This window comes from Notamacropus eugenii, chromosome 3 (genome assembly GCF_028372415.1).
Source record: "Notamacropus eugenii isolate mMacEug1 chromosome 3, mMacEug1.pri_v2, whole genome shotgun sequence".
Lineage (NCBI taxonomy): Eukaryota > Metazoa > Chordata > Mammalia > Diprotodontia > Macropodidae > Notamacropus > Notamacropus eugenii.
The window spans coordinates 165,597,663-166,084,751 of NC_092874.1; the positions used below are offsets into that span (position 1 = coordinate 165,597,663).

The 487,089-nt window shown below is 37.0% G+C and overlaps 1 protein-coding gene and 1 pseudogene across 1 annotated transcript; both read left to right on the top strand.

Moving 5' to 3' along the window:
• The first annotated feature begins 178,904 nt into the window (after nucleotides 1-178,904).
• LOC140531300 (creatine kinase U-type, mitochondrial-like) lies at nucleotides 178,905-180,145 on the top strand (annotated as a pseudogene).
• An 18,991-nt stretch (nucleotides 180,146-199,136) lies between these two features.
• On the top strand, nucleotides 199,137-480,831 carry GRM3 (glutamate metabotropic receptor 3). Its single transcript, XM_072653230.1, has 6 exons — nucleotides 199,137-199,803; nucleotides 358,970-359,581; nucleotides 391,216-392,071; nucleotides 447,630-448,696; nucleotides 457,938-458,112; nucleotides 480,268-480,831. The coding sequence occupies exons 2-6, from the start codon at nucleotides 359,084-359,086 to the stop codon at nucleotides 480,339-480,341; spliced, it is 2,670 nt and encodes an 889-aa protein (XP_072509331.1). The 5' UTR covers nucleotides 199,137-199,803; nucleotides 358,970-359,083; the 3' UTR covers nucleotides 480,342-480,831.
• Nucleotides 480,832-487,089: the final 6,258 nt, after the last annotated feature.

Sequence of the window (487,089 nt, forward strand, 5' to 3'; positions counted from 1 at the left end):
AAACACAAAACTTGTACATGTTTTGCAAATAGTTATTTGTATATGTGTCACCTTCATATTGACTGAATATAAGCTTCTTGAGTACAAGGATTATTTTATTTTTGTATGTATATCCTTAGGATTTATCATATTTCCTGACACATAATAGATGTTAAAGAAAGACTTTCAAATTGGTTGATACTTTTTTTTTCTCTTCTGCTTCTAAAATCATCTTTTTAGCATCCATTCTTTGAGATTGATGGCAATATATTTTGGTTTGGTTGGTTTTAGTCACATGTGGGATTCATCCCTATTGATGTACTATGGATTACATAGTACAATCCCTTGATTTCAATAGCTTAAGGAAATTTTCTTATGGGATTACCTGAAATTCACTGGTCAGACTGTTTCAGGCTTTGTATTTCCTTGGCAATCGAATGACTCTTTATCCTCTGTCCTCTAGCTTTATAACCTTTGTTTTAAAAGGTATCAAGTATTTTTTTTTCATTTTTCTATAATTTGAGTTTGTTTTGATGCCTCTATTGCTGTTTCCCTCGTTTTGTATTCTAGTATGCATGTGTATACATGCTCATATACATACAGTTTCAATGATTGTCATTGTTAATTTGATTTTTCCCTTTGTCTTTTCTTTTTTTTTTAACATTTTGTTGTTATGGGTTCACTTCTGTGATGTTTCAATTTCCCTTTCTGTGATGTAATTTCCCTTTCAGTTATAGGGTTACTTTCTTTTATTTCTCATTTTTGCACCTTTGGTGATTCTGTTTCAGTATTTGGGAGGGAACATTTAAGTCACCAGGTTCTTTCAGAAATTCCCATTCTGTAAGCCTACTTTATTTAGAGTAGCTGACCCTCTTTTTCTCCAACTGAATAACAAACTATTATCAGTTGCTAATTGTTATATAGTATTTTCCTGTCATACTATACAATAGAAGAAAAAAAGAAGCTAATCCAACAATAAAACTCTAATTTTCTAATTCTATTTACCTACTTGCTGCTGGTCTCCTGTTATCTCCCTATATTTTCCTGATGGCTTGACTCTCTGTGATCTGACAGAAAGAACAAGACTCTATGCTAAGGCAAGTTAAGGTTCAGAGTGTAATCATTTCCAAGGAACTCAACTGGGAACAGAAAGGGGAGTTTGTAAGAGCAGCCCTATGCAGACTAGGGACTTGGGCCAAGAGCGTACTACACATGTGACATTAAGGTTTGGTGAGGTGACATTTTCTCATTCAATGTCCCTGACCATGACAATGCTTTTTCTTGACAGTCCAGTGCTGGTTGTGTCCCTATCCTTTCTCACTGTGTCAGTGTGGCTCTAAGCCAACATTCTCTCAAAGCTTATTTGCATTCTGAGCCATTCTACAATTGAGAACAAAACAGTTGTAACTTCTGCATTCATTTATAAAATATTTTACTATTACAAAAATGACATTTCCATTTGATCCTCACTACAAACTTACAAGGTTCAAAGGAAGGATCATGTTATCATTTTAGACATCAACAAGCAGTTTCAATGAGGACACATGGTTTGCCCAAAGTCACAAAGCTAGCAAAATGCCAAATATGCCATTCAATACATTTTTGACCCTTAGTCAAGGATTCTTTCCACTGTACCATATTGTCTTTCAAAAAAAACTGCCTCTATTAAGGGAATTTTGCTTATCAGTAAAATACGGAAGATTCAATGGCAGACAAAATAACTTCCCAGTTCTCCTATTATCTATTTCCCCTAAGACTTCAGATGGAGCAAAATAAAATCATGGGGTTAATAACTCTAAATTGTGTAACAATGAAAGTTGTTCAATGCTCTTTCTCTAAAAGTATTCTGCAATGCAAGTGTGTCCCCATTTTACAGATGAGAAAAGAAAGGCTGACTGTCTTCTCTTAGAGACTTGCCCACAATTACAAAGGAGCTAGGCTTCAAACCAGGATGTTCTGATTTCAAATCCTCAAAATATTCTTTCTTCTACAGCAAATCTGCCCCTCTACTGCCAAAACAAATAAGAGACATTACTCAACTTCTCTTTAATATACTTAAGAAATTAGCTTATATATAGTGGGGTTTGGCAACAATGAAAGCTTGAAATTCACAAAAAAGGGCATTTTTTTCCCTTGTGGCTCTTGTCCTCCCTATTTCCCTGACAGGCACAAGGCAGCCAGAAAGAAAATTATCATTTTAACTTTCTCTAGATAGAGTTAATTATAAAGGGATTTACCAATGTTTCTCAGAATGGATTTAAAATCATCTTGGAACACTTTTATTATTCTGAATTAGGGAAAGAGTTGATTTAAATCAGCTCAATTTAAATAACTAACTAAGAAGACTCAATTCAAATTGTGTTAACAAAAAAGTATATTTTTGTAGTTTGATCATACTTAGGTCATTATAAGCAACTCTGAGATAGATGAAAACCTCAATTATACTATTATACAAATTATGCATTTTAGATCCATATTTTCTCATTAGGAGTAATTTTGTAGCTATATTTTTTGAAGGGATGATGTGATTATATTTTTACCAAGGCTAACTAAAGCATAGGCTTTGGATACCAAATCATGGAGAAATGAACAATCTTCAATCTTACAACTTAATAATATGGCAAATTTGGATAGTATAATGTAATAGAGATCGTATGAATGATACAGTATATTAGAGAAACAATAAACATCACTGAAGTCAGGAGGGCAAGGGGACTGTTTTACTTACTAAAGCAATGAACTTAAATGTTATGGAACAAATGGGCTCAAATTCTGCCTCAAACACTTCCTATCTCAATGACCATGGGTCAATTACTTAATCTCTCAGTATCTCAGGCTCCTCACATATAAAATAAAGAGGTTAGACCTGGTGGCATCTGAGTTCCCTTGCCATTCTAAATCTAAAATCCTATCATGTATAACAAGAAAAAATAGCAAGCATATGCAATTGTTTTAAGGAAATAAGACTGTGATTTTCCACTTTAATTTTTTTATAACTGAAATAGACAATACCGCTCACCTCTAAATATATTGGAGTTCATATACATTAAAGATGGATGTGCTGCTCTATATCATTACTCCTTACTTCTGGGAAGGATAGCACCAGTGGATCTCTTCAGTTCAGGAGTTTGAAGATGCAGTAGGATTAAGCTAATTGAATTGGAACTGTCTGGCACTGCTACGATGAGCCTCCAGGAATAGGAGACCACCAGGCTCACAAAGTGGGGGTCAACCTATCTAGGTTGGAAACAGAGCATGCCAAAGCTTCCATGCTGATGAGGAACAGAAGCAGACCTCCCAGCAGCAATTATGAAAAGACAGGAAAAAGCCTGAAGCTAAAATGGCTGAGGAGCGAAACACTGGGCTAAGCTCTCCCAAAAATAATATCTCAAATTGATTCTATATCAGCAAAACCAACAAAAGATCAAGTGAAACAATTTTCTAGCCCAGGACAGCTTAGCAAGTCATCAGGAAAGGTGTCTCACTGGATGGGGGTCAGGCAGACCTGGAGTGTAGGTCAGACCACTCACTGGACAGAGCAGGCAGTGCAGGTCATGGCCGGGCAAGCCAGCAGTGAACCTTGGAGGCAGCTGCTTGGGAAGCAGCAATATTTTGGGAAGTTCTTGGCTGAACAAGAGCAAGAGGTTTGAATAACTGATCTGAAGGAGATTTAGGGTGCCCTTCTGCTGGCACTGAATTCAGAACCTATTTGCATTGACCATATGCAGTTCTGGGTCACAGTCCCAGGATTAAAAGGAGTGACAGCATGTGTGGTAGCAGGGAGCCCACAGTCACAGTTCCATGGCAGAGAAGGGGCCAGAAGTGCTTGCAGTGACTACTAGGGGAGTAGGGACCCTGGTCACAATTCTAAGATGGAGGAAAGACACTAGTAATTATGGTTACAGGGAATCTGGCCATGGTGCCAGAGTCAGCAGTAATGCTAGTGCCAAGGAATACAATAGTGAAAGAACACAGCAGAGGCCAGGAGAGCAGCAGCCCCAGGGCCACAGCTCTTACTAAATCATACCACCCAAGAAGCACCAAAAACTTATAGACCCCACCCCCAGAACTGGCGCTGAAAAGAACAATAAGAAAGGCCTGAAGTTTAGGACAGTGCCCCCTCCAACCTGGGAGTAGAACCCAATTTTAACATCAGGTTAAAAGTCAAATGACAAAAATGAGCCAATGACAAAACAGAACCTGACCATAACAAATTATTATCATGACAGGGAAGATCAAAACACAAACCCAGAAGAACACAACAGTGTCAAAACATCTATAAACAAAGTTTCAAATAAAAGTGTGAATTGTATACAAGCCCAACAAGAACTACTAAAAAAGCTCAAAAATGATTTTAAAAATCAAATAACAGGTGGACTTAAAATGAGGAGGGGGGGTTGGAGACCAGGATCAGAGTGCTGCAAAATCAGCTAGAAAAAGTAATTCAATGATTGTGGAGCCATGATTAAGATCACAGGCAATGTAGCAGCCTTCACATTACAGGAGCAGAGAACTTAGAATATGATATTCCATAAGACAAAAGAGCTAGCATTGCAACCAAGAAAAACCTATACAGCAAAACTTAGTATAATCTTTCAAGGGGAGAAATTATCTCATGGTAAAAAAAAAAAAAAACCAAAAGACCCAAAGGAAGAGCTTTTACAATGGAGGAGGAGACTGGGAAGTAGCAGGCAATGTTTGAACCTTACTCTCATAAGAACTGGCTCAAAAAGAGAATAGCATACACATTTAGTTGAATATGGATATCTATCACACTATAAAAAAGAAGAGATAAAGGCAAGGGGAGGAGGGTTGACAGAAGAGAGAGAAGATTAAGGGAGATAAAAGGTAAAACATACTTTTGAGGAGGGACAAGGTAAAAAAAGAAGGATAAACGGAAAAAAATAAAAGGAAATACATAGTTAATTATCATAACTATGAATGTGAATGGGATGAACATGCTCATAAAATGGAAATGAGTAGCAGAAAGGATTAAAAACAAGAATCCAAAATATCTGGTTTGTAAGGGACACAAGGGACACCGTTGAAACAGAGACACACATAGAATAAAAGTAAAGGGCTAGAGCAGAATCCATTCTGCTTCAGCTGAGGTAAAAGAAGTAATGGTAATAATCATGATCTCAAACAAAAAAAAAATTCAGAATAGACTTAATTTAAAAAAAAATAAGCAGAAAAAATTATGTTGCACCAAAAGCTACCACACAGACAATATAATGTCAGTCCTAAACATATATGCACCAAATGGCACAGCATCCAAATTCTTAAAGGAAAAATTCAATGACTTACAGGAGGAAAAATTATGACATTGGGGACCTTAAGTTTCCCCTCTCAGAATTAGATAAATGTAACCATAAAATAAACAAGAAAAAGTTAAGGAGATGAATAGAATTTTTAAAAACTTAGATATTATAAACATCTAGAGAAAACTGTATGGGAATAGAAGTTTATTTTTTCTCCACCATACATGAAACTTTCACAAAAACTGACCACGTATTAAGTTATTACAAATCACACAACCAAATATAGGAAAGCAGAAATATTAATTGCATCCTTTTCAGGCTTTAGTATAAGAAACATATATTCAATAAAGATTAAACATAGGTAAAACATTAATTGTAAAGTAAGTAATCTAACCTTAAAGGATAAGTAGGTCAAAGAACAAATTATAGAAAAAATAATTTCATTGAAGTAAATGATAAGGGGTCAGAGTCAAGATGGCAGAGTAGAAGGACAGACCTGTAGAAGCTCTCCCCCCACGTCCCATAAAATATCTGTAAAAAATGACTAAACAAATTCTAGAGCAGCAGAAGCCACAAAATGACAAAGTGTATGAGATTTTCAGCCCAAGACAGCCTGGAAGGCCAACAGAAAAGGTCTAGTACACTGGACTGGGAGCAGAACACAGTCCATGGAGCCCAGACCAGCCTTGACCTCACTACACAACAGGGACAAGACCAGAGCAGGCCTCAGGGCATGGAATCCCTTGCAGCAACTGCAGTTCACAGATTACTCAACTCACAAATGCAAAACACAGTTTCAAAGGTTATTAAGAATACTCTTTCAGGTGGGTAAGAAGGGAGTGGGTCCTGCCCTAGCCCCAGGCCCAGGAGACCCCAGGTGTTGGCAGCATCCATTTATGGAGGCTTTCTGCCTAAAGACTCTGGGGAAATTGGGCTGCTGATCTAGATTACAGCCCTGAGTGGTAGTTCTGGGGTGAGGAGGAGTACTGGCTGGTGGAGGTTCTGGAGAGGGAACCCTACTCACAGATCCTGGGCAGAAGAGTGCTTGTGGTTGCTTCCAGACCAGAGCACAGATGAGGAGAGGAGTAAGCTCCTCTCCCTTGATTCTGCCATCCTGGAGGAACTGAGAACTTACAGGTCCCTATAGTATACCCTCTTGACAAAGGATTCAAAAGTCAAGTAACTGGCTGAAAAAATGTCCAAAAAGGTGAAAAAAATAAAACTAAAGAAGATTACATTCTTGTTGAACAGTTATTTTCTTCCATCCTTTCAGATGAGGAAGAATAATGCATACTATCAGAGGAAGACATAAAAATCAAGGCTTCTATATCCAAAACCTTCAAAATAAATATGCAGTGGTCTCAGGCCATGGAAGAACTCAAAAAGGATTGTGAAAATCAAATAGAAGAGGTGGAGGAAAAATTGGGAAGAGAAAAAAAGCAATGCAAGAAAATCATGACAAGTGAGTCAACAACTTTCTAAAGGAGACCCCAAAAAATGCTGAAAAAATTAGCAACTTTAAAAATAGACTAACTCAAATGGTAAAAGGGGTCCACAAAGACAATGAGGAGAAGAATATTTTAAAAAGCAGAACAGGCCAAATGGAAAAGGAGGTTCAAAAGCTCACTGAAGAAAATAGTTCTTTAAGAATTAGAATGGAGCAGATGGAAGCTAATGACTTTAAGAGAAACCAAGAAATTACAAAACAAAATGAAAAGAATGAAGAAATAGAAGACATATCTCACAGGAAAAACAACTGACCTGGAAAATAGATCCAGGAGAGACAATTTAAAAATTATGAGACTACCTGAAAGCCATGACCAAAAAAAAAAAAAAAAAGAACTTAGACAAGATCTTTCAAGAAATTATCACGGAAAATTGCCATGATAACCTAGAACCAGAGGGTAAACCACAGATCACCTTCTGAAAGAGATATGAAAAGAGAAACTCTTAGGAATATTGTAGCCAAATTCCAGAGCTCCCAGGTGAAGGAGAAAATATTGCAAGCAGCCAGAAAGAAACAATTCAAGTATTATGGAAATACAATCAGGATAACACAAGATCTAGCCATTAAGGGATTGAAGGACTTGGAATATGATATTCCAGAAGTCAAAGGAACTATGATCAAAACCAAGAATCATCTATCCAGCAAAAATTTTTTCAGGGGTAAAAATGGTTATTCAATGAAATGGAGGACTTTCAAGAATCCTTGATGAAAAGAACAGAGCTGAATACAAAATTTGACTTCCAAACACAAGAATCAAGAGAAGCATACAAAAGTAAACAGGAAAGAGAAATCATAAGGGACTTACTAAAGTTGAACTGTTTACATTCCTACATAGAAAGACAATATTTGTAACTTTTGAAATTTTTCTCAGTGTTTGAGTAGTTGGAGCAATCATACACATATATATACACAGAGGGCACAGGGTGAGTTGAATAGGAAGGGATGGTATCTAAAAAAATAACATTAAGCGGGGAAAGAGGAATATATTGGGAAGAGAAAGGGAGAAATGGAATGGGGCAAATTATCTCTCATAAAAGAGGCAAGATAAAGTTTTTCAACGAAGGGGAAAGGGGGGAGGTGAGAGGGAAAAAGTGAAGCTTACTCTCATCACATCTGGCTTAAGGAGGAAGCAACATACACACTCAATTTGGTATGAAAATCTATCTTACGCTACAGGAAAGTATGAGAGAAGGGGATAAGTGGGGTGGGAGTGAGAAAAGGGAGGGCAGATGGGAGGGAGGAGTAATTAGAAGTAAACACTTTAGGGGAGGGACAAGGTCAAAAGAGAAAATGGAATAAATAGGGGGCAGGACAGGATGGAGGGACATATAGTTAGTCTTTCACAACATGACTATTATGGAAGTCTTTTGCAAAACTACACATATATAGCCTATATTGAATTGCTTGCCTTCTCAGTGGGGATGGGGGGGGGGGGGAGGTGGCGAGGAAGGGAGAGAAGTTGGAATGAGTGTTAAAAATTGTTTTTACATGAAACAAGGAAATAAAAAATACAAGTAATGGGGTATAGAAATCTATCTTCCCCTAAAAGAAAAGAGAGACTATGGGGATAAGGAAAAGGAGAGGTATAATAGAAGGGAGGGCAGATTGGGGAAAGGGGTAATCAGAATACAAGGTGTTTTGGGGTGGGGAGGGGAGAGATGGGGAAAAAAATTTGTAACTCAAAATCTTGTAGAAATGATTGTTGAAAACTAAAAATAAATTAGTTAATTAAATCAGAAAAAAAGAGTACAGTATTGTATCTTCTGACTAGAGATTATTAACACTGTGAAATTTAAATAATGAAAACTATGCTTTAGCCAAGGTCTGACTTGAAACAATTGAATCTATGGTAATATGCATAATATTGTTGCTAGTAGGCAGTAAATAAATATATGTTAATAAATAAACAGAATTATAAATATAAACCTGAGAATACTTTATAAAAAAAAAGAAAATGACAACAATGAGACAATATAACAAAATTTATGAAATGTAACCCAAAGAAGTACTTAGAAAAAAGTTTATATCAGCTAAAAAAAACTAGAAGAAACAAATTATAAATCCCCAATTAAACACCAAATTGAAAATCATGAAAATGAAACAGGAGATCAGAAAACCTTTGAATTGATAAGAAAAACTAGGAGCTAGTTTGAAGAAAAATCATAAAATTAATAAACCATTAGATTATTTGATTAAAAAAAGAAGAAAGGCAAATTATCAGTACCAAAAATAGAATGGTGAATTCACCACCAAGGAAGATGAAATTAAAGCAATTATTAGGAGTTATTTTTCCCAATTATGTGTAAACAAATGTAACCATCTAAGCAAAATTGATGAATAGTTGCAAAAATATAAATTGCCCAGTTTAACAGAAGAGGAAATAGAATACTTAAATAACCCTAATTTAGAAAAGGAAGTTAAATAAGCCATAAATGAACTCCCTAAGAAATCATCCATAGGATCCAGGTGGATTCACAAGTGAATTCTACCAAACATTTAAAAAGTAATTGATTCTAATACAATATAAAGTGTTTGGGAAAATAGTCAAAGAAGGAGGTCTATCAAATTCCTTTTACAACACAAATATGATTCTGATAACTAAGTCAGGAAGAGCAAAAACAGAGAAAGAAAACTATAGACCAATTTCCCTAATGAATATTGATAGAGAAAATTTAAATAATATACTAGCAAGAAGATTACAGTTATATATCATAAAGATCATACACGATGACCATACAGGATTTATATTATGAATGCAGGGTTGTTAAAATATTAGGAAAACTATCAGCATAATTGACCATATCAATAAAAAAACTAATAGAAATGATATGACTATGTCAATAGATGCAGAAAACACTTTTGAAAAACTACAACACTGATTCCTATTAAACCTACTAGAAAGCTCAGAAATAAATGGAGTTTTCCTTAAAATGATGAGAAATATCCATCTAAAACCATTAGCATGCATTATCTGAAATACTGATAAGCTAGAAGACTTTCTTATAAGACCAAGAATGAATCAAGGATACCAATTATCCCATTATTACTCAATATTGTACTGCATCTGTTAGCTATTGCAATAAGATGAAAAAGAAATTGAAGGGATTTGAATAAGTAATAAGGAAGCAGAAGACAACTAGGTGGCTATGAAAATGAAGCAGTGGACCTGGAGACTGGAAGGCTTGAGTTCAAAGCTGGCCTCAGGCAACGGCTAGCTGTGTAACCTTGAGCAAGTCACTTATTTTTTGCTTTAATCCCCTGGAGAAAGAAATGGCAAACTACTCTAGTATCTTTGCCAAGAAAAGCCCCATATAGAGTTACAAAGAGTCAGATACAACTGAACAAAAAAATAAAATAAGGAAACAAAATCATCACTGAAAATGATATGATGATATACTCAGAGAAACCTACAAAATTAACTAAAAACCTAGTTGAAATGATTAATAACTTCAGCAAAGTTGTAGGATATAAACTCACATAAATCTTCAGCATTGCTATATATTAGCAATAAAGTTCAGCAGGAAGAGATCAAAAGAGAAATTTCATTTAAAATAAGTACAAACAACATAAAATACTCGCTTTATATTATAGTTTGAAATATGGCAGAATTAGACCACCTTCCTTCACATTTTTTTCTTTGATTCCCTCAATATGCTTTACCTTTTGCTCTCCCAGGCAAATTTTGCTATTATTTTTTCTAGCTCTATAAAATAATCTTTTGGTAGTTTGATTGGTATGGTACTAAATAAACATTTTATGTTGGCATGGTTTACCAATGAACAATTAATATTTTCTGATTGTTTACATCTAACTTTATTTGTGTGAAAAGTATTTTGTAATTGTGTAGGCTTGTCTTGGCAGGAAGACTCCCAAGTATTTTATATGGTCTGTACTTAGTGTAAATGGAATTTCTCTATTTTTCTCTTTTCCTGCTGAACATTGTTGTTAAAAAATAGAAATGCTGTTGATGTATGTAGGTTTATTATATCCTACAACTTTGCTGAGGAGAGCCTTATGAAATGTAAAATGGATCATTTTGATTATGTCAAATGAAAAGGATTTTGCACAAACAAAACCATTGTAGCCAGCATTAGAAGTAAAATAGTTAACCGGGGTAGGAAGACATTTCTATAGCAATTTTCTCTGGTAAAGGTCTCATTTTTCAAATATATAGAAAATTGAATCAAATTTATAAGATTTTGCATCATTTCTCAATTGATAAATTGTCAAAAGATATGATCATGCTGTTTTCCCAAGAGGAAGGCAAAGCTTTTTATGGTCTAATGAAAAAAAATGCCCTGATATACCACCTCACACCTATCAGATTAGCTAATATGACAGAAAAGGAAAATGACAAATATTGGAGGGGATGTGGGAAAAGTGAAAACTAATGCACTGTTGGTGGAGTTGTGAAATGATTGGAGAGCATATCCAATGATATGTTCTCTATGCCCAAAGGACTAAAAACTGTGCATACCCAGCAATACCACTACTAGGTTTGTACCCCAAAGAGGGATTTTTTTAAACAAAGGAAAAGAGCTTACAGTAAAATATTTATAGCAGCTCATTTTGTGGTAGCAGAGAATTGGAAATTGAGGGGATGCCCATCAATTGGGAATGGATGAACAAGTTGTGGTATATGATTGTGATAGAGTACTATTGTGCTAGAGGAAATGATGAACGGGATGGTTTCAGAAAAATCTGGGGAAACTTCTATGAATTCATGCAAAGTGAAGTGAGCAGAACTAAGAGAACATTGTACGTGACAACAGCAATGTTTTGGAATCATCAACTGTAAATGACTTAGCTATGTTCAGCAATACAATGATCCATGACAATTTCAAAGGACTTACAATAAAAAAAAATGCTATCTACCTCCAGAGAAAGAACTGCTGGAATCTAAAAGCAGATTGAAAATTTCTTTTTTACTTTCTGGAGGATTGGGTTTGGGGATATGTCCTTATTTTCTTTCACGATGTGAATAATGGAGAAATGTTTTGCATGATTTTATGTGTATTTGTTATTGTTCAGTCATGTCAACTCTTTATGATCTCATGAACCATAACATTCTAGGCCCTTCTGTCCTCCAGTCTTCCAAAATCTATTCAAGCTCATGTTCATTGCATCCTTGACACTATCCATCTCAACCTCTGCCATCTCCTTCTCTATTTGTCCTCAATCTTTCCCACCATCAGGATCTTCTCCACTGAGTCCCTTCTCATTATGTGGTCAAAGTATTTAAGTTTTAGTATTTGATGTTCCGAAGAATAGCTTGAATTATTTTTATTTACTGATTTTACCCCATGCTGTTCAAGGAATTCTCAAAAGTCTTCTCCAACACGACAGTTTGTAAGTGTCCATTCTGTTCTGGTTCTAGGAGCCAAGATGACGGAGTGATCAGTAACTGCTGTCTCCCTCCTTTTGTTGACCTTAATCAGACCAGAGATAATCTCTCTGGAAAAAACCCTGGAACAGTGGACTCTCAACATGGGAGGCTAGAAAGATCACTAAAGAGGGTTCCTCTTGCTGTGGCCAAAGGTGACCAGGGCAGGATCAGAGCTGTCCTACACACTTGCACTTCAACAAACCAGGAGAAGATTCTGAACCCCAGGGATGTGAAGCTAGCAACTGCCAACATCAGGATCACAGGTATTCCTCAGTACCCAAGTGGAATTAAGAAGACACTAGTGCAGAAAGCTCAACTTGCCTATACTCTAGCTCAGCAGAGGAGTCTCCAGCATCACCACCAGCAGCACCACCCCTCCCTCACAATTTATCAGCCACCTCCAAGGTAACTGAGGGGAAACCCAAAAAGACCTATTTGGCCTCTGCTTTCAAGCACTAGCCAGCTCAGGACCAGGTAAGCTGCAGCATTTAATTTCTAGCTGAAAAAAACAGAGTCTACAAGTTTTAGGCACAAGAGCCGTGAGACAGAGCTCACTGTGCCACAGGCACAGACATCTACCTTAAAAACCAGGAAAAGGGTCATTATCATGAGTAAAAAGCAAAGTAGAAAAGAAAAGACCATAGAATCTTTCTATGGGGACAAGGACCAAAACACAAGTACCAAAGAGGTCAGCATTGAGACTATACTCCCATCTGAAGCTTCAGAAGGGAATATGAACTGGTTGGGAGCACAAAGAGCTTTCTTGGAAGACCTCTGGAAGGATTGTAAAACCTAAATTAGAAAACTAGAAGAAAATCTGGTCAATGCTTTTAAAAATATGAAAAAAGAATTCACTGAAGAGAACAACTCCTTAAAAAGGAAAATTGGACTAATGGAAAGGGAAGTACAAAACCTAACTGATGAAAATAACTCCTTAAAAGAAACAATTGGAAAGATGGAAAATGAGATGTAGAAGTTTACTGGAGAAAACAATTTGATAAAAATTAGAATCAGGCAAGTAGAAGCTAATGAATCTATGAGACATCAGGAATCAGTCAAACAGAATCTAAAGAATGAAAAGATAGAAGAAAATGTGAAATATCTCATTGGAAAAGCAATTGACTTGGAAAATAGATCCAGGAAAGAAAAATCTAAGGACTACTGGTCTACCAGAAAGCCATGATGAAAAAATAGCCTGCACAATATCATCCAAGAAATCATCAAGGGAAATTGCCCAGAAGGCCTAGATCCAGAGGCAAAATAGTCATTGGAAGGATCCACCATTCACCACCTGAAAAGGACACCAAACTAAAAACACGAAGGAATTTCGTTGCCAAATTCCATAACTATCAAGTGAAGGAGAAAATACTGCAGGCAGCCAGAAATAAAAAATTCAAATATTGAGGAACTACAGTCAGAATCACACAGGACTTTGCAACTTCTACATTTAAAGATCAAAGGTATTGAATTATGATATTCTATAAGGCAAAGGAGCTGTAACTACAACCAAGGATTAATTACCCAACAAAATTGAGAATAATATTTCAGGCAAGGAGATGGATATTCAATGAAGTAAGGGATTTCCAGACCTTCCTGATGAAAAGGCCAGAACTCAATAGAAAATTTGATCTTCAAATGCAGATCTCAAGAGAGGCATAAAAAGGTAAATAGGGAAAAAAAAAAAAAAACTTGTTACACAAAATAGGCAAACTGTTTACATCCCTTAAAGAGAAGATGATACTTGTTAACCTTGAGAATTATATATTCATCATCAAATGTAAAAGGGATATACATAGATAATGGAAATAGGTATAAATTAAATGATGTGATGATAACAAATGTGATTTAAGGTAGCAAGGGGATTGTAATGGGAGATGTGAAAAGAAAGAGGCACAAAAATATATTGCAGTACAGGGAAAGAGGGAAGGGAGATGAATATGTTTTGAGAGGTACTCTCATCTGATTGGATTCAAGGAGGATACAATAAACTCAGTTAAGTACAGAAAGACAATTAGCTCTATAGGCAATAAGGGGGGAAGGGAGAAAGAAAAGGAAGAGGAGGCTAAAAGGGAAAGAAGAGGTAGTAAGGGAAAAAGGGGATTAAAAGGGAAGGGGGCTGAAAGAAGGGAGGGAAGACTGAGGGAGGCAGTGGTCAAAAATTGAAACTCTTAGGGAGGGAAAGGGAGAAGGGAGAAATAAAGCATAAACAACAGGAAAGGGGACAGAGGGAAAGACCTAACTAGTAATCATAACTGAATGTGAATGGGTTGAACTCTCCCATAAAACAGAGATGGATAGCAGAATGGATAAAAAACCATAATCCAACAATATGTTGTTTACAAGAAACACATTTCAAAAGAGGAGATACACATAGGGTAAAGGTAAAAGGATGGAGCAGAATTTATTGTGCTTCAGCTGATGTAAAAGAGCAGGGGTAGCAATCCTAATCTCAGACAAAGCAAAAGCAGAAATTGATCTAATCAAAAGTGATAAGGAAGGAAACTGTATCTGGCTAAAAGGCACCATATACAATGAAGCAATTTCATTACTAAACATATATGTTCCAAGTGATATAGCATCCAAAATCTTAGAGGAGAAGTTAAGGGAGTTGCAGGAAGAAACAGACAGCAAAACTATACTAGTGGGAGACCTCAACCTCAGTCTCTCTGAACTTAATAAATCTAACCTCAAAATAAATAAGAAAGAAGTTAAGGGGGTGAATAGAACTCTGGATAAGGTAGATATCATAGGCCTCTGGAGAAAATTGAATAGGGAGAGAAAGGAATATACTTTTTTCTCAGTGCTACATAGCACATATACAAAAATTGACCATGTACTAGGCCACAAAAACATCACAATCCAGTGCAGAAAGGCACAGTTAATCAATGCATCCTTCTCAGATCATAATGCAATAAAACTTATATGTAATCAAAGGCCATGGAAACATAAACCAAAAACTAATTGGAAACTAAACAATCTAATCATAAAGAACGAGTGGGTTAAACAACAATTATAGAAACAATCAAAAACTTCATTCAAGAGAATTACAATAATGAGACAATCTATCAAATTTTATGAGAGACTGAAAAAGTAGTTCTTAGGGAAAGTTTTATATCTCTGAGTGCCTACATGAATAAAATAGAGAAAGAGTAGATCAGTGCAACTGATAAAGCTTGAAAAATAACAAATTGAAATTCCCAAGTAAATACCAAATTAGAAATACTGAAAACCAAAGTAGAGATTAATAAAATTGAAATTAAAAAAGCTATTGAACTAATAAATAAAACTAGGAGTTGGTTTTATGAAAAAACTAATAAAATTGATAAACTTTTGGCTAATTTGATTAAAAGAAAGAAAGAAGGAAACCAAATTACCAATAGCAAAAATGAAAAGGGTGAACTCACCTCCAATGAGGAGGAAAATAAAACAATAATAAGAAATTACTTTGCCCAACTGTATGCCCATAAATTCAACAATCTAAATGAGAAGGATGATTATTTTTAAAGATATAAATTGCCCAGATTAACAGAAGAGGAAGTTCAATACTTAAATAACACCATCTCGGAAAAAGAAAATGAACAAGCCATTAATGAACTCCCTAGGAAAAAAATCTCCAGGGCCAAGTGGATTAACAAATAAGTTCTATCAAACATTTAAAGAACAGTTAATTCCAATATGATATAGACTATTTGGGAAAATTGGGGAAGAAGGAGTCCTCTCAAATTCTTTTTATTATACGAATATAGTTTTGATACCTAAACCAGAGAAACAAATTTGTAGACCAATTTTTCTAATGAATATAGATGCAAAAATTTTAAATAACATTTTAGCAAAAAAGAATACAGCAACTAATCATAAGAATAATATGTTATGATCAGGTAGGATTTATCCCAGGAATCCAGGTTTGGTTCAATATTAGGAAAACTATTAACACTATTGAACATATCAAGTACAAAACTAACAGAAACCAAATCATTATCTCAATAAATGCAGAAAAAGCTTTTCACGAAATACAATACCCTTTCCAATTGAAAACACTGGAGAACATAGAAATAAATGGAACTTTCCATAAACTATTAAGCAGTATTTACCTAAAACCTTCAGCAAGCATTATATGCAATGGGGAAAAGCTAGATGCATTTTCAATAAGATCAGGGGTGAAACAAGGAGGTCCATTATCATCACTATTATTCAATATGGTGCTAGAAGTGTTAGCTGTAGCAATAAGAGAAGAAAAACAAATTAAAGGAATTAGAATAGGCAAAGAAGAAATTAAGGTGTCACTCTTTGCAGGTGATATGAGAATCAAGTAAAAAAACCACTTGAAATAATAAACAATTTTGGCAAAGTTGCAGGTTACAAAATAAATCCACACAAATCTTCATTTCTATGTATTACTATTCTATATATTACTATTGCCCAACAGCAATAGATAGAAAGAGAAATCCCATTTAAAGCTATGGTAGACACTATAAAATATTTGGCAGTCTATCTGCCAAAACAAACCCAAGGATTATATAAACACAGTTACAAAACAATTGTCACACAAATAAAGTCAGATCTAAGTAAGTGGAAAAATATCCATTTCTCATGGGTGGGCCAAGTCAATATAAAAAAAATGACAATTCTACCTAAGTTAATTTACTTATTCAGTGCCATACCAATCAGACAATTATTTTGTAGAGCTAGAAAAAAAAAATATCAAAATTCATCTGGAGGAACAAAAGGTCCAGAATATCAAGGCAACTAATAAAAAGAAATGCTAGGGAAGGTGGCCTAGCTCTACCACATCTCAAATTGTACGATAAAGCAGCAATTATCAAAACCACTTGGTATAGGCTGAAAAACAGAAGGGTAGACTAGTGGAACACAGTCATGAATGAATACAGCAATCTACTGTTTAATAAACCCATGGACCCCAGCTTCTGGGATACGAACTCACCATTTGGCAAAAATTGCTGGAAAAACTGGATAACAGTATAACAGAAACTAGGCATAGACCAATGCCTGACACTGTACACAAGAATAAAGTCCAAATGAGTATATGATCTAGGTATAAAGACTGATACTATAAACAAATTAGGGGAGCAAGGAATAGTGTATTTATCAGATTTATGGAGAAGGTAAGAATTTTTTATTAAAAAAGAGATAAAAAGTATTTTGAAGTGAAAGATGGATAATTTTGATTACATTAAACTGAAAAGATTTTGCTAAACCAAACCCAATGCAACCAAGACTTGGAGGGATGCAGAAAACTGAGAAAGAATTTTTGCTGTTGTTTCTGTGATAACAGCCTCATTTCTAAATTATATAGAGAACTGAGTCAAATGTACAAACATACAAGTCATTCACCAATTGATAAATGGTCAAAGGATATGAACAGGCAGTTTTCAGAGGTAGAACTTAAAGATATCTACAGTCATATGAAAAAATGCTCTGAATTTCTATTGATTAGAGAGATGCAAACCAAAACAACCCTGAGGCACCACATCACACCTATCAGATTGGCTAACATGACAGAATAGGAAGATGATAAATGTTGGAGAGGGTGTGGCAGAGTTGGAACAGTAATTCATTGTTGGTGGAGCTGTGAGCTGATCCAACCATTCTGGAAAGCAATTTGAAACTATGCCCAAGGGGCTACAAAAATAGGCATACCCTTTGACCCAGCCATATTCCTGGGAAAGGGTCCCACATATACAAAAATATTTATAGCAGCCCTCTTTGTGGTGGCTAAAAACTGGAAATCAAGGGGATACCCATCAATTGGGGAATGGCTGAATAAATTGTGGTGTATGAATATAATGAAATGCTATTGTGCTGTAAGAAATGATGAACAGGAAGACTGCAGAGAGGCCTGGAAAGACTTATATAAACTGATGCTGAGTGAAAGGAGCAGAACCAGGAGAACTTTATACACAGCAGCAATCACAGTGTGTAAGGATGTTTTCTGGTAGACTTAGAATTTCATTTCAATTCAAGGACTTAAAAAATTCCCAATGGTCTCTTAAGGCAAAATGCCTTCCACATCCAGGGAAATAACTATGGAATTTGATTGCAGAATGTAGCCAATCATTTTCTTTTGTATTATGTTTTGATTTGTTTTATGATTTCTCCCATTCATTTTAATTCTTCTCTGCAACATGACTAAGGTAAAAATGCATTTAATAGGAATGTATGTGTAGAACCTATATAAAATTGTATCCCAGCTCTGGGAGGGGGAGAGGACGGAGGGGGTAAAAAGGAGGAGGGAGGGAGAAAAAAATCTAAGTTATATGGAAGTGATTGTAGAACACTGAAAAAAATAAATCAGGAAAAAAAAATAAAAAATAGAAAGTGTCAATTCTGTATTGCTCAGCTTTTTTTTCATAGTCCTACTCTCACAGTCATCCATTGCTACTCAAAAAACCATAACTTTGATTATAGGGACCTTTGTCAGCAAGGTGATGTCTCTGCTTTTATGTGTGCTGTCCAAATTTGCCAAGCTTTCCTTCCAAGGGGCAAGCATCTTTTAATGTAATGGCTGTGGTCACCATCTACAGTAATCTTTAACACTGCTTCAATTTCTTCTTCCTCTTTTTGCCAGGAAGTGATGGGACTAGTTGTCAAGCTCTTAGTTGCTTGTTGTTATTGTTATTTTTTTCTTGTTGTTGTTGTTTTAAACCAACTTTTAGACTCTCATCCTTCACCCTCATCAAGAGGCTTCTTAATTCCTCTTCATTTTCTGCCATCAGAGTGGTATCATCTACATATCTGAGACTGTTGATATTTCTCCCAGCAACCTTAATTCCAGCTACTAATTCATCCAACCTGGCATTTTGGGTGATGTACTCTGCATATAAATTAAATAAATAAGGTGACACTGTACAGTCTTATCATAGTACTTCAAATCATTTGGCTTCTCAAGGAGGGAGGAGTTGAAGGAAAGAGGGAGAGAATTTGGAACCCAAAATGTAAAAGAAAAAAAATGTTAAAAAGATTTTACATGCAAATGAAAACAAAATTAAAAGAGAAAAGATAGGGAGACTCTCTCATATACATACATATATGTATGTGTGTGCATGCATGTGTGAATATGTATATACACATATATGTACATGTATGTATATTTAAATAACAAATCATTTACTAAATATATGCTGTGTTATCATACCTAGGCACAGTGCAAGGTACTGCTTTCAAAGAACTTATGATCTATTAAATATTTGTGCAACCCAATGCAATAAAAAATGGAATATGTTAAGAACTGAAAAATAAATGATATATTAAAAAAATAAAAAGTAGAATACAATAAATGCTATAGAGAAGATTCCAGTCATTCCCACTATCTATCACAAATAGAGGAGGCAAGCCAAGCTAGCAAAAGTAACAGCTTCCTGAGAAAGTGACTGGAGGCCATATGTGCCAAGTAAATGAAATCACTGACACTTTCTCCTCCTCTCACACTCTGAAGGAGAGAGTCCCTGACCTTCAGCCAAAAAGTACTGGGGAAAGAGTCTTCTTTCACACACCGTGAATATAGTCACTGCATTCTGCACAGTTCAGCCAAGTTGTCACTGACCAGTACAAACTTTGAGTAGAATAGCTCCACCATCTTTGCTACCACCCAATATAAACTGCTACCAACAAGCAGGTAAACCCAAGAACCCTGAGAATAGCATACCTCCTCAAGTAAATCACTGAACCTGCTTACAACTGGATTCTTGAAGTGATTATCCAAGCAGCCCTTGCGGGGAGATGACCTGCCAATTGTCTCAAGATGCTGGAGACTCTGCCTTCTTAATAGCTTCTGAAAACCCAGAAAGGAAAGTTCTTACCACCAATATGGTTATCATATGCTTCAACATCAGAAACAGATATGGTTTTATCAGTGAAATAACATAACATTTCAAATGTACTACCATGTGCATTACTATTGTACCCTAATGATCATCAGGCCTTTTCCCTATATTTTCAACTAAAATCTCTTTCATGTGTGGTTTCCTCCATTAGAATGTGAACTCTTTAATGAAAGGACTTTCTTGCTTTTCTATTTTTGTTTCCAGAGATTATCACAGTACTTGGCACATAATAAACTCTTAATAAATGTCTTTTCATTCATTCACAAGGAAAAGTTTAATTTGTGATAAAATGAAATAGAGACAGCCTCTGGATGTCCATGCCATAAACGTATCTTCTTTAGTACTTAGTAACTGTTGCTTGCACCAAGACTTGAGAAGAGTGGTTAAAAATAATAAGCTTAAAATAATGTATGTCAGCTGGGCCTTATTCACAAAAATCATCTAAAAGGATTCATGACTATTTCACTCTAAGAGGCTCTCCCAACTCACTCTCTCCAGGCTCACTTTGGAGGATTGCTTATCTCCCTGGCTTATAACCCACAATCCCCACAATTTTTTTAATTCCCAGAAAAATCATTACCCTTCTAACACTACTCTCTGAGAGCTTATGCCAGTTCTCCTTGCCAGACTGCAAATCTTGCAATTAAATTCACAACAAAACTCTTGGAAGTTATAGACACCCTCCAATGAGCAACCTTCTCCGGAAGGGCCACCTAGAGTCTCAGTCACTTTCAGCTGTACCAAGCATGTCATGCAGCTTTGCACACTTCTCAGCAGCTGGCATCTGGTGTTATTCCCTTCCATGACTTTTCCTGCAGTTCCATATAGCTCTCACCAGGCAGTACTAAGTTTAGCCTTCCCCATAATGGTTCCACAATTCTTTGTCTGCATTAGACATTATCTTCCTCTCTCAGCACATAGAAGAATCCCCCTTGGAATTCTAAGTCTTGCAAGTGGTGCTTTTTTCCCCAGTATCACAACTCTAGCATCTGCAGTACCTAACTAGTTATTTCTTGTCCTTCAGGATATTTCCCTTTGCTATAACCTCTACCACTTCTGACCTTCCAAAAGTTTCCCCAGGAAACTTGTATTATTAAATGTCACTATTCTCTATCTGCACCAGAGTCCAAGTCATCAAAACCAAGGTTCAGGTTGAATATTTCTTCTGTGGTGTGCTGGAGCCAGCTCAGACCAGCTCAGCCCAGTTCACTAGAGCTAACATTTCCATTGTAAGCATTTACACCTCAGAAATCAACAAATCAGGGCCTAATTTATTGTTTTGTTAGTTATTTAGGCTTAAAGTAAGGGAAGAAATGTTTAAAATGTAGAAATTTAAATATAAAAGAGGTGTCATAAATATATTTTTTTTTCAGAATGCCAGTCGTGAAACAGTTATCGGTGCAATCCATCCTTAGACCCTCAGAGAGAATATCCCACTGATTATTCCTAACTCATTTAGGAACTGATAAGGAATCCAAGTTGCTTCCAGATTATCCTTTATAGCCTAAGGAACTTCTGTGGCTCTGTTGGATAAGATTATTTAATTCATACTCAAATTTTACCAATTCTTCTTAGAGTTCAGGAGACAGGAAAGGAAAAATGTTCATATATACACATATATACACACATATGTATGTATTAAATTATATATATATTTCTAATGATGTATGTGTATATATATATATATATATAGTATATGCATATATATGTGTGTATATGTGTGTATATGTATTTCTCTCCCTGTCCAAAAAAAAAAAAATTGTAGTCCCATTGAAAAGTACTTCAATGTGCCCTAATCACTGTTCACAGAGAATACCATCTTATGCATGATACAATGCTTATATATTAAATACACTTAGAAAAATTCTGATGAACATTATTTACTTTTTTCCTCTGTTAACTCCTTTAAACATGCTGGAACTAAGTTGTGACATAGATTAACATCCATTTAAGGGAGCCGTTTTAACTGAGAAAGCAATAACTAATTCAGACATAAGGAGGCCTCTGTAGAATATGTTTCTTCCATGTTAAGACTGAGTGAGACCCTTAGAGTTTCAAAGGGTCCCAATATTTCCCCTGCCACTGGAGAGTACTCAGTACTTCAAATATTCCCTATGAAGTCTTCTTTTATTTTTACTTTTGCTATTGGTATCCGTGCTTTCCTTACCGTATTACTCCTGCAAATGTACCTATAGGATGACTGATATTTTAAATGGTAATTAATTAAATAGTCATTACCATAATTATGGTGACTTTCTTCAAGTCCTTTAGAACAATTCAATTGCTTAGATTCTCTGTCCTCTGAAACCTGATTCAGATAGACAATATCTAAATCCTTGCAGTTTTAATACGCATGTAATGACAGTGTAATTAAGCAAGTTACTCTGCCATTCTTCATTGAAATAGACATGGTGCCCTTCCCCCAACCCTTCCCCACTCCTCACTCTTCTGTGCTGGGCGTTTCCCAGTATACTCCCCCAGCACTTAGAACCGAGAAGCATTCTTGAAGCATTTCTTAGGCACAAAGAAGCAGGGAAGCGAAGACTCATGCTGACTTATTTTATCCAGTCACTGATTTGTCTCAGCTTGCGCTTTGCAATAGGATCTGAGTGACAGCTGCTGGTTGTATATCCACCACTTAAAACTAGAGCAGCTTTCAGTAGTAGTAACAATAATAGCAGCTAGCATTTTTATAGCAAATTAATATTTGCAAAGTATTTTAATTATGTTAACTCCTTTGATCCTTACAATAATCTCTTAGTTGCCATAGCTAATGATTCCTCACACTTCTTGACCTCTTTTTACACTGTAACTCACTTTTTTAAAATTAATTGTATTTTTAATTTGTGGTATAAAACAGGCATTTCCATAGCATAGTGCCTTAAACTGGATGATTGCATGTGAAACTGCAAATCTACTGTGTACAAATCTCTATTTCTTTCAAACACACAACAAAATTATCAGGTAAATGTCTTTTTTCTTTTTTTCTTACCTTCCCTCCTACGCTAGAGATGGCTATCATTAGACAGAAATAGGTATATATATAGATATATATATATATCTATATATATACACCTATATGTGTGTATATACATATACATATATATAGTATATACACATACATACACATAGTATACACACATATGTATGTATTAAATTATATATATACCTATTTCTAATGGTGTCTGTATATATAGTATATGCATATATATGTGTACATGTGTGTACATATATTTGTCTATATACACATATATATGTAAAATTACTCTATGCATACTTCTACTTATCAGTTCTTTCTCTTGATGCAGATAGTGTCTTTCTTCAAATGTCCTTTACAGTTTATTTGGATATTTATAATACACAAAATAATTTATTTGCTCAGTCATTCTTACAACAGTATTGCTACTGTATACATTGTGCTCTTGGTTCTGCTTCTTTCACTCTTCATTATTTTATGCAAGTCTCTTCATATTTTTTTCTTCTAAAATCATTGAGCTCATCATTTCTTATAGCACAGTAGTATTACATCACAATCATATGCCACAACTTGTTCAGCCATTCCTTAACTGATGGACATCTCCTCAAATTCTAGTTCTTTGCCAACACAAAGAGAGCTGCTATAAACATTTTAGGTCATAAAGGTTCTTTTCCTTTTCTCTTAATAATCTTTGGAAACAGAACAAGTAGTGGTATTACAGGATCAGAGGGTAAGTAGTTTAATAACTCTTTGAATATAATTCTAGATTGCTCTTCAAAATGGTTGGGTCAGTTCACAATTCCAAAAACAATGAATTGGTGTCCCAATTTTTCCACTCATCTCCAACATATGTTGTTTTCTTCTTTCATCATATTAGCCAGTCTGGTAGGTAAAAAAAGATATCTCAAGGTTGTTTGAATTTGAACTTCTCTAATCAATAACAGTTCAGAACATTTTTATATGAATTGTTTTCATTTCTTCATTGGAACATTGCCTGTCTATATCCTTTGACTATTTACCAGTTGGGGAACTGTGACTCACATTTTACGCCTAAATTCTCTCACCCCTAGGAATCCATGACACTGCTTTCATTTGTTCTTCCTGTTACTTCTCTGACTCTTCATCTTTTGTCTTCTTTGCTGTATTATATTCTATATCCCATGAACTATTCATAGGTATACCCCAATGTTCTGTTCTAGATGCTCTATTGCTATCTCTATCATCTTTCTATTAGTTATCTTATCACTTTCCATGGTTTCTATTGTCATCTCTGTGTAGACATTTCTCAAACCTACATATTCAGACTCGGTCTTTCTCCCAAACTCTATTCCCATATCATCATTGAATCTAACTGGAAGTCTCCTAGGAATCTCAAACTCATCAGCTCCAAAACAAAAGAGAACTCTAATACTGCCTTTCTTTCAAAATCCTTGCCTTCTCCTAACTTCCCTATTGAGGTGAGGATATCATTATTTATCCAGATATTCAAGTTTAAATCCTCAAAGTTATCCTTGTCTCTTCCCCACTCTCAGCAATGATCTCCAATTAATCACAAAGTCTTATTAGTTCTACTTCCACAACATATTTTTTATCTCCCCACTTTTCTCCACTCACTCCAATTCAGGTCTTCACCTAAACTCTCTCACCTAAACTATTGCAATGATTTTCTAATTGGTCTCCTTACACAGACTCTCACCTCTCCCATTCATCCTCCACAGAACTTCCATAGTGTGATTCTTAACACGTGATTTTAGCCACCATGTCATTCCCCTCTTCAAGTAGCTCTAAAGTTTTCTTTTTTTAAATCTCTACAATAAAATACAAACTTCTTTGTTTTGTTTTGGAAATTTTTCACATTCTGGTACTTCAAGACCTCAAAATCAATTCTCTTCTAGTAAAGTTCTTACAAAATTCTAGTCTTAATTTTCAGGGATAGCTCTCTTGAGCATATAGTGAGTACTTATCTATGCTATCAAAGGTCACACTCTTTAAAGCTGCTTCTGTTTTCCATTGAGGACAAAAGAGCTTTCAGCTATTTTGAACTAACCTCCAACTGCTAGGTGAGATGTTTCCCACTAAGCAGGAAGCTCCACTATTAGACCTCATAACCAATTGTAAGTTAAAGAGAGAAAAATCTCCTCTCCTCCCCTCAGAGTTTTGTGGTATGGGTCTTGAGACCACTGAAAATAATCAATCAGAGATTTGTCTAAAGAAAGGCAAAAAAAGAAAGTTATTGCTTTTTCATGAGAAAGAGTATCCCCCATCATTACATTTATAGCACAGGCCAGGGAGTACAAGGGGGTTACAGAGAGCAAGGTCTATTATACCCTAACAAGAGCTCACCCTCCCTAACCCCCTTTCCCTTATCCCATTGGCTGGGCTTCAGGGGGTACAATCTATTCACAGAAATCTTCCCTAGGAACAAAGAACACACAAACTTGGTGGGAAATTGTGCAAGGGTAAGCAGTTTAGGTTGAAGGCAGTAGGGGATATGCTATTCTTTCTACTATGTGCCTAAAAACAAGGTCAGGACGAGGGGGGAGTCAGGCACCATACATGTTACAAAGCGTGCTTCTCTACAAAATCAGCTAGCTGCAGATGTAGCTTTTCAAAGGAGTGTGTTTCAACAATACAAGAAACAATTAACTCTTTGAGGACATTTCACTTCTGAGAGATCATCTCTCACAATCCCCCCTCTTATTTCTTACAGTGTGAAGACTTCTCACACCATTATTGAAATACTTCTTCCACTATGACCTGGTATGTAGCAATGGAAATGGCTAAGGCCAGAGGCAAAAGAAAATACCTGCAGCAAAGAAAAGAAAAGGTATAGCAACTAACAAGAATAAAACCATAGTCATGATTGGATCATTCCCTTCTTCAAAGTTAATTTTAAAGTTCCAGAATCTTGTGATGTCACACTGTACTGGGTCGGAGTTGGCACTGGTCGCTTCACTCAGGTATGAGGTCAATTGATGCACTCACAAATTAGAAGGGGCAGTCTCCTTCATATGTACAGAAACAGAGACCCAAAAGAAAAAGGTGAATCAATGAATTATCTATTTAAAAGTTTTATCTCATACAGAAATGGGGGTGAGGGGAACATCATCACCTATTGCATCTTTCTGGTCTATATGCTCATTCCAGCATACATAGCATCTCAGCATCTCCTTCCCTTTATCTTCTTGTAAAAATCCAAATGTTTACACTCCTACAAAACTGACCTTAATACAATTTTAGATTACCATTCTTATCACTCATACAAAATCAAAATTGGAACTTTGGCCAATTGTCATGTTTAAGAAATCCACTTTAGAACCCAGTTTTTTTTTGTTTTTTTTTTTTACATTTTACATTAATTAACTATCCATTTCCCCAACAGGAGGATGACATTTCACTATGGAGTCAATAACAGGTTGCAGTGCTTACATAAATATAATAATCATTTTTAACACAGTACATGTCACATCATAAAACAATTCTAACTTCTGGTTAGGTGATGCTTCTTTTTAAAGCATTTACAACATAGACCATAAACCACTTTTCTTTTTACATTAACCAACTGAGAAAAAAATAGTAATGACTGGATATGCTAGCCTGATGGTCTCCATGCTATTACTAAGAATTAAAGGACCCTAACTTATTATTGCTGGTCTAAAATCTTAAGCCTAATAGCTTAATTTTTGGACTTAAACTCAGATGATCCCCTACCAACAATCTATTATTTAATAGGTCTGATATTATGCTTACAAAACTTTTGATTATAGGAAATTGCCACTACTGTGGTCAGGATCTGTAAAAACTGCTTTGCAGGCCACACTCACGCCCTTCATTACCATCTTGAGCACAGATGGGAGTGCCCTTTCTCAAGAAAGCTGAATAAATAACTTTTCCTTTTTACTCCTTTGGTCAAGAATCTAATTTTATTAAGGGGGTCATCCCACACAGTTTTAATCCTAGTTCTTTTGATTTCTGGAATATCATATTCCAAGTTCTTTGATCCCTCAATATAGAAGCTGCTAGATCTTGTGTTATCCTGATTGTATTTCCACAATACTCGAATTGTATCTTTCTGACTGCTTATATTTTCTCCTTAATCTGGGAATTCTGGAATCTGACTACAATATTCCTAGGAGTTTTTCGTTTCAGATGTCTTTTAGGAGGTGATCAGTGGATTCTTTCAATATTTATTTTACCCTCTCATTCTAAAATATCAGGGCAGTTTTCCATATTAATTTCATGAAAGATGATATCTAGGCTCTTTTTCTGATCATGGCTCTTAGGTAGTCTCATAATTTTCAAATTGTCTCTCCTGGATGAATTTTCCAGGGCAGTTGTTTTTCCAATGAGATATTTCATATTGTCTTCTATTTTTTCATTCTTTTCATTTTGTTTTGTAATTTCTTGATTTCTCATAAAGTCATTAGCTTCCATGTACTCCATTCTAATTTTTAAAGAACTGTTTCCTTCAGTGAGATTTTGAACCTCCTTTTCCATTTGACGTATTCTGTTTTTTAAAGCATTTTTCTTCTCCTTGTCTTTTTGGACCTCTTTTGGCATTTGGGTTAGTCTATTTTTAAAGGTATTATTTTCTTAAGCATTTTTTGAGTCTCCTTTAGAAAGCTGTTGACTCACTTTTCATGATTTTCTTGCATCCCTCTCATCTCTCTTTCCAATTTTTCCTCCACCTCTCTTACTTGATTTCCAAAATCTTTTTTGAGCTCTTGCATAGCCTGAGACCACTGCAAATTTATTTTGGAGGTTTTGAATGCAGAAGGCTTGACTTCTATGTCTTCCTCTGGTGGTATGCTTTGCTCTTCGTCATCTGAAAAGATGGAGAAAAGCACCTGTTCACCAAGAAAATAACCTTCTATAGTCTTATTTTTTTCCTTTTTGGGGGCATTTTCCCAGCCACTTCCTTGACTTTTGACTCCTTTGTCAAGTGGAGGGTATGCTCTAGGGACCCATAAGTTCTCAGTTCCTCCAAGGTGGCAGAATCAAGGGAGAGGAGCTTACTCCTCTCCTAGTCTGCACTCTGGTCTGGGAACAACTACAAGCTTTTCTGCCCAGGATCTGTGAGTTGGGTTCCCTCTCCAGAGCCTCCACCAGCCAGTGCTCCTCCTCACCCCAGGACCACCACTCAGGGTTGAGATCCAGATCAGTGGCTCAATTCCCCCCAAGGGCTTTAGATGGAGGGTATCAAAAGTGGACACTGTGCTGCAATGACTTCCGCCACCCTGGGCCCGAGGCTAGGGCCAGACCTTGCTCCCTTCTCACCCAGGTGAAAGAGCTTTCTCACTGATATTTGAAGCTATTTTTGGCATTTGTGGCATGATAAATCTCAGAACTGCAGCTGTTGCCCAGGATTCCACCTGCTCCAGTCCTGTCCCTGATGTGCTGAGTGGCCAAGGCCAGGTTGTGCTCCACTCTAAGACCAGTGCAAAAGACTTTTCCTGTAAGCCTTCCAGGCTGTCTTGGGCTGGAAATCTCTTTTACTCTGCTGTTTTGTGGCTTCTGCTGCTCTAGAATTTGTTTAGAGTCATTTTTATAGGTATTTTATGGCCCTTGGGAGTAGAGTTAAGAACAGGTCCATCCTTCTACTCAGCCATCTTGGCTCTGCCCCCTTTCTACCACCTTCTAAAAGAGATCTTGAATGCTGTAACATAAAAAGTTTCTCATGCAAACCAGCCCATTTCCTTTCCATGTGAACTTTCTCTTCCAGCAGCTTATCTCTGCTTTTACACATAAGGCAATAATTTCTTAGCAAGGCCCAGACTCTCCTACACTCCCCTACCAGTTCTTTCCTTGGTTCTATTGGTATTCCTTGAAAACATCTTTCCAAATCTCTAGGTTCTCCCTTCTGCAGCCTCAGTTCTCAGTTTTCACAGAGTCCAGTGTTTTCAGCCCATTCTTTTACTAGGGAGGAATATGGTAAGTTCTCCCATTCTGGGATATCATTTTTCTCTCTAAAGCCCTTCTTCCTCCAAATAAAGTCTGATATTTCTTGATCCCATCCTCATTCTCAAATGTAGTATCAATGTGATATTCATAGCACCTACAGCTGCTATGAATGTGCTAACAGAGTTCTGAATCACAAAATGTAACAGACTCTCCACAAGGAAGATAGAACCAGAACAATTATTCAGTCACCAGAAAGCCAAATCCCAATACCAGAAAACCAAATCCATCATAGCAAGAAAGAAATCCATCATAGTAGCTAAGAAATCTATGCACATTATCAGGCCTTCCTACTAACAGAGTCCCCTAAGGAAATTCCCTTCTCTTCTCTCACTCACAGTCAGTTCTTTCTCTGTCCTTTCCAACTCTGACTAAGTCTGACCAATTCCTCTCAGGTCTGTTCCAGTTCTACCTCTTCCAATTCCAGTTCCTGATCCACTCCTTCCTCTTTTATCTGTTCAGCAAGCTCATTCCATCACAGTCCTCATGTGATTCAAGTTCAGGTGACTTAGGCTTCCATGTGACTTAAGCAGGTCACACAGGTCTATTAATGGTTGGGAAAGATTTTCCCATTCCATTAAAATTTCATTAATTCCATTAAAAATAAATTAACAATACATGAGAATAATACAAGATTTAGTTGCTTCTACATTAAAGGATAAGAAGGCTTGGCATACAATATTCTGGAAAGCACAAGAGCTAGGATTACAACCAAAAATGATCAGAAAAACTGAGTATAATCCTTAAATGAATATTCAATGAAATAAATGACATTCGAACATTCCTGATGAAAAGACCAGAGTTGAAAAGAAAATTTGATTTCCAAATACAAGACTCAAGAGAAGCATAAAAAGGTAAACAGGAAAGGGAAAATTTAAGGGATTTAAAGTCAAACTGTTTACATTTCTACATGGAAGATGAAACTTGTAACTCATAAGAACATTCTCATTAGGATGGTTTGGAGTACATATAGACACAAGGTGCAGGTGTGAGTTGAATATGAAGGGGAAATAACTAAAAGAAAATTAAATTGTGGGGTGAGAGATGAATGTACTGGGAGAAAGGGAAAGGAAGAGGTAGAATGGGGCACATTATCTCACATAAAAGAGGCAAGAAAATGCTTTTACAATGGAGGGAAATAAGGGAAAGGTGGTAGAGACTGAGTGAACCTTATTCTAATCAGAATTTGCTCAAAACGGGAATTACATATGCACTCAATTGTGTATAGAAATCTACCTTACCCTAAAGGAAAGTAGGACAGGAAGGGAATAAGAGAAAGGGGGGCTGGGAATATAAGGAATGTCAGAGTTGGGGAGGGGGTAGTCAGAAGCAAAACACTTTTGAAGAGAGAGATAGATGAAAGCAGAGAGAAAATATAATAAACAAGGGAAAATGGGATGGAGGGTAGGAATAGTAACCAAATAAATTTTCAAGCAAGTTTCTCAGATAAAGGTCTCATTTCTCAAACATGTAGAAAACTGAGTTGAATTTATAAAAATGAGAACTTGTTTAATTTGACAGTTGGTCAAATGGTCAAAAGACATGCTCAGTTTTCAGATGAAGTAATCAAAGCTATCTATACCCCCCCCCAAAAAAATGCTGTAACTAACCATTGATTGAAGAAATGCAAATTAAAACAATTCTGAGGTGCTACCTCATACCTATTAGATTGGCTAATAGGACAAAAAAAAAGAAAATGACAAATGGTGGAGGGAATGTGGGGAAAATGAGACTTAAATGCACTGTTGGTGGAGTTGTGAACTGATGGAGTTATTCTATAGAGCAATTTGGAGGTATGCCAAAAGGCCTATAAAGCCATGCATACCCTTTGACCTAGCAATACCCCTACTGTATCCCAAAAGAGATAAACAAAAGAAAAAGACAAGGACCTATACATACAAAAATATGTATAGCAGCTCTTTCCTGGTGGCAAAGAACTGGAAATTGATAGGATGCCCATCAGCTGGGGAATGGGTGAACAAATTGTGGCATATGATTATGACAGAATGCTCTTATGCTATAAGAAATGATGAGCAAAAACTCTGAAAAACCTTACATGAGCTGATGGAAAGTCAAATGTTCTATGTACAAAGTAACAGTAATATTGTGAATGAAAAATAGCAGTGAGTGATTTAGCTATTCTCAGCAATACAACGTTCCAAGACAACTCTGAAGGAGTTATGATGAAAAATGCTTCCCATCCCCAGAGAAAGAACTGAAGGTGCCTGAATACAGACTGAATACAGTATACTGACTGAAGCATAGTTTTTTACTTTATAATTCTGGAGTTTTTTTGTTTTAGTCTCTGTTTTTTTACACAACATGACTAATACGGAAATATTTTCAGTGGCTACACATGTATAACCTAAATCAAATTTCTTATCTTCTCAATGGGGGAGGTAATGCTTACTTCATATTGTGACAATTCACACACGGATCCCCCCATGTTTCTCTGGATTTTCCATAGTCACCACTTCTCATACTCACAACATCATATACATGTGCCATAGTTTATTAAGCTTTTCTTTAGTCAGTTGCATCTACTTTTGTTCCCAGATCACTTAAACAATTCAATTCAATTAATATTTACTAGAAAATCACTATGTCTCCAGCAATGTACTATAGGATAAAAAGACAAAAATAGAACCAACTTGACTGCAAGAAACTTCTGTTCTATGGGGAAGAAGGGTATATAGCATGTAAATAAATAAATAAGCAATTAAATGAATGAATGAGTGAATGAATGAATAAATAGACAAACAAATGAATAAATCAATGCAAGTTAATTTGTAGAGAAAGAGAGGACTAATAGTCTAAGAATCTGGCAAATACTCACAGAGGAGGTATCTCTTGAGCTCCAGTTTTTAATAATATAAAGATTTTGAGAAGCATAGATGAGAATGGAGTAAATCAACCTTGTGCAAACAAAAACAAGAAATTGAATGTCAAATATAGGGAACACGCTGTAGTCTAACTGGACTGGAACACAGAATGAGTGAAAAACAGGACAAAATAAAGCCAGTAAGACTGAATGGGGCCTGCATTTTGAGAGCCTTAAAAGCTAGACTGAAGGGATTTGTCATTTATCCTAAAAGCAATCTGGGAAATGCTGAAGGCTTTTGACTAGGAGAGTGATGTAATCAAACCTCTGCCTTAGAAAAATTATTTTGAGGCTATGTGATGATGGATAGGAGGAGGGATCTACTTGAGGCACAAAAACTCATTAGTAGGCTACTATGATAGACTTGGGAGAGATGATAAAGGTTATTACTAGGATTGTGACTGTGTAAGTAGAGAGAATGATTTGAATGTGAGAAAGGATGTAGAAATAGAATCCATAAGCTATTGTAGCCATATGAGAATGAAAGAATAGTGCATAAATTAAAAGGAAGAGACAAGGATGATTTCAAGATTATAAATCTGAGTGAAAGTGAAAATGTTAGTGTTCTTAATAAGGAATTTGGGGGATCGGTTAGGTCCAAAGCTGAAGATGATGTTTCATTTTAGATACATTGAATTCTAAATGCTGATAGAGAATTCATTCAGAGATGTCTGTTAGGCAAAGCAGGTGCAGTAGTCAAAGCAGGACTGGAAATCAGGGAAGAGATTAGGCCCAAATATATAGGTCTGTGAATCATCATTCAATCAATAAACATTTATTAAGTACCTTCTACATGCCAGTCACTAAGCTAGGTGCTACACAAAGACAAAAATATGATAGTCTCTTCTCTCCCGGGCTTACATTCTATCATGGGAGACAACGAATACAAATAAGTATACATAAAATTTAAAGGAAGATTTGTTCCTTTTCTCTTTATTTCCACCACATTACTCACACATGCTGAGGTGTCAAAGTGTTAACACACTTAAAAGTGTGAACACTGTTTTCTGACTGAATTGATCACATACCTAGAGAACAAGTAGATCAGCTCTGGAGTCAGTTGAAACTGGAATCAGAAACTGGGATCAAACCAGGAAATTATACCAAAGGGTAAAAGATGGGGTGGGGAGGAAAAGGGTGTGTTGGTGAGGTTAGGGTAGAATTCTCTCAACATTACCACCACATCAATAACTGATGTTGTGCAGTGGAGTTACTCATTCATACAGTACCTGCCATATAGAATGCACTTAATGTTTCTTTGCTGAGTGACTGATCAGAATATAACAGGTAGCAAAGACACACTCCTCAGAGGAACAGAGACAGAGTGGTAGCATTCAAGAAGTTTCATGCAGTTGGATCTCAATCTGCAGCAGCAAAGAAAAAAAGCAATCTAAGAATTAAAAAGAGAGCTAGCCTTAGCAATGAAGAGCTCAGCATTGGAGAGGAAAAGGTCCTGGAGTTCAGCTGAGTGAACAGGCAAGCAGAGATATTATTCCTTATACCCTTAATAATAGCTAGTCTTTTTATGGACTTTGCACTATTTGAAAACATCATGAGTGGAGAAAGGATGTAAAGAGACTTCACTTTCTCCCCAAACATGACCCTCACTACCATTATACTCAGTAAATTCTTCTTTGAAAACTTCACTACTATATGATAATTTATGTGATGGAAGTGAGGAAAGGACAGTAAGATCCTTCACTAGAGAATATGAAACTGCCTTTAATGGCTTTTGAATTAAATCATTTTGACATAGTATCTAAGAAACATAATTCAGTCTTTGCTTTCATTGAGAGACAAAGCATTCAGGAATGAGAAGGCAATCATCCTATAATACTTTTGCTTCTACAGACCACATCTTGATTATACTTCTGGGCAATATTTTAGGAAGGATATTGATATGGCAGAGAATATCCAGAGAGGGGTAACAGTTTTGGTGAAGGACCTCCAGTTATGCTATATAAGGATCAGTTGAAAGAGCAGGGACTGTTTAGGCAGGCAAAGATATGAAGAAGCAACTGGGTAGCACAGTGGAGATGACAGGATTGGGAGTCAAAAAGACTTTAGTTCAAATCCTGCCTCAGACACCCCATAGGTGTGTGACTTTGAGTTTTAACTTACCCTTACCATGCCTCAGCTTCTTCATCTGTATGGTTACTGTTGTTGTTGTTGTTCAGTCAATGTGACCTTTAGTGATCCCACTTGGAGTTTTCTTGGCAAAGATACTGAAGTGGCTTGCCATTTCTTTCCCAGTGGATTCAGTAAATCCATTTTGTCAAGTAATCATAAGTTAAGTGACTTGCCCAGAGTCACATAGCTAGGAAGTATCTGAAGTTGAATTTGAACTCAGACCTTCCTGACTCCAGACTCAATGCTCTATCCACTGAACTTCCAGCTGACTCATTCACTATCTGTAAAATGAGACTAATAACCATACCTCTCTCACAGATTGGTCATGAGGTTAAATTATATTTGTGAGAATTAATAACAGGTGTAAAGTGTTTTGCAAATCTTATGGCACTGTTTTTAAAAATAAGAAACAATATGCCTTTTTTGAGGAGATACCTCATATCTGTTTTCAAGTAAGTTAAGGGATGCTATATTAAAGAGAAATTTAAAAATGTTATGTTTAACCAGAAAAGACAGAAATAGAAGCAAAGAATAGAAGTAGCAATGAAGCATTTCTAGGATGGAGGGGATGGGAAAGAGAAGGAAAAAAGAAGAAAAAAGAAATGTACATGAAAATTTTGTTGTATATTTGAAAGGAATAGCAATAGATTTGCAGTTTCATGTACAAACATCTTTTTTATTGTATTATGTTGTGAAAATGCTCGTTTTATTTCATAAAATAAGAAAAGAAGTAGCAAAGAGGAAAACTTGGGTGTGATATCAGAGAAAATAAGAATAAAAATTAATAGCAATTAGAATTATTTAAGTGCAACGGGCTTTCTTGGGAGGTATTGGTTCCCCCTTCTTTGTAGGCTTTCAAGCAAAAACTAGATGGTCACTTATCAGGCATCTTGTAGAGCATTGTTTTTCATTCTGATATAGATTGAATTAAATGGCCACTAAGGTCTCTTCTAACTCAGATCTGTATCCTAGAGTTTGATTCATGATATAACTTTTGATGAAAATCTTGATTTTTACTATCTGTATGTGACCTTTGCTGGACCAGATGCCAAAGAGAAATAAGCCCAGCACACAGGCATGCTTTCATGCTCTACCCTCTTTATTAGTATGGGGAATGGGGAAGGTGGAGGAAGGGTGAGGAAGGCAGACAGCACAGCTAACCTGCAGAGCTTGGAAATTAACTGAAGCTAATTTCTTCTCTGCAATTTACGCATTATGTAGAAGCTTCTTGGAATGTGTTAAAAAAAAATCACATCTCTTTTTAGTAACTTCCAAATAATACATTTATTTCTAACACTATAAACCAGGGGACAAAAACGAAGTTTGGCATTCAAATTCTGATATGAAGCAAATGCATCATAAATTATCATCTTTAATATCTTAAATTGTATTCATTTCCATGTTATGATAATATACTGGGGTCTTGCCATGAGGTTTTTCTTGAGGTCCATGATGTGAAACTGCCTTCTGGGTGGTTTTGACCTTACAAAAAGGCCTATTACTATTTAACTTATGAAAATCCCCTGGATGAGAGGCAAGAAGTCAAGTTTATGCCAAATTATCTGTATTTTACATCATTTTTTCCAACATATGCCCTAAACAGTGTCAAATAATTTGAAATGAAATTGATCAAAATGTCCATTTTCCAAAAAGCCTTGGATTTCAAAGACATTGAGAGAACAAACACAAAAGAAAGTCATTTGACTCATCCTGCAGTATCTCCATAAGTATACCAAAGAGAAGAAGAAAGTAGAGGAAGAACAGTTAATATTCATTTAATCCAAGATGATAGAAAATGAGAAGTGAAAACAACTTCGGTCCCTATATGGCATCTATGAAATTGCAACATTAATCAATAATTTAAAGTTAGAGAATGAATATTTTATGGGCTATACCTGTGGTCAATCACTAATAATTCCCAGTGGAATTCAACACAAATTAATATTTAATAGAGTTAGCCAAAGATGATCAGGATGAGCAGTAAGATGCCATTAGCATGTAGGAGTACAGTTTATTTTAGGAAAAGAAAAAGATCCTTATGTATCAAACAAAATAAAGCATTAAATATGAAAGGGAGCTTGTTGACTCAAAGGTAATCAGCTTATAAATTATAACAACTCCATCATCATGACTATAGATAAGTTTCTGTCAACAGTTTCATTACAAGGCAGGCATTTGTGATGAAGCTCTCTGTACCAGTAGTAAGTCTTAGCTTGTCATTTCAAGTATGTCATAATCAACACCATGGTTCTTCTTCTTGTTCATTCTCTTTTCCTCCTCACATTATCATGTATTTATATCTATCACACACGCACACACCCTCTACTGTATTGCCAGTGTAAAGTGTAAACATATCTAAGGCAGGGATAGTGAGGATTTTCTATTTGTTGTATTTTGTCTTTAAGTTCTCTGTCACTGTTTCAGCTGTGTCTGACTCTTTGTGTCCCCATTTTGAGTTTTCTTGTTACGGATACTGGAGTGGTGCACCATTTCCTTCTCCAGCTCACTTTACCAATGAGGAAACTGAAGCAAACATGGTTAAGTGAGTTGCCCAAGGTTTGAAGTCTGAGGCTGGATTTGAACTCACAAAGATGAGTCTTCCTGACTCTAAGCCTGGCATTCTATTTACTGTGTCACCTGGCTATCCTTTTGTATGTCCAATACCTTTAGTATTATAGACACTTGCATGTTTGTTAATTGGTTCAAACATATTAGCTCATCAGAACCATTCACGTACTTCAGTTATGGAAAATGGATTCTTACATGTGCCCTTCACCTTTGTGTTGTCACATGTTTAAACACTGAGTCTTCTGATTTGGTCTTTTTCAACTTTAGTAACTGAGAATTGTAATCAGAACTTCAATCTAGTAATGCTTTTCTCATTTATGTCTGCTTTCCATCTGGTAGATCTTGTCTACAAAAATAATGCCCTATCAAAGTTTTTGTGACTTGACCTGTGATTTATGACCTGGACATTATCACTAAAATAAGTGCCATTTCCCCCATTGTTAACCAGTTCAGGGGTGCCTTTCTTTCTTCCCATGTTGGTCAACAAATAATACATAGTAAGATATAAATTCCTTAGTTTTACCAGACTTAAGAGTTTGTTCATCTCATTCTCTTATCAGCATGCTTTTTAATCTTTGCCATTACAGTGGGATTTGGATTTCAACAGTGTTAAACTTCAACTAGTAATTATCAGAATCAGAAATCATATGAGTGTGAGACCTAGAAGGGACAAAAAGCCTAGGTAGGCAAGGCACTTAGCCTATGAAGGTCAACTAATGCAAGGAGGAACAGGCACTCATCATTAGACAAGCTATTAAGGGCCAGAGTCTGGGAGGAGAGTAAATTAGTCAGATCATCATTAATGGTCAGACTATACTGAATACAAACTCTAATCTTTGAGAAGACATTATTTTTCTTTGTTATATTTTTATATTCCCTTCTGGATGTGAGCAGCTTTGGGCTCATATGAGTTAATTATAAGACTGAAGGTGAACCCTGGGCCTGATTGGAAAGTGCCGCTGTTTCAGCCTCCAAACAGAATTTTGGACATTTTCATCACTAAAATCATTACAAGAGGTATAAGGTTAATTCCCTCTATTAAATTCTACAAATAGAACACTGTGAGACAGAATAGGAATGTCAAGTGCTTTTGTAAACCTTAAAGCACCATGTAAATGTAACAATGATTTTCTCTTTCCCCGCAGTCTGAGGGCCAGGTTTATTGCATTTTACCTCTTCGCCTAGAGTTCTCTAGGATCCTTAGGGGATTCGAGATTTCTCTTCTTTGCCATTGGGTGAAGCTCCTGCCAATTGCGTTCCACTAGTTTGGAAAGTCCAAGAAACCCAAATCCACTTAACAGTCAGATGGGATTTCAAAAAGGAATATTTCCTTCAAAGATAAAGCAGGAAATAAATGGGCAAACATTTCCCCTAATATCTTAAGGGCAAAATCCCTCCTATGCCACCTCAGGTCCCTGGGAAGGAGAGAAGAATTCATCTGGAAGCTTAACTCAGTTCCTCTAATAACATTAGTCCCAATACATTCAAATTCAACCCCTTTCTCTTTTAGGTTCCATGCCATCATAGGACCCTCACTTCTTAGGGCTTTCCTGTTAGACTGTATACAACATCCAGGCTGGACTCCTAGGTTCCAAGATCCCCAGGGCTTTGATTTTTTTGGCTCTCTGACTCCACTCAGTGAACCCAGAACTGAAAAGTACAAGACCTAAACCCTAAGGTCCTTTCTCATTCTGGCCTGGAGGGAAAAAGAAAAGGTAAAGTGGTTTTCAGGGCCATCTCTGATTACTGTCCAGGGTTATCTACAGTAAGTGAAGGAGTTCTTCCCCACTAGATGCTTTCAAAAAGAAAGACACAGCAAAAGAGAGGAAGAAAAAGAGAGAGAGAGAGACTGAGAGACTGTTTTAAAGAGAGACAGGAAGTTTTAACCAACCAGTCAATGGAAAGAAGCTACTTCCAATCACATAGTGGACCAATGAAGAACTTCCATACCCACATGCCAAGTTTTCTATGTCACATAAACAGGGGCTTAATGTTTCTCACATGAATGTATCTATTTTGGTGGTCTGAATATGCATCAAACTCTGATTACACAAATATCAGATGTCAATATTATATTTATTAATGAATAAAAATAAGGTTCTTTGTCATTATAGAGGCTTACAATCTACCATGATGGGTGAAGAGGGATGGATAGGAGGAGGTGTAGCAGCCATAGAAATAATTCAAATACAAAAAAAAAGCATAATTACATAAAAGAATTGTAGATTATTATATAATGTCAGAGGGGAGACATGCTCAATGACAGATATGCCAAAGATTCAGGGGGTAAGTGATACTTGAACATGATCTTGAATGACAGGTAGGATTTTAGTGTGTGTTCATCCTTCGTTGCCGAAGAAGACCATGCCATCAGAGAAATAATGACATGACTTGCACTTGACTTTTGTTTTGAGTGAGGGAGGGCTGTGCAGGTCACCAGCCTCACTTCTCCTCCAGAGCCATTTGAATCTAGTGACCAGATATTCATCAGGATAACTGCAGATGACCCAGGATGAGGCAATTGAGGTTAAGTGACTTGCCCAAGGTCACACAGCTAGTGCGTGTCAAGTGTCTGAGGTAAGATTTGAACTCAGGTCCTCCTGACTCCTGCACTGGTGTTCTATCCACTGTACCACCTAGCTGCCCCCAGGATGTTAGTATAGAGGAACAATCAATGAGACATTTATGTTTGCCCTTCCTTCTCAAAGAGGACCATGACATCAGGGAGATAATGACATGACTTGCAGTTGACTTTGATTTGGGTGAGGGAAGATTATGCAAGGTCGCCAGCCTCACTTTCTTCTCCAGAGCCATCTGGGTCCAGTGGCCTGATATTCATCAGGAGGACTGGAGATGGCCCAGGATGCAATGGGAGACCCTGGCCAAGTTTTTTTCAGGTTCTCACTTTGAGTAAGGTTATACCCATTCAGGAATAGGCCTCTTTAAGAAGTGAGTCAAGGAATATCCCCTTTAATAAAAAAAAAAAATATATCATATTGGGAGAGGAAGTCCTTCAGAGTTGCTAGCCAAAAGAGAAACAGCTACTATTGACATTCACTCTGATCCAGGAAGCCCCAAAACATAACCATTAAGTGATGCTTGGGCAGGGACCAATTATTGTCCAGTTTATGAGATCCAGAGTGAAAAGGGCTTAAAGCTTGGTCTTTGGGAAAGAAATCTAACCTGTAAACCTCAAGTTAATTAGACAATTTTCAGCCATCAAAATTTACCTTCTTTTTAACTACTTGAGGGAGAGGGAGAGGATGCATTGAACTGCCCAAGTCACTGGGTCCTCACTCAGGGAGCTCAGTAGCCTACTCACAGGTTCTGTTTGTCCTTAATTCTCAAAGAGGACCATGACATCAGGGAGATGATAGGAAGAGAGAATGATATGAGGAAAGCCAAGAGGTTAGAAAATATACAAAGAAAAGCAAGAGTGTACATTTATTTTTGCTGAAAAATAATTTGAGCATGATATAGCATGTGGCAAGCCTGAAAAGGCCAGACTAGTATGAGATTATGGAGGGACATGAATAGGAAATTGACCATTATAAGCAGTATGGTGTAGTGAATAGAAAGCAGACCTCAAAACCAGCAAGACCTAAGCTGAAATCTCAATTTTGACACATACTTGCTGTGTGATTCTGGGCAAAACTTCTAGATATATTCCTTAGACTATAAGTTGCAGAGAAGATCCTGACACAGAATCCTCATCTCAGACATTTCAATAACAATCACAGCATTGAAGAGTTTTAAGAAATGAAGTAACATGATCAGCTCTATGCATAAGAAAGAGTATTCTGTTAGCAATTTAAAATTTTTATATAAGTTTATTAGAACTTGGTTTCATAATTTAGGAAAATGGTAAAATGGTTGTTGGAAAGTTCTAACAGCATTTCCATCTGTTTTACATAATATATATATCTATGTATATATATATACACATATATATAATTATCTATTTAAAAATTTACTTTGTTTTCTGCCTATTTTAGGGATATTACTGTTTACAATAACAAATGTGTTAACCTTCTCCCAATATTTCTCAATTACCCTCTGGTCATTGCAGCAATTTCTTAAAATTGATTGTAATATAGTACTGGACTTAAAAACCTATGATATTAGAGTCTTTTTTTGTTACATTTTTTAAAATAACACAAAGGGTTAACATTTTAACTACTTGAGTTTATTGATAATGGAATATATAAGGATGAAGTCAAAACTATCCCATTTGACCCTGATGCCTTCACTATGTGATAATATTAAATATACATATATTTTACCTTGTTTAATCAATCAAACCCATTATGGTAGAGACTGCATCACAACCTAAAAACGTTGCTCAAGAGGAAGAAATTACCTGAGAATTGGAATAAAAGATATTGAAGTTATAAATTTGAGTATGGAAGCAAGCAGGTAGCAAAGTGAGGACTGGGATTTGTTAAAGAAAGGAGATCTCAGAGGAGAGTCATTGGCTCTACATACATTCTGGAGAAAAAGAGTCAGACTGGGGAAAGTCCCAAGAAAAAGGGTAGCTTTCTCCAAATGTTTGTATGTCTTTAAACACTATATTAGCTGTCATTCCCCAAATGTCTCCAGTAAACTGAATTTTTCTTGAGCCACAAAAAGGCAAAGAGTTAACAATAGAAAGATACTAATTAAAGCTAGGAAGCTGAACAATAAGAACTTATTGGGGAAAATGAGAAGCACTGATTTTTCTAAGGTTCTAGCCATTTGGAAATTGGAGATCTGATGACCAAAAGATGCTACAATAGAACAGAACCTTGCTGGGAAAAGTAAAGGGACGTGTCCTAAGAATTAAGCCATGAACTTGCTAATTAACCATAGTTTTAGTTAATGAGTGTGCTTACAGTGTAAGTAAAATAGAATTCATTCAAGTGCCCTAGGGAAAGTATAAATAATTCTACTTTCTGGGAGTGATAGGAAACTAAGTTAGTGTTCATTATGGTTTAAATACCCTCTGATTAAGGATGTCATTAGTTTTATCATTATGTAAAAATGAATATCCATTAATGTAAGAGTCTAATTTTATTTTGGCTAATTTACTCTCCCTCAGATGCACTGCAACAACTCCTTTGGTCAATACTTTGCTATGTTTTTACAAGAATCATTTTCTTAATTCAGGAAACAAATGAGGATGAGGATTTTTCTAGATCTCTTATTAGAACAATTTATCGTAGAAGGCCCAAGTCCTAATCCTAGTTCACCTGATTAGTAGGGGAATGACTGAGCAAATCACTAAATTTCTCTGTCTTTAAAATGAGGGAGGCCTCTGAAGAACTATCTAACTCTAGAACTTTGATCATGTGATCCATTTTCTGAAATCATATCCTAAGAAAGTTGAACTTAGTGACTCTTTGTGAAAGAGCATATAATTTTTTCAGAGGTTTTTGATGGACCCAAGAGAAGCATAAAAAGATAAACAGGGAAGAAAAAAAAAACATATTATTCAATAAGAGGAAACTGCATCCCTACATGAGAAGAGGATATATGTAATTTGTGAGAATTGTACCTTTGTTACCATTTAGAAGGAGTCTACATATACAGAGGATGTGGGTATAAATTGACTTTGATGTGATGACAAAAAATTTAATTAGGAGGTGAAAAAAAGGTTTATACTGTGAGAAGAGGACAGGAGGAAGCAGAAAAGGGTAAACTGCATCACAGGAAGAGGCACAAAGACTTATTACAGTAGAGGGAAAGAATGGAGGGAGGTGAACATTGAACTTGACTCTCATCCAATTTGACTCAAAGAGTTAATAACATACACACTCAGTTGGGTATAGAAATCTGTCTTACCCTATAGGAAGTAGGAGAGGAAAGGGGAAAGAAAGGGAAAGGGACTGAGAGAAGGAAGGGAAGATTGAGGGAAGTGATGGTCAGAAACAAAACTCTAGTGAGGAGGGAAAGGAAGAAAGGTGAGAGAAAAACAGAAACAGGGCAAATATAGCATGGAGAGAAAGACAAAGTTAGTAATCATAATTGTGAATGTGAATGGAATGAACTCTCTTATAAAATGAAAATGGATAGCAAAGTGGATTAAAACCTGTAATCCTACAATATGTTGTTTACAATAAACACATTTAAAGCAAAATTACACAGAGTGAAGGTAAAAGGCTGGAGCAAAATATATTATACTTCAACTGAAATTTTAAAAAGCAGTAGTAGCAAAACTGATTTCAGATAAAGCAAAAGCAAAAATAGAACTAATTAAAAAAAATAAGGAAAGAAATTACATCCTGCTAAAAGGCACCACAGATAATAAAGTAATATTATTACTAAATATATATACACCAAGAGTTAGAGCATCCAGCTTCTAAGAAGAGAAGTTAAGTGAGTTATAGGAAGAAATAGGTAGATAACTGTACTAGTGGGGGAAGTCAGCCTCCCCCCTCTCAGAAGTAGATAAATCTAACCACAAAATAAATAAGAAAGAAGTTAAGGAGATGAATAGAATTTAAGTAAAGTTAGATATGGTAGACCTCTAGAGAAAATCAAATGGAGATAGAAAAAAATATACCTTTTAATCACTAGTACATAAGACCTACATAAAAATTAACTCTGTACTAATGCATAAAAACCTCACAATCCAGTGCAGAAAGCCAGAAATAATAAATTCATCCTTTTCAGATTGTGATGTAATAAAAATTACATATAATAAAGCCCCATGGAAAAACAGACTAAAATTAATTGGAAACTAAATAATCTAACCTTAAGAGATGAGCGAGTCAAACAACAAATCCTAGAAACGATCGATAACTTAATTCAAAAGAATGACAATACTGAGACAATGTATGAAAACTTATGGAATGCAGACAAAGCAGTTCTAAATGCTTGCATGAATAAAATAAGGAAAGAGGAAATTAATGAATTGGGCATGCCACTAAAAAAAGCTAGAAAAAGGACAAATTAAAATTCCCTAATTAAATACCGAATCAGAGATTCTGAAAATCAAAGGAGAGACTAGTGAAATTGAAATTAAGAAAGCTATAGAATTAATCAATTAAATCAAGACCTGATTTTTAAGAAAAAAAACCTTTGTTTAAAAGAAAGAAAGAAGAAAACCAAATTACCAATATCAAAAATGAAAAAGATGAACTCATCACCAATGAAGAGGAAATTAAAACAATAATTAGGAGCTATTTAGCCCAAGCATATACCAATAAATCTCGCAATCTAAGTGAAATGGATGAATATTTACTAAATGTAAATTGCCCAGACTAACAGAAGATGAAATAAAATACTTAAATAACTCCATTTCAGAAAAGGAAACTGAACAAGCCATCAATGAACACCCTAAGAAAGATGGTCAGATGAATTTACAAGTGAATTCTACCACATATTTAAAGAACAAGTAATTCTAATAGTACATAAACTATTTGGAAAAATAGGTAGAGTCCTGCCAAATTCTTTTTATGATACAAATATAGTACTGATAGCTAAACCAGGAAGAGTCAAAACAGAGAAAGAAAATTATATACCAATTTCTCTAATGAATATAGATGCAAAAATTTTAGATAAAATATTAGCAAAGAGTTTAGAGTAAATTATCACAAGGATAATACACTAGAACCAGGTGGAACTTATGCCAGGAATGCAGGTTTGGTTCAATATTAGGAAAACTGTCAGTATAATTGACCATATCAATAATAAAATTAACAGAAATCACATGATTATCTCAATAGATGCAGAAAAAGCTTTTCACAAAATCCAAGACCCATTTCCATTAAAAACACTAGAGAACATAGCAATCAATGGAGTTTTCCTTAAAATGATAAGTAAAATCTATCTAAAAGCATCAGCAAGCAATATATGTAATGGGGATAAGCCAGAAGCATTTCCAGTAACATCAGAAGTGAAACAAAGATGTCCATTATCACCACTGTTATTCAGTGTTATACTAGAAACATTAAGTTTAGCAATAAGAGAAGAAGAATAAATTGAAGGAATTAAAATAGGCAAAGAAACAAAACTGTTACTATTTACAGATGATACACAAAGAATCTTAGAGAATCAAATAAAAACCTACTTGACATGATTAACAACCTTAGCAAAATTGCAGAATATAAAATAAACCCACATAAAGTATTAGCATTTCTATATATTACTAATGAAGCCCAGCAGAAAGAGATAGTAAGTAAAATTTCATATAAAGTAACTATAAACAGTATAACATGTTTGGGAGTCTACCTGTTAAGCAAGATAAACCCAGGAACTATATGAGCACAATTACAAAATACAAAGTCAGATCTAAATAACTGGAAAAAAAATCAGTTGTTCATGGGTAGGCTGAGCTAATATAATAAAAATGACAATTCTACCTAAATTAATTTACTTATTCAGTGCCATAACAACTAAGTAACCAAAAATGATTTCATAGAACTAGGAAAAATATTAACACAATTCAACTGGAAGAACAAAAGATCCAGAATATCAAGGGGATTAATGAAAAGAAATTCTAGAGAAGGTGTCCTAGCCATACCAGATCTCAAACTGTGTTATAAAGCAACAATCACCAAAACAGCTTGGCACTGGCTAAGAAATTTGAGTCATGAATCAGTGGAATAGTTTAAGTACACAAGATACAGTAATCAATGGCTGTAGTAATCTACTGTATAATAAACCCAAAGGCTCCAGCTTCTGGGATAAGAATTCACTATTTGACAAAAAACCTGCTGGAAAAACTGAAAAATAATATGGCAGAAACTAGACAGAGAACAACATCTTACACCATGTACCAAGATAAGGACAAAATGGATATACAATTTAGACATAAAGGGTGAAAGTATAAGGAAATAATGAGAGTCAGGAGTAGTTTACCTGTCAGATCTATGGAGAATTGAAGAATTTATGACCAAACAAGAGATAGAGGACATTATGAAATGCAAAATGGATAATTTCCATTACGCTGAATGTAATGGAAACAAAGCCAATGAAATCAAGATTAGAAGGGAAGCAGAAAGCTGGGAAACAATGTTTAAAGCCAGTAACTCTGATAAAGGCTTCATTTCAAAAATATGTAGAGAACTCAGTCAAATCTATAAGAATACAAGTCATTCCCCAATCGACAAAAGGTCAATGGATATGAAAGGTCAGATAAAGAAATTATAACTTTAGTCATATGATAACATTATCTAAATCACCATTGATTAGAAAAATGCAAATAAAAACAATTCTGAGGTATCACATCAGACCTATCAGATTGACCAACATGACAAAACAGGAGAAGATATGGGAAAACTGGAATACTAATACAATGCTGGTAGAGTTGTACACTGATGTAATCATTGTGGACAGCAATTCTTACTGTGCCTAAATGGCTGTAAAACTATGCATACCCTTGGATCCTGGAATTCCACTACTAGGTCTGTATTTGAAAGAAATCATTAAAGAGGGAGAAGGACCCACAAGTACAAAAATATTTATAGTAGGTCTTTTTGTGGTAACCAAGAATTAGACATTGAGGGGATGCTCATCAATTAAGGAATGGCTGGACAAGTTTTGGTATACGAATGTAGTGGAATATTATTGTTCCACGAGAAATGGTGAGCAGGCAGATTTCAGAAAAAACCTTGGAAGAGTTACATGAACTGATGCTGAGTAAACTGAGCAGAACCAGAAAAACAAAGTACACAGTAATAGCAACATTATGCAATAACTGACTTTGTTAGACTTAGTTCTTCTCAGCAATGTAATGATCAAAGACAATTCCAAATGATTTATGATGGAAAATGCTATTCACATCCAGACAAAGAACTACGGAGTATGAATGCAGATTGAGGCATTCTATTTTCTCTCTCTTTCTTTTTCTTTCTTGTAGTTTTTCCCTTTTATTCTGATTTTTCTTTCACAACATGAATAATGTGAAAATGTTTACTATCACTGTACATATATATATATATATATATATATATATATAAAACCTATATAAGATTGCATGCAATCTTTGGAGTGGGGAGAGAAAGGAGAGGAGAAATTTTAAAAGTCAAAACCTTATGAAGGAGAATGGTGAAAACTAAAAATATTTTTTAAGAAAAATGAGTTTTATAAATTTACATAGACTTTACTGTGCATCAATATGTGGTGTTCAACTAATAAAATTCTAAAAGATTGCTTTTAGTGGCTTTAAAAATTCCCTTAAAAAAAGGTCTCAGATTAGTTTGAGAATAGAATTGCTTTAAATTTCAATTAAGATTGTGATATGAAGTTAATGGAGCCCAGTTCTTAAAGAAGGAAGGAAGGAAGGAAGGAAGGAAGGAAGGAAGGAAGGAAGGAAGGAAGGAAGGAAGGAAGGAAGGAAGGAAGGAAGGAAGGAAGGAAAGAAGGAAGGAAGGAAGGAAGGAAGGAAGGAAGGAAGGAAGGAAGGAAGGAAGGAAGGAAGGAAGGAAACTAAGTCAGCCTACACAGTGCTTGCATACATATTTCCATGTGGAAATTCCTTCCTATATTTTATTGGAAAATATGATTTTTTTCAGGAAGGAAGGGAAAGAGGGAGGAGGGGAGGAAGGAAGGAAGAGAGCAAGAGAGGAAGGGAGGGAGGGAGGAAGAGTAGATCATTAATGTTACTTTTATAAAAGACATAGAAGTGAGAAAAAGAAGTTTCAGGAAGGGACACACAATCAGGATGGTATTGATGTTGTCACATTAAATTTATTATACACTTAAAGAAACCTACTTTCTACTTAACAAAGCTTCACAGTGTATTATAAAATATTCTTTTATTATTCTTATTTACATATTAAATGTTCACATTTGTTATTTGAGTTTGTATTTAAAGAGAAATTTTAAAAATGAAATAATTTTAAATGCAATTATCCAAATTCTGTTTCTCATCATCATGGATTCCTTCTTATCTGTTTATTTCTCTAAATAAGCTGAATTTTGGGTATCATTACATACTTCCAAGTTTTTTTAAGGTAAGAATATTGTTGGTACTATGTTAACATCCTAGATTATTATGTGTCTAACACGAGAAATATTTTTCCCAACTATTAGTGATTTTTAAAGTAATAGAACATGCAAATTGAATGGAATCAAAATGTATGATCTTATTAAATAAAAGGAGTCAAGGTTTATAATGTGATGTAATTCTTCTTTAGTACAAAAAAATTAATTCTCAAAATTAAAAAGCAAAATTTCATTTCCTATAGATGTCTGCCACCATAGGAAGGACTGAACAGTCAGCTTCTAGAACGTCGGGGGCAGCAGATTGTAGATACAACACAAAAGAGCCAGGACCAAAGAACAAAATGTAGGATATAGTTCCAGAGATGTATACAATGTAATGCAATGTGGACTTTGCTCAGGGTTTCAGGTAGGTAGAAAACATCTAAGGAGTTGTGTTTCCTCCCTCCATCAAGGAACATAGTACCATGCATCAAAGTCCTCTGATAGATTACTTTCAAAAATGTAAAATAGCCAGACTAATGGGAAGCTGAATACATATTTTAAATAACCTAATCTCAGAAGGAAATAGAACCAGATGTAAAAATACTGAAGGATACATGTTTTGGTTGGAGGGACAGGGTGGCTTCTTGGTCCAAAAAGAAGAGAGAAGAATTCTATCAAGCTTTTCAAAAAAAAAAAAAATAGTAGATAAATTCTCCGGAAAAATTGAGAAAACCCTATTCTAGGCTCATATAATGAGACAGTTAGAGTCTAACTAATGAGAAAAGAACAAAACAAACAACCATAGACCAATATTATTAATGAATAACAGTCCCAGAAATTTAAATGAAATTGTCAAGCAGGCTATAGCAATTTATCAAAGAAATCATTCATTATAACCAAGTTAGATTTACATTAGGGATTCAGTCATGGTTCATTATTAGAAAAAATCAACATAATTAATCATTAAAGAAAAAACATCCAAAATAGCACAATTATCTCAAAAAATGTTTGAAAAAGTACAACACTAATTCATGCAACAAAAAAGACCCTAAACCCTACCATGTAAAGGCATATGGGACCCTTTTTAATATCATAAAATTATCTAAAACCAGGAATAAGCATCATATACAAAATGAGTATAATAGAAGCTTTCCCAAGAAAGATAAGTAGTAACAAAAGATAAAAAGTAATAAAAGTAGTAATAAAAGATGTCAACTCTTTTGATATTATTTGATAGAATTCTAGAAGAATATTTTATAAGAAAAGAGAAAAATTAGGGGGGGCGGAGCCAAGATGGCGGAGTAGAAAGACGCAAATACACATAGCTCCGAACCCACAACCCATACAACATCGGTATAAAGAAACTCACGGCGAATTCTGGAACAGTGAGGCCACAGAACAGTGAAGAGAAGGAGATTTCTGTTCCAGAGGGACCTGCAAACCTCTCACAAAAGGTCCATCGCGCTGCAGACGCGGAGCCCAGCCCAGCCCAGACCTGCTGTGGCCGCGGCACCAAGAGGAACAGACCCAAGCAGGCTTCAGGGACGGGATCTCCAGCGGCCGCACAAGTCCCTTATCCCACAGGTGACGGGGGTCAGTGAGAGAGTCTCTTTGGCGGGTCAAGGGGGGAGTGGGGTGCCCCCATGGCTCGGGCCCCCTCGGGAGACAGAAGCTGAGGGGTGGCTGCAGACTGGGGCTCCCCAAGCAGGCAGGAGCCTGGATCCATTGTGGAAGGTCTGTGCATAAACCCCCTGAGGGAACTGAGCCTGAGAGGTGGCCCTGCCCCAACCTGAGCACCTGAACTTAATCTCACACTGAATAGCAGCCCTGCCCCCGCCAAAAGCCCTGAGGCTGGAAGCAGCATTTGAATCTCAGACCCCAAACGCTGGCTGGGAGGATCAGGAGGCAAGGTGGGTGTGAGGAGAATATTCAGAGGTCAAGTCACTGGCTGGGAAAATGCCCAGAAAAGGGCAAAGAAATAAGACAATAGAAGGTTAATTTCTTGGTGAACATGCATTTCCTCCCTGCCTTTCTGATGAGGAAGAACAATGCTTACCATCAGGCAAAGACATAGAAGGCAAGGCTTCTGTGTCCCAGCCCACCCAATGGGCTCAGGCCATGGAAGAGCTCAAAAAGAATTTTGAAAATCAAGTTAGAGAGGTGAAGGAAAAACTGGGAAGAGAATTGAGTGACATGCAAGCAAAGGATGAAAAACAAGTAAACACCCTGCTAAAGGAGACCCAAAAAAATGCTGAAGAAAATAACACCTTGAAAACTAGCCTAACTCAATTGGCAAAAGAGGTTCAAAAAGCCAATGAGGAGAAGAATGCTTTCAAAAGCAGAATCAGCCAGATGGAAAAGGAGATTCAAAAGCTCACTGAAGAAAATAGTTCTTTCAAAATTGGAATGGCACAGATGGAGGCTAATGACTTTGTGAGAAAGAAAGATATCACAACACAAAACCAAAAGAATGGGAAAATGGAAGATAATGTGAAATATCTCATTGGAAAAACAACTGACCTGGAAAATAGATCCAGGAGAGACAATTTAAAAATTATGGGACTACTTGAAAGCCATGATCAAAAGAAGAGCCTAGACATCATCTTTCATGAAATTATCAAGGAAAACTGCCCTGAGATTCTAGAACCAGAGGGCAAAATAAATATTCAAGGAATCCACAGAACACCACCTGAAAGAGATCCAAAAAGAGAAACTCCTAGGAACATTGTGGCCAAATTCCAGAATTCCCAGGTGAAGGAGAAAATATTGCAAGCAGCTAGAAAGAAACAATTCAAGTATTGTGGAATTACAATCAGGATAACACAAGATCTAGCAGCCGCTACATTAAGGGATCGAAGGGCATGGAATAGGATATTCCAGAAGTCAAAGGAACTAGGACTAAAACCAAGAATCACTTACCTAGCAAAACTGAGTATAATACTTCAGGGGAAAAATTGGTCTTTCAATGAAATAGAGGATTTTCAAGCATTCTTGATGAAAAGACCAGAGCTGAAAAGAAAATTTGACTTTCAAACACAAGGATGAAAAGAACCAGGAAAAGGTGAACAGCAAAGAGAAGTCATAAGGGACTTACTAAAGTTGAACTGTTTACATTCCTACATGGAAAGACAATATTTGTAACTCTTGAAACTTTTCAGTATCTGGGTACTGAGTGGGATTACACACACACACATGCACACACACACACACACACACACACACATAGAGACAGAGTGCACAGAGTGAATTAAAGAGGATGGGATCATATCTTAAAAAAAAAATGAAATCAAGCAGTGAGAGAGAAATATATTGGGAGGAGAAAGGGAGAAATGGAATGGGGCAAATTATCTCTCATAAAAGAGGCAAGCAAAAGACTCATTAGTGGAGGGATAAAGAGGGGAGGTGAGAGAAAAACATGAAGTCTACTCTCATCACATTCCACTAAAGGAAAGAATAAAATTCACACTCATTTTGGTATGAAAACCTATCTTACAATACAGGAAAGTGGGGGATAAGGGGGTAAGCAGGGTGGGGGGGATGATAGAAGGGAGGGCATGGGGAGAAGGGTGCAATTTGAGGTCAATACTCATGGGGAGGGATAGGATCAAAAGAGAATAGAAGTAATGGGGGACAGGATAGGATGGAGGGAAATATAGTTAGTCCTATACAACACAACTATTAAGGAAGTCATTTGCAAAACTACACAGATTTGGCCTATATTGAATTGCTTGCCTTCCAAAGGGAAGAGGTGGAGAGGGAGGGAGGTAAAGAAGTTGGAACTCAAAGTGTTAGGATCAACTGTAGAATAATGTTCTTGCCACTAGGAAACAAGAAATATAGGTAAAGGGGTATAGAAAGCTATCTGGCCCTACAGGACAAAAGAGAAGACGGAGACAAGGGCAGAGAGGGATGATAAAAGAGAGAGCAGATTGGTCATAGGGGCAATTAGAATGCTTGGTATTTGGGGGGGAGGGGATAAAAGGGGAGAAAATTTGTAACCCAAAATCTTGTGAAAATGAATGTTAAAAGTTAAATAAATAAATTTAATATAAAAAAAAAGAAAAGAGAAAAATTAAAGGTATAAGATAGGTAAAGATGGGATAAAACTATCTATATTGGTTGATTACAGAAGGTCTACTTAGAAAATTCTAAAGAATAAGTAAAGAAACTGAGACAGTAATTTAAGCAAAGTTGTAGGCCACAAAATAAACCCACAAAAATCCATAGCATTTCTACAGTCACATAAAAATCAAGAATCAATAATATAAAGGTAAATTTCAGGCAAAACAATTACAAAATGTATAAAATGGTTTTGAGTAAAAACAACCTGTTAATAGTACGTTGTTGTGCTGGCATTAACTCCCAACCCCTCCCCCACTCCCCATCTCCAAGGTTCTCTAACCATGGCATGCTTCTCAGATCCATCATCTCCTACTACTATGTTCTTCTCTTACTGTGTCTCCTACACCTTATATTCTGTTTACAGGTCACCTTTCTTCCAATGTTCCTCCCTGACTTGGGAGGAATCTTTGGTGTGTAACTTGACTGAGAAAGAATATAACTCAGAATGAAGTAAAAAAGAAGAGAGAGAGAGGGCTTGGTTTCCTTGAGTAGAAAGCTAGAATGAGTCGAAGTTATAGATAATTGATGATGCGTAGTTAATACCTAATTGGAGTCATTGTGATCTACGATATAATTTACTGCTAAGTAAATGCAAAGTTATATTCACTAATATTTTAGGATAGTACAGTCAAATTTACATAAATACTATTCCTTTGTTAAATCATAAAGCAAAGATCTTGAGATATAACACAGCTCATTCTCTTTTTTGAAGCAAAGCAGTAATTAGTATAATAATGTACTGTGACTTGTAAATAAAGATGATTCCACTGACTGAAAGTCAAATGTATGCTTGAAGTTTTTTATTAGAATAAAATAGAGTTTTTAACTTTTAATTTAAAATTCATGTTATAATTCTAAAATCTAGGATCATCATTTCGCTAGCATTTATGTACTCATTTTTAAAGTGAATATCTCAAGATACATTTGGTACCATTTTTCCTCTTAGATGACTTTCCAAAATATTCAGTATGTTAATGATCTATTATTTTTCAGTGGAAACTTTCTCAACTAACACAAATGACAAATGTCTACAATCCAGATAAATCTTGGGGAATTACCTGAAACTCAGAGAGTTTAAGTTACTTTGGCTACACTTATACAGTTATTGTCTTTGTATCTGAACTTGTGTCTAACATTCTATCCATCATGCCATGCTACCTCTCAGAAACAGCATAAATTGTATTTCAGAGCATTTAAACTAATATGGATTAAAAAACATAAATCCATAAAAATATAGATATATAATTAAATAGAGCTTAAGTGATTTGTCTAGAGTCCTATAGCAAATAAGTATTTGAGTCAAGACTCACACCCAAGTTATAGAAGCTTCTAGTTCAACACTCCATCCATTGTACCACACTATTAGACTTCTTAGGCTGTCAATGCAAAAGGCAAAGAGAATATCAAGAAAGGGTCACATTACCATGTTGACTTGAATAGGCACATATCAAGTGTGAGTTTCATTTTGCAAGCCTCATCTTGTTAGAATTAGAGCAAAGACCCAGATTGAAGAATTTATAGGAAATTGATACTCTGGGAACTAGTACAAGCATGAGCATCATTACTATGTAGCACAGCAAGCGGGCAAAAAGAAAAGTGCAGACACACACACTGTGTGACAGTATAGACAGACAGTGATTGAGCCATGCACAGGTCTGGGGCCACCCATTCTAGGGAGATGTGTCCAGTGGCAAATGTCTTAGTGAGAGTAAGTGCTCAGAGTGGGGTCTGAGCAAGGAAGTTCTATGCCTTAAAGATGGACTCGGCTAAAACAGTAATCCATGACAGACATGGGAAGGGATATGCCTGATAAGACCAGATCTGGTAGGGAAATTCCCTGGGTTACTAATCAATAGCATACTCACGTTGGGGAGTTTCCTAACAAGAATCAAAAATTACTTGAGAGATCAAATTGGTAATTCAGGACCACAGAAATGGGTGTTGATACTTAGCAGCTACAATTGGTCAGGAGTCATGATTATCTGCTTGTTTGACTCAGAGTCAGAATGAGTTAGGACAGTGGAAAAGTACAGGCTGTCTGTCATTGATTATATGTTTATGGTTATTAGGACCACTTAGCCTATGTGACTCCATATTGGAGTCCTATCAATGGTAACTAAATCAAAAAACATATTGTAAAAAAACACAATTTTCACAGTGTTCAGTAAACACCTGTTGATTATTTCAAATATGTTCTTATTATCTTCATATCCTTCATAACTTTCTGCAAGTGAGAAAGATTTTTGCTTTGTTCTTATGGAAGCAAAAAACTAAATGGCTTATGACTTCTGGACATGATTTTTCAGAGTATTTTTGGAGTAAAGGTTTTGACAAATATTATCCTTGCTGCAAATATAGAGGATCTCTGACAGTCTTGGGTGATCTGATAGGGAATCTCTAAAAGCAATTGGATAGCATAATGAATAAGAGAAAATGTAGGCTTAAAATTAACTAGAGATAAGAAAAGGGACAAGCAAGGTCACTTGGTCTACCCTTCTCTTCTACATATGTACAACCCAAGGAAAACAGTGAAATCAACTTTACTCATTTAGATTAGATTGAATGATATATGCTTTCAGAAATACATTTTAGGGAAAATCTTAAATTTGTCTTGGGAAAATAGATATGGTTAAATAATTCTATTTTCTTTGATAATATGCTTCTGTGAATATAATATGTCTCAGAAGTAGTAAATGTCACTAGGAAATTTTATATTTAAATATATAAAGGAAAACTCATTTTTGACAAGAAAAATTTTAATATCTCAACTAATGTTATTGTTATGACATGCCATATTTCATTTATATAGATCATAAGTTTATAGATCTAGAGATGAGTGTGATTTTGGAAGATGTCTAGTCTAAGTCTTTAATTTTATGGGAATGGAAACTGAGGCCTAAGAATGTTGAGTGACTTACCCAAAGGTCATAAATAGTAATGGCTGAAGTGAAATTTGAAGGCAGATCCTTTAACAGGAGAAACAATGTTCTTCCCATTGCAGTAGATATGGTAAACAAAACAAAAAGAGATTACCATGAAATGTAAGAGATGGGGATAAAAGATGACTGTGAAGTTTTAAATTTGGGCAAATAGGAAAATAGTAAGTAGCTCCTTAACAAGAATAAAGAAGTTGAGGGGTGCGGAACATATTTGGAGGATGATATATGCTCAGTTTTTAGTGGGATATCTGGATGGATTTATCTCACAAACAAATGTAAATAAGCAACTAGATCTAAGGGTAAAGGATAGGAGTGAATATCTAGATTTGGGAGGAGTCATCAGTATGGCAGGAATCACTGAAGCCATTGAAGTAGATGTTTCCAAGAGAAAAAGAAAGAAGAAAATGCAACTAAGAACAAAGTCTTAAGAATAAGAAGCCATGGGCCCAGAGCACCAGTATTATCTACAAGAACTATATGGTCTAGGCATGAATAATAGAAACACCCCTATGATCATCTAATTTTGCACTCAAAATATAAATTGAAAAATGCACTCCCCCAACACCATTCTGTAGTATGGCATAATGAAAATAGAAAGCTTTTTAAGTTTTTTTTTTCTCTGCCCCTCAACTTTTTACACTTAAGGCAAATATTTCCCTTGCCTTGCACTTGTTAAGGCTTTATCTGTATGAATACAATGAAATCATTATATAAAAAGCAATTATGTTTTAATAATGTGGCAGAGGTTGGTTTGCACTCACATTTTCATTTGTTTTAAGTTTTTAATTCTTATTCATATGCCTCTTCCTATTCTAAATCTATGGTCTTATTTGCATGTCTATCTAAATTTTTCTTTCACTTCAAAACAAACAAGAATGACAACAAAAACATTAATATAGGAAGGAAGGAAGGAAGGAAGGAAGGAAGGAAGGAAGGAAGGAAGGAAGGAAGGAAGGAAGGAAGGAAGGAAGGAAGGAAGGAAGGAAGGAAATCAGCATTTATTAAGCACCTACCATGTGTCAGGCACTTTACTAAGTGCTTTACAAATATTATTTCATTTGATTCTCACAACATTCATGCCAGTTAGTTGCTAATACTATCCCTGTTTTACAGCTGAGACAACTGAGGGAAACAGGTTAAGTGACTAGCCCAAGGTCACTTACGTAGTATGTGTTTGAAGCCAATTTGAATTCTAGCCTTCCTGTCTCCAGATCTAGCAGTCTATGAGACAAGCACACATAGAAAAGGAAAAGGTTAATTTGACTCTGCCCTTAATTTTTTCCATTCTCCTCAACTTAACTTCGTTGCTTGATATTTCAGTGTGCCCCCACTGTAAATCAGCCCTGCGGTGAGTGTTCATGTTTACATTGTCTCAAGCAAAAAATAGCCATATATTTATTTGTATTGTGATCTCATGACATGAAACCCATTGTTCTATCCCATTAAGATCTTTAAGGGTGAAATTCAGTCATGCAACATACTAGCAATTCTTCCCAGTTTTGTGCCATCCAAAATTTGATAACCATGCTATCTATGTCTTCATTCACGTCATTCACAAAAATATCAGACAAGCATGGTTAAAAATATCTCTTTGTAATGAGATCTACTTCCAGATTAACAGTAAGCAATTTATCAACACTTCTTGGGTAAGGTTAATCAACCAGTATCAAATTCACATGTCATAACCATCACACTCGAAGAAACAGTTGCTAACTTTCTTAAATAATGGCATATAATTCATAAATTAATAATCCATAGTTAATATCTCTCCTGAACTCCTTTCACACACTGTCACCTGCCTGCTGGGGGTTTTTTTGCACATATCCTGTAAACATCTTAAATTCAGTGTATACAAAATAACCTCATCATCCTGTCAGGTAAATTTTTCTATATTTCCCTATATCTTTTGAAGGAAGCTTTATCATAACATTCATTAAAGTCTGGAATCTTTATCCATTACTTTTCCTTCTCCATCACTCTATATTTCCAATTAGTTGCAAAGTCTTGTTGAACTCTTTCTCCACATTACCTCTGGCATGATTCCTTTACATGCACACGGATAACCATGCTAATTCAGAATCTCATCACTCCTTACTTAGACTATTGACTATACATACATATATATTCCAATTTCTTCTGTTACAATCCACTCTTCACAGAGCTGCCACAATAATCTCCCTATGACATAGGCCTAGAAATGACACTCACTCAAAATTCTTTAATGCCTTCCCATGCCTGCAAGATAAAATAAAAACTTCTTGACTTGGCATTTGAGATGTTCTATAATCTGGTTCCCTGTCCTGGACTTCTTATGCTAGCTCTCCATCCCTGGGCTTTGCTTGGAATCTTACCTCAAGATCTAGATCTCTGTTGGCCTTCGGACGTCTCTGGCCCCTCTGGTGGGGGAGGGGAATAACTAGACAGAACACCCGAGTTGGCAGCTGCACACTCTTTAATGGTTACATCACTCCCGAACTTCCTTATGCCCTGGTTTATATACCCGCCCTAGCTCCTCCCATGTTCCTCCCCATGGGTGGAGCCAGCTCTGTTAACGAGGTGTTCCCAGTACCCTATAGGGCAGGTTAGCACCTCCAGGCATCTGAACTGCCCCACAGGAGGCCACGGTCCAGAGCTGGGCCCCAACAGTTCCCATATACTATACAATCTCACAAACAATTTGTTTTAGCCAAGCTATAATACTAGCTGCTCCTTGAACTCAGTACTTTACCTCTTTCACAAGCCATTCACCATATGTGCAATATACTCCATCCCTATATATACCTTTCAGAATCCTCATCTGTCTCTAATTCTCATCTAAGGTGCCAGCTCCTTCATGAAGCTTTTTTTGAACCCTTCAATTATTAAGTTATTAATGTTCATTTTTCCATGTACTATATATGTATGTATATACACATATACATATATATATTTGTATGTACATGTATGTAGACTTTCTGTGATTTCTGGGACATTCTATAAAGGTAGAAATATTTCATTTTTGTCTTTGTATCCATAATGCCTCATATATGTTGTTGTTCTTTCTTTCAGTTATGTCCAACTCTTCATGACCCCATGGACTGTACTGTCCATGGGGTTTTCTTCACAAAGATACTGGAATAGTTTGCCATTTCTTTCTCCTGTGGATTAAGGAAACCAGGGTTGGAACAGCTAGTAAGTGTCTGAGACCAGAATTGAACTCAGGTCTTCCTGACTCCAGGTCCAGCATTCTATCCAATGAGACATCGAGCTACCTGCCTTGTATGTAGTATGAATTAAACTGAATTGTCCAAGATCATGAAAGTAGTCAAAGGAAGGGTAGGAATTTGAACTTGGTCTTCTGTCTCCAAAGCTAGTGTTATCTCCTCTGTACCATACAATTCCATCATCTAGCAAGGTAGTAAGTCTAGTAACACAGGAAATAAAGTTATTTTTTTTTGCACATTCTTATTGAGCCCATACTGATTCATGATTATTGCTTCTCTAAATACTTAAAAACCATCAATGTAACATATTATCTAGAATTTCATTGTAAACTATGTTATCCTTTCTGTCTCTACCGGTATAGAATATCATGAGTCTGAATTTGTGGAAAAGAGATGGAGATAGTTATTACCAATTACAAACAGGCTTTCTCCAAGATATTTTTATATTCTCTTCCTCCAGACAACATCCCTTTCTTCAACCCTCCTATGCTGTTAAGACAGTACTATTAAATAGAAGTCAATATACGTTGAAAAAGATAAAATGTACTTTTTTTAATATTTCAAGTTCCTTGATTCATTTCCCTGTTAATGGTCACTGAAGGTATGAACACTGTTCTTGAAAAATACATGAATTATAAAGCTGGAAGGCATTATGTAAATCAAGCCTCACATTTTACAGATGAGGAAAATGACTGCCCCCTGAAAATAATATTAATCGACTTTGCAAAGACCACAATGCCCATTTGTGACAAAGTTTGGATTTAAAATATAGAATAAATGTGTCTGTGTTTTGTTTTGTTTTTTTATTACCTAGAAGCAATTTGTGGGTTCTTTTTATTGGTGTTTTCTTTACTATATTCAGAAGTTCTGAGCAGTTTTATTTTATTATTTGCTGTCATATAATATTCAGGATTTTTGGATGTGTCATGTTTTTTCTGATGGAACTATGACCCTTAATCTCTCTCTTCTCATTCTGTTTTCAAGATCCAGTTACTTGGCTTCCATAGAGATCATTCTTTATTTAAATATTGCATACTTTAAGGAAAATTTCCTTTCACTTCCGCATTTTTGTATTCTGAATCTAGTGATCACTTCTTTACTTCTCTAGAGAAGCTCTCCAACCTGAATTATTTTTTTCCCAATTTGTTAATTCAGTTGTAGTTTCTATTTTTTTCTTTTTAATTACTGCACTAAAAACACTAAGCTCTGGTATATTGATTCCTAATTTCTTCCATTATAGACTTTTTTCTAATTGTTTGTTGTTTTCTAACAACATATTTGAAATTCTGTAGCATTCTGTGTTTCATCAGTCGTTAATTTCCTTTATCTTGTAATATTTATTTTAAAAAATAACTGTAATCTCTTTGAGAGTTTAATACTTACCCTAATTTTTTTTCCTCCTTGCTGTTTTATTTTTGCTCTGGGTTTTTTATTAAATAATCTTCCCCTTGAAATCTTTAGTGTTTTAGTCATTTTGGTCTTCTTATATTTCTGCATCACTCACTTTCCTATTCTTCCTGCTTGTTGATGAAAAGCCCTTGGATTGGACCACAAAACTGTCTCAGCTTCCTGCTCCACTGGCAGATTTAGCGTTCACCAATCTGGGTCCCTGCCATCAGTAGCATCTGTGGGATAGAACAGGCTCCAAAATGCATTTTAGTCTCATTATAGATACCCTGTTTGCCCCTTGCCACAGTTTTTTTCCTTGGATCTCCCCATTATTTTTCTGCCAGGCTGAAATTAAATATGCTACTTTTTACAAGGATGAGGGAGAACAATGAAGGATTTTCAGACAGAATATTTTATGCCTTGTGGGTCCCTAACCACAGTGCCACTCAGAAATCTTTTTTCCATTCATCTTTTCCCATGCGAATAGACAAGAATCAACATCTTGAGGGTTGAAGGAAAAGGTAGGATGTACTTATAGAGTCTGTGGTAGCAGAAGAAGGTCCCAATATGGAACTTAGACAATCTGAGCTCTTTAGTTTATGCATTTCTGCCAAAGCATGTAGACTTGTGGATGAGAGGTGCTGAATGGGCACATTGAATATTAGCATTCTTTGGTGTTGATTCATAAAGATTTTACCTTATTGGGATTCTTTTTTTAAAAAGTGTTTATATACCTATTTATTTTTTTTATTTAAATTTAGCTGAATTTGCTCTCCATTTAATTAATGTATGCCTCCACTTTGTAAGGGTTTGTGAAAGGTTTTGGGAATTAAGGAAAGTCTCTGGTCTGTCATACTGTTTTTCTTTCACAAAGCTAAGATGTGCAACCAAGTTTTTCTTTTTTTATTCCAACTCCAGTAGGTTTCCACTAAACCACACTGACCTACATTAAAATAGATATAATCATATTCTATAAAAGTGAAAACCTGCTATTTTAGTGTAAAAACTTAGCATTGTTTTTCTTTGCTAAGGAATTAGGGATATACAAAAACTCAATAAAAATGATATAAAGGCTTCATTAGCATCACTCAAGTATTCCTTAATGGTTCTTTTATTTGTTAAAATGAGCCTTTCTATTAAAATGTTATCAGCAAAATAGAATTGCTAATGTGCACTTTTGCATACACACATAGCTAGCACTTCAAAGTGTATGCATGTACATATAGTTAGCAGTTATATAGCTTTTTAAGGATTGCAAAGTGCTTTCTATATGCTATCTCATTTGAACCTCATAAAAACCTTGTGAGGTTGGTATTATTATTGATGCCATTTTACAGATGAGGAAACTGAGGTTGAAGGTAGTTAAGTGACTTTCCCAGAGTCACAAATCTAGGAAGTAACTGAGGCGGGTCTTTCTGAGTACAAATCGTCAAGCCCAGCCTTTGTGCAGGACAAAGTTCCAATCCCTGTCCATATTCACTATAATTTTAGAATTCTTTAGCATAAATCAATCAAATTAATAAACCAATAAAATGTATCCATTAAGGACCTACCTACAATGTGCCACTACTGGACTAGGTAAAAGGTATATGATGTCTCTACCTTCTCAGACTTTTCAACTACAGCTGAAACCTCATAGATGAATATTTTCTCCCTATTAGAATATAAATTCTTTGAAAGAAGAGATGTTCTATTCAAACATCTAGCTCTTAGCCTAGTGTTTTGCTTTTGGTATGGATTTAATAAAGTTTGTTTGTTTGTTTGTTTCCCTTCATTCATTGTGGTAAAAGGAAACACCATACACACAGGTAAATAAAGTAAATGCAAAGTAATTTGTAGAGAGAGTTTTAATAAGTGATAGAATATGGAAAGTAGAACATGGCATTGGAATTGACTCTCAAGAGATTCCAACAAGCAAGACCACAAATCTAAAAAAAGTAGCCCAAAACTTCCTGACCTTTTTTCCTCAGCTTAAATTAGGATACTTGGAAAGGATGTTTCTCTGTCTCATTTTTCCACAGCAAACCGTTTGGATTATTTTTCCTCCTTAGGCTAGTGATAATAGAAAAGAACTGATAGTGTTCCTCTTTATAGTGGTGAAGTGCTACAAGTGAATATTATTAATTGAAGGCCTTCCAACAAGAGAGTCATTGTTAACACTGTATTAGAATCAGGGTATAAAAGATTTGTGAGTGCTGAAATGGCTCAACTTAGAGAAGTGGGGATTGATTAGTTCTACATCTGATGGAACCAGATTATATCATCTCCCTAAATGATTCCATACACATTTAAACTTTAAAAAAAATACACTATGTTCTGGTACTATCTAAACCCAGACACATTAGCACAATATTTTCAGTTAATAGCGCATGTGCTGGTTAATGTTTGACAACCAGCTCCTGGGGGGTTGGGGGGAGGGAGGAGGAAAAGGAATGAATGCAGCACCTGATTTTAAGTTTAATCTGCATTATTAACATTTTATTCTATGGCTTTCTTAAGATTAAACAGTTGACAAAGCAAATCAACCTCGATTTGCACTATGACAATTTCTCAGTTGTAAATATTCACACTGAAAATTTAATAATTGACTCCTACAAATAGCTAGGTGGTGTGGTGGATAGAGTGCCAGATTTTAAGTGAGGAAGACTGAGTCATTTTTGTAAGTTCAAATCCAACCTCAGATATTTACTAGTTTTGTGACCCTGGACAAATCACTTCGTCCTGTTTTCCTCAGTTCCTCACCTGCAAAATGAACTGGAGAAGGAAATGGCAAACCACTCCAGGGACAAGAGAAAGTTTCACACCTTATTCCACCCTTGTACCTTTCCTTTCTACAAACACCATCCATTTCAGCATTCAGGTTCACCAAGCATCCACATTTCCATTTTCATCATGTTGGTGAGTAGTCTTTCTTAGTTCTCAGAAGTAGGAAAGAAAAAACTTTAGGAGCACTTTTCTCTTTCTTTCCTGTTTCTGTCATTACCTCTACTCCCCAATAACAATCTCAGTCACTGAGGAGTCCTTAATAATCTGTATTTCCTTATGACTTACTAGTTGGTTATAGAGAAAACTATCTCATCTCTTGTTCAGTTTTAGTTTACTTTTGGAGAATGCAAAGAAGTGTGTTTTCTAATGTTTCAAGTTTAGTTTCCTTTGTACTTTCTGCTGTCTTTAATAAATCTCTCTTTGAATCTCACAAATTTAAAGAACTATCAGAAATGAATATTAGATATAGTTAATCATATGAGTAGTTTTCCCATTTTCATGAACATTTTTGCAGATGAATTCTCAAAGGAAAATGAACCTCAATCAGAAATTACTGAATTATTCAAAGAATTAAATCCTAACTTGTTTCAGTTTGATTTAGCAATAGGATACTGGTTTAATTGTCCTTTCTTCATCTCTGACAAAAGTTAGGATTCTCTAGGTGAACTGAAATACACTGCCAGGTCTATGTGAAATTTAAAAAGTTCATTTTTGAGAGCTAAAAGGATAAATGATGATTTGCAAAACTACCAAGGCCCTTGTAGTTTTCAGTTAACTGAAGTAAAAAGCTTTTTTTCACCTTGGACAAAAATAACTGGAGTTCAAGCAGTAGCAGCAATGATATAAGGAATAGTTTTACCACAAGTGCAGTCATGTCAGAAGATAAGGCTCATCCCCAGTTCTTCACCCCCACAAAAATTTGGAAGTAAAGGGAACCCTGAAAGCAATAGGCTTCTAGGTATTGCTACCTACGTTACACCACAAGCCAGTGTAGACAATAAGACACAGTCATTTCAAGAAGCAAAAATGCCTGCCAAGAGAAGTATGTCTCCAAAATATCTATTCTCTAGGGAATCATCTTGTATGCCCTATTCTAGTTACCAATCTAGTAATACATAGAGAGCAATGGAACAGAAATATCACCAGTTCTGTACTCCAATCCCATCCCATCAAAACAACTTGAATGGAGCTGAAATTCTGTCTCATTTACTGCTCTCACAGATAAAATTCTCTCCATTAATCTAGTTCTAATATTGATCAAATGCCTTCACTAGTGAATTCAGATTGTAAACAAAGGTTCTCATACATGAAGAAAATATGTATGTGTAAGAGAATCCCATTTCTGTAAGATTTTAGTTTTGTATCAGTGCAATTTACAAAAGTATCCTAGTATTGTACATTATAAATTTAAAAGTTGGAAGGGATCTTAGAGGTATCTATAATATCAATAGGTTTTCCAAAGGAAGACACAACAAATAATTTATTTCAAGGAATTATTCATATAAAATTCAAATAAATTCATATAAATTAAAGGTTAAAGAATAAGAAATTTATGAAATGCCAAGGACAATTTTTAAGTGTCAATGTAGATTCAAAGTTTCTTCTACTCTCCTACTCCAATGAAATGTGTCTAACATGACCAAAACAACCAGACAGCGTATACTTCAGGTGATTTCCCAGTAATCCATTTCTCCAAACTAAATCCCAAGTCATCTACAAATATCACTTGAGATGTTGAATTTGTCACACCTCAGCTGATTAGGTTTTCACATTGTGATATGTAATCACCATTTTAAGTGCTTGAAAGTGAATGAGATCTGCTGCAATCAATAAACAAGAATTTATTAAGTGCCCACTCTTTGCCAAGCAATGTTTTAGAGAAGGAAAAATCAAAAACAACAGTTCCCTCACTCAAAGAGCTTAAATTCTAATAGAAAAACAACCCTGAGTTGATCAAACTTTGAATTTTGAAAATCGCTGAAGTTGTTTTCTAATGGCATCTTGTCTTGAAATAGAGATATATGTGTCTACGTCATTGGCTGTCCTGATTGATTTGCTGCCAAGAAAATAAAGTTCTACCAGTTTTTCCCTAGCAGAGCATAAGATAGTGGTCCATCTGGAAGTCAGGACAAATAGGTCCAAGTTCAGATTTTTACATGTATTAGCTATGTGACCATACCATACCCTCAGTCACTTAACGCTCCAATGCATCCAGGAAAATCCCTAAGACTATAAATTATGAGCAAGTTCCTAATGTGCCTCAGCAGGGGATTTGTTCATGTTAGGAGTTCCCTATATCAGTGAAATCACAGATTCAGGTCAAAAACATACTTGTGTGCATGTATACATTCTCAAGTTCTTGGATCCCAAGGATTTCTTTAGAATTTTTTTTTATGTTAAGAAATTAGTTTAGTTTCCAAAATTATTAAAAGTGTAAGAGAAAAACTAGCTTATGGGGTGGAAAGGAGAGCCCAGGGTTGAGCCCCAGGGTAGGCCTCAGAAAATAAGAAAGACTTGAGGCATGGGGGAATCATTCCCCATGCCTCAGGTCTACAACTTGATTACACTAATAGCTACTAAAAACAAATTTTTAAAAAATGAGTGAGCAAAGGAGAATGAAGAAGAATATCAGAAATACCTACTATGGGAAAAGAGAAGATCTGGGTTCATATTCAGAGGAATCTAGCTTTATAAAAAGTCACTTTTTTTCAATGAGAAATGTTAAATGGTTCCAAGTACAAAAAGAGTTCTTGGAAGAACTTAAAAAGGGACTTTAAAAATCATATTATCAAATTATGGAGGGGCTGTGTTGGGGGTTGACTGGCACTGCTAGAGACTGTAGGGATCTAGCAGTTTACCTGGTGCTGAGTAGGAGTTCTAGTGGTGGTATCTGAGCCCCAGTGGGGTGTTTCTGTGTTTTCCCAAGGCTACACTGAATCACATGGATGTCTGTCCTTTGGAGATATCTGTTTGCCTCAGGACATGCTGAAGTATGTGGTGGTTGTGAGTGCTGGAATCTGCCAGTTTCCCAGGCTATACTGTCAGATTGGGGGTTCTGGTGTTGGTGCTTGCCTGCTCCACCACACACTGGGGTTCAAGTTCACTGAATTGAAGTTTGCTGCTATCTTGCCAGGATGCTTCCCATCCTGAAATGTGAGGGTGACAATCCTTTCTTGCTGTTCCTTCATATTTTGGGGGCTAAAAGAAATGTTTCATCCCATCTTTTTTGGTTCTACTGTTCCAAGATTTATTTGGGCATCTTATTTTATGATTGTTTGGAGGTGAGTATGGGAGAGTTATAATGATTTACTGTATACTCCACCCTCTTGACTCCCAGAAGGTGATAGCAATTTTGATTATTTTAAATTGAAATGTTCTCATACAAATGAAACCTATGCAGCCAAGAATAGAAGCAATGCAGAAAATTGAGAAACATCTTTCATAGACAATCTCTCAGACAGGATGTGATTGACCTGGAATATTGCTGTGGTATAGGAAATGAGCTGGTTGATTTGAAAAACATGGAAAGACTTGGATTTATGAAGGAAAATGCTCTTTAGCTTCAGAGAAAAAGATGACAAGTAGTAATAAGCATAGTAAAATCTTACATACATGTGTGTGAGTATATATGTATATGTTTAAAGATTAGTATGTATTTGGGTGTATATATGTTGTATATAATGCCCATGTCTCTTAGTCATTGCTGGCAAGATTCTTGCTAGAGTGCTTCTTAGAGTCTCCTAGAAAGCCTCCTGAAGGCTAATCCTTCCCCTGGAAGAGGGTCATCTACCTGAGAGGCAGCGTGGCTTCAGAAAGGGCCAAGGAACAGTGGATATGATGTTTGCTGCCTGAAAACTTCAGCAGAAATGCCCAGGAGAAGAACAGAGGTCCGTGCATGACATTTGTAGATCTGACTTTGATACTGTTAGCCATGAGGGCTTATGGAAAGTTATGTCAAAATTTGGTTGCCTAGAGAAATTCATCAATATTGTATGTCAATTTCATGATGGCATGTTTGCCAGGATTCTGGATAAGGGACAATGCTCTTGTGCCTTCTTAGTCACCAATGGAGTTAAACAGGGCTGTGTGCTTGCTCCCATGCTTTTTAGGATGATATTTTCAGCTACATTGTCAAATGTTTTCAATGAGAATGAATACACTATCAAGGTCAGCTACTGTACTGATGGTAAATTCTTCAGTTTGAGAAGGCTGCAAGCCAAAATCAAATCAGAGGGAGTATTGGTGCATGATTTTCTGTTTGCAGATGATTGTGCCTCTGAAGTTAAGATGCAACAAATTATGGATCAGTTCTCTGCTGCCTGTGCTAATTTTGGTCTAATGACACCAAGAAAACACAGGTGCTCCATCAGCCACAACACAATATCCATACATGGAATCACTGGTTATAACAAATGGAGAAGTTCTGAATGCTGTGGACAAGTTCACTTACCTTGGTAACATACTTTGCAGGGAAGTACACATTGACAATGAGGTTGATGCATGCACTGTCAGAGCTAGCTCAGTGTTTGGGAGGCTCCGAAGAAAAGTATGGAAAAGAAGAGCTATTAGACTGACTACCAAAAAGAAGGTCAACAGAGCCGTTGTGCTGACCTCATTGTTGTATGCCTGTGAAACATGGACAATTTACCAGCACCATGCCAGGAAACTGAATTACTTTCATTTGAACTGTCTTAGGAAGATTCCGAAGGTCACCTGGCAGGATAAGGTACAAGACACTGAGGTCTCTGATAGAACAAAACTGCCAAGCATTCAAGCTATGCTTCAGAGAGTGCAACTCAGATGAGATGGCCACATTGTTCAAATGTAAAATGTATACTTGCCAAAAAGACTATTTCATGGAGAACTCACATGGGGCAGGCGATCATGTGGTGGTCAGAAGAGGCAATACAAAGACACTCTCAAAGTCTCTCTCAAGAACTTTGGAATTGATTGTGGACATGGGAGACACTGGCACAGGACCATTCAACATGGAGTGCCCACATCAGAAAGGGTGCTGTGCTCTATGAGCAAAGCAGAATTGAAACACCTCAAAGAAAACCTAGGATGTGCAAATTTAGTATCCACCCCAAATGTTCACATGGACTATCTGTGCCCAATCTGTGGCAAAACCTTCTGAGCTTGTATTGCTCTGATCAGCCACCGTCAGACACACTGAAACTTGACTTTATCGTGGTGATGTCATTTGGGTCCTCTTCAAGAATGAAGGACAATAACAACTATCCATCTATCTATATACATATATTTACATACATACACACATACATATACATACATACTTATATGTGAAGCAAAGAAAAGCTGGGTAGCTTTGAAAATAGTATACAGTATTTATTATATAGATTTGGGAAATTTATTGTTTTATACTGAATCCTCCCTTATATTCTCCAGTGTGCATGGCAATTTTTTTCTTTTTTTATTTTATATTTAAGTTTAAAATAAACTTAAAAACTTACAAAAAAAAAGAAAATAAGCCCAAATGATCAATAAAAATGCTTCTTCTTTGGACACATAAAGAATATATGCATATATTTGTGTGTATATACTGTATATTATATGCTGTCAGTCATAATCCAATCTAAATGCCAAGAGATTTTTTCAGCATTTTATTCTCTCTTCTCTCCCTGGTATAATAAAGAACAAGTGCAAGTTATACATTTTTAACCCGAGGTGATCAATTAAAAACAGGAGCTCCCTTTCATAACTACTACCATCATCTAATGTTGATTCTGCACTAATGAGCTCCTGAGGATAAAATTACCATCCTTTCCAATATAAATTACTTATAGATATACAAGTTTTAATTAAGCAAGATCTCAAACGACTTCAAGCTTGCTACATTATTTGGGTGAGCTCAGGAAGAAAATATTGAAATATTATCCCTTTGCTCGCTAGGAGGTCTAAGCAATATAGTCAGTCAACATTCAACAAGCATTTAAGTGCCTACCAAGTGGGCACTTACAATTGTATTCCCTCATTATCAAATGAGGTAATAATTATAAAGGGATTAGCATAGTTCTGGATACATGGTAAACAATACACAAATGTTAGTAGTAGCCATCAATGTCATTGTAACCATCATCATCAGGTATGTGCCAGGCACTGTGCTAAGCAAGGAAAATACAAAGAAAGGTAAAAGATAGTCCCTGCTTTCAAGGAGCTTACTGTCTGATGTCTCTTTTTCCCTATGAAATCCAAGATAGACAAGAAGATTACGTGAAAAAAGAAAAGGAAATGTGTAACATTCCACATTGCTCCTAGGTGTATTGTAGTTGTTCATAGATAATCATTTATGCAACTCAATACCCAAATTCCCAGCTAATACATTATTTTATTGCTAGATCATATCAGAGACAAGCACAATAGTAAAAACATTTAATTAAGAAATGAAACAGTATAAATAATAAGAAAGAAAATCAACTAGTAAGGTATCTTCTGCACTCATAATTAAAAAAAAGTTTCAATTTCTTACATCTCCAGGGGAATTACTATAATAAAATTTTCTTTTAACCCATCTAACTCTCCAGCTGAGTGGGAAAGCATAGTGATTTTGCAATTCATAATCCCAGATTGGGAGGCTTCGTGCATTGTGTGGATGGAGTCTTTCCTGGGCGTCTTTCAGGGCTGGCTGAAAAATCTTGCTTTTACTCTAGGTATTTACACAATACCAGGAAATGAGGATACCATAGACATATAATTTTTGTGGTCATTTTGCCTTGTGTCCTTTGCTACCACCCTTATATCCATGTTGGTGTCCCAATTTCTTGTTCCTTCCCTGCCTATTCGACATTTCAGACTAGATGTCCCATAGAGATCTCAAATTCCTCAGGTCAAAAAATTATCTTCTTTACCAAACTTCCCTATTTCTGTCTAGAACACCACCATTCTTCCAATATCTTAGTTCAAAACCTTGGTGCTAACATTATATATTGGACTCCATCTCCTACCTTTATGTCCTTAAATTGGTGGTCCTTCATGTCTGTGATGCAACCTCTCTTCACCTCTGCCTCGCAGAATTCCTCTTTCTTTAAGACTTAGCACAAAAACCACCTTCAACATGTAGCCTTTCCTGATTTCTCCCCCAGTTTCTAATTCTATCCCTCCCTAGTCATTATGCATCTAATTACTTCATAATGTATGCATTGTATATTCATATGTGTATATATATATGCATAGATATAGTCATAGTTCAGGTAATGATAAAAAATAGAGATAATAATAGAGATAAATTGATAGAGAGATAGGGATGTTAGAAATAAAGGTAGGGTTAGAGGTAAAGATAGATATGTATATGGTTTCTTCTCTGATAAAATATAAGCTACCAGAGAGTAAAAAGAAATGTTTTTGGTATTTTTCTCTCAAGTACCAGAAAGTACTCATGATATATAGTTGGTGCCTAATAAATGTTGTTCCATTAGTAGTTTTCTTGATAGGTGAAATCCCTTATTTCCTTAAGGCCTTTCCTATAATGACCCACTGTTTATGTCCTCTTTCCTTATCTGCTTTGCACTTAACTATCATAGGTTTTTTTCTTAATTTCTATATACATTTATTCTGTACATATGTACATACCATCCTTACCCACTTACCCACTTCCATGAATGTAATCTCCTTGAGAAATGGAACTGTTCATTTTTTTTATCTTTCTATCCAGTGCCTACTATCACTGCCTGGCTCATAGTATGTCCTTAACCAATGTTGCATTAATTACATTTTCTACCAGAATTCTATCCTAATCATATTACCATCCATCTAAGTGGCAAAGATGACAGGGAACTGGTCAATATTGGAGAAGCTGTGGGGAAATAGGGACATTAATGCACCCTGGGTGAATCTATGAATGGGTACAATCTGTCTAGAAAATAATTTGGAATTTTACATAAAAAAACTACCAAACAATGGATATCTTTTAACCTAGCTATACCACTGCTAGGCCTATACCCAGCCCTCACCTCCCAAAAAAAGTAACAAAGAATGGGGAAAAGGACTTTATGGACAAAAATATTTATAGCAGGTTTTCTTACAGTAACAAAAAAACTGAGTTGAGTTTGTCCAATAATTGAATAATACCTAAATAGTGCTATATGAATGTGAAAGAGTACTATTTTTCAATGAGAAATGAGGAAATGAGTGATTTCAAAAGCCATAGAAAGACCTATATGAATTGATGCAGAGTGAAGTGCACAAAAACAGAAACACAATTTACACAAAGACAATAGTAATGTAAAAACAAATAACTTTGAAAGTGCCAAGAACTGTAATCAATACAATAATCATTCATAGTTCCAGAGCACCACCGATTAAATTCTCCAATCATTACAAAGATGTGATGAATTTAGGCTGCACATTGAGATGTATGTATGTTTGTATACAGCCTTTGGGAAATTTGTTTTGCTTTATTGTGCATATTTCATAAGATGGTTTCTTTTTCTCCCAATGAGGTGGAAGGGAAAGAAAACAGATTTTTCTTCATTTTGGTGTTTTTTTTTTTCATGGGAGTGATATGAATGTGAACTCTTTCATTCATTTTCATATGAGGTCATTTGTTTTACCTGTTTTATCTTGCTACAGGAGACTGTCAAAAAGAGGGAGTAATCTATAAATGTATATAATATGAAAACAAAATATTGCAATAAAATTGAAAAGTACCCAAAAAAGCAGAGGAAGAGTGAGTAAGAAGTCCCATGGACATTCCTACACAATCCAGGGAGAAAGAGGTGTTCACATAGAGCATAAAGCATCATTGTTATCATCTTCAATCCTCCTTAGGGTATTCTAAGAAATATAAAATTAATGATTTTATGATTAGTTTAAAAACCCTAAAAGTTAATTTTCTAACTGTGAAATGATTCTAAAATAAATGAAGTCAACAATGAAGTCAATTTCCTTTGTTTAAAAAAGGCCTAAAATTGTAAATCTAGGGTCTCTGGTTCAATATGCGGGGTATAACTTTGGACTACTCATTCCAATTATTACTGATAAATACTAGATATCTCTATTCAGTCTTCAGATTTTAGCAGCAGGTTAACTAGATCCACCTTCTGCTTTCTGCTTACCTTCAGACACTCTCCTCTAAACAAGCAGACCTATCTAGCTATATAACACATCTCCCTAAAGTGATTATTCCTCCTCACAGCACAGCCCTATATAATAGGAGGCATTTTCTGATCAATATGTTTCTGTTGAGAACAGGGCCCTTGTTACAAATGATCATTTCTTCAGTGGAAACCAAGGGGACCTTTATGCTGGGTAAAATAAGAAGTAACTACAGTATTTAAGCAGAAGCTGAATCTAATATATGACCTAGGCATGAAAGCCTGAATCCACATCACGAAAATGGAAGAATGGAAGGGCAGGGGAACGTTAATAGATATCTAAATCGAATCAGCATTGCCATTCAATGTGATCCATTTAGAGATTTTCATCTATTGTTTTCTTTATTTTTTGTTTTTTAAGGCCTTCATACTTTAAATCAGACTTATAAAAAGGGTTTGTGTCTTTTCCACTTCACAAAGACACATAAACATATCCTGCTTTTTCAATTGGCTGTCAGAGTACACAACTAAATCCCTGAAGAAAAGACTTGTGGTATATTCGGGATCAGATACCAAGTGATTATAGATAAGATGGAGGCTAAAAGCACTATTTTGTCCAACAACCACAGAAGTAAACGAAATTCTGAACCATCTAGCTACTTATCTTCAGTCTAAAAGTTAGGGTAGCAAAGGTTATTAGGGTGAGTAATGTACAAAATCTAGCAAGTGTAAATACCTCAGTGTTTTTAACTGAAATTTAGTGGCACAGGAAGAACATTTCTTGGGAAAACAGCAACCTTATGCTTTAAAAAAATAGCTTCCAATGAAAATGAGACCAAAAATGAATACTAAACAAGAGGCAATCCACAGACATATTGTAAGCCTACTACCTAAAGGAGGAGGAGTTACAATGCTATTGATGATGAGGATGTTGATAAAGATGATAGCATTTTCATTAGCACTTCCCAGTTTGCACTGTGCTTTCCAACTATACGATCTATCCTCAGAAAAACCCTGAGAAGGAGGTGCCATTATCGTCCCCATTTTTCTGTTGTTCAGTCATTTTGGTTGTGTCTGACTCTTCTGTGGTCCCATTTGGGGTTTTCTTGGCAAACATATTGGAATAGTTTGCTATTTCCATCTGCAGCTCACTCTAGAGATAAGGAACAGAAGCAAACAGTTAAGGGTTAAGTGACTTGCCAACGTCACACAGTTAGTAAGTGTCTGAGACCAGATTTGAACTTAGGAAGTCTTTCTACTTCAGGTCCAGCACTCTATGCACTTGCACCCCCTCACTACTCCTATCCCCCTTTTACCAATGAACAAACTGAAGCTGACAGAGATTAAGTAACTTGCCAATGATCACACAGCTAGGAAGGGTCTGAGGCCAAGTTTGAACTCAGGGCTACTGATTCCAGGTCCAATATTCTGCTCACTGCACCATGTGGCTGCCTCTAGATAACTACATGGCCTCTAAGGTTCCTTCAAACTCCAGGATTATAATCCTATGATCATATGATCCTAAAGCACCTCCATCCTGATGATGCATTTCCTTTATATCCTGATTTTGTTTAAATTTGGAGCACATGATGAACTACTTTTTTCAGCTACATCAATTCTCCCCATGCTCATTACAGAAGGATCTGTCCATGAAATATCAGCCATAACCAGAAAAGGTAAAATAATGACATCATTAAAGTCCCCTTTGAACATGTAAGACCATTTATAAATCTTCACTAATCATTCAAAAACTTTATTTATCTAATAAATAATTAACCACTAATTGTAAGGCACTTTATTGAGCTACAAGGGCATGCAATGCCCTAGACAGTTTCCTGCCATAATGACTAGCTGGGCATGGAGTTCAAAAGATTTGAATTTTAATCCTGCCACAGACACTCACTTGCTGTGGGACTGAGAGCAAGTCACTGCATCAGCAAGGATCCTGACATACGCCAGAGCACCTACTATCACAGGTTCTTAGATCTGCTTTTTCTAAAAGGAAAGCAACTTTTGAGGGGTCAACAATCACTTTAATCAAGCACATATATCACTCACTTAGTTCAGGGGGAAAAGTCAGCAACCTGAACTTCAGAGAAAATACAAACAGAGAAACAAAGATCAACAGACAGGGCTTCCAACTGTCTGACCATAAACAATATATACATCACAGATCAACAGACAGATCCAATTGTCTCACCATACATACATAGCTACTAGAGAGAGAAGCACTGATATCTGGGTTTTGAAAGCCAGGGGACTCCTTAGCAGCTGCCCAGAGTCTTGTCTGGCCAAACAGACACTTTCAATGAGTAAGCCTCAAGGTAAAACCTTACCTCAGAGTGTTTATACACTTTTCAGAGCCAGAAGGCATCACAACCCTTGAGAATCAGTACCTCATTAGAAAATTAACAAAAAGTGTGGGCCTACCCTAATCAGACTTCCTTTAATGGGTAGGCCCAATAATTGGTGGGGATAATCTTTAACTCTCATAATTACCATTACAGAAACTTTTTAAAGAAGTTTAGCCTCTATTTTCTCATGTATAAAATAGGAGAAATAGCACCACAATGTAGATTATGGCATGAGTTTATATGTGTAAAGTTTTTTTCAAACCTTAAAGTCCCTTAAAAATATTGCTTGTTAGGGTCAGAAAACAAGTTAGGCAAAGTAAAAAGATGATTAAACTTAAGAGTCAGAAGATTTAAATATTCCCTCAAATACTCACTACTATGTGACAATAGTCAAGTTGTCTAGCCTTTCTGTGCCTCAGTTTCCCCATCTGAAAAGTGGGAATGATAATAGTACCAATCTCACAGGGATTTATGAGAAGTTTAAAGTGCTTTGCAAACCTGAGACCCACTATAAATGAAAGTAGGAGCTTCTACAGGAGCTGTATGGGTACTAAGAGAGTTATTTATTCAGTCTCCTCTCTCAAAGACTATAAATTCTAAAGGGAATGAGAAGACATTGACAATTAAATATAATACAAAAACTGAAAGACAAAATGTTAAGAACTCAGATGAAAGGAGAAATTACAGCAAATGAGAGAGAATGGAGAAGGCTTCACATAGGACTGTCTTTGTAATATGCTTTGAAGAACAGCTAAAATGTCACCATAGAAGGGAGAAAATGGCAGGTACAGGGAAATAACATGAACAAGGTACAGAGGCGAAAGAGCAGGGCACATATAGAGAGAACAGTAGCCCAATTTTGCTAAAACTGGAGAGTGGGTGAGATGTAAACCTTATCATAAACTTTTCTCTTTACCATTTATTTGATAACAAAAAATCAAAAATATTTCTTCCTTTTTTTCAGGTAATTGGGATTGTAACTTACTCAGGGTCACACAGCTAGTAAGGGGTTCTATTGGCCCATTAAGGAGTAGTGAGAAGCCCTCATGCAGGTTAATTCCTTGTTCCCATCTAACTCCTTGCTGGCAAGTTTAACAGAGACGTTTCTTTTGTTCTGGCCTTGAGACCTCCTTAACAAGGTGTGAATTCCTCTCTTCCTGGGTGTCAGGAAGTTGGCAGAAGTTCATGGGCACTTGCCACTTAATTAACACCTCTTTTGTTGATGAAACTATCACAACTGTATACTCTTAGATTTGGCTTTTTAAAAGGAAGAGCAGAGATGGAGAGAATTGAAGTCTAAGAACTCATCGGAATAGAGATAATGCAATAGAAAATATAAAGACTCTGGTACTCTAGAGAGATGCTTCTATAAAGGCTTAGCCCCACATTGCCATACTCCCTCCTGGGAACCATGTAAATCAGAGAATCAAGTTGTTATTTTTCCTTCCCTTTAGAAGAGGACCAATGACATTGGGCAATGTCTTGACTCATGAATGAATTGGATTTAATTGAGGCAGATTTGCACATAGTTGTCAGCTTCACTCATTCCAGAGTCATTAAAGTTCATTGACAAGACAAAAGTCAAGACAAATGACCCAAGATGCAGTAGGTGACTTTGTCATCTTCTCTATCTGACCAAGCTCTAAGGACCCCATAGTGCCTGATTTGGCTGCCATCATGGCTGTTGGAACAAATTATTCTCATCTTCCCATTCCACTAGGAGAAGTCTCTACATGCTTGGGGTACATACCCCCCAAACTCACCAATAGGTCTGAGGCCTGTCAGTTATGGTTACTCTCAACCTGGTTTAGACCATCTACCAAAATGGTTTATGTGGATGTGGCTGTTTTGCTTTCTAGATCTTCTTGGAGTTACAGGCAAGAGTTGAGAGCCAAGTAGACACCAAAAGTGAATGAAATGCCCTGGAAAGGATTTGGCAAGCCCTCATAAGAAAGGTACTAGCCCTCCTGAACCTACCATCAGAGAATCATTTGATCTAAAGAGAGGAAGAAACATGGCACCCTAGTGATTGTAGCAAATGCAGCCCTACCCAGAGTGGCAAGGAGTACTGAGTCAAGCCAAGACCTACTTATATTGAAGCAGCAAAGCAAAAGTGATGGAGAAGTTCCAAACTCATAGAAAAATTCTATCACCAAGGTTCCTTGGACCCAGATGAATAGTTCCTGGGTCATTTGGAAGAGCTCCTGGATCAAGTAGTATAGTTCCTATTCCAAGCAAAAGCTATGAACAAGCAGCATAGAGGAAATGAGCAGTGATAAGGAGAAGAAAAACCAGAGCTTGACCTTCACTGACACTGAAACAGCATGCAGTGTGCAGGATGATGGGTCAGTTCTCAAGCAACTCAATTTTTTTTTTTTCCCTTATGTCTAATCTTCAACTCCAGGGCACTGCTTTATGTATGGAGGACCATGGAGGTCCCTAAAGGAGGTTGAGCTGTCCATAGAGGGAAGGAAAATGCTTTTATTTTTATTTTTCATAATTCCTGTACCAGTCCTTTGCATTTTCTATTAGGTTAAATAAAATTTTACCTATAATAAGTGTTCAACAATATTCAATTATCATTAGTGCTATTCTTTAAAATGTTTGTTCTCTTAGATATTATCTATTTTTTAAGTACCTATCCTTTCTCAAAGAATATGCTTTAATTTCTAATACGGTTTCATTTACAAATATGATATAATCCCTTTAGGGCAAAAATGTTGATTTTCCAAGAGAAAAAAGTTGCATCTTGCTATTTTTGAACCTAAAAATATCATTTCTGGTGACCAAGCTTTAATTTTGTGATTACTCAGCTTTGACTTAGTATATTAGCAGATGCAGAATGTTTTAATATTAAAAATCTAAGCAAAGGAGTTGAGGTCTATGATTTAACTTCTCAATTTCCTCACTTCAAAATCATGCAATAATACCAATCTCCAGCTATCTCACAGGAAGGAGGATTCAAAATAATGCCCGACCATGATTTGTACACCACTGTCACTCCAGAGTCCCAATAAATAATCTTGTTTCTTCACTGTTCCATCTTGTTCTAACATAATTGATCCCTCTGTAGGTAGAAGTTCTGGATGGTGCTTTTCATGAATTTTCAAAGGAAACAGACAGTGCTTATGGTTTTAAAACTCTATCAGACAGTTCAGGCATTGGCTTTGTAAGGCAGAAGAGGAGCTATCCAAAGTCTCAGTAAAAATTCAAGTAGACATCTTCCTACAAGGATACAAGACTGCACCACATACATTTTATATGATTGTAACTGAATATTATTGTACAATAAGAAATTATTAATGTGAGGAATTCAGTTATATAAAGTGATTTAAAAAATAAAAAATATAAAATCAACAGAAGATATACAACCATAATAATGTAAGCCATAACACTATAAAGTATTTGAATTCCAGTAATTGCAATAAACAATCTCTGTCCTAAAGAATTGATAAGGAAAACATTCATTTTTCTACTCTCATTAAACAGGACCTTCTGAGGTGAGGGGCACCAGAATTCACTTTCAAATGACAACATGTGGGCAGCCATTTATTTGTTGCATAAAGCTGGCCCTGATGATACTAAGAAGGAGCAACTACTACTCAAACCTCAGAAAAATAAAAATTATCTCCATTATGGACCAAGGAGTGACTGATACTTGTTAATCCAAGCAAGATCTTTACACTACATTAACTAAGAATTTAAGTATTAACCCAGAAGAACCCTAGCATTGCCTTAGCAAACTTATCTTTGATTTCATTCCTTTCCCCTATCTTTAAAAAGATTAGCTTAATTTCTTAATCAAGCATTCACTTTAAAAGTGTGCCACTTTGATCACTAATTTCCTTTTAAGTCTCATGCAAAAAAGAAAAGAAAAAGTTTCGCTTGGACATCTTCCCTGCTTCCTTCAACAACTCTGCTTGAGCTTTATGATGATGTTAAGTTCTATATGCCACCAAAGGTGACATAAGGTCTCAACCAGGATTGCAAAAATAAACAATTAACACATTACCTGTCTATGATACTGGTGACAATGGCAAAAGGCTATCTTTCTCATTCAGATGTTTTTCGCAGTTAGGGCTGCTAATCCCAACTGTGCGAATAGGCAAGGTTTGGCTCCAACATTCTCTTTCCCTCTTCCTGATTTTGTATCCACATTCCTACAGAGCTTTGTGCTTAGAAAGCTAGTTGAAAAATGGTTAACATATACATATAGGAGTGTCTGAACCTTAACAAATAATGATTGTAGCATCCCAAAGAATGAATCTTTAAGGTCAAAAGTCACATAGTACTGAAATAAGTGAATGTTAAGAAGGGAGAAGGGTTGAATTATAGCCATGATGTGGAAATGTGGTACTTATAAAATACAGTTTAGCTATCATCAGATCAGACTTCTCCAAAGGAGACTTGAACATCCTCCTTGAGAGGAACAGTCAGAATCGAGCACTTTCACTTATCCATAAGAAGGATATTGAGCTAGAATTATATTTATCTGCCCCCTCAAATAAGTATGGTTCAGAAGGAAAATCACTTCCCTGGTCATTGTGAAGGGAAAGGCTAGCCCTTACCTTACACTAAACAATTTACCTCCTTCTAACCAATAGTTGACTGCCTTAAAAAAAAAAAAAAGGAGGGTGAAGCCAAGATGACTGTGTACAAACAGGAACCTACTAGAGCTCTCCCCCCACAAACCCCTCAAAAAATCTATAAAAAAAATGACTCTAAACAAATTCTAGAGCAGCAGAAATCACAAAAGGACAGACTAAAGCAAATTTCCAGTCAAGACAACCTAGAAGATTGACAGGAAGAATCTAATGCACCAGGCCAAAAGTGGAGCACAGATCAGTGTGAGCCATGCTTGGCATGGACAGAGCTGGAGCAGGTTCAGGGAACTGAATCGTTGATGGCTATTGCAGTGTTCAGACTTCTCAACCCAAAAACACCAAAGATATGTTTGAAGGTCAGAGGGAAGGGTTTCTCACCTGGCTGACAGGGGAGGGTGGTCTGGCCCCAGCCCCAGCCCCAAGGCAGCTGCAGACTCTACTGAAGCAAAGGCTACTTCTGGAGCCCTACACTTAATAAAGAGCTCAAAAGTCAAGTAACTAACTGAGAAAATGAGCAAATGGGGGGCGGGGAGGCGGGAGGGGAAGGTGGAAAGAGACTGTAGATTCTTACTTTCTCAGTGAAGAGATATTTTCATACATTATTGGTGACAAGGAAGATCAAAACATACTACCAGAAGAAGACAACAAAGCCAATGCTTGTACATCCGAAGCCTCTAAGAAAATTATGAATTGGTCTTAGGCCATGAAAGAGCCCAAAAAGGATTTTGAAAATCAAGAAAAAGAAGTAGTGGAAAAATTGGGAAGAGAAATGATAGTGATGCAAGAAAATCATGAAAAATGAGTCAACAGCTTGCTAAAAGAAACCTCAAAAACGCTGGAGAAAATAACACTTTTAAAATTAGACTGACCCAAATGGAAAAAGACTTCAAAAAGCCAATGAGGAGAAGAAAGCCTTAAAAAACAGGCTTGGCCAAATGGAAAAAGAGGCCCAAAGGTTCATTGAAGAAAATAACTTCTTAAAAATTAGAATGGAGCAAATGGAAGCTAATGACTTTATGAGAAATCAAGAAATTATAAAATAAAACCAAACGAATAAAAAAATACAAGACAATGTGAAATATCTAACTGGAAAAACAAATGACCTGGAAAGCATTTCAAGGAGATACAATTTAAAAACTATTGGACTACCTGAAAGCCACGATCAAAAAAAGAGGGGAAGACATCATCTTTCAAGAAATTGTCAAGGAAAACCGTCCTGATATTCTAGAACCAGAGGGTAAAATAGAAATGGCAAGAATCTACCCATCCCCTCCTGAAAGAGATCCCAAAAGGAAAACTCCTAGGAATATTGTAGCCAAATTCCAGAGTTCCCAAGTCAAAGAGAAAATATTACAAGCAGCTAGAAAGAAACAATTCAAGTACTGTGGAAACATAATCAGGATAAGAGAAGATTAGGCAGCTTCTACACTAAGGGATTGGTGGGCTTGGAATATGGTATTCCAGAGGTCAAAGGAGGTAGGATTAAAATGAAGAATCACATATCCAGCAAAACTGAATATAATACTTCAGGGGAAAAAATGGAATTTCAATGAAATACTTGACTGGCAAGCATTCTTGTTGAAAAGACCAGAGCTGAAGAGAAAATTTGACTTTCAAATACAAAAATCAAGAGAAGCATGAAAAGCAAACTGAAAAGACAAACCATAAGGGACTTATTAAAGTTGAACCATTTATATTCCTATGTGGAAAGATGATATTAGTAGTTCATTAGACTTTTCTCAGTACCAGTGTATATGTGTGTGCATATATGTGTGTGTGGGTATGGGTGCGTGTGTGTATGTATGTATGTATGTATGTTTGTGTAGGTGTATGTGTATGTATACATATGGAGAAGAGGAGAGAAAGACAAGGTACAGGGTGAGCTAAATATGAAGGAACGATATCTAAAAAAGAAAATTAATGGTTGAGAGGAATATAGTAGGAGAAAGAGACAGGGAAAGGTAGAATGTAGTAAATCATCTCACATTAAAGAGGCAAAGAAGCTGTTAAAATGGAGGGGAAGAAGGGGAAGATGAGAGAGAATAAGTGAGTCTTCCTTTCATGGGATTTGACTTCAGGAGGGAATACCATACACATTCAATTGAGCATGGAAGTTTATCTTACCCTAGAGGAAAGCAGGAGGGAAGGGGATAATAAAGGGGGATAATAGAAGAGGAGGTATATTAGGGAAAGGGATAATCAGAAGTAAAGAGTTTGGTAGAGGGATAGGTCAAAGGAAAGAATAGAATAAATAGAGGGTGGTACAGGATAGAGGAAAATGTAGTTATTCTTTCACAATATGACTATTATGGAAATGTGTTGCATGACTACATATGTATAACCTATATTTAATTCCTTGCCTTCTCAATGAGGGTGAATGGGGAGTGGGGAAGAGAGAAAATACAGAACTCAAAGCTTTAAAAATGAATGTCAAAAATTGTTTTTACATGCAACTAGGAAATAAGATACATAGGCAATGTGGTATAGAAATCTACCTTGTCCTACAGGAAATAGAAGGGAAGGTGATGGGGGTAGTGATAGAAAGGAAGGAAGATTGGAGGAAAGGGTAATCAGAATACATACTGTCCTGGGTTAGGGGGAGGTGGAAGACAGGGGAGAAAATTTGAAATTCAAAATTTTGTGAAAGTGAATGTTGAAAATTGAAAATTAAATTTTAAAATAGGATAAATATCTTATGCAATCCAACAGCAAGCAGAAGTTGGAGAAGCTATATAATTTTGGGGTCAGTTTCCAGAGAAAATCTATGATACCTGAAATTTTTATTTATGCATTGAAAATCTAGTAGGGATTTACCTATTTTACATGAATATACATATTCTACAGTAGGATGAACTCAACTTGACAATAGTTAATAATTCTCTTTGCAAATATAGCCTCTTTGCAAATATTTTCAATATCTTTACATTAATATGGTATATATATATATGTAGTATGTGTACATATATATTTCAGTTTTTTAAACTGAAAAACTTTTTCAACTCAATCTTTGTTTCAAATTTTATCTCTTTTTAGATCTTCAGAATTTTGTGCTTATACTAAATTTTTTATAAAACCATATCATATAAAGTAGCCATCTACTCAGAGTCTGTTCAGAAAGTTAACCTTAGATTTAAGGATCAACTCAGAACTGACCTCTCCATTTCAGAGGCTCACAAAGTTGTATCAGTAAAGCTAAGACAATGCATTACATACATAAAATCCTGAGGCCTACTTCCTTATACTTGGATTGATAAATCACCATCAAGTTAGGTCATTCAGTATCACTCTGAAACACTAGCTCTTTGGGCTATATTCCACTATTACTATCCCACCCAGCAAAGGCACTTAATGGAAGTGTTCCAGTTGGGAATTTGGCAACCCTACGTAATTTGGAGCTAGAAGATTGAGTTTGCATCCTGACTCAGCCACATGAGTGATGTCTAGAAAGTTCCTTAAACTTTCACAACCTCAGTCCCCTCATTTGTAAAGAGGAAAAAATAACATTTACTCTACATAAATTTTCCTACTTCACAAGGTTACATTGAGGAAAACATTTGCCAACTTTAAAATAAATGTGCATTATTGCCATTAACTTTTAGCCCAGAACATCACAGGATTATGGATTTAGAGCTGCAAGGGATCTTAGAGGTCTCTGAATACAACCTTCTCATTTTCCAGATGATCTAACTGAAGCTGAGAGAGGCTAAATGACTTCCCTAATGTCACACAAGTAGCAAATAATAGAATTGGGATTTGAGCCTGCACTACTGCCTCCAAATCCAGAATTCTTTCAAGTTAATCAGTATCTTTGCCATGAAACTTTTAAAACTACTTTTCACTTGGGTAGTAATAATAATAGCTAACATTTATATAGCACCTACTATGTATCAGGCACTGAACTCAATTCTTTATAATTATTATTTCACTTGATACAACAACCCTGAGAGGTAGGGGCTATTATTATCCCCATTTTACAGAGGAGGAAACTGAGCAAACAGAGGTTAATTGACTTATCCAAGGTAAGAAAGCTAGTAAGTATATTAGAGAGAATTTAACCTCAGGCCTTCCACCCTAGCCAAGGGCTCTAGCCTCTGTACCACCTAAAAAAAGTCAAGAGAATGAGGCTGATGACTTCACACAAGTCTGCCTCTCTTAAACCTGATGCATTTGCAAGTCAAGACATTACCTGTGATACCTTTTTGTCTTCTTCAAAAACGAAGGACAAACACCATTGAGAAAACAATGGATGATCAAGACCATGAAGTCCAGTAAATATGTCTTACAGTAATTTAGGAAGACATCAGTCACAAAATGTAACCAGTCTGTATGAATATGAATAATAGTACCTAGCACAGCCTCAAAATCAGGAAAATAAAGGTTTAAATCTAGCCTCTTATGTATAATGGCTATTATAACGGGACAAATCTTATTTCCCAGAACAGCTCTATAAGATTATAGATTGCAAGGCAGATACCTTTCTACAATGTGGCTTCATCAGAAGCTCCCTATAGCAATGAAATCACTGATCACTTTCCATTTCATAAGTATTACATCAAACCAAGAATAATCAATGGTAATCTATGCATAGGTTGACCTGATAAATGTAAAAAAAGTGTAATTAACTATAAAATGGACGTTTCTTTTCTACCTATTACTCCTCAAAACCGCTGTGTTGTTTCTAAAATTTCATAATTTACTAAGCATTGGCTATGTGCAAAGTTCTGTGCTAAACACTGGGAGTACAAATAGAAAAAAAAAGACAAGTCTCTTCTCTTAAGGAATTCACATGCTAGTGGGGGAAACAATATATATGGAAGGTTTCAGGGAACAAATCAGGTGGAAAGGTTCCAAGATCTGTAAGATGCAATGGAAAAGCAGATGTCCTTAGTATACCACTAGAGGCTTCTGGTAGGAAAGAAGACATGTGCTATCTAAGTATGAGCTATCTTTTGTTTAGTTGTTTTCAGTCACTTATGATCCTTCTTGACCCCTTTTAGGGTCTTCTTGGCAAATATAGTGGAGTGGTTTGCTTTTTCCTCCTCCAACCCATTTTGCAGATGAAGAAACTGAGACAAACAAGGTTAAGTGATTTACCTAGGATCACACAGCTAGCAAGTGTTGGAAGCTGGATTTGAACTCAGGTCTTCCTGACTCCAGGTACAACATTCTATTGTGCCACCTACCTTTCCCATCAGGATAGAGTAATGGCAAGAGATCAGAGGACTCAGAGCAAATATGAGTTCCAGTCCCTTTTCTCTCACTTTGAACAAGGAATTTAACCTATTTAGGTTTCCATTTCCTTAACTAGAAAATGAAGGGGTTAGGCTACAAAGTTTCTAATTCTCCCAGCTCTGAAATTCTGTGGCAGTTGTGACTGCATAGAGCTATACTAACAGCACAGTCTGATTGATGGGACAGGCCACAACTGATGGGTTTAATGAAAATTTGTTGAATGAAGCAATTCAGCCTCTGGCATAGCTATATTGGTATAACTAAGTAGTGCCTTAAATGACCTAAACTTCTCCCTGAACCAAAGGTCTGTCTTTTATAGCATCAATTTTCTTCCAGAGAACCTTAGTCTAGTATTTGGATGTTCTTACAATGATTTTAGATGTCTGAAAGTTATGGAATACAACAAGTTTTTTTTTTTAAGTTGAAAATCACCAGAGCGAGGCATATGGTGGATATGCACAACAGGAACACTTTTCCTCTTTGCCACATAGCCAGAACCTGAACTATAAAAGCTGTATGGACTTCAGTTTGTCGCTTAAGTGCTTTTGGGCCTAAGGTTTCACATTTATCAAAATAGGGGAATTGGAGTTCATTATCTCTAAGAGCCCTCCCAATTTTAACATCCTATGACTAGTTGACTTTAAGTCATTCTCCAGTTTGGCCGAAAATAAACCCAGGTGGATGCCCTAAGAAAAGAAGAAAAACCGGGTCCAACCTTTGACACATAGCAGCTGTGATAACCTGAGCAACTCACTCTACATCTTATAGCTTCAGTTTTGTCATCTGTAAAATGGAGACAATAATGGCATCTATCTTACAAGGTTGTTATGAGGTTTGAACGATATACTACATGTCTAAGTGCTTTGCAAACTTTAATGTAATCTACTATAATGACTAGAAGGTGAGGCTGTGAACCAGGAAAACTTGGGTTCAGAGCCAACCTCTGGCACATACTGACTAAAACCTTGCGCAAGTCCTTAATCTATCAGTGTTCTAGGCAACTTTCCAAGACTATAAATTACAGAGAATATGTTAGCCTGGATTGGTAGGAGTTTCGTCACCCCGAATTCTCTATACCAATGAAATCACCAATGTAAAACATTTTAAAAATCTTCAAGTGCTAGCTATTATTTCTAGAAGATTGCCCTGACTTTACTATCGACATCTGACTACATTTTCAAATATTGGGTTTGTTTAAAAGGAGGCAAACTATGCAAATCTAGGTAATAAGATCACCAAATAGAATTTGTTGAATTGTCTGCTCCATAGACTAATTTCATCAAGCAAGGTATGTTAATTATGGTCCTCTGGCTAATAGTAACAGTCCCTCTTTTTCTGTATTAAAGGAATTAAATACCGCAGTGCTTATCAGTGAAAGTAACCATTTGTTATTTTTATAAATAGTAAAGCAACAGAGATTATTATTCAAATGCCAATTAGAATGTGGGGGTGGAAGTAGGTCAGCTCTTACCCAAGAGATTTGTTTCTCTCCTTAATATATATATCAAGAAGGCCTAAATGTTCCTTTGAAAAGTGTGTGCCAATGACTAGCTGCTTTGTATTTCAGACCAGCCACTGGATGTATAGAGGCTAATGTTATCAATTTTCTCTAAAATAGCACCCTGTACCTTGGGGGTACTCAATAAATACTCCCTGACTGGCCAATTGGATTTTTTTTTGTTTGGTTTGGTTTTTTTGCAGCTACCAAAAGGCACAGACACACACTTGAAACTCTGAGGACTGATAAGTGGGATAGGCAGTAGAAAGAAATGACAAGGGGGACGAAAAGAGCAACACCCTAAACTAAAGAGAGGTTTTTGTGCATTCAGGTTCTCATAGTTGAGCTGGAGGCAGGCAAGTGGAAATATACAAAATGGGGTAAGGGCCTTTGGGAAGAAGGAAAAAGCAAGCCAAGTATCAGCACTTGACAAACTGAAGTAGGTGGAATCATTTTTGATACCCTCAGACCTCCTCTTCTACCATTTTTCATGGTACCTTTCCTCTTCCTCTCTCAGGTGGCTTATCCCCTCCTGTTTACTCTCCCCACACTCTCATTCCTTCATGCACCATCAGCAACAGCAACTTGAATTCAGATGTTCAATCCTTAGCGTAAATGTACTCACTTACAAGAAACTATTAACATCTTAGTGCTATGTACATTTTAACAGAGATCAAACCCTTAAGCCGAAGGAATTAAGGTTTAACAGTATAATTTTAAATATGAGTAGCAAACAGACAAGATTTTTTTTCATTTTGGGTTTTTTGTATGAGGGGGTATGTCCAGAACCCCAACATCTTAACTATAGCATTTGCATTTGCTTATATCTGGAATTCTTCATTAATTTGTGGGGCAAGGTATTTTTGAAGCCTTTATTTAAAAGATTATCTTTTCATCCTGAAAGGCTCATTGGACTCTAGCAAAGTACCATCTTAGCTAATAAGTAACTTACAATGTTCATTTAGGTAAATGAATTCTCACCAGGGAGCTTAAAACCTAATTTTGGATAGGCTAAATGTGTTAATTACTTCAGGTATGGCCTACAAACGAGTTTAGAAAACAAGACTTTTAGTTTCTTCACCTAAAAAATTAAGGCCCTTTTTACTTCTAAATGTATAATTCTCTAACTTCATTATACAAAGTCCTGTGGCGTAGATAAAGATGTGGTAGCTGTATCACAGGCACAGTCATATGAGAGCCAGGACTAAGGACACCTTCACTGGGAGCAAAAACAATTGTGAGAATATGGTGCATAGAATAGCCTAAGTGAATTTAAAAGCCATAGCAGAGCAGGTATAGTCACTCTCTACCCCTCAGTGCTCAGGAAGTAAGATGGGTCCCCCAACAGGGGTGCCACACTTATGAGATCCTGGAGGGGGGAGTTTCAAAGGCCATGCAGCAGCATAACCTAGCAATATGCTATGGAGCCAATGGATAATGGTCACCGCTGTGGGGAGAATTCACCTGCCCAAGGACAGTGTATTGGGATCTTTGGGCAAAGCCCCATACATCTCCTGCTAATTATGACTCGGACTGAAGTCAAGTAAAAATGTGAAGCAACTTTCCTTTATTTTGTATCAACTGAAAAATAAACAAATCAACCCATCTGTAATGCAATAGTAACTAAAGGCGTTTTCCTTCTATGGAGACGACCAAAACCAGCCATCCGAAAGAAGTGTTTCTTCCTAGTGACATTTGTTCACTCTCCTTTGCTTCTTGACTTCTACCCTGTGAATCAGGGTAAAAAAAGCTCATATTGTGCTTTATTAATTTACAAAGCTGTTTATATTATCTTACTTTATCTTCCTGCAGGCATTATTATAATTTCCATTTTATACATGACAACACTTAGATTCAAAGAGGTTAGTTGACTTTCTCAAAGCCTTATAATTGGGAAATGGTGGGATAAGGTTCAATCCAGAAATCCTTATTCAATTCAATTCAGTAAGTATATATTGAAGATCTACTATCTGCCAGGCACTGTGCTAAGAATTGGGAAACTAAACAAAAATAAAATCATCCCTGTCCTCAAAGAACTTCCGTTACTTTATATCCAGTGCTCTTTCCAATATGCTACAGTGCTTTTTATGATTACCATTCAAATTTCAATAGGTATAAATTTAGAAGCTTTCCACAACAGTGTGTAGCGTGACTCATGCTCAGTCATTGTGGGTGTTGGTCAGCCTGCATGCTTCTTTCAGCCAAAATTTCAAGGTATTTGTTTTCAATCCCTTCTGAGCTACATTACTGGGATAAGGTCTTTCATCTTAATCTGGAGGACAGATTGATGTTTTCAGGAATCCAGTTACCTGACTTCTGTGTCCCCAAATATAGCACCTCCCAAGTGTCTCATTGATTCAACTTCACAAGATTATTAATCTGTAAAAATCTTTAATAAAGCTCAAGCATTACCTGCATATAACATAGCTATATATTTCAAATTCTATTCAGTCCCAGATCCTATCCTCTCACAAAGGCAGAAACCTTTTTTAAACTGAAATCCAAGCACCACCACCAGTATTACAACCAGGGTTTAAAGGTAGTAAGGATCAATATCTATTCATAACCATACTGGCTCCCAGAAAAATTGAAGGGAACCGCATGCAGTTAACTCAGCTGCAGAACTGAATGTGTCTCTCCTGGTGCAGCTGCAGAACAAGTAGGATATGACATGTTTGTTATCACACATCTCAACTCTCTTTCTTTTTATTGGTTTTGGGGTGGGAGGGAGTAGGAAAGTTAAGTATCATTGCCCCATCAATATCATTTCTTACCTACAAAATCTTGAGACTGCTTGCCCCACTCACAGACCCAGAATGTGTCTTGCTTAAACATTGTCTGAAAACCTGATGAACCTATTGTAGAAATGGGGTTTATGTCAAGCCTTAATTTTCTCATTTGTAAGTCAGTCTCTTTAGAACTCTTTAACCCTTGGACCTCAGCCCTGATAGGTATGAGAGAATCAGTATCTACCAGGGCTCCTTAGACTTTACCTCCAACTCATGTTGTAAGTTGTTTCTTTTCTGTAAAAGGCTAGGAAGCTATCTCCAATATTTGACTGACTCAGCAGGCTAATGATCTATCTAAGCAACTCTTAAGCAAATTCTCAAGAAGTATTGTTGTAGATTCCTAGTCAACTACAGGAATATAAAGGTCTGTGTATATTAAAGGAGGCTCTTAAGACTTAGAAGATATCTCATGGTGTGCTGACCAATGGGTTTGCATATGGAGGTGAAAGGGCTAAATCTGCCTGGGCTATGTGATCCATCCTTGTTAAGTACTCTTTCCACACACCACGCAAACCTCGTTTTATAGCTGATGAATGATCAACATAAATCCCATTTAATCCAAATTTAGGACTAAAATACTCAGGAACCAGTCTGTTAGGCCCAGCACAAAACAAAGGGACCACTCAGACAATAGATAGCCTACATGTAGACAAATCTTTATTTGAGTACAACGGACACTTTAGATTGTTATCTTTGACCATAAGAAAATCATATTGATAATTCTATTCTAGATTGCTTTGCTCTTTCATTTCTATAAAATAATTCTGATTTGGAAGAATCTCATATTTTATGGGGAGTAATCCTTCAGGAAGTACAAATGTTGCTGCAATGTTCTTCTTTTTCCTTTCAGTCACAAAAGAGTCTGCCAAGATGAGAATACCTAAGGCAGAATGGACAAAAATAATTGTACCCCAGCAGTGTATTAAATTTAGAATTTAAAAAACCTGGTTTCAAATTCCAATCCTGCTGCTTACTAGCCTGTGTGATCTTGCACAACTTCTCTGGGTGTTGAGGCTTACTCATATACATAATGGAAATGCTAGTTTTATCTCCCTCATGGAGTTATTATGAGGAGCAGATGTGATAATATGTATAAAAATGTATCAAAGCCTTCATGGCTAAAATATGTGGCAGCCTTTGTGATTTTTGAAAGTATCTTTACAAAATGCCTACATCCACAGAACTAGTCTCTACACATAATTCTCATCATGTGACTGTGGGGAACTATCCTTTTCAAACCTCTCAGAATATCTGCAAAAAGAACAGAGGAGTGGTCCATGAACCAAGATGGTGGAGGTTGGTAACTGCTCTCTCCCTCCCTTTGTTGACCTTGACCAGCCCAGAGATTATTCCCCCTGGAAAAACCTTGGAAGAGTGGGAGCAGCAGAAGAGGTAAACAGTCTCTCAGCACAGGAGGCTAGAATGATCCCTAAGGAGGGTTCCTCTTGCTGTGGCCAAAGGTGACCTGTGCAGGATCAGAGCTGTCCCAGACAGTCCCACCTCAACAAACTGGGTGAAGATCCTGAATGCCAGGGGGTTGAAGCCAGACACTGCCAACACCAGGACAGCAGATGTGCCTCAGCACCCCAGTGGAATCAGGAAGATACTAGAGCAGAAAGCTGAGCTTGCCTATGCTCTAGTTAAGCAGAGGAGCCACCAGGGGCCAGACCACTCCTCCCCCATACTTAACAAGCTGCCTCCAGGGTTACTGAAAGGAAACCCAAAAGGACTTAACTGGCTGCTGCTTTCAGACACCAGCCAGCTCAGCACCAGGTAAGCTGCAGCATTTAATTTTTAGCTGAAAGGACCAGAGACCAAAACACAAAAAGCCTCAAGTTTTAGGTACAAGAATTGTGGGACAGAGTTCCCTGTACCACAGACACAGAGATCTACCTTAAAAGCCTGGAAAATGGTTACTATCATGAGTAAAAAGCAAAGAAGAAAAGAAAAGATCATAGAATCTTTCTGTAAGGACAAGGACCAAACACAAATACCATAGAGGTCAGCATTGAGACTGTACTCTCATCTGAAACTTCAGAAGGGAATATGAACTGGTCAGAATAACAAAGAGCCTTCTTGGAAGAGTGCTAGAAGGATTTTAAAACCCAAATTAGAGAAAGAGAAGAAAAACTGACCAATGACTTTTAAAATATGACAAAAGAATTTACTGAAGAGAACAGCTCCTTGAAAAAGAAAACTGGACAAATGAAAAAAGAAAATACAAAACCTAACTGGTGAAAATAACTCCTTAAAAGGACAATTGGACAGATAGAAAAGGAGATGCAAAAGATAACTGAAGAAAACAATTTGATAAAAAATAGAAAATGGCAAGTAGAAGCTAATGAATCTATGAGATATCAAGAATCAGTCAAACAGAATCTAAAGAATGAAAAGATAGAAAATAATGTAAAATGTCTAATTGGAAAAACAACTGACATGGAAAATAGATCCAGGAGAGAAAAATATAAGGATTATTGGTCTACCAGAAAGCCATGATGAGAAAAAGAGCCTGGACAATATCATCCAAGAAATCATCAAGGAAAATTGCCCAGAAGTCCTAGATCCAGAGGACAAAATAGTCATTGAAAGAATCCACCATTCACCACCTGAAAGGGACCCCAAACTAAAAACACCAAGGAATATGGTTGCCAAATTCCAGAACTATCAAGTGAAGGAGAAAATACTGCAGGCAGCCAGAAAGAAACAATTCAAATATCAAGGAGCTACAGTCAGGATCACACAGGACCTTGCAGATTCTACAATAAAAGAACAAAAGAATTGCAATATGATATTCCATAAGACAAAGAAGCTGGGGCAACAACCAAGGATTAATTACCCAGCAAAGTTAAGCATAATATTTCAGGCAAGGAGATGGATATTCAATGAAGTAAGGGATTTCCAGATGTTCCTGATGAAAAGGACAGAACTCAACAGAAAATTTGATCTTCAAACACAGGTCTCCAGAGAGGCATAAAAAGGTAAACAGGGGAAAAAAAAAACCTGTTACACAATATGGGCAAACTGTCTACATCCAGATAAGGGAAAATGATACTTATTAATCTTGAGAATTGTATATTTTTTATGAAATGTAAAAGGGATATACATAGATAGAGGGAGTGGGTATAAATTAAATTATAACAAATGTGATTTAAGGGTGCAAAGGGATTGTAATGGGAGATGTGAAAAGGAGGAGGCAGGAAAAAAAAATTCCATCACTGGAGGAGGCACAAAAATATATTACAGTAGAAGGACAGAGGGGAGGGAGATGAGAATTGTTTATGAGGTACTCTCATCTGATTGGATTCAAGGAGGGTACAACAATCTGAGTTAAGTATAGAAATACAACTAGCTTTATAGGCAATAGGAAAGAAAGGAGGAAAGAAAAAGGCGGGGAGACCAAAAGAGAGGGAAGAAGTAATAAGGGAAAAGGGGATTAAAAGGGAGGAGGGCCGAAGGAAGGGAGGGTAGACTGTGGGAGCTGGTGGTCTATTGGGGAGGGGAAGGGAGAAGGGAGAACTGAAAGCATAAACAAGGGGAAAGGGGACAGAGGGAAAGACACAAATAGTAATCATAACTGTGAATATGAATGGGATGAACTCTCCCACAAAACAGAGACTGATAGTAGGATGGATTAAAAGCCATAATCCAACAATATGCTGTTTACAAGAAACACATTTGAAAAGGGGAGATACACAGAGGGTAAAGAGGGGGAGCAGAATTTATTGTGCTTCAGCTGATGTAATAAAAGGAGGAGTAGCAATCCTAATCTCAGACAAAGCAAAAGCAGGAACAGATCTAATCAAAAGAGATAAGGAAGGAGACTATATCCTGCTAAAAGGCACCACAGACAATGAAGCAATTTCATTACTAAACATATAAGCTCCAAGTGGTATAGCATCTAAATTCTTAGAGAGAAGTTAAGGGAGTTAAAGGACAAAATATACTAGTGGGGTACTCCCCTTCTCTGAATTTGATAAAACTAACCTCAAAATAAACACAAAACAAGTTAAGGAGGTGAACATAACTCTAGATAAATGTAGACATGATAGATCTCTGGAAAAAATTGAATGAGGGTAGAAAGAATACATCTTTCTCAGGTACATGGCACATATACAAAAAATGACCATGTACTAGGCCATAAAAACCTCACAATCCAGTGCAGAAAGGCAGAGATAGTCAATGCATCCTTCTCAGATTATAATGCAATAAAACTTATATGTAATCAAAGGTCATGGAAACATAAACCAAAAACTTATTGGAAACTAAACAATCTAATCCTAAAGAAGGAGGGGGTTAAACAACAAATTATAGAAACAATCAAAAACTTCATTCAAGAGAATGAAAATAATGAGAAAACCTACCAAATTTTATGGGATACTGAAAAAGCATTTCTTAGGGGAAGTTTTATATCTCTGAGTGCCTGCATGAATAAAATAGAGAAAGAGGAAATCAATAAATTGGACATGCAGCTGAAAAAACTTAAAAAAGAACAAATGGAAAATCCCCAAGTAAATACCATATTTGAAATATTGAAAACCAAAGGAGAGATTAATAAAACTGAAATTAAGAAAATTATTGAACTAATAAATAAAACTAGGAGTTGGTTTTATGAAAAAACAATAAAATTTATAAAACTTTGGTCAATTTGATTAAAATAGGAAAGAAGAAGACCAAACTACCAATATCAAAAATGAAAAGGGTGAACTCACCTCTAATGAGAAGGAAATAAAAACAAAAATAAGAAATTACTTTGCCCAACTGTATGTCCATAAACTCAACAATCTAAATGAGATGAATGATTATTTTAAAAGATACAAGTTGCCCAGACTAACTGAAGAGAAAGTTGAATACTTAAATAAACCCATCTCAGGAAAAGAAATTGAACAAGCCATCAATGAACTCCTTAGGAAAAAAATCTCCAGGGCCAGATGAATTCACAAGTGAATTCTATTACACATTTAAAGAATAGTTAATTCCAATACTATATAGACTATTTGGGAAAATTGGAGAGGAAGGAATCCTCCCAAATTCTTTTTTATGACACAAATATGGTTCTGATACCTAAACCAGGAAAAGCCAAAGCAGAGAAAGAAAATTAAAGACTAGTTTCTCTATTGAATATAGATGCAAAAATTTTTAAATAAGATTTTAGCAAAAAGAATACAGCAACTAATCATGAGAATAATACATTATGATCAGGTAGGATTTATACCAGGAATGCAGATATGGTTCAATATTAGGAAAACCATTAACATTATTGATCATGTCAACAAAAACACTAACAGAAACCAAATTATTATCTCAATAAACGCAGAAAAAGCTTTTGACAAAATACAACACCCATTCCTATTGAAAACATTGGAGAGGATAGGAATAAATGGAACTTTCCATAAACTGATAAGCAGTATCTACCTAAAACCTTCAGCAAGAATTATATACAATGGGGAAAAGCTAGATGTATTTCCAATACGATCAGGGGTGAAACAAGGATGTCCATTATCATGTTTATTATTCAATATGGTATTTGAAATGTTAGCTGTAGCAATAAGAGAAGAAAAAGAAATTTAAGGAATTAGAATAGACAAAGAAGAAACTCTTTGCAGATGATATGATGATATACTTAGAGAACACAGAGAATCAAGTAAAAAAATACTTAAAATAATAAACAACTCTGGCAAAGTTGCAGATTACAAAATAAACCCACACAAATCTTCTGCATTTCTTTATACTACTAACAAAGTTCAACAGGAAGAGATAGAAAGAGAAATCCCTTTTAAAGCTAGGATAGACATTATAAAATATTTGAGAGTCTACCTGCCAAAACAAACCCAGAGACTATATGAACACAATTACAAAACACTTTTCACACCAATAAAGTCAGATCTAAGTAAGTGGAAAAACATCATTTTCTCATAGGTCGGAGGAGCTAATATAATAAAAATGACAGTTCTTCCTAAATTAATTGCCTTCCATATCCAGGGAAATAACTATGGAATTTGAACACAGAATGTAGCAGATCATTTTCTTTTGTATTATGTTTTGGTTTGTTTTATGATTTCTCCCATTCATTCTTCTATGCAACATGACTAAGGTGAAAATGTATTTAATAGGAATATATGTGTAGAACCTATATAAAATTGTATGCAGACTCAGGGAGGGAGGAGAGAGGGAAGGGGAAGGTGGAGAGAAGGGGGGAAATGTGATTGTAGAACACTGAAAACAAATAAAATAATAAAAAAAAAGAAAAGGAGTGAAATCAGGAAAAGAGTAACTCTGCTTTGAGGATGCAGATGTACAACTTCATTATATTATAATGTAAAATGCTATACAAAATAACTTATAATGCTAGGAGAATATACCGTATGTCATATACATTATTACTATAGGAATATTATTGTTATTATTATAGAAATAACCAAAAGATTAAATGTGATTTAAAGTACTTGACCTATTACCCTGTCACGTAGCAAAGAAATAGTAGCTACTATGCTGTCTAAGCATTTAATATTTTCAAAGATCCTGTTTCACAGAGCAATAGTTTTTCAGAATATAATCTTTGGTGCTTTGTTCCGAACATCCAGGTTGCTTCCTTCACATAAGAGGATAGAACTGTGCTAGAAGCAGCAGGAACTAGGTAGGGAATTGTTTTCTTCCCTTCCTCCTTCATTGCCTTGCTGGAAGAGTTCTCGTAAGAATTCCTTGCCATACCTCCTGATAGGCATAGTATGAAACATTCTCATCATAGTCTATGCTGTTGTAGCATTGTAACATCATAGATTTAACACTCTTAGGTGAACATAGGGATCATTGATTATAACTCTCCCATTTTACAGATGAGGAAACTGATGCCAAAAGAAGTTAAATAACTTGCCAATGGTGACACAGAATGTGTCAGAGACAAGATTCAAACCAACATCCTGCAGACTCCAAGTGCCCCATCCACTATATCATGATACTTTCTCATTTTTGATGCTCTGCACAAGCTAGTAGGGGATATATTTCACAGAGAAATTACATGTTTATGTGTGCATACATACAAATGTATATTTTGAAGTTAAAAGAGAATTCTTACCTCATTCTGTGTATCTGTGGATGACTAGATTAGGAAGCAATTTACATTCTTGTCCTATATGTCAGATTTCAATTGGAGAATCATAAATCAAAAACATTCAAAAATATATAAAACACCTTAGCTACAAATCAGATATACTTAACAAAAATTATCCCTCCAGTGTATGCTAAAAAAAATTAGTTCAGAAACATGTATAAATGACAGGACTTTTATTGAAAAACAGGTTTTGATTTAGATCATGCAAAATACATATTATCCAGGAACATTTCCCTGATGATGCCTCTCTACTTTTTCTCCAAATCATGTAACACATCTCTTTACAGATATCTTTTTCAGAGTTGTCTAATTTATATTTCACTAGGAAATTATACCCTTATTTTTTTTTTTGATTCAATACATTCAATCCAGGTCAAGAAACTCTGAACCCTTTTAACTCCTTTTCCATTTAGGATCACAGAGGACAGTTTTCCAGGGCCTGAAGCTTTAAAACGTTCATTTTTCTTATGTTTCACAAAGGTTTCTGAAAGGACTAGAAAATGATAATAAGATATTAATACCTATTGTGTATGTAAATAATGGCCTGCAGCTCAAGAGCTGGAAAGAAAGAGCACCATTTTCCTCCAATTTCTTTTGTTGTTGTTTTAAAAAAAATGATTAATTTGCTGCATGTTTTCTGAGTAATCCTTGGGTACAAATGATGCTAATTTTAAAACATCTTGAATTAAATGTTTGCTAAGTATATCCCCTCCCACCATTGTTTTGTTGATATGTTAGCAAGAAACTATGAAGTGTAATTACTTTTATGAAAATAAACTAAAAACAATTATTCTTTTTTAACAAACTTCTAATGGCAATGCTACTTTAAAATAGACAAGAAAAGCATACTAAATGAGTCATAGGGTTCACAATGCAAAGCGATGGAAAGGGATTCTTATTTATGGGTACAACATTAGCATTTTATGGTACCCAAAATTGATTATCCTAGCCTGATTTGTTTGTTTTCTTCATGCTCTATGGGGCTATTACATTGGCTTCTGTATAATTCTCTAACTTCTTATTTCCCACTAGCGATGCTACAGCAATTGCTTGGTTAGATGACACATTATGGAGCTTAAAATGTAATCAAATAAAAGAATTGATAGGACTTAAACTCCCAGAATACCAGCATTTTTCAAAAGGCATTTGCACATTACATTTCCAATAGAAATGAGGGAGGAAGCGGGTATTGATGCTTATTTTTTTAGGTGGTGGGTTAGACTAGACCCACTTAAATAGATAGGCAGCTCATGATTTTCTTCTTTTTCTCACTTCTCATGCCTGAAGTTTTCTCCTGATGTGAAGTGCCTTAGTCCATTTTAGGAACATTGCTCCCATTCACATAAAACCTGGTAATTAAAGTACTTTGCATTTCCTAAGTGTAGGTACCAGGCTCCCTTAAAAGCTTTGTTTCAAAATGTAGAAATTGTATTCATGTAGAAAGTGACTAATATCTAAGACTATAGAGTTAAGAGATACCCCATTTCCTGAAGACCCTCCTTTCTCAAATAATAAGTCACCATCATTTACACTATTGCCCTGGTTTGGGCTCCAGCAAAAAAGGAAAAATAAAAACAGGGCTGACTATTCCTCTGTACTACATTATTTTCCTCTAGTCACTACTTCCCATCAGTTGTTGAGGATCATTCTGTTCTTACTTTTTTCCATTTCTAGTAAATATTAAGCTTTTATAAGATCTTCTAAGATATAATAATATCTAAGCTGATGAAAATCATGGACTATGACATTTTTATACCTATATCCCTAGTGCCTAGAACATTACCTTGATATGAATGTAATAAATGTTTGCTAAATTAAATTGAATTTTCTTCATGTCACTGTCCATTATTCCCCCCAAATTTTATGGGATTAATCAATGCCTGTTGTCTCTCAAACTTATGTCCTTTTATCCATCAGACTATAAGCTTCTTACAGGTAGGAATTGCTTTCTTTTCCACTTGTATCCCTAGAATCTAGCACAATAACCAGCATAGAACTGCTTAATAATTATTTGTCCTAGCACAGATTGACAAAATCCAACCCGTTTGCTCTTACCAATCACTTCCTTTGTTTGTATTCATTTGCTCCTGAAGGAAGTTGCAAATGTATCTGACTGAATCTTCTACGCATCTGTGTAATCTATTCTCACTTGGTTGTTACTTCAACAAGACAATCCTGTACCATTCTAATCATTTCTCTCTTCCATTCATCATAACAGTTACTCAATACCTTCTCTAGATAAGCATCCCTATCCCCACCACCATTCTTTTAATGAAATACCACATCTCATACTTTACAGAAAAAAAGTGAGGTCATTTGCTAAGTGCATAGTCCCCACACACACACACACACACACTTCTTCATTACTGAAAAACTTCCTGACATCATCCCCTATCTTTCCTTCCAGTCTCTGAGGAGGAGTTGGACCTTCTCCCTGGCAAGATCAATTCTTCCACATATATCCTAAATCTTCTCCAATGACCTCTCCTGTCTTCTCTACCATCCTGCTTCCTCTGTCTCCTTTACCCTCTCTAACCTTCAGTTTCTCCCTATATTTTAAATTCTTCCATGCCACTTAGAAATATACCCAAATAATTTCCACCTTTTAAAAAATTCCCACTAGATCCCCAGACACTAGCATCCTACATCTCTCTCCTTTTATCAGTTCATTTACCTGAAAAGAAATTGTCTACACTTAACCACATTCACTACACTTATCACATTCTCTTCAAAATCCTCTATTATCTGACTCCTGTCCGTATCATCCATCTGAAACTCTTCAAGGATCATTGTATTTTCAAAGCTAATGACCTTTTTTAATCCTCATTGATCTTGACCTCTCTGTAGCACTTGACAGTCCTGACCATTTTCTCCTCCTGGATCCTCTCTCCTCTTTGAATTTTCATGACAATGTTCTCTCTTAGTTCTTCTTCTTGGTCTTCCTTATTAGATTGCATTCATACAAGACCCACTATTAATATACCTGAAAGGTCTATCCTGATTATTCTTCTCTTTTCACTACACATCCTCTCACTTGGTGATCTTATTAGTTTCAATTATCATCTTTCTGCCTATGACTCACAGATGTGTATATCTAGCCCTAGGGAGACTCCTAAATCTCTGTTCTGTATCACCACCAGCTGTCTATTAAATATTTCACACCCAACGTCCTGTAAGCATCTCAAACTCAGCATGTCCAAAACTGAATTCACTCTCTTCTCCACCTGCAAACCTGCCACTCTGCAAAACTTTCCTATCACTATTGTAGTCACTTAGCCTCTCCACTTCAGTGTCATCCTTGACTTTCCACTCATTTATCACATTCAGTTGCCAGTTCTTTTCATTTCTAACTCTATAACACTTCTGATAGGTATAGATAGATATGTGTGTATACATATATATAAATATATACAAACATATATGTATATACACGCATAGATATGTGTGTATGCATAGATAGATATACATGTATACATATATAGACATAAATGTGTGTGTAATCATGCAAAACATATTTCAATATCAGTCATGATAAAAGAAAAGAAAACATGGAACAAAATAAAAACACAAGAAGAGTAAATAAAGTTTAAATAAAGTATGTTTGATCTGTATTCAGATTTTATCAATTCTTTCTCTGGCGATGGATAATATTTTTCATAAGTTCTTCAGAGTTGTCTTGGATCATAGTATTGCTTAGAATAGCTAAATCATTCAAATGATCACCTTACAATATTGCTGTTACTTTGTACAATGTTCTCCTGGTTCTGCTCATTTCACTTCATATCAGTTCATGTGAGTCTCTCCAGGTTTTCCTGAGAATATCTAGTTCATAATTTCTTATATCACAATAGTATTCCATTATAGTCATATGCCACAATTTGTTCAGCCATTCCCCAACTGATGAGTATCCCCTCAATTTCTAATTATTTGCTACCAGAAAAGAGCTGCTATAGTTCCAAATTGTTCTACATAAGGGTTAAATCAGTTCACAACTCCATCAAGAGTACATTAGTGTCTCAATTTTCCACCTGCTCTCCAACATTTGTCATTCTCTTTTTCTGCCTTTTTAGCCAATCTAATGGGTATGAGGTAGTATCTCAATATTGTTTTAATTTGTATGACTCCAGTAAAAGTGATTTAGAGCATTTTTTTATATGGTTATAGATAGCATTGATTAGATCATCTGAATACTGACTATTTGTATTTTTTACCACTTGTCAATTGGGGAATTGCTCTGATTTTTTATAAATTTGACTTATTTCTTTATATATTTGAGAGATGAGGCCTTTATCAGGGAAACTTGCTTCAAAAATTTTTTTGCAGTTATGACTGCTAACTGTGTTTCCCTCCCTCCTATTTCCCCCCTGTTTATTCTATTTTCTCTCTTCTTTCACCCTGTCCTTCCTCAAAAGTGTTTTTCTTCTGACTACTACCTCCCAATATGCCCTCCCTTCTATCAACTTTTCTTATTCTCTTACCCTCTTAATTTCCTGTAGAAGAAGAGAGATTTCTATATCCAGTTGATTGTGTGTTATTCCCTCTTTGAGACAATTCTGATGAGATGAAGGTTCAAGTGTTCCTCACCACCTCCCCCATCTTCCTCTCCACTGTCATAGTTCTTTCTTGCCTCTTTCATATGGGATAATTTATCCCATCCTACCTCTCCCTTTCCCTTTCTCACAGTGTATTTCTCTTTCTCATCCCTTAATTTTATTTTAAAGACATCATCCCATCATATTCAACTCATACCTGTGCCTTCTTTCTATATATACTCCTTCTTACTGCCTTAATAATGAGAAAGTTCTAATGAGTTATAAGAATCATCTTTCTATGTAGAAAAGGTAAGCTGTTTTACCTTATTAAGTCCCTTATGATTTTCCTTTCCTATTTACTTTTTATGCTTCTCTTAAATCTTGAATTTGGAAGTAAAATTTCCTGTTCAGCTTGGATCATTTCATTAGGAATTCTTAAAATCCCTCTATTTCATTGAATATCCATTTTCTTCCAGAAGAATTATACTTAGTTTTTGCTGAATATGTGATTCTTGGTTGTAATCCTAGTTTCTTTTCCTTCTGGCATATCATATTCCAATCCCTCCAAACCCTTAATGTAAAACCTGCTGAACTTTGTGTCACCCTGACTATGGCTATACAATACTTGAATTTTTTCTTTCTGGATGCTTGTGATTTTTTCTGCTTAATCTGGGAGTTCTGGAGTTTAGCCATAATATTCCTTTTTTCATTTTGGGATCTCTTTTAGGAGATGATTAATAGATTCTTTCCATTTTTATTTTACCCTCTGATTCTAGACTATCAGGGCAATTTTCCATGATAATTTCCTAGATGATGTCCAGGTCCTTTTTTATCTTAGCTTTCAGGTAGTCCAGTAATTTTAAAAGTATCTCTCCTATTTATGTTTTCCAGATAGTTTGGTATTCTAATAAGGTATTTCTCATTGTGACAATTTTTTTTTCATTCTTTTGGTTTTGTTTTATTGTTTCCTGAGGTCTCATAGAGTCATTAACTTCCACTTGCTCAATTCTAATTTTTAAGGAATTATATTCTTCAGTGAGGTTTTGTACCTCCTTTTCCATTTGGTCAATTCTATTTTTTTTAATGAGTTCTTCTCTTCAATTAATTTTTGGGACTCTTTTTTTCTATTTGGCCCCTTCTACTTTTTAAGATGTTATTTTATATTTTTTCTTTACCAAGCTGTAGACTCCTTTTTCATGATTTTCTTGTTTCACTCTCTTTCCCTTTCCAGTTTCCCTCTAGCCTTCTTACTTGATTTTTAAATTCCTTTTTTGAGCTCTTCCATGGCCTGAAATATTATTTCATATTTTTCTTGGAGGCTTTGGATGTAGGAGTTTTGGCTTTTCAGTCTTCTTCTGAGTGTTTTTTTTTTTTTTTGATCCTCCTTTTCACCATAGTAACTTTCTATGGTCAGAATTATTTTTTCACTCATTTATCCAGCCTATTTCTTGACATTTAGCTCTTAGCTAAAGTGAGGCTGTGCTTAAAGGGTAGAATGTGCACTGTCCCAAGCTTCAAGAGTTTTGTGCAGCTGCATTCAAAGTTACTTCTAAGGGACTATAAGTTTTCAAAGTTTTTTCAAAGTGGTATGATCTAAGGAGAGGTGTCTTTACCATTCTCCTGGTGTGTTCTCTGGTCTGTGAGGGATTACAAGCACTCTTTCTTTTCTATCTTGGAACTCTGATGAGGGTCTTTGCTGCACTGTAGTCAAAAGCTCTGATGTGCTAGTGTTCCTCTTTACCCTGGGACTGCCACCCACAACTACAACCTGGATCAGAGTCTGGGCAAATTGATAGAGAATTGCCCTCTGTGCCAGCAAAAAGACCCCAGTAATCTCCTTTTGATGAGTTGTCTGAATCCTTTATTGTCTGTGGGCTGAGAACTCCAGAAAGAGCTGCTGATTCAATCACCCTCAAGGCCTTCTCCTGATTTCCTGAGCCCTGATCTACACACTGGCACATCCTGCACTGAACTGCACTCTATTCTGATCCTCGTTCAACAAACCTTTCCTGTCAAAGTTTTAAATTGTTTGGGGCTAGAAAAACATTTCACCTCTGTGCCCAAAGTGCTATAAAAATGTAAATGCCCTTTGACCCAGCGATACCACTTCTACGACTGTATCCCAAAGATACCATAAAAATGGTGAAAGGACCCACATGTACAAAAATACTTCTAGCCATTCTTTTTGTGGTGGCCAAGAACTGAAAATTGAGGGGAAGTCCATCAACTGGGGAGTGGCTGAACAAGTTGTGGTTTATGTAAGGGAATACTATTGTGCTATAAGAAATTAGGAACAGGCAACCTTCAGAAAATCCTGGAAAGACATATGAACTGATGCTGAGTGAAGTGAGCAGAACCTGTAGAAAGTTGTACACAGCAGTAGCCACAGTCAGTGATGACTGACTTTGATAGACTTAGCTCTTCTTAGCAATGCAAGGACCTAAAACAATTCCAAAAGACTCAAGATGAAAAATCCACATCCAGAGAAAGAAATCTGAATACAGACTGAAGCAGACTATTTTCTTTTTTGTTTTGTTTTGTTTTGTTATTTTTCTTTCTCGTAGTTCTTCCCATTCATTTTAATTCTATACAATATAACTAATGTGAAAATGTTTAATAGAAATATCTACGTAGAGCCTATATCAGATTGAATGCTCTTTTGGGGTGTGTGAGGGGAGTGAGTGGGAGAAAATTTAAAACATATAGAAGTAAATGTTGAAAACTAAAAATAAATAAATTATAAAAAAAGAAAATTGTTTCACCTCATCTTTTTGTGAGTTCTGCCTCTCCAGGATTGCTTTTAGTGCATTATTTAAATGTCTTTGAAGGGTTTGGGGGGAGAGCTCAGGTAAGTCTCTGTCTTTTTTCTTTTTTCTTGGTCCCCACCCCTTAGGTTAGTACTTTCTTAGCACTATAATACCTCATCACCTGTGCCTAGGTCCCTTCTGTTGTCTCCTCCATTATGATGTAGGTTCCTTGAGGATAGGGCCTCTTTTTAGCTTTTTCTTTCTTGGGTCAGTGCTGAGCACATTCCAAGAACGTAGGAAGTCCTGGATGAATGCTTATGGATTGAATGATTTATGGTTTATAAAAGAAACAGTTGATATTTCTGTTTCAGCATTTGCTCTATATGTCCTAGAGTATGATCATTTTACAAATATGTTTTATGCATTTGAGTATAATAATAAGTTCATTCATTTTGTCTATAAATCTATCAAGCATATTTTCCAACATGTATAAAATTAAATAATTTTTAATTCATTTTTTACTTATATTCAGAAAATAGAATGCTAATGTCCCATTATCAATGTTTATTTTTAGCTCTTTTTGTATTTAAGCTATTTTTCATGTAATTCCTATTTCATTAGTTATGTTAATGTCGATATACAATACTTCTCTTCAATTTAAGTATGGTGGAGTTGCCATCGTTATATATCTTAAACTTTCTAAATTGAAATCAGATTTTTTTCAAAACCATGACTGTAATTCCCGATATTTATGTAATCAATTAAATAAGGCACAATAATTTTCAAAGACTTACATTTTAAAATAGAGATAAAGGCAATTACAAATGGCAAAATAGATAGTTTTGATTACATTATAAAAAAAAAAGCTTTTGCCTCTCAAAAAAATAAAGATACAAAGCAGTCAACTGAAGGATAAATCATATCAGATTTTTCAGATAAGGTTGTGATACCCAAAATAATTAGGCAACAGAAGAATGTATATAGTAAATACATACATATATACATAAATACATGCTTATAGATATATACAGCCTCTGAATCTGAGATGCAACAAACTATGGATCAATTCTCTGCCACCTGTGCTAATTTTGGTCTAATAATTAACACCAAGAAAACACAGGTGCTCCATCAGCCACCACCACACTTTCCATACATGGAACCCTCGATTACAACTGGGGATAAGTTCACTTACCTTGATAGTGAACTTTCCAAGGACGTACACATTGACAGTGAGGTTGATGCATGCATTGCCAGAGCTAGCTCAGTGTTTGGGAGGCTCTGAAGAAAAGTTTGGGAGAGAAGAGGTATTAGGCTGACTACCAAACTGAAGGTCTACAGAGCCATTGTACTGACCTCATTGTTGTATGCCTGTGAAACATGGACAGTCTAACAGCACCATGCCAGGAAACTAAATTGCTTCCATTTGAACTGTCTTAGGAAGATTATGAGGATCTCCTGGCAAGATAAGGTACCAGACACTGAAGTCCTTGCTTGAACTGAACTACCAAGCATTCCAACTATGCTTCAGAGAGCACACCTCTGATGGGCTGGCCACATTGTTCAAATGCAAAATGTATGCTTGCCAAAAAGACTATTTTATGGAGAACTCACATGGGGCAGGGAATCACATGCTGGTCAGAAGAAGCTATACAAGGACACTCTCAAGGTCTCTCTCAAGAACTTTGGAATTGTTTGTGTGATGTGGGAGACACTGGCACAGGACCTCTCAGCATGGTGTACCCACATGAGAAAGGGTGCTGTGTTCTATGAGCAAAGTACAACTGAGACAGCACAAAGTAAACACAGGATGCACAAATTTAGAGCATCTACCCCCAAAATTCATAAGGGTTATCTGTACCCAACCTGTGGCAGAGCATTTTGAGCTCATGTTGGTCTGATCAGCCACAGTCGGACACGAAACTTCACTTTATCATGATGATGTCATTTTGGTCCTCTTCAAAAATGAAGGACAACAACCAATATGTATGAATTATTCTAATAGAAGATCCTCAACATAATATACATAGATAGTGTGTATATATACATGTGTATATAAGTATGCATACATATATGACCAAGAGCCATTCCTCAAAGAACAAGTAATTAAGAGATATGATCAGTTCTCAAAAGAATTTCAAGTTTTTAGTAACATGAAAGAAAGCTCCAAATCTGTTATTATTATTTTATTATTAATACATTTGCCAAGGGGCAACTAGGTGGTGCAGTGGATAGAGCACCAGTGCAGGAGTCAGGAGGACCTGAGTTCAAATCTTACCTCAGACACTTGACACGCACTAGCTGTGTGACCTTGGGCAAGTCACTTAACCTCAATTGCCTCATCCTGGGTCATCTCCAGTCATCCTGATGAATATCTGGTCACTGGATTCAGATGGCTGTGGAGGAGAAGTGAGGCTGGTGACCTGCACAGCCCTCCCTCACTCAAAAAACAAAGTGAAGTGCAAGTCATGTCACCATTTCTCTGATGCCATGATCTGCTTTGGCAATGAAGGATGATCACACACACACACACACACACACACACACACACACACACATTTGCCAACCAAAGCAATCTTCAGATTTCAACTCCTACCCAACACATCATCCAAAAATTACAAAAGACGAGAATATTCAATGATGGAAATGTTGTGGCAAAGACAAAGAAATGTTGGTAGAGCTATGAATTGGTACAATTAGTGTTCTGGAAAGGAATTTGGAATTATCTGAAGAAAATAATTATAATATCCATTCTTTCTGAATCAAAGAGTGTACTGCTGGGCATATAGTCTAAGGAGACATTGTTAAAAAGAAAGGTTCCATATACACAAAAACATTTATAGCACCATTTTATTTTTAATATAGAAAATAACTGGAAAAAATTAGTTGCTCATAGAGTAGGTGATGGCAAATGAAAAAAAAGTCACAAAAGTATAATGGAGTATTTCTATGATTTAAGAAATCATTACATGAACTTATACAAAATATTGTTTAAAAATAGCCAATAAAAGAATATATTTAATGACTACAATATAAATGGAAAGAACTATAACACAAAAAAATAAAAATGGTTATTGAAAACTTAGAAAGAATAAACTTCACCCCTAACAAGATCTATGAAAAGATACCATCCACCATCACCTTTCAGAAGTGGAATTTCCACCACAGTGAAATTTTGTATAAAATGTCAGATTTTTTTTAATATGTTGATCTATTTTAATATTTTCTATTCTTTTTTCTATTAAAAACATGTAGATATACATCTATATATCTACACACTCACACATTCTAGGGTACTACCTGTTTTCCTGAGGTTTTAGACACTAAGGGGCTAAATGAATTGCATGACATTAGTAGATCTCATAGAGATTCTGAATGGGGATCGGCTAATGTATCAAGGATTGCTTTTTGATAAATCATGTTTAATGAGAATGAAGTAAAATCCTTTGGACATGGCAGACTATTCTCCATATGAACTGCTGCTATTACTGAGTTTGGTGTGTCCAGAAGAACCTGCAAATGCATACATAAATTAGTACATAGATATGTATATATGTGCATTTGAAGATATACACACACATATTACATACACACATTTGTGTGTATGTAGATGTAGATATATATTTGCTGAGTATTTGTATTTAATAAAGGCTATGTTATCATTTTTTAAAAATTTAATCTACTTTAATTGAATCAGTCTCTAAATCTTGAATTTATATTTGTGACCATTGTGCACCTGGTCTAAAACTTTGATCTTTATGTATTATTCCTAACTGAACTACGTAGAAAATTCTGGAGTACAAAGACATTGAAAGAAAAGGAAAAGGACCTATATGTACAAAAATATTTAGAGTGCCTCTTTTGGGGGAAGGAAAGAATCCAATATTCAAGATAGAATTAGAAATTGGAGAATGGTTGAACAATTTGTGGTATATGATCGTGATGGAATACTATCATGCTATAAGAAATGATGAAGGGTATGGTTTCAGAAAAAAACCTTAAGAAGATTTATATGAACTGATGCAAAGTGAAATGAACAGGACCAACTGAACATTGTCCACAATAACAGCTATATGGTAATGATAATCAGTTGTGAAAGACTTAGTCTCTCTGATCAATACACTGATGCACAATTGAAAAGGACTCATGGTGGAAAACGCTGTTCACCTCTGGAGAGAAAAGTGATAAACACTGAGTTAAGATTGAAGTATATATTTTTCACCTTTATTTTCCTTGCTTCTTTTTGCAACATGGCTAATATGGAAATATATTTTACATAGCTTCACATGTATGATGGGTATGATACTACTTGCCTTCTCAATAGGTGGAAGAAGAGAATTTGGAACTCAGAAAAATTTTAAATGTGTATTAATTTTTTTAATGCAAATTATATAGTAAAGTCTAGTTTCCCTTAACTTTTAATCATATTCCAGTTTTTACTTTAATTTTTTATGTCAAATAGTCCATGTAATTCAAACTGAGATATTTCAATAAGCTTTTTTTAGTTACTTATAAAATTTCTCCTTATGGATGAAACTTTGGATATTATCATAATGTTGGTGAAATGAATATGACATTTCTCTCTGATTCCCCCCATAAAGTCTGCCCCTTAATCTCAGTACCTCTGGGAAATGTTGAGTGATACTCTGCAAAATAGTAGTTAGACTTTCTTCTTTGCATTTTGAGGGCAAGCCAATGATTCTCTCTCCAAGCTCTATCTTCTGTATCTGCCATCTATGCTCATAAAGTTTTCAAGTTATTTTCTAAAACCACTTGAGTTACCCTATATTATCATTTTCTACATTTTATGCCAAGTCTTATGGTTTGCTTTCTAGACAGAGAAATTTATTTCTATTTCATTTATTTAAATTTTCCTCTGCTTACCCCATATTGTTGACTTGTGTGATCAATTTTTCTTTTTCCATTTTTATCAATAATAAATAATTCATTTCAGAGTCATGAATTTTTTTAAATTGATTCTAGATATGCCTTCATTTCCTTTAAAATGTTGATCATCCAGTTTATTGTGTCTTGTGCTAGATCCAGCTTCATTTCTCACTAGATATTTTTTTTTCCTTCTGGTGATTTCTCTTTAGGATTTTAAAGATTCATATGTCAGAGTTTTCTACAATCTAGTACAGAAATTCAAAAAATAAAGATAGAACCTAACACACAGTTAATATAACTATGGGATTTACTAACAGATTCCAAGTCTTATTCTCAGTGTTAATTGTCATCTGAGAGATGAAACAGCATATATAATAGTCCTAGGAATCTATTAGGATGATTCTGAGTAGTTCAAGGAACTTAGAATACGTGATTATAATGGTGAAAAGTTCAAAGGAAGCTAGAGTTTTGTTGTGTTTTATAAATACACCAAACTAGCAGGAGTATAACACATCCACTTTTGAATAAAGCAAAAATGAGAAAAATAAATAAATTTAAACACAGACGATGGATAGAATTCTTTTGGTGTCAAAAGGCTGCACATATGCATTTTATTTTTCATAGCAACTTTTTTATCTATGTTTCCCCTCTTGCTTCTGGAGAAATACTCTAAAATAAGCTTCACAAAATTATTGGGCTGTCTGCTATTATGTCTGTTAATGCCCTTGCACTTTATCTGAGAGGCTCTTTTCCCTTTGATATTCTTAATAATTCTTCATATTAACTTTCCTTTCCTTTTTTATTTATTTGCTTTCCTGGACCTGCGATCTTATTGATCTCCTGCCAGAAGTGTGGGTACTATGACCTCCTGCCAGTAATATGGATACTGTCGTGCATGGCTTCTTATCCAATGAGAGTAGAATCTACCCTAAATTGGCCACATTCTAAGGGTTTTTACCAAGGACTTTTAACATTTCATGAATACCAAGGAAATAGGTAGGCTATCCATTGATTATCCTTCACTCTCACTAAATTACCAGCCTTCCACCTTTTCAGACATACACCTTATTGATGACTTTTTTAATAGCAATCTGAGAAGTGCAAGGTAGGAAATCAGAGCTGTTTTATTTTGTATTTCTCTTAGTAATTAGTGATTCTGAGCATTTTTCATGCTACCATGACAGTAGCTCTTGTTCTTATATATCATACAAATTCCTATATATATCTTGGATACCAGATTTTATTAGAGAAATTTACTTTAGAAATGTTTCCCCAATTAATTGCATTCCTTCTAGTTCCAGGGGCCTAATTTTGCCCATACAAAAGGATTTTTTAATTTTATGCAATCAAAATTATGTACTTAAGGTTTTATTATCATTTCTATCTCTTGTTTAGTTTAGAATTCTTCCCCTGATCATACTTGTTGAAGGTAGCCACTCTTTTTCTCTGATTTGTTATTAGATATAATATGTATGTGTGTATACATATATGTCATCTATTTGGAATTTAAGATAGTATATAGTATAAAGTATTAGACTAAACCTAATTTCTTCCAAATTGCTTCTTTAGTTTTTCCAGAAGTTTTGTCAAATAGGAAGTCATTCTTTACCCCCAAATATCAAAGAATATATGGTGACTTTAAGAATAATATAATTTCCTTGTTATCTCTTGTAACCATGTTTATTTTTACTTTTGCCCTGTCTATGACCTTCCTTGTCACATGGAAAGAGATGACTGCCACAAGCAACACCAGATTCGGATATAGACTCATTTGTAAACCCTTACAAGTAACTTGTGATGGGCAAGGATGAAAAATATTATCTCATAAATAAGAAAGAAACAGCAGAAGAAGAAAAAATTGGCAAGCTAACTAAGAAGAGTCTTTCCAAGGACATTCAAGGATAAATATGGGAGAACTACAAAGAGAAAGAAAATGAAGATTTGCAAAAATCATTTTAACAAGTTCCTTTCTTCATCAAGGACAATTAAGCAACCACATTTGGACTCTTAACGTTACAGTCCCAGAATTGCTCATAGAGGGAGTAGAAATGACACTAAAGAGAACAAAGATGGTAGGAGCATCCAGATTGGACCATATGTAGAGACCAGTTCTGGAGGTTAGACAATTATAAGAGTGGTTAGGGACCAATGAATGATGTTATCTGAAAGAGGGGCAATGCCAACGGGGTGGAGGAAAAAAATCTCAAAACATATCAATACTCAATAAGGGTGACTTAGAAAACATCAATAACTTGCAACTTACATGCTTTCACATCAAAATGTAAAGTGGTAATACAAGTTTGATAGCATTATTTCTAAAACTTAGCTCATACTTTAGCTTATTTAATGTAAGAAATTATTTCTAATAACTAATGATTTGGGGAGATTTAGAGTTCCCCCTTTTCTCTAGCATCATTTCAAGACCTCAGTTTCTGAGTGTTAAGCTAACTTTCTCCTCTATCTGATCTGACCTAAACTTACAAGGAATCTCTAGTCTAAGAAGAATCTCTTGCAGTCAAGCTTGGATGGGGACAGACCCTTTGGTCTAAATTGTCCAAGGCTTGGGATGGTCTGGGTATAGAGATAGTCTTTCTGTCTAAGGGTAACATAATGTCCCTTTCATCCTTCATTGGAGTAAGCTTATTTCCCTTTGTAAAGTCCACCTCACATTAATTGTTATCCAATCAGAGTAGATTAACATCCTTTTGAACACTCTTCTTCCAAAAGGACATGAAAATGGAGAATTTACCTCCATGATTGTCTTGAGTCTAAAAGAGATTGAAAATGAACATCCTTTTATGAAAATGCTGGCATTATTTTTAAAAATTATTAAATTACCCAGAAATTTTGTCTTTCAAACTCTTTTAAATGCCACACTGTGTCTATTCTAATAGGTTTCTTCCATATTATTATATTCATCTTCATTCCTTCTTTTTTTATATGGTATTACAAAAACTGAGATCCTCATCTAGATACTGTCATTGGTTTCTTTACTTTCTTCTTTCTCCCTTCTTCTAAGTGCAAGTCATGTCATCATTTCTCTGATGTCATGGTCCTCTTCAAAAGTGAAGGACGAACACAACATTATTTGTGATAAAGAGGTCATCATTTTGACTTTTTTTGTCTCCCACTCACTCTTCAGCCACCTTCCATTTTTATGTCTATTATTGCATAATACCTTTCCATCATCTGAACTGTAATATTTAGTTTTCAGGTTTTAGACTCATGTTTAAATCTGTCACAAATGGTCAGTTAGAAGAGTTTTATATCCAGATGAGAAAAAAAAATCATATATCACTTCTCTTTTTTGCCAAGGGAAGTTCCATGAGTAATGTCATATTCTTATCCCCTCAAGTACTATATGGGCAATACTCTTCTCATGCCTTCCAGTCCTATCAGATTCCTCAAAAAAGAAGCAGTAAATCTTTTTGACTTTCTTTGACTTTATTTATTGGGGTCATGGTGAGGGAACATAAGCAGTCTTGAAACCATTGAAAAAGCATTGGTTCTGGAGCCAAATCACCTAGTTTCATATCTTTTCCCTGTCAATAATGTTGTGACCTTAGGTAATCAATCAATCAGTAAGTATTTAGAAAGCATTTGCTAGCACTAAACATTGTGTTAACTGCTAGGTTTACAAAGAAAAAGCAAAAATAGTTCTTGTTTTTAAAGATCTCACATTCTAATAGAGAGACAACATAGATGATGAATATATACAAAACAGATGGAATTGGTTCTAATTTCCTCTTCTCTACAATGAGGAAGTTGGACAAATGGCTGCAAACATCCCTTCTATCTCTAAATCTATGACCCTTTGACTAAAAATCTTATTATCTATTAGTGGAACTATGATCACACAAAAATTGAACAATAATTAGTTATTAGGCTTCCATTACATGACTAGTAGGAATAACAGTAGCTTTGTAGTTAACTGCGTTAGGCATGAAAAGGTCCTCATAAGCAAATTTGGACTGTGAATGCCAAGGATTGCTGATGAAAAGTTGATAATTACTACTTTAGATCATAAGATTAAAGTATGTAAATGCATACCCTATATGACATTATTCAGTGGTCCTAAAAGAAACACAACTCTAAGTAAAGCAATATTACAAAGGAATTTGCAATAACAACATTGTAAAGACAAATTTTGAAAAACTTAAGAACTCTGATCAGTTAAATGGACCAGAACAATTCAAAATGCCAAAGATTAAACATATTACCCACCTTCTAAAAGAGAAGTGGTGAACTGAAGAAACAGAATGAGATATATATGGCCAATATATGGTTGTTCCTAGACATTTCTCTTGCAATAGTTTTGCTTTGTTTTTCAATTTTGGTTGGGTAGATGGGATGTAAAGTGGGGCTAAGGATGACCCTCCCCAAGTGAGAAAAGAACAGAAGGAAAGTCAAAAGGGATTACAATCAGGGACAGCTTTGAAAATTGCATGCTGAATTTATTGTAGACTGAAAATGAATAGCAAACTATAACAGAGATTTTCATTTTTCATATATGATACTCTTGGTTATAAACTTATTTCCAAATTTTGTTCTTATTATTCATTCATATCCAACTCTTCATAACTCCATGGAATATAGCATGCCACCAGTGCTATTATCTCCCAAAGTCTGTCCAAGATTCTTTTCAATGCTTCCATGACACTGTTCTCCACCTAATTCTCTGCCATCCTTTTGCCTTCAATCATTTCCAACATCAAAGTCTTTTCCACTGAGACATGTCTTTTCATTATGTGCTCAATGTATTTAAGCTTCAGTTTCAATATTTGTCCTTCCAGTGAATAATCTGAATTAATTTATTTAATTATTGACTATTTTGATCTCCTTGCTGTCCAAGGGACTCTCAAAAGTCTTCTCCAGCACCACAGTTCAAAAGCACTGATTGTATAACACTCAGCTTCCTTAGTCTAGCTTTCATAATCATACATTTCTGCTGGGAAAAACATATTTTTGATTATACAGACCTTTGTTAGCAAAGTGACGTCTCTTCTATTTACTGTCTGGATTTACCATAACTTCCCTTCCAAGAACCAAGTGTCTTTTAATTTCATGGCTATGGTCACAGTCTACAGTGATCTTTGAAACCAAAAATATAAAATCCGACTCTGCTCCTATTTCTCCTCCCTCTGTTTGCCAGGAAAAGATGAGAACATTTGCCATGATCTTGGGTTGCTTTTTTTTTTTTTATTTAATGTTAAACTTCAAGCTAGCTTTTACACTCTCCTCTTTCACCCTCATCAAGAGACTTCTTAATTCCTCTTTACATTCTGCCATCAAAGTGGTATCGTCTGTATGTCAGAGATTGTTGATACTTCTCCCAGCAACCTTAATTTGGCTTTTGATTTGTCAAGCCTGGCATTTTGCATAATGTACTTTGCATTCAAAGTAAATAAGTAAAGTGACAACGTATAGCCTTGTATTCGTTTCTCAATCTTGAATCAAAAGTTGTCCTATGTTTGGTTCTAAGGGTTGTTTCTTGGTCTGCATACAGGTTCCTCAGTAGACAAGTAAGATGATCTGGTACTCCCACCTCTTTGTGGATTTGCCACATTTTGTTGTGATCCACACAGTTAAATGCTTTAGTGTAGTCAGAAGTAGATTTTTTTTTCTGGAACTCCCTTGCTTTCTCCATAATCCAGTAAATGTCAGCAAATTTGTCTCTAGTTCCTGTGACTCTGAAAACCAGTCTGCACCTCTGTTCATTTTTGGTTCTCATATTGCTGAAGCTCAGCTTGCAGAATTTTAAGCACAACATTGCTGGCCTATGAAGTTGCTCAGTAATTTAAGCATTGTTTGGCACTGCCCTTCTTTAGGACAGGGACATGAAGTAATCTTTTCCAACCCAACAGCCTCTGTTGAGCTCTACAAATTTGCTGGCATATTGAGTGCAGGACTTTAATGCATCATCTTTTAGAATTTTAAATAGCTCAGCTAGAATTCTATCACCTCTCCTAGTCTTACTGTTACCACTGCTTCCTAAGGCCCATTTGACTTCATTCTCCAGGATCTCTGACTCTAGATCAGTAGCCACAGCCATACTATCGTGATTATCAGCAATGTTAAGATCTTTCCTTTATACTCTTTCTATATATTCCTGACACCTCTTAGAATAAAAATAATATAAATAAAATGAAAAAAAGATTAATGAGATCACAGCTATAGAATAGGCCTGGAATCAACTGTCTTGAGAAAGATGAGGAGATCATTCTGATAGGAAACAGTGGACAAAAGTCAAAGTTTCTCTGAAAGATTAAAAATGGAGTTTAGTTACAATGCATATAAACAAGAAAAAATGTTTGTTGACTAGAATATAGCACAAAAAAAGATAATTTCATTATTGGCGGATATAAATAGGAAAGGCAGAAATATGGATCAGTAAAAAAGGTAAATGGCCCTTTCTGCCTTCACCTACCTAATAATTGTTATTTCCTTAATCTAGAAGCATTTATATTTTAATTGGAAAGTAAAATGGGAGCTAAGGGAATCCTTGCCTACTATCTAGTTTCTGTGGAGCTTTGCTAGGAGTGAGGTCTCAAAATGGATTGTAAGAATTCGGACTAAAATGCAATCTAATAGGAATTTAAAAGAAATTTTCTAACTCCAAGTCAGAGGATAGATGATGGCCAAGGACCTTTAGCAAGTGCCAGGAGCAAATAAAAGACTTGCTCTTAGTTTGAGGCATTTCGTTGGATTTTGTTGCCTTCTTGTATGTGTGTGTGTGGAGGGGGGGGGGTGTGGATGGGTGTGTGTGTGTGTGGGTGTGTGTATGGGGGTGTGTGTGTGGTGGTGGTGGTGGTGGTGGTGGTGGTGGCTCATAGCCCTTTATTATCCAATGCAAGATCTTTAACTTGGTTGAAGGGAGGCTTGTTTTCAATTAGACCCTTTCAGATTGTAGCAGAAACAGAAAGCCCTGATGATACTGAAAAGTAACAGTAATTACTATATAGCAATAGGTGAAATAACTTGTCCAGCATCACACAGCTCTAGTAACTGTCTGTGGCAAGATTCAAACTTAGTTCTTCCTTTCTCCAAGTCCTGTGTTTGATTCACCATGGCACTTAGCTACAGAGATCACCTCGATGATCACAAGGTCAACGGAGTAGCGCAACAGAGAATAGAAACCCTATGTTCCATAGGAAAAAAAACAAATATGGCACTATATAGGGAAACAGAGATGCCATGCTATCAGAGAGCAGTTCAATGACATCAACAAAAGGACATGTGCAAATTGCTTGGCTGCATGGGTTCCCTATATGTAAAACCTTCATGGGTGTTTCCAGTAACATGATTTCCCTACTCGTGCTCTCTCCTAACAGGAGTCTATTTACCTAAAGGACAGCATGCATGATGTGCATGGTGGGGAGGGAGAAAGAAGAATCTTTTCTTGTAACTTAAATTGCTATCCTTTTTATTAAATATCTCTCATCTTGCACTAATGTGCCCTCCAGTTGCTCTGTAATACTTAAAACAATAGTAAGAGCTTGTGAGATATGGTTTTGAGTAGGTGTTAATTCACAGATTTAATTGAATCCGGGGTAATTTATTGGGACTTCTCATGAAAGGAAGGCTTGTCGTGCTATACATGTTAACAATGCTATTATAATACAGTATTTGTTGGCAAAACATTATATGCATATGACTGTATGCTTACCTCAATAGTATTTGTGCTATCTTCAAATAAATATTTTTTCAAATGTCATCATGATGAAAATCATAAAAATGAAAAGATTCTCAAACCTCAATCCATGTTCTATTTATTTCAAATATTGTTTGAAATGATAACATGCTAGGACACCAAAGCAGTTTGAATAGTCTTTTGAAGTTAATGTAACAGAATTTGATCTCTCGAGGTATTTAGACCAACCCAAACTCTTTCATTACCTTAAGAAATCATCTAGGTGTTATTTTTTAAAGAAGAAAATGAATCTCATTTTTATTTTGAGAGATTTTTTTTCAGTAGTCTCATGAGTAATAGACAAAATGGATTTCATTGATTTCTAGGAAAACATTTGCAGTGTATTAAGGCAAACAGATGTAGGCTTGATTAAATTTACTAGTAATTAGTCACTGGAAGATTGCGTATCATTTGAAAAGTATTTATTTAGTGTGTGAAATGATTGTGCTTGATCATTGGAAAAATAATGAATTTAAAGAATAGAAATTATTAGGACAGAAGCTATATTTCAGAAGCTTTGTTACATGCTTTCATAGTTTACTTCTTGTTGTTTCACAGAATGGTAGCATTTACTTTCCAATAAGAATAGTGGAAAGAGGTGATGATAAGTGAAAAGAAACAAAAGAATGAGAAGATGATAAAATTTGAAAGAGCAAGCATTCAAAAAAGTTAAATAAGTAGAAAATAAAAGGATGCTTAAGGTAATTGGGGAGAAATAGAAATAGAGAACGGACTCATGATTTCTTTGAGAGGAAATTCTTTCTTCCAATACAAGTCCACACTTTATTGAAAATGTATAGTTGTTTAATTCACTATTTGGTTAAATGACATATCCAGGATCATACAGTCTTTATAAGAAAGGGACTTGAATTCATGTCTTCCTGGGTCTACAGTCAGCTCTCTATTCATACACAAAATGTAAAAAAGGGAGGTTAAAGAAAAATCCTGGAGTATGTAAAAGGATAAAAGCAGGGCCAAGACATCTGGAGATGGGGGAGGGGATAGAAAAGAAACGAGAGTAGGAAAAAATAATAAATGGGAAGCAAAAAAAAGCAAGGAAAGATCTAAGAATAATTACAAGCATCTGCCAAATAAAATACTTTTAAATGCCAAAAGGAAACTCAAAATTACAAAAGAAATATACAATGTATTTTTGTTTAATAAATTTTATCTCAGAGATATATAAGTTACAATTAAAGATAGTAAGAATATCCTCAAGGGGATAAAAAAGGGTCTGGAATGGGAGGCACTCAAAGAGAAAGATGAAGTGTAATTAAAGTTCATTGGCAGATCTTAAAAGGTACTTTTATGGATCCATGAATGAATAGTGAAGAGCCACTAAATAAATAAGAAGGGAGCGGGGTGTTTTCAGGTGTTGCTGTTTGTTCTGCTTTATAGTAACATTATTCAAGACAAACGATGTCTTATTCAAAGGTTTAGCAAAATGAATCCTTGCACCTTCTTCCAAACTGTAAGATGAGATGATAAGAAATTTCCAAGCTACGTAGCAATGTAAAATAATGGTGCTTGAACTGAACCATAGTAAAACAAAAAGTGAAGTATCTTCTTAAGGGGGTCATTTTGAACAGAAATAGAATTAGGAAACATTGGCTTGTTTTCACTTTGAATAAATACACACGCACATATAAATCAACAGAAAAACTAAAAAACAAAATTGGTGACTCATTTAACACAATATATAATCACCTGAATTTAGATATGGGGCAAACTTTTATGAAAATTCCATTTAAACATAAAGTTCCTTCTAGCAAAGACATAATGATGCATCCTAGCCACAATTCAACAGCAAGACTGTTCTAATGATTGAGTTACAGTGAAATTCTCAACCCTAGAGAATTTGGGACAATGATTTTTTCCTCTGTGTGGGGCAATTTTTATCACACACACACGCACACACACACACACACACACACACACACACACATATCCCTTGGAAGAGGGATAGACTTATTCTGTTTATCCCCAAAGAGTACATACAATGGATGGAAAGTGCAGAGACAGTGAAGTTCAATTAAAGGAAAAATAACTTTCTAATTAGAGATATACAAAAATGAAATTGGCTGCCTTCAAAAGTAATGGGTAAATTCGAGGTCATGTGACCAACAAAATGGAAGGCTAAGCATTTTCTCCCATCCTCACAAGCTCTCAAACCTCTCCCAAATTGGGCATTAGGCAGAAGAGATAGAACAATTTGTGCTATTTCCACCATCTAGGGCACTAAGATCCCTAACAAGGTAAAAACCCAATGAACTAGCAGCAGAAGAGAATTTCGCCGAAATGGCTTTAAGGTGTCTAGCCTGAGGAAAACCAAAATCAAAGGGAAAAGAATCAGAAAGTCAGCATAGGAGAATATAAAGGGGAAAAATTACCAAAAATCTCAGGAGAAAGAACATTCAGTTAAAAACTTTAAGCTTAAGCTAATAAACTAAAACAAGAAAAAAAAAAGCAGAAATAAATGTGGTCTGTGCCATACTTTCTCATAATGCCATATACTTCTACAAAGTCCTCCCCCACCTCTATCATGGATGAATTCTTTCTGGAGCCTCTACTTTGTGGAGGGGCCCACATCAGTCTGCCTTTATTTCCCTTTTGGTCCCTGTTCCTGACTTCCTAAACCTTGAAACCATGCCCCCATAAATGGTTAACTTCACCCCAGTATTCCCTCACCCTTTCCCTATTTGTATAGCTCATTTTTGTGTATTATCTTCCCCCATTAGCATATACGTTCCTTGGAGGCAGGACAGTCTTTGCTCTTTTCCTTGCTTGTATTGATATTCCTAGATTTTAGGTAGTACATAGCACATAGTAAGTGCATAGGTATGAAAGCTCATTTCCTTTGGATCAGCTGAATGAATGAGTCCTAGCATCTGTGAATAAATATTACAAAACAAAGAATGCTGAATCAATACTTGATAAGGACCCTGTGAATTTTGAAAAAAGCACAGAATCACACAAACATGTTCCCAAATAATTTCAAAGAGGAGTTAGATTTATGAAAGCCAGATTTAGGGTCCACAAGCATAAATAACTGAAAGAATAGAGAACTTGAATCTACAAGTCTTTCCAAAGAAATAAAAGAGAGAAAAACTGATTTGGTATGGAAGCAAAAGACAAGTTGGAAGAACAGATGCAAAAAAACAATAACATGAAAAGAAATCCTGATCTCCATAGAAATATATTGAAGTCAAAGAAAATATGTACAGAAAAACTTAAGGATTATAGATTTCCCAAAGAACATATAATTTAAAAAAGTTGAACATGAATAATGCAAGAAATATACATAGTAATAGCAATAGTTTGAAGAATAATTGTGAACAACCAAGTTATTCTGAGTACTATAAATACTTAAAGGAAGTAGAAAGGACCTATAAAGGAAGTCACTATCCACCTCCAGAGAAAGTACTGATAATTAGAAGTACACATAACATGGTTTTACATATATTTAAAAATATGTGTCAAATGGTGGCCTTCTCTAGAAAAGAATGGGAAGAGAGGAGGAGAGGGAGACACTTCAGTGCTTAAAATGTAACAATTTTTTTAAATTTAATTTTAAAAGGAAATGGAAATAAATATAGCCACCATGGAGAAAGAAAACTATAAACTTTTGAGATTTCTTTCTAAAAGTAAAATGTAAAGTACCCAGAAAAACAAGAGTGAAAGGAGAAATTAAACAAATGAGAGTGACAAAATAAGTCAGAAACATAATGAAATAAACCTTATAATACCCCAGCTGCATACTGATGAAGCATTTTTTAACAATAAATACAGAAATGGAAGGCATCTAAAAGGGAAAAGGGAAGGAAGGTAAAGAGGTTTGTGATGTACCCTAATTAAGTCATATGAGGGAAAATAACTCAAGAAGAGAGAATTCAAGAGGATGAACAAAGAAGCAAAGGGAGGGTCTGAAGCAGAGAGAAGGAGAATCTTATTTCAGTGGTAAGAGGACTGACTACCACTGATAAACAGCACAATAGGGGAAGAAGGATAATCTATAAAAAGATGAGGATATTAATGGGTATAATCTGTCAGGATTTGCTGCTTGGAGAAACCATTCATTCTGCCTCAGGAAAGGGGAAATACAAGATCCTGGGGGCAACTGATATCCAAAATAGTAGAAGGGCATGGATAGAGAGAGGAGGTCTGTATGCATCATTTCTCGATCTGACCAAGCCCTTTGATACTGTTAGTCATGATGGTATATGGAAAATTGTGTCAAAATTTAGTTACCCAGAGAAGTTCATCAGTGTTGTACATCAATTTCATGACAGCATGTTTGCCTGGGTTCTGGAGAGAGGACAATGCTCTCAGGCCTTCTCAGTCACCAATGGAGTAAAACAGGACTGTGTGTGTTTGCTCCCACACTTTTTAGTATGATTTTTTTCAGTCATGTTGTCAAATGCTTTCCATGAGGATGAACACAGCATCAAGGTCACCTACCATACTGATGGTAAATTCTTCCATTTGAAAAAGCTGCAAGGCAAGACCAAAGTAGGGGGAGTGTTGGTGCATTATTTTCTGTTCGCAGTGATTGTGTACTCAATGCAGCCTCTGAAGCTAAGATGCAACAAAGTATGGAACAATTCTCTGCTGCCTGTGTTAATTTTGGCCTAATAAACACCAAGAAAATGCAGGCACTCCATCAACCACCACCATACCATCCATATGTGGAACCATCAGTTACAACAAATGGAGAAGTTTTGAATGCTGTGGATGAGTTCATTTACCTTGGTAGTATACTTTCCAGGGATGTACACACTGACAATGAAATTAATGTACGCATTGCCAGAGCTTCCTCAGTATCTAGGAGGCTCCAAAGAAAAGTATGAGAGAGAAGAGATAATAGACTGACTACTAAGCTGAAGGTCTACAGAGCTGTTGCGCTGACCTCATTCTTGTATGCCTGTGAAACATGGACAGTCTGCCAGTGCCATGCCAGGAAACTGAATGGCTTCCATTTGAACTGTCTTAAGAAGATTCTGAAGATCACCTGGCAGGATAAGGTACCAGACACTGAGGTCCTTGCTGTAACTAAACTGCTAAGTATTCAAACTGTGCTTCAGAGAATGAAATTCCAACAGGCTGGTCATGTTGTTGGAATGCAAAATGTATGCCTGCCAAAAAGACTATTTTTATGCAGAACTCGCATGGAGCAGGCGATCACATGGTGGTCAGAAGAAGTGATACAAGGATACTCTCAAGGTCTCTTTCAAGAACTTTGGATTTGATTGTGTGACAAGGGAGACACTTGGCACAGAACCACTCAACATGGCATGCTCACATCAAAAAGGGTACTGTGTGAGCAAAGGAGAGTTGAAACAGCATGAAGGAAACATAGGATGCATAAATTTGGAGTATTCACCCCAAATGCTCACAGGGATTATCTGTGCCCGATCTGTGGTAGAGCATTCCAAGCTCGTATTGGTCTGATCAGCCACAGTTGGACACACTGAAACTTGACTTTATCATGGTGATATCATCTGGTCCTCTTCAAGAAGGAAGGACAACAACCCACCAGTACACTGCTATAGTTTCATTATCTGTTTCAGTGGTGCCTTTAAGCATAAGGTGTGTCCCCAGAAGAAAAGCAAAAATATTAAATTTATTCTTTACAAGTCAAAAAAAATAACAAAATCACTGATATTAAGTGAAAAGCAAATTTAAAAAATAACTCTGTTTCCATCTCATAGCCATCAGATTGGCAAAGATGACAAAAATAAAGAAATTGGCAATTGTTGGAGAGTCTGTAAAAGAAGAGTAATACATTTTTGATGGGGCAAAAACTTTTTTCAAGCATTCTGGAAAGTAATATGGAAATATACTCAAAGACACTAAACTATGCATATCCTCTGAGCAAGGAATACTAAACATACTCCCAAAGAGATCAAAGACAAAGAGAAAAGATTCATGTATACAAACTTATGTATAGCAGCATTTTTTGTTACAGCAAAGACCTAGAAACAAAACAGGTACTGCTCAACTGGGGAATTATATGTGAATAGAGTGGAATATTATGGTAGCATAAAAAGTAGTGACTTCAGAGAAATCTGAAACGACTTTTAAGAACTGATAGTAAGATAGAAACAAAAATACAATGTATGCAAAGGTCACAATAATATAAACTGTATACTGTAATTAATATGTAGTAATATCAAGTAAAACAACTTTGAAAGGTTTAAGAGCTATGTTCACTAGAATCATCCATCATGACCTCAGAAAACTGATGGTGAACCATATTTCTTCTCAAATCTTGGCAGAGAGTTCACAAACAAGAGGTATAGGATGAAATATACATTTTCATGCATAGTCAGTGGGTGAATTTGCTTTGTTTGAATATTTGCAGGGCATTCCAAAAGCTTTAGTGCAGCCCACATGATGAATTCTTTCTCTAGTCTAGTTTTTAAACTGGAGTTTATATGATTTGCTTCTTTTGTAATCATCTTTATTTTGTTTATGCATTTAAAAACATTGCTATAAGAAGGAGTCTAAAAGCTTCACCAAAATACCAAAGAGATCCAAGACATACACACACAAAAATATAAGAATCCCTTCTCTAGTTCTTTGAATATTTTTGGTATACTAGTCCATCAGCAACTCACAATACATAATTAAATATATCTCCTTTTCCAATAATATGTAGATTTAATAATGTCCTCCAACTTTTCATTCAGTTATCCATGGGGAGCCATCTCCAGTTGTCCTGATCTATATCTTGCCACTGGACCCAGATGGCTCTGGAGAAGAAAGTAAAGCTGGTGACCACACAGCCTTCCCTCATTTAAATCCAATTCATTTGCAAATCATGGTATCACATTTCTGATGTCATGCTCCCCTTTAAGAGTGAAGGACAAACAACAATAGTTATCTTTGGTAATATGCTATAGACTGTATATAACACACATCTATCTATTGACTTTTGGAAAAACAGCAACTTCAGTTCATTTAAGATCATTGCATTTTCCATTCACGACTATAGAGCATCAATGGGAGAATGTCTATTTCCAAGAATATAATGTACAATCAGATGGCTATTCCACAGTTCATATCTAGAATAGTCACTTGCATGGACAGTGAATGAGAACAAAAACTAAACAGAAGGAGAATAGACTGCATTGTCTTTGGGAAATCATTATCATCATTATTAGGGGCAGCTAGATAGAGCACCAATGCAGGAGTCAGGAGGACCTGAGTTCAAATCTCACCTCAGACACTTGACACTCACTAGCTGTGTGACCTTGGGCAAGTCACTTAATCCCAGTTGCCTCATCCTGGGTCATCTGCAGTCATCCTGATGAATATCTGGTCACTGGATTCAGATGGCTCTGGAGAAGAAGCAAGGCTGGTGACCTGTACAGCCCTCCCTCACTCAAAACAAAGTCAAGTGCAAGTCATGTCTTCATTTCTCTGATGGCATGGTTTTCTTCGGCAGCATAGGATGAACACACATCATCATTATCATCCTCATCATTTTCATCATCATCATGGCTGGACCTATATTTTTTCAATATGATGAGCTCCTGGTGTGAAAACTCCCTCTAGCAGTACAGAGTAGATCTATAATTTATAGTCTAGACCAATGAAATGTTAACTGACTTGCCTGGGACTCACACTTAAAGCATATGTCAGAGGCAAGACTTACACTCAGCTCTTCCTACTGAGGCCAGACTTCTATCCACTATGCCACATTGTCTCTTGGGAAATTGTAAAGACCTTAATGAACCCACACATCTCCGTGAAACAAAGATAAGTCTTCTTAATATCAATATTCTTTCAGTGTTACCATATGGTTACGAGTCATCAAATACCACAATTGTAAAATAATTAAAGTTGATTGTGACCCAAAGAATAATGGAACATAAGTTAGTTGTAATATTACCAATGAATAGTTACATACAAGTTGTATAAAGTATAGAAGTAAATAATCTGAAAGGGATGAACTAGCCATTTAGCAAAAGTAAAGGGGTAAAACTGGAATATCCACTTAGGGAACTCCTCATGAAGGACATCCTCTGACAATGAAGATCAACACCTCTTCTGTATCTTAGAGTAGTGAGAGTTGTCTGGAGCATTGAGGGGTTAAATGACTTGCCCAGGGACATATAACCAGCACATGTCAGAGGCAGAAGCTTAATCAATGTCTTGCTGACTCAAGCTGGCTATCTATCTATCATGCAATCTTTCTTTCCAACATTAAAATTTCATATTTAATGACTAGGGTAGAACCCCAATACCCTTTTCTTAGTCCAATGTCCTTTCCATTATATTATACTACCTCTCTATGAGGTACAAATTCCACAACTATTCTTACCAGGGCAACTGATAGTCCTTACCCGTTTTGCTGATGTGTTATTTAGCTCACTAAGCCTTTGAAGTCCCAGTGGGAACAAAGATGAGAAAAGATGAATATAAAAACCCATGTTGTGGGAAACTGTCCTTGAAGGTGGCTATCCTGGTAATCTTTTTTACTGATTATACATAAAAATCATAAAAATCAGTGCATTATCAATGCAGTCTGTCATACTGGCAACATGGTGAGCAACACTACAAGCTATATACATAAGAACTGTATACATTTTCTTGATTGTATCTTTTAAAGGCATCCAGAAGAAAAATGAAAACAATTTGTTTTATCAGATGCACCAATGGAGCTCTTCTCAGCTCAACCAAGCAAAAGATCAATATCTCTTGCTATTCCTTAAGAAATTCAAAACCACAAAATGTAGCTACTTAATGCAATTCAGAGGCCTGAGTGTTATAGGGTCCATTTGTCATAGATTGTGCCTGTGTGTACTTCTCTACTTGATGCAGTTAATTTATACAGGATATTTCTTTCCTTCTGAAAAAGTATCTGCATAAAGAAGATGGAGGTAGCATGGGGAAAAACTTGAATTAATCAAGAATTGTACCCAAGAACAGTGACGTGACATGTTTCAAATTGTTTTTTGGTGTGGTCTTTTTTTCATAGACCTCAGATTTGTATACATCTGCTCTATACAAAGTATGACTCTGAATAAGTCATTGGATGAGAGGATTTAAAAGTACAAGGCAGTGGTCTCCAAATACTTTTATCATGATCCCTTTCATTAAAAAAAATTTGAGCACACTCCAATATGTATATATGTATGCATAGTATGTACACACACATATATATATATATATGCTTTCTTGTGTATAAATTATTGTTAATATTTGTCAAAGAGGACCAATGACATCATGAGCATGATATCTTAACTTGCACATGAATTGGATCTAAGTGAAGCAGAGTAGCATGAAGTTGTCAGCCTCACTTTGTCTTCCAGAGTTACTAAAATCCAGTGGTGAGACAAAAGTTAGGATGACTGGCAATGGCCCAAAATACTATTGTATCTACTGATGCAGATCTGCTGACGACCTTGGTGTCCTCTATGCCTAACCAAGCTCTAAGCACTCAGTAGTCCCTGCTTCAGCTATCTTCACGGCCTTAGGACAAATTATTCCCATCCTCCCATTCCACTGGGGGAAGCTTCACATGTTTGGTGTAGATATTCCCCCTGACTTCTGGTTACCCTCAACTTGTTTTAGCTTGTCTTACAAGACAATTTTAGTGGAGTGTGGCCATTGAACATGCTACATTATCTTGAAGCCACAGATCTGTGTTGGGTGACAGGTGGACACCTAAGGAGGATGAGCAGCCCTTAAAAGGGTTCAAAATACCCTCACACCAGACATACTAGTCCTCCCTGAAGATCCTATATACCCCAAATATAAATTATGTACATATAGTATACTAGGGCAGCTAGGTGGCACAGTGGATAAAGCACTGGACTTAGAATCAGGGAGACTCATCTTCATGAGTTCAAATTCAGCCTTTGACATTTACGAACTATGTGACCCTGGGCAAGTCACTTAACTCTATTTGCCTCCATTCCTCAACTGTAAAATGAGCTGGAGAGAGAAATGGAAAATGATTCTAGTTTCCAAGCAAACCCCAAAATGGTGACAAAGAATTGAACACAAATGAAATGACTAAACAACAAAAGCATATGCTAATAATTGTACAAAAAAAATTTAAGAGTATGAAGAAAACATAAATTAGCATCTGATCCTACAGTCAGTAAGAAGCCATAAGAGTTTAATGAGTTGGTGAATAATATGGATATATTTGTGCTTCAAAAACCCAATTTGGCAGCTGCACAAAGGATGTATTGGCTAAAAAGAAAAAAGGAATTTGAGTCTGAATAACCAATTTTGAAGTTCTTATAGTATTGCCCAGGCAACAGATGATGAGAACTGAATAAAGGTAAAGGGTGTAGAAAAGATGGAAGAGATGTGAAATATTTTCAAGGTGGAAATTGCCAGGCCTAGAGGCCTGAGGGCTACCCGAGTCTTCTTACCTCACCTCCCGAGGTCTTCGGTTGGCCAAACCGGATGCTCGTATGAGAGAAAGGACGTTCCAGAGTCGAACAAGGGTTGAGCTTTATTTCAGGGTCTAGTTACAAGTGCAGGGGAATTCTTCCTTAGGAGGGAGCGAAGAATCTCCCAAGGAGGCAAAGATCTTACAATAAGAGATTGGAAGTAGAAGTATAAGTGGGGAGAGAGGGGGAGGGGAGAGAAGAGAGAGGAAAAGAGGAGCCTTGTTGTCCTCACCGCTCCGCGCCCCTCCGCCCAAGAGAACTTTCAGGCTTTCCTGATCCTACTTAAACCCTCCAGCAGCATAGTTTGCATCTGAATACCGTGCTGTTAGATAACAATAGTGTGCCCAGATCCGGCACAATCTCGAGGGCGGGGAGAGCTCTCTCCCATCACGTTTCTCACGGGAAGAGGCGGAAATACACGAGATAGCTCGGTTCACCTCGATTCCCAGTTGTTTCCTGGGGGGTCTCGTGAGAACTCTAAGATTTAGAAGTTCCCACCTTTACCTGCCCGAGACTGTCCACCTGGAATTGGGCTTCCATCCCCAACAGGAAATAGTAAGATTTAGCCAATGTTTGGTTAGATAGGCTGAGGGAGAGTGAGAAATGATGACACTGAGGTTGTGAAACTGGGTGATGGAAAGGATGAGAGTAACCTCAAAGTTAAAGGAAAATTTGTAAAAGAAGTAGATTGGGAAAATAAAATATACTGATATATGTGATGCAAACTTTAACACATTCATGCTTACTCATCCTGTGCAAGTCACTCTGCTCCACCCAAAATGAAAAGAAGAAATGATTGGGCTCTTACTCTAGGCCACTGCCCTGGAACATGCCTACCATAGCTAGAGGTGATCTGGAAGCAGAAGTAATTGTACTGGGTTGGGGCTTTTTTCCAGTAGTATTTGCTACTGTCATGTTATAACTTTCCTGAGGGGCCATTTCTCAATTTGGAAAAAGGAGGTTAAAAGCTAGGGGGGGAAATGGGGAAAAATAATGAAGGAATGTTGGGGGATAAGAGGTTAGTGTGTTTGCGATGAAGACAAGCCCCATGATTAAATATTGTGAGGAGTATGGGATTAGACACGTCTTGCCCACTGATCTTTTGGGCATATAACTCTTAATGTGGGGCCATACACCTCATATTGAAGGCCGTAGCTTTAAGAGACCATAGAGATTGTCCAATCCAACTTCCACATTTTACAGATAAATGAAAGGATTCAAGAGAAGTGAAATGATTTGCCCAAGATTATATATGTAGCAAGGATCAGAGATGAAATTTAAATGCAGATTCTTTGATACCAAATCCAATGTTCTTTCCACTATACATGCACTCTCACATAGACAGACAGAAAGACAGACAGACAGAAAACCAATATCACTTTTTTACATGCCATTGCTGTCACAAGTTCCAATGTCACACTGAGCATTGCATCTTTAGTTTGTTTGCCATTTCAGGAACAGGTATTCTAAATATAGAGTTTAGCACAGCTTTTGAAAGTACTTAAGGATAAACCTGATTTTTTTTCCTAGAATGAAGTAAGAAAGATGCTGCCTCCTGTTATCAAAGGATCAATAACGCTGTGCCCACCATTTCCTTCCTTATCCAAATAGCTAGACCATTGACTCACTTCAACTGAGTCCGTGGCCTCCTAATGGTTCTGTGGGATCTAGTCTATTAGTTGGACAGTTCATTTTTTATCTATCATGCAAGTACATAGTCTACCCTGCATCTTTTTGCAGAGCAGACTGCTTCTCAATAATGATTTTCTGCAAAGTGTCTCCCTTTCCCTTCCAACCTGAAATTTGGGATAGATAGGTCTACAGTTATTCTGTTGTATAATAGAGTATAATTAAGTATTATTTCTAAAGTATATTCTGGGCTGAAGACATGGTAAAATTATATTTTTAAATTACACAAGCATTCAGTAAATGTCAATCTTCATCATTTTAGTCCTCCCAGGTCCTGAGCATTTCATTGGTATTCAAAGATTCACCATTTTTTCCTCCCTTGTACAGTTTTATTAATTGTATAAGATGGCAACAAGTAGAATTCCCTCCAGATACTCTGCATGTCATTAATCTCACAAGACCTCATACCCAGAAGAAAAGTACCCAAGGAGAAACTATCATTGTGGGCACATTTTTTTGGTCAGCTATCTAGAATAATGATTTACAGTAAAGAACTGTCATCCCAAATGCATCAGTCAAAAATTAACAAGAAATCTAACAAAAAGGAGTGTTAACACAACCTCATATTTATTAAATAATTGCATTGCTCCAGTAAGATTATGTAAAAACAGCCACATTTGATAAAAAAAATAACGATAATACAATCTTAGAGGTATAAGGGAATTTCTCATCCAATTTCCTTTATAAATCAGAAATTTTTTCTATTGCACAGGTAAAAGTCCATATTCCAGCTCTGGTTCAAAGACACTATGGTACAGTGGAAAGAGCATAGGTTTCAGAGGGCAAAGGTAGGTTTAAATCTGTCTTTGTTATTAATGGCCTGTGTGACCTTGGAAAAGTCACTTAAATTTTGTGGGTCTGCATTTCTTTGCCTCTAAAATGATGATGCTAAAATTGGTAGCATTTAAATCCCTTCCAGCTCTAAATCTATAATATTATGACTTTGGATCCTATGATCTCCATTGTTCAGGAGTTTACTATACCCATTCTTTTACTGAACACTTAAAGTTTTTAAATAATTTGTTTTTCCCCTTTACTGAACCAAAATCTACCTTCTTGTGATTTCTACATATTGATCTAAGCTCTGTTTTCAAAACCAATCAGATTGTTAAGATAGTTTTTATATCTCCTAATCTTTCTTTCACTCATTATAGATCCCTAGTTTCTTCAACTGTTTCTTGTATGTATTGGTTTCCAGAACCTTAAATATCCTGATCACCTACTCCCCAGACTCTAGTTTACTTATACCCTTATTAAAATATAGTACCTCAAAATGACCATAGTTATCTATATAACCTGAAAATCATAGAACACAGTGGTGCAGTTTTATGCTTCTATCTCAATTCATCCTCTGAATCACACAGCACAGATCACAAGATCATATTCAAGGTGGAAGAAACTTCAGAAACCATATACCCTAGCCCCTGCCTGGACAGGAATCCTTTCTGTAAAGATCATTTCTGATCAATAGTCACCCAGCTTTTGTCTGAAAATCTCTACTGAGATGGAACCTCCCAAAGGATCCCATTCCTCTTTTAGAAGGTTTTAATTATCATAGAAAATTTCCTTGTTTCATACTTAAATCTGCCTTTTTATAACTCTATTGCAACTTATATTTGTTCCTTCCTTTAATACCAATTTAATCCTTCTTCCACATTGCATCATTTCAAATAACTGAAAATAGCTACATTTCCCCAAATCTTCTGTCATCTAAGCTAAATATCTGCAAGTCTTTTACCCAGTCCTTATATGGAATTGTCTCCATCTTGTCACCAGCTTAGTCATCATCTTCTGATTCTAGAATCTAGCTTATCGCTGTCCCTCCTGAAGTATGGTTTGGAGAATTGGATACAATACTCTGTATGTGATCTGAGGGATAAGTGTTAACTTTTACCATTTACTCCTAAGAATAACAATGCTTTTAATGCAGTATGTGGTGTCAGCTTTTTTGGTTGTCATGTCACATTGTTGACATATTAAACTTGAAAACTTAAAAGTTGCTTTTTGCAGGAACTGTTGTCTAGCTATAGCCCCTCTATCTTATAATGGTAAGGCTGATTTTTGAACCAAATTTAGGACTTTACATTTGCTGATAGTAAATTTCATCTCATTCAATTCACCCCATCATCTGTGAAGATCTTTTTATTTCCTAATAGTCTTTCAACTTTGAAAAGCATGTCAACAATGTCTTCATCCAGTTCTTCAGATATTGAAGAGCAAGGGACTAATCCCAGATCCTGGGGACACTCTGCCAGGTAACTATCTCTAAGTTGATACTGATTTATTAATTACTAAATAGTAACTGTTTCTTTTTTACCTGGGAACCCTGAGGGTCTTCCCCTTCCAGTTTGATTTCTTGGTTTTTTATCTTTTATTTTATTAAAAAAGGCAATCCCTTGAGTAACTGTTTAAAGAGGCCTATTCATTGAATGGCTGTACCTCACTCAAAGTGAGAGTCTGATAACACCTTCGCCTAAAATGGCCAAGCTCCCACATTGCATCCTGGGCCTCCTATAGTCATCCTGATGAATAATAGGTCACTGGACCCAGATGGTTCTGGAGGAGAAAGTGACCTTGCATAGCGCTTCCTCACTCAAATCAAAGTCAACTGCAAGTCATGTCATCATTTTGACGTCATGATCCTCTTCAAGAACAAAGGAGAAACATGCAACTGACTCATTAATTACAGTCCTTTGTGTCTATTCATTCAACTACTTCTGGATCCAAACAGCAGTATGGACATTTAACCACATTTCCCACAAACTATCTTCTGATTTCATTCTAGTCTTCCTCACAAGGAGATCAGAAAAGGATCTTTTATCTACTTTGCAAGAACCCACCTTCTTTCGCTTGAAATAAATCAGAAAATTTGATATCTAGTGCAATCTCCTCAATTTACAAATAGGGGACCAGAAGCCCAGAAAGATGAAAAAATGTGTTGAGTTAATATAAGTGGTGTGTAATAGAGCAAGTATTCAAAACCATCCATTTAAAGGGAAGGCTTCTAGAAGGAAGGGGTACTTTATATTCCCAGTACAGTCTTCTGCTCTTCTCTCTTCTCTTCTAGATATTCAATCAACCAAGCAATAAGAATTTATTGAGTTCATTCTAAGTAACATGCATCATGGCAGGCACTGAGACTACAAAGACAAAATTAAAACACTTCCTGCCTTCATGGAGATTACATTCTATTGAAACAGGAGAGAAAATATAAATATATGGATATATATATTAATATTTTTGAATATACAAAATAAACACAAAGTAATTAGGAAGATGAAACACTAGCATTTGGACATAGGGGATTAGCAAGAGCTTAATGTAGAAGGCGACATTTGACCTGACACTTGAAGGAAACTAGATATTATAAGGGAAAGAGGTGAGAAAAATACATATTTCAGTCACAGGAGACAGTAGACAAAGTAGAATGTCAAATCAAGTCAACAAGCATTTATTTATTGAGTACCTACTATGTGCCAGATACTGTGCTAAGCACTGAGGGAAAATATTCATTAGATTCCAGGCACTACTGAAGATACTTGTTATACTTAGGAATCTCTCATTGTAATTCCAATTCTACGTCAACCACCAGCTACTGGACATTTCAAACTGCATATATCACATAAGCTTCTCAAACTCAGTATGCCCGAAAGTGAATTTATTATCCTTTCTCCAAAACTCACCCTTCTTCTGAATTTTCAGATTTCTGCCAATCCTCCTTGTCACAGAGGCCTTTTCAAGCTTTGTGGAATCTTCAACACCTACCACTCACTCTCACACACCCCACGTGTCTAAGTCTTATTGTTTCTACCTCTATAAGATTTCTGGAATTCATCCTCTTCCCTCCAATTATAGAGCCAGAAACTCATCACCTCTTTTTTAAAAAAATATTTTTTTTGTTTTAATTTGTGGAATAAAACAAGCATTTCCATAACATAGCATAATAAAAAAAGAGATTGCACATGAAACTGCAAATCCATTATGTACAACTTGCTTGTCCTTTCAAATATATAATGAAGTTATCATGTAACTTTCCTTTTTTCCTTTTTTCTTCCTTCCCCTCCCTGCCCTAGAGATGCCTACCATTAGACATAATTATGTTTCCATATCTAAAATCACTCTATACATACTTCTATTTATCACTTCTTTCTCTGGATGTGATAGCATCTTCCTTGTAGCTAATTTGGGTATTTATAATAGTCAAAATGACTTATTGATTCAAAGTTATTCTTAAAATAATATTGCTGGGGGGCGGAGCCAAGATGGCGGAGTAGAAAGACGCACATACACATAGCTCTGAACCCACAACCCATAGAATGGCTACAGGGAAGTAACTCACGGCGAATTCCGCACCCAGAGGCCACGGAACATTGGAGCGAGGGAGATTTCTGTTCCAGAGAGACCTGCAAACCTCTCGCGGGGGGGTCCTTCGCACTGTGGACTGGGCGCCGGGACTGGGAGCTGAGTGCAGCCCTGCCGCGGCCGCGGCACTGAGAGGAAAAGATCCGAGCAGGCTTCACAGACAGGATCTCCAGCGGCCACGCGGGTCCCTCCACCCACAGAGGGATCTGCAAACCTCTCGCAAAAGGTCCATCGCGCTGCAGACACAAAGCCCAACCCAGACCCGCTGCGGCCACGGCTGCGGCACCGAGAGAAACAGATCCGAGCAGGCTTCAGGGACGGGATCTCCAGCGGCCGCACAAGTCCCTCCACCCACAGGTGACAGGGGTGGGTGAGAGAGTCTCTTTGGCGGGTCGAGAGGGGAGTGGGGTGCCCCCATAATTCAGGCCCCCCCCTGGGAGGTAGAAGCTGAGAGGCGGCTGCAGACAGGGGCTCCCCAAGCGGGCGGGAGCCTGAATCCATTGCGGAAGGTCTGTGCATAAACCCCCTGAGGGAACTGAGCCTGAGAGGCGGCCCTGCCCCAACCTCAGCACCAAAACATAATCTCATACTGAATAGCAGCCCTGCCCCCGCCAAAAGCCCTGAGGCTGGAAGCAGCATTTGAATCTCAGACCACAAACACGGGCTGGGAGGATCAGGAGGTGAGGTGGGTGTGAGGAAAATATTCAGAGGTCAAGTCACTGGCTGGGAAAATGCCCAGAAAAGGGAAAAGAAATAAGACTATAGAAGGTTACTTTCTTGGCGAACAGGCATTTCCTCCCTTCCTTTCTGATGAGGAAGAACAATGCTTACCATCAGGCAAAGACACAGAAATCAAGGCTTCTGTGTCCCAGCCCACTCAATGGGCTCAGGCCATGGAAGAGCTCAAAAAGAATTTTGAAAATCAAGTTAGAGAGGTGGAGGAAAAGCTGGGAAGAGAAATGAGAGACATGAAGTCAAAGCATGAACAGCAGATCAGCTCCCTGCTGAGGGAGACCCAAAAAAATGTTGCAGAAATTAACACCTTGAAAACTAGCCTAACTCAATTGGCAAAAGAGGTTCAAAAAGCCAATGAGGAGAAGAATGCTTTCAAAAGCAGAATTAGCCAAATGGAAAAGGAGATTCAAAAGCTCACTGAAGAAAATAGTTCTTTCAAAATTAGAATGGCACAGATGGAGGCTAATGACTTTATGCAAAACCAAGAAATCACAGAACAAAGAGAGAAGAATGGAAAAATGGAAGATAATGTGAAATATCTCATTGGAAAAACAACAGACCTGGAAAATAGATCCAGGAGAGACAATTTAAAAATTATGGGACTACCTGAAAGCCATGATCAAAAGAAGAGCCTAGACATCATCTTTCATGAAATTATCAAGGAAAACTGCCCTGAGATTCTAGAACCAGAGGGCAAAATAAATATTCAAGGAATCCACAGAACACCACCTGAAAGAGATCCAAAAAGAGAAACTCCTAGGAACATTGTGGCCAAATTCCAGAGTTCCCAGGTCAAGGAGAAAATACTGCAGGCAGCTAGAAAGAAACAATTCAAGTATTGTGGAAATACAATCAGGATAACACAAGATCTAGCAGCCTCTACATTAAGGGATCGAAGGGCATGGAACAGTATATTCCAGAAGTCAAAGGAACTAGGACTAAAACCAAGAATCACCTACCCAGCAAAACTGAGTATAATACTTCAGGGGAAAAAATGGTCTTTCAATGAAATAGAGGATTTTCAAGTATTCTTGATGAAAAGACCAGAGCTGAAAAGAAAATTTGACTTTCAAACACAAGAATGAAGAGAACCATGAAAAGGTGAACAGTAAAGTGAAGTCATAAGGGACTTACTAAAGTTGAACTGTTTACATTCCTACATGGAAAGACAATATTTGTAACTCTTGAAACATTTCAGTATCTGGGTACTGGGTGGGATTACACATGCACACACGCTCACATACATAGAGACAGAGTGCACAGAGTGAATTGAATAGGATGGGATCATATCTTTAAAACAAAATGAAATCAAGCAGTGAGAGAGAAATATATTGGGAAGAGAAAGGGAGAAATTGAATGGGGCAAATTATCTCTCATAAAAGAGGCAATCGAAAGACTCATTAGTGGAGGGATAAAGAGGGGAGGTGAGAGAAAAACATGAAGTCTACTCTCATCACATTCCACTAAAGAAAAGAATAAAGTGCACACTCATTTTGGTAGGAAAACCTATCTCACAATACAGGAAAGTGGGGGATAAGGGGACAAGCAGGGTGGGGGGGATGATAGAAGGGAGGGCATGAGGAGGAGAGTGCAATTCGAGGTTGATACTCATGGGGAGGGATAGGATCAAAAGAGAATAGAAGTAATGGGGGACAGGATAGGATGGAGGGAAATATAGTTAGTCCTATACAACACAACTATTATGGAAGTCATTTGCAAAACTACACAGATATGGCCTATATTGAATTGCTTGCCTTCCAAAGGGAAGGGGTGGGGAGGGAGGGAGGAAGAGAAGTTGGAACTCAAAGTGTTAGGATGAACTGTCGAGTAATGTTCTTGCCACTAGGAAATAAGAAAAACAGGTAAAGGGGTATAGAAAGCTATCTGCCCCTACAGGACAAAAGAGAAGATGGAGACAAGGGCAGAGAGGGATGATAGAAGAGAGAGCAGATTGGTCATAGGGGCAATTAGAATGCTTGGTGTTTGGGGGGGGAGGGGATAAAAGGGGAGAAAATTTGTAACCCAAAATTTTGTGAAAATGAATGTTAAAAGTTAAATAAATAAATTTAATAATAAAAAAAATAATAATAATAATATTGCTGTCACTATATATATATATAATATTCTCTTTGTTCTACTCACTTGTCTTTTCATTATTACATGCAAATCTATGGTTTTTCTAAGATTATCAAGCTCCATTATAGTAACAGCCTCATTGGTCCCTTTATTTCGTTTTCTCTCTTCTCACCTATCATGCCCACACAGCTGCCAAACTGATTTTTCTGAAGCACAATTTTGACTGACAGTCACCTCCCCACTCAGTGAACTCCAGTGACTGCCTTTTGTCTCCATGATCAAATATAAACCCCTTTGTTGTACTTGTAAACCACTTCATAACTTGGCCCCAAATCTAGCTCCCTAGTATATTGCATACTACTTCTCTCCTGACACTTTGAGATATCTGACCAAAGCTTTCAAGAAAGAGAAGAATTGTGAAAGGTGGTGAAAATGATGTATATTTTAAGAGAAGGAGTTCAGACAATAGCTAGTACTCAATTTTGACTGAAATACACCTCAGAACGTGGACTAATATAAAATAACTCTGGATAGGAAGACAGGACCCATATTCTGAGATGACTTTAATGCTAGTCCAAGAAGTTTGTTCTTATGCATTGACAATGAGAAGATATCAAAGGTTTGGGAGCTGAGAAGTGATACGACCTGATTTGTGCCTTGGGAAGGTTATTTAGGTAGCTATGTGGAGTGGCAAACACACAGCCTGCATGCAGCCAACAATTTTCTGGAATAAGGCCTAGACCAGATTAACATATATTTGGAAAATATTTGACATAATTAATGTAAATACAATAGAACATAGATAATGTTCATATGTGGTTTTCTAAGTCATTATGCATTTTGCAGGCATCCCTATATATGGTTAGTGGCCCTATTTCTATTTGAGTTTCACCCAGTGATGTAGATTGTAAAGGGAGGAGACTGGAAGCAGGAAGACCAATTAGGAAACTGTCAGCAGATTAAGAGTATGATATCAACAGACTGAATTAGGGAAGGGGCTGTGTGAATGAAGAGAAAGGAAGAGATTGAGAGTTGTTGTAGAGACACAATCAATAAGAATGGACAAGGTTATGAACCTGTGTGGTACCTAGGTTTTCTAGGTAATATAACAGAAACAGAGAAGTTTAGAGAAGGAATTAGTCCAGGAGGAAAGAAGCGTTTGGACATGTTGACTGTGAGATGTTTGAAGGAACACAAGGAGGAGATGTATAACAGATAGTTGATAATGCATGTCTGGAGTTCAAGAAAGTGAGACTAGGGTTTAAGTACATGGACTTGAAAGCTGTCTTTTTAGAGATGGTAATTGCAGTCTTGGGAACTGATAAAATCTCTGAACTGAGAGTACAGAAAAAGAAGAGGGAACAAGATAGAGGCCTAGAGGAGATGGATAGTAACAAGCAGGGGACAATAAGAATGAGCTGTCAGATACACAGGAGGAAAATCAGTTGAGAATAGTGTCTCCATAACTAAGAGAAAAAAGAAGGCACAGAAATAAGTGACAATTGTATCAAAAGCTACAGAGAGACTGAAAATATGAAGACAAAGAAAAGGCAATTATGAGATTGTTGGTAACCTGGGAGAATACAGGCTCATTTGAGTGGTAGGGTCAGAAGTCAAACTGCAAGGGATGGAGAGGTGAGTGGGAAATGAGGAAGTGTCAGGAGTGATAGCAAATGTCTTTTTTTTTTCTAGAAGTTTGCAATGAAAGAGAGGAGACGTGCAATGATGTCTGTTTCCTCTTCCTTTTTTGTCATGGGATTAAATTTCCACATACCTACAAATTAAAATAAATATCCCTAATGGGAGACTTACCAAATATCCTTGTATTGCCTCTAAATATATACATATTGTGTGTATATATGCAAATATATGTGTATTATATGTAGGCATATATATATATGATATGCCTATGCTTATATGGCTATTTTCTTATTTGTTAAATAGAAAGAATCTGCCTTATCTATTTCACAAACTAATTATTATTATGATTATTGGAATTTAACACTTTAAATATTATTTCAAAGTGATGAACAAATTTCAGATGTTTCTGCCTTAGCTCCAATAAGCTCTTTGTTTCTTTCAACCACTGTATACATCCCTTCAATTCCTGTGAAAAAACTCCTACACTTTCAAATATACTCCTGTCAATGGCAGCAGTGCACATATACACATATATACTAACTAGCCATGTTAATAACTATGGACTAGGCTTGTGATTTCCTTGATATGGGCACTTTCTAGATGAGAAAATGCCTTCCACATTATCTATAACTAGTTGAGTCTACAAGACAAGAAGTTGCTCATAGAGATACTTGAAAATCAAGACTGTCTTGTTCAAAATAAATTATCCAATGAGTCAACACATGTAAAATACTTTGCAAACCTTAAACCATGATATAAATGCTAGCTATTATTATATCTGTTCACTTTACCTACATCTTCATTCCCACAAGTGGAAGGCAGTATGGTAGAGTGAATTGAATTCAGTATATAGAGTGAGAAAACCTGTGTACCGATCCCACTTTTGATAACCAAAGTCTGTGTGACTTTGACAAGTTACTCAACCTCTCTAGGCCTTCTTTCAGTCAACTGTAAAAAAGAGGGGGTTAAAGCAATATGATCTCTAAGGTCTCTTCCAGCTTTTAATCAATGAACCTATGAAGATCGAAGAGACCAGGAAGCATCAGTAAATGGAGGGTGAGGCAAAATAATAGTACCAATATTACTGAAATCATAGGCGGCACAGGTTTACCCCTCCACTAAAGTACTAATTTCATGCTTCACTCTGGTATGGATGTTGGACCTTGGCTCACAACTTCTATACCAATAGATTGCAAGTATTAGCAGGGTTTACCACAGATTTGCAAAATCCCAGAGTTGGAAGGGGACTCAAAGACCACCTATTGCAATTACTATTTGATCCTAGTGGGTTTGCTTCTAAAACACGCCCAAAATTGGTCTTCAAGCCTTAGCACAAAGACCTCCAAAAAGAAAGAACCCACTATCTTCTGAGCCCCTTCCACTTTTGGATAGTTTTGATTTTGGATGGTCTAATTTTTCCCTTTGTAACTACAACCTTTTGATCCCAGTTCTGTCCTCTCAAATCAAGCAGAAAAAGTCTTGGGAAAAGGATCCATGTAGACATGATTATCTTTCAGATACTTGAAAATAGTTACACTATCTAAGCCTAAGTTATCTCCCCAGTTCCTTTAAATGACCATCAGATGAAATGATCTCAAACCTCTTCACAATCCTTGTCACCACTGACCATCAGTTCCTATAAAACAGGAGCATACTGGGAAGCATTTAATTAGTGACCCTCTGGAAAACCAAATGTTTGAATGACACAATTTTAAATTTAATCTCCATTATTAACATTTTCCCCATCACTTTCTTAAGTCTAGACAATCAGTAAAATGATAAATCTAGCCTTGATTTGTAGCATTTGTCAATTTTCAAGGTATAAGTGCTCACTCTGAAAACTTAATAATAGTCTTTCAAGTTAGTTTAAGCTGACTCCAGCACATCGCTGCCTCTAGATTATCTCTAGATTATCATTATTATTGCTAAAATGTGGCATCCAGAACTAAGTCAAATACTTTCATGTCTGACCAGAGTCCAAGATAATGAACAATATATTACTTCCTTCATCCTGAATACTATATTTCCCTTAGTGAAGCCTAAGGTTCAATTGGCTTTGTTGTGTGGCATATCACTCTGTTTCAAGATTATACTTTTAGACCTTGACAAGACTGTCAAGAGACCATAGTCCAACCTACTTCTTGTACCGATAAGGAAAATGGGGTCCAGAGAGGACCTTAACAAAGGTCAAAAAGGTAATGTGACAGAACAATGGTCTTCCCACTGGACCATATTGTCTCTCATAACAAGCTTGAAATCCACTAGAACACTCAGATCTTTTTTTCAGACAAATACTATTGAACCATGTCTCCTCTACCTTGTACTTATAATTTTTTAAATCTATTCATAAGACTTTACATTTACTTTTACTTTTACTAAGTTCAATATTCTAATATGTAAAGATTTTTTGGGGATGCTGATTGTGTCATCTAGCATATGCAACATTCCTCCTAACTTTGTTCCATGTGCAAATTTGATAAATATGTACTCTATATCTTTATCTAAGTCACACATTTTAGCATATATTTCAATTATCAAGATGGAGAAACTTTGAGCACAGGTCTAACTTAACTAAAGATGGAAAGGCTAGTCACCAATTACTAAGCTGCAAAATATGATAATTTATGCTTTGTTGTTGAGAGTCAGTACAATGCAATGGAGAGATAGCAGCCCTGGAATCAAGAAGACCTGGGTTCAAGTGCTGTTCCTGAGATCTTGGCTTTCTGACTGGTTACTCTCTTAACTTTTCAGTGACCCCAAACAATTCTCTAAAGCCAAAAGCTGTAGAGCAAATTCTAAGCTACCTTGGTAGAAGGAGTTACATAATTGGGAGTTCCATAATTAGATTGTAAGGTCTTCATTAGAGTGTAAGCTCCTACAGGGCAGAAACTGTTTCTTATTCTTTTTGAGTCCCCAGAGCTTATTACAATGTTTGGCACATGATGGGTGCTTCATCAATGTTGGTTAATTGATTAAACGCACAGAGCTATTAAAACAAACATTTAAGTTTGTATCGAAATCTCCTTGCTGACACAAAGTACCCTATTCAGAGTACCTTTCACTTTTTCTGACTCATTTTCCCCGCTCAGATGGAAATTGAGAACTTCTCTTATAGGAATCAGATAAAGCTAAAAAAAAAAAAAGAGAGAGAGAATAACTTCACTACAAATTATAGGATACAGAAAGGAGTTGGAATCAGAGCCCAAAGAGAGTTGGCACCCTGTCATTCCCCAAGAGGGCATCCTTTCCCAAAGACCATGATTGTGCACTACTTCAGTTGATGGGATCCCAGAGTGGAGTGTGGCTAGTGTTCATTCTTCCACATTGGTATTCCCTTCTAAAGATCCTTTGTTGATGTTATCACTATTCTTCCTCTCAATGGCAATTTTCTCCAGATGTTGTCAATGCAGCATCCTTCCTCTTTCTCCAGTTGTCGTATGTCCCCCTCCTTATCATCACCATTGCTGGCCTCTTCCTAATAGTGTCATGAGCTTTGCTAATGTTTATTCCTTACAATTTTCTATAGGATACTTATAATTACATCATCTCCAGGGTATCAAATCTTAAGCAACTAGCTTATGGAGAAATGGCTTTTTACCTTGGCTTCTTCTTACCTCTGAAACAAATCTCCTGAGTCTTACGAAATGTTCCTCTGCAGGGGAGAGATTGCATTCCCTCTCTCTCTGAGTTCTTCTTTTCCTTAGGCAACTAAATCAGATTATGCAAATGATTCGAGCAACTAGTCTCCAAAGAAGAGAGAAAGGAATGAGCATTTATAGAATACCTAATATGTCCCAGGCACTCTGCTAAGCACTTTACATAGATTATCTCATTTGATCCTCCCAACAGCCCCGCCAGCTGAGCACTGCTGTTGTTCTTCAGTCACTGTTCAATCATGTGTGGCTCTTTGTTGACTTCATTTGAGGTTTTCTTGAAAAAGATAGTAAAGCAATTTGCCATTTCCTTCTCCTGCTCATTTTACAGATGAGGAACTAAGGCAAACACAGTAAAGTTACTTGCCCAGGGTCAAACAGCTAATAAATGTGTGAGGCTGGACTTGAACTCATGAATATGTCTCCTTGATTCCAAGCCTAGTGCTTTTATCCACTGCTGCCTAGCTGCACTAAGTCAGGAGTGAGAAATCCAAACTTCATAGAATAAATCCCCCTTAATAAAAGGATTTGGTCGGTAAAACTCGGACTCAGTCAAAAGACTGCGCTCAAGGATCTAGAAGGTCACAAGTGGCCTCAAAGAGCAGGTTCCCCACCCCTGTACTTGGTTTGATTGGTTGTTGTCCTTCCTTCTCGAAGAGGACCAAAATGGCATCACCATGATAAAGTGAAGTTTCAATGTGTAGGACTGTGGCTGATTAAACCAATATGAGCTTGGAATGCTCTACCACAGGTTGTACACAGAGAGTCCATGTGAATATTTGGGGTGATTACTCCAAATTTGTGTATCCTACGTTTCCTTTGCACTGTTTCAATTCTGCTTTGCTCATAGAACACAGAACCTTTTATGATGTGGGCACACCATGCTGAGTGGTCCTGTGCCAGTGTCTCCCATGTCACACAGTCAAATCCAAAGTTCTTGAGAGAGACCTTGAGATTGTCCTTGTATCACTTCTTCTGACCACCATGTGATTGCCTTCTCCATGTGAGTTCTCCATAAAAATAGTCTTTTTTGGCAAGCATACATTTTACATTCCAACAAGGTAGACAGCCCATCAGAGGTGTGCTCTCTGAAGCATAGCTTGAATGCTTGGCAATTTAGTTCAACCAGATTCAGTATCTGGTGCCTTATCCTGTCAGGTGATCTTCAGAATCTTCCTAAAACAGTTCAAATGGAAGCGATTCAGTTTCCTGGCATGGCGCTGGCAGACTGTGCACGTTTCACAGGCATACAACCAATGAGGTCAGCACAACGGCTCTGTAGACCTTCAGCTTAGTAGTCAGTCTAATACTTCTTCTCTCCCAAACTTTTCTTCAGAGGATCCCACACACTGAGATAGGTCTGGCAATGCCTGCATTAACCTCATTGTCAATATGTACATCCCTGGAAAGTACACTACCAAGTTAAGTGAATTTATCCGCAGCATTCACAACTTTTCCATTTGTTGTAACTGATAGTTCCACGTATGGATAGTGTGGTTGTGACTGATGGAACACCTGTGTTTTCTTGGTGTTCATTGTTAGAACAAAAATAGGATGGAAAGGTCATGGGATTTTAGGTTAAGGTCTTATCAGATTCTTACTTTGAGTGAGATACACCCATTCAATGTAGTTACTAATGGGATGACCCCTTTTAATAAAGAAAAAAAAATAACAAAAAAAATCAAACTGGGAGGGGAAGACCCTCAGGCCTTTTACCTCCTGGGTAAAAGAGAAACAGTTACTATTTAGTATTTACATTCCCTCTGTGCTAGGTCAGCAGGTACCTATTGTCCAATCTACAAGCTCCAGAGTGAACTGGACTTAAGGTTTGGTCTTTGAGCAAGAATTCTAGCCAGTAAACCCAAAGTGAAAAAGACAGCTTTTTACCATGAAAATGTACCTTCCACTAGGTAGAGTACCCCAGGCAAGGAGACAGAGGAAAGCGAGGGGAGGCTATGGGAGGGGAGGGGAGAGGAGAGGGGAGGGGAGGAGAGGTACTACTCACTCACAAGTGTGTTTTTCCTTCATTCTCGAAGAGAACCTTGACATCAAGATGATGGCATGACTTAGACTTGATCTTGATTTGAGTGAGGGAAGGCTGTGTAAGGTCACCAACCTCACTTTGTCCTCCAGAGTCATCTGGGTCCAGTGGTCTGATATTCATCAGGACAACTGGAGATAGAGACCTGGCAGAGGCATACCCAGTGAATTCCAGTGGCTCCCGCCAACACCTGTCACTAAATGGGAAAGTCCCTACTTTACCCCCTGAGTTAATATCTATGTCTTTACTATCTAATAGTAACAGTTCATAGATTCAAAGAGTGTGTCTACAAAGGCCCATTTGAGCTGCATCTGCATTACTGGAAAATATCCAGGCACTGATGAAATCATGTGTCCTTAAAGTATTACTGTGTTGTAGTTTTCATTCCACTGGTTTGTGGAGGGTTTTTATACTTATTTCTGGAATGAGATTTTCTCTTTGGAATGCAAGACAGTTTAATGTCAGTGGCAGCCTCCAGGACACATAGTTTAACACAATTCAGCTATTTCTAACCAAGGCAAGATTGGTAATACTGTTCGTAATTCCTACTGACTCCCAAAAGGAGCCAATGTCAAATAGAATGATCAGGTACCGATGAGTGTATTCTGATTGAAGGGTGTTATATCTCTTCTAATCCAGGTTGAAGTGCTAATAATCATTTTCAGGCATGTCAAAAAGATTATTTTAGCTTTTATCATTTTGTGCTTGTATCCAACCAGAAAAAAAAAGTCTATCTTTCATATTTGTAGGATTTGTGCAACAGCTGTATGTACATGGTGAGAGAAACAAACCAACGTATGCTGTCATCAAATATGTATTAAGCATCCAATGGATATTGAGCCCTGGGGAAGTTACATAAAAAAGTAGAAAGATTTGTCTTTGCTTTGCAGTAATTTATAATCTGAGGGGAAGACAATGCCTATGGAAATTTCCCTTACCATAGTACGCAGAGAATACAATATGTACCAGGATCAACACAGCCAAGGACTGGAGGAGAGGGGAGGTGTAAGAGACAGAGGGTGATATTTTACAGCTATGTTGACAATTCCCTGAGAGAAATTTGAAAGAATAGAGGCCTAATTTCTAACTCGTCTGTAAAATCAAGGGTCTAGCTCAAGGTGGTTTCTCAGATTCCTTTCAATATGATTCTACGACTTCAGTATTTCCTAAATCAGTTGAAGAAATGTTATAATATGCAGAACATTCTCTTATACTCTTGGTAAAGTCCCCTTTATCTTCTCTAGGTCCTAATTTTCTATAAAATGAGGAGATTGAACAGGTGATCTCTGGAGTCTGTATGGAATGAAGTAATGAAGTGGTTCTTTGCTGTACTCATGGATTCCTTCCATGAGTGGGCTGGGCAAGTCAATTATGTTCCATATATTAATAGCATGTATTTAGTGTCTGTTGGTCCAGGATAGGTGTCATGGGGGATGCAGAAGTATGATATTTCATTTTTCTCATTGTAATTTCAGTGCCTAGAATACAGTACACACTGATTAAATGCCTGATCTTATCCGGCTTATTACTTGTTCCTTGACATCAAGAAATTTACAATCTGGGGATATAAAATTAACGAACATGACACAACAGAAAAACAATTTAAATATATAGGCGAAAAATTGCATGATGCCCCCACTTCCAAAGAAGTCTAGAGAAATGGGTCACAGTAAGTAGGTGTCTTTTTTCCCATCCTAGTTTGCTATTTTGCGTTTGCATGTAACTTCTCATGAGAGAGAAAATAAACCCTTTACAAGTCCACCATTAGTTCTATCTTAAGGAAGTGGAAATGAGCTAGCTATACTTTCCTTTCCTTTCCACTGTCCTGTCCTGTCCTGTCCTTTCCCAAAACCTTAAACCTACTGCACTCTGAAGCTGGGATGCCAATGGGCCCCTGTCTAAGGGTTCTTCTGGACCTTCCTAGCTTTAGAGTGATTATAAGTAGTAACTGTTGCTGTTTCTCTCCCAGTCTGATGTCTTTTGTTTTCTTGGCCTCATTAAAGGGGCCATGCCCTGTCTTCTTCCTAAACAGGCCTATTCAGTGAATGGGTGTTGCCTCACCCTAAGTGAATACCTGCAAAGACTTTGGCCTAAAGGGCCCAAGGTCTCCCAGTGCATCCTGGGTCATCTCCAGTCATCCTGATGAATATCTGATCACTGGATTCAGATGGCTCCAGAGAAGTGAGACTGGTGACCTGAACAACCCTCCCTCACTCAAAACAAAGTTAAATGCAAGTCATGTCATCATTTCTCTGATGGCATGGTCTTCTTCGCAAGGAAGGGTGAACACAATCCTGTGAGTAGACATAGCTGTCTGAATAGGGACCCAGCTAGCTAGGTAACTCAGCTCCTCTCCTGTCTGCCTCCCTCTCCCCTTCCTTCTTCTCTCCAAAAGAAGGTAAATTTGGATGGCCAAAAGATGCCAACTTGACTTGGGTTTTACTGTCTCCTTCCCTTCCCTTCCCTTCCCTTCCATTGCCTTCCCTTCCCTTCCCTTTCCTTTCCTTTCCTTTCCTTTCTTTGCCTGCCCTGTCCTGTCCCGCCCTTCAGCAATGAAGGACAAGCACAGCCTTTTGCCATTCTAACTGGAGGGTAGAATCATGAGGTCCAAACTTCCATTTAAGGAGAGAGTTCAGCTCTAACATCACCTTTCTCACTCTGCTACACTAATTGGGACCTTGTCTGCACTAATTTTCCCACTATGCCTCCCCTCAGAATACCTCCCTCATTTCACCTTTTCAGATTCCTTTTGTGTGTTTTCACCTGTAAAACTGTAAATTCCTCAAGTACAAGGACTGTCTTTCTTTTTTCATATTTGTATCCCTAAGTACTTAGCACAGTGGCACATTCTGTTATTGTCGTTTAGTTGTTTTCAGTTCTGACCATCCATAACCCCATTTGGGGTTTTTTTGGCAAAAATACTGGAATAGTTTGCTCCAGATCATTGTACAAATCAGGAAACTGAGGCAAACAGTTTAAGTGACTTACCTAGGATCCTCCAGCTAGTAAGTATCTCAACCCAGATTTGAACTCAGAAAGATAAGTCTTTCTGACTCCAGGCCCAGCATTCTATCCACTGTACCACCTAACTCCCTGCCTAGACCATAGTAGATGCTTAATAAATGCTTGTTAATTATTGATTCTTCTGACTTTAGATCCAGTGCTCCTGCCCCAGTATCAAAGCTACCCTGAGGGAACTGCAGTATGAATTTCAAAGTCTCCACCCCTTTTAAAGTTAAAAAATGCAAAACTTTTAGAAATACACAAATTATTAAGTTATGCCTCAGATTCATTTTTATCTAAAAGGTAAAAGTTAACCGGAGAAATGTTAATACATCACATGTAATCGCTAAGTTATTTCTCAAAAGTTTATTCAATTGAGATCATGATTATAACACTGTTTCCAAGTGTATGCTTGGCATTCTGAATAAAGATACATGCTTTAAATGGTGACATTTATTGTTTACTATGTTTTAGATGTAAATTTTTATGAAGTCTCATTTATTTTCAAAACGCTGTAAAAGTTATATCTCTTTAAAGAGGAGACTTCATTATTTATTCCATGAAATAAACTATACCTTTGCTACAGGCAAAAAGGCATGCTCTAATTAAATTTCCGTTCCATTTAAGAATTTCCATTTGTTTGGCAATTTTTTTTTCACTTCAGCAACTCTTTTTTTCTCTTTTTTACCTCAGTTCCTGAAAAACAATTTAACAAAAATAAATGTAGCTTCAAATGTTACCCCATAAATATTATTCTTGATTTATAGGCAATTATCTTTTTATTCCAGTTGATTATTATATTTTACATTTATTGAACATCAAGTGTTTAGCTCTGAACTTTTAACACTTTTCACAGATTTTTCCCACATGCAAAAGTCTTTGTTGTTTTATATATTTATGTAATATAATATGTATAAGTGTCAAATCAAGGCAATAAGCATTTGTTAAGCATTTACTGTCCCTGGCACTGTGCTAAGGACTGAAAATAGAAATATAAACAGAATGACTGTCCCTGCCATCAAGGAGCTTAAATTCTAAGTGGAGAAAGAGAACACATAAAAGGAAGTAGAAAACAGGTAGAGAGACAGGACAGAGACAAAAGTACCCAGATCTAACTATTGTAGATACAGTACTGTGGAAAGTCAGGAGTGTGGCCTGAAAAGAAAGAAAACATGTTTGGCCTAAGCATCCTCCTCTCAATGGAAGTTGGAGGAACCAAACAATAAAAGAGAGAAACCATGAAGCAGCAGGTACTTCCAAAGTAAGGAATAATTCAGGACAAGAGTAGAATGAGCTTCAGAGGTGAAGAAGGTTCTACATCATATCAGAAAACTCTGGAGAGAGACTGAGAGAGAGTCACAGAGAGAGAGTTTGTGTCATGTCTGACTCTTTATGACCCCATTTGGGGGTTTCTTGGCAAAGATCCTGGGGTGTTCTCCATTTCTTTCTCCATCTCATTTTACAGGTGAGGAACTGAGGCAAACAAGATTAAGTGACTTGCCCAATGTCACACAGCTAGTAAATGTCTGAGGCTAGATAGCATTTGTAATAGGTTGGACTTCATCCAAGGTCTTTGTGATTCTAAGGCCATCTCTTTATCCATACCCTACATGAATTTGCCTCTCCTGTATTCCTATGCAGCAAGTTTGCATTGAACATTCCATGGACCATACTCGGAGCTGTTATTCTTGGGTCAGGTCAACCTTAGGGCAATTGTAAGGCCTGATCCAACCATGTATTATCCAGGGATAAAAGCTTTACAATTTGGAACCAAGGAAGAATCCCCATGTTAGCAGCAGAGCGAAAGGAACCAGTGACTCAGTGGATGTATTAAAGACAGCTAATCTTTTCCCCATCCACTCAACCCTAACCTCTTTCTTCCTTTACAATAGTGAATCATGTCAGGAATATTTTAATCTGCTACCTAAGAAAGTGTTGGGGGAAGGGGTGACTGGCCCCAATCCCTACTGCAACTGCCATATAATCTTTTTAATATAGCAACTAAAGAACATTTCCTGCCTAGGCGTGCCAGAGTCAGGGTTTATTATTGTTTTTTCCTGATCTTAAGTAAACGAATATCGATCAAAAGATAGACATGTCCAAGATTAGATATAGCCTTGGGAGGTCAAGAGATCTGGTGATCCTAGATCCCATCTGGTTTCATTTGAATGGTAGCAAAAGACAGAAGTCTTTGGACTTGGGTGCTCATTGAGTCTCTATCCCAAACAAATTGTGTGACCTTAGGAAAACCACTATTTTTCTGTTTTCTAAACTCTAACGTGAGAGGGTTAAACCAAATCAAAGTAATCTGACCACAAAGCACTTTTGTTCCCAAAGGAAAATAAATCAAGTCCCTTAACATTAGTTTTCTCTATAAAACCAAGGGTTAGATTACATGGTCTCCAAGGTCACTTCCAGCTTTAGTTAAAATAAGGAAGATGTCTAATCTTGATGCTTTACAGACACGTGGAGAAGACAACCAATTTAGTCTCCTCGATGCAAATCTTTTGTCCTGGATACACAGATCCTTTCCCCTGCTAAACACACCATCCTATGATTCTAATTCACAAAATTACATATTGCAACTATTTCTAATCCTGCTGCTAATTTGTTTTAGGTATTCAACAAAGTGATATATTCCAATAATAGCAACAATAGCCCTTAATCCCACCAAGTCTCTCTGCAGTTTAGCAACTATTTTTAGAACTCAAATTATCCCGAGGACCCAAACTAGGAGGCTTATTAATAGTCCAAGTCTTAGGCTCTAGCTTCATATCAGGATCGAACATTCAAGCCCTGATCACCCCAGATCAGTGGGGTCTGATATTTTTGTGTTTCCCCTAGAGCTCAGGACAACACCTTGCCTGGAGCACATGCTTAATCCAAGCTTCTTCACTGGTTAAGTCAGAAACAGAATCTGGTAATATTCGTCCCAAAAGGCTGTAATCAAGAGGCAATGAACTCAGGGAGCCCCCTCAGAGACAGAAGACAAAGAGAAGAAATGGGAGGAGGGAGAAAAAAAGAAAACATTCAGAGATAATTTATTGTAACAGCATGAATCTAACAAAATTCATATAGATTTAGAAGTACAATCAGCTATATAATGTATAGTTAGCTGTATGATCCAATTGCAGTCACTGAGTATTAGAATATTCTCTAATGGCTTGTATAAACAGTCTTCTTTTCCTTTTATTCGTAGGAAATTCTTTTTTGGTTTTGAGCAATTATGGCTAATGTCTGAAGGTTCTGAAAAGTTTGGGTCCATTCTGCACACAGTCCAAAGTCAGATCAGACAAGAATTCCATTTCATAGGTAAGGTCAAGATGGGTTAAATGACCATTGGTTGTATAGCTAGTTGTGTAACTAGTAAGCATCTGAGGACAGGTTTGAATTTAGGTCTTATTGACCTCAGACCCAGAGCTCCATCTACTATGCCACTTAATTATTGTGGTTATTGGACTTCTCATTAATCTTAACATCCATAAATAGCCTTTAAGGCTATTTTCTTCTCAAGCACGAACTTTGCTTTGAAAATTGCATTATACAATTTTGTTCAATTTTTCTTCAATTCAGATTTAAGCCTCTACTTTTTGCCAAGTGACATGCTAGACAATGTGCAAAGACAAAATTGAAATCATCCTTACTTTCAAAAGGCTCCTCTGCTATTGGGAAGGGGAAGAATTGATACGTAAACAGATAAATAAATGCAAAATACATACATAACCAATACAAAGTAATTTCGGGGACTGGAGTGCTAATAAAATCTGTAAGTGCCTTTTTGTCATATAGCAGTCCAGTGGAACTTTGGAAGGGGCTAGATACTCCAAGAGATAGAGGTGAGCTTTTGGCTTTAAATGACGATTTAGATTTTCATTATTATTTAGTATACAGGCAATAGAGAGCCAAAAAAGTTTGCCAAACAGGGCTGACAAAGTCAGGTCCATTTGGTAGCTATACTAATGTTGGACTGGAGGGGGAGAGTCTGGAGACAGAGAAACTAATAGACTATTGTCGAATTTCCAGTAAATGGATCTAAAGTAGGATTGGGATACTGTATGTGCAGAGGAGAAAGATTTAAGAGGTCTTCTTTATGGCCATCAGACATTTGGTAACTCATGAAATCAATAGCTAAATGTTCTGTTCTCTATAATTATCAGTCCATTGTGACTATAAAAATGTGGCTTACTATAGAATATTGTTTGTAAAGGTCTTTTTCCTTTTCCATGTTTTCATCAGTGATGTCCTTGATATATATGGAGACCATTGCCATGAAGATTTTGTGAAGATTAGAAAATAGACACAGGAGTTTGTAATTATGGATCTCCTTTACCTTTTGGAGCAGGAATACTATCAGTGATTCTTTGCAATTATTTGTTACCTTCGCCTCTTTCAAATATCATGAGAATCAGTTCCTTAGTTTTCTCAAGATTATGACACCTCTAACAGAGAACTCCTCTGTGTATACTTGATGTAGTTCAGCAGATCATTTTTATTTGTCTTTAATTAGAGTCATTTCTACTTTATGTGGTACTTTGGGACCTATGTGGTTAAAATAGAAATGTGATAGTGCCACTGTCATTATTGGAGACTCTCAGACTTACAAGTAAGCTGAATTTCCTGAAAAAAAAGTGGAGAATAGTGTTTTAGTCCCCCTTGTAGGGGAAAAATCATTTATTCACAAGGCTTATTTAATCAGTCTAGTTTCCTTGCAAAAAGAAATCCCTCTATTCTTTACTGGTTGAGAATGTAAATGTCCCTTAGATGGCTTCTATCTCTCTGAGTTACCCACTCTTTGATGAAGCACAAAATAGTCAAATAATTCCATGTAGTTTCATCCTTTTACCATACGCAGAAGGATGCTATAGAATCAGAGTATTTAAAGTTGAAAGGGGACTCACATATTATCTAGTTAGTAGGTGAGGGGACCAAGGTCTAGAGATATGAAGTAATCCTATAACCACTTCAAAATACAGGCACTATCCATAAAACAAAGCCCACTCTCACAACTCTAGTCTCTGACCTGCACTCAACTCTTTCTGGACCTCATCTGAAAAGAAAAAATGTCTGGCTCTGTAATGCCTTTAGAAGTTTAGTACAAAGGAATAGCTCTGACACATAACAGCCAGAGACAATCAGTTTATTCCCAAACCTTGAGGTTTGAGCTGTCCTCATCCTCAATGAAGAAAGAGAAAATTCTGAGTAAGGTGTGATGGGAGTTTATATGAGAAAGAGCTTAATTTCACTAGGGGAAATCATGGAGTGAATTATATTTGCTTGGTTCTGAAAGAGAAGCATTCCAGACATAGGCATTTCATCTGTGGAACGGAAGTCTATGGCTTACTGGCTCAAGCACAGAATACATGAGGTGGGTATAGTATGAGATAAGGTGGAAAAGATAGCTTTAAGAAACCCTGTAAAAATCTTCGAAGGCTAGGCTAAGCATTTTGGATTTTATTCAGTAGACAATGAGGAGATACTGAAAGTTTCTTAGCCGTATAGTGAGTAATTAAAAAGGTGATTAGAAAGATAAATCTGACACCAGAGCGTAGGATAGAATGGAGGGGAGAGAAACAAAGCATTTGGAATCTATTGAATGAGTCTCACAGAGAGATAGTGAGCACCTGAAATAGAGTGGTGGTAGTGGGAAAGATAAGGAAGGAAATCAGGAGTGGATAGATATGTAATCAAACTTGATGACTGATGGGGCATGATAGGCAAGGGAGAGAGAAGAGTATAGGAGTAGAGGTGACTGAGAGAATGCTGATATGTCATTAACTATAACAACTTAGGCAACTGATTTTAGAATTTCTTTGCTTCAGGCTTTGAACTCACACAGGGCAAATGCTCACGAGGTGGTCAGAAAAAGTGATACAAGGGCACTCTCAAGGTCTCTCAAGAATTTTGGAATCAATTGTGTGACATAAGAGACACTATCACAGGACCTCCTAGCATGGTGCTGTGCTCTATGAGCAGAACAGAATTAAAGTAGCTCAAAAGAAAAGAGAGATGCACAAATTTAGAGAATCTACCTCAAATGTTCACATGGACCATTTGTGCCCAGCCTGTGGCAGAGCATTCTGAGCTTATATTGGCTTGATTGGCTATAATGAGACACACTGTAACTTGACTCTAGCATAGTGATGTTATTTCAGTCCTCTTCAGGAATAAAGGACTAAAAGCAACCAACCCAACGGAGAGAGTATTAGACCTATAGTAAGGAAGATGAGTTCAACTCTAGCCTTAGAAACTTATTATATGACCCTGAGCAAACCATTCAACCTTTATCTGCTTTAGTTACCTTATGTGTAAAATGAAAAAATAATAGTGCATACTTCTCATAGTTGTATGGGGATAAAGCACATAATGTCTATAAAATGCTTTGTAAATCCTAAAGCACTATTTAAATAATAGCTATTATTATTAAATATAGAAGCTAATATTTTATATATGAAAAGCTTTCTCCAGTTGGTCAGAATCCACAGTGTGATGAACAATGCTTCAAGATATATTTAACAAAGAACAAAATCCTTACCCTCACAGAATTTATTAAAAGAAAAAAATAGTGAAAAAAATCAGTCACCAGCCTCCACTGTCTACTAATTCAAGCTTAGCAGAGGAAGTTGGAGTCGGGGGAAAATGGGAAAAGAATTTTAAAAAGATTAAAAGTAAAGAGAAGGAAGGGGGAGGAGAACTCTTGAAAGAAATTGTCGCTATTCAACCCAGCATTAAAGCTACAAAACAAGAGTGGGAATATCTCACCTTCCTCTATGTCTACCCTTAACTTGTACATGAGCAGTCCATAGTCTTATTTTTATTATAGAAGCTTGAGGTTCTTAAGGGCAAAGTAAGCACCCCTTAGAAAGCATTTTATAGTCATGAACATCACTGAGTCATCTGTGCTTTTAATGCACCTTTGAGAATAGGGTTGGTAATTATTAGGAATATTCTCACAGGCTGGGGATGTGTTGTCATGGTGGTAAGAGCCCCAGATTGAGATTCAGAAAGGACTGCTTTAAAATCCCAGATCTCCTACCTCCTACTTCTGGTAACTTCAGCTAAACCACCTCATCTCTCTCAGTCTTGATTTCTTCAGTAAAATGAGAGAGTTAAACCAGGTGATCCCTAAGATTTCTTTCAGCCCTAAGTCTGGTGATTTAAGCCATCTGAAAATAAGCCATAGAAAGGGAAATGTGAACTGTTCAAGTTCTCATAGCAGACTACAGCAAAACTGGGATGAGAGATCTCTAGATTCCAAGTCTTTTCTTTTCCTCTCTTCTCTTTTTTCAAATCTTCTTCTAGTCTTTGTTTTCCTACCCTCTTACTATAGGAACTTAGGAAAGTCATATCAACTCTTTGGTCATCAGTTTCCAATAAAAGAAGGGATTCAAACTAGTTCATTTCTACATTCTCTTCCAGTTTTAAACCTGTGAATCTATGTTGGCACAAATCTGCTGAACCTTTACATGGCCATAAAATGTGCAATACTTATTTCCTTTTTTATGGTGATCCATATGTTTATGTTTAAAAATAGGAATAGAACAGCTTTCTTCCATTTAAATGGCTTTTGTACATGTCCTTCAATTCCTTAGCATTTTTTTTCTGTTAGGTCACCTAGCCTCAGGCCAAAAGACTTTGTTTCAGTCCAACAGACACTATTTTCTTTTTCTGGCTCTTGAATAAGAAACATTTAGATCTCATGTAGTTCTCCATCTGAAAAGAAAGTATTCCCTCAGCAAACATTTGAGAAACCTGCACAGAAGTGAACCAACCCTTCATTAGAACTCTGAAGTGTTACCACAATTCTATGATCAAGTGGTAGTGAAATCCTAGAACGGCTTGAAATTGGGGTGTGTGTGTGTGTGTGTGTGTGTGTGTGTGTATGTGTAGATAGCTAGGTAGTATGATGGATAGAACCCTAAACTGAGAGGCAGGAAGGCCTGAGTTTAAATCTGTCCTTTTTCACTCACTAGCTGTGTGACCCTGGGCAAGTGATTTGACCTCTGTCTGTCTTAAATTATTCATCCATAAAATGAAGATAATTATAGCATGTGCCTCACAAGGTTCTTGTAAGGTTCAAACGAGCTTATATGTAAAGTGCTTTGTAAACTTTAAATATCTATATAAGTCCTAGCAATTGTATTAATAATAACAATAATAATGATATAGAAAGAATTTTGAAAATTGAAGAGCTTTACCTAAAGGCTTTTTTTATTTATATGCCTTTTATTTGCTTGTTCATTTTCAAAAAAAAAATCAAAAGAATTTAAAGTTTGGGAAAATTGAATCTTAAGCCCAAATAGTCTTTTTTTAGTTTGTTGGAAAAATCAGGCTCTAAAAGTGTAAAGAAGGGAGGCATTTTTGGAAAGAGGTATTAAATGGGGATTAAAAGGACTTTCTAACTGTAAGTCAGGTAGAGACTAGAAATAGAGATTGCTCTTGGTGAGTTGTTAGTAGAGATGGAAAAAAAGTAGATTTAATACCTAATAGCACAGTTCAACTGACTGTTCATGATTCCAAAGAAGTTGGTCCCTCAGGGGAAGATGTTTCTTTTGGAGGTAAAATGTCTTCCGCAGCTGAGGTTTTGACATTTGACAAATTCTGCTTTGAAGGGAGAAAAATTAGCTCAGGATTTTTCTCTACTCTATGGTAAGCTATATAAGGACCCTACCTTGCTAAAGGAATCTTTATTTTATAGCCTCCTGGGTCTGGACTAAAAGAGAAATAGCATGCTCCTATTACAGGGAAATGACAGCAGCTTAACTGAGGACTTCTGATAAAGCCAAAAGGTAGAAGCAAAAAGTACTTTCTCTGCCACATACCCTGTGGAAATACGCTTGACAGTGAAGAGCAGTCATGGAAGACTATCAGGAAGTAAAGCCCAGAAGCATCTATAGAAGCCCAGTAAAGGAAGCCCAGTAAAACCCTGAAGAGATTGCATGCCACCCTAGATTGGCAGGAAGCGAGCCCCATGGGAACAGTGCAGTAACATCAATGCCAGAAGGCATTGGAGACAAGGATTACCCTTCCATACATGTTGCCTGACCATCATGTTACTTCTGTGTTTGTTCCTACCAAGCATGTTTCCTGGTCATATATGTTCTCTACGTGCATACTTCTTCATATGCTTCGTGTGAAAATGTGCTTACTCTTTCTACTGATGGTTTCTTTTTATTTCATGGAGAAAAGGAAGGACCATGTTCCAGGTTTATGGAGAAAACATTAAATTAACACTTTTCTTAACTATGTTATTTCATTAAATGTCTCTGCTGTGAATTATGCCCCATGGCTGAGTAGCAAAAATAAGCATGTCAACAGCAGATATGATCCCATCCTATTTGACTCATCCTGTACTCTCTGTCTCTGTCTTTGTCTCTGTCTCTGTCTGTCTGTCTGTCTGTCTGTGTGTGAGTGTGTGTAATCCCACCAACTACCCAGATACTGAAAAAAGTTTCAAGAGTTACAAATATTGTCTTTCCATGTCGGAATCTAGACAGTTCAACTTTAGTAAGTCCCTTATGATTTCTCTTTGCTGTTTACTCTTTCATGCTTCTCTTGCTTCTTGTGTTTGAAGGTCAAATTTTCTGTTCTGCTCTGGTCTTTTCATCAAGAATGCTTGAAAGTCCTCTATTTCATTGAAAGACCATTTTTTCCCCTGAAGAATTATACTCAGTTTTGCTGGGTAGGTGATTCCTGGTTTTAGTCCTAGTTCCTTTGACTTCTGGAATATCCTATTCCATGCCCTTCGGTCCCTTAATGTAGAAGCTGCTAGATCTTGTGTTATCCTGATTGTACTTTCACAATACTTGAATTGTTTCTTTCTAGCTGCTTGCAATATTTTCTCCTTGACCTGGGAACTCTGGAATTTAGCCACAATGTTCCTAGGAGTTTCTTTTTTTTTGGATCTCCTTTAGGAGGTGATCGGTGGATTCTTTCAATATTTATTTTGCCCCCTAGTTCTAGAATATGAGGGCAGTTTTCCTTGATAATTTCATGAAAGATGATGTTTAAGCTCTTTTTTTGATCATGGCTTTCAGGTAGTCCCATAATTTTTAAATTGTCTCTCCTGGATCTATTTTCCAGATCAGTTGTTTTTCCAATAAGATATTTCACATTAGCTTCCATTTTTTCATTCTTTTGATTTTGTTTGGTGATTTCTTGGTTTCTCATAAAGTCATTGGCCTCCATCTGTTCCATTCTAATTTTGAAAGAACTATTTTCTTCAGTGAGCTTTTGAATCTCCTTTTCCATTTGGCTAATTCTGCTTTTGAAAGCATTCTTCTCCTCATTGGCTTTTTGAACCTCTTTTGCCAATTGAGTTAGCCTATTTTTAAAGGTATTATTTTCTTCAGCATTTTTCTGGGTCTCCTTTACCAAGGTGTTGAGCCACTTTTCATGTTGTCCTTGAATCTCTCTCATTTCTCTTCCCAATTTTTCCTTTAACTCTCTTACTTGATTTTCAAAATCCTTTTTGAGCTCTTCCATGGCCTAAGTATTTATTTTGGATGTTTGGGATACAGAAGCCTTGACTTTTATGTCTTTCCTTGATGGTAAGCATTGTTCTTCCTCATTGGAAAGGATGGGAGAAGATATCTGTTCACCAAGAAAGTAACCTCCTATAGTCTTATTTTTTTTTCCCTTTTTTGGGCATTTTCCCAACCAGTTACTTGACTTGTGGGTCCTTTGTCAAGAGTATGGTATACTCTAGGAATATGTAAGATCTCAGTTCCTCTAAGGTGGCACAACCAAGTGTGTACACTGGTTTGGGAGCAAAAAGAGATTTTTGTGCCCAGAATCTTAGCAGTTTCCTCTCCACAGCCACTTGGCCTCCAGTTCCACCAAGCCAGCACTGGGGGCTGATTTTCACATAAGCTGTGTGGGCAAGGCCACCATTCAGTGTAAGATAAAGATCAACTCCCTCAGGGCCTCTACACAGGGCTGAGGTAAAAATGGGCTACTCAGTGCCCCCAGGGTTTTTTGATCCAACAATGGCTGTACAGGCTGCTGTGGGAACTGCTGCCGCCTGCCCTATGTGACCTCTGAGACCACTGCCTGAAGCTGGAGCTGTGGAAAGGCCTTTCTCCCTTCCTGGCCAGCTGAAAAAACCCTGTCACTGACCTTTGGCACCTGTGGGTTGAGGGATCTGTGAACCCGCTGCTGCTGTAACTGGGAATTCCCTGACTACAGATTCCCCCCCGAGGTATCCTCCTCCCAGAGTCACTCCACACCATGGTGCCAAGGCTGGGCTGGGTTCCGCTCTGCATCTGGTGCAATAGACGTTTCCCATGGGCCTTTCAGGTCACCCTGGGCTGGAAATCTCCACTCTGTTCTCCACTTCTGCTGCTCCAAAATTTGTTGAGAGTCCCTCTCTACAAGTATTTTATGGACTATGTGAAGAGAGCCTGCATATGTGTGTCTTTCTACTCCGCCATCTTGGCTCAGCCTGATTCTTAGCTTTAATCCTAACTTCTTTCACCTCCAGAATATCATATTCCAAGCCTTCTGATCCCTTAATATAAAAGCTGCTAAATCTTATGTTATCCTGATTGTGTTTTCACAACATTTGAATTGCGTCTTTCTGGCTACATGCAATATTTTCTCCTTAACCTGGTTACAATATTCCTAGGAGTTTTCCTTCTAGGATCTCTTTCAAGAGGTGATTAATGGATTCTCTCCATTTCTATTTTACCCTCTTGTTCTAGAATATCAGGGCAGTTTTCCTTGATAATTTCTTGAAAGAAGGTATCTAAGATCTTTTTTTCTATCATGGCTTTCAGATAGTCCAATAATTTTTAAATTGTCTCTCTCTCCTGGATCTGTTTTCCAGGTCAGTTGTTTTTCCAATGAGATATTTCACATTGTCTTCTATTTTTTCATTCTATTGGTTTTGTTTTATGATTTCTTAATTTCTTACAAATTCATAAGCTTCCATTTGCTCCCTTATGATTTTTAAGGAATTATTTTCTTCAGTGAGCTTTTGGACCTCTTTGTCCCTTTTGCCAATTTTGCTTTTTCAGGCATTCTTCTCCTCATTGGCTTTTTGGACCTCTTTTGCCATTTGTATTAGTCCATTTTTAAGGCGTTATTTTCTTCAGCATTTTTTTGTGTCTCCTTTAGCAAGATGTTGACTTGTTTTTCATGATTTTATTATATCACTCTCATTTTTCTTTCCAATTTTTCCTCTACTTCTCTTACGTGATTTTCAAAATCCTTTTTGAGCTCTTCCATGGCCTATGACCAGTTCACAATTCTTAGTTTTCTTGGAGGCTTTGGATGAAGGAGCTTTGACTTTGTTGTCTTCTTCTGGTTGTATGTTTTGCTCTTCCTTGTCACCAAAGTAAGATTCTACAGTCTGATATTTTTCTGCTATTTGCTCATTTTTCCAAATGATTACTTGCTTTTTTAGCTCTTTATTAAGGTAAGCTCTGCTTCCAATGTGGACAGTGGACTGTCCCAAGTTGCAGAGGTTTTATACAGCCATTTTCAGAGATATTTCTAGGGACCTATAAATTTTCAGTTTTTTCAAGGTTGTATAATCAAAGGAGAGGTGTTTACTCCTTTCCTTGCTTGTACTCTGGTATAAATGAGTGACCACAAGTCCTCTTTTCTGCCTTGGGACTGTGAGGAGAATTACTTCTCCACTGCTGCCACAAGCTCCCTCATGCCAGCACTCTCCCTTGCTCTAGGACCACCACCCAGGACTGCAACCCAGAACCAAGCACAGGCAAAGCAAGAGAATCCTGCTTCAATGTCACCAAAAAGATCCCTACAATCCACCTCTGATCAGTCACTGGATCCCCACCATCTGTGGGTCAAGAGCTCCAGAAGTAGGCACTTTCACTGCTGCCACAGCCACCACATTTGGGCTAGGGCCAGGTATGGACCTTGCTCCTCTCTCACCCTGGTCCAACATACCTTTCCTACTGACCTTCTCAGTTGTCACTGGCATTTGTGGATTGAGAAGTCTAGAAACTTCCACAGGCTTCAAACCCAGCACTTCCTAACTCAGAATCCAGTCCTCTATCCACATCATAAGAGCTTATTATTTGTTTTTCTACCATATAATAAGTTCAATATCTTGTATTATCCTAGACAGTTGTTTATATTTTTTAATTTGTAAATACCTGGGTAGCTCAACTTTCTATTTAAATGGAAATTTTAAGGAGGAATACAAATCAGTTGCTTAATTTTCATAGATGTGACTTTGGGGTTTTAGTAATCCATGTCAAGGAATTTCCCTATCGTAATGAAAAATAGTTGTAATTTTTTTTAAAGAGTTAAGAAAAATAGCGATATCCTTAATTATATCAACATTATTCATCTTATGTTTTTTTAAAAAAATAGAGCTGGAAGAGCTTTAATGGTTACCTAGTCTAATCCCTTCATTTTGTAAATAAGAAAAATGAGATCCAGAGAGTCCAGAAAACTAGCCTATACAAGGTTAACAATTAGCAGCACCAAAACTTAACCTAATCTCCTGACTCCAAATTCAATACTTTCCACTAGTCCACCATTCTGCCTAAACCTCACCATCAGTAAACAAGTATATTAATGTGTCTCTTGATTGTTCTTTAAAACATTGATAAATGGTTAATAGTAAGTCATATGATACAAGCAGCAACAATTTTATCAAATTGGCAATAACATGCTGAAACAGTCAAGACTTTATATATCTTTTGAATTTCCCTGCTACGAAAAAAAATTAAAAATGGAGTTGGAAAAGCAAAATTTTATCCACCTCAGTATGAATGAAGGCCTTTTCTTCCCTTGCTGCTCTCCTTCCTGCCTCTCCTCACAGCAGTTGTTCCAGTATCCTATTCTGAATGACATAGAAAGCAGTCCTGCATAATTTGAATAGCGCTTTTCAGTTGCCCCAAAGGAAAAGTTGAAGCCAAAGCATCATTAAACAAGTGATGCAAACTAAGGGTTCTTCAGAACCTTTAGACCAGTGCCAAGTGCTCATATAAACACAGCATTTGAGTACTGAGGAAAAAAAAGACATTAGACTGTCAATTTCACCATGATTTAATTTGATATGTAGAAAAGAGATTCATTTGTAAGATCAAAGTGACACTGTGCTGCTGATTACTTGGACCATGAGGTGAGAATGTGATAATAATAACAATTCTCAAAAAAGAAAAATTCCAGAGTAGGGTCCCTTGTTTGGGAAGTCAAGTATCTCCTGCCAACACAAGGCAACTTTAGATGTCTCCTAATGTTACAAAATATTCTATGAGGGTAGAGTTCACCCAAAGAGCTAATTTAATAAGAACATTAACAGAATGGCAATGGGAGGGGACAACAGGAAACAACATTCTATGGCATCTATAACAGAATTGTAGAAACAGCAATGATGCCTAGGGTCACAAACAGAGATGGTAGCAGTAGGGGAGACTGAAAATTGTCACTATCTTCTGGAAACCACAGGGAACTTTTGCAGATTGAAAAACTATTCTCAACCAATGGCAGAGGGGTGTTGAAGAAGGGTAAAGACAGGAACTTTTGTTGGGGCTGCCAAAAGTTTCAGTAAGAGATGCACATTAGGTAACTATCATCAAGATAACAGTTACTAATAGCCCTACCAAGACCTTACTGTTAGCAAATAAAACTATATATGGGATTCAGGTAAGGAGGAAAATTCACAAGCAGCTGTCATAGTTTCTACAATCTCTGTTGTGTGTCTTATGTGTTTTTATTTTCTTTAGTCTTGTATTTCTTTCTTTCAAGGATGGTAAGAGAAAGGAAAGGGTGAGTAGAATATTATGGTAGATAGTTAAATTCCCAAATTGTTGGGAATAGATACAATAAGGCAAAGAAAGAAATCCACCAGGCCATTGTTATCATATCAGAGTCTTTGCCACAAATATTACACAAAATTTCAGGGTTGGTGCTGATCAGATTGATTGTTCCTTTCCTTGCTTGACAAAGTGATTAAACTTATAAAGTCATTAAACTTATGAATTTTCCCCTAAGAACTATTTTGAATGTCCCAGATATTTTAGTTTGTTATTCCATTATTGTTATGATCTTTAATATAGTTGTTTACTGTTTCTAAGATTTGTTCTTTGACACTCACTTTATCTTGGATTTAATTAATCTCTATTTAAATCTGTATCCTTTGTTCATATTTTCTATATCAATAATAACTTTTAATTTATTGTGCTCTATAAAAGGTGTTTAATATTTCTTCTTCTTTGCAATTATTTATGAGTTCTTCATGAACATAGTTGTTTTTTTATAAATGTACCATAAAGCACCAAAAAATAGATATGCTCCTTATATTTCCCATTTAGTGATTTCCAACAGTCTATCATTTATGTTTGCTAAAATTCTGTTGATAGCTTTAACTCTTTTGATAATTTTTGTTAGATTTTTCTAAGTCTGAAAAAAACATGTTGAATTTACAAATAATTATTGACTTTCTATTTACATCTTTCCATAACTTAGCTAGCTTATCCTTTGCATACTTAAATTATGTAATGTGTGAGTTTAAGATTGTAATTCCTGCTTTTTGCATGGCTTCTATTCCAGTCCCTCATTTTAAAACTATATGAATCTGTGTCTTAAGTGCATTTCTTATTATCTTTCCCCTTAAACCTATCTTCTTCCTAACTTCCCCATTTCTTTCAAGAAAAGAAACCTAGTTTCCCAAATTCACAATTTAGGAGTCATCCTCAATTGTATATTCTCACTCACCCCATCCATCATGTTCAATTAGTTCCTAAATCTTGTCAACTGAAACTCTTCAATATCTATTGCATCTGCCTCCTTCTCTCCATTTACAATACATCTACCCAATTTTAGCCCTACTTCACACCTCATCATAATTATTGCAATAGTCATCCTTTGTCTAGTATCTCCCCTTTTTAAAATATCCTCTAAATTTGATACTCCTAAAACACAAATCTGGTTATATCACCACTCTACTCAAGAAGCTTCAGGTATTTATTACGACTCTAAAATAAAGTACAGACTCCTCTCTGTAGCATTTGATACACAACCAGCTTCTATCAAATCATGGCAGGCTGAATAAGCATTACTCCCCTTCACTTATTCTGTACTCTAGATAAACTGGACTATTTTCTATATGATATTTAAATTCTCATAGGATATCTTCCATTCCTGAATGCTCTCCCTTTCTTACATCTTGACACCCCTTCATTCAATGTTCAGATTCAATACCACTTCTTTCAAGAAGCCTTATTGATCTCCTCAATTGTTAGTGCTTGACTCAAATCTCCTCTTATTTATTTGCATATATCCTATAATATCTTATCTGTCAACATATTGTAACAACCCTCCCCCCCCCCAACACACACACACACAGAGTAGCATGTAAGTCCAATCAGGACAGGGACTGTATTGTTTTGTAATAAATCTATATCAGTAGATCCTGGGATACATAGTAAGAATTTAATAAATATTTGTTGCTTAATTTTTGTAAATAAGGGAGGAGCCAAGATGGCAGAGTAGAAAGATACACATATGCTAGCTCCAGACCCATAGCCCATAAAATTTTTGTAAATAAGAATTATGGGATTTTGCTTTCTAATTCATTCTGATACTGTCTGCATTTTAGGGGTGAATTCATCCCATCATTCACTTTCATAAGTCTGATTTTTGCTTGTTTGCACTTCTATAAACATTTGTAAACATATTTCTTCCCTCTCTCCTTCCTCTTGGTATTGCCTGTTTTCCAAGTCTATATTTCTTCTCAAACCTCTCACAAATCCATTCTAGTCTCTCTGATTTTTTAACTTCATTTCTACTGAAATATATATGGAATTTTACAAATGTGTATGTGTGTGTATGTATATCTATGTATACATATGTAAACACATATATGTATGTGGAGGGGTAATTATTGCATGTATGCATGCAGTACATCCCATTAAATTGTTAACCTCTTGAGGACAAGCACTGTCTTTTGCCTCTTTCTGTATCCCCTGTGCTTAGCACAGTACTGGCACATAAAAGGCAATTAATAAATATTTACCAATTAATATAGGGGTCAGCTATGTTGCACAGTGGGTAGATGTAATGGCAATTTAAGGTTAATGGTGGGGGAGGGGAAGAGTTAAAGATCTTCCTGCCCATTAATAGGCCTCAATATCTCTTGTTAATTTGTATTGAGGCACTGGGTCAGAGAGTACTGCCCTCTGGCTCTGAAAAGCATATAAATATTCTGGGGTGAGGTTTTGTTTTGGAGTTTACTCATTGGACGTGTTTATTTGGCCAGACAAGATTCTGGGCAGCCACTAAGGAGCCCTCAGTTTTGAAAACCCAGATTATGGTGCTTCTCTCTCTGGTAATTATGTGTGTATGGTTAGACAGTTGTATCTATCTGTTGATCTATGATGTATAGTCAGACAGTTGGAAGCCCTGTCTGTTGCTCTTTATTTCTCTATTTGTATTTTCCCTGAAGTTCAGGGTGCTGATTTTTCCCCCTAACTTAAGTGAATGATATATGTGCTTGATTAAAGTAGATTGTTAACCCCTCAAAAATTGCTTTCCTTTTAAAAAAAGCAGATGTAAAAACCTGTACAGCAGGCCCTCCTGTGCATGACAGTGTCCTTGCTGATACAGTAGAGCACAGGGCCTGGAGTTAGGAAGGCCTGAATTCAAATCCAGCCTTATTCCTAACTGTGCGACCTTGGACAAGTAGCAACCTTGTTTGTCTCAGTTTCCTTATCTAGAAAATGAGCTGGAGATAGAAATGGCAAATGACTCCAGTATCCAAGAAAACCCCTGAAGCGATCATGAAGAGTTGAACATGACTGAAACAAATGCATAGCAGCAACACACACATATATATGTATATGTATATATATATTACATATATATGCATATATATTTAGTGTTTTAAAATAATTTTATCTTGTATGAATACAAAAATTTGTACCTCTGTCTTCCTTCCTCCCTTCTTTTTTCCCTAGGTTATTTCTCCTCTCCCCTTTTATTCTACAGTTCTAAATCCATGGGTTTTTTTTCCTTTAGGTTACACAGTAACCCTTAGAAATAATCTGTCACCATATGTCATAATAATCATTTAGCTCTTTAAAATTATTCAAACTCATATAACTTTATAAAGTTTCTTTGGTCTATTGTAATCACCTTCCACAATCTCTACTCAGTTCTTTTTTTTCTCATTCCCAGCTGAAATATTTAAAAGTCATAAATTCTTTTAAAATTCCATTTTTCCCCATACAATTGTGCTACACTTTTTAGGTTAAGTTATTCTTAGTTTCAGGCCCTTTTTTGGCATTTTAATATGGCATATTTCAGTTTTCCCTTTCTTGCAGTTGATGTGTAATCAATTTACACATCAACTATTTATGACCCTGATTTGGGATTCCATGCTAGGTAACCTCTTTCTTCTGAGCCACTTGCAGTATTTTCTTTCCTCTGACCTGAAAGCTCTGGATTTTAGCAATCATCTGTTTTCTTATGCCCAGACTTTCTCTATGGCAGTGACTTGTGAATTCTCTGTGTTTATACTTTGCTCTCTGAATACAATAATTCTCAACAACTATCTTTTATCATTTCTTAAAATGATATTCAGTAATTTTGTTTTTATACGGGTATATATATATTTTCTAGGAATTTCATAATTCTTAAACAAACTCTTCATGTCCTGTTTTGCCAATTCTATTGTTTTAAATACTAATTTGTTCATATGTTTTTCTAGTTTTTCTGTCTTCTAAATTAGTATCCTTTCTCATTGTATCATTGACATTTTGCTTTCTTTTCCATCCATTCTATTGTCTACAGCAACTCTACTATTTTTGAGGATTCCTAGCTTCAGTTAGTACTTGGCTATACATTCCACACTTTGTCTATTTCTTTACTTCTTTTATTATGCCTCCCAATAGCCCGTGCTGTCCTTATAGCCATTCAATATTTGGGTGGGGTGGAGGGAAAGGATAGTCAACAGAAATATTATCTTTCAGAGTTTTATCTGGAGCTTGTGTTACTCCATAAGATTTCTTCATTGTGTTATTGCAGGGGGAGGGGCAATTCATTTCCTCAGTATGGTAGAAGCAAGACATGTTTTATGTAGACTGGACTGGGTATTTTTAAAGGCACAGGGATGTTATCTTTGGTATTTGCATGCCTGAGGAACTAGAATTTTAATTATGTTTGCCTTCCTTATATCCAGGGGAATAAAAGACCTAGATTATGGGAAAGTGGTGCTCCAGAGATTTTAGCAGTATTCCCATTGCCTTAGGGGATATTGTTCCAACCAATTGATGCCAATTGCTTTGAGGAATATGGAGGGAGAGGGCCATAGCATTTTAAATTGAGTTAAGAATTGTATACTTTTATCACATATTTTATCACAAATAATGCTATTTTATTATAGGTTCTGATGCACAAACAGCTCACTATATTCTAATCTCAATTTAGACCTAGCCTTGAATCTTTCTGCTAACCTACTATGCTCTGCTTCCCTTCCTTTCCCCCTCATTCAGCACTCCTCATTTACCATGAGTATATCCCATTTTTGAGGGGCAATGAGCACTAGTAATTACTACAATCTTCTAGAGATGCATAGTGAAAGCCCTTAGAGATTGCCCTCTATTTTGCTTGAATTAAGTTTTAAACTATTTTTAATTCAAGGAGGTCTCAATACATGGCCAGGAGTAGGAGTCCTAGTAGCAATTAATGGTAGCAATTAAAACAACTAATTCATGGTAGTTGATGGAGACATTTAGAGACTATCCACCATATCCACCTTTAGTTTTTAGTTTTCTTTGGCTTAGCAGCTACTGATAAATCCACATCAGGGTCAGACTGCAGTCAAGAAACAAGTAGATGACATGTAGTACAATTTTTCTTTCATTTAGGAAAATAGTTTTCTGCAGAAATTATTTTTCTTCACTTTTAAATGTTATTTAACTTTTGCTAGACAATTTCTTGCTACATTTGAGAGAGTTAACATTTTTTAAATTTTTACTCCACCATTTTTCTGACTTCTATATATACCTTGTATGATAAATGATCATAGAAGAGTGATAGTCAAGGGATGAATCCAATGGTAAATTGTAACATTCAGGGAATGTAATTATTAAGTATTTACTATGGCTCACAGAAACCTAGTGATGCATTGATGAGAAGAGAGGACAATGAAGAAAGCTGAGTGTGTAGGGGGAGGGGACAAAAGAAATTGAGCATGCACAATTAAGTTGCTCCAACATATCACAAGCATCACATCTATATAGAGAGAACACTCTCTAACTTTTACATCTCCAGCTGTAAAACTCATGCATGGGCATTTCCTCCCAATGTTCGGTTGACACTGAAACTGACCCCTAAAGAGTCATGTGGCAAATATGAGAGAAAACTCTTTCTAATCCTCTTTTGTGAGCCCCTACCATTATGCTTCTCCCAAAGATTATCAGTTAAAAATCAATTTGTTCAGCCAGACTTAAGTCACTTTAGAAAAGAGTATTTAGGTGGAGCCAAGATGGTGGAGTTGAAGAACCCACATACTCTAGCTCTTCCCCCACAGCCCAGAAAATACCTGTAAAGAAAGACTCTCAACAACAGAAGCCACCGAATGATGGAATGGAAGAGATTTCCAACCCAGGGCGACCTAGAAGGCGAATGGGAAAGGTCTGTTGCACCGGATGTGGAGTAGAGTGCAGTCCAGACTTGGCCATGTGTTGCCAAGAGGATCAGGACCACAGCAGGCCTTGGAGGTGGAATACACAGCAGCAGCAGAGGTTCACAGACTCCTCAATGGACAGGTGACAAAGGCAGCTTCAAGGGTCAGTGAGAGGGCTTTTTCACCTCCCTGACAAAGGAGTAGGGTCCTCCCCTAGCCCTGGCCACAGCAAGCATCAGTCAGCATCCATTGTTCCATTGCTGGAGTGCTCAGCTTAAACCCCCTGGGGGAATTGAGCAACTGATCTGAACCTCAGCCTTGAGTGGCAGCCACTCTCCTGCTTAAAGTCCCTGGAGAAACTGAGCAGTTGATATGAATCTCAGCCTCAAGCCAGGAGAGGGAGTAAATTCCTCTCCTTTGATTGTTCCACCATGGAGGAACTGAGAACTTACAGATCCCCAGAGTATACCCTACCTTTGACAAAGGACCCAAAATCAAGTAATGGGTTGGGAAAATACCCAAAAAAATAAGACTATAGAAGATTACTTTCTTGGTGAAAAGGCATTTTGTCCCATCCTTTCAGATGAGGAAAACCAATGTTTATGATCAGGAGAAGACATAAAAGTCAAGGCTTCTGCATCCAAAACCTCAAAAATAAATATGGAATGGTCCCAAGCCATGGAAGAACTCAAAAAGGACTTTGAAAATCAAGTAAAAGAGGTAGAGGAAAAATTAGGAAGAGAAATGAGAGCAATGCAAGAAAATCATGAAAAGCAAGTCAACAGCTTGCTAAAGGACAACCAAAAAATTCTGAAGAAAATAACACCTTTAAAAATAGGCTAACTCAATTGACAAAAGAAGTCCAAAAAGTCAATGAGGAGAAGAATGCTTAAAAAAGCAGAATAAGCCAAATGGAAAAGAAGGTTCAAAAGTTCACTGAAGAAAATAGTTCTTTTAAAATTAGAATGGAATAGATGAAAGCTAATGACTTTATGAGAAACAAAGAAATTACAAAACAAAATGAAAAGAATGATAAAATGGAAGATAATGTGAAATATCTTATTGGAAAAACAACTGATCTGGAAAATAGATCCAGGAAAGACAATTTAAAAATTATGGGACTACCTGAAAGCCATGTTCAAAAAAAGAACCTGGATATCATCTTTCATGAAATTATCAAGGAAAACTGCTCTGATATTCTAGAACCAGAGGGCAAAATAAATATTGGAAGAATCCACCAATCACCTCCTGGAAGAGATCCAAAAAGAGAAACTCCACAGAATATTGTAGCCAAATTCCAGAGTTCCCAGGTCAAGGAGAAAATATTGCAAGCAGCTAGAAAGAAACAATTTTGGTATTGTGGAAATACAATCAGGATAACACAAGATCTCACAGCTTCTACATTAAGGGATCGAAGGGCATGGAATAGGATATTCCAGAAGTCAAAGCAACTAGGATTAAAACCAAGAATCACCTACCCAACAAAACTGAGTATAATACTTCAGGGGAAAAAATAGTCATTCAATGAAATACAGGACTTTCAAGCATTCTTGATGAAAAAACCAGAGCTGAAAAGAAAGTTTGCCTTTCAAACACAAGAATCAAGAGAAGCATGAAAAGGTAAACAGAAAAGAGAAATCATAAGGGATCTACTAAAGTTGAACTATTTATAATCCTACATGGAAAGATAATATTTATAACTCTTGAAACTTTTCTCAGTATCTGGGTAGTTGGAGGGATTATACACACACACACACACACACACACACACACACACAGGGAGAGACAAACAGACAGAGAAACAGGGAGCACAGTGTGAGTTGAATAGGAAGGGATCATATCTAAAAAACTAAAATTAAGGGGTGAGAGAGGAATGTATTAGGAGGAGAAAGGGAGAAATGGAAAGGGGAAAATCATCTCTCATAGAAGAGGCAAGAAAAAGCTTTTCCAATGCAGAAGAAAAGGGGGAAAGTGAGAGGGGAAAAAAGTGAAGCTTACTCTCATCATACTTTACTCAAGGAAGGAATAACATGCACACTCAATTTGGTATGAAAATCTGTCTTACACTACAGGAAAGTAGGGGAGAAAGGGATAAGAGGGGGAGGGGGATGATGGAAGGGAGGGCAAATGGGAGGAGGGAACAATTAGAAGTAAACACTCTTGGGGAGGAACAAGGTCAAATGAGACAATAGAAGAAATGGGGGGGCAGGATAGGATGGAGGGAAATGTGGTTAGTCTTATACAACATGACTGTTATGAAAGTCATTTGCAAAACTACACATATATAACCTATATTAAATTGTTTGATTTCTCAGTGTGGATGGTTGGAGAGGGAGGAAGAAAGAGAAGTTGGAACACAAAGTTTTAGGAACAAATGCTGAGAATTGTTTTTGCATGTAACCTGGAAATAAGAAATACAGGTAATGGTGTGGAGAGATTTATCTTGCCCTAGAGGACTAGAGAGAAGATAGGGATAAGAGAAGGGAGGGGTGGTAGTAGGGAGGGCACATAGGTGGATGTGGCAATCAGAATGCAAGGCATTTTGGGCTGGGGAGAGGGGAGAGATGGGGAGAAAATTTGGAACTCAAAATTTTGTGGAAATGAATGTTGAAAACTTAAAATAAATAAATAAAAAGAGTTTTTATCAAAGTATCAGAATATTGAAAAATTGGAACAAAATATCCCCAAAAATAGTATATGACACTCACTCCAAGTACATATAGAGTTCAGGTGAAAATAAGTTTGAGCTTACAAAACACATATAACAATGAGGTAACTCACATCTCCAGGTCATTGAACATCCTTTTCTTATCTTTGTGGGTATTCATAAGAATTTCCTCTTAGGTATAATGTAACATATTAGCTCCTTGTAGTACTATGAATCTGTATCCCTTTTGTCTTTGACTCTCAGTGTAGTCAATGCCCTTAATAGTTCCAGGGATCCTTCTAGGATGCCAGCAGGACAACTGAAAGTCCCCTAGGGGGCAGAGCCAAGATAGCAGAGTAAAAGCAGGGACTTGCAAGAGCTCTGCCCCTGAACCCAGCCGAATACCTGTAAAAAATGACTATACACAAGTTCTGGAGCTGCTGAATGCACAGAATGATAGAGTGAAGCAATTCTCTGGCCCAAGGTATCCTGATACGTCAACAGGAAGCATTTATTGTGCAGGGCTGGGAGCAGACTGCAGTCCAACATGGGCCATTTTGGCACAAATGAGACCTGAGCAGGCCTTGGGGAGACTGAATTTCTGGCACCTGTAGTGGTTTCAGACTTCACAACCCCAAAATGCTGAGGACAAATTGGAAGATCAGTGCAAAAAACCAGTGGGACCTGTGTGAGAGAGTAGAGTAGTCTGGCTCCTAGCCCCAGGGCATAAAGGGACTGGAGGAGCCTGCGTCAGCTCCAGCAATAGGGGCTGTGGTAGCTGCAATTTTTGGAGCTCTAGGTCCACAGATTGGGGGGAGGGAGGGATCGAGCAACTGATAGTACATCTCCCTTGCCCCAGTGGAAGTAGACAACTACCTTGACAAAGAGCTCAGAAGTCAAGTAAATGGCAAGAGAAATGAGTAAAAATCAGAAAAATAATTAGACTATAGAATCTTACTTTGGTGACAAGGAAGATCAAAATATGCAAACAAAAGAAGACAACAAAGTCAATATTCCTATATCGAAAGCCTCCAAGAAAAATATGAATTGGTCTCAGGCCATAGAAGAGCTCAAAAAAGATTTTGAAAATTAGGTAAGAGAAATAGTGCAAAAATTGGGAAGAGAAATGAGAGTGATGAAAGAAAATCATGAAAAACAAGTCAATTGCTTTCTAAAGGGGACCCAAAAAATGCTGAGGAAAATAACACCTTAAAAAATACACTAACCCAAATGGCAAAAGACTCAAAAAGCCAATGAGGAAAAGAATGCCTTAAAAAAGCAGAGATGGCCAGATGGAAAAGGAGGTTGAAAAGCTCACTGAAGAAAATAATTCCTTAAAGATTAGAATGGAGCAGATGGAAACTAATGACATCATGAAAAATCAAGAAATTATAAAACAAAACCAAAGGAATGAAATAAAAATAGCAAACAATGTGAAATATCATGAAAAACAATTGAACCTGGAAAATAGACCCAAGAGAGACAATTTAAAAATTATTAGACTACCCGAAAGTCATAATCAAAAAAAAGAGCCTAGATATCATCTTTTAAGAAATTATCAAGGAAATCTATACTGATATTCTAGAACCACAAGGTAAAATAGATATTGAAAGAATCTACTGATCATCTCCTAAAAGAGATCCCCCCAAAAAAACTTCTAGGGATATTGTTGCCAAATTCCCGAGCTCCCAGGTCAAAGAGAAAATATTGTAAGCAGCCAGAAAGAAACAATTCAAGTATTATGGAAATACAATCAGGATAACATAAGATCTAGCAGCTTCTATATTAAGAGACTGAAGGGCTTGCAATATGATATTCCAGACATCAAAGGAGATCGGATTAAAACCAAGAATCACCTACCCAGCAAAACTGAGTATAATACTTTAGTAGAAAAAATGGTCATTCTATGAAATAGAGGACTTTCAAACATTCTTGGTGAAAAGCCCAGAACTGAATAGAAAACTTCACTTTCAAATCCAAGAGGCATAAAAAGGCAAACAGAAAGAAAACTCATAAAGGACTTACTTACTAAAGTTAAACCTTCCTACATGGAAAGATAATATTTGTAACTCTTGAGACTTTTCTCAGTATTAGAGTAGCTGGAGGAATTATATACATAGACAGAGGGCACAGAGTGAGTTGAATATGAAGGGATAATTAAAACAATAAAATTAAGGGGTGAAAGAGGAATATATTGGGAGAAGGGGAAATAGAATGGGACAAATTATCTCTCACATAAAATAGGCAAGAAAAATCTTTTTTAATGGAGGGGGAGAGAGGGGAGGTAAGAGGGAAAGAGAGAACCTTACTCTCATTGTATTTGGCTTAAGGAGGGAATAACTAACATGCACACTCAATTTGATATGAGAGTTTATTTTACACTACAGAAAAATAGGGGGAAGGGGATAAGGAGGAGATAGGGGATGATAGAAGTGAGAGCAAATAGGAGGAGGAAGTAATTAGAAGTAAACACTTTTGAGGAGGGACAAGATCAAAAGAAAGAATAGAATAAATGGGGGCAGGATAGGATGGAGGGAAATATAGTTAGTCTTTCCCCTAGACTTGCTGAGTTTGCTATATCCTCCTCTGACATTTGGTGGGGAGATAACCAAGGCTAAAGCCAAAACGTTCTTCTTCCCCTCAGGTGACTTATTCTTAGAAATTTTGGCTCAAGGGAAGGGAATGGAAGATGTAGTGCCTACCATATGCCAGGCACTGTGCTGAACACTTTACAATTATCTCTTTTCATCCTGTGAGGTACCCTATGAGGTAGGTACTTGCATGCTACAGCTGAGGAAACTGAGGCAAACAGAGACTAAGTTATTTACCCAGAGACACATAGCTAGTAAGTGTCTAATGATAGATTTGAACTCATGGCTTCATGACTCCAGGCCCAGGACTCTATCCATTTTTTCATGTAACTGCTTGAGGTTGGAGTAGGGGTTAGGGTTTTGCCATGTACTCAAATTGTCATATGACAATAACTTCGATATATTTAAAAAGTAAGATTTATTTTTAGTACTGTTTTCGTGGTATATTGGTACAAAAAATGAACGTATTCATGTTTTTGGTTCATTTAAGGAGTACTCTTATTTTATCCTTCTTAGTGGTCAATTCCATCTGGACTGAAGCATTTCCATCAAGTAAGGCATTGATATTTCTGATTTATTACAATGCATTTGTCTTCTTGTTGTATATGAAGGAAAGCCACTTACTCTGCCATCCTCTTAATGAAACTGATCATCATGATGGGCTTCAAGTAATGCCAGCCTGCAAGCCTACACAGCTCTCTTTGTTATATTCATAGTAATACTTTCATCACACTGTCTAGGACATTAACTCAATCAGCGATATTACTAAATCCCAAATTGCCAACGTTTCAGGATTGTTGCTAAGGTTTAACATCTCTAGCAATTCCAGGGCATATAGAACCTCCACTGTACATGACCCTGGATAGACTTCCCATGTTGCACCATTGCCACAACTTCTCCCTTCCCTCCCCATGATGACTAAGAGGTGAGGCTTTGAGAGAAAAATTATGAAGATGGTAATAGTGGTGGTAGAGGTGGTAATGAAAAAGATGAGGATGTTGTCATCTCTGCTTATTCTAGTACATGAAGATTTTTTATTTCCTCCAATTCAATAAAGACTACTGAAGTGTGCAAGAAAAGCTTCTTTTGTGTACTGTGATTTCATCAGTGTAGGGAGCTTCTCATAAATAACTTTTTTCTATTAATGTAAATCAGTAGTTTTTTTTTCAGTTTCTAGTCTTAGAGAGTTGCCCGGAGTAAGTGATAAGTGACTTGGTCAAAGTCACATAGCCAGTATGTGTTCAGAGGAAGGACCTAAACCTATGTTTTTATGACCCTAAAGTGAGTTCTCTATCCACTATGCAATGTTGCCTCTTAGTTATAAGTCTGTAATTCAACGTAATAACCATCATAAGCATATAATTCACTATAATAGCCTACAACTTACTCTTTTGAAATCTAGCCTTTTGATTCTAACAAGGAGCAAAGTAAAATCTCAGCTTGATATTGAGACATTGGTATATCCAGATGGGTTCTCTGTGTGAAGGCAATATGAAATAAAATGAACAAAATAACTAAAGAAAGCTAAGTGGCAAACTCAGATTGGGAAAAATTACACTGCTGTCTATGGCATCTGAGGGCATTTTTTTCCATTGGAAATGCATATCTTGAATTAAGAAGGGAAAAGGGACAATGCAGTTTTTTTTTCTACCTCTACTATATTTAGTAGATCACAGGTAAAGAAAGCCACTAGAAAAAGAATAATTTCATGTTACACTCTTATTAACAAAATTATGTTGAACTCCTTGGCATGAAGTCTAGCTTAGATGCATGATATTTCCTTTGAAACCAGAAAATATTTCAAGCAGCTCATAACTTGATAGTTTTAAGCATTTCTAATAAGTTTAACTGACTTGGTAATTAGAATTCTAAACTTACTAAAATGGAAATAATTCCTCTGGACACAGAAAGAATAATAGTTTCTGAATCTGGGTCATTTCTCATGAAAAAGACCTGATGATAGGGGCTGAGCCAAGATGGCATATTGGGAGCAGTCACCCATTTGAACTCTCCCAACATGCCCTTCCAAACAACTTTAAAAATAACACCTCCAATCAAATTATGGAGTGGCAGAGACAAAAAAAAAAAAAAAAAGATCAAATTGAAACATGTCTGGCATAAGAAAATTTAAAAATTGGGAAGTGACCATTGGGTAGAAACCTATCCCAAGCCCATACGAGGGGTGAAGCAACAGTGACTGCAGAAGGAGCAGCTCCAGGAGCTCTCAGTCCTGAGATGTTAAGTGTGTCAGAAAGCTGGTCAGAAAGATTAAAGGAGACCTTTTGCTGGCATTGTACAGCTTCAATTAACTGGTAACTCTATTGCCAATATACACTTCTGGGTCACAGTTGAGTGGTCTGTTTTCTTTCATAACTTGAATAATATGGAAATATGTTTTGCATGATTGCACATGTACATCCTATATCATATTGTTTGCCATCTTAGTTGGGAGGAAGGAATAGAGAAAGGGAGAGAATTGGGGACTCAAATTTTTTTTTAAAAGAATGTTAAAAATGGCTTTTATACATATTTGAAAAAAGTAAGATTTTCTGTAAAAGGTTAAAAAGAAATGTGACTTATCAACTAGGAAAATAGATAAGAAAAGAGATAAGAAAGAGGTTGTGGATGATATAAGGGAGGGTGGATTAAGGGAGATAGGGATTAGAAGCAAAACAGACTTTTAAGGAGAGACAGGACAAAAAAGAGAAAGAAGAAGAAACAAAAAAATGGGATAGAGGAAAATACACATTAATTATAATTATGACAATGAATGGAATGAACTCACCCTTAAACAAAAGCAGATAGGAAAATAGATTAGAAACCAGAAACCAATATGGTATTTATACACTTTAAACAGAAAGAGACACACTTGAAACAGAAAGACACACATAGAGTGTTAAAATAATGGACAGGATCAGAATCTAATATGCTTCAGTTGAAGTAAAAAAGGCAGAGGGAACAATCATCACCTCAGAGAAAGCAAAAGCAAAAATAGACCTAATTAAAGGAGATAATCAGGGAAACTACATTAAGCTAAGAGGTACCATAGACACTGAAGTGACATTAAAAAAAATTACAGCAAGTTTCTCTGATAAAAACCTCAGTTCTCAAATATATACTGAAAGAACGGAAGCAAATTTATAAAATTAAGAGCCATTCCCCAATTGAAAAATGGCCAAAGGACATAAACAGGAAGTTTTCAAAAGAAATCAAAGTTTATAAACATATAAAAAATGCTCTAAATCACTATAGATTAGAGAAAGCCAAATTAAAACAAGTCTGAGGCACCACCTCACACCTATCAGAAATGACAAATGTTGGAAGGGATGAGGGAAAAATGGGTGCACTGATAAGTTGGTGGAGCAATAGTCAACTGATCCAACCATTCAGGAGAACAATTTGGAACAAGGTCTAAAGGGTTATAAAACTATGAATACTGCTTGACCCAGCAATACCAGTATTATGTTTATATCCTAAAGAGATCAAAGGAAAAGGAAAGGACTTACACGTAAACAAATATTTATAGCAGTTCTTTTTGTGGTGTCAAAGAATGGAAATTGAGAGATGCTCATTAATTGGGGAATGGCTGAACAGGTTGTGACATATTGTTGGAATGGAGTACTATTTTACTATAAGAAATTACGGGGGAGGGGTCAGAAAAATATGCCAAGAACTATAAGAATTCATGCAAAGTGAAATGAGGAGAACCAGGAAGTCACCAAGCACAGTAAAGGGCAATGCTGTAATACTGATAAACTATGAAATGCTTGACAACTCTGATCAATACAATCATCCACGAAAATTCCAAAGGACTCTTGATGAAAAATATCATCCACCTTCATAGAGAGGACTGATAAACTCTGAGTGCAAACTGAAGTGTAAGGTTCTCACTTTCTTTACTTTTATTGCATTTTTGAAGTATTGCTAAATGGAAATATGTTTTGCATGATTTCACATGTATAATTGATATATTTTAGGTCTTCTCATTGGATATGAGAGAGCAGGAAGGGAGGGAGAGTATTAACCCTCAAAATTTAAAAAAAAAAACTTTAAAAAATAAGTAATAAATTAAGAGAGGAAAGAGAGAGACACAGAGAGAGAGAGACAGAGTGAGAGCATGTACCGGACTAGCTTTGGTCCTGGTCCTGGCTCTGCCATTTGCTACTCTGTGACATGAAACAAGTCCTTTCACCTCTCTAGGTCTAGCTTTCCTCATTTATAACATTAAAGAGTTGGACTAGATCACAATCTTAAACCTCAGATGTAAATCTAGTCCAACAATCTTCATTTTACAGATGATGAATCAAGGCCCAGAGAGGTTAGACAATTTATCTAAGGTCCCACAACTAATAGTTAACAGAGTCAGGATTTGAACCCAGGAACTATTAACTCAAAATTTTGTTTTCTTTCCACCACAGTACCACCATTGTAGTCAGATGATCTGAAAGGGCCCTTTCAGCTTGGATTCTTTGATTCTAAGGATTCTTCAATCTCTTTTGAAGAATCCTCTTAAAACTCATGTGCTCTGGGGATGGTACCATGAACAGGAGTGACAGAGGGCCAAGAGACCCTGTAGTAGAGACCCAAAAAGCATCAGTCTTATTATATTCTACCTCCTCTTTTCCCTTTCTCTGAGACATACTTTGGCATTCAACCCCAGACCCAGAGTTTGAGTTTCTTCAATGGTGAATTTGTGGTCCCATACACACAATTTATCTCTGCCCCACATTGATCACATACAAACACCCAGATCATGTGTCTGTCCATTCCCATGAGCTAGTGCTACTGGGGACACTTGCTCAACACACATGCTCCCCTAGTGTATTGATGAGTTCAGTGGTGCCAAGGCAGGGAGAGAAAGTTGGTTGCCTCAATCCAGTGCAACTCTTTCCTGTAAATAGGATGAGCCAAAAGAGACCAAAAGAGAGTACAGGAGGACAAACACCCCAATTCTAGGAGAAACACCTGCAAGACTTGAACTCAGACCACTGACCTTCTCCAAATTGCACCAAAGACTTCAAAGAATCTTAAATTCATATTCTTTGAAGCTGGAAGTGACTTCAGAAATAAGACAGCAAGTAGCAGAACTGAGATCAAAATAAAAATCTTCAGTTTACAAATCTACAGCTCTTTAATCATAGGCTTGTAGAGTTAAAAAGGTCTTTAGGGTTCTAGTCCTGCCTCCTATTCAATGCAAAAAAAAATTTTAACCTGGAAAAACTTGTACAAACTGATGCAAAATAAAATGAGCAGAACCAGGAAAACACTGTACATAATATCAGCAATGTTGTGTGATGACAAACTATGAATGACTTTGCTCTTTTCAGCAACTCAATGATCCAAGACAAGCACAAAGGACTAATGAAGGAAAATGCTATCCACAACCAGAGAGAGAACTGATGGACTTTGAATACATATCAAAGCATATTTTTTCACTTATTTTATTCTTTTTCATGTTTTTTCCCTTTTGATCTATTCCTTCTTTCATAGTTGTGACTAATATGGAAATATGTCTTTCATGATAGTACATGTATAACCTATGTCAAATTGCTTACCATTTTTGGAAGAGGGGAGGGGAAGGAGAGAGAGAAATTTGGAACTCAAAATCTTGTAAAAAGATTGCTAACAATTATCTTAACATGATATCAGGGGAAAAATAAAATATGACATTTTTTTTGCATCGTGGTTAGAAGATTGGACTTAGAGTCAGGAAAATTCAAGTTCAAATCTTACCCCAAATACTACTAGTTATGTGACCCTGGGAAAGGCACTTAACTTTTGTCTGTTTCAGCATCATCATTTGTAAAGTAGGGATAATAATAGCAATGATCTCACAGACTTATTATGAGGATAAAATGAGATAATAAATGTAAAGCACTTGGCAAACATTGAAGTGACATATAAATGTTACTATTTTTATTAGATCCCTTTCTATAAAATGCATCTACTTCATAGGGTGTTGTAAAAATCAAATGAGATAAGTATAAAGTATATTGCAGACCTTAAAGTGCCATGTAAAAGTTAGCAGTAGTTGTTTGTTGGTTCTTCTCCTTCTTTTTCCTCTTCCTCTTCTTCCTCCTTCTCCTTCTCCTTGAACTCTTCCAGTGTCAGGGAGCTTACTTCCTCATGAGGCAGCCCCATTTCAAACATCATGTCAGACATCATTACAAAGTTCATCTTTGTTCTGAGTTTAAACCTATGTAAAATATATGTTCTTTCTCTTCCTTTACTCTTCCTTATAACCTGCCAAATGGGTTACTGGTTGTCTAGGTGGGATAATAGCCAGCATTTTAGCTTTGGAATCAGGAAGTATCAAGTCCAGATTCTGCCTTACACCATTACTACCTGTGTGTTTGTGGATAAATTATTTAACCTCTCTCAGCCTCTTTATCTGTAAAATGAGGATAACAGTAGCAACTGCTTTACATAACATACATAAAGTGCTTTGCAAGCCTCAAAATTGTAAATAAAGTCTATTTGTTGATGTTGTTGCTTTAAAAAAGAACCTGGTGATATAATATCATTTTAAAAAAAGTATAGTCTGTAAAGAAGACTTTATTGTTACTAGGATTCTTTTCATCTTGACAGAATATACCAGAGATTGTTCTCCAATCATTCAATAAAAAAGTAGTCATTAATCTTGTACCATGTGCTAGATCCCATGGATATAAAGACAAAAGGAAAATGATCTTTTCCTTCAAGGATCTCATATTCTAATGAAACAAAATCACATGCACATATACCCACACCCCCACCCCCCCTACACACACACAGACACTTATTAAAAAGATCTCATGATATAAATTTTTTTCAAATACAGTAATTATTTGAAAAAGATGGTATAATGCAAGGTATAATTGAAAACATACTATATATAATGTGTGTGTGTGTGTGTGTGTGTGTGTATAAAACACATATGAAGAAGATACAAGGTACCATTGTGCAAGTAAGGGGAGGCTCTAGAAGCTGAGAAGACCCTAAAAGGCTTAATACACAAAGTGGAGTTTTGTTGAATTTTGAAGGAAATCAGGGATTCCAAAAGACATAGGTGAGAAAGGAGAGCATTACCAGCATGAGGGACAGTCACTGTCAAGACAGAGAGGTGGGAGATTGAATGCATGAGTGAAGAATCGAGTACAGCATGACCAATCTGTAAAGTGTGTGGAAGGGAGTAATGTAGATAGGTAGGTTGGGACAAGATTATGAGGAACTTCAATATTCAAACAGAAGATTTTATAGTTGCTCCTAGAAGTGATTGGGAACCACTGGAATTTATTGAATAAAGGGACCAACAATGTCTACTTGAGCCTCAGGAAAATAATTTTAGCTGTTGTGTGGAAAAGGGCTAGAAATTCTATGTCTTCAAGCAGACTCTAGGCAGGGAGGCCATTGCAATAGTCCAGAGAAAAGTGATAAGAGCTGGAACCATCATAGAGGCCCTAAAAGCAAAGAGAAGGACATGAGTGTGAAAGATGTAGAGATAAAGATGGCAAGATTTGGCAGCAGGTTGGAAATATGGAGTGAGTGACAGGAGTCAAGAATGACAAACTGTAGTAATAGCAGGAGTAGTGGTGACCTCCATATAAATAGAGAAGTCTAGAGGAAAGATGGGTTTGGAGAAAAATAAAATTATTTTTCATTTGAACATGTTGGTTTTGAGATACATTTGGGGTATCTAGTTTCAAATATCCAGGAGACAAAAGTTGCTTCAGGATTGGATCTCAGGAGAGACTGGGGCTAGATATAGTTATGGGAGTCATCTGAATAGAGATGATAATTTAACTCATGGGAACTAATGCAGTAACCAAGACAGAGAAATAGAGAAAGGAGAAGAGGGTCCAAGGCAGAGTCAGGAGGTATGTGCATAATTAGAAGAGAAGATATTAATTATATTTAGCAATGGAGACTGAGAAGGCATGCTAATACATTGGTGGAACTGTGAAATGGTACATTCATTCTGGAAAACAATAGGAAATTATGTAAATAATGTGATTAAAATATTCATACCCTTTGCATCAGAGTCTTCATTACTGTGCTTTTCTTCTAAGGAGGCCATCAATAAGAATAAAGTTCCCATAAACTCCAAAATATTTATAACAGCATTTTTTGTGATCACTAACAATGGAAAATAAAGTAGGTGCCCATTAGGTATGTTACATGAATGTAATGCAATATGACTGTGTTATAAGAAATGAATTGTGTGATAATTCTAGAGAAGATGGAAAGATCAATGTGAATTGATGTAGAGTGCAATAAGTAGAGACAAGAAAACAATACACACTATAACTACAACAATGTAAATGAAAATAACAATCACACAACAAGAAATCAAAAGTGAATGTACCAAAAGATATAAAAATCAAGCATGATGAATGAAGAGACATGATAGGACACCGCCAACCCACCCCTTCATGGAGATGAGAAGTCTATAGGTATTATGCATTATACATGTTTTCAGATTTTTTTCAATGTATCAATCAGTTATGCTGATTGTTTTTCCTTTTGAAAACTAGTATTTCTTATATGGTATGGCTCTCTGGGAGGGGCAGGAAGAGAGATACTCAGGAAACAATGATCATGTAAAAAAAAATAGAAAACAACCATAAAAACATTTTTAAAAGAAAGTAATTGACCCGACAAAGTAGAAAACGATAAATGCCAAATTAGTAATATTGCCAGTAAGAAAGGAAAAGCCCAAGAGTCCAAAGTCAGCAAAATCTATCCATCTTTCCAGATCAAAGAGACCACTCATTTGTCTAATAATTAACTATAAAACATAATAGATTTAAATTTCTTTTTATTTTTCTAAATAAAAGTGAGCATTCCCTTCCAGCCCCGAGACTGGGGGAAAGGAGGAGCAGAGAGAGGAAGAAATTTCCCTTGCAAACCAACATCCACGCTCCACAAAGTCAGACTGAGAAACTGACGGGAAACCTGTGACTTCAACCAACCGATCAGCTCGAGTGCCAACCCCTGCTCTGACTCCAATCCAGTCTCCAACCACTTCGCCTTCTGCTCCAGCATCGGTTCCGGCCCAGCGCCGACCCCTTTCCAGCTACAGAGCTAGCTTTCGGCTTCTGGTTTGCGTTGGGCCCCACCTCCAGCTCTAACTCCCAGATCGGGTACCCGGCCATCACGCCATGGCTAGTTCCTTCTCCCGATTATTCTCTGCCCGCCTGGGACTCAGGCTTCTTGCTGTGGCCCGCGCAGGGTCTCTGCTGGGTATCTGCTCTGCCCCTGACTAGCCTCTGGCGAGAGAGGAAGGATATACCTACTCAGTACAGAGTACCCTGACCTTCGAAAACATAACAACTGCATGACTAGTCACCTGACTCCAGTTGTTTACACTAGACCAATATATCCAGACTGGTGTGGACAACCTTGGTCACCCTTTCATCAAGACTGTGGGCATGGTTGCCGGAGATGAAGAGACCTACGAGGTATTTGCTGAGCTTTTTGACCCAGTGATCCAAGAAAGACATAATGGCTATGATCCCTGAACAATGAAACATACCATAGACTTGGACGTCAGCAAGATTCGAGCTGGCCACTTTGATGACAGGTATGTATCATCCTCAAGAGTCCGTACTGGCCGAAGCATCAGGAGACTCAGTTTACCCCCTGCCTGTCCAAGGGCTGAGCTACAGGAGGTGGAACGAGTTGTAGTGGATGCACTGAGTGGCCTGCAGGGTGATGTGGCTGGACGATATTACCAACTCAGTGAGATGACTGAGTCTGAGCAGCAGCAACTTATTGATGACCACTTCTTATTTGACAAGCCTGTGTCTCCCTTGCTGACAGCAGCAGGAATGGCCCCAGACTGGGCAGATGCTCGAGGAGTCTGGCACAACAATGAAAAAAGCTTCTTGATCTCGGTGAATGAGGAGGATCACACACGGGTCATCTCAATGGAAAAGAGTGGCAACATGAAAAGAGTGTTCGAGAGATTCTGCCGGGGGCTCAAGGAGGTGGAATGTCTAATCCAAGAAAGTGACTGGGAGTTCATGTGGAATGAGCGTTTGCGTTACATCCTGACTTGTCCTTCCAATTTGGGAACTGGACTTCGAGCAGGAGTACATGTCAAGCTGCCCCTGTTAAGCAAGGACAGTCAATTCCCCAAGATCATAGAGAACCTAAGGCTACAAAAAACGTGGAACTGGTGGGGTGGACACAGCAGCCACAGGCAGCACTTTTGACATTTCCAACTTGGATGGGCTAGGCAAATCAGAGGTGGAGCTGGTACAGCTTGTCACTGATGGGGTCAACTATCTGATTCACTGTGTGCAGCGACTAGACAGAGGACAGGACATTCGTGTGCCTGCACCCTTTGTCAACACCAAGAATTAGCTTTCCAACGACCCATAGACCTTCCCAAACTCTCAGCCAATTACTCATCAATTACCATCTCCTGCCAGCTGTGAATCTGATCCTTGACCCAGTAAAAAACCCTCTTGTTATGCTCTAAAAAATAAATGAATAAAAATGAAATTATTTTCAGATTCCTTGCTGAGATCACTCTGTAGAGAATTTTCCTGCACCCTTATCTAGATGTCTGCTCTAATCATTCCAAACTATGTATTCTAAGAAAATTTACCTTGACAGCAATTAAGCATGCAAATAAGCTGCCCATTTATTTTGGTTCTGGGAATAGAAAAGATCATTAATCAAATTTATAAATGCTATGAAACAATTTCTTCCATGTTCATTGAAGTCATTATGAAAATGTTATCTTTGGGTTTAGCTGATAGTTTTAAACTTCGTGTGGCTTTTAATCAATAGCCACAAAATAGAATTTTTCACCAGTGGACAGCTAAAGGTGAGTAAATCACCACAACTAAAATGTTCCTTTTACCTTGGGCTTAACAACTTCCTCCTCTGGACAGAGAGGGCAGCTCACCGCCTGACTGTTACCCTAGGAATAAAAGAGCCCAGTGCCAGGCCATAAGCCAGTGCCCCCTCTAAAACAGTGTATGGGCATTTCAAGGAAGTCTCCTTAGACATCACCACTAGGTTAAAGGTGAAAGAGCCCCAAGTCAGTATCAGCCCCAAAAAGCACTACCCCTTATATGAGAGAGACAATTCACTAGCTACTCAATACTTCAGCTTAATTGATGACTCTATTATTTTTCATCTCACAAGTAGTTAAAATATGATGCCCTAAGAGACTGAGGAGCAGAAGGGATAGAAGCAGATGGATCCATAGTCCACATCTGTTAGGGTATGAAGTCAGGATGGGATATAGGACTAAGACAATTTTTGTCTCCTTAACAATTTACATAATTTTATCTTCTTCTGACCTTTGTTTTCATTATACTTAAAGTTAAGGAAGTAGACTTCACAAGGTTATAATTTCAAAAAGCTCTGAAAATATTTCAGCAATTTTTCTTTGCAGCACAAGAGGTAAGAATTCATTAGTGTTATTTAATTACCTGATGAGTAAACTGAGGTAAAGAAAAGTTAAATCCTCCCAGGTCAAAAAGAGGAAGATTTGGAAGTCCTTACCTACTTTGATTCTTAAGAAACATTCTTTCTCTTCTTGTTAACAGTAAGTTAAGAATATACTGGTGTTAACTTTTTATAGTTACAATATTTACCCATCCAAAAAAATTTAGCAAATTAATCAGAAAACTGAACTAATATATCACTGTGATACACATTGCAAAGTATTTTGATTTAGTTCTCTCGTTTTAATATGAAATTGTATGGCATTCTACATAACTTTGAAAAGTGAAGAAAATTATCAAAATAATTTGGTCTAAGTTGATTGTTGAAGTCTAAAAAATATGACTTGATACTAGTTTACACTGTGGAGAGCCAGGTATATTTGGTTTTCTGTGCATATATATGTTTCTAGCTTTGTATTTTCCCTGCCTCAATCTCCTAGTTACTACTAGCCTAATAGAGAGGATTGAAGCATAAAATTTTAAATTCAGTTATTGAGATAGTTGAGTTAAAATTATGTTCCAGTAAAGTTTCACTTCACTTTAGGAAAAATCTGATTTTAAAAGCAAATTCTAACATCATTATGATCACATGAGGCTTTCATCAGAGACATTTCCTTCCTAGAGACTACTTTAACTGAAAAACACACACAGAACTAGTTGTAAATTAGGGATCTACATTTTTCAAATGGTATCTGTTACCATGGTGGCTATACTCTGCCTTGTGCATGCACGCATGCACACACACACACGCATATGCACACGCACATTCACAAGCTACTCACTAATGGGCTTCAAGCTCATAGAGTGTTAAGATGTTTATAGAACAGAAGGTAAGGGTAAAATGTAAGGAAGATAATTCCAATTGCATCAAGAGAAAATATCTTAAAAATAAGTGATAACTTTGGGATTTAGGGTTAAAAATACTGGTTGTAAGATACAGAGAAACTTTGGAATTATTGATAGTGGTGATCAAGACTGAAGGGTAAATAGAACTGATATTGGGACCTGGACCCGTGCCGGTCTTGGACAAGTCTGTCTCCATGGACCACATATCCTGAGGGTATTTTGTAATTAAACTGACTTCAGAACTGAAAGAGATGAGAAAATGATTATGGGCCTGAGGATAAGCGAAGAGCCCTCTGACCTCCCTGGGTTTGGAGTCAGAAGACCTCATTTCAAATCTAGCCTCTGCCATTTGCCCTGGAAAAACCACTTATTCTCTATGACCTAATTTCCTCTTTTGTAGAATGGGGTGGGAAGTTAAATACTTCTAAGGACCCTTTTAACTCTAAATCAATTAGATACATCTTCCTTTTGAAGACAATGAAGTAAAAAAATCATTCCCTAACCACTGGCAACATGGATAAAGTGCTTTAGTACTTGGACTCAGACCTATTTTCAGGTTCTGTCTCAGGTATTTATTTGCTATGTAATAATGATAATAAAGGTACACACCTTCAATCCCTCCTACTGGGGAAGCTGAGCCTGTGCATCACCTGAGCTTAGGAGCACCGAGCTGCAGTGGGCTAAACCTATCACATGTCCAAACTGTCGCCAATCAAATATGTTGAGCCCAAGCTGGGGGTTACAGAGGGCCACAGGGGGATCAAGACTATGAGGAGTGATTGCACATCCAGCCAGGCTGAAATAGAAACCTGGGTTCAAAAAAGTAAAGATAATGATAATAGAGCATTTCTTAAGTACTTAATGTTCCAGTCTTTGTGCTAAATCCTGGGGATAAAAAGAAAAGAAACGAAGGTAGTCCCTACCAGTCAACAAACATTTATTCCCTAGTTGCTGGGGCAGAGTCAAGGTTCAGAGGAAGATGAGGTCAATAACCAAAGTAGCAAGTGACATTGTGTTTGGAGATAACCAGGAGGTTTTGTTGTTGCTAAGTCATTTTTCAGTCCTGTCTGACTCTTGTTGACTCCATTTGGAGATTCTTTGGCAAAGAAACTGGAGTGGTTTGTCATTTCCTTTTCCAGTTCATTTAAAAGATGAGGAGACTGAAGTAAACAGAAATAACTGACTTGTTCAGGGTCACATGGCTAGTAAGTGCCTAAGGCCAGATTTGAAATCACAAAGATGAGTCTTCCTAACTCCAGTCTGGGTACTCTATCCACTGTGCCATTTAGCTGTCCCTCTAGAAGTGGTTTTCAACAAATCTCTAACTCCTAAAGGTTTGCTTCCTCATATATAAAAATGAGGGGGTTGGAGTCAATAACCTCTAAAATCCTGTCAAGTTTTAAATCTATTATCCTATGATACCATGCTATATGGACACTCAGAAGTTTGATGCTGCTCAGGGTCACAAAATTCCACAGACAAACCCCAAATCTAAGTGCTCTTTTCATATGAAAGGCTTGTTGGTGCTCAGTCATTTTCAGTCATGTCCAGCTTTTCATGAATTCACTTGGGATTTTCCTGGCAAAGATACCAGAGTGATTTACCATTTACTTCTACAGTCCATTTTACAGATGAATAAACTGAGGCAAACAGGATTAAATGACTTGTTGAGGGTCAAACAACTAGTAAGTGTCTGAGACCAGACTTGAACTCAGGGAGATGAGTCTTCCCAGTCCCCTCTACTGTGCCACCTAACTGCCTACATATAAGATAAAATAGAAAAATAGAATTTAGGCTTGAAAGACAGCATAGAGACTCTACTCCTCCATGAATTTAAGCATCTTTATTTGCTCATTTTCAAAAAATATTAGGCTTAATAGGTTGCAGTATGTTTAAAATTATGTTGGAAGAATTATGACCTACAGGAACTTCCAGGAGTGAGGATGGCAGAGTTATCAGTAAAGGCTCTACCACTCCCCTTGTTAACCTTGAAAAGCTCAGATAATATTTCCCCAGGAAAAATCCTGGAAAAGTGGGATTAGCCAAAGGGGTAAATGGTCTCTTAGCCTATGAGGCTAAGAAAATTGCAGAAGGGGTGACTCTTGCTGTAGCTTAAGGGAACCAGTGCAAGACTGAAGCTGTCCCAGATAGCCCCACTTCAGTGAACTGGGAGGAGATCCTGAGCCCCAGGAGGGTGGAGCCAGCAATTGTCAACATCAGGACCCCAGGTATGCCTAAGCATAGCCAGGGGAATAGGGAAGACACTAGTGCAAACATTAGTTCATCAACCACTGAACCTGACTGTGGTCAGTAGAGGAGACCTCCTGTGGCCAGACCACCCCTCCCCCAAATTTAACATAGCTAACTCCAGGGTAACTCCAGGGAAACTCAGAAAGATTTCACCTGGCCTCTGCTTTGGAATATCAACCAGATCAACACCAGGTAAGCTACAGCAATCTAGATTCTAGCTGAAAGAACCAGAGGCCATAATACATAAAGCCTTAAGTTCCAAGCACAAGTACGGTGGGACAGAGGCCCCTGTGTCCCAAAAGCAGGGATTCACTTTAAAGGCCAGGAAAATGGTGATCACCATGAGCAAGAAGCAAAGCAGAAAAGATAAGACAATAGAATGCTTCTGTGGTAACAAGGACCAAAACACAAATACCAAAGAGTTCAGCATTGAGACTGTACTCCCACCTGAAAATTCAGTAGGGAATATGAACTGGTCACAAGCCCAAAGAGCATTCTTGAAAGAGCCAAAGAAGGATATTAAAAGCCAAATTAGGGAGGAAGAAGAAGAAGAAGAAGAAGAAGAAGAAGAAGAAGAAGAAGAAGAAGAAGAAGGAGGAGGAGGAGGAGGAGGAGGAGGAGGAGGAGGAGGAGGAGGAGGAAGAGGAGGAGGAGAAGAAGAAGAAGAAGAAGAACTGGTCGATAATTTTAAAAACAGGCAAAAAGAAATTTAAAGGAAAGAATTTAAAAGGAAAATTGGACTAATGGAAAAGGAAGCACAAAACCTAACTGGAGAAAATAACTCCTTAAAAGGAACAATTGGACAGATTGAAAAGGAAATGCAAAAGTTAACTGACGATAACAATTTGATAAAAATTAGAATTGGGCAAGTAGAAGCTAATGACTCTAAGAGACATCAAAATTGGTCAAACAAAATCTGAAGAATGACAAGATAGAAGAAAATGCAAAATATCACTTTGAAAAAGCAACTGACCTGGAAAATAGATCCAGGAGAGAAAAATCGAAGAACTATTGGTCTACTAGAAAGCCATAATGAAAAAAAGAACCCGGACAATATCTTCCAAGAAATCATTGAGGAAAACTGCCCAGAAGTCCTAGATCCAGAGGGCAAAATAATCATCCAAAGACTCCACCATTCACCTCCTGAAAGGGATCTGAACTAAAAACACCACACAATATCATTGCCAAATTCCAGAACTATCCAACGAAGGAGAAAATACTGCAGGAAGCCAGAAAGAAACAATTCAAATATTGAGGATCTACTGTCAGGATCACACAGGGCCTTCTAACTTCAACGTTAAAAGATCAGAGGGACTGGAATATGATATTCTATAAGGCAAAGGAGCTGGGACCACAACCAAGTATCAATTATCCAGCAAAACTGAGCATAATATTTCAGGCAAGGAGATGAACATTAAATGAAATAAGGGATTTCCAGACCTTCCTGAGGAAAAAACCAGACCTCAATAGGAAAGTTGGAGCAGAATATGTTGTGCTTCAGCTGATGTAAAAAAAAAAGCAGGGGTAGCAATCCTAATCTCAGACAAAGCAAAAGCAGAAATAGATCTAATCAAAAAAGATAAGGAAGGAAACTATATCCTGCTAAAAGGCACCATAGACAACAAAGCAATATCATTACTAAACATACGTGCTTCAAGTGCTATAGCATGAAAATTCTTAAAGGAGAAGTTAAGGGAGTCACAGGAAGAAATAGATAGCAAAACTATACTAGTGAGGGACCTCAACCTCCCCCTCTCTGAACTTGATAAATCTAACCTCAAAATAAACAAGAAAGAAGTTAAGGTTATGAATAAAACTCTGGATAAGGTAGATATGATATATCTCTGAAGAAAATTGAATGGGGATAGAAAGGAATATACCTTTTTCTCAGCAGTACATGGCACACATGCAAAAGCTGACCATGTATTAGGGCATAAAAACATCACAATCCAGTGCAGAAAGGCAGAGATAGTCAATGCATTCTTCTCAGATTATAATGCAATAAAAATTACATGTAATATAAGGCCATGGAAAGATAGACGAAAAATTAATTGGAAAGTAAATAATCTAATCCTAAAGAATGAGTGGGTTAAACAACAAATCATAAAAACAATCAACAGTTTCATTCAAGAAAATGACATTAATGAGACAACCTACCAAATTTTATGGGATACTGCAAAAGCAGTTCTTAGGGGAAGTTTTATGTCTTTGATTGCCTACATGAATAAAATAGAGAAAGAGGAGATAAATAAATTGGGCATGCAGCTGAAAAATCTAGAAAAAGAACAAATTGAAAATCCCCAAGTAAATACCAAATTAGAAACACTGAAAACCAAAGGAGAGATTAATAAAATTGAAATTAAGAAAACTATTGAACTCATAAATAAAACTAATAGTTAGTTTTTATGAAAAGCTCAATAAAATTGATAAACCTTTGGTCAATTTGATTAAAAAAAAAGAAAGAAGAAAACCAAATTACCAATATCAAAAATGAAAAGGGTGAACTCACCTCCAGTGAGGAGGCAATTAAAACAATAATTAGAAATTACGTTACCCAATTGTATGCCCATAAATTCAACAATCTAAATGATATGGATGATTATTTTTAAAAATATAAATTGCCCAGATTAACAGGAGGAAGTTGAATACTTAAATAACCCCATCTCAGAAAAAGAAATTGAATAAGCCATCAATGAACTTCCTAGGAAAAATTTGCCATGACCACATGGATTTACAAGTGAATTCTATCAAACATTTAAAGAACAATTAATTCCTATACTATGTGGACTATTTGGGGAAATTGGGGAAGAAGTTCTACCAAATTCTTTTTATGATACAAATATGGTTCTGATACCTAAACCAGGAAGAGTCAAAACAGAGAAAGAAAATTATAGACCAATTCCCTAATGAAAATAGATGTAAAAATTTTAAATAAGATATTAACAAAAAGAATACAGCAACTTATCATGAGAATACTATATTATGATCAGATAGGATTCATACAAGGAATGCAGGGCCCCTTCAATGTTAGAAAAACTATCAGCATTATTGATCATATCAACAACAGAACAAACAGAAACTACATTATTATCTCAATATAAGCAGAAAAACCTTTTTAACAAAATGCAATACCCATTCCTATTGAAAACACTGGAGAGAATAGGAATAAATGGAACTTTTCATAAAATAATAAGCAGTATCTACCTAAAACCTTCAGCAAGAATTATAAACAATGGGGATAAGCTAGATGAATTTCCAGTAAGATCAGGGGTGAAACAAGGATGTCCATTATTACCAATGTTATTCAATATGATACTAGAAATGTTAGCTTTAACAATAAGAGAAGAAAAAGAAATTGAAGGAATTAGAATAGGCAAAGAAGAAACTAAGTTATCATTCTTTGCAGATGATATGATGATATACTTAAAGAATCTCAGAGAATCAAGTAAAAAAACTACTTGAAATAATAAACAACTTTGGCAAAGTTGCAGGTTACAAAGTAAACCCAGGTAAATCATCTGCATTTCTATATATTATTAACAAAGCCCAAGAGATAGAAAGAAAAATCCCATTTAAAGCCACAATAGACACTATAAAATATCTGGGTGTCTACCTGCCAAAATAAACCCAGGGACTATATGAATACATTTAGAAAACACTTTTTGCACAAATAAAGTCAGATCTAAGTAAATAGAAAATCATCAGTTACTCGTGGGTAGACCAAGCTAATATAATAAAAATGATAATTTTATCTAAATTAATTTATTTATTCAGTGCCATACCAATCAAACTACCAGACAATTATTTTCTAGATTTAGAAAAAAATAATATCAAAATTCATCTGGAAGAACAAAAGGTCCAGAACATGAAGGAATTAATGCTAGGGAAGGTGGCCTAGCCCTACCAGATCTCAAATTGTATTATAAAACAGGTATCATCAAAACCACTTGGTACTCACTAAGAAATAGAGGGATAGGTTATGTACTCAAGACACAGTAATCAATGAATACAGCAATCTACTGTTTGATAAACCCAAGGACCCCAGCTTCTGGGATAAGGACTTACTATTTGACAAAAATTGCTGGGAAAACTGGATAACAGTTTGGCAGAAACTGGGCATAGACCAATGCCTGACACCATACACAAGAATAAAATCCAAATGGATACATGATCTATGTAGATTGATAATACATTCAAATTAGGGGAGTAATTAATAGTGTATTTGTCAGATGTATGGAGAATGGAGAAATTTTTGACCAAACAAGAGATAGAGAACATTATGAAGTACAAAATGGATAATTTTGTTAAATTGAAAAGTGTTTCCACTAACAAATCCCATGAAACTAAAATTAAGAGGGAAGCAGAAAATTGGGAACCAATTTTTGCAACTAGTGTCTGTGATAAAAGGCCTCATTTCTTAAATACATAAAGAACTAAGTCAAATGTACAAGAATACAAGTCATTGCCCATTTGATATATGGTCAAAGGATATGAACAGGCAGTTTCAGAGGAAGAAATTAAACTTATATATAGTCATATGAAAAAAATGCTCTAAATCACTATTGATTAGAGAGATGCAAATCAAAACAACTCTGAGGTATCACATCACACCTATCAGACTGGCTACCATGACAAAACAGGAAGATGACAGATGTTGGAGAAGATGTGGGAGAGTTGGAACACTAATTCGTAGTTGGTGAAGCTGTGCACTGACCCAACCATTCTAGAGAATAATTTGAAACTATGCCCAAAGGGCTACAAAAACGTGCATACCCTTTGACCCAGCAATATTACTTCTAGGACTATATTACAAAGAGATCATAAAAATGGGAAAGAGTCCCACATGTACAAAAATATTTATAGCAGCTCTCTTAGTGGTGGTCGAAAACTATAAATCAAAGGGAAGCCCATCGATTGGGGAATGGACAAACAAGTTATGGTATATGAATGTAATGAAATATTATTGTGCTATAAGAATTGATGAACAGGGAGACTTCATAGAGTCCTGGAAGGACTTATGGGAATTGATACTGAGTGAAAGGAATAGAACCAGGAAAACTTTGTACACAGCAACAACATTAGTGTGTGAGGAATTTTTTGGTAGAGTTAGTCCTTCACAAAAATGCAAGAACCTTAAAAATTCCCAGTGGACTCAAGGGAAAACACCTTCCACATCCAGAAAAACAACCATGGAATTGGATCACAGAATGAAGCAGACCATTTTCTCTTGTGTTATGTTTTGTTTTGTTTTATGGTTTCTCCCAGTCATTTTAATTCTTCTATGCAACATGACTAAGATAAAAAATGTATTTAATAAGAATGTATGTGTTTAATCTATATAAGATTGCATGCAGTCTCAGGGAGGGATTGGGGATGAGGGGGAAAATAGGGAGAGGGAGGGGAAAAAAATCTAAGATATAGGAAAGTGATTGTAGAAAACTGAAAACAAGTAAAATGATTTTAAAAAAAAAAGAATTAGGAAGCAACTACCTGGCTAAATTAGACAAAGTCCAGTATAGGCATCAAAATGATTTCCTTGAATATTACTGAGAATAGGCAAAACTAGCATCTTTAGGAGTGATCTATACCATGTTTCCTTCATGACCCAGTGGTAAAGCATAAAAAGACCTGTGACTTAAAATATGGCATGCCTACCAGCATGCCACATTTTCTCCTTTTTCTCTGGTTGGACTGCCATTTCACCTTTACAGCTACTATCAAGAAAAAGCACATCCATGTCTAAATGTAGACATGTTTAAGTAGACATATTCTGTTCTTAAAGATTAAGGCTTAGTTTGTTTCTTCTTGAAGATCTGATATATTTCAGGTTATTTAGAGTTCATGATGTCATAGATCAACTTCGTTATTCTTTGTCACATGAACAATGCCTCTATTCCAATCCTGGCCAGTGGTTGGTACCAATCTTTTCATTTTTAATAAGCATTTTTATTGTTTGACAGTTATTGACAGCCACACAAATTGAGGAGTTATACAGGCTAGGGTTGTCCAGCAGATGCACAATCCAAATGTATAGAGGTGCAATATTTAAGACCCAAAGACTTTAGGACAACTGAAAAGACTACATTTACAAGTCTAATTTTCATTTTCTTACTTCTTCTATTTAGTTTCAATAGGGATTATCTCAGAGAAGATTGAGCAAAGACTAAGTGTCTTATCCTATCTAGCCTTTCTTCTTGAGATTTCACCCAATATTATCAATCTCATTGGAATCTGTGTGTGTATGTATATGTACCAGATTCACCATTAGACTTACCTAAATTTAGTGAATGATTTAAAGTTCTTAAAAATATTGGCAGAGAATTTCTCAACTATAATAAAACATTCAATATGTTGCCTCTCAGAAGGATACACAGTAGATCCTCATTAGTAAATTTGCCTATTCATTAAAATTATTGTAATTCCAAATTGATTGGCATGGCACTTTCATAGTCATTCATGGACAAGCACAGAGTGACAAAAAATTTGGGTCACCCAAGGTGAATATTCCCAGCTGAGTCTGAACAAGATGATGCTCTGCCTTCTTTTCTCAGTTCTCCCAGTGTCTTTTTAGCAATCTAATTAACACCACATTTTTTTTTTACATTGTTATGTTTTTTGCTTAGGATTTTGCTATTTAATATGGCCTCCAGAATAAAGCTGAAATGTTTTCTAGTGTTCCTAAGCACAAGAATGCTGTGTTCTTACTTATGGAAAAAATATGTATGTCAGATAAGCTTCATTCTGTCATGAGTTATAGTGCTATTGGCCATGATTTCCATGTTGATTCATTGGTATCATGAATCAATTACGATACTTCCAGAAAAGGGAAGAAGAAATTCACTGATCTGCATGCAAAGTTATCTCTGAACGTGCTGAAGTAAATAATGTAACTAGAAGCTCACAGGAACCAAACCCTCTATTTCCCCTAGGAGCAATGGTTCAATAGCAGTGTTTCAAGTGACTTTGTAAACATAACTACTACAAATGATGAGAATCAACTATGCATACACATATATACATATCAATATTCCTGTATAATAAATATTACATTACATATATGCATATATTATATATAATATGTTTTATATATTATATTATACATGGTTTTGTGAAATTTATACATACACACACACACAGATATAGAGAGAGAAATATGATCTTTGGTTTCATGAACTAGAGGTTTTTAGTCCGGAAAAAAAAATGAATCAATCAATCAATCAGTGAACATTAGCTAAGCATCAAATGTGTGCCAAGTACTATACTAAACAGAAGAAATATGAAGAGTCTATCCACAAGGAGCTTACAGTCTAATAAGGGACACAACATACAAACAAATATATGCAAAACAAATTATACACAGGATGAATAGGAGAAAATTAACAGAGAAAAGGCACTAGAATTAAGAGGAATAAGAGTAGGCTTATAGTAGAAGGTAGGATTTTAATTGGGACTTAAAGGAAGTCAGGCAGGTCAATAGTGGGAGCAGAGGAAAGAGAGTGTTCCAGGCATGGGGTACAGCCAGAAAGAATGCCCAAAGCTGAAAGATGAAATGTCTTATTCATGAAATAAACAAGAATCCAGAGTCACTGGTTTGGAGAGTATGTGTTGAGAATAAGGTGTAAGAAAACTGGAAGTGTAAGAAGAGGCTAGGTTATGGAGGGTTTTGAATACCAAAGAGAGCTTTTTGAATTTCCTACTGGAGGCCATAGAGAGCCTCTGGGGTTCATTGAGTAGGGGGTGATATGATTGGATCTGTGCTTTAGGAAAACCATTTTAGTGACTGACTGGACAGTGAATTGGATTCAGAAAGGCTTGAGGCAGACAGACTCATCAGCAGGCTCTTGGAGTAATCAGGGGATGAGGTGATGGGGCCTGCACTAGAGTGGTAGCAGTATCAGAGGAGAGAAGGAGACATACAAACAAAACATACCTTGTTTTATTGAATTTTGCGTTGTTGTACTTTGTTGCACTTTGCAGCTATTGCATTTTTTAAAAAACAAATTACAGGTTTGTGGCAACTCTGAGTCAAGCAAGTCCATCAGTGCCATTTTTTCGACAGCATATCTTCACATCACGTCTCTGTGTCACATTTTGGTAATTCTTACAATATTTCAAACTTTTTCATTATTATAATGTCTGTTATGGTGATCTGTGATCAGTGATCTTTTGTGTTACTCTTGTAATTGTTTTAGAACACCACAGACTGTGCGCATATAAAATGGCAAACTTAATCAATGAATATGCATGTTCTGACTGTTCCCTAGACTGGCAGTTCCCTTGTCTCTCTCCCTCTCTAAAGGCCTCCCTATTCTGGAGACACAATCACCTTGAAGAACACTAAATAAATTTATTTGATAAAGTAGTGGCAGGGCCTGAAAGGATAGACTCCAATTCTGAAAGAAGTTCTATCAAGGGTAAAATGTTATCAAACATCATCTCATGCTACAGAGAAATCTTTCATGAAAAGAAGAATGAATTGATGCAGCAAACTTCATTATTGTCTTATTTTAAGAAATTGTCATAGCCACCCTAGCCTTTAGCAACCACCGGTCTCATCAGTCAGCAGCCATCAATATCAGACAAGACCCTTCACTAGGAAAATGATTATGACTTGCTGAAGTCATCAGGAGATGGTTAGCATTTTTTACCCAATAAAGTATTTTTAATTAGGGTATTTATATTTTTAGACATAATCCCATTGCACATTTAATAGACTACAGCAGAACATAAACATAACTTTTATATGCACTGGGAAACCAAAAAATTTGTGTGACTCTCTTGATTTTATTATTTTCTTTAACGCAATGGTCTGCAACACCTCAGCATCTCCAAGGTACATCTGCATTCAAGAGATGTTGCAAAGGTGAAATCAGAAATTGGACCTGGCAACAGTTTAGGGACAGTGAGTGAGAGACAGTGAGGAATCCAGGATGACTCCTATACTGGGAGCCTGAGAGACCAGGAAAATGGTATTGAACTCTACAGTAATAAGGAAGATTGGATGGGAGAGGGAATGAGTTCTGTTTTGGACATATTTATTTTAAGATTTTACTGGACATCCAATTTGAAATGTCTGAAAGGCAGTTGCAGATGTGAGATTGGAGGTTAGAAGAGAGATTGGGGCAGGACAGGTAGATTTGAGAATCATAAGCATAGAGGTGATAATTAAATTCATGGGAGCTGATGAGATTACCAAGTGAAGTAGGATAGAGAAAGAAGAGAAAAGGCCCAGGACAAAATTAAGGGACATCTGTAGTTAGAGAGCATAATCTGGAGGACGATCCAGCAAAGGAGACAAAGGAATGGTCATATAGTTGGGAGGAAAACCAGAAGAGAGAGATATCCCAAAAACCTGGAGAGAAGACATTATCAGAGGCTGCAGAGAGGTTAAGAAGAGTGAGAATTGAGAAAAGAAGACTATTGGTAGTGGAGAGAAGAGGGTGAAGGTAGCTTTTCACTATTTGAAGGGGTAGCACATGGTAAACATACTAGAATTGTTCTACTTGGGATGAGAGGCCAGAACTAGGAGCAAGAGGTGGGAATTAGGATATATTTAAGCTCAGTGTAAAGGAAAGTTTTTAATTGAAGCAGCTCAAAAATGGAGTGAGTTGCCTCCAGAGTTGATGGATTCCTGTTTTCTTACTAGAAAATTCTCAAGCAGAGCCAGATTGACCACTTTCTGGGGGTTGGTGTAGAAGTGATTTCTGTTTAGGAACAGTTCAAACTAGTTATTTTCGAGGATCCTTTCCAACTCTGAAATTCTGTGAATCTGAGGTTATATGAATTTGTTAAAGTTGCAGAGGAAGTTGGTGATAGATCCATTAGAGAAAGCACAGATCTCTTGATTCCTCATTGAATACTCCTTCTATAACACTATAATGGGTTGTTTGCAAACACCATCGGTGGTAAGGTAGGAGAACAAAAGTAAATGATGAGATAAAACATATTTTATATCATAAAAGTCAGAAAAGCCACCACAGGTTCACTAACTGGAGATCTTTCAGAGTTCACAAGGGTATTATCTCTTCTATTCCATCTCTGATATTTATTCACCTAAGATGAAAAAAGATTACACTTAAAAGAAACAAAAAACAAGTGACGCCATGAGTTCACTGCCACATGGTGGCTAGTTGGAGAGAGGGCAGCCAGTGGTAGGCAATATATTACTGCCACTTTCTGTGTTGCTGAGTCAACCTACCCCACCCCTCTAAGGACTTTATTCCCTCCTCATTCAAAAGCCACTAAGGAAGAGAGAGGGCTTTTATTGGCTTAAATCTTTTATATTCAGATTCAGTTCTGAGTCAGCAGCCAATTCTAAAGGTTGTTGTCACTGCCCAGTAATCTAACAGGAAATGGAATACTTGCTACGTTTTGGATGAGAGAGGCAAAGGACCCCATCCTTCCATTGTGTATTTCTGGAAACAGGTTCACTGAACCTCCAGTTCAGTCATTAACAGCCAGCAGAGTATACTGGACATGCCAAAAGAACTGGAACCTCATTATGTAACGTCAGTGACTTTATACCTTGTCTCCCTAAGCTCCTCCACAGAAGGGATTGTCTTATACATGTGTATTATCTCTCTGTATCAGAATGGAAACTCCTTGATGACAGAGATTTTCTTTACTAGTATTCCTGGTGCTTACAACACTATCTGGTATATTCTAAGGAGTTAATCATTGCTTTTTTCCTTTATTCCCCCTACTGCATTAATGCAATAGAAGACAAAGAGTAAGGACTCAACAAATGTGTCAAATGAATGGGAACACTCAACCTAATGATGATTTATGGAAGCTTCACATTCAGAAGACTGAAAATCTCTCATCTCAAGATAGGAGTCAATTGTCACATGTAAGAAAGTAGTAATAAACAATATCTTACACTTTTATGGTCCTTCAGGAATATTACAAAACATTTTGACTTTCATAACAATACTAGGAGGTAAGCAGAACATTTATTACTTGCTCTAATTTTACATTTTATTCCCATTTTACAAGTGAGGAAACTGAGTCTTAGGCTAACTGACCTGCCCAACTAATTTTTGTTGTTTGCCCTTCATTCTGGAAGAGGGCCATGACATCATGGAGGTGGTGTCATGACATGTAAATGAATTGGATTTAAGTGAGGGAGAGCTGTGCAAAATCACCAGCCTGATTTTCTCCTCTGAGACCAGTGGCCAAATAAACGTAAGACCTTGCCTTTTAAAGTTAAGTTCTTTAGCAAGTCTCTGGTTGAGGCAATGCCTATTCAGTGATTAAGGTCAGTGATCATCCAAGAAAAGATGTGAACCCAAAATTTCTGACTTTAAGTATTCTTTTCAATATTTAAGTTCCTTCAGGTAACGTTATAAGGGAATTTTTTTAAAAAATCAACAGCTAAGAGCATGTCATAACCTTCATTTACAAAATCTGGGGTTGTCAAGATTCAAAATAAGCCAGAATAGTTGAAACAGGATTTGCAGATAACCAAGAAGAAAATATTTAGAAATCTGCAAATTCATACCCTTAGGGAAGAAACATCATAACTAAAGAAATTATTTAGATTAAAAAAGCTTAGGAAGCAGCAACATATTAAGGAAAGGACGATTATTGCCAGAAATTTGGAGATGAATTTGTAATATCCTTCTAACATTTCAGTCTGCCAGGACACATGTAATATACACAAGTGTATATACAATATAACATGTATACTATGTACAATATAATATGTATAATAAATTCATGAGTACATCATTTGTGGGCATATACATGTGCATGTAGCATGTTTCTAGTGCTGAACAGACCCATTTTTTAAAAAGGCAGTGAGGTGAAATTTAGTGACAGAGGAGTACAAAAAGCAGAAGAAGGCACAGCTAAGAAATACCAAACCAGATGATCAAGATAGCTACAGTCTATGACCATGCAGCAAGAATTTACAAAAAAAAATGGCTTCTACATTGAGCTAATAGAGATTTGACCTGAGACTCTTCTCTAAAGCATTTGCTGCTGCTAAGTAATCTCTAGATAGGGATAGGAGAACCGATGGCATTTTGCTTGTGACATTCTGAGCTGGGAATGATGACAACATAATCAAACCTCAATATTATTTCAACAAAAGAGTGTAATTGAAGGCCTACACAAAGAGGCATCATGTCAGAAATTGTGGTGCTGTCTCTAAATGATCTTTAGGGGATTCCATCTCATTTTTAATCATTCAGATAAACACAGATAGTCAGAAGGGAATTCAGAAAAACAAGTGAAATGATACAGAACTGAATAGAGTGACCCAGTGAACAGGTAGAAATGTGTATAGCTTTAGAGACCCACCACAGATCAGAAATATTTAGGACAAGGAATGATTTTTTTTTAGCAAAGGAATGCTAACAGAACACTAGATATTGGGTGGGAGGAATGGGAATTATTATGTTTTTTTTCCCTATTTTATTTTGGTTCATTTTTTTAATATTATTTTGGTTCATTTACAGGAAATTATCTTCTTATCTTTGATGATGAACTCCCAATGACAATTGTTGAGAGGCTTATCTCCAGAGACTTTTTAAAAGTAACTTGGGGTAAAGGTGAGAAGGTGAAGCATCATAATAAAAGAATACTCTAAAAGCTATATTCAATGTCATACTGAAAGTAAACATGAAAATGGGATACGGCTCTAACAACCCAAAAATCTTACTTATCAACCCACTATTCAGTTCTACTCCACAAACATCTTCTAAGCACTTATGCTGCACAAAGTACTAGAAATTAAAGAAATAAAGTACCTCCGTCTTGGGAAATAAGCCCTTTAAGGCCAGAATTGATGACAGATGGATAATTGTCTTGTTGCCTCTGCTAAGTGAATTTCTGGGCAATGCCCCACTTCTATTCTCCAAATTGAGTTAGAACAATTTAGTTTGGAGATGAGTAATTCAACTTCACATGAATTGTTTTCTTAGGCTAGACTATCAATATTTTGTCTTTTTTGAGTGTGTATTTGGGGAAAGGGGAGAGAGAGGTAAATCTGGGGGAAAAGGATAAAAGACACTGGAAGGTTAGTGCCCTTACCCACGACTGATGAGGCTTTAAGAAAGCCCAAGTACCTTAAGGTGCTTGTTTACTGGCACATTCTATGAGAAAATCAAGGTTGTGGTCTTGACGTTTTACTGGTGATAAAGCCCTTAACATAACCTAGATAGTTGTAAACATTTAACTTTCTAGGCTTTAACAGTTTATTTGTCTAATTTACATGGATGGTCTCCTGGGTTGTGACTGTAGATTTTGCCCAGTGAGAGAGATTCCCTTTGGGGGATCAACTGATATCTAGGAATCAAAAAGTGGGGGTACCTAGTGTTGCTGCTGTTTTTCTTTCGTTTTGGCCACGATAATACTCTCCTGAATAGCAGAGTAGAAATGTTCTTCTAAGTAAAAGTATGGCCTATAAGTCCATAAGGTTTAAACTTTATTTTATTCCGCAATTTCAATGAAGTTCATAACGAAATATGTAGGAGTATGTCTTCCTAAATGACTCTGATTCTCCACACACAAAAAAAAAATCTGTAAAATTATTTCTGTAGTTTAAATGTACTGGTTAGATTACAAAAGAAGGCGGTTGTTAAACAACATAACATTAAATATTAAAGAATAAATGTAGCATTTAAAGCATTATATTTAATTGTCTCTGGCTCCATATCACCTAGCCCTTCGGGAATACAGAATGTTAGTATTTCACAGAGAAGGGAAATAATGAAAGTTTTGTGATTCTTTGTAAGTGTGCGATATGATTTTAACAGACAGAGAGAGGCTCTTGGGATTTCGCTTTTGTTAAATCCTTTGTAAGGTACGTGGTGTCCTTTTTTTCTCTTTCACGCCTATAGACCCGTTTTAAGATGGTTCTGTTTCTTTTCCTTTCTTTTTTTAAAGAGGGAAGGTAAAGAGCATCAAGAGAATTTACTAAGTCTGTAGAATTAGAAGTAAGGACTGGAGAAAAAACGAATGCCTTCCTGGGAGATGGGGAAGCATCAGAAAAGGAAAGGAATAATGAGGTCTCAACACTACCTTATCTCTTTCCACCCAAGAAATTTTGGAGAATGGAAAAAGCACTAGAAGCAGCCCTGAAGGGGTGTGGCCTCTCGCTCGGACTGGTCCAATAGGATCTCTTTGGAAAGAGCCCATCCCAAGATTGATGAGAGTTGCTAGGAAACAAGAGCGTCTTCCAGTATAACCCAGAGACTGTTCTGCTCCAGCCCTCTGGTTTCCTCATGATCAGTACAGTTACATAGCTTGTGGGGTAGAACAGCGCACTGAGCCCGTAGCTCGCTTTCTCTCTCTCTCTCTCTCTCTCTCTCTCTCTCTCTCTCTCTCTCTCTCTCTCTCTCTCTCTCTCTCTCTCTCTCTCTCTCTCTCTCTCTCCCCCCCCCCCCTTTTCACCTGCCTCCCCTTCCCAAGCCTTTAAGCATGAGGACCCCGGAGTGTTCCCACCAAAATTTGCCAATCCCCGCTTGCTAGCGTGCCGAGAGCAAGAAGCCAGACTTCAAAGTTAAAACAGCGTACCTCCCGTACTATCCTAACCCCTACCTCTCGTCCCCCTAAAATACATATATATGTTTGTATATATATTTATTTATCTGCATATACAATTATATATGCATATACATATACACCAACCTTTTCAGGAAGTAAATGGGATTCATACTGATGCAAAGCAACCTGCAAAATCGCCCTACCTTCTTCTGAAAACTCCTCCATAGCCCCCTCACCTAACTCTAGTTAGCTAACGTGAATCCTCGACTTTTTATAGGCACTCAGAAAAAAAAAAGACAGCAGAAAGAAGAAAGAGAGAAGAGAGGAAGGAGAGAGAGACAGAGAGAGAAAGAGAGAAAGAGAGAGAGAGAGAGAGAGAGAGAGAGAGAGAGAGAGAGAGAGAGAGAGAGAGAGAGAGAGAGAGAGAGAGAGAGATGCTAGGCGGTCTGTATCTCAGCAGAGAGCCCCAAATAGAAAGGATGTTTTTTGTCTGGCCAAGAAGGAAAGTTGCTCTGGTGCCTGGGAAGTGTGTTTGCCTGAAGGCAAGAGAGGGGAGGAGGGCTAGTAGGCTGTGAAGTGCTCGGTTCCTCTCCTCTCCCCTCCCCTTCCAGGAAGACCACCTGGTCTCTAGTCTCCCTTTCTTCCAACCTCCTTCCTCCTCTCTCCCCCTCCTCAACCTCTCCCTCCCCTTCTTTCCCCCACTCCCCACTGATTCCGGAGGCCTTGATGCTCTGCCATCGGGCCCCAGTCCAGCTAGCAAAGGAGAAGGAGGGGAAGCTCTCGACAGGAAGCAGCTCACACAAGTTGGCCATTTCGGGGGCAAACTAAGTTCCCCCTTTGGATTTGGAAAGGACAAAGCCTGGGCGCTGCTGCTTTTGTGTCGGATGCGGAGAACAAACCATGAGCCGCCAGAGCCCAGGAGCAGCGGGAGTAGCAGGAGCAGCAGCCGCCGCGGCAGCAGCCGCTGCCAGCACCAGCCCCAGGCAGGAGGAGTTGCCTTCAGTGCACGGTAAGGGGCTAGCTCGAGATGCTGGTCCCCTGGGGAGAAGCGAGGGGGGAGTGATGTCCAGGCGCGGGGAGGGACTCAGCCCGCAAAAGTTGGAGCAAGAAAGGAGATCAGTTCCTATGGTTCTTTTGGAGAGATACTGGAGGGACAGAGGATGTGTGCGTGCGTGTGTGTGTGTGTGTGTGTGTGTGTGTGTGTGTGTGTGTGTGTGTTGGGTGGGGGGATGTTTAAAGGAAGACAATTCAGGGTAGAGGTGTTCAGGGATGGGATAAGGCTAACTACTGATCGCAGTACCCAGGAGGCTCACACCTCCCTAGCCATGCGTCTCCAGCTTTGCTCGGAGGCTAATGATTTATTCCCATCTGCGGGTTTTATTTGGCTTTATGAATGGGTGTCAGTCCGATGACTGCCCTGGTGCCGTTTTCCATGAATGTAGAGATGCTGTTAGGTGAGGAGGGCAGAAGAATAAGAGAAATCTTAAATATACTGCAGCATGAAGGAAGACCTACGGCCAGATGTTGGTCAGCGGTTGGCTCTCCAGCACACGAGCTTGGAAAGACTCCTAAACTCAATACCCTGTACTCCTTTGAGTTTGAGAGAAAAATCCAAAAGCCAAACTGGGAATAGATTTTATTCATGGATTCTGGTCCATTTTCTGTTCTAACAGATAATTCAGAGAGAGTGGGTGATGCTGGGATCCAGAAAGAGACCGGGTAACATATGCATTATTTCTTAGGAATTCCTTAATTTTGATTACCTTCACTTACTTTCACCTCCCCCTTGCCTTAGGTTCTAGAGAATGGACAAAGGTATCACATTTTTAGCTAAATGTGAAATAAATAAATAAAATTACCACACAACCTTGCCTTTTAATTAATCATTTTAAAAATTGGTATTTTAAAAATATCTGATGACACAGGTACATTTCTGCAGGTCTGTGTGCCAAATCTTTTACTGTCTGACAAATTATTTTAACTAGTATTTGTACCTGTGATGTAGAAGGTGTTATTCTGGGTGTGTGTTTATTTTTTTATCACGCATAGAGGGACAATAGGTGTGTTCAAAACTAAGGTTAATAGTGTCGTAGTGAGAGGGAAGGACCTCCAGCTGTTCTTAACTTGGAGCTTCTTTGGGTTAATTGTTTGGTGCCACTTGCCAGACACTTCTCCAGGAGAAGGTGCCCTCATTGTTCCTCTGAGAACAACAAACATCCCATTTGGAGATAAAACATTAATCATTTATCTTTAAGTCTAGTAGGTCTTATTGGATTTATTTTAAAATCAAATATTTTGGCATGAAAGTGTATTTCAAGAGTATCTTTAGAATAATTTGAATCAAGAATTCTGAATAACATATGTCCTGAACTTCTGTATGTAAGAGTTGCTATGCCCACCCCTCGGGACCTTTCTGATGCTCTGAATTGTTGCCTAGTAATTATGAAGTGTGGCATTTTTTAAATGTCATTCACATGGTATACTAATTAAACTTTCAGTATATTTATATTGGACTCAAAATATTTGTAAAGTGGATTTTTCCACCTTTCAGATGATGTCAATTAAAGATCCCACTATTTACAAAGAGCCACTCATCCTAGAGGAAAGCCCTATTGAAATCTCAAACATCCCTCTTTCAAAGTTCATGGAATACCACACAAGAAATTTCCAGTTATTGCTATTGCTGTTTTTCATCAGAAGTAATTTCACTCATTTTTTGTTCAGTCCCTTTATGACACCTCTGTGCATGGGGACAACTACTCCTTGAAACCAGCAATTCTAAAAATGGCATAGTGAAAACCTACATTGAATTAACAATCATATCAGTAAGCATATTTTTTGAATGATGATAAGAAGAAAATTATTTTTCTTGGTATAAAGCCTCTGTTCTTCTAACATATTTCTTTGTTCTTTGCCATGAAATATTTTAATGTAAAAGCTAACACATTTGCTTAAGTGTAGTAGTGAAAATGATGCCAGTGTAAGGATGAGGCTAGAACTATGTGACAAGAAGCTTCTCTCTTCCCGTGGGTTGTATTTTCACACTTCAGTAACATAATCAGTGAGTTGAGAAAAATAAGGTAAATCCAAGAGAAAGGAAACAAATATTAGAATTAGTGCAATTAGGTTCAATGGTCTACCTCATTTTGTGAGATAGTATTTTCAAATGAATGAGCAACATGGAATGGAGGAGAAATAGTGGAGAAATTGTAGAGGGGAAAAATCTGCTGCCCCATAACATCTGTATACTTAAAACATGACCCATTTCCTTGGTTTGGTTGACACTTACTCCTATACATCATATAAATATAGCCATGGAAAATATGTAAGGGTAATACAAAGTGACATCTTAGTTTTACTTATCTTTATTTTCTGCTGTCATTGAATGTATAACTGGAAGGGACCTCAAGAAGTTATCTATCCTAATCTTCCATTTCCAGTCAGGTGAATATTTAAGTCATCCAAGACAGATGACTATCTGTCTTCATTTTAAAAATTCATATTGTCACAACATCCCTAGGTAGTCTTTTACTGATAAGTTATCCTTAATAGTAAAATAGTTTTTTACAACTAAAGTCATTTCCTCTTCTTCCTGTCCTCTAAGAATGATTGGCAAGAAACTGATACATGAGCCCTTCCCATGGAATGGGCTGCCCACTGTCAGCATGTAACTAGCTGTCTTTAGGGATGAAATGTGGCAACTTGTTTTACAGTCACACAACAGCATCCCAGGAAACCATTTGAGAAAGGAAATGAAAATTAATACTTAATCCCCATCGAAACAACAGGAGGGAAGAATGCAGTTATCCATGTTGGAATGAGGCCAGAACACTAGGGTGAGTGTTCCCTGGGCAAAACTCTGGACAAATGCATCCAAGTATACAGTCAGAAAACTAGTAGGGAACCTGTTTAGCTTCTACTTGCTCTGACTTGTTTTTTTATGTTGAGTTTACTGTTCATTTTAGTCTCCTCCGAGACACGCTAACTCAATGCAATCTGGCATTAGATTATTTTTTCAAAGTGCTACCAAGGAGTAACATAAAATGATAGAAGATTGTATACCTTAGATGGAGACACATAAAATCAGTACAATCATAGTATTCAATGAAAGAAGGGGCTATTAGATCATCCACCTCCTTTCACTGCTAATGTAGGTTTGATCCCTATAGTATACTGTATTTTGGAAAGCTTTGGTCCAGTCTAGTTTTAAATGACTCAAGTAATGACTTCTACCACTGCCTTTGGAAGGCTATTTCACAGTCTAATAGTTCTCCCCATTAAGAGCTTTGGTGTGATATTCAGCCTAATTTTCCCTTTGCTCTATTTCATCTTGTTACTTACTTCCAGTTATACTCTCTTTAGACTAACTTACTCTAGTAAAGCAAGTCTGCTTTAGACCTTTCCACCATTACATTTGATCTACTTGCAGACTAGAAACTTAGTTGATAAATACAGGTGAGAATAGCATAATGATGTCTATAATTCTAGAAATCTCTGTTCTAAATTTAAGACATACCTTAGGCCATTAAAATATGTGTATTACATTACATACATACATACATACATATATATATACACAGATAGATAGATAGATAGATAGATAGATAGATAGATAGATAGATAGATAGATAGACAGACAGACATATGGGAGATAGGAAGAGCCATCTCTTGATTTAATGGCACATGTGACTACTAAAAAGAATCGCTGTAAGTGACATACCTCTCCTCCGGTGGTCCATGTGGATGAAAGACTTTCATTGCAAATGCATTGGCAATGAGACCATTTCAGTTCCTTCTCTACAAGCTGGAAATTCTGTGACAGTCAATATGTTCTGCTACTCCAATGAGCCCTAGAATCTGTTGTTATGTAAGTTCTACTATTTAAATGAAAGTGATTTCCATGTTGAATATAAAATAGAAGAAATATAAAAGTGTATGTGGTTTATATTTTGCATTAAAACAACTTATTAACTCCATTGATTACATTAGCCCAATCAAACTCTAAGTGTGCCAAGGGAAAGACTAGAATTTTCTTATAATTCTCTGATATTGATTCTGTCCTGTATCACAAAAATTAAAAATGAATAGGGTATTTGGCAATAGAAATTAAACACTACTAAAAGTAATTTTTTAAGTTATAGATACTACATTTGAAAATTATTTTATTGGAATAACCCAAATTAGATGCAGATTATTATCAATATTTCCTCTAGGTCATATCTGGTACCTAGACATACATACATATGTAGGCTTCTCCAAAGTACTGTAAAGAACACATATTCTGTAGACTTATTATCCCACCCACTTGTATCTCTTAGTGTTAGGTGTGAGATACAATTCCGCTAGACAGTGGAGGAGTAAATGACAAATCAGGAAATCAGTTCCTAGGTAGCTCTTGGCAAACCACAATGCTGAAGAATTAGCAGTAGAATGATGCAACACGTCTAAGCAGAACACAGTATTGTCCTTTACTATTCATTGAGAATGAATTTCTTGCAAAAACTAGGAATATAATAGCTGATACTATGTTGCTTTTAAACTGTTCAAACTCCAGATTTGCGGTATGCATTATATACAATATATAAAATTGGAGTTAATTATTTGTCCCAGGGCCATAAATGGAGGCAATGATTGAGAAATAAAAAATAAAGTTGTAAGTGTGTCTGGTTCTCTTGATATACAGAATTTTTAAACAGTACTATATTGAAAATCAAAGAATAAATCATTTCTGTTGCCATCTTTTCCATAAACCAATAGTCTTCTTAATGGGTCAGATTTACTGCAAAAGTATTTGCACAATGCGAGAAAGTATGGGATGGTGTATACCCACCAAATAACTTCTAGAAACAAAGGCAAAGCAGATTTTTCTTGTTGACGGGAAAAGTTGGCCATAAAAGTGTCAAATAATTTCTCACCAGAAAAGTTATACATGCCAGGAGATTGGTATCAGTGCAACACTTTCTATTTCCTCTGCAAATACACAACCTTTCCTGGGACTGGTGAGGCTTGTAAAAATGTATTTTAAAGAAGGTGAGAGACAGGAAAATAAACTTGGGAAAACACTATAATACAATCTTCATGCACTGAATAAAGAACCATGTTTGAAAACAGAGTACTATATTGAGGCAACTGTTCCACAGAAAACCTGTGGGTTTTGCTCTTATAAAGTCCTTTCTCAGACTTGATTACTCATATCTTCCCAATCTCTCTACTCCCTTCCCCACCTCGTGCATAAATTCTAGAAAAGAGTGCAAAGTCAAGTAGGTTCCTACCCACAAGCCAATTTGTTGGTTGATATATGTACAACACAGTCTACATACTAATAGTCATGTACACACAAATTGGTTTGACTATTTTATGTTGTTTGGTGTTTTTTTTTTTTAAGTTTTATTGCAAAAGTTTAAAAGTATAATTTGAAAGACAACATGGTATAGTGGCAGGGCAGAAAGGTCGTGCAGTGGTTAAAATGCTGGGCTTGGAGTCAGGAAGACTCTTCTTCCTGAGTTCCAATCAGGCTTCAGACACTTACTAACTACGTGACCCTGGACAAGTCATTTGACCATGTTTGCTCAGTTTCCTCATCTATAAAATGAGCTGGAGAAGGAAATGGCAAACCACTGTGGTATCTTTGCCAAGAAAACCCCAAATGAGGTCACAAAGAGTTGAACACAAATGAAATGACCAAATAACAGCAACAAAAACAATAGTATAGTGAATAGAGTAGGTTTCAGAACCTGGATGATCTGGGTTCGAGTCTGGCCTCTGACAAACATTGGCTATGTGTCTCTAAGCAAGTCATTTACCTTGCTCTAGGTCAGTGTTATTAAATAGGAGGAAAGTGTCACTAAACTTTACATAAGCGTTCAGCTGTATATTGACTTAGTTTTAAAATATAATGTTATCTATGTTTTATTACGTTTTTTTAAATTTCATTAAAGATTTCCAAATTGCTTTGTAATCTGGTTCATGTACATTTGAGAATGTTGCTGGCTACAGGCATCAGTGTTTACCACCTCTGCTTCAGTCAGTTAAGACTATAAATTGCAAAGGAAATGCCAGCCTGCTTTGGTGGAGCCAGTTTGCTCATCTGCAAATTCTCTGTATCAATGAAATCATGGATCTAGTCCCTAGGTCTTAAACTGCTCAAAAAAGCTATTTAGGTTTTGTTTTTTTTTCTCAGTAACCAACCTGAGAGATAAAAAACTTGAGAAAGGGGTTTCCAGTAGAATGTGAGTTTCTTGGAGTTAGTAACAGTTGTCATGTATCTCCATATCCTAGCATAAGATAATAGGCACTTAATTAATGTTTGTGAATTGAATTTTGGATTTAATTGAGAATGGGACCAACCTATGGAGAAGAGGGCAGCATGTAATGATCATTGAGCTAATAATAAAGAAATGAGCACATGTTGACTGAGCCTCTATATGTAAGGGTCCACACTACATGTGTGCAAAGAGGAGCAAAGCAAAATATCTTGGTGTGGGAAGAATAATTTCGAGCTTAAAGTCTGAAGATTTGAACAAGTCACTTCTCTGACCTTTAGTTTCCTCTTCCATAAAATGAGAGAGATTTGACTTGAGGATCTCAAAGGTTATTTACAGCTCTAAATCCATGATCTCTAGTCCTATAGTAGAGCAGTTAGGTGGTGTGGTAGATAGAGTGCCTATCCTGGAGTCAAGCAGACCTAAGTTCAAATCAGGACTCAGACATTTACTAGCTGTGTGACCCTGGGCAAGTCACTTAACCTTATTTGCCTCAGTTTCCACATCTGCAAAATGAACTGGAGGAGGAAATGGCAAATCAATCCAGGATCTTTGCCAAAAAAATTCCAAATTGGGTTCCAACTGAAATGACTCAACAATGACAATCCTATGATGGAGAGAAAACTAAGCTTAGAGTCTAGAGACTTGGAGAAGTAATTTAACCTCTCTGATCTTCCATTTTCTTATCTGCAAATTTGGGGTGATAATAATAATAATATTATCTATATCTATACATTATTATATTATCTATATTAATATTATATTATCTATATTATATAATAATATCTATCATTTATATGGAATTTTAAGTTGTGCAAAGCACTTTACAAGCATTTAATTTATCTCCTCAACAACCCTAGGAAGTAAATGCTGTTACTCTTCCCATTGGGCAGATGAGGAAACTAAGGCAGCCATAGGTCAAGTAACTTGCTTGAAGTCACATACTAGTAAACGCCTGAGGCTGGATTTGAACTTTTATCTTCCAAGTCTAGTGCCCTATCATCCACCTATCTACCTCATAGATTTGTTAGAAGATTCCGAAGAGATAATAATATATTTAAAGCACTCTTTGAACCTAAAAGAAGTATACAATTATGCACTGTCATTATTGGTTGGAAGAAAAAGACAAGACAATCTCAGAGCAAGTTAAATAACAACCAAAAATTTACATGATGACAGAAAAGAGTAACAAAAGAAATACCATAAGGAAGTGTGCAGTTTATGGTCAAATGGATGATAGTAAGGCTAAGTTCTACTGTAATTTAGGAAGAAAGATCGTTATCATCAGAGAAGACTTTAGAGACCAGGCAGGACTTGGATAAAGTCTTGAAAAAATTGATATGAGTTAGGCAGTTGGAATGGACATATTCTAGGCAAGACAAATTGGAAATAACATTAATAACAATAACTCCCATTTATGTAGAACTTTAACATTTACAAAGGGCTCTCACAATAATGCTGTGAGCTGAGTATTCTAATTATCATTATTCTCATTTTACAAAAGAAGAAACTGAGGTTCATATAGGCTAATTTTATTTTCCTATGATATCACAACTAAAAATCATGATCAGGAATCCAATTATACTCATTTTGAAGGCCCTGTTCACCTCATAAGCCAAGACCTAGTCACAGACCTCATAGATCCAAGTGCATTCATTCCATGACAACATGCCACCCATCTGCTCAAAGTATATATCTTATTTTTCCTTTTGTAGTTCCAGTCACAATATTTTTAAGCTAGAATTGCCCTACAAATGCTCTGCTGCTGTCACAACAAAGTAAACTGAAACACTGAAATATATCAATTGGTTATGACTGATCTTAAAACCCTTAAAGCTAGCTACAAAAATATTGAATTTATGCCTCCACTTCAGAAACAACTTGCTGTTTAACGGCAAACTGAGACAAGGGTGAAAGCATTTGTAACTTTAACAAAAGGGTCACAAGTGATTAAACTCATAGATGTAAGGCACCTTAGATTATGGACCAGCTGATCCAATCCTTTCATTTTAAAGAGGAGGAGAAAAAGACCCAGGGAAGTTACGTGAACTTGCCCAAGGAAACACTGGATGAGAAGTCAAGTCAACAAGTATTAACAAGCACTCCCTTTGTGCCAGGCACGGTACTTAGAAAATGCACTGGTAGTGACACACATGATGGTGATTCAAACACAGATCAAGTCCAGTGATATGCATAGGTATAATCTGATAGCTCTCAAAAGACCAGGAGAATCTGAAAGCATTTCGAGAAATGAACTCAGTAGTCTAAGGGGGAACGGATAATATTCTATTTATAGCACAGGACACTGTGAATAAATTGTAAAGGTATAACATTCATAAATTTGTTCAACAAAAACGTACTGAAACACCTACTCTAGAAGTGCACTTGGCATTCTGTAAGTCATTGACAGGCAAGCCAAACAGATCCAAAAAAGAAGATTCCATTACCACAATCCAGCTGGGGCCACCTTCTCTCAATTGAAGCAAGCCACTACTATATTATCCAATGAGAAATCCATGAGCTGGCCCTCAAATAGAGTACATACTCAGGTAGATCAGGAGAGAATCTTAGGTTTTCACTTGGAATTTATAGTTATTTAGCCCCAGAAACTCTATAGCACCTGTTGAATGGGACCTCCAAGTTCATCTCATATTGTCACTCAGGAATATCCAGACGTGAACTAAGTCGACTAAGCCTCCAACTCCCTATAGGTAAACTGTTGTAGTTCCCCAAGTTGGAACAAAGTGTGCATTCTATTTGCTGAGGTCAAATCTTCTAAGCAAACCCAGAAGAAAACTGAAGATGGAAAACAAAATAAAACATAAATAATGAATAGTGGACATCCTTTTTTGTTTGAAGGAATTATCTTGAAGAAAAAGCTGAGAGGATGATGACACCACAACTAAGGGGAGGAGTGAGTATGGTCAGCCAAAGGCAAAGTGAGGAAGAACTTTGTAGAGATTTTCTAGAAGTAAAAATGGCTATATAAGCATACATACATACATACATACATACATACATACATACATACATATATATATATATATGCCTATACAGGAATATATAGGCATATATATGTATGTATTAGTACATAGCTAGGTGATACAATGACTAGTGCTGGGCCAGGAAGACTCCTCTTCATGAGTTCAAATCTGACCTCAGACATTTACTAGGTATACAATCCTGGGCAAATCACTTAATACTTTTTACCTCAGTTTCCTAATCTGTAAAACGGGCTGGAGAAGGAAATGGCAAACCACTCCAGCATCTCTTCCAAGAAAACCCCAAATGGGGTCACAAAGAGTTAGATATGACTGAACTACATTTGTTGTATGTAGAAATGGGGGGAAAGGAGCTTGGAGAAAGAGTACTGGCTCTGAAGTGATATGACCTGAATGAATGAATGAATGAATGAATGAATGAATGAATGAATGGATAAATGGATGGATAGATGAATAAATCAATGTGTGTAAAAGCATGGGGTTTTAAGTTCATACTATGAGTTAGACATTGTGCTGAGTACTAGGGATGCAAATATAAGGAAGCAACACAGTGTTTGCCATCAAGGAATTTATTTTCTATTGGGGGGAGAGCTAACCCGCCCCTAAAGGAACTGGAATAGGGGAGAAGGGTACACACATAGCATCATTGCTTATCAATGTCCAGAAAGTACTGTGGTGCTCCCATACTTGACCAGATGTAGGAAAACCTCAGCTATTAGAGCTCAGATACACAGAGGCAGCAGACTCCAAGTTCCAGTGGGAGGGGGAAGAGGAGGATTTCCAAAGAGCAAGGAAATGATTTCAAAATGGCCAGGGGTTGTGTTCCACCTCTGACAATCAATGAATATGCAAGCATTTATTGTGCACATATCATGTACTGGTCGGTGTGCTAAGCACCACTGATGCAAATAAAGGCAAAAACACTGCACCTTCTCTCAAAGGATTTATATCTTAATTGGGAAGATAATCTGGAATCAACTAGGTACGTACAAAATATATACAGAGTAGACTAAGGCAATCTGAGTGGTGATCCCATTAGTACTAGAAAGGTTAAGAAAGGCATCCTGAAGAAGCTGGGATCAGAGCTTAGTCTTATTACTGTTGAAGGGAGTTAGGAAGGAGTGGTTTTTAGGGAAAGATAATTAGCCATATTCTCAAGAGGAAAAAGAAAAAAATGAAGAAAACTTTTGTTCATATAAATCTTTCCATTTCTCTTCATCATTTCCTTCAGCATGACAGTATTCTATCACAATTATATACCATGACTTGTTCAGTCATCTCCTAAATGATGAGTATTCCCTTAGTTTCTGAGTTTTTGACATAAAAACATAAAAAGAGTTGCTATAAACATTTTTGTAAATATGGATCCTTTTCCTTTGTTCTCCTTGGAATGTAGACTTAGTAGTTGTTTTGCTGAGTCAAGGGGTATGAAGAGTTTTATAGTCCTTTGGACATAGTTCCACATTGTTCTCCAGAATGGTTGGAACAGTCCACAACTCTACCAACAGTGCATTAGTATACCTACATTCCTAGCATTTGTCATTTTCTTTTTTGTCACCTTAACTCAGAGTTGTTTTACTATCAACCTCAGTTATTTTCATTTAGATTTCTTTAATTCTTGGTGATTTAGACATTTTTTTCATAAGATTATTGATTGCTTTGATTCCTTCTTCTGAAAACTGCTTGTTCATACCATTTGACCATTTGTCAATTGAGGAAAACTCCTGGTTTGTTGTGTTTTTTTTATAAATCTGTCTACATTCTATACATATTTGAAAAACAAGATGTTTATCAGAGAAATGTTGCAAAAAAAAAATAATTCCCCCAGTTTCCTTTTTCTCTTCTAGTTTCAACCACATTGCTTTTGTTTGTACAAATTCTTTTTAATTTCATGTCATTAAAATTATTTATGTTACCTCCTGTAAACTCTTCTGCCTCCTTTTTGGTCATGGACTCTTCCCTATCCATAGATCTGACAGGTATTCTTTCCCTGAAGCACTAATTTGTGTATGATATAATTCTTTATGTCTAAATCATATACCTGTTTTGAGTTTATCTTGGCATGCTATGTGAAATGTTGGTTTATGCCTAGTTTCTGTCAGTCTATTTTCCAATTTTCCCAGAATATTTCTTGCCCCAATAGCTTGGATCATTGGGTTACTCAGTTACTGTGCTGTTTGCTAATGTGTACCTAATTGATTCCATTGATCCACCACTCTATTTCTTATAAAGTAACAAATTGTTTTTGATGGTTATAGCTTTGTCACATGGTTTGAGATTTGGCATTGTCAGGCCTCCTTTTTCCACAATTTTTTTTCATTGACTCCCTTGAGAGTCTTGAGCTTTTCTTGTTCCAGATGAATTTTGTTATTATTTTTTTCCCAGCTCTATAAAGTAACTCTTTGGTATACTGATTGGTATGACACTGAATAAGTAAAATAATTTAGGTAGTGTCCTCATTTTTATTATATTACTTTATCCTGCCCATGAACAATTAACATTTCTCCAGTTGTTTAAATGTCTTTATTTGAGTGAAGAGTATTTTGGAACTATGTGTGTCTTGGCAAGTAGACTCCAAAGAAGTTTATACTGTCTGCAGTTATTTTAAATGAAATTTCTCTTTCTACCTATTCCTGCTGGGTTTTGTTGGTAATATATGGAAATGCTGATGATTTGTGTGAGTTTATTTTATATCTTGCGACTTTGCTAAAGTTGTTAACTGTTTCGACTGGTGTTTTAGTGATCCTCTTGGGTTATCTAAGTATACCATCATATCATTTGCAAAAAAGTGAGAGTTTTCTTTCCCTGTTGCCTATATGTAATATTCCTTCAATTTCTTTTTCTTCTCTTACTACTACAAATGTGTTGTCGTGTTTTTTTTTTTTACTTGTAAAATTAAGGCCTTGGATCAGATGGCTTCTGAAGTCTCTTTTAACTTTAGGTCTAGGATTATATAGAAGGAAGATAAATAAATAGATAATAGATTAGATAGATGTTCGTCCCACTATAAAGTCTGTATAACTGATCATCAGAGAAAAAAGTAGCAGAAAGATAGACTAGGTTCCTGACTTGTCATATAGACAGATAAAAAAAATAGTTTTTACAACTTAATGATGACTAGTCACTGGCATTTTTGGTCATTAATAAAAAAAACATGTTTCCCTTCATTTTATCATATACAAGGAAAATGAGCCAGTAAAATAAAATGGTCCCATGAGTTAGAAAACTTTTTTCCCTAATACTTGTATATCCAGATAAAGTAATTATGATAAACCTTCAAACGTCTATAGCAGTGGTGCCAAATTCAATTAGAAACAGGAACTACTAAACCATATCTAAGGATCCTTGTGGGCAGCATATTATCTTAGAAAAACACATTTTAACATTATTATGTTCTATTGTATTTTTATTTCATGTATACTTACTTTTTAGCCTTTCTTTATATTCCCAGCCCTTGGCACTGTGTATGACACATAGTAGATAATAAATTCTTGTTGATTCAGCTTACTCTACCCTTACAGAAAATATGCATATCAGGTATCTTCATTCTGAGGTAAAGGACCAGAGAAGCGAAGTGGCAAGCACACTTGGTAGCCTTGCTAAGACTCAATTCCAGATTTTTTGACTCCCTGTCCTGTATTCCCTACTGTCAAGCCTGCTGCTTCCAGCTCCTAATATTTATTCAACTTCAGCTCTATCAAAGGACTGAAATCTGGGTCTTGGGGGCTTTCTCTGATTTGTACCTTGTGCTAGCAGTCTTAGTAGACGTAAACAAGCAAATGGGTGTCCCAGATCCATCCATCTGGCTTAGTGGAGTATGTGAGATATTTGTTGTTGTTTCATGTTTTAATACAGAACAAGGAGAATATTGGTAATATTTTGTGTTTTGCTTAACTTTTTAAAGCACCATGTGTTGGCACATGCAACAAAATGGAAATTACTTACACAAAAGATGTCATAATGCATGCCAGTTTGGGAGACCACACCATAGGGTCAGAAATGATTGGCATGTTCAACCATCACAATGAAGATTTTAGATATGTACAATGTATTTTTTTTTAACTTCTGCAGCTTGCCCAGAGCAATTTATAGGTTTTTGCATTCACCTTCATAGCAGCCCTTGGCAGCATAACTAGGATTAGTGGGAAACACCAAATCACACATCAAATTAGAGAAGACTGACAAGAGAGCCTTAAATTCCCAGCTCCTCTTTTCATTAGATTTTGGTCTGGGTGGACCCTGTGGATAGGTGTACCAAAAGGTGTCCCCCAAAGTGTCTTCTACAGGTTCTGTGCCAAGGAATTAAATTCCAAGATTAGAGATTAAAGCTAAAATATGTTCAGGAGGTCCTTGGTAAAATAAGAAGTTGCTAGGCAAAAATCACCTAGTAACTCTCTGTAATATACACTACAGTAGTGTTTAGATTAAGTAGCCTCACCTTTTGGGGCAGGGTAAGCCATCTGGGAAGCACCAGCTTTGTATTTTGCACCACTGTGCCTAAGGCTGGACTCCATTGCTTAGTATTACTGAACCTTGTATAATGAAATCTCTAGAAAAGTGATGCTTTGATGCCTCAAGGTGTATGATGGTCATGGAGGTAATGCTGAAACCTCAAAGGCCATGCCAGTAAATGTGAATTTTGGTAGTTTTCATCAAACTATGAAGACTTTGAGTATAGTCCCAGTTACAGAGTTTTTGTCTCTCAAGGAAAAAACATCCTAGCAAATTTCAGAGTATTGTCACTAGACTGGCTGCAGGGGGATAAGTTTTTCAAATAGAAGTGTGTTACAAATCTTTCTGTTAAATGAGCATGCTGTTCATGTTCTAGGCAAGCTAGGTGGTACAATTAGGCAGCTAGGCAGCTGAACCTGGAATCAGACAAACCTGAGTTCAAATCTAGTCTCAGATACTTTCTAGCAGAGTGACCCTGGGCAAGTTACCTGAACTGGTTTGCATCAGTTTTCTCATCTGAAAATGGAGTTATTTACCACCCAGGGTTGTTGTGAGGATCAAATGGGTTAATATTTGTAAAGTGCTTAATACAGCACCAGGGACATAGTAAGCTCTATATAAAAGTTTGCTTTTATTATATGGGAGAATGAAGACTCATTTTCAATGGATCAGTTATTGAGTCTTTAATAAATATAGGGAGAAGAGCATTGGTTTTGGTATAGTTTCAGTTAAAATCTGGAATTCTTTCTGTGCTTAGTTTTCTTAACTAAAAACAAAGATGAAAATATGGCAAATGCCTGTGTTCTTCCTCCCGGCATGATGATCCAGGCCATCTAAAAGGGGGAGGGTTTTTAATCTCTTTTTTTGGTCATAAATCTATTTTGGCAATCAGGTGAACCTATGGAATTTGTTTTAGTCATTTTCAATCATATCCCAATCCCCATTTGGAGTTTTCTTGGCAAAGATACTGGAGTGGTTTGCCATTCCTCCAGTTCATTTTACAAATGAGAGAACTGAGGTAAGCACAGTTAAGTGACTTGCCCAGGGTCACACAATTACTAGATGTCTAAGGCCAGATCTGAACTCAGATCTTCCAGACTCCTGGCCTGGCATTTTATTCACTGCACCACCTATTTGCCCAAAACCAATGAAATATTTCACAGGATAAGATCTTTAAATGCAAAATAAATAAATAAATAAACTAAATAGATTTCTTAAAAAATCAATTATATTGAAATACAACTATCAAAATATTAAATATTAAAAAATATATTAAAATGATATTAAAAAAATATCAAAATATTAAAAAGACAAATTCATTCAGGTTAAGAATCCCTGAAAAACTTATTCCTATAGAAAGCTGCATGACTTAAAAACCTAACTATCCTGCCAATAGCAACCCAGTTTCCGAATGCAGCACCCTATCCTTTTAACCTTGGCTGCCTTTCTTAAGAAGACAGGTCAAGATCTCTGCCTTCTTCCCCTCCCTTGTAAAAAGAAGGAAGTATCCTGTACTCATGTAGCTCTCCTCCAAAACAGGGTCCATGGCCCTGCATATTTTAGGTGTACTTTTATTTGTTTTGGGTGGTGGTTTGTGGGTTCTAATTCTGTTTTTTTCCCTGAGGATAATGGCTAAAATGTTTAGGATGGGGAGGAATGACAGAGATTAAAAGGTAATTGCTGTAGAAGAGACATCCTCAAGACATGTGGTGATAGATTCAAATAGAAATGGGGGCCACTAAACCATATCCAAGGATCCTAGCAGTCTACATGCTGACATATAAAAGCACATATTAATATTGTCTATGTTTTGTTGTATTTTTATTTATTTCATTAAATATTTCCCAATTGCATTTAAATTTGGTTTGGATCCTTCACAACTATGTGTTTTTTGCCTTCAGTACAGATGATATACTATCAAGTTGTCCTCAAAAGGAACTGTTACATGCACAAAGGCTAAAGAGAATGCTTATACAGGATAATTCACTGTAGGACTTCCATAGTAACAAAATTTTAAAGTGCTGTTACTATGAGATATGTTAATAGACTTGTCATACAGAAACCTTGTGTAATGTATTCCTTGTAATGGATTTTTTGGTAGATTCACTGTATTAAGCACCAATGTCACCTTGATGCATACCATAGAAGCACTTTTACTATCACATTAGGCAATATTTTTCCATTTTTCCTTTTTGTTAATTATAAATTAGATATAGAAATAACTAGGAGGGAATATGCAGTCCCAGATTTTGGAGGCATTATTAAAAACAATAGAAAAAATCTCGAATTTAGACAGCACCTTTCTTTGAAAGAGCTCCAAGTACTTTTATAGGCATCATTCCATTTTGCTAAAGATATCCTTGTGAAAAAGATAAAGGGAAAATTCCTGTTAGGCTGTGAGTCTCTATGCTGCCCTCACAAGCTGTGGATTGGCAGAGGAAAGAAATCTCTCCCTTGGAGCTTCTCCCAAGTTCTCTGCTCTACCTATACTCAGGGTCAAGTGGAAGACTGCTCAGCTGGGGTTGGCCACCTCTAGAATAACTGCCAAATGGAGTTTCCTAAGCAGCTTTCAGAGCCACTTAAAAAACCACTAGAGTGGGAAGGCAAGAACAGCAGAAGCTATGCCCTGGGGGACAAGATAGATTCAGGCTTATACTATCAGGCAGTCTCATCCCTAAAGAGAACCATGCAACCATATAGAATGCTTCTATTTAGTGGCATTGCCCATGAACTCAGGATGAGGGGGTAGTCCTTCTTTTACCATGTAAATATGTGAAAGTAAAGGAACCATCGATGTGGTGATGAAAGTCCACTCTCCAACTCATTTACAACTTCTGTTTTTTAGTTGGAAAAACTGAATCAATGTCTACATGACACCAAAAAACTCTTTACCATCTTTAAAAAAAAAATAAGCAAACACCATTGTGCTCCAAACTGGTTAGACCATACATGTGTTCAGTTCTAATTAACACATTTTAGGAGGAATAGAAATAAACTAGAAAGTATCCAGATGAGGCCAATCAGGGCTAGGTATGAGAGGAATGGAAACCATTCAATATTAGGCTCAGCTGAAGGAACTTTGGATCTGTAGAGAAGAAAAGACTTAGGTCTTCATGATTATCCCCTAGGATTTGAAATGTTGGCATGGAAAAGAGTGACTGAATTTATTCTGCCAGGCATGAGATGGCAGAACTAGAGACTGAGTAGAAGAGGCAGAGAGCCATTTTTAGACTGAATATACAAAAAAACTTCTCCAAAATGAAATAAGCTACCACAAGAATTAGTGGATTCCCTTTCACTGGAGGTATTCAGGCTAAAGTGAGAAGACCATATGATGGGGCTGTGGTAGAAAAGAATATTATTCAAGTGTTGATCGCTCTAGAATTACTTCCAACTCTATATCTATGAACCTATGAATTGGTCAATTGGATTATTTCTTTCAGGTAACTTACAACTTTAGTGGGAGATATAGGAAGACAATGGATGAGAAGGGAAAGAACTCAATTGCAGTGGGTGGAAAGCAGCAAAGTGGGTATTTATTGTGTAGAAAAAAAAGAATTTGAATACTTTCAATAGGTTGGTTATCACCGTTGAAATAATCTCAGGCAAAGAAAGGTTGATTTTCTTACCCTTGATCCTTCATTGTATCTATAGTAAAGTACAAGTCTCCTAGCACCCACTAGCTTGTATTAGTCAAGATATTTGAACATTGATAACACTTTCATTCAGTTGTTTTAACTCAGAAACAAGTATACAAGTAACTTCTGCTCCCACACCCATCCTCATTATGATTATCCTATTTCCAGCAATTTTATGTTCATTGTATAAATGACTCAAGCTTAAAATTTTGATTCATTATTGATTCAATCCAATGCAGTTCAACATGTATTATATATCTACTCTGTACCAGGCATTGTCTTTAGTGCTGTGAATAGAATATAAAAATCAAATTAAATAGTATCTGCCCTAAAGGAACATGTATTCTGTAGAAGAATACTATAGATACGTTTTTCTGAGGTGGCTGTGAAGCCTGACCTCTGACAGCATTGATGTAGTTCACCTCTCAATTTCCCCCTCACTGCCACCAAAACAAAATTCCTCCACCAATGCAGATCAGTATTGTTCTGAAATCTAAAGTCTGAAAGAATCACCTGAGGGGGAGGGAAGGAGAGGTTAGATAATTTAAGAAGGATCACATAGCAGCATGCAGAGGTGGGTTTTGAAAACATGGCTTACTGATATCTGGGCTAGCTCTCTGTCTGATACACTGCAGCTGTCTCTCATAGCATCTATTTAAATGGATAAATACAAAGTTCTTTAGGCAGATGGGGGAAGTAACAATTGGGAAAGGGTTGTAAATTAAGAGAAAACTTCATGGAAGAGACAGTATCTACTTGAGGATTGGAGAAAGATGAAGATACTAAGAAGCACAAGTAAGGAAGAAATACCTTCTAGATGTGAGGAGGAAAGGGTGTGGGTATCATTTGCAAAGCTATGGAAATTAGACACGTAATATTAATCAATGCCTAGCTTCATTGGAACATAGGATGTGTTAAGGGGAGTGATATAAATAAGACTGGAAGAGCCAACTGGACTCAAATTACAGTGAACTTTAAAAACTGAGTAGAGGATTTTTTATTTTATCTTATGGCAATAAGACTATTGAGCAGAAGAGTGATATGGTACGACCTATGCCCTGGGAAAACTATTTCCATAGCTGTATGGAAGATAGTGTGCAAAGAGGAAAGACTGGCTTCAGGGGAACAAATTCAAAGATGGCTCAAACTAGAGTGATTCTTTGTTTCTTGCCTTTTAAATGCCCTATCCCATTTATTCATTGAATGAGTGTATCTCACTCAAAGTGAGAATGCCGTAGGACCTTAGCTTGAAAGGGCCAGGGTCTCCCACTGCATCCTGGGCCACCTCCAGTCATCCTGATGAATATCAGACCACTGGACCAAGATGGCTCAGGAGAAGAAAGTGAGACTGGTGACCTTGCACAGCCCTCCCTCACGCAAAACAAAGTCAGTTACAAGTCATGTCATCATCTTGATGTCATGGTCCTCTTGGAGAATGAAGGACAAACACAACAACCCATTTATCCACTCATTCAATGCATTCTTACTCTTTATCATAGCTATCCAACATTTTCTATTCCCATTATACAACAACAATAAAAACCACAACTCTATTCCAGACCTGTCTGATTTTACCTCTAGATCAGAAGTTCTTAGTCTAGGGCCCAGGAACTTGTTTTTGTTTTTCATTTTGATAGTTATATTTCAATACAACATTTCAAAGTTATATTTCAATACAATTCATTTTCTTGTGTGTGTGTGTGTGTGTGTGTGTGTGTGTGTGTATGAATGTGTGTGTCTAGGCTTTACCAGACTAACAAAGAGGTCTATCACACACACACACCCAAGGTTAAGAACTATGCTTGAGAGAACTGTGATTATTTCTGTCCCTCGAACATGTTGCCCCCACTTAAAAGTTTTCAGTAGAATTACATAATCTACAAAATAAAGTCTAAACTCCTTAGTTTGGTATTCTTATTCCTCCATAATCTCACTTCAATCTATTCTGTCAAATTTGTCTTAGTAAATTGGAAAATAAAACTCCTCTATTTCTTTCAGGTGCGCCATTTTCCCATTTTCACAACTTTGACCCTTCATTCTCACTCCTCTCCCCCTCAGTCCTCCCCTCACAATGTTGAGTTGGTTGCCAAGAATTCTAAATTTTAGTTTCCCCACAGCTTTCACATCCATCTTCTTCTTTCTACTCAAATGTACAACAACCGCCTAAATTCAGGCTATCTTTATCTCTCCCCTGGATTTTTGAAATAGTCTTCTAAGTGGTCTTCTCCTCCATACACCTCTCTCTCTTCTCCATTCCATCACCAAATCTTCTGAATTGATGTCCCCAAACCAGTGGACTGACCATGTCATTCCCTTTTCAAGAAGTTCCAGGGGTTCCCCTTTTCCACTAGAATAAAATGCAAACTTCTCTGTTTGACATTTAAAGCCTTCCACAATCTGCCTCCAACCTATCTTTCCAGAGTGATTATACATTATTTCTCTTCATGCACTCTGCATTGCAGCCAAATTGGCCTACTTGTCATACCCCATATGAAGCATTCCATTTTTCACATCCATTCCTGGAATGCTTTCCCTCTTGGCTTTTGTTTCTTGGAACCCCTAGCTCAGTTCAAAGCTCAGCTCACATGCAGCCTCCTGCAAGATGTCTTTCCTGATTATCCCATTTATTACTCTTTGTTCTCATAGATGCAGATCAGCAACTACTCTACAATTTATAGTCTTAGTTGCCTGAGAACTCTGAAAGGTTAAGTAACTCACCTAGGGTCACACAGCATGAGACAATGCAATATTTTGTGAATAACAAGTAGGATATAATAAGATAAAATCATAAAAGCAAATGTTGAGGTCTAGGGGTTCTGGGACCCTAAAATAGAAATGTGTTGGTCCTGTATTGAATGAATTCAATCCAAGCCTTCTTTCAGCCAAAGACAAGGCTTATCAGAATGCTAGCATGATTCTAAAAATCCACCATACTGGCCAGACTGAATCTGAACCATTGGCTAGACTCTTAAGGAATCTGAGTGCTTTAATGGAAGCCAGTGAATCTTATATACAGTAGTCAAGGAATGGTACGATCTGTATGAGAGTGAACAAGTAGTCTGGGGTGACTGGGAAAAGATATCTAGAAGGAAGGAAGGGTGGGAATTGGCTGAGAATGACAGGGAGTTAACTAACAATGAAGGACTGGGCTAGGTTAGCTAGGCTAACAAAGAATTGGAGGTTTGAGTATGGGACCACAATGGAAGTCCAGTTGACTGGGATGGGTCAATGCCACAGACAAATTCAAGAGACTTGGCCATGTAGGAAAGTTCAAGGAAAGTTTAGGGGGAGGGGTATCCAGGGCCTATACCTCATCACAAAGACCTAGAAAGATCTTATAGAAAATCTCATCCATTTTCAGGCAAGCTTCACAAACAATTCCCATAAACAAGTACATATCTGTATTTATGGATATGCATATGTAAATAAGTTCATAGAAAACTTCCTCATTAAAGAATATTTGTAAACTCAAAGTCATAATGATGAAACCCCAACTACAGTGATTCCCAGTCTTGATTTTACAGTTCCCCATGGTGTTCAGGTTGTTTCATGAAACACCACAATTAGGAAAACAAAATTAATTGAACCCACTTTTATTTATTAATTTTTAAATTGTGTGATACAGCACTGGAAGGAGAAAAATGGTATTTTGAATTTAAAGAAATAAAAAAGTATTGCCTTTCCAACATGCTTAAAGCTCCCCAGATTCTTAAATGAAAAATAACTTTAAGTCTGATGCCATTCTGACCTCTTCCTTAAAAATAAAAATCAATAGCAGAGTTAAGTATTGGCTCTGACCATTGTTATTGATTATTCAGCAAATTTCAATGTTTTCTTTAACTGCTTGTGTTTTTCCTTTCTACTTTAAAACCTCTTAATGACAGTAGTTGAGAAGGCTAAAGCATCCAGGCAAGTCATGAGGACAAATTTCTTAAAAGTCAACCTATTCTTCTGATTTCCTATTTACCAATTAGAGATCACTTTTCATTAAGTAAAAAGGTACAGCCACAATTATTTATTTTTTCAAAAATCTAAATTCCAGGGAAGAGCTTCCCTAAAAGAAGAAATACTCTCTAACTTTACCTCTTATAAAGAAGAAGTGAGGTATCAGACTGATTCCTTTGGAGAACACACTCACTGTATTAGCACAACCAACATTCAGCAATTGCCCCATTTCATCCATTTTCCCGTTCCCCCTGCTTCCTGGACAGGTAGGTATATTTACATGCAGCTAATCCTCAAATTGATTTATTAGCTGAGTTTACAAGTTAAAAAGGAAGAGGATCTGAGGAGATAATTACAGGAATACAAATCAGGAGAGACAACTTTGAGAGAATAGTAATTTTGCTTCTTGAAACTGACCTTAAATCCCTAGGAAGAGAACAGAACAGCTTAAAGCAACCTTTCCTCTCCACTCAGAAGTGATCTCGAATTAATTGTGCAGTTTAGCTGAACTTTGCTTTTTTCCTGGTATCCTAGGAGAAGAGCTCTGACAGACTGGGAATTTCAACTTGTTTGTAATGTAAACTCAATATATCATGGAGGTGATTTTTAACACTACAGGAGCTCATTGGAAAATCCTGTTCCTTTAAATAAACAAAAAGAATAAATCAGAAAAGAGCTCTCCATCAGTGATGGATGAAACTGAGAATATGGGAAGCCAAATTTATTTTGGCAATTGGGCTCAGATTAGTCCATAGAAACAATTCTGTGCAATCTTAGAAGTCTAACTTTATAATTCCCTTTAACTTGGCCAAAACTAAGGAGGATACATGAAGCATGCAGGTGCTATAATATTTTTGTCTTCTTCAGGTATTAAAAGCACTTAGTGGAAATTATTCCTATTTAGCATTTCAAGTAGGTCTATGCAGCTGAAGCATAAACATTCTTTGTTTTTGTATCATTTTAGCTTTGTATCTCCCTTATCTCTAGCAGAGTAAACTGTATCCAGTAGACATGATAATAATTGATGAGTAAGAACAGTTAATATTTATATAGAGCCTCCCTATCTCTATTGGGTAGATACTATGGATAGTGTTACTACCTTATAGAGAAGAGAACAGATCTTTGCAAGTTAAGGCATTGGGTTGAATCTAGCCAAGTGAAATTCTATAGAAATCAAGGTAGAATCTTACACTTGAGTTCAAAAACATCAACTTCACAAGTCTCCCAATGAGGCAGGTATGATTAGAGAGCAGTTTGAAAAATGTATGAGAAATTTAGTGAAGTGCCAGCTCATTATGAGTCATCAGTGTGATGTGATAGCCAACAAAGCTAATATGATTTGGCCTGTGTTAAAGGAGGCTTATCATCCAAGAATAAGTGAGAGGTGTATAAATAGCTCTGGTCAAGCCACATATGGAGTATTATGTTGTTGTTTTTTTTTCTGGGGCACCACAGTTTGCAGAAGATATTGGCAAGCCAGAGCCTCCAGAGGAAGGCAATCAGAATGGTGAAGGGCCTTGAGCACCTGGCATATAAAGATCACTTCAAGAAACTCAAGTTGTTTGGCCTAGAGAGCAGAAGATGTGATAGTCTTCCCATATTTGAAAGATTATTTTATGAAAGAAGTAGATATGTTCTTTTCAGTCCCACAGAGGAGAATAAGGAGCAATAAGTGGGAGTTGCAAAAAAAAAAAAAAGGTAAATATAGATTTGATTTTAGGAAAAACTTTCCAACAATCAAAACTGCACAAAAATAAAATAGGTGGTGTGTTTTCCCTCTCTGGAAGTCTTTGAGAAGAAGTTAGATAACCTCTTGTCCAGTATGCTACAGTAGGAATTCCTTTTAGGTAGGGACTAGAAAAGATAGCTACTCAAGTCCTTCCCAACTCTAAAATGCGATTCTTTAAGGTTCAGAGAGGATGGGTGAATTGACCATGGTCACACAGTCTGTCAGTGTCAGCGGTTGCATCCTGGGCCTTCTCCACTTGTCCTGATCTATCTCTGGCCACTGAACTTGGATGGCTTTGGAGGAGAAAGTTCGGCTGGTGACTTTGCCCAGCCCTCCTCACTTAAATCCCATTCAATTACAAGTCATGGCATCATCTTCCTGATGTCATGATCCCCTTTGAGAACAAAAGACAAAGCACAACCCTGTGCCAGAGGTGGAATTGAACCCAGGCCTTAGTGGTTTTAAGTCCTGCACTCTATCCACTGCTTTTATCTGGCTCTCCTGGTTATGCCAATGTTATTAATAAGGAAATTAAGCAGTAGATTTTTGAATTTGTCCATAGAAGCAAGCACTGGTTTGTGTGCTCAGTCTAAAACAATTCAGGAGAGAACTAGCAAGTTAACCAGTCAACAAGTATCTACTATGTCACTGAGGCTAATGAAAAAGATGATTTAATCGGCCATTACTTTTTCAGTTTTTCTCTGTGTATGGGAGGTTGAGGGAATTTGAGTTTAATTATGGGTGTAGATGCTTAAATTATCTTAATTTGTTCATAAAGAAAACAACAGGAGTGGTAGGAAGTAGCTCTAATAGGAACAGATTGAACCATGTTCAAAATTTTGCCAAGCAAAGAAATTTTTGTTGCCAATGTTCCCTTGAAAATTATTTGCAAGACTTAATTTAAGTGACTTGCTAAAGGTCAGGTGAGCAGTCATTAAGGAAGCCAAGTTTAGAAGTCCCTTACCTAGCTAGTTTCCAAATGGTGGCTACTTAGCTTGCTGCAAGTCATACTAACAAAAGATGATTTATTGACAGGGCCTGTTGCTACAGTTTGGTAATAAAATTGTAAGATTTTCATGAAGAGCTTGCACTTACCTCATCAGAAGCCACTTAATACATTTTCATAATAAAAAACATTTAATTTTTAAAATATTTGGTTTCATATATTTCAAAGGTCTATTTATTGAAATAAGTCATCACGTTCCAATTCTTGGCTCAAACATTCCTTTCATGTTCTCAAATATTTAATCATACTGTCTCTTAACAGAAAAATCTATTAAGCCATTGACATTAACCCTCTTTCTTCTCAAGATGAAATATCATAATCTTGAAATTTCTAAGGATTTCAAACTCCATGTTAAACTTCTCTCTCCTTTGATCATTTTTTCAAACATATTCCAGTAATGAAATTGATTCTTCTGTATTTCCATGGTTTTAGTATTTCAATTTATGAACATTAATTAGCCAATATCTATGATAATTATCAGATCTGTTCTCCCTACGAACTTATCTAGTTCAATTCAATATTTATCAGATGTTTGCTATGTACCAAACACTATTTAGTATAAATAAAACATTTTCTGCCTTAAGTGGATCTTATAATTTAGCACGCAGAAATATAGTATACTGATTACCATAATGGAAAATAAAACATGAGAACATTAACAAAAACAATGTACAGACAAAGACTATGTGAAGTATAATATGGTCTTCCCTTGTTAGTCCAGCTTTCTTGTATTCACTTCTATATCATCATTATAGACAGATATGCTTATGCGATGGCTATGTGACACAGTAGATATTGCAATGGGCCCAGAATCAGGAAGATCTTAGTTCAAATCAAGCCTTGAGATACTAGCTGTGTGATCCTGGACAAGTCATTTCACCTCTATGTACCTCAGTTTTCTAAACTGTAAAATGGGGCTCATTGATAGCACCTATCTCCTAGGATTGTTGAGAGGATCAAATGAGTATTTGTAAAGCACTCAGCAAAGTACTTGGCACCTAGTAGATACGACATAAATACTTGTGCTCTTTTGCTCAAAACTCTTCAATTATATCTTATTACCTGCTGAATAAAGTTTTTATGCCAAAAACTAGATTCAAGGCCCCCTCCCTTCCAGCAATTTGATGTCTTTCCAGCTTTAGTTCATGCTGTTTTTATCTACGTGTTCTATATTCTAGTCAAACAAGGATAAAATAGATTTAAAGTTGAAAGGAATATAAGAAGACACTAACTGCAACTCCCCAACCCTCCCACCACTTATTTTACAAATGAGGCAACTGAAGCTGAGAAAGTTTAAGTGATGCAGGGGAAAACATAGCCAGCAAGATTTGAACTCAAGAATTGATGACTCCAAAAGCATTCAATCTATTGTATCGCCCAGCTGCTTTCCTAGATAGGGTACTGAACATCCCCTATTCACATCCCATGCTTTTCATTTTACCTGTTTACTAATTCTGTTCTTACATGTCATTTAGATACTACTTTAGAACACCACCCCCATATTCTCCCCATTTTTAACGATCTCTCCCCAGCCTGAATACTTAATACTTTGCACATCTCATTCACTGATCATAGATAAATTTGTATTTTTATTATTTGTGTGCATGCATGCATTTTCTTTCCATGCTATTCACTGCCTGGATGAGACATCTTCCAACTATAAATATGATCTGGAAAGATATACTTTCATTTATGTCATTGGGAGTTACAGAAGTTTTGGGACTTTCGTGGCAACACAGCTAACTTCTCACTAAATAAATATTTATGTACTATGGAGAGGAGAATTTTCTGGCACTGCAAATATGTGCATTTATAGAAAGTAATATCAATGTGCTGCTCATTGTACACCCTCAGCATGCCGTTCCCTAGGCAGCTTACCTATACGCTCTTTAAGGTTATTTTTCCTGACTAGTCTGTAAACTCTGCAGCAGGGATTCTGTCTAATTCTATATTTGTATCTCCTCTGGCATCCAGCACAGTACTCTGGGTAGTAGGTGCTTAGTAAATGTTCACTAAATGAATTAATTCCTGACGGAAGAGGTCAGAGAAGACTTCATGTAGGCAGTAGCATTTGAGCTGGTGATGCAAGAAACTGTTAGATAATTTGGGAATGGTTGAATTTTTATTTATGGGATTGGTTTGCCTTGGTTTTTAAAATGTCACATATAATTCATTGTAATTGCCTGACAAGAAGGGAAAGACAGGAGAAATATGATTTTGTAGAGTTAGATAGGGACAGCAAAGTAGCCTGTTGTATAGCATTGCTTAGCTAAAATTTTTACTTATAAACCATTATTTTTTGCTTTTACATAGAAATGATTTGTAATTTGCTCACATACACAAAAAGACTATTTCTTAACATAACCAAAGCAACCAATTGAAAAGTTAAAAATTCAACCTGTTCTTTTGCCTATATAATTCCAAGTAACTGATTCCACCAAATTTTCACCTCATTTCATTGGCTTAATGTATACAATGTCCTGAATCCTTCCTGTTCATGATGTCAAAACAATCAGACAATATAGAAGCATCATGTGTCAGTTTGGATTTTGGTCATCATGTTAAAAAGACATCCAGATGATTAACTGAACTGACATCTTAGATCTTTTGGCATCTTGCAGAAGAAATAACCATCATGTAGTTGTGTAACTATTGCAAAGTAGCAAGAATAAGCTGCCTCTTTTATTAATGTAATGCAGGACTGACCAATAGAGCCTTAGTCCTTTGATCAAGTCCAGTATTTTCTGACTTATGCTAATCCTTTGTAGAAGCTTAGGGAAGTCTGCTTCCAAGCATGAATAAAGGAGGGTCTTGCCCCTTGTTCTACTTCAGGGTATGCTCTGGTACTCTGTGAGTAAGGGTGGGAAAGTAGAGCGCACTTCACCTCTCACCCTCAGCCAGCCTATGAGAGCACAGTTTCCTAGGCAAGATTATGTCTTTGTTCAGGTTGGCATCAATTTGTCTTTTCTTTCTTTTGCTACAGAGCCTTGTGAAATCTCAGAAATTGGGAAGGTCCACTGTATTGATAGTTTGCCTAAATCATGCAGGCATTTTTATTCATTTTAAAAAAGAAACTTTTTTGTAAACAAATCTTTGTCAATTACTTCATCAACTCAGCAAATGTTTATTAAGCACCTAGTATGTATAAGGCACTATTCTGAGTGATGGGGGATGTCGTGACAACCAAAAGCATTCCATACCCTCAAAGGGTTACATTACACAGGGGGTATGTAAAATAACAAGTTCAGTCAATCTAAGGGAGAAAGCACTAGTAACTAGTGGGGTCAAAAAATGCCTGCCTGAGTTGATATGGTACCCAAGGAGAACTTTAAAGAGAACTAAAGATGTTAAGAAAACTCTGCAAGATACAGAGCAAACGCTGGTCTTTATTACTTGATGCTGCCATGTTCTCTACATCCCCTCCCCTATTTCTACTCCTTTGTGTTGCTAAACTCCTTGAGAATGCCATTTATAATTGGTGCCTCTACTTCCTCCTCTCACACTCTCATATCTCTCTGCAGTGGGCTTTCTGACTTCATTATTTAAATGAAAGTATTCTCTCCAAAGTTACCAATGATGTCTTGATCAGACTTGGGGCTGATATTCTTTCCTCAATCCTCATCCTTCTTGGCATCTCTGTAGCTATTGACACTGTCAGTCACACTTTTATCCTTGATACTCTCTTTTCTAGGTATTCTTAACATTACTCTTTCCTGATTTTCTTCCTATCTGTCCAATTACTCCTTCACATTCTCTTTTGTTGGATCTGCATGCTGATTTTCTTCCTATCTGTCCAATTACTCCTTCACATTCTCTTTTGTTGGATCTGCATGCTGATCTTACCCACTTACCTCAGTGTCCCTTAAAGCTTTATCCTAACCCTTTTTCTCTCCTCCCTTTATGTTATTTCATTTGATGATCTCATCAACTCCAGTGGATTCGATTATCTTCTATGCTGGTGATTCCTAAATCTATTTATTCAACCCTCACCTCTCTCCTAGGAGCAGTTAGGCGATACAGCGGAAAGACTGGTAGGCCTGGTATCAGGAAAACTCATCTTCCTGACTTCAAATCTGACCTCAGACATTTACTAACTGTGTGACTGTGGGCAAGTCACCCCTATTTGCCTCAGTTTCCTCATCTGTAAAATGATCTGGAGAAGGAAACGGCAAACCATTCCACTATCTTCACCAAGGAAACCACAAATGGGGTCACAGAGTCAGACAAGACTGAAAATGACTGAATGACAACAACTTTTCTCCTTCTAGTCTCTCATCTCCAAGTGACTATTAGCTATCTTGACGTCTTATAGACATTATAATCTCAATGTCCAAAGCTGAACTCATTCTCTTCTTCCCTCCCAACCCTCCCCTAATTTTTCTCTTCCTAATTTACCTCTTAAGGTCAAGGGTACCACTACACTCTTAGTCATACAGGCTTAAAACTTAGTTGTCATCTTTGACTCTTTATTCTCATACCATATTCAATCAGTGGCCAAATCCTATCAATTCTACCATCTTAGAATTTTTCATATTTCACCCCTTCTCTTCTCTGACACTATCAACACCCTGGTCCAGTCCCTTATTGCCTCATTCCTAGACTGTTCCAATTACAGTCTTCTGCTTGGTCTCCTTGCCTTAAGACTTTCCTTATTCTAGTTCATCTTCTAGTCAGATGACAAACTGATCTTCTTAAAGCTCATATCTCCTATTTAATAAATTCCTATGATTCTCTTTCACCCCTAGAATCAAAGAAATTTTAACATTCAAAGCCCATAATGATCTGACTCCCTCTTACCTTTCTGGTTTTTATATACCTTACCCAACTGCACTCTGAGATCCAGTAACACTGTCTTCCTTGCTGTTCCTCACCCAAGATATAGCATCTCCCCACTCTTTGTATTTTCTCCAGCTATTTCTCATGCCTGAAACTTTCTCCTTTCTTATCACTACCCTCTCTGACTTATTCAAGACATGGCTAAAATCTCACCTTATACAAGAAAGACTTCTCATTCTCCTTCATTTCTAGACTCTTTCCCCTATTGATTTCTTTAATAATCCTGTATATAGCTTGTTGATATTTAACTTTTTGTCTTCCCCACTAGACTGTGAGCTCCTTGAGAGCAGGGTCTTTTTTATTTTGATTTTTGCCTTTATATTTCTAGCACTTAGCACACTTAAGCACATAGTGCTTAATAATAAATGCCTATTAACTAACTGACTGAGAGTTCCCATGGCCAGTATTAACAATGAGATCATAGGTCTACTCTAAAAACTCAAAGAACTCTTCAAAGGTAGGAAGGGAGCATTAGTTTTGACATTAGTGGGTATTCCTGCTTGGCTGAAATATAGTTTAAGAAAGGGGGCACAAGATGAAATAAATCTAGAAAGGTAGTCTAAAGCCAGATTGTGAAGGGCTTTATGTGGCCAGGTTGAGAAGTTAGCATTTTGTCACAGGGGCAACTGTAAACTGTTGAAGTTTCTTGATGAGAAGGGGTGACATGATTAGACCTATTCTTTAGAAAATTTCTGGGTAGAGAATGGTTTGGAGAGGGAAGAGGCTGGATATAGGGAAGCAAAATAAAAGGCTTTTTCACTTGTCTACTCTAAAGGTCATAAAAAAACCTTTATCATTTATTGTATTGTGGCCCTGTCAGGAGAGAGAAGGGAACAATTGCATGAGATTTTGTGTTGGTAGAAATGACAAGATTTGGCATTTAGTTGGTTATCAGTGAATCAATAAACATTAGCTAAGTGCATATTATGGGTCAGGCACTGAGCTAAGTACTAGGGATAAAGAAAGAGCAAAAGACAGACCCTGCCTTCAAGAATGTCAAAATCTAATTTAAGACAACAGGCAAACAAATATGTACAAACTCTGCAAGAAACATAGAAAATAATGAACACAATGAAGGCACTAAGATTAAGAAAGATTGAAAAAGTCTTCCTGTAAAAAATAATGAGATTTTATTTGGGTCTTAAAGGAAGTCAGGGAAAGCAGTAGGTATAGAGGAAGAGGGAGAACATTCCAAGCATGGGAAACTGCCAGGCCTAGAGGCCTGAGGGCTACCCGAGTCTTCTTACCTCTATCCCGAGGTCTTCGGTTGGCCAAACCGGATGCTCGTATGAGAGAAAGGACGTTCTAGAGTCGAACAAGGGTTGAGCTTTATTTCAGGGTCTAGTTACAAGTGCAGGGGAATTCTTCCTTAGGAGGGAGTGAAGAATCTCCCAAGGAGGCAAAGATCTTACAATAAGAGATTGGAAGTAGAAGTATAAGTGGGGAGAGAGGGGGAGGGGAGAGAAGAGAGAGGAAAAGAGGAGCCTTGTTGTCCTCACCGCTCCACGCCCCTCCGCCCAAGAGAACTTTCAGGCTTTCCTGATCCTACTTAAACCCTCCAGCAGCATAGTTTGCATCTGAATACCGTGCTGTTAGATAACAATAGTGTGCCCAGATCCGGGACAATCTCAAGGGCGGGGAGAGCTCTCTCCCATCACGTTTCTCACGGGAAGAGGCGGAAATACACGAGATAGCTCGGTTCACCTCGATTCCCAGTCATTTCCTGGGGGGTCTCGTGAGAACTCTAAGATTTAGAAGTTCCCACCTTTACCTGCCCAAGACTCTCCACCTGGAATTGAGCTTCCATCCCCAACAGGAAACAACTAGAGAAAACATCTGGAGCCCAGAGGTGGAGTGTCTTGGTTGTGGAAAAGAAAGGAGGTCAGTGATATTGTTTCAAAGGGTACCTAGTAAAAGGTTGGAAAGGTTAAAGGGGGCTAGCCTGTGGAGAACTTTGAAGAGGAAACAGAGGATTTTGTATTTGAGCCTGGAGGCAATTGGGAGACTGGAGTTTGAGTAGGGGAGTGACATGATCAGACTTGCATTTTAGGAAAATCATTTCAACAGCCGAATATATGTATTGGAGGAGGGAAAGAATTGAAGCAAGCAGACCTACTTATAGGCACTTCAGGCATACAGTGATGAGGACCTGTATCAGAGTAGTAGCAGTTATAGTGGAGAGAAGAGGGTGTATTGGAGAGATGTTGCAGAAGTAAAATCAATAGGCTTTGACAACATATTGGATGGGGGTAGGGGAGAATGATCAGAGGGAAGCGAGAGATAGTGAGAAGTTGAGGATGACACCTCTGTTGTTAGCCTGAAGGACTGTGAAGATGATTTCATCCTCTACAGTTACAGGAAAGATTGTGGGAGAAAGAATTTAAGTGGAAAGATAATGAGTTTGGTCTTAGACTTATTGAGTTTAAGATACCTATTGTATGTTCAAGATGTCTGAAAGATAGTTGGAAATGTAAGATTGGATATCAGTAGCGAAGTTTTCAGGGAGTATGAGAGAGGGAGAAAGAAAGAGAAGAAGGAGAAGAATAATCAAGGATGACTCCTAGGTTGAATATTTGAGTAACTGCAAGATATATAGAAGTTTAGAGGAGAGATACATTTAGGTGGTGAAAATAAACAGTTTCAACTCGGAAATGTTGACCTCCAGGGGGAGGTTTCCAACAAGGTGTTGGTGACAAAGAACTGGAACATTTTGAAGTGAAACTAAGGTCCCCTCTGACTATATGTTACTGTGCACAGCATATTTTTGCAAGTTAGTTAGAAGAGCAAAAAAGCAGTCGTTGATATGTAATCATTTTGGACAAGCATCAACACATCACATTCTCATAGAAATCTGCATATTGCCAGAGGGCATATCTATCTTAATCTTTTAACAACATAGAATTTTAGTTTTATTATGGAAATTTCTTTGGTATTTCACAAAAACATTTTAAAAATTAACAAACACTGGTTAGTTAAGCACTGTTATGGGAGAAAAAGCATGGTGGTAGGGCCTTTATTGAATCAAAAGCCTGATATTAAAGAGCCTATCTAATCTAAGAAACTATGAGCAATATCTTTCATAGTAAAATTATAGAAGTCCACAATATTAGAATTAAAAGAGACTTCAGAGATCATGTAGTACAAGATTCATCTAGTTTATAAATATAAATTTATCTAGTTCATAAGTAAAGAGATTAAGGCAAAGGCAAACCAAGTAAATGGCATATGGTCATACTAATAGCTAGGTTTTCTGTCTCTCAGTTCTTAAAATTGCCTCCTAATTGGTCTCTCTGCCCATCGAGTCTGTTTCTGTCCATTCTCACAATTCTGCAAATTTGACTTCTTAAAACATCATTTTGTTTCCATCCACACTCATACTTCTACAGTGGCTCCCTAGGTCCTACTGAGTGATTTTGGGTAATTCACTAAATACCTCTGATGTCATGGGTCTTTTCATTTCTAAAATGAGGGACTGGACTAGATTACTAGGGTTTCTTCCAGTTATAAATTTTATGATCCTATAATCATGACCCCATTAGATATCTAGTCTAATCTCCAGTGACTCATGTGCAATAAACTTTCTTCTCCCTATCAATGCAACATTATTTTTGACTACTCCCTAAAATTAAGTTCCAAGTTCCAATCAGCCTGTCTTCTTTTCTGCTTCCTCACACATATACCAAACTTGGTCCCATGGGCTTTTTCCTGTGCTTTTTTTTCTTCTTGCCTGGAATGATCCACCATCCTTGTCAGCTCCTATTTCAAAACCTAGCTCATGTTCCATCTCTTCTAAGAACCATTCGCTGATGAATGCTTCCAGCTTCCATTTACCTCTCCTTTCCTAAGTTCTTTGTAATTGTTTATACTGTATTATACAATTAATATAGTACTATACTATGTTATACATATATATGTATATATGTGTATGTATGCGTGCATGTATACACACACAATTAGTATAGTACTATATATAGTACACATTATTACAAATGATACCCTTCTCTAGTTATTGATACAGGACACTCTTCTATGACAGCATACAAGGCTGACATGAATAATCACTTTAGCACTTTCATAGATTTTTTTTTTCAAAAATCGTCATCCTAAAATGAAAAGACACTTATCTGTGTTCCATACACTTTTTCCTTGTAAGAAGATAAAGTTTTAAGTCTATTTGGAAAGGCCACAAAGGAACAATTCACCCAAAATAATAAAATGAACTTCTATCTTTCTGACATACATATTTCAATATGGAAATCTTTAACTCTTTATTCCTTCTCCCTAGATTGAAAGATATTACTTGGAAATGGGTTTTTAATGTAGCATTCAAGAACCTTGGATTCTAATCCTGACTATACTTCTGAAATGTGAACATTATGAGTCACTTCCTTTCTCAGAGCCCCAGTTTTCACATCTGATTAAAATTAGATTAAAATAACCCACTCTAGATATCATTAGTATATATCAGGAACTAGGATGAGTTAGAAGTATGAGATAACCTAAGATGCCCAGGTAACATATCCTTATCTATGCTTGTCATGTGTGACATCTATGCTGGCTCATTTTCCAAGTGGACAGTGTGCATATTTGTGGTAGAATATACTGTGAATTTATGAAAGGAATGTCAATCACAAATCTTGCTATGCTATTTTATTAAGTGCTTTTGGTTTGAAGTACTTGTGTCTTCTGTGGATAAGAGAAAAAGGAGATATATTGATGATGGCTTGTGAGCTGTCATTATGACTGAATATGAACCTATAGAATATTTTCAATCATGGGTAGTTATTCTGGCAATACTGTAGGTGGGGCACAAGTGTTAAATGTAAAATATGGACAATAATGCCAATAATACTTAAATTACATAGGGATTAAATCAGATCATGTATATAAAATACCTTGAAAATTTTAAAGCACCATATATCTGCGTATTATGAAGTATGGAAGATATTTGAAGTGGTAGGCATGATCCAAAGATAGAGCTTAAAGTTCCTATTTTTTGAACTGAAAATAAGAACTGAGGCTTCAGATTAGTTTGTCAAGAGACCTGGGTCATTTTAAAGTCCCAACCACATTTGCCATTGGGAAGATAAGGTCCAAGTATCATGGCTATAGAATGACTGTACATTAGGCAAACCATTCATCAGTAAAAACCACTTCCTTGATCAACATACAAATTAATGTTTCTAGTTACAGGGTTTATTTTTTTTTTAATTTAACCAACTTTATTTTACTCAGTGGTGAGCCAAACCTTGGTCCTTTTCAAATAGTTCACTAGCAGATCAGTCTCCTATTCTTCTATCCATGTAATAGCCAAGATTACAACATTCCCAAGGTACAAAAAATCTACTTTGCATTGTTTCAAATTAATGTTTTGAGGAATTACAAGACAGTACAATACAACAGGAAAAAAACCCCAATATATTCAAAATCAAAAGAACTCTGGTGAAGTCATCCACTTATTAGCTATGTGGGTTCAGTTAAATCACCCAACTTTTGCAAAACTTCAGTGTTCCTTATCTATAAAATGAGAATGCTAAAACCAGTCTGTCCTCCATAACAGGTATAAAGGCAAATAAGATATGGTGAGAGTGCTTTGTAAACTATAAAGTGCTCTACAAATTCAAGGTATTATTTTGTTAATTAAAATAGGGTCGTTATTCAAGTGTTTTCCACTTATCTTTATAGAATTATCTTCATTGTCTCTATTCAGAATTTCACAATGCTCTCTTTTAACCATGTGTTGTATATCTTTTGTATGGGGATGCTCATGTGTAATCTAAAATTAAATAAAGCTCTTAGGATTTGGACATAAATTATCATTTGGTGAGGGAAAGAAAATAATGAAGAAAATCTATTGGCCTTTTTTTATGCACAGCTACTGTTGCTTAAATAACTTCTGTACTACAGTGATTATGAAACTAGTGTGCAATTTTTATTGTTAACTGAGTGTGTCAGCCACATGACATAAAATGTCTTGCAATATCACAGGAAGAACATAGGCTTGGGTCATACATAGAAGCATATGAACTATTTTTTTCTGTTATTCACAATTACTAATACTATAACCCTCTTATTGCTCTATCAAAAATATGGCTTAAAATTCTAAAATCTAGAAATAAGTTCTTAAATCTAATGTTAATTATGAATACAGGTTGGAATATATTTTAATAAAAGTATGAGGTAGAATTGAAATTCAAATTATTCCTTGGAAAGTTTCATGTAATATGCAAAGAATTATGGAAGAAATATAGAAAGAATGTGGAGAATTAATGTTATTTTAACAGAGATGAAAACATTGCATCCTATGCCATAGAAGGTGGTTTGATTATCTCCCCTTTTTTCTTCATCAGCCTGTGAAAATTTACTAGTCATTCAAGCACTAGGAAAGATCCTTTGAACACCCTCACTGCTTGTTTACAGCCAAGACATATTCTTCCATTCATAATATCTTGCTCATCTTTTAGCATGCATAACCCTAGCGGAAATGAAAATGCCCTCCCTTAGAGTAATGTTCCCAATTACAAACAATTTAAGTATTTTTGTTTAAAATACGGAAAAGTGAACAATATTAAATGAGTGGGTAGTATTTTCAGAAATGTAACTCTACCTCCCAAGAAAGGACAAGGAAGTGCTGTGTCTAGCTTTGTAAAACATATTTGTCTGATTTGCAGTTAGGTAGTGCAATAATAATGTGCTGGGTGGAGCTAGAGTCAGGAACACCCTCAGCTCAAACTTCAACCTCAGAAATTTAATATCTCTGTAACCCTGGGCAAGTCACTTAACCTCTCTCTGCCTCAGTTTCTGTATCTGTAAAGCGGAAATAATTACAGTACCTGAGGATCAAATGAGATATTTGTAAAGAGCTTAGCATACTGCCTGCCGTAAGTAGGCACTTCACAAATGCTTATTCCATTCCTGTCTATTTTATAATCATCTTGTAGTTTATCTAGGTGAAGAATCACATTTTAATGGAAACATCTACACTGAGACCACCTTGCTCTAGGTGTGTAATGAGAACCTTCCTTATGAATGTTAGTTAAGCTGCAGTTCCCAAAATTTTGCTAAAAAGAGAAATTGAGGAAATGGGAGTTTGTGTGCCAAACCTTTTTGCTTGGTTAGATTTGGAGTCAGATCTGTGATTTTATTAACATAGGGAAATGCTAAAGAGGAAAACTCCCTCCACTAATGCAGATCACTAGCTGCCCTGCAACCTAGTCTTAGAGGGCTTCCTGGAGAGAGGTTATATGGGAGTCAGGACTTGGCCCAGGTTTTCCTAACTCCTTGGCACACTATCTCTCATGTCACGTCTTGTGTCAAATCTAGGAGCTGAATCGAGTAATACTAAGAGCTTTTTGGCACTCAGTTTACCTATTCTGATGCCTTCTGTTTTTTCCATATGGATACCTGTTCCGAGCAAGATATCTAGCAAGAGTATTCTTTGCCAAAACTTGCATCATATATTTTGTTGTATAACTTAACTACCCAGAATAAATCTTTGACGCTGAGGTTGTCATAGGAAACCATGTAATGTGATGAACAGGAAAATTTAGATATAAAGCATATTTCTTTCCAGAAGTTTGATCTCATTTTCAAGCCTCCACACTGGAACCTCTGACTAGAAGGGCGGAAACAGGAAGAAAGCCACTTGTCTTATCAAAGATGAGTGAATCACTTCTATTGACAAAGTGCAAATCTCTTCAAATCATTTTTATTAAATGACTATTCTAATTACTTAGGATTAAAAGTCATACAGTACTTTACCATGAAACCTAAACAATATAGTTTCAGGACTATGGACCATTGTCACAGAATTATGGGCATTGACTAGGTAGAGTTTTAAAAAGGTCTCTTTTGCTATGAATGAAGCAAGCTTATAGCCAGAAAACACCAGTTGGCATTTGTATTGGGTTACAGCCTTGGGAAAATTGGTCTACCAAGTCTTCCTGTAACTTTTACCCAGCCAATAAACAAGGGGCTATTTAAGCAGACATTGGGGGGAGCCCAATAGTTGGCACACTAGTTGGAGAAAAGTTACTAGTTTTACAGAGATCCTTCCCCCAACCCCTCCCTAACTCCCCATTTTTCTTTTCATTAGTTCAAGCCCGATTGTGTTTCTTGCAGTCTTTTGCCAGGACTACTGATGCAAGCAAAAACCAAGCACCTTGACTGCAAGCCTGAATATGAATTGCTTATGCTTTTAGCTTCTCATGCATAACATTTTGTTATTTTCAGAACCATTCATGCGTGTAGTGTATAGCCAGCAGAATCTCAGGGTAGGTGCCCCATTGATAATTTGCTTTCCTGATGCTATTTTGTTAGAATTCCTCTAGTTTCCAAAGAACAGCTGAAATGTCAGAAGGTTCACAGGGTCATCAGTTTGGAGCTGGAAGGAATGTGAGTGGGCAGACAGTATTTTTAAATTAATGACTATTATGTAGAACATCAATATAAATAAGTTTATATTGTGTGTGCCCACAGCCAATGAGTTGGTTTCCATTCCACCATCACCCTTACACATCCTGGCGGTATAAGGAAAGCAATGTATTGTGTTCAGTAAAAACATCATGTTCATTCAAGTTGGCTTACAAGTAAAATAAGGCTGCCTGCTACCATGAACTGGTTTAGCATCCTTTGACGGCATTATTTGGAAAGTTCTCCCAGATGCTAATGAGGCATTCACTTTAGAAAGGAATATAATTCTTAGAGAATTCTCACATTTTTAATGACCCTTTGGCTTTATAGAAGCCAGGATTCAGCCAAATTTGGTTTGTTGAATTGGCAAGTAAGGGGACAAGTTAGTTATTGATGCATTAGTGGATAGAGTCTCGGAATCAAAAAGATTTGACTTCAAATGCTGTTTCTCTGTTCAAATGCTTCAAATGTTGACAGGTAGACAGTGAGTAAGTGACATGCCAAAGATCATCTTTGGCATGTCACTTACTCACCGTCTGCCTCCATCTCTTCATTTGTAAAATGAGGATAGTAATAGTACCCACATCACAAGGTAAGGGTCAAATGAGATGACAAATATAAAGTTCTTTGCAAACTCATATCCACTACCAATACCCTCACTCACCCTGATAGGTATACTCCCCAAGGAGTGACTACTGCTATTTGTAGAATTCCAGGAGTCATCCTAGGGTTAATAACTCAAACTCAGGTGACCTCTCCTATGTTCTTCTCCTTAATAATCATCTAGTAGACTTGGACTTTTTATCTTTTTGTTTTGTTTTTTTAGAAATAGCGTTGACTCAAATGGCCTAACAAGAAACAGTATTTAACAAAGCATTTTCCCCTGTATCAGGGATACAGTCAGTCACAAATTCACTATGGTGATAAAAGTGACATGAACCTCAAGTATAGTCATAATGAGGCACATGGGAAAAACACACATGGGTAAGGCCCAAGAACCATAGGGCTTCCAAATGCTTTTTTTCCTCTGGGGAGGTCATCCCATAGTTTACTGCAGGGCCTGTTATTAGTGATGGATGAGACACTCAGCTTCTCAGCAAGACTGATACCTCCAAAGGTATGGATTTTCTAATGGTTAAGTAGTGGCTTAGCTGTGCTTGCTCCTCATAGAAGGCAGGACTTTGGATCAACTTACCCTTTGGTTAGACCAAGGAAATTACTTGCCTTGGCTGTTGCTGGACTTGGATGATCAGGCCACTTGACTGCTTCTTCTTACTTGAACCAGCTGGTGCTCTTGCCAGGGCCAGGCATCATTGCTAGACAGGTTGAACTCCCTTAGATTCACTCTTCAAAGAGAAGCTACAGTATTTTTCTACCTTCAGTTACTATCTGGAGTGAGTACTTGACTTTAACTGAGCTCTTTCTACTAGAGTTTAATAGTGTTCTTTTCATCTGAAGTGCCAAAATTTTTTTTTGGGTGGAAACCTCATCCTTTTGACTCCCTCAGAGTTTCAGTTTGGAGGCTATCCCCTCCAGGAATGAGATGGGAAGATCCTATACCCACCTCCCAAATTTGTTCCTAAATCTTTCCTGTTCATAATTCTAATTTTCCTTTCTTAATAATCCTAATCTTTCTTAACCCAAAAGCACCTACCCTCAGTAAGGCACTTTTCCTAATGGAATCAGTGTCAATTCCTTTGGGCTTTTTTACCCAGACTGTGGCTACTGGCAAAGGTATGAATGAAGTATATGATCTGGAAGCAAGTCCATTGTCTTATAGCCTCTTCCAATTGAACTATTGAAACATCAAGCCTTTTCTAGATGTTGAATAACTCTTCTACATACTATGAAGACATGTACATATTGTATCTCCCTACTAGATTGGTAATTCCTTGAGGGAAAGGGAACTGGGTTTTCTTTTTATACCCAATAGCTAGTTCAGTGCCTCACATGCAGAAAGCTTGATAAAATATTTGTTTTCAATAAATTGGAATTCAATAAATTGGAAGAAAGGACTAACTTTTACTTTTCATAAAAACTTTACTGTGTGGCCAAGTAAGGTGAAAGTAATCCCTTTGTAAGATGGAGAAGCTCTGAACTGGGGTCAATTTGACCACATTACCATAGCAGCATATTCATTTACTATCATAACTTAAGTGAAGACCAGAAAAGAGGGTGTCTATCCCTCAGGTATTTTAGTACATACATACATTTTTGCCTCTAGCAATTATATTTTGGTTGCTGCTGACTCACTGCTTACTATATACATGTACATTAACTCAAGTATGTTAATTTTTGAGGATCAGGGAAGAAATAGGGAAGAGAGCAGAGAAAAGTCTTTTATGTCCTTATATGGGTCCAAGAATTCTCTGCATCCAGGTAATATGTGTGTGTGTGTGCATATACACATATACACATACACACACACATCTTTTTTTAAGGAGTCTGTTGAATTGTTCACAAAACTATTTACTAACTCACCAGTTTTTTCAAGACCTTTACAAAAGAAGCAAATTTCCAATTTTGAAGGTAGAAAAAGCAAAGTTGAAATAGATTTTGATGATTTCTCTAGTTACATAAACCAAGGACAAGCCAGGGGTGGAAAATTGATAACTAACCACTCCCCAAAACTGCTTCTCTGGACAACATAATCCATGCTTTTCTTTCCTTTTATTATATAACAGGCATGTGAGCCATAACCTAGAGGCAGAAAAATCTCTATCCTTATTTGATTCTCCAGATATAGAATTCATCTTGGACTGTTATCTTATGTATCAAAAATAATTCTTGTCAGACTCAGCTGTTAACTTTGTTTGCTGGGATAAACTATATTCCCCAAGATTCAAGTCATACCTCCTAATAACCCAGAAAGCAATGAGAGTGTTTTGAAATATTGTTTTCAACCAACAACAAATGCATGCAGGTGTATATAAAAAAAAATAAGTATTTCAACAAATCTGTGATCTCACTGATGTGGTTTCTTCTTTTAGTGATTGTCACAGCAAGGACCCCAGCACACACAGGAGGGCCTGCTGTACAAGTTCTTAGATCTGCTTTTCTAAAAGGAAAGCAATTTTTGAGGTGTCAGCAATCACTTTCATCAAACACATATACAAACAGAGAAAATACAAGCAAAGAAACAAAGGCCAATAGACAGGGCTTCTAGCTGTCTGACCATAAGCAATACTTGGACCACAAATCAACAGACAGATCCAACTGTCTGATCATTACATACATACATAGCTACCAGAGAGAGAAGCAGCAACATCTGGGTTTTCAAAGTCAGGAGGGCTCTTTAGCAGCTAGCCAGAGTCTCATCTGGCCAAACACTACCAATAAGTAAGCCCCAAAGTAAAACCTCACCTCAGAGTATTTATACACTTACCCAGGGCCTCAATAGAAATTAACAAGAGGTACTGAGGCCTGTTAATGGGTGAGGAAGATCTTTAACTCTTCTCTCCCACCACCATTAACCTTACATTGGCATTACAGTGGTCTAGATTTTAGCACAACTGGGCTTTCTCATCCTAAGAGATTCTCTTCCATAACCTCTTATAAATCCTCTAAAAGGAGGTTCACCCAACATCTTAAGAACATTCCTATTGATTTCATGGCATTTGGTGGATATTCCAAATGGTTTTCCATTGCCTGGCTTCATTCTTGCTACATGACTGGCTTACCTCCTTTTCCAATGACAGATATCTCTGACATTCTTAATATTGCTTCATCTATGCTACTCATTGATGGTAATATTTCTGCTTACTCACACCTAACATGTACCACTCTACTGTGCTTTGAGTGACCTTCAATTTTAATATTTCATGAATAATAGTATCCATTGACTTACAGCTATGTATGATCTCCAGAAAGGGTAACTAGATGGCACAGTAGATAGACTGACAGGCCTGGAATTAGGACATCATCCTGAGCTGAAGTCTGACCTCCAATACTTATTAGCTGTGGGATTCTGGGCAAGTCAATGAACCCTGTTGGCCTCAGTTTCCTCATCTATAAAATAAGTTAGAGATGAAATGGCAAACCATTCCAGTATCTTTGCCAAGAAAACCCCAAACTGGGTCACAGAGTCAGACACAGCCAAAATGACTGAGCAACAATGAAAGGATTACCAGAAGAATGTCGATGTCAGAATGACTGAGTTTTGTTTCCTCCAAAAGCTTGAAATTATTAAAGTATTGATCAGTTTTCCAAATGCAGTTTAACCTACTTATTCCTTTCCTTCAGTTATGGGCCTGGTTCATTTTTCATTCCAAGTGTCTATACAAGATGTAGATGTTACACCATTGATTAGAAAAATGCAAATTAAAACAATTTTGAGGTACTGCTTCATATTTATCGGATTGACTAAGACAACAGAAAAAGAAAATGACAAATGTTGGAAGGGATGAGGAAAAAATGGAACACTAAAGAACTATTGGTAGAGTTGTGAACTGATCTAATCATTCTGAAGAGAAATTTAGAACTATGTCCAAAAGGCTATAAAATTACCCTTTCACCCAGCAATACTATTTACTATGTCTGTGTCCCAAAAAGATAAAGAAATGGAAAGGACGTACATGGACAAACAATTTATAGCAGCTCGTTTTGTAGTGGCAATTAATTGGAAATTGAGAGGATGCCCATCAATTGGAGAATGGTTGAATAAGTTGTGATATGTTATTGTGTCAAAATATTATTTTGCTATAAAAAATGACAAGCAGGATGCTTTCAGAAAAACCTGGGAAGACTTGTAAGAGCTGATGCAAAGAGAAGTGAGCAGGACTAGCAGAATATGACCAGCTGTAGAAGACTTGGCTACTCTCCTCAAGAAAATGACTGAAGATAATTCCAAAGGACCCATGACGAAAAAGCTCTCTACCTGCAGGCAGAGAACAGAGTGCAGATCTAAGTGAAGATTAAAGCACACTTTAAATTTTTTTCTTTATTTTTCTTTTCTGTGGATGTGTATTTTCTTTTGCAACATGACTAATATGGAAATATGTTTTTCATGACTTTACATTTAATCAATATATCACTTGCCTTCTCAAGTGGTTCAGGGGAGAGGGGAGAGAGAGAGAGAGAGAGAGAGAGAGAGAGAGAGAGAGAGAGAGAGAGAGAGAGAGAGAGAGAGAGAGAGAGAGAGGAGAGAGGGAAACAGCACTCAAATTTTAAATAAATGCTAAAAAAATTATATATAATTGGGAAGGATTTAATCAAATAAAAATATACTTTAAAAATGTTGATACTGGTGACAGTTTGGTGAGTTTTCCAACCAAATGAATATCATAGATATTTATCCATTTATTTTGCTTTTTTCACATTCAGGTAGTTAGGCCATTGAAAGAACTGTTCTTTAACATAGCTCTTTAAAAAAAAAAACCCTGAAAATAGCAAAAAGATAATAGAAATTTAAGGCTTATTGGCAAAGAGGAGACACAATTATACCATTTAGCAAATGATATAATGGTTTATTTAGAAAACCTGTAGAAGCAGCAAGGAAATAAAAAAGACAATAAAAAAAATCAACCCATTACCACAGTGGAATGTAGTCAGCTCCTCACTGAAACAGACACGTATGCTGAAATACCGAATATAATGTGTTTACTTTTAACAAAGAAATTGATAAGTAATTTTTAAAGTACTTAATAACAAGAGAATACAATGAATAATAAAATTATAACACATCTACTAAGTTACCAAGGCTCACCTAAAACCCCTGAAGTCCTCCCAGACAGAAAATGAGTCTATTGCTAGGAGATCTAAGCAGTGGATACTTTGAATTCTTCTTTGAGCAGGTAAATGAATGTAACAACACAATCACCTCAAGATATTTAACTGATTCTTCCCATTTAACTAGTTATGGGAATCAGAGGCAGTAACTCTGCATTTGGAGTCACTGGTCATTCGTATCAGGAATGTATAAAATGCGGAATCCAGAAGGAACTGAAACATGAGACTAGTGGTTTGCCTGACCAAAGCTCTGACTGACTAAAGCTAAGCCATAACAGAGCAGGATTGATTGAATTAGCGTCTTTCTTGGCAAGAAGCAGTGCTATCCCAGCTGATGTAGCTCTGTCTCCTGAGCAATGTACCACCTCTCATCCCTGCTGTAGTTTGATGCCTTTCCTCTTTCCTTTCTCTTGCTGTACCCAACCCCTCTTTACTGATGCTCCAAGTGTGGGGTGGATGGAGAGGAGGGAGAGAGGTAACAGTAAGTGGGGTGGTACATGTAGAATGAGTAGATTGGACTAAAGGTATTATTTGCTACTTTCACATGCTATTTTAAGATTTGCCAAGCACTTTGTATATATTAACTTATTGGATCCTCAAAACAACCCTTTGAAGTAGGCGTTATTTTATAGAGGAAGAAATTGATGCCCAGAGGTTGTGATTTGCTCAGGGTCACACACCTAGTAAGTGTCTGAGGCAGGATTTGAATTCAGGTCTTTCTGACTCAAAGTCCAAAACTCCATAATAGTAACAATAGCAAAAATGTATATATTGCTTGCTAAATGTTAGGCATTGTACTAAGGGTTTTTGCACAGCAACCCTGGGAAGTAGATGCTATTATTATCCTCATTTTACAGATGGAGAAATTGAGACAGACATGTGAAGTGACTCGTCTAGCATCACACAGGAAGTGTCTGAAACTTGATTTGAAATGAAACTCCAAGCCTGGTGCTCTATTTAACTAGCTTCTAGTCAACTTATGTTTCCTTGGTTCCTGAATTGATTCTTATAATTTTAACAAGTATTAAAGTACTGAAAGACATCATGGTAGAGAGCTACGGACAATGGTCTCAGAGAAAAGAAGATCTAGGTTGAAATTCTGACTGATCCATATTGTCTCTATTACCCTGGGCAAGTCACTTCAACACTCAATGTTCTAAGTAACTCTAAGGCTGTGAGTGGCAAAAAAAAAAAAAAAAGTGGTCAGCTGTGTTGAGAGAGGGAGTTTCTTCAGCAGGAAATTCCCTATACCAATTAATGTCACGGATCCAATCTTTATCCTTTTCCTTAATGAGGCACTGAAAGAGACAACAGAAATGTACATTTATCCAGATACTTAAATAGCATAATAATCCATTTAAAAGTATCAAATTTAGTTTAAGTTCTGAGAAAAGGAGGTTGAGCACTGGGTGGGTGATGATTAATATTATCATCCGTGTTTCAGAGGTGAAGGATCAAAAACACAGAAAAAGTGACCTACATACAACTGATAGATAAGCTAGTGGATTTGCCAAAAACTGAACTTTAAAATTCCATGCTTTTAAATTCACATGCAGCGTCTTTCTTTTCCCACATTCAGATCTAATTTCCCTGGTAGCATCATCCATCACCACAGGGAAAAGGAATAATTCTCTCCCTTGTATTATCCAGTTGCAATATGCAGTTTATGTTACTCATAGATTTGAAACACACATTCACATAAAGACACAAACACAGAGGCAATAATCCCACCACCTATTTATATACCATTTATTTTGCAACAAAGCACATAAAATGAAAGTGTATTAAGAGTGACACAAAATGCATGAAAATAATAGAAATATAAATATGTCATGCACTTGTATAGATAGTATTTATACTGAATCTAAAAGCCTAGAGTATTAGATAATTCACAGCTTTAGAAACTTTCAGAAACCCTGCACCATGAAACAAAACTAATGTACCCAAAAATGTGCTTATTATGTTCAAACTTGGTGGACCCTGAATAGGAAATGGGCTTTGGTATTTTTGGCTTCACACTGCTTTGCCCTAATCTCTCCTTTGCACTTATTTCAATTTTCTTTACATCTTAGTGATTATGTGTAAGCATCCACTCTTTCCCCAAAGAAATTACAAAATCCTTAAAAATCAAATTGAATCACCTCTCTCACTGAATTTTCTGATCCTGGTAGAACACCTTGCCTAATGCATCCACATGTCCTCCCTCTCTTAAGAAGCTAGAAGCCAAAAGGCTCTCTCCTCTCTTAAGCTCTCTACAGCTTCAATCCTCATATAGGTGCAGAGTCTTATGTAAATGACTTCTGATCTATGAGTTACATACGTTTATTGAATGATTGAATTGCTCTCATCAGGTGTCTTGTTGATCATTATTATTGGCATTAGACACATTTCTTTTTCCAGGGGAGGAACAGTGATTGGATAGAGAAGGGGACATTGAATATGAATATGCCAAGAATCTCTAACTGGAATCAAGTGATAACTAATATTCTTGGAATGTTTTAAGGTTACCAAAGTACTTGGCATTCATTATCATATTTGATCTTTACACAGTCCTCTGTGGTGGGAATTATTTTTTTCTCCATTTTACTATAGATAAGGAGACCTGACCTGAGACTTACCCAGGGTCACACAGCTAGTAAGTGTCTGAGCAGACTCCTCAGTTCTTCCTGGCTTCAAATCTAACTATTCACTGTACCACCTAGCTGCTGCAACTTTCATATAGACCACTCATTCATGGTATGTATATTCAAATCAAAATGAAATGTCAGCCCTTAGTATGTATGTGATAATCCACAGATCCCAAGCACTTATGAGTCTTTCAAGATCAAATGCCATGTCCACCATGAAGATTTTTTCCCAATCCCTACAAATAGAATTAATCTCTCCATCTCTTCAACAAAACCTTTTGTAAATACTTATCTCTTCCACTCTGTAAGAAGCTGTTTGGAGAGAAGCAATTATGTCATTATTATTGTTTTCCTCTATAGAGTGTAATCATAATGATCATATTAGTATTATTATATAGCACCTACTATGTTCCAGACATTCTGCTAAGTGTATTATAAATTTTATCTCATTTGATACTCACAATCCTGAGAGGTAGAAGCTATTATGATGCCCATTTTACAGATAAGGGAACCAAAAAAAATGAAATTTCAGTGATTTGATAAGGTCACACAGCTAATAAGTATGTGAGGACAGACTAGATTCGGACTCAACTCTTTCCTCCTCCAGGCCTAGCACTTTATCCACTGTGCCATCTAGTTGCCTTACCTAGCAAGTTACTTCACACGTAGTGCTGCTATGACTATTAGTTGAATGAATGCTTCCCTCACTGTCGATGGAAAGATCAATTTTTCATTTCATCAGGTAACAACAAATATTTGCTTAATACAAGGTAGTTATTGGCTTTTTGTCTTCAGAGAAATACTTTTGGTCACTTATGTCACAACTGGATACGGGGGCATAGAATTTAGAGCTGGATGGAACTTCAAAGTATCATTCTGTCCAACCTCCTTTTTTTGAAGATGAGGAAACTCATGATTCCCAGACATATAGGAAGTAACTAGCAGTTCTGGGATTGGAATACAAGGCTTCTGACTCCAAGTTCTGTGGCCTTTTTATCATGCCACATCGCCTTTGTTTTACTAACCAGATTATAATGGCACAATCTTCTACACTCATTTTAAAACACTTGAGATTTTGCACATAGAATATATCTAGGTGGCTCAGTGGATGGAGTGCCAAATCTGAAGTCAGGAAGACTCATCTTCCTGAATTCAAACTAGGTCTCAGACACTAGCTGTATGACCCTGTGCATCACCAAGGCAATGTTCATAGCACTGATGGTGACTATGAATATGCCAGCATAGTTCTCAGTCACAAAGTGTAACAGACTCTCCATATAGAAGACAGGAGAAAACATTTATTCAGACACCAGAGAGCCAAAATTTACACACAATAACAATGAAGAGAACAACCCCATCCCCAAGCCTTGCCCTTGCTAGGCTTCCCAGAAACCAGCAAAATCACAAACAAGGTCTCACTCATGCTAGCCAGCTGCTGACTAGACTGACTGATTTCCTCCCAATGCTGCTCTAACTCCACCTCTTTCTGTTCCACCTTTCCTGTTCTACCCATTCAGCAAACTCCTCCCACAGGCTCCATGTGACATAGACTTATGTGACTCAGGTTTCCATGTAAGCCTGGCAGGTCACATGGGTCTATTAATGAATGGGAAAGATCTTCCCATTCAAATTATCATTACACCCTGGTCAAATCACTTAACCCTGTTTGCCTCATCTCTATATAATGACCTAGAGAAGGAAATGGTAAACCGTTATAGTATCTTTGCCAAGAAAATCCCAGATGGGGTCACAAAGAGTCACACATGACAGAAATAACAATAATAATAACATAGAATTTTAAAAATTGTAAGTATTTTAGTTGATCTGACAATATTCTTTCTGAAAGATTCATAATTCCATTTTATGATTAATTAAAGTAAAGCACTGAAAATTTTGGATGGACATGTTCAACTCATTTTAGGATAAGATTAGAGCGGAGGTGTAATCTTTTTCTTACTATGTAGTATATTCTTATCCTAATTCCCATCCTTTACTGGAATTAGAGAAAATATAGACCATAAATGTGTGTGTTTGTATATGTCTCTGTGCACATGCACATAGAGACATATATAAGGATATTCACATATATGTATCCATGTGTATCTATAGAATATACTTCTAAGTTTTTGTGTTTTGTCTCTCTTTGAGGTTGGGGACTGATCTTACTTTCTTTATATGCACAGAGTTTAGCACATAATAAGTGCTTTGTAAATGCTTCTTGTTGTTGTTTGGGTCATTTCAGTCCTATCTGACTCTTTGTGACCCTATTTGGATTTTTTTTTTGGCAAAGATTCTGAAATAGTTTGCTATTTCCGTCTCCAGCAAAATGCTTGCTTATTGATTAATTGATTCACTTAGCTATAAATTAAAGTTTTCTCTAGAGTGAGTTTATCTAAATTTTAGCAAAGCAATTGAAAAAAACTCATGTTTTTCATATAGAAAATAAGAAACATAAAGTAGATGATAGCATGATCTAAAAGATTTGGAACCAGTTGAATGCTCAGGCCAAAATATTGGTGATTAGTGGTTCAATGTCAATGGAGAAAAATGTTTCCAATAGAGTGCTCCCATGAATCTGTATTTGATACTGTGGTATTTTTTTTTAAAATCATTGACATAGCTAAATGCCTAGATGACAAACTTTTCACATTTGAAGGTGACACAAAGCTTGGAACACTAGCCAAGACACTGGATTTTAGTTTCAAGATTCTGAAAGATCTTGTCAGACTAGAGCATTGTGCCAAATCTAGCAACATAAGAGGAAATTTAATACTGAAAAAATTTGTCTTATACCAACATTCAAAAAAATCAGCTTTACAAGTACAAGATACATAAGACATAGGTAGGCTATACTTTGTCTTAAAAATATCTACAAAGTTAATCTGCATCAACAGTGTGTTATTATAACCACACAAACTAATATTCTCTCAGGTTGTATATTTAGTCTTCTTGTCTAAACCTAGGGAGGAAGGTAAATGATCTTACTGTATTCTCCTCTACCCAGACTGTAAGACCAAGAGCAGTGGTGTCAAATCCAAATAGAATAAGGGTCACCAACCCATACACTGGATCCCTATGGGCACATAGCAACTTAGAAAATCATATTAATGTTATCTAGGTTTTACTGTATTTTTATTTATCTTCTTAAATATTTTCCAATGGCATTTTAATCTCGTGTGAGTAGCACTCAGGAGTGTTGTGGGTTGTAAGGAGCCCAGGAGCTTCATCTTTGACTACTCTAATTGAGAGTATCCATGCTGGGTACCACATTTTAGGAAAGACAATGATAAACTTGAAAACATTGAGAAGAAGGCAAGCAAGATGCTGAAATGCCTTGAACTGAGTCCATGTGAGGATTGATTGAAGGAAATGGGTACATTCCAACTGAATAAAGAAAGACTCAGGAGGGGTGTGATAGGTGAAGGCTGTTTTTAAGTACCCACATCTGCCATGTGGGAAACTGATTAGATTTTTTTCTCCTAGTCACCAAGAAAGAAGAGTTAACAGTACCTTTCCACCTTTGTCAAAAATTATCTTTTCCCTTTGTGCTCAAAAAGCCAAATCTTCTCATTTTAGATATTTTAAAAATACCTTTTAGTCATTTTTTGTTTCATATTCTATTAGAGCTATCTGTGAATATTTGTATCCTCCAAACTAGATTGATGTCACTCAATTAATTATTAAGCACTTATTATATGAAAAGAACCATGCTAAGGATTCCAAAAACTAAAAATGAAACAATCCTTGTTCTCGAAGATTTTAAATTCTGGTAATATGATGAAGATGGTGCTCCATGAGGAAACATATTGCAATATATAAAATTTTAATCTATTCCGGCACCTCACACAGTACTCTGCATATGATAGATCTTTAACAAATGATAATTAAATTGAATTGCTGAAAGCCACATATTTCTACCTAGTTAGGTCATTGCCATTATTTTTCCCCTAACTTAGTTAAAATTTAATGTTTTCCTCATTGTCATTTTCCTTTCTCAATTGACAGTATCCAATCATAAAAATAAGGCAAATATAAAAATCAAAAGATAAAGGAAAATATCACCAAATTTTAGCTCTTAAGGAATGCTTAGCCAGAGCTAAGAAGTAAGATACAGTTGTTTTCTAAGTGAAATCTCCTCTTCCCTTCAATGCTTGAATTTTTTTTAACAGAAAAAGTAATTATTAGAAACATTTTTCTGGAATAACTGCAGGAAAGTGCCCATTATCAATATTGTTGCATGATAGGGTTTATCATATGTCTTTGTTCTTCTCTGTTGCCACCAAACCCTTTGAAATTCAATTTTCCAAATGGTATTTATCTACTGTGTCTTCCTGTAATAAGTACATTTGCATGTATATCTAACTCTTTTTCTATAGGAGAAATGGAAAAACAAAAAAAAGGCCATATGTAACAAGAAACTGAACAATTTCCTAAACTGGCACTGTGGCATTTCACTAAATATATGGCTTAATACCAAACTTCATAATTTGTGGGAAGGAAAGCATTTTCATCAACTCCCTGGAAACCTGTCCTGCCAGCAACAGATTTTCAAAGGTGTCAGTGGTGGAGACAATATCCAAAGGACAGATGAGAATGTTTAACTGGTGTGAAAAGAGAATGCCTGCTGTCTTTTGAGCCATATCCATGTGCTTGGGAAGAAACAGTTAGCAATGTCACCCTAGAGCACGGAAAAGGACCAATTACATGTGACCCAATTGAGCCAAAAGGGCAGTAACTGGAACCACCATCCTAGCCTCTGCCTTCATCTGACAAAAATAGATTCACAAGAAAATATATTTTCTGAGACATTTTGAAACTGCCAATGTCACTCTTTGACTCCTGATTTGAGCAATAAAGAGACATACATGAAATCCCTCCAACTGTGCAAACATGAGCTGAAAGGCAGTAGAAAAGTAAATAGGTAGGATTATGATGGATTTCCTTTGGCCTCAGTTAAACTACTAGCTTTCCCTTGCTATCTTCCCCTGTGAAACTTGGTCAATGACTCCCAAATTAGTGGAGGATGAATTTCCTATCTACCTTCTTCTCTCCCTAATTCTCATAGTCAAACCCATAGAGAAAAGAAGAAAGTTTGGAGAAGCTTGGGAAATGAAAGCATAGAATATTGTGTTGCTCCTAAGATTGAGTCGGCTTGTTTTTTGGATTTTTTTTTTTTTTTTTGGAGACTTGATTTGTGATTTATACTTCCTGAAAAGTTCTCAGAAATTAAATGTCTTATTAAGAGTCAGCTGCTTGTTATGGTATCCACATGTGGCAAATTCACTTTGGTGAATATCAATATCAATACTGGTAGACAGAATTTTGTTCTTTCAATTCCAGACTGGTTTTCTCTAGGTGCCCAGCAAGCTGCTTTCAGGATACCTCTTAATATCATGCCCAATGTGTACTTAGGAAACAATTTCAAGTTGTTTTATTGAGGGGAGGGTAAAGTGAAGAGGGAGTTATAACTGTGACTTCTTTGATATCAGAAATTCCATCTGAAAAAAATATTTTACCAGTAAGTCTGCAACAATTCCATAACTTCTAATCTGGGGACACTAAGAGGTTAAACCACGGGTCTAGAGTCACTTAGCCAGTTTGTTTCAGAGAAAGAACTTGAATAGAAATCTTCCTGATTCTGAAGCCAGTTCTCTGTTCAATGTCATACTGTCTCTCAATTTTTAGGTTTAATTTTATGATTGCATTAATTAAAAACTACTAGGATAAATCTTTCAGTAAATATATATGTATATATTTGTATGTATATATACACACACGTATATATGTGTACATTATATGTGAATACACGCATACATATATGTGTGTATATATACATATATACGTGTATATATATATATATATATGAAATGGATCCCTTTGGGCCATATGTTAATGTAGAAGTCAACATATTAGCATTATTTACATCTTATTGTAGTTTTGTTTATTTTGTTAGCTATTTTTCCAATTACATTTTAACCTAGTTCTGGCTCCACTGGGAAGTATTTCAGAGTGTTTGACACCTTTGCCCTAACATGATAGGAATGGCTTATGGCAACTGGGAACGTTGCTCATCCTTCTGACTCTTAAAGATCTAGGAATTTCACTCAATGACACCATCCAATGCATTGTTCCCAACTTATTTTGCCAACACATAATTCACAAAACTAGAGAGAAGCTTTATGAACAGGTTGGAGAAAAAAATCAAATTTCCAGCAGATTTCACATAAAAAATGAATATACTTCTCAAGAAACATATCCAATTCAGTAAACATTTATTAAGTACCTACCATGAGCTAGACACTGTGCTAAGCTCTGGGGATATAAATAAGAAAAAGAAAGACAAACCCTCTCAAGGAGCTTATAATATAATAGGGGAAGATAATACACAGCAGGAAGCTAGGAATAGTGGGGCAAGGGTGATACCAGGAAGTACCAAGCTCTAGCATGGAGGCGTCATTCTCTGGAGTTAAGACCAGACAGAGCTGAAGCTGCAAAGTGGAGTGAGCTGCCAAACACAAGATCTGTACTCTGAAAGCTTTTGGTAAAATTTAGTGTCCCACCCTCTGTCCCTCCAATCAGAGGGGAGAGGAGGCTAAGGGAGTTGTGAAAGTGTTGAGTATTTCCAAGGTTGAGTCAAAGAATATGGTGAATTATATAGTCTCACTTACTGAAATGATTATATCTGGTAGAATTACCATTAAGAAGGACCATTTATAATGTTTCAGTAGGTGGGACCTCCTGTAATTCTGCACAGCTCTAGCAAGTGGTTTTAAATCCCTATTGTAATTCCTCCAGCTATTGAACAGAGTAACTCCTTCAACTTCATGAAACCTTTGACTTTTCTACTCTGCTCAATTCCAGGATTATTCATTGGTACTAATTTGTAAAAGACAACTGAAAAAAAAAGTGGAGCAGTGAAAAATAGGTCCACGGAAATTTGAGACTAGTCCTGATGGTGTTCTAGAAAGGTTCCTGGCTCTGGAGTCAAAGAAGTGGGTTATATACCTGCTTCGGCCTCTTGCTAATCATATAATTTGGGGCACATTACCTAACCTATCCAGGACCCTATTTCCTCATCAGTAAAATGAGATCATTTTGAAAAAAATGGTGAAGCAAGGGTAGCATTCTTGTCTATAAAAAGAAGAGTCTTAGTATGACATGAATAGAAAGAGGTCATTGTTGGCTAAGATGACAGAAAAGGTAAATGATATGCTGGAGGAGATGTTGGAAAATAGGTACACTAATGCATTGTTGGTGGAGCTATAAACTCATTCAACCAATCTGGAGAGCAATTTAGAACTATGCCCCAAAAAGGTATAAAATAGTATATACCCTTTGATCCATCAATACCAATACTAGGTCTATATTCCAAAGAAATGAAAGACAAAGGGAAAGGATTCATATGTATAAAAATATGTACAGCAGCTCTTATTGTTGTACAGCAAAGAATTAGAAATTGAGGGGATGACCATCAATTTGCAAATGACTAAACAAGTTATGACATATCAATATGATAGAATACTATTGTGCTGTAAAAAAAAATGATGAAGTAGATGGTTCAGAAAAACCTGAAAAGGTTTATATAAACTGACAAAAGTGAAATGAACAGAACCAGAACCATTTAGACAGTAAAAGTAATATTGCAAAGATAATCAACTGTGAAAGACTCAACTTCTCTGATCAAGACAATGACCCACCACAATTCTAGAGGACTCATGATTAGAAATGCTATCTACCTCCAGTTGGAGAACCAATGGGTTCAGTGCAGATTGAAGCACATTTTCTCTTTATTTTTATTGTTTTCCCCTCCTTGGGACATGGCTTATATAAAAATATTTTGTATGACTGACTCTTCATTTGGTAATGGCTATTGTGTTTCTGACCTTCTCAGTGGGTTGGGGTCTGAAGGAGGGAGCTAGGGAGAATTTGGAACTATAAACAAAAAAAATTGAATTTTAAAAAATGATAGGTAATGGATGATAAAACACAGAATAAAAAAGGGACCTTTGAGATCCTCTGGCTCTGCCCTTCATTTTCCCAACAAAAAACAATCCAGACACATAAAGTAACTTCAATTGAAAAAGTATTTAAGATTCTCCTATATATGAGACTGAGGTAGCTAGGTGGTTCAGTGGAGAGAGTGCCCACCCTGAAGTCAGGAAAAGCCCAAATGGGGTCAAGAAGAGCTGGACATGACTGGAAAATAACTGAATATGAGAGACACTGAACTAAACACTTGATTTACAAAGAAAAAAAAAGGAAGACAGTTTTGTGTTCTATTGAGGGACCAGATATAACCAGATATAGCAATAAAATGTAGTTTAAAGGAGGAGAGTGCACTAATACCTAGGGCAAACAGAAAAGGCTTCTGTAAAAGGTCCACCTTAGTCGAACCTTGACGAAAGCTAAGAACTCTTAGAGGTGGAAATAAACAGGGAGTGAGAGCATGGCAGTCATAGAGCAAAGGCACAGAAGCAGGAAATTAAATACAGAGTTTGGGGAAAATCAAGTCCACGTTGGGTAAAGCATGGATTGCGTAAGGATTGTGTAATGTACAATAAGTTTGGAAAAGTAGGCTAGAACCAGGTTTACATGGAAGAAGAATCTGTTGTTTATCTTAGAGATACTGTAGAATCACCGAACCTTCTGGAACAGGGGGAATGACAGTCAATAGCATTTATCACGTGTTTATGTGGCAGGCACTGTGCTAAATGCTGGAGGAACAAAGAGGCAAAAAATGGTAACTGTTTTCAATACGGATGACAACAAAGAATTATGTACAAACAACATACGGAATAAGTTGGAGGTGATCACAGAAGGTCAGATCCATGCTTTAGAAAGATTATTTTGGAAGCTGTGTGAAGTATAGATTGTGGAAGGGAGAGACTAGGAAGCTATTGATCCCAAAGAACAAGTTGAAGTTTCGTGGCACAACTTGAACAAATACCTGATTTTCATTGTCTCTCAGCACTCTTTTGTCTATATCCTGTTGCCTGTAAAGCCTGATCCTTGGTTTATTTATTTAAATAAATTAAATACACTCAGAAAGATGTTATTCTGAGCCACCCACCCCTTTTCTCACACTTCAGCTATGGAACTGAGGGTACACTTCAGAATTCAATCCTTTTCTTAGAAAAATTGCTAACCTCATTGAAAGTGCCTGTTATTTGACAACCTAAACAATATGTACTTATTCAACACTTAAGATTCCGTATTGAAGGTAAAATAATGGGTATCTTCCCTTCCTCACAAATTATGTGCATTCAAGGGCTACTTTCCGCTTAACTCTTTTCAAAGCTTCTGTGTTAGGTAATAATGTGCCCAAGAAAGCTTCCCTTTCACCAAACAAAGTTAATTACTGCAATCGGAGAGCCTTCCAAGCATTGGCTTTCAGCACTCCCAAGCCTCTCAAAGGTATTCATTTGTTTGATTCCTAGGTGGACCACCTCAAACAAGGTGTCCAGAACTATGCTACAATTACCTGGCTGCTTTATTTGGAACTCTCCCCTCCGTCTTTTTTCTAACTGAATTTCTTTGTTTAGCAGACCTGAAAAGACATTGTAAGTGGTTCTTGGAGCACTCTGACAGAAGTCTTCAGGGAAGATGACCCACTCCCTTTTCCTATAAATAGATGCAACATTTTGCAAAGATGTCCACTAGAACTAGGTAGTGTAATTTGTACAGTGGCTTAAACAGATTTTGTTTGATCACTAAAATGTATAGTTAGAGAAGGCCTGAAATCTCAGTATCTCTCTATTTAATATAGCAAGAATCTATTACATTCTTTCTATGTTTGGGAGAGAGCTTCCCACCTTGGAATCATCCTTGACTCTAGATTGCATCTCCTTTATCCAGGTTGTCAAGTTTTGGGCTTCTAGTTCCATCACATAACTCCTATGGTTCCCCTTCTCTCCATGTATACAGCCTCTAAATTGGGGGGTGGGGTGAGGGGAGCAGTTTACCTCCTAGGTGTTATAGGCCCCTTGGCACGTCTGTCAAGTCTGAATTCCTTCTCAGGATGATATTTTTTAAATTCATAATTGAAAGAACCGTTAAATTTTACTTAGAGATTAGTGACAATAATGATGCACTTTTCCCCCAATCAAGTGCACAAACCCCCTGAAATGCCTTAAAAACCCCTGCTTTAACATATCTCAAACCTTAATATCTCTTTCCTAGATAGTTGCAATAAATTCCTAATTGTTCTCTCTGTAGCCATATTCTTTCTTCTATGATTCTGTTTCCACATAGCTGCCAAATTAAAGCTCCTAAAATATGATTCTGATCAAAGGTGTACATAGAGTGAGGGTGAAGTTTACCAGCATATCCTGGAGTGATTATCACTTTTGGAAGATGAAAAGAGGGAGGGACCTAGATGGTGTTGTCTTGGACTCAAAGTCAGAAATACAAATTTGAACCCTACTTCAGACATTTACTAGCTGTGTGACATTGGGCAAATCACATAACCTCTCAGTTTCAGTTTTTTCTGTAAAATGAGGCTAACATCACCCACCTTACAAGGTTGTAGTGATGATCTAATAAGATAACATACTCAAAATACTTTGTAAACCTTAAAGCAAAGTTTAAATGCTAATTGGTATTATTGTTGTTACCTCAACCCTAAAACCACTTAAGAATGTCTACTATAGGTTATCTCAGACCCACAGTGTGCCACATACAAACACTATGCATACCTATGGCCCTAACCTTGCTACCCCTATACTTTAAAATATTCATTTTCTCCCTGTTTCTACTAGGATAAAATATGATATCATCAGCTTAGCATTTAAAGCCCTCCATAACCTGATCCTCATCTTCCTTTCTAGGATTTAATTGAAATTTTTTAATTAGTGGGTTTTCATTTTTTTTTTATTTGCACATCCAATTTGTTGACCTGCTCTGTCTCTTCAATTGATGTAAACATTTAGAAATATAAATTTTCACCCAAGTACTACTTTGGCTGCATCCCACAAATTTTGGTATGATGTCATTATCTTTAATGAAATTATTGGTTGTTTCTTTTATTTGTTCTTTAATCCACTTATTCCTTAGGGTTAGATTATTTAGTTTCAATTAATTTTTAATCTTTGCTTCAAAGGTCCATGCAAAATTCACTAGAGGCCTATATCTAACTTTTCTTAAATTCTATTCATCTCTTTAATTTTTTATTGTTTGTTTTATGGTTAGATTTACCTAGATCTGAAAAAGATAAATTGAGGTCTCCACATTAGTATAGTTATACTGTCAATTTTCTTTTAAAAATCATTTAACTTTTCCTTCAACAAATTGGATTCTATGCTACTAGGTGCATATATGTTCAAAACTGATGTTAATTTATTATCTGTAGTCCTTCTTTTGCTTTGTCTGAGATCAAGATTTCTACCCCAGTTTTTTTTTCTTCATCTGAAACATAACAGATTCTGCTCCAGTCCCTTATTTAATTCTGCAAGTGTCTTTCTGTTTTACGTATATCTCTTTTTAACAACTTTATTGTAAGATTCTAATTTCTAATTCACTCTAATCCTCCATCATTTTATGGGTAAATTCCTCCTGTTCACTTTCACAGTCATGATTATCAACTGTATTTCCATTCATCTATTTAGCCATCTCATTTTTACCCTGTCCCTTCTTTAAAGTCTATTTTGCTTCTGATCACTGCCTCTGTTATTCTACCCTCCTTTTTCTCATCTCCCCCTTTCTCTTAGCCCTTTCCCTTCCTACTTCCCTTTTGGATAATATGAATTACCCAATACATACAATGAGTGTGTGTGTGTCTGTGTGTCTGTGTGTCTATTCTTGCCTCTTTTAACCAGTGCCAATGAGAATGAGGTTCAACATTGCCCATTCTATGCCACCATGTTACCCTTCATTATAAAAAGTCTTTCTTATGCCACTTTTATGTGAGATAATTTTCCCATTCTTCTCTTTTCCTTCTTCTCTAAGTATTCCCCTTCCCATCCCTCCATTCTTCTTTTGAGATGATCTCAATATAACGGACTCACACCCATGCACTCTAAGTAAACTCCTTCTAAAGTTCCCTAATGATGATAATGTTCTTATCTATTTTGTCTCCTCATACAGGAATATAAACAGTTTAATCTTACTGAGTCCTGTATAATTCTCACTCTTTTACCATTTTATGCTTCTCTTGAGTCTTCTGATTGAATGTCAAATTTTGCATTCATCTCTGATCTTTTCATTAGGAATGACTAGAAGTCCTCTATTTTATTAAATATCCATTTTCCCTTGTAGGAATATTCTCAGGTTGGTTTTTTTTTCTGACTAGGTTTTTCTTGGTTGTAATCTTAGCTCCTTTGCCTTTCTAAATAACATATTCTAAATGCTTTGCTATTTTATGATGGTAGCTGCTAAATTTTGTTTTCCTGACTGTGGCTCTGTGGTAATTTAAATTGTTTCTTTCTGACTGCTTTCAGTATTTTCTCTTTGATCTGGAAGCTCTGGAGTTTGACTATAACATTCTTGGTCAGATTCACTTTGGGATCTCTTTCAGGAGGTGATCAGTAGATTCTTTCAATTTCTATATTGCCCTCTGGATCTAAGATATGTGGGAAGAATTTCTTTATCATTTCTTGAAATAAGATGTCTAGATTTCTTTATTGATCATGGCTTTCATAAACTATACATATTCTTAAATTATTTCTTTTCAATCCTGATCAGCAGTTTTTCCTAAGAGATCTCACATTTTCGTCTATTTTTTCATTCTTTTGACTTTGTTTTATTTTTTTATTGATGTCTCATAGAGACATTAGCTTCTACTTAGCCAATTCTAATTTTTAAGATGTTATTCCATTCGGTAAGATTTTGTACCCATTTTACCATTTGGTCAATTCTGATTTTTAAGGAGTTATCGGGAGTATTTTTGTATATTTTACCAAGCTGTTAATTCTCTTTTCATAATTTTTTTGCTTCCATTTCTTTTCTTCATGTTCCCTCTAAAGTTCTTCTCTGATTTTTAAAAACATATTTTTGCTCTTTTTGTCTCTTTAACTCTTGTGGAAATTCTTTTCAGGCTTGTGTCCAATCTGTATTGTTTTTAGGCTTTGCTTATAGATGTTTTCAAGTTATTTGTTTTCTTTTGAATTTATATCTTGAATTTCCTTGTGACCATAATAGGTTTGAATCACCAGGTCCTTTTTTAGTTGTTTGTTCATTTTTTTCCTTCCTATTTCTTTACTTTAGACTTTGTTAGTGTCAGCATCTGCTCCCCTCTAGGAGGGATGACTGGCCTAAGCTTCAGTCTTTCATGTCTTTTCTGCTTTTACAGCTAAGTCTGTGAGCCTATAAGTTTGTGGTATTTGTAGAGTGGTATGATCTAGGGAGAGGTCTGGTGACTGCCCTTGTGGTCTGTACTCTGGTCTTTACCCAGGTAGGGCTCCTGCTACCACACCCACTCTTATGTGCCCTAAAACTATAACCTAGAACTGTTGTGCAACAGAGCTCCCAAATGTCCCCATCCCATTCTCAGTACAAGCATAGAGATGCCTTGGAATCTTTTTCTTACCAGGGGTTCAGTCCCCTTACTATGCCTAGGAAATGGTGCTGTTGCAACCAACACCATAACCAGCTGGTACCACTTTAACTATGTCATGCTTTTGACTGCCGCCCACACCAATGTCTGTAGACCTCTTTTTCTGTCTTCCTAAGCCTCCCTACAATGAAAGATGACTGACCATGATTTTTGTTGGTTTTTCCCCTCAGAATTTGGTTAGATACTTTTAAAAAGCTTTATAGAGGAATTTGTTCAGAGAGCTCAGCAAGAATGATTGTCATATTCTTCCATTTTGGCTCTGTTCCTCTTCTGTCTCATTCTCACCTACCTTTCCAATCTTATTTTAGGTAATCAATCAATAAAAGCTTATTAGATATCTACTCATGCCAGGTACAGGGCTAGGTTCTGGGGATACTCAGACAAAAACTGAAGCAGTATCTGCTCTTGTGGAACTGATTTTCTTCCAGAAAAAGTAGCAGGCACAGTTTTAAGTGTTGCAATGCTTACAGACTTTATTCCAAGCAACTTGGCTCATTGGCTATTCTTCTGTTCTAGACTCAGCTTGAACTAGTTCTTTGTTGTTAAGTTTTCAGTGTGACCATTTGTACCTCAGAAATTAGTAAATACTACAAATCAGGACTTAAAGTGATGGAGAATCCTAATATTATAGGTTGAACTTAAACCATGTATACATTTTCTAGAAAACCAACATTACATGAATTCCCAATACTCTTTCTCCTTCTTGTAACTTTCACCCAAATCTTTTCCATCATATTTCTTTACCTGGCTCATAGAATTATTCAACAAGGCTAAATTTTCTTCATGTATAATACTACCCCATGCTTCATCAAATCTTTCATTTGGTAGATCTCAGTCTACAGAGTCTTAGTGATACCAATGGTGTACTATTAGAATTCTTGCAGTAGGAGCTCTAGTTCACCTTGCAAGAGGCATTTATTGCCCATACCTTGTTAAATTGTATAAAGGTAAATAGGCATCTAAGGCAATGGATTTTATTATTGATCCTTTTGTTTTCATTTTGTCTTTTATAAATTTCTGTGTTTCTGTAATTCCCTTTTCCTTACTATGTTTCATTTGCTCTTAATGGTATCTAACAATCCATAGAACCCAAAGGAGTTGTCCTGTGTTATTTATATTTACTAATGAAGAAACTGAGGCACATATCATTTATGAGATTTGTCCTAGAAACTTTTCTCTTAAAATTCACTGGAAAGATGTTATATTTTCTTAATTTACATGTAATTTGCCCATGATTGCATTTTAATCAGCTGAAATGATTGTGAAACTATCCATTTTGTTAAATCATTGGTTATGATGAACAATATAATTCTGGGGCCAATAAGAAGGAAACTTTTCCATCCAAGCATAGTGTCAACCTGAATACATTTGATTCCTTCTTTTAGAAGTTTAGGTATTGGTTGAGGTCTTTATTAAAGTTTTACTGCTTTTATTTTGTTTTTATATCACCTCCATTTTAAAAATATACCCTCCCTCAATTAGCACTAGTAATTAAAAGAAGGGAAAGGGGGAGGACTAACCATTTTAACAAAACCAACCAACTCATTGAGTCTGTGTGCAATGCTCCACACCTACAGTCCCCCATCTTTCCAAAGAGGAGATGGATTTCTTCCTCTCTTGATCATTAGCTACAATTTTTAAACACTATGCACAAGTGATGCTAATGGATGACATCAAACATATGGGGAAATTTCCAATACCCCAAAGGGTTACTTGGTGATTTACTGAATTTTAATCAACTCCATATTAATTTCATGAATTTTGTACCTAGAGAATCCTGATTGCCATAGATATTACTATGAATACATTTTGCTCTTGAAAACTGATAATTAATTCTCACACCTTACAGGGCTGAGATACTAGACCTGTTGAGCACATTTGTATGGAAATTACACATTCTGTTCTCCCCTCTTTCTTTGAAATATTTCTAAAAAGATTTCTTTTACTTGTTCTGACTGACTCAGGATATTTAAAATAACAATTTCCTTTTCTACTGGTTTTCACAGGCTGGATCTCCAGGAATGTCACATGCATATTTACCTTCAGGTAGGAAAGGGAATTTAAAAGGTAAAAATGAAGTAAATGGCATTTCTAGCACATTAACTTTTGCAATGACATATTGGAAGGTGGAGAAGTTGTTAGGTTACACTGACCACCTAACAAGAATGTTACCTCAGGCAAATCACTTAGCCTAAGGCTAAGATGGAGTCTTTTACCTTACAAAAAGTTCCTACAGCTAAACTTTGAAGACTGTTCCTGAAGCAAAAAGAAAATGTATAATACAGTAGAGAGTAGACATGGGGATATATAGTTTAGTCTGGGGTGGTAAGATACCAGTGAGTGCTATAGCATTATTCTCACTAGATGTTCTATCAAATATTCTTTTACCATTCCTTTCTTTTCTCTCTCTCTTTCAAATTGTACTACCTTGTTCCTTCAGTATCATTTATTTTTCAATCTTTGGACCATTTACTTTCCTATTAAAGTGAAACAAATGGAATGGTTTTCATTATATCCAAGAGAAGTACTAACTGATTGGTTCTGTCATCCTAGTGACTCCCTCATTGTAGAACTGAGGCAGACAAAGCCTAGCCAAATCTGCTAGACAGACTGTTCACACTTAGTGATTTGGAAATCACAGGGGCACCTAACTAAAAAAGAAAAGCTAAGGATGAATTGGGAGTGCAGTACAATTCAGATACCTAGGGACATAAAAACAAGAAACCAAAATCATGAAATAGAAAGATATAGAGACCGCCTCCATGAATACATTCTAATTGTTCAATTAATGCTGGCATTGAAAGCTACACCAGTTTGTCTTTCATACATTCAAGTTTCCAAAATCATGAGCATGCACACACACACACACACACACACACACACACACGGGAGAGAGAGAGAGAGAGAGAGAGAGAGAGAGAGAGAGAGAGAATGTGAGGGGAAATTTTTATTTGTAGTTCTAAGTTCTAATTGTTATTTTATTTTTGTGTCATCTAATTATAAACCCACTGACAGAAAGGAATTGAAAAGAGAAGTTACCTTGTCCAGGCTTTCTATCCTCATATGTTTGGAAAAGACTGCACTCAAACCAGGAGTTTCTGTGCTATTTGTCAAGTTTATGCTTATAAGAGTATGGTGATGCAATTTATCAGCTCATAAAACTAGGAGATCTCCTGACAAAATCAAATAAATATTAATAAACTCTCAAAACAACGTAAATGCTAAATTGATTTTTTAACAAATTTGTGGGAATTTTCCACCTTTATCAGGAGAATTTTAACCTAGCCTATAACATGCATGTAACTGATGAATCCATAGTGACAAGCAGTAGGGATTTGTTACACCATGTATTCATTGGCTATGTTCAATTCTGAAAGGATAACATATTGTATAACCTTTCTGCTTCTTGGGTCAAAACTTCAAAACGGAAAAAATATAAATGAACTTTTATATATTGACAATCACAAAAAACCTACTTAGTGAATGAGATGAATTTTAAGACCAGAGACTTGCTGAATGAAAAGGTTTCTCCTTTTGTATAAATTATCCTCATTGATATATATAATGTAGTATAGTAAAAAGAGAATTATATTTGGAATTGAAAGGTTTGGGTTCAAATCTCATTATTACCTTTGTTGGGTTTTTTTTTTTTTTGTGGTTCAAAGCAGAAATTTATTTGTATATGCCAATAATAAAATGAATAACATTCAAATTTACATAGCAATTTAAGCTTTACCAAACATTTCTCTCACAATCTTTCTGAAGTAGTAACAGCCTTATTATTCTTATATCATAGATGAAGAAACCAATACACCAAAATATTAAGTGACTTGTTTAGGATGATTATCAGCCACAATTCAGAACATCTTTTTTTTTTCATTTAATAGTATTTTATTTTTTTCCAATTACATGTAAAGATAGATCTCAATATTTATTTTGATAAGATTTTGAGTTCCGAATTTTTCTCCCTCCCTCTTTCCTCTCCCCCAAGACAGCAAGCAATATAATATAGGTTGTACATGTACAACATGTACAAGCATATTTCCACATTAGCCATGTTACGAAAGAAGAATCAGAACAAAAGGGGGAAAACCATGAGAAAGGAAAAACAAAAAAAAGTGAAAATAGTATACTTCAATCTGCATTCAGACTCCATCATTCTTTCTCTGGATGTGGACAGCATTTTTCATTGTGAGTCTATTGGAATTGTCCTGGATCATTGTATTTCTGAGAAGAGCTAAGTCCATCACTGTCGATCATCACACAATGTTGCTGCTTCAATATTACCTTTGTAAGAATCTTGGGCAAATCATTTTACTCTTCTGAATCTCTGTTGTCTCATCTTAAAAATGAGGAGGTTGATCTATATAATCTCTGAGAACATTTCCAGCTCTATAATTGTAATACTATGTTAATTTTTTTTTCAAAGGGGAAATGAGATAGCTGTATAGTAAAGAGAAAGGTATAATTACCAGACCTCTACTTCAGGGTGTTTTTTTTTTTCCATTTATTCCCAGTTATTTCTTCTCAGAAGCCTTTCTGTCTCAATGGTTTCACATTTCTACACTCCATGTATCATTTATTCAAAAGGATAGAGATAAAGAATAGAATGGTGATTTTATTGATAAAGGGACATACTAGATGAGAAAGCTTCCTGTCTGATGCAGGTTGGTATCTTAGTAAGTTATAGTCTTAGAGCAACTAGGTGGCATACTAGATAAAGGACCACTGCTGGAGTCAGGAGGACCTGAATTCAAATCCAATGTCAGACTAGCTGTGTGACTCTGGGAAAAGTCACTTAAGCCCGATTGCCAAAAAAAAAAAAAAAAAGAGAGAATCTAACAGTTACTGGGGGCATGGAGACAGCACTTGAAACCACATCGTTCTAATTCTGAGGACAGCTCTCTAGTCCAGTATGAAAACCATGCCATCTATCACTTTATCTAATTTTATTGATAAAAATGTTACACAGACAAGCCAAATAAAAACCCCATGACCCTTTATTATCTATACTATCTTTGATTCAAAAGTTATTTTAATTATACAGAACCAGGAACATAAGCATAAGAATGAAAAAAGGGTACTTTGGTTAAGAATTGAACTAGACAGCCCATATACTCCTTTCCAACTCTGGGATATTAATCTCCCTGGAGTTCTTGTTTCTCAAGCATCTTGTTTCATCCAGGCCAGGTATGAAGTGATGTAAAGCTCCCACAGGAAAAATACATTCCTATGGAAATAGAGTCTTTACAAGTGTTGGTGGCTTTGTACTCCTCATAGATAATGAGTTATCACTAAGCTTCAAACTACAGGGCCACACACAGAAGTTGGTGTAGGGAAAACTCAGAACCCTGAGGCAGATAACCTAAGATATAAAGCCAGAGTTTTAGAGGAGAATGACTTCACAAAAAACTCTAATGACTATAAAGTTCTAATTGAGGGAATGCTGTTCTCATTGGAGTAGAGACCAACTCCTGCTGGCAGGAAATTCAGCATTAATAATAACCACCAAAAAAGAAACGGAGATTGGCCAGCTGAGGATAGGCATCTGGCAGGTCATCAGAGGGATTCCCATGTCAATCAATCCATCCCAGAGCTGAATTTAAACAAATTTTCCCTCTGTGCTACACAGAAGCCTGTTGAATCAACCACATAAGAATAGAGCTAAAGAAACTCATTTAGAAGTAAACCATCTCCAAGGTAATAGAATGTGATTGCTGATTTCTCAGGGCTTGAGAGCCCTCCAGATGAGAACACAATTTAGATGAAGCTTTAGCTGATAGTTTAAAATGCTTGCCACTTTAATTCATTCTATGGATGTGTCGATAGAGGCAAATGCAGTATAGCATAGTATCAATTACCCAGACAATTTGAACAAAACTACAACAACCATCCTATGGCTGAAAAATGTTTGGCTTTTTTTCTTCTTACAAAATTCACTGAGCCACTTCCCTTTGCAGATGTAGACACAGTGTATTGTAAATTAACATGTATTCTTCAATTCCTATTTCAAGGATTTCTAAACAAGATTCACTAACAATTCTATAACTAGCTTTACTATATTATATGCTCAAATGTTACAAGTCATTTGAACTCAGTGACCCTGTTTCATTTGCCTGAGGTCAAGGAAAAGAGTTAAGGTGGTGATTATGCCCAAAATGTAAGGCTTTTTCTGTCATAGTAATCCAAATTCATATCTAATTTTACCTAGGCAGCTAAGAGGACCCCTAGGCTGGAGTTTTGTTTAGTTTCTCCCCTTTTGTGTTTCTGGTTTCTGCTTTTAATTTATCTAATATAAATGACTCATTCTATGGTTTGGAAATAAGAGAAAAGGGTGGCCTCTAAACTTTGCCTATAGCCATAAGCATAGTATTAATCCTCCAAGTCAATTCAACAAACATTTATTAAGCTCCAGCTATATGTCAGAAACTGGAATAAGTGTCACTTTACCACCTACCTCAGCCTCAATGGTAAAAAAAAGCGATGAGCTTTTATTCTCTTTCCCAGTCCAAGATCTATGATGGATGTTCAAGTGGACCATTAAACTTATATCTTATCCTTCCCCTCAAAGTTAGTTGAATGGTGGGTAGCATGCTGAGCTTATAGTTAAGAATCATGAGTTTCAATTTGCTTAGTAATCATGGGTGAGTCATTGTGTGATTGTGGGGAAGACTCTATTTCCTCCTCTGCAAAATAATAATGGTTAATATTCATGTAGGTTTTAAATATATTGTCTTATTTAATCCTCACAACTGGCCATGAAGTAGTGCTATTGTTATTCTCATTTTACACATGAGAAAACAGAGACTAATATAGTTAAATTCACTAGATGACATAGTGTCAACTAGCGGCCAGCCTCATAGTATCATTGCAGTGAAGACACTGTGAAGCTTAAAGGCCTATGGGCACAAGCATTTTATATTTTTTTAGCTGAAATTATATTCTAGCTAAAACAAGTACACTTGAAACTGTATCTTTTAAAATCCCTCAAATACATCTAATATAGGAGTTTTTTCCTTCTTAACTACAGCTACAAACCCCTCCCCCCCTTTTTTTCTGTTTCCTACTTTTGTCTATGCATGTATTTCTTTTTGAGAAGGTTGTGAAATATACATTGAACTGTCCAATGTACTGAAGAAAACAGATACTCCTCAGTACTACCCACTGTCAAAGGTATTGTGAGTTAGTAGAAGGAATGCTGAACTCTCTTTAGTCAGGACCACTCTGAATTTGAATCCCATCCTTGATACTTACTGGTAGTGTGACCATGGCATACTTTTAATTAGGTTTCAAATCTTGGCTTACATATTGTACAGGCCTTCAGGCAATTTGTTAACTTCTCTGAGCCTTTGTTTCCTCCCCTTGTAAAATGGATCTAAGAATATTGGTAACATAATTGGTATTCTGATCAAATGAGATAGTGTATGTAAAATACGTTGAAAATCTTAAAATACTACATTCTGTTCATTACTAACCCTTCCTCCTAGGCATCCTGAAATGGAGGACTTAAAAATTCTGAATGATTTTTTTCTACAAAATTGACCATTTTTAAAAATGCAAAAGCACAGTCTTTGTGTGCCTAAATCAAACATTTTACCCAGACTAAATGTCTGGAATGTGCCTTTTGGGAGCAGAATTAACAATTATGAATTAATCTGTATAGCAAATCCTCACAAAGCACAGCAGGTCATAACCAAATAAAAGAGAAAGAATACAGTCTATTTTTCTGGGTTATTTCAGTAATATTGTTCTGCAATATTGATTGGCAGCATGTTAAATATGCTAATGGATTTTCTCATCATTCCCATATGCTATTCATGCCTGGCAAGATGCCTTAATCTCCTTCTCTAAACTTTCCTTATAGACACTTCTACATTCTCCTAGCATGTACCACCCTGCTTATGAAATGATCTTGGCATCATAGTTTTAAAACTGAAAGGGACCACAGAGATATGCTGTCCCAACTCCATATACATGTGTGTGTCTATACACACACACATACATATATGTACATACATACATAAATACTAAGAGTTCAAAAGATGTTAAAGTCATCCAGGTAATAATAAACATCCAAACCAAAATTTGAGTATAGGTTCTCTGACTCCAGATTCAGCAGTCTTTTTGCTATAACAGGCTTTTTCCTCATGGTACCTTGACTTTTCATCTTTACCCATCGTAATCAAATTATATCATCAAACCTAAACAGAGATGGCAATCAAATAGGTAAAGCAAGAGTCTGGTAATCTGTGGTAGTACCCTGCATACCTGGCTTCATATCCCATCCTTCCAATGGATTTTGGTAGATTCCCCTCTACATCAAATCTGGTAAATTGCAATTCATTTTTTGCTTGACAAACTCCAGGAAGAAGGAACTTACCTCTTCCCAAGATACCTCATTTCATTTTTAGAACTAAAATTGTTAGTTCTTTTTCTTTGACATAAGCCTTAAATTTGTCTCTCTAACTTGCAGCCACTGCTCCTAGTTTTTGTTTTGCAGCCAAACAGAGCGAATCTAACCAGTCTTATGCTGGCCCTTCATAGACTTCATGCCAACTATTATTCTCCTCATCCATTCAGGTCTTCCTTCTTGCAGATCCCACATCCCTAATGTCTTCTTTGTCATCACAAGACCTAATATTTGTATGACCTTGGATAAGTCATTTAAGCATCCTGAATCTCAGAGTTTTCTTTAATCTGTAAATCAAGAATAATAATGTTTATACTACTTGCCTCATTCACCAGGCTGTTGTGAGAATCAAATAAGATCATCTATAATGATTACAATCAATATGTGTGAGTATTCAAGCTTTTTTTTATCATTAACTAAATTGCTAAGTCCATATGGTAAGTATACCCATAAGTTCTAGGTGCTTGGTCATAACTCTGAGAAAGGCCTATGTCTCAGCACACTCTTCCTCAAATTTCACTCACCCCATACATCAGGCCATGTAGCTTTATAGAAGCTTGGGTGGGACTCACATCAATGGTTCAGTTACTGGTTTCATGATATTCAGATCAAGAAGAAATTTAAAAAAAAACATATTTCTTGGAAGAAATGCACATTCTTCAAGAGGAACCTGATTCAATCTGAGGTTCTTTTCCAAGGGATTATGACCACCTGACCATCTATTTTGCCTTTCCTTGCAAAATTATTTATTAGAGTATGCTAGAATTGAGAGGGACCTCAGTTTTACCCAGTCACATACTTCAGATAAAATATTTGCTTTACAGTCTCCCTAGAAAGTTATCAGCCTGTGCCTTCATAAAAACCTACAAATATAAGATTTGCTGACTCTCAAGGAAACCCACTCTATTTTCTTATTTTCTGATTGATATTTTTTCTGTGAGGAAATCTGCTTCTCTTTAGTCCCCCAAAAGCTAGACGGGACTATCTAGTCCATCTTATACGCGGATAAGAATGCAATCTGCAAAATAATCATAACTATCATCTTTCCACAATGCCTTACATGGTTTATCTCATTTGATCATCACTGTAATCCTGTGAGGTAGGTGCTATCATTTTCCCCATTTGACTTACTGGGAAACAGATCAAGAGAGGTTAAATAGGTTGGCCAGAGAGAGAATTTGAACTACATTTATTATACCAACGTGCATTATTGGTACATTCATATACTTGAAGTCTAGCATTCTGTCCATTATGCCACACTGTCAAGTAGTCATCAATTCATTGCTTAAGAAGCTTCATGGAGGGAGTACTCACTGCTTCTTTCCTGAGGTGGTTCTTTCCATTTGGGGGTAAGTATAGTTGTTAGGTCTTGTTTTTTTCTTACATCAAGCCTAAATCTAGTTTTCTGTCATTTTCGCCCGTTGTTCTGAGCTTGCTTTTTGGGATCCAGTAGGAAAAGTCTAATCTCTCATTTAAGTGACAGCCCTTTAATATTGATGACAGTTATCAAGTCATCTTCTTGTCACCTCTGGGCTATAAATCCCTAGTTCCTTTAATTGGTACTCATGATGCATGATGGAGAGGTCTTTTACAAGTATCTAGGTGGTCACCCTGCTCCAGACACTCTATTTTATCCATCTCCTTTCTAAAATGTGATATGCTGAACTAAGTGTAACATTCCATATGTGGTCTAACTAGTATAGAGTACAGCAAGACGATCACTCCCTAAGTCCTAGATACCATGCCTCTCTTCATACATACTAAGATTGTATTAGTATGGGGTTTTTTTGTTCCCATCACACTATTGACTGACATGGAGCTTTGTTCAGATATACTGAAATCTAGTGATGGCTCCTGAATCTTATTTTTTTGAAGCTTATTTTTTTTTAAATGCATGAGTAACACCTGATATTTTTCCCTCTTAAAAGGCAACTTACCCAATTTGGGTAAGCTATGTTCTAGCCTTCCAAGATCTTTTTGTTTCCCATCTCTTTCATCTATTGTATTAGTTATCTGTCCCAGCTTTATTATTTGCAAATTTCATAAGCAAGTCATTCATGCATTTATTCAAGTTACTGATAAAACTGTTTAACTGCACAAGTCTAAGAACCAGCACTGAAACATACAAGTAAAGTTCTTCAAAACTGATATTAAGTGCTCGCTACCCTATGGGTCCAAACATTCAACCAATTCTAATCCATCTAACTATCCTGTTGTCTAGAGTGTGTCTCCCCATCTTTTTCACAAGAATAACGTGAGAAATTTTACCAAATGATTTACTAACATCCAGTTAAACTTTATCTAGAGCATGCTCCTAATACTGTTGGAAAAGGATGAAGTCATGCTAGTTCTTTGTGATTATTGATTGATTCTTTTTCTAGAAACTCTCCAATTATCCTTTTAGTGAGCTTTCTAGAATTCAGACAGAAATTGAAATCACACTCACTGACCTATAATTAGATATACTCCATTTTCATCCTTCTAGTTGAACTCAAATAAGTATTAGCCTTTCTACTCTCCTGGTGTTTACTCTCTCATCCTCTAGTACCTGTACTATTTTTACAATGATCTTCAAAGATCACTGACACAATGGTTTAAAAAATTTTCCTCAGCTCATTCTTGTTCCATGTTTCTGGGAATTTCTTTAGATTTAACATCTGGGGCAAACTCCTAATGGAAATCTTCAACTCCAGGTTTATCCCACCCTATCCCACCTCATTACGTCCATATAACTTCTTATTACGATCTGGACAGCCATATTCAATGCCCTTTCTTTTGTTGTACTTCTTCCTACCTTATCTTACATTATGTTCTCCAGTACCCTCTTCTTGAGTCCTCCTCCTTCAGCTTGAGTCTTTCTCTTTAAGTCATTCTACTTGAGTTCTTCTTCTTTACCTCAAGTATTTTGCCTTCTGTTTGAATCTGTTACATCCTTCAATTTAGTCCTTCGCAGCTTTCAGCTTAAGCTTTATCTTTTTCCTTTCTCCTTTTACTCTTTCAACTTCTCTCAAATTTATCTCTCTAAAATCAATCTTTGACCATATTTTCCCAAACCCTCCAAAGCACCAAATATTCTTCACCAATTGTTCTCCTACTTCTTCTTCATCATGAGTCCTTTTTCTTGTTCCTCACTTGAAGCCTTCTAAACTTCCCCCCATTGGGCCTACTTCTATCCCCGGGGGTCACATATTTTTGCCTGGAATTTAAAATCAGACACTTCCAGCATATTTTACTCTGTAAAAAGCCTACTGAGCACACTTAAATAAATTAAACAAATCAGGGAGCACTTATACAAACCTCCTTATTTTCCAATTGTATTCCAATGAAAGAGAGACAATATGGTAGAAAAAGCACTAGAATCAAGAGAAACAGGGTTTGAACCCAGACTTTGAGAGCTACTTTTTACGTGGCCTTGTCCAAGCTCTTCTGTCTCTCTGGCCCTCAGTTTCCTTCCATGTAAAATGAAGGGACTGGATCATATGTTCTCTAAAATCTTTCCCAGATTCTGATCTTTTTATCTTAAATGATAGGCCATTCCATGCAAGTCAGTTGCTATAGCATTAAGGAAAATAATGTTTTGAGAAGTTGGAGCAAGGTAAACATGGAGTGGAAATGGGAAGTAATATTGTATTTCTAGAATTAACTTGACAATGGACAAAGATCTTAAATACAAGACCACTCAGATCAAATCCATGGAGTTATCAACTTTACCTTGAATGCAATTGCTAGTTTTATTTCAATATTTATAATGTTTATAAAGTGTTTATCATGTGTCAGATGGCTTTCTAGACAGTGGTGATATAAACACCAAAATAAAATAATTCCTGCTCTCGAGGAGATCACATACTGATTGGAGGAAAGAAAATCAACACTGATAAGTAAATATGAAATATATTTAAAGTTGAGGGTGTTGGATAGTGTAGTAAATGAACTATTGCCTCTTGATCCAGAAGACTTGCTTTAACATCCTACTTTTGACACTACTTGGCTAAGGTTGGGTATGTTGCTTAATTTCTCTGGACTTCATTTGTAAAATTAGAATGTTGAACTAAATTGTCTCTAAATCTATGATCTTCTGAAAAAATTTCAAGGTTGTGAATTTCAATGGAATTCAGATAGAACTTCCTGTTGGATGTCTCTTATATGGGGACTCAAGCTGAACCTTGACAGAAGTTCAGAACTGTAAGAGACAAAGGTAAGGAGGGAGAATGTTTCAGGTATGCTATTCTGTGAGCAAAAGAAAACAGTTAGGTAAAGTAATTTCATGTGTGAGAAACCTCAAATAGACCAGTCTGGCTGATGTAGAGTACATGATGAAAAATAATGTATAATTACCCAATTAGAACATTAAATACTACTTGAGCCTAGTTACAAATAATTTACCTTGCTCTAAGAAAGAAGTCAGCACGCAGCAAAAAACAACAATGAAATTTCGTCTGTCACCTTGCTATGATCTTTGAAGACAAAAGGCCAAAAAGAATGAGAAAGACAGACAATGGAATGGATAGTGAAATTATAAGAAAGAGGGAATATATAAAAGTAATAGTGATTTATCTTTATAAGGAGCTTATTCAAAGAACAGTTTAATAAATCATGGTGCCAAGTAGTTACATGGAACTTTTCATCTTCAAAGTCAACAGTCTCTTTGCATTTGAATATGGAATAAAGATGTCATTTGGCAGAGGAATAAACTGAGGCAAAGGCCATCTGATTCCCTTAACCAAGTTTCAATATAAGGTTAAAAACTTCTAACAATTAAGAGCTGTTCAACTTTGTGAGATAGTGAGCTTCCTGACACTGGAGGTATTCAAGGAGAGACAAGATGATCCAGTCTATTAGAGCTGTTTTAGGGAGAATTTCTTTATCAGGTTGGAAGTCTAATTAAAATATGATCTATTAGGGAAAAATACCCTTGGTGTTGACTCAAAAACAATAGCTGTTTATTTATACACCACCATGCATATAATTTGCATATTAAAAGATGCAAAAAAAAATCCCTTCTTATCCTCTGCTGTGTCAGTTTGAGCTTCCACAATGTGAAAAAATGAATCATTGGGCTTCTGTATATATATCCAACATCAGTGTGAGATGCTTACTGATTATTTCAGTTTCATAGATGTGAGTGATCCTTCTACGATCAGTCTGCAAGTCTGCAACATATGTCGTCTTCTAAGTCAGTCCTTAGACCAGGGGATGAAACTGACTCCCCATGTAGTCTCATTTTACCCGAAAAGTTAAACATCACAGGACTAAAGTTACCAATTTTGATTATAAGATGTCACTGTCAGAGAAATGGGCTGAAATTCCTCTCAATATTACCTCTCTGCTCAGCAAAATACATGAGACACCTCTCTCTTTTCTCAATTCAGGAACATATGAAAAAAATAGATTTTATTTAAATTCATGATGACAGTACTTACATGCTGATAGACAATGGGGCAGCTAGCAGAGTAATGATCAGCAAGTGACTGATCTGATCCTGATTTATCCTGCCACCTGCTCAGTCTTCATCAGTCTTTCCCTTTCTGCTTGACAACACATGTACATTTATGAATCTATTATGAAGGCATTTGGAGGCTTTTATTTTCTGTCCAAAATAATATCAATAATTTAGAAAAGCTATCAGCATTTATAAGGCTTATTGGGATCCCATTCCATACAAATGCATCACTTTCTAATAGCTAACCTAAACTGTACAAGATCCTGAGTGCGGTTGGAAGGCAGGCAATGTTAAGAGTTCATCTTCGCTTACCTAATTCAGAGTGTGAAAAGATGAGAAATGAGGATAGAGTTTTTGAAATATTCAAGAATAAGTAGGCCTCTGCAGCGCTATCGATTTAAAAAACACAAAGGGAATATTCAGAATCAGAAAAAAATTTTTGAAAACTTAGAAATCATTGTAAAACATTGCACATACTGTCTTCACTGTCAGTGGAAAATATGGGATCAGCTTTAAAAACACACGCACACACACATATACCTCACTATGGGTATTTTATTGATGTCCATTCATTTGCCAGAGGCATCTTAGTTCTCATGAGGCTACCGAAGCTGTCAGGAAGCTACAAGTGTGAATAGCTCTGTAGAGCAAAATTAATGTCTCCATTGCAGTTTGCCATAGTTCAAGATTTAAAAGTCTTATTACCATGGTTTTATCAAAATGGAAATGAAATCTGCCAGCATTTGCATTCTTTGGCCTACCTGACCTTAAGACGTTACTTCAGACTGGCATTTATCTTGGTGCTATAAAGCAAGTCCTCTCCATCCATGCGTGAATCACTCCATCACAATCTGTTTTAAGTAACTACCATCCAAGACTTGAATGTAAAGAGCCAACCAACCAAAAAAAAATTGAAAAACAAACAGGGTGGCATTTGCATTTAGATTTATTCTAATTTGACACTTTTGTTAAGAATGAAACAGTCAGAACCTGCTTTCGTGGTATGTCATAAGAGGATGGCAACTAGAGAAAGTACTGACCTTTGCTGCTAAATCTCAGGCATCATGTCTGCTGAGGCGCAAATGAATCTGTTTCCAAACACTTGAGACTAATTGCTGGTTTGCCAGCAAAATGAAAACAGTCCTATTTTCAACTAAAATTTGGCATTTCAATTGTTTCAACATTCACAGCTGTTAACCACCAAGTGAAATCAATAGAATTGGGCTGACAATAGAACTGTCTGAGGAAACTGAGGCCTGCCTAATTGAATCTGAAAACTGATATAATACCTAGGCTGAGCTGAATGTCTCAACACTTCATAACTGTGCTTTGGCAGTATGAGTTGCACTAATGCTATAAGATCATGGATGATAAATCAGGAACTAGAAGAGTCTTCAGGGTCCATCTAGTCAAAGCACTTCATTTTACAGCTAATAAAACAGAGACACAGGGAAATTATGTGACTTATCCAAAGAGTAAACATCATGGGTAGAAATTGAACCCAGGTCTTCTGACTCCAGACCCAGTGCTTTTCCAGCTTTAGCAACTAGTGGCACAATGGAAAGGGTCTTGGATCTGAAGTCAAGAAGACCGGAGTTGAAATTCTATCTCAGACGCCAACTCCTTGACCATAAATAAGTCACTTAACCACTCACAACCCCAGTTTCCTCATCTGTAAATTGGAGATAATAATAACACCTATCTTCAGGAGTTATTGTGAGGGTAAAATGAGATGATATTTGCAAAGCTCTTTGCAGACTTTAAAATGCTATATGAAACTTGCTATTATTTTGTATTTCCCTTATTCTTCTGAAAATGTCTGTTGATTTCATTTGAAGAAGGAGAACGATACCGTTCCCCTTTCTTCAATACCTTTCCTAAACAGGCAATTTCTACTTAGAATTGGAGCACCAAGGAATTATTCTTGAAGTATAGTTATCCCTTCCACTTCTTGGACATTAGGGACATGGCACCCCAAAAATCAGGAAAATCTGTGTAAATCTTTTTGGCCCTCCTTTGTACTAGAGAAGAAGTCTGAATCACTTCCTTTATTTTATTGGGTATTTAGAATATTAAAAGATAAAATATGTTGATATTATACAATACTGTACAAATATTTTATGCATTTCTGAGTTTTGCTTGCTGGCCTTTGCATGTTGTCTGAAACTTCTTCAAACCACCCCCCTAAATTCCCATTTAATTTCTTATGCCAATCCATGATACATTGAAACCACAACGGGAAAAGGCACAATGTGGAAGAGATAACAACTTTCTCCCTATGATTATGATTATGTTCAAGATAAGTTGTTAAGAAAGAAACTAGAAAGGAAAAAGTATACCGTTTATCATTATCTTTATTTGATTCCTTCCAAAACCTCAAGACTTAAGAAACAGGGAAATGAAGCACTTGAGACATTTGATGGAATATAATTTAGCAACACTGTGTGTCTCTGTCAAGGAGGGAACAACAAAGTGAGACAGCATCCAAAAAGGGCCTGGGAGCTATGAAGAATTATGAGTTCTGGTCCCACCTGTGCCACAAGCTTGCCATGTGGCCTTGTGGTAGTCAAAATAATTTTTTTTTTTATTTTTTGTTTCTTCAACTATAAAAGTAATAGATTTGAATTCAATTCAATGAACATTTAGTTAGTGTTTACTGTAGGTAAGGTATATATGCTTGGTGATGGGAAACCAAAGATACAAATGAAAATATCTTTATTTGCATTCTATTGTTTGCAGAATTTTTTGCCCCATTAAAAATCCAACAATCTATTCCTTTTGTTTCTACATCGCTGTCATTTCTGGGTCTTTTACAGATCATACAGGCCATCTTTCATTCTCTGCTTTGGTAACATGACTAAGACTGCTTCTTTTCTACTCATGTATAATCTTGAGCATACCTGTTTTACCACTTCCCTTGGAACAGTTATGTAAATATGAGACTCTTTGCTTATATTCACCAAATAGTTTCCCTATGCCCTAGTATTTCAATGGATCCATGCTTACAAGTCATGCCCAAGTCCTTACAAAATCTTCCAAAGAGGTTGTAGTCAGAGGGCTAGGCAGAGTTGATGTTTCTTTTCATTTAATGAGCGTCAGCGCAGCCTTCCACCTATCAGTTATCCTTTCCTCCTTCTACTTGTCTTGTCCTCCTTTATGGATCACGCATCCTGGAAAATAACTTATAGTACATTTCTTGCATGCAAGTGCATGAGGCAGCTAAGTAAAGCAATGGATCATAAGCTGGACCTGGGGATGGACAGGAGAGTCTGAGTTCAAATCAGATTCAGACATTTACTAGCTGCATGGCCCTGGGTAAGTCATTTAACCTCTGCTGTCTCAGGTTCCTCAACTGCAAGATGGAAATAACAATAGCACCTACCTCCTAGGAATGTTGTGAGGATCAAATGAAACAATAATTGGAAAATCTTTAGCGCATAAATGTTAGTTCTTGTTGGTGGTAGTAGTAGTAGTAGTAGTAATAGTAGTAGCAGTAGTTATTGTTGCAGTAGCAATAGTACTAGTTGTAGTAGTAGTAGCTGTTGTTGTGAGTTTGTGGTTTGTTATTGTTACGAGCATCTAGGTGGTACAATGGATCGAATGCCAGGCCTGAACTCAGGAAGACTCATCTTCCTGAGTTCAAAGATCAAAGGCCATCCCAGCCTCAGATGTTTACCAGCTATGTGACCCTGAGCTAGTCACTTAACCCTGTTTATCTCAGTTTCCTCTTCTATAAAATGAGATGGAGAAGGAAAAGCAGACAACTGCAGTATCTTTACCAAGAGAACCCTAAATGGGGTCACAGAATTAGATACAACTAAAAAATGACTGAACAAATTAATATTATTATTCAAATTGTCATTGGTAAAATGCCGCAATCATTTAACATCCACCACACACAGCTCTTTATACTGCCCTCACCTAAAATTTTAATTTTTAGAAGATGATAGACTTCCAAACTTTGCCAGCTTTATAATATTACCAGAAGAAGAATATTTCTGAGCCTGCTTCCCTATCTGTGAAATGAAGAACTATTGACCTTGTAGTACCTGTCTATTGTCTCCTGCATAATCATTCCAACTGGAAAATGCCAGCAATTAATATTTCTCCCTGAGACTATTTATTTTTAGTTCTAGTCCCCACAAAAAGCAAATATTTGGCACGATTGCCTTTGATTTTCAGATTTCAAGTTTACAATCTGTAATGCTGCTCTTTGACCTTATTGATAGCTGTCTATGCTCAAGAATCCCATTTGCTCAGGACCAAGTCAGCAGCAAATTATTCTGCCTAGCAGAAGAAAGAATTCAGAAAGGGGGTACTCAGGAGCAGAGTTATTAACAGATGCCAGCTTCCATCCTCCCAGGCCTCACGCTGCTTTGTTGATGGGTTTTTAATTTCTTCCTCGTGGCAGCTTAGGTGAAATAGCAAGCAACAGAAAAAGCTAAAAGGCAGTCATTTGACCCCAAAAAAAGTATGTTCTTTGTGGACTCAAGAAAAAAGAAAAAATGAGAATTGGCCAGAAACTTATTGAAACTGGTCATTACTATGAGCTAGCATGGATTCATTATGAGCAATTCATAGCAGACTAACCTCATTTCTTTTTTTCATAGTTGCTAAACTGATAAATCAGAGGAAAGTTGTAGATATAGGAGACTTGATAATAACTGTATGATCACTGGCAAGGTACTTAGCCCTGCTGAATGTCAGAATACTTATCTGTAAAATAGAATAATAATACTTGCACTATCTACCTCAGGAGTATTTGGAGCAAATACCTTGTAAACTATAAAGCACCCTAAAAATGCCAGTTATTAATAAGAGATATATCAGGTATTAATTGGCTGTAGCATTTTACCAACAATGACTTGCATTCAAGAAATGAAGTAAAAGCTCTCATTTAAGAAATGTCTGATCAGATACTTACCATAGTATAAATGGATTTCAGTAAGGAAATTAACAAAGTCTTTGCATGGAATCAGTCAGTGAATAAATAAATATTTCTTAAATACCTACTGTGTGCTAGGCATTGTGCTAAGCACTGAATCATAGACCTGGAGCTATAAAGTTTCATAGAAGTTATATAGACCTCCTAATAATTTCACAGATGTGTACACGACAGCCCAGAAAAATAACATGATGTGTTTGTAAAATGAGAGTGCTATATGGAATGATGTGCCCAATGACAGAGAAGTAATGTGTGAGAGGTAAGATTTGAACCTGGGTCCTGTGACTCCTAGTATACCTTGCTGACCCATGCTAGACTCATGGATAATATAGAAATATACAGTCTGAATTATGGTATACTGGAAGGATTAAAAACTGATTGAAAGGAAAATCCACAGGGAATGCTTAATAGATTGATTCCAACTTTGAATATCTCTAATGTTATGCCAGAGCTCCATACCTGACCCTATTTTATAGATTTTTATCATTCACTTGGATGAATGAATAGACAGTGTACTTATTAAATTTAGATTAAACATTAAATTAAATTGTTGGACCAAGGAAGGAAAGAGAGAAAGGGTGAACCACAGATGGAAAAGATGAATGAAAGTGAGAATTTGTTAAGTGTCTCTTATGAGCCATGTAGTAAGCACCATACCTGCATTATCTCATTTGATCATCACAAGAATCCTTTAAAGTAAATGTTATTATTGCCCCCCCCCCCAGTTTGTAGTTCAGGAAACTGAGGGGGACAGAGGTTATATGACTTGTTCAGGGTCATACAACTACTAAGTGTCTGATGCTAGATTTGTACTTAGATCTTCCTGACTTCAGGTCCTCAGCTCCGTCCACTGTGCTCTAAGGGAGTAAAGGGAAAGCTAATATATTTGATTACAAAATTGGTATCCCAAAAGATCTTATTTTGACCAAGAAATGGAACAGAAGAAGATGAAATTTAATTGGAAAGATGTAAAGTCATATGCTTAGTTAAAAAAAACTACCTGTAGTAGTATAGGAAGTGACATCATAATTCATGTAAACAACAGCTCCTTGAGGATTTGGGGGACTTTGAGTTTAATGTAAGTCAAAAGCATTATTCTGTAGTCAAAATAGCTAATGTGAACTAAAGCTACAGTAATAGAACTAATGGTGTTGAGAGAATGGAGATGCTACTTTCATCTATTCTGAACTAATTAGCTAGGGTCATGAATATTGTATTTGGTTTGAGACATCTCATTTTATGAGGGACTTTAACAAAGTAGGCATTAGCCCAAGGATAGACCATATGTCAGTTGTTTGAAGACTAGTCTGACTAAATTCAGAGAGGCTCACCATCAGTTTGATTACAAGGTGATGAATTTTTCAGACATGCCAACTCTCAAAGGCCATCCATCTCCTAAATCTTATTGAGAGTAGGATCTTTTTTTGGCAGAGGAAATAATCAAATTGATAAAATCATAGATACTTGAAACATTAAAATATTGAAAAATGGGGATACATCCAAGAAGTGTAACTAGGATTATGAGTATTACAAATAATAAACACACAAAGATCAGAAGAATAAACTCTAAGGATATGTAGACTGGAAAAGAGAAGACTTGAGCAGGGAGGAAAGACATCATATGCCAGGCCTAGAGGCCTGTGTGGGCTACCCGAGTCTTTCTTACCTCACCTCCGAGGTCTTCGGCTGGCCACGCCGGATGCACATATGAGAGAAAGGACGTTCCAGAGTCGAACAAGGGTTGAGCTTTATTTCAGGGTCTAGTTACAAGTGCAGGGGGGTCTTCCTTAGGAGGAAGAGGGGGAGATTTCCTAAGGAAGCTAAGATCTTAAGGGATTGGAAGTAGAAGTACAAGCGGGGAGAGAGGGGGAGGGGAGAGAGAAGAGAAGAAAACGGAGCCTACTGTCCTCTTGGCTCCTTACGTGCTAAGAGAGCTTTCAGGCTTCCTCAATCCTACTTAACCTTCAGCCACACAGTTTGCATCTCAATACCGTGCTGTTAGATAACAATAGTGTGCCCAGATCCGGGACCATCTCTAGGGCAGGGAGACTCCACCCATCACGTATCTCCCGGGGAGAGGCGGAAATACCCGAGCTAGCTCGGTTCACCTCGATCCCCTGCCGTTTCCTGGGGGGGTCTCGTGAGAGCTCTAAGATTTAGAAGCTCCCACCTTTACCTGCCCAAGACTGTCCACGGAATTGAGCTTCCAATCCCAACAATCATAGAAGTCTTCAGTCACGTGAAAGGATGTTATATGTGGGAAGGAATGCAGTTATTCCACTTGCCCCCAGATAATACAACTGGAGCCAATGGATAGAATAATAAGATACTTTAATGCAGCACAAGGGGACACTTTTTAATCATCAGAAGCATCCAAAAAGGGACTAGATAGCTTTACATAAAAGTGAGTTCTCTGTCATAGGAGGAAGGTCTTTAAGTTGAGGATGAATGATCTCTTGTCAGATGAGTTCCATACTTTGTTAGAGGATTGAATTCTATGATTTTTTTTATTTCAGTAAAGTCATTTATGAACATCATTTTACTCATATGAATTATAATAGTTACATTACCCTATCCCATAGCATTGTTGTATCACATGAATATCTTCATAACCATAAAGCATTATATAAGTGTGAGATATTATAGATAAGGAAACACATAGATAGAAGGAGGGGCTTGGATTAGCTTGCAAAGACATCTTTCAGCTTACAAAATCTTTGATTCTCTTATTGGTTAGAAGAGAATATTGGAGATAAGAGGCAGAAGAACATAGGACAGAAACATTTTGGAATTAAAGACAGGAAATGGAGTGTCAGAATCAGAGCCAAGGTTGGCACTCAGGGCAAAGACTAAGTCCAGAGAGAGCACCTCCATGAGAAAGATCTCAGGAAATGGAAGGGGTAGCATATTCGGCTATTTGGGAAAGTAGAATATTTAAATAGGGTGGGAGTAAGAGTTATAATTAAAATAAACTGAACCAAGTTCAAAATTGTTTGTAGGGCTAGCTGTGCTTGAAACAGCACTATGAAAACAGACAAAATACTACTGATCTTGTGGAATTAGTTTTTTGCCTATTGGTAACTTTTTTTTCCAAAAAAGATTAGAGATAGTATAAGAATTCTGAGCAGGTAATCTTCCTGTTGCATTCAATGTGGCCAACAGAGGCAACATGGAATTGGATAAAGAGACCTGGACTTGGGCTTCAAGAATCTGGTTTTGAATCTTGCCTCTGCCATTAACTATCAATGTGAACTTAAACCAAGACATTAAAATGACCTGTGTCTCAGTTTCCTCATCTGTAAGATGAGGGTGCTACGTTAAAAGACTTTTAATATCCCTTCCAATTATAATCCTATGAATCTTATAATTTAGTCTGAATTTCTAGTTCTCCATCTAAAAAGCAATGTGGAGAAGATTGAAAAGAGAGCCAAAAGATGATTAAAATAACAGCTTCAAGAATAGCTGGAATGATGTGGTGTTAGCGTAGAAAAGACTGAGGGATGATAACATCATCTTTGTTCCCCATCTTCCCTGGCAACAGAACAAGAAGAAAAATGAACTAATAGATAAAATTCAAGGGAAAAATTTAAAGTATTACAGTCAGGTTTAAAAAGACAACTGCGGACATACTGTATAGTGTTAGACAATGGTTTGAGGAAGAAAAGGTCTGGTAATTTTAACAGACTGCAAGATGGACATGAAAGCAGTTATGTGACGTGGCAGCTTAATATGTTCTATACTGACATAATGAACAAAAAGTAATTGGTTACAGTACAGTGACGTTAGCAGCTCTCTGCCATGCAGAGACCCTGCCTGGAGGATGATTTTCAATTTTTGGTGCCACATTCTGGGAAGGACATTGACAAACCAGAGCTCGTTCAGAGGAATACAACCAGTATAAAAAAATAACTCAAAACCATACCATGAAAGGATCAGGTAAAGGAACTAGAAATATTTAGTCTCAAGTAGAGACAACTTCAGGGAGATTGGATAGATGCCATAGATGGATAGATGGAAGAGTTGTGAATCATTCTATTTGGACATAGTGATCATAACTAAAAAGTGAATGGAAACTATGGAGAGGCAGATTTTGACTCCATGCAGCTTCAGTCAGTCAACAGATATTTATTAAGCATATACTATACTTACAGGCTTTGTATTAAGTACAGGAAATACAAATACAAGCAGAAAGAAAGGCAATCCTTGTCATAATTGTGGACAGGGGCGGGGTAAAGGCATGGGAGAGGAATTCTGGAATGTAGCTTGAAGAGAAATTAACCATGGTGGGCCTGGTGCAGTCCTTAAATGGGAATTCAGAGAGGAGCTTTCCAATCAGAGAAGCTACTTCTTTCTACACTGGGTACTTCCAATGAGTCGATTTAGGACTGGCGATTTAGGACTTCCAGAATAAAGAGTTTTCTAGGACATGTCAGAGAAAAAGAATTTCTAACAGTTGAAGCTGCTTAAAAGTGAAATGGGCTCATCCAGAAGATGATGTTCTAGTGAAAGCTTGATGACCTTTTCTCAGGCATTTCTCCTCAGGTAATAAGTTAACCACATGATCTTTAATGTCATTTCCAACTCAGATCTTGTAATTCAGTGATTTTTTTTTCTTATTCTTAGAACCAGCATAAGGAATCATGTGGGCTGCTTAAAAACTCATTACAATAGAAAACTTACAGGGGTTACGATACTTGTCATCAAGTCTTTGAAGATTTTATGTGGGGGTGGTATTAGACATGTTCCTCTAGTCCTCAGAGCACAGAACTAGAAATAATGAAAAGAAATCACAGAGGCAGATTTAAACTTGATGCAAAGAAGAATTTCCTAGCAATGAAAGCTATCCAAAAGTTTAAGGAGCTGCCTGGGAGGTCGTTTTCCCCTGCTAGAGGTCTTTTTGTGAAGGCTGAATGCCACTAGCTGGGGATATCATAGGAGGGCTATGGATGGGAGATAGGATATGAATTGGACTACTTGGATTCCAGGGAATGATGCTAACTCCAGGATTCAGTGATTTTAAAGATGTGGAATTTCCTTCATTGAAGATCATTAAAAAGTCAAATATCTTTTTATATCTAATGAGATGGTTTAGTTATACTGCTCTCTAGAGACAGAGGCAATCATACAGCTTTCACCCAAGACACTCCTCTGATATGTGAGAGCCCAACAAGTGTGTGGTAGGGATTGTCCAAGAAGGCAATAGACTAGAATACTTGACGAATTACTTTTTAACCATGCCCATGTAATAGGAAGTAAGCAAATGGTTGTATAGGACTTTCCTCTTCCTGGTTATGTAATTTCTCTAGCAGTTATGTCCTTGGGTGCTATGTAGATAGTGGAGAGAATATTGTTCTTTTTCCCTATTTGTTTATTATGATGGGCATCCTGGCATAAGCAGAGATGTGTCCAAGTAGCAGCTGTAGTAATAAATGGGTTTTAAATTAGGAATGCCTAAAATTACAATGGCACCCTGCATGTCTATAAATTATAAATGGGCTTAGGTCCAGAGCGGGAATAGAATTGTGGAATTTTTTCCAGTCATATTAAAGAGGTGTTTGGTCATTACCCATTCATGGCAGTATTACTCATGAGAGTAAACTAGAACCTCTTCCATCTCAAGAAGATATATTCCAATAACCCTAACCTAGAGATGGCTATAATATAATTAGTCCCTGAATATAAATTGAATGTATTAACAAGATAAATATTTAGACCTGGCAGACTCATCTTTTATTGACTGAAAATAAAATAACATTATGACTGTGGGTTTGTGCTACTGATCCTGCACCTAGGAAGTCATTTCCTCCAATGATATCTGAGAAAAAAATAGCATGTGTCAGAAAGGTCTGGGGAAAAGAAGTTGGCAATGTATTGACAAATGGCTAGTATCAGAATTTAGCCCTTAATAGGTTGATTCTGTGATTCTTATTTATGAATAACAAATAGCCAGGAATAATCGTTAATGCATCAGATTACTAAAGCACAATTCAAAGTATTTTAACAAATTGGGAAGATAGCACAAATCTCATAATAAAAAAAGAAATCCAGTTGAGATATATGTGAATTCCTGTGCTGGATTAGAAAAGAAAATGACTGTATTAGAACATAATGGTTATGTGGCTAGATAATAGCTTATATGAGTAAAAAAAAAAAAAAAACAAGCACCTGAAATTTCAGTGTAATGCAAGGGTATTGTAAAGACTATGGGATGCCAGGGGTGAAATCAGAAAGTTTGGCCACAACAACTTGTGAAGCCCAGCTGCTAAGGTATAAATAATTAGTACTCATCACAGACATAAAGAACATCCACACTGATGAAATTATGAATCTTTTTATGCACTAAAGTAAGAAGATCCTGGGCTTTATGGAAGCAGCTAGGTGCATGATGGAGAGAGTTTGGAATGAGGAAGATCTGAGTTGAAATCCAGCCTCCCACACTTACTAGCTCTGTGAACCCTGAGCAAGTCATTTAATCTCTGTCCGACTCAGTTTCTCCAAATGTAAAATAATAATAAAAGGGTTGTCGTAAGGGAAATCATAGAGAACATTTCTAAAGTGCATGGCACATAGTATGTTCTAAATATATTTTTGCTTCCCACCTACCCCATCCCCCCCCACCTGGACTTTCCTTAATTGTTGCAGCATCAACAGAGGTGCATAACTGAAGCATCTTGAAAACAAATTGGACACTACATAATTGATTCCTTAGCCTTGACAAGTGGAGAAATAAGGAAAAATGCAAAATTATCCCACAGGCCCCTTTTTGTTTCTGCAGTGGCAAAAAAAGCCTCAGGCAATGTGAAGGATTATATCATTTTTAGATCATCTATAAACAGCAAAATGTTGATATTCTAAATGGGAATTTTTTGTCTAATCACCAAATAGTTGATATATTACTGGAGGAACTAAACCATATAAATATTGACATTGATGTTATAAATGAAAACAAAAGATTAAGTTGAAGCTAAATAAAAATAAATCACATATTTTCCCCTTGGAGAGTAAATAAAGGCATTTGCAGGGTACTTAATCATGCCCCAAAGGCAAAAATGGAACGGGACACTGGTGAAATTTTCTTCTAATGCTCACTTTAGGCATAGGCAAAAAAAATACCAACTTGAAGAATATTGCAATTTATGTCATAGAAGATGAAGTAAAGATCCCAACAAGAGCTTTAAGATGAAGTCTATATATTGAGTGACTTAAATGCAAAGTTAGGCATAACCACAGTGTGTGTGCATATGTATCTATAACAATTTGAAACTGCACTAAGATTTTTCAAATACCCTGTGTACACACACACACACAAACATCTCTTTAAGGTTTGTGAAGTACTTTGTTTATAACAGCTCTGATAGGAAAAACAAATATTATCATTTTTATTTTATAAATCAGAGAAGCTTGGAATATTACTGTGCTGTAAGAAATGATGAACTGGTTGGTTTAAAAAAAACATGGAAAAACTTGCACAAAATAATGAAAAGTGAAGTAAGCAGAACTAAGAGAATGTTGTATATAGTCACAGCAATAATGTTCGAAGAATAATTGCGAGCAACCACATTATTCTGAATATTATAACTACTCAAATCAATTATAAAGAACCTATGAAGGAAAATGCTATCTATAACCAGAGAAAGAACTGATAAATAGAAGTATGTATAATATGGTTTTGCATATATTTATTAATCTACATTAATTGGTGGGCCTCTTCAGTATGGATTGGAAAAGGGAGAAAGAAAGGTAATTCAGAACCTAAAATGTAAAAAAATTAATTAATTAAATTTTTAAAGGAAATAAAAAATTGAGAAAACCTTAACTCTGAACATCTCAGTCAGTTAAGATCACACAGTAAGTGTCTTAGGTAGGATTTTAAACTCAACATTCTGGATTCCAATTCTGCAATAGTCAAAAATATTTTGGAAATGATGGTCAATGATTTTTTAAAAGATCAATATCAATGTCTTCTTGACTGTTCAGGAGCTTCCTGTGTATATATTATTAATATTTTTAAAGTATCAGAAAGTACTATACATGGTAGGCATTGAAAAATATCATAAAATGATGAATTAGCTCTCTATGAATTAACTAGTTAAAATATGCAAATGATTTCTGAGTCAGTTGCCTACGTCCAGCCAGACTGCAAACTAGTTATAGCAAAGTTCAAAACCAATACTAAGAAGGAAGAATAAAGATGAGAAGATATCACAAGAAATTGCAACAATTCCAATTTGACCTATTCAGAAATTATTGATGCCAAAAATTGGGAAATAGACAAAGTAAAAGATGTTGGCAAGGATTGCATCAGTTTATCCAATATAATCACCACAACTAAGAAAATTTAAAAACAAAAACAAAAAAAACACTTCACCTGCAAATACTTGATCTCTTTGTCAAACAGAAATGATAACCAATGGGAAAACTGGTTGGAAATGTCAGTTGAAAAATTTTACTAAGGATGACAGAAGATTATGTTCATGAAACAGCAGAATTATTGCTGGGAAAACAATATCTAAACAACTTAACATAAGTTCTAAGTAAGCCAGATAATCTTAAGAACATTTATAGATGAAATATGAAGGACAAAAAGAAAGAAAATGAAAAGGATTTGCCACCATATCTTTACTGATCTATTTTCATCATTGATGACTAGAACTGCCTACCATATCTGGCCCCCAATATGGCATATGAAAACATCGAAATAGCACTGAAGAAAATTAAGTGACAAAAACAACTATATCCGACCAAATTCACAGAAGGAATTTGTGCTGGAGAGGACTCAAACCCACATTGTGTGTGATATTTTAGTCTGGGATGTGTTCAAAAGATATTTAGTCTGAAAAACGGTAGAGTTATAAGAGACAATTCTCTCCCAGGCCATCTCCCTTGCACTAGTCACTCTTTTCCCCATCTTGACTTCTTGGTGAACCAATTAAACTCTACACTATCCTCTTTTGGATATCTACCCCTTTATCATACTGCTAATTACACCCAACTAGGGTTGATCCTTGAATCACTCCAACAATTTTGTCACCTTTGCTGCTGAATCAAGGTGTAGAAAATTATGCAACTATTCTGACTGGGTCCAGTACAAATTTGTGTCACATAACTTCATTTGGGCCTTTACTGCTACTAAGCAATCCTTTATCAACTCCTTATCCCACTCTCCATAGTGGTTCTTCCAAACCTTTTCATCTCTTCCTAAATTTCCAATGGCTCCCCCTAACCCTGCACAGATGAAAACTTTGTCTCATATTTTACAGAAAAACACTGAAGCCATTTTCCATGAACCCCTTCTCCCCACTTCATCCTCATCTTCTGTTACTCTGGTGCCTTCTTCCATTTTCTCCTTTACCCCTGTCTCTCATGATGAAATGACCTTACTCCTTACCACGGTTAACCCTTCTCCTTCTTCAAACCATCTCATTCCATGACAACTCCTCCAACAGATTGCCCCCTCTGTAATGCACACTTTCACTTATTATCAATCTCTCCCTGTCTACTATCTCATTTCCTACTGCCTACAAACATACCCATGTCTTTCCTATACTAAAGAAAGTCTCACTTGATCCTTCTATCCCCAACAATTATCATCCTTCTTCATCAACTATCAGAAGATTGAAGAACTATCTTCTGCCCTTTGTAGCTAAACTCCTCAAAAAGGCAGTCTACAATAGGTGCCTCCATATTCAGTATTCTTCTTAACCTTTTACAGTCTGGTTTCTAACTTCATCATTCCACTGTAACTATCTCCCCAAAGTCACAAATGATCTCTCAGGTACCATATCTAATGACCTTTTCTCAATCCTCATTCTCTTTTGCCACTGTCCTTGGTAATTTATCCTTTCTAGGTTTGGGGGGATGCTGCTGTCTCTGGGTTTTCTTTCTATCTGCTTTTTTTTTGTCTCCTTTTCTAGATACTTCTCCAGATGATGCCTTCTAATCATAGGTATCTCACAAGGTTCTAGCATGGACTATCTTCTCTCTTCCTCTATCTGGGGGTGGGCAACCTGTGGCCTCAAGACTTCATGTGGTCCTCTAGGTCCTCAAGTGCAGTCCTTTGAATAACAGAACAATGTTCTATGAAGTTTGGATTTGGTCAAAGGGTGGCACTTGAAGACATAGAGGGCTACACGTGGCCTCAGGTTCCCCACCCCTGCAGTCTATACTATTTCACTTGGTGATCTCAACAGGAGTTAATTACCCTCTTTATATCGATGATTCTCAAATCTACCTTTCTTGTTCCAATCCCTCTATTGACCTCTAATCTCCCATCTCCAAATACCTTTCAGACAACTCAAAATGAATTTCCAGTAGACATCTTAAACTCAGTGTTCCTAAAAGAGAATTCATTATATTTCTCCTTAAGCCTTCCTCCTCTCCAACCTTTCCTATTAAGGTAGAAAACAATGCTATCTTTCCAGTCCTTCAGGTTAGCAATTTAGGAGTCATCATGTATTCCTCACTGTCTCTTACCACCCATATCCAAGCAATTGCCAAGTCCTGTTAATTTCACCTTTGCAACATTTCTCAAAAATGTACCCTTCTCTCCTCTAACCCTACCACCACTCTACAACATGCCTTCATCAGCTCAGATCTTGAATATTGCTGATGGGTCTTGGTACCTCAAGTCTCTCCTCACTCCAATACATGTCCTATTCAACTACTAAAGAGATTTTTCCAAAACCAGGCCTGATTAAGGCACCCCCCTACTCAGTAAACTCCAGTGACTTCCTCTTACCTCCAGCAGCAAATACAAAATTCTCTGTTTGGCATTCAAAACTTTAATAACATAGCCCTATTCTACCTTTCCATCTTCATATACTTTACTACCTTCAATCAAGTGACACTAGATTCCTGGGTATTTCAGGAACAAGACATTCCATTTCTAGACTCCAGGCATTTTTTCCTGTCCCCCATACTTAGAACACTCTCCCTCTTCTCTAACTATTGGCTGTCTTGGTTTCCTTTAAGTCCCAACTACTAAAAACCCACCTTCTACAGGAACTTTTCCCACAAACCCAATAAGTCTAATGCATTCCCTCAGTCATTTTTTTCCCTATTTATTCTGTATGTAGCTTAGTTCTTATATGTTTGTTTGTATATTGTCTTCCCTATTAGAGTATAAGCTTCTTGAGGTCAGCAATTCTCTTTTTTCTTTTTGTTATCTCTAGCATAGTTCCCTTGCATAGTTCCTGTTCCCTAAAAGTCATTTAATAAATGTTTATTGATTGTTTGACATAGTCACCTATGTCAATATTCAAAATTAATTTTAGAACTCATGATGCTAAAGGCCTGGGTTATCTTTTTAAAATAATTTAATCAAATTTCATTTACTTAGGATTCCCCAGTATTCAGAAAGTCTTTCCATTGAATAGCCCCAAAAGGATGGCATTCATTCCTCTCCCTTCCACATGCAGTGGAAGTATTACAAAAAGACATTTAATTTAATCAAAACAGCTATTATATAATTGTGCCATCTCCGAAAAAATCATTCCCACTTCCAATCAATAGCATCTTTCATTCACAACTACCCTGTAAAGTCAACCCTCACTCACTCAAATCAAAGTCAACTACAAGTCATGTCATTGTCTTGATGTCATAGTCCTCTTTGAGAATGAAGGACAAACACAACAACCCTGTAAAGTAAGTTGTACTAGTCTTTTATTCCCATTTCACAGATGTGAAAACTGATGCTCAAAACATTTCAGTGTCTGAATCTCTCCATTTGTAAATAGTACATCTGAGATTTGAATACCCTTTCCCGTCTAAGACCTCATTTCCTTCAGAAGTCATCCACAAAGTGCTCTACATTGTTTTTTACATGCCTTGAAGAAAGTTTAGTTCATCCAGGTTTCTATCAAATCCTTATCAGCTCCAGAAAATTTGACCGTAGTCTCTGATGACCATGATCCTGTCAGGTAGGACTTCCCCAGAAGCATCAGCCTTAATGCCCTTTGCAGGTAGACAGTTTGTCTGTGTGTCTCAGATCTTCAATCATCAGTATTTCTAGGAGCTATTGCTTTGCACATGTAGTCTTCCACACTCATTTCCTGAAGCAATACAATCTTCATGTGTCATTATTCCCAAGCACTGCTTAGTGTTTATGAGGTTTAGAAGCTTAGTGACAAAGATATTTTGAAGTTCACCCCCTAAGTCAGCCAGTGGTTAGCTTTTAGGGGAAAAAAAGTCTTTTTCAGCAGTCTTCTCTTCCAGTCCCAAACTCTCAAAACCAAGAGAGATTACCTGAAGCTCCATTACTTTGGGTGTTCTTTGGAAGACCTCCTAAAGGAAGAACATTTTCTCTCTTACTTCCTTGTTTGCAGAGTCCATAAGTTACTGTCATTCTTTCCTGAATGTGACATAGTGAATAGATTGCTAGGCTCTGGGGTCAGGAAGTTCTAAGTTCAAATTTCATTTCAGATACTTACTTAAGCTTCACAAGTCACATAACCTCTCTGAGCATCCATTCTTTATCCTCTAAAATGAGACAACTGGACTAGATGACCCCTAAGGTCCCTTCTTGCTCTAAGTCTGTGTTCCTATCTCTTCCTTTCCTTTCTTCCTAGAATGATGTCAAGAATTCCTTTCCCACAGAACTAACCATGTCCTGGTTTTCAGAAGACTGTCAAGGCATTCCAGTTGTTTCCCCATGTTATCTCAGTAACCACAGTGAATTAGTAAGGAAAGGAAGTGAATAAACTTTTATATAATGCCTACTACATTCCACATACTGTCAAAACACTTTTAAAAATATTATTCTATTTGACCTTCCCAACAATTCTATAAGGCAGGTGGTATTTTTATCCTTATTTTGTAGTTGAAGAAACTGAGGCAAACAGGTTAAATGAGCTGCCTGTGTCAACATAACTAGTAAGTGTCTTTATTTGGTTTTGAATTCAGGTCTCCCTGATTTCAAGCCCACTATTCCATCCTCTGTACTACCTAGCTGCTTCGGACACAAATTATCTAGGATTATCAAAGGCAAGAGCCATGCAAAGCTATATTCCAAGTTCATTAATAAGAGGCAAGTTCTGAGAGTTCCACTCTCAGCTCTGCTATGTGAGAACATTAGGAAGTCCTGAACTTCTGCTCCATCTCAACTGGAATAACACTAAATAGTCTTCTCTGTCCTTAGAAACTGTCTTTAGGTGTCAGGAATTAGAGCAAGGCATCATGAGCAGATAAGTTGAATGGAGACCTTAGAGTTAGGGTGCAAAAAGTAGCATTTATATTCCAAGCAGGAGGTAAAGGAGGTACAGGAGCTAAAGTTAAAATATTTAGCAAGAAAGAGGAACATGAGGAGGTCCCAAGACACAGCTAGCTTCATTTCCAATAGATCAATTCACTTATGCAATGATATTTACAGAGCCTCTGGTATATGCAAGACACCATATTAAGTTATGTAGTTGTGGATATATGAAGAAGAAAGTCCTTGACTTCAGGAAGTTTACACTTTTGTAGGGAGATTAAGACAAGTACTCAAAAAACTACATTACATAGCAGAAAAGGTTAGGTACTTTTAAAGCATTACCAATAAAATGGTATAGGGGATCAAAGGAAGGAGGACAGAAACACATGGAAAACATAGCCTTTTGAGATGTGTTTTACGGAATAGTTCACTAGAATCAGTTTTGAAAAAAACTCGATGCAAATATGACTTAGAGTCTAGACAAAATATGTAAATAAAAGAACATCAGTATGACATGAAAAGGGTTAACATCTAAAAGGATCTTGAGACTTTCTCCATCAATGCGTAGAAAAACCCGGTCATCAAGGCATCTAGGGAGGTCAGGTTCGATTATTTGATTAATATCCCTGTCAAGGATGCCCATTTCAGTAAATATTTATTAAGTTCCTACTATGTGTGATGTAAGAGGCAGTGTGTCATAGTGGTTAGACATCCAATCTCAACTGCAGAAAGATTTGGGTTCAAATCTTGCCCCTGATCCTTTTGGCCATGTGATCCCTGGTAAGTCATTTAACTATTCAGTGCCCCAGGAAAACTAAGAATTGTAGAACAGGTACCAGTTGGCATTGATAGAGATATACTCTCTGAGAGTTTGATAAATCAATGAAATCACAAGTTAAGCACCCCCAAAAATGCAAAGCATTCTGCTCAGAAGTGGGGCTACAAAAACAAAAAATGGAAACGTTCACTTCCTTGAAAGAATTTGTATTCTACTGGTATGATATGACATGGCTACGTGATAAACAGACCAAGATTATTAATCATTTCTCAGGCAAATTAATCCCAATAATTTTGACCTTTTCTCCTAGATCTCATTTTTTACAAGGGAAATAATCAGTTTAAATTTCCAAATTTTTTTAAAGGCCTGCTCTGTGATTTTCCAAGATAACATCTCTTGAGCAAAAATTTGGTTTAGTGTTATGATTCTAGAAAATTTTTCAGATCACTCCCAGAAAATGGTTCTGTTCTATAAATTCTGTTAATCCAATTAAATTAATTGGTCATAGAATTTGAACTTTGCTCTACCAAGAACCCATTACAAATTCTATCACTTTTGTAAAAAACAAAAAAATGACTGCTTACTATGTATTCTATAGCACTTGAATACTCAAAATTATTTCATTCCATAAATTATATATTAGTATTACTCCCCTCACTTCAACCACAAATCATGTATGTGTCATGTTCAAATTTTTAACACCAAATTTTTCCCTTCATGATTTCAATGTGTCTTGTACATCTAATACCTTTTGATCTTATGAACAGGAAAAAATCAAATTCTCCTTTTGAATTGACCCAACGTTTCCAAATTACTCTCCAACAAATAGTGTAGCTGCCTTCCATCCTGGGAAGCTATTAAAAGGTGTGATAAGCACCATCTGAGAGGAAACAGCTATCAATGGAGGTGTCCTACACCATTCAGTTGGAGCCAGGTACTCATTTTTCTACTCTAAAAAAGCTGATACTGCTATTTCATTTATTCTGTGTGATTTTCTATGAAAACAGCTTATTCAATTCAAAAAAAATATTTACCATGCAAATAACACTAATTAGACATTTTCCTTTTTAATGATTTGGAAGGATCAATCAGATTTTTACCAATTTTTTTCAGATTAAAAAATTAACTTACTTGTTTTCTTGAGACAGACAAGTTTTGGTAATTAATAATATCTAGACCATTAAGGTTTATAAAACAATTTCCTCAAACTAACCCCATGAGGTAGGTAATATAAGAATTATTATCCCCATAGATTATAAAACTGAGGTCCAAAGTTGTAGCAGAAAAGGGTGCTGAATTTGGAGTCAAAGAATGTGGATTCATATCCAAAAGAAGCTGCCAAATAATTTCAGCTTCCCAGACCTCAGTTTTCTTGTCTATAAAATGAATGGGTTGGACGAAGTAACTTCTGTGAACCCTCTTAACTACAGTCCCATTCTTTGCCCAAGATCCTATGAGTAGTTATTGTTACAATTAGGATTTGAACTCTGGTGTTCTAACTCCAAGCCCACTGTATTTGCCAGTGTCCCACACAGACTTGTATGGTAAAAATACACACAAAAAGATACCCTTTTCTATGATCCTATGAGATCATTATTTATCATATTCTTCACTGGTTGAAGTACAATAATAGAAAGAGAAGTCAAACTCAGTTCTGCTGTATAATAGCAATTCTGAAGACTGAAACTATTGGTTACAATAAAGTTTGCTGGTTCCTACTGAATTTCATTTCTCTCTCCCACTCCAACCTATCATTAGCAAATTCCTACAACATTGCAAGGGCCCAGATTCCTTTGTTATTGACATATGGATTTTCATTTCCAGCTCAAATGGAATTCTGGTTTTGTCTCTCTTGTCATTCATATTTGTGCCCCCACTCCCACAAATCTTTTCAGTATTTTTCTGTTTTTCTCTCCATCCATAGCACACATACCAGCTCAGTCATAAACATTCACTTCTCCCCCTTTCTCCCCAATACACACTTATATACTACATCCACCCCCTTATACACATTCACTCATACTGACTAGTTCACAGAAATGTGGCAAAGAATAATAAATTAATATTGTAAAAATTCTTGGAGATTTAAAATGCTGTATGAATCTTTGTTATTAATAAACAACAATGTGACGCAGTCTTTCAAATGTGTTTTCTTTCACTACACTCATATATCCCCGTTCTCACACATGTATTTACAGATATACACTGAATGTGGAGTGAAAAAAATAGCTATTTCTTTTTGTACCTTTTGCAAAACTAGAAAAGGATCTTTGCAAAAAGACTGTATGTAAGTGAATATTGAGATAAGTAGATTATTGCATAAATAACAAAGGATCAAAGAGTTTGAAGGTCCCCCAGAGCTTAGCACAGTGCTTGGCACATAACAGGTGCTTAATAAATGTTGATTGGTTGTTTGAAGGGAGCACAGAGAGCCAATCAAATCAGATGAGGAAACTGAGGCAAAAGGTTAAGAGAATCACACAAGGTCACAAAGATAATGTGTCAAAGGTGAGATTTGAACCCAGAAGCTACTGTTACCTGAACTACATAACTTCTGACCAGTGGTTCATAATTCAAGTCCATCTAATACCTCTCTCAGGTATGGCATAGAATTTACAAACATCATTAAATGCCTAAAGAATCCTCCCTGTAGTCTATTAAGGCAGAAGCTTTTTGTAACCTCTTGATTGGTAGGATAATTCCTTGCATAATTCTTTATTTATTCAAAAACATTTTCACCAAGGTTATCCTAATGGGTTATTCCAACAACTTTGTGATGTAGGCAGTTCAGGTACAGGTATTACTGATGAGGAGACTAAAACATAGGATGATTGTCACTTATCTAGATATATACAATGGTAAATCTCCTTTTTGAATGTTCTATCCACTAAACAAAGGTCACCAATCTTCAAGTTTCTGACTTTCCCTTCTCCCATTGGCTTTCCTTATTGATCTTGCTTACATAACAATTCTACTATAGGTCACCATCTCACCACTCACCCAGCATTTATACCAATTCCTCATCCTCTTTCCTGGACTATTAGTAGACTTTTGTAATTTATCTCCCCACATACATTTTTCCTCTTTTTCAATCTCTCTTCTCCACAACTGTCAAACTATTATCCCAAAACCACAGCATTTCAACTCCCACTCAAAAGTCTTCAATGGCTCCCTATTGCCCCTGGGAGAAAATGCAAATTTTTCAGCTTAGCATTCACAGAGCTTCACAAATGAGTTCCTTTACCTGCTTTATCTCCTATTACTCCCTTTTAGTCCCTCTCAGTTTCAGTCAATAGTATAAGAACTTCCATCTCTTAAATCATGCTTTTCACAATTGTTCTCCCTTATCTGGGATGCATTGCATTCAAGGGTGTGTGATATCAAGCTCAAACTGTCTTTGAGAGACCCATCGTTAAATTTTCACCCATGATCATTTACATCTCGGAAATCAACAACTGCTAAAAATCAGGGACTGATTTATTTTTTTGATTGTCTATACTTAGGAAAGTGTTGGGAAAATGTTAATAATGCAGATTGAACTTAAAAATGGGTCTAGGTATTCTTTTTTTTTTTTTTTGTAGAACCACTTGTTAAACATTTGCCAGCATATCCCTAATTCCTTCCTTACCTCCAGCTTGTAGAATCCTAGTTTCATTACAAGAATCACTTAGATGAGATCTCCTCCAAGTCTTTCCTGATACTTCCCCTCTTTAACTTTTGTATTTATTAACTAGTATGTAATTGTATCTTCCCAGTAGAATATAAACTCCTTAAGATCAGAGACTAGTTTTGGAATTTGTTCTTCTCTGTTTGATTGGGGAAGGGGATTTTTGTATCCTTGACACATAACACAATGCTTTGCATATGAAGAGTAAGTACATGATATATGTCTATGGATATGTAACATGTCTAATTGAATGTAATTGGATTTCTTGCTCACATTGCCATGAGAATGAAACTAAATATATGCCCAGGGTATGTGGTACAGAGGAAAGAACACTGAGTTTGGAGTAAAAGGTCTTAATTTTGAGCCCCAAACCTGTTACTTTCTACTCTTGTAACCAGGAGCAAGTCACTTAACTTCAAAGAGAATCATTTTCCTCTTCTATAAAATGAGTACTGACCAACTAGCTCATCTTCAAGGCTCCTTTCAGGACTATATCCTAGACTCCTAAATCACTACCTTCTGAGGCAGCCCTGGGATTGCTGGATAGCACCAATTATTAGAAAGTGCTTCATTATACTGTGGCAAAACCTGTTTCCCCTTTAGGAGTTTCTATTCACTGCTTCTAGCTCAACCTCACAGAACTGAAGAGATTAAGTCTAATACTGCTGTTCCTTGACAGCCTTTTAATTCAACTCAACAAATATGTTTTAAGTGCCTGTTTTGTGCAAGGCACTGGGAGTCCCAATGCCTTGTCTTGACTCTACTATTACCACTGAGAATTGTCACAATAATGCTTTGCATTTATATAACATTTTAAAAAGCAGTTTACCTTCATAATGTCTCTTGATTTTCACTGCCACTCTATGTGGCACATATTATTTTCCTGTGGGAACTAAGATGGAAATGGGTCAAATGACTTGTTTAAGGTCATCTAGTTAATGAATGGTACAAACAAGACTCAAACTTATACCTGCACGTCCCTGGACAAACAGTCTTTGCTCCCCAGTTTCCCTTCCAGTAGAGCTAAGTTCTCTTGTCATCCTGCCACAGAATTCTGTCAGGGTCTAGAATGTTCTCCCAGCAAGGCTAACAAGGGAGCCTCAAAACTACAAGAAAAATGCAAAGCATATAGGACTTAAGTGAGTTATGCAGAAATCATAATTTGGGTATTTATCTTTCATTTTATAAATTGGCTGATCTCACTTATTGTATCATAGATCTGTCATTTTTTTCATCTTCCTCTCACCATGGCAGCATTAAGGATCATATTTATTACATGTTATAACTGTAACAAATCTATTAGATGACCCCAAAGAAGTTGTTTGAATATATATTCACCCTTTACATTTCTTCTATTTGGTAAATTTGTTGAATTTCATGTGTCCAACAAACATTTTTTGATTGAACTCTTCCCGGTGATGTCTACAGAGGGAGAATTGTCCTGAGGTATATGGGCACTGGAGATGTAAAAAGAAAAGAAAATGTACATTAGTGAGAAGCTAAACCTAGGGAATGGAGGAAGTAAGGAAGAGCTATTTTTATTTTGATACCAAATACAACTTTAATCCAACACATCCATGTGGTGACTCATAGGTAAACCATTGCATTTACTGTTTATGAGTTAGTTTTATGGTTCTAGTCATATATGGGTTTCAGTAATAGTAAGCCAGGGCATGGAAAGAGCATGTCATTCTGAGAGTGGAGAATATTATTAAACTGCCTGTTTCAACTATTCCTCCTTCAAAACTTAAATGCTCAGCATGGGCAACCTTGTGTTCATAAGAATAATGTACAGGGATATTGGAAGACTCTAGAGGCAACTGACAGATAACCAATCAATAAGTATTTATTAAGTACAAGATGCAGAATGGCATAAGAGATAAACAGCAGGTCTAGAAGTCAAGAAGACCTGAGTTCAAGTCCCACTTTGGATACACATTTGCCACTTGGTCTTAGGACAGTCATTTAAACTCTCGGGACCTCAGGCAACATTCTAAGACTTTAACATGCAGCACAGATATCAGTTTGCATAGAAAGAGGCCATTTCCTCATTAATAGTTTGCTATACCAATGAGACAGCTAAGTGGCACAGTGGATGGAATGCCAGGCCTGGTAGTAAGGAACTGAGTTCAAATTTGCCCTCAGATACTTAGTAGCTATGTGACCCTGGGCAAGTCACTTAACCCTGTTAGTCTTAGTTTTCTCATCTATAAAATAAGCCAGAGAGGAAACGACAAACCATTCCAGTATTTCTATCAAGAAAACCCAAAATGGGGTCACAAAGAGTCAGATCGGTCTGAAATGACTGAGCAACAAAATACTAATGAAGTAAGAGGTATGGTTAAAAAGAAAATTCACTAAGCACATAATATGATATACTGTGGCACAGATTTTAAAAATGTGCATCTTCTATATAGAGGGCTGACTTTGGAGTTAAAGGTACTTGGATTCAAATCCTGCCTGATACATATATACATACACACATTCAAACTAGTTATATGAACCTGGTCAAGTACTTTAATGTATTAGTGTCCCAAGAAACTCTCTAAGACTAAGTTTTAAACAAGTAGTCAATATGGAAAAAATTTCTGCATTGGGAGATCCTCAGACTAATGAAATCATGGATCTGGTCAACCCTAAGTCTTGTATGTGTATCACATTCATATACTTATAGTACACATGTGATACATATGTTATATGTTGCAGATATATACATACATACATTGTGTACATACTGTGGTAGGTACCTTGAAGATACTTCACTGAAACTGTAATCTCACTCAGTGCACATACTCCTGTCATAGATGGAAACCTATTCATATATTTCCTTGTGTAATTCTTGTCTGTCATCCAATAAATTCTCAACAGAGGTTCTACCCAACACCCAAGGTCTTCCTCTAGGTCAATGGCATCAAAATCAGAAACAGAGGTCACTAAATGATACGTAAGGTTTTTTGGGGTTTCATGATTCAGAAAACCATGTTGATATTTCTTTTTTATTAATATTTACACACATTAAAATCAGATAAGCACCACATTTTTTCTAGTTTGGGCTACATAAGGGAGTGTTGTGGGCCATATGTGATCAATAGATCATATATTTGATACCTCTCCTCTGGGTCTTTTAACATTCTCTGGCTTCTGTGGGTACCAATGCAACAGACTGTTCATCTGTTAATCATTGCCTTTCCTACACAACCTGACCATTTCCTCTTCTCATTTTCTTTTTCCTTGATGATATCTGTTAAAGCAGTGCTGACATTTATGTAGCACTTGATGGTTTGAGAAGCACTTTACATACCTGATCTTATTTTATTCTCACAATAATACCACAGGTTAGGGGCTTCAGATATTAAGAGATATTACATAACTTTCCAACAATCACACATTCAGAAGTGTTGGAGATTGGATATAAACTCAGGTCTCTCTTGACTCCAAATATTATGATCTTTTTAAAAATATTTTATTGTTCTTATTTTCTTTTAATTTCATTATCATTTCCCAATGGTTGCCTCTTATTTGCCCTTGGCTCTATGAAATTTTCCTTTGTAACAAACCAGCACATTTAATCAAAACAAATCAGCACACAGAGTCATTTCTGAAAACATACACCATGATACCTAGAGTCTGCTACATCACTGCCAACAGATGAAAGACATGTTTAATTACCAATGTCCTCTGAAGTCATGCCCAGACACTCTATTATTCAGTTATGAACTCTTAGGAGTTCTATGGTCATCATGGAAATTTTCTCTTCATACTGCTTACTTCCCTCTCCATCAGTTCATATAAGCCTTCCCAAGTTTCTCTGAATTCTTCCTATTCATCATGTCTTATGGTGAAATAATATTCCATTGTCTTTATATGCCATACTTTATTCAGCTATTCAACAACCAGTGGGTGCTCTCCTTCCTTCTAATTCTTTGCTACAGCAAAAAGTGATGATATAAATATTTTTGTAAATATTTTAATTTTCCTTTCTTTTACCTCCTTAGACTGCATATTTAGTAATAACATTACTAAGTCAAAAGATATTGTAATGACCTGTTTCATAGAATTCCAAGTTTCTTTTCCAGGTCTATTACTCTCTATACTATATAAACATCACATTTTGACAGCAAGTCATCAACATTAATATGGTTGACCCTTTTATGCCATGAAGAGCTCAGTGAATTTGAGTCAGAGATAGAATTTTTAAGATATTTAGTTAATGATATCACCAAAAGAATATAGGGAATAATAAGTTGGAGTATATTTTTATTTCAAGGAGCAGTTTAACATCATTGAAAGTGCCACTCAATTTCTCACAGCAAGGAGGCATTTCCTGTCCCCTCCTTTCCTCCTACTCAATTCGTATCCGGCTTGTTATGAGATTGAAACTGGACCTGTGATTTAATTGGTACAGGCAGTTTCCAGATAAGGAAACTCTTTACCAATGTAGCTCAGTATTTTCTCCATGACTTATAATCTTAGAGAGTTGCCTACATCATTGTTAAGTAACTTACTTAGAGCCACACCATCAATCAGCATCACTTTGATGTATACACACACACACACACACACACACACACACACACACACACACACACACACACACACACACAGTACTTGCTCACTCCAGATGGACTAACTCAAAAGACTACAAGTCTAATTATATGTAATTGTATGCTGTCATCTTCCATTTGGTTTTTCCATAGATATATGTATATATATATATATATATGTATATATATATGTATATATATATATACATATATATATATATATATATATATATCATGAATCTCATTGAAAAAGCCCAAAAGTGTTGTGATACTTAATTTAATCTCTACAATTTTATCCGCAAATAGAACCTCAGGAGTATTTCACCATCTGTAGGGAATTCTTTAATATGGACTCTCTGCAGGCCATCCTCAATGAAAATGATAAATACCTTTGCTGAGCATATGTGTCTCTTCATTTTATGCATCTCTTCACTTTAATAATCAGAAAATTGTTGAATAAATGTATCTCTTAGCTTGTATTTATCAAGGAATCTTGCATAATGTAGCATTTGCATGGTGGATAACTAATTGGAGGAGATCCTTTTAGGCTACTTTTTTGTTTTACCAAGTCATTTTTTTTCTTTTATAATAATACTGTATGTTCTCTGCATTTTTCAATTGGCTATGTGACTAGAGATGTGATCCCTTCTAGAAATTTATTTATAAATGTCTGCCACTTCCTTCTCATTTCTAATAAAAATATCCTCAGCTCTCATATAAATTATCTTCATAAAGACTTTGTAAAAATGAGAAAGTTGACATACAATTCAGTAGTTATTGATGTCCTTAAAACCCTCTTTCATTTCTTTACTTTTTTATTATTTTTCCCTTCTTTCTGTAATTTTCTCCTTCAATATATCCAAAAATGTATCATTGAATGCTACCAAAATTACTTAGCTAATAGCACAGATTTTTTTTTTGTATATATTGGATCTTGTGCAAACTGTCCTTCTTGACTTCATCTTATGTTTTCACTTTCTCATATAGCACATTAGGGACTGATATCTTAAAGTTCAAATGTGGTAGTTCCAATTCCATCACTGATGTGAAAAATAGGTCATTAGAGAATGCTGATAAACTGGTTAAATTTTCACCTATATTTTTCTTTATACTTTTACCTATAAATCTGATCAGAATAGCAATATAAAAATACCTTACAAAAATATCCTTGGTTGTCATAGCTCACAACTTGGCATGAAGTTCAAGTTTTCTAGATGAGACCATTTCTAGGTTCCTTTGACCTCCTTGTTATGGCAGTCTTATATCTGTTAAACTTTTCCAGTGAATGGTGATGATTCATTGTAAATGTCTTTTCCTTTTTCCAGTTTTTCAAAATCAGTATTTGCTTGAGTAAGTTTAATTGTAGTGTTTTCAGTCATTTGCAGGGCATTTTTCTCTTCTCTAGTCTTTTTTAACATGTTGACTCTAGCCTTTATTCCAACAAGTATACTAATATTAAAAATGATAGAACCTATATACCATTTTAAGGTTTAGAAAGAAGTTTACAAAAAACTGTTTCATCTTATCATTGTAACACTGATAGATAGGTGCTACTATTACCTCTCTTTTACTTTGAAGTGCTCATCATTTAACAGCTGTCTGCCTCAGTTGCCTCATTTATAAAATGGAGATAATAACACCATTTATATCTCAGTCTTATAGTGAGGGAAAAAATGATATTTGTAAAGCACTTTGAACATCTTAAAGCACTATGTAAGTGCAACTTATGATTATCACCATTATTATTATCAATCCTCATACAATGGAATTAAACAGATTATTGTCTTAATGGTAATGAAATTGAAGTTCAGAAAAATTAGATGACATTTATGGTGCCACAAAGCTGGTAAATATCAGAGGCAAGATTTGAACTCATCTCCCTGACTTCAAATCCAAAGTTCAAGGGTGGAGTAAACCTAGATTATGGTGGACCTCAATTTTACATGTTACAATCCTAAATTATTCTAAAAGCTTAACTGCAACGCAGCTTCCCGTGGGAAGTCTTTCCTAATGCCACTCACTACTAGCCCCACTATTTATTTTTGGTGTATATTTTGTAAGTACTAATCTATGTAGAGGTCATTCTCCTCTATAGATTGTTAGCAACTTGAAGGCAGAAATTGCTTCATTTTTGTCTATGTGTCCCTAGCAACTAGCACAGGGCGGAGCAGGTAATAATTGCTTAATAAATTGAACATTGGACTTGAAAGTCAAAAAGAAAAGCAGAAATTTGCTACAGTAAATAAAAGGTAGACTTTGTAGGGTTTTGAGACTTGGTTTTAAAGGTTTTTGAGCAATACAATAAAAAGTGATTTTTAAGCAGGAAGATGGTTCTAGAAAGCAAAATACTTTGGGTTTAAAATCAGCATGTAGCATAGATATTATTACATTACCTTCTCCAGATTTTGTGGAGAGGAAATGGAGAGAGACACAGTTATGGAACTTCTCACTGGATCTTCCCTTTCTGGATGCCACAGGGCAGCTATCTCTACCTAGCCTTATTCTTGCTTGTATTCCTCCAATATGCATACCATATTATTAGAACTTCCAAAGTTCTCTTGATTTTTCTTGTCTTCTGTCTTTTTAGAACTATTCATTTAATAAACCATCTTACTGACAGCCATTCGTTCTTCTACCAGTTGACCCAGGGTCACAGTCAGTTAAGATTAGGGTTATATGACTACCAATAGAGAAAATGGCCAATGAGCCGAAAGAAAAGAGCAGAGAAGCTTTTAGCAGATTATCACTTTCTAACCAAATCAGACCCAGTCCACCCATAAATGTCAGTGGAAAGAAAAAGGCTTTAAATGCACAAGCCAGAAAAATGACATTGGTTATGTCTATAGAACAGTAGTTAACCATTGTTGAACTGTTCTGACTACAAATTTAATCAAAGCAATTAATTGTTCTATGGCAGAGGTGTAGATTAGAACAATCAATATTTCTGGATGTCAATCAGTAGCACTGCTGTGTAGATGGATCACAATGTGGTTTTACTGCTGAGCTTTAGTCCTGCATCACTACTTTCCTGTTGGACATTTTGATCTTCATGTACTCCAAGACCTCTTAAACACAATATGTCTGAAGCTGAATTCAATATATTCAAAAAGAAACTGTCTTTAAATTTTTCCTGTTTCAGTCAAAGGCACAAGATCCTTACAGTCCCCAAAGTTTATAACATTGGCATTATCCTCAGCCTCACTCCCTCTCATCCCTCATGTGAAATCAGTTTCCAGATCTTACCATTTCTTTCTCAAAACCTTGCTTGTATTCAACCTCTTCCTGTTACTGACTGTGACTACTTTAATTCAGACCCACCTCAACTCTCCTAGAGTATAGCCACAGCTTTCTAATAGTTTCCCCTGCCTCATCTCTCCCCACTGCAGTCCACCCTGCATCCTGTCACCAAATCAATTTTCCTTCTGCACTTGTGACTCCTCTACTCAAATAACTCAAGTCTCTTCTCATTGCCTCCAGGTCAAGTGGAAATTTGCATTTTAAAACCCTTTTCCATCCTCCCCCCAGTATATCATTACAGCCCCATGAGACTACTGTCTATATGCCTCCTTGTCTATACAATCCATTCAAACTGATTTTCTCTATTTCTCACATGTGATTTTCCTTATTCCATTTACATGACTTTGGACTAGGCACTTCATATATCTAGAATGCATGCCCTCTTTCTACTTCATAGAGTTCTCTGTATTTAAGAAATAGCTAAGAACCATCTTAGGTGCAAAGCCTTACCAAATTCCCCCAACTGCTAATTACTTCCTCTCAAATTATCTTACATTTAACTACCTTGTATTTACTTGCATTTATTCGTATCATGTTCATGTTGTTCATATTTACACACATATTTGTTCTCTCCCTCATTACAATGTAATAGGGATCATTTCACTCTTTGTATACCCAGTTCCTGGGAGAGTGTTAACCCAACAAAATTCTTTAAAAAGCAAGCAATATTATCCATACTTTATTTGAATGAGAAAAAATATATTAATTGGAAAAGAAACATTCTTAGGGATAAATTAAAGAACTGTGGTCATTTTATCTCCCACCTCTGTATAGGAAACAGGAAAAACAATTAGAAGGTGATAGAGTAATGAATTGGAAGATTAATCAAGTAAATGCAATGAAGGGAAATAATTCAAAAGATGACACTGGCAGGCCTTGTGAATTCATTGGTAATTGATGTTGAGGAACAAAGAAAAGTCTGATCACGACTAGATAGATGGTGGTACCCTCAATAGAAGGAAAGATTGACAAGGAGATAGGTTTGAAGGAGAAAATAATGAGTTTGGTTTTGGATATGTCAAGTTTGAGATTCTGATAGAATGGCTGGTGTAGGTATCTAGTAGACAGCTGATGTAAAAGCAGAGTTTAGGAGAAAGATTAGACGTAGATATAGATTGGGTTAGAGATGATACTTGACCATAAGCATGCCAATGGAGAAAAGGCAAGGAAAGAAGAGAAGAGGGCCTTGGGGAATTCTATGCAAGGAAAAAATAAATAAGATGCTAACTGATCTAATTGCTTTTATCACCCAAGCCTCTTTCTTTTCCCTCAGATATAAGCAAACAAATAACTGAAAACACATAGGAAAGAAGGCTGAATTAGGTGTTAAAAGCACCTGGTTTTATATCTAGTTCTACCACTTACTTCTTGGAAGGTGGGATTATTTCATTCTCTATAATTATATCACAAGTCTAGCATAGGTCCTGCCACATGAAAGATGTTAATAAACACTTGATTGATTGAGCAAGTCACTTCTCTCATTACACATCTGCACAGCAGCCCCTCATTTTACAATGAATTTTTGTTGTTCTGTTGCTTTAGTCATTTCCAAGTCATGACCCCATTTAGGATTTTCTTGGCAAAGATGCTTAAGTAGCTTATCATTTCTTTCTTCAGCTTATTTTACTGATGAGAAAACTGAGGCAAACAGGATTAAGTGACTTGTCCAAGGTCACAAAGCTAGTAAGTGTCCGAGGTCACATTTGAACGCAGATCTTCTTGACTCCAGGGTGAATGCTCTAACTACTGTGTCACCTAGCTACCTTTAACAATATTGACCTAGATGATTTTTAAAATCTCTCCTAACTCTAAAGTTTTCTGATTTGTAGTTGAGGTTTAAGGTAACTAATCATGGGAAGAAAGTACTTATAACCAAGTGGTTTAGTGGGGGGGGGGGGGAAGGGAGGCTGGTCATGATACATGTAGTTGATTTCAAATAGCAAACCTCTTTCTCTTTCAGTGAAAATGCAAATGAGTATTTAACCAGAGCAAAATGAGAGGCCTTGCTGCCAATTCAAAATTAAGTTTCAAGGGGGAAACTAATGTAATTAAAAGTTAATTGAATTCAGAAATCAAAAGAAAATGTAAAAACTATTTTTGAAATCTAAAAACCAATCTCCCCCCCCCCATTTTTAAAAATATCATATCAAAGTTGACCTTCATATTGAGTCCTGCAGAGCAGAGAGGGGTGTAAATGGGTAATGTATTCTTAAAACCCTTTAGTAATTTCAAAAAATCATCATGATTGATGGCAGACTGAGGCCTATAAGGAGAGGAAAGGTGTTTGTTTCAAGGCTTTCTGATTCATTGACTTTTGTTCCCTCAAGGATCTGCCTGGACTGATCTGTCATCTTCCACTAGAGGAATTATTTTCACTTCATTCAGTTTTCCCTCGTGGTTCTATGCTCTTTAGCACACTGCTGAGCTGGAACACAGGCTAGTGCTGTGAGGTCTGTGCTGTAATACATACCATTCAGAATTTCCCAACAAATGAAATTATTAAAAGGCAGATTTATACTGAATGTAACAGGGCAGAGGGGGAGGAACATTCTAAAGATAAGAGAGAATCAAAGGAGAAACAGGCAGGAAAGATGAGAGGTGACAAATTTCCCGTCACAAATCTTCAAATACAGGTTGAACAAACACCAACACACAGAACATTTGAGTTGGGATGGGCCTTCTTGTCTACAGAAATGCTACCTAATAATGAAATTAATGGCAAAAATAATTATTGTCTTTTGAACAATTTTGAAGAGAAAATGAATATATCTAGAATGGAATATTGAAAAGCCCTTTTTGAAAGTGATGCTGTAAAACCACCTATAAGACTAACCACAACAGAAAAGGGTACTTGTCTTTTTTAACTACCATATACCAATGTCTACTCCAATAATATCAGGGAAAAAAGGGTGTAAAACCATTTCAAAATCTATACACAACAGCCTGTGCTGTGGGTATTGTCCCGGCAAAGACAATTGGAGAAAAGGCAATTATCTAGTCATGCTTTCAAGAACAACATTAATGCCAATATCATAGCAACATCTGAAAAGCATTTATAAGAAATAAACCACAGTGCCATTAAGTAACCAGAAATTGGTAGTCTCTTTTTTTGTAAATCTATCCCTCCATTCTTTGCATTTGTTCTCTCCCTCTATTAAAATGTAAGCTCCCTGAGATCTTGGTTATTTTTTTTGTATCTCCAATGTTTTGGGTTTTTTTATTTGTTTTCAGTGTTCTACAATCACTTCTATTGAACTTAAATTTTTTCCCCTCCCTCCCCTTCCATCCATCCTCTCTTCCCACTCCCTCCCCTAGTCAGCATACAATTTTATATAGGTTCTATACATACATTCTTACTAAATACATTTTCACCTCAGTCATGTTACATCGAATTAAAATGAATGGGAGAAATCATGAAACAAACCAAAACATAACACAAAAGAAAATGATCTGCTACATTCTGTGATTGAATTCCATAGTTCTTTCTCTGGATGTGGAAGGTATTTTGCCTTAAAAGATTTTGGGGAATTTTTTAAGTCCTTGCATTGCAATGAAGTTCTAAGTCTTCCAGAAAAAATCCTTGCACACTATGGTTGTTGCTGTGTACAAAGTTCTCCTGGTTCTGCTCCTTTCACTCAGCATCGGTTCATGTAAGTCTTTCCAGGCCTCTCTGAAGTCTTCCTGTTCATCATTTCTTACAGCACAATAGTATTGCTTTACATTTATATACCACAGTCTATTCAGCCATTCCCCAACTGATGGGCATCCCCTTGATTTCCAGTTTATGCCACTACAAAGAGTACTGCTATAAATATTTTTGTATATGTGGGACCCTTTCTAATTTTTATGATTCTATCCAATTTTATCCCCAATTTTATCTATTGGGGATACAGTCCTAGAGGCACTATTGCTGGGTCAAAGGGTATGCACATTTTTGTAGCCCAATGGGCATAATTCCAAATTGCTCTCCAGAATGGTTGGATCAGCTCACAGCTCCACCAACAATGAATTAGTGTTCCAACTCTCCCACATCTTCTCGAACATTTATCATCATCCTGTTTTGTCATGTTAGCCAATCTGATAGGTGTGATGTGGTATCTCAGAGTTGTTTTGATTTACATCTCTCTAATCACTAGTGATTTAGAGCATTTTTTCATATGACTATAGATATCTTTAATTTCTTCCTCTGAAAACTGCCTATTCATATCCTTTGACCATTTATCAATTGGGGAATGACTTATATTATTGTACATTTGACTCAGTTCTCTATATATTTTTTAAATGAGGCCTTTATCACAGACACTAGTTGCAAAAATTCTTTCCCAGAGTTCTCCTTCCCTCTTTATCTTGGTTGCATTGGGTTTGTTTGTGCAAAAACTTTTCAATTTAATGTAATCAAAATTATCCATTTTGCCCTTCATAATGTTTTCTGTCTCTTGTTTAGTCAAAAATTCTTCACTTCTTCATAAATCTGATAAATACACTATTCCTTTCTCCACTAATTTGTTTATAGTATCAGTCTTTATATCTAGATCATGTAGCCATTTGAACTTTATTCTTGTGTACAGTGTCAGACATTGGTCTATGCCTAGTTTCCACCATACTGTTACTCAGTTTTCCCAGGAATTTTTGTTGTACAGTGAATTCTTATCCCAGGAGCTGGGGTCCATAGGTTTATCAAACAGTAGATTGCTATATTCATTGACTACTGTGTCTTGGGTACCTAACATATTCCACTGGTCTATCTTTCTGTTTCTTAGCCAGTACCAAATGGTTTTGATAACTGCTGCATTATAATACCATTTGAGATCTGGTAGAGCTAGGCCACCTTCCCTAGCATTTCTTTTCATTAGTTTTCTTGATATTCTGGATCTTTTCTTCTTCCAGATGAATTGTGATATTAATAATTATCTGATAGTTTGATTGGTTTGGCACTGAATAAGTAAAGTAATTTACATAGAATTGTCAGGTTTATTATATTGGCTTGGGCCACCCATGAGCAACTGATATTTTTCCATTTACTTAGATCTGACTTTATTTGTGTGAAAAGTGTTTTGTAATTGTGTTCATATAGTCCCTGGGTTTGTTTTGGCAAGTAGACTCCCAAATATTTTATAGTGTCTACCATAGCATTAAATGGGATTTCTCTTTCTATCTCTTTCTCTTGGGCTTTGTTAGTAATATATAGAAATGCAGAAGATTTGTGTGGGTTTATTTTGTAAGCTGCAACTTTGCCAAAGTTGTTTGTTATTTCAAGTAGTTTTGTACTTGATTCTCTGGGATTCTCTCAGTATAACTTCATACCATCTGCGAACAGTGATAAGTGAGTTTCTTCATTGCCTATTCTAATTCCTTCAATTTCTTTTTCTTCGCTTATTGATACAGCTAACATTTCTACTACCATATTGAATAATAGTGGTGATAATGGATATCCTTGTTTCACCCATGATCTTATTGGAAATGCATCTAGCTTATCCCCATGAAATATAATGTTTACTGAAGGTTTTAGGTGGATATTGCTTATTATTTTATGGAAAGTTCCATTTATTTCTATCCTATCCAGTGTTTCAATAGGAATGGGTGTTGTATTTTGTCAAAAGCTTTTTCTGCATCTATTGAGATAATCATGTGGTTTCTGTTACTTTTGTTGGTGATATGATCAATGATGTTAATAGTTTTCCTAATATTGAACCAACCCTGCATTCCTGGGATAAATCCTACCTGATCATAACATATTATTCTTGTGATTAGTTGCTGTATTCTTTTTTGCTAAAATGTTATTTAAAATTTTTGCATTAATATTCACTAGAGAAATTGGTCTACAAATTTGTTTCTCTATTTTGACTCTTCCTGGTTTAGGTATCAAACTATATTCGTATAATAAAAAGAATTTGGGAGGATTTTTTCCCCCGGTTTTCCCAAATAGTCTATATAGTATTGGAATTAACTGTTCTTTAAATGTTTGATAGAATTCACTTGTGAATCCATATGGCTCTGGAGATTTTTTCCTAGGGAGTTCATTGATGGCTTGTTCAATTTAAGTATTCAACTTCCTCTTCTGTTAGTCTGGGCAGTTGGTATCTTTTAAAATAATTGTCCATCTCATTTAGATTGTTGAATTTACGAGCATACAGTTAGGCAAAGTAATTTCTTATTATTGTTTTAATTTCTTCCTCATTGGAGGCTAGTTCACTCTTTTCAGTTTGATATTGGTGATTTCATTTTCTTCTTTCTTCTTTTTAATCATATTGCCCAAAGGTTTATCAATTTTATTGTTTTTTTCATAAAACCAACTCCTAGTTTTATTTATTAGTTCAATAGTTTTCTTAATTTCAATTTTATTTATCTCTCCTTTGGTTTTCAGTATTTCTAATTTTGTTATTTACTTGGGGATTTTCAATTTGCTCTTTTTCTAGCTTTTTCAGCTACATGCCCAATTTATTGATCTCTTCTTTCTCTATTTTATTCATGTAAGCACTCAAAGATATAAAACTTCCCTGAAGAACTGCTTTTGCAGCATCCCATAAAATTTGGAAGGTTGTCTCATTATTGTCATTCTCTTGAATGAAGCTATTGATTATTTCTATAATTTGTGTTTAATCCACTCATTCTTTAGGACTAGATTGTTCAGTTTCCAATTAGTTTTTGGTTTCTGTTTCCATGGCCTTTGATTACATATAATTTTTATTGCATTATGATCTGAGAAGGATGCATTGACTATCTACCTTTCTGCACTGAATTGTGAGATTTTTATGGCCTAGTACATGGTTAATTTTTGTATAAGTGCCATGAACCACTGAGAAAAAGGTGTGTTTCTTCCTATTGCCATTAATTTTCTCCAGAGATCTATCATATCTACCTTATCTAGAGTTCTATTCACCTCCTTAACTTCTTTCTTATTTATTTTGAGGTTAGATTTATCAAGTTCAGAGAGGGGAAGGTTGAGGTCCCTCACTAGTATAGTTTTGCTGTCTATTTCTTTCTTCCTGTAACTCCTCTAGCTTCTCCTCTAAGAATTTGGATGCAATACCACTTGCAGCATATATGTTTAGTAATGAAATTGCTTCATTGTCTATGGTGCCTTTTAAAAGGATGTAGTTTCCTTCCTTATCTCTTTTTATTAGATCTCTTTCTGCTTTTGCTTTGTCTGAGATTAGGATTGCTACTCCTGCTTTTTTTACATCAGATGAAGCACAATAAATTCTTCTCCAACCATTTACCTTTACCTTATGTGTATCTCCCCATTGCAAATGCAGCTTACCTGGTGCTGAGCTGACTGGTGTCTGAAAGCAGCCACTGGTTAGGTCTTTTTGGGTTTCCCCTCAGTTACCCTGGAGGTAGCTGGTTAAGTGTGGGGGAAGGGTGGTCTGGACACCAGATGCTCCTCTCCTGAGCTAGAGTATAGGCAAGCTCAGTTTTCTGCTCTAGTGTCTTCCCGATTCCACTGGGGTGCTGAGACACACCTGCAGCCCTGGTGTTGGCAGTTGCTGGCTTCACCCCCTTGGAGTTCAGGATCTTCACCGGGTTTGCTGAGGTGAGGCTGTCTGGGACAGCTCTGATCCTGCACTGGTCACCTTTAGTCGCAGCAAGAGGAACCCTCCTTAGGGATCTTTCTAGCCTCCTGTGCTGAGAGTCTGTTCAACTCTTTTGCTGCTCCCACTGTTCCAGGGTTTTTTTCCAGGGAAATAATCTCTGAGCTGGTCAAGGTCAACAAGGGGAAGGAGATAGCAGTTACTGATCACTCTGCCATCTTGGCTCCCAGAACCAGAAATCTTATTGAGAAAATTTTTGAAAATATGTGGGAAAGAGTAAATCAATATTTAGAAAATTACAGTAGAAAATTTCTACTAGTAGAAATATCACCCAACTAAAATCAGATAAAAGAAAAAATGCAGAATGGAATCTAGAAAATTAAAATATATCACAAATTTTTGCTAGCCCAAGCCAAAAATTAAAAGCAAAACCCAAAAGTTTAAGGTAATATTAATCAGTACAAGGAATAAAACCTATGCTACAAAGCCTTGAGAAGGAGAAGAAGAAGCACAAGAAGAAGAAGAAAAAGAAGAAGAAGCACAAGAAGGAAGGAAGGAAGGAAGGAAGGAAGGAAGGAAGGAAGGAAGGAAGGAAGGAAGGAAGGAAGGAAGGAAGGAAGGAAGGAAGGAAGCTACAGCAAAAAGGAGAATATGGAAAATTTCTGGTTGTCTGATTGTAAGAAGTCCCGTAAAATGATAGCAACATTGGAACAAACTGGAAAGAGAAAGCCCATGTACTGTACAAATAATAAACAGAATGGTTTTGGCCTTTATTATATCCCCAGTGCTTAGCATAATACGTCTCACATAGCCAGTGCTGAATAAATGTTTGTTGACTGACTGACTGAAAGTCAAGCTCAGAGTTTCTTAATCTTGTTTGTGTGTGTGTGTGTGTGTGTGTGTGTGTGTCTTAAATCCCTTTGGCAGATTGGTAAAATCTAAAGATCTCTTCACAGAATAGCATTTTAGGGAAATACTCAATTTCAGCTGTAGATAAGTAAAAATGAAGATGTATTTTTTTCCCATTGAATTTCATAGACTTCCAGAAATGTATCCATGGACCCCATAAAGGCTGTAGACCCCAGATTAAATAATTCTAGTTTTTCAAAAAGACCAAAAAGTAGTGTGTCTACATAAATTCTATAATAATGTTCTCCAATACTTCACAGTGGCACATGAATTATTACCAAAGCACTCTACCAACTTCCTCTCAGATTCAAACTTATTTCCATTTTTTTCAAAGGAAGACATCATATATTTTATTACTGAAAGGTAAGAATACCAGGACATCTCCAAATTTAGGACAACTTCATATTTATGTGATATATACAAAGCATTCATGTCTATAATCACACAACTCTGTGAATAGTGATAATAAAACAAAATATTAGCTGGGAAGCAAAAAAAGTATGTCAGAAAGTTCCAAGGGTATAAAGAGCAACTCATTAGCAATTTAGTGATGATTGAAAAAAGTCGCCTGAAGATGTCATAACTTTTATCTGGTGCTTTTTGATTATTGCAGACTTTTAACTCGGTCCCTCAGTCACAGCTTAATCATATACAGCAAATACAGAAAGTAGATTCAAACTTGAGAACGCTAGACGTGTTAACGTTGGTGTTGAAAGTGGTCCATATTTAAAACATGTCAACAACACAATGTGAACAGCAATTGATATAAAATATGATATCTTTAAGAAAGATGCTTTAATTGGCTATAGCTTTGCTTAGCCTTAAATACAGCATTACTATTTCTGAAAAGAACCGATTATGAATTTCAAGTACAAGAGTGGCTTGTACCAAAGCATTATATTAGGCACTTGCACATAGATGAAATCACATTAAATGGTACCCCTGAGAGCACATGAATCAACTCCTTCATCTCATGGAACTTTTCCCAATAATATCAAAATGTCTTTTAGACTCAATAAGTGTAAAATTCTTAAGATACACCAAAGAATACGAGAGACTAAAGGTACTGAGTTTGAATATGAGGACCAAACTGAAGCCAAGGATGGAGGAAATACTTACAAATACAAATACATTGGTATCTTCTAGCCAAGACACTGAGAAAAGACCAGTAGATGGTGTGGTGGATAGAATGGACTTGGATTTGGAAAGACTCATCTCCATGCACTGAAATCCAGCCTCAGATACCTACTAGCTGTGTGACCTTGGGCAAGTCACTTAACCCTCAGTTTTCTCATCTATAAAATGTTCTAGATAAGGAAATGACAAACCATTCTAGTATCTTTGCCAAGAAATCCACAAATTGAGTTACAAAGTCAGATGCTACTGAAATAACTAAATAACAAAAATCAAGGAGAAAGCTGAAGCAATGTTTGTTTGTTCTAATGACCGACATCCTAAAGTTAAAACTTAATAGAAAGAATAAAATTGGAGTAATTAAGACCAGTGCAATACCTGTCATAATGTAGTCTTTGACTGGCTAAAATGTATTCCACCAGATCCAGTTAGTATCCAAACACAAGCTTATACAATGTTAACAGAACAACAAACTATACTAAAGAGAATTCTAGGGGCTGCAAATGTCCATCCTGTGCATTTCAAGAGCTGAAGAGGCATTATACGTGCAGTTCATTGTTAGTGTTGACTCTGTGATCTTTCTGAGAGGATACATTGTTGAAACTTTTAAATGTATTTTGAATTGTGTAGCCGTTGTTAATTTATTATGCTAATATTAATATTTAAGATGATGGAAATAGGAAATTGGAGGAGAAAAATTTATGGGGAAAGAGTTTTGCTGGTCTATTTATAAACTGAGGTGAGGGCTCAAAGGTAATTGAGTACTTAAGGTTAAACATCAAGGAATAATAGGAGGATATCAGATTATTCCAAGACTGTTTCTACTCTAGGGCAGATAGGTGGTACAGTAGATAAACTGCTGGGCCTGAAGTCAGGAAGACTTATCTTCATGAGTTCAAATCTGGCTTCAGACACTGACTAGCTATGTGACCCTGGGCAAGTCACTTAACCCTATTTGCCTCAGTTCCTTATCTGTAAAAATGAAGTGGAGAAGGAAATGGCAAATTGTATCAGTAAGCACCCCAACGTACACAGGGGGCTTGCTATCACAGGTTCTTTGATCTGCTTCTCTAAAGGAAAGGCATTAATAATCTCTTTCAAGCACATGTATCATTTAGTTAGTCCAGGGGGAAAAGTCAGCACCCTGAACTTCAGAGAAAATACAGAGAAATGAAAACTCAACAGACATGCTTCTGAAATGTCTGACCGTTATGATCTTTATCAGAGAGGGAACTTCTGGATTTTCAAAGCCAGAGTGGGGAGGTAGGAGAGGAGCTCCTTAGCAGCTTCCCAGAGTTCTACTCTGGCCAAATAAACACTTCCAGTCAGTAAGCCCCAAAGTAAAATCTCACCTTCAGAGTATTTATACGCTTTTCAGAGTCATAGGGCATGATATTCTGATCTGGTGCCTGAATAGAAAAAACAAAATGTACTTGGGACCCTCCTACAAAACAGCTCCCCTCATCAAGCTTCCCTCATCGGACAGGCCCTTCAATGCTTGGGGAAGATCTTCTTTAATCACATTATTCAATCAGAGGCATTTTTAGTAAAACAAAAACAGCAAAAGATACTACTTTGCTTGGCCTTACACAAACTACTCCAGCATCTCTGCCAAGAAAACCCCAAGTTGGGTCACAAAGAACTGGACACAACTGAAAAAAATGACAACAAATTTCTACCTTATCTCTATAGAACATTAAAATGAGAATTTGATGACGATGAAGATGATAGTAGGGGTGATTGTGATAATGAGCATAAAGTTATCAAAGAGAAGGTTATAGCTGTGTGTGTGTCAAGAAACGTGCTGTTATCCTGAGGTTCAAATTAAATGAGAACACATGTAAAGCTGTTAATGCTTTCATAATATTAGTCTTACCTCCATTTTTGGAACTATAAAATAGATAACAGATTTAGAAGTTATCCAAACAAAAACCCATTAAGTAAAAACTATTCTCAAGGGAGAGATAGGACTAACACTATCTCCATCAAAAAGAAGAATCTTTTTTCATTCATTTACAAACTATATGCATTGAAATGTCTTCAAAATCTGGTAACAGTGGAAGGACTCAAAACCATGTAGAACTGTGAGAAAGTATATGTCATTCTCTTCATTATGTCTTCTCCTGACATTGTCCCCAAGATAACTGCAGGGAGTCTACAAATGAACTTCCATCATAATCCTTTTATTCAGTTAGAAAAGGTGATCATTGTATCCACTTATGCAATAATTGATCAAATACTCAACATATAAGAAGAGCAGTACAGTACAGAGCATACAGAAGAGCAGTAAGAGAGAGAGGGGAGAGCTGGTTCAAAATGTGAATGAATTCACTTAGACCTTCTCTGTAGCCATTGGGAGCTTTATTGATGCAAAAGCAGCAGGCCTGAGATTTAGCAAGGAGCTAAACAAAGGTAGTGATATAGGAAAAGGACCGGACTTATATACACAGCCTGTAGGATGATGATATAATTTTAGGGTTTTTAATGGAGGGTTGGAGTTTAGGGACAGTATGATGAAGGTGGAAGACACAAGATAAGGAAGACTTTATGACTCAGGATGGGGGAGGGGAGACAAGGAATTCCATGGTCCAGGATAAGGGGAAAGTTTTATGCTGTTTCAAGACAAGGACGATAGACTTTAGGGTGCCTTCAGGTTATTTTCTAACCAGGGGCTTCCCAAAGTACTGGAAAAGTAGCCTTTAATATGAATTTTAACCCTTAGGGCACTGCTTCTATCCACATCAGTAGCATATTAACTTGTCAAAGCACCATTTCTGTCTGAAATCAATCAAGGAGAAGATAAAAACAATGGAAATTTTAAAAATTAACAATTACATTTTTAGAACTTATGAAAACTCATAAAATTTCTTTTCTTTCTTCTCAATGACTTTATGAGGTAGTCAGTGGGCATCACAAGCATTATGATATCCATTTTGCAGACAGGGAAACTGAGTCTCAGAGACATTAAGTAACTTTCCCAATGCCACACAACTACTATGTGTTGTGTTGAGTCCTGTATTCAAAACATAGGATTTATTCTCTTTTCCTCCCCTTTTTTCACATGAAATAAGGAAAAGAACAGCATTGAAATAGGCTATATAGGCAAAATACATCAGTAGAAAGAGTAATGAACTTGGGCTCAAAAGCCTGAATTTGAATTGTTTCTCACATACTTAATATAATATAATATAATATAATGTGCGGCTATGAGCAAATAAATGATTTCACCTCTCTGAACTTCTGTCTTCTCTTTGGTAAAGTTAGGATAATAATATTAGTATTACCAATTTCTCAAGGCTATTTATGAAAGAGCTTTGTAAATCATACATAAAAATATAATTTTATATTATTACAAACATCTAAAATTCTGCCTTTAATTCATAGATCCTACCACCTGCCTCCACCTCCATCTCTCTCTACCACCCCCAAAGAGTTTTACAATCTAGTAGGAGTATATAAGAGATAGATAGATAGATAAAAAATTAATATGGGACACTTTATATGATAAGTGATTATAAGAGGAAAATGCATCAATTGCTAGAATTTTAGAAAAAAGGAGGGAAAAAGTCCAAATTTAATGGTTTTTTAAATGTGTTTTTAATTTAATTTAATTTAGATATGGAATTTCATTTATAGAGGAATGAGGAATTCCCAGTATGGAAACTTGGGCACTTGGGTGCCCAAGACAAAGAGAAGTTACATGAATTGACCCCAGCTAATGCGTGTCAGGTCTTCTGGACTCCAAGGCACTTTCCACTATGCTTCCTTCAAGTGCATAGTTTAGGGATTTGGGCTGGGTCTTAAAGAAGAGATAAAATGTCAATAGACATTGAAGTTAAAGTGGAAAAGGAGCAGATTCCAGGCCTAAGGAACAGCAGGAGCAAGGGGTAGGGCAGGTCAGTGGGTACCGTGTTTAGGGGAGAACAACCAATCCATTTTGTCTAGATCACAGAGATTTCATGAAGAGAAATAATCTCTCCCAATCTTCTCTGTCTTTTTCTCTCTCTTTCCTTGATCAGTTATTGAGAACTACTATTTGCATGGCAAGATATTAGGTGGTAAAGGGGATAGGAAATAGAGTAAAATGACATAGCTGCCATTCTCAGGAACTTTATAGTCCAGCGAACTAGCAAAGATGTACACACCAGCATGATGAAAGACAGGAAGTGATTGATACACAAGAGAGACAAAAACAAGAGGCTTTTAGTACTTAGAGGAGGCAACAATTTCTCTAGTTTGTCTTAATAATCAATAAGCATCTATTAAATGCCTACTATGTACCAGGCACTGTGCTAATCACTGGGGATACAAAAGAGGCAATCAGCCTCTCCTCTCAGGGAGTTTAATGAAAGATGCAATATGTAAACAAATGTATAGAAAGCAAGCTATATATAGGATTAATAGGGAATAATTAACAGGCAAGGCATTAGAAATGAGAGAGGTTGGGGAAGACTTTTAGTAAAATTTGGGATTTTAGTTAGGACTTGAAGGAAGCCAAGGAGATGAAGGAGCAGAGAAATGAAAATGTTATGTTTTTAAAGTAAAACTTAAAACTTTACTAAGACTTTTGGGACACCCTATACGTGGCCCTCTGAAATCTGGGGTCCTGACTCCATGCCCACTATGACTACCTGCATGTAAACCAAGTTTGAGTCTTTTCATTCATGGGAAGTTTCATTTGACAGCATATGCTGAAACTGATTTATGATAGAAAAGAAGTGCAGGAATGTTCATTTACATATTTTTATCTTATGGAAATTTCCTTACTATCTCATAATTCTCCTAAGTGCTGGCATGTAGGTCATTTTCTTCTTAGTTTGGCTTTGTCAAACAGACGCAGAAAGTCTGGGCTTGTGGCCATAGCACAGAAGCAGACGTTGCTTGACCAAGATAAAGTCTATTTGGCTTGGCAGGTGTGCATGAAACCCCTGAGGGCAACAAGAGATGTGTTTTATCTAATTATTCACAGCAATGCTGCTGGACCTGAATGTGCCCCCTACCGTGGGTAGAGATGAGAGCCCTCTTCTTGTCTTGCCTTTACCCAAAGAAAGCCTAGTTCTACACCAGAACATGGGAAAACCTGGTGGAAGAGATAAGAAGGAAAGTGAAAACAACTACAGCTGGTAATCTTCCAAAGTCACCAAGAGAAACCTGGGATCCAGACACAACTTCGTTTCATTGTGTGACCTTGTAAAAATGTTACTTTAAATTACTTTTGTTCACAAAATCTAGAAGAGACATGAAAATTAGATCTGGGAGAGATCTTTAGGATAATAAAGTCATAGAAGGACAAGTCTGGAGCTGGAAGGAGTCTCAGAGGTCAACCTTATTTCAGAGATGGAAAAAACTGAGGGACATGTCAAAGGACTTGCCCAAGGTCACATAGGTGAGGAAACACCACATGCAAAAAAGAACTAGATCTTCTTTTCTGCTAAAACTCCCTTCATGGTACAAATAAGGGAACTGAACTCCAGATGGATAAAAATGGCTCACCCATAGTCACACAGGTAGGAAATAGCAGAATGAGGACTTGTACCTAGGTCTTAATCATTTGTCTCTAAGTCTAGTTGTTTTACCACTGCATTGAGCTTCCTCCATTGCTTGGACTCTCTAAGCTTCAGTTTCTACATGGATAAATATATGAACTAGCCTTGTGATTTTACTGGTTAAAGAGAACTCCCAGGTCAGAAGATTCCCTCTATCAAGGCAGGTCGGCACCTTCGCTACCAAAGGATTAAGTGACTTGCAGAGGGGCACCACATACAACCAAATTTGTCAGAGATGGCACTTAAACCCAGATTTACAAGTATACTATGTTGTCAACTGCATGAGTATAGGGAAAATGTGATTTATCTCCTTTCCTCCGCCCTTATTGTACAGAAATGTCCTGTATACAGCAGGTACTTAATAAATGTAATGTCATGGTATATAGAAAGCTGGTAGTGGAACCAGCTTTCAAGTCTCATCTCTGATACACCATGTCAAACTTCCTCTCCTTTGGTGATAACTCCATCTACACACACACACACACACACACACACATATAGATATATAGATATATAGATATATCTGAGAGAAATCCTCAGAAACTACATGAGATAGTACTCTCTGAGTTGGATTTCCTAAGTAGCTATTATATCATCATAGCAGCAAGCAAATTATATCACAGACTAAAACTTCTCCTGGCCAGCAATAATCTGTAAGAGAAGCAAGACCCTGACTTCAGAAGTTTTCTATGTAGTAGAGGATATGTGTAGAAAATCTCAGGAAATCATGCCACATATTCCTTTCCAGTTTTGCCAGACACAGATATTCACCTCTTGCAGAAAAGCACTATTTATCTTACCAAAGACCCTGCTTGGTAGTGTTGAACCCCAGAGAATTTCCAATGAAGCAGTAAAGAATTTATGAAGTGTTTGCTACCTGCCAATCACTATACTGTATGCTGAGAATATAAAGATAAAAATAGTATTCTGCTTGTTCCAAAGCAGAAATCAGCAAATTAAGTCCATGGGGCCAAATCCTATACATCATATGATTTTGCGCTATATTTTAAAATGTAAAAACTATTCTTTATTCATTGACTGTAACAAAATAGGTAGCAGGCTAGATTCTGTTTTCAGGTATAGTTTATGGAATCCTGCCTAGAGGAACTTAAATTCTATTGGGGGAAACTCCATGTGCATATCCAGGTATATATCAAATACATACAAGGTGACAGGTGACTCTAACAGTAATGGGGATTAGGAAAGGCCCCATGTAGAAAGGAGCTCTTAAGCTGGCTCTTGAAACTAGGAGTTCTAAAAGGTAGAGGTGAGGAGGAAGGGCATTGCCTTCATGGAGGACAGCCAGTTCATGAAGTCCACATAAGAGAAACAATAAGAGAGCCAATTTTACCAGAGCATAAAATGTGTACACCTTATCCTTTCAGAGTCTGTTTCTTGTCCACATTAGTTAGCTCACTGATCATATCTGAACTTAGCACAGTGCCTATCACATAGTAGGAGCTTAATAAATGCTTGTTAATTGATAAAGTGGTTGATTTTAGTTCTTTTGTTGGAGTCAATTAACTTCAATTCATTTTCAGACCACATAATTAGACCACAATTCCAGCCACTTGGGATCTAGTAAGAGAAGATGGGAGATCATGACAGAAAGGTGCTCTGGGAAATAGACGAGTTTCTCTGCACACTGAAGAATATTACATTCCCTAGGGGCAAAGAGATAGATAGTATCAGGGTTTGAAGGGGAGAGAAAATCAACTCCTTGGAACAGAAGAGATCTCTCCTCTAAACTGTACAGAGACTTGGTTTAGACTCTGCCAAAGGATCATGAGGTTTAGAAGGTGGTCTGTAAGACATTGTTAGGAAACATCAGAGGAAGATTTTGAACAACTCTACATTACTGTTTCATTTTTATCATGGTATTTCCATTGCCTACACTGTATCTACATTTTGAGGCTTAATAAATATTTGCTGTCACACAACCAGGTTAGTGACAGCATCAAGCAAGGTGATGCTTTAAGTAGAGAGCTAGAGGTAGACCTGAGTTCAAATCCTTCCTCAATTGCTTCCTAGCAGTGTGACTGAGCACATCTCCCAAAGCCTCAGTTTCCTTATTAGTAAAATGAGGGGATTGAGTTTGATAGCCTCCCTGGTTTCTTCCAGGCTAAAATCTCTAATCCTATGATACTATGCTTTTCTCATTAGATTTAACTGCCTTTTTTGCAACCATGGTTTTCTTCACCCTTGACAATGTCAGCAAAATCAAAGACACAGCCAAATCCAACTTCAATTTACTTTGAACCCAAAGTTCCCCAAAGGTTGTTCATGGTTCACTAAATGCTTCCACTTGTTGCATATAGTCACATCCCTTTTCCCTTTATCCTTCCTGTGTTTGGATTACTACCTTTCACTTGCTGTGACCTGGTAACTAAAGGAACACTCCAAGGCCTGATTTCAAAGGTATTACTCCTGACGCCTTTGTTTTCAGGTGGTAGAATTCTAAAGAAATTTTGATGAAAGGTTTTATACCATCTACAGTGATTTCAAAGTCAAGTAGACAGATTTGCAAAAATCATACATTTTAGGTCTAAAATAAAAAAAAAAAATTAAAGTCATCTATCTCCCTCTTGGAGACTAGTAGATTCTGTTTTTCTGACTCTGTTGGGGTGTTAAATGCTATTTGCCATTTCAAGAGAAGATTCCTTATGTTGATAAGTTAGCAGAGTTTAGTGCAAAGAATGTTGGTACACAGAAATGGATTGGGCTATAGCATCAGCTCTGTTTTGACCCAAATGTGCCCCACTGAAAAAGACATTTTGGTGGGTTTCAGTTTCTTCATCTTTGAAATGTGGGAGCTGGAATAGATGATTCTGTTTTCTCAATCCAAAAGCAGCATGGTGTAATGGAAAGAATACTGCGCTGAGAAGTATTGGTTCAAACTCTATGACCATAGGAAAATTACTCCAACCCACTGAGCCTCAGTTTCTGTAAAATAATGGGTTAGCTTAGATGATCACTAAGGTCCCAACTCTGATATCCTTCTTTGAGAGCCTACTAATCACCATGGTGAGGTAACTAGAATAGTACCTGGTACATAGTAGGTGCTTTATAATGATTGTTTAACTGAATTAAATTGAATTGAACTATCTATCCCATGCCCCTTCCACAGAATTTGCTAATTGACAAGGATTGTTTTTAGTACTGCAATAGAGATTCAGAACAATTTCTGTCACTTTATGGAGTCCAAATATAGCTGTCTGGAAAGCCAGTAAACACCCACATGCAACATTTTAAGCTGCTTATTTGGGTGACTTATTGTGGCTTTCAGTTTTAACATATGAAGCATCCACTTTACCTTCTCCCTCTATCTTGTGGTCTCTCTCTGCCCATATCTCTTCCCCCTCCTCCCTTTCCCACTAGCTCTTCCCTTCTTACCCCATTCTTTTCTCTCTTACACACAAAGAGATAATTTCTACCATTGAGACAAGTTATATTTTAAAACTAGATGAGCCAAGACAAAACCAGGATTGGGTCAATCCACAAAGCAAAGAGGGATTTACTTAATCAGGACCTGCTGGGAGAATGGTAGAACTGCCTGTAATCCAGGGTCCTTTTGTCTAAATCCAAGACCCCTATTGCTAATTCTCTTCAAGGGCCTCTTTCCCCCAATGTAATCATAGATTAGAAAAGCACAAGCTCTCCTTGGGAAAAGGCGAGGTTTGATAGTTTTCTACGTATATGGTATTCACACTAGAGCACAATGCACTTAATAGAATGAATATTAAGAGATTTGCCTTCTTAAAGGATAGTCATGGGATATTTAGAATGAAATATGCTTGGATTCTTTTTCACTCTTTCAGAATCACTGTGTAGCTTTGGGTTACTCGATTTTTCTCTATGTATCTCAGCTTCTCTACTCATAGAGTGTTATTTTGTACACTTCATGGTTTCGAAAGTTAAACGTACTCAATCCCAAAATATCAAGTCTATTCATTGCTTTAAAAAAAAATAATAAATCAGCCAAGAGACATCATGGTTCACTGTAAGATCACAGAATTTAGAGTCAAGTGCCAAGTCAGATCCTACCTCTGATACTACCTGTATGATTTTGATCACATCAACCTCCTTGGGACTCAGTTTCATCATTTGTAAACTAAATGGATTGGACTGGATACCTAAATTCTCTTTAGACTTGAGTCAATGAAATTTTCTCAATAACCTACTCAATAAGGATTATGTAAGCATTACAGTATATTATTAAGATCACAAGGTCTCTACACTCAAGGAACTTAGAGAGATAAGACATATAACACATATGTTATAACATAGCGGTGTAAGATAACAAGCAATACAAGGTACTGCATAATAAATGTAAAATAAGATATGTGAATAATTAATGCTGTTAAAATTCAGAGGGAAGGAGGTCTCAAAAATGGGATTGTATGCTCAGCAAAGGCTTTTTGGAGAAAGTGAGTCTTAAGACTTAAAGACAGAACAGGATTTGAATAAGAAGAGAGATTGGAATTTTTTAGAAGTTGTTTGGGTTTGTTTTGACAGGTATACCCCCAGGTATTTTATACTGTCTACAATTATTTTAAATGGGGTGTCTCCTACTATCTCCTCTTGCAAGGTTTTATTGGAATATATATATACATATATATACACATATATGATATATTGAGTATATTGAAATGCTAATGATTTATGAGGGTTTACTTTATATCTTGCTACTTTGCTAAAATTATTGTTTCAACTAACGTTTTAGATGAATCTCTAGGGTTTTCCAGGTATACTATCACATTGTCTGCAAAAAGAGATCCTTTTATTACCTCGTTGCCCACTCTGATTCCTTTGATTTCTTTTTCTTCTTTTATTGTTATTGTTAGGATTTCCAAAACAATACTGAATAATATTGGTGACAACAGGCATCCTTGTTTCACCCCTGATCTTATTGAGAATGCTTCTAGCTTATCCCAATTACAAATTATGTTTGCCAGTGGTTTTAGGTAAATACTTATTATTAATTTAAGGAAAAACCCATTTATACCTGTATTTTCAAGTGTTTTTAATAGGAATGAATGTCATACTTTATCAAAAGTTTTTTAGGGGCGTAGTTCTGTGAATATAACAAGTTAACTGGAGCAGAGGATTTGTGGAAAGGAACAATAATGATTGCTCACATCCACATGGGTTTTAAGGTTTACAAAGGGCCATACATTACCTCATTTTCCTTCATTTTTCCTCCAACTTTCACAATTGTTTTATTCAGGACCAAATAGGAAGGAGAGAGAGGAAGGTGGAGGGAGAGGGAGAGATTAGTTGTATAAAGACATACATCTGATTTCATCAATATAATGAGAAACCCACATATATCAACACCTGTTGTGATTTATGGTCTTAGAGAATCATCTGGGACACTGAGATGCAAAGTAAATTTCCCAGAGTCATATAACTATTATTGTCAGTAGTAAGACTTGAACAAAGATTTACTTAACTCTTAGTCTCTATCCACTATGCCATACACCTGCTCTGTGTCATATGTTTATACATACATGAATTACATATGCTTAAATACACAGATGTGCATAAGCAGATACATATATCACATATGCAATCCATTTCCAACTTTGCAAGATTAGTAGGTTAGTATTTCTGGGATTCTCCCACACCTACCATGGAAAAAGTCAGTGGATTGATGAATATGTAAAAGTAATATCTCTTTTTGGACTACCATGTCAGTGTAGCCTCCATTTGTCTCAACAACATCCTCAAGAATAGTCTATTTGAAAGTCTAGGACTCATTTTGCAAGTAAAAAGAAATAGTCACTGAAAAGCGAAATTCACAAAGAGGATTGAAATACACAGTCTCCTTTTCCCAATTTCATCTGCGGATGATCATAAGACTCTGATAATCAGTAAATGAACAGCATTTGGGTGTTTATTGTTACTGGTGTTTTTTAAGCATCCAGAAAGGTCTGCCTGAGGTTGTATGACAAAAAGACAAATGTTCTCTTGTCAAGCAGCATTAGAGACCCAGCATCTCAGCAGGTCAATTCAATTCAACAATCGTTTATTAAATACCTAATTTGTGTAAGAATGCTACAATAGATGATGAGGGGAGATAGGCGGTCTAGAAAAGACTGCAGTCATAAAACTGGTTAACAGCTTAGTAAATGGAAAGGACACATACAAAGACACTGATAACACAAAATTATGTATGATGGGTACAAGCAAACATCTGGGTAAGGTCCAAAGGTGTCCTAATGACTAAAGAATAATGGAAGACTTCTTAGTGGAGGTAGCATTTGAGTTGAACTTTAAAGTTCAACTATATGCAGGAAAGTGCAAAAAATACAAGATAAAAAAAAAACAGTGTCCTCAAGGAGGTATTGAAGAATGAAACATGTACATAAATTATAATAGTTTGGGGGAAGCTAGACCAGAAGTTTCACTGGTGTAAAGAAAACTGTCCCTGAGAAATCTCCTTCTACCAACTCATATCAGCTCTGTAATTTGTTTTGTTCAGTCATTTGTCAAGTCTGACCCTTCATGATCCTATTTGGGATATTCTTGGCAAAGATACTAGAGTAGTTTGACATTTCCTCCTCCTGCTCATTTTACAAATGAGGAACTGTGGCAAACAAAGTTAAGTGACTTGCACAAGGTCATATAGCTAGTAAACGTCTGGGACCAGATTTGAACTCAGAAAGATGAGTCCTCCTGACTCCCGGTCCAGCACGCTATCCACTACACCACCGGGCTGCCCTAGCCGCAATTTGTAGACTTAAAGAATTAGTTGAGGCACTGAAAGTAACTTGTCCAGAGTCACACAGTCAGTAAACTCTTTAAAGACAGGGATTGTTTTGAATCTCCTTTTGTATCCCCAGAGCTTAGCATGGTGACTGACACATAGTAAATGCTTCAGAAATGCCTGCTGATTAATTAATTGGTGGGTCAGTGGTCCGATTTAAACCCTAGTTTTCTTAGTTATGATGCCGACTCTATCCACTATGTCCAGCTGCCTAGCTAAGTATTAATTTACTAAACAATTTAAGGAAGGAGAGAGTGCTAACAACCTAGGCAACTTGCAAAATTCACGTAGGGAGGGGCCCTAAGCTTCCTTGAAGGAAATCAGAAAATCTAAAGGGCAGAAGTGAGGAGAAAATGTTTTCCAGGCATTGGGGGCAAGGGAGAGAGAAAGATCAGGCAGCTTGTGCATGGTCAAGGACATAGACATGGACATGAACATGCAATTCTCACTTCAGGAAACATCTAGTTCCCTGAACTAGCCAGCTTAGCTAGAACATAGAGTACATAAAGAGTAATAATATGAAATAATTCTGGAATTATAGATGGGAACCAGATAGTGGAGCATTTAAACATCAGATTGAGTTTGGATTTTATCCTGGAGACAATATAAGGAGGTACTGAAGATTTTTGAGCCCCAGAGTAGCAAGGTCAGATGTGTGCCTGAAGAGATTATTTTCACAACAAATTAGAAGATGGGTTAGAGAGGGAAGAGACTGAAAGCAATAAGCATCACAGCAGTCTAGGTGGTGTAATGAAGGCCTGAGCTATGGTAGGGGCCATGTGAGAGGAGAATGAGCAGAAAAGCAATGTAGTTGTGGGTAGGGCATTCGTAGCTTATGGAACAGCATGAGCAAAGCCACAGAAGCAGGAGAATATAGAGTACCTCGGAAGGATGGCATATGGTCTAGTTTGACTATAGTTCAGACTCCCTGAGAAGGAATAGTTAGAGAGAACAGAAAGACCAACTGGTCTCAAATCATAAAGAATTTATCAAGCTACCATCTTTAAATTTTACTTAATAGGCAATGGAGAGTCATTGAAGAACTTCAGCAAAACAATGACATGACATATACAAGGAACCTAAGTTTGGCAGCAATGTGAAGGATCCTTAAGCAATAGAAAGGAAATTCTAGAGCTTAGTCATCATGTGCAACCAGGCAAATCCCGATCTCCTTGTTCTTCAGGTTCCTTAGCTGCAAAGAGGGAATAAGAGGTTAGCATACTTCAAGATGCCAAGATTTCTGCATAAAACTATTTAGGTCAACTCCAACGTTTATGGGAAATTGCATACATCTGGTATCTTGTGGTATTTTTTCTTTATTATCTGGTGATGATGCTTTATTAGTTCACTGATGCCATGAAGCTGCAAATCACGGAACCTAACATCCTTAAATGAATTAAAATTATGCACAATTCAAATGGAAATGGAAAAGTACATAGTGATTCGCTATGTTGGCTGTAACATGTTAAAATAAATGATGGTCTGGTATAAGTCATGGAGCGAAAGACATCACGAAGGCTACATATGAGCAGAAAAGAAGGTGAGCTGATCATATAGCAAGAACAAAAGATAATAGATGTTTTAACAGATATTACACTAGTATCTTAAAAATAAATAGCCTAGTGCAGCAGGTAGAATGCTGAACCAAGAATCGGGAACACTTGACTTCCAATCCCACTTGAGATATTTTTTGCTCTATGACTCTAAACAAGTCACCGAACGATTTTTAGCCTCTGTTTTCTCACTTATATTTCCTCATCTGTATTCCTGTATCTGTGATAATGACATAACTTACTTCCCCATGGCTGTTGTGAGGTTCAAATAAGATAACAAATTTAAAGCACTTTGCAAACTTTAAAGCGCTACGTAAGTGTAAGTAGGCTCTTATTACTAAAGATAGAAATCGTTTTTATTCAAAGATCTACCTTTATCAATCCTCTGCTCAAAATTCTTCATTGTCTTTCTATTGCCTCTCAAGTAAAATTCAAGCCATTTTCCTGTCATTTGAACCCTTCTTAATCTTCTTTTCCAACCTCATTTCATAGTTTAACCTCCCATGGAGTTTTATACCCCTAGACAAACTAGACTATTTTCTAGACTATTGTCCTTCAAATATGTCATGTGCCCTTCAGCCTCTGTGCCTTTACTTATGCTGCCATCCAAGACTGGAATTCCCTCCCACCCCCTCTTCATCTGCTGAATTCCTACCCATCCTTTAAATTCCAATTCAAATGATTCCTCCTTCAAGAAACTATCCCTGAGCCCTCCCCACCAGAGGTCAGAGGCTGATAACCTCCCATTAAATTTGTTTTACATTTATTTAAAAGCACTTATCATGTAATACCAAGTTTGTAGTCAGTAAAAATAGTATTCAATTCCACTCTGAGACACTCCATAGTTAGTGACCCTGGACGATTCATGAGAATCAAGTGAGATAATATTTGTAGAGCTTTTAGCACAGTACTTGCCACAGGTTGGGGTTTTATAAATGTTATCCCAATGAAGCTGATAAAACAATGAAGGATGTAAGATCAAGAGGAAAAATAGCACGTTGGACAAATTCTTTAAAGACTATTTATGAGCAAAGAAAACAGACATAAGTTATTGAAGAGGAAAAGACTTCAAGGGGTTCTAACCTACTTCAACAGAGGTCTATCAAAACACAAGATAGACTAGAAAAGCAAGGTAAAAATAAAAGGAAAACATAATTTCCGTTCATTGCTTCAGTCTCACCCAACTCTTTGTGACCCCATTTTGAGTTTCTTGGCAAAGATACTAGAGTGGTTTGCCAATTATTTTGCCAGTTCATTTTTGCAGATGAGGAAACTGAGGCAAACAGGATTAAGTGACTTGCCTAGAGTCACACAGCCAGTATCTGAGGTCAGATTTGAACTCACAAAGATGAGTCTTCCTGACTCTAGGCCTCACTGTATTCATTGCACCACATAGCTGCTTCAAAAAACATAATTTAACGTGTACCTAAAATATGGAGAGCAAAAAGACTTCCAAGCAAAGGTAGAAAAGTGAGGCAGAATCATAAATGAAAACCAAACTGGGCTGGAGATCAGGAGACCTGAATTCTAGTCCCAATTCTGCTCCCCTTGCTGAATGGCAGAGATGTTGTTAAACAGCTATCCATATTATAAAGGAATATCCATAATAATATCCATATTATAAAGGAATAGGGATTCTCAAGTGACTCTGAGTTCAGTATTACTCAACAGTGTGCTATGGCAGTCAACCAAAAATACGATTTCAAACTTTGGCTGCATTGACAAAAGTATTCTGTCCAGAAACTGGGAAGTCATACTCCCACTGTACTAGAGTATTGTATTTAGTTCTGGGTGCCATCTTTTAGGAGGCACATTGATGAATTTCTCCTCTCAAACCTACACTTTCTAGTGACTTTTTTTTATTTGTGTTGATGACATTGCCATCTTCCCACTTACCCAGACTCAAAACCCTAGTGACAGAATTTAATTCTTCCCTCTCCTGTCATTACCCACATCCAATGACTAATGCAAACCCTGTTGATTTCATTCCTGAAGTGAAATATTTCTATCTCCTGAAGTAAAATATAATAATCCTATATCTTTTGCATCAACTTCTGCCTTTCTACTCCCATTGCAAATACTCTTGTTTAGTTTACAATCTATACTTCCCACCACTGTCATAATAATCTTCCCAATGCACTGTTCTGATGTCATTTTGCACACCCCAAAAAAATTCTGCAGCATGATCCAATTGCCTATTGAGTAAAGCATAAATTCCTTATTTGACCATTTAAGACCACCCGTCTCCACAGTATACTTATGCCATATCTTTGCAGCATTATCTTTTATTACTTCCCATCCTGCCCTCTGTATTATGGTCAAATTTGACCATAATGAAACACACCACATTCTTGTCTAGCCTTTGGCTTCCACTATGCTTTTCTTCACCCATCTCACAAGCCTAGATTGACCAACTATCACTGTTCTATCTATTGAAACAGCTATTGTAATTACTCTTTCATCAAAAACCAAATCAAGTATCTCTACCTCTTTGGAGGGTTTGAGGGACCTCTTTATACTTCTCACATCTCCCTATCAATTGAAGATGTTCTACCACATGCTAAACTGTAATTTCCTTGAGTATAAGAACTATGTTGTTTTTAAATTTTGTATTGTTAAAATTTCTTGACATGATACTCACCCATAGTAGATATTTAGTAACTATACAATTGAAATGAAGCCAGCATCTACCCAACAACCAGTTTGCTTTGAGGTGACCTTGGCCAAGTCATTTATACTCATTTTCTTCATCAATGATGAGAGGATTTGACTAGATTCCCTCTAGGGTTCCTTCTAGCTCTAAATCATAGAATCCTAAGATTTCTAACAGAGCTATCTATGATAGCTTTAAGCTATTTCTTTAAGCAATAAATTCCTTGTTCCTTGTGGTACACAAACAAAGGGTAGATGGTCACTTGTCAGAGACTGTACTCCAAGCAGGATGTTTGGAACTGATGACTGACTTCTGGTCAGTTCTCATTCTGAAATTCTATAGATCTTATAGAAATGAAATCATTTTATTCTTCTAATAACATTTTCAAAATATCAATCCCTTGCTGGGTCTCAGTTTCTTTTTCAACAAAATGAGGAGGGTGGATGGGATGTTTGTCAATTTCTGCTTTAAAATTCAGATTCTATAAAATATAAGGACAGTCTCACAAGAGACAAGAAACTTGTCTGTAAAACGCAGAGACAGGAAATTGCAACTGAGCTTTGTTCAGGTGAAAGGTCATGTAGACAAAATGTTAACCTAGTTTCAATAAGTTCGACAAAATGTTCCACCCAGAAGGTTCTTCTCCCCATTACAGCCTCCAACCTCTAACACTTGTCAAACTAAAAATAATAATGACTCCTCTGACATCTTAGAAAAAAAGCACTTCGAAATCATCATTCCAAAAATTACTTGACAGGGCTTTGTTTTTTATATTTTAGGCTGAATTTTCTACAAAAGCCTTTTGCCAGGTGGTTATTATGTGGGTATTTGTGAACCCCTTGATCTTTCTCAGTAAATCAAGTTCTCAGTTTCTTTCAGCAATTCCCTGTGCTCTCTGAGCTTCCAGGCATGCAGCTACATCTTTCAGATTCTGAGAAGCCCCCAGCCTAAAATCAAAACTAGCCCATACCAGGTGCACTCTCTCCTTCACTCACCAGGGACTCATATGAAAACTAGAAGCCTTAGCAAAAATCTGTGCAAATGGATCGCTGATGTCAGCCCCACATGCCCTTTCCCCCTGCCCTACTCCCTACAGAACATCCTGGAGATTAAGAGTACCAAAGTAGCAAGCAGATCCACAAGGAACGGTTTTATTAACAACTTCTTAAGGAACATACCACAGCCCAGTGATCTTGCAGTTGTTCAACACAGTCGTTCCAAAATCAGCTAATAGTGGGATGTAATTTGGCCCAGCCTCCTTCCGCTCACTTACAAAACACTTGCTCTGTTCACTGTGATTTCACAGGCTGCCAAACAGCATAGCCTAGAGGTAACATTTGTGTGAGAGAACAGCTCCAAGTTGATAGTTGCTTTCCTTAGGTTGTTGAGTTTTGTTTTGTTTGGTTTTTCAGTAGCCTGGTAGTTAACTTTCCATTTTATCAAAATTCATAAGAGCTTAAATATCTTCTTCCGTAAGGAAGAACAGCCATCTTATAATTACCTAGGCAGGTGCTATTCCTTAGTCTTTTCTTTTCTTTTGGTTTTGGCTTTTGTTATAACCTTTCTCTGCTGCTCTCCATTGTTCTCACAGTGAAAGCAAGTGGCTCAGACACACCCTCTGCTAAATACAATAGGAAAGTTCCAAAGCTGTGGTTAAACCCCTGAGAACCTCCCACCTCCACTCACTTTCACCAACTTCAGCTTGGACCTTCAGCTAATTGCTCCCTTGGGAAGGGACATCTATGAGTATTTAGATCTGCTTCAGGAAAATAAAAAGCCAACAAGTTTGATCTGGAATCTGTATGTCTCCTTGGCTAAGAGGATTACATTGGCTCACATAGAGACCTAAGGATGAAAAATCACATCCACTGTTCTCTTCAAATATCTTCACCATGACTCTAACCCAGAGCCCCTGAAGCACTTTCCAGAGGCGGGTTTCCTATAACCACACAGACTAGAAAATTGCAAAGTCACAAATAAGGGAACTTTAACTCTAGGAGCAAGATGCTGAAATATTCATGTGAGGGCTCTGTTCTTACAAGCAATTAATGTGGTTGGATGCAACAAGGTGTGTATTAGCAAGCTATGTTGAAAGAACTTTGTAGATCTGTCACTGAATCAGACCTGTAGGCTCATTCTTAATATGGCAGGGAGCGGGCTTTTCCAGAAAACTCTAAATGTCTTTGTTGAAGAGAAAGAGTCCCTGGGTCAGGAATACAGAAATCACTGGTTAAGCAAATTATTCGCTACTTAACCCCTACTCCTCTTTCTCCTTCAACTACTACTACTACTAGCTATCATTTAATATTACTTGCAAAGCACTTTATAAATATTATCTTTTTATCCTCACAACAACCCTGAGAGTTAAGTCTTATAAGTATCCCCATTTTACAGATGAGGAAACTGAGATATCACATGGCTAACTAGTAAGCAACTGAGGCTGGATTTGAATACATCTTCCTGAGTGTAGGTTTAGTGCTCTACGTACCAGCTAGCTGCCTGGAATTAGTGGCATTTGATCCAGTAATATTTTGAAGCCTACTTTCTCTAGAACAGCAGTTTAAAAAGAGCAACCTAGCAATCTGATCATTGATTGGACAATGGGAAAATCATTTAGCTAAAGAATATTTTTTGTACAGATCATAAAATGCAGTTGGATAAGCAGTCCATTGAGTTAGTCTATCAGTCCAAAAATCTATAGACAGTCACTAAAAATGGACAATGAGTTGGTCCCAGAGAGGAATGGGAAGAAAAGAATAAGTTGTATTGCATTTTGGAAATTACACATTTTCAGTGATCCTATATTGCTCCCTAACACATACTTGTGAGCACACATGCACAAACAAAAATATACCATCTTTTTAGTACTAGTAGTTTCAGAAACCAAAATTGTGAGTGACTTAATAGGTAAATGGAGGGCTACAAAATGCCCACAAAGAGTCTATGGCATAAAATCAACAATAACTTCACATCAACAAAGTGATATAAAAGATGCTGTCTTATGATTGAAAATGGAATCATAGTACTCTCACTTAGAAAGAACAAGGAATAACTGTGTTCATTGGTAGGCTGTTGTTGAGTTGTTTGAGTCATGTCCAACTCTTCATGGCCCCATTTGGGGTTTCTTGGCAGGTACTGGAGTAGTTTGCCATGACTTTCTCTAGCTCATTTTACAAATAATGAGACTGAGACAAAGAGGGTTAAGGTACTTGCTTAGGATCACACAGCTAGTAAGTGTCTGAGTCTGGATTTGAACTCATGAAGATGAATCTTTCTGATTCCAAGGCCAGTGTTTTATACATTGTGCCACATAATTGCCCCATTGTTATATTGATGTGCATGAATTGCTAAAATAAAAAAGATCAAGAGGAAGATATGAGTGTATATGGAATCTCTAGAGAGGATTTAAGGGAGAATACACAAAATGATTGTATGAAATGAGAAAGCATAAATTGGCTGTGATCATCACCACTGGATAGATACATATGTACAAAAGCATCTAGGTGGCACACTGCATAGAGCACTGGTCCTGGAATCAGGAAGACTCATCTTCATGAGTTCAAATCCAGCCTCAGACACTTACTATGTGACCCCTAGATAAGTCACTTAGCCCTGTTTACCTCAGTTTCCTCATCTGTAGGATGAACTGGAGAAAGGAATGGCAAACCACTCTAGTATCTTTGCCAAGAAAACCCCAAATAGGGTCACAGAGTCAGGCATTACTGAAACAATTCAACAACAACTATATAGATACATGCTTATACACATTATATGTGTATGTATTCGCAGTGTGACAGAAACACATAAATACATACTTAAGTGCACAAATGTACCTACTATGTTGTAAGTCCCACTGTTCTATAGCATACATTAAAAATTCAATTGAACATTTAGGTTACTGATTATATAAAACTATTAAAAGCCAAGGTGATATATAATGAAGTAACAAATTTTATTGAGTTAGTTTTTAGTACAACAGTTCAGGAAAGGAAACAAGACATCTCCCAGAGCAGATTGTGCTCTACTCATTTCTAAACAGAAACTAATTGAGTTCCAAGCCATTATTAGGGATGTAAGTTCCAACCAGAGTAGATATGGAGGATGACCTTGTCCAGAATCACTCCTGGGTTCTTAATAGGATAAATGGACTTTGAACTGAGTTTTGAAAAATCAAATGGATTTCTATCAGTTGAGGGGAGAAGGAAACGAATATGAAAGTGATCAAACAGGAGGGAGCAAAATTAAGGAAACAACTACTTTCAGGGTTTTAAGCAACTTATCCTTACTAGAGATTTTATATAAGACATTGGTAGTGAGAAACATCAAATAAACCTGAAAATAATTTTTATGATTTTTCAAACCTTGATTGATAGCTTGTACAGATAATGGCTTATGGTATTTTCTCTTTATTGAACTATAAGAGTTGAGGGTCTAGATCAGAGGCTCAGTTGAGGCTAGGTTGAGATTAGGTTAGTAGCACCAGAAAAATTCAGTGCCCTCAAGAAGGACCCAAGAACAGAAGCAGAGAGGAATAGTGTGAAAAGAATTGAATCCTGCATCTACCCTCCATCTTGTACTTGGCCTGCATCCCAAGGTGGCTCAACTCTGATATGTCATCCAGGCAATGATTTGTCCATGAATCAGCCATACGTACCACCTTAGCACTATCAGTAATCACAGTTCAAGAGCCTACCTCTTGACTGACAGCATATACTCTGATGACCTATCAATGCCTCAGACCTGCCTGAATGAATTACAATCAAGCTGATTGCACCGAACTTAGTCTTAAGAAAGCAAGCACTTTTCATCCTATTTCTCTTCTAGCTTCCTGTCTAGTCCATTGATAAACCTTGTTCATTCTTTACAATCTATTTACGCCAAAAAACAAGCTAGAAATCTGAACTTTTAGACTTCTTCCTCTTAGCAATATAAAGGGATGGTGAAATTGTAACTGAGGATACATATCTCAAAATTCACAAAACCTGTAACAATATGAGTCCTGAAGAATAAGAAAGAAACAAAAAAATTGTAGAGATTAAGTACATCAATTATACATCAAGGTCTATCAATTAGTTTGTATTCATTTTAATGCTTCTATTCTTCCAAATGCCAGCATATAAACTCTGCAGCAATTTTATATGTGTTTAATTCATTCAACAAAAATATTTTTAGCATCCCCTTACATTCGAGCCATTGTTACAAACCAAGAGAGATTCAGTTGTTATTACAATCCAATATAGGAAATAAGCTAAGTGAGTCAATAATCAAAATACAAGGTAGAACATCCCACACAACAGGTACAGATAGGAATATGCTGGTAAATGTTTAATAATGTTTAATAAGCAGCTCTCCAAGGGAGATAAGTTTAGAGATAATCAATAAAACAATAAATCAGTTCCTGAGTTGTAGCATTTACTGATTTTGAAAGTTAAATGCTCACACTGAACATTTAATAATCAGCTTTCCTAGGAATTTTAGCTGGCTCCAGCGTACCTCTGAATACTGACCAAATATTATGAGAGCTCAAAATGAAATCACATTGAATTAGATGATTTATAAGATACCTTTCCACTCTAAATCCCATAATCCTGTTGGAAGGATCAGCAAAAGGTTCCATGAAGAAGGTAGCATATGAGCTAGAACAGTCTCTTGTACATAGCAGTAACTCAAATATGAATGAAATGACATGGAATAAGATTTCCGAAGGTAAAGCTGGGTTAGAAGTCAGATTAGGTAGAGGGAATGATGTGAGTGGAAACCTAAACTCAGATAACAGGATCATAGTTTTAGACCTGGTAAGGACCTTTAAAAGTATTGGTTTAATATCTTTTGTTTTGTGAGCAAAGAGAGTAGATGACTATTGAAATTCACACAAGTACTGTGTAGCAGAGTTGAGATTTGAATACAGGTCTTCTGACTATAACACTTTCATTCTTTCAAAAGCATCATGTAGAACCAAGGTGGGATACTTGAGTCATGTTTCAAGTAACAAATAAGAGTCCGATTCACCTAGAGCACAGGGTATATGAAAAAGGATCACAGGAAATAGGGTCAGAAAGCAAGATCAATATCAGTATATAAGAGTTTAAGGAGTTTAATCTTAATTTGGCAGATGATAGGAAGTCTTTGAAGTTTTTTGAGTGGATGAATGACAGTTCAAGTTCTTTTGGAAAATTAATCTGGAAATGCGGTATAGAATGGATGGGTAAGGAGAAAGACTGGAGTCACACAAACCAGTTAAGGGATTGTTATAGTAGTACCTGCAAGAAATGTTGAGGGTCTGAATTTTCATAGTATCATAGAATCTTAGAACAAATTTAGGCATTGTTGTTTCATCTCTGATCTTATTAGAAAGACTTGTATTGATCCAATACAAATAAGGAGAGCTCTTGGTATAAATATTTGTAACTCTATTAAAGAAAATTCTGTCTAAACTTCCATTCTATTGCCCCTACAATTCCTCTCACCATTTTCCCCCAGTATGTTCCTTTTGTCCTCCCATTCTGTCCATTGTTCTTCTAAAACCAACGAAAACAGAAGAACCCTCCCAGGACTCCTGTCTTATTGGACTCCCTCTTTGACCCTGAGGATTTTAGGTTTTTGAGGGTACACATGCATCATTTCCCCATATTGAGATATAGACAATTTATCCTTACTTAGTTACTTATTATTGCTCACTCAGGATGATATTTTTTAGGTTTCTCTTGACTCCTTCCTGTATTTGTATTTCAAAGTATCTAAGCAGTTCTGATTTTTCATTAAGAAGGCTCAGAAGTCCTCTAGTGGATTTATGGTCTGTTTTTTGCTCTAAATGAACAAAACTCAGTTTTACTGTGTAACCCATATCTTATACCTTTTGAAAGAATACATTCGAGTCTCTCTGCTCCTTTCAAGTTATCGCTGCTAAATCTTGTGTGTTTCTGACTATGACTCATTATATCCTTGAGGGCTTTTTTTGTAGATGCTTGCAGTATTTCTTTTTCTTAGACTGGCTAATAAGGAATTTTACTATAATATTTTTGGCAGTATTTATTTTGGGGATTCTTTCAAGAGTTAATCAGTGGATCCTTTCTATTTTCATTTTGTCCTCTGATTCTAGGAGATCTGGACATTTTTCTTTTATAGGTTTCTTTTGTGACTTCTTAAATTTGATGTCTGGTCTTTTTTGTGGTCATAGTGGTCAGGTAGACCAATGATTCTTAAATTTTTTTCTGTGTTAACCAGGTCAGTTTTTTTTGTTTTTTATGGCACCTTACATTTTCTTCTTTTTTAAGTGTATGACTTTGTCTTAATATTTATGATTATCTCATGAAGACATTAATTTCCATTCACTCTATTATAATTTTCAGTGAATTTGTTAACTGGACAAAGTTTTTTGTTATTTTTCAGTTATGTCTTTGTAATCTCATTTGGGGTTTTCTTGTCAAAGGTACTAGAATGATTTGTCGTTTCCTTCTCCAGCTCATTTTACAGATAAAACAGAGGCCAACAGGGTTAAGTGACTTGCTTAGGGTGACACAGGTTGTGACTGTCTGAGGCCAGACTTAAACTCAGGAAGATGAGCTTTCCAGACTTCAGGTCCAGCACTTTCTCCTCTGTGCCACCCTAGCTGCTAATTCTGTTTCCAAAATTCTTTCTTCCATAGATTTCATTTCTTTTCCAATTGTTTTTCCTCTAATGCTCTCATTTCATTTATAAAAACTTTTTTTTAACTCTTGCTTCATTTTGTCCAAGAATTCTAGTCAAATTTGTGCCCAAGCTGTGTGTGTGTGTGTGTGTGTGTGTGTGTGTGTGTGTGTGTGTTTGAGACTTTTCTTGAAGATGTTTTATAGTCATTTTCTTCTGGATTTTTATCTTGCTCATCTCTGTATTCACAATAAATTTTTATAGTAGCATTCTTTTTGTTTGCTCATTCTTTCAACTTCCTTTCTAAGTTTGGACTTTAGAGCCTGTCTCTGCACACTTCTGCAGGAAATTTATTAAAAGTCCCACTATTGCTTTCTTGGGATATTGAGTATTAAGTTAATCAGGATATCAAAGGCAGCTGAGGTTGGGAGTTTGCAAGCTTTCAGTGCTTTCAAAGTAATTGGATCTAAGAAAAAATCTATTTTCTCCCCTTATTATCTAATTTCTGCAAGTTCCTTACCTGGATTTGGGTTTGTGCCATACACCTGCTTGCTTACCTCTAATTGGAATTCTAATAGACTTCTATTAGACTCTGCTACTATTAGTCAACTGGAAAGCTCTGCTGATTCAGAATGACAGAACTGTAGGCTCTTTTTTGGTCTGGGATTCTTGCTCTAGATTATTTTATTTTAGGCATTAGACTGGGTTTAAAGGTGGGAGACCCCACTCCCCTCCTGGAATCATAGTCACACACTCCCTGATTGCTTTTCAATTTGTTGTTTGTTTAGTACACAACCTAGGACCACAACTATTCTTCACCTTGAAATGTCATCCTTAGTCACAGATTCCCCTCCTCAATCCTTTTTAGATCTGTGACCCAGAATACAGTAATGAGCAACAGAGCTCCTGAGTGCTATATAAGGTCAAGTCCTCCTTGTGGGTCTGGGATCTCTACTGGAATATTCCTTGAGCGCAGCTACTCCTGTCTAGATCTCATTCCTGGCCATATACTTCTTTGTCTATCTCTCCTTGCTTACCTGAGTATAAGGAATTGATTCACTGTGAGTTTTTCTTGGATTTTCAAGTCAGGACTTAGGCTGGTACATTTTCTAGATCCTTGTGACAGCACAGCTGTTCTTCCTGGTATATCTCCATCTTGGCTAGGTTATATATGTCTATTGTTATCATCTTCAGTATCTTATTGTCTGTCACACCAGTTTCTTCTCTGACAAACTCGTAATTTAGCAAGTATATTTGAATCTTATTTTAGGTGCCCTTTTTTCATATTTCCTTTTTGAAATAAATGTTTAAGATTTCTGCTTACTGGCATTTATAGAAGTGATTTTTTTTTTACTTTCCAAGAGTGTAATCAGTGCATGCAAAGGTATCACTTATATTTGAGAAGAAAGTCAGCTAATATTTATTTTCAACTCTCACCATGTATCTTTCAGTTCCAATTTTTCCAGCATTCTCTTTCTCTCAATTTTCTTCCATATCCTCTGGTAGATTTATTTATATAGAGAAGAGAGTTAAGATGCCCTTCTGTTTAGTAAAGAGGTACTGCCTGGATCTTCTTATATTTCTGTAAACTCTTTTAGATAATAATAATAAAATAGCTATTGTTTATAAAGTTATCAATTGAAGGTTTCCAAATTACTTTACATACAATAGCTCACTTGAGAACTTCATCGCTGTGCCATGGAATACCTGAATATTTACTATTGATAGGTCTCATTATCTATACTATCTTTAGGGATTATATAATTTCCCAGTCCAATTGTGTTTTTGTTTCTGTTTTGTACAAAATTGTGGTTATAATTTGATTTTTTAGAGTTAGCTAAGGCATAATCAATATTATTGAGATTTTCACCGTGAAACAGTAGGTAGTTCTGTGTTTCAGATACTTTCCTGTAGTTAACATATAGAGAGATATATTCCCTACCTCCATACCCCCTCTCTACCCACTTCAGATTCACAATTTTACCGATCAGCTTTTCAAAGCCTCATCACTATGCTCTCACTTCAAAAGGTGTGTGTTTTACAAATTACCCACTCCACCCCATCACTTCCACCTCTTCATGAACTTTGATTTCAAGGCACAGTAAACTTTTCCTTTCTTCTCTCTTCAATTTTATCTGCTTTCATGCAATGGGATTTTACCCAATCAATTCCAAATTATTGTTTCTCAGGTGTCCTTCTTACAAGCTGGATCCTCAAAGAGACAACATCATTTTTACTTCCATGCATACTATACATTCTTAAACTCTATATTCATTCATTTTAAAAGATATTTTTACAATGATAAATGTAAATTTCCATGTCTTCTGCAACAAATTGCCCCTTCTATCATCCTTGCTCTCTCCTTAATATCCCTCTATTATCTATTGACTGCTCCTTATGTGTACTAACAGCCCCCTATCTCTCCCAATGCCAACAAACTCTAACAGGATACTCTCATTCTATATCTCTCCTCCCTTTCGAGAAGACTGTTTATAATCCATGCTTCCACTTTCTTTCCTTTCACTCTTCTTAAATCTTTCTAGTCTGACTTGAACTCATTCCACTAAAACTGCTGTCTTCAAGTTACTGTTGAAGTTTTATTGCCAAATATAATAACCCGTTCTCACTAATCATCCTTCCTGATCCTTCTGCAGATCTTTGGTATTGTTGGTTACCCCTTGCTCCTTGATCATCCCTTTCCCCTAAGTTTTTATGATGTTGCTCTCCTCAATTCTCCTTTTATCTTTCTCAGTCTCTTGGTGGATCTTTATCTAAATGGTGACCATTAACCATGGGTCATTCCAAGGCTTTGTCCTGGGCTTTCTTCCCTTCTCCTCCTATACTATTTCAGTCAGTGATCTCATCAGCTTCCAGAGATTCATTTATCTTGATGCAAATAATTGTCAGATGTATTTGTCCTGTCCTAACCCCATCCTGATCTTTAGTCTCATATCTCCAATGGCCTGTCAGATATCTTGAACTGACTATCTTGTCATATTAAACTCAACATGTCCAAAACTGAACTTATTATCTTTTTTTTTTTAATCACTTCTTCTTACCTTCCTTATTACTTTTTGAGAGAATTACCATCCTCCCATTTACCCAGGCTCACATCTGAGTGATGTGATGAATCTGTCATCCTCCCTTTCCCTCCTTGGCCTCTCTCTTCCTCTTTCCCCCTCTCTCCTCCTTTCTCCTCATCTCTCCCCCCCCCCCATATCATCCAGTCATATCCAGTGAAGTCTTTTTGTTCCTCCCTTCATGACATTTTTATATGTGTCTCCTTTTCTCCTCTGATACTGCAGCCACTCTGCTGCAGCCCCTCATTGCCTCACATTTGTAATATTGTGATAATCTGCTGGTTAGTCTACCTGACTCAAGTTTCTCCCCGCTTCAATTCATCCTCCCCTCTGCTATGAAATGGATCTTCCTAAACTAAAAGTCTGGCTATGCCATTTCCACTCCAGTGGTTCTCTATCACCTCCAGGATACAATATAAAATTATCTGTTTGTCATTAAAAGCCCAACGTGGCTTCCTCCTACCTTTCCAGTCTTTTTCAACCTTACTTCTCCACCACACATATTCTATGATCCAATGACATCGGCCTCCTCTCACACATGATACTCTATCTCTTTACCTCTGGCATTTTCATTTACTGACCTCATTCCTGGAACTCTAGCTCTTCTTATCTCTGCCCTCCAGCTTCTTTCAAGTCTCCAGTAAAGTTCCATCTTCTACATGAAGCCTTTCATAGTTCTTAATGTTAGTTCCCTCCTTCTAAGATTATCTTCATTCTATTCTGTAAATATCTTGTTTGTACGTAGTTTTTGGTATGCTGTCTCCCTCATTAGATTGTGAGCTCCTTGAGAGTCAGGATTTTTATTACCTTCTATGTATCCATAACACATAGTACACTACCTGGCATATAATAGGTACTTGACACCTGTTTTTGGACTTGACTTGTTGACTGGAAGTTCTGAGCCAAGTTCATTCTTCTCAAAAATGCCTGAATAGTCTCAGATGAATTTTTTGAAATATATCTTTTCTCTTGAAAGGTTATACTTGATTTTGCTGTATAGGCATTTTGGGCTATAGACCAATTTCCTTGCTTTTGGGGTATATTATGTTCTACTTCCTATGTTCAGTCCTTGTTTTGGAATAAAAAATCTTGCAAGATTCAAATAGGTGTTTTGTATTTGGTATGCTTCATCCTTGCTGCTTGTTAGGTACTCTTAAGGTTTCTGAAAATCTACTTTGATGGCTACAATTCTGGGTGAACTAAATTTGCTGTTTCTCTCTTTCACTGTCCTCTGTGTTATGAAAATGTTCATTCTGTTCTGTTTTCAGTACCACCAAGAAAGTTTCTTATACGATTTTCTAAAATGTGGTATATTTACTTCTTGAGATTTTTCTGACATATCAACAATTCTGTTCTTGGTCATCTAGCTCTGATGTTTTCTTTGTTTTTGATTCAGAGCTGTGATATCATTGATTGGAAGAATCTATAGATATACAAGGAAAAAAGAGTTAAAATTTGGGAGAAATATTCCAGGGAACTCAAGTAAACCCAAGATGAATAGAGGGGAAACATGGTCAGTAATACAAAGCAGAATGATTTGGGTGTTATATCTCATCACCAAACCCATTTACTGGTCATTTGTGAGGCTTCCTTGGAGAAGGCCAGGTTTATAAAAAAGACACAAATGGGAAAACTTTGTAAGGCACAAAACTGGTATAAAGTGTTTTGTTGTAGGCTAGTTTGGGAGAACATATGCTGTTCCTCACACAGAAAGTTCATGCTACAAGCTGAGTTCTGCCAAGAAGGATTTGTGCTTTTGAGTTGAATTTCCATTATTAGTAATAGGCCTGTACTGAGTTATCTGCTCACCTTTATATTAATCCCCCTATTACCAACAGCACATTTTTGTAACACTGGTCAGAGATTTAGTGTGGAACAGAATATACATCTTGCAGAATCTAACTAGCTTTTATTGAAATCAAAGTAACTGACTTTGACTTTGTTAGTATGGATAGCCATCACTGGATAAAGGCACAGTCATGCTTATCAAATTTGCTGATAACACAAAGAAAGATTAGATGTCATGAGATATCTGAGCTAAAGTTTTCAAATATACTTAAGCATTGAGCTGAATTTAATAAGATGGAATTTGGTAGGTATAAAAATGCAAAATCTTAGACTTGGGGTCAAAAAATAAATTTCACTGTCATAAGATATGTAAGATATAGCTTAAGAACAGTTTGTTTGAAAAATACTTGGTAATTTAACAGCCTGAATGCTCAACATGAGTTAACAATGTGATATAGCAGTTAAAAAAAGCTAATGAGATCTAAGGCTTCACTATGAGAGGCAGAGTCTTCAGGAATAAAGACATGGTAGTCCTGCTGTATATCTGACCTGATAAGACCACATCTCAATGATTGTATTCAACTCTAGGTGCCTCATGTTAGAATATTGTAAACGTGGAGATTTTTTAGAGAAGAGCAAAAAGGATGATGAAAAGTCTCAGGATGATGCCATATAAGAAATGTCTAGCTTAGGAAACAAAGGTTTGGTGTAGGAAATTGGAACAAAGCTGTCTTTAAATGCCTGAAGGACTGTCATGGGGAAAAATATCCTGCCTGGCAAATGACATGTATAAAACCAGGAATGATGGGTGGAAGTTGCAAAGAGGCAAATGTAGACTTCCTTAATATTTGGAGCTCTCCAAAAGTGTTATGGATTTTATCAAGAGGCAGTAGGTTCTTCTTACTCAGACATCTCCATACAAAGGCTAGGTGACAACCTGCAAAGTACATTGTCATCGAGGGCATCGATTTTCAAATATGGGTTAGATCTCTACTTTACTTCAGGTGGTCAGTGGGGTCCTTCCCAATCCTGAAATTCTGAGATTCTTTGTGATTAACTGGCCCAGAATTAGAAAAAAATAAAGTGGGAGCCAGGAGAAAGGACATAAAGAAGCAATGTTTCTCATGACCCAAAGAATCTATGTATGAAAAGCTAACATAATAACATCTAACATTTATAGAGTGCTCTAAAGTTTGCAAAGAGCTTTATATATGTTTGCTCATTTGATCCTCACAGAAGCTGAGAGGTAGGTGTGATTAGTATCACCATTTTACAAAGAAGGAAACTGAGACTGAGAGAGTTTAAGTGACTGGTTCAGGGTCACACTGTTCCTAAATATCCAAGGCAAGAAGTCTTCCTGATTCCAAGCCTGAGGATATATCCATTGTGCCAACCAAGTGTTTCATTTAGTAAATATAAGAAAAAAAATCAAAAAGGAAAAAATGGCTAAGAATATTCAAAGTGAATAAGGAAAAGATTAACTTTTAACTGGCAGGTAACAGAAAAGTCAGGAGGTATTTTTTTTAAGTAGATAAAATAGACACAGACAAGAAAACCATTCCAGGACAATATTTTGAATGGGCTAGGAAAGAAAGAAGGGATGGGTGATGAATACAAAGAACAAAAGCCTACAGGACAGAAATTCAATAAGTAGATGATAAGATTTAGCTGTGGAAACAAACAAGATAGCCAATTTTACAGAGATGCCGTGAGAAGCGGCAATGGAACATGGAAACTACTGAAATTAAAGTCAGCCCAAAATGGTCTCCAGAAAGAGAATGAAAAAGAAAAATTACTTTGATATTCATTAGAATTATCTGAACAGTAAGATGAGGTAGTGGATAGAGAGCTAGATTCACAGCCAGAAAAGCTTGGATTTGAATCCTACCTCTTAAGTACACTAGGTATGGGATTCTGAGTGAGTGTATTTTATTTCTCAGTTCTCAAGATAATTGTCTAAAACTGTTACAGTTCAGAGCAGGGATGGACCTAGGTGAGTTGAAGGAGTTTCCTCACCTAAGAAATCTCTATTTCAGTGAAATCACAAGTCTAGTCCTTATCCTTTCTCTCTTGGTTCTGCTTCCTTCAGCCTACATCAGTTCATATAAATCTTACCAAGTTCTTTGAATTTCTCTTATCTCTATCTCTCTTCAACATAAAACTGCAGAAAGATATGTCTCCTTGCTCTAAATCAGTATTGAATCAGTGCTTTAATTGAGAGATTGGCCCCTAATGCTTATCTTTCTATTTACATCCAAAGCTAAGTTATTAAGACATAGATTCCCTCTGTCAGTTTGTGAGCAACTGGTGCATTTGTCACTTAGGCTCCAAGGCTTATTTCTCTGCTTTAATACATGAAGAGCAACAGCCACAAAGTGCTTGACTCCCTAATGATAATCACTAAGAAGTTCCATGCTTGTCCATCATTCACTTCCAATGAAGTAAGACATGCTAACCTGCACCAGGGGATCTCATCAAGCATTAAGGTCACACTCTGACAGGACCAATATGAATGAGGGGAATGAGTTGTCTTATCAGCAGTTAGAGAAGGGCAGTTCATCTCCTTTAGTAAGCACATAGTCTAGCAGTTAAACAGGCTCCTCAGCCTCATGCAGCATAAAACCATTTCCAAAAAATCCAGTGATACTTTCTTTTTTCCAGCCATATTTCAATCTTTTTGCTGCCTCAGGGAGAATCTTTTTTTTTTTTTTTTTGCTCAGAGAATTACCATAATTTCGTGGTGATAACTGAGGTGTAGTAAAAGAAGGGAAAATAAACGTTGGAACTCTCTTATATGTGGGCTGTAAGCTTTATATAGTCTTTAACCGACAAATACATTGTGAAGCATTTTCAAAGGTGCATGTAATACAAGCAGCATACTAGGTGTGATAGCTTGAAGGTCTGCAAATCCATGTTATATAGTGAATGTTTGGGTTAGGCTATGTTTTGTCCGACTCTGGGATTTCATCAGCATAGAGAACTCTGGACATGGAGTTCAGATACAGATCTGTATCTTTCTCCAATATAGATTGATATCTTAGAGTCTAAGAGAGTGGTCTGGAGAATTGAGAGGTTAAATGATTTGCTGAAGAGTACACAACCAGTATGTGTGAGAAATGGGGCTACAACCTTCCTTATTCCAAAGTCAATTCAGTACAGTCAGTCCATAAGTATTTATTAAACTATAACTGACGTTTCCACATGTGGATGGTGTGGCAGACATTGAGGTCCTTTTTTGAACTAAATTGCTAAGCATTTAAACTCTTCTGCAGAGAATACAACTCCAAATGGGCTGGCCCCATTGTTTGAATTCTCAATGCAGGCTTGTCAAAAGACAATTTTATGGAGAATCCACACAGGACAATTGCTCACAGAGAGGTCAGAAACAGTGATTCAAGGACACTCTCAAGGTCTCTCTCAAGAACATTGGAATTGATTACATGACATGGGAGACAATGACACAGGACTATCAAATATGGCATCAAAGAAGGTGCTGTATGAGCAAAGCAGAAAGGAATTAACTCAAAAGAAACTTGAGGTATGCAAATTTAGAGAATCCACCCCAAATATTCACCTGGGCTATTTGTGCCCAACCTATTTGAGCATTCTGAGCTCATGTTGCTCTGATCAGCCATAGTCAGACACACTATACCTTGACTGTATTATGGTGATGTCATTTTGGTCCTTTCTGAGAATGAAGGACAACAACCAACAAATTTATTAAGCACCTACTATGTACCAGGCAGGGGCACCTAGGTGTCTCAGTGGATAGAGAGTCAGGAAGATTCATCTTTCCGAGTTCAAAAAAGTCACTCAACTCTATTTGCTTCAATTTTCTTATCTGTAAAATGAGCTGGAGTAGGAAATAGCAAACCATTCTAGTACCTTTGCCAAGAAAACCTCAAATGGGGTCACAAAGAGGTGGACATGACTGAAATGACTGGCTCTCAGGAGTAGATAAAGAGTAAAGGTAAAGGACCCAAATTTATTATTTGTAATATATTGAAAGGCAGTATGATGTATGCAACAGTAAGGACCCCAGCATACATAGGAGGGCCTGCTGTACAGACCTGTACAGATCTGCTTTTCTAAAAGGAAAGTACCTTTTGAGGAGTCAACAATCTACCTTAATCAAGCACATATATCATTCACTTAGTTCAAGGGAAAACATCAGCATCCTGAACTTCAGAGAAAATACAAACAGAAATTACAAGCAGAAATTGCAAACAGAAAAAGCCAACAGACAGGGCTTCCAACTGTCTCACCATATACCATAGATCAATAGACAGATTTAGCTGTCTGACCATATATACCAGAGAGAAAAGCACCAACATTTGGGTTTTCAATGTCAGAGGGCTCCTTTGCGGCTTCCCAGAGTCTCATCTGGCACACAAACCTTTTTCCAGAAACTAAGTCCCAAAGTAAAACATCATCTCAAAGTACTTATACACTTTTCAGAGCAGGAGGACAAGACTTTCTGAGGGCGGTGCCTTAATAGAAATTAACAAATGATACTGAGGCCTATTAGTGGGTGGGTAAGATCTTTAATTCTTCCCCCCACCCACCATTAACCTTACATTAACATTACAGTATAGTAGACCAGGAACTGATATAAGAAATGGAAAATCTAGGTTCAAGGTACAGCTCAGTCACTTACTGAGTGTATGCCCTTGGGCAAGTCACTTAACGGCTGAGTATGTGGGCAATTTATAAGTTACAGAATAGGGTGCCATTTTCCATTATTTGAAAGAGTTTTCTCCCTGGCCATTCCCTATACCAATGAGATGACAAAATTCTGAAAAAAGCAACAATATCTTACAGTAAGTGGCAAAGGGATAGAGAAAACTTTTGGATACCAGCATATTGGGCCTTAAAAAAAACAAAAGATAGCGTTCTTATAATTCTCTCTTGGTATCTGGAGTTAAAAATTGTAAGGTTGAATTCCACCCACAGACTTCTCCCTATTAGCAGAATTTGAGTAATGAAGTGAAAGGTCTATAATTTGAAGGGTACCATGAAGGTTTCCATGCCCAAAATATACTACCACCATGCCCATCTATCACATTTCCTAAAATTTCACCTTTAGAGGTTCATCATGTTAGATTTAAAGCCTTTGATATCTCCAAGCATTATCTTTTAACGTATGAGCACCCTGAAGGTGAGAAGAGAGAAAAGCTGTTATCAGTCATTAATCCCTTAATGGAGATGAATTTGTCAGATGGCTTCCCTAGGGGGCAGCTAGCTAAGAGGGTACCGTTGAAAGAATGGGAATGCTAATAGGAGATGGAGTAAAAGAAAGTTTTTAAGTCTACAGAGCTCTCATCAAGGAATTTAGCTATGAGAGACTATGGGAAGTCAAAGGACAAAATGAGAGTTCTGAGCACCTGGGGGAGTGGGATTAGCATCTCAGTAGAAATCTCTATAAGCTATACTACAGTAGAATCCAAGCTGGAGAGCAAGGTATCTGGTCCTCTCCAATGAGACAACATTGTACCATAGAAAGCATACTAGATCTGAAGTCAGAACCTGGGTTCAAATCCAGCCTTGGTCACCTCTCTATGTGATCCTGGGTAAAGCCCTTAATTTCCCTGATCTCACCTATAACATGAGAGGGCAGGACTATTTGATCTCTGAGTTCCCTTCCAGATATGAGTCTGTGATCTTACTCTTTGCTCAATTCTCTGCTCTGATTGGAGCTGTAGGTTGGATTCCCAACCTTGCTCTTCATGTCTGCCAGTGAGATCATTCAAACTGAAGTTCACCAGGCTAAGTAGGATGATGGGGGAGGGGAAAGGTGGTAAGGTAGCAACATTCCACTGCCCACACCATACCTTTGTATCATACTGGTGGTGAATAACCAGTATAACCAGTATAATGATGATGAAGATGAGGAGGAGGATGGTTGTTGTTATTCAACATAAAACTGTTCCTGACTAAATATAAATTTCATCTTCTCAGTATCACCTCAAGTGGCTCTGTACCACATGTTTCTTCTAACTGTGAACATGTTTTTCATCCCTTTTATTTTTGAGCTTACATTTGGATGAATAAACTAGTCAGTAGTTGATAAACATTTATTAAGCACCTACTCCTGCCAGGCATCAAGCTAACCTGGTGATGCAAATACACAAAATATACTCCCTGTTCTCAAGGAGTTTACAGTCTAATAGATGAAGACAGTACTCAAAAGGAAACAGAAAGGGAGGATGGGATGTCGGAGAGTAACCAGCAGGGGACTAGTATGGGAGCATGGTATTGGGAACCTGATGGGGGAATGACATTCATGGAAGTGAAATCAAGTGAATAACTGATAGAAAATAAGGAGAATTACTGGGAAGCAGAACAATAACAGCTCAGTAACCACATATGTTCACCAGTGCTATTAGCTTACTGTCCCTAGACTCAGATGGTGACTTCAGAAAAAATTTCATAGGTGAATAAGAGTATAGAGATAACACCCTGTCTGTGAACAGTCACCAACATGACCTTTGAATCTGGGCTATTCATTCTTGGAGGAAATATATTTCTTACTCTGATAGATGCACTAAAAGCCTGCTTAAGAGATTTTAACAATGACAAAAAACACATTTTTCCCTTTCTGTAGCACCAAAAATAAGCCAATCATGAGGTGGAAGAAGATGTATAGAATAGACAAAATTAAAGTAAACCACATCTGTCCTTATTGGTTTTAAGGCATTTTTTTTGTTGTGGTTTTAATATGAGGTAAAAGCAATCTTCATGAATAATAGTCCATAATGGTTAGACTTAGTCATTTTCTACAATCCTCACTCTGAACTAGGGGAAGATAATGGAATGATTTCATTTGTTGTAACTACATACTCCAAGAGCAGAGGTGTTCTGGAATCAATTCCAACTAGCTTTTGAGGTGGTTAAATTTTGAATGTAGGCATTTACACCTCTGAAAAATCAGTAAGCCCACAAATCAGGACTCGATTTATTGTTTTATTGATTGTCTAGGTTTTAAAAAATTCTTAATCAAGCAGATTAAGCTTAAAAATTGGTATGCATGCCTTTTCCCCCCAGAAGCCTGGCTTTTAAACCTTCACCAATATGAAGCTATATTGCACTATAAAAATTGTTTGAGTTCAAAAGAAGTCCAATAGAGAATGATGTGTTCACCAGACTGGTAGTGATAATCGTCATTATTAAAAATAATAATAACTGGCATCTACATAGAACTTTAAGGTTTGAGAAGTGCTTTTCCTCTAGCATTTCATTTGAGCCTCACAACACTCCTGTGTAAGAGTTTGAAGAAAAGGCACTGATAAACATCTATGATTGGATTCACAGATTAAAACTTAGTCTCACTGTATCCTGGTCCTACTATTGACTTTGAAGCCTGCTGTATTTCCCATCTCTGTCTCGATTTGCACTGTATGAAATGGGAGTAATAATGTGTGCCTGCCTCAGGAGGGCGTAGGGAGAGTTAATTTACTGTGGCAAAGCACCTTGGAATCTTAAACTGGCATAGATGGTGTGCACACAGGGCGTTATTAATAATAGTCTCCTGATGGATCATTTTGCCAACAGGTAAAACCATTCTCCTGCAGTTTGCCTTCCTACCCCTGTCTCCCTACTCTCCTACCCCAACTCCAGCACCCCATCCCTTTTGCCATTTTCTCAGGTCTTGGAGGCAAAGCTTTTGGTAAGCCAGGTCTCAGTCCCCTGTCTTCATGCTGACAAACCTGTAACTTCTATCAGTCTTGGCAGCTTCTGGGATGGAAGGCAGAAAGGTAGACTGCAGGTGGTCTGGGGCAGTGCCAATTCAGAGGCTTTGAAATGAGGTTAGGAGACTTGAGCAATGAAACCTCAGCTGAGATGGCCAAAAGAATAAAAAAGAAAGCCTCAGTTAGGAGGTGCACTCTGTAATGTGTGCATGGAATAAATAATTTATAGGTGGAATGAAGATTTCTTTTACCAGCAAAGCGGGTAATGCCACCGAAGATCCCGTGTTGAATGGACCGAATAATGTTAATGCTATTGGCTGAGGCTAAACTGACAGCAGTGACTTAAAACATAAAAATGTCAGGGATGCCTACAGGTCTCTTTCCTCCACACATGACCTCATGAAAATTCCCTCCATTCTACACTTCTCTGAACTCTTCAGTCTTCCACTTTCACTATGATGATTGCTTTTAGCCCCCATTGAGAAACTTCCTTCTAAGGAATTAGCAGAATAGTGGGGCAAGGAATTCAAAGAAAGGAGCCCTGGTCTCTCCCAAGACCAGCCGCAGGCAAATCTGTGCTTTAGGTGCTCTTGTTGTTTAAGCAACAGTTTAACTTTTTTTTCTCTTGGACTCCTTTAGAAGTCTCCTGGAACCCATGGACCCCCTTCTCAGAATGTTTATTGCCAACATTTTTTATTGAAAGAATTTTAAATTTCAATTAAAGGATTGTGAAAAATTTTTAATTGAATTTTTCTAATCATTTAAATGCTCAGGCCACTCCCAGAAATCTAGACACAAATTCTTAGAGGTCTGTGCTCCCCAATATAAGAACCCTTGCCCTAATCAACTGGGCCTACTCCCTCTCTCCATGAACCCACCCTTCCTTATAGCTTCCTCTACCTCTTCTCCATCAAAATCCTCAGAAGAAAGCACTAGTAGATTTATTCATACTAAGGACTGATGGGGCTTAATGGGTTCCTTAGCCTGAAGCCAAAGGAATTAATCTCTAATTACACAATGTCAGGAACCATCAAGAAGATGGAGTGCATATGGAGAGAACAATGACAGTCTGCATAGCATTGCAGCTAGTGGAGTCAGAGGACCTATTTTCGAATCCTAGCTTTGCCACCTCTGACCTGTGTGATTTTAGGAAAATTACTTCACCTCTTTTCAGGGGTATGCTGGAATAAGGTCTAACCAACTTGCAAGAGTGACAGTTAAATTTTCAGGGGAAGCATTTACACCTCAGCAAACAGCAATCTTACAAATCAGGGCTTGATTTATTGCTCTGTTGGCTATCTAGGTGTTAATAATGCATATTACATTTAAAAGTATGTGAGCATAAGTTATTTACCCCACAGGGTCTAGTTATTAAACTTTGAGCGGGATACCCCTCTACTGCTCTATACCAGGGGTGGGGAAGCTGTAGCCTCAAGGCCATATGTGGCCTTCTAGGTCTTGGGTGCAGTTTTTTTGACTGAGTCCAAGTTTTACAGAACTAATCGTTTTATTAAGAGGATTTGTTCTATGAAGTTTGGATTCAGTCAAAGAGCCACATGTAAGGACCTAGAAGTCCACATGTGGCCTCAAGGCCACAGCTTTCCCACCCCTGCTCTGTATACTGCTTGAGCCTAGCAAAGGGCCAGTAGAAGTTTCAGGGAATAAAATCATCATCAAACTGGAGGTGCTTTAACAATAATAATAAGAATAATTAACAATAATAACTTGCATTTATCTATAGCCCTTAAAGGTTTGGGAAGTATTTTACACCCATAATTTCATCTGAGCCTCACAATACCCCTGCTTCTCTGAGTCTTAGTTGGAAGTGCAGCAGGGTATGATTATGATATCTGTCTTCAAGTACTGGAAAGGTCGTCAGTATAAAAGCTGGATTAGCCTTGTACTCATTGGACCAGGAGGGCAGAACGATGAGCAAAGGCTGGAAGTGACAGACAGAGGTAGGCTTCATAAGGAAACATTTCATAACAATAAAAGTGGAATCCCAAAATGGAATAGTTTGCCTTTGGAAGAACAGTGGGTTTGCCTTCACCAAAGGTCTTCATGTAAGAGATGATTGTCTTCTGTCTGATATGCTGTAGGATTCTTTTTTAGGGATGAGTGAAACTCCATGAACTTGCCTCTGAGGCCCTTTCCACATCTGAGATGCTGTGACTCTATGATCTGTTAAGTGATATGGGAGTAGACAGAGTGTGTGAAATACATACTTTCTGAGATCCCTTGTAACTTTAGATCTTTTGGTTTCTACTATTTTTACCTTGAATCTTTAACTGACTTAATTATATAAAATGGTCTTATCCTTCTGGTTTGTGTTTTAATTTGCCTATTTTCTACTCTGCTAATATAGTAGTAGAGGGGAAAACAGACCTGTCTGAAGGACTTTAGGGAAACCCTTCTTAAATACAATGAATTATGGTTCCTTTGTTCCAAAAATAATCATATCTATGCATCTTAGAGCTGACAAAGACCTTACGAGCACCTTGTCCATTGCCCTCCCTTTACAGATGTGGAAACTGAAGTTCTGAAAGTAGTATTGACTTGCCCAGAGTCTCATATTGTGGTTGTTCAGTTGTTTTCAGTTGTGTCCAACTCTCTCTGACCCTATTTTTCTTGAAGTTCTTGGCAAAGATACTGGAGTGATTTGCCATTTGCTTCTCCAGGTCATTTTACAGAAGAGAAACTGAGGCAAACAAGGGTAAGTGACTTACCCAGGGTAACACAGCTAGTCAGTGTCTGAGGCCAGATTTGAATTCAGGAAGATGAGTCTTCTATCCATTGTGCCATCCAGCTGACCAGACTAATAGGAAAGATTAATACAGGTCCACAAGTGACTTCAGCATAAGAAAGTTTATGACCAGTGCCATATAAATGATATAAACAACACAGAATAAGAGGAGGGAGGGATTGCTTTTGAAGGAGATCAGTCTTCATGACTGTAGTGAAATCTGGTGGGAAATTTAAAGGTAGGGTTTTAATCCTGCCCACTTCTCACAAGAACATCTCAGCTGTTGCGAAGATCTTGCCCTTTTTTTCTAACTCAATATTAAAATAACTTATAATAATGCCCTAAAATTCTGCCATTAATATCCAACCATAGGCACAACCTCAATCTACCTAATACAGATAGCTAGGTAAAAAACAAAGGAATTGACTGAATTTTTTGGAGCCAGATTTTTTGAATATTAATTTTATTTTTTTCAGTGTTCTACAATCACTACCATATAACTTAGATTATTTTCCCCCCCCGCCCGAGACAGCATACAATTTTATATAGATTCTGTACATACATTCCTATTAAATACATTTTCACTATAGTCATGTTGTGTAGAAGAATTAAAATGGATGAGAGAAATCATACAACAAACCAAAACACAAAACAAAAGAACATGATCTGCTACATTCTGCAATTGAATTCCAAATTTCTTTCTCTGGGTATGGAAGGCATTTTGCCTTAAAAGACCATTGGAAATTTTTTTTTAAGTCCTTGCATTTCAATGAAGTTCCTAGTCTACCAGAAAAAACTCACACACTGTGGTCATTGCTATGCACAAAGTTCTCCTGGTTCTGCTCCTTTCACTCAGCATCAGATCATATAAGTCTTTCCAGGTCTCTCTGAAGTCTTCCTATTCATCATTTCTTTTAACACAATAGTATTCCATTACATTCATATACCATAATTTATTCAGCCATTCCCCAATGGATGGGCATCCCCTTGATTTCCAGTTTTTGGCAACTACAAAGAGTGCTGCTATAAATACTTTTGTACATGTGGGACCCTTTACCATTTTTATAATCTCTTGGGGATACAGTCCTAGAAGCAGTATTGCTGGGTCAACGGGTATGCACATTTTTGTAGCCCTTTGGGCATAGTTCCAAATTGCCCTCTGGAATGGCTGGATCAGCTAACAGTGGAGCCAGTTTTTAAAAGCGGCAGAGAGTTTGTAAGATATGATTCTCCACCTGTGATTCTGAGAGTTGTCAAGTCAGTAGCATACTGGTCCCTAACAGTATATGCTACCTGGGAGCCTTCTTATTTGACAGGGACAGAGTGGAAAGAGATATGGGAACTTTGTTCAATTTATGGCTCTGGATTTATAGCCAGTGCGACCCTGGGAAAGTCATTTCTCTCTCTGAGCCTCAACCTCATTGTTTAAAAAAAAGAACCCTTGAAATGAATATAAGATTCCTTTGAGCTCTAAATGTGTGCTCTTATATTTGAACATTCTTATAATTTTCAGGCCCCTATGATCTAAGACATTTCTACAAATGGTCAAATATTTATAGGGAAAGAGGACTGGTTCTGTAATTTTGTTGATATAGGGAACTTTGTTTTCATCTATCAGTGAAACTTGCCATCTTCTTTGCAGTTTATACACTTAGTTGCCTAGAGAAGTGAGATGTTAAGTGATTTGTACAAGGTCTCACTGTTAATATATGTCAGGGGTAGTATTTGAACTCAGATCTTTCTGATTTTGCATTTCTATCCATTATGCCACATTTCCTCTCAGAACACTTACATGTACTCCAAAAGCCATAAATATTTTATATATAATATTAATATTAATATAAATATATATAATGGGAATAGGGACCATATTCCTTCTAGCTATTTATAGTTCTTACTACCACCTTAGTGCCACTTTAATAAAGCTACTGGAGTCAAATCAATTCAATTTAATCTGCATTATTAAGCATCTACTATGTGCCAGGGACTGTCCTAGATACTAGGGATACAAAAACAAATACTAAATGGTCCTTACCCTCAAGGAGCTTATATTCTACTGGGTAGAATTAATACATGCAGATAAAGTTGACAAAATACATTCAAGTTAGAGACAAGCAATACATCATAGAGCAGCTTAGCATTCTTTTCTATTTCCAAGTACCTAGGAAAAGTCAAAGGTGGGAGAAAAATGCACACTGCTGTGTAGAGAACATAAGAATGTTCTCCATACGCACACACATCCCAGAGGTTAGAGTAGCAATGAACCTTCAAGATTCCATTAATGCATTGATTAATAAAACATTGATGAGCATGTTGTCTATAGTGAAGGCTACACATGCTTGTTTACAGATGACATACCACTTATCATCCATGGATAGGGAGCTTTGACAGCTGAGCTGCTGGGCTCTAATTCCCTGTCTGCATATGAATATGAAAAGAGAAGAACCTGTTTATCTGAGGAATTTGCTGTTTGCTGATTTATAATGAAAAGATCCCGAAAAAAAAAAGTAGTTGGTGCCCTTTCCCACAATCCGATAAGCTGCTACATGGAGATAAACGGTTGCATTGAATTAAGCATGTTTGCCTATTTTTCAATGTCAAATTTTAATTTTCTACTCCTTCAATTTCTTAGTATCGGATTTTAAATAATGCTAAGTGTTTCTAAATTATGCAGAGTCCAACATTCTTAATCATAATTTAGTCTGCTTTAAACAGCAGGTAAATACCAAACATTAAGGCAGTATACTTAAACATTACTCCAATTGATTTTGGAGTTGCTGTTTCCAATAACTATATTGTTACTTTAAAGAGACTGCCAGATAGCTTAAAGGTCAGATGGTTAGCATGACGTCTGTCTAGTGGGGAATATTCTAAGAACCACACATTCAATCTTCAAACACATCCATCCTATATATCATTTAGATTTAATCTTCTCTGGAGCTGGGTATTTAATTCCCATTAGTATTTTAAAGAAATAATACTGTGCACTTTTGTAGTACATAAAGTTGTCAGAAGAATACTCAGTGGGGAGAAGAAAAAATCTAATTTCAGACCACTTTGCAAGAAAACAAATGGCCGGTTCGCCTTCTCTATAAAGGACATTTTGCCAATACCTCTTCTAAGAAAGCCAATTGACTTTCTCCCCCCATCTCTACTTGTTGAAAATACTACCCATCCTTCAAAGCCTGGCTCATAGGTTGCCTCTTCCATGAAGCTTATCCTAATGTCCCCCAAACCATATATAATCTCTACTTCTTCTGAATTCATTTGGGCTTATCATATTCTGATTTCAGTTGTGGTAGTATGAGTATATGTAATTTTTTTTACTAGATTGTTCATGCCTTAAGAATAAGAACTGTTATTTAGGTTTGTATTTTCTACATCCTGTAGCACAATGCTCTTTGTACATAGTACATATGTAATAAATGACTGTCAAATGGATGAATGATAATATAGGTTGGATGTCCAAGTCTTACATATGTATATTTTGTGTGTGTATAAGCCACATATATATTTACCTATATGTGTGTATACATGCACACAACCATTCTAGCAGCTACAGATATAATTAGATACATTTTCTATGACAGAAACACTCAAAGCTTCCATCCTAAGCTGAGCATGCGTAGCTGAAAGAATGAGAAAAAAGGATAAAGCTGGATTTTACTGGAGACTTCAACGTTCCCAAACTTATTTGGCCTATCACCCCCCCTTTAAAAAATTGCTCAGTGCATCCCCCGCAGTCTACTTTCTTTAACCCTTTAATGCTTTGTTTGTTTTTTAATTTGCATCGCCAGAGGCTACTACCACCACCCCTAAATCATTTCAGCACCCACTCCATCCCCCTCCATTGTCCGCTTTGGACACCTATATCTTCCATATACAATAGAACCTGGATGCTCCAGGATGAAGGACTATTTCTGTAGACCTTCTCTCACAGAGAGAAGACACTTCAAAGTCTAGACCTTATTGAAACAAAGACTAGGCTGCTCTGGGGAGAGGGTCTACTTCTTTGAGCTTTATTCATACAGGAGGGAAAGGATCCCTAAAGAAGTACTTAAGAACTCAGGCAACAAAAGGAATTGGCTGCTCTCAACCAGAGGCATTAGACAAGGAGACAAGTGTTGGAGGCTGGGCTTGGATGCCAGCATTCTATTAGTTCAACTTCAACTTGGGAACAAAATGAGGCACTCATAAATCATCAAACACTAGACAAAATGAAGTTTGCTTTTCCCTAATAGACCAAGGACATATAATAAAGATGTAGTAGCACTGTGCTTCAGTCTTGGTAAACAGGACCTCCCATACCTCAATGCAGAAACATCTCTGCTCACAAGATCTTCATCGTATGGTGACTTACATGCATTTACACACTCACCAAGTCTGAGAGGCCTAGACTGAAACTTGGTAAGCCCCTAGATGACCAGAAAACTACATCAAGAAAGTCAAGGCTAATAGGTCCCAGAGTTAGCTTTATCTTCCTTTTAGGTAAAGCCTCTTCCCCATGTTATGAGTGGGAAGAAGTAAACTGCCTCAGGAAAACACTCATGGGAGATTAGATATTCACTCTTTTGGGAAGAGAAATTCATTTAAGCAGGTTGGCCCCTTCTGCTATATATCTTCTAAGGGTAGTTGGATGGGGAGAAGAGGAAGCCATCTCCTCCACTAACTTGTTACCTCACTGTCTGTCCTGGAAGTCCCAATTTTCATCCTGTCTTCAGCAGGGGGGTTTAAACTGATAGAAGAGAAGGCATGAGATACAGAGACCTATGGACTGCTGAGAGGAGAAATTTTTGGAGAAAAGCCTTAGCCATCCCACCCTAGTTACATCTCTACCTACCACCTTTTAATTAAGGATAGCCTGGGAACATGAACTCCAGATGATGTCCTAGAACTATGGATTTTGCCTTATTTCCATGTCACCAGAGCTCCTCCTGTATTCTAAGATTCTATAAGAGGGATGTTAAGCCCGGATGAATATTCCTTCCAATTGGCTATGAATGGTTCCAGTCAAAAATGTAAGATGATATAATTTGAGAAAAGAATCTAGATCACTTTGGAGTCTGAACAAGTCTGTGCCCCTATAGTTTCCATAGTTATCCCCAAAGTGACTTTGGATCATCTCTTCTGCAAAATCCAAATGAAAATGCAAAACTCCTATTCCACACATGCTGTAAGCATCTCCCATAGCTCTACTGATTTGTATTCCCATCTTCATACAAAACAATGGGGTAGTCACTTTGGGAGTCATTAGCCAAGCAATGGAATAAAACTAACAAATGTATAGTTCATTTCTCAACATGAATTCATATATGCCATGCTGAGAAACATATAGAAAGCATCTCTCTTCCAACCTAGCACCTCATAAGCACCTCTTAATTCCACATAAGCCACATTTTGTTAAGGGAAAAACATAGGTCCATTCATTCCCCAATATGGTAGTAAGTTAGATTTCTCTAGGATACAGATCCAGGTTTCTATAACCATATTTTGCTCATATTCATATATTGACTTTTTTTATTAAACTACACAATCAGACTATGAAGAAGCCTCCTGCTAATTAACAATTCTTTTTTATTAGACACATATGGCAATTAATTTTAAAGAGTGGTTTATTCTTCTTTATCATTAGAGATAATGATTAAAACATCTTTCTCATTCCACTGCAGTTTTGCTTCAAAGGGAGTCACACACACACACAGATCAAAGAGAAGTCAGAAATGAATATAAGCCCCCATTTCACCCCTCAGAAAAGGAGAATTATTGCACCAAATTTAAAAAATACATATTACCATCAGTCTGGCTGAGACTCTGCAGCAGAACTCCCAAAGAGACCTCAAGTTAGCGCTAAACATTCCACAGCCTCTGCTGACATCATTGCGAGGTCTGCACCCCCCCAAAAAATAAACAAAACCAAACCCAGATCATTTATGCATCTCAGAAAAACAATCCTTAGTTAGCCTCAAGTGACAGGAAAGAGAAAGAAAGTAAAAGTGGGGAAAGCTCATTTACTTATTTATTTAAAGGGTACTGCAAATAACAGAGGGGGGAAATATCAAAAATGTAGAAGTAAATATTTAACAATCTCCTCTTTCATTCTTTTTTTCTTACTTCCTTCTCCCATGGGTCCTTTTAAAGAAGTGAATGTTGAGACTTTTTATGAATATCCAATGGGCATTTGTTAAAGTAGATATGTCTCATTAGCTATTGAAAATTCACAGCATAATCACAATGGCATATCCCTTGAAAAAGTCTAGCACTCCATCAGTTTGCCTCTATTTGGTGGCAAAGAGCCCATTTTTACACATTTTCTATCGCCAGAACTACTATGGTGCCTTTCAGCATATGGACAGATCCATTGAAAGGAAATAGAAGGTTAATAAAGATTCATAACTGAAGAGGCCAACAAGCTGTCTTCTGCCCATTAAGCATTCTGTCCCTCATTGCCATTCACCTAAATCACTCAGTCCCTTTAATAGCATGCTCTGATTTGCAGCAACAGTGTTCCCTCTGGCTGTTAAAGCTAGTCCAACAACTCAGAGGATATATACCAGGAGCCCAAGGGAACCAAATTACTGCACCACCAATGCTCATAAATGAATCTCCACTCTTCTCCCCAAAAAGGTTGATGACCAAAGAGGATTACAACTTCTGCTGTTTCCTTTACTGATTTTTGTTCATTTTTTTCCATCTCTTTAGGAATTTGGTGACAGGCTTCAGTGGTCTATTCCTCCGTTGTTCAAAGGACAAACCAAAGGCCCAGCATAGAAATGAAGCAGGAGAACTAACAGGCACATCTTCCTCCTTCCATCGATGTCTCCTCGAGGTACAGAAATAGGATCAATGAAGATGTTGACGAGGCTTCAGGTGCTTACCCTAGCATTGTTTTCCAAGGGATTCTTACTTTCTTTAGGGGACCATAACTTTTTGAGGAGGGAAATAAAGATAGAAGGAGACCTCGTGTTAGGAGGCTTATTCCCTATTAATGAAAAAGGCACTGGAATAGAAGAATGTGGACGTATCAATGAGGATCGAGGCATCCAACGCCTGGAAGCCATGTTATTTGCCATTGATGAAATCAACCGAGACAATTACTTACTTCCAGGGGTAAAGCTAGGTGTTCATATTTTGGACACCTGTTCAAGGGATACCTATGCTTTAGAGCAATCACTGGAATTTGTCAGGGCATCTTTGACTAAAGTGGATGAAGCAGAATACATGTGCCCTGATGGATCTTATGCCATACAAGAAAACATCCCATTACTCATTGCGGGTGTCATAGGCGGCTCTTACAGTAGTGTGTCAATTCAGGTAAGATTTTCCAAAGCTATATCTAAAACTTTGAGCCACTGCGCTTGAAAGTCCTAGAAAAGAAAAGGGCAGAACAGCAGTTAATTTCATTGATGGATAATAATAGCATGCTTATTCATCTCTTGCAAATACCTGGTATTTTGTGTGGCATACTGACAGAAACATTTCTCAACTATGAAGGAAAATATTCTTTTCAGGATTTATAATAAGGGTCAATTCTTTTTTTAGCTATCTTATTTTATAGCATTCTCTGCTCCTAGGTAAATAAAACTTATTTCTTAGACCTTGTCATAAAGTCATGAAAAATGTATGAAGAAAGGCAATATAATTACTACGCAGAACAGAATGGTTTGGCACTTAACTGATAAGAGATAAAAAGCTGATAATCATTCCTCCTGCTTTTGTGAATATTGAACAGATTACTCAGGCTTTTGCAATGCTCATTTATAGGATTATAGAATTTGTGAGCTAAAAGAGGCCACGAACAATTATCTACTTTTCAACCACCTCACTTTACAGATAATGAAACAGGCCCAGAAAGAAGTGATTTGCTTAAGGTCACAAAGCTAACTAATAATAGAGCTGATATTGGAAACCAGGTGTCCTGAGCCACGCGTAGTCCAGGTCTTTCCACTGCACAAGATTACAATTAATTATTTTCTTAACATCCAGTATCCTTTAAGACCAAAGTAGAAATCTTGCCTTCTTCGGCAATGCTTTTTATTGAATTAACAGTCGGGCACTCACAAATAAACCATCATGTGGATCCTGTGCTATATTTGTCCCGTATGATGTCAACCTCTCCAATTTACTATCTCTTTCACTGCTGTGTATCCTACAGTGAGAAACTGTGGAATTCTTGAAGGCTTGGGTTCTAGTCTGAGTTCTCACATTTCTTATCTGGGTGACCATCTTTTTGCACTTTTCTTCACTTGCTGTGCAGTACAGAGAGTCCTGGCTCTGAGGTCAGAGGTTGTGAGTTCAAATTCTACTTCTGGAGCTTGCTATCAGTGTCACCTTGCGGGTGCAAGCCACTTAACCACTTTGGGCTGCAGTTTCTTCACCTGTAAAATGACAAAATGGTCAAGATGACTTTTGAGGTCCTTTCTAGTTGTAGAATTATGATCATTGTATGTAAACTACCTTACCTCACCAAGAAATAAAGAAAACACTTTGTATTTCTTTAAATATAAAAGTGCAATATAAAGTACAATGTAGATATTAGTTATAGTGATTTCCTTCCAGATGGTGGGTGAAGGTGGGGAGGAATAATCTTGTACGCCATATAGAACAGCTTCAGATTTCCTTTTTCTCCCCAAAATGCACACACAGAAGGAATAATTAAGATAATTAGCTTTTCATAGACACTCATTGCCTTCATTAGGTAGGTAAGAAACACCATACATCATAAAGATCAGTGTGATAATTATAGCTGTATTTCTAAACTTCAATAATGAAACTGGAAATTGAATGTTTGGGTGGAGAAGAACAAATCTTCTCATTTACTAGGATGCACATAGAAGACACTTTAACCAAAAGAGCTCCAATTTTCTATAGATGGGCAATACAACCTCACCCCTTTGATTAGTCATAAAAGAATAGATTTGTCACTTTGTTCAAGATCACTGGTGTTCGGAGTCACAAATGTGGGTTGAGTACCTCTCAATGGCATTCTACAAAAAAAAAAAATGCATAAATAACCACTTATTCAAAGGGAGTCAATTTATGCCAAAAGGCAGTATGAGAGAACTGAGTCAGAATCAGGAAGATCTGGGTTCAATTCCTACCTCTGAAACATAATGGCTCTGTGGCCCTGGACAAATCACATCACCTCTCAGTATCCCAAGTAATTCCCTTAAAATATAAGTTGCAGAAAAGATGTGATCTACATTGGTAGAGGACATTCCTCACTGGGAGCCCCCTCCACTGATGAAATCACAGATCCTATACAAAAAAAAAAAGAAGAAGAAGGAAAAAAGTTCTATCAGGCAAATACAAAAAAAAAAAAATACCAATTTCATGCTTTCTGATACCTATTGACCTTTCAATCCCGTGTCTATTATCTCATTATTTTCAAAAATTTGATAACTCTTTCAATATAGTTTATCTCTTTTGTAATTCTTTGAATATTGTTGTATGCATTTTAAATCTTAATTCTGAGAAAGGGTCCGTTGGCTCCACCGGACTGCCAAGTCTACAGAGCAGGATATGACACACACAAAAAGGTTAAGAATTCCTGTTCTGCTTTTTTTGGAAGAGGGCATCTGTATTTTGGTTTTGGTTTGGTTGCTTTTGTTTTAATTCTGTAAAATGCTGAATTTCTTTGACTTGTGGAATGCTAAGTATTAAAATGGAAAAGGAAGGGAAATACCTTTTCTTCCTTTACTTTCCCCTCCAGCCCTGAAAGGGACTAGGGTAGAAATGCTCACAGACTATTCCTGATAAGGTCAATTTAGAGATTTCTCCTGAAGTCTCTCTTCTTCTTCATTCCTTCCATCTCAGTACCTAGCTTCCCAGAAGTGGGAAAGGAGTTAGCCCCAGGGCCCCAGTACTCCTGGATCACAACAACAGAAACAAAGGATTATGACTTGGTTAGTAAAACTGAGAGAAAGATTTGGCTTTGTTTTAATAGAGATTCTCTGATTAACAAGATGGGAGTGGGGATCCTAGACCAGTACTAGGATGAATCATTACCTCCTATGCCATTCCAAGGCAAATGGGTGGTGCAGTAAGCAGATAGGTGGTATGGTGGATAAAATGCTAGTCCTTACCTCACCCAAGAACCTATTCTGGATCCCATTTCTATATAGCCTTGATTTTTCTCACAATCAGCATTGGTAAATGATCTGATTGAGTATGGCAGCTATCAAGTAAGCAGCTTAAGCTTCTATCAGAAGGCATTTGTGTTTTAATAGAAATTTCTTTTAGACCAAAAAAATCCTTGAGACCCAAATAAATAAATCTCTAATGGTTGAATTTCAGGTACTATAACACAAAAGCAGAAAAGATCCATTAGACAGAGAGCTAACAAGTATTGCTCAGATTCTCACCACAAAGGTGGCCATTTGCTCTGTCTACTGTCTTAAGACTTTGCCACTGGATATCCCCGACTACCCTCCCATAACAAGTATGCACTCCATCATCACCTCTGTCTTATAGAATCCCTAGAGGTGCTGGTAGGTGGTCAAGAATGATAACCTACCAAGAAGAGCAACCTGTGAAAAAGCCTAAGTATTTGGAGGTCAACTCATTCCTTCCAGTACACAAGCAAAGAAGGAAACTATCTTTCTCAATACTGTAGCTTGTAAAAGAAAAACCAGAAAACTTTTTGAAAAGAATGTTCCCCTAATCTAACACTGATCTGACATGGGTGTGGCTGTAGTCAAAACAGATTGTGAAGGACAAACCAAGAAGCTGCTAGAATTCATGGAAAACAGTGTTCTCTGCACTATGGAAGCTAGTGCTGCCCTCCCAAATTCTTTCATATTTGTTTTGTATATGTATATATACAAGGGCAGCTAGGGGGCACAGCAGATAGAGTGCTATATTTGAAGTCAGGGAGATTCATCTTCCTGAGTTCAAGTCTGGCCTCAGATACTTTCTAGCTATGTGAACCTAGACAAGTCACTAAACCTTGTTTGACTCAGTCTCCTCATCTGTAAAATGAGATAGAGAAGGAAATGGCAAAGCACTCTAGTATTTCTGCCTAGAAAACCCCAAATAGGTCATAAAGAGCCAGACAGGACCAAATGACTAAACAATGAGTGTGAGTGTATATACGTATACATACACACATGGTTGTTGTCCTTTGTTCTCAAAGAGGACCAAAATGACATCACTATGATAAAGTCAAGTTTTGATGTGTCCAGTTGTGGCTGATCAGACCAATACGAGCTCAGAATGCTCTACCACAGATCAGGCAAGAATAGTCCATGTGAACATTTGAGGTGGCTCCTCTAAATTTGCACATCCTGCATTTCCTTTGAGCTGTTTCAATTCTGCTTTGCTCACAGAGCACAATACCTTCTCTAATGTGGGCACACCATGCTGAGTGGTCCTGTGCCAGTGTCTCCCATGTCACACAAAATCCAAAGTTCTTGAGAGAGACCTGATCTCTCATTTGGTCCTCTTTGAGAACAAAGGCTTTCATTTTAGTCTTTGCATTTCCCCAATATCAAAAACAGTGTAATAGATACTTAATAAATGCTTATTAATGGATTGATTGGTCTTCACTGTACACTAACTCAGGAATATAAGGCAGTAGCCTTTTCGATTCATCCCACATTAATATCCTCATTTTGACTACTGCTGATTTTCTGGGTCTTAGCTGAGAAATAACTTTGCCTTATATTGAGGAGGGGAAGAATGCAGGGCAAGGGTGAAATTTTAGAGGAAATATAATAGTGATCATCAGTCACGTAATTTTTAAAATTCTACCCATCTGATGGCAACACATGACCCCAAATCTGACAGCTTTTTATGACAGAAAACCATCTGTATGGAAGACTTAGATGGTAAGAACACACTTAGCGTCTTTGCTTTTGGGGTTGGGTCACTGTATTTATAATCTCCTTCATCTGGCCTGGATTGCTTTATCAGCCCAGTTGCTTCTGCAGGCTCTTTTTCTCCAGCTTCCCCTTCTTTTATTGTCCTCCCACCAGAGTAAAAGAATTCTCCAGGAAGTCAGCAAAGAAGATGTCCCCTGCTGTGTCAGTTCATACAATAGGCAGTTTTTACAGATAGTGAAAACTGCATGAGACTGTAGAATTCTTAATGATTTGCTGGGTTAAGCTATATCACCATTGATGAAAAGCAGGGTAATTATTTTCCCAATGCTCTTATTAAATAAGACAAACCACTCAGCAGCATGCTAGCTAGCATACTTCTATCCTCTCTCTCTTCTCACTTCTTTATCTTTTAACACACTGAATTTTTAATGTAGCAGTCAATGAAAGCAACTATCAAATCCGTATTTTATCAGAAAGCATGCATGGTGTCTATTCACCTCATTTGTTCATAAGTTTTTTTCTGAAGGACTTTAAAGGTTGTGTCTCCTGTTTTATTCTATGTGCCTGAAATCTCATACACTTCAGAAAAAATAGTATTCATTTCACAGAGGAAAGAATTAAGCCTCTTACTTGTTAGCCAGGCAATTTTCTACTCAGCAATAAATTGGAGAGAGTGTGTGTTTATCAGGCCATTAGGAAACCATAAATTAAATGTCTGCAATTGCCCCTCCATAGAATCTCTCTGAATATCTTATATGGCCAAAGAAGACTCCCCCTCTTCACTACCCCTTCTCTAGTAAGATATGTTGATGGATTATGGATTCTGACCTGCCCAAAGAATTATTCTGAAGGCAGTCTCCCCAAAATGTTGGAAGTGTTCAAAAAATGACACGAAGGCAAATGAGAGATAGGCTTTTACCCACAAAAGACTCTCTCTTCCAGCCAAATAGACATATCTGAAGTGGTTACTGGCATACCTTAATGAACTAGAATATATGGAGAAGAGAATAGAAAACCTCTCCAGTATCTTTGCCAAGAAAACCCCAAATGAAAAGTCAGATATAACTGAAAAAAACTATTGAACAACAATAAAAGGAGAGTATAAACTCCACAAAGTCAGCAGTTGTGTCTTATCATGTCAGTGTTCTACATATAACAGCCAGGCAGCAAAGTGCCTTAGTAGATTAGACATTGGACCTAGCATTAGGAAGATCAAAGTTCAAATCCAGCCTCAGACATTTGGTAATTTTGTAACTGTGAGCAAATCATTTAGCTTTTATCTTCCTCAGTTTCCTCATCTGGAATATGGGGATAATCATAGCTCTTCCTAGAATTGTTATGAGAACAATATTTATTAAGCTAAAATAACAATAGCAATACCAGCTAGCATCTATATAATGCTTTAAGGTTTATAAAGTACTTTACAAATAACTTTTTTTTACATCAATCCTGCTCTTGTTTTTTTTCCCATTTTACAGATAAGGAAACTGAGAAAATGGGGTAAATGTCTGAGGCTTGGTTTGAAGTCAGCTCCTCCTGACTCTAGGTCTAGTTCTCTATCCATCATACCACCTTGCTGCTCCTCAAATGCTTAGCCTTAAAGCCCTAAATAAATACTAATTATTCTTGTTGCTGTTATTTGCTCAACCAATTAACAAGTTCCTGCTATGTGATGGGCAAAGCTTGATAAGTATAAAATGAGAAAATGAATGAATGAACCAAGTTATTTATTTATGCTACCATCTCACAGTGAGGTAACTTGTGAAGAGCAATTATTCAAGGACCTTAATATAAAACTCTCCACTGATTTAGGCAAGCATTGATTGAGCATGTGCTCAGAACAAAACACTGTCCTAGGTGCTGAGAGGTGGTGGCATGTTAGCTGAGATACAAAAGGAGATATGAATTGTGAGATATGGTGATGAAGAAGGAGTTTAGGCCAGGCATGAGGAACAGTTTATTGAGGTCCATAAAGATGAAAAATGGAATGTCAAGTTTAGGTAACAACTAGTAAGCAGTTAGGTTTGGATAAAATGTATAGTGGAAGTGGGGGTGGGGAATAATAAACAATCAGATTGTCAAGAGCTTTGGCTGAGCTTGTATCATGGTGATATTATTTTTTAAATCACCTTCCTTCCAAAGAAATCATGGCATTCCTACCACATTTATTCTTTCAACATCTTTAAGAAATAAGAAGGGGAAGAGCTTTTAAAAAGCCAAGTCATATTCCTGTAACTCAGATTCCTCATCTGTATAATTAAAGTCTTATATTGAATGACCTCTGAAATCCATTCTAGCTCCATCATTCTAGACCCCCTGATATAACTCAAGGTTCTATTACCAGTGATATATTCAACACTAGAAACAAAACACATAAGGTCTCAGACTAGAACTTCCTTTAGTGGATTGCACTATCCTTCCATTAGAAAAACTGAACTTATGAATTATTTGATGATATATTTCCTTTTTGCTAAATTATATCTTTTGATATTCAGTATCTTCATTGTGAAAGTAAACATCAGAGAAAAACAAAACAATACATTGCAAAATATGTTTCAGGATCAAAAAATGAAGGTCAAAGACTTTGTAGAGAGCACTGAGAAATCCTATACCTGTATACCATTTTTGTAACATTGGGCTCCTGAAAATTCTAAGAAGTCTGGCTCTCGAGCCCCTTGCTATTTTTCCCATGTTAGTATAGTCTGGTCTTGGTAATAAGTTCAGCAAGTCACATTCTGAACTCCCAGCAGGGTAATCTTTTCTGTTTACAAACCATGAAAGCAATAAATCTAATACGAAAGCATTTAATTGACAGGCATTATCTACCTGACTCTAGAACAATCTTAATTATTAGGAACGTAAGCAACATAAATAACAAGAGGGAATTAATTGTAGTGTTATTCTATACCCCATACCCAGATGGGTAAAATCCTCACAGGAGACTGTAGTTCAATTATCACTTAATCCCCAGTGATTGATTCCTCCCAACATGACATGAGAGGCAAAGAGTTCCTTCAGAACTCAGACCCAGTGATAGAAGCTTAAATATCACTACTATCTCCCCCTTCGCCCCCTAGAGTTCTGTGGAAGCTTAGAGTCCAAAGAAGCCTCTCAGCTTGGCCATGGAGTTTCAGGACTCACGTAGTCAGAGAAGCCATGGCAATACAGCTCCACATGTTCCCCCTTTGCTCAGATGGTCCAGATCCATCTTGCTTATTAACTCCCAGTCTACTCATACCCAAAGCCCTCACCTTTCTTCTTTTTTTTTTTGTTCCAATCCCCTTTCCCCTAGGCTTCCCTTTCTTTGCCTACTTTTCCAATTTTATGTTGCTTTTCCATAATCTCTGCATCTAGACAAAAAGCTCTAAGTGGGGACGGGGAGGTTGACCTTCTGGAATTTTCTCCAATGAGCCACAGTTCTTTTATCGCACAATTGTAGGTGCCTGAAACTATGCTGGAGACCGTCTAGCAGGGCCCAGGTTCTTAACTCTTAAACTCTTTGTGTATCATATTTTGGCAGCCTTGCAAAGTCCCTGGACCCCTGCCAGAACAATATTTTTAAGTGAGTAAGTTAAAACATGTAGAATTATCAAGAAAACTAATTATATTGAAATGTAGTTATAAAAAGAAAGTTTAAGTTCATAGACCCCAGATTCAGCACCCTCACATTAAGCTTAAAGGTATTCCTTACTCATATTATACTTGCTCCAAAAAGAGAATCAGAGGTCAAGCTTGACTAGTAGAATATCAGATCCTTGAGGTCACAAACTATTTTACATATATCTTTATTTTCCCTGTACCTAAAATATCACCATACCTCACACAGAATAGCCACTTAATAAATGCTTGCTCATTTTTATAGTATCATAGATTTATAGAAAGAAGGAATCCTTTGGAAGACTTCTAGTTCATTGCTCTCATTTTATACATGAGGGATCTGAGACCTACAAAAGATAAGTAATTTGCCCAAAGTCATATAATTAGTGAGTGGTAGAGTTGGAATTTGAATTCAGATCCTGTAACTACAAGTTCATTTCTCCATATTCACTTCTCCCTCAAAAGAATCAGAGGGGAAAGTGGTGAGAACTAAAAAGAAATCATTAAAAAATGAAATTGCTATCTTAATGGGAAACAATTTTTACAGAAAAAATTATTCGTATTCAATCAGATAATTGGCTAATTAGAGCAAAAGGCAAGCGTACCAAATTAAAAGAAGGGATAAAAATGATGAGACTAAATCTAATTATAGTAGCTACAACCTACCCTATCTAAACAAGCTGTCATATCCAAAAACAAGGGAAATTAACAAAAATCAATGACATTAGACATCACCATTTCTTTGAAAGCTTCACCTATGAATAAGTCATCCAACAAGAAAGCCAAAAGAATTCCAGAAGCCCCTTCAACCACTAACACTCAATCTCTCTTCCTGAGAGAGATAAAACCAATGGAAATACTAATTTCAATATGAGATCATTAGCAAAATATGAGAAGAGGACGGAAGACTGAATATTATCACCTCACAAAAGAACAAAAAACCACTGAAGGGAAAATAAGATAATAGAGAGCATGGCAGGAGGTCAAGCTAAGCTTCCTCACCCTACCTCAGCATCTATAGATGAGACCATGAGGGAAACAAGAAATATGTGTGAAATAGAAGAAATCTGTGGACATAATATAGTGATCTCTTCTCATAAATGGTGATAACGGAACAAACATATTTAGCTTCTCCCACTTCAATCCCCAATATGCCATGTGAGAGAGACATAAATACCACAGCATCTCAGAAAATAAAGTTAAGAGAAGTGCCCAGATATCACCAAGTATGTCTGAAGAAATCTGTGCTGGAGAGAACACAACTTTGAAGGGAAGGCACTTGGGCTGATTTTGAAGATCTCAAAGAGAGCAATGCTTCCAAAGAATGGAAATGATCATGGATATTGCTTCTATTTTTTTAAAAAAGAGATTGAGAAAGTGCTAGCAACTATCAGTCCATATGCCTGTAATTTATCTCCATCTAATCTTTGTGAGAATATTCTATGTGTATATTGAGGATATCCTTGACAAAAATATAAGAATAGAAAAGCTTTGGAGATCATTTTCTACAGCAGATAAGACCTTATATACAGTCACATGATCCATCACCTATTTGGTATAGAGCATATGTTTCTATTTGTATTCTGTAATTATTAACTTTTTATAACTTTTACTTATTGATTTTCCAAAAACATCTGACTCAATGAAACAAAATGCATGTTTTAAAAAGATTTTTCTCATGTATGTCTAAAATAATGCGAGATTCTTGGACAGATGAAAATGAATTTGTTCAGCCATTACTAAGGGCCAGCAATAAATGAAAAGTAATACAGAGACGTGTTCAGCTGTGGTGCTCACTAATGCCATGGAAGAGATCATGATATACATTTTTTTCACATGATCTAAACAAAAGAGGGATTCACTATTAATGGCAAGTTTGTTTATCTGCCACTTTTGCAGATGACTTTATATGATTGGTTTAACCATCCACAACAAGAAAAAGTGGATTAAAAATGATTATTTTCAAGCCTATAAAATACAACTGTACAATCCATCCAATTTATCCATAATCATCAATACCCATAGCTCTCTCTCCTCATTTCCTTATGTCTCTGACTTTGTTCCTGTCTACTTGTTTCTCTTTGAAGAGATAGAGATATGCACTCAAGTGACTCAGTGGACAGAGTGCAGTATGTGAAGTCAGAAAAACTCCTCTTTCTGGGTTCAAATATGGCCTCACACACTTTCTAGCTTTGTGACCTTGGGCAAGTCACTTAAACCCCAAATGTGGTCACAAAGAGTCAAACGTGACTGAAAATGACAGATTATTCATACATATACACATATGTATATGTGTGTACACATATGTGTGTATATGTCCATTTTTGTAGGTAGTTAAGTATGCATGCATACACTTGTGCATGTATGAGATTGTGTAGCATAGTGGACAAAGACCTGAGCTCAAAGTAAGGAAGACATGAGTTCAAGTTCTGCTTCTAATACATCCTGGCTGGGTGACCTTGGGCCAGTCACTTAAACTTCAGATCCCCACACAGCTCTCTAAGACTATATACACAGTGTAGAGCAAATGTTAATCTGTGTTGATGGAGGAGGAAATAGACATATGTGCATATAGTGTATATGAGTTGAGTTTTTTTGCTTTTCACATACACACATATAGTAGATAGAATATCAGACTTGGAGTCAGGAATATGTAGATTCAAATCTGCCTCTGTCTATACTATCTGTGCAAACACAAATTCCCCTTTAGAGCCTCCACGCCACCCTATAAGACTGTTAGTTGTTGCCAATCTATATTAGTGAAAAGAGTTTTCATGCTAAAAGTCCCCTACACTGATAAAATCCAGGTTCCACCCCTCTCCCAATAAAATGACCTCTACTATCCCTTCTGGCTCGAAATCTATTAACTTTTTATCTTATGTGAGATGATAGATAGATAGAGAGACAGAGAGAGAGAGAGAGAGAGAGAGAGAGAGAGAGAGAGAGAGAGAGAGAGAGAGATTGCTCAGGCATTGCTAATACTGAGTAACAACCAGAATTAAGTAGGAAGAAGTAATCAAGTTTGACCTTGCTTAGGAAATGGTGCAATGCTCTCAGCAACCCCAAACTATGTACTACCATACAGACACACATACCAAATCTCCTTAAAAATCAGCATATCCATAATATTTGTGGCTGCTAATCAAGGGACATTATAATAATGGGAGAATCAAATTACCAGTAACCCAAAAGGCAACAGAGAGTGAGAATAAGTAGACTGCGGCATTTGAGAAGTAGCATAACTGACATCATCATCTTCAAAAGCATAAATGAACAGAGAAGGAGGTGAGCAGTCATGTAGTAAGAATAGCAGAAAACAGATGGACAGCCCAAATGCTGTATTGGTATTGTAGAGATATTAAAAGAACCACAGGATGGCCTTGATCCAGTTCATTGGATACATCCTCTATGAAGAATTTATGGAAAGTCATGGATAAGAATCGCTTCAGATGAGAAGACATGGAAGGAAGGGTTGAAATCAGTGTAGGAAGCACTCATTTTGACAAAATCATGACTTCATCCAAATATCCTAGTATTCTTTCATTTACGTCTTTTCCTGGTTTTCAGTGATAGAATGGGGTGATTGATTTATTCAACCTCATCACCCTTGAGGTGATATAATGCCCAAATGATCCACCTCTCTGAGCCCTGAACTAAGTGTGGACAGGTCCTTTGAGCTTTAGTGACACATAATACTTACATTCAGGCAACCCCAGATATTTAAAACTTCTTTTATTCCAAAGGTGTTGAAGGAAACTTGACATTCCAGAAGAAGGAGCTGCCTAGAGTGAAAGGAGAGGCCTTGTCTTCCTCTGTGATCAGCTTTCCTCTTCCCTCAAACCCTTTGACCAGAATTGAACTTTGGGAGCTTATAAGGGTTCAGAAGATTTCAGACTTTCCATCTTTCTATCAATGTCCTATCGATGCCATCAGACTCACTGGTGGCAGTGTTTGTATCAGGAACCAAGGACAAATGGGCAAAGATTCACCATCCTTAAGGGAAAATTCTTGAGCATCTCACAAATAAGAGAAAAGGACTTCTAGCAAATAGAACTGTGACTTAGACCTTTGCTATATGTGCTTCCCAAGTTTGAATCCACTGTTCCTTTGACTATGTATTTACTTGCAGGAAAGTATATCGCAGACTTTTGAGAGAGTGTTTTATACCAACTGTTCTAACTGTACCACCATATGAGTTCATAGTTTGAGCTACTGCCCATATAGAGGGCCCTCCCATTAAATACGAGCCCATCCCCTTTTCTAAATATTGCACTTTCACTTCCAGTAAGAGATAATGATGAAAGTAGGACTTTTATTTCTTTTTGTTTCAAGGTTAATTTGTTCCCTAATTAATTTCCATTTGGTCATGCCTTTATTTGGAGGATACACAGTAAAAGACAAGAGATTTATGCCAGGTCCATTGTTTGGAGTACAAAAGAGGTTCATTCCATTATGGAACAGAGCCACTTGATCACTGTCAGAATCAGTGCTTTGTCAAACCCAAGAACAGTGAAGCTGGGAATGGAATCCTACAGTATAGTCACTTGTAAGAAATCATTAAGTGGTTAATACTGTAGTTATTGGCTAATAGGAAAGCAATTGAAATCAGAATCCCAGGGCTTTTAGTAAAACTGTGAGATATGTTATAATGGTGATACAAAGATACAAAGCCCTCCTTGAAATACAATTAATGTCTACCTTGTTGGTCTATTTTGATCAATATGTCCATGGCTTAGTATTTCAATAGGGAAATAGTTTATATTGTATAGTTTGTACTAATCAGAATCTATTCATTATATGCTCTAAGTGTATTTGCCTTTTACTAATATACAGATGAATTTAATCCAAAACATGAAATATTTTCACAATAGTAGCCTTTGAGATTTAAGGACGGAGTTTCTCAAATCCTTGCCACTATGCTACAAACAAGAGTGATGCTTCAGGCAACATAACAGTGAAACTCAGAACGCTAATGTTGTGATGTCACTACTTTTGACATTACCACCTGGCATATTATGGAAATCCCTGTTATAAACTACAAAGTCCAGATTCTTGCCAGATATTTGGTTTTACGTGACAGTAGTAAGAAATACAACGAACAAAAGAAAAAAAACACAGCTAGCAGTGTCTTCTAAAATGACATTTCAGAGAACAAGTCTTCCTGCCCAGTCATCATGACATGTCCTCTAACTAGCATGACATCTTACGATACTTGCTGTCATTTAACAGAGCTGACTTTGTAAGGCATGTCTTCCAGGGCTTGACTGATTCCTTCTGAGTACAATAACTAAAACTTGGGTAGGTGTCATCATTGGATGGTAGTACATACCAGGAGCATGTACCAGGCAATTAAGCTCTCTCCAGGAGTGGCTGTCAGGTAAGTGATACAGCACAGGATCTAGTCATTTAAATAGGTTTTGTGTAGGTGTAGTGCCCAGCTGACAAATTCAGGTTTCTAGAATTCATTTGAGTCTGCCATTTGGAAAAAAGATTTTAAGAAACATAACGCTTAGCTATAGATGAGCACCTTCTCATTAATTTCAATTATGATTGATCGATTACTGCTTAATTAAACCATGACTTTTATTTCTATTTTAGAGAAATACCTTAATCTCCCATTTAAGGTGCTTCCAGAGACTAAAAAGTCCTTCAAATTACAACCCATCAGTAAAAATATCCCTGTGTTTACTTTTGGTATCAAATACCAAAAGGACAGGGATTCTTATTTTTGTGTGTGTCTTGAAACCCTCTGGCAATCTGGTGAAGTCTATAGGCCCTTTCTCAAAATAATGCTGTAAAACACATACTACTCTTGCAACTACTAATAATAACTAGCATTTATTTAACATTTTAAGATCTGCAAATACATGTATATGTGTTATCTCAGTCAATCCTCACAACAACCTTGTGAGGTAAGTGCTATTATTTATACCCATTTCACAGATGAAGAAACTGAGTCTGAAAGAGAATTAGTGACTTGCCTGGGGTCACACAGCTAGTGACTGTCTGAAGAGGGATTTGAACTCAAGTCTTCCTAACTTCAAGTACAATTCTTTCTACTGTATCACCTAGCTGCCAAAGGATTGCAAAAGAAATCCATTCTATTGGAACACAATTATCAAAATATTTTTTAAACAAGTTCATAAACGCTAAGTTAAGAACCCCTTCCACCACATCATTCCACTTCTACAGCAGATTCAGTATCCTTTCTCTATTGGACACTGCCCACTTTTCAGTAAAGAGCTAGCTATGGATAAGGCCTCATTTTTCCTTCTATTTCCCATTCTTTTACCTTTTCACCTCAACTCAAAAACCCAAAAGATGAACAAAAGATCAAATTTTTGCTCTCCTTCCTTGCTTGTTTGAGATTTTGTGACTTTCTTTCCTAATGTGATGTAATTACAATGGTGATTAAAGCCTCTCATACACACATAGAGTAAATAGTTCTTACTCTACTGACATTCCTCTCTTTTCTAAGAGTTCTCCCATCAGTTTCTATGAGCCAAGAAAGACTTTTCGATTGTTTTGGAATATGATATTTTTTGCAGATGGATTGTTTCTCTAACCAGAAGGCTTGAACATTAAATGGATCATTAGAGAAAGAAAACTTCTACAATTCCTGCTATGAAAATCAATTAACATAAAAATATGCCGTCAACTGGTTAGATTTGTAACAAAAAGAATTTTTAAAAAAAACATTTAACTTTTTAAAACTCTACCTTAAGGTATCCCTTATTGCCATAAATCCAACAAGAGAGAATGGAAAAGCAAACCATAGCTTCAGATTTTCATGGACATGAAGTTTTTCTTTTCATTAACAACAGGAAAAGAAGAGTTTCCAAATGTCACTTAAGCTTATTTTTGATCCTGTTGGTTTTTTCTTTTGCTTTATTTACATAAAAGAGCATTTTTTCTCCTTAAACCATTCAGACTTGAGATCTGTCTGTCAGAAATCTTACAATTTGGTTAGTCAAAGACCTTTCAATGAGTTATCCTCTCCAGTCCCTAGAACTTCCTTCTGGAAACATCGCTTTTCTTAAACATCAATAAAACCCCAGGAACTCTATAGCCCTTGGAGGGGAGGAATGTGTTGACGGGTTAGGTGGAATCTTTTATTTCTTGGCCCTTCTCTCTTCTTTTAAGATTCCCTTCTTTTCAAACCCTTCATAACTCTACTTCAACCTAGTCCCACTCCCCCAGGAGATCTTATCTGCCTTGATTCCTACTGTCTAGATTAATAAAAGGATTTATTCTGTGAAGTTTGGATTCAGTCAAAGCGCCACAATTGAGGACCTAGAGAGCCACATGTGGCCTTGAGGCCATGGGTTTCCCATCCCTAGTTTAGAAGAAAGCAGATCTGATGACCCACTGAGTGGTAAAGATGTTTATACTCCTACCAGAATCTTCGCTTCCCTGTTTCCCATGAAATGAGGTCAATTAGGCCTCCCTCTCCAGGTCTAGATAAGACAGATTTATTGAGAAGATGTTGCCAAAAAGCATGAAAGAAAAAGGCCTTCCTGAAATTTTAAGAGTTAATCCAAAAGGAACTAGAAATTCTTTTGCTAAGGTACAATGACCTGACTCTAATTTGGAAAGTGACAGTATGTTGTGGGGAAAAAAAATACACTTGGAATCAGAAGCCCTGAGTTTGAATTCTGAGTCTTATATTTATAAGATAAACTAGGGCAAAACCTTTAACATCATTAAAACTCAATTTCCCTACAAATAAAATGGGAGTGATTATATTTACACAATGTACCTCAAGGGATTGTTGTAAGGATCAAATGAGATAATGCATATTAGGTGCTTTTTCAACTCTAAAACACCATATAAATGTCAGTAGTTGCAGGCACATGTTAAAATATACCAGACAGGAAAAGAATTCACATATAAATATATGAAAACTTATAAAAGAAAACATTAGTCACAGTCTAAATGTTAGCCATTAGCCAAAAAAAAATTAGTTGTCTCTGCTATCAAGGAGGTGACAACCTAAAGGAACCAATGGAAAAATATGCATTCAACACAAGAGCATGATCACAAGTGTGTTAAGAGGAAAGGATGAGTTAAAAAGTTATGTACTCTGAGTGGTAGAATGAACCAGGAAAATCTGGAAATGCCTAAAAGAAGAGATCAGTTTGGAATCACGATTGCATATTATCTTTTTAAGAAGATTTTAAGTATAAATGTATTTTAATACCAATCAGCAAAGATTTATTAAGTTACTACTATATGCCAGGTACTGTGCTTAGGTGTCAAGGACACAAAAAGCAGCAATAAACAGTTCCAATCTTCACAGAACTTATAATCTAACGGGGGAGACAACATGCAAACAAACAACATTCAAGATAACATACAAAACAAGATACAAACAGAACAAGAGAAAAGGCAATGAAATGAAGACAGATTGAAGAAGACATCCTCAAGTACAAGTACTCATATATCTGAACAAGAATCAAAGAAAATCAAAAGTGAAAAAATTGAAATAATTTAGCAAAAACAAAAAATTTCAAATTTAAAAAATCACAATAGCATCACAGGTTTTCTTTATAGCCATGTCTTTAGGTTGTTTACAGATTATTAAAAAACAAAATAGAAGCCAAAAGGGAAGAAAAAAACCCAAAATAACAAAGTTATTAACTTTGACATTAACCAATGCCATCTGTTGTATTTACTGTTCATTTCCCTGTTGTGTGATGTTCTCATCATTGTCCTAGTTGCAATCAGGAAATGTTTTGTTCTTTTGGCTCTGTCTTTTCTACTCAACATCACTTTATGTGTCTTCCTATGTTTCTTTGTATTCTTCTTATCATAATTTTTTACAATGCAATAATATACTATTATATTCAGAGATCATAATGTATTTAACTATTCTCTAATTATTGGACACATATTTTCCAGGATTTTGTTTTGGGGGGTTTTATGGATGTTTTGGGGTTTTTTTGCTACTACAGAATGTTATGCTGGGTATTTTTGTAGAGATGGGTCTTTTGTTCCCATCACTAAACTTCTTAGGGTTATTGAGTCATGGGATATAAATATTTTTGTAACCTTTATCACTTTCTATAACAGCCAAATTACTGAATTACTGTTTCCATTTTCCCACATCTTCTCCAATACTGAATTTTATCTTTTGTATAATCTTTAATGATCACTTTAGGATTACTTTCGTTAACATTTCTCTGATTATTAAAAACTTTTCAAATAGTTTTCCATAGTTTGTTTTTCTTTGTTTGAAAACAGCCTGCTGATATTTTTGACCATTTATCAATTAGAGAATAGTTGATAGTCTTATATGTGTGTCAGTTCTGAATAGATTTTGGACATCCAAGTTTTATAAAATGTTTAATGTAAAGACTTTTTTAACTGTTCAGTATATTCTCTGGTTATTCCATATGCAATGCCTTTATTTCAAAAATTTTTAGAAATGTTTATATAATGAAATTTTATATTTTTAACCCATGATCTAGGGCAAGGGTTGGCAAACATAGTCTATAGGCCAAATTTGGAATTCAACCTGTTTTCATATGGCTCAAGAGCTAAGAATGGTTTTTCAAAAATGTAAAAACCCATTCTTGGTTCTTAGGCTGTACAAAAATAGATGGGCCATGAGGTGTAGTTTGCTAGCTCTTGATTTGGAATATGTGAAAGTTATAGAATTTCATTTTTCTGTTTTCCAAGAATTCTGCATTAGGAACCTCAAAAATGAGAACTATTCACTTAAATCATTCCTTTTACCTTTTGACACTAAGTGATTCTCAACCAGTAATCTTGAGGTAGAACATACTGGTGGGGGTTAAGTTCCTCTTGAGGACAAGATGGAGTCAAGCTCTGGAGCTATGATTGGACTAGGTTAAGATTGCGAACTACGATGATGATCTTCAAAGGTTACATGGGTCACATTAACACAATCATTATGAATTTCTAAAGTGAAATTTTGTTTCCTAATTGTTCCTTTTACCTTTAGACACAGTTTTTCTGTGATACTTAGAGGATCCCAAGAGAACTCTGAATTCCAAACCTCTTCTTTCCCACTATTCTCAGCACAAAAATCATACCCCACCTCTCTCACCCCATTCCAACTTATGCAGAATTAAAGAGACTTGCTTTGCAAATTCTATTAACATTAGGGGGAAAGACTCTCTGCAAAAAAATAAAATATAATTTAACTTAATTTTTAAAAACTTCCAAGCAGCAAAATCTCCAGATTCTCCCCTCTCCTGGAACACACACACAAGTTCTGCATGTTCCATTGGCTTCCTGCTCAGCATTCTAACTGGGCATATTCTAGCCAAAAGGACTTCTCCATAATTGTGAACAACTGCCAAAACTGAAAGGGCTAGAAACTTTGAAACTAAAGAGAAAACTTGTACAAAGTTTAAGATGAGATCCAGTCTACTCTAAATACAAAATGTAAACAAAAAAATGAGTCTGATCTTTTTTAATAATCAGAACAAAACAAACATAGCCAGATAAGTGACATTTTTCAAGTACGTCACATGCAAAGGCTATACATTTATTCCAGTGGTTATACCATTGCTTAAAACATTTTGGACACTCCTCTATTGAAATTGTGTTCAGAGACCATTTTCAAGTCTCTCCAAAAATTCAGCTTTACTGTTCTAGAATTATGAGTACTTTTTGACCCAGAATGATTTTATCCAAATTAAACACCCATCCAATTTACATGGTTTAACACTGAATGACTTCCTAATTCTTCTAAAAACCTCAAATCAACCCTCAAAGAATGAAGTTTTGCTGCCACTGGCAATATTACAAAGTACCTTCTAGAGATTCTAATGTCAATTCTCAAATACAGGTTGCCCATAACCTTTCTATTATTTAATGCCTACATTGATATAGTTTAGAGCAGTTTGTATTATACTTCATCGGGCCCTATAGGTTTTTGAATTAAAATATTTCTCAAGTAACAACAAATGTATGCTTGTCAAATCTCCTGGTATTTTCTCTTACATTTGAAAGGGATCTTAAATCTCTATTACAACTTAGCTGTCCAAAAATGGAATGACTTACCATTATAATTTTTGTTGTTATTGTTATAAATAACATTTATATAGCACTGATATGTGCCAAGCCCTGTGCTAAGTGCTTTACAAATACCATCTCATTTGATACTCACAAAAACCCTGGGTGGTAGGTGAAGGACTTCAAGAAAAATATGGATGATCAGTTATCAGGTAGAATGTAGCACTGGTCCTTTTGCATCTGGGTCCAAATCTCAACTTCTGTGATTTTGTAATTCCATAACTCCAAAAGCAGAATCCCTTCTAGAATGTTCCTTTCTCCATGTTTGTACTCACTGAACCCCATATTTGGAATGCATTCCCTCCTTGACTCCACCTTTTAGAATCTCCATTCTCCTTCTAGATTCTTTTTGAGAGTCAGCTTCTACATGAAGACCTTAATCATTCTTCCATTAATTTATGCTCTTTTGCTGACATGCTACAAATTCATTTTGCATCTATTTGTAGACACCTTTTTATATCCATTTCAGTTCCCAAAATAAAATGCAAGCATCTTTTGGGCAGGAACAACTTAATTCCTGTTTTTGCCCCAGTGCCCAGCACCTGATGCAAAGTAGGTATTTATTAAATTGTTGGGGGTTGATTGATTGTTCCTTGATTGGCTTTAAATACTTAGCAGAGTAGGGAGTTCTCAGAAAACACACTATCCATTTTGGGGCAGCTCTTATTGTTCCAAAGTTCTTCCTTACATTGAACCAAAATCTGTCTCCCACTAACTTCTATCTATTCTGCCCCCAGGAAATGTTGAGACGAAGTAAGTTTATCCACTCTTTTACACGATAGACTATAAAATCCTTGAATGAAAGGATCATTTCATTTTGTCTTTGTATTTATTCCCAGTGAAAAGCAAAGTACTAGAATTGGTGATTCTGGTTTATTCTTTATAACTTAACTACACTCAGCTTCAATCATCATGTGTGATATTCTTTCCATTTTCATTGTTGTTATCACTGGGCATTTGGTTCCCTGGCTCGCCTTAATCACTATACATCAGTTCATATAAGGATTCCTATGCTTCTCTGTACTAGTTGTGAACATTATTCGTCATATTTCATTACATTCATGTACCACAATTTGTTCAGCCACTCCTTGATGGGCTCCTGCTTTGTTTCCATTTCTTGTAGAAAAAGTGCTAAAATAAATATTTCTGTGTATATGAGGTCTTTTCGTCATGTGAGGACTTTTCATTTAATTCCAATAGCATCTTTGTAAAGCTCAGTACAGGTATTATTATCCCCCATTTTAGTGATGAGTAAAGTGAAGCTTGGAGAGATTGAGGAACTTGGCTCAAGATTACATGCATACTTTGACTAGGACTACTAATATCCTAATTCATGGTCTGAGTGTGAACAGTACCATATTCTCACACTATTCTCCTACTAATACTGCTTAAAACTGCATTAGCTTCTTTGCTGCCATACTGTAAAATAAACTCCTATTAAGCTAGTGAATGACTAAAGCCCCTAGCCTTTTTGATATGAGTGACTGTCAAGCCAGGTTTCCCTTCCATACTGATATAATTGATTTTTCTAACCTAAATGTAGGACTTTATATCATATGTCTTAAATTACATCTTGTTGGTTGCAGTCCATATTTCTTGCCTCTCAAGAGCTCTGAATCTTCATTCAGTTATCTGTTCTATTAGCTGTCCACACATACGTAGGAAATTTTGACATGTTCTTTCTTTCATCCAAGTCATTGACTAAACTGTTAACTGTGGCAGAGTCCTTTGGCTTGTCACCTCCTTCCAGAATGATATTGATCCTTCAATTGACAATCTTTAGGTATAATTGTTCAACTAGCTAGAAATCCATACAGCAGTCTATACCAATCCACTGTATTATTCATTCACTCAATAACAAAGTATTGAATTCCTACTATATACAAAGTACTGTAGTAGACATTGGGAATACAAATATGCAGGCACAATACCTGACCTCAAGGAACTTATCTAATTTTATAAAAGAGATATGTCAAGTGCTCCCAAAACTATAATGCAATTTTGAGTATAACAAGTAATAGAAGATCGAATAAAATACTATGATTAATTCAATACTAGCAAGAAATTCTAGGAAGCAGAGACCTGGAAGGATCAGAGTAGGCTTCCGTTTACTTACATTAACTCCTAATATGAGGGGAATATATTTTTGACCAGGAAGACCTTTGCCTGGGTGACTGTCCATACCTCCAGCATACCAATAACAAGGGTCAGAACTTCAAACTCCACTTTTGAAAGGCTGCCAGACTTTAATTTCTCTGGAAGTTACTGGTCACATACCCAAAATTTTCCCAAGTTAATTCTAATAGCAACTTCTCAGCATTAACATTTTTGGAGCTTTGCATGGCTACAGTTGTAGCAATAGATCAATTAGCCCACTTTGGGATAAATCAAGATCTCTATAAACCCCACAATCTATAAGCCAAATAATTTGTTTCATGAAAGATTTCATGACAGAAACTTTGTGTCAGAAATTTTTGCTGAAATCCAGTCATATTATATCTGTTATGTATGAAAATAATAATATCATCAAAATTGCTTCTTAATGTACCCATGCTCACTCTCATAGATTCAAAAATCTATTAGGCCACAGTTTCCAAAGTCTACCTTCTCCTCCATTTTGAAACAAGATGGAGATCAAGCAACTAAATGGCACAGTGGATAGAATGTTAAGCTTCATGTTAGGAAGTTGAGTTTAAATTCCTCCTTAGACACTTACCAGCTGTGTGAGCTTAGGCAAATCATTTAATTTTCTCAGTTTCCTTATATGTAAAATGAGAGGGTTAGATGTGATGATGCCTCTACAATTTCTTTCAGCTCTAAATCTAAGCCCTGTGATCATGCAATCCTAAGATCCTCCATGATATGAATTTTATTCCAAGTTCTACTACCAATCAACTAAACTATGATCCTGGTCAAGTGACTTCCCTTCTGGGCCTCAGTTTTCAAATCTGTAAAAGAGGGGGTAGGACTTAATGATTTCAAGATCACTTCACCTCTGAAATTTGATATTATCTTAAAAATAAAGGATAGTGTTATCTAAAAGTTCTTTAAGTATCAAGGAATTCAATTTATCTAAGCCTGAAGCCTGGAATTCATCAGAAGTACAATGTCCTTGGATGACCCCTGTTTTTAATATGAAGAAAAGTTATTTGTGACTTTTTTAGAGATTTTGTAAATTCAGAGAGTTCAATTTTGTAAGATCATAGATTTAGATTTTTAGAAGAAACTTGCCCAAAGTCATGCAAATAGTAACCATCAGAGGCAACATCATATGGTGAAAAGTGAACTAATCTCAAAGCCACAAAGACCTGGGTTCAAGTCCTATCTCTGATATCAACTGGCTATGTGACCTCCAAGCAAGTCACCTAATCACTCAATCTTCTAGGCTCTAAGGACCATACGTTATGGAGAATATGCTGACTTTCACTGGCAGAGGGAATTTCCTTCCCTGAGAATTCCTCAGTGAAATCACAAGTCTACTCCCTATCCCTTAGAGAGTTAGATGATTATTCAAAACCTGTATGTTTTATTTTTGATGTCATAAATTCTTTTGGCAGACTGTTGAAGACTATGGACCCTTTCTCAGAAGAATATTTTTAAATTAATAAAATAAAATATAGAGGATTCCAAAGAAAACTAATTATATTTAAATATACTCATCAAACTCCACTTTTAAAGTTCACAGACCCCATATTCAGAACTTCTGACTTAGAGGTGTGTAGGCTTTTATACAAATGTTTACTTCTTGGCATATAAGACCGCTTTACTCTCCAGCCTCTTCAGATGGGTCTACTCCTTTTGAATAGATGACTTCATCTATAGTCTTGTCCTGAACCTCATCCCACCAACTCATATTCATCACCGTAAGATTCCATTTACCTCTTTCCTGTGGCACCGCATTTACATTTCCACTTTCCAAATGTGAGTTTTCTTCCTTTGTCCTGAGTCATATTCATTCCTTTAAAAAAAAATATGCTTCCAAGATTGCCAGTGGGCATCATTTGGCCCAGATCACCTTCTTCAGTCTTACTGAAGCTCATTTTTCTTTCCACATTCCTGTGGAGAGGATATTCTTTTTTTTCTAGTACTGACATCATTCTGTCTATAGTTCATTGTTCATTAGGGTCTGTCTTGTTTGTAAATTGTTTCTGGCTGTCTGGGACAGGCAGACAGGGAGCAGCAGGAGTCCTTGAGCCCACAGAAAAGAAAGAAGGCATTTACTTATTGTAATTCTCCTGACTACTAAGAGTTTACATTGTACACTGTACATGACCAATGCAAGGATTATATTCTCTAAGACCATTTATGCCTTCACTGGCAGCATATTTCAGGGTTTTTCCCCAGCATTACTCCAGGGGAAGAGTTCTTAACTTGGCACCATGCACAGTGGAGGAGTCAAGGATAGACTTCAGGGAGTCTGTGAATTTTTTCAATATTTGATGACTATTTTTCAATTTCATTGTTTTCCTGTTATCCTATATGTTTTATTTCATGCATTTAAAAAAGTTATTTTGAGAAAGGGTCTATAGGCTTCAACAGTGCCTAAGAGGTCCATGACCTACCAAAAAGTTAAGACTCTCTAGGGAGTTCAATTTTTGATACAAAGAAGGAGCAGCTTTCCCAGCATCACCTAACAATTCAATAATTAAATCAGTCAAATCAAATTAAGAAATCAGAGAGATAGATTCAAGCATTCCTTAGACCAAGAAGTCCTTAGACCAGGGGTAGGGACTCCAAGGGCTGCACTTGAGGACCTAGAGGGCCACATGTGGCCTCAAGGCATCAGGTTCCCTACCTTTGCCTTAGCCCATAGTGTTCCCATAAGACAAATATACAGGAAGGCAGGTATATATGCTATGCCTCCAGAATCAATCAAAAACATTTATTAAGTACCAACTATGTGCTGGTCATTGAGCTAGGCACAAGGGCTACAAAGACAAAGAGCCCCTGCTCTCAAAGACTTTACATTCTGAAGGAGGAAGCAATACTGATACATAGAAAGTGCATGTGCAACAGACCAAAGGTAGCTTCAGTGGGTTAGGGTGAGGGAGGCATTAGTATTGGGGGAACCAAGAAAGGTCTTACACAGAATGGAAGTAATGGGTCTGTAGGATCTGCAGTTTCTGTTCATTTTATGTAAATAGGTTCCATTCAATTCAACAAACATTAAGTGCCTAGCATCCCCACCTATTCTCTGACGCTGCCTGGGTTGGAGGCCTGGACTGGGAACCAAGGAGACCTGAGTCCTAATCTTGTTTCCTATGTCTAGTAATTGTTTGATCCTAGGAAAATCACTTACCTACACTGAGTCTCCATTTCCTTGTCTTGATGATGAAGACACATAAGAGTGCCTAAGCCAGAGGATGGATGGGCAGAATCAAATAAAATAATGTATTTAAATGCACTATATAAACAATGACTGGGAGGAAATAAGGCCTAGTGACTAGAGAGGTGACCTCAAAACCAGGAAGACTTGGGACGTAATCCTGCCTCTTCTGTGTTCTTGTTACCCTGAGCTAATCACTTAATCACTCAGAATTCAATCAATCCATCGGTAAACATTTATTATGTACCTACATTGTGCCAGGCCCTGGAATTACAAAAAGAAGCAAAAATTAGTCCCTGCCTTCAAGAAGTTACTAAATAGAATCTCTCTAAGACTATACATTGCAGAGAAGGTGCCAACCAGTATTAGCAGCGTGAGTTTGTATATCAACGAAATCTTACAGCTCTCGTCTCTATCTCTGCGCCACAAAGCCATCCAGGCTAGCTACCATGCACCTGGGTAGGTGGAGACGATTCTGCGACTAACATTATTTCTGGAGCTGCACTAGCCTAAAAAAAGCAAGGGATCAGGGGTATAAAAGTGCCGCCCTCCCAGCCCCCATGCGCCTTCCTGAATGCATTAGCTCTCTAAGAAGCCTGTATAATCTGCCTGAGCCCTGAGAAAGAAGTTGAGCTCTGCATTTACCTTATAGCAAGTGACAGGTGTCCAGCTGTTCCATTTGTGTTTAGCTGACAGGTAGCAGTACATGTAAAAGATATAGACCGTGTTTATAGAGGCTTAGAATCTTGTGAGTGTTGGTTTTAGCAGCAGGACAGATCTCCTAGCACATGCTGAGTTTGGGCTTAGTTGCTGGTTTCTTTTGCCAGATCAGATGATGATTAATCAGGAGTCAGATGTCAGCTGTTTGATGTTACTTATGCTTTCACTAACAGCTGCCTGTTTCAAACTGTGCCTCCTACATCGCCAATGCAAACCTGGAGCTGGCAGTTTCCAGAAGGAAAATTTCAAAGTGCTCAGAGTCCAGAAATAGCCGATGTAGTTTCTGATTAGAGTTAACTTTGTGCTTTATGTAATTTCTCTAAAACTGAAATGTACAAAGTATCGACAAAATATTTGATTTAGCCAGGGTCCAAAATGTGAATTATCTGCACATCACTTCTGTGTTTGTTTATAATCTTTTATACATATATATACAGAAATATTTCACCAGAAGCATATAAAATGCTATTTGAGCATTTATTTCCCACTATTATTTATGTTCTACCTTAAAAGCCTACAAGGATGAGTAAATCCCAAGTCTGAAAGTTTGATTCAAATCGGCTTAAACTCTTTTTGAAGAAGGCTATTCGTGAGCGATTTCTTTTCTCACGAGGTTTTCAATACCTCCTTGTTCTACTCTTAATCAGAAATGCCATACAAACAGCATTTGCAGGCTTCCTTTTCCATTAAATAGGAGGGAAAAAAAGCAGGAAAGTAAGAACACTTAGGGGAAAAAAATTAGACAAGCTTTTCAGGACTTTAAGAAAAGTTTGAGGCTAAGATTTTTCCCCCCAGGGGACAAAGAGAATTCCAGTTGGTTTTTGCCTAACCTAGATATCAAATGTCCATGTGGCTTGCCATTCTAAAATAAAACTTTTTAAGAAGGTTCCTTTTTTAGTAAGAGAGGAGGAAGTGAGAAACTGACTTCCCTGAGATTCTCCCTATTCACTGTAGCCAAGAGGTCCTAAAATTTTGGCTAATTCCTCTAAAAATCTCTTGTATGGCTGGGACCTCACAGGAACCACCAAAAAAAAAAAAAAAAACACACCAGCGTCACAGTATATGTTGTGTCAAGCTGGTCAATGATAATTTTAAAAAAAAACCCTAAAACCCCAAAATATAAAACCCTACAAATTTCACCAAACCCTAGCAAAAATTTCAGGAAGACCAAGATCATCTTCTCTTTCTACTCTCCCCCCAAATCCATACTCTAAATGTTATTATCTTGGTCTTTGTATATAGTGCTATATGAGATCTAATATGACTGTGGGAAGATCAAAACAGTGGCATATGAGTTACAGACTTATAGATAATTAGAATTGGAAGGAACTTTAGAGAATTCAGCTCTGATACTTCCCACCTGTGTGAAGAGGGGCACTTACCCACTCAGAGGATTTGTATAAAATGATAATATTAATAATAATGATAACCAATATCTATACATTATTTTAAAGTTTGCCAAGTACTTTAATATGTTATCTCAGTTAATAACAATGTTAAAATATGAACTATGGCTTGACATTGAAGTAAGGAAAGTGCTTTGTAAACATAATGGGAACAATACTGGCCTTGGAGACAGACAACCTGGGTTTGAATCCTGACTATGTCATTTACTACTCAGTGATCATGGGCAAGTAACTTAACATCTCTCTGCCTTGAGTGCCTCCTCTGTGAAAATGACACTGAGGTGGCATATACCTACAGTAACCCTTGCTAGTGCAGAGGCTGAGGGATCACATGAGCTAAGGAGTTCTGAGCTTCAGTCAGATATGACAATCCAGTATATCCAATATCATTATGGTGTTTCTTAGGGAAATGGGACCATGAGACCACCTGAGAAGGGGCAAACGAGCCTAACATAGAAATGGAACAGATTTGGGGGAGAGAGTGAAACTAAGATGGTGGAGTACAGGCAGCAACCTAGCTGAACTCTCCCCAAAATCCCCTCCAAATAACTTCAAAATAATGCCTCAAATCAAATCTTGGAGCAGCAAAGCCAACAAAAGGTTGCACTGAGACATTTTTCTAGCCTAAGACAACTTAAGTGATCAGCAGGAGAGGTCTATGACATCAGGGGTGGCACCTGGCCCAGAGCAGCAGGCTCTGGAAGTAAAGGCAACAAGCAGTAGTAATAGTAGCAACTTCAGGAGCTCTCAGCCCAGAGACAGTAAGGGATTTGGACAACTGATTAGAAAGACATCACAGGCGACCCTTTGCTGGCATTGGATATAGCTGGTGCTGACTGGTAACTCTATCACCAACACTGCTGTTTTGGGTCACAGTTCCACTATCATTTGCAAGTACTAAACAGCAGGGAGAGAAGTCACAATTCCAAGGCAGAGAAGATCACTAATACGTGTGACTGCATGGGGGCAGAGGCTCTTCTGGGCAAAGAAAGAGTACTGATCAGGAAAACAGTGACTACACCTGTCCCCATCACACCACCTTGGAAGCACTGAAAACTTGCAGACCCCCAAAACTAACTCTGAAAACAATAGAACAAAAAAAGTCCTGAAGCTTGGGACAGTTCCTTCCCAACCCCAGGTGAGCAGAGCACAACTTTATAGTTCAAAGTCACAGTAACAATTATATTGCATAAAGATCAACTGTGAATGACTTAGTTATTCTCAGCAATGAAAAAAATCCAAGACAACTATGAAGGACTTATGGGGGAAAATGCTATCCACCTCCAGAAAAAACTGATAGAGTCTAAATGCAGATCAAAGCACACTATTTTATACCTTTCTCCCATTTTTGTCTGTTTTCTTTCACAATATAATATAGAAATATGTTTTGCATGATTTCACATGTATGACCTATATCAAGTCACCCTCCTCAATGAGGGGGGGGAAAGAAGGAGACAGAGAATTTGGAATTCCAAATTTTAAAAAACAAATGTTAAAAATTGTTTTTAGCTGTAATTTGGAACAAAACTTTTTTTCTTAAAAAGAAAATTAACAATTCAGTAAAAGAGGTACAAAAAATACTGATGAAAATAACACCTTCAAAAAAAGAATTGGCCTAATGGTAAAAGAGGCACAAAATTTCACCAAAGAAAAAGGAATTTAAAAATAGGCCAAATAGAAAATGAGGTACAAAAATTCAAAGAAGAAAAGAATGCCTTGAAAAGCAGAATTGGCCAGATGGAAAAAGAGGTACAAAAGTTCACTGAAGAAAGTAATTCCTTAAAAATTAGGACTGGGTAATTAGAAACTGATAACTCTATGAGACATCAAGAAATAATAAAACAAAATCAAAAGTGAAAAAAATAGAAGAAAATGTGATCTTATCACATAAGAAAAACAACTGGCCCAAAGTTGTGGTGAATGTAATGAAATACTGCAAGAAATGACAAGCAGGTGGACTTCAAAAGTACCCAGATAGATTTATATGAACTAATGCTGGGTGAAGTGAACAGAACCAGGAGAATGTCATACAGAGTAATAGCCACAGTGTGTGAGGACTGTTTTTGATAGTCTTAGCCCACCACAGCAAGGAAAAGACCCTAAAACATTTCCAAAGGACTGTATGATGCAAAATGCCATCCACATCCAGAAAAAGAACTATGGAGTCAGAATGCAGAATGAAGCAGACTATTTTCTCTTTTGTTATGTTTGGTTTTGTTTTACTTTTACTCATGGTTTCTCCCCTTCATTTTAATTCTTCTATGCAATATGACTAATGTGAAAATATGCTTAATAAGAATGTATGTATAGAGCCCACATAAGATTACATGCCATCTTGGGGAGGGAGGGGGAGGAGAGAGAGAAAACTTAAAACTTATGGAAGTGATTGTTGAAAATTGAAAACAAATCAAAAAAAAAAAGAAAACAACTGACCTAGAAAACAGATTGGAGAGAGATAATTTAAGAATTATTATTTTTAAGTAGTGATCAAAAAATGAACTCAACATCCTATTTCAAGAAATAATCAAGGAAAACTGCCCCAACATATTAGATTTATTGAAAGAGATCCATAAATGAAAACTCCCAGGAAAATAATTGCCAACTTTAAGAACTCCCAGATAAGGAGGAAATCAAGCTACCAGAAAGAAACAGTACACATATTATGGGGCCACAGTCAGGATTATACAAGATTTAGCAGCTTCCATGTTAAAGAAGCTGAGATCTTAGAATATGAAATTTTGGAAGGCAAAGGAGCTAAGATTACAGCCAAGAATAATCTACCTAGCAAGACTGAGTATAATCCTTCAGGGGAGAAAAATATTTAATGAAAAAGATAATTTTCACTTATTCCTAATGAAAAGATGAGAGGTGAATAGAAAATTTGACATTCAAGCACAAGACTCAAGAGAAGCATAAAAATGTAAACATGTAAGAGAAATCATAAGAGATATTTAAACTGTTTATATTCCTATATGGAAAAATGAAACTTGTAATTCCTAAGAATTTTACTATTATTAGGGCAGATAGGAGGGCATGAATGTGAGTAAACTATGTTGGGATAACCACCAAAAAAAGAGTGAGAAAGAGACATGCACTGGGAAAAGGGGGAAGGGAGAGATAGAATGGAGGAAATTTTCTTACATAAAAGAGGCATGAAAGGAAGAGCTTTTACAGTGAAGGGAAGGGGAAGTTGGGAGGGTAAGCAACATTTGAACCTCACTCTCATTTGAATTGGTTCAAAGAGGGCAGAATACACACACACACACACACACACACACACACACACACACACACACACCGTATATAAATCTATCTCATGCAATATGAAAATAGTGAAGGAGATGAGATTACAAGGGAAATGGTAAAAGGGAGAGTGGACTAAGGGAGGCAATGGTCAGAAGCAAAGCAAATCAAATGCTTAAAGAGGGACAGGATGAAAAGAGAGAGAAAGAGAAGGGTAAACAGAAGAAAATAGGATGGAGGAATTACACAGTAATCATAACTGTGAATGTGAATGTGATGAGCTCACTCATAAAATGGAAGTGGATGGCAGGATGGATGAGAAATCAGAATCCACCTATTTGTTGTTTATAAGAGACACACTTGAAATAGACAAACACAGAGTTAAAATAAGAGGCTGGGGTAATCTATTATGCTTCAGCTGAAGTGAAAAGGTCTGGGGTAACAATCATGATCTCAGACAAAGCAAAAGTAAAAATAGACCTCATCAGAGAAACTATATTTTACTAAAAGGTTCCATAGACAATGAAGTAGTATCAAAATTCTCTAAAGTGGATCCTCTGATAAAGCCACATTTCTCAAATATATAGGGAACTGAGTCAAATTTATAAGAATAAGACATTCCCTAATTGATAAATAGTCAAAGAATATGAACAGACAGCTTTCAGAAGAAGAAATCAAAGCTATCTATAGTCATATTTTAAAAGTTTTAAATAACTATTCATTGAATAAATGCAAATTAAAATAACTTTGACCTCATACTCAGCAGAAATAACAAATGCTGAAGGGGTTGGAGGAAAATAGGTACACTAATAAACTGTTGGTGGAGTTATGAATTAGTCCAACCATTCTGAAGAACAATTTGGAACTATACCCAAAGGACTATAAAACTCTGTATACCCTGTGACCCAGCAATACCACTACTATGTCTTTACCCCAAAAAGATCAAAGATAAAGTAGGACTCAAATGTACAAGAATATTCATAGAAGTTTTTTGTTGTGGCAAAGAATTGAAAATTGAAGGGATGATCATCAACTGGAGAATGGATGAAAAAATTGCGGTATATGATTGTGATGGAGTATTATTGTGTTATAAGAAATTATAATGGGGGAGTGGCTTTAGGAGAAAAAAACATAGGAAGACCTATATGTACTTATGCAAAGTAAACTGAGAACTAAGAGATCAGTGTGCAAAGTAATGGCAATGTTAAAATGGTGTGAAAGACTCAGCTATTCTGATCAGTACAATAATCCAAAACAATTCCAAAGGACTCATGATGAAAAAATAAATGTTATTCATCTCCAGAGAGAGAACTGATGAATTCTGAGTGAAATTTGAAGTATAACTATCTCACTTTCTTTTTTGTTGCTTTTTTGGTGATATGACTAATATGAAAATATGCTTTGGATGATTTCATATAGATAAATTGATATCATTTTACTTGCCTTCTCAGTGGGTGGGGGGAGAGACTAAGAATCGAGCTCAAAATTTAAAGAGAAAGGAATGTTTTTAAAAAATTAATTAAAAAATAGAGTAAGTCAAGCTTTCTGTGCTACCCACTGGTAGGATTGAGTCCACAAAATAGTGAGACTCAGGTTCACCCACAAAAAAATAATCATAATAAACCATTTCATTATTTTCTAACAAAAGAAAATGAATGGACTAGACTGGATGATCTGTAAGGTTCTCCCCCACATCAAAATTTATGATTAAAGCTTTCAATGTATGAGATACTGTTCTCTTCATTATTATTCTTATTTTCATTATCCTTATTATTTCATATAAAACAGGTGGCAAATCTGCTAAGACTCTTCCAGATCCCTCAGATAAGCTACGCATCCACCAGTGCCAAACTAAGCGACAAGTCACGCTATGATTATTTTGCCAGGACCGTGCCCCCAGACTTCTACCAGGCTAAGGCCATGGCTGAGATCTTGCGTTTCTTCAACTGGACCTACGTGTCAACTGTGGCCTCAGAAGGTGACTATGGTGAGACAGGAATTGAGGCCTTTGAGCAGGAGGCACGTCTTCGCAACATCTGCATTGCCACCTCTGAAAAGGTAGGCAGATCCAATATCCGAAAGTCCTATGACAGTGTCATCCGAGAGCTGCTCCAAAAGCCTAATGCTCGAGTGGTTGTCCTCTTTATGAGAAGTGATGACTCCCGGGAGCTGATTGCTGCTGCAAGCCGCTTCAATGCTTCCTTCACATGGATCGCCAGCGATGGGTGGGGTGCCCAGGAGAGCATTGTCAAAGGCAATGAGCATGTGGCCTATGGAGCCATCACCTTAGAACTGGCTTCCCATCCCATCCGGGAGTTTGACCGTTACTTCCAGAGCCTCAACCCTTACAACAACCACAGGAACCCCTGGTTTAGGGACTTCTGGGAACAGAAATTCCAGTGCAGCTTACAGGGAAAAAGGTCACACCGGAGGGCCTGTGACAAGCATCTAGCAATTGATAGCACCAATTATGAGCAGGAGTCCAAGATCATGTTTGTGGTGAATGCAGTGTATGCCATGGCCCATGCCCTCCACAAGATGCAGAGAACGCTCTGCCCAAACACCACCAAGCTCTGTGAAGCCATGAAGATTCTAGATGGAAAAAAGCTGTACACAGATTATTTGCTAAAAATCAATTTCACAGGTAAATATATGACTTTAATTCCTCCTTTAAGATGCAACTTCCTAGAATGTTTTAGACCTGAGGTTCTCTGATCCATGAACTATTTTTTAAAATAACTATTTCTATATATTATATAATGAATAATTATATATAGTCTATATAATATATCCATTTCCTTTGTAATCTTATGTATTTTATTTGGTTCATTTAAAAAAAACCTTATTCTGAGGAGGGACCCATAGATTTCACCAGACTGTTAAAGGGGTCCATAACACAAAAAGTTTTAAGAGCCCCTATTTTGGGTTAATGATGCATGATTAACACCCTTGCATGTCAGCCCCTCAGATAGTTCTTGCTGCAGTGTCCCATTATAAATTCAAGAATTTTAACAAATGGCCCAAAGAGAACTATTGTTGTGGCACTCTGTGGTCCTCATGCATTGCTAAGGGGATAGCTTGATGGGTACACTAGGTGATAACCAAAGATCCCTTTGTGCTTTTCCTATAGCTCCATGGTGGGAGAATTTGTAGCTTCCTAAATGTGGGATATGCTATGTTTGACCCCCTCTTGGATGCTGACCTCAAGGATACTACATGGAGCATTTAATCCTGTTGACTTCTTTAGGTGTATCTCTGAATAATGTGGATGTAGATAACATAGATAACATTTAAGGATTCGAGAGAATCTCATAATTTACACAGTGGGTGAAGGAAGAGGGGTGGGAGGGAATCACATTATTCTGTGGACTAATTAGAAAAGGAGAGAAAAAGACCTAGATTGTTACTTTGCAGAATTAATATTTTGTTTCTTCTATTACATATATTTCCATATACATATAAATAAATTTCTAGATATTGCTCAAAGAATATATTGAGATGAGGCTTTGTTTCTGTTTGTAGCAATCCCAAATAGGTGAAACAAGTAGGCAGATCAAAGCTATTCAAATGTTTTTCTTACCTGCTGAGTCTCAGGATGGCATTTGCGTATAAGGAAGCTATTTCTAAATATGGCAAGCTTTTCACATATTCCAAAGAGATTTTAAAAAATTTGAGATGCATTCTATTCCAATATCCATGTCAAAGGTGCTTCCTTTGAAGATTGAAGCTCAAATCCAAGTCATTTAAAAAATAGACATGATTACTACTTACAAAAGACCAAAATATCACAATCATCAAATAATGTCCTTATCCTGAAATGTAAATCATTTTCTGTATCATTGAAGAGTCATACTAGACTTTATAGTTTGCATAAAATGCCTCCCACTCAAAGATATAGAAAGCCGTGCTCTCAGATCACTGAGAAAGAGGAAGAAGTAACACACAGCATCATCTTCCATCCAGCATTAGTTTAGACGTCCCACTACCAGCTCAGTGTTACACTAAAAACCCAGGGTGAGACTGAGAGCTACCAGGCCAGTGTTGCAAAACACAAGTCAGGCTTGCTTATAGACCCCTAGATATAGACCCAGAGGAGAGCTCAAGGAACATCTAGTTCAATGAACTCATTTCACAGCAGAGGAAATTAGGGCCCAAGAAAGTTAAGTTAAAAGACTCCCCCAAATTCACACAAATAGGAAGCATCATTTGTAGGATTTGGACTCAGGTCCTCTAAATTCAGATTCACTTCTCCTTCCATTACACCATGATAGCATCTCACACCCCGTAATTGCACGCACATGCGTGCACACACACACACACACACACACACACACACACACACACACCACTGAAAATGAGGTGTCACAAATAATCCCGAAAGATTATTTTTCTTAACTGTGCTGTTGTCTCACTGCCAGTACCATAAAAACATAATAGAACTTTAAAAGGGGGGCGGGGAACACAATGTAAGTTAATAGTTACAAGCATCTGGGTAGTACAGTGGTAGTGTGCTAGATCTCAAGTGAGAAAGACCCGAGTTCTAGTCTGCTCTCAGATTCTTACTAGTTTTATGACCCTACATGTCAGTTAACCTCCTGTGGCCTGAGTTTCTTCATCTGTAAAATGCGGATAATGATAGCACCTACCCAGGGTTGTTGTGAGATCAAATGAAAAGATATTTGTAAATACTTTGTAAATCTTAAGGCACTACATAAATGCTACTTATTATTATTGCTATTATTGTTATTAAATAGCTTCAGATTAATTCCCACTGACATAAGAAATGAGAACAGACTGTAATTTAGAAGAGGAAATAGAGCATTCTAAATGTTCTTAGATTGTTCTACTGTAAACAAACATTTTTATGTGCACACTGCTTCTTATTCACGTACCATCCATCTGTATTTCTAAAAATACATGTGATCTTTTCTTTATATTTTTTTAAATTTATTTTGAGGTCAATTACTCATTCCTCCTAACTCATTCATCTTTTCTTTCATTCCTTCCATTTCTTTCCTTTCTTTTCCCATCCCTCCCTTGCTCTCTGTGTCTGGTGTTCTTGAAACACAGTTAACATTTTGCACGTAAACACAGCACTTCCCCGTTCACTGCTAACTGGGTCTCCACTGGCAAAGTCAAGTCAAGAAGTAGTAAGATGATCTAGACAACAAAGCCAATCATAGTTCTGTTAGCTTCTATGATGCTGTTGTGGGCTTCAGTTCTACAATCCAGGCTAGCTACAGAGATTTGATCCCTGTGTTCCTGCTTTGCTGTGTCCTTTTCCATTTGTGAAACCCTACTAGCTACTCCTCCTTTCTGCAGACTTAGCACAAGAGGAAATGGGCTTAAACTACAGACAGGAAAAGAAGAAGCTTTAGAATTAGTGGTTGGAATATTTTCTCAGTGAGGAAGGGTAAACAATAGAATAAATTCCTAAGGGGTGTTGTTGAAATAGCTAAACTCATAAATATCTTTAAAAAACAGAATAAAAAATGAAATGGAAGAAAGGGCATTAGAAGAAAAGAATAAAAATCTAAGCTGATTGTGTTTGCAAAAAAAGGATACAATTTTTGTGAAATTTATTTGTGTTTGTTTCATGGAGAGGAATGAATATTCATTGCACAAATGCATTTTATCATTTTAAGAACATAGAATCTCCACAACACTGTAAGACTCTCAGATGTCAAGAATGTGTTAATCAAACTAAATCTAGGAGAGACAGACTCTTTATGGTACTAGACACATACAGAGTAGACATTCAAAAAATGTCTAAAATGAGTTGGAAAACAAAATCCATTCCAGTCATAAATTCCGCATGTTAACCCTGAGACTTTTTTTGACTTGAGTAAGAGCTTCTCTCCACAATGATACAGCTAGTCCATTTGATAGGGCAAGGTGTTGTTGTTGTCCCTGCACTTTGTTTTTGTGTTTTGATCAATCAACAAATATTTCTTAAGTACTTATGTGCCAAGCACTGTGCTACAGAAGATTTTTTTTCATTTATTATGTTTTCCTTTTTCAATCTCTCACTCTACTAACCACCTCCCCCATTTGGAAAGCCAGAAAAACAAAGTTCTTTTTACAAACATGTAGTCAAACAAAACAAATCCCCAGACTGATCGTGTCTTCTCCCAAATTATAAATTCCATCTACATGCAGATTTCATCATCCTTCTGCCCAATGATGGGTAATATTTCATGATGAATCTTTTGGAATCATTGGTGGTCATTGCATGATCAGAGTTCCTAAGTCTTTGATAGATAATTTATCTTTACAGTATTGTTCTTATTGTAAAAATTGTGTGTAAAAACACAGATTTACAAAAACAAAGAGAACTTCCATGCAAAAAAAAAAATCCTTTGCCCTTTATAAAGCAATTTCCATAAATAGCAAACTTCCTAGTTACACTTAACATATTTTTCTGTTCATAAGAATTCAAAATATGTATACATTTTCAAGAACACACTTGAATAAAGCAAAGTTCAAGAACATATCAATTATAAACATAATTGATATAAATAAATAAAGCAAAACACATTTGCATTTCTTGATTTCTCTCAAACTCCTAGTTACCTCAGAGAACTTCCTCTCTCCAACATACACCATCATGGTATCTGAGATCAACTTCTTTTTATCATCACATTAGTATTCTGGGTAGCCAATGCCTGTGGAATACCTATACTTCTAGGGTTTCCATGTCAAATAATTGGATGGACAAGATCCAGTCATGGGTTGGAAATCTCACAGACCAAATATTTTCAGTGATTTTTGCTTTATAGCAAAATCGATTAACCTACCTCTCCCAACTTCATTGGGATGTTTTCAACTACCAGAATTTGGAAACAGAATGGAAACAGCCTCCTGTTCATCATTTCAGTATCTAACACAGATTTTGAGATTTAAGAGAAAGAAAAAAATTTGATAATTACCAAATTACTTTGGCCCCAAAGATGAGGTAAACAAATGTGCTTCTTTCTCTTCTTGGGAAAACTGGATAGAAATTGCATATACTGCCAGACTCAAGTGGTAAATTCCTTAGTTTTGTAGTATCTGGTTTTTTTCCTCTTCCTTTTCTCTTCTTTATTATAAGATATATTTTGCTGGCTAGGAATAAGGAAAGGGCTATGTCTGGAAATGAAGGTGACATAAAAACCAAAGTTGTCAACAAAATTTAAATAAAGTAACTGTCATCAAAGTCTTTTGTTTATTAGGGCCTTTCAAAAACTTTTAAAAAATTTTATAGAGTCCATCATCTTGTGGCAAAGCTTTTAACTTTAAGGTAATTAAGCACTATGGCAAATACATATGATTATTAGATGCTCAACCAATTATGTAGTGTTAGTGCCATTCTGTAGTTTCATCAAAATACGCATTTGTCCCTGTGTACTATGCTGCACAGCATTCCCAGGAAACACATTAGCATTAGGGTTTTCCATCTCTGATTATCTGATCACGCAGCATTGGGTATTAGAGTTATTTATGTCTTATCCACCTAAATAGCAAGGTTAATGAAGGCAGGGATTAGAGCTTATCTTAAATTTATATGCTCCCTCCTGCCCAATTCCTCAATGCCTAGCATAAAGCTTTACATATAATAGGTGCTTAATAAAAATTTGTTGAAAGAATTAATGAGCCAAATGAATAGCATGGAGAGGAAGGATAGTATATGAGCTCTAAAAGGTGGAATATGGAAGCCTTGGGTTCAAATCTCATCTCAATCTCTCTAATCCTTAACTTTCTTATCTTTAAAATGATGATAATAACATCTATAATAACTATTTCCCTGGGCTCAAATGAAATAATAGACTTTAAAGTAATGTATAAATGTCTGTTATTATTATTGCTAGCTTTTATATAGCACTTTAAGGTTTTCAAAGACCTTTATAAAAATTATCTCATTTTGTCCTCACAGGGACCTGTTATGAATAGTCCCATTTTATAGGAGAGGAACCTAAGGGAGGCAGAAATTATGCAACTTGCTCAGTGATAGCCTCATTTTATAAAAGAGGAAACTGAGGTAAATAATGATTAAGGGACTTATCCAGGATTACACAGCTAGTAAGGTCTGAGGCTAAATTTGAACTCAGGTCTTCCTGACTTCAGTTCTGGGACTCTCTCTACTATTACACCCTTGTCGCATGGACTCAAAGATGTGGAAGGGACCTTAAAAGTCACCTAGTTCAACCCCTGTATTTTGCAGATGAGAAATAAATTACGTTAACTTTAACATATCTATTTTACATGTAGAGAACTCAGTTACTATGTGAATTGCTCAACATGTCACAACCAGAAAATATCAAATAGTCTTTCAGAGGGAGGAAGCGAGAATTTCCATATAAAGAGTAATGCATGTGGATGCTGTGCAGTGCCCCTCAATCCGAGAATCTCAAAATGTTTAAAAGGCATATAAGGATGGATGCTTCTTGGATGTGGAAAACCAAGCTGTGAACATGAGAGAGAGCTACTAAAGATAACACAATTAATCAATGGCAGACCAAGAGAATATTCCCATGTTCAGCCCTGACTGCTTAGTATCTAGGAGGAGGGGCAACCTGGCTGTCCTGAATGGTGAGGCAGAGGGTGGGAGTGACTGAGCCAAAGTTTCTCAAGTCGGCAGATATCTCTGCCTTCACTGGGTAGGAGAGCCAGTAGCCTACCTCAACAGCCCCTCTCCTGCTCCATGATCTTTCTGTAGTACACAAAGGGGAAGTGTCTGCTTTGGTTGTTGTTCAATCATTTCTGTAAAGTTCTACTCTTTATTTGGGGTTTTCTTGACTAAAATATTGGAATGGTTCACCATTTTCTTCTCCAGCTCATTTACAGATGAAGAAACTGAGGCAAAAAGTTAAGTGACTTGCCCAGGCTCACACAGCTATTGCCTGAAGATAGATTTGAACTCAGGAAGAGGAGTCTTCCTGACTTCAGGCCTCTGTCACCTACTACAGCCCAAATGGGCTTGGGTGCATCTGCTGTGAGGCAGAGACAAAACAGCTTTGAATCTCCTTTATATACACATACCTGGTACCACTTTCAGATACAAAGCAGAGAGATCAATAGAATGGTAGACTGTGGCACCTCACATACTTACTTTCATGACTCTCTGTTCCCAACAACCAGGAACAAAGACAAAAAGTCCTTGAATGATGGAATCACAGATCATTAGGGCTGAAATGGATTTTTAGGGATACCTAATCCAACTCTCTCATTGTACAGATAAATCACTCAGCAAGTATGTATAAAGAATCTACATTGTGTCAGGCATTTGTGCTGGGAGCTTGGGATACATTCTCTAGAATGTCTTATTCTTATTCTAAAGAGCCCCAGAGAGGGACAGTGATTAGCCCAAGGTCCCGTAGCAACATCCCTCCAACCCAGATGCCCCAAGAGGTCCTTTCCTGGTTTAATCTGTAACCACAGAGGGCAGGCAGACCAACAAAAGCATTCTTTTTTTCCCCCTGGGCTATGGCACTCCTCCACAGAACACATTTCAGTTGGCCCTGTCCAGCATGCCTGCACTCTTAAAAAGCACGAAGCTACCCAAGGCACAGCAAGGAAGCCAAGATGGAAAGAGCATATTTAGATGAATGAACTTTGAAGTTGCTGAAAGAGCAAATAGCCCTTGATCTGGTTTCCTCCTCTTGAACTTTTTGTAGTTCCCACAAATGCCCAGAAAAGCTTTCCAGTTCGGCTGATCAAAAACTTCCCAAATGTAAAGGCAAATGTTCTCTTCTTTTTCTTTTCCTTTCTCTTTGGACAGCTCCCTAGGGCTTGTAATGAGACTCTTCAGCCCTTCTAGGAGCACCCTAACTGATGTAACCTGTTTGTTTACTCTCAGCTCCACATCTGTTGTGTAGGGGCTTAGCACTGGAGAAAAGATTCCAGCTGTGAGGTCACCCAGTGGATGGAACGCCAGCTGCCGGCTACTAACCTCATTTTCCCACACTTGGGGTCAGTTCTGCTGCTGATTATCATTACCATTTTGTTGCTGAACTCCCAGTTCCTCTTTTGTTTCATTTGGAAACAATTGAGTTCTATATTAAAACTTGAAGCTGGACAAAGGGCACATTTCCAGTGTTGAAGAAGCGACATCAGAATCAATGCAGTGTTGACACAGAAGAAGAAACCCAAAGCCAGGCATTCTTCCATGTGGTCCTGAACTCTGGGCAAAGTATCGCTTTATGATCCAATCTGTACATTTGTTTTCCCACGTGCTTGCACCTTCAGGCCACCACACATTCCTCTAGACTTGAACTGGAAAAATAAAGTATAAAAAAGGACAAATTTTCAGACAAGATTTTGGAAAGAATTTCCTGAAATTTGGTAAAAATAGGCGATCTCCATCTCTATAGATCAGAAGTTCTTAACTTTTTCTGTTTTGGGTCTTTTGGTAGTCTAGGGAAGCCTGCAGACCCCTTTTCAGAATTATGTTTTTAAATGCATAAAATAGAATACATATGGTTACAAAGTAAGATAATAATATTGAAGTGCAAATATAAAAATATTTAAAAATTTTAAGTTCATAGACCCCAGGTGAGGAACCTCTGTATAGACCTTAAAGAAGACAGTTATCTCTCTTGCTGTCCTGAAAGATGGTCAGACAAAACATTTCCTATAGCAATTCTATATGACATTGCCTAGGAAGCTGTGCAGATTTCTATTATGACAGGGTATAGAATAGAATTTCTGGAAACTGGAGATATTAGGTTTAGGAATGGGGATAAAATCATAGGATTAAAGATTCAGAACTAGAAGGACCACCTCATACACTCTTTCATTTTGCAGAGGAGGAAATTGAGGCCAAGAGAGGTTAAATGACATATTACAAGTCAGATAAATAGCAAGGGGCAAGATTGAGATTCAAACTAGGACTGAGATTTGGGTGGATCCTCTGCCTCCAAATCCAGGGTCCTTTCCATGACTCTAAGGAGGCAGAAATTGGGAAACAGTAACCATTACTCCTTTCTTCCTTTTGCCACCAGGAAAACATGAGCAAATAAATACCCTTTGGAATTAGTCTACCCTATTCTGAAGGAAGGAAATCTTCTAGATTAAGTTCATTTAAGTCACTTTTAAAATGTATGGCAGTCATTTAGAGCTTCATATCCCCTGCAGCAATTAGAATCCTTTGTAAAATTAGTGTAATACAACTGAAAAAGTATTGGCTCTATTTAGAGGTTTGGGTTCAAATCCCTCTCTGAGTCTTCCTGCCTATGTGGATCTTGATCCATTTACCTAATAGATACAGGCCTTTGTTTCCTCATTTGTAAAATGAGGGGGTTGGACTAGGTGGCTTCTGAGGGCTTTTTCAGTTTTCATTCTATGACCCTATGATTAAAATCAATCAGCATGGATTTATTAGGGACTTAGTAAGTTCCAGACCTTACCCTAGTAATCACCCATTAGTGATGCAAGGATAAAGCAAAAAAGAAAATCCATTCCCTCAAAGATCTTGTGTTCTAATAGGTTATAAATTCAGTCCCATATCAAAATGTTCCACTAGTTTCATTCTTTACCTTGTGTTATTCCATTAGTCTCAAATAATTTTCTCACAAATACACAAATTTGTTCCACAAGAAGAACCAATTGTTTAAGGGTGGATTACTCTTAGTAAAACCAACACTTGGCCTTTAATTTCTGGAGCTACTAAACTGAAGGACACTCCTTGAAGAATGCCTAGAAACTTGTTTCACACATATAAATTTTTATTATCCATGAAAAGAAATCAAAAGCGGTAACACTTTTAAAGGGGTTAAGGAAAAGGATTTTAACCCCTTAGATCTGAAATTGGAAGGGACCAGTCCAAACCCCTCATTTTACAAATGAGGAAGTTGAAATAATGTAACTTTCCCAAAGTCAAACAAGTTGTAGGTGTCAGGGCAAGACAATAGCTTTCTTCCATTCTTCAGCCTTCTAGTTGATTTCTTCGAAACTGAAGTCTAGAGAGCTAAACTACTGAGTCAGGAAATGAATTAATACATATGGCTCCCTGAGGGCCAGACTGTAGCTTTATTTTCATTTTATCATAATGGAAGGGAAGGATCTGAATTCACCTGAGCCCCCAAACTCCCTCCTTATTTTCCTTCACTGTCTGGCCTTCCCTGAGTCCCCAGTTAGAGTTCACTCCTTCCTCAAAAAAACCCTTCTATCTATGTTTTTAGGCCAGACGTGTGATTTCATCCGTGTAGGAGTTCTATGTGTTTTCCTGTGTACGTGCTAAATATTCTTCTTCTCCACCCCCTCATTTCCCCATACAGGCAGGGTAAACTCCTTAAGAGTGGGGGATTTGGGGCTCTGTATTCTCAGCAATTAGCTAAACAAATGTTTGTTGAATTGAATGCAACACAGTTATTCCTTGGCATTTTGAGCACTCATCAGAAAAATCACACCCAAGTTAGAATTTGTAAACATCAAAACCCTATGTGAGCATTTGCCAAGAGTCTAAATTGATTGATAATAACACTTTTTTATTTGCACAGGGCTATATACTATGTGCATTCATTGCCACATCTGATCTGCACAATAGTCCTGCAAGATAGGCAGAGTAGGTGTTATCATTCACATTTTATAGATGAGAAAACCAAGTGAATTTTCAGATCAGTTCAACAACGATTATTAAACAGTATTAGGTGCCAGATAGTGTGCTAGGACCCGGAGACATAAAGTCAAAATTAAAACAGTACTGCGCTCAAGGTGCCTGCATTCTCCCTACCAGGGGTGGGGAACCTGTTGAAGCCTCATGGGATCTCAAGGCCACAGATTCCTATCCCACATCATAAAATTATTAACTTGCCAAGCCTAGACTAGAACTGAAGTCTTCTGATTCCAAATCCAGTGTTTTTCCTCTCTCATTCTCATTAAAAGAGAAAGGCAGTATAATAATCCCTGCTTCTTATTAAAAAAGCAAGACTTCTGGCACAATGAATGCTGACTACTGAAGTCATGGCAGTTGGTTGCTCTGTGAATATTTGGAAATGTGTTCCTTAAAGGTAATGGCACAATGGCCAGCAAAGTGACACAGTAGATAGAGTGCTGGACCTGAATTCAGGAAGACTTCTCTTCCTGAATTCAAATCAGGCCTCAGACACACACTAGGTAAATCACTTGACCCTGTTTGCCTCAGTTTTCTTATCTGTAAAATGAGCCAGAGAAAGAAATGGCAAACCATGTTAGTATTTTTAGCAAGAAAACCCTCAAAGGGATCACAGAGAGTTAGATACATTGAAAAATGACTAAGCAAAAATAGCACAAAATTTAAGTTGAAAATCTATGTTTTAATTCTCAATTTTTCTACTGCATAGTATTATGACCTACTGAAAAATATCTTGTAGGCTCTCTAGACCTTAATTATTCTGTATAGACATAAATAAATATAAGCTTCTTAAGGTCAGGAGGTTTTGCTTTTATTTTGTTTTGTTTAATTTTGCCTTTGAATTCCCACGACATACCATAGTACCTAGACCCAATCTGTCTTTCCAGATTTATTTACATTATTCCCCTTTAGTCCCACTAGGGTCCAGTCAAACTAGCCTTTTTATCATTCTTCTTAGATGACACTCAATTTCCCACTTCCATACCTTTGCAATGACTATCCTCAATTGCCTGAGTTGTGGAGGCTCCTCACCCCTACCTCTTAGAATCACTAGTCTCCTTCAAGATCCATTCCCTACATGAAGCCTTTTCTTGTTCATCCCTGCTGGTGGTCCCTTCTCTCTCAACATTTTGTATCAATATTGTAAATAATTTGTATGCAACTATACACACTATTCAAGTTATCTCCAACGTGCAATGAAAACCCAAGAGGGCAGTGACTGCTTCACTTTTGCTTTTGTATCTCCAGCACTTGGCACATAGTAGATACTTAGTAGTTACTTATTAATTGTTTAGTTGATTACTTTGTGTCTAGTTAAGCATTTAGCCAATGTTTGTTGAATTGAGATCAGTAAGAATCAACATTTGAGAAATAATGGTGAATTGTTAAGTCTTGGCCAGAGCAACCCCAAAATCGGGTTATTTGGGCTTCTGCTTCATGTTAAAACATGAAGACTAGGAATTGTGCTGCCTGTGTTTGGGGTAAAGAAGCCATATTTCACCTAATTAGTAAACATTTCCTAAAGCAGGTGAGGTTAGAGATGGGCTTTGAAAAGAGATCAGAAAAACTTGAAGGATTTAGAATGGGAAAGGGTTTCAGGTTTCTAGTCAGGACCCAGAAGATAAAGGTAAAGAGAGATCTACTTACCTTAGGGCTCTCAGATTATAGCTTTTAAAACAATGAATTTTTTAAGCATTTTAATTTCTTATAACAATGGAGAAAGGTGACTGCTGTGTCATTCCCGTTATATCAGTCCATTAGTCAAATTAATTATCATGTTAAATTGCAGGATTTAGCTCAGGATTTAGCTCCACATCTTAAACTTAAAAGAGATCATTTGGCATAGTAAATGGAGGACTATCTTTGGAATCTGAAATTCCTTACTTCAGATCCTTCCTCTGACACCTTTTAAACTGTGAGTTCATGCACATGTCACCTATTAAGTAATCTTGGGATCTTAGATTTAAATGGAGAAAGTTTAGAGCCCCTCTAGAGTAAATTCCTTCATTTTACAAAGCTCAGAGAGGATAAGGGACAATCTATAAAGAATCACTTCTAGTGTGATAACCTAGTAAATTTCAGAGGCAGGATTTGAACTCACATTCTCTTGAATGGAAAATCTGAACTCTAGTCATTACACAATAAAATTAATCAACAAGCATTCACTAAGTGCCTACTGTGTGAGAGGCACTGTGCTAGGTGATAAGGATAAGGAGGCAAGTATGAAACATTTCCTTACCCTCAAGGAGTCACATTCTATTCTGAGGAACAAAATGTAGGCAGCTACAGAATGATGTCAGGTGAATGTGGTAGGAGGGGGAAGGAGTAAAATAGGGGAGATCTATGGGGATCAGGATGAGGATAAGGAGAGGCTTCATGTAGAAGGTGGCACTTAAAAAGAACCTTTAAAAAATAAAACAAGAATTTTAAGAGACAGTGGTAAAGAGGAAATACATCCCAGGCATGGGAAAGAGCCAGTATAAAGTCAAATAGATGAGAAATGGTGTGTTATGTATGACTCACAATTGTACCAGTTTGACTGGAGAGGAGAATGTGTGAAGGAGAGTAAATTATCATAAACCTAGAAAGGTAGTTTGGAGACATTGTAAAGCATTTTAAATGCCAAAAAGACAAGTTCTTTTTGGATCCCAGAAGCAAGAGAGATTGCTACAGCTTGTTGAGAAGGGAAATGCCATGATCAGACTTGTACCTTAGGAAAAAATCACTAGTAGCTATGTGAGAGTTGTATTGGAGTAGGAAGAGAACGGAGGCAGGAAGACCCAAATGGGTCTTTTTAATGAAGGATATCACAATAGTACAGATGAGAAATGATGAGATCCCAAATTATGGTGCTAAGAACAGTAAGGTAGCACAGTGCATGGAGTGCTGGGCCTGAATTCAGGAAGATTCTATTTCCTGAGTTCAAATCTGGCCTCAGACACTTACTAGCTGTATGACCCTAGGCAAGTCACTTAACCATATTTGCCTCAATTTCCTCATCTGTAAAAATGAGCTGGAGAAGAAAATGGAAAACCACTCCAGTATCTTTGCCAAGAAAAGCCCCAAATGGGGTCAGAACACGTCAGATGCGACTGAACAACAACAAAACTAGGACGATGAATAGGCGTATAGGCAGCAGAAAGAGGGAAGAATCTGGGAGGTACTGTGGAGGAAGAAATGACAAGATTTGGCAGCTGATTGGATATACTGAGTGGGTAAGAGCTAAGTATGAAAGGTGACATTAAGACTGCAAACCTGAAAGGGTGGAAGGGTGATGTTGCCCTGGATAGATACAAAGCACTCAGCCTCTCAGTGCCCCTGGGTAATTCTCTTAAGGCTAGAATTACAACTAGCAAACCCATTCATCAATTCCCCACAATTCTCATTTTGCTTGTCTTTCTCTCAAAGAATATGATTCTTAAAGGGTAAACACAGAATACAAATTTCTAAAAAAGGACCTGATACCCAAGGTAAGGAAGTAGTTGATAAAAGAGCACCTAGCTGAACCTGAATCATCTAGCCCAGATGAACTACACACTCTAGTACTCAAGAATTGGTAGGATGTGAATGATGAGCCACTATGAGTGATGCTTAAAAGACTGTGGAGGATGGGAAAGGTACAGTAGGACTGAATAAGGTCAACTGCCCAGATTTTTTTAAAAAGGGAGGGTGAAAGAAACTGGAACCTCCAAATATTATTGTTAATGAACCTGAATTCAATGCCTGACAAAATTCTGGAAAAGATTATTGTAAAAGATGACTATTGAGCATCTAGAAAAGGAAGTGATAATTACAAAATTTTATCAAGAAAAGATTATGCCAGATTACCCATATTTCCTTTTTTTGACAGGGTTACTAAACTATTAGGAGAATATTACAGCTTACCTGGATTTTAGCAAAGAACTTGATGATTTGTCTCAAACCATTTTTTTGGAAATGATGGAGAGATGTGTATTAGATGATGGAACATTTAAATGGATCCTAAGCTCCTACAGCCAGACTCAAGAGTCATTCAATGTCAAGATGACCAAAAGTCACCTGTTAAGTTCCCTAGAAATCTGGGCTTGGCCCAGTGCTGTTTATCACTTTTATCAGTGACTTGGATAAATACACAGATGGTCTGTTAATCAGACCTGCAGAGGAGACAAAGCTGGGAGTTTTCACTAACACGCTAGATGTGGTAGGGTCCAAAAAGATGGTGGCAAGCAAGAGCATTAGGCTGAATCTCACAAGACAAAATTCAATACAGATAAGTATTTATACTTGGTCTTATACTTGGATTTGAAAGAATTAAATTCACAGATATAAGACAGAAGAGGCATGATTGTCAGACAGCAGGTTGTCTGAAAAAGATCTGAGGACACTGCAAGCTTAATATGAATCAATAATGTGATGTGACAGCCAAGAAAAGCTAATACATGCTTCTGTTCTTTTTGGAGAAATTTAACTTGTAGGAATAAGGCAATAGTCTCCATCTACTCTGCCTTAATTTTTTAAAATGCCTGGATTTTGTTGCATTCTGTTCTGCATGCTATAGTTCAGAACAATTTTAGGAGGGTGGCGGTACAGTAGTGAGTGTGCTGAATTTGGAGTGAGGAGGACTGAAATTCAAATGCAGCCTCACTTACTAGCTGTGTGATTCTGGACAAGTCACATAAGCTTTCAAAGCCTCAGTTCCTTCATCTGTAAAATGAGGATAATGGTAGCACCTACCTCCCAAAGAGGCTAGGATCAAATCAGATAACATATCAAGTAATCTGAGAACCTTAAAGCAATATAAAATGTTGCTGTTATTACTACATTTATTATTATTTTCTTGGAGAGTACCCAGAAGGAGATAGAGACTTGGTTGAAGGATATGGGAATATTCACCTAGAAGGAAAAGAATCAGTAGGATATTACATCATGTACTTTAAGAGCTAATCACACATATGCCTCTAAGAGTGAATCTGACATATATACCTCTAAGTGTGTTCTAGGCAGCTCTCTAATTGCTAGCTTAAAGGCTATCAGTTGCAGAGAAAACACATCCCTAGATTGGTAAAGGGAACTCCCTGAAGCAATGACACCATGGGTTCGTCCCTATCCCTATCCCAGTCATGTGACAGGATTAGCCTTCCCCAAAAGGCCAAACCAGAATCAACGTATAGAAGATAAAAAGACACTAATTCATTGTTGGTGGAGCTGCGAGCGCATCCAACCATTCTGGAGAGCAATTTGGAACTATGCCCAAAGGGCTACAAAAATGTGCATACCCTTTGACCCAGCAATATCGCTACTAGGACTATATCCCCAAGAGATCATAAAAATGGGAAAGGGTCCCACATGTACAAAAATATTTATAGCAGCACTCTATGTAGTTGCCAAAAACTGGAAGTCAAGGGGATGTCCATCAATTGGGGAATGGCTGAATAAATTATGGTATATGAATGTAATGGAGTACTATTGTGCCATAAGAAATGATGAACAAGAAGACTTCAGAGAGGCCTGGAAGGACTTATATGACCTGATGCTGAGTGAAAGGAGCAGAACCAGGAGAACTTTATGCACAGCAACAACCACAGTGTGTGAGAGTTTTTTCTGGTAGACTTAGATTTTTGTAATAACACAAGAACTTCTTACCAAAAAAAAAAAATCCCAATGGAGGATCTCAAGGCAAAATGCCTGCCACACTCAGAGAGAGAAATATGGAAGTCACTCACATATTGTAGCAGATCATGTTTGTGTATGTGTATATGTTTGTGTATCATGTTCTGATTTGTTATACGATTTCTTTCATTTATCTTAGTCTGACTACATAGCATGACTATAGTGAAAATATACTCAATAGGAAAATATATGTAGAATCTATACAGAATTGTATGCAGTCGTGGGGAGGGAGGGGGGTAGTGGGGAGTAGGTGGGGAGGGATAAAATCGCAATTGTATGGCAGTGATTGTTAAACATTACAAAATAAAAAAAATAATAAAAATAAAAAAAATAAAAATAAAAAATAAAAGAAACAAACAAACAAAAAAAAGAAGATAAAAAGAGATGTCAGGGAAAGAGCTGCCTTAGAAGGTAAAGGGGACCCTCTCCATGGAGGTCTTCAGGCCTAGCGTGTGGATAATCACTTGCTGAGTATGTCATGGTAAAGATTTCTTTTTGGGTATGGGTCAGACTTGATAGCTACTGAGGTCCTTTCCAACTCTTCAATCCTGTGATTCCAATTGTAATGCGTACTAAATAAATCTATCCCACCCTACATTAAAATTGTCCTAACTAAATGTTGTGACCTTGAACAAATCCTTAGCCTGCTCCAGTCTACGGTGTTTCATCTACATGATGAAGATACTAAAGTTTTCCCATTTTCACCCTCACAAGAACTTATCATTATAGCTAACGAGATGACATCCACAAAGGCTATGTGCCTGTTACATAAGACCGTCAATTCAAAATAATTTCTGTACAATGAAAGATATTTTACATAGAAGAAACAGCTACTAAATTACAGGAAAAAAAACCCTGCAATTTTCTTAACGATTTTAATTCAACCACTGTTGGAGACTTAAGCTTTAATTTTAACTGTCATTAACTGTTACTTCAGTTACTACCAGTAATTTCTGTTTCTTCCAGTATGACTTTGGACAATTCATTCAAGTGGTCTTAAATAGTCTCATCCATAAAATGAGGGAATTGGACTAAATGGTTTCCATGATTTTAACCAGTTATAACTCTCCTTTCTAAGCTACTTTCTCCACTCCTTTCCTTACACACACACACACACACACACACACACACACACACACACACACACACACACACACACACACACACACACACACCAATGAAGTCATTTCAGTTCAGTTTCTTATCTTCATCTTTTAACAATGCCACAACAGTGAATCATTTTCTCTACTTCATAAAATTTTAATGTAGTTGATACTGTTTCGTGTCCTCCAGTCCTGCTTCAGCAGGCATTGAGCAGTGTCACTTTTCCTATTGGCTTGGGACTCATAATAAGATTGTCCAAAGCATCTCTATTCTTGTGAAATTTACCTTAAGGGAAACATCTGGAAGGAGGATGGAATGGGGAAGTTCAAATGGATAACAACCCATTTCAACCATAAATTTATCTATATAGCCCACAAAGCACACTCCATTTATTTTGTGAGCTCTCCTCCAAGTAAAGTTTATACAAAAAGGTCAAGAGAGACTTGCAAAGGGATATGAAAAGCCTTCGTATTAGACAGTTTGGAGAATTTTTGCAGTTTATTAACATGAAGCGATCAAATTTTTTTTAGGCAACCTGCTGTCTGACAACCATGCTTCTCCCATCTTCCATGTGTAAATTTAACTCTTTAAAATACAAGTATAAGCACCAGATATAAACACTTAACCCTACTGGATTTTGTCTTGTGAGATGCAACCTAATGCTCTAGTTTGCCACCATCTTTTCAGACCCTAACATAGACAGTTTATTAGTGAAACCTCCCAGCTTTGTCACATGTGCAAGTCCAATTAACTTGCATACATGTTATTTATCCAAGTCATTTATGAAAGTGATAAACAGTACTGGGCCAAGCCCAGATTTCTAGGGCACTTTACTGGTAACTTTAGGCAAACTTGACATTGAATGACTCGAATCTGGTTATAGGAGTTTGGAATTCATCTAATTGTTCCTTCATCTAATACACATCTGTCTGTCATTTCCATAAAAATGGTTTGAGAGAAATGATCAAATTCTTTGCTAAAATCTAGATACACTCTATACTTAATAATCTCCCATCTAATAGCCTAGTAACCCTGTCAAAAAAGGAAGCAAGGTTAATCTGGCATAATCTCTTCTTGGTGAAATTTTGTAATTACCACTTACTTTCTAGATGGTCAATAATTATCTTTTAAAATAATCCTTTCCAGAATTTTACCAGGCATTGAATTCAAGTTCTCTGACAATAGTATTTCCTTTTTTTTTAAGATCTTGGTAGTTGACCTTATCCAGTGTTACTGTACCTTTTCCATTCTCTGTAGCCTTTCAAGCATCACTTATAGGGGCTCATCCATCACATCTCACCAGCTCTTGAATATTAGAGGGCACAGTTCATCTGTGTTTATCAGCTCCTTGCTTATTTTGGGTATCAGCTCCTTTTTAGAAATTTGTGTTCTGTCTTTACCCTTCAATAATCACACTCCTTAAGCAAAATACAGAAGCACAATGAGAATTGTGGGGAATTGAGGAATGGGTTTGCTGATTGTAATTCTAGCCTTAAGAGAGGTCCCCAGGGCACTGAGAGGCTGAGTGTTTTGTATTTATTTGTATTTATTTATTTTTGTGTTTTTGTATTTGCATTTATGCAGGCCAATATCATCCTTCTGTTCATCTGTGCCCTAGCAGGCACCCTGGGAAGCTTCATTTCATCCCTAACTTTCTTGCCAACATTACTCTTTCCCTCCCTCTAGCTAGACACTTCCAGTCCCACCCCTGCCACAGCCCCATATCCTTGAAGGAGGAAATCTGGATTCCCTTTTTCATTGCAGCCTTCTAGTCCCCTCCCTACTTCCCAACAGTGGTAGACCCGATTCTACCACTCTACCTACTCTCTTGCCACCTTGCTGAACAGATGTAGCTGCTCATACTGATAGAAGAACAAGGAATCACCAACAATAACAATTCCACTAAGATCAGAAACTATTAGTCTTTACCATTTTGGCTGCATACTCTGCCCTCAGTTCCACCAGGTTTCCCAAGGGCTCTGCCTTTATATGCTCCAGACCCCTAGATATTGCCACAGGAACTGCCAACCCACCCTAGAACCCTTGGGCTTTGCCAGCTATTCTGTAGTTGGACCCTTAGGACTACCAGCATCTTCAGTCTGCTATGAAGCTGGACAACTACTTGAAAATTGTACAGGGTATCCCAAACCTATTAAAGTTAAAACTATACTGACTCTTGGAACATCCTGTATTATGGGGGTGTTGTTGTGTTGTTTCTGTAATGTCCAACTCTCCATGACCCTGTTCTTGGCAAAAATATTAGAGTGGCTTTCCTTTTCCTTCTCCAGCTCATTTTACAGATGAGGAAACTGAGGCAAACAGAGTTAAGGGACTTGTCCACAGTCACACAGCAGGAAATCTGAGGCCACATTTGAACTCAGATCCTCCAAACTCCAGGCCTGGCACTTTATCCACTGTGCCACCTAGCTACCCCTACTATTACAGGGATAGGCGGGGGAAGTATCTTTTCATGCGTAGTTTGGACTAGATGACTGCTGAAGCCCCTTTCAACTCTTCAAATCCTGTGATTCTGTAAGGAATTTTTTAAAAGCTACTCATGAGATCACATATGAAAGAACTGCAATCTCCATCAGTGGAAAAAAAATGTCCACATTGATGAAGCTGATTATTTTCTAAACATCTTAATGGTATGATTTTATTCTTTTTTACTTAGTTTCCCAGGAAAGAATGGAGGCAACCAATACTTATATAGTACCTAAAATATTGTGCTAAGTACTTTACACTATTATTTCATTGGATCCTCACAACAGCCCTGTGAGGTAGGTGCTGTTATTATCCTGATTTTCCAGTTGAATAAACTGAAGAAGACTGGTTAAGTGACTTGCCCATGGTCACACAGCTAGTAAGCATCTAAGGCCAGATTTAAACTCAGGTCTTCCTGATTCCAGGCCCAATGTCCTATCTACTGCACAACCTAGCTGCCCCTAAACAAAGAAACAACATAAGGAAATTGTTCAGTAATTTCACAATATCAGGTATAATAGTCTCCTTTACTTGAAGCCAGGGACCTTGTCTTTATTATTCTTAATCATTCTCCCAATCTATATCTGAAGCTGCGTGTCTTAAGGGCATCTTGAGGTTCCTAAGGCACACACCGCACCGCCCTAAGTTAAAACGAGGAGGAACCAAAGCCCATGAGATCATGCCTTTTGACTACTAAGACTAGTAATAGCAATGGTACTTTAATAATAATATATGTGTGCAGGGCTTTAATGCTTCCAAAACTTTCTTCAAACCATTCTATTGTTGTATATATCTGCATTTGCAGGTGGGGAAACTGAGGGTCAGAGATATGAAGTGACTCATTCAGGATCACACAACTGGAAGGTATTAGCCAGGGTTCAGACCTAGATCTTCGCTCTAAAGGCCTCATTCCCCCTTCCACTACAATGAGGGGGACCATGATTTGCATACGTTATGGTCTCTATACAGAATCAGTCTGTTTGCAAAAAGAATCAAATAATCACAGAATCCACCAACTGGAAAAGGACCTTTTGAATTTTCGAGTACAACCCTTTCGTTTCACACATGCAAAACCAAAGCCCAGAAATATTAAATAATTTAAAGTTGCTCAACTAGTTACTGCCAAAAAAAGCCCTGGATCCCAGATCCCTTGAATCCAAGCCCTGATTTTTTTCCATTACACCAAACCCATCAGTGGATCAATCAATCAACAAGAATATAGCAAGTGTTTATTCTATGCCATGCCATATGTTAGTCTCCAGAGATGTGAAGACAAAAATGAAACAATCCCTGTCCTTAAGGTGCTTATATTCCATTGGGGGCAATCAACATGTACATGTATAAGAATATCTAGGGGCTGCTAGATGGCACAATGAATACAGTGCTAGACCAGGAGTCAAGAAGACTAGAGTTCAAATCTGGCCTCAGATATTCAGTAGCTGTGTGACCCTGGGCAAGTCACTTACCCCTGTTTGCCTCAAATGTTTGCCCAAAACTTGAGAAGGAAATGGTAAGCCACTCAGTATCTTTATTAAGAAAATCTCAAATGGGTGCAAGGAGAGTTGGACATGACTTAAACAACTCAACAACAACAATGCCCCCATAATATATGATGAATATCCATTATGTATTCAAATTAATTATTTATAGGATTTAATATTAATATTAATATTAAATTAATATAATATAATATAATTAATTAATTAATATAATATAATTAATATAATATAATAATTATAAAATTAATATTAAAATATTAATATTAATAATAGGAATTAATAATTTATAGGAGTCAGCTCTAAATTGTCATCTTACATACACAAGTATGCATCCTTAATGAATGACTAGCTTCCTCTCACTAAGCCTAAAGTTCATTTCTCTTCAATGAACTGATCTATTTGGGGGGGTGTTTTCTATTGGAAATATACTATTTGAAAAATTCATTGTTTCTCAAATAGCTCTTTAATGTGACCCTTGTTATTATTATTTATAGAGAGCTAGTTCAGACTGCCAAGATTCATTTTTACTTTTAAAAAATATTTAACAGCATCATATATAAACAGGGTACATTATGTTAGGAGCAATAAAATCCACATTCATCTGTCAGAAGTACAGAATGCTTCCTATAAAGCTAATTCACTAGATAGAAGGTCTATGTCAGGGTTCACGCAGTTCTCTAAGGGACTAACTACCTAATTAATTATGGTTTGTGGGAGTTAATTCAAACACATCTAGCTTCCTAACTCTCTAGACGCAAAATGTCTCAGCCATCATCCTAAATATCTTAATCTTCCAATCTGTTCAGACTCAAGCCAAGTTCCTATAAGAAATCAGAGTCTAAGAATTTAGATAATTGAAGATAGATAGACAGAGAGACAGAGAGACAGAGAGAGAGAGAGAGAGAGAGAGAGATAGGATCTTTCTCAAGATTATTTATTCTCCTTACACCCCAAATACCATACCCAAGTTGGATTTCTAGATACTACAATTTCCTCAAGATTCTTGTGAATGACAATTAATTGAAGGTCTTCGGGGTATATTATTCTAGCTAAAAAACTCTTCTAAAAGTACATTTGAAGATATTAGAATCAGGAGACTTGTGTTAGAAAACAGACACTCACAAATCACATGACCTCTCTGAGCCTCAGTTTCTTTATTTATTAAACCGAATTAAAAGCTCGCACTACCTATTTCAGGTTTGTTTTTAAATGAAAATACTTTGTAAACTTTGAGCCTTTATATCTATGTGTATCCATATATATGTGAACATATGTACACATAAATATGGTGTATGGTGTTACATACATATAGGTATTTGTTCATACACAAAAGTCTGAGTGATTAAAATTGCACGCAGACTTTTGGAAGACCCTGTATTTAGGATATTCTAATTATATAGTACTCAAGCTTCACTGGTCTTTACATCCTCAGCTCTAGGATAATAAATTCCATCCTAAGCTGTGTTAGCAAGAATTGTTGTTGTAGAGCTTAAAGGGACTTTAAAATATCTAGTCCAACCCCTTTGACTTATGAAGAAAATGGAACCCAGAGACATTAAACAACTTGCCTAAAATCATGTGACTTAAGAGTAAATGACTGTAACAAAATTTGAACCTCAGAACCCTCACTGCAAATTCTTTCAACTGTACCAAACTTACACCTCTGTATGCTGGGCAGTAACATTGAAGGGGAATCAGTTAAGTGTGGGATGTCTGACTGAGAAGGCCTATTTCTGACATTGCCATAACCTTAATATCCACCTCATAGCTGTTTGCTTTTGGCATATTGCAATAAAATAATGTGACCCGAGGTGTAAACAGAGATGCAGCAACAGAGAAAGGGGAATAAGTCAGTCTCATGTTTGCAACTGGATGCTTTTTCACTCTTTTGTCAATTGTCTATTACTGTTCCTAGAGTTCTCTTTTAAAATGCCTCACTGTATCTCTATTAAATTAGTAGGCAATAGACTTGATGTTTTATACGTCAGCCTTATCTCAAAGTTCTCAGAGCAGAAAGGGCCCTATGAGATCATCCATTTCAAACCACATATGAACCAAAACTTTATTTCCAACATGGCTCAGGAGTGATTGTCTAGTCTCTACCTTAGGACCACTCATGATAGGGAATTCCTCAGGAGAGGCAGCTCATTCCATTTTCTTACAGCTCAAAATATTAGGGGAAGTTTTGCTTCTTTATTTGTTTGTTTTCCCCTTATATTGAATTTAAAACTAGCTCTCTGCATCTTCTACCCATCCTTCCTAGTTCTGCACTGAAGGGCCAAGCAAAACAAATCACATTTTTTTTTTTCCAAATGACAGGTTTTCACATATTTGAATCTAACTATCTTTCCTTACCCTAGTTTTTCTCCAAACTTTCCCTTCTACAGAATAAACATCCCTAGTTCCTTAACTGGCCCTGCTTACCATTCCAATTCCCCCCTAGAATCAACATTCCCAGTTCCCCCACCTGGCATGGTTTCCAGTCACCCCCTCCCATCCTGGTCATATTTCAATGGACATGTTCTGATTCCCCAATGTTTTTGTAAAAACATGGTACCCAGAATTTAACACCTTACTTAAGATCTGATACAATCAGGATAACATATTTTATCATCTTCCTTGTTTTAGACTCTTTTCTTCTATGAAAGAAGCTCAAGATCCCTTGAACACTGGTTTTTGCCCTCATATTGTTTAACTCCTTCAATGGTTTTGCAGTCTCTAAAGCCCCTAAGTCTTTTTCCCAAGTACTATTATCTAGCTCTGCTCCTCCCAACCTGTACTTAAACAGCTTATTTGTTAACCCAGATATAGCTAGGCTTTTACTTTTTTCCCCCACTAATTTCATTGTCTTCAATTCCATCTATTTTCTTGACTGTGAGATCTTTCAACCTGTTAGTTAGTTACCCCGATTCACACTAATGGCAAATTGTGCAAACTTCTGCCCAAGTCATTGATAAAAAAAAATATTAAACAAGATATGTACTATGAGAAGGGGAAATTCTACATAGTGGGACTCCAGGAGTTCCCAGGCAGAGCCCCTGGATGAAAACTATCAAACCTACCAATCAGCACAGCTTCATTCCTTTGAATCCTCCAGGTTTTCTAGTATTTAAGACTAATCAATGTTCAAAATGCCAAAACTCCTAAGAAATCAGCTAACCCCTTAGCTAAATTAATGCTAACTAATCCAATAAGTATTATTGAACATCTCTACAAGGCAATGTGCTAAGTACCTACTATACAAAAGCAAAATAAAAAAAATCAAAACCTGTATTCCTATCACATTGATTCTTTATATACCATTTGTTTAAAAAAAAGAAGCTCTATAAAAGATTTATATCCCAAGGCATCCAATTTTTGCTGTTGCCTGTGATGCTGTGACTGAGGTGTTGCCTCCAAAGCCAAATGGGAGCCTTGATACCATTCGGGCTGTTATCAAAGTGAACATCAAGGACAAATTAAATCAGACAAGCAGTTATTAAACTCCTACTATGTGGTATGCTCAGTGATAGGTATTGGGGACACCAAGGTAAAAACTAAGCTGTCACTTCCCTTAAAGTACATGCATGGATATGATATATACATAAATAAATTCTACACGAGGTAACAGGTCCACAAAGAATAATAACAATTTGGACAGGGGAGGGTACACCTAGAAAGGCTTCAAGGAGGAGGTAAAACCTAAATAAAGCCTTGAGGGAAGTCAAGGATTCTGACTGGAAGAGATGAAAAGGGGTGTCCATTACTAGCATGCTTGCCTTAGTTTTGAACTTGGCACTGGGAAGATCAATCAAGTTGGGTAGTATGTTACAGTTCAGACAAAACAAATTATCTGAATGTTGTTCTGCCCTCTCAAAACGACTTAAAGTGAAATTTTTTCTCCCATCTTGGAATTTTATACTGTCACCCTAACAAGGCTATAAAGTGTAAAGGGTCATGATTCTTAATTACTGGATTGGGTTCCCTGGCTATGTTTACAAAAAATGTTAGTAGCCCTGAAGGTGCAGTTACACTGTTTAAGTCATGTTTCAATTTTTTTTTGTAATTACGATTTGATTCCAGGTATAAACTACTGAGTATACTTAGTGCTTTTTATGCCCAACATTTCCCAAAGTGAATAATTTTGAATTAAAGGCTGATACCCGTCCAAAAGGTTCCCAGAATGTTCATAGACTCAGTGAATTATGTATTAAACAGAATTGTTTAGGCTGAAGATAAGAGATGCTTTTGATGTTGGCTATGGTTTTTAATTATATTAATGGCTATCAATTTTTAGTCTTCCTAGAGGTGGTTTCTCGTGTTCTCTGTTCACTTATTTAGTTATTCCTCAGCCCGATTTTTCATTTTTCACATTAAGCATATCATGTGTCGATTCAAATCTCCCATGTTGTGGCAGAAATTTCTTGGCTAATTTCTGAGGGGCAAAGAGGAATAACTTGCTACAAATGCACCACCTTCTGGACAGTTACTGTATATACCCACAGGATTATAAGGAGGATTGTGGTCATCTCTGAGACTAGATGAAAGGAGAGTTAAAAAGTACCTAGGGAGCAGATCTATGTATGTCATGTCCTTTGGCCATGACATCCTCGCTCAAAGGACTTAGCTCAATGCCTGAGATGGGTTTTTTCTTGCTTTCTGTTCTGTTTAAGACTCCAAAAGCTACAATTAAAGTTAATGAACACTAACCCTAAGAAAATGAAAACAAGTCCCTTAGGCAAAACATCATCTTCAAAGTCGGTGAAGATTGTTCCATGTAATAATTCATTCATCTCAGTGTTCTTTTCTTTTCAGCTAAGTCAAGCACTTTGCACATTTTAACATGATACAGCTGAGTAATAAGTAAAAGCTCTGGACATGAAGTGAGGAGGAGTTCAATTCAAATCCTACCTCAGACCCACTTTAGCTGTGACAGCCTGGGCAAGTCACTTACTCTCTCTCAACCTCAGTTTTTTGTTCTATAAAATGGAGATAATCGTAGTCTTTCCTTCATAAGGCTATGAGAATCAAATGAGATAATATATATATGCATTTTGTAAAGTTTAGAGTACTATATACATATTAGCTGTTACAATTTTCAATTATTTTGATTATATACTGTCTAAAGAGCACATTAATAGAGCAAATAATTTCACAAGCTAAATCCACCTTAGTTTATGCCCATTTTATGGAAAGTTAAGCTATAAAACAGTCACTAAAAAGGAGAGCAGGGATCAAGACAATGTGGTAAGGTAGAAAGAATTTAGAGTCAAAAGTCAACACCTATTTATAAGAAGCCTACTATACATCAAGCACACAATGCTTTGCTACATTATAAATATGACCTTGAGCAAGTTACTAAACCTCTTTGGACCTTCTAGAGGATCACAGATTTAGGGCTGGAAGGGAAGAGGTCTAACACCTTCATTTTACAGGTCAGGAAACTGAGGCTGAATTTGGATCCCTTGCCAAAGATCAAACAGGTGTATGTGTCAGAACCAGAGTTTAAACGTAGGTCCTCTGACTTCAAGTTCAATCCCATTTCCCACTGTATGACACTTCTTTAATTTCCTTTTCTGTAAAATATGCAAAGCCAACAAGGAAGCATTGTGAATAGAGTATTGGTAAGGAATGGAGCAGAGCTTAATTCAGGAAAACCTTATCAAATAGTGTCTCATGAATTTATTAGCTCTGTGAAACTGAGCAAGTCACTGAACCACTGCCAGCCTCAGTTTCCTCATTTATAAAATGGAGATACCTACCTCCCAGGGTTGTTGGGGGAGGGTGAGATAATATATGTAAAGCCCTTAGTAAACTTCAAAGCACTATATGAATGTTAGCTATTTTATTATTCTCATTATCATTATTAATTACTTTTTGGACTCAGTAGTCTCTAAGGTACCTCCTAACCCTAAATCCTATCATCAGAAATAGCAGGAAAAAATCATAGATTGAGAGTTAAGAGATGTGAGTTCTAGACACAGTTTTGTAAACTGTATGACTCTGGACAAGTCACTTAATCACTATGAGTTTCCCCATTCTCATCTTCAAAAGAGTTGGTGGACATGATCTCAAAATTGTCTTCCAGCTCTTAGATTCTGTGGCCTTATGATGTGTTCAGGGATTGAGTAGAAATGCTAAGAAAACAAGAATGTTTTCTAGCACACTGCTTTAATATTTCAATATTCTTACTTCTTCATCTTCAATAGCTTCTATTTGACCCTTCTGTGGTTATGGAACATAAAAAAAACCATGCAGTATTCAGAGGAAAGCACATTTTCCTAGTATAACCTTGAGCTGTGACATAGAACTTCTTTGTCCACCTCATAATTATTATAGTAATTCTTAAAATTAATGCTTTCCTCCATGCACCACTGAATACTTGCATCTTGATAGGCATTTTATTAAATTATAAAATAGTACATCATATAAAGTTAGTCTAATATAATATCGTCATCCTTCATTTATTGTTTCAGATGTCCTATGAATTACTACATTGACCCAAATATAAGACACCTCTTTAAATGAGATATCTTTGAAAGGAGTAAAATGTATAGGTACACAATTATGATAGTCTGAATTTGGGTTTTATATAAGCCAGATTTGGGGAGAAATTATGGACCACATTGCAACCAATGGTCTTGGTTTCTATAATCCCTCCCTTTGTGGTTTCAATTAATAAACATTTAAGTGCTTAGTATGTGTCAGGCACTCTGCTAAGCCCTAGGGATACAAAAAAGAAACAAAACAGTCTTTGCCTTCAAAAAGAACATAACTTAATGGGGGAAATATGTGTGTGTGTCTGTACATGTATGTATATGTGCATATGTATACAAGCTATATTCAAGATAAATAGGAAACAACAGAGGGGAGACACTATAATGGAATAGTAAAGGCTTTGTCTAAAAAATGAGATTTGAGTTGGAACTCAAAGAAAGCCAGGGAAGTCAGCAGAGAAGAAGGTGGAGAGCATTACATCGCAGGTGTAGGAGCACCCAGAGAAAATACCTGGAGCCCAGAGATGGAGAATCTGGTTAGAGGAACAGCCAGGAGGCCAGGGTCACTGGATCTCAGAGTACACAGCAGGGAACAAAGTGTAAGATGAGCCTGGAAAGGTAGAAGAAGACCCGGTTACAAAGGGCTTTGAATACTAAACAGAATATTTTGTATTTGATCCTGGAAGTAATAGGAAGCCACCAGAGCTTATTGAATAGGGAGATGAAATGGTCACACTTGCACTTTAGGAAAATCACTTGCGTGGCAGAATGGAGAATGGATTGGAATAAATAGAGACTAAACCCACTAATAGGCTATTGTAATGGTCCCTGTACAAAGTGATGAGGGCTGAGAGGAGTAACTGTGTCTAAAGAGAGAAGGGGGCACATTCAAGACATGATGCAAAGGAAGAATCTACAGGCCATGGAAACATATTGGATGGGGCAGTGAGAGAGAATTGGGAGTCTAGGATGACTCCTAGGTTCCAAGCCTTGGGGGCTGGGAGGATAGGAGTTCCCTCTACAATAACAGGGAAGGTAGAGGAGGGGAGGGTTTAGGGAAAAAGATGAGTTCGTTTTGGACATATTTAATTTAAGTTGCCTACTGGATATCCAGCTCAAGGTGTCTGAAAGGCAGTTGGAGATATGAGATTATAAATTTGAGAATCATCAAGACAGAAAGCCATGGGAGCTCATGAGATCACTGAATAAAGTTGTAGAGAGGGAGAAAAGGACCCAGGCTAGAACCCTGAGGGACATTTATGGTGAGGGGGAGTAGTCGGGATGATGATCCAGCAAAGGAGACTGAGAAGAAGCAGATATATAGGAAGAAAAGAAGAAAGTGATGTCCTGAAAGCCTAGAGAGAAGAGAGTGTCAAGAAGCAGAGGGCTGTCAGCATTGTCACAGGCAGCAGAGAGGACAAGAGGGATGAGGACTGACGAAGCCCACTGACTTTGGCAACTAAGATATCATTGGTACCTATGGAGAGAGACTTTCCATGGAACAATAAGGTTCAAAGCCAGATTATACACTATACATATTATAAAGGCATAAGAAAGTGAATAGAGAGGAGAGGGAGGCACTTATTTGAAACAACTTTTTTGATGAATTTAGCTGCAAACAACAGAAAAGACATAGGACAATGGTTAGCAGGTATAGAAGAATCAAGTGAGGGTCTTTTCAGGATATGGGAGTGTCAAAGTGACATGGGCAACATGTGCTTGTTTGTAGGCAGTAGAAAATGAGCCTGTAGATAGGAGAGATTAAAAATAAATTACAAGTGGATATAACAGGGAACAATTTATTGGAGGAGACAGGAAGGAACAGGATTTCTTGAGCAGGTAGAGGTACAGGCTTGGTAAGGAGTAAGGCCACCTCATCATGTAAGAAAAGGATGAATGAAGGGGAAAAGGCAGAAGGCATCTGAGTGATAGATGCGGAAGAGGGAAGAAGAAGAGTTAATGGTGAATGGCCTCAGTTTTTTTTCTGTAAAATATGAGTTAAAGATCTCAGCCAAGATGATGAGGGAAGAGGGAGCCATGGGAGGTTTGAACAAGGATAGAAAGGTCTGGAAGAGCCTTTGTGGAGAATGAGAAAGTTGCTAAGGCAGGTATAGAAGTATTGCCTAGCAGTAATCTCAGGGCAACCCACTTTCCTTCCTCCCACACTCAACTCTCTCTTGTTTTTTTAATTTTCTCCACTTAATAGTATTTTTTCCCAATTATATGCAAAAGTAGTTTTCAACATTCACTTTTATAATATTTAAGTTCCAAATTTTTTTCTGCTTCCCTCCTCTCCCTCCTTCCCAGGATGGCAAGCAATCTGACATAGGCTATCCATGCACAATCAAATTCAGCATATTTCCCCTTCAGTCAGGTTGTGAAAGAAGAATCAGAACCAAAGGGGAAAACTATGAGAAAGCAAAAACAAAAAAAGAGAAGATAGTATGCTTCGATCTGCATTCAGACACCATAGTTCTTTCTCCAGATGTGGGCAGCATTTTCCATCATGAGTCCTTTGGAATTCTCTTAGATCATTGTATTGTTGAGAAGAGGTAAGTCTGTCATGGTTGATCACAGTGTTGCTGTACTGCCACACTCAACTCTAGTTGCTTGGGATTGCTGATCGGCACTGGTAGAGGGAATTTCCTATATCAATGAAACTGCAACTTCAGACTCAGAAAACCTTGAATTTTACTCATGCTGGAGCTAAGGGTAATTATAGTAAGTTTACAGATTTTTATACTCAATGCCAGGTTCATTAATATGAATTTGGGAGGAAATGTCCATAGTCAGTGGTCAGGATCTATAGTTTCATTCATGTAAACAAGCTTTTATTAAGTACCTACTATGAGTAAGGCAGTAACTAATCTGCGGATACAAAAAAATAGTCAAAAAAAAATCCCTGCCCTCAAGGTGCTAACAATATAATGGGAAAGACAATATGCAAACAACTATTGTAAAAACAAAACATATGCAGGATAAACTAGAGGAAATCTCAGATGGAAGACATGGACTTTAAGGAAGACTGAGAATGGCTTGTTGAAGAAAGTGGGATTTTAAGTGAGACTTCAAAGAAGGCAGAGAGGCCAGGAAGAGAGAGAGATAGGCATAGAGAACCATGAGTGAAAATTAAGAGTGAGGAGAGGAATTGCAAGGAGGCCAGTGCCACTGGGCAGTCATGCACATGGAAAGGAGTAAGGAATAAGAAGATTGGAAAGGGACCTTCCTTGTTATATCAATAATTTTATTTTTAAATACACTGATATTTCGCTTATTCAGCAATCTCAGCTAAATACAGCAAAGAAGCAGAAAGAAGGCAAAAAAATGGTATCTGAGCAGCCAAAATAGACGTAGCAAAGTCATTGCACCAAAACTCATTAACTTTACTCATCAGAGATCCCTATAGATTCATTCTCAGCCTATTAATCTTATTTTATAAACAATGCTAACGAGATCAGTTGTCTAATTCACTTGCTGCTGATTAAAATCAGAAGCTGAGAGTTATGGGAGGATGAATGGAGACCAGTCCCAGTTACTAACAGCACTGTTGGTATTAGAAACATCAAATGTCTCTACCCCTAAGTATGTGAGAGGAAACTGACTCCAGGCAGTCCCATTTGAATGTTCCCAGCTGAACACAGTTTCCATTTGCCTTTTGAGTCTTACTAATCGCTGGCTCCATTGTGGGAGAGGTGGTAGATACTGTCTTTCAGTCTTCCCTAGGCCTCACACAATGACCCTTGAGCATCTGCTCAGGCTTCCTTGTTGTAAGACTAATCCCCAGAACCCTGCAGAGGCGGATAGAACTGTTCTAACCACTCCACTCCAAAGAATACTTCACTTTATACTGCAGTTATCACAGCCAGATATGCTAGAAGTCATTTGCTGAAATCCTAGAATGGAAAAAAGAAACAGCTGGCATTATTTGCATGTCATAGTTTTTAAAGCAGTAAATTAAAGGAAAAAAACATGAATTTTACCCCCCCACCCACCCTTTATTCCTACAACAAAGTTTTTGCAAAGACCATTTTCAAATCATATATTATCATAAAGAGCCTTGAAAGGAAAAAATTCACTTCCATCCTACTTTTTACCTCCCATCTGTTATTGTGTGTGCTCCAAAGTAGTTCCTATATAGAAAATTGAAGGAGAATAATGGGAGCACACACTAGAGCAGACAAAAGGAGTATTTCAAGAATCATTTGGAAGCACTATCTGAGGAAAGACAGCATATGGAAATGACAGCAGACAATTGACCACAGTGGTGGGCAGCAATCAGGTTTGGGGTGGCTGAGTGCTGTCTGAGAGACATCGAAGTGAAGGGCCACAAGCAATTCTGTGCAATTATTAGCCAGTGAATAGCTTTGCCCTGCAAATAGAATTTCTGTGGTGCAATTCTAAAGGCTATTTGGCTGACGACTTAAAATGACTCAACCCATTCTGGCTGGCATGGCACTCACTACCCCTACAGCTCACTCTTCTAGACATCTCTACCTTCTTTCAAATGTTCCTAGCAGAGAGACAATGAACTAGTCTAAAGTAAAGGCTTTCTCTTCTGTCACTCTGTCCTTTGCTTTCATTATGGCATGCTTCATAAAAACCAAATTTGAAAGGAGAAGAAAGAAGTCTACTTCCTCATCGAGCCAGATGCTTGGGTTTTCTATAAGCCCTCAGACTAGGAAGGGTCCTCTGTCCCTCAAAATATTCCTACAGCCCAACCCCTACAACTTAACCTGATTTTTCAAATTCTGTTAATAGTTATTTAGTTTGCAAATAGAGACCCAAGATAAGGAGGACCTGTCCCTTCTGGAGAGGAAGGACCAGCTTTTGCTCCAAAGAATGATGAAAGGCATTATGAGATAAAAGACAAAGGAAAAAGATTAAGTACTAGTGGCAGGTCATTTTGTTATGAGGGATATTGAGGCAAAATACCATGTGGCTGGTTGTTGTGGCACTCACTTCTTATCCCCACTGACCTAAGAAGGTGAGACTGGCTTATCTCTTGAGCTTGGGAAAGCTACAATGGCCTGTGGTGATAGAGTATCCACATTAAGTCTGAGTGTTGTGGTGTTTGTCCTTTGTTTTCAAAGAGGACCATGACATCAGTGAAATGATGACATGACTTGCCGTTGACTTTGATTTGAGTGAGGGAGGACTGTGCAAGGTCACCGGCCTTTCTCGTGCAGAGCCATCTGGATCCAGTGACCAATATTCATCAGGATGACTGGAGATGGCCCAGGATGCAGTAGGAGACCCTGGCCCTTTTTGGCTAAGGCTTTTTCAGGTACTCACTTAGAGTGAGGTAATTCCCACTCAGTGAATAAATCCCTGGGTGGGGCACTAGGTTGCCTAAGGAGGATAAAATCAGGCCAGGTAATAAACAGATTAGTAGTAAGATTAGGCCTGCAAATCACTCCTGACCTCCCAACCCAGGCAAGATGAAAAACCCAATTTTAAAAGAAAATTTAAAAATAAAATAAAATTGACATACACAAAAGAAAGCTCTATTGTTTTCCCAGTGCATGTATCCAGGATTTGTCCAAAGGTTATCCAAGATTTGTCAGACTTAAATGCCACTACCCTCATAATTCAGCTTGGTGCTTGACACACAGTAATAGCTTGCTAAATGGTTTTCATTCAGTCATTCATTCATTGATTCACATAGGGATAAATGGTACTGCCAAGGGAAACATTAAATATAAGCGGGATTTTTAAATCTTAACCAAGAAACAAAAATTTTAGGGGTACAGGTGCTAGTTTTGTTCACTGCTCCCAACGGAGAGCAAGAGTTTTGAGACAGACAGATTAGGAAAGTAAACAATTGATTAAGAAAATCATACCTGAGATCCAGACTTATATTTCTAAGTCATTGTTTTCAGATACAGGAATGATAGTCACTAAGACTGAAATGGGGTACACTGAACAAGGGCTGAGAAAATGCATTGACTTAGAGGAGACTTGCAAAAAATAAATCAAGATTTTAAATTGAAAAGGGAAGGAAATATATATATATACTCTGTATCTGTGTGTGTATATATATGTATGTATATGTATGTATATATATAAAAGCTACTATAGAATAGCATTATAGTAATTTTTGAGCAATAGATATATCCAGTCATTTGCAGGGCAGAAGAAGAAGCACTAAAATTTATGTTCGATGTATTTATACAAATCCACATAGTTAACATTTATGTAGTGCTTCAAGTTTTGCAAAGCACTTTACATTATCTCACTAGGAATAGTAAAGTTAACAAAAGGGGTTATTGTTACTATATTGGGAAAAAGGTGAGGATCAAAGTGGTGAGTAACCTACAACGGAAAGGAAGCTGTTCAACTCTGCTTCAGTTTTTTCTTGCAACAAAAGCATTACCTGTCAGGAAACCAACATGGTAAACTATGATCATTAAAGAGGTATTAGTAGCATCACTAAGGCTATCTTTGTGCTAGAACAAGAGATAGAAATACCTGAAATCAGGCCTTTGAAATCAATTCAACAGTATTTGTTAATACCTAATGGAAATCCTCATTCTGAAAACAGCTTACAGTCTCCTTTTAGCTTTCTGAACCAAGAATTTTTCATTATAAATAAAACATACTATACACCATTATTTTTACTGTGATACTTAATAATTTGTTTATTACATTACCTATTACATTGAAGCAAAATAGAGTAGTGGAAAGAGTGCATGGTTTAGAGGCAGGAGAGACCTATTTCCAGCTATAAGCAAGTAGTGTAACCACCTCTAGCTTTGTTTCCTTGTCCAAAAAATGGATATAATGGTAGTACTTCACAAGATTATATTATGTGGATCAAATGGGATAATGTGTATAAAATATCTTGAATACCTAAAAATGGTTTGCAAATCTTAAAGTATGTCCATTTTTTATCATCATCAACATCTATAATTATAGTGAATGTCCACAACCTACCACTATTTGTAGAATCACAAAATTTGAAATTTAGAAGGAATTTCAGTGGCCACCTAACTGAACCCATACCAAATGGTATCCCTACCCTAACATACCCAATAAGAGATCACCTAACCTCTTCCTAAAGACTTATAAGGAGGGAAATTCCACAAAGATTGAGATAGGTCCAGTTGTTAGTAAGGTGTTTTTTTTTTTTCTAAAAACTTACTAAATATTTGCTTCTTTATAATTTCCACCCATTCTACTCTCCATTGCAGACAAAATAAATATAATCCCTCTTCCACATTATACTCCACAAATACTTGAAGAAACTTATCATGTCAGCCTGTCTTCACTTGTCCAAACTAAATATCATTCCCGATCCTTTCAGTCTTGCTTCGTATCATGTGAACTCATGTCTTTCAGCATCTTGGTTGCCCTACAGTGGACACTAGCCAGTTTATCAGTGCCCTTCTTAAAATGTGGTCCCCAGAACTGAACACAATATGCCAGATGAGTTCTGATGAGGACACAGTGCAGTAGGATTATAATTATTCCCAGTAGCCATGCCTCTCTTAATGTAGGTCAAGATCACATTAATTATTTTTGACGACCACATCATATTGTTGACTCCTTGAGCTAACTGCCCACTTAACACCCCCAAACTTTTCCAGAAAAATTTGTCAGCTATCTCTTTTCTGTTTTGTACTTGTTAGGTCAATTTTTTTGAAACTGGCTTTAAGACTTATATTGATCACTACTGAATTTCATCTTATTAGATTCAGCCCAATATTCTAGGTTGGCAAGATATGGTTCAATCCTATCATCTAATGTTTTACCTATCCCTTCTCAGTTTTATATCATCTGCATATGTGGCAAATGTGATAGAAATGATAAATAGTCCAGATATCTGGACCACTCCTCTGGAATCCTCCTGCCATGTTGACATTGAATTACTAATTATTACTAAGCCCAGTCATCCAACAAGTTCTGAACTTGTCTAAGTATATCATCTAGTCTAGTAATATCTCTACACAGAAATAGTATGAAGTACTCTACCAAATTCTTTACAAAAATTGAAATTAACTATTTTTCTGGCATACTGTAAGCTAACAGTTTAGTGTTCTTGTCAAAATGAGAAATGAGGTAAGTTTGGCCTGACCTGTTTTGGATAGAGTCATGATGGCTCTTTGCAATCATTGATTCTCTTTCTAGATGCTCATAAACCATCCCTTTAATGCTCCATTTTAGAGTATTCCTGAGAACCAAATCAAAATCATTGGACTATCATTTGGCAGGCTCTGTTTTCTTTCCTTTTTTTTTGAAAATCAGGCTATTTGCTGTTCTTTCATATTGTGGAACCTCTTCCATTTCCCAAGATCTTTCAAATATCACTGACAGTGGCTCAGTAACTAATCTGCCAATTTTTTCACTCCCTAAGTATGTAGTTCATCTTGAGCCAGGAGACTTGAATTTATGAAAGACAACCAGATACTCTCACCATGTCTCCTTATCTCTAGTATCAACTGCTAGTTAGTCATTTCTGTTCAGTAATTTCCAAAACAAGGAAAATTCTTTTGGCACAGAAAATAGGATCAAATTAAGAACTGAGCAGCTCTGCTTCCTCTAGAGTACCTGTATGAGAAGAGATCTAAGGAGAAACACACACACACACACACATATACACCATACCACACTGCCTCCTAATTCTAGGCTTAAGGAGGTTGTCACATTTGCCCAGAGAGAATACCCCCCACATTGATCTCCATTGTTTTCTTTTACCCTCAGAAGATTTCTGCAGTATCACAACTCCATTCCCATACCCCCTTAAAAAGGACCAAAAGGGTAACAGTCACACTAGGTCTAAGATCTGTTGACTACCTCCTCTTTCTGACCTATGGTTTTCATGAAACAGATCGAGCCTAGAAGTGAGGCAAGTCTTTGTTTATAATTATCACACCTGTAAGCTTCATGAGTAATTGGCACATGTGTACATGTCAGAAATGGAAAAAGGACAAAATCGAATAAGCCAGTCATCCTTACAATCAGGCTTATTCATATTCACTGGGATTGACTGTCTAACTAAATAGTAATACATGTAGATTTTGCATTGTAAATAAATTCCTTCAGTTACAAATATATAGGCAACATAGTTGTATAATAAATACAGTCCACAACTTAAGGAATTTTTTCATATTTTTATATTAAAGCTATGACTAGACAATGATGATACAGTTAGACAGATTCAGAACTTGTTGGATGACTGAACTCAGAATAATTGCTAATGGTTTAATGTCAACATGGCAGGAGGACTCCAGAGGAGTAGCCCAGGGATTTGGGCTGTTTTTATCAATGACTAGATGACATACCCATCACATGTGCAGATGACAGATATTAAAGAAAACAGAGTTTGCTATTTTTTAGATAAAAACTTGGCAATTATAACAGAGGATGGTTAGCTAAGGCTAAACAAAGCCAACCAGTTGTGTAGTTTTGCTTTAAGATAGGTTAAGATACTGACAGTCTTCTGGGAAAAAATTTATGATGCCAGGATTTTCCTAATTCATTCTTCCAAACTCTGGTCACTGCTTATCCTGTCTTTATAACATGAGGATGAGGAGCAAATACGATATCATCTATACCCAGTTGGTCTTGGAAGTTGGAAAAAATGAATCCAAGTCTTCCCTCTGTCACATACTGATTATGGGGTCTTAAGTAAGGCCTTAACTATCTATTATCCCCCCAGACAAATCTCTAGAACTAGAAATTTGGGGGGGGGGGTTTATAATTATTTTTATTCATTTTAAATTTAAATACATAACAAGAAAAGAAAAAAAATGCAAAGTATCCAACAGAACATGAGAGGATTCAGTATAAAATAATAAATTTCTATTTCAAGAAAACCTATGTGACAAATACTAGACATTGTTTCCAAAACCGCCCAGTTTTTCTTTGCTTCCCTATTGGTTTTCTTTTGTTCTCTGCTGTGGACTTTTTACTTTATTTTTTCCCCTTCCTCCCTCCCCCCACCCTCTGTCCTAAAGAAGACTACAATTAAATGTACACACACACACACACACACACACATATATATGTACATACACAGTTATCTATAAACACACACACATATGCATCTATACTCATACACATATATGTATGACTGTACTATGCATATTTCCACTTCCTCCCAGTGTACAGTATCTTCCTTCACAGGTCCAAGCCTCTCCATATTTTTCTAAGTCATCTCTCTCATCATTTCCTACACAATAGCAATATTATCCAATCACATCCTTTCTGAGAGACTGTCTATGAGAGTTTCCCCCCAATTTTCTGCATTCCTTCTATTCTTGACTACATTGGTTTTATTTATACAAGAAAATTTTAATTCAAAATAATTGAAATTATCCATTTTACAACTTTAACACTGCTCTCACCTTATAATATAGTTTACAGTCTGATATTTCTGAATCTGCTTCCTTTACATCTTTTCCCATGGTATCTTTGAAATTCCTGACCTTTTGTTCTTCCAAATGAACTTTGTTTTTATTTATTCCAACTCAGTAAGATAATTTTTAGTAGTTTAATTGGGATAGCATTAAATAAATAGATTAGTTAAGTTAAATTGTCATTTTTTTATTATATTGGCTCCAGAACTATAAATTCCAGATGATGTTACAGATACAGATAATGATACAGATACAGACACAATTATAGATGTCAATCTGTTTTGATGGAGGTAGTTTCCACATTGGGAGTTCTATATACCAATGAAATCAGAAGTCTGGACCTGACACCCCCAATGAGGGTAAGAATAATTGCATGGTAACTTAAGGCTCAAATGAAATGAAAAGTTCTTTTCAAATCCTCAACTCATACGTAAATATTAGCTATTATTAACAGTACTTAACGCCTAACTCAGTTTCTTTCTTATGCCTTTATACTCACCTTTTTCCCACCTCCCTTGAACTATCCTAAGGCTCATTCAGGAAACAAGACTCCTCCTGCCAAGCTAAGTTTTCCTAGTATAATAATCTGAGATTGAAGATGCTGGTCCATTTCTCTAGATCAAAGGATCATAGACTTAGATGGTGAAGAGAATTTAGAGGCCATCTATCCGAACCCCCTAGTTCAACTCCCACCTCAGAGATGACAAAATTAAGGCTCACAGAACGTGTATCTTGCACAGGCTCCCACACGTGAGTAGCAGAACATAGGATGTGAACCCAGAACCTTCAAATGCAGGGTTCTTTCCACTGCACCAAGCTGCTTCCAACAGTCATACCACAAACCCCAATGACAACAGTAACAGCATTTATATAGCACTTACTATATGCTAAGCATTGTGCCAAGTGTTTTACAAATATTATCTTATTTAAGGTTCACAACAATCCTGCAAGGTGTTGTTATTATCCTCATTTTACAATTGAGGAAACTGAGGCAAACAGAGGTAAGTAACTTGCCCAAGCCACACAGCTAGGAAGTAACTGAAGAGACAGAATTTGAACTCCTTGACTCCGGCATCAGTGCTCCATCCTATTCTACGGTTACTCTACGTATTATGATTGTAGAATGATTGAAGAGGCCGCCCTCCCTCCAAACTTCTCCCCATTAATAGTATGTCCCTCAACAAGCAATGTCTAAATTTCTGCTGTCAATGATTCATGTGTAGTGCCTGAGGGTACCCTGCCAGTTCAGAGGGTAAATCACCCAGCTAATCTCAGCTCTGAGATTTAAGATATGTTGTGGGCCTACGTCCACTCCAAACCACAGCTTACAAAACCTTACTTAACAATTTTTGTTGTTATTCATTGATTTGAATCTTGTCTGACTCTTCATAATCCCATTTAATGTTATATTGGCAAAGATTCTGGAATGGTTTGCCATTTCCTTTTCCAGCTCACTTTACAGATGGGCATACTGAGGCAAACAGGATTAAGTGACTTGACCAACGTCACACAGCTAGTGTCTGAGGCTGGATTGGAGCTCAGATCCTCCCCACTATAGGCCTGGTATTTTATCCACTAGGCTACCTAAGCATTTACCTTTCAGCTATTAGTTCAGTGCAAAGGTACTCAATGAAATCATGTGACAAGTAGTAAATTTTAAAAAGCAGCAATGAGACATTTCCTTCATAAACCTGAGATAATTGTTGTTCAGTCACTTTCAGTCATGTCCAAGTCTCCATCACCCCCATTTGTGGTTTTCTTGGTAAAGATACTAGAGTGCTTTGCCATTTCCTTTCTCCAGCTCATTTTACTGATGCAGACACTGAGGCAAACAGGGTTAAGTGACTTGCCCAGGGTCACACAACTAGTAAGTGTCTGAGACCTGATTCGAGCTAACAAAGATGAGTCTTCCTGACACTAGGCACAGCACTCCATCCATTGCACAGACTCTCCCACAAATACATATACCCTTATTGGGCAGAGTAGACACACATAGAGAATCATTCAGAGAGACATATTCACACAGGGAACATATTGACAAGTAGTCACATGTGTGGAGGGGCATATCCATAGAGGATGTGTGCCCAGGGCATGACAGCCAAGGGGAAAGTCAAACCTCTCATGTTGAAGGCTACTGACCTCTTTTGTGCTGTCATGCTGCTACTCCAGCCAAGTCTTTTGTAGGCTGATCTCTGCTGTATGCTGCTCCATTAAAAATGTAGGAATTCTCTACCAGGTGCTTCACTGTACTAGGCGAGATGCACAGTCTCTGTTAGACTCAAGGTCACTAGACAGTGCTCTACTCCCATCTTCTGGCTTCAACTGAAGTTTTAGGATCGCTACCTCATTCTCTTTTAATTCAAAGCCAGAAGCTTCTCATAGCCCTTTTGCAAAAAAGCTCCAGTCATAGATCAGGAAACAAACAAACAAACAAAAATTACCTATGAAAAAACATTCTTAGCTTTTTCCCTTATGAAATGAACAACCTTGTTCCCCCAAAGTCTTTGCTACTGGACCTTTCATCTCCCCAGCAAAAGATTTTCAATCCCCGCCCCCCAGAGCCAAGAGACCCATATAGCCAAGTAGCTTCAAGTTCAAATTTTCTTTAATTTAAATTAAACTTACTGGTTGGAGGCAACTGGTGGCTCAGTAGATAGAACACTAGACCTGGAGTCAGGACAACTTGAGTACATATTGATTTGGCCTCAGACACTCACTAGCTGTGTGACCCTGGGCAAGTCACTTAACCTCTGCTTACCTTAATCCATTGGAGAAGAAAATGGCAAACCACTCCAGAGTTTTTGCCAAGGAAACCCAATGAACAGTATTGGCATGCTATGATCCACAGAGTCATTAAGAGTCAGTTCCACAACCAAATAACAACAATTACAAACAGTGGTTAATTGTGCTTGGGAGACAGGGCAGTTCTGTGAGAGATGTAGTTATAACATATGGCAAGTGTTTCTAAAGCTTTCTCATTTAATCTCTGAGGAAATGCTGTACAGCATGTAAGGGTCATTTACCTCTAACTGCCAAACAGTTTTAGGGTCGAATATTCCCCCAAGTATTTCATTTCTTTCACATAGACAAATTAGCAGGAAGAAGGCATAGAGAGGAAACAATCTAGGACAGTGGCGTCAAAGTCAACAGGAACTGGCTGCCACTAGATCATACATATTAACTTAGAAAACCACCAATAAACATTATCTATGTTTTGCTCTACTTTTCTTCATTTTATTAAATATTTCCCAATTTATTTTAATCTGTCGCCTGCCCAGTGGCATACTCCTTCCTTTTCACATGTAGGCAATGGGCTCATCCTTGATCATGTCATAATTGGAGCCCTTTCCCAGTGTCCTTTTTAAAAATGCAGACTTCTGGAAAAAGCACCTTATTAAAGGGAAGTCCTGTGAGAAATTGGAAAAAGTCAATACTCTGGCTTTTGAGGACCTAGGTTTGAACATATATTGCTTCTATTTCTTATTACGTGAGTGTATGATCTTGGGCAAGTCTCAGTTTCTCTGTACCTCAGTTTTCTCCTTTGTAAAATGAGGTTGGAGGTCTCTGAGTTTTTTTCCAACTCTAAATCTATAATCCTTTGACTTTATGGCTAATGAATTTAGAAGAGAATGTGGTTACTGAGTGCCTTGATAGAGGGGAGAGGAAGATATAACACATTTAAATAAAACTAATAATAAAATGATCTTATTCGAAAATCCATAGAACACTTCACGTCTAGCACCTCCCCTATCACCATCACCTCTAGTAAGAAAGACTTGAGCAAATTTATTTATTTTCTCTTCTACTCCCATCATCACATTGCAGGAAAAAGTCTTTTAACAAATATATGTGGTCAAGCAAAACAAATTCCCTCAATCGTTATACACAAAAATAGACATGTCTCGTTCTGCATCCTAAATCCATCACCTGTCTGTAATGGAGAGCATGTTTCATCACTGGTCCTTGAATCATCATTGTATTGATCATATTTCTTGGAGCTTTCAAAGATATTTGTTTTTTCAGTAATGTTATTGTATAAATTGCACTCCTCATCTCTACCTTTTGGTTTCCCTTGCTTCTTTTAAGTCCCAGCTAAAATCTCATCTGCTACAAGACGGCTTTGCTGATCCCTGAATGCTAGCACCTTCCCTCTATTATCTCCAATTTATATTCTCTCTCTCTCTCTCCTCTCTTCTCCCCTCCCTCCCTTCCCTTCCTACTCCTCCTGTATCCCCATGTCTCATCTCCTCTCCCCTCCTCTCTTCCTCTCCCTCCCTCCCTCCTCCCTCTCTCTCTCCCTCTCTCCATATATATATAATATATATAATATAATGCATATAATATATATAATACAATATATATATAATACATATATGTAAATATACCTGTACATACATAAATAGGTTTGCAGATAGTTTTCTTTACGTAGCTTTTCCCATTAAACTGTGGGTTCCCTGAGAACAGCGACTCTCTTTTGCCTATCTTTATTTCCTTAGTGCTTAGCACAGAAGAGCACCTGGCACACAGTAGGCCCTTATAAATGTTTTATTACCTGTCTCCTTAAAGGCAAAAAAGAACAAAAAGAGTAGGTTGGGAGTGCCAGTTTAATACTTTGGCATAGAACCAGTTCTGATGATGATGACATACATGCAGATTGACACATTTGTGGTCAGTTTCTCAAAGTCTTTTTAAAATTCTAAAGCTAGAGTGGTTAGATACCAAGACTATCTTGGGTAAAAGAAATTTTTGGTTTGGTCTTGAAATTTTATCCATGTAGAAAACATCCAGTGTAAAATCTTCCCTCATCGTAACAGGTTAGCAACTAGTGTTTCTAACTTAACATCTTAGGGAAGGATTTCTTAATCTGGGTCCATGGAAAGGTTCAGTAATAGATTCCAAGGTGTTAGTTAACTTGGATAGGAAAAAAATACACCTTTGCTTACACTAACCTCTAACTAAAACAACATTTCCTTCAATTGTGACTTTAAAAAATATTATTCTGAAAATAAGTATTATTCTGGGAATGAGTCCATAGGCTTCCTCAGAATGCTAGAGATTTAACACACACACACACACACACACACACACACACACAGAATACCTGTCTTGATGAGAGGGCTGGTACCATGAAAGGTTAAGAGACTTGCCCATGGACATAGAGCTCATTATGTGTCAGAGGCAACACTTTTACCCAGGAATTCTCTTTCCAAGATCAGCCTTCTATCCACTTTGTCATGCTATCTTTTAGGGTAAAAATATAAGGGAGAAGTAAATGGAAGAGAGGACTCATGCACATGTAGGTAGCTGGTAAGTTTTGCAAGGAAACACTTTTGCCTAAAAGGCTACTCTGTGGCATAAGATTATGAACATATTAAAGTCTTTCTCATACTTCTTCTTGATTCAAATATGGTATTATGGTGTCTGACTCATATGAGTTGGAATGATCCCAGAATCGATTAATTCACATAAATATTTTCTACAACAAAATAATTTGATCTGTGATGGCCATAACATTTATACCAATGGAGATGCAAAATATCAATTATGGCAAATGTTAGTCAAGAGAAGAAAATGAAGCCACTATATTCCACTCAGGTTATTTTAACTCTGTTTTTGTTATATTAAGAATTTGGACAGTTCTAACCTTTTATGGATCAATCAACAAGAATTTATTTGATGCCTACTATGTCCCAGGCACTGTGCTAGATGGTGGGGATACACATTAAAAAAATGAAATAATTACTGCCCTCAAGCAGCTTAACCTCTTATCAAAGGGGTTAACATACACATATCTATATCTATACATATATGTGTGTACAGACACAAAGAGAGAGTAAATAAAAAGAAGAGGAATGGATGGCATGACCTCTCAAGGTCACTTTCAATTATAAAATTCTATAAATTAGCCCTTGTCTGTAAGGACAAAGAATCCTGCTATGGTATGTTACTTAAGAAAGTAGGTGACATGTTAACAATGGAATGGTATGGTTTGGGAGGAGTAATTTATATTCCTTTGTGTTCCCTTGACATGATACTTCAGAAAAAGCTCAAAGAAAAGTATGCATTCCATACAACTCCACAGCAAAGAAATAGAGAATGGAAATTAATTTGGCCTCACCTATTGAAATGGCAGTTTATTCAATTCTAAGCCAGGCTGCTTATCTTCAGAAAGTTCAGCCTCAGAAACTGAATGAAATTGCCACTCTGCCCCTCCTTTTTATAAGAGGAGGAGGGACATTGTTTGCTGAAAGTGGAAAAATCCTATTTTAAAAATTCTTCCTCTCTTACTGTGATTAAACTCCTACAATGATTAATCTTGCTACTACCTTTTTTTTTCCTTCTTCCAAATGTGCTTGTCCATAGTTTGGGCTGTTGACTTATTATTTCTCCACTGAATGGGATTTTTTTTCCAGCCAGTTTCACTTTCTGTTCGAATGGAATTTCATTTTCCAGCTATCACTCAAAGGAGCACATTTCTGCAATATTTAGGGTTTTAACAAAGCAGACAGAGCAGACAAAGGGAATGGAAGTTCGGGGATTCTTTCAAACAATCGTGAACATGGGGTTCTATTCAGCTTTTCTTTGGTGACATTTTCTCTCTTTTTACTTTTTCTCTACAATTTAACAGAATTCTATTTAAAACACATATCCGTATAAACAAAGGTCATCTAATCTATCCTCTTCATTTTATAAAAGAAGAAACTGAGGCCTAAAGAAGTCTAATATATGGATCAAGGTTGCACAGATAATAAGCATGAGAGGGAGGATCTGAATTCATTTTCCTTCACGTTTTGCTATGCTATGCCAGCTATCCCTCTGACTTCAGCACCCACAATTCCCATCCCCACAAGGAACTGACACGTTTTGATGAGAGTTATCAACTCAAACAGCCTCTCTGGCTGCTAATATTCATCCTGGAGATAATCCAAGAGTAGCTATGCATATTTGTGAAAATTCCCATAGTCAGTCACAGTTAACTGTCTACACTGAATCATTATTCTCTCCATGGGTTCCAATCTATATGTCTATATGTCACTTATTTAAAGTCACGTATTTAAAGATAGGAATTTTCTTCTTCACTGGGAAGTGATTGACAGTAAGGAAACACCCAACTGGGCTGACTGCTGTTTCCAAAGACAGGAAAACACCAAGAGTAAGCATGAGTGACAATGGGGAAAAGCAAGGAATGCCTTTGGAAAAAACTGGGTTGGGGTTTTGGAAAAGACAGGCAGTGGTGGGGGGAAGCTTAGTGAGTACAGACACTGGGAGCATCTGCAAAGTTGTTAAGCCTGGCTTTGGAAGCAAGCCAATATTATAAACAATCAATGGCATATACATTGCTTAACACTGATATTATCAGTGGGCCTTCAAAGTAGAGTTCAGAAAGTGACTGCAGGTTGTCAAAAGGCACCACACAAATCCTAAAAATTATCTGGAAGGAAAGATCTCATAAAGCTCAACCTGGAACTTTCCCCAGTGCAACTTAAAAAGAGGGGGAGGACATGATACAAAGATCTATGAGATGTTTGCAATTCAGTCCCAATCTAATCTCCTTTGTTAATGCAAGTACCAAAGTGGCATTCTGAGAACCAAGAATCCATAACTGATCCTCCTCTAGATAAGTGTCTACACATCAAAGTGGGGACAAAAGGACCAAGAAAGGGATTTGGCGTTTTTCGATTCTGTGTTCTCATAATGAACAATTTCCCACAAAGGCCTTTTCACAGACATTCCTGTACTTACGACTTTATTTTTCCTTTATTTTGATCCTTCAAAGGAATTCTTGGCACTGAAAACTTGACCTCATGAGAGGTGCCCACACATTTTAATCAAGGGCTTTTCCTAAACCACTGGGATGTTGTTACTGAAGAACATCCCAAGGTACTCCTGCTCATTTTCCCCAAACTTCCCTTTCTCCCTGGTATGCTACTGCCTGAAATGTACACCTTTTGGGGTTGTCATTTAAGGGGAAAACAAAGTGATTATTTAAAAACAAACTATCTAGAGATGTGTTATTATTATAAATTACCTTTTTGAATTAGATTCAAGTTTATCATGGGATCTAGATACAATAAAATTTAAATAAATCTAGTTTGTCACACAGATATATATCTCTTTTACCTAAATTTTTGAAAAGTGCTTTGACAATATCTCATGTTGTTTGTGGGTAAAAACGGAGAAATATGGACTAGACAGCTGGGTGGATTCAGAATGGTGGTATAGTCACACTCAAAAAGTAGCCATTAATGGTTCAATATCATCTTGGCAGAAAGGATCCCTTGGCTTGCTCTGGGCATCTGTACTTGGTCCTGGGCCATTTACCACTTTTGTCAATGACTTGGATAAAGGCATAGATGGCATGCATATCAAATTTGCAGAGACACAGAGCTCATACAGTGAATGACAGAAAAGACTCAAAAAGATTTTTGACAAATAAATTGAAATGTAATGAAATGTAAAATCTTAACATTTCAGTTCAAAAATCAAGTTCACAAGTTGGAGAGAGGGGAAGAGTAACTAAAAAGCTGTTAAGATGAAAAAGCTAGGGATTTCATTGAACTACAAGCTCAACATGAGTTAATGATGTAATACAGAAGCTCAGGAAGCTAAAACAATGTCAGGCAGCATTAGAAGAGGCAAGAGCTTTCAAATACTCAAGAGGTCTGAGGTATCACTGTACTCTGCTATGGTCAGATGCATCTGGAGTATTATGTTGACAGTTTTGGATACTGTATTTTAGGAAGGACATTGATAAGTTTGAGTGTCCAGAAAAGGATGGTTAAGGGCCTCAAGTTCATAGCATATTTATTGTCTGAAAGACATGGGGATGTTACAGTTTGAAGAAGAAAAGACAAAGAAAAGACAAAAGATAGCTGCCTTGAAATATTTTAAGGATTGTCATATGGAAGAAATTTGTCCTGCTTGACCCCAGAGTCAAGTCAACCTGCATTTATTAAGTGCTTACCATCTGCAATAAGTGAGGAGGGTATAAATTCAAGTGAAAAGAAAGACACTTCTTACCCTCAAGGAGTTTATGTTCTAAAAGGGGAAGACAACAAGTGGGAGCTGAAAAGCAATGAAGGTAGGCTTGGTGGTGAAATACAAACAATGAAGGATAACTGGACCAGGGCCTTCCTCAAAATGGAGATTCCAGGAGAAACTTACCAGTGGAAAGAGAAGGTGAGGAGTGAGGTATGAGGATAATGAGTAGAAACTTAAGAGAGACAACTTAAACTTGGTATGAGGAAGATCTTCCTAAAAATTAGTTTCTCAAAGTAGAGTGTATTACTTCAAGAGGGGACTCAGTTCTTCTGTGCTCAAGGTCATTAACAAAAGGTTTGATGATCATTTCTCAAGCATGCTGCAAAGGGGATCTTCTTTCAGATATGGGTTGGAATAGAGGGCCTCTGAGCTCCCTTGTGAACTCTGAGATTTTGTAATTGGTAGGATATTAGTGATTATATAGTCATAGGAAAAGCTTGAGTTTCAGAGAGGTTGGGACTTGCTCAGGGTCACACAAGTAGGAACTATCAGGCTTGTAATGCCAAACTTTCTTCTACAATAGCCTTGTGGGGTGTATGCATATACATATATATATATATATATATATATATATATATATATATATGGGGGGGTGCATACATATATGGATAAATGGATATATACATACACATACATATGCATGTTCATATATTTGCGTATATGTATATACATATATGATTATTTCCATTTTATAAGCAGAGATACAAAAAAATTTAGTGAGAACCATCTTAGATGGGTAATAATGGGGCCATTTTTTTAAAACTTGGCTTATGATTTCATTAGTATAGAAATCTCCAAGTGAGAAAAATCCCTCTACCAATACAGATTTGCACCTGCTATTTAATTTAAGGCTGATATATCTTACATATATAATTTAACCGATAGTCTTAGGGAGTTGCCCAGAGCATTAGGTTAATTAACTTGCTTAGGGCCACACAACCAGTGTGGGTGAGAGATGAGACTCGAACCCAGATCTTCTTGACCCAAAGTCTAAAATGATACTAACTATCCTGTGAGCAGCCCTGACATTTCTGCACATTTCGCACTCTTTTAAATATGAGCAGCTAGGTGGTGTGATGGATAGATAGATATAGATGGGTGGATAGATAGGTGGATGAATAGATGGATGTGATGGATAAAATGTCCAGCCTGTGATCAGAATGATTCATCTTCCTAGTTCAAATCTGGCCTCAGATACTTTGCCTTAGTTTCTTCATCTGAAAATGATCTAGAGAAGGAAATGGCAAACCACTCCAGTATCTTTGCCAAGAAAACCCCAAATGAGGGTCACAAAAAGTCAGATATGACTGAACAAAAAACAAAATATGAGTACCCTTTTATCATATAGAATTTCCTCAGGGAATAAGTAAGATAGTCCTGTCCTAAGCTCAGGAGATACAAAGAAAGACAAAAAGCAATTTTTGCCCACAAGCAACTCTAATTCCAACGGGAGAGACTTCATGTAAACTGTGCACCAACAACAGTACATGGGAGGTAATCTTCAAAGGAAAGTCCTTGAGGAAGGGGACAATGGAAGCAGAAGAGACTAGCAAAGGCCATTTGCAGAAGGTAGGATTTGAGCTGAATCTTAAAGTAAGACAGGGAAGCTAGGACAGAGAGGTGAGAAGGGAGACCTTTCTAAGCATAGGGGACAGCCCATGCAAAAGTATGGAGACAAGAAATGGAATGTCATGTGTGAGGAACGGCAGGGAAACCTGTGTCACTGGAGTACTCTGAGGGCAGTAGAGTGAAACAAGACTGGAAAGGCAGGAGGCAGTGAATTTTGTTAGAGCATAGGTCATATTCAGGTAGAGCAAATCTGGTGACCCAGTGGGGGACTGGGTGGGGGCAGTATCCTGAAGTCAACGTGAGGGCACCAGATACTGGGAGAAAGACAAATTTTACCTACTTCACTAGGTTGCTTTGGGTTGATTGCAGGTTAATAATAAATGACATTTACTCGAGGCTATAAATTTTGCAAAGTGCTTTTCATACATTCTCTGACATGATTCTCAAGATAATCCTGTGAGAAAAGTGCTACCATTCTTATTGTTGCTGCTCAGTCATTTCAGTCATGTCCAACTCTTTGTGACCCCATTTGGGGTTTTCTTGGCACAATACTAGAGAAGTTTACTTCCTAAAGTTTATTTCCTTCTCTAGTTCATTTTACAGATGCAGAAACTGAGGCAAACAGGGTTAAATGCATTATTCAGAGTAACACAACTAGTAAGTGTCTCAAGTCAGATTTGAACTCATGGAGATGAGTCTTTCTGACTTCAGGCCAGCAATCTATTTACAATGTGCCTGAGGAAACTGACACTCAAGGGTAAAGTGACTTGCCTGGGATCACGCAGCTATATTATGTATCTGAGAAGGAATTCAAACTAAGGTCTTCCTGACTCCTGGTGCATCCTCCTCCATCCACTTATTAGAAGTGCATTGTGAATGTGAGAAATAGATTTATCCATCAGTGAAAAAAGGTCCCCATACAGAGTTTAAACTAAATTCAAAACAGTTCATCTCATTAAGAGCAAGATGAATTTAGTTTGTGACACTGAAGAGAAAATGTAAGTTCTTAAAACTCTGCCCCATGAGTACCTGTCTCTTAATCTGTATAGACACTACACCTGAGATGTCTCAAGTTTTCCCACCTGTTATGCTATGCTACTTAGGAAAAAAACATGAAAGCTGTGCAGCTTTTTCCTTTTATCAGAAGACATTGGAAATTTTTGTAGCACCATCTAGTGAAGTTTAAGGAATTTTGCATAATTGATCTATCTTCTGAAGAGTAATAGCCAAGATTTGCAAGTGTCAGGAAGAAAGCCTCCCTTTCTCACTCTCAAAGAGTTTTCTTTCCTATTCTTAAGAAACTGAAGGGAGGAAGGGTGACTTAAGAACTTTGTATCCTTAACATGCCAGCCAATACTCTTCTGGAAATCAGAGTAGACTGAAGACAAAACTGCTAGGATGGTATATGAAAAATATTCAAAGTGCATCTGAATTGTGTGCTTGGACCAGAAGGATCCTCTTCCAAATCTTACCTGGTTAATTTCAATGCCACGCCCTATTCCTAAAGCAACATACCATCTCACTTAAAATTGTCAGCTGCTGGAAAATGGAGACGTTAGAATTTGTTACCCAGATGGCTTGGAGTACATCCTTTTTGTGTAAGGATGGATATCCTTCAGTGTGGTAAGCAACCAAATGAAGTATTGTTTTGGGGACTCTACAGAAAGAAAAGGAGAAGGAAGGAATAATCTGAATCAGACTTCTTCAGTCTTTCCTTCCCTTCTCTATATTCTAGCATTTTTCTACTAGTAGTACCGCTATCATAAGCAACTGAATTGGAGTCAAAGGACCTGAGTTCAAATCTTAGCTTGCTGCTTAGTTCACTTAAGTGCTCTGGGGCTCAATTTCCTTAGCTATAAAATTAGGAAGTTTGACTAAATGATCTCTAAGGCCCCTTCCAGCACTAGATCTATTTTCACACAATCCTGCAATATAATCCAAGTGCATTATCTAAGATCTTTTAAATAAACAGAACAACAGTCTTACTTATTATAAATAATGTCCTGTAAATACATGTAAAATTAATCACAATAAGTAAAGTGGCCTTCTGAAAATATTCTCATACATTTGTAACTATTTATAACCATTTCTAATTACTCCTGTATGTGATAGTTAATTTCAGAGAAACATGAACAGAAAATTTGGGCTATTTAAATGGCCTCATAAAAATATTAATAAAATTAAAAGACTTTTCCGTAGCAGAGCTACATTTAGAGAGATAGAACTTGATATAGGAGAACAACCAATCAACATACATTTTGAGCATCCACTATATACTTCAATTTGTGCTGGCCAATGGAGATACAAAGACAAAAGTAAAAAGACCCCTGCCCTCAAGTAGTATATGTTCTGTTAATGGAAACATCATATACATTGATATGGATGAAATAAATACAAGGTAACTGAGGGAAGAACTAGCAGGTATAGGGATCAAAAAAAAAGCCCCCTGAAGGAGCCAACTAGGTTGATTAGTGGATAGAGTACTGGGCCTGGAGTCGGGAAGGCTCAAGTTCAAATCCAGCCTCAGACACTAGCTGTGTGATCCTGGAAAAGTCACTTAACTCTATTTGCCCTAATCCACTAAAGAAGGAAATGACAAACCACTCCAGTATCTTTGTTAAGAAAGCCCCATGAACAGTATGGCTTATAACATCCTGAAGTAATGAACAGCAAAGTTTCTTGTGTCATGGTATAACATGAAAGACACAGCAAATTAGAGAAGGTAAATTAGAGAAGGTAGATGGGGAGGAGTGAAGGTGAATGAATTTTGGGATGCAATATAATTATAGGAAAGACATTGCATCCCTTTAACTATAGCCCCTCCCAAATCTTCAGGGTGCTCTCTTGGGGCTTCCAACTAATAAGCATCTAATAAAAGACTAGAGCAGTTTCGCATTAAGTCCCTGAAGAAAATGAATTCCAGAGGAAATAAAGCCTGAGGAAGGTTAGCCTGAATTCACTATGCCAAGAAGAATATACACCCTTAAACTGAGGGTGAAAGAAATTTCTTTCATCTTTATTTTTCCTCCTTCTATCTCCCAAGCTAATTGCAGCAGATTTGAGTACTGGAGTATCTCAACAATGGCATGAACTAGAGAAAAGCAATAAGGGGAGTATGTATGGACCATTAACAGTATTGATTTTTCAGGGAAGCAAAATAAGATCTGATAGTCCCTTTCTAAAACCGTAAACTTTCTGAGAAGTGTTGCTCTTTAAATATCCCTCCACCCAAACACTGGTGTTATTTTTTTTCTGCAGCTTTTGTACTTATGGAGCATTTTTCATATGTGAGGCTGAGCACCTGGGGATGTCTAAGTGTCACCCAGCCCCAGCTGTTAAGCTCAGGTGATAAATAGCTAGTAAGGAAGGCTTCCGTGATTCTGTTCCTAATCAGCAGGTAGATTAATTGTGGCTAGCCAAGGGTTCATTTTTTAAAATTGGTTCCATCCTCCAATCAGCTTGTTCTCTGACATTTGGGAAAGACTTTATTCCCTATAGCTATTGTATTAAAGACCCCTTTAACCCATAACCTTCCCCTGGGTCTTTTAAAGGAAATACTATTTCATCCTGTCTCCTCTACTGACCCAGCTGTCAAAAGCTACTCATTTCCTTCTAAGGATTCCTTACAAAACAGATTCAATGTAATTTGGGAAATAACTGGGTGATATAAAAGGGAACCCAAATGGCTGTTAGTGGCTTCTAAAATATCCATTAGTGCTTATCAATAATGAACCATGATCATGGCAGTAACTGACCTACAATAATAAGAACACTTTACATGTCTCATCTTATTTGACTCCTTGGAAACCTATGTGATAGGTATTGCAGGTAGTACAAAGTGTTCTAAAGTCTTGTTCAGTCATTTTTTCAGTCATGTCAGACCATTTGTGACCCGATTTGGAGTTTTCTTGGCAAAGATATTGGAGTGATTTGCCATTTCCTTCTCCAGCTCATTTTACAGATGAGGAAAGTGAGGCAAAGAAGGTTAAGTAACTTCCCCAGCATCACAGTTAGTAAGTGTCTAAGGCCAGATTTGAACTCAAGAAGGTGCGTCTTCCAAACTCCAGGTCCAGCACTCTATCCACTGTGCCACATAGCCCCAAAAGTCTTAGTGAAGTTTAAGATTGTATTGGCTTAAAACTTTATCACAAATTTGGGGACACACTACAGTTTTATCCTCATTCTCCAGAGAGGGTGGCAGCATGGTACGTTGGATAAAAAGCTGGCCTTGGAGTTAAGAAGATTGGCTTTCAAGCTCTGCCTCTGACATAGATTAGCTGTATAACCCTGCAAAAATCACTGGCCTTCTCAATGCTCCCATGCATCTCTAAAAGTAAATAGGAGACATACACACAATGGCTTGCCATGGTGAGTCTTCATTGGGAAAGGAAGATCCTTAGCTAGAGCTTACCATCCAAAAACATATCAAAAAAATACAGATGAGGAAACTGAGTCTCTGAGAGGTTATGCGCTTTGCCCACAGCCACTATCTACTGTCTAGTAGGTATCAGAGGCAGGATTAGAATTAGGGCCTTTCCTGACTTTCAGTCTGGTATTCTTTCCAATGTACTTTGTACTGAAGAACTGTTAAATGTCTTCCTGTAATCAGATTCTAAAAAGGGACTTTTTTTAATGCAGAAGGGAAAAAGTAAAAGTCATTTTAATTCTTCCTTGTCATTATAGTATTCATTTTTCGCATCCCCATTCTCTTTAACCTCACAACAACCCTTTGAGCTAGGCATCCCAGATACTGTTATTCTTTTTTACAGATGGAGAAACTGAGGAAAATGGAATGTTACCCCCTAGGTTACATAAATTGCAACTATCAGACATAGAATTCAAAGCCAGGCCTAGTGGGCTCTAAGTCCTGCACTCCTAGGCAGTATGGCTCATGTAGGATCACCTAAATGGCACAGGACCTCAAGTCAAGAATATCTAAGTTCAAGTCCAGCCTCAGGTATTTATTAGCTGTGTGATACTGGGCCTGTCACAGCCTCTGTTTGCCTCAGTTTACTCAACTGTAAAACATGGGGATAATAATAGCATCCACCTCACAGGGGGATGGGAGAAGGATTTCCATTTTGGAAGTGACAGAGATGCTTTAGGCAAAAAGATAATACACAGCACTGAATAGTAAGCCCTGCTTTCCTCCTCCTGGCAGTTAGAACTGTCCTGCAGCTCCCTCCTAATCGTCACACACACACACACACACACACACTCACACACACACACACACTCACACACACGCACACACTCACACACACGCACACACACACACACTCACACACACACACACACTCACACACACACACACACACATTCACACACTGCAAATGAACTTACAGTGCCTAGGGTTGCCTTTTCCATTTGAAATGCTGGCATGCTCCCTTGGTGAATTTCATCTTGAAGAAAAGGAAAACATTCTCCTAAGCTTTGGCAGTCTAAAGTGCTACACAGCTGATCACCTGGGGAATCACAGTTCTCATTCTGAGGTTTTAACTATTTCAAAGTAAGACATGAGACCTAGGGATAGCTCTTAATGCATGAAGAGAGCCAACAGAATCAGTGCATCTGAGGGAACCATGAGGGATTTCCAGTTCTTCAGAAGCAAACCCAGGGAGCAAGCTTACCCCTAACTTAAATTCACTGTACAATTGACTCCTGGGAATTGAAGAGATTACCTGGCTGCTGGCCTCCCGCCTCCTACCACTCACAAGTCAGGATAGGTCCTTAAAATGTATATACCAGTAGCAGTATTTGCATTCTCAGCTATGATATTTTTGACAACCACATTTTAACTTTCGGCTCCATCTTGATTTTAGTCCACAGAGACATACATACCATGGCTTACCATGGTCAACAAAGGTGATTTGGCTAAGTCCGTCACCATAAAGGGAAGAAAATAAAAGATTAGTAATTATTAAGTTATAGTACACTCTGGGGCCTTCCTCTCACAGGCTATGTGCTGGACTCTGGATCACTGCTGTCCTATAGAAAACCTGGGTAGCTAAGAGATACTACTGAGTAGAGTATGATCAAGAAGAGATGAGGACTTAATGCAGAGAATGAGAAAGATCATTTATTAAGTGCTGTCCTGTAAAAACAATGTAACCAGGTGGCAGCTTCCATTCTAATAGGAGAAGAAATGCCAGGATGAGGAGAAGGTATCTACATAGGGGCAAGGCAAGGTTGATGATGAGGAACTGGAATAGTCCAGAGGTTAGTTGGAACTGAGAGTAAAGTGGGCAAGGCCAGAGACCCTCATGAAGTACTGATTCTTGCCAGGAGCTCACTAATCAGACAAATAGTAGATATAAATACATAGAAAGGAAACTAGATGATAGATTGATACATAATTAAAGGGAAGAGAGAGAGAGAGAGAAAGAGAGAGAGAGAGAGAGAGAGAGAGAGAGAGAGAGAGGAAGGGAGGAAGGAAGGAAGGAAGATGGGGTATAAGACATATGTGCTTGTTTTCATTGGTGCATGGATAGAGGACACTCCCTCTATCTGCAGGTCAGCTCTGCAATTTACAATATTAGAGAGCTGTCTGGAGAGATTGAGAGGTTAAATGACTTACCCATAGTCAAACAGACAGCGTCAGAGGCAAGTCTTTATCCTAAGTCTTTATAACTGAGGCCTACTTTCTATCCACTATGCCAAGCTGCCTCTGCAGAAGTATTAATAATTATAATTAATAATGTTTTAATATAACACCTACCAAAATACAAACTCATATTGATATATCTCTTTAAAGTTTTGAAGTCCCTTCCTCACAAGTAAGTAGGTGATATAACTATATTTTCCATTTTCTACAAGCAAAAGGCTCAGTAAGGTTTCCTCATTTGTCCAACTCCCCATAGCTATTAAACAGCACAGCCAGAATTTGCACCAAAGTCTCCTGACTCCAAATTCAGGGCCAAAACCAGGATAACTTTCCAGAGCAAGAAATGAATGGTGGAAGCAAGAGAAGAATTCTTCTCAGAACTAAGCAGCACCTTCAGTCAGAAATCTTTCAAAACTATTTATTTATTCGTGCATGTATGCATCCATGCATTCCACAAGAACTTATTAAGTATCTACTAAAAGCCAAGCACTATGTTCATCCTATAAATCTGAATACAAAATAAAATAGCCCCTTCCCTCAGGGAGCTTACATTATACTAGGAGGAAAAAATCATGTATACAGGTGAGTCAATGAAAAAGAGATACTGAATACGCAGAATAAATTTGGTAATTTGTTTGGAATGTGGTCCTGACTCTTAGACTAACACTTTGAACATATAGTTGACTAAAGGTTTGTTTTAGTCTTAGAATCTGTATGCTAACTTATCTTAGGTCTTCTGAAAGATTAATAATGAGTAGTTGAGTAAAAAGGAAAAAAACTAGCTACATCTAAACCATATTCTTTTCTCTTTCAATTTGCATTTCACAGCTCCATTCACCCCAAACAAAGGAATAGATAGCATTGTCAAGTTTGACACTTTCGGAGATGGAATGGGTAGATACAACGTATTCAATTTCCAGGATACTGGTGGCAAATACTCCTACCTGAAGGTTGGTCACTGGGCTGAAACTTTATCATTGGATGTCAATTCAATCCACTGGTCTCGAAATGCCATCCCCACCTCCCAGTGCAGTGATCCTTGTGCTCCTAACGAAATGAAGAATATGCAACCAGGGGATGTCTGCTGCTGGATCTGTATTCCCTGTGAACCCTATGAGTACTTGGCTGATGAGTTCACCTGTGTAGACTGTGGGCCTGGGCAGTGGCCCACCCCTGACCTATCTAGATGTTTTGACCTTCCAGAAGACTACATCAAGTGGGAAGATGCTTGGGCCATAGGTCCTGTCACTATTGCATGTCTGGGGTTTGTGTGTACCTGCATGGTTGTGACAGTCTTCATCAAGCACAACAACACACCTTTGGTCAAAGCATCAGGCCGGGAGCTCTGCTACATCTTACTCTTTGGAGTAGGTCTTTCTTACTGTATGACATTCTTTTTTATCGCTAAGCCGTCCCCCGTCATCTGTACTCTCCGACGCCTGGGTCTAGGCAGCTCCTTTGCAGTATGTTATGCAGCCCTACTGACAAAGACAAACTGCATCGCCCGGATATTTAACGGGGTCAAGAATGGTGCCCAGAGGCCAAAATTCATCAGCCCTAGCTCTCAGGTCTTCATCTGCCTGAGTCTGATCCTGGTACAGATTGTAGTGGTGTCTGTGTGGCTCATCCTAGAGGCCCCAGGCACGCGAAGGTATACCCTACCTGAGAAGCGGGAAACCGTAATCTTAAAATGCAATGTCAAAGATTCCAGTATGCTGATTTCACTTTCCTATGATGTGGTCCTGGTGATCTTATGTACTGTGTACGCCTTCAAAACGCGAAAGTGCCCAGAGAACTTCAATGAAGCCAAGTTCATCGGTTTTACCATGTACACCACCTGTATCATCTGGCTGGCCTTTCTCCCGATCTTCTATGTGACATCAAGCGACTACAGAGTAAGTCTTTTCATGCCTTTTCTGCCCCTTTTCGTGTTTTCTTTACTTTCCTAGCACTTAATTAAGCCAGCACCTTATAGATAACATCCCTCATTCATATCTCCCAGCAAATAGCCCTTCTATTGTGAATGTCACGATGGGTCTTGTACCAGCTCGAATTAGTGTCTTTTCAATAAAAGAACCACCTGGCCCCCAGAGCAGCAGTGTTGCTCTGACAGAACAGGGCAATGCTGCACCGTAGATCTATCAGGATGCCTTGGCTTGTGACTTTAAAGCGAAAGATGCTTGTAATAACATTGTAAAAACAGCAAGGGTCCTGCACACCATCACTTGAAATTCGGATATTTTTTAACTATTCCCTAAAATAGACTCAAAGTCAATGTTTAACTCTTCCATCCTGTTTAAAGTCTTAGTGCATATCATCTTTGGATTTATGAATTTACTTCTATAAAACACTTCTCTATTCCTCACTGCGTGCAATTCATTTCAGTTCAAGAAATACTTCCTTGTAAATGCACCCTCTGTGCTAAGCAAACTCAGCTCCACCAAAAAAAAAAAAAAAAAAAAGGCATTCTACAATCCCAGTGGATTGGCTCTAATGACAGTTTCTCTGGCCCACTGAGAAGGCTCTCAGCCTCTAGAGATCCAATTACCCATCTGTAGGAAGACAAAAACACATCAAAATATTTCTACAACATCCTCTAAGGAGAATGGATTTGAAGGATTTCCCTTCCACTGAAATACAGTGGAAAGAGCATTGGCTCTGAAATCACAACATATGAATTCAAGTTTCATATCTGAAACTTGTGCAACCTTGGCCAAGTCACTTAACTTCCCAAGTCTCAGTTTCCCTCAGTAAAATGATGTGCTCACTGTGTTCAAGAATACAAGTATCGAAGTAAAACAGTCCTGATTTTCAAGGTGGTGGAGTATATAGAGAGGGCTTGACCTGGAGTAAGGAAGATCTGAGTTTGAATCTTACCTTAGACCAGGAGTGGGGAACCTGTGCCTTTGAGACCACATGTGGCCCTCTAGGTCCTCAAGTGCAGCCGTTTGACTGAATCCAAACTTCACAGAACAAATCCCTTTAATAAAAAGATTTGTTCTGTAAAACTTGGACTCAATCAAAAGGCCCTAGAAAGCCACATGTGGCTTCCCCACCCCTGCCTTAGACATTTAACAGGTGTGAGACCACTTATCTTTTGAAATCACTTAGTCTCTTTTTACCTCAGTTTCCTTATCTGTTAAATGGGGAGAATAATAGCACCTCCTTCCCAGGGTTCCTGTGAAGATCAAATGAGATCCTATTTGTAAAGCACTTTGCAAACCTTAAAGTGATATATAAATGCTATTATTATCATTATTACTTTTTCTTGTTCAACTATCCAACTCTTTGTGATCCCATGGAACATACTGTCTGTCCATGGGACTTTCCTGACAAGGATACTGGAATGATTTATCATTTCCTCTCCAGTGGATTAAGGCAAACAAAGGTTAAGTGACTTGCCCAGGGTCACATAACTAGTAAGTATCTGAAGCTGAATTTGAATTCATATCTTCCCAACTCCAGGTCCAGAATTCAATCCACTGAGCCACCTAGCTCCATTATTATTACTATTACTGTTATTGTAATTAATAGAGAGAGGCAACACATTGTAGGTTTCATCTACAGAGCTGAAATGGCTTCTGAGGTCCCTACTGATTTAAATCTTTGATCCAATGGCCCTAGAATTTGCTTCTTAACCTTAACACAAGAGACAGTGTTAAACAGTGGTTAGAGAGCAGATCTTAGAGTTAGGAGGAGCTGAAATGAAGTCCTATAACTTATGCATACTGTTTGTGTGCAAATGTATGAATGTGACAGACAGACAGACAGACAGACTTAATCTCCCACTGTCCCAGGCAACTCTCTGAACCTAAGTTTCTCCAAGCAGAGTTCCCTCATATTGATGAAACATTCCCACTAAAATAAGAATAATAATTATTCTAACCCACACATGACAGAAGGAAACCAAACACAGCTGACGATGCCATTGTTTATGTTGCCTTTACATGATACAGTTACAATGTGGAGACTTCAGAGCAACCTCCCCTCTCATCACACAGCATATCCACCCATTCCAGTTTTTCAGTGTGTTGAAAACATCCCTCGTTGTTCTGGAGAAGTTTCCAAAATTGCCCTCAACATCTGATTCAAGATTCCCTCCTAAGCACAAGAATTATTGTTTTCATAAGCTACTTTTGCCATGTGTTTACAGTCTTCAGCTAAAGTGAATCAAGTTTAACCTTAACAAAAGACGTAATGAACTTAGTACATAACAGCTACCCCAAATTCAGTGCCCCTAGTTGTCATGTTGGGTATATTCCTTATAAAAGTTCAAGACTAATAGTTTCTGGGTAATTAATCATTTTGTTAATTATGCTAGTAAATAATTAATAAAAGGGTCATTTGGCTGTCTCTCCTAAACCAAAGACCCCTCACGGGACCCACTCAATACTTATGTGTCCTTGGAAGACTGAATATTCCTGAGGATGGAAATCAACTCTGATTGGTTAATAAGTAATGAGGGAATGAATAATATAAGTGATGCATTTATTTTAATGGCACATGACATGATCACTCAGTCTTAGACAAAGAGACTTGTCTCTTCTCAGACAACACCAGTCTAGGACAATCTAGACATAAGAGAAAATCCACTTCCATTAAGACCCAACTAAAACACAATGGGCCCGAATCTATCAATTCACCCAAACTAGAATTTCTTTACTGTCTGATCAGATCTAAGTTTTCCCAGTAGGGAAGGCTGTCAGAATAGATGACAGGGGTTGAGTTCTATTTCCTCATTCAGGGAACTTCATCCTAATTCAATGACTGGTTATTAATATAAGAGAAATAATCCTTTCAACCTCAAAATTTTTGTACATCGGCAGCTCCCACAATGCATTAAACCTGAAACAAAAAATAATTGTAGTTTGACTAGAGAAAACCCCTAAAACAATTGAAAGACTGTCAGGCAAGCAATCATTGACACAGCTCAATATATTTAGTCTACCTAATAGATCATTCAGAATAATAACTTGGATTGTTGGGTCCTTTACTTAATATTTTATTTTTTCCCAATTACATGTAAAAATAATTTTAACGTTCTTTTTTTCAAATTTTGAGTTCTAAATTCTCTCTTTCCCTTCCCTCCCCCCATTGAGAAGGCAAGCAATTTGACATAGGTTATACATGTATAGTCATGCAAACTACATTTCTATGCAAGTCATTCCATGAAAGAAAACACAGATTTTAAAAAAATCCAAGAAAAATAAAGAAAAAAATCTTTGATCTGCATTCAGTCTCTACCAGTTCTTTCTCTAGAGACAGACATCACCTTTTATCATGTCGTGCAAAGTTGTCTTCTATCATTGTATTGCTGAGAATAGCTAAGTTATTCACAGCACATCACCATGCAATATTGCTATTATTGTGTATAGTGTTCTCCTGGTTCTGCTCATTTCACTTTGCTTCAGTTCTTGTTAAATTCTTCCATAGTTTGTTGGGTTTTTTTTTTTTTGTGAGAGCATCTTACTTGTCACTTCTTATAAGACAATAGTAGTCCATCACAATTATATACAACAACTTGTTCAGTCATTCCTCAATTAATTGACATTCCCTCAATTTTCAACTCTTTTAGTGGTGGTAAAGAATTAGACATCAAGGGGGGATGTCCATCAGTTGGGGAATGGCTGAACAAGTTGTTGCATATGATTGTGATGAACTACTATTGTGCTTTTTATTTGTATACATAGGTTCTTTTCCTTTTTATTTTTTCTCTTTTTGGGATACAGACCTAATAATGGTATTACTTAGTCAAAGAGTATACATGATTTTATAGCCCTTTGGGCGTAGTTCCAAACTGCTTTCTAGAATGGTTGAATCACTATACAACTTCACCAACAGAATATTAGTGTTTAAATTTTCCCACATCCCCTCCAACATTTGTCATTTTCCTTTTCTGTCATATTAGCCAATTTGACAGTGTGAGGTAGTAGCGCAGAATTTGCATTTCTCTCATCAATAGTGATTTAGAGCATTTTTTCATATGACTATAGATAGCTTTGATCACTTTGTCTAAAAACTATCGGTTTATATCTTTTAACCATTTATCAGTTGAGAAATGGATCTTATTTCAAGAAATTTGACTCAGTTTTCTATATGTTTGAGAAATGAAGTCTTTATCAGAGAAATTCACTGTAATTTTTTTTCACAGTAATGATTATCAATTGTTTTCTCTCCATCCTATTTTCTCTGTTTATCCTACTTCCTCTCTCTCCTTCTCCCACGTCCTCTAACATGTTTTGATTCTGACTTTTATCTTCCCCCAAACTGTGCTTCCTTCTATGAGCTCCCCAGTTCTCTCATTCCTTTCCCTTCCTACTTTCCTGTACAGTAAGATAGATGTCTCTATGTTGAGTCCTTTACAACATGAACAGGGAAAACTAGGAAAGATGAACAGAAATTAGAAAAATGACCTCAGTCTCTAAAAATATAACAATCTCTGTAACTCTTTGAAAACCCTTAAGACAAGATTTTGAGGAAGCACAATACATCCAACTGTGGAGTCTGGAAGTCCTGAGTTCAAGTGTGGCCTCTACAACATGACCTTAGGCAAATTATTAACCTCTCAGTGCCCCCAGACAATTCTCAAACACTGTAAATTTCAGAGCAAGTGCCGACTGCCTTAGGAAAGGGAGCTCCCAGCTAAAATCTCAGGCCCAATCCAAAAGGGGGGAGGAGGAAAACAAGAACCAGTTCCAAAAAATGTAATGGCTCAGATTACAGGAATCTCTAAACAATTTATAGATTTATTTTCGCCGGATTAAAGCAGAAAACTAAAGAACTTAATACAACCCATGTCCCAAATCCCATTCATATGGGACTCTTTCCTCTTTGGAGATCAATGAGGGTTATATTGGTTCACTTGGTCCCTCTTCTATATGGAATCTCCACCCCAAAATATGGATTCAGACACAGTGGTCTAAAATGATTGTCCCACAAAAGACTCACTACACAACACAAAACGCTTCAGGGAGTAAACATAAATAATGCCATAAGCAAGTGAACTTCCTTAGTACTTCTGTTTTAAAAATACAAAATATGGACTTTCTTTTCATCGTTGGCTTTAAAGCAACACTAATCCAACAGAAAGTAGTTTTTCTTTTCTGGTAGAAGGATCTGAGTCCTGGAAAAATACCAGGAAAATTCTGAGGCAGATGTATAGGTAGTTGGAAAGTTTAATTTATTTAGTAAAGTAAAAACTAGTCAAGGTACCTGATAGTATAAATTATTCTGGTCTAGTGGTATGCTACTAAATATTTAACAACCAGCTCCCTGAGGGGAAAAAAAGTATTTGATATACTTTGAAGATTAATTTGCTTTATTATAATTTTCTCCATCACTTTCTTAAGCCTAGATATCACAAAAATAATATAGCAAACCTTGATTTGTACATAGGGCTTGCTGATTCCTGCAGGTTAAATGCTCACACTGAAAAATTTTACATTTGGCTCTGGTAAATCAGTTACACTTATCTCTAGTACACACATTTTGAGCCTTCACTGCTCCCCCACAAAGACTGGCAGTCTGAGATGATTGGCAGCCTTCCTTGGAGTGAATAGTTTCAATCAAGTGGTGAGATCAGGAGCCAGATTGCAAGAGACCCATAACTAAGAATTCTTGTGTTCAGGGCAAATTTAATTTGGAAGAAAAAGGTATTGCAGAGGACAGTCCACCGTGGATTCAGGTCATCCCCTGAGAGATTCCAGGATATGGCTGATAGTACTCAACATCCCAACCCCTTGGGAAGAGGAAGATGGCGAGGTAGATAGTGACCTCAGAAGAAGGAGTCTATGGTGACAGGACCCTGAGGGCATTGGTCTGGTCCATACAGAGGAAGGAGCTGGTTATATAAAATAGCAAAGTGTAACTACTTGGAGACTCCTAACAGAACGGAAGTGTATTTCACTGGAAACTGATGTCCTGGGACAAAGCTCTGGTCACTGCTGCCTACTATGGCTCTGTTCAGTAAGCAATAAATATAGATGATTTTTTTCTAGGCATTCAGATATTAAAGGAAGAACATATTTAGGATGATAGATTGAGGATCAATTATTAGCATGAAGATTTTATAAGGATGAGAGAAACTTTGTCATGTTTATAAGCAGCAGGGAAAGGAGCCAAGTGTTAGAATAGGTATAGGAACTGGACCTGTTATTATTGGTACAGAGAATCCCCAGATGAAGACACGTCTTCATCAATTCAGGTTGACATCTTCTGTACAACTTTTTAATCTAAATGAAAGTGAGAAGTTGAAGTGACTTGCCCAGGGTCATACATCTAGTAAATGGGAGGCAGAATTTAAACCCAGCTCCTCCTGGTGCTCTATCCACTATGTCATAGCCAATAAAAGTCTTCCTTCCTCCCAAGTCAGGAGTGACCTTTCCACAGAACCTCATATAGAGTTTTAATACTTATGGGGCAGGTAGTTAGAACACTAACTAGAAGCACTAAGCCTGGAGCCAGTAAGACCTGAGTTCAAATCTGGCCTCAGACACATTATCTGTTTGACCCTGGGCAAGTCATTTAACCCCGTTTGCCTCAGTCACTTGATCTGTAAAATGAGCTGGAAAAGGAAATAACAAACCACTCCAGTATCTTTGCCAAGAAAATCCCCAAAGGGCACCACAAAGAGTTGGACATGACTGAAAAACTACTCAGCAGCAGCAGCAAAACACACTTATTACCTGATGTTCAATATCATAGCTAACCTATATTTGTCTCCTCTCCCTACTGAAAAAGTATATTGGAAAGAAATTGGACTCATAGTCAGAAGACTAGAGTTTGAAACCGGGGTTGCTAGATGATTAGCTATGTGGCCTTGGGAGGGGGCAGGGGGCGTGGAACAATCATTTATTAAGCGTCAGTTATGCGCTACCATGCATTGTGTCTAAGTGCTTTACAACTATTATTGCACTTAATCCTCACAGAAATCTTGTATATAGTATTATCTCCTTTTGATAGCTGAAGAAACAGAGTTCAAGTGATTTGTCTAATGTCACATAATCAGTAGGTATCTGAGGCTAGATTTGACTCTAAGCCCAGTGCCACCAGCTCTCTCACTTCATCTCCCTGGCTCTTAGTTTCCTCATCTGTTAAAGAAAAAGGGGGAGGACGGTGGGAATTGAGGTTGGATGGTGTTTAAGGTCTCTACCAGCTCTAACAGTCTATGAAAATACTAGGTTGTAAATTTCATTAGTGCATGAAAAATGTTTTCTCTCTTCAAAGTTCATAACAATACTCTGTAATACAATTTTGTAGTTCAGTCATTTATCAGGCGTATTTGATTCTTCATGACCCCATTTGGGATTTTCCTTACAAAAATGGAGTGATTTTCCATTTCCTTCCGTTCATTTTACAGATGAGGAAAATGAGGCAAATAGGGTTAAATGATTTGCCCAGAGTCACACAGCTAGTAAAGTGTCTGAGGCCAGATTTGAACTCAGGAAGACGAGTCTTCATGACTGCAGGTCTAGCACTCTATGGACCATGGAGCCACTTAGGTGCTCCCACATTTAATAAATCCATTGTGAAATAGAGGATAGAAAGCTGGCCTCGGACCAGAAAAACCTAGGTGTAAGTCCTGCTTCTGACACATACTTACTGTTTGACCCTAGGCAAGACACAGTCTCTCAGTTCTCTAGGGAACTAAATTGTAAGTTTCTAAATTTATAAGTTTCAGAGACACTTCAACCTGCATTGATAAATTATAAGTTTCTAAAATTATAATTTTAAATTGTAAGTTTCTAAAATTATAAGTTTCAGAGAAACTTCAACCTGCATTGGTACCTAGAGTATCTTCATCTGGGATTTCTCAGTATCAGTTAAATTATAGATCCAGTTCTTTTCTTATCCTATGAATGAATGAATGAATGTATGAATGAAATCAGTAACTGAAATGACTAATAGTTGGTATTTACCAATATATCCCATGACCCAGAAACTCATCTTTCTAGATGAGCACATCCCAGGGAAATCAAAATCCCTACTCTATTACACTGAAGGTTAAAATTCAGGAACAGTACCCTTCAAGGTCCCATTTTGGAGATGTATGTTAGTCCTAATTTGAGTGTTGCCAGCATACCTAGGGGAACCAAATAGAAAGATCTACAGGCCATACCCAGAAAATAGCACAGAAGGAGAAAAAAAGCAAGTTGAACAAAGAGCCTTGAGGGATGTCTTCAGAGATAAAAGGGGAAAGAACTAGGAACCACTGTCAGAGATGTTGAATAAAGTGACAAGGGAGGTCAGACCACTAAGAAAGCAAAGAACTAAGTGAAACCTGGGGAAGAGAAAGAATGAAGAGTGAATGATCGGTATTATCAAAGTTTCGAGAGATTCAACCAAGAAAAGATAAACATAAAAGATTCTCTAGACCAATAGCATCAAATTAAAACAGATCCATGCTGCTCCATATTGACTGAGAAACTATAAATTAACATTACCTGTGTTGAAATAAATTTTATTTGTTTTTTTTAACTATTTCCCTGTTACATTTTTGTGGGATTTTTGTGGGTGGCTTCTAGCCCACAGACTTTGTATTTTATACCTTTGCTCTGGTACTAATGCTTTCAATGTGGAAAGGGCAGTAAGTAATCCATAGTGGGGGAATGGGGGGGTTTCCACCAAGAACAAGAAGATTGTTTTCAAAAAGGTTCCATCTTTTAAGTACTGTAGCAAATCTTAAAGATAGCAAATTTACTGGTGGGAACCAGATTCACAGCAGCTACTCATTTATTCAGTGTTAGCATTTTCTTATCTGTGGCTTTGACTGATAGTTCACAGAAGGGCAAAATGGACAAAATAAGGAAAAGGATGGGACAATTAAAACATCCACTTAGTAATGCAAAGCAATTGCATTTATTTATAAGCACTGTGCTCGAGAATCTGAATTCTCCTAGTTATCATCATCACAACTATGTGCCAGGCATGGTGCTAATTACTTACAATTATTATCTCATTTGATGATTGATAAATCAAAGAGGAGACATCATCAAACCTACCATGTGTTTTTTTAATTACTCTGAACTGGATTGTAGATAATTCATGTTGGGGTGCACTTTTCAGTGCCCTCTTTGGTTAGCTGTCTTCACATCTCCAACAGCAGAGAGACTTACCAAGCAAATCCTCTCTTCCTAGGTACAGACCACAACCATGTGCATCTCGGTCAGCCTGAGCGGCTTTGTGGTCCTGGGATGTCTGTTTGCACCCAAAGTGCACATCATTTTGTTCCAGCCCCAGAAGAATGTGGTCACACATAGACTCCACTTAAACAGATTCAGTGTAAGTGGAACTGGAACCACTTACTCACAATGTAAGTACAGAAATCCATTATTTGCTTTTCATCTGACAACCAAAACATTGAGCTAGAGAATGATCAGTAGAATGGTGGGGGTAAACATATCCAGTCTTTCCTGAAAGACATAAGGTTTTCCTGTCATACTTCACTGTTACCTCAGGGAGTACCAAGAAGTTTCTTCCATCCATAAGTGTCTCCCCTACTAGTTTGAAATCCAGCCACCAGAGACTCATTCACTGGTGATTAAGGACTTCTTGGGGAAGCACAGCTGAAAGACTGGGAGTGAGAGTAATTGGAACCAATCATAGCACTGTCACCTGATACCTATGTGACCTCTTACCTCCTCTGTGCCTCAGTTTCCTCAGCTACTGAATAATGAGACTAGACTAGATGACCTCAAAATCTATGAGCTTATGACAAAATGATTGAATTCATGCCAGGTACTTTGGTAGGTGCCAGGGATACAAAATGAAACAGCTGGGTGGCACAAGGAATAGAGTGCTGAGTCTGGAGTCAAGAAGACCTAAATTCAAACCTGGCTTCAGACACTTACTTGTGGTGTAATCTTCAGTGAGTTACTTAACTTCTGCCTGCCTCAGTTTCCTCAACTATAAAATGGGGATAATAATAGCACCTACCTCCCAGAATTGTTGTGAAGATAAAATGAAATATATTTACACAGTGAGACATAAGTGTAAATTAGATATTTTGCATGTAGTAGACACTTAGTAAATGCTTTTTAAAAAAATCTCTTCTCTTAAAGAGCTTATATTTCCTAAGAGAAGATAGTATGTAAACAGAGAAGTGTACACTCGTACTGGGAAAATCAAGAAAGGCTTAATGCATTAGAGCTGACTTTTGAAGACAATTAAGAATTCTAAGAGGCAGAGATAACGAGGTATAAGTCAGGTGTAAGGGACCTAGACAAAGGCACAGAGATGAGAGATGGAATGTTGTTTGGAAGGAAGAGCAAGGCCACTTTGACTGGAATGTAGAGTGTGTGAAAGGGAACAATGTATAATATGCTAAGTCAAAAAAGTTCACTATGCAAGTGTTCCTGGGAAAGAATCATTTTAAACTATTAGTAAATACTTTGGGGAATGAACCAAGGGCACTGGTTAAAAGGAGGAATTAGTAGACAGCTTATGGGTAGCCAGATGAGGAAAGGGTTAGTACTATAGGAGAACAAGAACTAGGGAGAAGGCCTAAAACGAAAAGTCAACAAGAAAGCATTTATTTCTTACTCAACAAACATCTGTTAAGTGTTTATGATGTTCCAGAAAATGTGTTAAGCAGCAGGATACAAAGAAAGGCAAAAACTAGTCCCTTCCCTCGAGGAAGGACATTTGAATGAGTTGGGGAGTACCAGGAGAAAAGTTGCTGTTTAGTCATTTCAGTCCTGTCCAACTCTCTGTGTCCCCATTTGGAGTTCCTTGGCAAAGATACTGGAGTGGTCTGCCATTTCCTTCTCCAGTTCATTTTACAGTAGCAAAGACAAATGGATACTTCACAATTTTGCCAGGGGTCAACACTTCAAAATACTCAGGATCCCTGAGAGTAAACTCATTAGTGCCCCAGTTTCACAGCCAAGTTAAGTAAGATCTAATAGATACTCTTCCCCATGGCAAAAGAAAAATACTAATGAAGTAGGTTCTCAGGATAGCCTGGACATCCTTCAGCAGAGAGCTGTTAGAGGCTGCAGAGTCTTTGGAGTCTCTCATGCTCAAACCCATTGTCAAAATGACTGCAGTCACAGAGCACTTTAAGGACTGTGAAATCAGTTTCTTTGCTTCTCCCAGAAACATGCATGCTTATTTCTAGAGCGCACAAACCTCACCTACAAAAAATCATTGCAGATGATTAAGTTAAACAAGGCAAAGCTGAGTTCTTTGGGTTACAACCAGCTAACATTGTCAAGTATGGGACTGGATAATCTTCACAAAGCAGACTGGGAAAACTCCCATGATCTGAGGCTACTGTGCAGTCTTTCCAACAGGAGTAGGTAGGCAATTGCTGTCCCTTGCTGTTGATCTGAAGAGTGAACGCAAACTGGTATTTGATAGCCCTAGCCAACGGGATAAGCATGAAGTAGGGAATGAGACTATTTTTATATTCACTGTAATTAAATCAGACTTCAACAATTCAGAAATATCAACATTGGGGAGAAACTGGGAAGAAATTTATGTCTGTCTTTTCTTTCTGAAGAAAAAAGCAATAGTGTAAATAAAATTATTAATGAACTCTTTACCTAGTGAATGACAAAGTGCTTTCTAGTACTTCAGATGCACCAGTTTACATAGAAATAATGTAACTGCAATGTGAACAAAAACTACACTTTTTAGAGTAATATATTTTAGTTACTTAACTCTCTGTTCTCTGTATAAAAGTTAGGCCTATACTAAACCACATTTGGTTAGCCTACTTTGAGTCTTATATATATATATGTACATATGTATGTATGTATATGTGTATATATATATATATATATATATATATATATATATATATATATATATATATATATATTTTCTTGCCAAGAAAACCCCAAATGGGTGACGAAGAGTCAGACAAGACTGAAAGAACTCAACAACAACAAAACTTTCAGTTATTACAAGGTAACTGAAGATGATAAAACTACATTTCTTCAGAAATGTTTTATAACTCAGACTTTTCATTGATCCATATTTATGGCTTCCAATTAGTCCAAATAGGAGTGTCATGTAGTCAAATAAAGAAAAGTACTTGCTAAAAGAAACAGTCTAGAATTATACCTTCTATCAACCTAGAACTTACATACAAGTCATTTCAGAGTACTTCAGAAATATTGACATTCATGCCAATTGGATAATATTAGTAGATAACCTTCATCGCATTGTGATTTCATGCTTGTTATCTTAGTTGACCCTCACAATACCTCTGTGAGCTAATAAGTTGCAGATATCATTACTCCCATTTTGCAGAAAGGAAAATTGAAGCAAAAATCCCAAGAATACAAGAAATCAGGTAAAATCTCTACTAAAACCTAGATTTCTTCATTCCCAGTACTTTGCTCTGCAAAGTCACTTTGCAAAGTACTTTGCTGGAGGCAAGGACAGAATGAATGGATGGATGAAACTGGAAATCTGGAGATCTTTGGCTCTATTCCTGAAAATGACTCTGAGCCACTACAAAAGTCTGAGTAAAATCCTTGTCTATCTGAAATGTAAAAATGAACACAATTAGAACATCTCTTCTCTCACCTTCAGGGATATGTATTTTCTCATCAGGAAATGTTTTTAAATTTCTTTGAGTTCATCAGACAAAGTATCTACATAAAGAAAGAAAAGAAACTAGCATTTGTTGAATGCCAGCTAGGTGCCAAGTACTATACTAAGCACACATCACAAATATCTCATTTGATCTTCACAACAACCCTAGGAGAAAGGAGTTTTCAGTGCTCAGTGGGTCTACTTCTCTGGGCCTTGCTTTTTGTCTTTCTCCCACACCCACACACATCTCTATTTAGATAAAAAGAAAAGGTCAATTTTTTTCTTATCTGCTCAATATTAGAAGTTAGAACCATAAGCAACTGTTTCCCAGGATTTGTGAACAAGGATCCTACTCTGGGAAAAGAAATGGAATTGTATGACTTTGAAAGTAATGGTTCACATGAATATTTTTTCTTAATTGCAAAGCACTGCCAGACAGCCACATTCTACCTAAAATGGGCATATGTAATATACATGTTTGTATAATCTTCAGTGGATTGGTCTACAGAGTGGGGAATCTACCCCATCTTGGACAAAATAGACTATCTTTCGCTTACTCCTTACAGCAATCATGCAGATTGAGGATCATGGGATCAAAGCAGGGAATAAGCATTTATTAATTTATTTATAAAACAGGCACTGTGCTAAGCATTTCACAAATATTATCATCCTATTGATTACCTCCAATTTATAGTTGAGAAAACTGTGGCAGATTGAAGTTGAATGACTTGTTCAAGGTCACAAATTTAACTCTGGTCTTGATTCGAGGCCCAGAGCTCTATCCACTATCCAACCTATCTGTCTTGTTTCTTTGAGTTTGAAGGGGTCTGAGAGGTGAATTTTGGGGCTGGAAAGGACTTCAAAGGCCATCTAGTTCAACCCCTTCAAAGTACAGATGAGGGAGACCCAAAGAGGTGAAAGAACTTGGCCAAGATCATACTACCAAGGAGTGGCAGAGCTAGCCTATGAACCTGAATCTTCTGACTCCAGAATCAAATTCTACTTTGCTATCTCAAAAACTATTGATCAGACTATATTAAGAAGCAATCTAGTAGCATGAAAAGAGCACTGGACTGAGTAATGGGCATCTAGGTGGCATAGTGGATAGAGTGCTGGGCCTATAGTTAGAAAGGATCTTCTTTCTGAGTTCAAATCTGGCCTCAGCCACTTACTACCTGTGTCTTGCAAGCTCATTTTACAAATGAGAAAACTGAAGCAAAGAGGGTTAATGACTTGCCCGTGGTCACACAGCCAGTAGCTATCAGTGTTAGAACTTGAAACCAGATGATTATGACTCTGAGGTCAGCTCCCTCATTTTTAATGAGTTCTTAGAAATTATTATCATGGAGACAAGTTCTAGTCTTTTTCTTCCTCTTCCCAGGACATGGATTATGGGAAAAGTCAAGATTTCTCAGGCTCTTTGTTAAGTCTACTGATAGCTCAGAGCAGCAACGTGCCAACTTCACAAAGCAGAGCAGGCAAAATTTCATCATATGTCACCACTAATCATATGGTTCCCTCCACTCCTCTTGACAAAAGCAAAATAAGAAATTGTATAGAACTTTGAAGTGGAAGCAAATTTCAAAATCATCTACTCCAAGCCCCTTATGCAAAGACAGGCTGATAAAGTTTAACAACCAGTGAGGGGCAGATAGGGTGTGGTTGTAGAATAATGCCCACAGCATACTTTTGAGTTTTATCTACATTATTAACATTTTCTCCCTCACTTTCTTCAGTCTAGACAAGCAACAAAACAAATGAATCAAACCATTATTTATAGCACTTGCCAATTTCCAAGGTGTAAATGCTCACGTTAACAATCAGCTCTTGTGAGTTGGTCTGAACCAGTTCAAGACAGTGCTAGTACACCCATCTTACAGATGAGGAAGCCAAAGCCCAGAGAGATGAAACAATTTGTCCAGGGTCACACAGGCCACAGCATTACCCTCAAAGAGCACCAGATGCTTAATTTCTCTAGGGAATAATTCAACCCTGGTTCAGTAACCAAATGCTGATGCAAACACAGAAATGAAATTCAGGATCTGTGTCCTCAAATTGGAGACAGCCTGAACTCAGAGTCAAAAGACCTGCCACAGAAAAAAGAAGAAAAATTGTTTTGTAAAACCTTTTTCTTCAAAGCTCATTTAACCTCATATGCTTAATTCCTAGAAGCATCATATTTAGATGGACAAATCTTAAAGGCATTTAGTACTTAAAGTCAGGTAAAATCCACAGAAGCTTTGATCTAAATTGATCCTAGCCAGTAGTCTGGCCTTTCCTGGCCTTCTGAATTTTCTGCCTCAACTCAGTTACAATATTCATCACAAAGAATATTCTGTCAATGTAAGCACTCATGTCTGAGAACACTGAGAGAAATTCAGAGAACACACAGTTGGCAATAAAAAAAATAAACCAACAAGCCCTTCCCTTTCAGTTCTGTGTTGAACAGCCTCTTGTTCAGTCAGCGTGGGGACAGCTTTCTATCCATCACAAACAGCTCACGCCAAGATGTTCACCAGCAAAGATCATTTCTGTCTGGAGAGCCTGACTGTTCACATGATCAAGATGCGCTCAGAGCAGTCTTGATCTCCTGGCATGAATACTACACAAGGAAACTCAATCAATCAGATCTGATGATGATAAATGAGGTGATATGTGTAAGCAGTACCTGTCTAAAATTTTAAATCAAAGGAACTATAGCCCTTTCCAAATGCACTTTTGTGTCCTTCTTAAAGAAATGCACCATTTTCTTGAATTAACAAAGTTTTAGGTTGCATTACCACCTCTTTCTTTCTTGTCCCTAATAAATCAGAATTCAAATTCATTAGTAATGAAATATGACTAAACCAGGGTGCTTAGTGTTGTATGTGAGAGAGGCATAGATTTGTTTATAGATGCATGCTCATATCTTCTAATGTTATTTAATAAATTCCTTTATGAATATAGGAAATATAGTGTAATGATAGGGGAAAATGTGTTTACAGAAAAATGGGTAGGCACAATATAGTCAAAGTAATATTAAGTTGAGAATCAGAGGAGTTAAATTTAATTGTACCTCTACTCCTTGCTACCTGTATGACCTTGGGCAAATCCTTTAACCTTTCAAAATAATTTTCACTTCAGTTTTCCCATCTGTATAATAAGAGGGTTAAGCTAGATGTTGCTTCTAACAGTAAATCATATGACCTGTGATCTGTTGCCTAGGCAGATGTATGTTACCCAATAGAATAATACATATTTAGATCATATACAGAACCTCTAATCTAAGCACCAGAAAATCTGCTTAGCACCCTGGAGAAAACAGGTAACAATAAAAATTAAAATGAACATACTCAGTTTCTCTTCTCTTCTCTCTCTCTCTCTCTCTCTCTCTCTCTCTCTCTCTCTCTCTCTCTCTCTCTCTCTCTCTCTCTCTCTCTGTCCTTCCTTTTCTGTTTTTATTTAGAGTTGCTTTTCATGAGATTCTGTGAGGAAACTCTGAGGGAATTTCCTATAGACAGATTTATAGGGGGAACCAGGCAGTGGGTGGATGTTAGAGCCACCATGAACAAGCTAAACCAGGCTTAATTGTAGGCAGATTAGGTAACCACCAATACAGTATGACTTCAGAGGCCAAGGGAAGATCCTATCAGCCCAGAAAGATACAACCCATACCAAGTAAGTGATGCCTGACATTTCAAGTTTAGAACCCAATTCACTTAGCTTAAGGTGTTGACCTCTCTTTAAATATCACTGTCCTTATGAATGGCAACATTTCAAGGTTTCCATCATTTATAGCGGATAGGAACTGGATCTGTTATTCCATTAGTAGAAAGAACTCCCAAGGGAAGAAACACCCTCTTGATTTAGAGAGGTACTGAGAAGGTAAATGACTTCACTAGGGCTGCATAGCCACTTATATGTCAGAGGAAGGGCTTAAACCCAGGTCTTCCTAATGCTGAGACTGGCTCACTATCCAACATTACCTTTCATCCATCATTTATACCTTACTATAAATGAGTTTCATCACTTTTCCTGGAAGCATATTTTGATAGAAGAGGGATATAACAAGTAGATTCTGGAATTCCAAAGAGCACAGAGGGAGAATAATGGGCAGCAGATTGAGAGGATGAGGTTAAATAAATTTCACCTATTTTATTCATCCATTCATGCAATAAATCATCAAAACCTACTAAGAGGAGGTAGTGGGACTCCACAACCTTACCTAGGGTTGACTCTTTGAATTAATCTAACTGTGAGGCCAATGTAAGTAAGAGTCAGAGTGGGAAGGAATAGCAGAAAGGTAGAAGGCAGACTTGATAAATGCAAGGATGGTCAAGGTCTGTTTTAATGCCTACTTCCATGATAATTCCTAATAGTTAAAGTGATGAACTCAGAAGAAGAAAGTCCTGGGTTCAAATTTTACCTCAGGCATTTGCTAGCATGATCCTTGGAAAGTCACTTAACTTCTCAGCCTCAGTTTCCTTGTCTATAAAGACAACAAAAACTCTAGCACTTCCCCCATGAGGTTGTTACAAATAAGATAATGTTTGTAGAGTGCTTGCACAACTTAAAGTGCTTAAGGTGAGGTATCATTAGTATTATTATTTACAAAAACATACGCTACAAGTGGAAAGAAAATTTATTATTAAACCAGCACATAACCTAGACAGAATATCTACTATGTCACTTTCTTCATTTTCCATAGATATCCATCCATGTATATGGTCAAGGGTGGATACCATTATTTTAGAAGGATCATTTTAAGATCACTTTCATTGAGAGAAGGTATGATGTCATGGATAGAGAGCTAACACATTCTAGCCATATGACTCTATGAAAATTACCTAGTCTATTAGGGAAAAAAATTTCTAATATTGTAAGAGAAGGTACTGACATGAATTGATTTAATACTCATCTGGGGGTTCCCTACCTCAGTGAAATCACAAGCCCAATTTCTACTCCTTTATCAGAATCACACGTAGTCATTGCCCACTTGAAAGCACTTTAGAATTTGTACCCCCATATCTCCAGCTTGAGTCACAGCAGCGTGGAACCATTACTTTACTCATAAAGGAAGCATGTACTGGGGAGAAGTCGACCTTCTGTTTCTTATTGCAGAGTGAACCTCCTATAATCCTTCTCTGGGGAATCTGTGACATCTCCAGTAGGAGTCTCGCACTAGAATTGGGCCACCGGGTTCATCGCTTATCCAGGTTACATCTATTAATCTCTACAGAAACTCCCAGGGCAGGCCCGAGGATCCCTTTCTGTTGGCATAATCAAAGGGATAAGTGAGATAACAGGCTGGATGACCCAGCAGGAGAAAGGGGGATCCAAGCAGTTGGTGGATGTCAGAGCTACCATGAACAAGGCATTGAAAATAGCTAAGCAAGCAGACATCCTGGGGGAAAAAATATTAAGGGTCATCAGGAGCAAGGGAATGGAAAAATGTGACAGACAGAGGCAAGCTGGAGTGTCTGCTCTGTTAAAATATTTGTGTTTTATTCCAAGTCTGATGTATTACCCAGTTACATAATGCAATGACTCTGGGGATTTGAGCTCAGCGCCATTAAATTGACAGATAGACTTGGCATCTGAAAAATCTATTAAATGAATACATTTAGCATTGATCGAAAGCACAGGTTATCAGTACAAATAGGGTCTTTTATTTCAAAGCCAATGCAGCCTGGTAAACTAGGGAGCTGTTCTTATGCTCTGCATTAGGGAGACAGAAAGAAGCTGATTGCATAGTGTGGGGATAAAGCATCGATCTAGCGCACTGAATTTGTGAGACTAAATATGCTTTTTAATTGATGTGAATTGGCCTAAGTAATCAGTGATGGAGCTGATTAGGTCATTTGCAGTTAGCTACAGTTTTCTCATTGAATGTAAAAAATGACTGTGTATTCGCTGCCTTTCAACCCAAGCACCAGCACCTCTACTCCTCAGAAAGCTAGTTCCCTATGCTTTTTTCTTGGCATAATGAATGATTATAGAAATCTGCACAAAAGCCTTTGAGAAAATGGACTAAACTTACACTGTTGAAGGCCTCATGGACTTTTTATGAGAATAATAGCAAAAACTCATTACATACAAAAAAAGTAAGAGCTCTTAGATCTTTCACACATTTTACAACCTCAGGGAGTAACAGATGTCCTAAATATGGGCAGCACCAGTAACCTATGAAGGGAAAAGAAAGTGAGGCAGTAAACTCACAGTTTAACTTTTTTATTATTTTTAGTTTTGACTGGATCTCCCTCTCTTGACCAGGATAAAAACATTAGAATTTCAATTTGTACCCCACCTCACTCCAGCCTAAGTTACAACAGTATAAAATTGTTACTTTATTCATGAAGATTTACTACCCCTAACCCATGAGTAGTCATAGGCACACTCCCACTCTGATTGCCACAGGAACTTTGACCTAATTCCTTTTCATAACCTAGGCCAGTTTGTCCATCCTTGGGCTGCCCAATGCCCCCCCCCCCCACTCCAAGGAGCTTACTGCATCAATACCAAATTTAGTGCAGACACCCTCTTGGCTTTACCCTGATAGCAGCTCAAAACTCTGAAGCTCAAGAGATCTGCCACCCTCAACCTTCCTAGGAGCAGGGATTATTGATGTGTACCTCACAATTAAATTCCACAAACGTTTATTGAATACATGCAGTCCAAGGTGTCCCAGAAGTCTTAGTGCAATTTTAAGCTTTAATAGTTTAATAATATCTTTAATAAATAGCTTTAAATTTCACCACAACTTTTGGGACACCCTGTATATAAGCCATTGTACTAGATTCTGGGGATACAAAGTGACAAAAATGATAGACACTGTCCTCAAGGACTATCAGGAAGAATATAATGTATAAATGAACAAAGATAATACAGGGTAGAAGGTGATCAGAGCAAAGGAGAGGTCCAGACAAAGAGCTACAGGTAATTTTGAGGGAGGAGAGAAGACTTTCAGTGAGGGATTATTAGGAAAGCTTCATGGAGGATATAGTAACTAAGCTGGGCCTTGAAAGCAGAAGAGGATTTTAATAGGCAAAGGGTGACCAGTCATGGGGAACATGATTGCTTGAATGTATGGAAGTCAGATCAGGGACAGCTAATAGTAAAGGTTAGATGGATACTAGGATATACGAAGGGAAGTAAATGTGAAATAAGTCTGGCAAGGCTCTTCAATTCCAGATAAAGGAAGCTTAAACAATACAGTTACTGAAAGTTTATGAGGAAGGGAGTAGTGTAATTCAACCTAGGTGTTAGGAAGATTCACTGGAAACTGGATGAAGGATTGATTAGGGAGGGATGAGACTGGAAGCAGGGAGGCCAATAACAGAAGTGATGCAAACTTGAGGCAATCTATTTTGCTTGACTATGCATGTTTGCAGCAAAGATTTTGTTTTTCTTGTCTTCTCAATTAAAAGGAGGGGAGAGACACAAAGAAAAGAATATGCACCTGAAAATAAAATAAATTTTAAGAGGTGATCCAAGTCTGAAGTACAGTGATAGTTAACAGTGGAAAGAAGGACTTCAATTCAAGAGATATTCTGAAGGCAGACCTGGTAACTAAATGTATATGGAGGATGAGGAGCACGGAGCATGACCCTGCAACTTCAAGCATGGGTAACTAGGAGGAAAGGGTACTCATTAACAGACTTCCACCAATGTATATCATAACCTTTCCATAACAGTGATAATAATCATAGTAATTATTTCTTTATAAAACGTGTCATGTCATTGATATAGGAATTTCCTGTTGGGGAACTTCCTCGGTCTTACAGGTTTGCCTGGGGGCATTGAGAATTTAAGTAGCTTTCCCAAGGCCACACAATGAATGTATGTTAGAGATAGAACTTTTACCCTTATCTTCAATAAATAAACATTCATTAAGCACCTAGTATATGCCAGGTATTATGCTCAGTGCTGGAGATACGAAGTAAATTTCACACAGGACAATTTGAAAATAATTAATAGATGGAAGGCTCTAGAATTAAGAGGGTTGGGAAAGACTTCCAGTTAAAGATGGAATTTTAGTTGGGATTTAGTTTGAAGGACTAAACCATGGAAGGCAGAAGGCAGAATTGATGAGGTAGAACATTCCAGGCATGGGGGATAGCCAGGGGAAATGCCCAGAACGAGCATTTTTTGTGGAACATCCAGGAAGCGACTGGATTGAAGAGGATATGATAAGTTGTAAGACCACCAGAAAGGAAGGAAAGGCCTAGGTTATGAAGGGCTTTGTATGCCAAACAGAGCATTTTGTGTTTGATCCTGGAGACAATAGGAAGCCACTGAAGTTTACTGAATAGGGGAGTGATATGGTTACAACTGCATTTTAGGAAAATCACTTGAAGCTAGAGGGTCAACTGGAGTAGAGAGAGACTTGAGGCAAACAGACTCACCAACAGGCCATTACAACAATCTAGGCATGAGGTGATGAGAGCCTGCATCAAAGCAGTGGCAGTATCAAAGGGGAGAAGGGGTCATATATGAGAGATCTTGCAGAGGTGAAATCAATCGGCCTTGCCAACAGCTTGACAGTTGGGGTGAAAGATAGTGAGGAATCAAGGATAACTGCAAGGTGGTGATCCTGATGGGCTGGGAGTGTGGTGTTGCCCTCTACAGTAATGGAAAAGGTAGGAGGGAGGAGGGTTTAAGAAAAAGATAGGGATTTCTGTTTTGGACTGTTTAGTTTAAATTGTTTACTAGGCATCCAGTCTGAGATGTCTAAAAAAACTGGGGATGTGAGATGGGAGGTCAGAAGGAGTAGACTTGAGAGTCATCAGGATAGAAATGGTAATCAAATCTATGGAAGCTGATAAGATTGCAAAGGGAAATATTGTAGAGGGAGAAAAAAAAGAGGGTCCAGGACAGAACCCTGAAGGACATCTACAATTATGGGGTGTGATCTGAATGAGGATCCAGCACAGGAGAATGAAAAGACAGGTACAAGGAAAACCAGGAGAGAGGAGAGGGTGGTGTCCCAAAAAACCTAGAGAGAAGAGAGTATCAAGGAGATGAGAGTGATCAGTAGAGTCGAAGGCAACAGAGAAATCATAGAGAATGGGGACTGGAAAAAGTTCATTTGATTTGCCCATTAGCAAATCATTGGTAATGTTGGAGAGAGCAGTTTCAGGGGAATGGTAAATCCAGAAGTCAGATTCTAAGGATTAAGAAGATTAAGGAAGGAGTGAGAGGTGAGAAATGAGAGGCATCTTTTATAGATGGTCTTTTTAATGAGGTTAGCTACAAAGGGCAGAAGAGATACAGAATAATAGTTAGCAGTAATGGAAGGATATAATGAGGATTTTTTTTGAGGCTTGGGGAGTTATGGGCATGTTTGTGGAAAGGAGGGAATGATCCAGTAGACAAAGTGATACAGTTGGGAATGATAGAAAGGGTAATCTGTTAGAGTAGAAAGGATGGAATGGGATCACTTGAACTGGTAGAAGCTTAGCCCTGGAAAGGAGTACAGCCCCTTCATCATATGAGGTGTGGGTAAAGGAGAAAATAGTGGCAAAAGGCATCTGAGTGATAGATGAGGAAGAAGGAGTTCATGGTGAATCACCTCAGTTTTTTTTTCTATAAAATTGCCTAGCAGTAGTGAGAACCCAGTTGAGGTTATATACTATAAATCTGTAGTGGGCCCAATCAAAATTGTTGCATGTAGGAAGAAAGGTGGTAATTGGTGGGAGTGATCAAAGACTAAAGATTGATCTAGCATAATTGGTTGTATGATAAAGGGTATAGGGAGACAAGAACAGTGTACAGTTGAATTGATTCACCAAGAGGTCAAAATAGGGGAAAGAGGAGAAAGTGATTAAAGCAGGAGAGATGGCCTGGGAGAAAACTGAAAAGTCAAGGAACCGGAGAGAATGATGTGAACAAAGGGTAGGGTTTAATACAGGAAGACAGGAAAAAGTGAAAAGCTGACCAGTTATGAGCAGATAAGGATTTTAGGAATTCTTGAACATGGAGGTAATGTATTTATGGTTGATGGCAAGATCAGCAGTATAACCATCTTTGTTTGTGGCTAAGATTAGGTGAAGGAGTAGCTCATGGCAAACGAGTAGGTTGAGGAATTGAGTGCTCAGAGAGTTTGGGAGAGAATCAATATGTGTCCTGATGTCTCCTAGCGTGAGGGCAGGAGTTGGAGAGGACAGAAAAATCACGAGCCATATACCAAACTCATTGAGGAAGGAAGGAGAGTAACCTGGAAGTCTATAGACAACAACTACCAGGATTTTCATCGCATGGGTGGTGGTGTTTGTCTGTAATTCTTGAAGAGGACCAATGACAACTGAAGGATGATGTCTTGACCTGAAGGTGAATTGGATTTAAGTGAGGCAGGTCTATGCAAAGTCATCATCCTCACTCTCTCCTCCAGAGTCATAGGAGTCAACAGGCAAGACATAGGTCAAGATGACAGTATAGAATATAGATATGAATAGCATGAAGCTCAAAGAAAAAGAGGTTACTGAGTGATGGAGGTAGGGGGAGAATCTGCAAGGGGCAATGGCAGAGATCAAAGAGTATTCCAATTCCATCCTTGGACAGTGAGAATAAGTGAAAGTACTGCTAGTACTGGGAGGTCTAAGAAGGCTGTGTCATCTAGGGGGAGCCAGATAAGTTTCTCCTGACTCTGAGGTCAACTTTCTGTCCACTACTCTATGCTCTCTCCATAATAATAATAATACCTATCATTTTCAAAGCACTTTAAGGTTTGCCTAGTGCTTTGCATATTGTATAATACCTCATTTGATCCTATGAGATCAGGGGTGCTACTATCATGATTATTAATACTACTCCCCCCCACCTTGCATAGAAGAGGAAATTGAGTCTAAGAAAAGGTAAGCGACTTGCTTAAGGTTAGGCAGGGTTTGAACACAGTACTTTCCCTATAATCCATTCTCCATCCTCTATGCCATGTTGTCTTAGTAGGCCATCTTTATGAGTTGCAAAGTGGCAAAAAAATAGAAAGAGGAATTATTAGTTGGCAGACAACCTCTTGATGATGAACTTTTCTGAATTTAACTAAATTGGTCACTGAGTGAAAGACATGCCCCTTCCTTGGGCTCTTGGGAAAAACCTATCCAGTTCGGTAGGAAGAATCTGAGCTTCTCCTCTTGAGTATCCAGTACTACTTTTATACCATAATGAGGCACTGCAGTAAGACTTTAATGGCTCAGGAAATTCATACCATTGATAAAACAATAATTTCCTCTACTGCACACAGCAAAATATAGAACAGTAGTAATATTTTTTTCTGATAATAAAAGAAAAGAAATTGCAAAACCATACAGCAGAGCGATGCTAAAATGAAAGATTTAATCACATAAGAGTTTAAGGCTCCCCTGACTCCATTATGAAATGCTTGAAAAACATAAGCTGCAGCAACAGCCTCATGGGGTTAGTGGTTATTGTAATTGCTATTGCTCTACTAATAATACCTTGACTTTAGAGAGTTTCTTCTAAAGCTTCTAGTCATTTTACAGAGGGTGCCCCTTTGAATGGCTAGGGAGGTAGATAGAGATATTCTAATGATTGCACTGGACATTTGCTGTAGTGCTGCCCAGGAGATCATTATTACAGATGTCAGGAGCTAAGGGTCATGACTAGGGCTTTATGATCCAAATGATTCTTACACCACTCACACCCCCTCCAAATCTACCCTTTCAAACAAAGTTAAAACAAAGGTCGTTATGAGGCCAAAGGGTAGTCTGTACATGACAAGGCTCATGGTATTACTGATCACATAAAGTAGATTTCTAGCATATTTCTACTCTAGATATGGAATAATTTAGGCATAGAAATATTCATGGACTGATTTAAGAACTCATAGTAGGTTTTTGTAATTCCTAAACCAATTTGCTTTCACATAACATTTTTCAGATTGTAAAAAGTCATTCAATTCACTTCAATACCATCTTAAGATATTTCTCAAGCTACTGAAGTATACAAGGAATAGTGTTTAGAGTTGAGATGATGAAAAGGTCAATATAATACAGGTCCTTCTCCTCAATGAACTTACAATCTAGTAGAAGAAATAGGACCTTCACAAGTATATACATATGATTTAAATTAATGTGTGAATTTAAGAGTTACAAAATGTTATGAAAATTCATGGAAGAGAATTTCATGAAACTGTTGGCATTTGATCTAGTTTTGAAGAATCGGTAGGATTTTAACTAGCAAAGAAGTTAGGGGTTGGAATTTCAGGCAGGTAGAATATTGGGTAGTTCAATTTAGCTAGAACTCAAAGTAAATGAAGGTAAAGGTGAGGCAGGCAGATGGTGAGATTTGAAATTGAAGCATGATCTAATATTTGAGTTAAAAAAATTTTTAGTCATATCCAATTCTTTCTGACCCCATTTGAGGTTTTGTTGGCAAAGATACTGGAGTGGTTTGCCATTTCCTTCTCTAGCTCATTTATATAAATGAGGAAACTGAAGCAAACAGGGGTAAGTGACTTGCCCAGAGTCACACAGCTAGCAAGGATCTGAGGTTGAATTTGAACTCACAAAAATGAGTCTTCCTGACTCCAGACCTAACACTCTATCTACTGTGCCACCTAGCTGCCTTGATCTAATGTCTAGGACCAGCCAATCGATATACTGAGCCAAGTAGACTAACTTGTATACATTGAGTCACATTAATCCTAGTTTGGGAGTTCCATAGGTGAATTGTTTAACTTACCAGAAGACTAGAGCATAAATTCAGGAAGACACAAGTCTCAAGTTTGTTGTGGAGGTTAATGATCCAGATTGGGAAAAGCAGGTTATTGATGGCAGGCAGAGGATGGGTTGTGTAGTTGGATAGTAGAATGAGAAACAAAGCTGAGGCATCCAAGAAAAAAGCTAACAACAAAATCCATGGCCTGACAAAATGATATTCACAAATACTCCAAGTATAGGTAAGAACCAAAGTAAATTAGAGATCCTAAGGCAAAGAGGTAAATCTGACCACATAGGTATCACAGAGATAAGACCCATGAGTGGCATTAGACTCTAGAAATGTATCATTTATTACACAAGAAAAGAAAAATAAGGGCGGGGGTGTGGAGGAAGGACAGAATAGTATTGTATGTTAGGATGACATACTTAGGTGAGGAAATCCAGAATGGGAGGTGGGAAACATAATAGAGAATGTTACTGGGGAAAAACAATAAAAGCAGAGACAGAAACAGAAAAAATAAATTAGTTTCAGAAATAAATCATAGCTCTAGAAAGGAGGCATGATATAGTATTGACCGGAGACTTCAATTATCTAGACATCTACTCAAGCTCTCTTTCTTTCTGTCAAAAGCAGAGCAACTAATAACCTCTTGGTTTAATGATAAATTCATGTTCTTTCCTTTCCTCCATTTGGTAAGAAGGGAATACGCTTCTGGGTCTGATACTCACTAACTAGGAGGAACTAACAGCTGGAATGGAAATGATAGGAATCTAAGGAAGAGGTAATCTCCTCTTCTTATGAATTTGTGCCAGAGAAGAAGAGGAAAGCTGGGCCTAATATGACATGAACACTAAATTGTGAGAGAGAAGATTTCAAAGGGTGTGGAGAAAGTCTAGGTAGGATCCTACGGACAGAAATTCTATAGAAGTAAGCCTGGGGAGGAATGGGGGAGGATTTCACAAATGAAATTCTAAAGATATAAAAAATTCTAATGACAAGGGAAAGAGGAAATTGACTCAAGAGACTGGTGGGTACTGGGTCCTTATCCATCAATATAGGGGTTTTTTTGTTTAGGGTTGTTTTGGGTTTTGTTTTTTTTTAAACAACCTGGTTAGATGTAAACAAAGGCAGATAACAGAGTATGAGTAAAAGCATGGTACATCCTGTAAGTTTCAAGATGGTTACTGCTCACAATCTACTGAAGCTGAATGTGTGTTTGCCCTTCATTGCCGAAGAAGACCATGCCATCAGAGAAATAATGACATGACTTGCACTTGACTTTGTTTTGAGTGAGGGAAGGCTGTGCAGGTCACCAGCCTCACTTCTCCTCCAAAGCCATTTAAATCCAGTGACCAGATATTCATCAGGATGACTGGAGATGACCCAGGATGAGACAGTTGGGGTTAAGTGACTTGCCCAAGGTCACATAGCTAGTGAGTGTTAAGTGTCTGAGGTGAGATTTGAACTCAGGTCCTCCTGCACTGGTGCTCAATCCACTGCACCACCTAGATGCCCCACTGAGGATAGACAGGAATGATAAAGAAAATAAAAGGAAGTCAGATTGGTTGGCTATGTTGAGGAAAAGAAGAATGTCAGAGAAGAAACAGGACTGCTCTTCTGCTTGGGTGGGAAGATGATAATCAGTAGTACAGGGCAGGCTGAGTTATAAAATCCTTCCTTTGCTTCTGCTTATGCTGTCTTTGAACAGGAAAGAACAAAAATGGTTAATACGCATTTGAAACACAAGATAAATCTGAGACAAGCAGTTTGTTGATGAGTTCAAGTTACTAGGTCCCAGAGTACTCAAAGAAAGAGCACATCTTTGAAAGAGAATGTGGAATGTCTGGCGTACACAAGGACTGGAGAACATAAAAAACCCACTTTAGTTTAAAAAAAGAAAGCTAATTGAGACTAATAAGTGAAGCTTGAGGTTGATTCCTGGCAAAATTTCAGAGCATATCATTTAAAATGAAGTCTAGTGGATATCTAAGAAAGAATGTAATGATGTCATCAAGAAGAATTTTTGCCAAACAAGCCTCATTTTCTTTTTCAATCAAGTTATTAGAGTGGTAGATCTAAAAATGTTGTAAATAATGCTTAGCTAGATTTTAATAAAAATACTGGTGGAATTTCTTGTATTATTCTTGTGGACAAGATAGAGAAAAGTGTAAGACAGCAGTACAGTTGGGTAGATAGGAAATTAATTGAATGCTTGGATCTAAAGAGTTATAATTCAGTGGTTAAGATCAGCTTGGAAAGAGATTTATAGTAGAGTGCCCTAGGGATATGTACTGTGTCCTTTGATGACTGCATAAAGTCACAGATGTCAGACTTGTCAAATTTGAAGATTATGAAAACCTAAGAGAGATAACTAGCAAGCTGGCTAACTGTCAACATGCAAAAATATCTTGCTAGAATGGAATATCCTGAATCTTCAGAGGGATGAATATAATGTTTTACACTTGAAAAAAGTCAACATTTTACCCTAATAGTAGATTTGTTATTAGACAGCAGTTCTGCTTGTAAATAGGGATTGTTTCACTCTTTGTGCTTGGATCCCCAGCACCTAACAATTAATAAATGGTTTTTTGGCTGACTGATTGAAAAGGATCTAGAGGGTTTTAGTGGACCACAATCTCAAAGTGAATCAATAGAACAAAATAGTAGTCAAAAAAAGCTAATGCAATCATCACAGGCTGAATTAATAGAGGCACAGCATTCAGAAAAAGGAGGTGAACAACAAACAGTGTTCTACTCTTACCTTGCCACATTATTTCTGTAATAGTGGGTATATCTAGGTACTGATTCATGCAAAAAATTAATTCCTTGAAGTAGTCAAATGTATTCAAATTCTTGCTATTCAAAGTTATAATTATGTAAAATATGATAATTGGTTCTAGCCCAATGGAAATATGTAGGGCAAATTCAAATAATGTGACCACATCAGAAGATTCATTATTTTCACTAATTGAGACCTAACTGTGTACATCTGGGTATCAGATTTTAGGAAGGACATTCATGACATGGAGAGCATCTCAAAGATGATGGATAGGATCGTGAATGTCTTCATCATGCTACATAAATTGAAGGTGGGAAAACTAGGTGGAACAATGGATAGAGTTCCAGACCTAAAGTCAGAAAGACTCATCTTCATGAGTTCAAATCTGTCCTCAGAAACTTACTTGCTATATGACCCTGGGCAACTCATTTACTTCAGTTTGCTTCAGTTTCTTCATCTAAAAATGAGCTGGAGAAGGAAATACCAAACCATTCAAGTACCTTTGCAAAAAAAAAAAAAAAAAAAAGCAAAACCCAAATAGAGTCATAGAGTCAGGCACAACTGAAAAATGATTAAACATCAACAACAACAAAAATGAATGAAACTAGATATAGTCAACTTGAAGAAAAGAAGATATAGGGCTAGATAATTACTGTCTTCAAGTATTTTAGGGATGTCTTTTGGATAACAGATTTGATTTTGAAGAAAGGCAGATTTTTACTTAGTCTAAGGAAAAATTCCAAAGACTAGAGCTATCCAAATAATAGAACGGGTGCCTTAGGAGGCAATGGGTTTCCCCTCAATAGAAAATCTTACAGCAAAGAATGGGAAAGCCTCCTGTTGCGTATGTTGCCTAGCAGTGGTGCCGAACTCAAATAGAAAAGGGGACCATTAATCTATACATAAGGATCCCTGTGCATCGCAGATTGACTTCATTTTAAAATGTTCTATTATCTATGTTTTATTGTATTTTTATTTGGCTAAATGCTTTCCAATTCTATTTTAATCTATTTCTGGCCCTATTGAGAAACATTGTGGGCCACATGCAGGCTGCGTATTTGATGCTTCTGTTGTAGAGCAAATAGTCTCTTTCAGGTATGCTTTGGATAATATATGGTTGAAGTACTTTCAAAGTCTGTAAGCAGCTGACAGTAGGAATCTCGTCTAAAATCTTAATCTTCTGGAACATTAATACCTAGTTGAAGATTGAACTGGACTACAACTCCAGTCTTCTGCTTCTTCATCCATTATTGTGTTTCACATACAGTAGGCTCTTTATTTATTCAATAAGCCTTTATCAATGAACAGATAAATGCCTCAGTCCCTAAAATCCCACCATTAATCATTCCTTTAAATGAAAATGAATGTCCCTTTAAAATGCAAATAGGTTACCTTGATCAGGTTTACACATTAAATTCTTAGCAGCTTGATAGTTTATCAGGTTAATTTGCTAAACTCAGGGATCTGGAGAAATAAAAAGCCAAGAACAGGTAAGTGAGTTGAGGGAGGTTCACAATGCAGAAACCCTACCCTGAAAAGGTGGGGTTTGGAGACATTGTATTAAAGTGGGGTCACATCCAAATCTTTAGGATCCCATTTGGGGTTTTCTTGCCAAAGATACTGGAGTGATTTGCCATTTCCTTCTCCAGTTCATTTTACAGATGAGAAAACTGTGGCAAACAGGGTTAAGTGACTCGTCCAGGGTCACACAGGTAATGTCTCAAGCCTGATTTGAACTCATGAAGTTGTCTTCCTGACTTCTGCAAAGCACTCTAGGCACTCTGCGACCTAGCTGCTCTATTAAAGTGGGGTAAAAGAAAGGATGAAAGTGAATTAAAGATCAGTAGACCTGAGTTCAAGTTTCCCACTTACTAGCTGTGTGACCGTTAGCAAATGATAACTACTTGGAACCATGTGTATAACAGGGACAATAGATAACAGTCACACAGCTGCCTCCCTCTCAGGGTTATTCCAGAAATCAGTTAATATATGTAAAACTGCTTCATAAAACATAAAACACTGTAAAATTAAGATGCATTTATTCTTAGTAATATAATACCAAGAGACAGTGTATCTTGGTGAATAGAAAGCCTGCTTCCAAGTAAGCAAGCTCTGAGTTCAAGGTTCACCCCTCCCATGTCCTGGTTGTGGGACCCTGTGTGACCTGTCCCTGGACCTCTTGGTGCTACTCTAGGCTCAGACCTGCAGAGCAGGGGCCAACCTTCTTTAGTGGAGGGAGTTTCTTCACCCAGGAGTTTTGCTATGCCGATGAAATCCTAAATCCGGTCCCTGATAACATGACCTAGATATGTCAGTTTTGTCAAAGGTACACTCTAACACAAGCCACATGGGTAGCTGCAGACTCCATGTATTGGCTTCAGCATGAAATTCTTCTAGAGCCAGGAGGAAGAGGGAAAAACACTGGATTGACCTAAGGGATTTCCAGATGAGAAAATCCCCTCTACCAGTGCAGGTCCGCCTCTGCTTTGTAGCTTATAGTCCTACAGAGTTGAGTTGCCTAGAACACTGACAGGTTATGTGACTTGCCCAGGGTCACAAAACCAGCATGTGTGGAAGGCAGAACTTAAACTCTGGGCCTGATGTCAGGAATGTCAAATCTGGCCTTAGACACTTACCAGCTGTGTGATCCTGGGAGAATCAATTAACCTCTTTTTGCCTCAGTTTCCTCACATGCAAAATGCACCTACCTTCCAGGGTTGTTGTGAACACTAAATGACAATTGTAAACTGCTTGACACAGCACTTGGCTCAGAATTAGCACTACATATAAACGTTAGCCATTATTGTTGTTGCGTTCATCCTTCGTTGCCAAAGAAGACCATGCCATCAGAGAAATGATGACATGACTTGCGCTTGACTTTGTTTTGAGTGAGGGAGGGCTGTGCAGGTTACCAGCCTCACTTCTCCTCCAGAGCCATCTGAATCCAGTGAACTGATACTCCTCAGGATGACTGGAGATGACCCAGGATGAGGCAACTGGGGTTAAGTCACTTGCCCAAGGTCACACAACTAGTGAGTGTCAAGTGTCTGAGGTGAGATTTGAACTCAGGTCCTCCTGACTCCTGCACTGGTGCTCTATCCACTGTACCACCCAGCTGCCATTATTATTAACTCTAAGACTGACTCTCTAGGCACTCACTGTACCATGCTGCCCCTCAATTTTTTTCTCTGCTTTTAAACTCCCCATACTCCTCTTCTTTCTTAATCAAGGGTAGGTGAAATAATAGGCCTACAATGTCAGAATCTGAAAGGAACCTTTTGAATGGTTTAAACTAATCCTCTATTTTCCATATGGGAAAATTGAGTCCTGGAAAGAGTAAATGATTTGTCCAATGCCACCTAAGTGTCAAAGCCAGGTCAAGACGTAGGTTTTCTAACTCCAGAGTCTAAGGCTCTGTCTTCACTACCTCAAACATAACCATTCACCTTCTAGTACTGACTCTTCCTTCCTGTTTGTATCTTCCAGCATCGGCCAGCACTTACGTCCCCACGGTGTGCAACGGGAGGGAAGTCCTCGACTCCACCACCTCATCTCTGTGATCATCGTGACTTTGCAGTTCAGTTCTCATGTGTTTAGACTGTTAGACAAACATGCACATACTGTGCAAATTCTGGATCAAACAAAACAAAGCAAAATGAAAAAAAAACCCTAGTACCTTTTTTTAGAGACAGTACAATAAATTATTTTTGAGGACTGTACAGTACCTAGTGATGTGTTAGAACTTTTTAGGCCAATTTTAGTATCCTTATAATTAACAGTTCCATAGGACATGGAAATAACCATTGTTTACATAGGCAAGCTATGATGATTAGACCAAGAAGGAGAGGGTCTACTGCAAACATGGTGGCAATATTAGGTAACCTTTTTTCCTATGAAGTTTTTTGTAGGTCCTTGTTGTAACTAATTTAGAATGCGTTTCTATGTTGTATATTAAAGTTACATTATGTGTAACAGATCGTTTTTCTCAGCACAAAAAAAGGAGATATCAGTATTAATGTAAAGATATTGACAATAAAACCTTCAAGGTTTTCCAGCATGGTGGATGTTTGTATTTTTGTTTATTTTCTTCTGGAGACTGAACCTAGAGCTCAAATCATTTTCTCCCTAGAGTGTGAGATGAATGATAAATATCTACTTTCTACTATATTCTAAATCAGAGATTCTTAAGCAAAGGAAAATGATTATATCAAAATAAAGATGTATTTTTTTTTACCATACAACTTCATAGACCCCTTGAAACCTATAGTCCCACATTAAGAACCCCAGCTCTAAATGTCACCATGTCAGGGTTTGGTAAGCAGAACCCCAGATATGTGCAGTAGCAATGTTGAGTCCATGATGGGGAATACCAGCAAGTAACACGATTAGAAGATGACAACATAGTTACCTGGTCTTCCTACAAATGCTACTCTCTTCAGAAGCTCATGCATTGCTCTGACTTACCCAGGGAAGAAGGAATCAGTCCTCCTAAAGATTTGAACATTAACCCTGTGCATCTTGACAAGCTGCACAGGCCACAGCTCCTGCTTCCCAACAGAACCTCAGTTGTGAGGCATATTGGCAAGGGTGGCATGTTCTCCCTATGGAAAATCCTCTTGCTTCCATTCTTAGCTGAAAAGCCAAGGTCCTCTGTTTCCTAGTACTGCATGGAAATCATAGTTTCAATATTCTTTGCACAGAGAATGTATCTTCAGTCCTAAGTTTTGGGTTTTTTTTTTTTTTGATTTAGGGTTTCCTTTTTCCCAACCCAGAGATTCTTCACTTGGAGTTAGTGAACATTTTTTTTTACATTTGCATCACTATATTTTGAAATCAATCAGGTTTTTTAGTATCATGTATTTCATGCATTTAAAAGTATTATTAGAAAAGATCCATAGGTTTTACCAGGCTATCAAAAGAGATGCAGGACACAAAAAAAGATTAAGAACGCCTGTCCTTGAGTCTAAGGACCCTGAGAGACAGGGAGAACATTAATCAAGAAAACCTACCAAAAATATTTTATTTTTATCCCATAGTTTCTTACTTCCTCTCTTTACCCTAAAATTTTAGATTGATTTTAATTCTACCTTTTCCATTTTCACCAATAAGATGCTGATGGCAATCCAAGGGCAGCCAGCCAGATAGTGGAACAAAGAACAGTGGAATAAGAAAATTAAATGTTACTATCTGAATAATACAATCTCCAAATAATTATGCCTGTGATAGATTTGAAACAGCTAGAGAGAAATGAACATATGTCTATGAAATCCAAGTGGGTTAGCTATAGAAGGGAACGGAACAGGTGGAAATAGCACTTGAGTATATGAAAGCTTTTATCACTGCTATCCGATTGTGTATCTTTCAAGCACTAGATGGTTGCTAAGCCATGAATTCTCAAACTCAACATGAAAAACAGGTCACTGGGGGGTGGGAGAAGTGAGAATGAATTGTGTAATGGAATCAATAGCACTTGCTGACCTAGACAAAAATATTTCTCTTGTAACTGAAAATTGGCAGTAATGCTACCTAAGCATGTGTGCTCTAAACCAGCATCAGCTCAGGAGAAAGGCAAAGAGAAGGCCAATGGAAGAGAAAATAAACACAGCCCACTTAGGAGATGTGTCACTCTAAGGAAGGCAATAAGACGGGTGATTCAGTGCCACAGCTAATGCCTCCAACAATAAAATGGATCATGGATCTTTCTAAATGAGACAGTTAAGGACTGTGGGTGGCTCTTGGAGAAGCAGTGAATTTGAGACATGTGGTTTGATCTATGCCCTGTGTGTTTTAGTGCCTGCTTTGCCAATACAATGAAAACCTCCTTGTCCTTCCTACAGCTCTCTCCTTTGCCATGAGTTTATTTTGCATTTCCATGTCATCCTCTAATGTACAATCACTAGGAATGTCTTTAAAAAGCAATCAGGGGAGGGCACGAAGAGGTCTCTTTAGAGGGAGAGTCACAGAAGTCATTTCACATAGCTGAATTCGGTGGGGTGCTTGGGTCATATTATTGTAGTTATTCATTTTCCTTATGGCTTGAACATGACATCTTTCTGGAGGCTAGCACTTTGTGACCATGTTTATCTTTGCAAAACTGCCTCAATCTACAGAGTTCAACAGGGAAAACCGGTGTAATTAATAGAGAGCATATCCCAAAGCCTAATAATATAGTTGCAATTCATTAAATATTATAAACATCTCTCAATTGGCCCACAATAAGTACAACAGTTTTGGTCTGGTTAAAACTCAGATTACATAAATGCGTGTAGATGATAGATGGATAGATAGATATGTGTATGTGTATGTATATATAAAATCTCTATATATCTATATGTGTATACATCTAATATGTACATATATCTTTAAACATAACACATACATACATATATACACATACATACACATATATTTGTACATATAATATATGTGTATGTATATGTGCATATATTATATATTTATGCAATTAATTTATATTCATATACGTATATACATACATATATATGTTCATATATATAACTCATCTAGAATATATGAATATAAATAATCAAATCTTGCTAAAATGAGATAACTCATATATAACTTGTAATCTCAGTAAGCTGCCTGAGGAACTGAGAACTTAAGTGACTCACGTAGCCACACTGCTCGTAAATGTTAGAGGCAGGATTTGAAGTCATATCTTTCTAACTCCAAGTCGAGCACACTGAGAGGGAGGGAGGGGGAAAAAGGAAAAGGGAATAAGCATTTATTAAGCACCTACTATGTGCCAGCCAATATGCAGAGCACTTTATAATTATTATCTCATTCCATCTTCACAACAACCCTGGGAAGGAGGTGCCATTATTATGACCATTTTACAGTTAAGGAATCTGAATAAACAGAGATTAAGTGATTTGCCCAGGGTCACACACCCAGTAAGTGTCTGAGGTTAAATCTGAGCTCAGGCCTTCCTGACTCCAGACCCAGTACTCTATCCATCCCACCACCTTCTTGCCTTTATATACTATTCTATTTCTCTTAGCAGAAGGAAATCAGGGGCTCCAGTAAAAATGAGGCTCAATTTTGAATATTTGCAGTTTACAGATTATAGAGAAGAAAAGAAATTTCACTGGCAGTTCAAACCTTTCTGGTGTATCTGAGACCTTCTATTTTCTTCCTGCTCTGTTTCTTCATAACCATGCCTTGTCCCAGAGCTATTTGGTAAGGAGCAAAATCAAAAGACAGAGGGCATATCAGTCAGGAAAACAAGAAAGCAACAATGTAGAAGTCTTAACAGCAAAGAAGCCAGATAGGTGGCAAATGGTGACCAGAATCTATGCATCCATGAAAAGAAAGAGAATTGAGAGAACTGATAGAGGGATTTCTATAAGATAACTTTTATCAGGCAACAATTAAGGTCAGCTACTATATGAATGAGGGCTGTGAAAGAATCAGGCAATTTAGATGGTTGAAATGAACAGGAAAGAGGAAGGAAGGAAGGAAGCAAGGAAGGAAGGAAGGAACTGGGTGATAGATGAATAAGTACCTCATCTCTAAAGAAAAGGTAGGAAAAGGTTTAGAAAAAGACCCCAAAGTCTTCCAGAGAAAAAGCTTTTCTTACAAAGCTCCCATGTCTGAACCTCTGACTGTAAATAATTATATTTAGCCATAAAAATTGACCAGTAAGTATTTATAGCACAAACAACAAACAGCTAAGGTTCTCTAGCAAGTTATGGAAGATAAGGGAATTTGAGAGTGACCTTCAAAGAATGCACTGTCTGCATTTCTGCCAATGTCAAGTTGCATATATACAAAATGCAGCCTACATGCCATACTAGAGGAGAAGGCAACAGGTTTACAGGATCAAATCCTGACTGTGTAGGGAATCAGTGTTTCTTAGAGGGAAAATCCCAAAGAGGAAGTGAGGAATCCTAACCAGTGACAGGAAGTTAGAAGAAAAATATGACAGAGAAGAATGAGAAGAAAAACCACTGAACCTTTCACCTTCCCAGAAAAGGGTGAAATTTTACTTTGAGGAGAACATACATCTGAATGCCTCCCAAAATATAAGCAAATCAGGAAAGAGGACATCCAGCAATAGTCAGAGGAAGAAGAGACAAATCCCCATGGTTGGTGACTTCTTAATAAGATATGAACAGGTTGATACCTTATAGAAGTGTCTTCCCGGGACTGTGACAGAATTTCCCAAAACTTTTCAAACCTAATGACTACTACCCACTTCCAGTAATTCATGTGTGGACAAATGACCTGCCAAAAGAGACTAAAAGACACCATTAAGGATTACGAATTTCTGGACAAGAAATCAAAGACTATTTGTGCACATGTTTATGTGTGTATGCATGTCTGTGTTGGTGTGTTTTAATCACTCCTGACCACTGAAAATTAGAACTTCAGAAGGCAGATTAAGGAATTTAAATAGTGTCTGAGAATGGAATTTGGATTTACCCCAAGGGCTTAAAATAAAAATGAAAGGGGGCTCTTGGTGAAGAATGGAGGGCATCTAAAGAGAACTAGGTAATATACAAATATGCATATATACATATATTTGTGTATATATATACATATATATATATTTGTCTGGAGATTTATGCCTTTCATCAAGAAGGTTTTAAACTGGAAGTGGAAGATGAGGGAGCAGTAGACTAACACGAATCTGCCAAGCCAGACACAACACAGAAAGGAAGAGATTAGTAGAAGAAACTAGTCATTCACAGATTAGAAGAAGCCTAAAGACACAAAACTCATGAGCTCAAATGTCTATACATTAATGGAAAAATATATGTAATAAACTAATAGAATTAGGTATCTTAATGAAAGAATAGACATTTTGATGTCTAATTTTGATGGGATGCTACAAATAATTGGAAAACAGCAATAGAAGGGTACCTCATTCAAACAAAGCCACAAAAATTCACTAAGATTAATTGAAGGAGCAAGGGACATTTAAGATGGAGAAAGGACTACTTGGGAAACAGGTGGCTCAAATAATAATCTTTGAATACTTGGTGGGTTGACCTGTGGAAGAGGGAATTAAGATACTGTTTACACCCAAAGGTCCTTTCCAATACTGATGTAACAATCACTGCCCTGACCCCCACTGCCTGAATGTCTCCAATATTCTTGAGGGAGGTTGAAGGAAAGGGAGAATCTAGGCTTTGCAAAAGACTGGCCACCACCAACAGTATTGCCCCAAAATATAGGGGGGAAACCCTTCATATCAGGCTCCATTTAGTCTCTAAAAGTTGGACTAGCTTTTACAAGGAAATATTTAATAAAAATATAGTTTCAAATGTACAAATTGAGTCTTCCAAATACAAGAGATTTAATCCTTCCCCATATACCACTTCAGTCTCAGAGGAGGATTAGGTTCATCATTTTATCTCAGTTCCTGTAAGACCAGTTCCAGTTCCAAGTTCAAAATCTCCCATCAGCTTGAGAAGTAGGCACTCTGGCTTCTCATGGCTTTCCTTCTGGGTTGACTGGCTGCAATCCTACCTGGAATCCTGCCTCCAAAGTAGCCATGGTTTGAACTCCTGGGTCATGTGGGGATCACCACCAGCACCTGACACTGAAAATAAATGACATATAATAGAAACAGAAACACCCAGTTCCATTTTACAGAGCTGGAGTACAAGAGAGAGGAGGAAGCTACCCCCCGCACACACTGGTTTCATTCATGGTACCCACACTGTGAGTGAATTGTGAGATCTTCACCCTTTGTGGTGAACACACAAAACACACAGAAAAGTGAGAAACTGTCTCAGTGTTGCTAGCTCTAAAGAGTTTGTTCTGACTATGCAGCCAATCAAAGGAGACTATTCCCACTGGTGGGAATCTCAGAAAGGCAGAATGCCTCCATGTTAGGTGACCTGGGGAAGGGAGAGTGACAGTAGAGAGAGAAGACAGAAAATTCTCTTTGGAGCCAGGAAGACCCAGGTTCAGTCTCAATGACTGTGACTCTGAGGAAGCCACTTAGCTTCATAGTCCCTCTAGGCAACTCTCTAGAACTATACAACACAGAAAAGGTATTGACCTACATTGATAGAAACAGTTCCCTCTATCAATGAAAGAATCTCTATTCCTATGTACAAATATTAGTGTGTGTGTGTGTGTGTGTGTGTGTGTGTGTATTTCTACAGACACAGTGCATTCCAACACTCATGAACCTTTTCACATCTTTGGAAAGACTCACTAAGACAAGAGATTCAGACAGAACTAGGCAGTCCGTCCAAGAAAGTCAGGAAGCAGAATATCATGTGGCCAAACCAAATCCACCTTTTCCAGTCCAATGCTGGGGTCCTTCTTTTTAAG

What these genes read in the sequence shown, in the direction of transcription:
- GRM3 (XM_072653230.1), top strand. Translation starts at nt 359,084, where the DNA reads ATGTCTCCTCGAGGTACAGAAATAGGATCAATGAAGATGTTGACGAGG. An exon ending in ACAGTAGTGTGTCAATTCAG is followed by an intron (nt 359,582 to 391,215) that starts GTAAGATTTTCC and finishes CATATAAAACAG; the next exon opens with GTGGCAAATCTGCTAAGACT. An exon ending in GCTAAAAATCAATTTCACAG is followed by an intron (nt 392,072 to 447,629) that starts GTAAATATATGA and finishes TGCATTTCACAG; the next exon opens with CTCCATTCACCCCAAACAAA.